Source organism: Zonotrichia leucophrys, chromosome 21, assembly GCF_028769735.1.
Source record: "Zonotrichia leucophrys gambelii isolate GWCS_2022_RI chromosome 21, RI_Zleu_2.0, whole genome shotgun sequence".
Taxonomy (NCBI): domain Eukaryota; kingdom Metazoa; phylum Chordata; class Aves; order Passeriformes; family Passerellidae; genus Zonotrichia; species Zonotrichia leucophrys.
Window position 1 is genome coordinate 3,595,634 of NC_088190.1, and position 492,692 is coordinate 4,088,325.

The following is a 492,692-nucleotide window of genomic DNA, read 5'->3' on the forward strand; positions in this document are numbered from 1 at the left end:
GTATGCTCATATAAAGATATATATGCACACATGTAGATTTGAAACAGTTCTGTGTATATCTACACAGATCTACACGTGCTGTATATGAAAAGGTACATGTGTGGGAGTGATGCAGACGTGTGGATATATGTGCACCATGCAGAGATAACAGTAACTGTAGATACACCACATTGTCATGTCTGTCTGTCCATGTGTGCATGTCCCTGTGTCTCCATGTGCATGTCTGTGTATGTTCCTGTGGACACGTATGTATGTGTGTGGACAACAGGGGTACCAAGTGCAGGTCCACAGGGGTACCAAAACCATAGCCAGGCCCCCCAGCATCCCTTCCCCTGCCAGACTGCACTGCGTCCTTCCCAAAGGATTTATTAAAACACAGAACAGAAACCGGGACACACAGAGCACGAAGCGGATGCAGGGGCGTTGCTTACGGCTGCCGGTGCCACCACGCTCAAGGCATCCCCATCCCAGTTCCAGCTGTCCCCTCTGTCCCACCCACATCCCCTCCATCTGCCTGCCCCAAACCCGGCACAAATGGACCCCCAGCCACACCACAGCAGTGCCAGGGATTCCAGCAGGGCAGCAACAGGCGTGGGCTTGCTCCAACACCACCAGGATGAAGAGACGGCCCTTAGGGGGAAGCTGGGGAGCACAGCCGGCCGGGACATGGCACCACTGGCCTCCACTCACCCCTACACCTGCCAACACAACCAGACAAACACCGCAGCTCCAGCCCTCCCTCCCTCCCCTCAGCCCACCTTGCCCAGACAAACTCTTCAAGTCTTCAATAAGAAAGTGCAAAAAATGTACACGGACACAAACCCCCGGCCCCGCCGCTCCCTCGGGGGCCGCAGCAGGCAAAGCACACTTGAAGCGGGAGCGGGACAGCGCGGCAGCGCCGGCAGCAGCAGCAGCTTGGCTTCCACGCAGGCAACGCTGGCACAATTTCCCTGCCGACCTCTGGCAACAGCGGCTCGTGGCCAGGGACAGGGGGCTGTCCCCCAGGGCTGCTGTGAGAAGAGAGGAGGGCTGTCCATAAGCCAAATCTGAACTCTCCCCGCATGCCAACCCCACCTGGGATGGGCTGCAGATTCTGCTCCCACCTCCACTGTGGCTGCTTGAGGTAGAGGCCACAGTCAGATACTGGCACTGGGGGGCAGCCCAAAATGGAGCTTCCATTTAGCCCCCCACCCCTTCATGTTCCCCAGCAAACGGCACAGAGAGCGGGAAGCACAGCCTTACCTCAGCTAGGAGCGGGAGCTGCAGGCAAAAATCATGGGAACTGCTAAATATCTGTGGTGACAGAGGAAACACCTTGCTCACTAGTGTCCTTTGGCAGCACTCCCTGACCACCCAAATCCACCCTCTGAATTTCTCTGCCCAAGAGCAAAACCCCAGCCTACCAGTCACATAGGGTCCCAGAGGCATCTGGCTGTAGTTGACAATCCCACCTGGCCCAGGACCACGGAAATTTGGCCCAAAGCTGTTGTTGAAGATCGGGGCAGAGCCAAAGGAGCCCTGGGGAGGCAAGGAGGGAGAAAAGACACGGGCCTGCAGCCCTGCCCTGCCCATGACCCTCTCAGTGAGGGCTCTGTGCCTGTCCCCACAGACCTGGGCAGCTGGGTCCCCTCCTCGGGTGGCCAGGCGGCTGAGGATGCTCCGCTCTGACATCTGCAGCCGGGCAGCCACGGGCGGGATGCGGGACAGCATGGAGGGCAGGCGTGTCACATCAGCCTTCATGTCACTCAGCAGCTCCTCAAGCTGGTTCAGCACTGCAAGTAAAGCAGGAGGGACCTGAGGGGATGCCTGTCAGACCCAGCAAGCTGAGAGGAGCAGGCAGAGAGAACACAAGATAGGGAGACCTCCTGGCTTGGCTCCCCAGGTGAGGGTGGGGAGCCCTTCCCAGCCCTGCAGGCACATACCCTTGTGCAGGACAGCGTTGGCAGGCTTGTTCCCAGCCAGGGACTCTTTGGAGAGGTGCTGGTGGCTCTCAGCAAGGCACTCCACTTCTGCCAGCCGTGCATTCAGAGCCATGGCCGGGTGACTGGGGTCTTGGGTCATGTTGAGGTACGCCGCCCTCCGCAGCTGCTCCTCGATCACCAGGGCCTGCTCCAGCAACTGGGAGGGGCAGAAGACAAAAATTCAGGACCAAACCCTGCCCCACTATAAACCAGTAAAAACAGAGCTCCTTGCAAAGTCCACTCCCCACTTCACTCACAGAAGATGCTGGCAAACCCCCCTGGCTTCAGGGTGGTGCTGCTCTGGTCCTCCCACCACCAAGGACTCACCAGCCCTGGGCCTGCCACTCACCTTAAAACGCCGGGCAAGGAACTTGTTCTTCATCTCAAGGTAGTTCCCCTTGTGTATCTCTGACTTGAAGGGCTCGTTCAGGATCACGTACCGTGGGTCGTTCTGGATGTCCTGCCAGCGGGCATAGCCATGGCTGGTGTGGGAGAAGGGTCAAGGGCAGAACCAGCCAGCCAACAGCCTGCCCACCACCCTACAGTAACACCATGGCCCTAAACCCTCTCACTGCTCATCACTGCAGCTCCAGCACAGCTCCCACACCCCCAGAGAGGCCTCTCTCGCCACCCCACAATGACACCATGGCCCCAAACCCTCTCCCTGCTCATCACTGCAGCTCCCACACCCCCAGAGAGGCCTCTCCAGCCTCGTGCCTCCTGCTCTGCCAGGCCAAAGGGTACGTGACAATTCCTGCCAGCAGCCAGTAGTCGTGTCGGCGGTGCCAGATGTCGTAGATCTTGCCAGAGGACATGGCAGCCCTCTCCTCATTCTGCCACAGCGTGTGCAGCTCTGTGGAAGCAGGAGCAGAAGGGAGACAGCCTGGTCAGGCAGCTGGACTGCAGGTCAGTGCACAGCACGGGGGCAGGGTGAGTGATGGAAGCTCTCAGGAGCACAGGCACAGTGCAGACCCAGGTCTGCTGCTGCCAGCAAAGCACCAGCCCACCCATGGCCCATCGCAGGGGTCACCTTGCTTGAACAGGCTCAGAGCCTCTGCAGCAGCTTTGCAGAACAGGCCAACACCTCACCTCTCACTCTTACCTGTGAAGCCACCGTCAGCAATGTTGAACATGAATCTGAAGTTAATGTTTCTGTCATCCTTCTTCCCTTCCTCCTCTTCCTCTTTGTCACCATTTTGCTGGGCATCACTTGGTTCCTTCTCCTCCTCCTTGCCATCCTCTGCTTGGCAAACACAAGGAATTGGCCTAATTGTGCTCCACCACCAGACCCACCCATTAACAGCCCAGCCACTGCTGCAAAAGCCACCAACCCCTCCCAGCAGGTCCCACTGTTAACACAGGCAGTGCCCACCCCAACAGGGTCTTGTTCCCACTCGTGGCTCCTGAGCACCACTAGTGCTGGTGGCATCTTTGCCACCACACTGTGGCACGCTCTGTCACTGTGCCAGGCACCGGCCTCACTCTGGGAATTCTTTCCACTCTCCTCTCTCCAAAGCCTCATGCCTCACCTGGTTTGACTTCTTTATCCTCCCCCTTCCCTGGGCTGCTGCTCAGCTCTGCCTTCTCCAAAGGCTTCTCCTGCTCTTGAATCCCCTCGTCTGCAGGAGGGAACAGGCCTGCAAGAAATGTTTGACATGGAAAATGCTCTGCAGGGAACAACCTACTTATCCAGACAGACTTTCCCTTTTAGGTAAAGTAACTATTGTTTGTACATTCAAGATGCTGAAAGAGAACATTCTTCTGCAATTTATCAAATAAATGTATTTCATTTTCCCTCTTCCTTGAGACATCTGAAGGAACAAATGCCCCTCAAAATGACCATTTAATGCAATTTTCAACTTGCTTTTTCAGGAATTTCTGCAGGACTTTGTGACATTCAGGTTCCCCATAGTGACACAGAGAAGATACACAGTCCCACCTTTCACCAGGGGCTCAGAGGAAGGCTCAGCCTTTTCACAATCCTCTTGCTTCTCTTTCCTTGGCCTCTCCTTGCTGTCACAGCTTTCTGGGGGCTCTTCACTCTCCACCTCACCACTTGCAGGTACCTAAAAGGCCAAGCACCCATCCCAGATCAGCCTCGCTAGGGAATACCCCAAGCTCCCATGCAGAGCAGGGAAAACTCCCTGGAGGAGATGCTGAGCAAAGCCACCTCACCTGGCTGTCAGACACCTTTCTGCTCTTCTGTTCCACCAGCTCCTTTTCCTCATGGAACCCCAGCTGTGCTTCTGTTTTGTCTGTAGGAAGAGCAAAGCTTGGAAGCTGTTGAGCATCGCCTGATGAGTAAAGCACCTGCAAAACCACCTCCCTCCCAAGGCAGATCCCAGCCACAACCCCCTGGATACCTGCAAGGGCCCCTGGCCCCGCGTGTGTGTGTGCTGGGCTGGCTGGGACAGGCGTGTTGGGATCTGAAGACACGACCTCGCTGGATCTCTTGCTCTCTGGGCCCTCCAGAAGCAGGTCTGGGGTGCTGTACTTCCCATTGACATGCTCGAACTCCTGGACCTGGGACAGACACACATGGTCAGGTCAAACAGAGCAGGGACATGCCCAGCTGGTGCCACGGAGTCAGCATGTACAGGCTACTCATCCACAGAGTAGTGCTTATCCTGTGCTGGCAGGATTACTGCACCCACCCCATTGTGAAAAGCATCCACAACATTCTTGAAAAGGCCCATTCATAATTTTACTCACCCACCTTCTTCCTTACTAGTGACATGACCCCGATGCGGGTGAGCACGTGCTGGCGAGACAGTCCTTCCCGGGGAACGCCGTCCGCAAATGTCTCAGCACCATCGGCCCCAGGCTCACACAAGTGTCTCATAAACAGGGACACATATGCCCTGCAGGGAAGCCAGACCTCAGTCCTGGCCTGTGGCCTCCCTGCCCAACCCAGCACACACAAGATCCCATCACCCATGGATGCGGGAATTCTCACCCCCAGGAAGGGAACAAGAGATGACATCTCAATGAAACAGACACTCAATGAAACAACAACAGAGAAGGGGTGCAGGCTCCCAGCCCTGCCTGCCCGCCAGCAGCTCTGTACCTGAACTCCTTCTCACTCTTCCCCCGCAGATCCCGGACCAGCCAGTGGGAGTTGAAGGCATCCTGGGGCGGCATTCCCCAGCGCATGATGGCGTTCAGGAACGCCTTGCGCTGCCGGGCGTTGAAACCCAGAACCTGCAGGAAACCAAAAATCACAGAGTGGCCTCAGCAACACAGGGCTCCCTGGAGCCCCACAGCTGTACCAGGACTGATGTCCCAGTGGCTCAGCACAGAGGGATCCAGCCCTCAGGCAGCCCGGGAACAGCATTGGCCTTGCTCTGGATGAGGCTCACCTCGATGTTTCCCCCAACTCTTGCCAGCAAAGGAGGGAGAGGTTTGTCTCTGTCAGTCTTCAGCTGTCTCCGTGATTGTCTTCTGCCACCTAGAGACAAGCAGCCTCAGTGATGGATGGGCCAGGCACCAAGGAGAGACACCTCATGTGCCCCAGGCTCCCTGCCCTCCCTCCTGATGGGAGCAGAACCCATCAGAGCATCTGCCCAGACTGCAGGGTCCCTTCCAGCCACCATTCTCCAGGCCAGAACAGGCAAGGGGGAACCACGCCTGGTCCTCGTGGTGGACCAGATCAGTCCTGCCAAGGTCAAGGAAGAAACTGGCTGCCCTGGAAAGCTCCTCACCTGATAGAAAGCAGGGACACAGTCCCCTGAACAGAAACCCTGGGCACACCAGTCCCTCCAACCCAGCCATTCCTGATGCTTCCAAATCATAGGGGAGTATCAACAAACACATCAACTCACTCTGGCCTTCTGGCCTCTCTTCAAAGTCTTCATCCTCATCCTCAGAGCCAATGGAATACTCTGACTGGTTGTCAGAGAGCTCGTCCTGCCACTCTGCAGAACACAAGGGAGGCCAGGTTAGAGGGCCCTGCCTGGGGGGGATGTGCTGGACAGGTCAGAGCCTGCTTGTGGGTATGACAGAAATTCACTGCCAGGCAGCAGGAGAGGGGGACACAGCAACAGGAAATCGTGTTCTCAAATTTTAAATATTTTGCCCACAGACATGTCTTTCCTAGATTCTTCCAGCAAAACCAGAGTTTACAGACCAACAAATAAAAGGAAAAAAAAATTGAAAATTTCTGCACTGGAAAGTTTAGGAATCTGGGAAGTACAGATCCAGGAAATCTACCAACTGCAGAGAGACACCAAGTGACAGCTCTGTCCATGAGCCCAGTCAGAAGCCAAGCACCTGTGGCCGTACCTTGGTCCTCCTGAGAGGTGTCATTGTAGTTGACTTGCTTGCGGATTCTCTTCCCCTTGCCCAGGTTCCTGGCCAGATCCTCCTGCTGCTGCTCATAGTGGTGCCGCAGCAGCTTCTCCCAGTAGTCAGGGTCCACATTCTCCTCTTGCTTGATGATCTCCCGTTCCACCTCCTCCTGCAGAGCCAGAGACAGGGAGCTCGAGCAGAGGGAGAGAGCAGGGAGGGTCCTGCCCCATGCAGGGACAGCAGAGGGAGCAGAGGGAACACGGAGGGATGTACAAAGGGGTGATTGTAAGACATGATACTGATCACATTACCACACCATCCTCTTCTCTCACAACATACTGGGCCACTTTAAAGGAGCTGAGATACTCATTCATGTTCTGCAGCTCCGTGTCGTCCGTCGCATCCTGGTTTCGGTCCAGAAGCTTCGAGATGGCAGCGTCATCATAGTGGATCACACTGCTGTCATCTACATCCTTATTGTCACCTGAGAGCAGAGCCAGGGGAGCAGCAGCACAGATCAGGGGTTGGACAGTCTGCTCCAGAGCCAGGCAGGCTCAGGTGAGGGGATAAGTCCCAGCAAAGAGGGGCTACACACCTGGTGGGGTGCTACCATGCTTTTTTTTCATGCCAGGGGCTGCTGCACCCCCTTTTGTTGACAGTGTGTCTGAGAAAGGGGTAACAGCATCAGGCATTGCAATCCTCTGTCCCTGAGACACCATGCCTGTGGCACAGGGAGAGAACAGTGAGCCCCAGCAGCTTAGAGAGAGCCCTGCCCCACTCAGAGCATCCCCACCTCACCTTCCACATCATCCTTGAAGAGTTCTTCTGTCCCGAACTTGAGGATGTCATCCAGCTCTTGTTTGGTCATGGAGCCTGACTTGGAGCCGAGCCCCGGGCGCACCACCAGGTGTGTGAGCATCATCTTCCTCTTGGCCACCTGGGTGATGCGCTCCTCCACAGAGGCCCTGGTCACGAAGCGGTAAATCATCACCTTCTTGTTCTGCCCGATGCGGTGAGCTCTGCTGAACGCCTGCAGGCAGGGAACAGAGCTGGAGAGGGTGGCCACATGGACAACAGGGCCATGCTTCTCACCCTCCAAGCTGCCTGAGAGGCACCCAGTTGAGGAAAGTATGAGGGAGAAGTGAGAATGTCACAGTTTTATATGCCAGGTGTCTCCTAGACTGCAGAGAGGCCAGGAGACAGTGAGGGAAAGGGACTGCTGAGCAGAAACACCCACAAACACAGGAGAAAGTGTCAGCAGCTCTCAAGGGAAGATACTGAAATCCCAGTGAGGGTGGGCAAAGAGAGGGCACAGCCAGAGAGGTACTTACTACACAGGAAGGAAAAGGGAAAGTCAGAAACCTGGATGTCATTGTGGGGATTCCAGTCAGAATCATAAATAATGACAGTGTCGGCCGTAGCAAGGTTTATGCCCAGACCACCGGCGCGGGTGGAGAGGAGGAAGCAGAACTGCTGAGCCCCAGGAGCTGAGAACGACAAACCCAGAGGTGGGAACAGGTGAGACAGAAGGAAGCACAGCTCACAGAGAGGAGCAGCACCATTTCAGAGGGACAGAATGGCTCCCACAGCTGACAAGGAAGAGGCAGGGGTGTCAAGGAGTGAAAACACATCGCTCCCTGCGAACCAGGTGCTGCAGAACCCAGCTCCAGAGCAAAGGGGAAGCTCTGTCATCTTGGAGGGAAGGGCAGGAGCCCCTCCAGCTGAACAGCTGCTGGCACACTCAGGGTTCCATGTTGGAACCAATTCAAGGGCTTAATGGCATGGTATGAGCAGCCCCACCGTGCCACAGGAAGCCAGACCTGCGAGTGTGGCACAAGCTCTGGGCACTGGCAGATGCCCTGCTGCTGGCCACACACTGCCATGCCCCCCATGGCCCCCTCAGCAAGGCAGGAAGGTGGGTACCATTGAACCTGTCGATGGCCTCCTGGCGCAGCCCGCCGGTGATGCCCCCGTCAATGCGCTCGTACTTGTAGCCTTCATACTCCAGGAAATCCTCCAGCAAATCCAGCATCTTTGTCATCTACAGGGCAAGGTGACCATGGCATGAGAGGGTCTGCATGGCCAAACAGCCCTGCCTCCCCTGGGGAGCTGCCCTGCCCCAGCATGGTCCTTGCCCACAGCTCAGAGGTTTCAGTGGTGGCGGCACAGCCAACAGGCAGCTGCCAGAGGAGCAACACTCACATCCCATCTTCCACAGGCAACTCTGCCAGCAGGAAGGAATTGTGTCTGACTGTCCCTCCCCAAAGAGGAGCCTCGTGATTGTTGTCTCTTTCCCATCCTGAGCTAACAGCTCTTAAACACGACAGGCAGTCCCTCAGGAGCGAGCTGGGACAGCCCTTGCACCATTACTGCCTTGGCTGCCTGGGGGAGAAGCTGTCACCAGCTATTCCACCTATTTCTGTCTGTTCCCAGCACAAATTTCCCATACATAATTTAAACAAATTCCTTTTAAAATGCATTTATTATTATCCCTCCCTGCTCTCACCTGCGAGAAGATCAGAACTCTGTGACCGCCATCCCGCAACTTCTTCAGCATCTTTTGGAGCAGCATCAGTTTCCCAGAAGATTTGACCAAAGAATTCCCATCATAAGATCCATTGGGTAGCACAGGGGCCTCCTGTAAAGGTACCATGGTCAGTGCCCACAAGGACAACCTGCATTAACCTCATGGAGAACTTCACTTGCATTTCCAAAACAGAAAATAAGGTCCTTGTATGAAACCACTTGCATGGAAACCCACGTGTTAACCAAAGCAGGACCATGGAAGCAGCTGCAACTCAACATTCTGAGACAGGGGACATACCACAGCTGCCACAGGGAACAGGTATGGGTGATTGCAGCACTTCTTCAGGTCCATCATGATGTTGAGCAGTGAGACCTGGTTCCCACCACCTTTCGAATTCAGGGCTTCAAAGTTCCTTGTCAGTATGAATTTGTAGTATTTCCTGCAGCAGGGAGGATGGGACAGGCACTGTGTTAGCTGGGGCAGGTATGGGACTGGCACAAACAGGAGGACACTGAATTAAACCCCCCTAGTGAAGATGCAAAAGGGACATTTGGAAGGTTTTTAAAGCAATTCAGCACCTAGGGCTGGGTGTTTCCAGTTGCTCTGGGGGGATCTCAGCCCTGGCAGTGAGTGGGATGGACTGAGGGGCACAGCACCTCCACCACCACCCTCTGCTGGGTGCCAGCCAGGGGGAAGAAGTGACAGGCCCTTCCTGGCAGTGCCCTGAGCTGCAGGAGATGCCACTGAAGCTGAACAGGTCAGCCTAGAGAAAAAGAGCTGGGACAGCAGCAACGCTCCAGGCTGGCCCAGGCACTCCAGCAGCACAGGCCATGTTATAGTGCCAGGAATGGGAGAAGGGGATTCAGTGTTTCCTCTGTGCCCCCAGAGCCACACTGGCAGCCTCCCATGCCCCAAGCACTGCACAGAGCCCAGCTCAACCACATGGAACATTGCTCTTGGTGAGACACAAAGCACTCCCACTCTTCCTGCAGCAGGCCCCAGGAGGGTCTGACCCCTCCATCCCCAGTGACACCTCAGCGTGCTGTGGGAAGCCAGGCACCCCTGGGATCACTCACTTCTGCATCTGGCTCAGCTCCACACGCACGATCAGCTCCGTCTTGGCCGGCATGTTCTTGAACACATCAGCCTTGAGCCGCCGCAGCATGTGGGGACCCAGCAGGTCGTGGAGCTTCTTGATCTGGTCCTCCTTGGAGATGTCTGCAAACTCCTCCAGGAACCCCTCCAGGTTGCTGTGGAAGCAGCCAGAGCCCCATGGCACTAAGCAACAGGGGCAGGTGAAAGCAAAGGGATCTGCAGCTTTATGAGTTAAAAACCAGGGCAGAGCTTTTGAGGAACAAGAGAAGATATAATGCTTGTGAGGAGCCACCCTGATGGCCTGGTAAGTGCAACTTACTTAAATCTCTCTGGAGTCAGGAAATTGAGCAGGTGGAAGAGCTCCTCCAAGTTGTTCTGGAGCGGAGTCCCTGTGAGGAGCAGCTTGTAATCGATCTTGTAGCTATTCAGCACTCTAAAGAACTGGAAAAGAAACAAGTTTGGGTGACAAGGACTGCAAGGAACCATTGTGTCACTGTGGGCTCTGCAGTGAGCAGGAGACTGAGCAGTGACCCCCATGCTGGGCACGCAGAGCAGGGTGCCCTCATGTCCTGCTCCCAGCCATTCCCACTGAGCACAGGCAGCAATCCTGTGTATCCCTGGCTCACAGCACTTGTCTCCTCCTTGGGTGAACAGCCCAGGAGCTGGAGACTGCACTGAGCCTCAGGTAAAGGGGAAAGGAAGGAGAGGGATCAGTTCCCTTCCATGATAGCAGCCAGGCTGCTGCCTCTCCTGCTGCTGAAGGGCTTTTAATGCCACAGGATGTTAAAGAGAGCCAAAAAAAAAATCACTCACAAACACCTGGCACCTACTTTGGACTGGTTGTTCTTCAGCCTGTGTGCTTCATCCACCACCAGACAGGCCCACTCTATGGAGCCCAGCACTGCCTGGTCAATAGTGATCAGCTCATAGGACGTGAGCAGGACGTGGAACTTGATCTGGGCTTCCTTCTGGAGGAACAGAGGGAGAGAAAAGCTGGGATAAGAGCGGCCAACAGGACAGACTCCACCTTTGCTGCTGCTGCTGCATGTGGTCCAAGATGGGAAGGGCTGCACTGCCTGGCACAGAGCTGAGTTGTGCCAGCAGAACACCCCAACATGAGAACCAAGCCAGGGGCTACAGAAATAGAAAAGCTCTGGCAGAAATCTTTAAAGCTCATCACAAATCTGCATTTGTAAACAATGCCAGCTTCCCTATGTGAGAAGCTGACCAGGGACTTTCTCCAGGTCAAATTCTCCTCTCCCTTTCTTACTGGCAGGTTAAGGGAAGTGTGATGGTGTTCACAGAGGTCTTAGGATGAGGGAAGAGATGAGGATCTGACTCCATGTTTCAGAAGGCTTGATTTATTATTTTACGATATATATTATATTAAAACTATACTAAAAGAATAGAAGAAAGGATTTCATCAGAAGGCTAGCAAGAATAGAAAAGGAACAATAACAAAGGCTTGTGACTGAGACAGTCAGACAGCAGGACTTTGATTGGGCATTAATTAGAAACAACCACAAGAGACCAATCAAAGATCCACCTGTTGCATTCCACAGCAGCAGATAATCAATGTTTACATTTTGTTCCTGAGGCCTCTCAGCTTCTCAGGAGAACAAAATCCTAAGGAAAAGATTTTTCAGAAAACATCATGGCTACAGGGCAGGGGCAGGCACACCCTGAGCTCCCACCTTCATCCTGAAGACCTTCTTCCCGCTGCGGATGGCGTTGTCCTCAAAAGAAAACTCATTTTCCCGGATGACCGAGCGGCTCTCCTTGTCCCCCGTGTAGGTCACCACGTAGAAGTCAGGCGCCCACATCTCAAACTCCCGCTCCCAGTTGATGATGGTGGACAGGGGGGCACTGACCAGGTACGGCCCCTTGGAGTGGCCCTGCTCAGGGAGACAGAGCCCAGGCTGATCTCCCTGAAAGATGTCTGCTAACACCAGATCCTCCTGATGCCAAACTCCAGCCCAATCAACATGACCTGGAGTAACAAAGCTGCTCCCCACACCCAACTAAAGCATTTACTAGTCCCAGTATAGATGATAGAAAACACACCATTGGTGCAACAGAGACTACATACCATAAGGAAAATATGAAACAATAATGAAAACTAAGCTATAAACAGCAAAGATCAACCCTTGTACCTTTTGCATCATGGTCTAGCAAGAAAAACCAAGCAAAATGAATTTAAGTTTGCCATCCCGAAACCCTGGGCGCTCCACTCACCTCCTTGTACAGGGAATACAAGAACACAATGGTCTGCACTGTCTTCCCCAGCCCCATCTCATCAGCCAGGATTGTATCTGTCCCTTGTGCCCAGGAGAATCTCAGCCAGTTGAGCCCTTCCAGCTGGTAAGGGTGCAGCGTGCCTCCCGTGGCATCGATGTACCACGGCTGCTTGTCAAACTTCACTGTAGGCTGAAAGGAGAGCCAGGGCACAGAGCAGTGAAAACCACCTGCCCCTGCTTCCCCTGCACCCAAGCACAGCCCTCTTTAGGGCTGTAACATCCAACAGCTCCAAAAGAGACACAAACACCGTCCCTGGCACAGCCCAGCCTCCTCACAGCAACATCACTCCAGAATTTGCAATGGAAACAAGGTCCCCAAAGGAACCAGAGAAGGGCACAAACAGCCCACCCCCCCTCCAGGTTCCCATGCCACCACACAGTCCCCACCACTTTCACTCACATCCACAAGAGGTGTTTCTGGAGGCTTTTCCAGCTTCTCCTCTTTCAGCTTTTTCCCTTTCTTGTTCAGCTTCTTCAGAGGGCGCGTGTCCTCCCCCAGCATCAGCTCCCTGTGACAGCCAGCACACGTCAGGGATGGCAGGGGGTCACCCTTCTATCAGCTCTGAGCCAAGGGACAGAAACACCTCCCACACCCCATTTCCCCTCTCCCCACAGAAGCTCTTCTGCCCCTGTTAGCAGGGGCACTCACAGGGCATTGATTTTCCCCTTACAACAATCCACACAGTCTCCTGAATAAAAAATAGCAAATTCAGAATAGTGTGGTTTTCCCCCAAAACCACAGGCAGCAGCATGGCCATGGAGACCATGAATGTCATGGCAATGCAGACACAGGGCAAGGGGAGCACAGGCTGGAAAAGAGCAGGTGAGATGGCCCAGCAGCCCCAAAATGGCACATGAGGAGGGCCAGCCTCCACCTATCTTTGAAGAGAAATCGCTGCAAGCAGCAGTGTGCTCAAAATGGGGCAATTCTGTGTCCCCCTTGTCCCAAACCCCTGCAGGGGCTGCCCTGGCTCTCTGCCCAGTTTCCCCAGCTCTGGGCTCACACCTGTGGTTCCAGTAGAGGAGTTTGAGGTTCTCATAGTAGGGGATGTCTATGTCATCGATCTCCCAGGTGCACTGGTCATAGGGCAGGTCCTTCCACTTGATCAGGTAATGGATGTCTCCCTTCTTATCAAAGCTGCAACACAGGGCACAGAAAGCTGATCAGGGAATGCCACCAGCCCCTGGGAGCAGCTCTCCATGATCTGCTTCTGCAGAGATGGATGCCTCATCCTCTGCCTTCACCTGCAGACCAGGACATCCAAGCTGAGGTACAAGAACATAAAGTATCAACATTTCCAGCAGAAATGCCTATTCAGCTGTGTGTGTCAAACAATTAAGCTTTACAGGTTGCTTTTCCATTCCACTAACTACCTCATTTCCCTGTTTCACCAGGCCTGGATGGATACCAGTGCTTCCCCTCTCACCTGAAGAATTCACCACTCTATGAATTTCTGCTCACACCAAAAACAGAATAAACACACTTCCAGGTCTAACTCTGTGCCTACAGGGAAATCTGCTGCCTTGTTACTGGACAAGGTAAAGCTCACATGAAAATCACACAGGCAGCTTTAGTTCTTTCCTGCCACGCAGCCTTCCAGCAGAGCTGCTGCTGCTGCTTGATATTTCAAGCTGCCACTTGAAACGTAGAAATTCAAGAAAAACACATCTCCAGCCACTCGATGCAGAAACCCCATCTGCACAGCACATCTCATTCACAGGCAATTTCTTCTACAGAAAAGAAATATCAATGTCAATGTCTGTAAGGGAGTCAGCCACATGCTGACTCTTCCCCTCAGCATCGGAATTTACAGAATGGTTAGGCTGCAACAGGACCCAAACAGTATGAGTGGAGAGAGTGGAACACTGTGCATCCACCTTTAGGAAATTTGCTATAACTTTATTTTTAATATGAAACATAGCAGAAATTAAAATAAGGCAGCATGGATTGCCTTCCAGCCTCAGCTTCAGCCTAGAAGCAAGCCTCCAAGCCAACAGAAACCTCAGCAGAGATCAGAAGCTGAAATCCCACCAGCCCAACGTTTTGGCCCTGCAGAAGGATGGCAGAATTTCCCTCAGGCTCCTGACCTGTGGTTCAGGACATGGTGGATCATCATCCACTCAGGTTTGATGCTTGGAAAATTGGGAAATTTGCTATAACTCTATTTTTAATATGAAACACAGCAGAAATGAAAGTAAGGCAGCATGGATCCCCTTCCAGCCTCAGCTTCAGCCTAGAAACAAACCTCCAAGGAAGAGAGACCTCAGCAGAGACCAGAAATTGAAATCCCACCAGCCCAAGGTTTTGGCCCTGCAGAAGGATGGCAGAATCTCCCTCAGGCTCCTGACCTGTGGTTCAGGATGCGGTGGATCATCATCCACTCGGGTTTGATGCCGTAGCGGTAGAACCGCTCCTCCATCTTGGCATACTGGGGGTCCTTGTTCTTCCTCTTCTCCCTCTGGCTGTCCTCGTCCCCAGAGCCGTAGTCAAAGGCCGGTGGCTCGTCCATGTCGTTCTTGCGCTGGTAGTTGCGGTACATCACGGTGTGGTACAGCTCCAGCTGCAGCACAGGGGAGCCACGCTCAGCCCGGGGCACGGGGCACAGGGCTGGGTGAGGGCTCTGCACCAACGCCACCTGGGCTCACCTGCAGCTCCTTGACCCAGGAGCAGTGCCAGTAGGACAGGCCGGCCCATTTCACAAAGAACTCTCTCTCCGGGATCCCCTCCAGCGCCTTGGGCGGCGGCAGCGCTGGCTGCTGCGGGGCGGCGGCGGGCGGCGGCGGGGCAGGCGGCTCCCTCCACGCCCAGTGCAGGATGCGCTGCACCTTGCCCTTCAGGGGAGGGCACTGGGGGCACAGGGACAAACAGGGAAGAGTTTAAGGTGAGACCCTGCCAGGGGCAAACGGGGAAGTGAGGGTAGAAGGGGGAGCTCAGTGCTGAGCAGACAGCGGCCAGCACTGGGTGCCTGAGAAGTGTCCGTGACACTTTCTGCATTCCCCATGGGGGGATTGAGATGAGATATTCTGGTCTTGCCACCAGGCAGAAAAGGCCCCTCTTTATAGGCTACATATCAAACAAGGCTTGACATCCCATCAGGAACCAGGCCAGGAAACTCCCAGCCAGCAATTCCCACAGGTAGACCACAGAGGCAGCAGAGCCTTCCAGAGCCACCCCGCACTCTCAGGCACACACATCTGGCAGTGACACTCCTCAAAGAGGGGTTTGGGGCACAGGGCAGGGCTGTGAGGGCCAGCAGCAGCCATGGCAGGCCAGGCAGGTGTGGGAGCAGGGACAGAGTAAGGAAAGGGAATGGAACACTCACAGTACAGCGTGGGCAGAGCCATTCCCCGTTTGGGATCTCTGGCAGTGGCGGGTTCAGGCAGTGGAGGTGGTAGGAGGACGGGCAGGTGTCACAGCACAGCAGCTCCCCTCCGTCCTTACACACCCTGCAGAACTCCATGTGGTCATCCTCCTCCTCCTCCTCACCGCCATCCTCTTCCTCCTCCTCCTCCTCCTTCGGCTCCCACTGGATGCCCTCCTTCTCCTGGGGAAGCACAGCCAGTGTAACCCGAGGGTTTCCCCCACCAGGCCACCCACTCCCAGGGCACCCCGACCCCACTCACACAGTGGGGGCAGCTCCACTTGCCCTCGGGGGCCTTCTCCAGCTCGGGGTCCAGGCAGACCAGGTGGTAGGCGCGGGGACAGGTGTCACACAGGATGATCTCCCCGCCCTGCTGGCACACCTCGCAGTAGTCCTGGTGGTCGGTCTCGTAGCCATCCCCCTCTTCAACTGCAAGCAAGGGACAGGGGACAGTCAGAGGGGTGGCAGGGCAGCCAGCTCTCCCGGAGGGAATGGGACACGTGCTCCTCTACCATACAGTTAAGGAAATAAGGACAGCATTTCACCTCAGACCCCTCCTGTTAATTCCCACTACCTCTCTGTCCCTCAGCAGCACAGTTCACCTTTGCACACAGCATCATCATCTCACCTCTGTCTCTCTTTCTCTCTCCACACTGTATCATCCTTTGGTTCCTTCAGGCTCTCAATGGAGAATGCCAGAACCTGGAGAGGTTGCAAGGGAGGCCGGTCAGAGAAACCTCCCCAGGCACCAGCACCAAACGCACCATGCAAGGGTGACACGGCCAAGGACAGGACTCCTCTCCTGGGACTACTCTGCTCTTCCTCAGGGCTCCCTGGCACACAGGCAGGAGCACTCTCAACACAGCATGGAAGGGAAAAGGAGCAGAGGAACGAGATCTTGCAAGGGCCAGAATGGCTCATCTCAATTCCCAGCTCTGCCACAAACTCCTGGCATGGAACTCCAACCTTGCACTCCTCCAGCACGCAGCAGGAGCTGCCTACCTCCAGCACCAGGGCCCTCAAGGCCACAAGCAATGCCCTTCACACATGGGGCTAGCCAGCCAGCCCAGCCTCACCAGCCAACAGGGAGGCTGGCCAGCGTCACACCCTAACTGATCCCCAGCTCAGAAATTGCTCTTCCATTTCTTGGAAGCAAAAATCCATCATAAAAGCTAAGAAGCCAAAGGATGTTGTGCCTGGATCTGAAATATCTCATCCCAAACAAGGACACAAGACAGAAAAGCAACGTGCTCAGCACAGGGGGCTGCTCTGCAGAGGTGCCATGGCACAACATCCACCCGGGAAGGACGAAGGGACACACACACAAATGTGGTCACACTGGCAGATCCTGACAGATCCCTTCCCTGGCTCTCATGCCTCCCTGTCCCTGCATGGCTGCCACAGCTCTGCCACCTGCCTCTGCCTGACTGCACAGCTCACACAGACAAAGCATCCCTCACCTCCACACGGCCTCACCCACAGCCTGCCCTGCTCTGCTGGGAGCATGCCACAAGCCACATCTCTCCAGGGGCTGTTCCTCAGAAAATCACTTCCCTGGAGACCCCACAAACTCCTGGCAGGCACGAGCTCCCCAGCAGCAGCAGGGCCTGGGCACCAAGAGAGCACCTCACACTCCACTCACACCGACAGGCACGGGCACATCCTCAGTGCCAGACACAGCCCGGAGCTGCACGGGCCAGGGGAGCACCACCAGAACAGGGAGATGCAAACAGAACAGGAACAGAGTACAAAGGATGGCCTACTCCTCTTTTTCTTTTTCCTCTTCTTCCCTCTCTTCCCCAGCCCAGCTGAGCACTCGGAGCGCACGGAGCTGCTGTTGATGCTGGCACTGTCAAAGTCGGATTCCTCCCGCTCCTCCTCTTCGCTCTGCAGAGGGAAAAAGCAAAGCACACCCAGTCCAAGGGCTGGCATCCCATCTCCAGCTGTCATTCCACTGCTGGGACTGCTCTCCTGGAGAGGAACAACCCTACACTCCCACCCTGTGCATCCAAAGGCCCCTTTTCCCAGATCCTGGCAGAACTTTGCTCCCTCTCTCTCTTTTGACACCCATTTCAGCCCTCCTGTGTCCATGCATGCAGGCATTCACACTTGGCATGAAAGGAGTCAAAACAGGCCCAGCATTCCATGGAGTCAAAACACAATAATGCATCTGAATTCTTACTCAAGCATGCAAATCCCCAGCCTGCACAATCCTAACCAGGTGCTCAGGCTCCTCCTGCTCTTTGTGACTCTCTGGAAGGTGAACCTGTGGCTCTAGAGCATGGGAGGAATTTTTTGTGATACATGATTGAAAATCTGCAGCAATGAGTGGCTCCTGCCCTTCAACACACAGATGTGCTTGCAAACAGGTTGTGTTATGGAAATTAGAGCCTGGAACTGCAACACAGTGAGCTGAGGGTGTTGTGACGGTGTTCACAGGGGTCTTAGGATGAGGGAAGAGACGAGGATCTGACTCCATGTTTCAGAAGGCTTGATTTACTATTTTATGATATATATTATATTAAAACTATACTAAAAGAATAGAAAAAAAGATTTCATTAGAAAGCTAGCTAAGAATAGAAAAAGAAAGAATAATAACAAAAGCCTGTGGCTCGGACTCTCTGTCCGAGCCAGCTCACTGTGACTGGCCATTAATTAGAAACAACCAACATGGGCCAAACAAAGATTTACTTGTTGCATTCCACAGCAGCAGATAATCATAGTTTACATTTTGTTCTTGAAGCTCCTCAGCTTCCCACGTGGAAAAATCTTAAAGAAAGGATTTTTCACAAAAGATGTCTGTGACAGGGTGTTTGACCAATATTATTAACCCCTAGAAAAGCCCCACCTCCAATCACTTGTTATCTAAGGAAATTATTGTTTAAAATGCTGTTAACTCCTTGAAACACTCCTGATATTGGTGCACTGAGAAGAGCCCAGTGAGCTGTGGCTGGGCAGCTCCAGCAATGCCACGGGACTCCAGCTGCCGTGGGCAGGCCCTGCTAATGCAATTAAAGCATCCCAGCATTCTCCATGGTGCACGGTTCAGCTGCAGTGCAAGCCCTGAAGAATTCCTTTGCAAATGAAATCTGAAATGATGGCATTATCACCCGCACTGCTGAAAGTAAACAGGGTCATGTGGTTTTAGCAAAAGATGCAGCCAAACACGAGTCCCACAAATCTGAGCCTGGACAGGGTGCAGGGGGATGTGCTGATCAGGGCCCCAAAAAGGGGCACAGGTGAGGCTGTGACACCCCTGACGTGGGGTGGGTGTACCTCCCCAGCAAGGGCTTGTCCCAGTACGTCCCTCCCAGACCCAAAGCCCTGCAAACTTACAGAGGAGCCCTTTTTCCTTTTGCTGGAGATTCCTCCAAACCGAAATTTCAAGCCTGCCGTCTTTTTCCCTTTCCCCTTTTTCTTCCCGTCTTTGGAGCCCTTGATTTTCTTCCGTACACCTGGACCTGCAGAAATTGAAAATCTGTCTGTTACTCTACAAACAACTGTCACCAAATCACCCCCCAGCACAGCAGAACAGCAACTTCCCAAGGCAGAACACGGCACAAAGGGAGATCCCTCTACTTTCCCATTACTGCTCAGCTTAATTAATTGCCACAAACTGCCAAACATCCAGCAGACCCAGAGGCTTGATCTGCCATGGTTCATGAGCCATGAAGAGGTTCAAGGGCCTCTGCAAGGCCAATGGGAGCTGCAGACACCACTCTGGTACAGGAATGTGCCCCCTGTTGACAAAACTATCTTTTGTCCCTTTAAAAAGGAGAGAAGCCCAGAAGTTTCTCTTCTCAATTAGGTAAAAAGACATCTTATAAGCATAATAGACTTCACCTCAAATTTAAGGGTAGCTAATTGGACAGAAGCCAAAAAGTCTCACCTAGGCAATTTACCAGAAAAATAAGAGAACAAAGAAACTAATGGCTTTTGTATGTTGTTTTACCAGGAGCAAGAACCTCTTGCACCTAGTTGGGTTTTTCTGTTTGTTATTTTGCCTTTTATTAAACCTTTTTGTTTCCAACACTGCAACAGGAGCCATCCTGCCGATTTTATGCTTCCAAAGGTAGCTGAGCCATCTTAGGTAAGTAATTTTAGGTGATACCTCAAAGATCTTATGAGACCTGGCTCAAGGATGCTCCTATTACCCTCTGGCACCCTCTTTTCCTCCCCGGTTTGCCGAAAACTTGTGCTCTGCAGCCTTGTGCCAGCTCTGCTGGCAAGAGCAGGCCCCATGAGTGCTACCCACCCTTTCCCTCCTTGGTCTTGGCCTTCCTGATGACGGTGGGCAGGGCAGAGGGCTGGGGGCTGGCGGGGAGCCCCGGGGAGGTGGTGACGGTCTCCACAGCCGCAGCCACAGCGGCCGCGGCCGCCGCCGCCGAGCTGCCCTTGAAGGGGTTGTTGGCACTGAACTCTCGCCACTTGGCACCCAGCACCGTCATCATCTTGGACATGGGGATCTTGGGGTTCTTCTTGGCAATCAGAGGCCTGCAGGGGACAGGGAGAACCACGATTAGCAGTGCTGTGTGGTGTATCTGCTGCTGCATTCATGTGCTGGTGCTTCAGCACAAAAGATGTGGGAGGGTAAGATGAGGTACTTCAGCCCAAAAGGTGTGGTAGAGTGAAATTCCCAGCAGGAGTTTCATGGGGAGGCAGCAGAAAGCAGAGCTTCCTCAAGCAAATGTAGGCAAGGGGGGAGCACACCTAAATCTCCTCAGAGACTTCCTTTCCCTGAAATACCTGCTGTGAAAGGCTCATGGTACAAGCAGAAATTCATGAACACTGTTTTTCTCGTTAAACTTTTCAAATAAGCATACACAAAATATGGGGCTTTGGAAATTCATGAACACTGTTTTTTTCATTAAACTTTTCAAATAAAAATACACAAAATATGGGGCTTTGGAAATTCACGAACACTGGTTTTTTCATTAAACTTTTCAAATAAGCATACACAAAATATGGGGCTTTGGAGAGCAGGAGAAACAAATGCTTCAGCTGTTTCCAGTCAATCCTCCAAATAAATGGAGTTCTGAGGACAGAGTTGGGAGGAAGAAGAGACAAGGAGCTGGTGATGCAGAACTGATTTCACAACTTCATCTGCTGACTGAGCAATGCCCAAACCTCCCACCAGGACCACAGTTCCCTACCTGAGGAACTGGCTGAAAGCCTTGTAATTGGTCAGAGTATGGTAATCCTCTTCTGAGAAAACGTAATCTACGTCATCGAGACCCCATTCCTCCATAAGCTGGGCTGAGCTCTTGGGCTCCTGGAGATTTAGAGAGTCATCATTAATGCAAACTCTGCAGAGGAGCAGCACAAGGCTGGCTCTGCCGTGTGCTCCCTATCTCCCCAGTCAGTGATATGCAGGGATTTGTTTCTGGGATTTATGGAATAGCACACGCAAGCGATTAACAAATTAATGCTTCCTGCAGTCCCAAGAAACAAATTAACAGGGCACCATGGAAATGCTCCCCACCATGGAACACCAAGCAAGGCCTTGGCAGGTTTCACAGCTCCAAGAAACTCAATTTCTCCCTGCACTGAAGATAAGTACAAAGGAAATAGAATTTCTCCTGTCCCAGTCATTCACCTGCAGCCTCATCCTTGCCAAACCCAAGGGTTTCTCATGAAACCCTCAATTCCCCTTGCCCAAGCCTGGCTTCAGGCACTAGCACCAGCTCTTTTGTACCTTTAAACTTCCATCATCATTGTCATCCTCCTCTTCCTCCTTCTTCTTCCGTTTTGGCTTTTTCTCCTTCTTGTCTTTCAGTTTTTTCTTCTTCTTTTTGTTGGGAGAATAGTCGCTCCCTTCGCTTTCTGATTTCTCCTCCATCTCCTCTTCATTTTCTGACATTTCATCATTGCTCCCCTAAAACAGAAAGGGACAGTGAAGGAACAAGCCTGTCCCCACTTCACTCTCCTCCCACATGAAACCGCCCATCTCCAGTGGATGCATTCTCCTTCCTCACAGCCAGAAAGGAGCAGGCTTCAATGGCTACACTGTGCTGGAAGAGCAAGGACTGCCCAGGGGATATTTTTGTTTATTTCTGGAGAGATCATGACCCACTGCTCAACACTGACTGTAACAGAACTAATTGCCACCCCAAGGAATGGGGCTGCTTGAGGGGCAGAGCACTCAGGTAACTCCCTGGGCTGCCAACACACACGGCCAGGGCATGTCCAGCTGTGATGGTGTTCACAGGGGTCTGAGGATGAGGGAAGAGACAAGGATCTGACTCCATGTTTCAGAAGGCTTGATTTATTATTTTATTATATATATTATATTAAAACTAAACTAAAAGAATAGAAGAAAGGATTTCAGCAGAAGGCTAGCTAAGAATAGAAAAAAAAACAATGATAACAAAGGCTTGTGTCTCGGACAGAAAGTCTGAGCCAGCTGTGATTGGCCATTAATTAGAAACAACCAACATGAGACCAATCACAGATCCACCTGTTGCATTCCACAGCAGCAGATAATCAATATTTACATTTTGTTCATGAGGCCTCTCAGCTTCTCAGGAGGAAAAATCCTAAAGAAAAGACTTTTCATAAAAGATGTCTGTGACATCCAGCCTCCTACCAACCAGCACACCCAAACCCTTCCCAGCAGAGCTGCTCATCACCCAGCCTGGATTGATATCAGGGATTGCCATGATCCAGGTGCAGCACCTGCACATGGTTCTGTTGAACTGCACGAGGTTCCCTCCTTGCTTGTCCAGGTCCCTGGGGGCACTGAGAGGCACCAGGGCTGGGCAGGGCTGAGGGATGGGCTCCAGCCAGGACTGTGGGCAGCGCCCAGCCCCATCCCGGTTCCCTCTGCCCCTCCTGCCCGGGATGCTGATCCTCAGAGCAGCCCGCGCCTCTCCTTCAGCAGGGTTAGGAACAGCTGGAATTGGGCACAGGATAATTGGTTTCCATGGGAACTGCTGCAGTACAGGTTGAATCTCCCTCTCCGCTGCCTTCCCTTGCCAAGGACCTTCATCTGCCTGTGCTGGGGTTCCAAACACAGCTGAGCTGTTCCGAGCGGGTTTTTTCCGCAGGATTCGTGCATCGCCTCCAGCTCCGGTAAATTCCCACAGCAGGGCAGCCTGGATAACACCCGGGGATCACAGCAGGCACAAGCACCAGGCTCACACCACAGCCTGCACTTCACTCCCACCCTCCTCTTGCAGGATCCCAGTTGCTGGCAGTTTTTGTTTTAGAGAAATTCAGCAAAGTTTGCCAATTTCGAGCTTGGCACCGCCCTGCCGGCCAAGGTGAGTGGCCGTAAGCTGAGGCCATTTTCTGTAAGTAAAAGCAGTCATTCCCCAGGGTCTGGGGATCAGATTAAAGGTGGTGTTAGGGGCTCTAAGGACTTGCAGGGTCCTAGCTGCTGCCAGCTTTCATTTCAGAGAAATCCAGCAAAGTTTGGCAATTTCTTGCTTGGCACCGCCCTGTTGGCCAGAGCGAGTGGCCATAAACTGAGACCATTTTCCATGGGAAAAAGAAGTCATTAGAGAGAGTCCTCTAGCAGGAGTAAGGCTTATCTGCTCCCAAAACTCTCGAGAAGGAAAAGGAAGTCCCATCTTTTACCCCCAGACCATGAGGACAGCCTGGGTGTTGCTTCATGCCAACAGCTCCAGCTTCTCCCTGGCTTTGACATAGGGGACAGTCTCCCCCAAGTGGAATCTGGTTAGAGCTGTCCACACAAAGCATTAATTTAAAAAAATGGAGGCTCTCAGCCTGTTGTTTCCTCCCCATCCCCAGCTCAGCAGCAGCCAGGCTCAGCACAAGCTGCACACACAGCTGCAGGGCTCAGGCAGGTCAGCAGCAACAGCAAAGGGGCAGAAGTGAAAATACCTTGGAGCTGTGTTTTATTTTCTCCCTGTCAGAAAACAGCATAGGGAAAAAGCTGTGCCTAAGAATGAGAGAGGCACAAGGGGCAGAGGGCCTGTGTGGTATCTGCAGAAAGAGAACATCACCATGGCCACAAGAACAAGCTTCCTTGGGGCCATGATGGAAACAAGCTTCCCTGGGGCCAGCAAGAGGCAGTGCAGGATGGAATCACCTGTCTTTCAACCAGCAGCTCATCACACTTCTGCCCACAGCACTTCAATGCAATTCCTCATCCAGCCCCTCTGTTTACAGCTCCCTTGGCAAGGGGGGTGTCATGACCCTTCTTTCCATCCACAGAGACCCAAGAGCTGCTTGCCAGCAGCACTCAGAGCTGCTGCCTCTGTGCCACAGCCCCCTGTGAGAAAATGCAGTGTTACCTCCTTCTTCCTCCTCTTGATTTTGGCAGCCTTGCCATCTTTCAGCTTCTTGGATTTCTTCTTTTTCTGCACCACAACTTGGTCTTCTGCAAAAAACTCATCCAATCCTTCCAGCACCCCATCATCTTCTTCTGGGGACAAAAGGGACAGCTCACATGGACAGACTGCACAGGCACAGGACAGCATGCTCACCATGACAGAGGAGCACACCCGAGCAGCAGCTTCAGGCCACAGGACTCAGAGCTCTGTGGCCTCTCCTGCAAGGTAAAAGCACTTGGCTTTCACCTTTCTGATCCCCAGGTAGAGCTCACAAAAACACAGTGAGTGCAGGAGAGGAAGGGTTTGTGTGGAAAATGGGTGCCACAGCTGCCAGGCTGTTCTGGGCTGCTCTCACCAGCTCAGAGACCCTGGGCAGAGGCAGTGATGCCAGTGCACACCTCCCTTCCCATCATTATCTCCCCAAACCCAGGGCATCCCAGCCAGTCTCCATACAGCTTTAGGCCTGTGTCTTCATTTTTGATTTCTGAGCTCACACAGCAACAACACTTTGGGGTGGTCAGGACGTATTGATCACTCGACTTCTGAGAGGCCCTGGCACTGCCCAGAGAAGCTCTGGATGCTCCATCCCTGAAAGTGCTCAAGACTAGGTTGGACAGGGCTTGGAGCAACCTGGGATAGTGGAAGGTGTCCCTGCCATGGCAAAGGGTGGCACTGGATGTTCTTTAAGATCCCTCCCAACCCATCCTGGGATTCCATGATTCACTGATTCATGCTGTGCTGCTTTAGGTCTGACAGGGTGGGCACCGCTGCACCAAGCCCAGCCCGGAGAACCAGCCGGTCCGCGGGCACGGTCCGAGGGGGAACCGGCTACTGATGAGGAGCCGGCACAGAGCGCTCCGGTCCGGGGAGCGCGGACAGCGAGGATCGCCCGCGGCACGGCCGGACCCACGGGGATGGGAGCGATGCCACCGCCCCGCCCGTGCCCCCCGCCCTCCGCCGCCGCCTACCCGACACGTCCTCCTCGTTGTCCGCGTCGTCCAGCAGGTCGCGGGCGGCCGGCGGGCCCCGCATGCCGGGCGGGGCAGCGCCCGCCCCGGGCCGAGCGCCGGGGCCGAGCCGGGTGCGGCCGCTCCGCGCCAAGATGGCGAGAGCCGGCCCCGCCCCGGGACACGCCCTTGGCCACGCCCATCATGGCATGAGCCACGCCCTTGGCCACACCCCCCGCCCGCCGCTCCCCGAAAAGCCCCAAATCCCCCCCAAAACGACCCCCGGAGCCGCAGCCGCCACCGAGCACGGGCTATGAACAACTCTGCTGCTGTTTATTGCAGAAAAATGAAACTGTACAAAATGGTCGTCAGCAGCGGCGGGGCTCAATCCTCTTCTTCCTCCTCCTCCTCATCCTGGTTGATCTGGAAGTAGCGCAGCTCGTAGCTCTCCTTGCTGTTGGCCACCACGCGCAGCCAGTCCCGCAGGTTGTTCTTCTTCAGGTACTTCTTGGTCAGGTACTTGAGGTACCTGTGGGAGAGGCATGGCTGACAGCAGTGCTCCTCTGTCCCCTGCCAGACCCCCAGGTGCCATTTTGGCTAATAAACCTTGATTCCCACCTCCAGCAGGACCAACACATCCCACTGGCCACCTCCTAGCAAAGCCCCTTCCAGGAAACACCAGGAACACCCCTTCCAGGAACACTGCAACCACGGAATTGCACCACGATGCCATAACACAGGTCCTGGGAGATCATTCTTGCCCCAACAAAGCTGTGACCCCAGTGCCTTGCACCCACCCCAGAGGGAATGTCCTCTGGGATGGTGGGTACCTGCTGCTGGGATGTGCCATGCGTGGCAGCAACCTGGAGCAGCAGCGTTGGGAGAAGGGCAGGCGCTCACGGGGCAGGGCACGCCCACCACCCACACAGCTCTGCTTTTCCCAGCCAGCTCCTGAGCCACCTCTGCCGTGGCACAACCCCGGGTGCCAGTGCCAGCCCAAGGACAGGCAGCCAGGAGAGGCAGGCAGAGGGCCAGAGCACCACGGGACGAGGGGAACAATGTGCGACACCTTGGCACAACCGAGGAGGACCAAAACCCCACAAGATGAGGAGAACAACCTGAGAGACCTTGTCTACAGATACCCCTAAACTGTCCCCTCATCACTTTCTGGCTGCAGGCCCCTCACTGTCCAGCCCAGCAGCCTACCCAGCTGGAATACTGAACACATTCCTCTCTCATAGATCTGGGAAGAGCAGCCACTCAGTGAGTGCCAGGTAGCACAAATTCCAGCACAGCTCCAGCACTGGGACATCTCCTCCCTGCAGCCCCTCCTGCCACAGGCTCTCAGTGCACACTGAGCACCCCCTGTGGCTGCAATGCCCAAGGGCCCAGCAGGACTGGCCTGCCCCAGCTCACCTCTTGGAGAAGGGCACCTCTGATGTGACCGTGATCTTGCTCTTGCTCCTCTCGATGGTCACCACGCCCCCGCCCAGGTTTCCCGCTTTGCCGTTCACCTTGATCCGTTCCTGCAGGAACTGCTCCTGCAGGAGAACACAGCTGTGAGCTGGGGCCACAACTCCCAGGGCTGACACAGCCCCCAGGGCTGGCTGTGCCTGCTGCTCTGGAGCTGGGGAATGGACACCAGTGTCCTCAGGGCTGGCTGTGCCTGCTGCACTGGAGCTGGGGAATGGACACCAGTGTCCTCAGGGCTGGCTGTGCTTGCTGCACTGGAGCTGGGGCACAAACACCATTTTCCTCAGGGCTGGCTGTGCCTGCTGCTCTGGAGCTGGGGAACAGCCACCAGTGTCCCCATAGCTCCAGAGAGCTCAGGCCAGGCTAATCCACCCCATCAAAGCCACACCTGGGTGAGGTGCTCAGGCTTGGACATATCGGCCTGGCGTGGTGGGGATGTTCCTGCCCTCCAAGGGGAGGGACAGCCAGGACAGTGGGCTCAGGCTCCTCTGAGCTCCCCTCAGTCTCAGGCTCGCCAAGGCCCCTGCTGGAGTGCAGTGTGGACAGGCATAGGTTCATGACCCCAAACTGCAGCATCCCTGGCCTTGCTACATCCCTGCCATGACACAAACTTACCCAGCAGAGATACACAAGAAAACTGCCCAGGGAAGGGGACAATTCCTGTGCTTTTAACTACAAAGTGTCCCAAACGCAGCCTCATCCCCAGCCCCAGCACTCCCCGTTGCTCTGCCCATGGGATGGCCTCAAGGGAGCAGGGCAGAGCCGAGGGATGGCCGGGGATGTTCGAGGCCGGTAGGAGAGGAGCATCACCCTGGAAGGCCCCCGAGAGCAGCTGAGCCATCACGGCTCCAGGGGAGGCCCCGAACTCACAAAGTTGGCGGCGTCCATGATTCCATCCTCGACGGGGTGCGTGCAGTCCAGCGTGAACTTCAGAACCTGCTTCTTTTTCTTACCACCTTTCGCCGCTGGCTTCTTCTGCTGTAGAGGGAGAGAGAGCGACGGTGAGCGAGAGAGAAAGGGAGCGGGAGCGCCCTGAGGGACGGCGGGGAGGGGCCGGGCCGAGCCCCGGGCTGGCGGCGAGGGGAAAGGCCCAGGCCTGGACTGAGATCGGGAACAGCGCGGTGGGAACGGGGCTCGCCCGCTGCCCGCCCTCACGGTCCGGATGGACGGCGGGCGTCGCGTGGGGCCGCGGGAAGGCGCGGGCCGGGCCGGGCCGGGCCCCACGCGGAAAGCAGCGGGCGGGGGCAGGCGGCGGGGCTGGGACGGCCGGCGGGGGTGCCGGGGGCTCGGGGCGGGGCGGGGGGTGTCCCGGTGGCGGCGGGGGCGGGCTCGGGGCGGCGGGGGTCGGTGCCGGTGCCGCGCTCACTCACCGCGGGCGCCATGGCGGCTCCCGCGAGGCAGAAAGGGAGCGCGGCCCGCGCGCTTGCGCACAACCGCACTCCGGCCGTCTCAACAGAGCGCCGATAGCGTCGATCGCTTCCGGTCGCAGCCGCGCAGGGAGCCTGCGAGCGGACAGTGATGCCTGGAAGGGCGGGGAGAGCGCGGGGGCCGGGCTATGGGCGGGGCTGGGCGGGGGCGTGGCCTGTGGGGAGCGGGGGCGGAGCCTGCGGAGCGCGGGGAGCAGCACGTGCGGGGCGCGGGCACCGGAGCATCACCGGGAGCGGGGTGAGCACCGGGTACGGAGCGACCCCCGCACGCACACCAGGAGCTTCACGGTGCGACCCCCGCACGCTGCAGCTCCTCACTTCGCACAGAGTTACCCTGCGCAGTGGGAGCCTCACAGCGCATGGAGGGAGCCCGCACACCCCGGGGCTCCTCACTATGCACCGGGTGCCCCGCGCACCTCCTGCGGACTGTCAGCAGACCATGCAGGTGCCCGTGTCCCCGCAGTTAGGGTGGCCCTGCAGTGCCGTGTCCGTCCCCGCCGCAGGGCCCCGAGCAGCGCACGGAGCTATTTTTGGGCCGTGCCGAGCGGCAGTGCCAGGGGGGCCCCGCGTCACAGGCGGGCCCTGCCGCCTCGGCACCGCGCTCATTCCTGCCGGCACACGGGGAGCAGCAGCACAGCTCGGCTCGGATCCCCCGCCTCACACACAGGGAGAGGTAAAGCCTTCACCTGGCCGGGACACACCTGTGCCCAGAATGGGGATGTGGGGCACCTGGCTGCCTTCACTGCCAGGCTGGCACCCTAGGGCACACTAGGGCACACCTGGAATGGGGACACCCCATTCCAGGGAATGCTTCCTCCAGGGCACACCCTGTCCTGGAGGAACCCCCACCCCTGTCCTGGGGGATGCTCTGCTGCAGGGGATGCTCCTTTAGAGGGGACAGCCCATCCCAGGGGATGCTCCTGCTTTGGGGGACACACACCATGAGGACACTTTGCTGTGGGGACTATCCTACCCAGCACTGCAGCCCCCAGCCTGTGATACCAGGGGAAGGGGTGTGCTGTGGGCAGCCTCGTGCCACACAGCTCATAACCTAAAAATAGTCAGCAGCTCACAGGCTTTGTCCTTTGTGTGGCAGCCACAGTGCTCTCACAAACTGGTGCCACACAGGGTCTCTGGGCACAGACTTTGCTCTCAACCCCACAGATGGCAGGTGGCATTTTCTCGCCACTGGGCAGCTGCTCGGAGCTGGAGAAGGCCAACTGCCACCCGCTGGTGTGCCTGCTCTGCCACGAGCCCTACCAGCACCCCTGCCTGCTCGACTGCTACCACAACTTCTGTGCCAGCTGCCTGCGAGGCCGTGCCAGCGATGGCCGCCTGCGCTGCCCACTCTGCGGGTAAGGGACGGCCAGGATTGGGGCACAGCCCTGCTCCCTGCATCTCCAGAGCTGTCCCTATGCCTGTCCCCATGCAGGCACCCCTCGGTGGTGAGGGGAGGCACAGGGCTGCCCCCCGTGGACCGGCTGCTGCAGTTCCTGGTGGACAGCTCGGCCGACAGCGAGGAGGATGTGCAGTGTGCCAACTGCGACCGCTGCTGCACCAAGGCGGTGAGGGCAGCGGACTGGACTGGCAGGGGGGGTAGGGGACCCCTGGCAGGGCCATGCCTGCCACCAGCTGTGTCCCCTCACACAGGAGCTGGACACCATGTACTTCTGCAACACCTGTGGGCAGCCCCTCTGTGCCCCATGCCGTGAGGAGACACACCGTGCCAGGATGTTCGCCCGCCACGAGATCGTCTCCCTCTCCAAGCGCACCAAAGACATCCACAAGAAGTGCCGTGAGTGCCGTGCCAGGCTGCCCTGTGCCATGCTATGCTGCACTGAGCCATGCCAGGCAATGCCACGCTCCTGTCCCCTGCAGCACTGCACGAGGAGCCCTACATCATGTTCTCCACTGAGAAGAAGTCCATGCTCTGCATCAACTGCTTCAGGGACATGCAGGGGTGAGTATTCCCATCCCCAGGCTTGCTGCATGCCCCATCCTGTGCTTTCCCTGATGTCTGTGCCTGCAGGGAGAGCCGGGCACACTGCATCGACATCGAGACCGCGTACATGCAGGGCTGCCAGCGCCTGGACCAGGCAGTGATGGTGGGCAGGGCTGGGGGGCATGGGGGTGGCGAGGGGGTCCAGTGCTGTCCCCTGCACTGCAGCCACCCCACCACCCTGAGCAGGCTGTGAAGGAGCTGCAGACCTCCACGCGTGAGGCCATCGTCCTGCTCAAGGCCATGATCGAGGAGGTTCGGAACAGTGCCAGCGAGGAGGAGGCGGCCATCAACTCCCTCTTCAGCCGCATGCAGGTGTGAGCTGTCACCTGCACAGCGAGCCCTGTGCCTGCAGGACACAGCCAGGGCAGTGGGGAGGGACTGGGGTGGCTGCAGGACACAGCGTGGCTGTGCCATTGCAGGAGCAGCTCTCCGAGAGGAAAAAGACGCTCCTGAAAGCTGTGCAGAGGTGAGGGAACATGGGCTGAGCCCTGTCCGAGGGCTGTCCCCCTTCCCAAGGTGGTTTGGGATGCCTGGGGCTGGATGGCTCCCTCGGGTCTTGCAAAGGCTGTGCCATGCCCTGCTCTGCTGCAGCCAGCACGAGGAAAAGGAGAAGGCATTCAAGGAGCAGCTCGCCCACCTTGCCTCCCTGCTGCCCACTCTGCAGGTAGGGCCTCACAGCAGGCAGGGACATCCTGACACCAAAGCCAGGCAGTGACAGACCCTCTCCATACACACAGATCCACCTGGTGACCTGCTCAGCCTTCCTGAGCTCTGCCAACAAAGCTGAATTCCTGGACCTGGGCTATGTGAGTGTCACCAGCACTGCAGGGGTGGTCAGGGTGGCCCTGCTGAGCTCTTGGGCAAGGTGCTGAGCACCCCTCACCATTGCTGCCTTTCAGCAACTGATGGAGAGGCTGCAGAGGATTGTCAAGCTGCCTCACCGCCTGCGGCCGGCCCAGACCAGCAAGGTAGAGAGAGCCCTGCTGCAGTGCCAGTGGGCAGTGCCAGTGCCAGCCCTGCCCCAGCCCAGCTGTGCTCTCCTCTCTTCCCCCCAGATCAACAGCGAGTACCGGGCAGAGTTTGCCCGCTGCCTGGAGCCCCTCCTGATGCTCAGCCCCCGCCGCTCCGTGGTGGGCAGCGCTGGTGGCATCGGACCTGGCATCACTGGCACCAACATGTGAGGTGCTAGGATTGCACCCAAGGCACATGTGCTACTGTGTCCCCTGCCACGTGCCACACTGCGCAGTCCCCTCAGCATCTCACCATGCCAACCTTGCCCCTGCTGCTGCCCTTGAGCCTGTCACCTCAGCAGGGGTACCAGGACAGCACAGGCACAGCTGCACTGATGAACAACAGGCTTCAAGTGACACTTCTGGGAAGCGGGGTGGGTGGCAGAGGGGTGGGCAGCAGCGGGGCTGGCAGCTGGGGGCCTGGTTAAGCCTCACTCTATTCCCCAGCCCGGCCCCTGCCACGCTCCTTGGAGGGCTCTGCCCCCTCTCCATGGGTGCTCCACCTGGGCCAGCTCCTGCTCGCCCACATGCCCGTGGTGCCGCAGCCTCTTTGCCCGCCACTATTTTTATCAGAATTTCAGAGAAGTGCTCGGCCATTCTTCACCAGGGATATATTTAGGCCTGTTGATGTCACGGCAGCACCGGCCCTGCCAGACCCTCCCAGCCAGAGAGGACAAACGGGCACTGCCACCCCATGGGGACCGCTCCTCGCCCCCAGGCAGGCTTGGCACTGCAGGGTGGCTGAGCTCCTGGGGGCTGCTATCCCCAGCACGGGCAGGGGGAGCACGGCGCTGCACGGTAGGACCAATGCTGGTGGTGGTTAGCACGGGGAGATCATGGGATGGGGGGAACACAGGGGCAGCAGTGCCTGCCAGGAGATACCAGCGGTGAGAGAGCGAGCTGTATCCCACCCTTTAGAAACTGGAGGGTGCTGGGCTCAGCTCCTGGCTTCTCACTGCCACAGCTGGCTCCAAAACTACAGGAATACGGAGAGCAGCCCACAGAAATATGATTTTTGGGGCAACATAAGGTACCTCTGACTGAACCTCTGTGCTTGGGTGAGGGAAGGGACGTGTGGGACTGGTGTGTCCCACTGGAGGTAAGGGGTGGTGGGACTGAGCTGGCAGCATGGTCCCTGGCACCTCACCCCCACTGCTGTACACCTGCAGCACGTCACTGTCACCTCTCCATGCAGGCTCCCCGGTGGCCAATGCTCCAAGACCCTCATGGTGCCCAGCTGTCCCCCCAGCAGTGACAAAATGTCCACGGGCCCCATGGTGAAGAAGCCAACGATGCACCGGTACATCAGCACCAAGGTGCTGCTGGCTGAGGGGCGTGAGACCCCCTTTGCTGAGCACTGCCGCAACTACGAGAACACCTACCGGGTAGGGACATGGCTGGGAGCAGGATGGGACAGGACAGGACTGTGGGCTGGGTAGGGACACGGCTGGGAGCAGGATGGGACAGGATTGTGGGCTGGGTAGGGACATGGCTGGGAGCAGGATGGGGCAGGACAGGATTGTGGGCTGGGTAGGGACATGGCTGGGAGCAGGATAGGACACGACAGGATTGTGGGCCAGGCTGGTGCTGCTTACATGGCTGTGTCCCCTGGTTCCTTCAGATGCTGCAGACGGAGATCCAGGGCCTGAAGGACCAGGTGCAGGAGCTGCACCGTGACCTCACCAAGCACCACTCGCTCATCAAGTCGGAGATCATGAGCGAGATCCTGCAGAAGTCGCTGCAGATGGACGTGCAGATCGCAGCTCACTACTCCGCCGTGGAGATGATGCGCAGCGTCTTTGAGGAGGTACAGCTGGCACGGCCTGGCAGAGCAGGGCCCCTCTGTGCCACACCAACGCATTCTGCCCAGCTCCCTCTCTTCCCTCCAGGTTTGGGAGGAGACCTACCAGCGGGTAGCAAATGAACAGGAGATCTATGAAGGTACTGCTGACTCCACGCTCCCTCCCCGTGCCCCCTGTGCCCTCCCTGGGGGGGTGGCCGTGTCCCAGCCCACTCCTCTGCCCCCAGCCCAGCTCCATGACCTGCTGCAGCTGAGGCAGGAGAACAGCTGCCTGAGCACCATCACCAAGCAGATCGCGCCCTACGTGCGCTCCATTGCCAAAGTGAAGGAGCGCCTGGAGCCCAGGTGAGGGGTGCAGGGACATTCAGGGCCAGGGGGGACACAGCTCATGGCTCACACCCATCCTGCCACAGGCTGCAGGAGCCCCAGGAGCCCAGAGAAGAACAGACCCAGATGCTGCTCAAGATCTGTGACAACAATGAAGTGGTGCCAAGGTAGGTGACAGCAAGCACCTCCCATGCCCTATCCCAGACAGTGACCCTGTCAAGGTGTCTTCCCTTCCCCAGGGATGCCTCACCTGGCAGCAACAAGGGGGCTTCACCCAGCCCCAGGGTGAAGGACACCCCTGGAGACCCCTCCCCAACAAACAAAGACTGCTGCAGGGGCCAGCAGAAGAGTGGAGCAGAGACTGCTACTCCAAAAGAGCCAGCACCATAAGCCCAGTGCTGGGCACATGGCTGGGCTGCTGGGCACAACCACGCCCTGGTGAGTGACCAGCTTCTCTTGCCCAGTGCCACAAGCCAGGGCAGGAAACAGCCCGGGCAGCCATGTCTGCAGCACATACAAAGGCCTCAGGTGGACTTGCTTCTGAAAAACTCTCCTTGTGCTCTTCCTTGCATGTGTCAGAGTGAAATAAAAGGGTGCAGTTGTCCATGTCTGTGTGGTTCTGCAGTACTGATAAAAGGGATCTGCTGGCTCAGGGTGTCCAGCTGCTCCTAAAACCACAACACTGGCAAATTATGGGGAAAAATAACTCCTGGTGGAGGGCAGGGGTACATGGCCAGGTGATGGAGCATCCTGTGAAGTGCTGGGCAGCCACGCACCAGTGTGGGCTGGGTGCTCTAGAGGTTCCCTGCACATGTGGGAACTAAGAACTCACTAATCACTGTGGCACTGAGGGCAGGGTTTCACACTTTACTCCAGCTTTTCCCTAAAACTTCACATGCCTTCCCCACACCTGGTAAGCTGCTGTCTCCTCACAGAGCTTCTGGTCGCAGGATTTGGGAAAATAAAAGGTTAAGAGAAGCTGTTGGTCTCCAAAGCTTCAAGAGCCACTGAAAGTTTTGCTCAGGGTGGAGTTTATCCCTTTCTTTCGATGTCAACACATCCTGCTTGGACAGAGCCTGCACAGCTGGAACCAGCACTTGTGACATTAGGATCAAGCTTCATTTACTTTGAAGAACAATCTGGGAATGAGGCTTTGTTTCTGTTGTCAAACAGCACATCAAACCCAAGTGACAAACTTGTTCCAAAGTTCCTTTGATCAAGGGCACAGCAGGAACATTACTACCTATAAAAAGTTGCTTAGATTAACCTGCTCGAGGCACCACTGGCTGGAACCAGTGCTTCCCTGAGACAAGAACAGCCCAAGTGGGAGCCTCTGAGTGCCCAGCACAGATCAGCACTCTCCAACTGGTGAATTTTCACCTTTGTTCTTTTTTCCCAAGCCAAAACCCCACTCAGCAAAGGTCAAGTCAGCAGCAAGGGCATCAACAGATGCTCTGTGATCAAGCAAACCCAATGGAGGATGGACTCTGCATCAGTTCAGCAAGGAGAAACAGAGGGTCAGGGTCAGAGTTAGGGTCAGCCTCATCCCTCTGGCTGCACAGCCCCACAAACCACTGAGTCACAATCGTGCCTCAACACAGTGCTGGTGTGTTCTGAGAACCCACCAGGAATTATAAAGCATTCCAGTTTCCATGATGCCACCAGCACCTCAAAAGATCTTCAAATAACCAGACAGAAACCCACAATGTTTTCTCTTTTTCTTTTTTTTTTTTTTTTTAATATGAAAAAAGAAAACCTAAACCCAAACCCAAGCTATTCTCACCGAGTGCCCCTTCCTGAGCCGTACCGCAGCACCTTCCCCATGGAACACCACAAGCTCCAAGCATGAACTGACAAGCAACTCATTTCCATTCCAGCAAGGAAGAATAATGTAGAACTCAAGAAAACAGTGAACCTCTTTGGTATATAACAACAAAGTTATACCACACAGCTCAGTGGGAACCATTTCCAAATGGTTACTAGAAAAGAGCGTTAGCTAGCCCAACTCTTCTGGTTGGAGATTTCCTTAGAAGCATCTCCTACTTGCCCTAACATCACAGCTTTTGCCCAAAAGAGCAGGGGAGGACCTCAGGGACTACAGCCCTTAGCAAGCCTGGCAGCTGTGGCTCTTTCACAACCCAAAATCCTGGGATCTCTGCAAGACAGAGGCAGCCTGGCAGGATAGGAAGCAGCGTGATTTGGAAGCAGGAAGAAGGAACAGAGGTGGCAGCAGGAGGCAGCGGCTGGAGCAGTGACACTGCACCCACAGCAGCATCCAAGGGACGAGGAGAGGGCCCAGAGGTGCTCAGATCCAGTGGCACGAGGGGAGCAGCAGAACCCTCCCTGCAGACCCCAAGGCCTAGAGAAGTGAGTGGTGCCATGCTGCACTCTGGCACTTTGAGGGCAGAGCTGGAGGCTGCTCCCTCGGCCGCCCCAGTGCCAGCTCAGGGAATTTGCCCTGAGGAGATTAAAGTCGTGTCACCAGGCTCACGAGGTCAGAAAGCTTTAAAATCGAATTATGCAACAGGAACAATCTGCTGCCTAGCACCTTCCCCGCCCAGGGCCAGGAGGGCAGTGCTGTTTCCAGGTAGAATCAGTTCCAGAGGCGTTCCAAGACAATTCAGCTGCTGCAGGCAGGATTCATTCTCTTTAGGGTCGCTACAGGCTACGTTTTCTGGAAGATCCCTGAATGTGCAACGAAGGACTGATCTCAAGGAGCAGGAACGAGCTTCTGATCTCTGAGTGACCCAGCAGGCTGCCCAAAGCTGCAGCCCTCCACCAGCTCCTCCTGAGTGGCCAGGAAATACCAACAGGCACCTCCCGATGCCGGTGCCACACGGGCACTGGGCGCAGCAGGAGCCGGGCATCTGCTCAGCCAGCCTGGTTTGTGCCCATGTTACAGTTCCAATTTGACTCCTTTAATGAAAGGGAGACCCGATGGCACCTTCCTTTTGTACTCCAGGTACTCTTCTCCAAAGAAGTGGATGAGTGTGATCTCCTCCTCCTCGATCCGCTCCCTGAAGAAGCGCCAGGACGCCAGCGCGTAGCCCACCACGCAGATGGGATTGCAGAGCAACACCTGGAACAGAGCCTGCTGGTGAGCACCCCCTCGAGAACACAGCTCATCCCCCTCCAGCAACACTGACACAGAAAAAGAAAACACCACAAAACTCATTGTGAAACTTCACAAGCACTAGTTTCTCCCCAGAATGACAAAGGCAGTGCTGGCCTCACTGCCCCAGCTCTTCAAAGCTCCATGTGCCACACTAATGGACTCTCTCCAGAGAAACACAAGCCAATACCAGCACCCAGCCAGCCACAAGAGCACACAGCTACAGCAGCACTGAGCTTGGCCACAGCCTGAGCTGACCCTCTAGCCCTCAAGCACAGGACTGGTGTTTGGCAGGAGCCAGGCTGAGTCTGACCACTCACAGAAGGCATTTTGACCACAGTGATACAGAAAACTCTGCATACCAGCTTTAAACCAGCAGCAAATCACACCTCAAGCTTCCAAGGGGGTTGTGAGTCAAAACCTCAGCTCCCCCACCTCTCCTTACTGCACAGAGAAAATTAAGGGAACAAGATCTTCCCAAAGATGCCATGGGGCAGAGAGTACAGGGATTCCAGATTTCCTGTGTGCCAGTGGGAGGCAGCAGAATCCAGGTCCAGTCTGCACCTCACCACAGCATGGGCAGCACTTAGAGCAAAGACTGGGGGTGTGACAGGAAAGGATCTGAGCACTCTGGATACAGTACCTGTGTTCCAATACTCCAGTAAAACCATCCCACGTAGGAGGGGTGCCGGAACCACCCGTACACCCCGCTTGTCACCAAAGTGTGGGTGTCAGATTTCTCGTTCTGAACGATGTGGTTGAAGTTGGAGCCTGCTGTGAGCATGGCTGCCTTCCTCAAGCAGTCCCCGAAGATCACCATCAGCAGCCCCACGGTGCTCAGCCAGGTGATCTGCTTCAGCTCTGCGTGGACAGGGAGGGGCACAACAGGTTTGCACAGGTCTCCAGGGGGCTGCTCAGTGAGTGGGCTTTGCCCCCATCTCAAAGCAAAATGTGTGACAGCAACAGCCTTGCACTGCCATCCTGCACCAAACAGATAAAACCAGCAACGCCTGCTTGGTGTTAGCATGGATTAGTCCATGAGGGCCAGCTGGAGAGATTGAGCAAAACCAACACAAAGCACAGCCAAGGACATGCTCAGGCTGCTACAAAACAAAGGGGAGCAGTTTCCCTCTCCCAAGGATGAACAGATGAGCACAGCCAATTTGTCCCAGACTGGGGCAACCAGCAACACATTTGATGACTTGATTTTATTCCTGTCAAAAGACAACACCCAGGTGTACCTGACACATAATTCTCATACCACCAAGGCAGGAAAGGGCTGAAGATCCCCTGGCCTGGCATATCAGAGCAAGCGAGGGCTCCCCCCTGCCCTCCCAAGATCCAGCCCAAGAGGCTTTGAGCACTGAGGGATTATGACTCTGGCAAAGCTGCTGCAGGGCAGTCACAGGGCAGCAAGCTGAGGGTCACCTGCACTTTGCTACCAGGCAGATGGACCCCAGGCAAGCCACGTGCAGCTAGGCAGAGACAGGCAGGGACAGGGTGGCCGACCTGGGAAGAAGAGCTTCTCCAGCGTGAACTCCACCCAGGAGGACAGGGCAGCCAGGTTGTACTCGAAACTGTGGTTGAGTAGGAAGGAGTCCAGCGAGAGGCTGCGCGGGTTGTTGATGGCTGTCACCAGATACTCCGAGTAGTGAAAGAGGGACAGGGAGCACATATACCTGCGGCGGGAGGGAGGGCAGGTTCAGCAGGGCCGGGGGCACCGTGCCCGCCCGGCCCGGCCCGGCCCGGCCCTTACCATCCGAAGTGGCGCCAGGCGGAGCGGCCGGCGCTCAGCAGCAGCCCGCAGCCGAAGGCGAAGCCCAAGAAACAGGCCCGGACGGCGATCTGCAAGCACAGGGAGGGGAGAACGCGCTGCCGCCGCCGCTCCCCGGGCCCGGGGTATCCCTACCGGCGCACCCCGGCACCGGGACCCTCCACAGCCGCCGCCCGCCGGGGCCACCCCCGTACCTTGTAGAGCGGCCGCGGGTAGATGAGCAGCAGCGCCGCGTTCACGCCCGCCACGTGCAGGGCGAGAGCCAGGCGGCCGCGCAGGCCGGGAGCGGCCAGCAGGGAGGGGGACGAGCCGAGCAGCAGCGGCAGCGCCGCCACCGAGGCGCCGAGCAGGAAGGAGCAGAGGCTGGCGCGGCCCTCCCGGCCCAGCCGCCCCCTCCGCGCCACCGCCGCCGCCATCATGGCGGCCCCGCCCCGCCCGCGTCGCCCGGGAAACGGCCCCGCCGCTCTCGCGAGAGCCCCGCCCCGCGCAGCCGCGGCAGCTGCGAAGAGGAGCCGCTCTCGCGAGAGTTGGTCCCCGTGCTGTAGGACGGGCTGTGCCCGCGGCTGCCGGGGCTGGTTCGGGTTCGCTCCCGGAGCTGGTTTGGGTTCGGTCGGGGTTGGAGACCTTTTCCATCATCCTGTCCCACCGCCCGCCCGGCACTGCCACTGTAATCCCCAAGCCCATCACCCAGCGGCAGGTGCAGATGCCCCTGAACACCTCCAGGCACGGTGACTCCATCCCTTCCTGCTGCCTGAGCACCCGAACAGGGACAACATTTGCTGATCCCTGTTCTGAATTTCCACTCTGTCAGCCTAAAGCCGTTACCCCCTGTCCTGACACTGCAGAAAAGACCAGACCCCACCTCACTAGAACCTCCTGTCAGGTAGTTTATTGTTTAACATCCCAAACCGGGAACCCATTCCAGCAGGAATTCATCTGAGAGTCCCATTAAAACAACCAGACTTCCTCAAAAACAACGCCGGGAGCGCCTGGCGCCACTTGGGGAGCGCGGGCGGATCTGGGGGAGGGAGGAAAAGCACAATTGTTTTGAAATAAAAGTATCAGCCTTTCATTCCAGTCAATGAAACAGATTTTATTTATGCCACAGGATTCCTTAAATAACTTAGATGTGCACAGAGAACTACCTAGAGATGTCAGACATTCAGTGCGGCCCCAGCGCGGCGCAGCACGTACGAAAGCTTTGGTGTGCATGGTAGGACAAACCAGCGAGTCGAACACAGCAGCACAAAGACTCACGGCCTCACGCGCCCCTCGAGCCACCACACGCCCCCAGCCTGGCTCTGACACAGGCAGGAACGTCACCAACAGGATCAAACAGCAACAACGGCTCTGGAGGCAGATGGTGAGTGCCTGGGAAGACTCCTGGGGGCTTTCAGAGCCACCTGAAGCACGAGGTGTGCAGTGCTGAGCCCGGCAGCAGCAGCGAAGCGGTGGAGCCGGCAGCAGGCTGGGGCGGGCGGAGGCGCGGGGCTGGCACGGGCCGGACACAAAAAACGAACGGGAACAACCTGTATGCTTGGCGGGCACTGGTGCCACACAGGTCACTGCTGGGCAGCCTGCTGCTGCATCTGCGCCTGCCTCTTGGCTTTGGTCTGCAGGTACCTGCCCTTCCCTTCCTCAAAGCGACGCTTCTCGTCCTCTGTCTCGGTCTAAAGTCACAGAAAGAGTGCAAAGCTGTGGTGTCAGTGTGATGCAAGTGTGTGTGGGAGGGAAACACGCCTCCCCTCACACTTCTAGAGGTGCTGCTCTCTGTCAAACATGCAGCATGACAGCCAGCGTGGCCTGCATTAAGAAGGAGACCTGTGCCACATCAAATATTAAGCAACACCCCCAGTCGGGAGCACCGTGTCAGCAAAGCCCTGCCAGGATTAGGGGAGATGATACAGGCAGGACGCTGGAATGGGGACACCATGGGGAGCAGCTATTAGGGATGGGGGGGCCTCCGTTGCCACTCAGGGCCCCCCCTGCATGCAGCCTGTTCTCAACAATGAGAAAGGAGGAAATCCCCAACCTCCACACTGGCACTTTTCAAAAGAAATAAAAAACAAAAACAAAACAAAACAAAATCAAAATCCCAAAACAAAAACAAACAAAACAAACCCAAAACAAAAACAAAAATGAAACAATAAAACAAAACAAAAAATAAAACCCCCTGAAGCCTGTCCTGGGATGTCTCGTTCGTGCTCATATTTTTCTGCTGAGTAACTCAAGGGAAGAGGATTTCTTGGGCTGGGCTCTGCCCCAGGAGGAGCAGGAGAGGTGATGGCCCTGCTGGGCCCAATCCAAAGACAAAAGCTCTTACCAGCAGCTGCGGGACGGGCAGGGGCTTCCCCTCCTTGCTCAGGGACACGTAGGTGAAGAAGGCGCTGACGGCCCGGTACCGCTCCCGGGGCTCGTCCACAAACGGGTCAGCATCCACAAAAACCTCTATTTCCATGGACTTATTGCTTGTGAATGTCATACGTCCTGAGACAGTGATGACACAGCCTGTGAAACAGAAAGGAGCTCATCAAGGGAGCACGGGGTAAAGCGTGTTTTATGCTTAAGCTATGTCTTAAGCAGAGCACGGGATTAATCAAACAGGGTCTAATTTTCTCTGCCAGCATGTCCTGAAAGCACATCCAAGGGAGCCACGGTGTGGCAACAGCACATCACAGTGCCTGCCACCACCCTTGGTACCTTTTTTGATCTTCTCATGGAAGTTGATGGCATCCACCGAGGCAGTGACAATGTTGGTCTTGCAGTGGCGGGCAGCCACAATCCCAGCAACCTCATCCATGAGCTTCATGGTGACACCTGTGAGGGCAGGCAGAGGGTCCTGTCTCAGGGAGGTCAGTGGGATTTCAGGGAAACCACACAAAGGTCAGTAAGGCCTTAGCATGGCCAAACCTATGCTGGGGAGTTGGACTGGAGACTAAGTCCCAATTTCAGGAAAATCCAGTACAAGGGCTCCTCTCAATACCAGGGCAATATTCTCACAGACCTGCGATTAAGGTCAGCTCTGTCTCTCCCAAATTTCTCTGAGCAAACTTCACCCTTACAAGGTGAGATCAGCCCCACAAACAGGAAACAGCTCTGACCATGTTTGTTTTGTTTGCTTAAGGATTAGTATGTGTTGTCCCAGCTCTCAGCAAACACACCTCTCCCAGGGCTTGCACCACACATGCCAGCCCTGCAGGTGATGGGTGCTGCCAGCCAAGAGGAAATTACTTCAGATAACAGCAGTCACACGCTGCATGCTTGTACTCCAAGATTTGCAATCTCACAGGCGATGACAAAACTAGGATTTACAGTTCAAGTACATGAGCTTTTGGGGCACAGAAAAAGATGAAGCTTTTGTCTCAGCTAAAGCAACTCTGACCTTGACAGTCAATATGCCTCCAGAGGCAGAGCCCACCAAAAACAGTCATTCTCCAACCACACTTTGCTCCAGGGAAAAGGCACCTGGAGCTGAAGCCCAGGTGCTGTACAGGCAGTGCTCACTCACCTCCATGCACAAAGCCCAGCAGTGTGCAGTCTGACGGGCCCACCAGGTGGATCAGGCTGGACTGGCTGTAGCCAACGGTGTGTGGCTCTGGTTAGAGAGCAAAGCAAGGTGAGAGCTACTCAGCTGGCACCCATACACCCCTGTCTTAAGTTGTCCAAAGGAAGAAAACATGGGGCTGGCTCGTGCAAAGCTGAACTATGTTGAAATCAATGGTTAAATCAGGCTGGAGAAGTTCCAAGAGCATAAACTGTTCATCACCTGACGGGCTGCTGCCTCCCTCTAATCTCCACCCATCCACTTTATTCCAGCTCAGCTCATTTCTTTCTTTTCAAGCTTTCAAAGAGCATGAAAGCAAACAGGAGTGAACTGGGTCACACTGCCGTCTGCTTTCCCTCCCAGACCCTGCTGCATAGAGCCCCTGTTTTCTCCTTGGTGGGAAGACTTTCACATCCATGCCCCCAGCCCTGGCACATCCTGGTGACCTCTGTCCCACCACACCCTCCAGGTGACAGAAGTCACACCCTCAAACTCCCAGCAGAGGAAATCCTCTCTCAGAAGGATTGATGAGAGATGTTAAAGAAGCTCAAAGAAAGGAAAAGCAGCCCAGTCCCACTCAGGGTGACCACCCATGGAGCAGTGCCCGCTGAACCTTACCTTTTGTCTGCCTGTCTGTGAGCAGGGAGGACAGAGGAGAAAAAAGCATTTGAGCAACTTTCATCCCCCATCACCTTCCCCAACATTCCTCATGTGCCACCTCTCCTCCACCTCTGCATGAATGAAGACCACAGCCAGGCCTAGAGGTCACCCGTGCCCAGCACTTGCATTTACCCCTTGCTGAGCAAAACCAGCTCTAGCTGCACACAAGCACACAAGGATACAGGAACGGGGTTTTGGAGAGGGGATGTCATGCACCAGCCCCTTCAAGGTACCATGGGTATCCACTCAGCTCCCCCTCCACTCACACACTGCTGCTCCAAAATCCCATCCCCATCCCTGGTGTGGTGTTTCAGAATGCACACTTGCACCTACAGGGCCCAGGGGATGCCCAGGGGACCACTTTGGTCTCCAAGTACTGCTGGGCAATCTGCACTGGGTATACACTGCCCGTGTTACCTGGGTTGATGACAGGTAAGATCACGTCACCATTTCTTTGCTTCGTTTCCAGCCGATCCAGCTTTTGCTCCTCATAACGCTTCTTCCCCTCATCCTCCTGCTCCTTTCTCGCATACTGGAATAGAAGGCTGGTAAGAAGGGGATTGGCAAAGCCACTGGCACAGCTGGGAGCGCCAACAGGGCCAGGTTAGTGCCATTCCATGGGGAGGACAAATTCCAGTTAGGGGGACCCAAGTGAGCTGTCCTACCTGGATGGGGGGAACCTCAACGACCTTATTGACGTTCTTCAGGGACAGTGGCACATACCACAGCGTCGCCTTGTTCGTCACCTTCTTTGCCCCTGGAGGAGAAGGGGGTAGCAGGTGATGGTGCCAAGGCCAGCAGTGCTGTACCTGCCACCAGTCTGGGGTTGGGCACACACTGGCAATGCCACTGGCATTGGTGGCCCCTTGCCCTGCTGGCTCCTACCAGGCTTTAGCTCTTAGCAGATGTGACAATGTGCTTTTGGGAAGATGTCCCAGCAAGCGGAACTGGTTGTCACAGCAACAGCAGGAAAAGGGACTTTTCAGGCCAAAGGCAGCCACAGGCAGCAAATCAGGCAGGAAGAGCTACAAACAGATTTTGCTGTTTTTCACTACAATGGAGCCATAAATCCCAGGGAGCCTGCTTGGCCTCCCTCCCCAGCACCAGCCCTCCCTCCACTCCCAGCTCTGTCAATAAACACACTAGATTTCCTCTCTGCCGAACGTGCTGGAGCAGAGGATGGGGTCACCTCTGCAAGCTCACTGTTATTCCTGGTGTTCTGGAATACAGCCACCAGCAGCCACCCACCTGTTAAAATGTTTTCAGACATGACGTTGACCTGAACCTCCACAGAGTGCCGGGAGGTGTAGGTGATCTCGGCACTGACGTTGGCCACCTCGCCGATGCACACTGGTGACAGGAAGTCAGTCCGCTCCACCCGTGCTAGTGCAGCCACACAGGGCTCCTGGGGATGGTGAGACAGCCAAGAGAGTGATCACAGCCACGCCACGGGACCACAGCTGGCAGCTCCCTGACACCAGCCAAACCTGCCATGCCATGTGCAGCTCGGATACTGCAACCGCCACCTTTATCAGCCACTGGCCGTGCTTCCTTCCCCATCTGTAAGCACCACTAGAGTTGCCCCAACTTGCCTTTCTCAGGAGTTAAAACATTAACAGCAATAATGAGTAATAATGTTTCTCATGGTAAACCACAATTTCAGCAGAATGCTTCCAGCTACTGGGACCTGGCTGCAGCCAGATTTGCATGCAGGAGGAAACACTCCCAGTGAGACACGGCAGGGAGTGGAAGGTCACCGTGCCAGAGGCTGGCAGACACACCGGCACCTACTCACCCCGGCCTGGGAATTGCAGTGGCGGGTGCTGATGATGGCTCCTGCCTCCTCGATCATCTTCAGGATGGTTCCCCCGTGGACATTCCCCGCGATGTTGGCATCGTCTGGGCGCATAATCCTGCCGAAGGAGGCACATGAGAGCTCACAACACCTGCCGCGCCCCCAGCCCAGCCCCGGTGCGGCTGCTCGGAGGCAGCATATCGCCCACCGGCTGAGCTGCCGGGACATCGCTGCTCGCACGCGGCTTCCTGTGAGCGGCGGTGGAAACCGCTGTGAGCGGAAGGAAGCAGGGCGCCTCTGCCGGGGCACCCCGCGTCTCACCAGGGCCCCACCCCGCCGGCCCCGGTGCGGCGCACACCGAGCCGGGCCCGTGCCGCTGCTCCACGCGGCTTCCCGGCAGCAGCCGCGCTTCCTGCCAACGGCGAATAACGACCCGGGGGGCACCGGGGCAGCGGCTGCGCGCTGGCAAGGACAGGAGCGGCTGCTTCACCGCGACCGCGCCCGAGAGCCGCGGGGACACTGGCGGGAGAAGCGCGCCCGGGAGAGCCGCGGCAGCGCTGCCCGCTGCCAGCCCCCGCAGCACGGAGCACGGGCGCGGCGCTGCTGCGCTCTGCCCGCGGTCAGTGTCACTGACAGCATGACTAAAGCGGGCGGCGCCGCCGCTGCCGGCAGCAGGGCGGGCGGGCAGCATCTCCATCGCAGACCGGCACCCGCCCGCGGCCCCCAGCACGCCCGCCTCCCTGCCCAGCCCTGTCCGGGTCCCCGACCGCGGCGGGGCCGTACCTGGACACCTGGATGGCGGCCGGGCTAGGGCCCGCGGCCCCCGGCTCCGACATGGCGGCACCGGCGCCCCGCCCGCAGCGGCGCTGCGGCACCGCCGCGCTTGGCCCCGCCCCGCCGCGCCCGGACACGCCCCCGCCGCGCCCGGACACGCCCCCGCCGCGCCCCGCCATTGGCGGACAGCTCGCGGGGCGGAGTGCGGAACCGGGCGGCTCCGGGACTGCCCGCGGACTCGTATGAGCCCACCGGGACTGGGGTCCGGGGCTGCCCGCGGACTCGTGTGAGCCCACCGGGACTGGGGCCCGGGGCTGCCCGAGCGGCTTAGGGTCGGCACGGGCAGCACCGTTCCTGGTGCGTTCCCGGCGCCGTCGGCTCTCTCCGGTTGTAACACAGTTCCCGGTAGCGCACCGGGGTTTTGGGTCGGGTGCTGGCGAGTCCCGAGCAGACAGTGACAGCTCGCAGGGTCCGCAGGGGGTTCAGTATCGCGCCCGGGAGCCACGGCACTCAGGGCTTCACCTGAGCTCTCGGCTCCCGTCGGTGCGAGTGCAGCGGCGAGTCTCCGTGAGGGACCGGAGGGTCTGCAGGAAGACGGGGCCGCCCGCGGGCGCAGCGGGCTGGAAATGCCGGAGCTGTCACTTTGCACAGCTCGGCGGAGACAGGACGGGGCCGGAGCCGGGTGTCTGCCGCCCAACGCCCGGTGGGGACATGGCGCTCCCGCTCTCCATGCCGCTACCGGCTTTATAAACCGCGGCGGGGCAGGGCCGGAGGGCCGGGCAGGGAGGGCGGGGGACAGGCAGGGAAGGAGGCGGGCAGGGCGGCCTTGCCTTGTCCTCGGTGCTGATCGAGAAGCGCCTCCGCTGTCCGCGGTGCTGACGGAGGGTCTCTCGCCCGTCCTCCCGCGCCGCCCGCCGCCCCGCCAGCGATTCGTAAAAAAACTTTTCAGCGGCGGCCGAGACCGGACCGCTGCAGGGCTGGGTGGATACCAAAGCGGACCGTGCCTGGCTGCCGGCACCCCGCGGCCGGCTGAGGCGGGACAGCCTCCGGCCCAGCGCCCCCCGTTCTGCCTGAACAGCCAGGACCTGCAGCGCACGTCGAGGGTTCCGCGCCTCTTGCCTGGGCGGGTGGCGGAAGGGGACACCCGTGGGGCCGCTACACCGGGCCGCGGACAGGCAGCCGCGAACGGTCCGCTTTGGGGTCCACCCGGACTTGAACCGGTGCCGGTTCTGGTCCCGTCCGCCACTCGGCAAAGCGCGGCTGCCCCAGCAGGGCCCGGGGGAAGCGGGCGGGGGTCCCGAGCAGCGGGCAATCGCCGCGCCGTCGGGCGGGGCGGGCGGAGGGGCGGCCCCGGGGGAGGGAGAGGAGGAGCCCGCGGGGCCGGGGGGCGGCGGGGCGGGAGCGCCGCACAGTGCCAAGCGGCGGCCGGGGCCGCCGGGGCCGGGGCCGCCACCGGGGCCGCTGGGGCCGGGGCCGCCGCCGGGATGGCGCTGGAGCGGGCGCTGCAGGCGGCGCGACAGGGAGACGTGGAGGCGCTGCGGGGGCTGCGGGCGGCCGGGCTGCTGCGGCCGGGGCTGCGGGACGCCCTGGGCGCGTCCCCCGCGCACCACGCCGCCCGCGCCGGTCGCCTCGCCTGCCTCCGGTACCTGGCGGCCGAGGCCGCGCTCCGCGGGGACGCGAGGGCGCGGAACGGGGCCACACCGGCCCACGACGCCGCCGCCACCGGCAACCTCGCCTGTCTCCAGTGGCTGCTCACGCAGGGGGGCTGCGGCGTGCAGGTGCGAGCGGGGGCGCGGGGGGCGGCGGAGGGGCCCTCGGTGGCGCGGGCGGCCGGGGAGGCGTTCCGCGGTCCCGTGTGGGTGGCGGTGGCCGCGGGGACACGGTCAAGCGTGGTGCTTCCAACCCTGCCGACGGCCAGCCGGGGTCCGTCCCAGCCGGCACGGACAGGGCTCCGCCGCGCATAGCGGCCGGCATCCCACGGACCCGGAGAGTCCCCGGCATCCCGGAGGGGCTCAGCCGCGAGGGCAGCACATATTGCCCGGGGCTGCCGCCCCCTCCGGGGTTACACAACGGCGGGACCGCGGCGGTAAGCGGCTTGCCCCGGGGCCGGCCGAGAGTTAAAGACATGTGACGGCCGAAGGAAGAGGAGGCGGCGGGGCTGGGAGAGGAGATTAATCGGGAAGGAAGGGGTCAGCACGCATCGGCGACCTTCTGGCCAGGGGCCAGCGCTACCCGCGCCCCACCGAGCGTGGAGGGCGGACGGGCCGGAGGCACAGCGGGGCTCGGCGGCGAGTTCGCGGTTAGGGGCTCCGAACAAGGAGGGCATTGTGCTGCACTCACTGTGTGCGGACGCAGGCCCTTGATGGAGGCAGACACGCTGGTCCCACGGTCGCTCCGATGCTCTGTGCTCCTTCTCCGGCCCCGCTCCGTACGGACGGAACTCCACCCTGTCCGCCCCACCCGCCTGGCACCAGCTCCGGGCTGGGGGATGCCCCTGCGGTCCCCAACCCCCTTGCCGGAAGGGCTGGTGCCTGGCACTGACAGCCGTCCCACTTCCTCCTGCAGGACACAGACAACTCTGGTGCCACCATCCTGCACCTGGCAGCCCGTTTCGGTCACCACGAGGTGATCGAGTGGCTCCTCCGCTTCGGAGGCAGCGACCCCACGGCAGCCACCAACACGGGAGCGCTGCCCGTCCACTACGCCGCGGTGAAAGGGGATTTCCCTTCCCTGCGACTCCTCTTGGGACACTGCCCCAGGTAACGGCCCCCGCTGCTGGCAGCGAGACAGGGTCTGCCGGAAGGTTGGCACCCACCAGCAGGAACGGGGTTAGTGGGAGAACGGGGTGCCTGCTGTGCCCCCAACCCTCCCTCCAGCCACCGGGCAAGGTGCCAGCACTGGGGACGAATGCTGCAGCCACCCTGATCCCCCAGCTCCAAGGGCAACGCGGCCGCGTTATCAGGCTGGGCAGCCAGCTGCACCTTCTTTATGGCCCAGAAAGAAAGGGAGAGGAGGAGAGGGGCGAGCGCTGGCAGAAATATTGTCACTGGCCGCTGAGTCGGCTCCTGGCGCGGGGCGATAACACAGCCGCCTTTGTCCGCCCGCTGTTATGTAAATGGATTAGGCTGACCGCCGAGGAGAGGCTGCTCCCCGCGCCGGAGACGACCTTTCCGCTTGCCCAGGTCCGTGGGCATTGCTGGGCACGGCAGCCTCTCCCGGACGGCTCCGCGGCGGCAGCATCTCCGCTTTTCCTCCTGAGCGGTGCCCGGGGCCGGGCTGGTGCCCCCGTTACGTGGCACAGCAGCCCACAGGGCCCGCGATGCCGGGCCTGGCCACGAGGCTGCAGCAGGTGATTAGGTGGCCAATAATCCGATTTCCTGTGGTGGGCAGAGGCCACTAGAAATAACCCAGAGACCCAGCCAAAGCGGAGCCGGGGGGATGCGCTGTTGCTCCACATTGTCCCTGGAAGGCTCCAGGGTTGTGGATGGGAGGGATTGCAGAGCTCTCCCACATCCAGGGAGTCCTGAGGCAGCGGGATGTGAACCAGCACTCGGCACCCCTCTGTCTCTGGGTGCCACAACACCAGAGTCCTGCATCTTCTTCTCCAGGCAGGGCCACACAGATCCCTGAATCCCTTGGCACTTACTGGCCAGAGCTGTCCCAGCCCCAGTTCTTTATCTCCTTGCCCCAGGTGTGCCAGCTTAGCCCTGAGCACTTCTGGGATTAACCCCTGCAGCCCAAGCCCGGCCCCAAACCGGTCACTGCTCCTGCTCGACGCCCACCGTGCCAGCCCAGGTGTGGCACGGCGCTCGCATTGCCTTTCACGTCGCTTGCCGGGGTTGTTCCGCTGCTGTCACCGCCTTCCCCCTGAATTATTTAGGGCTGGCCCTGCTCCCAGCCCCGCGCCTGCCCGGAGGCTCCGTTACAGCTGCGAAATCCAATCCGCTGTGCCGCTGCGGGATGCTCCCGGCCCACCTTCGCATCGCCCCCGGCAGCCGGTGGCCCAGCATGGGGGCTCAGCCATCTGCCAAAGCAGTTTAGTGGCAGTGCCCGAGTGGCTTAACCCCTTCCCAATTACTGAGAAATGGGAATCAGGGGCTGCCCCTGTGCCTGAGCTCCTGCTGACTCCAGCACCCCAATCTGCAGCTGCCCCAAGCCCCATCCCCATCTCAAGGAGCCCACAGGGCTGTGCCAGCCTGGCACTGCTGGGCACGGGGCAGGCACTCGGTGGCACGGCACGCAAGGGACAGCGGGAAGGGAGTGCTGGCCACAGCCCGTCTCACAGTTACAGGGATCAATTATTTAGGGCCTGCGATCATTGCGATAACAGAGCAGAGTATTTATTGCTCTTCCTTTTTTAAATATTCAACAGGGGGTTTTTTATGGAGCACTTAATAAAACAGCTTCCTGTGGGGTCGGGAGGCAGGATGTGGGGATGTGGGATGCAGATTATGGGTCTGTGGGGTAAAAGATGTGGGATTCAGGGCTTGGGTTGCACAATTTGGGATGCACAATTCAGGATGAGAGACACAAGGATGCCAAGGCCTTTTGGGGCAGCAAGGGGACACCAGCACCCAGCAGCTGGGCATCATGGTGCAGGTTGGCCTTTCCCCGCCGGCTCCACGGCTGGTGCTGTGTAAGCAGCTTACTTTAAAATACGACTAAATTGCAGTGTCCAAAAACAGCCGGAGGAAGGAGCTTAGCCTAAGCAGGCTGATTAACTTAGTGACCTCCCGCTGCAGCTGCAGCCACCGCAGCAGCACGGGGACCCATGGGAAGCCTTGGGGTGGACAGCTCCCAGCCCTGGCACTGCCCTGCCTGCCCACAGCTGTCTCCCCTGCACCTGTCCATGTTCCTTGTGTCCTACAAGCCCCCATGTCCCTGCATCCTGCCCGCCCCTTGTCCCAACCCTGGCAGCAGCAGTGGCCACAGGTGACGGGCGCTGTGCCCCACTTGCAGCACGCTGAGTGCCCAGACCAAGACGGGGGCCACCCCGCTGTACCTCGCCTGCCAGGAAGGCCACCTGGAGATCATCCAGTACCTGGTGCAGGACTGTGGGGCTGACCCCCATGCTCGGGCTTATGATGGCATGACCCCACTACACGCCGCCGCCCAGATGGGCCACAACACTGTCATCGTGTGGCTGGTAAGCACTGTCCGGGCACAGTGTGGTGGCATGGCATGGTGGCACAGCACAGGGCACAGGGCCCCAGTGCTCAGCCCACCTGCCCCCACACAGATGAGCTTCACGACGGTGAGCCTGTCGGAGCGGGATGCTGAGGGGGCCACAGCCATGCACTTTGCTGCCAGCCGTGGCCACGCCAAGGTGCTGAGCTGGCTGCTGCTGCACGGCGGGGAGATCACTGCCGACGGCTGGGGCGGCACGCCGCTGCACGATGCCGCCGAGAATGGCGAGCTGGAGGTGGGTGCTGGTGGCCAGCAGGGTGTCAGGGCAAGGGGAGGGCCTTCCTTCCAGCCCTGCCATGCGCCCCCACTCTCCCCAGTGCTGCCAGATCCTGGTGGTGAACGGTGCCGACCTCAGCATCCGTGACCAGGATGGCTACACAGCGGCCGACCTCGCCGACTACAACGGCCACAGCCACTGCGCCCAGTACCTGCGCACCGTGGAGAACATGGTACAGGGATGAGGGCGTGGGGAGCACACGGGGAGCGCCAGGGCCTCCCCAGCCCTGCCCTGACCCTTGGGCTGTGCCAGCAGAGCGTGGAGCACCGCGTGCTGTCACGAGACCCCTCGGCGGACGGGGAATGCCGCCAGCCCGACTCGGGCATGTCCTCGCCCAACACCACGGCGTCGGTGCCCCAGGCGCGCTTCGAGGTGGGCTCCCCTGCCAGCACCCTCTCCAACTACGACTCCTGCCACTCCAGCCAGTCCAGCACCGGGGAGAAGAGGGGCGGCCCCCCAGGGGCCCCCGCCGCCCGTGAGTGCGGGGCCAGGGGGCGCGGGGCGGGGGGCGCGGGTCCAGCCCCCCCTGACCCCCTGCCCTGCGCAGGGGTGCCTGAGCCGGCGCTGGCGGACATGCAGGCGTACATGGACATGCTGGACCCTGAGATGCGGCCGCGGGGCCGGGGCCCAGCAGGCGAGGGTCCCCCGCCGCCACCACCCCCTGCCTTCCCCCCACCGCCACCCCCACCCCCCAGCACCCGGCCACCCCCGCCACCCCCTGGCTACCCTGCACCTGCGCCCCCCGCTGCCCCCCACACCGCTGACATCTACGTGCGGGCCAAGAACAACCTGCGGCATGTGGAGAGCCAGGCGCTGCGCCGAGAGGTACGGCCCCATGCACCGTGTCCCCTGCACCACGCCCCAAACACAGCTCAAGGGACACACCACCCGGGAGGGACATGCCACAGGGCATCATCCATCTGAGCAGTTGTTGCCTGCACTGGGAGGGGACAGTCCCAGCTGGAGGCCACATGCCTGCAATGCTGGCATGCACTGGGAGGGCTGGGGCTCAGCCAGCAGTGAGGATGCAGCAAGCTGGGCTCAGTGATGCTCTGGTGGCTCCGTGGCACTGGGTGGGCCATGCACTGCTGCCATGCACTGGCTGGGGCACCGGGCAGCACCACGCCATGGCAGCCGCGCCCATGGGCCCGGCGATACCACAGGCACCATGCCGAGCTGGGCGTGGGCAGCTGCGCAGGCGGTAACTCGAGCGGCCGGCTCCGGTGTCGCCCGCGCCACAGGTGTCGGGTGGCACAGCCAGCGCTGCCAGGAGCTGAGAGGGCTCAGCCAGGCGTGCACAGGTAAGAGGGGTGCAGCCCTCCATGGCGGGCTGGGGGGGCATAAGGATGCAGTAGGTTTGGGGCCGCCCTGACCCCCTACTCTGGCTCTTGCCACCTCACCAGGGACAGGATTCTGGGCATGGTCAGGACACTGGCAGAGCACAACGCTCTGGGGGACGGGGCACATGGGATGGGGGTCTCAGCAGAGCAGTGTGAGCCAGGCACATGGCGGGTTTGGGACCCCACAGTGCTCCTTGTGCATGGCCTTGGCTCTTTAGTGCTTACCAGAGCAATGGACTGCCTTGGGGAGGTGTGGGCGTGTGGCAGAGCGGTGCCACAGCGGTGTGGGTGCCCCATGGAATGGGGCTCAGCGGCACAGACCCTTGTGCCAGACCGGGGCTGGGACTGCCGGAGTGGGAGCCAGGCTTGGCACAATTCCCATGGCAGCTGCTGTAGGAAGCACTGAGCTGACGTTTGTTGACTTAGCTGGGGCTGGTGGCAGTGGCAGCGAGCAGCTGGGCTCACCGTGAAAATGCTATGGGTGGAGGTGGCATCGGGGAAATGCAAATAGTGGGGCCCCAAGCAAGGGAGCAGGGCTATGCCACGATGGCATCCCGAGCCCAGGCAGCAGGCACAGCCCCCTGCAGAGCAGCACTCGGCAGCACAGCTCGCAAAGCCGCTGTGGAATGCGCCGGGGTGAGCTGAGGCTGCGCTGCTTGAGAGCCCTGTTCAGAGGGAGGTTTGGAAGCCGGCCCCAGCCCCGCGCGGGATAAGCTTCCTGTAATCCGCTGGGCTGGGGCTCGGCACTCCTGTTCCCAGGGGGTTATCCCGGGGGAGGCTTGGACAGGATCCTGGGCACAGCTATGGGGTCACAGTGCCAGGCACTGATGCCGCACGCTGCCAACATGGCACGCAGCCCCTGGTAGAGCCGAACAGACCCCAGGGCATGCACCCGTTGTCCGTCCCAGCTCTGCATCTGCCCCAAGGCAAACTGGCACGGTCCTACTCCACTCCAGCCCTGTGCCACGGTCACAGCCCGGCACGGCGGGGCTGAGGTGGGCTCCCCATTGCAGCTGGCATCGCGTGACAGCAGCCCCGAGGGCCTGCGCCGGGCCGACTCCAGCAGGCGGTCAAGGAATTTCGGCAAGCAGCCGAGCACCGGTGACTACTACAAGCACCTGGGGCACGTCGCGGCCGAGAAGCCAGGCCCGCAGCGAATGGCGCACACCGAGGAGGTGAGCCCTGCCCCGCGAGGCCGTGCCCAGCTCAGCGGCACGGGCACCGAGCAACGCCTGCCCATGCTCCCTTCCAGGCATCACCCATCTCGACGGACACCATGAGCAATGGGGAGAGCAAGTCCGGTGCCGAGCTGCCGCCTCCACCGCCGCCCCCTCCGCTGCCCGACACCGCCTGCCCGACGCCCCCACCGCCGCCCCCGCTCGCCGAGACTCCCGCCGGCCCCCGCCGCTCCTCGTCCTCTACGGGAAGTAAGTGGCAGGGTGCCGGGTGGGCACGGGGAGCGATCCTGGGCACTGTCCCGTTGGCTGCACTGTGGCATTGACCTCCTTGGCTCGTCTCCTCCCGCGGCGCTTGGGCCGCGCGGCTCCTGACAGCCTCTCTGTCCTTCTCTCCTCCGGTGTCGGCGCGGGGGCTCCCACGCCCGCTCGCCCCTGCCTGCTCTCACTGCTGGCCGCTTCTCTTCTCTCTTGTCTCGCGGTGGCCAAATCCTTCCTCTGCCGCGCGCCCCGCGCCGCCTCTCTGCTTCTCTCCCTAGGAGGAAAGGCGCTCAGGCAGATGAAGAGTAAGTACCGCGGCCCCACGCTCCTCCCTGCTCGGGGGGTGCCCTGGCGCGGGGCACAGCCGGACAGGCCCCGTGCCGCGCCCGCGGGGCATCGATGGCATCGATGGTGACACCCGGGCGCTGCCACCTGCCCGCCCTCGCTGCCGCGCGTCGCCGGTGCCACGCGGGACGCCGAGCGGCGGTGCGGGGCTGCCGGAGGCGCCAGGGCAGGGCTGGCAGGGCCGGGCAGCGCCGGCCCCGCACACACAGAGCGCCTTTGTTCGCGCTCAGCCGGCCGGCGTGACCCCGCCACGTGAGCGCTGCGGCCGCTCCCCCGGCTCTGAGCGCAGCCCGCGGGCTTGGCCGCTGCTCGGCGCCCGCTTTATTAGCGCCGGCTCCCGGCACCGGGGGGTCCCAGCCGGCGCTGGATGGCAGCGCGAGCGTCCCTCTGCGCCCTCAGCAACCGCAGCCCTCTGGCTCCGAGCGGGGCGAGCTGCGGGCGCCGGCCGCGGGGAGGGGGCTCTGACTTGGCACGGTACCATGGGCCTTTAGGGAGTCACGCATGGCTGGCACGGACGGTGGGTGCTCGCGAGGCGGGTGGCATGACTGTGGGGTGCAGGTGCCACGCAGCCCTTTGGGCACTGGGCTGGCAGGGAGTGTGGCTCAGGCTGTCGGTGCATCGCTGCCGGGAGATGCCAGGGGAGTGTAGGAGCTGTCCTGCAGTGGCAAGGCTGCCACCGGACACGGAGCTATCCCTGCAGAGGCACGCTTCTGTTGCGACACAGTGCCTCTGGGGCATGGAGTGGCATTCAGGGCTGGGGCCAGGCTGGGACCCTTGCAGCTGAGTGTTGGGGTGCTGGGGTGCTGCTGCAGCAGGGTGCCAGGACCCTGTGAGCTGCTCTTGGAGTGCTGCTCTTACAGATCTGTGGAGCTGGGGTGCCAGGCTGTTGAGTGCTGGGGGGCTGCTCCACTGGGGTCTGATGGACCCAGGAGTTTGGTGATGTGCTATGGATGCTGAGCTGGGTGTCTGGATGCTGCTTCAGGGACTCCTGGATAGTGTGGAGGGGGGCAGCGAGCCAGCCACCCCTTCACCCCCCTACCCTGCGAGCTGGTGGGGGATTCACAGGGGCAGGGAGATGGTGATGCCGGGGTGCTTACTGCCCCTTCTGCCTCCTTTCAGGCACCAAGTCCTTCAACATGATGTCCCCCACGGGCGACAACTCGGAGCTGCTGGCCGAGATCAAAGCTGGGAAGAGCCTCAAGCCAACGCCACAGAGCAAAGGCTTCACCACTGTTTTCTCCGGCAGCGGCCAGGGAGGGGCCAACGTAGGTGGCGATGGGGGCCAGGGGAGCCGGCGGCGCGGCACGGCACGGCACGGCAAGTGCCCACCGCCCTCCCTCCCTCCTTCCACAGGCAGAGTCGCCAGTGTCCTCCCCGTCACCCACCAGGACGCCCACCCCGCCGGCCACCCCCGAGGCTGCCGGGCCGCCGCGCTGCCTGGCAGGGGGCTCTCCGGAGCCGGTGCTCAACGGGAGCTCACCGGTGCCGGCAGCAGGCGCTGGGGCAGCGGCGGAGGTGGAGGCGCTGGTGCCCAGCCAGGACGAGCACGGCCGGCCCATCCCCGAGTGGAAGCGGCAGGTGATGGTTCGCAAGCTGCAGCTCCGCATGCAGGAGGAAGAGGAGCAGCGGCGCAAGGTAGGGGGGTCCCTCGTGCTGCGGCGGCGAGCGCGGCGCGGGCACGGCCCAAGCAGCTCAGGACCTGGCGAGACGGCGTGCGTGGCATTGCCCCCGGCCCCTAACTGGGCTGGGCACCACCCTACCTGCATGCAGGGGTGTCACACCCCGGGGATGCCACACACGGCGGCAGCGGCACGGGGGGCGTGCGGCACGGCCTCAGGAGCCCCTTTGCCCTCTCTCCCGCCGCAGCCTGGGAGCCGCTCGCCGCCCCTGTGCCGCGGGGGCGTACCGGGACCCGCCGGGCAGCCGATGCGGGAGGAGGACATGCAGCACCTGGAGAGGCAGCTGGGGAGCCTGCGGGTGATGCACGAGGCGGGGCAGCCGCTTCCAGGGGGGCCGCAGGAGGAGCTGCTGCCGCTCGCACCGCCCTCCGCAGCCCCGGCACCCCCCCGGCGCTTCGCCCTCGCCCAGCAGGACGCGCCCGCCCGCGGCAGCCGGTCCCCCCCGGTGCCGAGGAGCGCGGCCGCAGCACCGGCCACCCCGAGGGGCCGGGAGAGCCCCGGGGCGGGGGGAGCGGGGGGCGGCCCCGGTGCCCAGCACGACGCCCGCAGCGAGATCCTGGGTTGCGGTGTGTCCGTCCGCAGCCTCAAGGCCAACTACGAGGGGCCAGGGGGACCCCCCGCGCCTGCCCCCAGGGTCACCAAGCGCAAGCGGGTGCAGCCCCCGGGTAGCGCCCGCCGGCCCATCCTGGAGGAGGAATACGGGGATGGGGCGCTGCGGAGGAGCAGGGCAGCGCTGCCGGAGCCCAGCAGCACACATGAACGCACCAAGGGGTGCAAGGAGCGCGCAGTCTTCCTCTTCCTGGAGCACTGGAAGAAGCGGGCGCTCTCGGCGGTGCCCGGGGAGGAGCGGGCACGGCGGCCGGGAAGGCGGCGACCGGCAGCGGGGCGGCTGCTGGCCCGCTGGAGGAGTGTTGCCCGCCGGGTCCCAGGGCGTCAGATCCGGCGGCTGAGCCGCACCACGGTGCTCTACTGGCCCCAACACTTCCTGCCCTACGTCGGCGGCTCGCCCATGCCCCACGACACCCTCCCGCTCGACCTCTTCATGCTGGGCTACTTCCAGCTGCTGGAGATGCCCCTCAGCCCCGAGGAGCGGCGCTTCCGCCACCTCCTCTGCTACGAGATGTTTGACCGCCTGGGCAGCCACAGCTGGCACCGCGTCCGCCGCTTCCACCGCACCGTGCTGGAGCAGATCGAGGCTGGCCACCGCCACTGGCTCGACGGCTTTGAGGACCTCGTGCAGGAGTTTTTTGGGGATGACCCCGTGGCAGTGGTAGAGAGCCTGGCAGAGCCCCCCAGCATGGCCCCGGAAGGGCAGGGGGCAGCAGTGCCGGTACCGGAGCTGGGAGAGTTCAGCGAGGAGGACCTCTGCCGCTTCATTGACCGCAGCTTCTCCTTCTGGAAGGAGAAGGAGGCAGAGATGTTCGACACTTGATTCCAACGAGATGCTGCAGGCTGTGCCAGTGGTGTGGCATGGGGCAGCAGCAAGCTCAGGGGACAGCTGTGGGCTGGTGCAGGGTGCGCTCGCCGGCCTCGGTGGCTCGTGGTGCAGCTGAGCTTGGCAGAAGGCTGGGCGCTGTTCTGCGGCCCCGGGCCGAGGTTGCAGTGTGTGCCGCTTGCCGTGGCTGTGTGTTGTGTGGGAGGCGCAGCCGCGGGGCTGCGCTCCCCTCTGGTGTGGCGTTTGCGGTGCCGGGGCAGTGTGGGCCCCCGCGTGTCGTGCAATAAAGCTGTGGTGTGCTGCAAGGGCTGTGGCCACGCCACGCGCTCCTTCCTCTCCCGGCGCCGGCGGAAGGTGGGCACCGACGTGGGCACGGTCGGCGAGCCCCAGTGACCCCACCGGTACCGTGCCACGGAGGGCGCTGCCACAGGGATGCGGTGCCGCGCCCCAGGATGATGCTGCGGCCCCACGGTGCCGGCAGTGAGGGCGGGCGGTGCCGGTAACTCGGCTGTCTGTTGCAGGAGAAGGAAGAGGAGGCGCGCCTGGCCAGCATGCCGGCCTGGAGGAGGGACATCCTGCGCAAGAAGCTGGAGGAGGAGAGGTGAGACAGGGTCAGGGGATGCTGCACCAGCTGGTGGCTCCCGCGGCTCTACTAACCTCAGTGTTCCCTTTGCCTTCGCAGGGAGCAGAAACGGTGAGTGCAGCGAGCCCCTTCCCTGGGTGGGCGGGCACGGCGGCCCCCGCGGCTCTGGTGACCGCGGCGCCCTGTGCCCTGTGCTGCTGAGCAGGAAAGAGCAGGAGAAGCTGAAGCGGGAGGAGGAGGAGAAGGAGAAGGAGCAGTCGGAAAAGCTAAGGACTCTCGGGTACGATGAGACAAAGCTGGCGCCCTGGCAGCGACAGATCATCCTCAAGAAGGGGGACATAGCCAAGCACTAGCCACGCCACACCGCATCCTGGCTCTTCGCAGCAGGAGGAGACTGGCAGGTCCTCCCATGGACCGCGACATGCTTCGGCACCCTCCTCCTGCCGTGGATGGCCACATAGCCCAGCCCAGAGAACCCCTCCTCACCGCCCCAGGCACCCGTAGCCCCCCGTACCCCCACTCCCCGCTGCCGCCAGCCCACCGCTCCCCCGCGCTGCCCGATGCAAAGCGAGCGTGGGACACGCGGCTCCCTGCGCCCCGCCCGGCTCGGCCGGGCTCACCGCACGCCCCGCTGGCACCACTCGCAGCGCGCTCACCCTCACCACTGCCCCTCCAGAGCCGCTCAAGGCCAGCCTCCGGCTCAGCTCTGCCCAGACCGCCTGCCTTTCCAGCGATTAAAACGATAAACCCCGCCAGCAGTGCCCCGCGCCTTCCTGGGGCTCCCCACAGCACCCCCCAGCCACGCCACGCTCGCCCACAGCTGTGCCCTCTCACCAACATCGCCACAAGCACCCCGACACCCACACTGCCTGCATCTCTGCCAGCACCCACATTCCCCGTCACCTGTGGGTGCCACATCACCAGTGGCGGTGCTGGGGTCACCAGTGCCCTGGTGCCCGCTGACACAGCCCCGTGAAGAAGGGCCAGGGCTGGCGGATGGAGAACACACCACTTTATTGGGGAGGGGCAGGAGCGCCCGGCAGGGGCAGCCTTGAGAACTATCCCATGGGTTCGGGTGGGCTCGGTGCCCGCTCGTCCCGCGAGGGGCTGGGCAGCCGACGATGTGCTGGGGCATGGGGTCCTCCCCGGCCCTGGAGGCAGGAGGACATAAATAGGGGGAACAGGCAGGTGGGAAGGGGACATAAAACTGACATAAAATGTCTACACGGCATAAGTAACAATACTTAGGGGTGTGGCTGGGTGCCCAGTGAGGTGTGGAGGTGTCGGGCCCTCCCTGTGCCAGGATGCTGGCGCTGGGGTCAGGGTCCCACGGTCAGACTCTGGCGCAGTGCCTCAGCACAGCCGGCCAGCTCCATGCGCTCCAGGGCGGCAAAGACGTGGTCCAGCGTGGCACTGGTCTGCTGGCACCAGCGCTTCAGCATCTCGTACTGCTGGTCACGGATGTGCACCACCTCCAGCTCTACCAGCTCAATCTCTGCCTCCCGCAGCTCCAGCATCCTCATGAACTCCTTCCAGCGCCGCACTGGCACCACGTCGATGACGGCGTAGAGCTGGCTGCCCTGCAGCAAGGCACCGCGGGGCTCTGGGGATGAGGAGGGCTTTCCTTCCTCACTGGGTGGCTCACGCAGCAACGCCTCCTGTTGGAAGCTCTTCTTTGCTGTGCCAGTGCCTCGCTCTGTCTCTTGTGGGGAGTATGGGTGGGTCCAGCACGGGTTGTGCCACCTCCAGGCGTTGAACTGGTACCATGGTGTGGCTGCAGCCCCGGGCATTGAGGTGGTGGCCTGTGCCATGGGGTGGGGACCACCCCCATGCCAGAGCCTCTTCCTCTTGTGGTAGATGGCCAGGGCACCCAGGAAGAGAGGCCCGGTGAGTCCCAGCAGGATGTACTCCAGACCTGAGCCTGAAAGGAGGAGCAGGATCATTCCCATCAGCTGGCCAGCACGGTGACTGCACACCACCGACCCTGGCCCCATTGTCCCCATACCTTTGTTGTTGTTGCTGCCGCACGCTTGCTGGCACTCATTGCCACACGTGTCCACGGCACGCCTGCAAGGAGATGGGACCCATGGGTGCCATGCTGTGCCATGCTATGCCAAACCACAGCCCCACATGCATCCCTGGCTGGAGGGTCAATGCTTACATGTGACATGGCCGGCATTCATCACCCTCTTTGTAGAAGTCAGGCTTGCAGCTGCTGTCACAAAGTGTGTCCTGCAACTCTGAGCCTGGGGAAAGGGTGGGAATGAGGCAGGGTGGCACAGCCAGAGGTGACACAGCTGGCAGGCTGTGCCGTGGGGCAGCTGGCAGCACTCACAGGGTCGCTGGATGAGGCGTCCAGTGCAGGTCTGGCACTTCTTGCAAGAGAATTCGGTGCACAGCGTGTCAACGCAATCACGGAATCGGCCGGGCTCACAGCCACAGGCGATGTTGCTGGTGGCCGAGCAGTTGCTCAGCACACTCTGGAAAGCTGCAGAGAGCAGGCAGTGAGCAGCACGGCACGGCACTGCATGGCACAGCACGGGGTGTTGAGGTGCCAGCTCACCGTGTTGGTCACACTCGTAGCAGGCCTCGCACTCGCTGAGGGTGTTGGGCCGGGTGCGGAATGTGCCGGCAGGACAGGGATCACACACGCAGGCCTCTCTCAGGAATGTCCCTGCAGGGACAGTGGGGTGACAGGGAGCACGGCCACCTGAGCAAGGCACCTGCTGTGCCACGGTGTGCTGTGCCATGCCACAGGGACCGGGCAGTGCTCACCTGCGGGACACTGAGGGCAGCACTGACGAGCAGTCTCCACCCAGTTCATGCCGTCAGGGCACTGCCGTCTGTCCGTGTGTCTCCTCAGGCGGAGGAGTGGCTGCACCAGGACCCGCTGCCCTCGCAGCACGGCGTGGTCCCGCCACCCTGGGGGCTGCGATTCGCTGGCTGCCAGCCACAGCGCTGCCAAGGTCACCTGCAAGCAGGGAGAGAGCAGGGCTGCAGGCAGACGGGTCGCTCCAGGAGCCTGTGGGGACAGCCCTCACACACCAGCTCATGCTGGGCTACCGGAGCCAGAGCCGTACCTGGAACTGTGTGGACAGCGGTGCCTGCACAAAGCTGAGCGACTGAAGCAGCGGCCCTCCGCCCCAGAGCCGCGTGGGTGTGCTGCCCCAGGGCTGGGAATGCCCCGCGGCAGCCCCTGTGCTCTGCTTTCTCCGCAGTACACGAGCAAGCAATTTCCTGCCGGGGGCCACTGTGCCACAGCCTGTGCCCAGGAGGCTGCCAAGGTGCCCCCGTGTGCTCTGCAAATGGTGCTTCCATGCTGGCACTGTGGGGAGCGGCACCGAGATGCTCGGCAGGACCCTGCCGTGTCCCCAGGGATGGGGACCAGTGAGTCAGGCACACGGTGGTGCCAGAGATCGCCGGCTCAGGGAGGTGTCTGTAGCCGGGCGCGTAGGGGTTAACGCTGCCAGCTTTGACTTTCCTGGGGTTTATCTCCCTCACAGAGGAGGTGATTTCCTCCCCGAAAGGAAGCCGTGCCTGGCTCACGCTCTCCCCGATGCTATCGCGCCCCGTTACGCGCGTCCCAAAGTAGGTCACGGCTCCCCCGCGGGGTGCCAGGTGCCGTCCGCAGGGCAGCCCTGCTCCCCTGGAAGCCCCAGTGGGTGCAGCGAGCGGTGCCCACGCTGACACCCCTTCCACAGGCCGGGCCGAGGGCTGAGAGGGCCGTGGCACTGCCAGCGTGGGCAGGGAGCCAGGGGATTCCTCGCTGGGGGCTGGATTTCCCAGCCGTGATGGCCCCGATTACGGCAGTTGAATCATTTTCTACTAAACCCGCCGCCACCGGCAGACTGGAAACCGCGCTGGGCCGCCCCGCTCGCGGAGCGCTGCCGGCAGATCCGGGCGCTGCCTCAGTCCCGGCTGGCAGCGGCACATCTGAGTCACCGCTGAGGCACGACCGTCCCCAGCGGGGCCCTGCCCGCGCACCCCGCCCGCCGACGGGCACTGCCCGTGCCCAGCGCGGCCAGCAGGTGCCCGGTGGGCACGGGGCTGGCACGGCGCTGGGGACAGCCCTCCGCTGGTGCCGTGCCAGCGCGTCTCCCCCGTAACGCAGCTGTTGGTGCCGGGGTTGGCACCGGAGCCCCGAGGGCAGCTGCCCGCGGTCTGTGGGCACAGCCACTCCCCAGGCACTGCCCTGCTGTAGCCCCAGGACTGACCCCACCCTTCCCACGGCCGCATCCGCTCTGTGGCCGGGATTTCACGGCCGGTGGCCCCGCGGTCACGCCACACCGCCAATGTTTTGGTGCGGCCCAACCCAGCCCCGGCTGTTAGCCAGAGGGGGAAGCGGTTTTGGCGCGCTTGGCCCTGGGGTTAATCCATCTTCCTCCCTCCCTCCTGCAGAGCTGCTACGGCCACAGCCGTGGGACACCCCACAATTGGTGCCAGCTCTCCATGGGACCCCCCAGGCCACCGCACTCACCCAAGCCACCCCAGGGCAGCAACACTTCATCCTTGTGGCCGATGCGGCTGGGTCATGCCGGGGCGCTGCGGGGAGCGGCGCAGGTGCAGGGGGGTGTCGGGGCAGCTCCTTGCCCGGGCAGGGTGCCCCGGCACCCCACGGCTGCCGTCAGCAGCACGCGACGCGCGGCGAGTGAGCGCCAGCCCTCCCCAGACAGGCTTTTACACCCAACCGCAGCGGGAGGAAATGCTTTTTTGGAAATGAGTCCAGGGGGTACGAAACCACATGACGGGAGCGCTGGGCGCGGGAGGGACCTGCAGAGCCTCGCTGCAGACCCGGCCGCCGCCCTCCCTCCGTTAGCGGGGGTGGCGGGGGTGGCAGAGGACGTGGGGAGCAGTGCAGACCCCACCCCAGGGCTCCATCCCCACCCCAAGCTCCAGAACTGGAGGCTGGAACTGGTCTCATCCCCTTTTTGTCTGTCCCCACGATGCACCCACCCAGGTGATGCCCAGCCTTGGGTGCTGCAGAAGCCAAAGGAAAGGAGAGGCAGACATGAGCGTGCACCAGCTGGTTTTATTGCTCAGCTGGGACGTGGAGTGCAGTTTAGCATGGGGGGGCAGCCGGGGCTGTGGCCGCCGCGCGTGTCCCACCGTGTCTCCCACACTCCAGCCCCAGGTGCTGCCATCCACTGCCAGCCCACAGGGCAAACCTGCCCCAGCCCCGCGCCATCCTCTCCTGCGCCCAGCCCCAGCCTCCTCCCTGCACTGCCCACAGCACCGTGCCACCGGCACCACGTCCCTCTCAGCACCTTCCCCGCTCACCACTGCCGACGTCGTCACCCCTTCCTCGCCTGCAAGAGCTGACCCTCAGTCTCCCACAGCCCCCCACAGCCCCAGGGCCCCCTGCCCGACAACTCTCGTGTCTGTGGACAGGGGGTTCAGCACAAGCCACGTGCCATGTCCAGCCCCGCACCACCGTGCCCAGGACACGGCCTCGCCAAGGGGACTGCTCTGCATCCCCATCCATGTCCCCACCAGCGCGGCCTCCCAGTGCCTGCTCTGCCCGGCCCCGGCTTTACGCTACGGTTAGAAGCAGGAGAAGCTCCTTGGTACATCCGTGCATCTGTCCTTTTCCATGCCAGCGGCTCTCAGACCTCCCTGCAAGACACAGAGTGGGGAGAGATGCCTTCAGCACTGGAACTCGAGCCCTGGAAGGGCTGGGGACCCCCAGGAGCAGGCAGCCTGTGCTTACGAGGCCGTCAGCGTGGAGTTGAGCAGCAGCGTGGTCCGGATCCGGTACAGCTGCGCCAGAGTCAGCTTGCGGTGCTGCGCCGCCTGCGGGTCCGACAGGGTCCGGCGGGCAGGGGGCTGGGGGTCGCGCCTGAGCTCCCCCGGGAGGGATGCTGGGCTCTCCGCCGGCTCCTCTGGCTCTGAGAGCTCCGACGTGGAGCTGCCGCTGCTGCCGGGGGCAGCCTGAGGTGCGGGCTCTTGGCCAGTCCGGGGGGAGCCAGCACAGAGGTCAGAGAGGCTGCGGCTTTGGCTTAGGGGGCCTGGGGAAGTGGGGGACAGGAGCTGGGGCAAGCTGGCCTCCGACTTGGACTTGAGCACCCTGGCCGGGCACGGCAGGAGCTGCACGGGCGTCCGGCGGCGCAGGCGGGGCGAGGCCGGCCGTGGGGCGGGAGGGGCCGGGCAGGGCTCCTGCCCCTCCTCGGCCGTCCCCTCGGGCTGCTGGCCAAAGTCCCGCAGCGAGGCAGGGGAGAGCGTGCCATAGGCGCTGTCGATGGAGGACGAGCGGCAGCCGCTGCCTGGGGAGGCCACGCCGTGGGGCAGGGGAACAGGCAGGGCGCCTGCAGGCAGCTCCTGCGTGGGGGTATCGGTGGAGGTGGGGGTCTCCACAGAGGTGCCAGTGCCGATGGAGGCGCTGGTGCTAACAGAGGAGCCATCCGAGGTGGAGCTGAAGGGTCCTGCGTCCCAGTCTGGGGAGGAGAGCTCGTCGCCCCCCTCTGCTGCCACCATGGCGAGCGTCTCGGTGGAGCCGTCGGAGGGGCTGTGGAGGCAAGAAAGTGAGGTGAGGAGGGGCCTGTGCCAACTGGGGCTGTGCAGGTCCCCCCCTCCTGCTCCCTACCACTGCTGTGAGTCCGGGCTGGTGCTGCTGTGGTGTAGGATGGTTGGTGAACTGGCAGCTGAAGTGCCACTCTCACCATCATCCTCCTCATCCTCCTCGTCCTCCTCCTCCTGCTCCTCCATGCGCCGGCGCTGCCGCAGCCTCTGCAGCAGGTTCTGGGATGGGGAGGGTCATAGTGAGGAATGGGGGGTGCACAGGGAACCCACGGGTCCCTCACCCACCCGTGTGCCCTCACCTGGGCATTGCGCACTGCCTCGACCCAGCTGCGGCACAGCTGCCCGCTGCTCTGGAAGGTGTAGGCGGCCACAGCGCTGCCCAGCTCGTTCAGGTAGATGAGGAGGAAGGAGCCTGTGGGCAGGGGCTGTCAGCAGTGTCCAGGGACCTCCCTGTAGCCCCCCTCATGCCCAATGCTCTCACCTGGGTCTCTGAGCTCCCGGCAAACAACTCTGTCCACCAGCAAGGGCTGCCGGATCACCTTGGTGCGCTCAGCCTTCTTGAAGGGCTTGGTGATGAGGAAGAGGTCGGTGAAGAGGAAGCAGTAGACGTCCATCTGGGGGTGAGAGTGGAGCCATGGGCACCAGTCGGTGCAGTGAGTGAGGGTGGGTGGGCAGGGGTTGGAACTGAGACCTCCCTGTCCCCTGCAGTCCTCACCTTGCTGTCTTTACCTTCCCGCATCCTCAGGCTGCCCTCGAGGAGGAGCTGCCGGGTGTCCTCCGGGGAGGTGCCGGGGATGGGGGCCGTCAGGTCCAGCCTCAGGAACTCCTTAAGCAGCTGCCAGAAACCCCCAGGGTCAGCATGGGGTGCATGGGGTAACATAACATGGTGCAGCATGGGGTGGCTTGGCACGAAGTGACATAGGGTGGCACAGCAGAGTGGCAGAGGGTGGCATTGAGTGCCATGGCATGAGATGGCAGCTCCACCATGTCCAGCCTACCTTGTCCACCTCGTCTGTGCTGCCCTCCACCACCTCGTAGGCATCAATCCTGCTGAGGATGGCATCCAGGCGCTGCCGCTCCTGCCGCTGGCGCATCCGGGAGTTGACATCGTTGATGAAGCGCTCCACGGAGCTGATCTGTGCCAGGAGAGGTGGTGAGTTTGAGGGGCCAGGGGCCACCACCCCTGCTGCCCCCCACCTCTGATCCCTTACCATAGTGGTGATGGCATCCCGGGCGCGTGGGTCATCCGTCTTCTTCAGGATGGACTTGAGGAGCAGCGGGTACTTGGTGAGGCGCTGGTGAGGTTTCACCAGCATGTCGCTCAGCTTCAGGCGGCTGCACTGCTCCTGCTTCTCGGCCCACTGTGGCACCCAGGCATTAGCACCAGCACCACCCCAGCCCTGCCCCAGCCCCAGCCCAGCCTCCCCTTACCGTCACATAGGTGCGGAAGAGCTCGCTGTCCCGCAGCAGGGTCCGCATGTACTCCATGCAGCCCTCCTCCTCCATGCAATACCGCACGTAGGGCTTGAACAGGGACCCGAACTGGGGGACACGAGGTGGTCACCACACAGCACACGGCACGGCCTGGCTGCCTGCTGCGGCATGGCATCCCCACTTACCATCTTGAAGCCATCGAGGAAGTCAATGGGGTCGAGCAGTGCCCCAGTCCGCCGCGCCTTGGCCAGCACTGGGGCCATGACGCTGCGCCACAGCTTGCAGTGCAGCCGGATGATCTCCCCAATGTTGCTGAAGAGCCGCTCGGCATCCACCTGTGGGGGTGAGGTGGACAGCGCTGGGGAATGGCACCTCCACCCTGCACATGGCGAGGCTGAGGACCCATCCATGAACACCCTGTCCAATGCAGCCCCCTCCACTCACCTCAGAGAGCAGCCCTGACTCCTGCAGGTTCACCAGGCAGGACAGAAAGAGCTGTGGGGAGGGAATGGAGAGGCAGTGAGCTGCAGCCACAGCCCCCAGCCCCAGCACAGTGCAGCAGCTGCCAAAACTCACATCAGTGATGACTTTGAGGTTCCGGATGTAGGTGGCCTCTGTGTGCAGCAGCTCCCAGATGGCTTCCTGCTGGTGGCACTGCCGGCGCGACAGGACCTGCCAGGCTGAGCGTCAGCGCCGTGCCAGGGCCTGGGCACAGCCCCTGAGGCTCCCCAGGCACTGTCCCTACCTCTGTGCCCTGGATGATCTGCTGCCAGCTGTCCTCCAGAGCCAGCCCAGCCTCGTCCCCATCCTCCTCCCAGGAGTCGCGGTCGAAGCGGAGCTGGGGCGGCAGCTTGGGCAGCCCGAAGGTGCTGTAGGCGTGCAGCCTGTTCACCAGCTGCTCCAGCTTCTCTGTCTCCTGGACAAAAGCAGGGCACAGAGCTGGGCGGAGGCCAGCGGGCATGTCCCATGGACCACCTCACCCTGCCTGTGGAACCGGGATCCTGAGCCCCAAGGGGACCCATCCCATGTCCCCAGCACAGCCACAGGCAGTCCCCACACCCCTCCCCTGCCTGCATCCCACCTACCCGCCCGAAGGAGCCCGTGCTGGTCCCGGAGCCAAAGAAGCCGCTGAAGCGGCTGGCAGCGCGGTTCTTCCAGGTGTCAGTGCCATTGGGGGGCAGAGAGCTGCTGCTGTGCAGGGCTGGCTCGGGGCTGGGGATGCTGCTGTCCCCCAGGAACTCTGTTATGTTCTTCCTCCGCCGTCCCGGAGCCTGCAATGAGGACAGGCAGTGTCCCCAGGGTCAGTGCCAGCGCTGCGGCCAGGATGGGGACAGCGGCCTGGCTGACCTCGAGCACCGTGGGACAGACGGACACCCCGGGCAGTGGGGTCCCCCGGCCATGCTCCCCTGCCCGCACTGACCTGCCTACCTGCATCCCGGGGGTGCAGGGCCCCGGGGATGGAGGGCCCCGGGTGCTGCCTGGCCAAGCCCGGCCGGCCATGGACAAGCGGCCCTGGCAGCGGGGGGGCTCAGGGCATGCCGAGGGTCGCAGCACCCGCCCGGGCCGTCCGTCCAGCCGCACTCCCGGCTCGGACCGCAGAGCCGGGGCCGGGCAGGCTGTGGCCGGGCTCCTCCGAAACAAAAGGAGGTGGGGCCAGAGCCGAAAACCTAATTTCCCTCCTCGGCAGATAAGCTACCAGAGCTGAACAATTCACCGGCGGAGATCAAAGCCCCCCGGCTGGTCGCAAGAGCTGGGTCACGGCCAAGCTGCTCCCGCCGCCCCGGGCAGCGCTGCAGCGGCTGCTCCCTGTGTGTCCCCGGGATGCGGCCGGGGCACAAAACGCAGCAGGGTCGGGGCTCCCCGCCTGTCACCAAGCCTGGGAAGCGGCATGCTGCTGCCACTGCCCCGCCACGTCCGCAGAGCCAGGCGGGAAGAGCTGCCACGGGCACCATTGCCATTACTCACTGTGCTGTCGCTTCTCCAGACGCCCCGGCTGTCCCCAGCCCCATCGCCTCGGGGCCACTTGGGACCCGCCTGGTCCCAGGAAGGAGATAGGGACCAAGACCGCCATAGAGGTGCCTGGTTGCCCTCCTGTCCCCTGGCCCTGCTGGAGCCTTGCCGGTCCTGCAGCCAGGCGTCGTAGTGCTGGACACGGGTGGCCACTAGCCCTGGCCAGGCAGCCAGGTTGCCGCCCTCAGGGCCTGCTGGCACAGCACCAAGCACCGTGTCCCCCTGGCGGGACCCTGCAGAGCTTCTCCCTTCAGGCCTGGCGCCCTGCTCCCATGGGAGCGACGCCCAGCCCGGTCCCACGCCTTATCTGGGGCCAGGGTCCACGGGGCAGGACAGAGCTGCTGTGCTCAGCAGCTGCCAGCAGCTGAGAGGAGGGAGGGCTGGTGGCCAGGGCGAGTCCCAGGGCCAGGGTGAGTCCCAGGGCTGGGGTGGCACGGAGTGGCAGCAAACACTGGGGGCCCCAGGGCTCCTGTTTGCCTTTGCCTTGGTGCCAGCCTACACCTGGCACAGCCAAAGGGCTGGTGCTGCTGCTTGAGCAGCCAGACTGCCATGGTGGAGCCAGCACAGCACAGCACAGCCAGTATGGCACAGCCAGGAGAAAAAGTGGGTCCTGGGGACTCCAGGGAGTTCTTCAACCCACACTATACAGGACCCATCTTCACCAGAGAGAATGGCTATGGGGGAGATCACACATTCTGTCATCCCATCCCCAATTCCTCCCTTCCCAGAGCTAGCACTGGCACTCACCAGGCTCTCAGTGCCCTCCCGGCGTCCTGGCAGTGGCTCCAGCACCGGCCCAAGGAATGCAGCGCTGCTGGCAGGGTGCAGGATGGGCAGGCTGGCTGACCGGGCATCTCGCACTGCCTGCTCCACCTTCAGCTCATCCCCGGGCTTGGCTGTGGGAGCATCACCTTGTCAGTGTCCCCTGGGAGCTCTGGAGCAGCCAGGCCTCCCTCGGGGCCCCCTCAGCACCTTTCACCCTCAGGTAGTGTCCCCCGAAGCGATAGGCCTCGAACTGCAGCGACAGCGGCGTGTGCGACTGGTCCAGGTAGATATCCACCTTGCCCAGCTCAATGGCCTTCCTCTCAAAGACTGGCAGCAGCACTTCCCTGCAGGACACCAGACCCACATTTTTCTCTGCATCTGTCCCCACATTGTCCCTTGTCCTGTCCCCATAGACTCACCCCAGCGACTTCTTCTTCACAGCTGGCACGATCTCTGCCTCGATGTCGATGCTGAGGTCAAACTTCAAGGTGAAGCACTCCTTGCTGGGGTCCTGGGGGCAGGGGGCAGCTGCTTGCCCGGGGGTCCCTCCCTCCCTCCCTCCAGGGCCATCCTGCTGCCCTGCCAGGTTCCCCAGGGAGAGGAGCCGGTGCCTTACGTCTGTGTGTCTGCGCCAAGCCTTCTTCTTGGGCAGCTTCAGCGCTGAGCTCCTGCGCTCCCTGCGGGCACAGGGAGGGCAGGGTGACGGGGGTGCCACGGGTTGGGGCTGCCCACGGGCTGTGCAGGGCTGGGGGCTCACCCTCTGCTCTCTGCCGGACCCTCCTCCTCCTCCTCCACATCAGAGGCAGGGCTGGTGCGCGGGGGGCACGAACGCGTGGACATGTTGCGGGCCAGGATGGAGCCTGCAAAGGGGCACCGGGCTGGGCTCTGACAGCTCCCCCAGCCCCGTGCTGGCTCCCGCTGCACCCCACTCCCATCCCTGAGCTGCACCAGCCCCAAGTGCACTCCCTCACTCCCATCCCATCCCACAGCAGCAAGGGCAGCGGTGGCACAGCTGGCTCGGGCTCACCTTGCGGGGACAGGTCGAAGCGGATGTGGCCATCGAAGTGCATGGCGCCATGGAGGCGGCCATCGCAGAGCTCACACAGGCTGAGGGGGCCGCTGGGGCTCAGCTGCCGGCACTCGGCGTGGTGGCATTCCTGCGGGGACATGTGTCCATCAGGCAGGGCCTGCCCGCTGTGGTGTGTTCACAGGAGGGATGGGCAGCACCACAGGCAGCAGGGCACCCTCTGCCACCACACTGTTCACAGGGAATGCTGAATGCAGAGCGGGCACAGGGAAAGAAGCATGATCAGGACATGGCCGTGTGGCAGTGGGTGCTGTAAGCGGGTGATGACAATGACACGGGGGGTTCTGCCCCACAGAGCCCCTCCCTGCTCCACCCCAATGAGCAGAGACCCTGGGACACCTGCACATGCCGAGGCCTGGACAGGGAACTGCGGGACAGTCACCTGCACCGTGGCACCAGCCCCTCAGCAGAGACCCGTGAGGCCGCCCTGGCACCCCCAGCCCCTTTGTGCTGACGAGAGCCGTGTCCCCGCGGCAGGACGGAGGAAGCGAGCGTCTGCAGGCAAACAATGCTCCAAGCCGGCGGGTTTCCTCCGATTGTGTGCGGCCACGGCCGCGGCCCCAGCCCCTCCAGGCATTCACAGCGGGTTATTTTTAAACCCCCGGCCAGGCCCCCAGCACAGTGCACTGCCTGTGTTCTCTGGCCAGTGCCCTTCTCACTGGGGCTCCTTCTGGCCCCGCTCCTGGGGATGGTGGTGCCGCCGCCCACTGCACCGCTGACACATCCCCATCCCTGTGTGGGACGCCCAGCGCCCCCCTGCCCGCGGAGGGTGCGAGGGTGCGGGGAGGAGGCGGCCCTGCCCGGGCTTGCCTGCAGAACTCCGCGCTGCTGCTGCGGGGAGGAAGCGCCTGTGCAGCTCCAGCCGCCCCCACTTCCTGCCCTCCTTCCTCCCGGCGCTGCTGAGGTCAGCGCTGACGCGCTCCCACCACCCGCGCTCTCTCCGAGGGGCCGCTGCTCCCTCTGCAGCACCCCCTGCCATCCACCGGTGCCCTATCGCGGGCCTCGACACGGCCTCAGGACACCCTGTACCCTCAGCCCTCCTCCGCTGCCACCGTGCGTCCCACAGCGTGGCCATCGTGACACCTGTCACAAGCACATTTTGTGAAAAATCCTTTCCTTAAGATTTTTTCTCCTGAGAAGCCAAGAGGGCTCAATAACAAAATGTAAACGATGGTTATCTGCTGCTGTGGAATGCAACAAGTAGATCTGTGATTAGTCTCATGTAGCTGTTTCTAATTAATGGCCAATCACAGTCAGCTGGCTCGGACTCTCTGTCCCAGACACAAGCCTTTGTTATTCATTCCTTCTTTTTCTACTCTTAGCTAGCCTTCTGATGAAATCCTTTCTTCTATTTCTTTAGTATAGTTTTAATATAATATATATAATAAAATAATAAATCAAGCCTTCTGAAACACGGAGTCAGATCCTCATCTCTTCCCTCATCCTCAGACCCCTGTGAACACGGTCAGACACCTGCAAGTGGGAGTATGCCCGCAGCTGGCACCCATTCACTGAGATCCCCTGGGATGTCTGGCAGCCGCCCCAGAGGGATGCACAGGGGGCTCCTCATCCCCCCTGTGCCAGCAGCTAATCCCTGGACTCATCCCCACAGGAGGGGCCAGGTGGGATGGCCAAACCCCTCTGCCCACCCCGGGATCAGCTCCTGATCCCAGCCCCACGGAACTCCCAGCACATGTCCCTCAGCAGGTGCCTCACAAAGCGAGGGGGATCACGATCCTGCACCGTGGCACGGCAGGATCCACCCCAGCCCGGCCAGCTCCCCCTGCCCACCCCCCGCTACCTGCCAGGCCCCATCAGGGCTCGGGTGACAGCGGCGGGGTGGCCTCAGTCGCTCCCGGCAGTGCCAGCCGCGCTCCTGGGCAGCTGCAGCCCAGTGCCACGTGTGCCCCAGCAGCAGCGGCCCTGCCAGCCCGCCGTGCAAACAGAGCACCGGCACACCCCCGGTGCTGTGCTGCCTGCTGCGCCGGGGACACCGCCCGCGGCCCCGCGCTGCAGCCCCGGGAACGCGCTGCGAGCCTGGGCGTGGGTCCGGCCCTGCTCCGTACGGCCAGAGGGAGAGAAAGGACCCTAAATCTGCCCTGGCTTCACGTTAGCAAGTGGAGAACAGACGGGCTGTAGAGGATTAGCCCAAATCACGGCAGCTCGGGGAAACGCGTAAACCTCCGCTGTGCTGGTAAATGCCAGCAGGACCCTGACCCCAGCCGGGAATGCACACCCGGCACGGCAGGCCAGGAGGTGCTGATCAGGACAGGGGCCCTGCAGGGAGCGGCAGGTTGGGCAGAGCTGTCCGCTGCCCCTTCTCACCCCCAAGACCCCGGGCAGCAGCTGCCCCCACCCCGCAGGACCCACCTTGGCCGCCCTCCTCTCTCCGGCGCAGTCGGGATTCTGGCAGTGCAGCACTGTCTCCTCTTCTGGGCACGGCTCGGCTGTGGAGAGAGCAGGGTCAGTGCCTGAGTGCCGTGCTGAGCCCCCTCCGGGTCCGTGTTGAGGCCCCCACACCGGGAATCCCGGGTTTCAGAGCTCGGCAAAGCACTCGGGCTCAGCCCGCCCCACAGCTCGTCCAGGGGAATGAAGCCCCAAGAGCCAGCGATGCCACGGGGACAGAATCCGGCACCTCCTGCTCAGCACCCCAGGGTACAGGATGAGGACACGGACCTGCCCCAGCTCCCCTTGGGCTGGCACAGCGTGGGGCTGCAGCAGCAGCACTAAATCTGCCGCTGTCAGCCCCCAACGAGGCTTAGGAGCCACTTTAAGCTTTGACAGTTAAATCGGCCTTAGGGACAAATCCTATTTTGAAGGCTTTTGTTATGTGTCGAACCTAATCGTTTAAAAATAACAGACTCGGGGCTGCTCGCAGCGGCAAACGAGCAGAACAGACACCCTCTGGCTGGACAGCCCCGCTGCAGGCAGGGATGCACCGTTGGGAAGCTGCTGCCAAGGATGTGGAAAGGCCAGATGGCACGGCTCTGCCACAATGGCACGGCTCTACCAGGTGGCATGGCTATTACACCAGCCCAGGGCACAGGGACTTCCCTGCCGCACCGCTTCCATCTCCCGCATCCTTCCTGCCAACAAAAACAGCATCCACGCCGAGCAGAGCGAGACCGCGGCCAAGGCCGGGGTTAGAAGCAGTCTGCGGGATAAAACAGTCTGCTTTTTGAGGCAGCACTGAAAAAAAATGCTGCTTCTGCCTGGAGAGGGGGAAGCAACTCGGGATGGTGCTGGTTGCTCAAGCTCCCATCTGGGAGGCGATCCCAAGGCTGCTGTGGCACCATGGACGCTGCTGGATGCAGGAGTAGCCGGGCAGGGCTCAACTCGTTGCCCTCCGGGAGCCGGGCTCGGAACCGGGCCGGGAGCCGGGCTCGGAGCCGGGCCGGGCGCTGCCCCCGCGGCAGGAGCACAATGAGGCCTCTGTCCCCGCGGCCGCCCCGCAGCGCCCGCCGAGCTGGGCCGGCCCCCGCCCCCCGCCGCTGCCGTTTCACTTGACCTATCGGGAATAATAACGGAAACAAATAAGAAATTCTTTCATGCACCCAAGGGAAAGTTTCCCAAACTCACCAAAAACTAGACCTGCGGTGCCAGGGATCAGCCCCGCAGCATGGCCAGAGCCGCGTGGCCGCTCTCAAAATCCGACCCTGCCCGCGGGTCACTCATACACCAGGGCTGGGACACGCGGGCTGGGAGCTCCTGAAGGGAGCCCCGCTTTGGGGCAGGGGCAGGAGCGTGTCCGGGTCCCCACCAGACACTTCGAGGGCTGCAGGAGAGATCCTGTCTCCATCAGCTCCTCTCCCCGCCCGGTCACCTCCTCCTTCTCCTGCTGCGGGCTATGCTATCACAGCCGGCGCTCCCGGTGACGGCAAACGAGTTTTGAAACCGGATCGTCCTTGCTGCAGAGAGCACGGCAGCGGCAGCCGGCTGCTTCAAACGCCCGGGGGGAGCGGCGCCGGTGGCACGGGCAGCTTGCTGAGCGCTCCCCAGCTGCACCTGCAGCATTCCCACGGCATCCCGGCCGCACCAGCAGCTTCTCCCAACCCCTCACCCTCCTCACCAGGGCTGGAGGCTTTGGGAGACCACGCTCAGCCACAGCCTGCTGGTTGCCCAAAGCCCCCCAGCCACCTACCCCCGAGCTCCTCGCTGACATCCAGGCTGGAGCTCCAGGAGAAGCGCTCCACTGCCCCGTACTCCAGCCCCGCCAGGCCGGGCGGCAAAGCCTCCAGCTCGTAGGCACCCCGCTTCCTCCAGTACAGAAACATCCTGGGCTTGCGGCCGGGGAGCCCCCCGCAGCCGTGCCCGCCCCGACGGGGCCACCGGTGGGACTAACGGAGGGAGACCGGCTCTGGCTTTAAGAGTGGGTCCCGGTCTCTGGACAAGCGGTGCATTGACGCCGCCGGCGGGAGCCGCGGGGCGGCCGAGGGTGCTGCTGGAGGCTGCCCAGCGCCCGCGCGGGGGGCGCACAAAGGGCCTTTCTTCAGCCTCCTACAGACATTGCACAAATTTCACTTTCCACCGTCTATGGAAGACATTCGGCCACGGAGACAAGACGTGCTTGTGATGGAAAGAATCAGCATTAAGAAGGGGGCTGTTTGGCGGCTCTGCCGTCCGGCCAGCTTTTGAGGGGGCAGGAATGCACCGCCCCGAGCTCCGGTTGTATCCCTGCAGCCGTGGGCACACGGGGGCCCCCAGCCCGCCCGCAGAGGGAAAACTGATATTCCGGGGGATTTTCCTCCTGCTAATCCAAGAAAGCACCAGATAGGGCTTAAACCCCACAAAGACAACAAAAGATGGCACCTTCATGCTGCCCCATGCAAAACAGCCTGGCCAAGATCATCCCAGCCTCCAAATTCATCACAGCATCTCCTCCCAGAGGCACCAGGTGCTTCTCAGAGTTTTGTTGCTTCTAGGCACCCTTTGCCAGAAATTCCATCATAAATCTCTGCTACAAAGGTAACAGATGCCAAAGTATTGCAAAATTAATCCTGCTTGATTTAGTGCATCCTTAATATTTTAAGTGCTGTCACAGATTTCCCATTGATCACGGAACAGTGTTCTTGTAGGTGGAATGCTTCACCAGGGTTTATGCTCCAAAACCTCAGCCTCCCTGTTCTCCCTCCTCCCCTCAGGGAGCATGAAAATCAGTGAGGTTCCCCTTTCCTGAGGATGCAGCATCTACCTCTGGGTCCCAGCAGGCACTGGCACCTTGCACCACCACCACCCCTGAAATGCCCCAAACCAAGCTTGCAGCTCAGCACACAGGTTACTCACTTGTCCCCGGCTCCAAGGGATGGAGCCACCCTGGGATCCATTGCCCTCAGGCAGGTGAGGTGGATGCTGGCTGCAGGTGACATCAAGGGGGATGCTTGGCCACAGTGCTTTTAGTGTTGGGCATTTCTCCCACACCCTTTGCCTCTCTTACCTTTCCTGAAACTTTTTCCACCTACTCCCTCGTGACTTGAACTCCCATCTCACCCAGCCTGGGATGTTCCCCCTGGATGCACCATGGCCCCTTTATTTATTTTAGCCACTGTTCAGGCCACAGTGCTGGCCAACTTCTCCCTTTGCTGCCAGACCCAGCCATATGGGGATAATTAGGCTTGGATTAAGTTTAACTCTTTACAAGGCTGCAACACTGCACAGGCCCTTGCAGCTCTTTTCCAGCTCTGTCCCCTCCTCACCTCTCATCCCAGTTTGTTTGTTTGTTTACAGCTGCTCGCTCCTGGAGTTCTAGGAAATCTCTTCCCAAACCAGATAAAAGCAGTTTTGCAGATTACTCACACCCACAGCAGCCACCGGCCAAAAAGATCTGGCCCCAAGTGCACCACACTCCTCCTTCCTCCACAGACCTGGCCCAGGGGATTTGAACAGGCTCTGGGCTCAGGGGACTGCAGACTGCAGGGCTGGGCTGAGGCAGAGCCATGCCTCATTTTGCAGGAGCTGCTGTTAGAAGCCAGGTTACTTTTGCAGTCACAGATCTGGGAAGAGCCCAGCATGCTGGTATTATCCACAAAGAATACTTTTTCCCAAAAATGTCCTCAACTTGACCCAAGGCACTCAGTCCTGTGCAACTCCCACCACCTCCAGCTTCCCTTGGCAGCAAATTGCTAATTGACAAAGGGCTGGGAAGAAAAATAAATAAAGATCCTCCCATGCTCCAGCAGGACACCCAGAGCCATGGGTGACCCACAGTGCCAGAACCCCAGCATGGGCCCTTCCCAAACCCAGGGGACAGTGAAGTTCTGCTCAGGGCACTGTGGATCACTGGCAGCTGCTCCTGGCTGTGTCAGCCTCAGCCTAGGAAAAGATCCAAACCAGCCCAGTGTTTACCATAGATATTTATTACAAAACACCAAAAATACAAACTGAACATACAAAACATTATCAAAACTGGCCCCGCTGTAGTATGTACCTGCCCAGGGCCTCTGCAGCACCCAGGGCTCCTGGGTCGCACATGAACAAACCCTGGCTGAGCACCCTGAGGATTCAAGGGTAATCACACTCAAATCTTCTCTTCAAATGCTGCTTCTTCTTCCTCAGTTTCCCTGAGCCCATGATACTGTAGTTGTAATCAGATGTGACGTAGGGGATCTCTCCCTCAATTCCTTGCTGCAAAATGGAAAAAATAAACCAGAAATAACTTTAAGAACTTGCACCTTCAGCAGAGGGGAAGGCACATCCCTCCCCAGGCTGACACAGCTGAGTGGGAAGGACTCAGCAATCACCAAACCCCACTTTGGCATCTGAAACATGAGCACAACATTCTGTTCTCCCAAGGTTTCTGTGCTTAAGGACAATTTCACAGAGAGATAACCATCTACTGATGCCCAGGCATCTCCCAGCACGCATCAGCCTCAGGAATAAGAAAATGGAAAACCTGCCAGCCAGCTGCAGCTCAGCCAACTCCCACCCCTCTGTGAGTTCCTACCTGACCAACAAGCACACAGTTAGGGATGGCGATGTTCCCAAGGAGCAGACAATTCACTAGTCTCAGATTCACTGGAGGCACTGGTGTCAGGATGTGGTAAAGCTTCTTTTCCATATCAACTCCTCGGACAATTCCTAAAAAAATAAAAAACCCCACATGCAAAGCTCAGTCACTAGGTATCCTTGCTCACTATCACATCCCTACACATGATTGAGCACCAAGTCCAAACTGGAACATTAAATTAAGTCACAAGGAAACTGAGACAACTACTGGAATTTTGCAGAAGCTACAAGGTACATGCTTTTGAGAATGTGAACTGGAAAGTGAGTCACTGTGGTGTTCTGAGAGAAGCTCTGAGTGGCACCGTTCAAGGACATTCCCCACCTGTTAACCAAAGTCCAAGGACTGCAATACAGTCTCTGACAGCAGGGAATACACGCCACTCATCCCACTTCCCCAGCTGCTTTTAAAGGAGTTGGTAACTCCATCACTATGCAAGCTGTCTGCCTAAACACAGCAGGTGAGAGCAGAGCTCCAGGTGTGCTCACCGAAGCCCAGGCAGTCACAGATTGGTGTCTGTGTCAGCAGCACTGGCCCCTCGCTCTGGCACCGGATTTCCTCGGGAATGCAGCAGAGCCCGACCCAGCTGGCGTTCACCGCGTACATGATGTTGCTGGGAGCAACATCCGTGTGAATAACCCTGAGTGCAACAGCGTTGAAAGGTACCTGAGGGGGAAAGAGAAGAGAGAAAAGTGCTCATCAGCTCCACGTGGATTGAGCTACAGTTCAGAGATAAGGCCCTGCACACTCCCACACCACACCTACACACTGGCACTATGGCAGGGGCACATGCAGGACACACAGCACACACGTGCCCCGCCAGCAGCTTGACAGAAGCCTGGCTTCCAGGCACCCTGAATACAGAGTGTTTGTCCCTCTCCTGAGAAACATATGCAGTAGGAACAGAATTGCCCATCACTTCAAGCTGGGCTCTGCGCACATTCCCCATAGCAAAAAGCTCCTTTACCTGATATGGCACCAGGCTGTGCAGAGGGAGCACTGCCCCAATGTCCGGGCTCTGCAGGTGCCCCAGGTATCCCAGGATGGACATGTCACGCAGGATGCTGCTGTGCACTCGCCTGCAAGAACAGCCCCATGTCAAGGACAACGTGTGGTTCTTCTGTTCAGACCTCAGAGAGCACTCAACATCCTACTTACACTTCACCTGCCACCCCTGCCCGAGGGAACTCTGGGTGGACATAGAGCAGCTTGTGCTGTGGAGCTGACACGTCCTCCCCTTCAGGGCACCTCCAGCTCTCCATGCTGCCCACTCCCAGCTGCTTGCACTTGGACTGCTGCTTGCCCTTGGTGTGCAGCCCGGGGCTGAAGTGGATGTGCTCAGACGTCAGCGGGGGCATGACCTTCCAGTCACACATGTCCATCTGAACAATGTGGCTGGGTGACAACAGCCGGATGAGATCAATGAGGAGCAGCAGCCCTTCACCTTCAGGAGCACAGCAAACACACAACTGCTGCTACTACTGCAACAGGTGGCACAGCAGTGTTAGCTCAGGGTGGACATGCTGTGAATTGGTGTTCCACGTGGTGCTGTGCCACCGTTACCTCCCTCCCACACCTCTCCAGAGCAGATTGACCCCGTTTACCTTTCACCCAGCCCATGGTGTTGATGATTAGAGGCACTTCCTTCTTGTAGTAGCTGAACACGTATTTCACAACATCAAGGTACCTCTCCGTGTCCTGCTCACAGCTGGTCTGCCCATAATACACCATCTTACTGGGCATCTGCTGGTGAGTGAAGGGGGGACCTGGCAAAGAAAGCACAGAACATCCAGTGCCTTCCCCAGGACAAACCAAAACATTCCCGTCCTTGAGCACCCACATGCCTCCTCTCCTGAAATAATCCACACTCCTCCCACATGCCAGTTGTCCTTGCACAGCCGGTAAGTAGGGGAAACTGGTTTGTCACTTGCAGGCTGGGAAGTTTTGTTTGTTTCGGGTTAATACTGGGTGCGGCTTTTTGTTTGAAATCACTGCTTACACACTTGCAAATCTTTAAAGAGCAGTGTATGACAAACTGGTTAAACAGTAAACCAGCCTGACAACATCCTTTTAGACAGTAATACAAATCTGCATGACTACAAACTCCAGCAGTTTCTTCGATTCTGTTTTTTCCACTCATCACAGCAGCCCCAATCTGTGCAGATCCACTTTGGGTTTCTCAAGTTTAATCTATGGATACAGATTTTCCCAAGGAGACCTTTCACATCTGAAAGGCAGAACATCCCCTTTGATACATCTAAGCATGTACTACCACCTCTACGACATCATATTTCCTTAAAGTAGAAGAAGAGTTCCATGTTACTCAGGGAGCTTAAATGTCCCTACAAGAAATCTTGAACAGCCCTTGGTTTACTCTCCCCAGGAAACTCTGACAGCTGTGGCAGCAGCTTCCTCTGAAGTAGAGCCTCTGCCCAGAACACCCTGTTCATTTCAGAAACGGAACAGGTTTCTGTAACCACAGAAGGAGCAGAACACATACCCAGAACTGGCTCCGTGACGCTGCTCAGGGACACGCACCCGGGAGGAGTGAATTCTGTCTGGCCGATGTCACACTCCATGTACTCCACCACAGGAAGGCTGCAGGGAGAGAGACTGGGTGCTAGCATCCCCCAAAAGAACTACATGGCCTGAACACATCTGTTACTGGGCTTGCAAGGGTTTTTCAGGGTGAAGAGTCTGAAGTAGGCTTGCAGAACATGGAAAGACTCACCGGTTCAGTAACAGGTTAATTAGATATCTGTTGAATGTTGATTTCCCAGTGTTTTTTGGGCCACACACCAGCACCACAGGGACACCTTCATCTTCCTCTAGAAAGAAAAGCAGAGTGTGAACTGCACTGATGCATTTGGGCATCACTGACCCACCCTAGGCAATGCCTAAGCTCTAAATGCACATTCTTCATAAAGAAAAATTCGACCCTCAATCAGCATGGTTGATTTAATTCCTCCTCTTTGCTCTTCACAGATACAAGTGGTCGGTTGAATACTCCTCCCTAACTTCATCATTTCGGCACACATATTTCGGTCAGGGCACTCTCTCAACTTTAACTCGTGAAAAACCTCATGAATTCTTTTTTTCAGACTACCAGAGCCGCAACACGGCCAAATGCCTGCACTCACCACAGCAGGCCTGGATCAGCTCCTCCAGCGCCAGGCACATGCTCTCCGACACCTGCAGCCCGCAGTCGGGGCTGCACTTCACGATGCCCACGGACGCCAGGACCGCGTGCTCTGGAGTGAAGTTTGACTCCTCCTTTTTCTAGGCGAGAGGGTGAGCTCAGCACGGGCTGCGTGAGACCACGGCCTGGCGCTAACACGGGCGGCCGCCGCTGGCTCTGCACGGGCGGTGCGGGGACGGCACAGGGCGCAGCACGCACTGACCGCGCCGCCTCACCTGGGGCTCGAAAAACCGCGACAGCGGCGGGTGGCTCAGCAGGAACCGCGTCACCGGCGTGTCCAGGTGCTCCAGCAGCACCACGGCGCAGTCGGGAGAGAACCGAGCCATCACCTTCACCCGCGCCGCTGAAAGAGCCGAGTGCCGCCATCATCACCCTCAGCCCCGCGCCCGCCCGCGAAATGGCACCCACCCGCTGCGCAGCGCCCCGCGCACAAAATGGCCGCTCCCCGCACCGCCCGTGAAATGGCGCCCGCCCGCGCTCCCGTCCCGCACTCACGGCGGCGGACACGGTGCGAGCGCATGGCGGCGCGGGCGGCGGCGCGCAGCTGGCGGAGGGCGGCGGCGGGCGGGCGGGCGCCGGGCAGCGCCTCCAGGCTGAGCGCGCAGTGCGTGGCCGGCGAGAAGACCGGCAGTCCCGGGTGGTGAGAGGCCACGGCGAAGCCCAGCAGGCGGACGGCCCCATAGAGGCAGCGCAGGCGGCACTTGCCGGTGAAGGTCAGCGCCTGCAGGACAGAGCGGGCGGTCAGGCGGTGCGGGGCGCGGCGCGCCCGGCGCGCGGTGGGCGCTGCTCACCTGCCGCGGCTCCAGCAACAGCACGGCCGTACCCTCCGCCGCCTCCACGGCCACCAGCCCCGGCTCGGCCGGCAGCACCATCCCGATGCGAGTGAAGGAGGCGGCGAACTCCCGCCAGGCCGCCTCCGCCCGACTGGCGCGGGCCAGGGCACGGGCCGAAGCCCGGCGGGGGCGGCTGCGCCGCGCGGGCATGACCGCCGAGCCTCCTCCGCCTCCCGGGGCCGCCCCTCGGCCGGCCCCGCCTCGCCCGGTGTGAGGCCCCGCCCGCCGCCGCCGCCCCGTTAAGAGCCGCCCGCACAGTGCGGGACCACCCCGCCATGCCGCCGCCCGCGCTGCTCCGCCTGTGCCTCTGCGCGGCTGCTGCCGCCGCCTCCTCGTTCAGCCTCCGCGGCGATCACCGCCTGGCCGGGCTGTTCCCGCTGCACACCGCGGCGCGCCGGGACGACACCAGCCTGCTCGTGCGCGGCTGCAACGAGTGAGTGCCCGCGCCCCCAGCGCGCTCTGTCCTCCCTAACAACCACTCTCGATTCCGTAGCGCCACCTTCAAGAATCACGGCTACTGCCTGGCCCAGGCCCTGCGCTTCGCTGTGGAGGAGATCAACAACTCCACCACGCTGCTCCCTAATGTCACTCTGGGCTATGAAATCTACGACACCTGCTCTGATTTTACCAACTTTCACGCCACGCTGTGTGCCCTGGCTCGCAAAGGCAGGCAGGATGTCCAGGTGCTCCCCAGTTTCCAACACTATGAACCCCAGGCTGTGGCCGTCATTGGCCCTGACAGCACCCAGCTGTCCCTCACCACAGCCGCTGTTCTCAGTCTCTTTCTTGTACCAGAGGTAAGTGCACCTTCTATGGCTGATGAAAACCAGGGATCCCAAGGAGTGATGGTTTCAGAGAGGGTGGGCTCAGACCTGAGGAGCCGGGTAGAGCTGGAAATGCAGCCCCTCTGTATGTGCTGTCATGGGATCTTTCCTAGGCAGTCAGTGGGCTGGCTTGCCATCCATCACAGCTTTCTCCTGCTTCAGCACGCCTGGCACTGGGTCCACTGCCTGCCCAGCTCCAAGTTTTCCCAGGATAAACTGCCTGTGCCATTAGCTCTCAGGGTTGCAGCTGCCTGGGACAGTGCATCCCCCTTTCCCCCGGCTCTCGTTGCAGATCAGCTACGAAGCCTCCACTGAGTTGCTGAGCCTGAAGCGGCTGTACCCCTCTTTCCTGCGCACCATCCCCAGTGACAGGCAGCAGGTGAAGGCCATCTTCTCACTGCTGCAGCGCTTTGGCTGGACCTGGGTGGTGCTGCTGGGCAGCGATGACACCTATGGCAGGGTTGGCCTGAATGGCCTGCAGGAGCTGCTGACTGCAAGCAACGTGTGCGTGGCCTACCGAGGCACCCTCCCTGCCAATTCAGATGCCAGCAACCCGGAGCTTCACAACCTGGTCCGAATCCTCACAGATGTCAAGGTCAATGTCACTATCGTGTTCTCCACCAGAGGAAGCGTTGTGCCGTTCTTTGAGGTGGTGGTCCAGAAGAACATCACAGACATGGTGTGGGTGGCCTCTGAAGACTGGTCATTGGCTCGAGCTATCTGGCAGGTACCTGGCATCCAGACCGTCGGTTCGGTGATTGGGATGGCAGTAGAGAAGCCAGAGCTCACCATGCTGGAGCGCTTTGAGGCCTGGAAGCTGTGGGAGGAAGGCGCTGTGGCTGAGCGTGGCAGCAGTGCAGAGGCAGGCAGGGACTCTGTGGGGAGCACACGGCTGGACTGCACGCAGCGCTGCACCGGCTGCCGCGCGCTCGCCACCGCCCCTGACATGTACGATGCTCAAGGCTCCTTCAGCGTGTACTCGGCCGTGTATGCTGTGGCCCATGGCCTCCATGACCTGCTGGGCTGTGCCTCGGGGGCCTGCAGCAAAGGCATTGTCTATCCCTGGCAGGTAAGACAAACCTCGTGGAAGAAGATCCTTGAGGATCTTTTCCCACAGGGAAGGATTTTTCCATTGTGCACAAAGGTTTCCGGTCTTTCCCGAAAGCTCAAATCCCAGCTGAAGACCCTTGTGGACTTCAGCTGCCCTTCACAGACAGAGCAGCCAAGATCTAGACTTAGACTCCATCCTAGGTCACTTGTTCCTCTACTACCACCCCTTCACTGGATGGGATTTTCTGCAGATGTTGGGAGGCTTGAAAGCAGCTGCAGGACAGAGAAAAGCATCCTCCAGCCTATCTCCCTCCAATGGCAGGAGTCATGCCATTGGAAGGACTCCTCTCTTACTCTTCTGTTTTACAGCTCCTACAAAAGATTAAGCAAGTAAACTTCACCCTGAACAAGAGCCGAATCTCTTTCGATGACCACGGGGACATTCATAAAGGCTTTGACATTGTCATGTGGAAGTGGCTGGGACCAAAGTGGGCTTTTGATGTGATAGGAACATTCCATGTGAACCCTGACAGGCTGACCATCGACCCAGGCAAAATCCTGTGGCACACAGAAGACGGCAAGGTACTGTTCTGCACCTAGGTCTTATTTATTGCTCACTTCTGAGCTGACTGCATCCCAATGCCACCAGTTCAGGGGTGTTTCCTCATAGCAGGGCAAAACTGAAGGCTAAGGCAGTATTGGGGGGTGCCAGAGTGCTGCTGTTTGTCAGCCTGACCCTGTCTGTGCTCCCGGCAGGCTCCCAGCTCGGTGTGCTCGGAGGCCTGTAAGCCAGGAGAGATGAGGCTGCCGCAGAGCCGCCACAAATGCTGCTTCAGCTGCATGGCCTGTCCACCAGGAACCTTCCTGAACACATCGGGTCAGTACACCACAGTGTCTGCTCCTGCCCATTCCTTCCCTGCCCACATCCTACCTCCTGTTCCTGTCTCACCATTCCCAGCCTCTCACAGTTTTACTGTGGTCAGTAAAACCTCTGAGCTGACCTGAAGGCAGTGGGTCTGGCTCCTGTTTGCCTACCAGTGGGTATGCAAAGCCCATGCCCTGTGCTTTCTGGGGAGTAGTGCCCACAGGTGAGCCCACCTGGGCAAACAGAGCCCCTTTGCCTGTGGCCAGGGAAAGGGGATGTCCGGCCCGGTAGCTGTTCCCTGCACCGCATCCTCTGCCAGGGAAATTCAACCTAGTGGTTTCCTTTGTGCCCCAGATGGCACACGGGGCTTCCGCACTACATGATCACCAGCACCTGGCATATGGAAATGTCTCCTGCCTCAAAATCACCAGCCACAACAACAAACCCCTTCCTGGCAGCTAGTGCCTCAACACCCTTGGCCTTGGAGTAGGCAGGGGCAACTCTGGGGACAGTGGGAGCAGAAAGCCCCCCTATATGGTACTGTCCCATTCAACAGCAGCTGCTGCAGATCCTTCCCAGGTTACTGTTTGATGCATGGGCCCCTTCCCACCCACAGCCCCCATGGCTCTGAGCCTCACACAGCCAAGCCCCTGTCTCAGCCCAGGCCATGGATTTTGGGAGAGTCCATGGGGCCAATTTTAGCTGGGGGGTCTTTGGGGAAGAGCCCCCTCTGCTACCCCAGGCCTGGGAGCGCCCACAGGAAGGAACAGGCGTGATGGCTGAGCAGAGCCCAGAGAGCTGCGGGCCGGGCCTGCACCGTGGCAGAGCTCTTACCGGGTCCGAGGTGTGTGAGGGGTCCATGTCCTCCACAGACCCCTTTGACTGCCAGGCCTGTGGCTTGGATGAGTGGGCCCCAGCAGGGAGCGAGGTCTGCTTCAACCGCACCACCGACTTCCTGTCCTGGTCCGAGCCCCTCTCCTGCGCGCTGTTGGCCCTGGCTGTTCTTCTCATGCTGCTCATAGCGGCGCTGACTGTCCTGTTCGCCCTCAATGCCTCCACACCTGTGGTCAAGTCCGCGGGCGGGAACGCGTGTTTCCTCATGCTGGGCTCCCTGGCCTGCACCTGCAGCAGCCTCTTCTGCTACTTCGGGGAGCCCTCGCAGGTGGCGTGCCTGCTGCGGGTGCCGCTCTTCGCCATCAGCTTCACCGTGTTCCTCTCGTGCGTGGCGACCCGCTCCTTCCAGATCCTCTGCATCTTCAAGCTGAACACGCGCTGCCCGGCGCTCTACGAGGCCTGGATGCGGCGCCAGGGGCCGGTGCTGTTCGTGGCCGCCAGCACGGCGGCACAAGTGGCGCTGTGCGTGGCCATCGAGGCCGCCAGCCCCTCGGTGCCGCGCCGGGAGTACGGCGTGCGGGACGAGTGGGTGGTGCTGGAGTGCTCCAAGAGCGCCGCGGCCGACGCCACCACCGCCTACACGCTGCTGCTCAGCGCCGCCTGCTTCGTGCTCACCTACGCGGGCACCGACCTGCCCGCCGCCTACAACGAGGCCAAGAGCCTCACCGTGAGCCTGCTGCTACACCTGGGCTGCTCGGCCGCCGTGCTCTGCTCGCAGGGCACGCTGCGCGGCCAGACCGAGACGGTGGCGCGGGTGCTCAGCACGCTGGGCACGCTCGCAGCGCTGCTGGGCGGGTACTTCGTGCCGCGGGCCTTCGTCATCCTGCTGCGGCCGCACCAAAACACGGCCGAACACTTCCAGATGGTTATCCAGGAGTACACGCGCCGCCTGGCCGCCGCCTGAGCCGCGGGGCTCGGCCCGCATCGCGCCTACTCCGCCGCGGAGACCGACCCTTGGCCCCGGCCCGCCCTGGCCCTCACGGCGTCACTGCCGGCGCCCGCTGACGCCACGTCCGGCGGTGGCGGATGCCGGCGGGCTGCGGTCCGCGGCCATGGCGGCGGCGGCGGCGCACAGCGTGCGGGTGCTGCGGGAGCTGAACCGGCAGCGCGCAGCCGGGCAGTTCTGCGACGCGACGCTCGGCGTGGGCGGCCGCGAGTTCCGCGCGCACTGGCCGGTGCTCGCCAGCTGCTCCCGCTTCTTCCGCGCGCGCGGCCCCGGCGGGCCCGTGGCGCTGCCCGACGGCCTCGCCGACACCTTCCAGCTGCTGCTCGACTTCTTCTACACGGGGCGCCTGGCGCTCACGGCGCACAACCGCGCCCGCCTGCTGGCGGCCGCCGAGCAGCTCGGCGTGCCCGACGCCGTGGCGCTGTGCCGCGCCTTCCGCCCGCGGCCCCGCCGCGCTGCCGCCGCCGCCCGCCCGGAGCCCGCGGCGGCCCCGCAGCCCGGCGGGCAGGCGGTGCGTGAGGGGAGCGGGAGGGGGACGGCGGGGCCGGGGCCCGGCGGGGGCGGCGCGGTGACGCCGCTGTTCCCTCGCAGGGCTCCCCCTCAGCCCCGGAGGAGGCGGCGGTGGGTGGCGGCGGGCGGGGGGACGGCGATGCTGAGCCTCTTCCCGAGGAGAAGGTGCTGCGGAGCAAAAAGAGCCCCCCCGCTCCGGGAAAGGCGCCGGGGAGCAGAAAAGGTACAGCGGTGCCGGTCGAGTGCCCCACATGTCATAAAACCTTCCTCAGCAAATATTACCTTAAAGTGCACAACAGGTAAACGCTCCGGCTTCTCCTTCCCCTTGCGCGCGGGGGAATGCGCCGTCCCCACGGCTCTGCCCCTTCCCGGGGTGGGGGGAAAGGGCAGCCTCGGTTCTGCCAGCTTGTCCCAACACCTCGGCATCCCCCGGGGTGCTAAAGGAGGGTCTGTTCTGCCCCTGGGGTCGCTCTGGCGGAGGGTTATATGTCAATGAAAGACGTCCCAGAGCTGCAGTGACTGTCCTGAGCTGTGACTCAGGAAGGCATTGTGAGGGGCTCCTTGGGGGCTGCTCTAGCTGTAGGTGGGCAATGGCAAATCCTCCTGGGTTTTGAGAGTGCCCTGGGCTGGGAGGGAAAGTTTCTGGGGTTGCTGGGGACACGTGGCTGGGCTCTGTGAGAAGCTCCAGGGTGGATCACCGAGTGCAGGGCATGGTCCTGCAGTGAGAGCTCAAGTTTTGCTTCGCTTGTGTTGGGGAAGAATCTTGGCCCTGCAGAAATGGTGTACCGTGGAGCGCAGTGGGCACTGACAGCTGTGCTGTTGAGGGGACTAAAAAGTGTCATAAAAGCAGCTTTTGGGCAGCTGTGAATAGTAGCACTGTCTGGGGTGGGGGGAAGTACCCACCTCACCCTTCCCTGTGACCTCCTGGGCCTGTTTGTGCAGATGCTGTTGACAGGCAGTGATGGGATTCTGTATTTGCATACCCCAAGGAAACACACTGGAGAGAAGCCATTTGAGTGTTCCAAGTGTGGCAAATGTTACTTTAGAAAAGAGAATCTCCTGGAACACGAAGCTAGGAACTGCATGAACCGATCGGAACAGGTACGCCCAGGAGCTGCCCTGCTGGGCTGGAGTGTGGCTGCCATGTGGCAGCAGGGGAGTTGGAGCCTTTTGCCAGTCCCAGTTCCAAACAGATCCCTGCCAGCACCATGTGGCACGTGTTCCATGGCTGGGACCCCCACAGCCAGGGTCCCTGTGGCTGGGACTCACGCCTGATACACAGCACAGCCCTCACTTGTGTTTCAGCACACCAGGACTCTGTACTGTACAAGATTTGGCTCCTGTGGGTGTGGGTTCAGTGCTGTAGCTGGGCAGGAGGCTGAGCTGTGGGCTCCAGGTCAGGCTCTGGGTGCTGTGGAAGCCAACACCACCCCATCTCTCACAGGTATTCACGTGCTCGGCCTGCCCTGAGGTGTTCAAGCGGCGGATGGAGCTGCGGCTGCACATGGTGTCACACACTGGGGAGATGCCTTACAAGGTCAGCAGGGCCCGAATCCAACATCCCTATGGATGCTGCTGGACACTGGCATGGAGCAGGGATGGGTGTTTCCCTTCTAGGGCAGCCCAGCCCATCAAGAGCTGAGCACACCAGTTCCCTTCTCTGGTCCGTGACAGCCCACTCAGGGTCGTTCCCTGTCTCTGAACCAAAATGTGATCCAGGGAGGCACCACAGCCAAAGGCTTTCCATGGCTGTACCAGGAATCTGTGTTCTACTCAGATTCTACCAGGAATCTGTTCCCTGGCAGTTGGAAGCTGACCTCATTCTCTTGTCTCGCAGTGCTCCTCGTGCTCACAGCAGTTCATGCAGAAGAAGGACCTGCAGAGCCACATGATAAAGCTGCACGGTGCCCCCAAGCCCCATGCGGTAGGGACTGGGGATTTTGGGGAGGGTGGGATCCTGAGTGTGGACCTGGCCTAAGGAATGGCACAACATTATATCTGGCTCTGTCAGTGAGGGGTGGGACACAGAGCTACTGCAAATGGGCTCTGTTGGGTGCAGGAGCAGCCCACAGATCCAAGCACTGACCAGCACTTCATCTCTGTTGGGCTGTCCCATCTTACTGGGTGTCTGTGAGCTGGGGGTGCTGCCTTGGCTTCCACAGGGAGGTCCCTGGAGCAGCTGGGGAAAGGCTGGGTGTGAGTGGGTCTGGGGTGGGTGTACCCCAACCCTAACACCCTCCTCTCCTGTGGCCTTGCAGTGCTCAACCTGCTCCAAGTGCTTTCTGTCCCGGACAGAGCTGCGCCTGCACGAGGCCTTCAAGCACCGTGGCGAGAAGCTGTTTGTGTGTGAGGAGTGTGGGCACAGGGCCTCGAGCCGCAACGGCCTCCAGATGCACATCAAAGCCAAGCACAGGTACAATGTCACCCGTGCCCTCTCTAATGTCACCTTAGCTCTCCTGGCTGCAGTCCCTGCCCCACAGGCCTGGGCGTTGGCTGAAAGTCACCCTCTTCACAGAGGTGCTGGGCTGAGACCCAGGGGGCTGAAGCTGGCAGAGGTAACAGTGACATTTCTCTGCCCACAGGAATGAGAGGCCCTACGTGTGTGAGTTCTGCCACCACGCCTTCACACAGAAAGCCAACCTCAACATGCACCTGCGCACGCACACCGGCGAGAAGCCCTTCCAGTGCCACCTCTGCGGCAAGACCTTCCGGACACAAGGTACCCCTGGCTGGGTTAGGGCTCCAGCATCCAGGAACCCCAGACAGCAGCTTCCCCAGGGGCAAAGCCATGCTCCTGTAGTGCAGGTTGATACCAAGAAAAGCACATTCCTGTCACCTGCTCTGCTCTCATGGCACAGAAGGGGAATGAGCTGGTGTTGTTCATGACCCCTTAGCAGGAGCAGGCTGTTTGTGCTGCTCTTGCCTTCCTGGGCAGCCTGACAGCCCCTGGGATGGGGTGCATGGGCTGTGCTTCTGAGCAGCCACTCTCCCTGTCTCCCCCTGTTAACGGCAGCGAGTCTGGACAAACACAACCGGACGCACACGGGGGAGCGGCCGTTCAGCTGCGAGTTCTGTGAGCAGCGTTTCACGGAGAAGGGGCCGCTGCTGAGGCACGTGGCCAGCCGGCACCAGGAGGGGCGGCCCCACTTCTGCCACATCTGTGGGAAGACATTCAAAGGTAACGTGGGGGCCCTGCAGGAGCTGCCTCCTTCCCGTGGGTGGGCTGGCATTGCTGTGAGCTGCCATGACATGGAGCTGCTGCCAACAGGCTCTCGTTTCCCTTCCCAGCGGTAGAACAACTGCGTGTCCACGTTCGCCGGCACAAGGGAGTGAGGAAGTTTGAGTGCATTGAGTGTGGCTACAAATTCACACGGCAGGTGAGGCCTTCCCCAGCTCCAGGGGCTCCATGCTGCACTGGGGAGCCAGCCCTCACTGGGTCTCTCCACATTCCCCTTCCTTTGCAGGCTCACTTGAGGCGCCACATGGAGATCCACGACCGAGTGGAGAACTATAACCCTCGGCAGCGGAAGCTGCGGAACCTGATCATCGAGGATGAGAAGGATGTGATGGTGGTGCTGCAGCCACCACCAGAGCTGGAGGTGGGCTCAGCCGAGGTGATTGTGGAGTCGCTGACCCGTGGGCCGCTGCCTGAGGAGGTCCCTGCACAGAAACTCTGTTCAAATGAGAACTTCTCCCCTGCAGATGTGATTGAGCAATCACTGATTATAACTACAACGATTCCTGAAGACTGTGAGACGTAGTGTGGCCACCCATCCCCTCCCACTGAAACACAGTAAAGCATTGAGCTGAGCCACTTTCTGCCACACTTGTTCTTTTAGCCTCCTCCCCTCCTTTCCTGCCAATCTCCCATCCCAGGCTGCAGGGATAGAAAGTCACCATGACGCTGTGATTGTCAAATGAAGAAATGTCTCAGAACAGTCGCTCCAGTCAGTGTCCATGTGTGATGTGCAGTGGGATGGGACTGACCTCCCTGTGTCATACTGTGACTCACTTTCTGATGCCTGAGGAGCTGGTGCTGCCCTCCCCTTTCCTCCAGCCCTCTCACCCTGCCTGTGATTAAAGCTCACCTTCCCCCACAGAGAGCGGCTCTGCCCATTCCTTAACTCCTCTGTTTAACTGGTGCCTTATTTCTCCTTTGTTTTGTTAAGCCTTTGTCAGCTGCTCTTTCCTTACCCCATTAAAGGCAGGGCATGACCCTTGTCTGCTCAGAACAGAACACACTCCAGCAGCACAAAGTGCCTGCATTCCTGTGCTCACATGTGGGTCATACTCTGTCCCAAATAACCCAATCCAGGGTTGCTGGGAGAGTGAGAACCATGGCCTGAGTGGTGCCAGCGTGGGGAGAGATCTGTGTGTATCCCCACACCCCAGAACTGCAGCTGTGCTCTCTCCCCTTTCTCCCTCTACTCACCAAGGAGGCAGACAGGCTCCAATTTAAGCATATCTGGAATGAGAAACTCCCAGTAAAATCTCATTCCAGCTCCCTTCCCCTCACAGAGAACAGAATTGTGTAACAAGTTTTATTTAACTTGACTGCTGCAAGTAAATTTAAAAACAAACTATGAGAATAAAAATACATTATCTGCTAATGTAAAATGCCTTTGTTTCAAAGGATGGAGTTCAACTGTACTTGAGGATTCAACACAATGAATTCTACAAAAAATAAATACAGATCTGTAGCTGCTCAGCGGGTGGGACTGGGGGTCCAGCAGCGAGCACAGCCGCGTTATTTATAGCTCAGCAGAAATGCCTGGAGCCACGGCGCCATCAGGAATTGGCCATTGCTCCCAAAAAAAGCAGCAGCTGCCCCGAACTGCGGGCCCCTGTGCCCCCTGCTCTGTCCAGGGGTGTGACACCACGGGGCAGCCGGGCCCTGCTGGCACACCAAGGCACTGTCAGTGATCCAGGCTGGAGAACAGCCCGGGCTCCCCGTGGCTGAGGGGGGCAGCAGCATCAGACAGCATTGAGGCAAAACACGTTTCTGTAAAGCTGAGAAGATGCTGATGCTGTGGAAATGGGGCTTGGATGCTCCTCGATCCAGGGGTAAGCCTGGAGGAGAGAGATCGAGTACATGGGGTTTTCATCTCTGAATTCAGCTTAAATGCAAATTTTTCCTCTATTAGGTAAAATTTAAAGACCAAAAAAGCAAATGCATCCAGCCACACCTTAGCTTCTGCCACACTTCAGGGTTCTCCAGAAGGTGCAGCACTTGCTCTCAGGGAGCCATGCTTCAGGTTCAGCCATTTGCTTTCTTCCAGAAACATTCCACAAGTAAACTGCACACAGCTGCTCTTCAGCAAAGGTAGATAAACAGAGCCCACTGGCCAGGGCACTTGGGCAAGTATAAAGGCAAATCTTACACAGGCCAAAATAAAACTGCAAAACCAAAATAAAAAGAAGAAAAAAACCCTAAAATAACTACCTTTCAATCCAACACGTGCACGGGAAGCCTATCTCCCTCCGAGGCACAGAATACGGGGGGGCGTGTCCAGACCACTGCCCTACCAGACAGACCCCTCCCAAGACAGAAACGGAAGGAAGGAGTTTGGTGGCAAATGAAGCATTACAGGGTGAAGGAGCTCCCAGTGAAAGGTGTCTGTAAGCAGCGGTGCTGTGGCGTGGCTCACCACGAGTGCTTTCCCCAGGATCAGCTCTCGGGTCCCTGCGGGCAGCGCGGCGCCGTCTCCCACCCTGAAGGGCTGAGGGAAGCAGTGGAGGCCTCGCTGCCTGCAGGCCCACAGCATCACATCCAACAGCCAGAGTTCTTGCTCCCTCTGTGAACAGCATGGGTTTGCTTCCAAGCACTGGTTTGCCTCAGCCTTCTCCCAAAGCAGCCCAGGTTCCGCATGAGGGATTCTGTCAAGCCGCTTCCTGCGCTAAGGCAGCTCATTGAGGTTCTGGTTGTGAAGGTTTTGGTTCTGCCTGCTCAGGCTGATGGTGTTGTCCAGCGTGATGCTGTCGTCCTCCTGTGTGGTTTCTGGCATGAACTGCCGGAAGATGCTGACGCTGCCGTGCCAGAAGATGGGCTCGGGGAGCTGGCCCACGACACTCCACGTTCGTGTCTCGGGGTCGTAGGCTTCCAGCACATCCGAGAGTTCAAAGGTGTTGTCGTAGCCTCCCGAGACATAGAGCTTCCCACCGAGCACAGCCACACTGCCCCCAACGTGAACCTGCAATGTAACAATAAATAAATACACACTGTGGCCAGGGGTGTTTGCCTGATCCAGCAAGGGGGTGGTGGGATCTGAGAGCTGTTTCTTAGAGGGAGCTTCATGGTTGGGCTCTGCACCAGTGCTGCCCACCCAGACATGCCATCACATCCAGGACTGTCTTCCCAGTGACTCCAACACACTTAAACAAGCTCCACACACAAGGGGTTCTGATTCTAAAAAGCTTTTGGTTTTCCAAAGGTAAATAAAACTAATTTATAACATTTAAGACATCCTGAAAGTGGGAAAATGTCCTACCTGAAGCATGGCAGGGATTTTATCCCATTCATTCTTCGATGGATTGTAAACATCCACTTCAGCCGAGTCATCTCTGGGGAAGAGAACACAAAATTACTCTTCTGCATTCTAGAAACGCTGCTGGGGTTTTTCATCAAAGCCAAATTTAGATGGGCAGGGGGAGAGAAGAGCTGGGGAGGCAACATAATCCCCCAGGGCTTCTCTTACCCACCCTGCTTGCAGACAGGAGGGCGACAGTGACAGGTGAGGGACGTTTGTGACTCAGAGACATGCGCTGCTGACACAAGAATGCGTGCAGGACAAGGTCAGGGCAGCTGGAGAGGAGCTGTCAGTCCTTCCAAGACAATCCTGGTACAGATGGGATCAAGATGCTGCAAGGCAGCTCTGGGCAGGGTCAGCAGCCAGAGCAGGGGCTCCTCTCCCCACTCTGGGGCAACTACAGAGAGCACCTGAACCTCACTCCTGTGCTTTATTTACAGGTATAAAACTAGTCCCAGCATGAGGGATCATCACTCAGAGCCTTTAGCCTGAGCTATTAAACCAATTTGCTACTTTTACTTGCAACCCACTCCTCTGTCCTCCAAAGATTATCCCACAGCTCCACACAGAGCAGCAGCCCACGCTCACACAGCACATGAAATAGGGAAGAACACCTAACCCTGATCATTTCCTCATTGACTCTTGCAGATGCAAAGTGATCTGGAAATCCTGAAGTGCCAATCATCAGTATTTTAAAATGGGCAAGAAAACAGAAATTCTATAGAATCAGGTTGTGACAAAGAGCTGAGCAGCTGCAACACCCTGGCAGGACAGACTGAAACCAGCTGACCCGAACAGCCGCCAGCAAGACATTTGGCTGGACCCAAAAGAATCAAATAAAAAGTCTTGGGCCAAAGCTGCTACTTTATGCAAAGCCAAGAGGAGATTAAAAAAAGAGAAGTGCCTGGGGGCCATCACAGAAGTCTCTGTTTGCTCAGAGTCAACACAGGGAGATGAAATGCTCCAGCCCTAGCATGCCTTCCCGTTTATTTTTAATTAAGCGGATAACTGAAGTATTTGCGCCACCAGGACAGCTTCAGATGGGTAATTAAGTCCCAATTTGGAAAGGTGCTTAAAAATAGTGACCAATCACTTCATCTTCAGCCCTCTTATCTCTGCTGAGACGGAAGACGTCCTCTCCTGCACTAGAGTTTAACGTTTTCTTGGAGCTTATGTGCTTATTTATAGCAACGAGGGGGGCTGAACCAGGAGCTGAAGAAACCGAGAAGCCAATTTCCAAGCAGCCCTGCTGACTTCAGATGGATTTACACGTGTCTGTTCCCCAGCTCTGGGTTACACTCAGACATTTTCACACAAGTTTATGGGCAGCTCTTTGAGACCCACCAGCACAAGGAAAGAGGTGTTACAGCTCTCCCTGCACCATCAGGGGAAGCACTGCTGTGCTGTCCCAACCTGCAAAATCCACCTTCCCAGGGAAGCTGTGGGCTCTCCTCATGAAGATATGGGGAGGGAGGGAAGTGATTGCTCCCACTACTCACCGTATGAAGTACATGAGACCATTGAGCGTGACGGTCTTCGGGGCAAAGGACCAGGGCGGCAGGTGGCCACAGTTGACAAGGGACCAGAGATCACTGTCAGGGTCATAGCACTGCATGACCATGGACTCTTTGCCAGCCAGGGAGCCGATGGCGAAGAGCTTCCCTCGGCAGGAGGTGGTGGAGCAGTTGTCCATGGGATAGAGCATGGGCTGCAGGGCCTCCCAGCTGTCCAGCGTGTGGTCATAGCGCTCCGTGCTGTCAGAGGCAACCACGTAGAGCAGCCCGTCCAGGACTGTGGAGCTGTGGTATTCCCTGGCTTTCAGCATGGGCGACACCTCTGTCCACTCGTTGACGCTGGAATTGTACCTCCAGACACAGTCGTACAGCCTGGAGCCGTCCGAGCCCCCTGTGGCACAGCATGACACGTGTCAGGAGCCTGGCTCCACAAAGGGAAGGGGGATGGAGCAGAGGGTTTGGCTTGGCACGTGTGCCACAAGGATTTTAAAGGAAGTTTTGCACTGCTTCATTCCCAGCAAGCCAGGGAGGATTTCTCCCGTGTCATTCCTAGTCCTTATCCAGCTGTGACTCAAAATGAGTCTTCTGTGTTTCACTACCTCTGTCCTCCAACACCTACTTCTCTCCTATTTTACAGCCCCTGCTTTGTCATTGCCCAGAAGCTGCCAAGGCAGCTTGGGAACCTCCCAGCCTTGCCTTTGTCACACTGACACACACCAGACCAACCCAAAATCCCCAGCAGCAGCCTGCACACAGCTCCGAGCAGGACTGACCTGCCTGGGATCACTCCAGGAAGCTCCCACAGGATGTAAGGGTTTCTGTAAAAACGTGCTGCATCCATGTGGTATCCTGTCATTTTTACAACCCTGACCTTAAAGCAAGTCCTTGTTTTCTGCTTGTGACTAGAGAACACACAGTTTTCTGTTCACCTGCATTAAGACTTGCTCTTTAAAGCTCTGCCAGTGTGTCCTGCACACTGAGGGCACGCTGTTCCACAGCACTGGGTGTCCTGGGCCTCAGTTTGTTACAGCTGTCACAGAGATGTAGTTCAAAGGAGGCATCTGCATGCAGCTTAACAGCCAAATTTACATATTGGTGTCACCTTGACAGAAGTAATTGTAGCCCCAGCAAGGAGGCAGGATTTGTGCAGGGGAAGGTACTGTGACTCACAGGGCTGGCGAAGGAACCTGGGGCTTTCTGACATGCCTCTGCCTCAAGCATGTGATTCAGGGGGCTCTGAACCTGAATACCTTCTTCAAAGAGAGAAACTCAAAACCTTCTTACATCACCCCTGTCCTCAGTGACGGTTAAAAAGTTCTAACTACAAGATCTGTGACTTCTGCCAGCATGCTCAACAGCATTAGTCATGACAAAATAGCTCCTGGACTGAGACCAGCTGCTAAATCCAGCACCGACTCCAGGAGTCTCCATGCCTGCTGGCAGGCTGCAGGCACCCAAGCCAAGTCCCAAACTCCCTGCCACCCAGGAAAAGCCAAGTGTCGCTGCTACAACCTACACATTTCCAACAGAACCCTCACCCTGGTGCTTCCCCTCATTCCCTGCATGCCTTACCAGTGACATAGATGTCGTTGCCCAGCGCAGCGACACTGTAGCCCCCTCCCAGGTGCTCGGGGAACTCGGCCAGGTAGCGCCAGTGGCCAGTGCGTGGGTTGTAGCAGTCGACGGTGACAAGCTCATCGCAGTCACGGTCGCAGCCACCAACGAGGACCAGGATCTCGGCGAGGCCAGTGGAGGGCCGGGGCCGCATGCGGGCACAGGGCCCGCGGTCGTGGCGGTCGAGGCGGGCAGCCTGGAAGTCGCGGGCCTCACGCAGGAGGCGCAGGCACGGAGGGCAGCGGGCCACCAGCGGCTCGCTCTCCACGTGGGCCAGCAGGTAGAAGCGGCGTACAAAGGGCAGGCGGACGTGGGCCAGCAGCTGCGGCAGCAGCGGGGCACGCGTGGCGGGGTCGGCGCGCACCCAGCGCAGCGCCAGCTGAAAGGCGGCCTCCTCCTTGGGGATGCAGAGCCCATCGTCCCGCAGGTAGGAGAGGAGGCGCGGCAGCGGCAGCCGCTCCAGCTGGGCGCCCAGCTCGCCCACGTGCCGCAGCACGAAGCGGTGGGCGGCAGCCGCCAGCTCCGGGCAGGCGAAGGCCTCCGCGAAGTCCTGCATGTCCAGGGCGTTGGCGGGCTCCAGCTGCCGCGCCAGCCAGGCACCGCAGGCCTCCTTGACGGCGGGGAACTGCAGCAGGTCGGCGGCGCGCAGCAGGCGCTCGGCGATGTCGGGGCCCAGCCGCCCCACGCGGCCGGTGTAGGCGAAGTCGAGCAGCCGCCCCAGGCACTCGGGCTCGACGCCGTGCAGCCGCACACGCTCGGCCCGCGACTCGCGCAGGGCCCCGCCGAACATGGCGCGGAAATATCCCGAGGCTGCGGCCAGAACGGCGCGGTGAGCCCCGAACTCTCGCCCGCCGGCCACCACCGTCACGTCCAGCAGGCTCCGCTCGGCCCGCAGCGCGCTCAGACCCCGCAGCAGCGACACCGCGTGTGCCGGTTCTCCCGTCGCCGCCGCCGCCGTAGCTGAGGCTCCCGCTGCCGTCCCGCCGGTGCCTGTCGCCATGCCGTGCCTGCGGGAGAGCACCTGGATCACGCCCTGCGCGGAGCCGCCGGGCCGACCCCCGAGCGATTCCCGGGGCGGGAGAGGGAGGTGGAGATTAGGCACGGAGGCGGCGGGTGGGCTCGGGGAGCGCGTCCCGACCGGGATCTCCCGAGAGCGCCCGTTGCGTAAGGCGGCGGCGCTGGCAGCGCGGCCCCGCTCAGGCCGGTCCCAGGGCCCCGCAGCTACCGCGCCCAGCCCCGCGCCCTTGGCCCTAGGCTGGCGCTCAGAAGGAGCCGCCCAATGGTACCGGGGGAACACAAGACCGTCCCGAGCGCAGACAGCGCTGAGAGAGCTCCGCTCCGAGTCCGGCTCGGGCACCGCCGTTAGCACGGGCGGAGGGTCCGGTCGGGGTTGAGGGTCCAGCTCGCCATAGACGCTTCGGCGCCCTGCCCGTCCTGCCACCGCCACCAGCCAGGCCCCGCGGTGAGCCCAGGGCCGGCCCCTACCACCCGGGCCCACAATCACCCCGATAAGAGCCACTCCCGGAGCGCACTCACCGATCCGCTCTCCGCCCTGCTCCGTGCTCCGCTTCCCGCTCCGTTCACCGCTCCCGGCACCGCCCCCGCCCCTCCGCCGCTCCCAGCGCGCCCCGCGCCCGGCACTGCGCACGCCCGAACTACGGCTCCCGGCGGCCCCGCGCGGGCGGCCGCCCCTTCGCCGCCTCCCGCCGGCACCGAGCGGCTCACGGTGTCGGCACTGCCCGGCTGCCGCCGCCGCCGCCCCGGCCCCGCCCGTGCCCGCGCCGGGACATGGACTCCGACTCCTGCGCTTCGCCGTTTGCCCCGGAGGTGAGCCGGAGTCCCGGGGGAGAAAAAGGAAGGGAAGGGAGAAGCGGGGAGGGAACAGAAGGGGAGGGGGTGCTTGTCCCGCTGCCCAGCCTGGCCCGGCCCGTCCCAGCCCTGTCCGGCCGCCGGTGCCCGCTGCCTGCTGCCCGTTCCCCGCCGCGGGGCGGGCGGGGGGCCGGGGCCATCTTGTGCCGCCGGGGCGAGGAATGGCGGCGGCGCCGCCCCGCCGTGCCCTCCGCGGGGGGGCTGTCTGGGGGCCCGGTACCGACACCGGGGGGCGATGGGGGGGCGGGGGGCACTGCCCGGTTCCGCCGCTGTGGGGGCGGCGGGGCGCGGCGGGAGCGGCGGCGCCGCCTCCCACCGGCGGGCCGGGCCCCGCGGCCGCCGCTCACCCCCGTCCCCCGCAGGACTTCTCCCCCGGCTCCCGGCGGCACCGCACCGTGGAGGACTTCAATAAGTTTTGCACCTTCGTCTTGGCCTACGCCGGCTACATCCCGTACCCGCAGGAGGTGAGTTCCACCGGGCTGGGGGCACGGGGGGGGCACCGGGCCGGGGGCGCGGGGGGCACCGGGCCGGTCTGTCAGACCGAGCGCTCCAGCGGTCACGGCCCCGCGCCGGGCCTGAACAAAAGGGGAACCGCGGCGGCCGGAGGCTCTGGGGACGGGGCGGGTGGTGCCCGGCGTGGGCGGGGTGAAAAACGTCGGATCCGGCATCGCTCCTGCTGCTCCCCGGGCCCCGCAGCTGCGGCCGGAGAAACCCGGGGGGCGGCGTGTGGGGAAAGCAGGAGCGGCAGCACCTCGGGAGACAGGGCTCTGAGGCTTGGGGACAGAGGACAGTGCCTCAGGGCTCAGCGGCTCAGGGACAGGGGACAGTGCCTCAGGGACAGGCTCAGCTCCCCAGGGGACAGGGCACAGTGGTTTAGGGTACAGCACTCTGGGGGACAAGGCACAGTGCTTCTGGGACAAGGTTTAGCTCCCCGGGGGATAGGGCACAGTGGTTGAGGGGACAAGGCTTAGTATGCTGTGGGACAGGGGACAGTACCCGGGGGAAAGGGCTCAGCATGCTGTGGGACAGGGGACAGTACCCGGGGGAAAGGGCTCAGCCCTCGGGGAGAGGGAACAGCAACCATGGGGACAGGTGACACCACTCTACGGCACAGGGCACAGCATCTCAGGGATGGGTCAGAGTGCCCTGGGGGACAGGGGACAGCACCTCTGGGGACAGGTGACACCACTCTAGGAGACAGGCACAGCATCTCAGGGATGGGTCAGAGTGCCCTGGGGGACAAGGGACAGCACCTTGTACTGCATGCGAGTCTGCTCTGAGTCAAACTGGTACCTGAACGTGTTCCAGGAAACCCCGCTGAGGAACAGCCCCAGCCCTCCCAACAGTACTGGAGGCACGATTGACAGCGATAGCTGGGATCCCCGCTTCAATGACACCCCCTCCTCTGTCTCCCTGCCCACCAAGAACAGAAAGAACTTTAGTCAGCTTAAGCGGGCAAAACCGTATGGTTCCCTGTTCCAGCGGGCAAAGGCCAACAACTTCCTGCCAGAGAGAAAGCAAATCGATAAGATCAGGAAGAAGAAAAAGCTGAAAAGGAGGGAAACAGAGGTGTCTGCAGAGGAGGACTATGAGGAGAAGCTGCTGGACCTGGAGGCAGAGGACTCTTATGCAGAGACACCAATGAGCCCCTCGTCAGAGGGGGACCCTCAGTCTGTGACTGAGCACTGCTCAGTGTGGGACTCTGACACCCCGTCCAGCGTCTCCTACCCCGCTGTGACGGCCGAGCAGACGGTGGAGATCCAGAGCGTGGGCAAGCGAACGGTCATTCGGCAGGGCAAGCAGGTGGTCTTTCGGGATGAGGATGGCACTGGTGACGACGAGGACATCATGGTGGATTCAGGTAGGTGGCCTGGCTGTCCAAGAGGATTAGCCAGGTGGAAGTAGTGGTGCTTTACTTGTAGCCTGAGGATAATTTTGAGGAGCACTGCCTGGGTGGAATTCAGCAGAAGTTGGGTTTTTGGGGGGGAGGGAGGTGGGTTGGCTCTTTTGTGCAATAAACTGAGTGAAAAGCTGCAACTTTATAGAAGCAGCATCTCCTCGATTACGGCCTCCTGTGTACTGCTGAGAGTCTCTTCCCGTGCAAGAGAGACCTGGAAAAAGCAGCAAAGTGCCTGTCTTTGAAACCCAGGTAGTTAATTTAGCATGAAAGGAGAGAAAATTCCTGGTGCGAGAGGCATTAGCCGCTAAAAACATATCTTTGCCATTTGTCTTTGCAGATGACGACTCGTGGGACCTGGTCACTTGCTTCTGCATGAAGCCTTTCGCTGGGCGGCCCATGATCGAGTGCAACGAGTGCCACACTTGGATCCACCTCTCCTGCGCCAAAATCCGCAAGTCGAACGTCCCAGAGATCTACATCTGCCAGAAGTGCCGGGACTCCAAGTTTGACATTCGCCGCTCGAACCGCTCCCGGACGGGCTCGCGCAGGCGCTTTCTGGACTAGGGGGGAGGCCCGTGCTGGTGCTCTGTGTTGGTGGGAGAGCCGTGGGTGCCGGCTGCGAGGCCGGGGAGGGCTCCCCTGAACTGCTCTGCTCAGGCAGGAGGGCTGCCCAGCCGGCCTGTGGCCCGGGAATGAGGAATCGCCGAGCCGCGGGCAGCCGGAGCTGGGAGCGGCCGACTGGGCGGAACTGTGGCGAGAGACTCTTGAGGGACAGACAGACAGACAGAGCTCTCTGAGCTCAGTGGAGTTTTGTCTGGTTATGATGACTGGGTGATGTACTATACCTTTGCCAAGTAGGTTTTCTCATCCCATTGGGAAACTGCAAATCTTCTCTGTGCTAGAAAACTCCTCCTCCTCCCCAAAGAGGGAGGGGAGGAGGAGGGAGTCTGTGTGAAGAGTCTGAAGAGTAAATGGCCCTGTGTTTTAAATTCAATGTGATATTATACCTGCCCATTTGTCCGTATAGATCAAATCTTAGATATCCTGAGACTCCATAGGAGTCAGCCTCAGTGCTGTGGCCTCTGTGTGATCTGCTGCTGCTTCCACAGGCCTGAGCAGAGGGGAGTTCTGTCATTTGGCATCATCCAAGTGCAAACGAGACTTGGGGCTCCCTCCTGTGCCAAGGGACAGCGCCCTGGCAGGAAGGAGCAACCCTTTTCCTGGACAGGCAGCGTGGGGGATCAGTGGCATCAGATTCCTTCCTAGAAGGTCTCTTCTTACAGTGGTTTTTTCGTGATTTATTTGCATGAACAGCTCAAATGTGTGTATGGGGGGAAACTGCTCCATTTCCTGTCCCTTCGTTAACCTCTATGGTGCTGTTTTAAGAAGATGACTCTCCTTTTTCTCAGCCCAGAATTCAAACATGGGCTGTAAGAGGGGCCAAAGGAAATGTAGAACCTGGCAGGTCTGGTTTGGAATTTGATCATGTCCATCCAAGTATGACAGCTGAGTTGATTTTTGCTTTCGCTGTTTGTTTTTTGGAACTGCACTGTAACCAAAAAGCCAGAATCTTTATTCTGTTGGTAGCAATGACAGATCAAATGCAGGCAATGCAGCTACAGGATGAAGTGCAATGAGGATCTGTCTGGAATGGACAGGAGAGCGTTGAGGCCCTGGCCAGCACTGCAGGCAGGACCTCCTGGGCCTTAGCCCATGGGAAATCCCTTCAGGACCACGATGGGAAGTCACAGCTCATGCACAAGGCCAGGGAGATGCTGGCATTGTTCCTCAATGGCCAGACAGATCCACATGGATCACACAAGTGGGGTTGATGCTTCGAGGTGTGTCTGTGAGGTGATGCCTGAAGAACAGTGTGTGCTCTGCCCAGGCAGAGGCTCAGAGAAGCGCTGGCTGGCACAGCAGCTGAGCCAGGCCAGCTGTGCCAGCAGGAACACGACCCCAGGAGCTCTGCAGTCCCACAGCGCTGGAGCACTGCCTTGTCTGAGGACTGGCTCACCAGGAGATGCATCCTGGTGATGACTGAGGGTCTTGCTAGCACACAGGGGCAAGTGCCCTCCTTCAGACATTGCCCCCAGGGCTGCCAGAGCCTCAGGCAGCCCAGTACCACAGCGCCCTGGGGCTCCACCATGTGGGAAAGGGCGACAGAAGTGCACAACATGCAGCTGTTCTCTCCTGGTTCTTGAAAAAAATCTCGTTCCACCAAGCTGTAACACCTGACTGGGTTTCAGAAAACCAGCTTCTGTGAAATCTCTCAACCATGACTGTGCTGTGCTGCCTTCAGAAGCTATGTGGAACCACCAAGGAGTTTGCCAAAGACTCGCTCCCAATGGCTGCCTGACTGTCCTTTGCAGCCAGAAAAATAACCAAAGTTCTCCAGTGCTGCCATTTCCCCAGAAATGCTTTGGAAGATCCCGGCCACAACTGCACAAGGGTTAGACCTGGTCTGAAATTTGTATCTCTTGTGTTTACAGCGTGTCTGCAGTTCAACTGGACCTCTGTGGACTGTGTTCCTGAAGCTTTTATGGGAGAAATGGTGCACTGTCAAGTGAACTGGCTCTTTTTCACAGAGGTTCAACACTAATCAATGTGACTGACTCTTGTTCTGTCCCCTTTTCGGATTATCCCAGTGGATGGTGTCCAGCACGTTACAATATCAGAGAGAGAAATAAAAAAGTAACATCTCCATTCTTTTAGTTCATCACTTTCAGCCATGTATAATTATAGTTTAATTCAGAACTTTATTTTTTCATTAAAACTTCTAATGAACCATGTTTTTTTCTTACATGTGAGACAAATGAACAATGAGTTTGTTATATTCCAAACTCAGGAGTCTGCTGTTATGATTTATTGGCTTGTGAGCTGTTGTGCCAGGCAGCAGGAAGACTTAACACTTGAAGTGCTCTTCCCAAAACAATACACTCAGGTGGGGATAGGAAGAGCTGGCAGGGATCCCCACCTTTCTGTGGAGCAGCTGCTCCTTGCTAGAATGTGGAACATGGTGATGGAGCCCTGGGCTGAGCAGGGAGGAGGTTGGGAGGGAGGCACTGCTTGAGTGGCTGCAGAGAGCAGGGACACTGCTGGGAATGTGCCAGGGGCTGCTGAAGGTGCAAGCACTGAGCTGGGGACAGGGCTCAGGATGCCAATGGTGTCAGAGTGGTCCTGGCAGCAGGGCCCTGCAGCCTCAGGAACAGCCCTGCACCCCCTTGCAAGGACTGGAGGCTTGGCCAGACCCAAACCAAGCCCCTGTGAACTCTCTGTTGAAAGAGAAATCCCTCCCTCTCACCCGGCAGCACCAAGGACTCCACAGCACCCTGCAGCTCGTGGATGTGCCACAAGCCCACAGGCAGTGCTGCCATCAAAGCAGCAGCCTGAACACCTTGGCACACTGAAAAGGCAGCTCAACCTTTTGGAAATGGCACTAGGTCATGCTGGAAGCTAGGCTGGAAGCTCAGCTCTGCTTGCTTAGAGCTTCTATTTTAATTCTGTTGGTAATTTTGAATTATAGAGAGGCAAAAAAAGAAGTCCCAGGGGAGTTGTGGCTGTAAAATGGCAGCTGCTCACAGCAAGGATATGGTGGTGAAGGCTGTGGTTCTGCAGTGGGGATGTTCTTACAGTTTTGGCAAAACGTGGCACTGATAGAAAACAAGGAAGAGACTGGGGAGATTGAGTGAGCATCTGGCTCTCAGGGATGCTCTTGTGCCATGTCCTAGTCCCTACAGGCTGGCTCCTCACTTCTGACCATGCACCTCACACAGTGACATCAAAAAGGAACTGGAGGAGATTTAGATTTCTGCCCAGTCCCACCCAGCAGAGGTCAATAAGTTGGATGGGATGGAGAGTGCTGTTATGTTTACAAACCCTTGCTTTCCAGGGGTTTCATCTCAGGAACCTCCTACAGATGCAAAGGGAATGGGAGCTGCTTTTCAGCCGAATATAATTTATTGCACATTTTACATTTACTTTGAGATTGACAGAACGCTGGCCATAAGTGAAATAAAGCCCTGCACCAGGAACTGGTCACAACTGAAAAGTTTTGGTTTTAATAAAAACAAATGAACACCCCTTCATAATATGAACTTGTTTTTTACAGGGGAAAGCATTTCTTTTGGAAATCTCATTCTCCTGGTGCAGTGACCAGAGCACAGAGAACCACAGCTGCACAGAACAGGGGCCAGGTCCATGTCAGGAAAGGAGTTATGGCAGGAGTTGTTGAAAGCAACTCTGCACTGCCAAGACATGGATGTTTTCCCCTCTGCTGTCACCCATGAGCAATGAAAGCTGCTCTGGACTTAGCCAGAGCAAAACTATGATCAAGGAACAGCCACCACGATTCCTTGTCTCTCTGCAAAAGCCTCAGACGTGCTGATGTACCCAGTGTGTAGCAGATTCTACAAAGTGCTGTTTCCAGCTGCTGGATCACCAGCCCAGGACTGCCCTTCTGCTGGAAATCCCTGCCAGGGCTTCTAGGCAAGATAAAGCCAATGGATCTATGCTATAACTGCTGCTTTTCAGAAAGAGCAGATGAGTGTTACATTTTCAGCTCTTAATCCATTTGGCCTCTCTCCTCACTTTGGTATGGCTTATTTTATGAACTACATTTATTTTTACTAAAAATAAATTAGATGTGAAGAGATAGTTGCAGCATCAGAATCAAATGAAATTAATTGCTGTCCTTCTCCCTCACTTGCTTTCCTCTTTTCTGGAAATCCTTGACAATACATGGTTGGGGGTGGCAGAAGAATTAATAAAACTATGATACACCGTGTCCTTGTCTGGAAGAGCAGTGTTGGAAATGAGCAGCTGGACAGATTGGTGCTGAGGAGATCAATATTACTTCAAAAGGCAAATTCATTCATATTTAAGCACATACTTTTTTTAACAAGTGCAGTTCAAACACAGATTTGAGATTGAAACAATCACTGACCTCTCTCCAAAAGAGACACAGGGGACTTCCAGGAGGTGGCCAGAGAACTGAAATTCCCCTCAGGAGAAGGAAGAAGGTGTGTTACCTACCCCAGGAAGTACGTGGAGGAGTGAGAAGAACAGGTCTTCATCCCTGCTGAGTGCCAGGAGAGAAGTGTGAGTGCAGGAAGCTGGGAGCAGGAGGCCCTGAGCCCCTGCAGAAAGCACTGTGCACTCAGAGTCACGCTGCTTTATTGGGTACCGAGCCACAACTCAGATATTGCCTGGGAGCCGCCTGCAGCAGCAGGGTCTGTCCTTTTGTCCCTAACAGAACCAGCAGGACACCTCCTGCTGTACAGACAGTAAAAATAAAAGTGTCTCTGTTCAAACTGGCAGCGTCCGGGGGAGGTTTTGCAGTTTCTGTTGAGCCAGGGACCGTGGGGGACGCGCGCTCCCGGATTAGCCGTCGGCATCGATCCTGTGAGCTGTGGGGAGAACAAGGAACTGTACCAAGGACAGGCAGCAACACCTCTGGCTGCTCATTAGACACAACTCAAATAAGCCTCCAATGCACTTCTGGAAGCTGTGTCAGTTGGATGTGCTGCTCACACTGGGCAGGGAGCTGGTCTAGAGCAAACAAAGGTCTGTGCCCTTGAGCCAACCCACCAGAGCCACAGGAGTGCCAGTAAAAGTTACTGGTTTCACAGAGCTATTCCAGCAGGGAAAATGTTTTGGCAGGTAAGATAAATGGGGACAAGGAAGAAATCTGACTCAGGCCTTCATACATTAAATTCACTCCCCAAATGGCCACCCAGCACTGCAAACTGCACAGAAGGACACTGGCACCTGTGGGAGGCCTCTGCTTCCAGCCACAGTTAGAGATACAAACTAGCTGGTACAAACAGCTGCAGAGCTGCTGCTGAGTTCTTTTGGGCCTTACTCCAGAGGCAAGTCATGATCAGCCCATTCCAGTTCTGAACCCCAGTTCTGTGTGCTTCACCACAGAGCTGAAGGAGCCCATTTCTGGTTCCCCAAGGAAGATGCTGGGCAGTCTGTGCTACTCACATTGCTTTGGTATCCTAAGGGCCTCATTGTCAGCTGACATCACCTGGTGCAGAACTCCTCGGAACTGATAAAGCACTTTCAAACTCTTCTCCTCACCCACACAGGGGTCGTAGAAGCCTGGCAGCCCAGCCTTGAATCAGAGAAGGACAGACTGACCATCAGGGAATGGACTTTCACAGCTCTCCAGCTGGCCAAAAACATTTATTACTGCCAAGGACAACGTGTCATAAAGGAAGAAAAGGAGTTTTGCTGCCAGCAAGTTAAGACACTGGGGAATCATTTACACAAGTTTTTGGTGCATAAAAGTAAACCAGGGGGTTGGGAAATTTCTGGTGTACACCCCCAAGGTCTGTAACACCCACTGTCCCACTGGGACTGGAAAAGCCCCAAGAAACAGAAGTTCCTGGGAGCGTGTAATACTTGGTAGGTAAATGGCATCTGTGAATTGATCCAGAGCCACTGGAGAGATCCCCTGGCAGGACACCACATGGCTCAAACAAAATTCTGGGCCACACATTTGAGTCCCTGAGTCTGGGCATTGACAGAACATTTACTTACCTTGGAGGCCTCTGTAAGGATGAGTTTAGAGTCCTTCACCAAGCACTGCAGAGGCACAGTCACATCTATAACCTTCACCTTCTCATTCTTCCTGCTGTTGTCGTTAACAAACTTCCCATACCAGGCATTCACTACAATCAGACCTGCATTTCCCAGGAAATCACAACTGTGATGGAAGGCTTCCACTGACAAAAAGACCATCCCAGTATTTTCTCTTGCTTTCAGTGAGATTTAATTCTCCTGGCCTGAACCCACACTTCCCAACAAAGAACAACATTTTTACTTGGGTGTTTGTTAGCAACCTTCAGCACTAGAATGGAGTGACAGGACCTCAGTGTCACACTGATGTGCCAGTCCAATTGGATTTCAGTTCACTTTGGAACATTCTGTGGAAAACTGCTAGTAACCATAAGAGACCAGATTCCCACTATGATCCAGTAACAAACCATGTAAGGGAAAAATCAGTAAAACCTGAATTTCAGACTACAACTTTTGCACCTTTTTATAGAAACACCTCTCTCTGGGGAAGAGGTAATTCCAGACTGTTGTCTTCAGTCTGTTGATCCACTTCACACCATATCCCAAGATAAAATTCTGTGATCCCTCTTAAGCTCAGGCACCTGGAGCTGAGTCATAATAGGGCTCCCCCACTACAGGCACAGCAGCATCTAAGTTGCACTTTATCAGGAGTGGGAATGAAGAAACACCACCTTTGCCTTGTTCCTTCTTCTCTCCAAATTTATAGAACAAGTAAATGATATCATAATCTTTACCCATTCTGGCTTCCTCTGCTTCAATTATCCTTCGGACTGACTCCTGCATTAACCGGACCTGTCACGACACAAATGGCAGAGCAGAAATCACACAGGGTCACAGACTGTGGCCAAAGGACAATGGTCCAGAGTGAAAAGAGTTTCCTTTCACTAAGAAAGACTCACTGCTGCTTCAGCCTCCTGTTTCTTCTGTAGGATGTCACTGGCTGTGCTCTCCCGCTGCTTCTCCAGCTCCCTGGCAGAAGGAAGGCAGAGCTGGGATTCAGGCAGAAACTGGCAGGGTCTCCTTACCCACCCCTCAGCCTCACACAAATAAGCCCAAAAAAACTTCCTGAGGAATGTGCAAGCTCACCTCTCCTTCTGTGCCCTGAGGTAGGGTTTGATGACCAGCCTGTGCATGGCAAAGTAGATAACGAGAGGTCCCACGGTGGCATAGAACACAGCACTGGGAAGCAGCTGATCTGTTAGATGGACAGGGAAGAAGTAGGTCTGGCTGGCCCTATTCAGCCTGCAACAAAGAAGAGCAGAGGGATGGTAAGAGGAAAAGCAGAGCTGGATGTACCTGATGAAGCACACTTAGCAGCAGTGCTTGCTGATGAACCAAGGGGAGATGAATGAGGAGCTCAAAATGTGAAAAGCCTGATAAAGTGAAAAAGCCAACGGCAGAAAAGGCAGCTGACACCAGCCAGAGCCAGACTTTGAAGCAGCAGCTCGTGATATACCTGACCATTCTAAAGTTCTTTTTTTAATCTTAGGAGAATTTGCTTGGTCATTAATTTCAACTGAAAAAGGGACGAACATCCTCATGAAAGAAGAGAAAATGCTTCTAGAGAAGGCCTGTGCTCATAATACTGGAATGGGCCTTCAGGGCAGGTGTACATGAACATTTTTCTGAAGTCTGTAACAATATTTATTTTAGAAAACATGAGTTTCCTTGGGCCTGAATTCTTCAGGCCCTTCAGCAGTTTCACACCCCACAGGGACACTTAATGAGCTCTGTCCTTCTGTGAACTGCACCTTGTTAATGGTACAATCATCTGCATTAGGCAATGGTAATTCCCTAATTCAAGCATTCACTTGTACACAGCACAATACACATGGAATCCATCTCTACTAATACTTTCAGAAATCTTCCATTCACTTACCAGAGTGCTCCAAATCTCAATTTAAGCTGCATTTCAGAATATTCTGATGCACACACACACAGACAGGTGGCCCAGGCTGTGAGTCACAGCAGTGGAAAGCACCCATTGCTTATGATGGGCTTACAGCTTGCATTAGGGTTGAGGGCAGCTGCACCCTCTCCCAGTGATGTATCAATACACCTGTATTGACCTGGGACTGGCACCTTCCCACCTGAATACTGGAAACAGAATCATGGGGGTTATGGTCAGCATCTGTAATAAAGAGTTGAGATCTTGAACTGACTTGATTTTCAAGGACACTCCTTGGGGAACACCAACGCTGACAGTGGCTCCTAGAACACTGTGTCTGGAAATCTTCCTCTCTGCTCCATACTCCACTATGGTCCCAAAGAAACCCACCCTAGAATGACAGAACCAAGAACTGTTAAGACAGAGAAGATATCTGAATTTCTCTTTACTGAATCCTGTAATTCCCAATCAAGTAAAGCATGGAAATGCATCTGTTTGCAGCAGATGTTGGCCTCTGGAAGATTCACAGTGTACCTCCAAGGTAAGATGAGACCTTCCAGCTTGCTAAGTAGTGAACAAGAACTTCTGGCTTTCTTATTGGGGATGATGCAGAGATATCATACACAAGTATTATTAGTTCCACTTAAGTGCAGAGGCACACAGGGCCAAGCCTTCAAGACATTCACTTCAGCCTTTACCAGATTTAAAGAGTGAAAAGCAGGCTCCCAAGGGCCACAGAAGCATTTGGTTTGTGTGGAACCTGGAGGCCTACAGCAGCAGGAGAGGACAGAGTCCTCAGGCTGTGAGCAATGTGAATTCCCTCTTGAGCACTTACTTGAGAGAACCTTTCACTCGTGTTTGATCCTCATCCTGAAACTTATGCTGGTAACTGACCATCATGAAAGAATGGGGGATTCCCAGCTGAAACACAAGAGGCACAAACATATCAGAACATCAGAACCCCTGGCCAATGCTGCACCCCCAATTTCCTTTCTCAACCTTGAAGCACAGAACACAAAGCAGTTCTTGCCACTTACAACCTTCCTTAACCTGTAATCCCAAGGCAAAATGTCAGAACTCAGCACATCCCCCTGGGTGTCCAGAGTTGCCAGGACCCCTGCCAGGGGGCTCAGAGACCCTGGCACACAGCCCAGAACACCTGTGGGTTTGATTATGACCCATGGAGCGAATTACCAGCTTTGTGTGAAGGCCTGATAGCCACAGAAGTTTAAGTAGTGTAATAATAAAATTATCACTAGGTGAAAAAGTAGATTTTGGGGTTTTGGGGACAAGATGGAAGGATTTGGGCGTGTCCAGCCTTTCTTCTTCTTCTTCTCTACCTCCATCTTCTGCTGTGATATTGGCACTTTTGGATTGGTTTAGAGTAGAAGCTCACTGTCTAACATAGGTGATAAGTATTGGGAAGTAATTGTAAACATGTTATATGTAGTTTGTAGTATAAAGAGATAATGCTGTCCTGGGGGCAGGCAGTGTACCTGGAATTGTCCTGCTGAGCAGACCTTGGCTGGATAGGAGAAAAAAATTTACAGATAAGATACAATTAACAACTCTGAGACTGAGAACTGAAGAGCTCTGACCCATTCTTTGAATGTGCAGGCCAAAACAGAGACTTTTCATGTATCTCAGGCTGCAATAAACTGCAAACTCCCGAGAGCAAAACACTGCTGGGCCAGGCAGGTGAGGCTGCTCTCTCCCACAGGATCCCTGTGCTGCCCGTGGCTCTCACCTGCATTGCCAGGGTGAGGTGGCTGCTTTTGGTGTCCCGGACAATGCTGGTGTTCATGGCTGACTGGATGCCCCACCTCCACTGCAGGTAGCCCATGGTGTTCTTGTCCAGGTTTCGGGCCAGGACCGTGGTGAGGCCGGGGCGGACCCCGCGCGATGAGAACTGCAGGGCACAGTTTGTGGTGATGAAACTAGAAACATGAGGAAAAACTTGTCAGTGGAAAAAAACACAGGCTCCCAGCTGGCCTCAGAGTCTTTCTTGCCCAGGAATTTTTACTGAGTGCCCAGAGACCATCCTGCAAGGCTTTCAGGGAAAAGTTAAAATGAATTCAGACTGCCCTGAGCACAGCAGTGCCCAGGAGAGCAGCTGTGCCCTGGTTTATTGTCTGTGCCCAGGCACCCAGCCTTCCCCTTCCTGCCCTGTGCAGGTAACGTCCTGCTCTCTGCAGAACAGCACACTGGGCTGCTGGCACAGAGCAGCCCTGCTATTCAGTAATCCTAAAAACCAGTGCTAAAGCACTCCCCAGGGAACATGAATCCTGTACAAGCTCTGAGGAATGGCAGATGCACTAAATTTGAAAATGTAAACAGGAGGAACCTACATGAGCTCCTATGATGCTCTGACATGTGGCTCCAATCACAGGCCTTACCTTGGATTCTCCTTTGCAATCTGAGACTTCTACTCATTTGTGAACAGACATGAGATTAGTGGCAAATTTGGCATTATTTTCATCTCCTGTTTTGCAGTCAAAAACTCCCTCTCACACATGGAAGCCTCAGAAGAGTTCCCCATTTTTTGTTCTGTTCCCAGAGCAAACTTCTGTTGCTCTGCCTCAAGTATGATAAATCGTGACAAGATGAAGTACAAATCTAAGGATGTGGAACACAGACCTTCCTTAACTGGAAATATGAAAAATGAGGGCACCAACACCCAAAAAGAATGCAGGCATTTTGACAACACAAGTATGACCTCAAGTCTGAAGTGTAAACACCTTATGGTGTAGGACAGAAAATGAATCCAAAATTAATGTGAAAGAGAATTCAAGTCATTTAGCTCCCTTTTGTGGGATATTAACTACTAGGCCATTTTTCTAATATTTACCATCTTGGTGTAAGATTACGAAATATCTTCAGCCCAAAGAGAGGTCCATGAAGGTCTCCAGCTCCAAACTCCAACTGTTGGAATACACAGTGCCAGAGTGTTAGAGGAAATCATCCTTTACAATAGTGACAAAGTATGGCATGAGCATCATTTTCATCACAGCTGTTTTACACATCTGAGTAACATTTACAACCTCTTTCAGCACCCTCCCTTCTCTTCAGCTTTGCATTCAGAAGAAGAAAAGGTGTCTCACTGAGTTGGAGCCCATGGGTAAAACAAAGCCAGTTTTGTAAAGCTACAGGTGACTGCTGCTGGCACCTGGGAACGTGGAGAAAACTCTCACAAAAACAAGGTTTGGTATTCCCTTTGTCTCAAATTCCTTTAATAATTAATTTTTCTACATTTTACAGAATACAGAAAATGAGAGATGGACCACAGCTAAAGCTCCCCCCCAAAAAATAGAACATCAAGTAACAGATTGAATATAAAATTGCACAACAGGGGTACTCTTACCTCTCCCCATCCCTTGGCAGATGTCACTCGTCTCAGTGCAAGATTAATTGATCCCCCTCCATTCCCATTCTGGGTGGAAAGGTTTCCAGACAGTATTGCTGTATCTGTGGAAGTCAGGGGTGCCTGAAAAAGGAATATATTGTTTCAAGTAACTCTGATCCCAGTTCACACATTTAGTGCATGTTCTGCAAGGACATAACCACCACTGCAGAGTGTAAATGGTTTTGTAGTCCAACATCAAGCACGGCAAAAAGTCAGATAATTCTTACAGTACCAGATAATTGTGACACCTGTAATGTACCACCTGACCTTGAGCTGTAAACCATTCTCATCTCTCTAGCAGACTAAATTTCTACAACTCTCTGAAAGAGGAAATGCTTCCCATTCTTTTCCTTATGCTCATCCTCAGGACTGGGTGCCATACACCGAACACATCCCATTCAGTGAGAACTGGGCACTGAGCATCTCCCTGCCAGGAGGGCAGGACCAGGTGCCCAAAGGCTCCAGAGCCAACCCAGCATTCTGCTGGCCCCAAGCTGCCTCTTCCCACCTGTGCTGTCCCTCCCAAACCCTGCTGAGAGGCAGGAGCAGAGCGTTCTGTGTTCTGTGTTCTGTGCTCTGCACTCACTCACGCCCCGCTCACACGGCAGAGTTCGCCCTCCTCACCTCGATGGACTGGGATATGTGCATTTTGTTGATCTCAATCTGGGGAAAGCTGCTCCCAGGCACATCTTCATACTCCTCATCATAGCGATCAAACAGGTCAGTGGCATCTATTCCCACACTAATTGTTCCCTGAGGGATGACAAGGGAAACAGGCATTCAGCATTAGCAAACATCTGGCGTGCACAGAACCATCCCTGGGTATGATTACATTTTTGTGCAGCTTTCCGTTGCTCTGCAATTACTTTTACCACTCTAAAATGCATTTCCAAATGCACAAAACAAAAGTGAATGATTACAATATTTCTAAACAGCAATATAAATCATCAAACAGACTGGAGAAAAGGCAGTTTTTCAGCACAAACTCAACTTGCAATCCCAGGGGATCATTTTTCTATAGTGACACATTACAGAAACAGGTAGAACACCTTTACATAGCAGGTTTCTTCTTTCACCACAAATGACTGTGCTCTGTCAGTATTTAAAAGTTGAAATAATATATTCTAGAAATTGATTTTCTTCAATGGAACTTGGACAGAAAACCTCTACAGGCTTCTTCTGATGAGTTACCTAAACCAACTTAGTACTGAACTGTATAATTCACTTTCAATTGACCTTGTTAGCAAAATATTTTGATTTCTTCTTCTAGTTTATACTTTGTGATCAGAAGGAAGGCTTGAAAAAGACATACTCTTAGCAAGAGGTAAATATTTCCTTTCTCAGACTATAGAAAAACTTATTCCTACAAAAAACTAGGTCACAGCACAATAGCCTGGCTACCTGCTGCTGTGCTCCCTCAGACTAACTGCAGGAGTGTGTTTCTTTGAAAAGAGCACAATTAGGTACTTGTCTGGGTCATATAACTTCAAGAGGCTTTGGAAACCTTCCCTATGGATCCATCTGACAGCATCCCAGCTCCTATAAAACATATGGATTGCAATAAAACCCCCCCTCTGTGCACAAGCACAGACTGAACTCGGAGCAGTTTGTATATGGAACTCACTAGCTGGGCAGCTACAAACCCCATCCACACTCAGGCCAAGCATGGCTGGAATAAATCCTTATTTCAGTCTGAGGGAGCATTTTTCCTTGATTGCTCCACTCTAATCAAATGTTGACTGTAAATAAAGGAAGAATTGCAGAGTCTGACAGGACTGGAACCTTTTCTCTGCCTGGGCACCCAAGCTATCTATTTGCTGTGGAGATTCCCAGCCTCTTCTCAGTGTTTATTTTCTCATGAAGCAAAAATTGGATAAATATTTTAAAACTGAAAGGTGTGGTTATTTCCAGTTGAATCCTGGAACAGGGGCTGTGCCCCAGCTGCTTACTAACCAGCCTTGGCAGCTGGTGAATTTCAGAGCAATTTCATTCATTGTTCTGCATGGTGGTGGCACCAACAAGCAGCTTCTGCCCTTTCTGCACTTTCAGGAACCATCTGCAAAGTCACCTTCAGGTGACTCCAGACCCTACAGCTTCTCCAGTTTCAGCCCTCTCCTGTGCCATGCTGATCCTTGAAACCAGGCCAAAAGAAGAGGGAAGCAATGGAAAACCTCTAACCACCCTGGAAGGGCTCAGTCCTGTGCTAGCAAACACCATTTGGTGACAATCCTGCTGTACTTGGCTTACTGGTGCCACAATGCTGCACCCTTTGGAAAGATGCACCAAGATCCACATGCATTCCTGAAATTCATTGCACCTCTTTTCTCTAAAACACACTCAAAATACTAAGATTTCCTTTTTCCCATGTATGAATTGTACAGCAAATATTCCTCCCAAGGAAAAAAGGAAAACACTGAACCTCTCCATGAAAATCCACAAGATCTGCTCAGAGAAAAGGAGTGTCTCCCTCTTACTCTTCTGCTTTTCCCTGAGGTCAGAGGTGAACCCTGGGCAGACCCTCCAGCTCCTGCCAAGCAGGTGAAGTCACCCTGGGAGCTCTGTGGATCCTGGCAAGGAAACTGGTTCAGGCACAAGCACAGGAAAAGCAGCAGATGGCAAAGTTAAAAATATTCCCAGAGAACAAGAGCACCCCTATGCCTCCGGATAATGGAGGGGAGATTGCTGCTGCTCCCAGCTCCCACCTGCTCTGAGCATGGAGGAGCTCTCCACAAAGGAAGGGCAGCAGGAGAGAGCTGGAACTCCTGCTCAGGAGCCAGTGGTGCCCACACTGCAGCAGCTCAGCAGGGCAGGAAGCAGGAGTGGCACTATGGAACCATCAGAGCTGGGATTGGCTTTGAAAATCACCTTTATTTGCCAGCCTGTGAAAAGGTAACACGCTTCACTGATGGAATTCGTACATGTGCCAGAGGAAAATATACTTCCTCCTTACTTTTTACTTAGGGATTTACCTTCAGCAAGGTGATACCTGTAAGTTATGCCAGGCTTTGCCTTGAGGCCCCTGTGTTCCTTACATACTGACCTTCCACAGCAGGAAAATAACTGGATTTAATTTCTCCTAACAGGAAGCCGTTCTTCTTAAACCTAGTAATGAACTTTTCAACCCTTCTGCACATCTTTGAAAGCAAAAACAAAGCTCTAAAAGCAAATAGGAGACTCAATTTCAACCCTCCAAATTGCCTACATCTGGTTATTGCTCAACATTCCTGGTTAAAATGCTTTATTTTTGTGAAACTGTTTTATAGAACCGACAAAACGTTGGAAATTTTAAAATAACTTGTGCTCGTGTATGAAATGATCACAGCTGTGCTCCCCAATTCCACGGGAACACTGCCTGGAGAGGCATTTCCATCAGCTGCCAGCCTGCAATTGCTGTAAACACCCAGATGGCTAATTTTATCCCAGGACACAGGCTCACAGTGCAGCTCGCAGCCACGGCAGGGAAAATGTCACATTCCTGCAGCAGGGAGCAGCAGGGTGGGAGATAACCATGCCCCTCTCTGCAAACACCTCTGTGACCCCACTCACCCACACCTCCAGCAGGGATAGTTTGCCCTGCCTGGCTTGTGGCACACAGAAATCCCTTCCTGCCTGGAATAAAGCTGTCAACAGATACTCACACAACACTTTATGCTTGTTTACCCTTCTAGTACAAAGCAGTTCTTAGTGTCTATAAACTACCCACAGCCTGGAGATCTGGACAGCACAATTGCTTTGCTAAGAGCAGTGCACATCCAAAGGTGGTGCCAAGGTGAATGTGCCAAAATATTACAGCTCTGCTTAGGTGGATGTTTTCCTTAAGATCCAGTCCTAAGCACCACTGCAATCCCACATCTGTCCACTCAGAAGACATTGTGATTTTACACTAATGTATGAATTAATTTAGTTAATAGTAAGTGCAGCTCTTGGATAATGTTAGTCATTGCATAAGAAGCAAGATTTTTGCGATTCAACAAGCTTTGAAACTTCAGTCAGGGACCATCCTGACAAACCCCAGCTTTGCCTCACACACTCATCAAGCCAAGAGGCAGCAAAGACACCTCGAGTCTGAGCTATGGATACTCTGGCCAATTGCCATGTCCATCCCAATGGGAATCCTGAGCACCTCTGACCAGCCAAGGTGAGCTGAGGTGAGTCAGACACAGCTCAAACAGACTGAGATGGGAACAGCATCCAGGATGATTCTCACCCTGAGGGCACGATCACCCTTTCCAAAAACAGGCACTAACCCTGTTCAGATTGACCTTGCTCACTGTGCTGCTGCCCAGCTGGCTTAGGGATGCTTCAGATTTGTTGCTGGTTTCAAGATGCATTTGAACAGCTCCCTGCATTGTTGTGACACTGCAGCAGTGCCAAAGGGAAAACCTGTCAGGTAACTGCAGCGAGTTACAATTATTTAGTAAACTTGGAAAGAAATCATAAATATTTCAGTGCTAGGTCTATTTTCTGAAAATTGCTGAAAAAGGTATTTTGTCTCAACATGTTTTGCTAAGAAAAGAAGAATATTCAGTAAGGGATTGTTCAAAGAATGAGCTGTTTGCCCTATATTATGCAGAGAAACTGCATATGCAAAAGACAGAAAGTCATGCAGCAAGTGCAGACACCTGAGGGGCTCTTTCCTCTGGGCCCTCACCTAGGCTCAGCACCCCCTGCACACTGGAGATAATTACAGGCCCACTCTTGAGACCAGGATTAAGTCTTTGCTTACCTTTGGATTAGTTCTCTGCTGCAGTCTCCTCTCTTCCCTCTCCCTCTGCAGACGCTCAAATTCTTCCCTGATTTCAGCTGCAGTTCTCTTTCGTTCCACAACCTGCTCAAAAAGCAATGAAAACCAAACCATTACCAGACAGAGGCTGCTCAGGGCATTGCAGTGCTGGGGTTCAGAGCCTTGGGTGCAGAATGCACTAACACACTGCCCCAGCTGCTGAAAGCCAATTTCAACAGTCAGAGTTTGGAACAAAGCACCCAGGCCAGATCAAAGGGCAGGCATGAGAGAAAACCATGCCTTGAGAGAACAGAAAATGGTTTTGTTATTTCAATTCTGTGACAAAACCAGGGCAAAGAGCTGTCTAACCACAAGTACAGGACACTGCAGTGCAGCTGTTACCCTCAGTGATCCATTAACTGCTCTACCACGTGTGGACACAAAAATGAAAATAACTGAATCTCTCTGGCCTGAGGTAAATTGATTCCACAAGAGCTGTGTGATTTCAGGCTGTGCTGGTTCACAGCTGCTTACCTGACATGGCTCAGGGAATGAGGGTTTTATATAGGCCCAGTTTTGGAATGGATAGAAAGAGTATTGGATTTTGCTCTGCAAAATAAGATCAAGTCTGCCAAAAGCAGTTAAAAAAATCTGGTTTTCAAAGCATTTGTTACATGCTGGATCTGCTCCACATTTCTAGCAACTGACTCCAAGTTTGACCTTGGGGCTGACCTGGCCCAATAGCACAGGATTCTGCTTCAAGCAGCACAGAGCAATCAACCAGGGCTGGCAGAGGCTAGCAAGGGACTCCAGAGCTGGACAGATATGAATGGACAAGTTCTGTTTCCATGCCCATAAAACCCAACCAAAACTAAACCAAACACATTAAAAAAACCCAGCTCGACCCACCCCAAAAAAGCCCAGGAAGAAAAAGTAATTTCAAACTCAGAAGCTAGTTGATGCTGAAAAAAACAAGCTTTGGATGAAAAAGTTGGGGCTAGATGGACAATAATGACACATTTGTCTCAGATAAAGATGTTGCCTGTCATGGTAATATCCTTCCAGGGAACTCTGAGTGTCAGGTTTATTGTTCTCTTGTCAAGTGCAAAACCAAAGGGTTCTCTGGAAATCCATCATGGTGTTCCAGCAGGGACAGAGAGAGACAGAAATAACTAACCAAGGATGCCTTCAAACCCAGAGGCATTTATTACCAGCCAGGTGTCAGTGCAGCTGATAGAACCATGGCAGATAAAGGTGGGCTTAGTCAAGGCCACTGGCCAGAATGTGCTCGATTTCTCTCACCTCCCAGCCTTCCATCTCCAGTCCTCTCCTCCCATATATGTCATAGATGGCTCTGGTCTGTGGATCACTAAGCACTGCAAATTGAAACCAAAATATAAGAACTTGCTAGAAATGGAGACCACGGCCAGGTGACAGGGAACAGACCCAGAAATGCAGCAGTTCATCAATACAATATTAAATGATATCTCTACTTGAAGCTTTTCAGCCTTTATTCTCCTATGGAAGAGGTCTTTAGAAGTAAGTCAAGTGATGAGAAGATCATTTACAGCATGCAGGAGGTAAGACACACACTCCTCATCTCATTCCCTGCAGCATTTATAAGGGATTTCCCCTCTGACTTATGGTACAGAAGCAGGAAACAGCATCGGTAAGTATCACCAAATTTAATTATTGCTTTGTAATAATAAATATCTTCAAAAAGCATGAAGGCACAGCTCTCCCAGAACCCCTCTGCAAAGCTCAGCCTCCCCCTGACCTTCATAGGCTTGGTGGACAAGGTTGAAGAGACGCTCAGCCTGGCTCTTGAGCTCGGGGTCGCGGTGCTTGTCGGGGTGGTAGAGCATGCACAGCCGGCGGTACGCCGCCTTCAGCTCCTCCTGGGAGGCCTGTGGAAAGCACCAACAATCAGCAAGGACAGCCAAGGCCACGGCCAAAAGGCCACTCTCAAGATCAGTCCTGAAAGGGAAGTCTGTCAGCTGTTACGTTGCATTAATTTGGACCAAAATCAAGAACGCGTTATTGGTTCGCTACGTAAGTTAATAAAATATTCAATTATCACACCAGGATTGTCCATGCTATCTGTAGTGCAACAGGGCACCTCATCAGTGCATAATCAGGTATAAAAAAGGATGCAAAAACCCCACCATTCATGTTCAGACTAGGTGTATTAGGCAACTACCTAATACAGGTATTAGGCAACTGATACAACTATATACAACTACATAATACAGGTATTATAGTTGTATATATTTGTATTAGTTGTCTAATACAAATGTATACAACTGTATACATTTGTATTAGACAAATAATACAAGTATATAGTATTGTATACTAATGCAAATGTATTAGTTGCCTAATACAACTATATAATACAGGTATTCCCCTCCAAATCAGAAGAGAAGGAAAAAGCAAAGTCATCTCAGATAAAAATATATAAATCCAGAGATGTACAACAAATTCTACTCATATTTCAATCTCAACCCTCAAGAGGACATTGTAACTATCCAAAAGCACAGCTGTAAAGGTAAGAAATGTAAACCCATGGTTCTGCTCTCATCCCAGCACCTGCCCTGTGCTCCCCAGTGCCCCATTGTGCTCTCCACCAGGGTCTGTGTTGTGCTGTGAAGGAGGAAGGTGCCTCATCTGTCTACAAAGCCAGGGACAGTGTGCCACCAAACAAATCACAAATGAACCTGCCTTGTCCTTTACTGCAACCACTCTGGGACCTCAGATGGCACCTGGCCTCCTTCCAAGGACAGGGATGGCTCGTTCAGAATCAATAGGGAAAAACCCCTGCTCCTTACATTACCATCTCCCAGCAGTGTTATTTTTGGACTCTGGAGAGTCTTGGTAATCTCCCCTCTCTCACCTCACCCTGCTACTGCAATCCCTTGCATTGCAGTTCCTGTTCCTGCCCATTCCTTGGAGATTGCTTAACAACGACTTTTCAGAAGTGCAGTTGCTAAAATCAACAAGAACTTCCCCCAGGCAGAGCTTGAAAGAGCCCAACCATCCAGTTCTCAAACTGTCCAGGCAAGAACCAGCTCCTGGGCACAGGAAGCCATTCCAGGAGGAACATCCAGAGTAAAATAACCAAAACCTGATGGTCCAGGCTGTCCCCAGGGGCTGCCCCAGTCAGGACCCAGTGCAGTCAGTGAGGGGAGCACTCAGAAGTGGATTTACAGATACAAATTCCATTTACTGTTAACACCCTTCAGGAAGCAAAGCTGTCACAGGTTCCTAGCTTTCACTGGGGAAATGAAGTTCCTAAAAGGTAATTTCTTGAAGTAACATCTTTTTCACCACTTGTGGCAAGGAGGGTTTCCATCACAAAACCACATTCACTTCTGTCACAACCAGGAATCTGTCTGGATTTGAGGACAGCTCAGAATGTTTATTCTGCACATTTTTATTGTTCCTTGTTAATGTTTTGAAATGATACAGCAAAAGAGGAGCTGCCAAATTTGCTGGTCCCAAGACAGAAAGGGCAGCTACAATTAAGCTTATTTCTTTTTACTACCTTATGCTTTCTCGGATATCAAATTTAAACTCAACTGGGAAGGCAGGGGAACATATAGCCCCAAAATGGCATTTTTAAATCAAATTAATGATAAATGGTTTAATGTGCTATTGATTATATAATAGAAATGAGCAGGTTCATTTTTCATAAATGCCATGTTCAATAAAATGTTAGATTGGGCATTTCATCATCACTGAATAGTTTGGGTCATTGGTTCAATATTCCACGAGCAACAGCCTCTTCAAAACCACTAAAGAAACCCTGCCATCGTTTTTAGGCTGCCAGGAAATGCAGTCACAAATAACAGCATGTAAGTTACATTTTTATTACCAAAACTCTGGTCAACATTGAAAGGTCTCATTTAAGGTCCCAAACACAGCACTGTGTTTTTAGCAGGCTAACGTGTCTAAAAGATGAATCATTCCCACACACGCTGAGCAACTCCTGCTCACAGGATCCTGCCTCCATGGGGTCACTGCAGCTCCAAGCCCAGCGGCCACATCACCCCGTGTCAGCACCCAGACACGCTGCTCACCACATCCACTGCAGGACAGTACTGCTGAAAATAATTAGCAATAATTAACAAAGCACCCACTCCTCTCTGTTGGAATTACTCCCTTGCAGACCCCTTTGATTCAGTTTCCAGCTCCCTGCAGTACAAAACCTGAATGTCCTGCTCTGGAACCTGGCTAAGTTAACCATTAAACCTTCCCCAGCAGTCACAACCCCTGCGTGGTTCCCAGCTCTGTTTTAACCTCTGCACGCTGCTGACGTTTTGGAGGGGAATTACGAAAGCTCCCAAGGAATGTACAAGCATGGCCTTGCTGGCTTTAAACCAGACAAGGGCTTGATTTTTTTTTAAAAAGGAGCTCAGCATTAGAGAGTTCTGCGAACAGCGTGACCATCACACGCTGTTCCTTCAGGAATGCAGCCGATTCCTACACACGAGGCACAGGGGACTGTCCCTGCAGCTCAGGGGCTGACAGGAGCTCCAGAGGGAATTCTTCCAAGCTCTCAGACTGAATCGCTTCCAAGTCTGGATATCCTATTGCACTCAGCAGTGGTGGTTCAATACGAGCCTTGTCCAGCTACAATGGCCACACCCAGGCTGATGGACTGGATGGGCTTTTTATACATATTTATACACACACAAATATATATATAACAGCTATATTCCTGCTGCACTCGCTGAAACAAATTACAGCACAGTTTCTACATCCAGATCTTTGCAGATCTGCCTAATATTAATCATAAAAAAAGCAGTTATCTCCCAATAAGTTCCTAACTGTTGCAGTGCAACAAACCCGCACCAATTAACATCCATCTATTCTTAAAAGTGAAAAAAAGGATTCTCGATCCTTTTTTTGGCGGGATAAACATTTAGCAGAAATCCCTGGCTGTTTCCAAACTGGAAAGGTTCGGGAAGCCTCCCCAGCCGCGCCCCAGGGGACGCGGGTGTGCGCGGCGTGCGCGGAGCTGCACCAGGAGCGCCCCGGCAGCGCCCACACCGCCGCAATTCGGAGCAAACCCCGCATTTCCCGGCCTCAGCGGGCGCTCCCCTGTCTCACCCACCCGGGAGGGCCCGGCCCGCGCTCTCCCGCTCCGCCGCCGCCAGCAGCAGCAGCGGCAGCAGCCCGGCCCGTGCGGAGGACACGCCGAAGGGGCGCCGCTCCCGCCGGGCGCACACGAGGGTCTGGCCTCACCCCGCCCGGCCCCGCGCGGCCCCGCGCGGCCCCGCGGCCGCACCTCACGGCGCACGTTCAGCAGCCCGTAGTAGTCCTCGTTGTCCGGCGCCTCCTCGCCCAAGGCCGCCGCCATCGTCCCGACCTCTCACCCCGCGCCGCCCGCTGCGGCGCCCCCTGGCGGCCCGGCGGTCCGGCCGGCCGCGCACGCGCGATGCCACCGCCCCCGTCCTCCCCGTTCCCCTCCGCGCCCGCGCGGCCCCGGCGTGTGCGCGTGCATGTGCGCGGCGCGCGAGCCGGGAGGCGGCGGCGGCGGCGGAGGCGGCGAGGGGTGAGTGAGGGAGGGACTGAGGGACAGAGAGAGCGAGGGAGGGAGCGCGGACCGGCACCGGCAGCGACCGGCACCGGCCTGCCCTGCCGCGCTCCGCTCCGGCCACGTCCTCCTGGTTCTTCGCCCCGGCACTCAGACGCGTCTTTGCTGGCGCGGTCGCTCCGTACCCCAGCGGCGGCTGTGGCGGTGTCGTGGGTGCCCCAGGGCCTCCGTCCGCTCCGTTCCCGGGGGATAGCGGGAGGGAGGGAGATCGCGACCGCCGGCGCCCGTGCCCGGTTCCTCTCCCGGTGCCCGTCCCCGGTTCCTCTCCCGGTGCCCGTCTCAGTGCCGCAGGGCCCTCGGTCCCTGCCTAAAGCGCAGTCGCTCACTCCGGTCATTGACGGGACGTGTCGGTGCAGACGCTGCCCCGAGGCCTCTCTCCCCGGTAACAAGAGGGCGATTTCCAAACCCTGCTGTTACCATCCCGTCGCTATTCCGTGAGTCGCTATTCCCGGCTCCGGCGGGGCTGCCGGAGGCAGCGGGGCAGCCCGGTACAGCGGAGGGTCCCAGGGCAGAGCTGCACGGCACCGGAGGCGAGCCCAGCTGAGCTCAGCGATGTCAGACCCGCGGCAAGGGCACGCCGTGGGCAGAGCGTGTGCTCGTTTGTCGCTGGCTGATCTGGAGCAGTTTCCTTTGGATCAATAGCGCTGCTTTGGCTTTTGGCGTGGAGAACTCCAGTGAACCCTGCGGTTCACGCTGTGCTGCCCTCCCTGATGGTGGGTGAACTCCCCAGGCTCAACCAGTACCGGAATGGAAGGGAAATGCCCCAAAGTGTGCAGAGCTCAGAGATTTTAGCAATAGGGCTGCTCAGCTTTAAACCTAAACCTCCTTTAAAGCGTGCTGGTGGACAGACAGATCGGGTATTAATGCTGTGATAAGGCTGTCACAAAGAAAAATAAGCCCAGTGGCTGGATCTGATATGTGTGTGGGGATGCTGGAGTGGTTTTTGGGTACTGCTGTCTGTAAAGAGGAGTGTTTGAAAAACCACTCATTGACACCAGTGCAGGGAACCACATTCCCATTTCAAAACTCAGCTTGTCTGCTTTGGATTTTATCTTCATGTCGCTTTTATTTGAAAACAGGAATGTTTTAATAATTAATAAGTTTTTTCTTTCTGATACAAGGGTAGTTAAGAAGGAAATATTGATTATGTTATAGCAGTTCCTCTGCACTCCTGGTGGGTGAGGTGCAATGCTTGGAACAAGAGGTGCACAAAGGCTCCCTTTCTGAGAAACCATGTGGAAATGGGTCTGTTCTGCAGGGAAGCACCTCTAGCACTGCTTTTCCTCAATGAACCCACCTGCTAGACAGGTTTTTTTTTTTCCTCCACGTGGTTTAGGAGTCATTGAGTCTGTGCAAGAACGCAAAGGAGATTAGAGTTGTGAGGATGCCAGTTGCCATGGCAACTCTTATTTCCCATGGATTTTGGTCCTGTCATAATTATGCTCTTTTTCTAACAGATTTGGGAGCTCTGTGATCCTTGGGGATGATTAGTGACAGAGTTACTGGGGATCCTTCCCCTCACCAGATTGATCTGACGCTTTCCTGAAAGACCCAGCTGCTTGTTGCCAACGCTGGCTGCTGTTCCCTTGCATCACAGATGATTCAGGGGAATTTTCTGGGAACGTTCCACAGGTGTCACATCTTGGCAGGGAAATATAGGAAGAGAGAAATACGAGTTTAGGGAGCTAAATATGAACTGTGCTTTCTAAGGATGTAGAGAGAGCTCTTTGAAACCCTGCATTATAACAGAGGAAATGTGACATCTATGGCAAAAAGCAATCTGATGGGAAAAAGAAAAAGGAAGAAAAGAAAGAAAAGTGCTTGTTTGTGCTTTACCAACTTGCCAAGGCTTGGCTTGGGGTGCAATATTCATTATTCATTCCTCTTTCCACATTGGTACTTGCAGGTGGAAGCTTTGTGGTGCTGTGTGGGCACAATCCCTGCAGCAAGAGAAGCAGTCCCAGGGCTCAGGTTTAGCTGGACATGGTTTGTCAGATGTGTGACACTGTGGCTGCTGCTTCAGTGCTCTGTAGTAAGCTGTGAGTAGCGTCACTAGTGGTGGTAGAGCCAGAGATAGCAGAGGGGACACTGAGGGATCCAGTGTAGCAGATTCTCACACTGACTGCCATCACAGACTCAGCCCTGGGAACCTGTCCCCTTACAGAGTGGGTTTGGTCATATTAACTTTAGTTCCATCACAGCTCAATGGAGGGAAAAACTAGAAAGTGCCATAAATCCAGCCGAGCTTGTCAAAGCTGTCAAATTACCCCCTGACAAAGCTCCTGCCTGTAATGGCTGCAGCATCAGCTGGAGGGGATGGCTGTGATGGGGTGACAGCACCAGGGCTCAGCACTGTTACACTTGTGATCTACTGTCACCAGGGGCTCCTGGGCACTCGAGGGTGATGCTCTGAGCAGAGTTAGTTTTTAAAAAATATCTAAAAATATAAAGGTGTAGACCAGCATCCTGCCCTCTGTTCTCAGGCAGAGTAATGCTGACTGCTGAATTCTAGTAAAGGTGTTTCTTGGCCCCATTTGTTAGTATTAGGAGTCCAGAGAGATAATGTCTTTGCACATATAAAAGGTGCTATTGATTTCCTGTTACTGTTGTCCTGAAATGTGCACGGGGTGTCTATGGAGCAGTGACAATCCTCCATCACTAGCTTTATGGGAAAAGAATGCTTATTGAATCTCTTCCCATAAAATATAATCTCCTTCTCCCTTCCAGAAGTTGCCGGCCCCTGTGGGAGTCCCTTATGTTATGTCTTTGAGAAAATTGATTTTTTTTCTCTTTTTTTTTGTCTCTGCTTTGTACACTTGTATTTAGTCTTATTTTTAATTTGGCTCATGTGATATGAAGGCTTCCCTAACATTAAACATGCTTGCTCAGTCATGTATCACTTCTCTTTCATATAGATTAACACTTTCAGAATGTTTTAAAGTAAAATAAAGATATTTGCCTGGCACAAGTCTCTCTTGTTGTTGTGGGAATTTTTTTAGTCTGAGCAAGTCATTGCCCTGCTCCTTCTCTCCAGACAGGGCTGAGGCACTGACAGCTTTTCAGCTGCTTACAGGTAAATTTGGGGTAAGTTTCTGGAGTGAACACACTGATTGATCATGGCTGAATGACACCATAGCCCAGAGCACAACTTGCAGTGTTGTCTGCTCAAGAGGCAAAGTGATCTTTGAACTTTAACAGTGGCAAAAATGCTGTCAGATTTGTCCTTTCCTCTGTGTAGCAAATGACTGACTATGGGATTTTTCCTTTCAGGGAGGAAACGGCAACATGAATTCATAGATGATGAGTAGGATGCCAAAGCCAGAGATGACAGTGCTCTTGAAGAAATGCTGGGTAGAACAAAAAGGTAAAAGGAACAGCTAATTGAGTGCATTTCAGAGCCTGTGGGACTTTGTGGGGTACCTTTCCTCACGAGGCACACGGCACACCCCCTCAAACCAGAGCTCAGTGTTCTGAATTCCCTCCTCCTCTGTTTTGCATGAAGTCCCAGTGCCGCCTCTCACTCCTGACCTGCTCGGGTTTTCCCCAAAGTTGTATCATGATGTATCTAAAACCCACACAGCTCATCCTTCCCACTCTGTCCCTGCATGTGTGCCCTGGTAGATGCAGCAGTTACTCCACGCCTCTGCTGCCGTGGTTGTTCTGAGGGCAAAACCAGAATTGAGACTGCACTGGAGCAGTCCATTTGCAGGCAGTGTGATGCTCAGAGGGTTGGTCAGCCAGCCATGGGCTGTCCTGCTGTGGCCATGGCCCAGGCAGGTGCACAGGCTGCAGCGTGGGAGTGTTCTACAAACAGGTGCCACCGACAGGGCTGAATCGCTCTCTGCCACTCTGATGCTTTTACTGCATTTTGTGATAATGCTGTAGAGATGCCCAGAGGAAACACTTCTTATTGGCTCTTTGATTCTGTGAAATTCTCTCTGTGATGGAGGTGTGATAGTCTACCTGGGAACTTGGGGAGGGAAGAGGCAGATTTAGTCATACCTGCAGAGCACCACGCAGTAGAAGGGCCTTGTTATGCTCATCCAGTGGCAGCAGAAGTGGCTGAAACAACTGATGGGGAGCGGGAAAATCTTCATTAGTCATGTAGCTCTCCTTGGGATATTTCCATGCTTGTTTGTGCAGGCTGACTTAAATCCCCCAAAAGTCAGAAGCAAATGTTCTCCTTGCAAGCATTCCAGGTTTGCAGTGATGATCTGCCTGTTGCTCCTGCCTCACATCTCTCCAGCAGCAGCTGTGTGGGACACAGGGTGTTTCTGGGGCAAGCAGAGGATTTGTCAGTACTGTTTAATGGTTGATACATATATATAATAGTTTCTGCTGGAAATGTTGTTTTCAAAACAGCAATCAGGGAGGAATTACCTGTAGTTCAGGTGTTTGTGCCATTTGGCCAACCAGAGCTCTTAGTCTGCTTGGAGCCTTCCAGCCTGATATGACAAGAGCCTGTAATGGACAGAGATCTTCGCTCTGCATGTGTTCAAAATATCTGCTGAATATACTCTGAAACACTGATTGACTTTTCTGGAATGGTCCTAACTTGTATAAGCTGTCCTACAGTTCAAATCCATTGTTACATAATTTTTAGTTTAATAGCACCAGAGATGAGAATTTAAGGATACTAAAAATAGTAATTAGCAAGTTTCTGTTGTCAATCCATATTTTGGGAGATTTGATAGTTTTGTTGTTTTTTTGCATATGTGTATGTGAAGGCTGTTGATATATTTTTCAGCTATTTCCATAAACTTGGATGTAAGTCTCTTATACTCTTTGGGTTTCAAAATTCTTCATCATCAGTCTGGAGAGCTTTGAGTCTGTAAAACTGGAGAGCAGCCAGTGCTGGCAGGACCTGTGTCCCTACAGGAGTGCTGGCTCCCCAGAGCCAGCTCATGTAGCCATTCCTTATTCCTCTGCTCCCTGCCTGGGGCCCTGGCACCCAGCCAGCACTGAGCAGTGGTGCCTACAGCACCCACAAGGCCGGGTGAAATGTGGAACAGGGAGGGTTTACAATATTTGCTGCAGTTTTGAGAGCTCAGTAGATTTGTTATTTTACTGCTCATGCTGCTAAACATTGGCTTGGGTCAGTCGCATGGTGCTGGTGCTTTAAGGTGGCCAGTGGCCACTAGCTGTGCTCAGCACTGCCTTTGCCAGCTCCAGCATTGCAACACGTGCTGTCCTCTCAGCAGTGGCTGGAAAGCTCCAAAAGGAGCAGATTTGGCATCAGCACAATCACTTCTGCAGCCGTTGTGCTCCAGGCGCTGCCAAGTCCTCGCTGCTCCTGCTTCCTTCCAGCACGTGGTGTTTGGTGTGACCCTGGGCACAGACAGTGGCCTGCTGGGCTAGCTTGTGGCTTTTTGGTTTTTCCCTCAGTGTCAGCATTCAGGTTTTCAGTTGCAGGAGAGTGATGGGCAATATCTGTTCTGGTGGTCCTGCAGCATTGGGGAGCAGTGGCAGCAGTGGAAGGTGGTGTGTGTCACCCCCATGGTGACATGGGCTCTTGAGCAAGGGAGCCTGTCTAAGGGAGACTCACATTGTTTGGGGTCCTGTAGCCTCACTGCTGATTCAAGTTCTCTTTCTGAGGAGGAGCTTTCCAGAGCACCTGACTGTTGGTGTTTAGCCCACGTCTCGCAAGCAGTCAGGAAAGGAACGTGAATCACTCGGTATCCTTTGATCTGAAAGTTCAGTGCTAGTCCTTTTCTGTAAGTTCTTAGTCACTGTATTTGAAGCTCTTGCCCTCAGAGTTGGAGGCAAGGCAGGAGGATGAGATGCACTTAGAATTCCTCCAGCTTTGAGATAGAATATTGCATTCACCCACCAAGGCATTTTATTTTAGCAAGGCCATGCCATATATCAATGGCTGTTACTAGAAATTGGGACTCCAAGGTTTTCTGATTTTGTCTGTGGGGTTTTATTTGGTTTGCTTTAGGTTTTCCCCAAGAAATTGTGGATGTTTTTGAATGGTACCTGTTAGTTCCTCAGATGAGCTATGAACAACCTTTCACTGCAACCCTGGGAGTTTTAATCCAGATACTTGCTCTCAACAAACTTGCTATAAACCATAGAAACGCTTTTGTGCAGATCAATTTTGATATCACTACTGAGAACATAAATTGGAATTTTGATTGTGAAAATTATTGGCAAAGTTTGGCCATGTGGAGCAGGTTTTACAGTGTGTGTGACAGGCTGTTGATGGACATAAGCACAGATCCAGGAGAAGATCCTTGGCTTCCTGTAAATATTCAGGTGAAGTTATGCTAACTTACTGTACATTGTTTCCCTGGCAGAGATGGCCCTTTAGATAAATGTTAAATAAACATTAAACACAGACTGACACTGTCAAAAGGAAGATACAGCTCACTTAACACTGAAAGTGGCATTTCATAGAGACCTTTTGCAATTTGTAGTTCAATAAAAGGTAACCTGTGTAGAAATATTCTGTGCTTGCCTATTCTGTCCTTGTCTGCCAGTGCTGACAGGATTGTGTTCCTGGTTTTACCTTCGTGGTGTCCCAGGCTGAAAAACTTCATCTTTCACACTCCTGAGTTCTATAAATAATTGACATGCCTATCTTAGCAACTGAGCATCAGCAGCAAATTGTATTATTCTGGAGTAATAGGGGTTTTCTACATTCTATACTCCTTTTCATCTTAATTTTCACTTCACTACTGAGAGTGAGGAACTGATTTACTCCACTTCAGGAGAAAAAGTATTATTGTACTGGTATTACTGTTCCAGTCCTTCAGGGGAGGAAGTTCAGGGGAAAGTCAGAGCTCACAAATGAACCCATCTCAGTGAGAACGAGTTATTTCTGTGTATTTTCTGCAGCTGCTGTTCGGATATATTTCTCATTTTGTACAACTCTCATGGGTCACATGGGAAAGAATAGTCTTAAAGGTTAGACGAGGTTTAAGCAGACCTAGAAAGAAACTGCTCTGTGGCTAAAACAAGTAAGAAAATATTAAACCAATCATTTTTGCCTATAAGAAGTGTTGTGTGATAAGGCACTGTTGGGCACCCCAAGAGAACTGGAGCAGCTGCTCTGCCATGGTGCCACTGGGAGCAAAGCATGAGTGACTCCAGTTTGTAACACTGGGATTACTTTTCCATTTGGTTTACATATTTGTAAATAATGAATGGAAAAGGAAAAGTCAGGGAAGTTCCTTCTCATTGTAAATTTATAACAGGGCAGAGCTCAATTGGGATGGAGTCCTTTAAAGACTGGGATAATGCTTTCAGCAATGATGCTTTTTAATTGAAAGCTCAAGTGCTCTGTGGGTTAATGATGCTCCCTGAGGGAATCACAGGACAGACTTGGATGGGTTTTTGGGCAATGGGCAGTGCTGGGGTTGTGCTGTCTGAGCAAATTGACTCAGGTAAATTTGAATTTGCCTCTGGCTTCTACTTTTGGAATCCATGTGATTTTGAGCACCTTCTGCCTCTGTTACCATCACCAGTTCTACTTCCTTTGGTTGTCCTGTTGTTCTTCCTTTGTGTCTTCCATTCCTCATTGTTCTGTTCTCAGTGCCTGGGGCTGACACTTTCATACCCTGGTGACTGCTTTGGTTCCCAGATCCCTGTTTATTCAGTTAATGTACACAGCACTCCAATTCTAGAGGAATTGGAAAAGATACTTGTTTAAAAGCAGGAACACAACTTTAGGGATCTTAAACATCTTTCCTGATTTGTTCCAGCTGTAGCTAGAGATCCAATCCCAAACTCACTGTGCTGAGCTGGGAGCTGTGCATCCACTGCAGAGCCAACACTGCTTGATGGCTTCTGGCACTGAGAGTTTGCAGGATTTACACTTTATCCCTGAGAAGAAGGGTTAAGATATGGGGTGAACCATTCCCAGAGAGCAGGCATGCTATACAGCTTGTTACAGGAGGATGACAGCTTAAAAGAAATTAAAAACTAATCCTTCCATCCTCATTGAAGACTGCACTAAAATTCCAACCGAGGAGGCCACGCATGACAATCACATTCCATCCTCACACAGAACAACTTGATTGTCTTATTAGAACAGAAAGCAAAGAGAAATGTCCTGGATGTAGTGTAGGAAATTGTCTTTACTAAATCTAGCCTAGCATATATGAGTACTATATATATTATTTGATTTTGCCAGAATTACAAAAACATGGGGGAAAATTGTTAATGTAAGTTGACTACCAGAGTAAATCACAGCCTAATTATTCTTTTTTTTCCCTGGCTAAAATTAGAATTTGATATAGTGGTCAATAGACATTTTCTTTAATTTTTGAGACATAATTTCTAATAGCTAATCCAAATGAATTGGAGAAAGTTGCTGCAGAATTGAAAAAATAAATTATCTGAATTTTATGGTGACTTACTGGTAAATCCCCTTAGTTGGAAGCTTTAATTTACCTCATATTTCATTTTTTTTTCCCTCTAACTGGCTCATGGGTGAATATTAGGGCAAAATGATTGCTACTTTCTTAGTGGCACTGGGAGCAAAGTGAAGGCGGAGCCCAGGCTGTCTCACAGGGAGAAAAGGCCAAGGGCTGTGGGGGCAGTGGGTTGGGAATGGTGGCATCTTCTGCCTGGCACTGGCTTTTGGCACCCATGTCTGTCCTTTTGGAGCTGGTGCCCCTGTAGAGCATCTGCATTGTTAGTTCTGTTCTTGGTTAAACAGGTAAATGCTCTATTTTGTGTTGAGGTTACTGGTTTAAATATCCACAAACTCTTTACAGGGGTTTGCACAGCAAAAACATCTTTCCTCCGAGTCCCTTAAAGGGGCTGGGACTTTGGAGATGTACTTCATTTCCTGTAGCCAGCAGAGTTTAACTAGAGGTGGTTTGAGTGTAGTCTTTGTATTTCTGAGGGAAACAAACAGGCTCAGAACTGCAGAAGGAATGGCAAAAATGATGGAGCCAAAGCCCATAGTGTAAAAGGGGACTGAGCTCAATCTCCTCTAGGAAATTATGTGCTTTTGTCCATTCTGAGTCCAGCATCCTTAGTTCCTGGTAATGTATATTCTCTTCAACTTCCCCACATAAAATTGGAGAAGTTACTTGGATGGCAGAGCATTAGGTGAAGTATATTTCTTTGGAGAACCTCTTGGAAGAAGTGCATGTTTTGGAATATTTACCTGTATTTGCTAAACCTAGGAATTGGCAGTTGTACATCACATGTTGTAAGAGTTGGTTTGTCCACACACATTGTCTTGGTTAAGTCTTGGATTTATTCCTAGAATAAACACCTTTAATTTCTGTATGTGGAGAGAGTAAAGGACAAAACCATTTCATTTCTATCATGTGAGGTATTTCTAATCATCTCTTCTCACACTTGAGAGTATTTTTGTGAAAACACTTGGCATTCCTTGCTTCTAAATAATGAAGTAACTTTGTGCAAACAATTCACAAGAAATGGGGTTCCAGCATTGTCATTATGGCTATTAAACCTGTCTGAACTGTTTTCCTTTGTGCTGTTTGCCATAGCAACAGCAATGTGTAATTTGCTGAATATCCATAACAGGATATTTGAATATATCCTTAACACTTTTACTTCTGTATACAGCTCACTATGCCAAATCATCACATTAACCTAATTAACCAAGCCAGACCCACATCTGCCATGGATTGACAATTAAGAATTCTGAAAGAACTTGGTATTTCACCTCCCTTTTAATAAAACCAACCCAGACACCAATCACCAGCATAGCATTGGCTTTTATCAGTGTGCTGATAAAAATTATTCATGATTCAGAATGCACAAACTCCTGGCACATCTCCTCTCTTGCTGCTTATCAGCTGGATGTTGCTCTGTGCTTGTGCCCCTGGAAAGGTAACAGTGAGCAAGTTTATCCCACACCATCCATGCACAGTCTTGTGCAGTTCAGTACCTCTGTGCCTTAATAACAATTGCTCTGAGTTTTAAACAGTGGCACTGGGCAACTTCAAAGATACCAGCAGCACTTCAATTCAAATGGCTTCTTTCTTATCATTTTATTGCACAGCAATGAAATGAAAATATTTGGGGATTTGCTGGCATGCTGGATGAAAAACTCCCCATTTAGTATCTCTGGTGTTACACAGGTCACAGTGCTCTAGTAACCTGTGTGTACACATTACTTATGTATTGCTGTAGCAACCTGTGTGTACAGAAATCACACCTAACTTAGGTAATTTCAGGAGTGGGAGAGTCAGTTCACTAGGGGTTTGTGAACTGGGGTTTGTGTCTCCTGGTAGAAAACCTTATGTTGAGGAGGAGAATGAGTTCATTATCTAGATGGAGCAGAGTTCATACACTGCTTCAGTAACCCCTTAAAAATGCTTTATTCATGCTCATGCACACAAATTGTCATTGTTTACAGATCAGGAAGGATCTGGAAAGCCAGGCAGTGCTCCCAAAGACACGTGCTAGAGCAGGGCACACACTGCTGTGGAGTCAGGGGGGTTGTGTCAGTCCTGGCAGTGGAGCTGTCCCCAGTTAGTGCAGCAGCACTGCCTGTGTCCCCAGGCTGGGCAGGCCAGCAGAAGGCAGGCAGAGTCCTGAACAACCTTGTCCCTCAGAGCATGGAGCTTGTTGCTTTAATGAGCCATTCAAGCACAGAAGAAACTGCTCAAGCCTTGGAGGGAAGAGACAGATGTACACAGAGCTAACTTGGCATCTCATTTAGTTTGTGGGTGATGTCAGGGTGATGTGACCCATGTAGAGTCCCATGGTTACCTGTCCAAAGGGTGTCAGTGAGTGCTGCAACAGGAATGAATGGTTGTGCCAGTTTCCCTGGCAAGAACAGGAAGGCTGTTTGTGGCAGAAGTTGCTGTGTGTTTGCATGGGGGAGCTGGGAAAACAAACCCAACAGCTCTCCAGCTGTGTTTGGTACCAGTGAGGATCTGTGCCAATGTTGGTACCATCATTTCTCATCTCTTGTCATTACTTGTTCTTGCCTGGATACCCACATGGAAACTCAAGCTGCCCAGGAATGCTGGCCTGATGTTCCAGGGGCAGAAGCACTGTGGGCTGAGCTCCTTGGCTGAGCCAGGTGCCCATTGCTTGCTGAAGAAGTGGCAAGGCAGGTCTGTCCATAGGGCTCCAGCACCTGCCACTGTGAGGGGAGCCCTGGGGAGGAATTCAGCATGGACTGGCCCTCCACACCTCCATGAGGCATCAACCAAAGGCCCCTGATGTGCATCAGGAAGTTGCTTCCTGTCCCTCAGCACCTCTGTTAGTCTGATACTACATTTTGCTATAATTCAAACTTATGAAGTTTGAATTATAGCAAAACAACAACTGCATGGCTACATCATGTCTCTGCTAAGCATATGGATTGCCTTAGAAGAATAACCAAGGAGAGACGTAAATTCCCCAGAACTCATCAAGAAAATGCTAGTTCTTTGCCAGTGTGGCAACTAGAAAAGTTTCCATTTCCAGCATATTTTGATGTGCTGAAGGAAACAACTGTCTTAGCTGATCCTGTGGCTGCATTGGTATTTGTGGGTATTTATAGGACATTGTACCAGATGAGCTTTCTGACCGTCGGGAGTGAGCCTGTCATTCTGGAGCCTCTTCATCAATGTGCCTTTCACGCTCCACAAGATTAGCAGCTGCTGAAAATAGGAAAAAGGAATTTTCCTTTCTTCTGTCTTAGAAGAGGCCCATCACACCATCCTCCTTTGCTCTGGGTTTGGAAACAGCTTCAGTCCTTAGCAAAGCCAAAGCACCAACAGGTCTTTCTAAAGAAGTTCTGCTGCCAGGAAGATCTAAGGGAAAAGATCCTTTTTGTGTGTTTAGTCACACACATCAAAGGGAACAACCGCTGCAGTCTTGGTTTGCATTGTGCAGGCATTAGCTGTGGTCCAGTTCTGCAGGACTCTGCTCAAGGAGGCTGAAGTGCCCGTGCTCATCAAGCTTTGATGGATGGGGCAGACTCAGCCAGGCCAGGACATGCCAGTCCTTGGGGCACGTCAGGTTTGAGAAGGACAGAGCGATTTCCTTGATGCTCACAACCCCTTCACAGCCCCCTGATTCCGTGCATCCCATGCTGAGTGGGATCTGTGACACTTTCACAAATTGTGCCCGAGGGATGGGCAGGACTCTCTCAAACCCTTAACGACTCCTAACTTGGTTCTCTCTGCAAATCACAAACCCTCATCTCCCCGCACAGTGCCAAGAACGCCTGTTCCACCCGAGCATCGTGCTTTGCACCCCGGAACGCTGTGGAAGAGGGCCTACAGCACCCCGGATATTCAGCACTACTGAAAAACGGGGAGATAGATAAACTTTGCATCTCGGGGCAGCCCGTCAGGGCAGGGAAACAGCTCCGAGCTCTGTCCGCCGCTTAGAAACGGGGCAGAGCCGGGGGTTGCCCCCGCCCGGAGGGCTCTCCCTGCTCTGGGGGCTCGGCACCTCCGTCCCCAGCCCAGCGGGGCAGCCCCTCTGACCGGGACAGTTACTGAGGGCGGTGACACACGCGGGTGGCAGGCGGCGCCTCTCACAGCACAGCCCCGGGGCGTCTCGGCCGGGGTAATTTGGCTCTCTCGGTGCAGCCGCGGCTCCGGTGCGCGGGGCGGGGCGGCTCCGCCGGGCGGGACTGGCGGCCGCGCCAATCGCCGCCTTTGTTTGGGGTCACCGGGCGCGGGGGGGGGCGGTGCCCGCCCGGGCCGCGCGCAGCCAATGGGCGGGGCAGGGGCCGCTGCCGGCCGGCCGGGCCGCGCTCCCCATTGGTGCCGCGCGCTGTCATTCTGGCGGACGGCACCGCTCGTTGGCCGCCGGCGCGCGCGGCACCGTGCGTCAGCAGCTTAGTCCCGCCTCCCCAGCGGGCCAATTGGTCCCGGCGGCCGTCAGTTGCGTGATCTCGGCTCTCCAGTGGCTGCTGCGGCCGTCAATCACGCGTTCCGTCCCGCCCCCGCTGGCCCGCCCAGCGCCGCCGGTGAATGGCTGAGGCGCGTGCCACTGAAGCGCTGCCGCACTGCCATTGGAGGGGCGCCGTGTCCATCGCGCCCATCCCCTCCGGGGACCCGCCCCCGCCCTGCCACGATTGGCCACCGGGGATGTCAGTGCGGCAGATTGACCAATGGGAGGCGCGGGGCGTGCGCGGTGCGCGCGGGGCGGCCGGGCCGGCGGCGGCGCGGGAGGAGGCGGCGCGCGCCTGGTCCCGGTCGCGAGGAGGCGGAGGAGGATGTGGCGCGCGGAGGGGAAATGGCCGCCGAAAACAAGCCGGAAGGTGAGAACGCGGCCGGGCCGCCCCCGCCCCGCGCCGGGCCCCGCGCCGGGCCTGCCCGCTGGGCCGCCCCCGCCCCCCGCCACGGCCCCGCCGCGGGGCGGTGGCGGCGGCACAGGCCGGGCCGCGCGGCGCGAAGTTTGCGGCGGCGGCGCCCCCGCCGGGCCGGGCCGGGCCGGCGGGCGGGCGGGCCATGTGCGGCGGGAAGGCCGCGTGGCGCGGGGGCCGCGGCGGCCGAGCCGGGCCGGGCCGGGCCCGGTCCCGCCTCCCGCCGCCCGCCGGCACGTGCCCGCCCGCCGCCAACATGGAGGCCCCGGCGGCGCGGCCGGCGCGGGGCCGCCGCTAGCCACGGCCGGGCCGGGCCGGGCCGCCCCCGCCGCCCCCCCAGCGGCGGCGGCGCACGTGCCTCGCGGGCGCGCGCCCGTCGGAAGCTGGGTGGCCTTGGCCACGGCCCCGCCAGACCGGGGCCTCCGCGCCGCGGGCGGGCCGGGGGCGGGCGCAGCGGCGGGCGCGAAGGTGAACGCGGCGCGGGCCCGGCCGCGCCGGGAGCCCCGGGGCGTCCGACTGAGGCCGAAAGTTGCCGGCGCGGCGGGAGCGGGGCCGGCGCGTCCGCAAGGGGGAAGCGCCGCTCTGCTGCCGCTCCTGCCCCCGGCCCGGCGGGAGCGGGGCCGTGGCCCCGGTTCGGCGGGAGGCGGGTTGGATATTTCGTGTTATTTGGGGTAAGTTTGTCCCGGCTGGCTCGGGCAGCGGTGCTAGCGCGGACCCCGCCGGCCGGGTGGTCGCGGCCGGTACCGGTGTCGGCGCCTCCATTTTACAGGGGCGGGAGGAGAGAGCGGAGGGCAGTTCACGTCCCTTGCCCAAATCCGGTTGAGGGATTGGCCTGGTTGTAGTTGGGCACCTCAAGGAACGGTGGTTAGTAGTAAGTAATAAGGATTTTTTTTCTTTATTCGCCACAGCACATGTACATCCTTGTCTGGAACCCATTTATATTCTTTACTGGGAAACCCCTTCATAGAATTCAAGGGTTCTTATCCCACCTTTTTTTCTAGATTTTTTTTTCTCAGATTGCTTTGGGAATATGATTTTTGGAGTGTTTCTTGGCGGCTGTAGAGCCCCCTGGGCATAGGTTTGAGTTTTGATTGCGCCGTGAAATTCAAAGGCTCTGCAGAAATCTAAAATTTAAGTAGTAGAGGTGATTTTGAGTGTTGTTGGCTTCATCTTTTACTGATCTCTTTGATGCTCCCAAATCCATTAATTTGATCTTTGCTTTGGTCTGGGAAACGTCGGGCTTCATTCTTTTCTCACTCGCGTTGAAGTACATGATTAACTGTGCTCAAGTAGTGAAATGCCACCTGGCTAACAGGGGTGTGAGCGAGAGCAGAGCGAGCGTTCACCTGGACTCCTGGCTCACATTGTGACGTTTTCGTTCTCTTGGGGGTGACAGTATTGCCACTAAAGCACAGTCGGGTTCGATTCACTTTTCGGACTTCCTGTGCCAAGGTACGATGGATTTTTCCTGTGTAAAGCGCAGGTTTTGGTGTGCTCAGCCCTGTGAGGCTGCGGCTCTACGGACAAGGCAGGTCAGTGCTCCCTGGCTGGGAAGGTAACTTGTCCTTTCCGCTTGTTATTTACCGCAACTTTTGTCATGTTTGGTTTCGGTGAATGGTTTCGGGGGGCGGCGGGTGATGTGTGTCGGTGCTGGGCAGCTCAGCTGTGTTTGCTCTTTGGAGCAGGGCAGTGCAGGAGCTGCCAGCGAGGCGCCCGCTGTGCCCGGCGCTGCCGTCCGGTGTCTCCGCTGTCTCTGCTCCGTGCCCGTGCCGAGCATCGCGGAGGTGGCAGCGGAGCAAACCCCGGCTCGGCACCGGCGCCCGGGGTGTTCTCGTACGAAGTCACAGAGCTGCTCCCCCGCTGACCTACTTTTGCGGTGGATTTTCAAGGAGACGACATATAAACCATTCATTCCTTAAACCTAAACTCCACCTGTCAGAAACTTAAATGGGAATGCTTTTAAGGCATGATTCAAGCAGAGTGTTTCAGCAGTAGTGCAGGTGCTGGAGGAGAGAACACAAGTTGCTTTAGATTTGAGTTACTTCAATGAGTTAAAAGCGGATGTAAATGGCAGCTCGCGGGCCGGCGCTGCTTCCATTGGGGAGCCGCCTGCTCCATCCCCCCTGCAGCAGCGAGGAGGCTCTGAGCAGCAGCAGCACACGGCTCTGCGGACCTGCCGGGCTCTGGAGCTCCCTGCCGAGCTGCCCTCGGGGCTCCTTGTGCTCCGGGAGCAGCGGGAGATGCCCGGCGGGAGCTGTTGAGGTTTGGAATGAGGCTGGCGCCGCTGTCCCTTGGCTGCAGGAGAGAGTTCCACGGCTTGGAGAACTCGGGTGAGTTTCATCTTTTCTGGTTTCCTCGGGCAGGATGAGGCTGGTAGAGTGACCGAGCGGCTCTTGCCATCCTGCAGCAGAGGGTTTGTGGGTTTTGTAGTTCCTGCTGTGTTCTGTGCATCTGAGCTGAGCCGGGAGGACTGACCCTTGGCGGTGCCATCTTGGCAGCTCTGATAGCTCTCAACTTGATCAGGGGGTGCTAACGGGGTTGTCCTTTTAAAAGCTTCCTTTTTCTTATTTAAAGTTCAAAAGGGGAAGAATGTACACAGGCAACCTTTTAATTTTGTGTTCTCACAGCCAGGTACCTCTAAGGAAGAGCTTTGCAGAGAGAAGTGCCGGTGTGTTTTGCATGGGGCCCAGAATTTTGCTGTGCGCTGAGTTTGGTTCCGTGCAGTTGTTGAATTTTCTGTTAGCTGAGGCAGGGTCATAGGTGGGATGGCAGGAGGAGATGGTGTTTCTCCCAGCAGCTCCTCAGCTGAGGGTACTGGTGGCTGGGCTGACTGAAAAGGGCAAGTGGAGCCTCAGATGTTAGCGGCTTTGGAGGGACTATGTGGGGAACAATACCCTTTTGAAAACAAAACATTCTGTATTTGGTTGTTAAACAGCAAAGTATTTATTTCCTTTGCAGAAGTGTTACCTAAAGTTTTATTACTTAAACAAACCTGAACTTAGGGTGTGGGGTTGTGTGCTGCAGGATCTGACTGTCGCGGGGAGGAGGCAGCATTCGACGCTCGGCTCAGTCCACTCCTTGCCCCAGGATTTTTGCTGAATCTCAGCGTTGGGATTTTACCAAATTTTCTGTTGTCAGAATTGAAAGCAAACTGTCTCCTGGTGAAGTTTCTAGACCCTCTTCATGGGGTGTCAGCCAGCAGGACAGGTTCAGGGAGAGGGCTTCATTCCCTTTTTCCAGACAGGAGGACCTATATGTTTGTGAGGTCGGTTTTTCGCATTCTTTAGGTACTATGATTATGTTATTCCTAATGTAAGGCTTAGGGCTTGTTTAAAACTCTGGTTTTTAAATTTAGTTCTGCATCTCTCCTTGTTAATGATTTTCACAATTACTTTGACTTAAAGGTTTTTTGGTTTATTTGTGTCAGTTTTAAAGCTACGTATGTAGAAAATCTTCCTGGAGATGTATTAGCTCAGATTTCATTTTCTGTATCGGTAGGTGATGTAGTGAAATGATGATGTAGAAGTATGGTTGAAATGAATACCTTTAAATTTAAATTTAAGTTTAAGGTCAGTGCTGACCTTACATTACTAGTGGTCTTAAATGGCTTTTATAAAGACCTCCTTATATTGGTAGATGTTGTTGGAGGAAGGGGCAGTAGCTATCCTCCCTCTGTCCAGACAGCCTTCAGAAAGAGGGAGCTGGAATGTGACCTTTATTTTTCAGTGTCCCTCTGTCTCTGCTTCAGTAAGCCAGGTGTGTCTGGAAGGGAAAAAACCCCAACCAACAAACTCAAACATTTCCAGGGAGTGAAACAAGGCTGGGTGCAGTGCTTGTGGAATCCCGGGCTGGTTAATTGGAATGCAGTGCTTCCAGCAGCTTCCTGCAGCTTCGGTGTTCCCGGGCTTCCGCTTCCTCACCTTGCTGAGTTTTCGCTTTGTAGTTTTCCCCCCTCGCTTTGTGTCCTGTTTTCACCTTCCTTGGCTCCTGGCAGCCCTGTGTCAATGCTGTGTTAAACCCTGTGGGTTTGTAAAGCCAGGTTTGCCTGGGGGTGCTGGTGCCTTTGGGTTATGGCACCCACCCTGTTGCCAGGGCAATGCTGAAGGGCCACTGTGCTGAGGAGCAGTCGTGGCACTGGGTGAATGACAGCAGACTGTCCTCACTGGACATGGAGTGCTCTCTGTCCTTCTGCTCACATTGCACACTTTGGTTCAGGGGGCTGGGTTTTTCCAGCCAGCTCTCCAGGTGGGTTTCCAAACTCAGACTCTTCGTGGTATGAAAAGAAAAATAAAAATATTGCTGGTGTCTGCCAGCATGTAGGGTGAGAGTAAGCGACTCCTCTGGCCTTAGCCAATATTTGAAGACTTCTGGGAAATGTGTTGTATTGTTGAGAGCATCTGTAGTATTGGAAACTGAATAAAAAGATGGTTGATTTTTTGTTAGACCTGGCCAGTAATATCCACTCCTCCTTAGCTTCATTGCCATTGAGTTTGATGATGTAATTTTAATGAAAACCAAGGGGTGAAGGAATTGATGACCTGTCTCAGCCAGAGTTGTTGGTGCTGGTGAGCTGTGGTTTCATCGTTGTGGTGCACTTGTCACATTTAGCAGCAAAGCAGTGAAAGTCAGATGTGAACATGAAGAGCTGCAAGGAGAGGCTGAAGTGACTGCACTGTTTGAACACTCCCAAAGTTTGCACCTTCTGACTGCAAAGGAATTCTCTTGCTCCATTAGCAAGTGCTTGGAGCCTGCCTAGGTGGGAGAGGGAAAGAGGAGCTTGTTTTGCTGGTGGGGGAAAGTAGACACAGAAATGTTGCGCAGGGCACTTAGCGTATGGCACAAGAAATGGTTGTGATTGTGGGTGATTGTGTCACCCAGCCCTCAGCCAGTGTGTGGGCCTTCATTAGGGAAAATTTGGCTCTCAACCCTTCCCCAAAATGCACCATTTGCACTGGTGTTCACACTGAATTTAGTTATAAAATGTCAAGAAACTTTATGCTATGTGAAAAGGACAGAAGGACTTCGGTGTAGCACGTTACTGGTGGGGAGAACTGGGCCACTGATGCACAACAGCAGCTTTAGCTATATTTGTGTTTCTTGTGGTTTTAGAATTGTTTGTAGAGTTTGTCATAGCAACAAAGTATTTATCACAAATATTCCAAGGCACTAAGGCTAGATTCAGTAACTTCTAGAGGAAAATTGTTTTGTTGCTCATCTTTCATACTGCCACCATTCCTGTGATTCCCTCCTCATCCTTTCTGGGTTTTTCCTTCCTCACTTACTCCATGCAGGCAGCAGTCGTGGCCATACACATGCTGGTTTGTGTTGGTCTTTTTGCTCCTTTTGTATATTTTTTACCTTTGCCTGAACTGCTTAATCTTTCCTTGGTTCTCCCCTCAGCCCTGGGCTGTATCCCGTGCTGGTGGCCTGGGAATGCATTTGCTCAGCCAGTGTGTGACCGAGTGCTGGCATCCAGCAGAGCCCTGCTGAGACAGCAGCACTGCAGAGCTGGACCTGGTTATCTTCTCTTAGCCACCCTTGATTGATATTTAGAAATCTGCTTTTGTTGCCAAGAGATTTACTACTGTAATGATACAAATATTTCTAGCAAACAGACCAAGAGCTGTTGGGTTTGCTTCTGTTGCTGCTTTTTTATGGATGGAAGATGCCAGGATTGAAGTTTAACTGTGAGAAATAGCATGGCAGTCCTGCAGTTGTTTGGATCTGGAGTCATTCCTTGCATTTATTTCTTCCAGATGGAGTTTGTTGGATTTGTCTGGAGGTCAGCAAGTGACTGAGTGACTGTGGTGGCCTCTGTGCACTGTGTTTTTGTGGTGCCACTTTGGCACTGTAGGGCTGAAACTGCCACCTCAGGGGTTGGTCAGTGGTGGTGGGATCAGCTGGATGGTTGCCCCATTCCCAAATAAGCATGATATTGAGATTTTAGTAGTTTATTTTGTACTAAAGTTCCCATTTGTAATGTTTAAACACCTCTTCCCTCTCTTGAGGTAGTTAAGGAGATGACCAGCCCTAAGTTATTATTTCATAATAATGGCTTTATAAAACTTGTGTTTGTGAGTTTATGGCTTACTTGTGTTATTTATTTCCAGAATAGACCTGTCTGCAGATCAACAGCTGATGAACATCCTTTTGGCATTACTTTATTTTCTAATTACATGTTTTATAGGCAAACTGTAGTAGTTAATGGGGCTGCAGGTCTAAATTCACTTCCAGGATCACCAAAGATTTAAGAACCAGTTAAAGAAAAAGAAAAGGGGGTAAGGGGTTGTTTGGAGAGTGGGGGTAGAGCAGAGACTCTCTGTGATTTGCTGTTGTGCACTTCAAAGTTTTATGGCCCGTGGTGCATCCCTTGGGAGGATAAAGTGCAAGGAGCATGAAGAAACCCATAAAATGACGAAGGGTTTATGTGGTATAATTAATGTGGAACTTTCCATGAACTTTATAATACTTACACTTTCTTAATTCTACACGAGTTTCTGGTTTGCTAATAAGTAATCTTGAAGATTGCTAATGGAACTTAAATTTTGCATTTTCATCCTGAATTATAACAGGACACATTGTAGGCTGCTATATTTTAGTCTGTAGCTTCCTTACTTGAGTTCTCAGCTGTGGCTGTGCCTGCCTTGGGAAACATTTTTGAGCTGTGGCCAGCTCTGCACTAAAAACCCCCATGTTGATAGAGCTTTACTGGCAAATCCTCCCCATGCCAGTGTGGCTCTGCTTGCACAGACATTTTTTATTGACACTGGATGGATTTGCAGATCTTGGTGTTGTTAGTCACACCGTGGCAAAAATAAATGAGGAGAAAGTTCAAGTAAAAATCTGGATTTGCACATTAAAACCGAATCAGTGCTGGGATGTTGCCGCTCCTGTTTTTAGCTAGTGAGGAAATTTTAGTTGGTGATAAATGGAGGAGTCTGTGCTGCTGGGTGAGCAGGGCTGCAGAGCAGTGTGGACCCTTGGTCCTCTGTTCCTGCCTTCACTGGAGCCCCCATGGTGGTGGATGGGCTGTCAGCTGCACCAGCAATGGCAGGTTTGATTCAAGCAAGGCATAGCTTTGGGTGAGGAGTGTTGCTCCACCTCCCTGAAAATGTCATGGTGTTATTTGTGGGGAACAGGAGCAGGAAACCATGGTGGTTCATTTGGAAGAGTAGGAGCTCTTGTTCCACCAGTACCCTCAGTGTTACTGGGTGAGTAATCCTCTTCTCCTCTCTTGTTCCCAGCTTCCCTGGACTTTCCTCCCTGGAGGAATACATTGGTGATTCCAGAGGGCTGAGAAGCAAGTTTGAAGGCAAATGTGTGTATATATTTGGGGTTCTTCACTCTCAGCTGGTTGGTTTATTTCATCCTTTTCCAAGGTCAGACCTGGTTTAGAGGTCACTGGATTTAGAATTTGCATCCCATACTGTGATGGTTGTGTCTTATTCTGCCCACATGGCTTGAGGAGTCCATAATGAAAACCTGGTTGGATCGAGGCAGGAGGCAGTTGTTTTTCACTTAGGGGATTTTTTTGGAGTGAGGAAATGCCATTGCTAAATGCAGAAAAGGGAGGCATCCGTGAGATGTAGTCGTGTTACAGGATGGTGAGAATGACCTTCCATTGCTGTAATAACAGAAGGTGGGAGATGCTAACAACAGGAGTTGGAAGGTTTAGCGTCAGCAAGTTCTGACAACTTCTACCAAAACATTTTAAAGGGCTCTATTATCCATAGGCACTTTCTGGATTAATAATACTGATAATTGATGACAATGGAAGAAAGTTAATAAAACGAGCTGAATAATTAGAGGTCTGCCAGCCCTGCAAAATAATGGAATGAGTGATAGAGGGCTTGACTGATACGGAGGTAAGGGGAAGTAATACAATTAATGTCAATTAAAATGTGCCCATGGAAAATAAGCTGATGAGATGTAACTGGGATGTAGTTTGGCTGATAAAAGCAATAATGTGTGCTGTAAAATACTTTGTGCCTTAATGAATTGAATGTAGAGCAATGCAGTGTTTTGAATGAGAAATGGAAATGGTGTAAAATGAATGCAGGGAGTGGGAAGTGAGTATTGGCTGCACTGGGAGGTGGATCTGGAGATGGCTGGGAGCTGCTGGCATGGCAGGCCTTGCCTGGCTCTGCTCTTTGCCACAGGCAAGTTTTGTTTTTGTACATAACCCCAGGTATCACAGCTTGGGTGTCTGTGAGGCTTTGAGTGGCCCAAGTGCAGGGAAATAGTGGTGACATTGGCTGGGGAGGGGAAAGGATGTGCTCAAAAAGCCCTGTGGAGTTGATACCTTGTGAGGTTACCTAGAACAGAGGCTAGACAGTGCTAAAGGAATAAAGTAGATTTATTAAAAGGCCTTCCAAGGATACACCTTGGACAGTATAAGAGCCTGACTGAGGCTACACCCAAGATGGACAGTGGGTCACGAGTTTTCACACTTTTATAACTTTTGGTCCATTTACATATTGGGATTAATTGTCTGATTACAGCTTCAGGTTATGCAGTCCCATCCTCCCAGATTGCTCTCCTCAATTTGCTGTTGCTTACACATTTTGGGCCTGAAGCTGCAACGTTGTCCTTGGTTCTGAGGCTGGAAAAGGATTGTTTTATCTCAATAAACTGTGAGAAGAACTTGCTGACACTTTATATGGAGTTCAGAGTTATATATTATGCAGTAGAGAATCTGGATAATATGAAAGCTAAAGCTTAAGGCGTCAGATTCATGCTCAACAATACTCAGTATCCAAATGAAAATCCTGGAATGGCGTAATGGAGAGCACCCTCTCCCTGATTTCTTTAGCAGTCCAGCAGAGATCAATCCTGCCTGGCTGCTCCTTGCCCAGGAAGAAGTTGGGAAGTGGCAGCCCTGTTGATTTAGTCCAGCACAGGCTCACAGTAAAGTTCCCAGTAACTGAGGGAGCGTGCAGGACTCATAAATTACAGAGCAGCTCACGTTTATCATACACATCGCTGCTTATCTTGTAAACTCATCTGCTGGGCTTGCACGAGCAGTTGATTTAACAGCATGTATATTGTTGAACTTGACACATCCAAGAGTCTAATCAAGCTTTAAGAATACCAGGGATGTCTGGCTGCTGGTGTGAAGTCTCTGCAATTCCTAAGTAATTTCTAAGAATGATCGTGGGCCAGGCTCTGTGGGGTTCACTGCAGGTCACAGGGAATGTCTGTGTTGGGTGGAATTGCAGAGGAGTTTTGTCATAGTGCTGGCATGTGTTTTATGATATAAAATCATTAGATGTGTAAAATGAAGTTAATATCCTTTTTCTGTACATTTTCAAGTGGGAAATGACTATAAATTAATTTTGTAGGGTAAAATGCCAAGTGAGTAACTGTAGTGTTTGTGTAGCACTGTCCAGGATCTGTCACGGGATGTATGAGGCTGGTGGAAGATGACAGAGATATGGTGTGTTTGGAGGGAGAACTGATAAAGTTCTGTATTCTGTGGCTGGTCTCTCTTGTGCTGCTGCTCCAGTTCCTTTTCCTGTGGGGACTGATTTTGTTGATAAACATGTGCATTTTATGGGTGCTTTGATTCTTTTGATGGGTTAGAGGGTGGTAGACACCTTCAAGGTGCTGCTGGTGTGGGATTGCAGGGCTTTTTGGGACTTGAGTCTTGATGCACTTTCTGCATATTTAGCAATAAAATCCAATAATTTTGTAATATTTAGTATTTCTGCTTTTGAGACCCTTGTGCATGATGAGATAGGAAAATTCCATCCCTCTTCCTCACTCTCATGTTAAGGAACTGCATTTACTTTCTGAGTTGTGAATGGAAATAGAAGTTACCTGGGTTTGATCAGGTATGGTGTGTTTTAGTTTTAAATGAACTAATAGACCTTGAGTTGCATTTCTGCTGCAGCTTGACAAAATTATAGCAGGTGCTGGGGCTCTGTGCTTATTTACTTGCAAATCCTGTCAAGTGTGAACTTCATTTATGACTTCCCTGGCACGTCGTGCTGCTGTGGTCACAGCTTCTACAGTGTTTTGTTGCTGTTGCTTGTAAAATTTGCCACTGAGGGAAATAATGAGCTAAAAGAGGCACAGGTAAGCACACACAGGCTCCTTTTGTCCAAATTCATTGAAGTTCTTCTAAAACTTTGCAACGGGAAAGAATTACATTGTGTTTATATCTCTGAAATAAAGTTGCAGTTTCAACAGAAAGCTGTTATTTGTCTTTATTGCCATGGCAAATTTTTCTTTTTGGGCAGGGGAACTGAGGGGTTTCCAAGTCTCGTTGCTTGAGTCTCATGGTTGCAACCACCCATTCTCCTGTGTGTACATCATGTATATCCTCTTTTTTTCTAGATGATCATGGGAACAGCAATGGCAGTCATGTAAAAATCTTTTTACCGAAGAAGCTGCTTGAATGTCTACCAAAATGTTCAAGTTTACCGAAGGAGAGGCACCGCTGGAACACTAACGAGGTAGTTAAACCTCTTACTTATTCTTAAATGTGCCAGCTTACTTAATGCTTATGGATTGTTTTGTGAGAGCATGCCATGCAAGGTACAGGATATGAATTCCCTGGCTCTGGAACCTCTTCCATAAATAATAAGTTGTAATACATACTGAAAGTAAGCTTTAAGTGAGACTAGAAGGCAAATGTGGAAGTTGACTTCTGTTTTAGACTTCTAGGAGTCCATTACTCAGGTGTGTGACTTGTCTCAGAGTCAAGTTTCACATCACCTTTATGACCTGTTTCAAAATGGTTTAAAATTAGATAGGTGTGCTTGTACCATGATGAATAAAGTGTTACTTTCCTGTGCATGAAGACTTTCAAAGAAAAAAGTGGTGTGTGTTCTTTCCTGCCACACAGGTTCCTGGGAAATAACCAGCTTACCTCTGTCTGAGTAATCTCATTAAGAATAAGGAAAACACAGAACTGAGTGTTTTTTACTGGAATCCAGTTGCTCTTGAGTATGCTGGTTCACAGATCACCTGTTACTGTGTTATGGTTGGGGTAATTTAAATTAAAAAGAAGTATTTTAAATTCTGTGGGCAAGGTGAAGTTAAAGAACAACCCAGGTAGCTCTGTAATCCCTAGGCTTTATTCCTGCTGTGCAGCAATGCTGAATATCCCATGGCAATACCCACAGTGTGTAGTTTAAATTTTTAGTAGCTTGGTGTAGTTTTGCCATATTTATGGGAAACACTTAATAATAGAGGAAATCCACTTGGAGAAATGACTCTAAAACTCCAGTTAGTGTCTGCTTGTTCAGAGCTGACTGGTCCTGTTCCTCTGATCCCTTGTTTGTAGATGTAAACTTGTTAACAGAACCTGTGCTCGTGAGTTTAGCACCTGCAAGTGGCAGCTGAGTGCAGGATCAAACACAGCTCACTTCTCTGTGTGTGTTTGCGGAGTGTGGAATCAATCACAGAGCAGTGACTGTGTGTATTTTTCAAAATTGGAGTCCTTGTCCCTCTTCCTTTTGGTGTCTGGAAGTTACAATCAGGTATTTATTTTTAACATAGCCAGTACTGTGATAGAATGAATTGGGTCTTCAGGGCAGTTGCTGGCCTTGGCTTTTTTGTGTGGATGTTTTTGTCTTGGGTCATTTGAAATGTAAATAATAGAAAATGTGGGTTGCTGTTTATTCTGTGTTAGTGTTTATATTAATGGGGACAGGGCAGTGGCAATTCCAGTGGCTGTGGCAGATGATGTTTGGACAAACACAGTTAGGGGCGAGTGAGCTCTGCACAGCTTTGTGACAGAATGATGTTCTTTCTTCTTACTGGAAAGAGCTGCTTGGGGTGGGGTTTAATCACTTGAGTGTTGCTGCTGTCCCCAGTGCAGAACTTTGTGCACGTGTGGCTTTGGGTAGGATTGGTGTGTGGAGCTTCCTATGAGTACAGGATATGGCAAAGTTCATTATGCAGCTGAAAACTGTTGTTATTCATGAGCAAAAGAAGGAAAATGCAGGTGCTTGGTGTGGTGAATTAGGTTAGGAGGAGAATTTGGGAGTGTGGCTGTTCTCCTAAGGGTTGTGTCAGTGTTTTGGGGAATGGGGGGTGAGCAGTTCTGCCAATGCTCACCAGTGTGTTGCTGGTGGGATTGTCTGGTGCTGTAATTCTGGATGGATTAGATTATTTCCTGATCGACACAGGTCATCAACTGAGACATTAAAAACAGACTCAACCCCTGTGGGTCTTACTGAATGTCAGATTCCTCTCTCTCATTTGTATCCCCTCATCACAAATCTCTCACTGAGGCTGTTATGCCATGGGGATGTGGAGCTGGGTCTGTCCATGGGTTGTAGCTTGTGCTGACTCTGCCAGCCTGTGTGGTGTGATGCAGCATCCCTGTTGCATGATTTAAATGAAAGAGCTTTTCTTGTGGCCAGAGATTTTTTGGCCCCATTAGCTCAGAGGGGGGGAAAAAATAGAAAAAGCCAGAGTCTTATGCTTAGATGAAGTCTTGGAAATTTGTGTTAATTATGGGGGAGGAAGGAGCTGAGCTTCCAGATTTTACTGTTTTCCCCACCCCCAATCTGAAAGTTTAATTCTGTGCACTGTTACAAAACTTGAAATTTTCTTAGGGTATAATTGAATAATAATGTTGGACTACATTCCCGAGGCATTCCTGAGGGAATACATTTTTTCATCTGAGTACACAGGTGTTCTGCCTGTGCTAGTGAAGACAGAAGTAGTAAAGTAGAGAAGAAAAAGTTGTATTTTATACAGTGGTACTTCCAGAATTTTTGTACTGATTTCAGAATCCCTGTCCTGTGTGTGAGGCGTCTCCTGGACAGGGAGGTTTAGTAAAAGGTGGAAAATAAATGAAATGCCTAAACGTACAGATCTGAATGTGTGTGACAATGCTGTCCTCCCTCAAAGGGTGTGTGTTGGGCAGTCACAGGAGTCTCTCCATGAGCTGCAGAGTGTGAGAGTAGCAGACATTGGTGTTGGATTCATCCCCAGGGTGGTGGGGGCCAAATCCCCTAACCCAGCCACAACCCAACTCCTAAACGTTCCCTTTGTGCTTCTTTGCATGGGGATGGTTCAAGGAGCCTTGACCTGGCTCTTGCCTGTCTCTGGTGGCCCTGAAGCCCAGCACAGAGGTGTTCCAGCTGTGGGGGTGGTGGGCAGCAGGATGAGCATGTGCAGTCACTGGGCCTGGGCTCCATCGGTTCCTCGGTGCTGCTGGTGCAGAGGTCAGGGAGCAGCCAGGGTAGAGCATCACCATGGGAACACAGCAAATAGCTTTTTCTGAGCACTTATGTTTGCAGCTTGAGAATGATGGTTGGATGTTACTCAGGATTGGGTAGCTGGGAGGGAGAAACTGTGTCCTCTGAGAGCTGGGTGGGCTGTGGATGACTTTACATGTAGTAAAATCACGTGATGAGCAGCGAGAGAAATGGAGCGCTTAAAAATGGTTCAAACATGTTATTGAGGTGCTTTCCATTGGATCATGCATTTGCAACTGAAATGTTTGATGGAAATACATTTCCATACCAAGATGTCATCTTGTCTTAAATCAAGTTTATAGCGGTTTTATATTTCCTACTGAAGGAAGTGTTCCGTCTAATTCAATTTTTTTTTACCAGAGATAGAAAATCTTAAGTTAAGCCTAGCAATTTAATTACAGATTTACATTTTTGAAATGCCTGTAAAGGTGCATTGTGCTTATTTCTCCAGCTCTGGGAGAGGATAGAGACGAGGCTCTCATATTATTTCTCACATTAAGACAAATGAGTTAGTAGCGAGAAACTTCTGCAGTGCTTTGTGCTTGTGAGGGAGTTCCTCACTCTAAGGGTTTAGTTGTTGTTCACTCTGAACCATTTTAGGGTTTGTGAAATGCAGATCCAGTTTGGTTTCAGTGAGTGGATGGAGCAAAGGCTTCTGGCTCAGTGTGCCTTGAGTGAGAATTTTGGGAGCTCTGGATCTCGGCTCCCTTCCATGGGAGCAGGGCTGGGTTCTCAAAGGAGGGCACAGAGCCACCCTCCAGGTGCCCCAGCTGAGCTCGTGTGTCCCCTGACAGAGGTGGTGGAGGTGGTGCCTCATTACTGTTAGTCACTTTGGGCAGCAAGATGTGTTGTCTGCAGGAGATGCATCCCGCTGCTTTCTGTCTGGGAAGCGGGAGCTTCCCGGGGTGCTGGGGCTCAAGGATGTTGGAGTAACCTTGTCTGTGCACAGCCTGCCAGACACCGGATTGCAGCTCTGAGCAGAGATGCCGTTCGTTAACAGTTGGCAGCCGCAGTCATTAATCATCCTTGTAAACACTTAATGACACGGTGCGAGAGAGAAGAAAAAGTTAAACATTGGAAATGTAAAATGCTATCTTGGGCTTTGGTTCCAATAGGATTCTCTGTTTACAGTCTGTTGGGAGAAGCCCAGGACTTTCATGGTAGAAAAAGCCAGCGGCAGTTGCTCCATGTGCTTAGGCTTGTCTGGAGGGGCATGGCAGAACTGCCCTGCTCTCTAGAGTCAGCCAGCATCCACATTTTGCAGTCACTAGGCTCAGATACTGCTTGGGAGAGTATTCAAATAATGCAATTATGAAACTGTATTTGAGCATTATTTAGCATAGGAAGAAACCCTCAGCCTCTGCTGCCTGGGGGCCCGAGTCGCGTGTTCACTGACATCTCGATGTGCTCTGGCGTCCTTGCTTTGCTCGCATGACAGTGACATTCTCCTTTTCACTTGACGAGTTATTTGCCATCTTTTCTCTAAAGCACAGAGAAGATCTTGAAGCTTTGGAGAACTGCCTGAGGGACGTGAGGGACCCAGACTGATAGGGAGAGCGAGTCTGGAGCCTTGGGGCTGGCTGTGATGCTCTGAAGTGCTGGCAGGGAGGAGGTGAAAGCAATGAAATCTCTACTGCCTGCTCCTGCAGCTCCCCTCGGCTGAGTGGCGAGCAGCTGGTCACCGCACGGCTCCTGTCGCCCCACGTTTGTACAGAGAGCCCTGCTCTGCTGCAGACCCAGCAGCAGGGTTACTGCTACTGCTTTTTTTTTCCTTTTTTTTTTTCTCCCTTTTAATGTTTTTAAGTGCCTTTTAGAATCGACTCTTATATTAGAAAACTTAAAAAACCTCCTTGTTTTAAGGTGTGGTGTATTGTAACTCTGCACTGCCTGTTCCAGCCCATTCCTTATGTTACAAATATGTGGTGTTGAGCAAGTGTATGGGACCAGTTTGTGTCACCAGCCCAGCTGGAGCAGGGAAGGATTGTTGGTCTAGGTCACAGTGTCTGCTCAAGGTGGCAAAACTCCATGGAAAAGGAGCAGTGTTCAGTACAGCTCCCTGTGGACTCTCAAGTCCAGCATACTTTTTTAAATGCTTTACATCAATTCATTCAGATGTGTTCAGTTGGAGCTCAGGGCTCCCGAAGCCAGAGGCTGCTGGCAGCTGTTGGGAGAGCCCTGTGCCTGCTTAGGAGCACTCCCAGGGCTGGGACATCCTCACAGTCTGTGTCAGCTCTGGGGTTTCTCAAAAGCAATAAGAATATTGAATTTAGACTAATTGCCTGCTGCCCACGTGGTCCCAGTATAAAATACTCCGATGGTAATGGCAAATGCTGTTACTAGAAGCGCTGTTGCTTTCTGTTCCACCTGATGGTCCCCACTGGAGGAGCAGAAGGGAAGTGGTACAGACCAGCTTGTGTGTGCTCCCACATAGCAGCTCCTCCTGCCCCTTGGCGTGGTGCTGAGCTGGGGACTGAGGCACTTTACACCAAGGGTTTGGGAATGGCAGGTGATACCGTGTTGGGGGCAAAGTGTTTGCCGAGTGCTGGAGCAGCCAGAGCATCCATAAAATGCAGAGTGCCAGTGCTGGTTCTCACCCTTTATTTCAGTGCTGGTGGTCTCAGGTGCTGTGCCTCAGACAGACCTGTCCCACCTGGCTTTGTCACCAGCGAGCTGGGTGCCTGCACTGCCAGCCCGTGGGACTGTTCCTGCAGAGCCTGCCCCTCCTCTTGGCCACAGCAGGAACGTGAGGAACCCCACTGGCTGTAAAGAATAAAGTGAAACGCAAGGGAAGCAGTGTGAGCAGAGCAGTGCGAGTGTTGGTACACCTGACTGGGGCTGTCTGGCGTGTGGGGGCGGCGCCTCCCGCTGCGCGTGTGCCTGGGCTTTGAGGCTGATCCGTGAGCGAGACGGCAATTTCTCCAACACAGGCACTTAATTGTGGGTTTGTTTTGTGAAATTAATGAAATCCTGTGCTTTACTTAAATGTGCAAAGCAGGAATGTGTTGCTGGCATTATGTTTGTGGTTCTTCAGTTGTGTTTACAGCCCTAGTGACTGCTGTGAGCAGGCTGAGGGTTGAGCAATATTGGAAGGTTACCTACCAATCACCAATCCAGGTGGTTTTGAACAAGGGCAGTAGTACCTGTTCATGCTCAAACACAGATCCTCATCTTCCTCTTAGGAAAACCTGGCTTTTTTCCCTTCCCTTTGGTTCATATTAGGGTCAGTGAAAAAGAGTGGTCTTGTAATGCTGGGCAGTTAGTATGTCAGAGTGGTGGAATTGGAGTGACTCCTGTAAAGCAGACCAAACAGATGGAGGGTTTGGAGTAATACACTGCCCTTGTTACTTTTTTTTTTAACTCCAAGTTAAACTCTTTTGAATAAATTAAATTAATGAATTAACTTTTTTACACTCAACGACAGCCTAAAGAAAAAAACAACTTCATATTAGTTTTAGCATATTGTACACAAAGTATAAAATGCTGATGGTATTTAACCACCTGACTGTCATTAGTGACCTGTCACAGTACCTCTTTATATTGGTCAGTGGTATTAGATTTTTTTGCTGTTTGATACTTCCAGATTCCTCCATAGAGTGGGTGTTGTAGATGACCATAGTTCAGCAACAAATGTGTGTCCAGATACCTGGACACTGGATGTACAGTGGCTCCAAATCCTTTGTCTTGTGAGAAAATAAGGTGGAGTATTATTCCTTCAGTTGATGGATCTGTTGTGCTTTTCCTAACCTGTCATCTGTTGTGGCTCGTCCTTGTTAACTGTACATGATTAGCCTGAAATGTTGTGTCAGAAGCAAAAGGGGAATCTGGTGTGTGGGGAATAAAAATTTGGAGTTACCGGTTATGGAAACTTCTTGAAAAAGGAGTCAGGAAAGTGGATTAATTCAGTTAGTATTTACCTGTTTATATGCAGGAACACCAGCAGGTACCACTGCATTGTGTGTCTCTGATTCTGGCTTGCCCAGCACTGAGTAAATACTCACTGGTGTTACACAAGGTGTATTTCTGTGTTATGCAAGGAAAATGGTACAACAAAGTCAATTTAGAAACTCAGTCTCTGCCAGGGCCTGGCATGTACACAGGAATTGGTTTACTTGGCAAATGAATGGGAATTGAGAAGATTATATTTTGTAGGGGATTGAAATCCTGTCATCTTGCTGCTTCTAAGGATGGCTGTTTCATTTGGAAGAGAAAAATCAAAGAATTTAGATTAGAAAGAAAAACTAGATATGAAGGAAAAAATAATGCAAATGAAAGCAAAGGTTTTCTTCTGCTGGGGCACTGCCTAAGGAAGAGAGGGAAAGAAGCAATAGTCTTTGTGGGGAACAGTGTCCTCGGGACAGCAGGAGAGGGCATAATCCACTGCAATGGGGGGAAGAAAACCCAATTCTCTGCTCATTCTTTTGTACCTGCTGTCTGTGCCCTGTTGTTGACAGACAGCAGGAGCTGGGAGCTGTTTGCAGCACACAGCCCTGGACTGGGCCAGGCACTGGAGAACCCTGTATCCCACCTTGGGTTTGTGCCTCCCCATTGTTGTCCCAGAGCTAAAATGTTCCTGGAGTTGCCTAAAACTCATCTTTACAGACTTTCTGTTACCTGGGAAGTTGTGGTCCTGCAGGCATGTCCCTGTCATGCACCTCTGAGGTTCCTGAGCTCCTCCTGGGGTCTTCCTGGTCACACAATTCATGTTGATGCCTTCAGAGTTAATTATCTGATGAGTCACTGCAAGTCTGTGTCCGTGCTGTTATTGCAGAGTTGCTGGGTTCCCAAAGTGCTTTCTTTGATATCCAGGTTGTCTGGCACATCTGCAGTGTGAGCTGTGGGGAGAGGAGGCAGCCCAGCACAGCAGAAACGTGGCTTTACTGGTTTGGCTCACAGAATCTGGAATTGATAAATGCTGGAAATAATGGCAGGAACTGAGTTTTAAGGTCAGCAAGCAGGAGGGTTTGCCAGACATGGTTGCTGAGGGGAATAAGGACCTTCTTGCATTCTCCAGCAGGTTCCTGACTGTGACACACATGAAGCAGGAATGACATGGAAAGATGAGATGTTTTCTGGAAAAGCATCCAGGCAGACTAGATCCTTGTGCTGTGTCTCAGAGGGTGATTCTCTGACACTGGGGGCTTCTTTGCCTTACAAAGGCAGGGTTTTGTGCAGGGAGGTTTTTTCTTGGCTTCAAGCACAGGGCTGGTTTGGTCCAGATAAGAGTCTCCCAAAACTTAATGCCTTGCCAGGCAGGGGGAGGGATGCTGGAATGAAGAGGAATGAAATGCCCTTGGTGGTTGTCTTTCTCCAAAAGTTATCTGATGTAAATATTACGTTCCCTGCATAAATTTAGTATAGATAATTGACTGCATCTTGCTTGGAAATGGGTACCAAAGGTTGTTTTATAGCTTCTGTGTAATTGAAATTCCAGGAGGAGAGGCCTTTGTCTTGGAAACCACATTTGAATTACTTTTTTATTGGAGTGTTAAAGCAATACGTTACAATGTGAGGGGTTCAGCGTGCGTGTGTGTCAATAATTACCAGATTTCCACAGTTACAGTGAATAGAGAAAACTGTTGAAAAAGCATGTCAGGCTTTCTCTGAAAAGCAGCCATCCACCAGTTGTGTTGACAGCCAGGAGTGTTCTGACCTAGGCAGAGCCTCCTTGGCTCAGGTGGGGTCAGTGCCAATGCAGGACCTGCAGCTGATGCTGGGGCTGCACAGCCTTGTGCCCTCGGTGCAGAGAACAGTTTGTGAAACAAGGAACCAGTGCTCCAGCGTGGTAATGGGAAAGCCTTAAGGAGCCTGTCTATAGGAGGTTAACAATAATAACAAGCCCAAGTGGCTGGAGACAGGAGCTGCCCAGTGTGGCTGCAGGAGGGGCAGCAGCCACCACAGGAGAGCAGCTCAGTGTGCTGCTTGGGCTGGGTGTGGAGTGCAGAGCTTTGATGTGCTTCCATGGAAGGTTCTAGTTTTACTCACTGAAGCTCCTTTGTTTTGCAGAGATCTTGATGCAGACGCCCTTTTGGATTTCTTTTTAATAGTGTGTGACCCTTCACCTTTGATCCCTTGACCTGCATTACTTTGGTAACCATTTCATTTTTTTAATTTCATTTCATTTTTAATTTTGGTGTGTAAGCTGTAACATTTCATCATTTTAAACTGTAGCGTTCTTTGACCTCCCCAGATGTCTTTTTTCTGTTCTATGAGGATGCCCAATGTTGCCTTTTCTTGAATAAACATTATTTCAGTTGTTAATAAAATATGTATTTTTCGTTGGTTTTTGCTTCTTTTAAGTTTAACTGTGTGTATGTTTCCTTTATAATACTTCTTTTGATCTGTGTTCTCCCACTCAATCTATTTTGATATTTATGTACATCTTTGCTTTTAGTTCACATTTTTTCTACAGTTGTTTTGTTCAGTAAAACCCATTCTTGTGGCCTGTCCATGGCCCATCTGTGTCCCCCTCTAGTCAACTTTGGTAGCTTAAAGTAACCTTGGGAGCATTTCAGATACACTTACAAATAAGAACTATTCTTTGCTGTTAAATTTTTTTTTCCTGTCCTGAAGTTAACTTTTCCTAACCATCAGCTCCAAACTGATAGCTGTTTTAATAAAAGATTAGGCTTCAGACCAAAATGAAAATCTCACTTGAAACTCAATTTGCATTTATTTTTCTGTTATCATTGGAGCCCAAAGGGAAGTTATCAATGCTTGGAGCTGTGCTTTAGGCACGGCTGTGCTTAGGGAAGCAGCGTTGTGTGTACGTGGGATGGCAAAGCCCCCAAAGCTTAGTTGGCTCTTTCCATTTTCCTCTTGAAAGGGAAGCAGTGGATAAGACAGATTTTGGCCAGATTCTATTTTTATCTGGTAAATGATCATATGAAATCCACTGAGCACGGCCCACTGAAGTACAGATTACTTTTTAAGTGTCTCATTATTTTATTCTCTAACATTTAATGCTGAAGTTTTAATTGCACACAGATGAAGCTGCTAAATGAGCACTGAAATGGATTTAGGTCTTCTCAGAGCCTTGTTGATGCTTATAAAACTTTATATCATTCATTAGGACTACAGATTAAAATTGTAGAGAGCTGTTCACGTAGTGCCACTGGGCTCTGCTGGTGCCTGGCCTCTGGAGGAGCCTGAAGCTCACCTGAACACCCTCCTGCTGACCCTTTCCCTGGGGAAACTGGACTGCATTTGGCTCTGCTCCCCTGTCTGGGGGTCCTGCTGACCTCCAGGGCTAAGCCTGAGTTGTCTCCTTCCCCCTGAGTCCTCTGTGAGTCTTGAGGGATTCAGCCCTAGCAGGTTCTACCTGGTTCATCTCGTGAGGCTGCACCATCAACAGCAGAACCTGCTTCAGGAAACAGGTTTGAATTGGCATCCCTGCCTGAGAAAGGTATTTCCAGCACTGATCTCTGTGCTTAAACCACCTGTTTTTCAACTGCCCTTGTGTGGCAGAATTGCCTGCTAAAATAGTGGCAGATGCAGTATTCACAGAATCCCTGCCCAGCACCTCTGTGTTCCTGTGTGAGCGTCTCTGACCCTGTGGCTGTGAGCTGTGCTGGACTGTCACAGCCTCCATCAGTGCCTGAAGCATTCAGGTGGATTTTCCTTTTTCCTCCTATTCCAAATTTTAGCTGTAATTGTTTCTGTAGACCTGGAGTTGTCAGTTCTGGTACACAGACTGTGGCTCCTCACTGAGCCTGTCTGGGATAGCTGGGATTTGGCTTTGGCTTGGCTTTAATGCTACCTGTCATCCTGAGGAGAAGAAGAATCCTCCAGAAACCATCTTAAGCCATTTCTCCAGTCTCCAGAACAGGGTTTTTAAAACTCAGTGGGAAAAAATACTTACTTTGCCCAAGAAAACCCCTTGAAGACTCTTTTTCTCCTCATAACACATATTTTATGTTGGCAGCAGTTAGATGTGAATGCCCTGACTTTCCAGGGCAGCAATTCTTAAAAACCTTTATTTAAATGTCTGGAAACTGAAGGAAATCTCCTTCCCTGTGCAGAGGGCTGGCTGTTGGCTGCCTCCTGCTAGAACAAATAGCAGGGAAAAAGAAGAAATGAAATAAAAATGTCTGATGTTGGGAATTGGAGTCAATAATAAAAAAACAGAGCTTAAAAGATGGATAGAATGTCTTGTTTCTTTTTTTTTTTTTGTGTCTCATTTCATGTTTTGTCATGTCCATCCTGCCTTCTTTCATAAGGTAAGCACTGACCCATGGCATTCTCTGGGTGTAGCTGCCAAGGTGGTGGGATGACAGAGTGATGCATGCTTTGTTGTGATATTTCCATGTATTGTGTTAGATGCAGATGGTTATTTGCAGTAATTAGTGTAAATAATATGGGTTATGCCTGTTCAGCTATTGCATGGGCTTCCAGGATGCTAGAGCTGCTGAGGGAGGAGAGGTCCAGCCTTTGGGAAGGGGGAGATAGGAATTGTCCCCCATTTCCTCTTTAAAACACAGTAAACACTGGCAAGAAAAGCTGCTTTGTTGACCCAGCATCAGCACTGCTATTTGCCCCAGAGTAAAATCTGTCCTGGGTTTTTGCTGCAGTGCTGCTGGATACAGCAGGAACAGCAACAGCTGACCCTTGGATGGCAAGAGATGATGGAACTTAATTCACTTTACTGAGCTTGTTTTTCACTGAGCAGTAACTCAAATACATGTTTTCATCAAACACTTAATCAAAGAACTACACAAATGCTGCAAAATGTTTGCAAAGCAAAACATTTGTCTGTTTAGATTTTGAGAGAATACTCTATTGAGAGATTTGTTCCTGCTTACGAGGTTTTTCTGTTACTCAAAGCCAGAATGTTGACAACATCCACTCCTGAAACAAGTCTTAATTTTGAAATCTATGCAATATCTTCTGCTGCTGGAGGCTTTTATGTATTAACCTTAACAGAAGGCTGAAGGGCTGAAATGAAATCCTTGGCACACGTACAAGATTCAGAGCGTTGCATGTCTTGCAGTTCAGGTAATGCAGCTGGGGTTGGATTAACCTAATCTGCTTTATTCAACCTAATAGACACCTGTGTGCCATCTGCATGTGCTGCTTATTTAATAAAACATAGGCAGCAGCAAATTGCTCACTTTGGTCTGACTTCTTTTTAAAATCAGATGTATTGGTCAGCACAAACACACCATTTTCTCTTAACACTGAAACTCATCCAGAGGTGCAGGACAGGTCTGTATCTCCTGCCCAAGACTGCCTGGGAAAACCCAGATTTCCATGCAGCACCTGACCCTATGCAATAAACTGACCAAGTGCCAGCTAACCCTCCTCGTGTTTCAGTTGTGGTGGGTTCTAGGCTTGGATCCTGCTGCTCCCACTGCCCTTGTGCTCAGAGGGGAAGGGAATTGCCCCTTTCCAGAGCAGAGCCTGGGTGCTGCTCTGCCTCACTGGCTGTTGGGGCAGCCACTCTGCAGGGAGGTTCTCTTTAGGTGGGGGTGAATTTCTCAGGCTTATCACCCTGCTTGCTGCTCTGGGTGTATGTTGGTTTTCAAAGTCCTTAAATAATTTAATTATTGCTCCTGCTTTAATCTCTAACTTCTCGACATGCATTAAGGACTGGTGGCTGAGGGGTTGAGCTGGCGCCATTGGGCAGCCAGCCCTGACCCTCTCCTGTGCTTCTGCTTTTCCTCTGCTTCAGAAGTAGAACTGTAGCCCTTGACACCCTGCACTGGCTTTGTGTCTGCTAGAGCAGGGTCCTCTGCCTGTTCCCCGCTCTTAGATGCACATTCAGCTCAGAAAATGCTCAGTGATAAACATGTGTTTTTATTTCTCCTTCAGGTTTGGCTTGTCTGCTTTTCAGCTCTTCTAGACATTGGAAATTCCAGTTTGTGTTTATTTTCTCTGGATTCCTTCCCACAAGACAGAAGTGAATTCAGCATGGATTATTGGGGAGAGCCTTGGCTGGGAATAAGGATAATTGCAGCCTCTGGCTGTGCCACAGTTTCACTGATGATTTCTTTTAAGTTACTCACCTGCACTGTATCTGTTTCCTCAGCTGTAAAATGTGGGTAATTACCTCCATTGTAAAATGTTACAGGGTCTGCTGGTAATTATATGAACGAAGTGCTAATTACAGTGATTATCCCTTGGACCTAGTCTAGATCTGGCTGATGTTCCTGTTGTGATGAACGTATGAAACAAATACTACAACTTGCTTTTCTCCATTCTTTGCGAGGGGCCTGGGAGGTGCCTTGTCACAGGATGTGTTCCCAGCGAGAAGCTCTGCTGCCCTGTCACCCAGATCCCTCTGCTCATTTCTCCTTCCCCTCCACCCTCGTGTGTTACAGGGCTGTGGGCTGAGGAATTTCTGATTCAGTAGTTGGAGCCACACATGATCTGATAGCCAGGGTTTATGCTGTGGCTTTGCTTTTCCTCCTGGGGATGTGTAGAAGGCAGCAGCCAGGGAACTGCTCCCGAGGTACCACTTGGGCTGGGGCCAGTCTGTGCTGCCTGGTGGCCTCTGTTCCTTAAGAAGTTCTGACCTTGATGCCAGGAGAGGTGTCCTTCCAGCTGTGGAGATTATTTCCCTCCTGTAAAAGCCTACAGCTTCAAGACTTTATTATCAAACATTTTATTTGCTTTTCTCTTCTCCGTTTATTTAGGACACATTTTCTTTGTAGCTGGGTATAGCTCTACTATCCCCTGAGCAGGGCTGGGTAGTGGAGGAAGAACTGATATTCTTCAAGGTAGAAATGGAGTTCTCATCCAGAAAATCCTGCTGCTGCTGCTGGGAAGGTGCTGTAGTTTTTGTTGGTAGTAATAAGTCACATCATATATCCTGTAATGATGAGAGTCTCCTCTCCTATGCAATCCCTGCCTTCCCTGGTCACAGACCTCATGGCACAGTAACAACAAAAATCATGTGCTTGGTTCACCTTGCTGCAACTCTGCCTGCTCTGTTCTGCCACATCTTATTCCCTGCCTTCCCTGCTTCTGCTGGATGGATTTTCTGCCTTTGCCTCCAGCCTCCATACACCTGCTTCCCATCAGCCTCAGCCTTCCTTTGCCCTGGAAGAGCAAGGCTCAGTTATGTCTGCAGAATTTAGTAGCTGAGCAGCTCTTCCTTTCTCAGAGTTTGACGAGTGCAATGAATTTTTAACTTTCAAGAGAAGGTTTTAGTTGCTGTCTGGGATGATGGTTTGGGAAGGCGTTCTGGCAATGGGAAGGCAGTCTTTAATTGCAGTTTTGCACCTGAATTTTCCAGACTAGATGCTCTTCTCTGACAGCTTCTGTCTGATTGATTCTCTGGCCTGTTCTTTTCCATGACAGGATACTTGAGTGCTCCAGGGATGGGAGCAATGTGCAACTCCTGATAGGTGAAATCATTCATTGCCAGGCAATGAGGGGATGGAAGGAACTTCTCTTGTTAGGTGGAGGAAAAAGTAGATGAGGGATTATCATCTCCCCCACGATTTGCTCTTGCATTGCTTTAGAGCATCTTAACTAGAGAGGTGTGTCTGTGCTTCACCTAATGCACATCTGCCAGACTTGTTTGAAAATCCTTCATTTGGGAAGCAAAGAATTCGGTTTGTTCCTGCAGAAGACTCATCTATTAAGATGAATTAATTTGGTGTGAGAGGCTTCAAAAGTGAATGATGCCATGTCCATGTTCTTACTGCCCGTTGCACAAGAGAACTGGTTTGTTTGCTCTCTGCAAGTCACATGTTCTGAAGGATGTTAAATTACTGTGTAACCTGGAGGGCAATCAGTGATTCAGATTTGAGATTTATCCAAGTCTAATTTTGCAGCATTCTTGCAATCTCTGGTGTATCTTGGCACCACTCTGAATGCTGTTCATTAAGAGTGTAGATAAAACACAATTAAAAAAAAAACTTAAATGTTTAGTAACATAACAATTATAAACTTTCTCAAATCTTCTTTCTCTTAAAAATAAGAGCAATGTTTGGTTTTCATTGAGGTGCAAAGTGTTGTGCAGAATCACTGCAACTTGTGACAAAAATACTTTAAAGGATCTGAATGAAAATGCAGCATCACCGTGAAAACAAAAGCGTTAATGCAGAAGTGGTTCCAAACGAGGTGCTGCTAAATGAAGGTTTTCCTGGTTTTGAGAGGCGGTTTATAAGCAGTGGGGGGAAATTGCACACCCCAGGGAAGGAGTTGAGGAGCACTTTGGATATGTCAGGGGTTGCTGCAAAGAAATCTGTTAATTTTTACTTCTTTTTGTAATTGCCTGTCGCTGCTCGGTGTGTGAGTCGGTTATAGATAAACACAGCAGTATAGATAAACACGCAGCAGTGCCGGGGGCGCCTCTGGCCGCAGCCCCCGCGGCTGCCCGGCCTGTCCGGGCTGTGCCGCTGGCCCCGGTGCTTTTGGATCGCCTCTCACCCAGCCGGCCCCGCTCGGTCCCGGGGACGTGAGGTGTGCCAGCAGCACGGCCTGGAGCCCCGGAGCTGCCCGTGCCCGCCTCGCCGCAGGAGGAGGAGGAGGAGGAAGAGGAGAGTTTCCATCGCGCCCCGTTCGCAGCTGCCCCCGTGTCTGTACGGACGCGGAATCCCCACAGGAGGGTGCTGCGAAGGCACTGAATGTGCAGGTTTGCAGGGAAGAGGAGGGCTTGGAGGAGACGGCGATTGTAGGGCAGCCGGCGCCGTGGCTCTGCAGAGCGGGGGCCGGGCCCGGGGAGCGGCGCGGGGGAGGCCGCCCGTGGTGCCCGCAGCAGCCGCCCCGAGCCCTGGGCTCCGTGTCCGCTGTGGGAGTGCGAGCAAACGCAGCAGAAACACCGACACTCGGTGCTGCAGGGTCCAGGCTTGGTAGCTGCAGAGCGTCCCAGGGCTGTTCCCCTCCCTCCTGCTCGTGGCTGGTGCTGGACCCTTCTCCTGTGAGCATTATCCGTGTGGCTTCTCTGCAGCGAGCCTTGGAGCACCCAGCTGCTTTCCTGTCTGCATGTAGTGTGTTTAGTCTGCACGAGTGGCAAAATTCATTTGCTTCCAAGTAGAGACAGGCTCCAAATTCTGTCCTAAAATATTTTGTAGGTTGGACCATTTCATTCAGTGCGATCAGATGAGAAATAAGGGCAAAACGTCTCTTTAGTTCTTGGCTGTGCAACTCTCTTCCAAATATTTTAGTTAAAGGGATTATTCCTTTTGCATAATACATGCTCATGCCAAAAAACTTGTCTGACAAGGCCAGTTAAGCAGCACACTCACATGATTCTCCCTTTAGCTGTGTGCTGCTTCACCCTGAAATTGTGTGATCATTTAAAAGTAAACAACCTTCCACCCTGGGGGCTGCACACATCCACTCTGCCCCTCACTTCCTTCTGCTGCTTTTCATTTCTTAAATAAACTTTTGAAACTGAGGATTATATAACTGAAGAAGAGACTTCTCTTTGGGATGACTTCTAGGACATGTGGGGGCATTTAGTCTAATTCTGTTTTATGGGAGTGTGGGAGCTCTGATCCCTTCCTTCAATGGCAGCAGGATCAACTGATCTGTTGGAGCTGTTGAAGAGAGGGGGTATAAAATTAACTACTCATTGCATTAGAGCACCTCGCTTGGAAACCTGCCACTGAGGTCCACGTGAAAGTCCTGTGGGGTTTCCTGCTTGCCATGGGGGCATCACAGCATGTGCTGGTTCAGCACCTGGGTTTGGATCCTAGGTGTTTGGATGGAGGACCGTGGCCAGCAGTGATGATGCTTTGTGTTACTCTGTGGGTTTGGCATTCCTCTGAAATTACACACCAAAAAACGCTTTTGGTGGGATGGGTGATCCCAAATTTTGGCTAACACACACGGTGGATGAGGTGCCTGGCAGCAGTGGGGGCTTTGCCTCAGCACCTTCATGGCAGGACAGAGCTGCTCTCGTATCCGAATGCTGTTAGATCAGCTGCAGGCGAATACAAATAGACTTGGATTTTGGCCCTGTAAAGGGAGACTTTCAGCTTCCCCCGGGAATTCTGCCTTGGCAGAAACCAGCTGTAGTTCAGTGGTTTCTGTTACCAGGCAGAGTCTGTTTGGATGTTAGAAAATTAGAGCAGAAATTCCTGCAGCAGTCAGCTGTGTCTGCGTCACCTCTGTGACCTCTAACTGCTACTCCTGCAAACAGTTGCCATTAAACACAGTCAATAACCCCCTTCTGCATTCCATTGGATCGTCTCTTCCTGCCATCTCAAATGAAAAATAAACAAAAGAGCTTAAGCGTGCAACGTGCTAAATAGACTAATCAGCTGTGAAAATATTTTATGGGGGAATCTGGGGCAAGAGCTGTCAGTGGGAGCGAGCTGATTGGAGCTGCAGCAAAACAGCTCCGGGAGGCGGCCATGGGGACAGAAGGGAAAGATCTGTTCAAATGGATGCGTGCTATTTTTTTTACCCCTTTCTGAGTAGTTTTAGGAAATCCCTCCCTCTGTAAATTGATTACCTCTGCACATCAGAATGCCTTGGCTCTAAGTACGCACTAAGCTGCTCCTATGCTGATTTGACTTTGCCTGTTAAATGTAAAACAGGTTTTAATCTTCTCATTTAGATGTTTTAATAGAAAGTAAATGTTTAACTTGCTTTGCTGTGGCCTCCAAATCTTTAATCCATGGGAATGTTTTTAATGAAAGGGAAGCCGTGCTTTTGTTTAAAGCACAGGGTGATGCTGCAGGCAGTAGTGCTGGTGGGGGGAATTCCAAACCCACACCAGGAATTTTTGGCCCTGGTGGATCCCGGATTTGGGGATTATGGGTTTAGGAATATGCTGGGGAGAGTGACAAGGGGACAGTCTTGGGACAGTCTGGCTGGGAAGGGGTCTGTAACCATGCTGTAAGTTCAGTGTCAGTGATTCCTGCCCCCGAATTCAGAATCATCCCTGTGTTCTGATGATGTTACAGGGCTGTTGCTGCTCCAGCAAGGGAGAGCTGAGCAGAGCCGTGTGCTTGCCAAGGAAACCGCAAAGCAGGCAGCACCGGGTTTTGTTCTGCACACAAAAGGGGGGGCTCTGCTCTTCTGAAGCCACTCAGCTTACTTATGATTTAATTTAATGTAATTTGTTAAAAAAGATGTGGCTCCAGGACACACAATACAGCTGGCAAAGTACCATGACAAAGTCAAAACTGAACAAGGAGGGGAGCATGCAGTAAATGTGGGTAGAAACCGCCTAGGGGCAATCCAAGGTACCTGTGCCCACTTTGGGGCAGGACCCAGAGCTGTTTGCCCCTTCAGTTGCATTTTCTGCCTCAAATTAGAATCGGGACTTTATTAGGTTAAAAGTGCAGCAAGACCTGGAAGATGGAGAGTGCTGCCAAAGGATTTACCTCCGTGTTTCCCACCAGCCCGTGCTGCCAAAGGGAGATGCTGCTCAGGGCAGCTGAAGGCAGACAGGCACCTCCAAGGAAGTGCTTCATAAACACAACTGCCCTCATTGGAAAGCCGACTGCACCGATAAAGCTTTGGCTGGGTAAATAAAGTGTTCTGATTTCCAGGCCTCTATTGTAAGTTGTCGAGCTGTAATTGTGTAAGTGCCAGGGTTATAAATAGCGGGTGCAGCTGGCACGGCCCAGCCATGGCACACCGTGGCACCGGTGCTCGGTAGTGAGAATCAGGATTGTTCTCATTTGGGTTTTGGCTTCTCCTTTTGCACTCCACGCTTTTCCCACCTGGGCTTGCAGGGAGTGGTTCCTGTAGCCAGGCCTGGCGATCCTTTGTGGGACAGGGGCCAGCTTGGACACAGGAGCATCCTGTGGCACCTGGATTTGTACCTGATCTGTGCCTCAGCTGGGCAGAAGGCAAGGAGAAGAAAGCTGTTGGTAAAATAATAAATGGACTTCAGGCTGAAAGAGTTCATTATTGCAGCGTCAGTACACTTAGGAGGCTGGTGCTGCATCACAGGTGTGTGGATGCCTGTGGAAAATAGTGTCATAAGGGGTGTCCCAGCAGTACCTGCAGTGAAGGATTCGCTGTTCTCCACAGGATGACTGCAGAGCAGTTTGCATACATCCATGGGGAAACTGAGCTGCTCCTTCACTGTGCACCAGAGGGATGAGTTAGGTTTTACAACATAGTAACTTAAATATTTAATTTTCTGAGTTGTCATAGTTCTAATTAAATTAATATGCAAATTTTTTTTTTCTGTTTGCCTTTTTCTTTTGACTTTTTTTTTTCTCTTTGACCAAAATCCTAATAACCCAACAGGTCACAGGCACATCAAGATGCTGGGACAGTGCTAGGGGCTGAGGAGAGCAGAGCCGGGGCTGTGTGTGGAGGGTTGGGGTGTGGCAGGAGGACAGTGGTGGAAAAATGTTTGCCTTCCCTGTGGGAGTGGGGTTGAAACGCTACATCAGGCACGTGTCACCAAAATAATAAAAATACTATGAAAGCAATCAAGTATGCGTTACCCACTTGGCGTTGTTACAGGCGGCTCCTCCCTGTGCAAGGCCAAGCCATTCTGAATTCATCCCCCGGGATTTGGTGTTAAAACATGTTCGCTGCCAGCTGACAGAAGAGTCAAGCTCGGATTTATTACACCGGCACCTGCAGTAAAAAATGACAGATGATGCGAATGTATTTAATTATCATTCAACGCCACGTCTCTGCTCGCTCCGGTCGCGGGGCTGCAGCTGGCACACACTTTAACTAAAGTCAGTGTGCTTATCTGGAGAGGCGCCCGAGGAGGCGGCCGGGGGGCACCGGGTGCTCCTGTGGGGCCCGGCTGATCAGCGCGGGTCTCGGCACACACTCGCTGCCCCGCGTCCCCATCCTGGTCCTCCCGCAGCTCCGGCTCCGCCAGGGACCGCGCTCCCAGCCCCGTGCTGGAATCCCCCGGAGCGTCCCTGCCAACGGCGGGTCCCCGGGGGCTCCCCCGGCCCGGGGTGCGGGCAGGCTCGGTGCACAGCCGTGCGCTGCCGTCCCCGTCCCAAAGGCCGCTGCGGTTTGCAGCAAGGTCAGGGGGACGCGCCGGGGCTGCCGCAGCGGCGCCGGGAGAGAACCGCGGCTCCCGCCGGCGGCCTCACGTGTGCCGGGAGACGGAGCGGGGATGCTCTGGGCACCTCTGGTGTGTGTGTGTGTGTGTGTGTGTGCGGCTACATGGACATGCAGGCACAGAGATACATGCCAGAACATAGATACACACGTGCGTGCACAGATAAATGCGCACAGACACACACATACCCACAGGTAGACACGTGAGTACACAGATGCATACCTGCATACACACCTGCATACACACGTGCATAGACACACACACCTGTATACACACATACACACCTGCATACACACATATATACACACACAGAGCTGCACACACACACAACCCCCTGCATACATACATGCACACCTGCATACACACATACACACCTGCATACCTACATGCATACATGCCTACACACACACCTGTATATACACATACACACCTGTATACACACACAGCCCTGGATACACATGTGCACATGTGCATACACACACCCACACACACCCACACACACACAGGCATACACACACATGCACCCCTGCATACACACACACACATGTGCATACACACATGCACACGTGCACACTTGGCCTGTGGGAGCTGGCCCAGGTGCTGCTGCCCAGCTGCCTCAGCCCCAGCTGCCGTGGCCTCTCCCAGCTGCTCTCAGTGAGCTCTGATGGAGCTGCTGGGGGAACTCAGACAAGCCCAGAGCCTGCCTGGGATCCTCTCGCTTTCCTGGGGTGCCCTCAGTCCCCTGCCATCACCCCTGTGCCCCCTGGATGCCAGTGAGTGCTCCTGGTCAGGCAGACCTGTGAGCTGCCACAAGCTGGAGCAGTTTTTTGGTGGTGGGAAAGGCAATCCAAGGGTGAGCTGGGCAATTCCTGCCTCCCTGAGGGATGAAGATTTGGGGTTGTTGGGAGGGGGGTGTCCTGCTTGCCTTCCTGCTTTGTAGGAGAAAAAGCTGCTGTTGGGGTTTTGTTATCGCTTGTTTGTTGCCTGTGCTCACCAAACTGTGCAGGGAAAAGGGGATTTGGGGAGGATTAAAATATCTGATTCTTGCTGGTTACTGAGCCTTTTGGACGTGAGCTCCAGCAGCTTTGTGCTACGTGGAGGAGACAGCAGCCCATGAGGAGAGGTGGTCAAAGGAATTGGCCAAAAAGGAACAGAAAAATCTGATTTTTTGCAAAGTTTATAAGAGGAAAATGGAAGAATTTTGATCTGGCCAAAATACTTTTGACATTGGAGTTTTCCTTGTTTTTAATAATGATTTAAAAAACCCACTTAGTTAAAAGCAAAAAATAAGAAGCCATCTGGAAGTGAGGGGTTTTCCTCAGTGCCCTGCCCCACAGTGTCCTCACTGCTGTGTGCAGAGGAGGGACATGTTTGTTTTTGGGGGATGTTTCTGGCACGAGTATCTCGCACACCAAAACTCTCTTGTTTTTGGTGGATGTGGCATTTCCCCTGGGAGTTTTAGCCAGAGGAGCTGGGCAGGCACATAAAGCTGTGTTTGTGGGTGCTGCTCTCTCTTAACCACACCAAACCCTACACTCAGAAGTGGAGAAATCAGCTGGGGATATTTCAGAGCGGGTGGTGAAACGAGGTAGTTTTTAGTATTCATGAAAAATGCTTGTGACAGCCTTACCCCAAGTAATGAGCAGCCACCTGCAGTTCAGAGCAGTGCTTGATAATGCTGTAATTAGATTGGAGATGCAAAAAAGCTCATTAAAATTAAATAACATATTTGTCACTGTTTTAAGAGGTGCAGATTGCCTCGAACCATGCTGGTCTCTTGACCTTGAGTATTTTGGCATAGTCCTCTCTGTTGAGCACATGAAAATAACGTTGGAGCATCCCACAGGCAGGTTCATGGTGGGGGTTTCAGCACAGGGCTGCAGGTGCTCACCTGCCCTGGTCAGGTTGTTTGGCACCTCACCATACAGGGCCATGCTGCCAGCACTGGGATGCCACAGAGGAGCACAGGCTTACAAAGGCATGGGTATGAAAGGTAAACCTCTTCAGTTTTTGAAATACAGTAAAATGTGTTTTGAGTCCTCCCCTTCCTCCCTCCTGCCTGAAAAAGAGCATGCAAAGTCACGACAGTGTCTATTAACAAGACTGTAATTTTCCAAAATTAATTTTTAATGACTAATTTGTCTTGTTTTCAGATGTTTTATGCAACACATATTGTTTAAACTCCTTTTGTTTCTCCACATGTCACCACAGCAGAGGCAGGTGTTGGGTCAAGATCTCCAGTTGGGGCATCCGCTGCTGGCACGGCTCTGCCCTTGGGAGGGCTGCATCTGCCAAGGAAAGGCAGCTCTGGGGAAAGGCAGAGAAAGGAAAGAAATCCTTTGTAGAAGGGATTTCCCTTTCTGCTGCCCCAAAATAGCACTGCTGCCCAAACACTGTTGCCCTCACTCCAGCTGTTGTGACCACACGCTGCTCTTCCCTTCCAGAGATGCTGGCCGGCCAGAGCTTCTCTTGCAGCAGCTTCTAAGCACAAAGAAGAGAATTAAAAACAAAAAGTGGTTTTTTCTTCCTCCTCCTCACTCATAGTGAGTAATTACCCGTAGGTGTCTCGGAACAGGAGTGTTTACAGACACTCTGTATTTTCGGCATGTGGGATTTTCCCACTGTAGCACTTGGGCTGTGAGCAGCAGCAAAAGCAGCGCTCAGCCTGGTGCCTGGATCACCACTGCTTTGTTGGGAGCTGGGGAAGAGGAGGGAATGCTCCTGAGCATGGAGTATCCTTGTGGGATCATGGCCCTTTGGTGTCCACAGGAAGGGAGTTTGTAGCACAACATCTGGCACCCTAAAGATAAACTTTTTTTTGTTGTATTTTTTTCCCCTTCTTAGGAGTGATCTTGGAAGGGCTCAGATTTGGGTGGTGGCAGATTGTGTTGCCTTGCAGCTGGGCACACTGCTTGGCTTTGCTTGCTGCCATTCATGTCAATGTTTTCTGTTATGTTCCTGGCACCAAATGGGAATTTTCTCAGAGCTTGTTCTGACTAATGTTGATGAAAGGGCAGAAATTCATTATTAGAGTGAAATAGCTGGTGATAGACTGGGGTTCCCAGGTGTATGAATGAATATCAGCAAATATCTGTAATGAAATTTATTTCTGCAGATCCTCGCCTGTGACCACCCCTGCTCTGCCTGTGTGGGCTGAGCTGTGAATGCCACACAGCCACAGGGGTTTGGAACAGCCCCTGTAGGGCTGCCCAGCTCTGGTCCCCAAAACCAGTGTCAGAGCCTGTGATGGGCAGGCAGAGCCTAACTGTAAAAAAATAAAATCAAATAAAGTGTTTTCAAGGCCCAGATTGAGACAGGACCCATCCACCTCTTTCTTTCATCCAGGTACCTGATTATTGGCAGAGTAATCTTAGTTCTTTGTCTAGGGTGAGATGGTTGGGAGGGAGGGAGCTGTGAGTGAACAGGTTCAGCACCAATAAATATTTCCAGATAAAACAGGATGTGTGATTCCCATCATGCTTGGAGCAGAGTGAGGGGCTGTGGCTCAGGCTTCTGGTCAGATCCAGGTGGGTCCTTTAGGCAACTTCAGAGGGAAAGAACCCCCAAACACATTTGGCCTTTGTGGTTATGCTGAGGAATCTGCTGGCAGAGTAAACCCCGGGTAAACATCCTCAATTTGCTGCCTCCTGAAATGGAGCAGCTTTTGGAGTTTGGAGCCACAATTTGTATTCAAATGAAGGTCATTTGAAAGGTGTAACACAGTAAACAGCCATTATTTCATTTTGATAGTGGTACTAAAATTATAGTGTTGGTTGAATTATTTTAGTATAGGACCATTACCATCTCCCTAAAACACTTAGAGGGGTTTTATATCAGTGCTGCAGTCCTGAAATTAGAGGAAAATTAAAAATCACACGACTGTGGTAGAAAAGTAATTTATTTGTGAAGATGCCTTCATTTTATCATGGTGTCTCTTTCCCTTCTGCTATTCCAGGAGAGAGATGAGCTCCTGACACCCAGACAGGCTCCCAGGGTTTGCCTTGCTGAACCAGGAAGGCATCAGCTTCCCACGAGCCAGGGCTGCCATAAGCCACCCCCAAAACTTAATTTTTAATTTAATTTTTTTTCTTTTTTCGCTAAAAGTGGCTGATGTGGTATTGCCTGACTCAGTGCTGTCAGCATGTTATATTTCAAACATACTCGTGTAGGGGGGTAGGCACACACTTCAAACCTCTCTGCATTCATTTTCTTCTAGGAACACAGGCAGTGGAAGTTGGAGTTAATAGAGTGGCAGTGATTTCCCTCACTGGGGTGGCTGGTGAGGGTGCCTGGATGGAGCCTGGCAATTAGGGCTGCTCTTGGGTGGAAGGGGGGATGCTCCAAGGCTGCGCTGGAGCGGGAGCTGGCGGACGTGAACAAAATCTTAATTGGGAAATTCCCGTCGATTATTACAGCTGCCTTCATTAACATTTTCACACTTGGCTGGTAACAAATGAGGAGAAGGGCTGTGTGTGCCACTGGATTTATGGTATTCCAAATCCACTCCATACCTGGGGTGTGCCTTTGAGCAGAAGGGATGGTAGCTTTTTGTGGAGGGGTGTTCTTAAAGGATTTCTGGGAAAGCCTTTACTGGCAAGGAGCTGGTTTTCAATGACAGGAAGGAAAATAAAATTCCTAGCAACTAAAAATTCCCTGCAAATAAAATTCCTAGCTCTATCTCTGGCAAAGTTCAGTTTGGGTTTGGATCTGATTTTTTATCTGTTTGTGCTTAAATTCCAGTGTTTTTTAATTGCACAAGGATATGAAGTGCATATCCACTGGAAAAGAGGATGAAGTCCTAAACACTGTAAGTTGAGCTGCTTTAACAGTAACAAAGCTGATATAAATGAAGCACCAGCCATGAAAGATGTTGGCCATGGAAAACCACCACATCATATTGCAGGAAAAGGACATGCCTTGTGTCCCTTCCCTGGCCTCACAGGCCCTGGATTGCTCCTGCTCACACTTTACTGCTGCACACGATGCTGGCAGGGCCAAAATACGTTTTCATTACGAAATCACAGGGTGCTCATGTGCTGGGTGACACTGGGGTGGATGGTCCCATCCTTGGGTGAAGGCTGCTCTCACAGAGGAGATCCTCAGGAGCTCCTTCAAATCGAGGGGAAAACCTGCAGCTGGATTAGGCTGCCCTCGGAGATGAGCGTAGCAACCTGTTCCATATTTATTACAGGCAACAATTTGACTAAGGGAGAATTTAGATTAATAACATTCAGCCCAGAGAAGTAATTTCCTTTGAGAAAGCGATTTACATGCACTCTGCCAAAAAGAGCCGTCACCGCGTGCTCTCCCTGTGTCAGCTCCAATAATGAAGTTGGAAATAACATGGGAGGTTAATAGGTCCTACTTATCTCCTTAGTGCTGCAAAGGAAGATTTACAGTGCAGAGCCTGGTTTGCATATTCCCCTTGGAAATGGAAAGGTTTTTCCCAGCTGAGATTGATGAGAGCTTGCAGGGTGTCTGCTGGGGCTGTAAACCTCCATCCCAGGGACACACTGCTGCCAGAGGGAGCCGCCTTCCCTGGGTCACTGGCCAGGGACTGGCTGAGATGCCAGAGCCACCATTCCAGTCATGATTATTTTTATCCATCTGTCTCCTCTAAGCCTGGAAGTTCACAGAGATGTGGCTGCCACACCGTGTTAGGAGCTGGGTTTAAGCCCAGTGGGTTTTCCCTGGGAGCTGCCCATGGCGTGTGAAAGGGAAAATGATCTGGAGATGCTGCTGTGGAGGGTGGTGGAGCTGCCTGTGGTACCCCTTGGGCTGCTGCCTGTGTGATGCCAGTCTGGGTGTATGTTGGGGTATTGTCCTGGTTTAGGGCAAATTTGGGACAAAACCTCCAAAAGGGGCCCCTCCAGAAAGCAAACCCACATGGCCCCTCCCCACAACCGGTTTGGGAAGGATTCCTTGGAGAGAAGTGGAAAGAACCTGTTTATTTAACAGGCAAAGCACCCTCCAGCACACAAAACCTGTTTATTTACAGGCACAGCACCCTCCAGCACACAAAATGAACAATACCAGATGACACCACTCTGTCACTGCTCTGAAAAAAGATGACAAATTCAGAAAGTCTCTCCTGGGGGTGGTTGCTCTGTTGTCAGTCCCTCCTGTGCTAGGGCAGCTGCTGCAGCCACAAGGTGCAAACTCTCGGTGTTCCCAGGTCCCAGTCCAGAGCAGGTTCAAGTAGGTCCAAAAAAAAGGGAAAGGACAAACAGTCCAGGGAAAAATTTGGACTGCTTAGCTACTAACTAATGAGCAGAAGCAAAAAACAAGAGCAAAGCCAGAGCAAAGCAGAAGCAAGAGCAAGAGCAAAGCGAAAAGCCAAGCAAAAAGCAAAAGCAGCACCATGTACTGCCCTGTCTCTGTGTCCCACCAGCCGTGGGGGAGCGGCTGATAAGAAACCAAATCAAAACTTTCACTCTTCAGAGCCAGTCTTGAAGACACAGAACATTATGTCCAGCATAAACAGAACACAGGAATGGGGTTACAAGCATCATAACATCACTCTAGGATGTCACCCTAGGTATGTTGTGTCCTGCCCTTGCCCCGAGGAGGGGGCTCTGTGTGCTGGGCCACGGGGCTGGGAGCTGCTGGAATGTGCTGGGTTAATTGGGGCTTGCTCCCCTAGTTGGAGCTGGTGCCATGGAGGAGGACACTGCTGCCTGGGCTGTGGTGGGGCTGGAAGCAGCTGGAGTTGCCTGGAGTGGCCCCTTCCCCCTGGTGTGGCTGTCCCGGGGATGGCAGGGACAGGGGATGGCGGGAGCCAGAGGCTGTCACTTCACATTACTGCTGTGGAATCCCAGAGGAGCCGTGGCACGTTATGGGCTGCTGCAGGAGCTCTTTCCCTGTGTCTGGGCTCAGAGTAAGGAAAATCCCCAAATTCTGTGGCTGCTTTCCTCTCCCCTGGCTCTCCCCACCGGCTTTTGGGAAAGAGCTCTGTCTGTTCTTCTCTCCCAGCAGGGTTGTGTTTGGGTCCTTCCAGGCTGTTGGGCTCTTCCAGACTGGGAATAAACCAAACGTTAAAAAATAAACCAAAATTCATTCCCTCTGGATAATTTAAGTCGCATGATGCCTGAAACCTGCTTAGGAGAGGGACTCTGAGAGGGAAAGAATTGTTAATAAATGTTCTGTCTGCACAAACTGTAAAATATTCATTTCAGTCAGTTATTTCACGTTACCGAGCAAGTGCAAGAAGAATGAACTTTCTGAACAGCTTAAGGTACAATTCTGTAATAACCTGAGCCATTTAATGAATGAAATATTTAAGATAATTTGCATATATTAAGTGATGGGATGACGTTTTTCTACTTCTGTGTACTCTTTGTGTATCTGGAACAGTGCAGACTTTCCTCTTCACTCCTCACAGTGCTCAGGGTAAGCACTGAGGAAATGGCATTTTTCCTGCCCATTTGGAGCCAAGCAAATGGGAGCCACACCAGCTGAAGGCAAGGGCACGCACAGGCACAGCTGAAGTGTTTTCAGCTTGGCAGCGTGGCTTGAGTAAGCATTGCTTCTGCTGCCATTTCTGCTCTTGATGCTCCCAGTCCCACAAAACACTATTTGTTTCCTTTTTTTTTAATCAAGTAGTATTTTAAGTGCAGACAAGAAGCTGTCTGCACGTGCCAGAGACTCCTCTTGGCAGCACAATGCACTGGGCCTGGGAGCTGCCCTGTTCTGAAGCACTCCTGGAGCAGAGCTGGGCCTGGCACTGAGCCCATCCCTGGCATGGGATGTCCCTTGCCTGGATGCCATCCCTGGGCAGCACTGCTGGCCCCTCCAGAGCTGTGGCTGGGCTGCCCCTGGGGATGCTGAGCCTGCCTGTGGTGTCCTTGAGAGTGGCATCCCTGAGCTGGCACTGCTGCTGGATGGTTGCTGTAAATCAGGGCCAAGTTAGGCAGTGAAAACTTCAGGATTGGAAAACAAGGGGGGAACCTTGGTGCTTTCCCCCATAGAAACAGAGAGAGCTGTAACAGGTGTTGAGGGACCAGCACTTCATTCTCAGCAGGTTGCTCCAGGAGGAGGGAGCTGCTGATTTCCATGGGACCAGAAATTGCAGGGCATAATCCAGACAGTGGCAGGGCTGGGTTCTCAGTTATACCCAATTAAGGTGTGGCTTCATTAGTGTTCCCTGACTTACCTGGACTTTAATTCTGCTCTGTAAGTGGTCTCAGGAAACTGTAGAGGGAAATGAAGTGTCCCAAGTCACGTGTGTTTTGAATATCTGTATATAGATGTATAGAGTTATAGATATATGAATCTCTCTGTATCCCATGGGTGGTTGCCCAGAGCAGCAGCCCACAGAGTGGATCTGAGGTGACCAGTGTGGCTCACAGTGATGCAGGTACATCCAAAGTGTCCATCATGCTCTGCCCTGATGCCACTGAGGCCAACCCTCACAGGCTGGATGAATAATGAATGCATCTTGCTCTTGCAATCCCCATTACTTTGTGTTTTTTGCATCCCACGCACTCTGTGTCGTGTCAGTCATTTGCCCAGTTTGTAGTTTGTTCGGGGCTCTGGGCTGGTTTTCCAGCCTGTCTGAGCCTCACTCAGAAATGCCTTCTGTCATGTTCAAGTGGCACCTTCACACTGCTCCTTTCCAGGTCGTTGGTAAATATGAAGCAATAAAGGAAATATAAAAGGAGTTCAACCAGGAATCCCCATCTGTCTGGGCCTGCAGAGCTCCTGGATGTCAAAATTGCCTTTCCAGAACTTTAAAGGCTTAAAACCAGAGAAGAGCAGAGTAATTCTGAAACACATCCCTTTCTTTTATCAGCAAGATTTTAAATTTTTTTAAGGTATATAAACTAATAGGAAATGAGCCCACTGCTGGGGATATAAAGCACAGACTGGCACAAGTGTTCAGGGTCCCCTCTCAGCAGCTGGATTTGAGCTGGGTGAGCAGAGGGAGGGCTGTTTTCATCCTGCTGTCAATGTGCCTTGACAGAGCGTTAAAGTCAATATTACCCTAAAAACGTTCTGCTTTTCATAACAGGCAATTTTGTTGGTGCTGAAAATGCTTTGTTTGATTTCGGGAGCCATTCATTACAGGATCAGGGCTTCAAAGTGAAGCCAATTAGTTATAAGAGCTACTTTTAAAAAGCTTTTTTCCAAACAGCAGCTTGAAGGTTGGCTGGAATGTGGTGAATGGGGAGCCTGTGTGGGGTGGCCCCATTGTGGTGTTGGTACCACTGGGGCTGCATCCCCCTCTCTGAGGCCACATCCTGGCAGGAGCAGGAACCTGCAGCCACTCTGCCCTTTTCTATATTTAGCAAGAAATGCATCAGCATCCCTTTTACTCGCTGAATTCCCTCTGGGAGTGGAGCTGGTAAATAGCTGTCGCACTAAAAATAACACCTGCAGCAGCCGCCGGCAGCCACGTTCCCTTCCCTGGCTGAGCACAGAGCCAGAGGGCTCCCACCCTGGGAGCAGATGTTGGGATTTATGATTATTAAAAAAAAAAAACAACTAAAAATCAACACTTAGAAATATAAAGAGCGTGAAATCGCCTGTGATGCTTAACCTTTGGGAAGCAGCATCCGTGCTCTGTGCTGGCTGCTGGCTGTGAGAAAGGACACAGCACAGCCTGCAGCAGTCCAGAGGTCACTGGCGTGACATGGCATCAGCCCTGCCCTTCACCAGCCTTCTGGTCAACCCCCTTCCACAGATAAATACAGGGAATCCTGGGCACTTTGGGCATTTTGCTGTCCTGGCTCTGTTCAGAATGGGAAACAGCTCTTTCACACAAACATCCTTTTTTCTGGTCATTTTTTCCCTTGTCATATATGTTCTCTTAAAGGCAAGGCTTAACTAAACTTTTGGAAGTCTGAAAATAACTCACAAGGAATTTACAGTTCCCTGATGGTGCTCTGGCTTTATGGTTGTTTCCTTGCAGTGCCAGCACACACAATAATTCCAGGTCAGAGGGGCAGTTTCCACAGATGGGAGCCAGCTGGCAACTTCCAGCCACTCTGGGAGCAGAGCTGCTGTGCCCCCCAGGCCACAGGCCCTGGTTAATCATCATGGCTGGATCCTGACATGGGGCAGAAATGTTTCCCTTCCATGCCCCCACAGAAGGGAGGATGGTTTGATGACAGCTGTGAGTGTTGTGAATTTACTGGAGCTGATGGGCACTTGGGAGCTGCCTCCAGAAAATGGACTTGTTGTTCCCAATTTTGTGAAGAATCCATCAAAGTGACCCTGAGATCATTTGGTTGAAGCATGGTGTGAGTAATGCCAGTGTCACAGGTTCAGTCCCCATAGGGGTCATTCAGTTATGAGTTTGACTTTGTGATCCTTCAGCGTCTCTTCCAACTCAGAATAGTCTGTGATTCTGAATTTACCAGGGAAGATCTGGGAAGAAAAACCCCAAACCAAAAAACCTCACCAAAACCAACCAAGCCAGCAGCAGCAGCCAGGAGCTGGGGACATCAGCACAAGTGGCCTGGGACAGAACCACTCTGAGGTGTCAGAGGCATCTCCTGCAGTGCAGAGAGCCCCGGCTTTGTGTTAATGGCTCTGTGGCTGCTGAATAACGAACAATTAATTATATAAATACCTGAATAATGCTTTTTCTGCCTGCTTCTGCTTGTTTGCTCTTGTATTTGATATTGGTCCTTCCATTTAGATTTTTTATTTGAGTGGAGCATCATGAGGTTAGGGGCTCCTGTACAGATCAGGCAATGTGCTTCCAGGAAGGACAGCCAGAAGCCATCACCCTTTCAAAGACTGTGGTTCTTTTGGCATCTTTAATGCTTAAAACCCCTTTGAGAATTCTACTAGTGCTGTACAGGTTCTTTCCAGACACTGTTCCTGACTTTTTGTCAGCCTGGCCATGCTTGGGTACAGGGCTGTGCTGTGCAACTCAAGGCTCTGTGGTGTTCTCTGTTCACAAATGCAAAACATGAACAATTCTTACAGGAATGATGATAATGAGTAGCATGGGTAATTTTTTTTTAACACTAAATGTTGTTTGCACAATGATACAGGACACGTGTGTGGTATTGACAGAGCTGGGAAAGCCTTCAGTGTAAACAACGGAAAATGAATAAACCCATTCAGTAATGACTTCAGGTACAGAAACTTCTGTGTTCAGCTGGATCTTCAGGAAAAGGGATCCTTGTGCTTGGGCTGGAGTGGGATAGATGGAGCATAAAAGCACCAGCATCCCCATTTGCACTAATTAAGATGTGAGACTGAGGTGGTGGCATGACAGCAGAGCATGGTTGAACCAGTAAAATGTCCCAGTCCCTGCTATTCCTGGATTCCCCTGCTATTCCCAGATTTCTGGGCTTTGTGGCTCTCAGTCTGACCAGCAGCATCATTTGAATGCAGCTTTTATCATGATTGAATATGTATATTTTAAGAAGGATTTTAATTCTGTTTGAAATAAGAAAATGCCATAAATCAGCAGCAGAATCTTTTAACATTTACAGTCTTAAATGAATTCCTGGTGAGAGTCTCTTAAGCCAGATTTATATCTGACTCTGCATTGAGCTGTCGTTATGTGGGACTGAAAAACTCTGACAGAATTAGGCATAATGCAAAAACATGCTGAAAAGACAATTTTGCAGGACTGTGGCATATTATTATGTCAGAGGATATGGGAGGAATTTGTAGAAAGGGGCAATTTCTGGGGATTTTTCCCTTTTAATGATCCTTCCATTGGAAGGACTTTGGAAGGGCTTGCTGCTTTCTCCATGCAAGAGAAGGCAAATGGAGCAGGCCCTGGTGTTGGCACCTTGTTGGGCACCTTGTTGGGCTGTCCCACTGCCAAGACTGGGACTGGTGTGATTCTCCTGGTTTCTGGAATGCTCTTTGGCATCTTAAAGCCACGTGACTGTTCAAATTGTCTACAAAAATTGAGGTTTTTGCTATTATGCTTTAATTAATGCATCATAAACACAGGGATCTTAGTGATTTCTTTTAATCACATTGCATATTTGACTCTTGCAGGCTTCAGAGGACAAGTGAACTCAACCAGCAGGATGCCAATGTTTGTGGTTCTTTAAATCACAGGGTTTAGTCCAAGGTCATTTAAAAAAAAATAAAAATCACATCATGACCTGTGAGTGTTTTCCAGTAACTCAAGACTGGGCGTTATTGGTTACTGCTCTGTTTCACTAACTGTCCCTCAGTGTGGGGCCTAAATGGAAGATAAAATCCATCCTAATCCTATTAAGCATGGGCTGATGCAAGGGCTGACTTTGCTCTGACTGGTGACTAACAGCGCTTCTGAGTGGCTCAGGGCAGCCATGGCTGGGGGTTGTGCCCCATTTTGCTCTTGCTTTTCTAAAGACCCAGCGTGTGTCTCAGTTTGCTCTTGTCCATGTGTTTGGCAGGTGAAGGAGCTGAGCAGATCTTGTTCAGCTCCAGTCCCTGTTAGTCACTGTGCTTTTGATTGTTGGTTTTTTTTCCTCCTTTTCACATGTTTTAGAGAAAATTTTTTCTTGTCCAAATCCAGTTTTTTCATATTAGGTTTAACCCTGAAAATAGTGTTTTAGTTGTCCTTTTGCTACTTTTTTTTCCATTTTGTTTACTTTTTTCCCTTTCTTCTGCCCCTCTCCCTAAGTTTTCTTTGGGACTGTGTCCACGTCGATTTGCAGCTGGTTTTTTGTTTTTCACCATTGTGGTCCTTTAACCCCAGGAGTTTGTCAGGGCTGCTCCAGCCCTGGAATCTGAGGGCAGACAGCTCTCCTGAGGCTGCTGGGTGCACGAGGCCCCAGCAGAGCTGCAGAACACCGTCGCAGTCAGATGACTTGATCAGCCATCACAGCTCAGGATTTCCTAAATGTCACCCTATAATATCTAATTAAGATTGCAGTTTGAAGACATCATGTACTTTAATTGAAAACTGTAGAGTAATCTATTCCATTTTTTTCCTGTTAAATTAATAGTGTGGACCTTTAGCAGATGGTTGGTGAGACACCAATATTAATGAAAACATCCCCCCTCCTGCAATCCTGCTGCTCACTGCCATGCAGGGAACCAAGGCAAGCATCTCCCAAACCAGAAGCATTTCCCACTTGGTGGCTTTACTGTCCTGTGGCACCAGACATGCTGCCAGGGCTGCCCTCAGGCCTTTTCCTGCAGAGGTGAGCTCTGGCTGGGTAAGGGGGACAGCAGCAGCCAGCGGGCTGGGGGCTTCACAGACACATTTGATGAAAAATCCTTTCCTTAGGATTTTTCCTCCTGAGAAGCTGAGAGGCCTCAGGAACAAAATGTAAGCAATGGTTATCTGCTGCTGTGGAATACAACAGGTGCATCTGTGATTGGCTCATGTTGGTTGTTTCTAATTAATGGCCAATCACAGTGAACTGGCTCGGACTCTGTCTGAGACACAAGCCTTTGTTATCATTCCTTCTTTTTTTATTCTTAGCTAGCCTTCTGATGAAATCCTTTCTTCTATTCTTTTAATATAGTTTTAATATAATATATGTCATAAAATAATAAATCAAGTTTCTGAAACATGGAGACAGATCCTCATCTCTTCCCTCCTTCTAAGACCCCTGTGAACACCATCATATGGGCCATCTCCTCCTCTCCGAAAACCAAGGGAATGGGGCAGCACTTTGGGCCTCAAAATGGTGAGGGCTTCATCCATTAGGGCAACAAACCAAGAGTCTGGCTTCAGCAGTCCGTGGTATTTTCACAGGTATGAATAAATATCTCTGCACTCGGCAGAAAATTCATGGCATGAGTCGGAAAACCAAATCCGTGCAAGTCCAGCCTGACCTGTGCTCTGGCTGGGCAGCCCTGGGCAACCTCTGACCCCAGGCACAGCTTGTACAGCTGACACAGATTGTCAGCAAAACAGCAGCAATATCTGAGCTTTATCCCCTTCTCAGCCTCAGCATAGACTGCTTCTGCTTTGAGAAGTTGCAGATAGGTGATACTTCAAGACCAAGCCAAGTGCTGCCTGAAATGGCAGTGAAACATTCTGGGGCAGGAGTGTTCTGTCACTGACAGGTGATGTCAGCCTGCAGGCACCTGAGCCTGCCATGTCCCTCCTGTCCCTGCTGGACACCCGTGGGCTCACTCTGCCTTTCTCCTGCTCCTTCTTTCACCCAGCTCATGAACAATAGCCTTCTGATAGTGTTGCTGATTTAGGCCAAACAACTGACTGAATGCAGTGGGATTTTGATTTTTGTTCCCATGATGCTGAAGAAGGTGGTGTGAGCCTGCTCTGTGTGATGTTTGGAGCAGTTTGTAGTTGGGATATTCAGAATATTAATAGCTTTGAGAGTGGCTATGGGTAGAAAATGAAAATGGCTCAATCCCAGCTGAGAAGATGGTCCATAGTCAACATGAATTTTTATTTTCATTTCAGAGCAGAAGGATGATAAGGAAGTGATGGGCTGGAATTTGTCTTTATAGCAGAGAGGACGTGGTGAATTCCTAAGAGAATAAATGTGCTCGCTTAAGAGATTGCAGCTTTATTAGCTCTGTGGTCTAAATCTAGGGATGAGTAGAAACTCTTCTGCTTTCTCCTAACACATGCATAGATTCAGGCTTATTAATTCGGGTGTGTATAATTCATACAAAGTAATAACTTGAAATTCAGACTGCTTTTTTTTTTAATGAATTACATGTTGCTTTGAGACCAGATGGTGACCAGAGCTGCCTGGCCTAGGGAATCCTGCAATCCTTCTCCCTTACAGTCTTTTTTTTTTATTTTGAGAGGTGAGGTGGGAATTGCCAATAGCTTATGATGATGCAGGATGACCTGGAGGGAATTGGGCGGGGAGGAAGGAACCAACACTCAATCCATGGCTTTAGGGAACCCATTATTTGTCGTTTTCAGAGTTTTTGTAACTTACTCTTTTTCTACCAAAAAATATGTGTGTTTACTGGAAACCCTTCAGCTCAGGGCAGAGTTGGCACCTTCTTGTGTGCACAATGGGTCACCAGCCTCTCTGACACCACCAGATCCCTGCCTGTCGGTGTCACTGTCACATTTTCTGGAAAAATCCTCTTGCCCAGGATTTCTCTGCTGGGAAGCTGAGAAGCCTCAGAGAAAAAGGAAAACAATATTATCTCATTTGCTTCTCCTGTGTTTTGCTGATTTGGAATGTGGTTGGAGATTGTTTATCCAACATGTGAATTGTTTTAACTTAATGACCAATCACAGCCAGCTGTGTCGAGGCTCGGGAGAGAGTCGCGAGTTTTTCATTATTATCTTTTAGCCTTCTGTCTGTTTCCTTTCTGTTTTCTTTAGTATAGTTTAATATAGTATTATTTAATATAATATAGATAGTAAGATAATAAATAAGCCTTCTAAGAACATGGAGTCAGATTCATCATTTTTTCCCTATGACAGGGGACTCAGAAAATACCGCACGTCCGTCTGTCCCGTGCTTTGTGGCCATGTCCTCTCCTCTCCTGTGCATGAACACAAACAGCTTTGCAGCAGCTGCTGGGCAGCTCTGAGTGCACTGAGGGAGCTTCCTCCTCCCTGCTGTCCCTGTGCCACGGCTGCAGCACTGCCTCTCATCCACCCTGTGTGGGTGAGATCAGGTCGCCCATGTGCCACAGCTCTGGGCTCTTACGTGCTGACATTAAATATTGAAGTGTCTGAGGAGCTGCAGTCACGTAGCATTGGGTGGGGAGTGTGTGGTGGCTCTGCCATCGTGCCTGAGCCAGGAATGCCAGGCTGGGTGGTGCCACCCTGGCACAAGGCTGAGGGAGCAGTGGGCACATCCTTGGTGGCCGTTGTCTGGAGATGTGCTTGTCTCCTGTCTCACACGTCTCACTGGGTTTCCCAGCTGGTGGCTCCCTGGTGCATTCTCACTAATAATCTGAACAACCTGGCAAGTGCAAAATAAAAATAAATGAACACCTAGATAAAATGCTATCAGCCCGACCAACCAAGTCTAAACTAAACACAGAATTATCTGACCAAGTTTAGGATAAAACACAACTCGAGTGATTTGAATGTTAAATAATCTCATTGCTTTACGGTGTGATTCCCTGAGATGGTTATTCAAGCCTGTTCTCAGCAATGTGAGTGGTGGGCTCAGTCCTGCAGGCACTCAGAGAGGGAAAGCCACATGCTGAGCATTGCCCTGGGATTGCCTGACATATTGCAATGCTGTGAGGGCTCCAACAAAGGAGGAATGATGAGGAGGACTTCATTGATATTAGAAGGTTAATTAATTACTTTATTATACTATATTATTCTATACATCTAAAACTGAACTTGCTAAAAACTGAGCTCTGTACACAACTGCACACACTGCTCTGAATTTCGTGACTGTCAGTGGCAGTCCCAACACTCACACACATGCTTGGCCCTGATAGGCCAAGGAAGCAAAACACTGTGACTTTGGGTAAACAATCTCCATATTGCATTCTACTTTGGCACAGCAAATAATAAGAATTGTTTTCTTTCTCTGAGGTTCAGAGAATGTGAATCCCAGAAATATTCTTGGGAAGAATTGTGCCTTGCTTTTCTCTGTGAGGAGAAATGTGGGGCTGCACTGACACGCATGGAAGAGGAGCTGGATCCACAGAGCTTCCAGTGATTCACCCTTTCCCAACAATGCTCACTCAGTTCATGCTGGCAGTAATTTCCAAGCTGGGATAGAGGGGATGTGGGTCTGGGTGGGACATCCTGGCACAGGCGCTGCTGCCCATGGTGTGTGGTGCCCTTGCCCATGGAGATAAACCTGGGTGGCCTTGGGGTGCACCTGGTGCCACCTGGCCTGGCTGTGCTGTGGGGGGACTCGCTGGTGACGAGGCTGAGCGTTTGTGTCACGTGCAGGTGTCCCTTGGTTTGTGTCCCTGGCTGTGCAGTCCCAGAGGAGCCAGGACCAGCCGGGGTTTCAGAGCCAGCTCTGTCTCGTCTGACCTTGCTGGTGCCATGCTGTCTTTTGTTTGTAGTCTCGGGCAAGAAGCAATGGGAAAAGGGTTTGATAGGAGACAAAAGCAAACAATAGCTTTGCTCCAAAGATACGATGAATGGGATATAATTGGATTTTTTTGTGAGGACATTGATTTGACCCTGTGAGACACAGAAAGAATCATTAGGGGAATTAACACGCATTAAAATGCTGGGTTTTATCAGAGGGCTTTTATTGTGCCCATAGTTTTGTTTTTAATTATTTAATGACTTTGTGTCTTCTGGTGATAAATCTATTTCTTCCCTCTTTTTTCAAAGGGAAAAAGGGTGTTGGTGTGGCAGGAGGGTACTTGGCCCATGCAGCTGCTGAACCCCAGCCCTGCTGTGCCCTGCGTGCCCCATATAGACAGGGAGCCACTGGGCAGAGACATCTTGTGCAAACCTCTGATCAACCACCTGTGCTGGGCTGAGCACTTTCCTCTGCAGAGCTGGCACAAAGTTGTAGCTACAGAAAGCAGAATATATGGGATTTAAGGGGGTTTTGCAGCAGAGAAGCACATCTTCCTTCCCCAATGTATATCTGTGGCAGCTTGGCCTTTCCTCTGCCCAAATATGAGTGTACCAGGCCAGCAGAGTGGAGACCCATGTTCTGCCTCTCATGGGAGCCTCTTGTTGCTGCAGCTCCTCCAGTTGGTGATGATTTGGGATTAAGTTTTCACTTGTGCCTGGCATAGCCTGACAGGAAGGAGCGGAGTGAATGAGCTGTGGATAAGGCTGAGTTCCTTCACCTGAAGTACTTTGGGTTTCTATGCCATAGCAATGTATTTGTTCAGCCACAAATTTAAAAATGGCTTAATTCTCCTTGCAGGAGTTGAATTTTAGTAGGAATAGGCAAAATCTCAGACTAACCTGAACGCCCTAAACTGTCTAGGCATGGAAGGGGCTTGTTTCTGTTCTGCTTGCTTGCCTGGTGCTGAAGAGAATATGCAGGGAACTCCCAATTGTTCCTCAGTCTCTCCAGACTCATCTCACTGTACAGCAAGAGGTGACACTGGTTTATAGCATAGTGAGCTTAGGACACATAACGTGGAATGGGTTGGGAATAGAGCTCTGCTGATTGCTGCATTTTTGGTGGAATTACTGCACTGGCTTTAAAAAACCCCTGAGATATTTTTCCATATTTTCAGAAGAATTTTAGTTATGGAGTTCTTTGGTAGTTTTAGCTTGTTGGAAATCTGGGGTCAGACTTTTTGGCCATGTAGTGTCCAGATTTCAGCACTTGCATCTGATTCAGGTGCAGCTGCTGTGAAACTGTGAGGATTGGGAAGGTCATCAGTGTCGGTGCTGGAGGTCTGCACAGGCTTTCTTTGATGCTGAGTTTTATTCAGCCATTAGCCAGAAATTAAAAAGAAGAGTTTTTGGAGCTTCGTGTCACTGCTCTGTCATTTGTGTGCATGGGGATCCCTTAAACCTGCGGAGACTGGCTTGGGAAACAAGGGGTGCATTGGTGGATTCCAGGAGAATTTATTTGCAGTGTAAACATGTTGGTCAGGAGTCATTAATATGACATTCACACAGCTCTAATAAAGTACATAACACGGAGATCTGGCACCGCCGCAATGCCCAGAGGACATTAAGTATGAGTCTTAAAACCAAGAGTATTGGAAACAAGATATTTTTACGTCTCGTTTGGGAGTAATATAATTGCATTTTGTGGCTCTAGCAGATGCTTGGGCCAGCTGGTTGGAGAGCATTGTGGGGGTTTTTAGCTTTGGTACTGTAAGCGACAGCCCTTATATAGAGCTAGCTAAAAAAAAAATAATAAAAACACCTCTCGTGGTGGAAAGCCCCGGCACTGGCGTGTGCTGTGCTGTTGGGAGTTACAGCCTGGGGACACTTCTGCTGCAGTGGCTCTGGAGATGATACTGCATGTGGTTTGGGGGTTTGATTTGAGGCATTTCTACACTGAAGGCAGTTTTGCTGACCTCACTTGTTCAGCTTTTGCTATGCAGGCCCCTCTGAGAGGACTGGGTGATAATTTTTGGAAGATAACCATCAAAACCCTACATTTTTCTGAGTATATCATAGGGGGCTTATTTTCAGCACAGTCTCTGTGGCCATCTCTAGATACCAGGACACTGCTGGTGTGGTAACAGTTGTCACCTTGTGGCCACCCTGGCTTTGTACCCAGGAAATGAATGAGTGTCTGTCCCTTCCTCAGGCCTGTTTACAGGCACTGTCGTGAATTATGTCGCTGGCGCCGATAATTTCCTGCAAACAAATCGGTTCTGATCTGGAAGTAATCGCCCGTATCATTCCTGCAAGTGGGAGCAATGACTTATGTTGATGTCACCCGCTGGCTTTTTATGGCAACGATTAATAATTCAGTAATTCTCTCTGCAGTGATGCTGTTCTATTTATAAATATTTTATTTAGCTCCCTGTGTCCGTATTGTCGCTACCCTCCCCTTTGCTTCCTGACGTCATACCGGGCTCTCGGCGATGCCGTGGTCACCGCAGTTACCAGCAAATTCTCTGTGCTGGGAAAATGTTAATGCCTTTCCTCATTTGCATCTCTTCATTGTCCTGTTTAAGCCTGGCCTTGGTGGCGTGGATGTGAACATTTACTGAGTGCTCTCTGTCAGTCAAACCCCGATTTCAGCTGCAGCCTGGCCCCGGGGTAGGCGGCTCCATGTCTCTGTTATAAAACTTTCCAGTTCCCAGCACAGCCATGCAAGTAACTCTGTTTTCTTTCTGCATTTCTCTTTCAGGAAATTGCAGCTTATTTAATAACGTTTGAAAAGCATGAGGAGTGGCTAACAACCTCCCCCAAAACCAGGTAATGTTCTCCTGCTCAGCACATTGACTCTCTCGCGCTGATGACTTGACTCACTGATCAATGCCTTGACCACCAAGTGGAAACTCCCAGTCATGCCTGATGGCTTGTGACACCAAACTCTCATTAATTGCCTTAATGAGCATTTTATTGAATGAAATCAGATTGATTAAAAATGGAACAGCTACAGTCTTGGCAGGTTAAAGTTTTAACCCGATTGCTCAGGATTTAATTGTATCCCTTCAGATGAGCAGATCTGAAGGCTCTGAGCAAGGTCGCGGGCTGTTTATCTTGACAGAGCTCCCTTGCCTCTAACTTTAAATAAATAAAAAAGCACCAGCCCCACCATGTGCTGCCTGTTCACAGACAGGCACGGGGATTGTTTGTGTTCTGGTGTTTCCCTTGCTGGGGTTAAGTGTTTGATGGTGAGGAGGTCCCAAAAAGCTGCATTAACAGACATGTTTGCAGTTTATTATTCAGTAAATGTCATGTCTTCTTCGTGCTGCCATAAATGTTTAACTTCTCGCTCCCCTGGGAACCCAGACATGGAGTTTTGGCTGTGGATGTTTTCCTGCTGTTTCAGCTATGTTCTGGCTCCATACGTCTCACTAACGCAGAGAACGACTCTTGCTTTCTGGTCTTGCTGGGCTTTTGCTGTTTTTCTTTTTCCCAATCACCCCTTTCCTATTGCAGAGGGCTGGGCCATTGGAAGGAGCCTGCTGGGAGCCAGGTGAGAGAAAAGCCTGTTCTAGCATCCTGCATCCCAGCATCATCCGTTGCAGGGGCCGGTGCCGCAGGCGCCCGGAGCAGCGTGCTCCAGGTTTGGCATCACCTCCTGCTGCCATGAGCAGGGACAGAGGTCCCAGTGGGACACGGGGAGCAGTGCCACCCTAACAAACAGCACAGATTGATTCCAGGTGTTCCACAGCACCCAGCTGAAGAGAGGATGGACATGAAGCCTTCTCTGCACCTCTGCAGTGCAGCTGCAGGTGGGGCGCACAGAGGACCTGCTTTCCATGAAATATGGGAACAAAAGAGCTGTGTTGTTTTACTTTTGTGGGCTTTCTCCCCCTCAAACTGTGTATTTTTGTGACATTGGTAAGTAATGCATTTGCTTGTTGTATTAAAATCTGGGAAGGAGATGTGGGAAACCCAATTGTTTTCCCAGTGATTGTCCAAGACCTGGAGCTGCCATGGTGATGGAAGGGCCCTGAATGGATCTTTCCTGCTGGTAGCAGCTGTGAGGCTCTCCTTGGCTGCAGAACAGCAGGTAATTCAGTTAATATTAGCAATAGTTTTTTCTGGGTTGGTAATCCGAGTTTCAGAATTAATTTAAAACAATTTCTGGCTGAGACTTTGCCAGAGAAGCCTTTTAAGGGGTCAGAAAACACATTAACTACTCTGGCTCTACATGGTATCATTAAAGATAGAAAATTATAAATGTTTTTGTAGCAGCATCTTCTGATTTTAAGAGCTTGGTTTGCTAAAGGCAATGCATGAAAATAATTCTCTGATGAACATTTCCTTGTGTCTGCAGCTCTCTCCACAGAGAGCACAAACACATTTCCTTGCCTTCGTCTTGTGTGTTTACACTTGGAAGAAAGAATGTCCCAGGAGAAGGAAAGTTGTGACATGAGTTCAAGGTCCTTCTGAAATTGTTCAGTTCATTTTCTATTTTTTTTTTAATATAAAAATTAATTGGAAGAGTTAAATGCTGAGTTGCTACAATCAGAGCTCACTGTATTACAGAATTAATGACATCGATTTGGCACTGAACTGGAACACTCCCCGCTCTTTGTTTGCTGCTGTGGGTGCTACTAATTTCATCTCACAAAATTAATAAAAATTAATTGCATCACTGACACACAGAGAGTTTCCTAATACAATGATGTATAGTGTGCTGTGAGGAGTCACTGCTGGATGGATGCCATGGGGGCTCTGGGCATGGCTGGACACTGCGTGTGGGAGCTGCTGCTGCTGCACCTGTGGGCACAGGGCTGATATTGGTGATGGGGTTTTGGTGCTGTCCAGCCCAGTGAAGGAACTGCTGCAGAGAGTCAGGCCAGGCTGGGCTGTGGTGCCTCAGGTCGCTGAGCTAAGGCAGAGCATGGCAGTGAGGGCTGAGCTGGTTTGGAGCCAGGCTTGCAGTTTGAAATGTTTTCATCTGTTTCCCAAACAGAGTTTCCCATGTTTACAGCATGGATGGATATTGCTTTAGTCATGGACATGAAGGGGAGGCCCTCTTGCCTTTGAAGGAGCTATAAACCTTTGCAAAAGGGCCCTAAAATGACTTTTTTCTGAAACTTCGTGTTGAATGACTCCAATTGACTGAATACACTGATATAAATATACTGGAGCATTATTACAACAGCCTTTTGAGCGCTCCGGTTTATCAACATAAATTAGCAAGTACACCTCACAAGCTTTGACCTTGAGGCTCCCTTGGAATGGTGTTTGGTTTCTTGATGTGTGGGCAGAGGGTTGATATTGGTGATGGGGTTTTGGTGCTCTCCAGCTCCAAAAGGAAGGAACTGCTGCAGAGGGCCAGGCCCGGCTGGGCTGTGGTGCCTCACAGGTCACTGAGCTAAGGCAGAGCTTGGCAGTGAGGGATGAGCTGGTTTGGAGCTGGTTTGGAGCCAGGCTTGCAGTTCTGAATGTTTTGTTCTATTAACATGAGATACTCTCTGTCCCAAACAGAGTATCCCATGTTGCAGTTCTGAATGTTTTGTTGAACGACTTTCTTTTCTTGTTGAAAACTTCTCATTGTACAACTCCAACTGACTGAATACCCTGATATAAATATACTGGAGCATTATTACAACAGTCCTTTGAGCGCTCCGGTTGATCAACATAAATTAGCAAGCACACCTCACAAGCAGTGACCTTGAGGCTGCCTGGGAATGGTGTTTGGTTACTTGATGATGTGCTGGGTAATCCACAGCGGGTGTTCCGGCAGCGGGGTGGGGGAAGCGTTCTGCTAATGCAGCAGGGCCAAGTGGCTGACATTTCCAAGTTTAAATGCAAATCACGATGACAAAAAAAAAAAAAATTACTTGACATTTATATATCAAGTAGAACTTAATTGTTATTTACTTTGGAATTTCAATGACAAAGTCAATTTTCTGAGTCCAGGAGCATTCTGCCAGAGGGAGATACTTTGCTTCACTGTTTCCAGGTGCCTTTTGTCATTAGCATTTGTACAGTATTTTAAAAATATTCTTGAGCGATCTGAGGTGACGTCACTGTTTCACAAGTGGGCCCCAGGCAATGGAAAAGCCTTGGCTGTGCTCAGAAGCTGCAAGGTCAGTTTTCCATCTGGGAATGCAGTTCAGATGTGTCTCTGTCCCATAAAGGACACAGGGGGATTGCTGGGGGGACCAGCCCTGCTCCATGGTGAGAGCAGGATGGGTGTAGTCCCTGGAGTCTCCCCACCTCCTGTCCAGGTGTCCATTCCTGCCCAGAAAGCACACCCTGTGCCTTACCTGTCCATCAGTCCAGCATAAGGAACATCCCCTATCCGGGATATCAGCAGCATCGTAAAGAAAAGTTAGGATCTTGCAGTATATTAATTCTGTATTAAATAATTAATAGTAAAATTAATTGAATTACTCCATTTTCAGGTAAAAAAATAGGGTAATAAATATTCATAACTTACATTATTAAGGGAATTTCCATTTCCGATGTCGTTAAAGTGAGATTAGGTAAGGTTGGGTTTAAATGAAGATTGAAAACAATTGTGCTTTGGAATTAATTCACTGTGTTAGGCCATTACCTTGTGAGCCTTCTTTCCAGTGTGCTCTCTGTGAGAGCTGTCCCAGTGCACGGGTGGACGCTGCTGCCAGGGTGTCCTGGCTGCTGGGAAATGAGACAGAGGCTCCCTGTGGAGGAGAAGCTCCTGGGAACTGGAGGTTGTGGAAAAGCAACTGCCCAGAGCTGTGCTTGGTGGCGAAAGTTCTGTCCTCACCCCTTGTGCTAGTTGCAAATAAAAGTCCTCTCGAGACTTTGTTTGGACTTTCAAGGCACGTTTTAAAGGTCCTGCTCTCTCATATGGCTCGTACTCTCCATAGGATCCAGGACCATTAACCTTGCCTGTGGGCAGTGCTGAAATTTGGGTTTTCTGCTGGTGCTGCTGGGAGCTCTGCTGGCGTGTTTGGGGTCACACACGACCTATTTTCCTCTGTGGAAGGCAGCGTGTGTGTGCTGTCAGCACTCCTGGCTCAGGATGCTGCTTGACATAATCCCTGCTAAATGTGGCACATCTCTCTTTACACTTTATAGATTTCATGACTCTCAACACTTTCTTCTCGCTGCTTTCAGTATTTCCTTCTCTTTATTGTCCCTGCAGAGAATAAACAGTGCACAGATGGTTTTAAGAGCCCTTCGTTCGTATGGATTTTTAGCTGCTGTGGTCCAGGGGTGTTGAGACACCAATAATGAATTCTTTTAACAGCTCACTGTGTCGATTGTAAAGTGACCTAAGGGCAGAGTTACTGGGAGCCATCCAGATGCCTGGCCTGACTCAGGAAAAGATCTTCAAGTATTCCTTCCAAATTCTTCCCATGGCGAACCCAGCCTGGTGTGTGCTGCTCCTCTGGGAGAGCTGGTGTCCCTCTGTTTTCAGCTGGCAGCTCAGGAGAGCTGTGTCACAGCAGAAGATGTCACTGGCCAACTTGGACAACCAAGGCAAGAGGTCTGTGTTTCTGTTGTGGATTCACCTGGCACAGAGGCTGAAGGTTGGCCCCCCAGTGGCTCTGCAGCCTTGGGCTTTCCCACCTGTCAGAGATGGTGGCTCCACAGCTGGTCCATGCACACAAACACCTGCCCTCACTGCCTGGCTTTGCAGGCACACAGGGCTGGGGTGCACAAACTCCTTCCCCTCTTCATGTGGACTCATAAGAGTCCTGCAGCGTTGCCCCTTGGAGGAGAAGAGAACTCTGGAAAACATGGAATAGGCACAAAAAGCAATTATCTGATAACAAAGCAGTGAAATCATTCAGCAAACCCATCTGCCTGCAGCAAGGCTTGGTAGGCTTTCCTGTCAATGGATATGGCCAAGGAAGACAATGTGGCTTTGGACAACACTGACATTGAGTATTTGGCAGGCTCTGACTGTTCTTGATCCCATGTGGGAGGATCTTAGGGTTGAGGAGGCTGCTTGGTCTGTGTGAGCCCCCTGTACTGGGCCTGATGGGGGTTCCCAGACTGCAAGGCAGATCAGAGGAGCTGCCCTTGTCCTGGCTAGAATAGAGGAAAGAATGTGCTGGAACATCTGTTGGTGTGGGCTTCTGATGGTCACACCCAGACCTGGCAGACAATTCCATATTGTCCAGCATTCTGTGCCTCCTATCAAAGAGGGCCATGAAGGACAGGATTTGATGGCTCTAGTGGAACCACCTTGGACCTGCCCTTTCCTCTGTCATATGTGCAGGCTGCAGAGTGGCAGAATACCTGCTGTTTGTTCTTCAGGCAGTTCTAAATAGCAACAAAATGAGTCTTTGTCGCATTTTAAAGATTTTTGCAACTTAATTTATATTCTCATATGGCACTGAAGAACCTTCTTTTGTCCAGGAGGTAAGATATGCAAAAATAACCTTTAAGTTGCTCCTAATTGACCCATAATGATATTCTCTTGTTTCTTCCAATACATTCTCTGCGTCAAAAACACCATCCAGCAACTGCTTGTTGCATCTTAATGGCTGCAAATAGCAACTGATGAAAAATAAACTATTTTTTTGGGTTTTTTTATTTATGGACAAGGATTTTTCCATCTAGGAAACCTGGCCCTGAGGTTGGAGTGCAGGGCTGAAGCAAGGCACCATGACCATCTTGGGCTGGGAGGGATTGAGGCCCCTGAGGGTGCCCTGTGCCAGGGGTTGATGCTTTGATTTTATGATGGGGACAATGTATTTTATGACAGGCACAGTGTTATTTAAGCTGCCCATTGGAATGTTAGCCAGCATGTGCTGGTGACATGGAACTGGGGGAAGGATGTTTGTGCCTGTGTATGCAGAGCAGCTGGAAGCATCCCTGAGGATCTGCTGCTCAGCCTGGAGAGGACAGATTGGTTTGTGGTGTGGTTGTTGGAAGATGAGGAGCTGCCTGCAGACTGAGGTTTTCCTTTTGGTGCTGAATAAGTGTGTGTAGGCAGGGAGCAGGCTTTGCTTTTGCTGTGGTGTGAGGAGTAATTGCTTGGCAGGCACAGGTGCTGTAGGTGTGCAGTGACATTGTAGTGAAACACTGGACAAGTGTGTGACTCTGCTCAGCCCAAATGTGGAGCAGTTGGTGGGTGAGGAATAATGAAGCTGAGAGCACTGATGCAGGTGTTCAGGTTTGAATTTTTCTTCTTTTTCTTCCTAGTCCTGAAAACACAGATTCACAACAATCTGGCAAAGATTCTCCTCAAGTTACACTTGGTTGGCGTTCTTGCTATGCGCACTGTAACAATACTTTAATATAATTAAATTTTAAATTCCGTGTAGAATCTGGTGGGTAGGCAGATGTACCGGTATGTTAAACTTTATGTCACTTAAAAATGGTTCTCAAGTACATCAGAGGGAGCCCAGCCAGCTGTAAAATGATCTGCTTTATGGCGCTGCTTCACAGCTTTGGTGTCTGTGTTTTAATTACAGCTGTACCTAAAGCCTCACACCCTTGGATAACTCTGATGGGCCGTTTTGTTTCCTCTAAGTTCTGACAGGATGTAAAGTGACATGAGGGAAGGTGCTGCCGGGGTTTTCCAGAGCTGCTCTTTGTTGAGTTTCTGACTCGTGCTGCAGCAGCTTTGTTTGCTGTAAACACACAGTGCAGCCTGCTGCCCGGGGCTGCTGCACCTCAAGTGGCATCACCAGGGTGACAAGTGGTAAAAGGGGTTTTAGGAGCCTCTTAGCAATCCTGGGTGTGTGTTGGGACTGGTGTGAGGAGAAGATTTGTGGCCCCAGGACTGCTGTCAGGGCAGGTGAGCATCTGCCCCTCTGCAGCCCCTCTGCCCCCCTGGCTCATCCCCAGCACCAGCACTCACCAGCTGAGAGGGGCTTTGCCATTTGCTCTGCAGTAAGTGGAGGCAGTGGCTGGGCTCGGTGCAGGATGAAGATTTCCAGTGCTGTGAAGTGGGAATCTTGTTGCTTGGCAGGCAGAAACCATTAATGGTGCTGTTTCTGGAAATAAAGAAGTGGCCTCGTCCGGAGGCATCCCACGTGATGATTTGCCGAGTTGTGCAGCATGATTTATGCCTAGCCGTGGGATTATTGTTTGCTATTGATTCTGAGGGAGATGAAGCATCAGTAAAAGCCCATCAGAAGCCTCCCAGTGGAATGTGAGAGCTGGAAGTTTTCCTGACAGAAATCCTGTTGCCTCTTTGGTGGTGGCTCAAAACCCACTGCCCAGCCAGTCTCTAAGCATCATCTTGCAATCCTTTCTCCTTTCAGCATTGCCTGTCTCTGTCCAGCAAGGATGTACTTGGTGCTGCAGGGAGGTGTTGAGCTGAGAGGTACTGGTGGATCCCTTGGGGATCCTCTGGCACCCTCTGCTCTGCTTCCAGCAGACAGTAGCCATGTCACTCCCTGTCCTTTGTCAGAGCACGTGTGATTCCTGCTGCCATCAGTGAGAGTGAATTGTGCCCATAGTATTATTCCTGTATTTATTTTGTAAATGTCAAGGATAAACTAAATTAAGATAAATAAGGCTGCTCCATTTCACTGTTAAATTTACAAAATTTTGATGAGACTAATAACATCTGTCCTGGTTCCATCTTTTGGCCAGCTGAAGGTGGCTGTGGGTCTGACAGCTCTGCTCCACCTGTTCCCCAGCAATGTTTACAGACAGGGGATGTACAAGTGAGTCATTAAATCTTTTGGTTCTGCCTCTGCTCTGTCTGACTCTAGTAGAGAAGCTGAGATGGTTTGGCTGACAAAGAGCTCCACCCTCACAACTGGAATTGTTGTGTTGCCTTAAGTGCTGTTGTAAAAAGCGAGTGGTGGTGAACACATTGCTGTGAGCTGCAGTGGAAGTAAAGCCTTAGTGGGGTGTGCCTGATCTGCAGCCTTCCCTTCTCCTGCTGGTCCTGCAAAGAGGAACTGAGGTCTCCTGGTTTCCTCAGGAGAACCTGGACACCAGCTTAGGAGGTGTCAGGTTCTGGGTGCATTCCTCTCCTTGGCTGTGGGTCTGAGGACCAGAGCAGCATATGGAGCGTCCCTGCTGTCACTCTGTGCCCTCTGGAAGGTGACCATTTATTTCTCATCAGTCGAGCCTCTTGCACAGCAAATGGGTCATGCAGGGGAGATCTTCTTGCTGGATAAGCAATTAAGTAAAATAAACTACTCAGAGGACAAATTATGCAGGACTCTTGCCCCGTAACAAATGAATTAATTGACTTTGGTATTTGTGGGATGTTCCCACTATTTTATTTAATTCTCTCTGGCTAAAGGGCTCCTGTGTTTCCCCCTGCTCTTGTGCTGCTGCAGTGAGTAAACAGGGTATTAGGGGTTGATTTACACAGTTGCAAGCAAAGGAAGCAAAGTGATAATTGTGGGGACCTTTCCACATTCCCTTAAGAGAGACAAAACCTCTTTCAGCAGCATGTCCAAGAGTCTCTTTTTGACCTGTTTCTCTGGGGTGCCATCAGTTCTCTCTGCAGCCTCACAGAGCTCATTCACAGCAGGATGGCAGCACAGCATGGGCTGGAATCATGACCTGCACACAATTGCAAGGGCTTTGGAAGCACCAGTGCTGCAGGGCACCAGTGGGGCTGCTCCTGGAAGCACAGCACGGTCAGGAGCTGAAGTGAGGGTGCAGGGCTGGGGCTGTGTCTCTGTGGCAGTAACCCCAAGTTGTTTTGAAGGCTTTGTCTGGATCTTTGGAAGCAGTGGCTGCTGTAGCAGTGTGTTACCTGGGATATCACATGGAGCAGCACTGCAGGATTACAGATCCTGACCCTCAGCTGGGCTGGTAACTCTTGAAACCATTGTGCCAAGTTGCTTGGTTTATTTACAGTAATTAAATTAAAGCTCAGATACAAATCTTTTCTGTGTAACAGGATTTGTCAACACCTAAGAACCGTTGACATTGTTGGACCAGCTGCCAAGAAAATTCTCCACGTGTAAAGTGACATTGGGTTCACCAATAGTGCCCAGTCCCAACTCCCAGTGCCAAGGTGGAACATGGCTCTTCCACTGTTCAGCTTCCACTTTGCAGATGCCTCAGGCCAGGGATGGTAACACTGGTGGTGATGTGGCATGGGGAGCTGGCTCCCTGCTCAGTGGCATTTGTGATCCCAGACAGCTTTAGAGCACCCAACCAGTGCTAAATTGTGCAGCAAACTTATTTGATAAACTGTGGCCTTTGAGAATAGCACTGGCCAAGAGCAGGGCAGTATTTTGTGCTCTGCTTTAAATTTAGGATATGAAAGATTTGGAGGATTTTATAATGGCAGCTTTGTGTGCTTGCTCTGCCTCCTCTTCTCCCACTGGTTTTACTCCCAGGCTTTTCTAACTGCTGCTCTTGTCTGCTTTCTTTTCCTCTTCAATCTTTGCTCTCATCTCCTCAACTCCTTAAATTTATAAAAAAGTCACTTCTAATCCTGCACAGATCCCAGATCTGGAGGGACTGTTATATTTATTACAGCTTCCTTTAGTCTGCCCACCTGCCTTTACCAAAATCCCTTGTATTGGGTGAGATATTTGGTCACAGCCAGAGGCTTGTGCAGGTGGGACACCAACCCAAGCAGGGGATGTGTGGCACAGTCCCAGTGTCGTAGTTTTGATGTGCCAGACTGGGCAGTGGTTAGAGAAGGGTTCTGCCCTTAGGAAGGACATGAGGGCACTCTGGGTAATGTATGAAAAGGATCAAATGAGCAGGGTTTAGGTTTTTTCCTTCAGATTATGTAGTTCATAGGAGAGCTAACATTTAATCCAAATTTCTTGCCAATATTAAAAATTTGGTGAAGTGTTGAGTTTGTGAGGGTCCCCAGGATGAGGTGAGGGATGAGAATCTGACTCCATGTTCTCAGAAGGTCTATTTATTATTTTATGATACTTATATTATAATTATATTATATTATATATTATTATTATATTGATTTATATATTATTATATTTTATTATATTATTATATATATATATATTATATTATATATAGAAGCGTACTAAACTTAAAAGAAAAGACGGAGAGAAGGCTTAACAAGAATGATAAGAACTTGCGACTCCTCAGAGTCCAACACAGCTGATGGTGATTGGTCATTAAGTTAAAACAATTCACCTGAAACCAATCAAACCTGCACCTGTTGCTAAACGCTCTCCAGAGCACATTCCAAAGTAGCAAACACAGGAGAAGCAATCAGATAATCATTGTTTTAGTTCTTTTCTGAGGCTTCTCAGCTTCCCAGGAGAAGAAATCCTGGCAAAGGGATTTTTCAGAAAATCTGACAGTGACAGTGAAGTTCTGGAAAGTGGAAGTCTTGCATGGCATTAGCACAATTGCAGCATCTGACTCCTTGCAGGGACTAGATGAGTCTCCACTTGGCACCTGAACAAGTAGGTTTCAAACATGCCAAGGATTTGACAGTTGCATAAGATCACAAGCGGAGGGAGGGAGGTGAGAGGAAAGCTGTGGAGGCCGTGCTTGGATCCTGGGAGAGGCTGGGATTCCCAGCACGGCGCTGGCAGGGCGTTCTGTGGGAAGCATCAGTGTCCATCAGGGAATGCTTCATGTCCTGGGATTTGGTCTGGGGGAAGCTGAGTGCTGGGCCTGCTTCAGGCCCTTATTCCCATCTCGTGCTTCTCCTGTGGCAGCTGAGCTGGAACGTCCTTGTGAGAACATTGTCCTTGGATTTTAACTAATCACAAAAGGTCACCCCTTGGCTGTTCTCTGTCAACCCAGCTCAGAAAATAACAGAGGTGAGAGGAAAAGGAGGGTTTTGATCAAAGGAAATTGGGCAAACTTTGACCCAGCAATGCTGGGTGCTCTGCTGGGTTTGGGGACAGTGAGCGTGGCTTTGTGGTGGGGTGACACGAGGTTTAAAAGAGCAGTTCATGCTGAATTGTAGGGTCACAAATTAGGGCATGATAGAAAAAGGATTGGCTGTTTTAACAAGAGTTGGTTTAGGCTAAATTAATCTGAAAATGTGTAATTTCATCTGAACTAAAAATACTGGAATGTAATTAAATTCCAAAGTAGGATGAGCTGAGAGGGTGTAAGAAAAGATAAGCATCAGAATAAGACAATAATTGAGTTTGTATTGTAAACACATTCCTGTAGGAATTTGGGATTTTTAAGCTGCTTCATTAGAAATTTTAAGTCGAGAGTACTTAACAGCTTGGGAATGTTTTGGAGAAGTGGTTGACTACTTTTATATTTGTCTGTGTTCTTTATTTGCAGGATTTTCTATATTTGGGGTTAATTCTCTCTTATCGACTACTAGTTTATTAATAAGTTTGAAGGGGAATAAGGCTTAAAATTAGAAAATGTGTATTTCCACGTGAAGCTGATTGTTTTGTGAACTCATGTTTTTCATCTCATTTTCCCTAAAAATAGAATCTTTAATATATACAGTTGATAAATTAGGTTGGCACCATTAAAACACTGGTAATTCTGAAGTGCCTCACATGAAATACTGAAGCAAGTATGTTGTCTTTGTTGTGTGCACAAGTTACTTGTTCAGTCCATCAGGTAGGAATGAGCCAGGTCAGGTCATGCTGTGCCATTCTCCTGTCACTCATGGCAGCTGTGTGAGGGAGAGCTCATGGCTGGGATGAGTGGGGTATCATCTGAACAGATCAGTGAACACTGATTTGAGCACTAATCAGCACAATACCTGCTTGTCAGGCTGTTTGAAAACCACTACAATTGATGGTTTGAGACTCCTTTCTCACACCTGTGCAGTGAGTGCTGGATGGGGGATGGAAGAAATGGGTGCAGCCATGATCTGAGCTTGATCCAGACCCCAAACCCTGTGGGGAAGGGAGGTGATGAATAGAATTTAGTTCCTCTTTGGTGATGTTTCACACCCTGCTCAGCACCAGCACCTTATGTTATGGAGTTGTGTGGTTTTTTGCAAAAAAGTTTTTTGCAGGAAAAATGCAGACAGGTTTTCTTCTTATTGACTAAAAATACCCTTAATTCTGAAAAATTACTTTGTGGATCTTCATATTTCACAGACTATAACTAGATTACTACCTTTTACTGGAATACTTTGTGTTAATGAAGACCGATTAGAATTACATAATAGATTTCCTCTAAAGAAGGCATTATGTGGTTATTTTTTACTGTCTGGCATTCTAGTTAATTGCCTTGTCATCATTAATTGATGGGACTAAATTGATATAAATAAACAGATGATATTTGTGAGGTTCATTTGAAAGAGTGGAAGGGCTGAGAACAGGCTGCTGCAGGGAATTCCAGCAGGCTTGGTCAGTGCCAACACTTGTGAGCCCATTTGGAGGAGGCACAGTGAGCTCTGCCCTCCTTCCCTGGGAGCCCTCACTTTGCCTGGACAGGGCTGGGCTTGCTTGTGCTGCCCCATCTTAAAGCTGACCTCAACAGCTGGCTCAGTCCTAAGCTTCAGCCCTACAAAGAGCTCATGGTCCTGGTTATCAGCTCAGGCATCCCATCCCAGCTTCTGGGACAGTTTGAGCATCTCTGGTTTCCAGCTTAATCCAGATTTATGTACATAGTTGCTATTAATCAGGAATCAATGGAGTCCCAGCAATCGATGGAGTCCAAGGCAAATCAGCATTTTTAATTGAATTGCAATATTGCAAATGATGCTTTTGCCTGGACAGAGTGAGCTGGTGGTGGCTGTTGAGCAGCAGTGTCCCCTCGCCAGCCCTGTCCATGGTGCTCTGCCCATCTTCTGCTGTGCTGATGGGAGACAGCTGGGGAGCTGCTCCCTCCCACACCAGCATCACCAGTTCCTCCAGTCTGTGCTGCTTCACTGTTTGCAGTGTTAGAAGTTCATCAGCTGTTGAACTGCATTTACAATTTGGAGTGGTTCTCAATTTAAATTTATAATTATTTATTATTATTCAATTTTCAAATATTTACGGATTTTTACAGTGTCTCAAGTCATGAGTCAAGCTGCATGCTGCTAGCAGAGGGAGAACCCTTTTTCTTCCTCAGACCTCTGCTCTCCTCCCATCCCCAGTGAGATTTTTCCCAATTGCCAGCAAAGCCCACATGGCTCCCACCTGCCTCAGTGCTGGGGGGGTGACACCAAGGACATGGTTCATTTGCATCATGGCAAATTTCCCTGGTATTTGGTGTTTTGGACAAAACCAAGGTAAAATTTCCCTGCTGTGTGGTGTTTTGCACAAAACCCACTTTGACACAGTTGTGGAAACCTAGTTAGCCTGGAGCTGGTGTTGTTGCAAGTGGGGAAATTGAACAGGAAGTAAGTTAACTAAACAAATAGAATTTTTGTTCCATTTTCTTCCTTCCCCACAAGATGCAGCAGTGTTTGCACACACGTGTTGCTGCTGCACTGGGAAGTGAGCAGATTTAGAACTGAAGTACCACCTGCAGGAGGAAGCCATATCCAAATAAGTCTTTTAAAAGTTAATTGGAGCCCTTGGTCCTCACTGCAACAATCTGTGTCCATGGAGAGAGCAATTGATAAGGCAGAATGGCTGCTGGCACCTGGGGGCTGGAGCCCTTTGGTCTTTGTGAGCACAGAGAGGGAACGGGGCTCTCCTTGGTGCACCAGGGCAGATGGTGGTGATTAATCTGAAAATAGTTTAAAGCATTCATGAATTGTAAGAATTAATTCCCAATAAATCAAATGGTAGCCCCATGGGAGTAGGGAAGAGAAATAAATGAGGGCTAAAGAAATTGATAAAAATCCTTGAGCAATAAAGAGATGAATGCCAGTTCTTTTAAAATTATATTTAAATGAACAGAGTTGATTTAACTGGCTTTTTTCATACCTTGTACTAAGATTTAGTTCTACAGCATGACATTATATCAAGAAATAATTTGCAGAAAGACTTTTTAGCATTTCATGTGCATTCCACTTAATGACAATTTTAATATTCTGTCTTTGGTCCTACATCGTTACGGGGAGGCTTCAATTGCTCGGTGTGCTGAGGAGTTCATAAAGATTGTTTCTAATTTCTTTTTCAAGTCTGTTATAGAGTTCAGAGTGATCAACACGTGAATTATCATGTTGCTGAGTAAAATGTGGGGAAAACTGTTTGTTAACTGCTTGAACTAAATGTGCAGCTTTGGGACAGTGCTGCTTCCAGAAGTATTTTCCTGCCTAGGGAGCTCCAGACAAGGTGCTGAACTGAGTTCTGACCTGCAGAGCTCACACACTTGGTTGAGTAAATAACATATCTACTTAATTTTTAACCTGTTTTGGATTTTTTTTTAATTGTCTCTAAAAGGAAAATTATAATGAGGGAATTCATCAGGCTGAGTAGCCATGATAGGCAGAGGTGCTGTGTGAGTCTTTTGTGGAGTTCACACTGAGGGGCTGAATCAGATCAGTTGTATCACTCTCATTAGTGCTGGCAGCATTGTTACCTGTTTTCTAGTTGTGTCAAGAGCAAGGACACAGAGCAAAGACATGAATTTCTGACCCATTAGTGAGTACAGGTCTTAGCACAGGAGGAGTGGTGCTGGTTGGAGTTGTTGCTGTACTGAGGTGCCTGGAGCTGCTCTTGGCCTCTGCAGCCTGACAGGGACACCCACAGGGGCATGGACAAGGCTCTGCCTCCCCATCACTCTCACTGAAGGTGCTGTGCTTGGCACCTGCCTGCACTGTGCTGCAGGAACAGCACTGCTGGCAGGATGATCAGGTCCTGCCTCTGTCACAGAGCTCCAGATGTTGTAGGGATTCACTTCTCTACCTGCCTGCACTGTGCTGCAGGGACATCACTGCTGGCAGGATGATCAGGTCCTGACTCTGTCAGCAGAGCCCCAGATGTTGTAGGGATTCACTTCTGTACCAAAGCACCATGCAAACAGAATATCTTCACAATGTGGTTTTGTGGCACCAGCATCCTGATCTCTCCTTAAATTGCCCCAAGGAGCTGCTTTTGGGGTAGGACTTGTCCATAAGTATCCCACCCACACCAAGGAGATGCCCAGCAGCTCTGTAGTGCTCTGCAGCTCGTGTTGCAGCCATCAGCATTTATCCTGATCTTGCAGAAGGGCTTTCCTTGGCAGCCCCTGGCAGTTCTGAGCAGTGGCACAAAAGCCAACTTGGCACTGGCATTGTTCAGTCCTGTTTGTTGGAGCCACAGGTAATTACTCCCATACTTAATGAATCACATTACTTTTATTGATGAACACAGAGGCTACATGCTGGAAAGAGGAGGTAAGGATTAAGTTTTATGGCTTACTGCTGCTATGAGAAGGAGCATCTAGACACCAATTAATGCCCCCTTGATGGGATTAGCCATTGCCTTAACTGCAGCTCTGGATAAAATTGCTACGTCTGTGACTTTCGACTTTAACTTCTTAAATATTGTAGATATGAAGAAAATTCACTTACATCTTAAATGGAAATGACATTTAATTCTAGATACAAAAAACTTGCAGCCTATTTACATTTCCTTGTGATTTATACCTCCTACTACATGGATAAGAAGACTTATCTGAAGTCTTTATTTCATCCCTGTAGAGTTCAAAGATCAGAAAAATTTCAAACATACAATCTGTGATTCCTTCAGTTGCTGTGCCAATAATCCCAACTTGCAGTGTGTATAGTGGAGGTTGTAATGGCAGCAGCCTCTCCCCATGAGATGCCATGGCTTTCCAGCAATTATGGTGAAGTCTGAACATCTACATAAAGTTTTTGAGGGGCTTTTCTTTGGGTTTTGGACCCACAGGTGCAGGCTGGGCACATGCTGGGGTTTCTTTTCTTTCAGGGCAAGTGTGAATCATGAGGGTCAAAGCCAAGCATTTATTTAGGAGAGGGGGAAAAAGTGTTTGTCAAACAAATTTTTGTGTGATCTGCCAGTGTTACAGCTGTGGTGGACAAAATCCCCACAGTCTTGAAAACATTTGCCCATGTAAATATAATTTTAAAGTTTTTTGTCAGTATGGAAGAGATCTACCTGTTACAGCATCCTACAGGTGCATCCCTGGGCTGGTGGGACAGGGATTATGGCTCTGCCTTGGCCTTGGGTGCCTCCATCCTTACTGAGCCTGGGTGAGCTCCTAAACCAGCAGTGAGTGTCCAGGTATCTGCATGGCCAAGGGCAGGTGAGATGCCAAGGGCTGCAACTGCTTGAGATTCCTCTTTCAGTTTTCCATTTGGGCTTTAATCTTCTGATAAGCCACAGGTGCAGTGGAGGGGGGAAATGTCAAGGTAAATGAAGACTTCAAGAGCAGCATTCATTCCTCAGGGGAAAAATAACTTCAGTCATCAGATATTTTTCTTGGGCAGAAACAAGAAATAAGAGATGAGGTGTTTGTGAGAGCATGATGTCAATCCTGACTGACAGTCCCTGTCCATCACTGCTGCAGTGTGAGGACAGTGCAGAGAAGAAGGAAATAAATGATAACTTGGAGTTGATCACCTGCAGTGTTTGCCAGCCCCAGAGCTCTGCCTGCTCTGCATGGCAGGGCATTGGCTGAGTGGGAGGCACCTTGTCACACTCACTCTTGGCACTTCTCCCCATTCCCACACTGGTCTGGATGAACACAGCTTCAAGGAATTCATCTTCTTTGCATTCCTAAGGAAAGGAGGACAAGAATTCTGTGCAATATTTTCTTGAAAGGCTGCCTCTTTTCATGTCTTCCTCCAGGACTCCAGCTTTTCCCAGCCACTTTCCGCATCAGTAGGTTGCTCCTTTGGGAAAGCAGAAGTTAATTTCTCATTATTATCATGCATAGATGCAGAAGATGGAAGATAGTTCCCTCCCGTTGTCCCCTGGCTCTGTGATAACTTCACAGCCAGAGAAAATATCATGCAGGTGAAAAATGGCACCATCCAGGCTGTGTGCAGGAGCCATCCCTCAGTGTGCTGGGTGGCAGGGATGGAGAGGATTTGTCACCCAGGCACTGGGGGCAGCTCCTGCTCATGCACTGGGAGGTACAGGTGTGCTACCTCTGCTTTATGGTATTAAACATCCATATTTGTCCTTTGAATATCCTCCTTGGATTGGCACTGGAATAAATGCAGATGAGACAATAAAAAATAACTCTTAGAGCCATGGACCTTCTCAAGGAATGGTTCTGGCTGATTTTGCTCTGTTATCTTGAAAAGGAGACTCTTGGATTTGCAGTATTTGCAATTCCCTTTTGGCACCCCCAGCTCCTGAGGCAGTAAAACGTAGTTTTCATTAACTGATATGTCTGACATTTACCACATCTCGATGTGACAATTTAGAGGGAACTGGTTAAACTGAAAAGCATTTTTAATATTGCAGTAATGTGATTAAGGGGAAATCTCTGTCCTTCAGGCCAGAGGGACCTAAATTTGAGCACTAATGGAGTGACAGATGAAGCATCAGTTGACCAAAATATCCTAATCTTAACTTGCCTTCTGTTTATTCCCTCTTTGAATCCTGGTTCCTCTTAACAAGATAAGTAGGTTTAAATTCCTATGACCCAGGTGGGAAACTTAATCCAAAAGAAACAAAACCCACTCAGAGCAGGACTTAGAGCCAGAGGTCAGTATGCACAGCTGAGCTGGGTGTCAAATCCAAAATGACCTCTCTGGAAAATCGTCCCTGGAAATCCCATTTCCTCTGTTCCTCCCTCTTTTTGTCTTACTGGGGGAAACTCTGATTTATCCAGTGGCCTGGATTACTCCTGAGCTCTGTCAGGAGCCCTGGGTCTCCCCAAGCAACAAGCTCAGATCCATGGCTGCAGGGGATGATTGTTCATGTTAAAAATAAGTATGAAAATAGAATTTAGAATCTTCTTCCTGGCTGTAGCAGGAATAATTTGGGCAAAAGTAGCTCTTAGGCTGTTGTGTCAATTTGTGGGAGCCTTGGCTGTAGATAGCAGGGTGAGAGGGAGGAAAGCATTCCAGATCTCATCAATACTTGAGACAAAAGGCTTTCTGCTTTGCAATTACTCTTCCTGTCCTTCCCTCTCCTTCCCTCAGGCCACAGGCAAGAAACCAAAATAGAGATTAGGCAGCTTTTAAATGCCACAGGCTTGTAAAGGAGAGGAAATCCAGAGCTGATCAGGAACTGCAGCCTGCGCTCAGGCTTGTGACTTTGTCCCTCTCATCTGCAAAGGGAAAAAGGAAATCCCCAAATTCAGTCTGAGTGGCAAAACCCCCAGGGATCTGGGCTGGAGTCACATCTGTCACATGCCCTGGGAATCCCCGGCAGGCTTCCCCTGCTGTGCCTTCCCACATGATCACTCGGCTGCTCTGGGCTGTGTCTGAACGCTGAGGGATGGATGAGCAGGGCAGAGCTTTCCTCTTTTCTTCCTTACAGTGGGTGAAATGCAGCAGCAGCGTAGATCAGGTTCAAATTGCGTCTCATCTCATGAAGTTATCTTTAAAAACCAGCTGCTTTCTGTGAGCCTTAAAGCAGCTCGATACACTCTTATCAAAATCGAAAACCGCTCCAGAGATCCTTAAGAGATTTTGTTTCATTGGGCTCAATTTTCTATAAATCTCGTTAACTGCTTTGCCAGTGCCCTCTCACTGTGTTCCTTTTTCATTGCAGAATCAACCAACAAACCCTGTTCCAGCCCTGCAGAGCAGCAGCCAGGCAGCAGAGCTCAGCTCTGCCCTGCCTGTGCCCGCGTGGCACCGAGGGCGAGGGAAGCAGGATTTCCCTGGCATCAGAAGCCTCCAGCTCCTCTGTTTTGTGGAAAACCATGTGTGTGAGGGCAGGGGCAGCAGGCAGGAGCTCAGCTCTCTCTGCTTTTCATTGCCTGCCCTGGGTGACTCCTCTGCCACAGACACAGCCCAGAGGTGCCTGGGGGATCTCTGGTGTTGTGAGAAGGGTTTAAGCTGCCACGTGCACTGACTGGGGGTTTATAGAATAAACACTGAAATGAGATACAGAATACCTCCACTGAATTAATGCACTGTCTCCGGTGCTGTCAAGCAGATACCGTGGCTGTGCTGACACCCCAGTGTTTATTTCAGGGTGATGAGGAGGAGGAAGAGAGGAGGAGCAGCCTCCCCAAGCCCTTGGGTCCAGACTGCTGGGACCTGGGGGATAGGAGGAGGTCTGGTTTGGGAGGATGGGGCTTGGCTTTCTGGCCACAAGCAATAAATATTTGTGTGTGTGTGGAAAAAATGCTCACTGCCTCCCAGCTTGGAGGGTATTTGTATTTCTTGATGTTACAACAGACTTGCCTCAGTTGTGATTTGGCTTATAAATAGCAAAATCTCTCTACACCCAAACTGCAGTGGCTCCTGTCTGCTGGGCATCACCATGCCTTTAAGGACATTTCCAATTGCCATGGTAGTTTTTAAGTGGAAGAAGTTTTCGTGTGTCTTTGAAGTTGAACAGGTGCTCAGAAGGGAGCAGGTTACTCCCTGTCTAGCACTGATCTAAGCAGAGCAGTGAAACCAATGTGTAAGCTCATGCTTTTATCCTTCCCTTCTGTTTTGCTTGTTTATTGTCATTTTAAGCCAATATCCATGTCCTGGTGCAGCCTTAGAGGTGGTTGGAATCTCATTCTGCTGATGTGTTAGCAAGAGAGAGAAATTGTAATTAAATAACAACAATCCTTTTTCCCCCCCTAAATTTTCTTTCCTTTTAATTTTCATCATGTAGCAGTCAAAATACATCCAGTGCAAACGTTGGCTATTTTATCAGAATTCCTTTATTTTTTTTCTTTAACCTATCACTGGCACTTCCTGCATTAGGTACAAGATCCTCACAGAAGAGTCTGCAGATTGCAGACATCACTTCAGCCAGGTAACAGCAGCAAAAGGGGAGCATTTATTTTATTTGACACGAAATCCTGACTGTTGCTGTTCTGTGGCGCCTTTTGCTCGTCTGTGGGACATTGTTCCATGGAAACTTTCAGTCTGGTTTTGTTGCTTTATGTAACCCAAACCTATTTCTTGCTTTTAGACCACAGAATGGTTCTATGATCCTGTACAACAGAAAGAAAGTGAAATACAGGAAAGATGGATATTGCTGGAAAAAAAGGAAAGACGGGAAGACCACCAGAGAGGATCACATGAAGCTGAAGGTGCAAGGAGTGGAGGTAGGAGCGTGGTGGGGGTGGCTGTGGGCTGTGCTGGCTCCCCAAGACACCTCAACCCAACAAAGGCTGTCCACACCTTCAGAAAATGACTCCTATTTGCTGAATTCCATCTGTTACCTCTGGTTTAGGTCTTAGTTGCTGGCTGGGGTTAAACCCCAACTCACCCCATCCCCAGCAAATATATTTGTTCTTTATTACTCCTTTGAGCAAACTGTGAGTACAGCTCCAGCACCCCCCTGTGTGGCTGCTGGCTGGGCTGTGTGACTGTAGAGTGTCTCCACACTGAGCATCTTCTGGTAAACTCTCATTTTTGTACCAGGCACTGCCCAAGGGCAGTCTGACACCTCAGGGTGGGCTGCACAGCACTCTGTAACCATGGCAGCTGGAATGGCTCCAATTTATTCTCACAAATCTCAGCTAAGTTTTGGTAGCAATTGCTGTAATTTCTGTGTGCTGATGGAGTGTTGGTCTTGCAGTATGCAGGGGAAGGATTTCTGTTGAGTTTGACCCAGAATCCATGTGTGTTTTGAGAGAACCTTTGCTCTGCTGATGGTATTCAGCCACTCAGACACATTCATGCAAGCAATTGCACCTGAGGCATTATTTCTGATCTGAATAAGCTCATTTGTTCTAAAATATGTCATTGTTTGACACCACTTTTCTTTCTTAACCTCCATCTGCATGAGGAGAGAGCTGTTCTGATCACTCTGGTCACTTCTGATGTTAAAGGTTTGCACAGGTGTGGATAACAAGTGCATTTATGCAAGTTTTATATTTATTAAAAAGCAATTACTTGTTCTGGTAGCAGAAGCCCACGTGCAGAGCTGTGCCCAGCTCATTCCTAAGACAACACTGGCTACCAAACTTGGGGCCAAAGTGGTCCAAAGCTGTTAAAATGTGTAATTGCAGTGTTCAGCTGTGTTGTTTTGGCCAAGCAGAGCGTGAGGCTGCCGGGTGTGTGTTTGTGCAGGCTGGGTTGATTTTACAGCTGACAGCCTGTGAGCCTGGCTGGGGAAATTGGGGTTTCCATGACAGGCAGAGCTTCACCTGTGTCTCCAGGCCTGTCTGGCTGATGCTTTGCAAGGATGAACCTCCCTCCTGTTGGGGTGAGGGGCACCCTGCTCTCCCCACGTGGAGCTGAAACTCCCCCAGCATCCCCAAAATCAGTGCCAGCAATGGAAAAGGGATGAGTGCCCAGAATTCATCTCGTGCTCTAGCTTCCTCCCAGCCCATTTGTCATTCTTACATTCTGTCTGCTCTAATGAGGTTTTGGGGTTTAAAATAGTATTAAATGGATTGCATTATATTACACCAGAGAGGCATAACTTTGTTCCATAATTTTTACATCCAATAACAATGTTTTATTATGACAAGCACAAAAAAAAAAAAAAGTCATCATCACAGAAATGGTGCCTTGTTTTTGTTTTGGGTTTGCAGAGTGTGATTTAATTAACTTCTGTAAACTTTCACAGTTCAGAACACCAGACCCTGTGCTGTCCCTTTACCTGTAGCAAGAGATTGTTGTTGACCTTTGGCTGCCATGTGAGCACACAAGAAAATAAATGGGATTTTCTTGGGGCTATTCCAAAGCTGGAGCTATCCAGCCCTTTAGTGCCCGACTGCATGGATGTGGTGGTGATTGTGTTTAGCTCAAAGAACCCTGCACTGAGCCCATTAATTTCTATTTTATTGAAGTGTGTCTCCTGGAAAGTAGCAAATATGGGCACATCTGGAGCTGGAGGAAGCACAGCTTTCAGGGATCCTCCTTGTGGCTGATCACATTCACCACTCAGGAAAATAAGTGTTGAACTATTTGCTTTGTGATTTGGATGTACCAGGGTTTAGCCATTCATTCCTACATCCTTCTCCAGCTTGAGAGCCCTTTAGTACCTGATTTTCTGTCTTCAAGGAGGTACTTGCACCCTCTCATCCACAGGCAGCACCTGGGTGGTCACTGCCAGTCTCTGTGCTCAATGATGCAGAAGTTGTCTGTTCTCTTGACTTCCAGGTGTTTCTTGGGCAGAATGATGTAGTTTTAACCTTATTAATTAATTACTCAATCAGTACACCTTGCTGCTTCACAGAGAGCATTTTTGCTTTAGGTTGCTGATACCATTTTAAAAGGAAGCAATGTTCTCAACTTGGACACGTAGGCAGCAGATTTAAAATAACAAAAAAAGGCTTTTTTCAAATTTGGAGTGATACCGTAGTTAGCCGCATTAGGGTTTAACAGGGCATGAAATAACTGTCTGCCTTGTGGCACTGCCAGATCATCTCAGCAACTCTTGCAGCCAGAAGATAAATAGGGATCATTGTTGCACTGATGGAAAAGTACTTGCAGAGCCGACAGCCAAGAGCATCAATAGCATCCAAACATTGCTCTGGAAATGGCAGCTCGGAGGCAGGGAAGGGGAACATGCTGGCCTGTGAAACCACTGACCAGCCAGTCCTGAACAGGGATTTGTATTAGAAGGTTTAATAATTAATTCCTTCCTGAGTGTTGTCAGTGTGATGGCTCCTTTGTCTTTCCGAGTTTTGGGTAAATAGAAAAATACATTTTTGAAACAAAAAGTCTGCGTCCTGAGGGATGTTGATGTCTATCAGAACCCTGTAGAAGGATTTGGTGAGCATGGGTGAGGCAGTTAAAGCAAATTTAGGACATAAATAAGGAATAAACTACTTTGACTCATTTAAATAAATATGGATTAGGAGGAATAAACTACTTAACCAAGTGGATGTTAAATGAAAATAGCCTGAAATCCTCAAGCTGTTGCCTTGGTTAGCATTGCTGTACAGGAGGGGTTTGGGTATTACTTGGTTAATCTGATCACAGTCCTGTTAGAAAAGGCTGGATAAACCAGAAAGGAGAAGTTAATTTGGCCTTTCCCTTAACACACCTCTTTGTGCAATTCTTTGTGGAATCTCTGGTCTGTGATCCTTTTTAAAATTCTAATTAATTAGGATCCCTGGTGATGTGTTCCTAATCAATTCACATAATTAAAAATATTAACTAATAAATAATAGTAAGGGGAGTGTTGGAATAGCTTTGCCATGACTCTGGATGGTGCTGCTCTGCTTTGCAGGCTCCTGGCTCAGAGGATGCTTTTCTGCCTTTTCTTATGTGTGAACTTTTCCAGGAGAGTGTAACTGTGCCTTCACGTGAATTTGTAGTAAATTGCTGCCAGAATTAAAACGAGGTCATGTTTTTATAGTGAATTTCCTTCTTGTCATCTGTGTTTTGGAAGGTTGACACTGATCAAGCTGCTCTTTATCCTGTGTTGAGGATATTTTAGTCTCTCCAAACCCCAGTGCCTGAGAAGTGGTTGTGGACAGGGGCTGTCCCAAGGCTGGGGCAGAGCTGTGCCCCTAGTCCCAATACCAGAGCTTCTGTATTTGGAATTTCTTGTAGATTGGGTGTTTGTTACCTTGGTACAATATGGTAATCTTTATGAATTCCTTAAAAAGAAAAAAAAAAAAAACAACAAAAAAGTAAAACTTGATTTCAGTCTTATTAAGAGAGAAACTCCCTTGTGGAGATGGAGATGCGAAGTATCAATTTTGTATGCAGGACTTGTATTTAATTAATATCATAACAGTCCCTTAACACTATTGCAGATTAGTCCACGAGGACAGGAATGAAAATTTTAGATTATTCAATTACTGCATAAACCCTGGGACATCACCATCAAAACTTCACACAGGTTTTGTAGCATTTGGGTTTTGGCAGCGTCCCTGTGCCCACCCTGGGTCACCAGAGTGGGGACAGCATCAGTGGCCTCTGCAGCCTGGGGCACCTGTGAAGGACCAGAGTTTTCCTTTTGGTAAATGACCAAATGGGCTCCTCTGCATTGTGCAAAATATCCAGCGTGGAATACTGAGCTGCAGAGTGGTTTTACATCTCTCTCTCTTCCCTGCTCTCGTGGGTGAAATCTGCTCAGTTGTCATGGGAGGGTGGGAGGTGGAGGTGGCACTTTGGAGCAGCCCTAATCTGGAGAGGGATTCCTTGGGCAGCCTGAGCCAATTCTCTGCAATTCACTTTAATTTACGTGGGCTTTGCTCACCCTCAGAGGTGAGCTGTGTAGTTTGCAAACTAATTAGGATCACATTGTTCACTCAGCCTGCTTAATGCATTTCAGAGAAATACTGTGGAATGGCTTTGGAGGAGAAAGGAGAGTTTAATGTGAGAGGCTTTCTGGAAATATGACACACACGTGTGCATATATTAACACAAACAAGTGGCCCTGAACAAGGGAGAAACTGCTCACAAGGAGGGGCACTTTTATCTTCTTCATCATTGCTGCAAATATCATTGTCCTGACACCTCTCCTGAGATTTCACTGATCCCCTTTAAAACCAGCCTCTGTCTTAAGCCTCTGTAGCTCATTAGGGACCAACAGCATCTCCCCATTTTTTCTGGGGCACACTCACCTTTCCTGTGGCACTCTCACCTTTGCAGTGTGCACATCTCCACAGTGGGCACCACAGGCAGATGCTTGTGCAGAATTGTGGAGGTGTTGACTGCTCATGAGCTGTGGTTGGGATTTATTCCTGTTCCAGCTGGTGTTTATGGCACCTGGAATGCAGGGTTGTGATGGCATCTTAATGATTCCTGTGTTGGAGGCAGTCCTGGGAAATGGGAGCATTGTTTTGCCATTTCTGAAGGGGAGTATGGATTATTGTTAAATCCAGAATGGATCTCCTGGGAGTCTCTTCAGAAGGGAACATACATATCAATAATCCTTTTGTATATCAGGGCCCTGATGTATTCTCCTGCAGTAACATCAAGTCACAGCAAATTCTCTTGAGTTTTGGCTTCTTTTCCTAATGCATGTCCAGAAGATATTTTTCTTCACAAGACCCATAACATTCCTAATCCTTTAATTGTCATGGTTTATTTAACTTCATCAGTAGAAGTTTTCCTAGTATCTGGGTGTCTCAGGATGAAAATTCAGGCTGAGATCAGGGCCTTGGAGATGCTCTGCCTGGCAGGTGCCCTGTAGGCAAATTCTGCCCAAATCAAGGACAACCACTGTCCCTGCAGTGCAAGGCAACAGGTTTGCAGCAGCTCTCAGGTAATTGCTCTGTAATTGACTGCATCATCATTTTTCCCCTGTTTAATAAATAGCGTGAATAAAGCTGAGCCACATGTGGTAGGGCTGTAATTCAAATCCCATTCACTGAAGTCTGAGCATTTTTCATTTAGGATGTAAAAAGACAGTTTTGATGTAAATGATTCCAAAAGGATCTCTGTGGACTAATGACATTAACATCAGGCTAGATTGGAATTTTGTTGAGTAATTGGTGCTGCAACTACACCCCGTGCTGGGGGGAGAGAGGGAACCAAGGACCTGCAGAAGTGAAAGTGGCCCTGCCCATGGCAGGGTGTCCTTGATTCAATCCAGACCATTCTGTGATGGGTCTGTGGGGATGTCAGTGTGCAGAATCCTCTGCTGACATTGAATTTTGCCTCTTGACTTGCCTGCAAAGCAGTGCTAGATGTCCTACTGCTTTTTGCATCCCCAAAACAAAACAGCAAACCAAAAATTTTAATAAATATATATATATATACACTTTCAGTCATCCTTATGAAGGAAAGCATTAGAACAAGTATACAGACACAAAACACACTGGCAGGCCCCTGAATCCCTCTGAAATGTGAGGCTTGTGTCGCCTCACCAACTGCATGGCACAAACACACATTGACATTTATATTGACTATTTCAGTTTAGAGAAATTCGAAATTAAATCTATTTTCTGCCAGCTCTGTGGGAAAATCCATTTATGAAAACAAAATCCAATAGGAGATCTAAAGATTGGTGGCCAGAAATGAAATACATTGAGAATAAAATATATGGAGATTGGATTGCTGGCTCTGTGGTCTGGGTTTAATGTGCTGGGGATGGAGGGGTACTGGTACAGACTTTATCCCTGGGTTTATAATGTAAGCAAAATAAACATCAGTGCTTTTTGGACCAGAGTTGGTGGTCAGCATTTACCTTTTTGACCACACAGTTTCTTTCTGTGCCTATGGGGACAAATAAGGACTCCAGACAATGTCTGTCCTGGAAGTGGTGCCTGGAGAGGGGTCAGTGGGAGCCGTGCTGTGAGGAGAATCCCTGCCATTCCTCACAAGATGAAGAGGTTTCCTGGTTCTGTAGGGATCCCTGTGCCTGCACAGAGGATCCAGATGCTGGAGCAGCATGTGCCTTGTAATCTTGTAATTGCATTGTGGGCTGTGACGGAGATAAGGGCTGCCATGGCAAGGGAGGAACCTCGTGGCTCTGCCTTCCCTGCCTGGCTTTCAGTGAGCTCCTCTTTATTTATTTCTTCCTCTGTGTGTTGGGCAGGAGGGCAAACCTTGTTTGCTGTATTCTGTGTGCGTCAGGGGTGCATTAAGCATTTTAATTTCATGAGTTCCTGTTGGAAAGTGGGATATTGCTCATCAAGGTGTGCGTGGGGAGGGAGAGCAGAGTCTTGTGTGAGGGTTTGAAGGTGCTGGAGCTCCTGAACACAATCTGGTGTTGTCCCCAGCCAGCAACACAGACACAGAACCTGTCAAGAGGGGATTTTAGAGTGTGGGTACATCTGACATGTTTGGATGGCCACACCTTTGTAGGATGTTATTTATTTCCCTTTTTTATAGGCAAGGAATAAGGATTAATTAGATGGTGTTTGGACACTTTCTGGATATAAATAGCATTAATTGTCCACCAGCACCCTGGGGTGGAGTGAAAGGGAGAGGTGACAGAGGGGAGCAGGGAGGGTTTGGCAGGGCCAGCAGCAAGGGGCTCTCTTGGTTCCCAGCCGGGATTCTCTTGGTTCCCAGCCGGGGTCTGACCCAGGATTAGTGAGAAGCAGGAGCTGAGCTCAGGGTCCTGCTGTGTGTGCTGTAGGTCACAGTGAAGCTGCCGGGGGGGACAGGGCTGTGCTGTGTCTGTGCTGCAGCAGGGGAGCCCCAGTGACCCTGTTGGTAATACCAGGAATGCAGAAAGAGCGAGTTATTGTGTTTCGGGGAGAAAAACTGTTTCTCTACTCTCTGCTTGTCCTAAACCCATGGCAGACGCTGTCTCGCATGTAGCAGTTGCCTGTTCTTTGCGGAATCCCTTTTCCTCGGAGCGGTGGATGATGCTCCTGCGCTCCGGTGTTCCCACATTTCTGCTGCCATCGCGTGGCTGCCGGGCTCAGCAGCGGCTCCGGGCGGGCGGGACGGACCCCGCTGCCCTCCGGGGGCTGCACAGCCCCAGCCGGCCCCCAGACCCCCATCCCAGTGCTGCGGCCTTGCTCGGGGCTGTGGCGATGCTCCCCCCGCAGCTGGAGTCACTCCATGGACAGGAGATAGACACAGCACCAGCTCGATGTCATCTCTGACTGCAGAGCTGCACTTGGCTTAATGTTTGCCTGAGTTCTCACAATAAGCTACAGGAGCTCTGAACTCCTCTAAGGGGAAGAGTTCAAGCATCCAAATCAATCACTAAAGGTTCTGATGTCCCAGTGCAAAGCCTGGGGGCTCTTGGGGCTTATCTGGATGCCTCTGCAGGGGTGTAGCAGTCTGAATTGCTGCTGGCATAGTCCAGGGGAAGGAAACAAAAAGGAGCTTTGCATAATATCCACAGATGTTTTATACAGTGAGATGTTCAGGTCCCACACACAGAGGGTCTCACTGTCTCCCAGGGGGCCTGGGGCAGTACAAAGATGAGGGCCATAAGGGAATAGGTGGCTCAGGGATATAGGAACAGACACAGGAACAGGGGAAGGAGCCAGTGGGGTCTAACAGCTTTCTGAGGGAAGCTTCTTGTGTCTCCCCAGACCAGGGAATGCTCCCCAGGGTCTCCACAAGGGGATGTGTTGGAGGTGTCCCAGCCCCTCTTTGCTCTGGCCAGCACTGACCACTGCAGCCCCACCATGGCATTCCCTCTGTGCTCCTCACTGGACAGCACCAGGCTCTGGAGTGGCTCCTTGTCAGCTGCCACGACAAATCCGTGGTGTTTTTCCATTAAAAGGCCCTGTGCTCCAGAGGACTGCAGCGTCTTAGAGCACTATAAATATGTTTGTGAAGATTCTGCCTTCTGTCTGACCCCAGACACGCTCTGATACTGCGTGGGCGTTTCTGTTGATGGTTACACTTTGCCTGCAGTTTTTTGTGTGCTTGTTGCCATGAAGAAATTTTGAATAAAAGCAGGATGAGGTGACACGAGCGTGCTGGAGCACTGTGAGGAGGATTTGCAACGCCTGTGACTCTGCTGCACTGCCTAATCCTCCTGCTGCTGCACTTCTGAGTATGCATGATGGGAACCATGGCTTGGCCTTTCCTTGTCCTTCTGTTGGTCAGGCTCACTGTTGTCCCTGCAGGCAGGTTTCCATTGTGTCTGTAATGTCCTACCATAGCCAGGACAATTTATTTTAGCATTTTTCTACTAAAAGAAGCATGGTTTTGAGCTTTAAAAGGTGAAATGCCATCTCCTTTCCTGCCTTCTGTGTACTTCCCTTATCCCCAGGAAGAAGAGATATGGTTAGACTTCAGTGGCTCTTTAATCTCTCCTTGTTGGAATTATAAAAAGTACATTTATAATGACAAAAACATGATAAATTTTTGTGTGTTAAATCATGAACTTGCCTGTGAACACTTGCTGCCCCTAGCTCCAAGCCTGGTGGTCCAGACCCCCGATCCTACACTGTCTCCATCCTTAGGGCAGGCAGAGGGAGCTCCCAGACCCCAAAAGCCCCTCCTGCCTTGTCTGTCCCACATTTGAATTAACACTTCTTGACCTATCATAGCTGTATAAAATAGACAGAAGGGTTTCCATCACAAACCCAAAATCAAAGGTTTATTAATGGCTGGAGGGGACTGGAATTTAGTGTTTGCCTGTTGTCTTGTCAATTCTCAGCATTTAAAACCCAGCAGCATGGGGATGATTCTAAATATAGCAACTTTATTTGAATAGACAGCATAGCTTCAAAGTAAATATTAATTCCATTATGCTATTAACAGTTATTTATCATGACAGAAAGCCATAAAGTTATTTTACTGGAATGCAGCCAGTAAATTGCATCTCCTAGATGAGATACAGCACAGGTTGAGTTCCAGCAGCGATTACCCAACATACTTTATATATGTTGGTGACAAAACATGTTCCATCATGAACCAAGCTCAGGCTTGTGTGGAAAACCCTTTGCAGCCATCACAGAGCCAAAATGATGTGTTCCAGTGGCACTGGAGCCATCATGAGCCACTGGAGCCACCGGCCAGGATCAGGAGCACCAGGATCAGGAGCAGTGACGCACTGATGCTGCTTCTTGCATGTTGCATATTTGACTTTTTAATTACCTAAATTACTCATTAAAAGTCCCTCATAATTGCCTGACTCCAAGCTGTGGCAAGAAGTCTAGGTTTTAGTTGTGATTTTTTTCTAAAAGATGTTGTGCATTTAGTGTTGATCACTGATTTTCTGCTGCTGTTGCCCTGAGTGCAAGTGTGTGTCTCTAGCAGAGATGGGGACCAACAGGGAATGTGGGCAGGGCTTTATCTTTCTTCATGAAATGTTTATGGGGTTATACTGCCTGTGCCAGCACCTTCCACATGCTCTGCTGTGATCCATGGCTCAGCTTTTCCTCGTGCACAAGGAGTGGTGCAGAACTGGGGGCAGAACTTCCAGCTCTGCCGCATCCTGGGCAGAGGACTCATGGATGGAGTCACAGCTGTGACAGGACAGAGGGTGCTGCACAGTATTACAAATTTCAGTGAGTTTATGAAGGCTGTCTCTGATTCAGTCTTTGGTGGGGACTGACCTTCAGCATGTATTAGATCTTCCATTTTATGGCAGAAAACAATATCAGGGAAACATTAAGGGTCATCAGCAGTTGGATGCGCTTGTGCTAGCAGAACAATGAAGGCTGTCTGCCAAAGATTATTGACTTCTTGTTGTCTTTTATCCACAAAAATAACTCTTCTTGTATATAACCTATGAGAGCTGTGCACTAACTGCTGTTACAAGAAAACCCCAATAGAATATTGAATAAAATAGTTTTGAAGAATTTTAGGTTTATTTTCTTTAATGACTAAGAAATGTCAGCACCTGTGCACCAAGTGTTGCTCTAAGCAGAAGAAGAACATAAAGTTCATTGTATCACATTTGTAAATATTTTATATATTTTTCTGAGAACTGGAGAGAGCTCATTTTAAAAAAAGCTCATTTAAAAAGCTCATTTAATCAGAATCATCTGTAAGATCAACTAGATCACCTGCAATATCAGGAAGATTAAAACTGTGAGGTTGGCATTGGAGAACTTTTCAGATATCAAAGGATCAGCTTAGTGTGCAACCTCCCAGTGTTTGAATTATAAAAACATCTTTGAAATTGCTCAGCTCTTGATTAACAAACAAAATCTGAAGTGGATGGGGGATAGGTCGTGATTTTAACATTGGATTATCAAAATCAAAGAAAAATATGTAACAGTTGTTGAAAATCCATGGTGGGAGGAAAACCCCCAAGTACAAGATCATTAGCTGTAACACTCCTTGATATCCTTGATATTCTGGAACCAGGAGGACACACTAATTAAAACAGAGATTGCAAGGTCAAGAGGAACAGCTGGGATTGATGCCTTGAGAGGCTCCCTGGAACAGAGGCTAGACAGTGCTAAAGGAATAAAGTAGATTTATTAAGAGGCTTTCCAAGGATACACCTTGGGCTGTACAAGAGCCTGACCAAGGCTACACCCAAGATGGACAGTGGGTCACAAGTTTTCACACTTTTATAACTTTTGGTCCATTTCCATATTGGGATTAATTGTCTGATTACAGCTTCAGGTTATGCAGTCCCATCCTCCCAGTTTGCTCTCCTTAGTTCGCTGCTGTTTACACTTTTTGAGCCTGAAGCTGCAATATTGTCCTTGGTTCTGAGGCTGGAAAAGGATTGTTTTGTGTGACTGAACTGTGAAGAGAACTTGCTAACACTTTATATGGAATTCAGAGTTATATACTAATGGATAATATGGAAGCTAAAACTTCAGGCATCAGGATCATCTGGCCTGCACAGCACAGATTGGAAAATCCCACTGACTGATGGCTGAATTCAGTTGTTATGCCTTTATCTTCCAAAAGGTATTGGTCATGATGCAAAGGTGGAGAGCTTGCTGCAGGCTTGGGAATGATGCTCCAAGGGGCCGATCACTTGTACTGGTCAGACATTTTGTGTATGGCCATGCTGGCTCTGTTTTAGGAGCCACAGCTGGATGTGTTCCACCTGGCTGAGAGTGCCATGACAGGTTCCTGCAGGCCCTGCAGGGTCTGGGACAGGTGGCCTGTCCCCCTCTGCTGGGCAGGCGGTGACTTTGGGGTTGGACCAGCCACTGATGGGGTGGAAGGGAAGCGTGGCTGAATCACTGAGCCAATTCCCAGCCCAGATGACAGGGAGCTGTGTGACAGGCTGTGCTTCAACACGAGCCTTGTTGGTACAAACAAGCCCAGATGCCCTGGGCACAGGGACAAGGCTGGGGAGAACTGGGGTGTCAGAGGCCACTGACAGATGGCCTTGGTTGGGAGCACAGGTCTGAGCTGGCACAGCTGGGGACCTCAGCGCCAGCCAGGACATGAGTCAAGGCCGTGCCCTCTCCAGTTCCCTCAGCAAGAGGCACTCAGAAACAGAACCTGAATTTTAATGTGTGTTTATAAAATGCTTCTGGAGGCATCAAATGGCAGGCAGATCGGTTCTCCGCTTTCCACTGTGCCACGTTACATTTTACCTGGTAGTTCTGATCAGGGCAGTTCTGCCTCTTCTCTTGCATGAGTTGTTCTAAAAGAACATTTTTTGGCTCTTTCCAGAAAACTACAGATGTTCCTCTGTTCCCTTCAGCTGCTGAAAGCCTTCCTGTGCTCTGATAATGCCCTTCACCTTCCAGTGGCTCCCCTTGACCCACTGATGGATGCACTCAGCACTCCCTTTGCCATCCCAATCCTGTCACCTTTTCTTTGGAACCCATTGGTCCTTTCTACATCTGTTTCAAGACCCTCTTCTTCACCACAAAGTTTTTTGAATGCACTCAGCACTCTCTTTGTCTGCCATCCCAATTCTGCCACCTTTTCTTCGGAACCCCTTGGTGGCATCCTGGCCCTTTCTCCATCTCTTTCAAGACCCTCTTCTTCACTGTAAAGATTTTTGAGTTTTGCCTGGTTGACATGTTCGTGTCCTGATTTCCCCCTCGTTTCTCCAGTTCCCTTTGTCCCTTCCAGTTCTGTCTCCTTGTCCATCATCTCTTGTCCAGCCCTGTCCATCAGAGGTTGTATCCAAGGTATTTCTTCCTCTGTCCTTGTTCACCTTGCTGAGTGTTCTTTGGGACACACAGTGGGCCTTGGTGTTTCTCAGTGAGCACCACGTGCCTCTGCACAGTGTATAAATGATTAACTGGGATGATGGTGAAATGTAGGGCACAGTGTGTTTTTTGACAGGAACTACATTGCTGTTGAGGATACATTTTGCTGCCAGTGATGTAAATGTCTTTCACCAAATAAAAGGAGTGTTTAGGACCTTCACAAAAGTCCTATTTTTATTGCATGAGGCTCAGGGTAACAAGCAAGTCCTTGAAATGCTTCACCTGTATGGGCAGAGCATTTTTTTTTATTGTAAACAGAAGTGCCACTGTATCTCTGACTCTGGAATTTGGAATTTTCCTCCTTCAGATCTTTTAGGAATTTTTTCAATAAATGGGCTCCTAGGAGTGCACAGTCCTTCTCTGATCTTCCCAATTTGGGGGTCATAATTCAAATTATTAATCAGATAACCATCATGCATTGGGTCTGCCTTGACTTTGGGTCATTTATGGTCATTTTTTGAGTTTGGTGTCATCAAAACACTGTGAAAAAGCATGGAAGAGTCCCAAGTGAAGAATCACAACCCCCCCTCCATACTCTGGTGCCTAGGTAAAGTGTTTTCTATCCAGGCTCTTGGAGGTGCATCCTTATTTCGTGAATGACTTCAGGGAGAGGAGCAATCCCCATCAGGAAGCCATCAAAAAAGTGGATTTTATTATATTTTGCCAGAAAAAAAAAATGCAGCACAGTTAATACTTCTCCAAGTCCTGTGGGATCTTGCTGACTAATGTGAAATGACAGTTGTCACAATATTCTGTATAAATACCCGTCTAGTTGCAGGTGTCTGTTCTATTTTTAATGTGATCCCACATTTCTTGCTGTGAGGGAGAAGGGGATGATCGATGGACCCTGAACCTATGGCTGTCATTTATGTTCTTGTGGTATTTATATGAATTCCACGGGTTTAATGCACTTGCTGGCCTACCATGGTAATGGTTATTCATGGAATTTCACTGCCAAGGGTGGATGAGGTGGTGCTGAGCTGATGGCTCCTGGTGACGTGGGGACTTCATTTGGAGTAGCAGGGATGATGGGTTGGGAGAATGAAACTTGAGTTAAGGAAAAAAACAAATATAAATAAATGAGGAGGATTTGTTATGTTGTGAGTGAATGGTACAAGGACGGCTTCACGCCATGGTTTGATAAATTTCAGGCTGTTTCTTTAGTTACAGTTTGATGTGTCTGAACCATATGAAGCAAACATCCTCAGGTCACTGGGATTTTTCCATGTGGGTAACTTGAGCCATTCCTTTGTTAATTTGCATATATACATATCTGTTTGTAGCCATACATATATTTACACTGCTGTAGCTTGCTTGAACGCATTCAATGAATTATTCATGAGGGACATTTTGAATTTCGATTCATCAGCATCTTGCTTCATGCAGGCTGTAGATGCACCTCTGACCTCAGAGTAGGAAAGTTTCTCCCAACACGGGACACATTTGCTTCCCCACAGCTCTGCCAGGGGCTTCTTTTGAGCATGGCCAAGGGGAAGCCATTGAAATATTACCAATATTGCAGATGGGATGTGTCTGAGCTTTTCTGGCCCTTGCTGCTGAACCAAATAGCGGCAACTGTGGTGTTTCACCCTGAGACACTTTTGGCTGTGGGGTGTGTGGTGTTTCACCCCACAGACACTTTTGGCTGGCTGGGTGTGTGGTGTTTCACCCCACAGACACTTTTGGCTGTGGGGTGTGTGGTATTTCACTCCACAGACACTTTTGGCTGTGGCTGTGTGGTGTTTCACCCCACAGACACTTTTGGCAGGCTGGGTGTGTGGTGTTTCACCCCACAGACACTTTTGGCTGTGGGGTGTGTGGTGTTTCACCCCAGAGACACTTTTGGCTGGCTGGGTGTGTGGTGTTTCACCCCACAGACACTTTTGGCTGGCTGGGTGCTGCAGTTGGGCCTGTGGGGACAAGTGCAGGCCTGCAGGAGCTCTGGTGGTGCTGGGATGGAGCTTCCCCCCATAACAGGGGCTGCTCCTCAGGTTTCCCTCTGGTGGAGAAGCTTTAAGGCGATGCTGAAGGAAAGGAGTCGGTTCTGATGGAGGGTTTGGTTCCAGAGCTTTATTCTGGCCCACAGGCCTCTGAATGCAGCACCAGCTCCAACAGAACTCCCTGAGTCCGTGGTTGCTGCTCCTTTAACCCCGGGGAGAGGGGCAGGGAAGGGGTAGGGAGCCACCAACCAGGTACAAGTGACAAAGGACACCTGGATGGCCCAATGCCCCCCCAGGGGTAGAGGGCATCCTTTGAATCTGCCAATCACTCTGGAATGCCAGGATTGACAGACAGGGCTGGGAGGGGAAAGGAGAGGTGACTGACACACCTGGCAAGGAATTATCAGGGGAGGGACCCGAGGTTCTGAGGTAAACCCTGAAATCACCACGCCACAGGAAGCTCCTGCTGCCATGGCTCTCTCAGCAGCCCAGCAGAACACGGGGTGCTGTGCACCCATCAAACTCATTCCTGCTCCCATGGCAGCTCCTGATTTCTGTAGCTGAGCAGGAAAGCCCCTGCACCAGAGCTCCCAGTGTGACCCCTGTGGCACTGTCCCAGGGACTGGTGGAAGGCGCTGTTTGACGAATGGATGCTCTGTGCCAGGTTCTGGCAGCCTCAGACAGCCTTTTGCTTTTGAATAAAGCATTTCTGTAGCCTGCTCAAAATCTTCCAGTGGTGTTTACATTTTAATAGGCACTGCTGTAGAATGGAACATATTTTTATTGCTTACATTTATCAGCTGGAGCAAAAACCGAGTGCCTGGGTACTGCTTTGCAGGGAATTCACTCTTCTAAGTAATCAGTACATAAGACTATTTAGGAGAAAATACCATAGAATTTTAACTTGTCAGAAAACCATGCTGTGCCTGCATTTGATTGCCAATATACATCATCAGAAAGAAATTCTATTTAAAAATAGAATTTTCAGCAATGTCAGCATGGAATAAAATGAGTGGGAAGTGGAAAGTCACATTTCTTTGTTTCATGCCGAAAGGGAGACCTCTAATACTGTTGTTTTAAAAAGCAAAATTAAGAAAAGTATATAAGCTTTAAGAGTATTTATCCAAACATTTACAGTGGAAAGCTGGTTCATCTCCATGAACACCCTCATGGCAGTGTGGTACTGGGTGGGGGGGCAATGGTGCCCAGTGAAGCAGTTTTGGTATCATTCCTTGTAAGAGCCTAAATGAGAGATGCAGGACTCCAGGGGCTCTCCAAAATGCAGTTTATTGTATCCAAGATGTTACAGCAGTCCAGGGTTGTGGGTGACAGAGCTGTGCCCACAGCTGCCAGCTCCAGCTGCAGGCAGGCCTGGACACCCTTAGTTTAGGTTACAATGCATTATATACTTTTCTTTGCTGAGTATCTTAATACAGCAGAACCAATCTATACCTTAACTTTTATCTATAGCCTATCATAACTACTATAATTACCATATTCATGTTGCTGTTCTCCAATCACTAAAAGTTAGTACATTACAATTTAAGCTAGAAGTTGTTTTTCAGTTTTCTTGCAGTGAAAAATTCTGAAACCTTTTTTCTACTTGCCACATTTGCTGACTTGTTTGCCTGTGCTATTGTCTTGCTTGGTAAAAACATCTTCTTGTTTGAGGTGGGTTTATCCTTTGCTCTAAGCCATAAAAACCCCTTCTAACTAATTCACCCTTTGCCTCCTTGGTTATCCAGTAAGACTGGCTCAGCAATTCTTTTCTTCTATATCAGAACTTGCTTCCATCTTTATTCCTTCATCAAACTCTACATTCAAAATCTTTCGGCTAAGCATACATATCTGTGAGACTTTCTTGTCAAACTTTCATCCTTCCCAACAATTCCTGCCTTGTGGTGGGAGCACCTGCCTGGTGCCACAGCTGAAGAGGTGCTTTGCTGTCAGAGGGCAGTGCCTGTGCCATGGAATGGGCACTGGGGGCTGCCAGTCCCCTGCCTGGGACAGGACGTGCAGCACAGGGCGATGGCCACGTGCCACATGGGACAGAGTGAGCAGCCAGATTCCCCAGGGGAGCCTCTTCATCCTCACCTGACCTTCCCAGGAGGCAGCTCTTCCAAACCTTGAAAAATACACTTGCAAAGTGTTTGTTGGGAAGCAGCTGCTGCTGGTGGGAGCAGGGACAGCCTGAGGGAGGGGAAACCTTCCCTGCTCCTGCTGCTGGGGGGGCACAGCTGAATTTCAGAGCTGCCCTATGTCAGCACTTCTCATCACCCATGTGAAAAATGCCAATCACTTGTTTTTAAAAATTTAAAAGTTTAATAGTAATAAAATGGTTATAAAAATAGTGATATAATTAAAGTAATAGAAATTTGAACAATTAAGATTTAGGACAATATGAGACGATTTAAAAAAAGAGTTATGGATGTCTGGACACCTCTTTCTGGGCAAAATAAGGTCGGAAAAGGACCCATGTTAACAGAGGATTAACCCTTAAAAGCAACAGCCTGCTGCATATTCATACACCTCATACATGATGCATAAATTCCATTCAAACACAGGATTCTGTCTGGTCAGTGTCAACTTCTTCCTCTGAATCCTGACAGCATCTTCAGGGCTGAGCAAGGCAGGAAGAAATTAGTTTCTCCTGATAAGAGAGCAATAAATTCTCTTTCTCTGAAAGATTCAGGTGTCCTGTGGCTGCTATCTCAGTGTGAGTCCTCTTTTTAAAAAAAGTATCTTACATAGCATAGTTTTTATTTTAACATTATGTTATAACCTAAACTATATATATATATATATATCACATATATGTTATATATATATATATATATAACACATTACTTAAGAAAATTAATACAGCATAACTTTCTAACATAACACATATAATATTCATTTTAATATTTGCAAAAAGCCAATCATAAAATACACATTTTTCACAACCCAGCAGCTGGAGTGCCGGTGAGAGCCAGCTCTCCAAGCAGGACATGGCGTGGTGTGATTTAGGAGGAAGCTCAGCTTTGGCACTCTGCAGACACTTTGGGCTGATGGATCTGCTCACTGGAGCTGATGCAGGTCTGCTCAGGACAAACAGCTTTGTCTGCAGAGCTCCTGCCTGGGAACATTTCAGCAGTGGGTTGATGAGGAATTGCCGTGGTGATGGATGGGCAGTGTCCCAACAGCCATGGGTTGCTTTAAAAAGCTAATCAGGTGCTTAAAAAAGTTATTCAGGTGCTTAAAAAAGTTAAACTAAAGATTTGATTTGGAGTAGAATATTGAGTCATTACTCAGACCCCGTTTTTCAGTTGGAAAAAGGGAATGCTGATGAATCTAATGCTCTCAAATCAATTTCTTTTAAAACAAATTGACTTGATGTTTTGCTTAGCGTGACAGTCTGCAAGCAGCAAACACCTATCGGCACATTTACCAAAGAAAAATATGGATTAAATTGTAGTTAAAATAGAAGTTAATTTTCAATACATAGCAATTCCAAAGTGTTTCAGTTGTCCATGTTGATTTTGCCTGCGGGAAGGTTTCTCCTGTTCCAAATGCAGACAAAGCCCCAGGTCCTCTGGCAGAGGAGGAAGGCAGCTCAGAAATCATGGCTGGCTGGGCAAAGGGAGAGGGGAAGGGAAAGAAGGGAGGGGAGAAAGGAGACAGAGGGAGAAGGGAAGGGAAGGGAGAAAGGAGACAAAGGGAGAAGGGAAGGGAAAAGCCCAGCATGCAGCTCCCTGGTGTCCCTGGCTGATCCTGCTGCAGTTCCAGCACCTTGGGTGGATGGCTCACCACATGCCCTTGGACCAAAGTACAGCCTGCAGAGACCTGGACTTGGACAGACATGAAATTAGGGAATGGTAGGGAAATAAAAGTGTAAATGAATGGGGGTTTAAAACAGCAGTTTGTTTTGACTTCAGCTAAATGACCTCTCAAAAAGCCATTTCCTTCCTGAAGACACAGTGACATTTTCAAGGCTATAAAGTGTTAAAGATGGAGCCAGCTGGGATGGGCTCAGAACAGCTGAGGGTTCCTTCTGCCCCCCTCTCCACCAGCATGGTCCCCAGGTGTTACCTGCCAGCCCTGGGCAGTTTGGTCAGTGTCCAGCAGCTCCTCCACACCCTGATCCATCTTGGCTCTCTCTGCCTGGGTGTCCTGCCTTCTCTAGGGAATAAATGAAGCTCTGAAAGGGATAATTGTAGTGGCTCACACAGCAAAGTGAAGATAAAACACAGCAGTGATAGCAGAAGTGGTTATTATAATCTGCATGCTCTGTAAAATGGGAAGGGACGTTTGATTATTGAGGTTAAGAAGTCTCTGTGTCACTGCTAATGAGTATGGTGTCACAGGGATTCCTTCCTGCACTACTTTCTCTCTTTTTTTTTTTTTTGTCTGCATTTCTGAGTGTTTTTCACATGCTCCATCTGCTTCATGGCCTTTTGGATGGTACCTTCCCACTTTGGTAGGGATAATCCATCACATTCCAGAGTGTTGTGTTATTAAGGCTGTGTGGTGCCCTTTGAGCCTGGCAGTGCTGCCCTGGCTGGCTAAACATGCATCACGTGCCAAGAGCCCCATGGATCTGTTTCTTTTTGACCTCTCTCACTGCTAAAATATTGTCCTGTGGATATCAAATGAAAAGGGTACAACCCTATTTCTTCAAAGATCAGCCAATCTAGCCCAGAGGCGTAATAAAATCCCAAACTTTGCTTTTAGGAATCATCTGTTATAAGTAATATTTTTCAGAGTTAAGTGGTAGATATACAGCTGAGAAATAAAATACCAAGGCTTTGTGCCTTGGAGCTGTGTAGGGCTTGTGTTGTGGTTCTGGCTCAGTTTCATTAAGAGTTACATGATGTAAAGAGTATCCTCTGTTGTAAGGAAGGTGCTTCAGCACTGGCTTAGTCCAGTCCTGCTGCTGCTTCTCTTGTAACAAGGAGTGGTGTGCAGTCTGCCCACACAAACCTTCAAACATTTGGCCTGAAGCTCTTGGCCTCAGTGGAGAAGCTTTCAAGTCTCTCACATGAATCTCAAGAAATCTGAAATACCTGGATTTGTTGTTAGAGGTGAAATAAGGGCAGAGGTACTGGAAAGCCCCTGGTTGTAGGGGAACACAGGATGGGTAAATGAAGGTAATGTAGAATGTAATCTTATCCCCCAACGAGCTGCAGCTGGAACCAATTACTAAAAATTGGGAGCAGGCAGGATGATAACAGGCAACACCTGTAGCCAATAAGAACAAGGGGTATAAAAGAGTGGATTGGTGGGTGCTGGAGTCAGATGGCTGCTGCAAGGACCAGGAGGAGTCAGTGCTTAGAGGAGCTGCCTGTGGGAGACATCCAGGAGGTATGGGGCTCTGGTGGTATGGAATCCTTGCACTATAATGATAATAGAGCTCTTAATATCTAAGACAACACCTGGTCAGCAGGATTATGCAGGCCCTGGCCACAAATATCCTGATCCATAGCATCCTGGTCCTCACTGGACTGGAATTCCCACACAGGGCAGGGAATGCAGAGCTGCTGCACCAGAGCCTGGGTTTTGTCAGGTTGTTGGGTAAATGGAGAAAGCCTCACTTCAGGTTCCAGCAGTAAGACCCTGCTGGTTTCATGCACAAAATGGGTTGTGTGTTGCTAAAACAGCCTCTTGCTGTCTGCCTGTGGGTCCTGTGCCATCAGCAGCTGTGCTCGTGGGGAGGTTTTACAGCCACGTGGTGTCAGACAACAAATCCAGGCTGCCATGAGAACCTGGTCATTAAGATTCTGTGCTTTTGCCTGTTAATGGTACCACAGAATAGTGATAATTATACAAAGCATCATTTAACATCATTGCCAGTGTGCTCTTTGTTTATTTATACACATTTGTGCTCACAGTCAGCAGAACCCAGGCTCCAGAAAGCTCACAGTGAGAGGAATGTCCCATGGCTATTGCTCCATTAGGGATTGTCATTCATCTTGTTACACCTTGGGCCATTTCCTGAGCTCCCCAAGGGACTCTCTGCTTCTTTTCATTCCTTGGTTCACCCTTTCTCTACATGAGGACCAGTTCCCAGAGATAATGCCTGCCACTACTCCCTCCTTCCCTGGAATCCTTTGGAAGTTCATTAAACTTTTCACAGACATAAATTCAAACTGCTGAAAATTGCTGAAGTTTAATGTAGGGAGAATATGAAAGACTTTTTCGATTTCTGATCAAGTGATCTGATTTTGTTTTAGTAAAACAATTTGGATATTTGGATGATACAAAGCAGGGCTTCTGTTAGGAGTGCACTGGGTCAGGAAATGTGTGTTGGCTGCCAGCACTGTGTCATTGTTCCAGAGTCAATCACAGTGGGTGTATCACACACAGGGGCACAGCCACAGCTCCCTCTGGGTCTGGGTGGGGGAATTCTGCAGGTCTTTTGTCTGCAGCTATAGTGCAAATGTTAAATCACCATTTTGAATTTGTCAGAGTGAAGTGCTTGTGTACTGGAGTCACTGATGTGAATCCCCACCCTGCTCATAGCTCTCATTCCCAAACTGCTGCCAACATCAATACCTGATTTGCATTTATTTTTTGCTGGTGCTTGTTCCTGTTGTTCTTGGATAAAAACCTAAATATCCTAAAAATTTTGGTACTTCATAAATCTTGTAGATGTATATGTAGAGCTTAACCTGTGTCTACAATGAACTTCAGTTGATATTTACTGATAAGCCACATTAAGGAGCATCAGACACAGTCATGCTCCCGTGAGTTCTGTGGGATGCAGGAGCCTTTGGTGGTTTCTCTGCATGGGGTTGAAACTCTTGACATGTTAAGCAAGGTACAACCTTGGAAGTGAACATGTCTGTTATCTGGAAGTCATGGGAGCAGATAGTAAAAATAGACTGTATTTTATTTTACAAGGAGTCAGGGCATGACATGCTGCTCATAATTAGTCATAAACTTATCTCTGCCTGGCTACTTTTTATGATGTTTTTATTTTTTATTGATATAATCATACTTATGCTGATTATTCCTCAGAGGCAGTAGAGGGCTCACTCCAATGGAAATGTCTCTTATTTTGCCAGTGGGGTTTTTCTGGATTCTCTTGGGCTGGGCAGTTTGTAGCAGTGTTGTGGCTGGTGAAAACTGTGCCATACCTGACCTTGGCTGGCTTGTTCTGGATGAGATGTGGTGTAAAAAGTCCATGTTATGTGGCTCTATGCAGATATTTGCCATGTGTATTTTGATGTATTGATTAGTAGTGCTGTATGAACATTTTAATAATATGATAAATGTAGTCTTGTAACTAAAAGGTAACTTTTGTAGTTAAAAAAAGAACTATGTCAGTAGGATTTTTTAAAGAAAGGAATGAGGAATTCACACCAGATAGCAGCCCCAGGACACCTGAATCTTTCAGAGAAAAGAGCAAAAAATTCTCTATCAGAAGAAATGAACTTCTTCCTGCCTTGAAGGTGCTGTTAGGGTTAGAAGGAAGAAGGTGATGATGACCAGACAGAATCCTGTGTTTGAATGGAATTTATGCATCATGGATGAGGTGTATGAGTATGCAACAGGCTGTTGTTTTTAAGGGTTAATCCTCTGTTAACGTGGGTCCTTTTTTTGGGCTCGTGCTGCCCAGAAAAAGGTACCTGTACTGTCAGAACTCTTTGTTTTTATTGTCTCATATTGTCCTAATCGAAATTGTCCAAATTATTATTACTCCAATTGTATTACTATTTTTATAACCATTTTATTACTATTAAACTTTTAAAATTTTAAAAACAAGTGATTGGTATTTTTCACATGTAGGAAATAGTGATGAAAACTCTGGGTAAGTGAGAGGCCAAGCATGTGAGCCATGAAACTTTTCCATTTCATCTCCACTTCCTAGGCTGGCTGCGCTCTCCTGGCACAGGCATCCTCAAAAGTGCCCTGCAACACTGAAATCACTTTGCAAACTTTTTGCTGTACCTGCAGGAGACCTTGGACTGTAAAATAGCATTTTATTATCTGCATAACGCTGGACTCTTGCAGTAATGCCAATGTCAGAAAGATTGTTAATAAATAATGAGCAGCAGAATGAGCCAAGGGTTGACCTTTTGTGGAGCACCATCTGTCACTGGAGCAGCACTTGATCTTTCCTTCCAGCGCTGATTTCTTTTTCCATCCCCCTTGGGGGATATTGTAGGTTTCACACTTTATTAATAGCTTTTGTCTGACTTGTAACAACTCTTGTAAAATTGAGAGGTTCCCGACTTTCATGGGAGACAAATATTTGGGGAACTAAATCATGGATGTTTGTGGAACTGCCAGTGACTATAAACAAGCCTCCTGAAGCCAACTGTGTGTGGCTAAGGAGAGCTGCTTGGAAACATCCCCAGATCCCATGAGGTGCAAGGGAGTCTGAGAGTATCCCTGGGATGCTGGATATAACCTGGATTTATAGGTGCTGTGTTTCCCACTTTCTGTATTGTCTGGAAATGGGAAGGTTAAGAAAAGGGGCAAAGTCCAAGGGAAGAGTGTGCTGAGTGTTTTAAGGGAGGGTTTGCTTGTGTGCTCTGCAGAAGCCAATCCAGCACACAGCACGAGGCTGCCTGCAGGTGAGCAAATAAGTCACAGCAAGCACATGCTCTGGTCACTGTGGGGCAAGCATTGTGTCTGTCTGGTCACCTGCTTTGGGAGGAAATTACCAGAAGATAAATGCCCCAGATTTTCAGGCTGTTCATAAATAAGTGCCTGTGAAAAGTGTGCAGGCTGGATGTAAGTGGGCTGCTGGCTGCTGTAAGTTTGCTCCCACCCCCCTCTGTGGCACCAGTGCCATCAGCTGAAGGAAATGATAATCAAACGTGATCTGTGCAACATTTCCTTCCTCACTTCTTTGTAATCCAAAGCCTTGAATCGTAGAAGCCAAGTGCAGGGAAAATCTATCAGGTGATTCCTGCTGCTGCTGGAGCCAAAGGTGGATTGTGCCCTGGGGTGTGTTCCCTAATGCTGTGCAGAACCTCCAGTGTTCCAAATGATGAAACTTCCATCACTGGGCCAGGAGGTGCGTCTGACACACGATAAATCATCCTGCCACCGAGGCTTCTGTAATGTTCTGCCTGAGCTGAGGAAGAGTTTTCTTCTTTCTACCTACTGTAAATTTCCTGCATTGTACATAAGTCCTGGTCCCAATATCTGATGGTTTATTCTCTGCAGCTTTCAGCTACATCCTGCTTCCACCCACATGGGTTGTGGGACAGTGCCCAGCTCCTGGCAGTGGTGGGTGGTGATTTTGTTTTTCATTGTCCATGTTGATTATTTTGAAGATAACTCAGATTTGGCTCATTTAGACTCTGCCTCCTGACTCAGCTGGAAGGAGGAGTTTCTAGCATGACTCCCTACATATCATCTGAAACTTTAAATGGAAGGATTTACTAGCTCAGTGCCTTGCTGGTCCTGTTTCAGAAGCATCTTCTGCTGTGACGTGGCTGCAGTTTGGATGCAAATCATTCCCCTTCCCACTCGTTAGCACAGGCTGATGGTTGTAATTATATTTGTATGTTAGAGACAGAGCCCAATAGCTCCAGTTGGAGAGTCTTCCCTGAGTGACATTCCTTCAGAATGATTTGCCTTTTGGGCAGCACAGTGTGGTTAAATATAAATATAAAAGTGTTTGAGGGCTGTGCTCAGCTCTCCTGGAGAAGTGGGAGTTGGGGTCCCTCTGGGTGGGACAGGGGTCCCTGACCCCACTGTTTGTCTGTTCCCTTCCCTTCCTGCACCAGGGTTTGTGTTTCCAGGAGTTATGTTTGGTCCCAGCCTCGCATCAGTGCCCCTCCAGTTTATGTGAAAAGTGACCTTTGCCTGCATCCTCCTGCTCTCCCTCCCCTGAGAATACTCTGACAGGAGTGCTCTGCATTCCCTGTCCCTCTGGAGTAATCTAATAGCTGCAAAAGACACAAAATGTAGAACTTTTCTACTTTGTCGCCACTGGCAGTTTTATTTGGTTACCCAGAATTTTTCTCATGGAACTGCTGCTCGTCAAGATTAGCCACATCCTCCTCCTCCTGAGCTGCAGAAACAACTTTATTTGATTCAAAGTATGTGGAAAGATAAAACTTGAAAGTCAATTGACTTAAATGTGGAAAAAAAAGGCAGCCTGGTTATTATGGCGTATGCTAAATTTTAATAGCATTTAGAAAGTGTTTTGTGGGGTAGAAAGAAGCAGCATACCCATCAAAGCTCAGCTGTGTTCTGGTTTATAGTGCAGAACACTTTGCTGCTGCCATCCAAAGGCTTTAAAATGTAATAAGGCTCAGTTGAACCCAAGGGTTCCAGGATCTCTGTAAGGGCAGACACACACAGAGAGTGGAATAAAAGGCTCCAGTGCAGAGCAGGTGGGATCAAGGCAGAGATGCTTTTAATGGAAAAGCCTCTTTGATTTTCTGTTTTGTAGAAAATTATCTACTAATGCATACAACTACTTAACAAGTCCCATTTTTAAAAATTTCGAAGGCTTGGAGTATCTGTAATGCTATTTTGCTTCATCTGTTTAAAAAACCCCACCACAGTTGCAGTAATGTACTAATCTATTTTTAAATATGCTGAAAAAATCAATGAGAAGCTGCAGTTCTTTGGCTAAAAAAGTAAACCCAAAGAGTGAGTTATTGCACTGGTTTGACATCCTGGCTGTTTTTTCTGACTTGAGCAAGCCCTGTCACAGCTGATGCCTAGTTTTCATCTGTAATTTTGTTTTTCACTGTATTTCTTTTGTAGAGATTCTGGGCTTTCTTGTACAGATTTATAGGCCTTTCATCTTTATACTCTAATATGTTGTTATGCACTTTCTGAAAACTCCTGCACAGAATGAAGCCTGTAAGTCTCTCCCTGGGTTCCTTCAGGTCTTCTGTCCCGTTCCTGAATGCATGACTTTCTGGGAATTATATCAGAATGGCTTTCTGGGAATTCCCTTCTCACTGCCCCCATTGTGGTTCCCACTGGGAAGTGGCTGTCAACTGCTTGGGTGCTTTCCTTTTTGTGATTTGGGCAAGAATGCAGATGGGGAGTGGAATAAAGAGGTTACACAGCCAGCAGTGCCAGGAATTTCAAGTAAAAATGGTGAACAGTGGAACATGTTGAGTGGCATCAACAGAATTAGATGCTAGAGATGAGATACACTGGTGTGTTTGTTGCAGCATCATTCATTAAAATGTAAATTATAATTGTGTAGATAAATCATGTTTCTCGTAGATCTCATTCTCTCTGCCAGCAGAATAGCTACAGTGTGGAAGGTTGTTTAGGATTTTGGATAATGCCTTCAGGTGTTCCTCGTGCCTTGTGCAAAGTCCTTTGGTGGTGTCAGGAACAGGAACTGAGGCCGAACAGGGATGGATCCAGTATGGTAATTGTTCTGTTTCATGTCTGCAAGTGGATAATTCCCCCAGATTAAATACAGAATGCATTTCTGTGAATATAATGCATTCTGTAATCCTCCCTCCATGCACAGGAGTGGCTGAGGGGGAGACACCAGCAAGAGCTGCTTGTCCTTCAGCTTCTCTGGGGTCTGGCTGGGATAACCTGAGCGTGGTGAGGAGCAGAATTAATCCTCAGCTCTGAGCAGCAAGGCTGCCTTTGTTCAAGCCAGCTGTGAGCCACATCTCCTGCAGCTGTGCCAGTGCCCCATCAATAGTGTGGTGGCTCATTGCCTTGGCCCCGGCGCGTGCAATCTCCATTATTTGCACTGCTGCTAAAGGCAGCATTTCCAGCAGATCTGCGCTACTCCATTTAGCTGGGAACAATGATTTATTCCCCCCTTGCCATCGGACATCCTCTGCTTCCCTGGCTAATAATGAGCCTGGCTGTGAGGAGGGACATGGGAGGGATGCTCTGCTCTGAGGAGGGGATGGAAGGGAAGCTCTGCTGCAAGGAGGGACACGGGAAGGATGGTTCTGCTGTGAGGAAAGGCAGTTGTTGGTCAGACAGGCTCCCACTCCCTGTTGGATGGTGTTAAAACAGGAATGTTCCTCACAGCCACAGTTCCTGACAGTGAGTTATCAGCTGCCATGGCTAAAGCAGGCTTGATTTCTGAGCAGTCTGGCAGCCTGAACAGGAACAGGGCTGTGGGTGGGAGATCCTGTCCTGTCTCAGTGATAGTGCTTTGGGGCCACATAACCCCTTCCTTCCCTCCTTCCTGTTCTTCATGCAGGTGAGACAGTCAGTGACTTGTTGGCAGGTGAGCACAGGGACATTTTGTGGCTTTCTTTCTTGTGGAAGTGTAGAGATGACATTAAATTTCTCTGACTCAGCACTCCTGGCCTTTAGAGTAAGCTGGTGAGAAGAAAGGCAGGCTGTTGGTCAGGCACAGGGCAGTTGCAGGCAGGGCTGCTTTTCCAGCTCTCAGGAATCCCTGAGTTTATGCTGCTGGTGGCAGAAGGAACAGATCTAGGTGACCTCTCACTGCTGGGTGTCTGTGCCTTGTTGAGAGCTCTCCCACCAGTGAGCTCACCTGTGGGTAATGGGTACAGTGCCTGCACATGGTCAGGGGGTGAGGGCAGAGGCTGGTGTGCACCTTCTGCTGTGAGGTACCAGCTCAGGTGTGATGGATGGGTGCAAGGAGAATCCGTATCCCAGGGAAAGGACAGGGATATGGACAGGGACACATCCTTGCTGTGCCACTTGAGGTGTTCTCAGTGTGACAGAGCCAGGCAGTTGCTCCTCAGGCAAAGGAGGGGATCTGTGGCTATCCCTGTCCAGCTGTTCTGCAGGAACCTTCCCCAGCCACGTGTCCCTGCTGTTATTTAGTGCTGACACAGCAGCAGCTGGGTTCCACAGCTGCCTGCACCTGTGGGCTGAGCTCCATTTCAAACCTGAGCTCCTCCAGGGTCATCCCTTCCCTTGTCTCCTGAAGCTCACAATTCAATTACAGCTACCAGCTGACCACTGCTTTCAAGATCTGTCTGCTAGACAGCTTTTAATCCATTAAATGTGGGTGTGTTTTTAACATTCAAATGCTGTTTGGTACAGAGTCAAATGCCATACAGAATTTTAAGTGCCTTCCAAATATGTGGCTTTTGTCAACCAGCATTTGAGCCTCCTGAAGGAATGAAATCAGGTTTGCTTGACAGGAGGTATTTCCCATGAAACCAAGTTGGTGAGCATTAAATGCATTAAAATATCCTTTAATTCCTTATTAATTGAATCTCATATCAATTTTTCCGCTTCCTTGCCCAGGACTGATGTTAGACCAGTCAGCCCGTGAAAGAATGAAGGGTTCATTCTGCTTGACCTTTTTTGGTATTGACTAAGAGAGAAATTATACAGAACTTGCCTGTTACAGCCTGCAAATGATCAACATGAGCATTGTTGCCTCTGTGTTTGAAATAAGTCTGTAAAATGGGGCAGGTGACAAAACCTGGGCATGACTGGGATGAGTGGTTGGGATGCTGGGTCCTTGGGGGTGTGTGGAGAGTTGGTACTGAAAGGGGATTTGTGCTGGACCTGGTGGGACACGTGTCAGCAAAATATGTCAGGGACAGCAAGGCTGATAACACAGCTGTGGTTTCAACCTGGCTCATCAGGGGAGCAAAAAGAGTGACAATTTTGTACTTTATCCAGTAATATAGTAGAAGAAGCCAGCAGAGAAGCCTGCAAGTTTCCTTAATCCTGGAAAAAAACTCTGGAGAGTTTTTTTTTTTTTCTTTAAACATTCTTGCTTCAAGCTTAAGAGTGTTCTTATTTGGGAATCTGTTTCCAGTTATTTGCAATGTGCTAATTACCCAGTGGCAGAACCTAAGTGGGTGTAAATTGTCATATCTCTGCTGACTTCAGTGGAACTGTGGCAATTTGCACTTCAGGAGGATCTGTTGCCTAGATTCTTGCCAAATTCGAAATCCCTTTGCTCTAACTCGGATGGGGAGCCTCGGGCTCGAGGGAATACAGAAGAAAACAAGCATTTTGCAGGGCTTAAAAAAACCCTGCTCGTCTCATTGATTTGTTGGCGTTGCTGTTTGTTATTCACCCCGCCGCGGAACGTAATGGATCCTTGAGCCGTGTCGCTGATGAGAAAGGAATCCTGCATCCCATGGTTGCCTTGGCAACCACTGCGGCGCTGCCCACGCTGGGTACCCGCGCTGGCTCCGCTCGGAGCCCGCAGGGCGCGCACAGCCCGCCTGGCACCGGCCTTTTGTCACCGCCCTGCCGTGACCTGCGTGTGGCAGCGCCGCCGAGACAGCCCCGGGGTGGCCAAAACCCCGGCGTTCCCAGGAGATTGTCACATGGAGCATCCCTCCTTTCAGAGCTGGGGTGTGTGTAAATCATTGGTGGGTGTGAAAAACCCCATTCGCTTGTTTTTTAAAATTTTAAGAGTTTAATAGTAATAAAATGGTTATAAAAATAGTAATAGTAATATATAATTTATAATAATAATATATATAAGTAATATATATAATACAGTCGTTGGTGGGTGTGAAAAACAACAATCACTTGTTTTTAAAATTTTAGAAGTTTAATAGTAATAAAATGGTTATTAAAAAAGTAATATATAATTAATACATAATAGTAATAAATAATACATAAAAGTACTATAATATATACTATATTATAGTACTATATACATAAAATATTGTATAGTATTATATAATATACATACTATATTATATAATATATACTATATTATACACATTAAAAATATAAATATATATATAACAAATATATAATAGTAATATCATATATTCTATTATATATAGTATATATACAATAATATATGATACTATAATATAATATATAATAATATAATATATAATATAGTATATATATACTATTGTATATATATAAAATAGTAATATAGACAATTTGGATTAGGACAATACAAGACAATAGAAACAAAGAGTTAGGGACAGTCTGGGTAGCTCTTTCTGGGCAACACAAGCCCAAAAAAGGACCTACGTTAACAGAGGATTAACCCTTAAAAGAACAGCCTGTTGCATATTCATACACCTCATCCATGATGCATAAATTCCATTCAAACACAGGATTCTGTCTGGGCAGTGTCAGCTTCTTCCTCTGAATCCTGACAGTGCTTTCAGAGCTGAGCAAGGCAGGAAGAAGTTCCTTTCTTCTGATAAGAGAGCAATGAATTCTCTTTCTCTGAAAGTTTCAGGTGTCCTGTGGCTGATGTCTCGGTGGGAGCACCTCATTTCTTTCTTAAAAAAGTATCTCACATACATAGTTTCTTTTTTAACATTATATTATAACCTAAATCTATATTTAACACACTACTTAAAAAATTAATATAGCATCACTTTCTAACATAACACATATAATATTAATTTTAATATTTGTGAAAAGCCACTCATAAAATACGCATTTTTCACAGTGGGAGATTCCAGGCAGCCGAGCATAAATACAGATCTTGTTGGCCGTTGAGCATCCTGACAGTTCCTCATGTAATGGCCACTTAATTGATTAATCCTAATGTGGTATTTTCTGAGACCCCCGTCGTGAGGAGGAAATGATGAATCTGACTGCATGTTCTTAGAAGGCTAATTTATTATTTTATGATATTATATTATATAAAAGAATGCTATACTAAACTATACTAAAGAATAGAGGAAGGATGCAGACAGAAGGCTAAAAGATAATAATTAAAACTTGTGACTCCTTCCAGAGCCTGATTGGCCAATAAGTCAAAACAATTCACATGTTGGACAAACAATCTCCAAACCACATTCCAAAGCAGCAAAACACAGGAGAAGCAAATGAGATAATATTGTTTTCCTTTTTCTCTGAGGCTTCTCAGCTTCCCAGGAGAAGAATCCTGGGCAAGGGTGCCATCCTAATACAGAAGAATCATGCTCTTATCTCCTTCTACGTCTTTTTCAGCTCAGTGTTGTCTTGGAAAACAACAGAAATGGCTCTTGCATGGATGAGAGCCATGGAGAAGGTGGTGATGATGGCAGAGCATTTGAGGTGTCAGTGTTTGGCATTTGTTTGAGTCAGTGGTTCAGGTGATGCAGCCCTTTCTGCATCTCTTTACTGCCTGCACGTACGTGGCACAGAGCTTAATAACCCTCCAGCGAACGGGCTGACCTTCTTAAAGGAGATAAATCCACAGGCATGGAGAGATTTTTCCAGAATCTTATTTATAGACCATCTGCTTGGATGTCTTATCCCTTTTCCCCTTCAGGGGAATTTGAAGACTGTGAGCCCCCATTTCCAGCTGAGAGGGGGCAGAGGCTGGGGTGTGGGAAGCAGAGGTGACCTCTTGGCAGCACCCTTGCACTGACCCTGCCTGCCCATCCCCTGTTTATGAACTACTCAATGTTAAAATAAATACAAGCACTGATTTCATAAGCAGGTGTAATGGACCAGGTAGCAGATTTTTATGTACTTTGGGCCTAATTCATTAACATTTTGCCTGTATAGGCGTATCATTATCTTTATGTGGCTCCTCTGGTTGGCCATATGGGTTTGTTGGCTGCATAGTATTTTTCAGCAAGGATACAGCAAACTTGCCATCTGGGTGATGTTTGCCTGACTACTTGAAATAGTTTGGTTTTTTTATTTTTAAAATATGGATGTGAGAAGCCTCTGTTTTCCAGGATTTTACCATGGCTTGTGCAGAGTTTGACCCCCTCAGTGCTGATCCTCAGGATGCTGTGAACAACTTCTCCCTCACCTCTGTCCTGTTCTGTGCTCAGCTCTGCAGATACTGGGGGAGGTAGAAAAAAACCAACTTGTTTCTTTGCAAACACAGTTGATATTCCAATAATACAGGTGTATTTTATTGCACTGCTCCTGAATTGGTGCATTCCATAAAGTTGATTTATGGATGCAGAGACGACAGCAGCTGAGCTGCAGGAGCCATTGGTATGGGGGGGATGTACTGGGGAATGGCTCAGCTGTGGAGCTGGGATGATGCTTCTCGTGCTGGGGAATTGTCACCTGGGAGGTTGTTTCCCAGGAAGGGAAGGGTGTGCCTGCTCTTGGTGACAGGACACTGACCAGTGTGGCCAGGGAGCATCACAGCTCTGCTCAGCGTGGCTCTCCTTGCCTCACTGGTAGGAAAGGAGGGAATGCACAATACCATATTGCTGAGCAGCATCTGGAAAACTGCCCTTAAACCTTGCATTCCTGTTTGTAACCTTTGTAAAAACACTATTTCCCATTGCTGCCTGGGTTTTATAATGTCAGTATCCTGAGCTCTGCCTCCCAGTGTTGCATTTGGCGCTGCTTTCTCTGTCCCCTGGAGCACATCTGCTTTCTAAGTGGGCTTTCAAAAATAGTTTAAAAAGAAAAAAATCATGGTAGACTTTGCTGTTGGCAGGGGAATAAGTTTTCGTCACAGTCTGCAGCAAAATGCACAGCAGATGTGTAAGTGAAGTTCACCTTTAGCACTCCAGGTTGTTCTGGCTCTGACAGAAAGCCTTTGAGGCAGATCATGATCTGCAGAGATTCCTCTCCTTTGAGCCTCTCTCATGCACAGAGCCTTTGCACTGGTGGTTAATGCAGTGCTGTGGGGCAGCCAGCTGCACCAGTGCTCCAGCTCCTGTCCCCAGACCTTCCCTCCTCCTTGGGAAACATGAATTCCCTACTATTCATTTTTCAGATTTTATCCCACCTAGTGCTTCACTGTCACCTGGCTTTTCCTTTGTGAATTGCATAATTAAGCAGCTGCATTTAGATTATGGGAGTGATTGCCCCAAAACCTGTGCAGCCCAAATGGGCAGTTCCTGCTCAGTGTTGTCCCCTCAGTAAATGCAGCAGATCTGCAGTCAGATCCTACAGTGCCACTGGCAGGGATGGGATTCACTGGAGTTGTTCTGGAATTTAGGGAAACTAACACAAATCATGTATAACACTCTTAGTTGGAATACCAAGTCTTTGCATCTTATATTTTGACATGTCTATTATGTGAATGCAAATTCAGTCTTTTCTACAAAATTTCCTTGGAGATAAATGTTTTATTAGTTAAGGAAGAGGACACAATATGTTAATGGAAGATAATGAACACGTAGCTTGTGACTGGGAATACAGCAATGAGAGATTAGCTTTTACATCCCTTTTTTTCTTAGAGGTATGTTCTAATTTCCCTTTGCCCAGCCTGGGGATGTCCTGCTTGCTAAGGCCATGCTCAGTTAAATTTCCTGTGTTTACCAACATTTTGCACACTGGAGGATCTTTCCAGCTAAAATTGATCTCTCATCAGTCAATTTAGGGTGGCTTGCACACACTGTTGAGTGTTATTGGGAGTTCCTTAACCTCAGACAGCGTGTGCTAATGGCTCTTATGGCATGTGCAGTCCTTTGGGTGCTTCAGAGAGGGAATGACAGCAGCAGTGGGGCACAATGGGGCCATGAGCAAGGTGGTGCTGTGTCATTTACAACTCTGTGTACAATGGAGGAGTGCAGTGTTCAGGGGACACTGGTGCAGAGCAGAACAGAAAACGACAGGTCAGATCAGGAAAATGGGCTGTTTTATGAGGAGAAATAAAAAGCTTGTTTAATCTGGCAAAACCAGGGCTGGGAAGTGATGGAATTGTTCCATCTACAAATGTCAAAGAAATAAAGTAGGGAGGTGAAAATCATGTAAAAATGAGGGCTGGCATTGGCACAGGAATGACCAGAGCAAGAGTGGCTGCAGGTAAATGCACACTGAAGACTGTCCCTGCTTGTGTTGGAGTTTTGAGTCTCTGTCCCAGTCAGGTGCCAGCTGCAGGGCAGATAATGACAGAGGCAGGGGGATGGCACAGAGGATGCCCATGGTGTTCACACATGGGAGTGCTGGGCTCAATACTCAGGAGCTGCTGAACAACACAGCAGGGCCTCTCTGGGCAGGAAGGGTCCTTTTTCTTCTTACTATGTTTCTTTTTTTCCTTCTCTTCAGAATATAATTCAATTTTTGTTATGCGTTAGGATGGGCTGAAATGTTATTTGAGGTTAAGCCTTGTGGCAGAGGCATTATAGGACCCTGGAAAAGCCCCACCCATTGTGAAGCAGCAGGTTATGTACTCATGAGATTCCAAGCACCACTCTGGGCAGGAAAGGTCCTTTTCCTTCTCACTGTATTTCTCTTTTCCCTCCTCTTCAGAATATAATTCAATTTTTGTTATGTGTTAGGATGGGCTGAAATGTTACTTGAGGTGCAAATACCTGTTTGCATTATTCTCCAAAGGACTCCATTTCACATGCTGCTGCTGTCATCATGATGAATCGTTTCACGTACAGCTTTGGGATGATGACTTCTAAATTTAGGGCTTGGCTTCGTGGAGCCTCCCTGGCTGTGGGTGTATGACAAAGAGCAGTTCTGCTCGTGGGTGCCAGCAGCAGAGCTGGATGGCTGGCACTGCCATGTGCTCGTCCCCCTCACACAGCTGAGCTTTGGCTCGTGTTGAAATAAACACTGAGCAGTTGTATAAACGGGGATAACCCATCCTTCACTGGCAAGCCTGATCTTGCCAAGTCAGCACCTGAAAATGCCTCTTTTTGGATGTTAGGAGAAAAGAGGATGATGAGGATGATCACAACAAAACACACAACCTGCAGAAAGAAGCACTTTCCTGAAGCTGCCTGTGCCCTTGTGCAAGCACAGGTCTTTGGGTGGGCTGCATTGTGCTTGGAAAGTTTTAGTGGCCTGACGATCCTCCAAATACCTTGTTTCCTTGCAGCATTTTTTGTGTGCCTTAAAGTTACCTGAGGGGAGTTTTACATTTCAAACTGCATTTGTGCCTTTGGTGACAATAGTAATGGAATTAATAATTAAGTTTTTGTGGAACTAATAATCACATATTAATAGAATTTCCATTTGCAAAGTGCATTACACCTGGTCTGTAATTAATTGCATACCTGTAGTGGCACTGAGCTGTATCAGAGGTGCCACAGTGAGATCATTAGAGGAGTGCATCAGTTTTTAGGGGCTGTGTTTCACTCCTGCTTGCTGGAGCAGCCAGTTTGGTGCAGAACTCACTTAAGGCTATGCATCTTCCCAGTTGCTCATGCTCTTGCTGCTTTTCTGCTTAAACAGTTTTTTCATTCCTTCTGTGTGTATGTCCACTCATTCAGTGTCTGGGTGATGCTGAGGAGCGTTCCTCTGAGCTCCTCAGTTTGTTATTTTTTAAACCTCACTCGTAGATGTATTTACTGACAAGGTAAACAGCAAAGTTACCAGGCTCCTGTGGAGTGCACCTTCATTTACTTTAGGTAGTAGAACCTGAAGAAGATTGTTTCAGTAGCAGAAAATGAGGCCCCTGGTCCACCAAATGCCATGTGCCAAACCTGGAGTCTGAAGCAGCTCCCCTGACACACAGGGAGGTGAGAGATCCCTTCCCACCCAGGATTTGGCTGCTTTCTCCTCTATAGTCACAAAACAGTTTCAGTATTTCGTAAGAAGTCTGTCCACTTAGAATAAAGTAATTGATACAAGCAATTTCAGCCCCCTTTAATATAACAGATCTCAAGTGTGAAACCTCCTTACTTAATGATCAGCATAAAATAAAAGTCCTTTTTTAATGTTAGTTCTCAGTTAATTTTACAGTTCGGTTGCAGTGAAAATATCGTTAAACAGGGTAGCATTAAACTTTATCCTCACTGGGTTCCCCTGCTCTGCAAGGAAGAGGTGAGTTGGTGTCTTGACAGTCACAATCCACTTTAGCCTGAGTCCATCCCTCTCTTTTCCTTGACGTCATTAGAGAGACACCTTTTTATTACAAACTCAACTTGCAAGCCAACCTTGACAGAGAGCGACGATATTTTCACATTATAAAGCGCACTCCGGCATGCTGGAGCGGCATCCCTCACGTTAACCAGGTAATGGCTAATTCCTGAGGGGTGCACACTGAATTTAAACACCAGCAAGCTTTGAAGGTCACCTTTGCTAGCACTACATTCAGCTGTCGTGTTTATTTCAGCTCGGAGCTGGCACGAGCCCTCGGTGCTGGTCCGAAGGCTGTGCGGGTGCAGAGGAGGAGGAGGATGAGTGAGCTGCCGGGAGGAAGCACCCGCAGTGCTTCCCACCCGCCTGCAAGGAGTTTTGAAGGGTAGGGAGTGCAGCTTTGTGCTGCTGACAAAGGACGGGATGTGGTTTCAGCTTCTCCTCCCACTGCCTTCCTGTCCTTCCATTAAGTGCGGCTTTGATTGATTCTGTAGTGAGCAGGCAGGAGCGTGCTTCCTTACCCCAGGCAAGGTTCCTAAACCCACACATTTGCTCTTTCTAAACCCAAACCAGGCTCTCAGCTAGTCTGCATCAAAATGCAACATTGCCAGGTTCCTAAACCAACACCATAAACCCAAACCAGACTGCATCAAAATGCAGCATTGCCAGGTTCCTAAACCAACACATTTGCTCTTTCTAAACCCAAACCAAACTGCATCAAAATGCAATGCTGCCAGCGATGAGCTTGGAAAAATAAGGGCAGAAGAGCATTTTTTAATTTGAAAGAGGGTTAATGCTGGAAAAGGAAATTAAATGAGGAAAGAAACTCTTGTTTGCTTGAACTGCGTGAGACGCAGTTGTTAGAGAAAGAAACATGGAATATACCCTGGTAATTTGGGGAAATACAGGGATTCTGGGAGTCAAAAATTACAGCTTCAGTCTTCTTTACAGAGCCATCATCCATGAGTTCTGCAGTGACCATGGGCTCCTTTCAGGGGCAGGTTTCCTCTGCAGGATTGCCTTTGTATTTGTTTCAGGCTCTTTATCCAATTCAGTTAAACATCCCTTTGAGATCTGTGTGTGGCTTAGAAAAATTCTGTCAAAAAGGAGCCTCCCAGCTTTAAGGGTAAACTTTCAACCAGAAGTAGTGGTTGTCGCCATGGTGGTGACAGAGCTGCTGATGGTGCTTGGGAGAGCAGCCCTGTCCTTCTCCCTGCCTGCTCTCACCTTAACGAGCCGATGTCTTCATTATCCGCCCTGCTGGTAATCTGCTGCTGATGAAGATTAATAGGGAAAATATTTTCTAAACACTTCTGTCTGCGTTTTCATTAATCTGTGCTTGGAAAATTAATCTTGTGGAGTGACCTGCAAAAGGTGTTAATTGCCATTTCAGGGGAGGATTTATCAAAAGTTTGAGGAGGTGCTGCAGCCACTGCACAGCAGTGGCAGGAATCCCAGAGGGACTGTCCCTGTCCTTCAGACCCCAGAGCTCAATGCAGGTAAAACCAGTTGTTTTCAAAAGCTCTTTGGGACAAAGTGCAGCCTTGGCTCTGGTAAGGACTATATTCCTACCCTTTCAGGTTAGCATGGAATTAGAAAAGAAGGAGTAGGTGAATAATTTAATGTCCATCCTCAATACTGTATCATTATTTTTGAAGACTGCTCGGATAAGGAAGTTTTGAAGCGTTTGTGTTTTTTTACAGCTACCAATTATGAAATTTGGCATGAAAATGAAGCTGTGTGTTACATGAGTGGCTTCGGTGTGATGATGATTTATTGTCCACTTTTCCTTATGAAAGCCACTTGGTAAATTCCTTGTGATTTGTAAACCTACAGGCAGCGTATTGGATGGAGATGATGGATTGTGTGGCCGAGGGAACAGATTTCTGCCTGCCCGTGGGACTCATTTCTAATGACAGTTTTGTGGTGTCAGTGGGAGGTTGGGAAGGAAGCAGCCTAGAATTTTCTGTTTTCTTCTGCTTTTCCTTGAATCTTCAACTTGGTTTCAGTGACAAGAGAAAATCTTGCTGTTCAGTTTTGTGCTGCAGCCAGTGCTCAGCCTCAGCAAAGCATTTTCTCTTGGCAGTGAACGAGCACACGGGTGTCTGTCTGCACCTTTCTCCCAAATGCAGAAAAGCTTCTGCTTACAAAAACGAAACAAACACTGTTTAAATTGGCATGTGCCACCGTGAATCTTCTTGTGATTTGTCAGCTCTGTGAACCTCTGGACACTGTGAGTTACCCATGAGAGCACTGATCTCCTTTTGAGCTGGATTCAGCCAGTGAACATTTCAAAAAGTGTTTCAACTTTCCATGTATGGGTCCAAGTTTTGTAAGAAGGGACTCCTTTCAAGGGATGGCATTTCACCATGTCAGTCTTGAAAAAAGCTGAAATAGTCATTTCATGTTCAAATGACATTTCAGTTCCTGCTCAGCACCATTCTCTTTCCTGAGCCAGCTGTGTCCTTCTCTGCAGAAGGACAGAGGGTTTCCAGGATGCTGTTTGCTACAGGAGCAGGGGACAGGGCTCAGAGCTGCTGTTCCATACCCCAAACACACTCCTGCTGTTTTGAAGGAAAACCATCTTTTCTGTTGACATCAGCAAAGCTGCACTTTGTACTTGCAGTCAAGGAAAAAATTGTTTGGGTTGAGCAAAATTCTGCTGTGCCATTGCCAGTAAAACACCCGGAAACCAGGAGGATGGAGAGAACAGACCTGATGACAAAAAGCATGGAATTGTCTCTTACGAGTCTCATGATCTTTTCTAATCACTGTCAGCCTTGAAGAAATGTTGTGAATGCTCTAATTGGCTGTGATGGGGAAGACAGAAGATTCCCTGTGCATGAGAAGAGGTGATGTACTAAAAATGATTCAGCGTTCTGTTTTGTCATGTAGCTCATCAGCGCTGTCTTGCTTTTATTGAGAAAATATGCAGAAAGCACTTTAGAAGCAAAACTGTTGAACATACCAGCTCTAATCACTTGACTTTCATTTGTCAGTGCTGTGTGACTGCCAGGTCCCCTTCTCTGTGCAGACCCTGCAGCTGGAGGAGGCTGTGCTGGAGCCAAGCACTGCCCTGATGCCACCATCACTCCCACAGTGAGGCCTGGGTGACCTCAGTGATGCATTTGGGGGAGACTTTTCAACCCTCATGACCTGCTAAAGAACCTGCAATTCCACTCATGTCCTTTGTGAGCATTTTCGGCTTCTTAGCTAAAGAGTACAAAAGGTTGGAGGGGAATGTGTGAGATCCCATTAAGATTCATTAGTGTGAAGCCTTGCATCTAATTAATCATCACAGCCCCCCAGGTCTGTTATTAGGTGCTGGTGCCAGGTCAGTTACAGTGAAAGTCAATCCCTGTGGGTCAGTTTGTGTGCAGGAGAAGTGGCAGTGACATCCCAAGGGCTGCACCTTCACAGAGGTGTCTGGGGAGCTCCAGGGTCCCAGGGCCTGGCTGGTGTTCTGTACCTGGCAGGACCCCAGGTGTTTCTTGGAGGACAGTCCACTCACAGGAGTGCAGGGACAGCCCCAGGCAGAGTGACCCAAAGGAAGGAGGAGTGGGATGCTCCAGACCCAGGGTCCATGATGCCACTGCCTACTAGTCCCATCCTGAAAGAATGAAATAACTCATTGGCAATGGATAGCTACACTTTGAATAGAAATCACCATTATTTTACAAGAAGAAAATTTGCTCTTAGCTTGCCTTCTGTTTTTACCCTCCAGAATGTCTCAGGGCATATGGGAGATATTAGTTTTTGTATTTAGGGTTGTATTTTCCTTTCTCAGCTGTCCAAGTGACATAACAGTTAAACAGCCCTGCAGGGCTATTCAGAAGGCAAATTCCCAGTGATAAAGTCACTTCAGATAAATCCCAGTGATATTGTCACCTCAGGTAGGCACCAGGAAGGGCTCTGAGGTTCAGACACTTCATATGGAGAGTACCCCCATTTTGTGTATCTTACCATAGCAGACCCCTTCCAATGTTCATTATCTGTCATGAAAATGCGCTTTCCCTTCTCTGATAAAAAATTAATGCAAGTAAAACGTTGACCTTTTCACTGTTTATTGAACATCAGAAACACTCAGCTCTTTGCTGGTGGTGAACTTCAGTAAATTTTGGTGCCCTAGTCTTGAGAAATTGCTGCTTTTCTGTTTGGGTTTTTGAGACAGAAATGAAATATTGATAAGTTGGTTGTAAGCTGTATAAACTTAGTATTTCTACAACAACTTGTCCAGAAAGACATTCTTAAATGCTTCCTGTAGCTCCTGCCATTGCCTGTGGGGCTGTAGGGATTTTAAATCAGAATGGGAAGATTTAGTATTGGCATACATAATAATTTGGTTTATGTTGTGTAAATGCTTTTTAATAAAGGGATTCTCTGGAAGGAGGTTTGAAAGTCAGGTCCTTCTGAGTTTTTTATGCGCTTGGATTCAATTATCAGAATTCAGGAGCTACTGAAAACCTTAAATGGCTTCCTGAAATGGGAAGGGAAGCTTCAGAGCTTCAGTGGCACTGTGCCACCTTTGCAAAGAAGTCAGGGATAGACACGTGTTGGTCATTGAGCATTTACTGTGAACAAGTGGAGTAAAGAGAACAGGACCCAGAAGCAGAGCCCTTTGCAGTGTGGGATGTCTGCAGATAACTCCAAGGCTGATGTTGCCCAAGGGAGGCTGCCAAAAAAAGATCCCAGCGAAGGCTTCTTGTCCATTCCAGCACAAAATTAATCCAAGATAAAACTGCATGTATAATTAATAGCTGCCCAAAGTTCTCTTAGATATTTATATATTTCCTATAAGTTGGATTTGTTAGACTTGTCCTGATTTGGCTATGTCAGACAGACAGTGAACATGTCAGACAAACATCCCTCACATGATCTGCTCATGCCCTGCCCTGTTCCAGATGTGGCTTGTTTCTACAGAGTGTCTGCAAAAATACCATAAATACCATTTCTCCAGGGCACTGTCACATTTTGTCTGGTTCCCCCATGCTGTGATGGTCTTTTTTCTTTCCCAAAAAAGAGAATCAGACAGATAATAACCAGGTTTCCCACTTGAGTGCAGTCTGCCCATGATGGCTGCGGTGGAGGCAGCTGGGCTGGAGATGTGCTGCTGCTCTTGACACAGCCTTTCCTACCCCAGTCAAGTTTCCACCAAGACCAGCTCAGTAATCCTTCTTTTGTGCAAAGTTTCCCCAGATGTAAAGGTATTTTAACCCCAACCTGTCTTCATTAACCTCTGCCTGATCTGTTCAGTCTCAGCCCCCCAATAAGCTGAGGCAACCAGCACAGACATTAATGGTTCATGCAGCTTTGTATCTGATTTTCCATTGATGTTGTAGGAGACATGATTAAAGCCTTCAAGTAAAGTTGCAGCTAAATCCTTGTTATAGCCCACCCCATTATTTTTTGTTCTCCTATTAGGATTTTAGGCATTTCTTTGACATTTTTATTGCCAGATTAGGAGGAAAACGCTTGACTTGTTTGCAGTGCTCTCATTATATTGTCTTTCTAACATTTCTAAAAGAGAATAAATATAAAATACTTCTGTGTATTGTGTCATATTTCAGTGTGACATTAATACACTCCATGATTTTGCAGCTCACAGTTCTCACCGTGTGGTGACAATCAGGAAGCTCCTGCACAGGGTGGTGTGGGGTGGCACAGGCTGAGGAGACTCTGGGGGTTGATGGTGTTTAGGCATCCAGGAAATTCCTGTCCTGTGGGTTTTGTATCCCACCTGGGCAGTGTTGGTGTGGAACACAGGCCTGTGGAGTCAGAAGAATCTCTTGTACAACTTTTCTTCCTAATAATTCACATCAGGGATGTTGGGAATGCTTTTCCCTCACCTGAAAGTATGGGAGCCTGGCTGTCATGTGGAGCATGTGTCACCCAGAATAAGAGCCTGAATGAGGGATGTGGGACTCCAGGGGCTCTTCAAAATGCAGTTTATTGTATCCAAGATGTTAGAGCAGTTCAGGGTCGTGGGTGACAGAGCTGTGCCCACAGCTGTCAGCTCCAGCTGCAGGCAGGCCTGGAGACTCTTTGGTTTTGGTTCCAATGCATTATATACTTTTCTTTGCTGAGCATCTTAATACAGAAGAACCAATCTATACCTTTACTTTTACCTACAGCCTGTCATAATTACTGTAATTACCATATTCATGTTACTATTCTCCAGTCACTAAAAGTTAGTGCATTACAGTTTAAGCTAGAAGTTGTTTTTCAGTTTTCTTGCAGTGGAAAATTCTGAGACCTTTTATCTACTTGCCACATTTGCTGCCCTGTTTGCCTTTGCTGTCTTTCTGCTTGGTAAAAACATCTTCTTGCTTGAGGTGGGTTTATCCTTTGCTCTGAGCCATAAAAACTCCTTCTAACTAACATATTAGTTATCTAGTAAGACTGGCTCAGCAATTCTTTTCTTCTATATAAAAACTTGATTCCATCTCTATTCCTTCATCAGACTCTACATATAAAAATCTTTCTGCTAAACATAGATATCTGTGAGTCTTTCTTGTCAAACTTTCATCCTTCCCAACAACCCAGATCTGCTCTCAGTGATCCTTTGCACCCAGGTATCATCAGATATCTTCTCTCAGTGATCCCTTGCACGCAGGTGTCATCAGATGCTCTTGTGCTGCCCTGTTTGTACCCAGCTCCAAATGGGTCACCTCCTTCTGAGATGAGTCCCTTTGAGTTTAGTTAGTGTAGGTGAATGTGGGAATCCTTCCCAATGGGAATTCCCATATCCTGCACACCTGGTTGAGCACAGCCTGTTTGGAGCTGTGTTACAGGGTTTTTTTGGGGTTTATCATGTCATTCACAGTATCTGCAAGAGCAGCTACAGGTAGTGCTCACACTGTGTGGCCTCTGTCCTACAAATCAGTGATTTCTGCTCAGCCTTACTCCTCCTCCTCACCTGAAACACCTCCCAGGTCTCCAGAAAACCCTGGAGATTATTCTGCAGCATTCAGGCTGGTGACACAGGCAGGCTGTGAGAGTCTTTGAGGCACAATGAGCAGCACTAATGGGGAGTGGGATGCTGCAGGATAACCAGGTGTGTTATCCTCATCAGCACCCTGCAGGGGGTTTTATGATTGACACTTTTTGGGTTCAGTTTGAGCAACATGGGTAGCAGGGAGTGAGGTGAGTAGTAGGAAGCCTTTTGTGTCAGATGAGGAGGTGGATATTTCATTACTAATTGGCCATGACTGCTGGCCCTAGGAAAATTCTGAGCTCTTGGAAAGCTTCAAGGATCCAGTGCACATTCCTGGCTCGAGCTGCTCATGAGGGAAAGTGAGGATGTTTTCCTCCTACATCTCACAACTTTGCCCCTATCCAGGCAGCATCTCTCCAGTGCGCTTTTCACCCAGGCCAGGGTGATTAAGCACTTAAATTGATTAATCAAATTTCTTGTGATGAGAACTACTGTCATTCATTAATCTGAATGGGATTATAAATAAGAGCTGGCAGAGAAGGGAGACAAACATGTTGACAGATAGACCTGCTGCTTTGAATACAAATCACACCACTGCATCTGGAGGGTCTGAGCTCCTGGCAGCCTCGGGATAGAGCTTCCCTAAAGGTAAAATTAGGCTAAGATTAAAGTATCCCTGTATTAATAAAGAAATATGCATTTATGAAGAGGCAGGCACTGCAGTGGGGGTGTGGGGATGCATAGCAATGATCCTGCAGTGGGCTGGGCAATGGGTGTTGCTGCCTGTGGAAGCATCAGTCCCCCTGTATGCTGATTTCTGTCATTAAGCCAATGTCATTAGAGGATTCATTTCCAACAGCGAGAAACTTAAACCCTTGCAATCCTTGCAGAGACTTCAGAACCCCACAACCCACACAGGGTTTGAAAAAGAACCCATTAAACATTTAAATATTTCATTAAATATTGAACATTTCAAAAATTGCTTTCTAACGAATCCCGAGGTAAACAGAACAATATTTGTTAACAAAAGCCACCAGAAGTGACGATGTCCTGCCATGTGTAACCTCTCCTCCCTTGATTAACCACCACAGGAGAGCCCTGGGCTCAAATCTCGGAGCTGTTACCAGTGGCTTTGAGGGCATATGAGGGGGTTTGAGATGTGTCAGGAGAAGAACTGACAGGATTAAACCCAAAATGCCTGCACCAGGCTGAGCCCAGGGCTGCACAGAGCTGAGCTCTGATGCCACAGCTGGAAAGTGAAGGCTCAGCTTCGCTGGGTTTTGCAGCTGCCTGGAAACGTTAAGAATGTTTTTGGGATCTGCTGTCAGTACCAGGCACTCCTTGCCCAACCTGGCAAAGTGTGAGCAATTGCTTAAATTCTGTTGACATCGATAAAAGGCGAGCCTTGCCAGCAGCGTGTCTCAGCCCAGGCTGAGATCTGAGCACGTGGCTTTGTGCTTTGCTGAATCAAAGTTACTATTTATGAACGTCAGAGGAAAATCCAAACCTGTCTAATATCTGTGTTTCTCTGAGATGATGAGTGAGAAAACACGGTTAGCAGCGTTTTGGTTTTGATTTGCAACAGTAATGGGAAATTTTGGATGCATTCCTATATTATGACAGTCCTTAAGTCAAAATAAGAGCTCTGATGGCAGCCTTGTGGCCCTGGGGATTCCCCAGGGTTCAGACGTGGTTTCCCCTCCCTGTTTGCTGCTTTAAAAAGCTGAACTGGGGCCAGTCTGGATGGGGCAATGTTGAGAATCTCCTGTTGTCTCTGTGGCTGTGTTCACAGGGGTCTGAGGATGAGGGAAGAGATGAGGATCTGACTCCATGTTTCAGAAGGCTGATTTATTATTTTATGATATATATTATGTTAAAACTATACTAAAAGAATAGAAGAAAATATTTCATCAGAAGGCTTGCTAAGAATAGAAAAAGAAAGAATCATAACAGAAGCTTGTGTCTCAGACAGAGAGTCTGAGCCAGCTGGGCTGTGATTTGCCATTAATTAGAAACAACCACCTGAGACCACTCAAAGATGCACCTGTTGCATTCCACAGCAACAGATAATCATTGTTTACATTTTGTTCCTGAGGCCTCTCAGTTCCTCAGGAGGAAAAAATCCTAAGAAAAAAAAATTTCATAAAAGATGTCTGTGACACACCTCTGTGAAAAACACCAATCACTTGTTTTTAAATTTTTAAAAGTTGAATAGTAATAAAATGGTTATAAAAATAGTAACAAAATTAGAGTAATAAAAATTTGGACAATTAGCATTATGACAATACAAGACAAAACCAAAGAGTTACAGACAGTCTGGGTATGTGTGCTGGTTACAGCAGGCAAGGTGAGAGCAGAGCATGGTTGGGCTCAGATACAGCCTCTGCTTCAGGAGACTGTACCCTGTCACCAGGGTGGTGAGAGGAACAAAGCCAACCCCTCTCATGGCTTTCCATGGAGGTTTGATCCATGGCAGCAGTGCTGCTGCTCCCTGATGGAGAGTGGGAGGAAGCTCTGGAATGATCAGTGATTACAGAGGGATGTGGGAACCCAGTAAATTCCTCTGGCTGCCCTGGAGGACTCCAGCCCCTGCCCAGGAGGCTCAGAGACCTTGGCACAGAGCCCAAGACCCCTGAGCCTTTGATTTAGCCCTTGGAAAAAACAATTACCAACCTGATATGAAGAACTACAAGCCACAAAAGTTTAAATAAAATGATGGTGAATTTATCACAAAGTGAAAAATAGATTTTTTAGAGTTTTTAGTATAGAAGTTCAAGGGGCAAGATAGAAGAATCTAAGCGTGTCCAGCCTTTCTCCTTCTTCTTATTGGCCTCCATCTTCTGCTTTGATGTTGGCATTTTTAGATTGGTTTAGAGTAGAAGCTCACTGTCTAACATAGATGAAAGGTATTGGAAAGTAATTGTAACTATTGCATATGTAGTTTTTAGGATAAAAAGATAACACTGTCTGGGGCAGGCAGAGTGCCTCTGTCTGTCCTGCTGAGCAGACCTCAGCTGAACAGGAGAAAAATTTACAGATAAGATATGATAAACAACCTTAAGACGGAGAACTGAAGAGTTCAAACTCCTCCTTCAACCACTGAGCTACGAAAGAAAAACTTTCTAATGTATCTCAAAGTCACTCTGAGCAGGTAAAAATCCCAAGAGAGGGAGATCCCAGCACCGTGGGGATGTCCCAGGGAGCTGAGCACGTTCCCAATCCCACCACGGAGCCAGGAGCAGAGGGCAGGGTCCTTTCCCCAGTAACCTGCACAGATCCTGCTCCTGCTGTCCAAAGGCTCCTGGGGTGTTGAAAGCTGAAGCCTTACCACAAGAAAATTACTCAAGTATATTTTAATAATGTACAGCCATAGGTCTTACGTGATTTGTTCTCTAAAGATTGATTTAGCTTCTTATTAAGGGAATTGGGAATTCAGTGTGAAAATCTGAACAAAATCTAGGCGGTTTTTAGGGTTTTTAAAATATCCACTAGTGGAACTCACCAGGGAGAAGAATTTCAAAGCCTGTCCAACCCTATCTTGAATTTTTGATTCTCCTGCTTTCTTATTTCCATTCCCAAGGTATGCTTGTTAAGAAAGAACACCTCAGCATTATTGTATTATTTTTAAATAAGCCACAATCACTTTAAGGAGCTCAGGATAAAAAAAATCCACTAATAATTTGATTTTATATTCCTCCCCCTCCAGTTTTCAGAAGTTTGGTAATGCCAAATGTGCACTGCATACAAATGGCAGGGCGGGCAGCTGTAATTGCACACAGAGAAGGCTTTTCCTCTTTAATTACCCCTGGAATTGTAAAGGGATGAGCTGCAGCAGAGCTGGCAGGGCCAGGCCCTCCAGCAGCAGTGTGGGGCTGTTCAGGAGGTGCCTGGAGCTGGTTCCTCCAGTGGGGCAGGTGTGGGGGTCTCATCCTGGGGAGCTGTGCAGGAGGGACCCCCATGATGGCAGGACATGGTGTGTGCTCAGGGCATCCTTCAGGGTCATCTCCAGGGACAAGGACACACTGCTTGGTGGGTGATGGGACCACAGGGCCACCACCATGGGTATCCAGCAGTGTGGGGGTCTCATCCCAGGACATGGTCTGTGCTCTGGGAATCGTTGGTGACACACACGGTGTCATCTCCAGGGACAAGGACACATTCCCTGATGGGTGATGGGACCAAAGGGCCACCACCATGGGTATCCAGGTACCCAGCAGTGTAGGGGTCTCATCCTGGGGAGCTGCACAGGAGGGATTCCCATGGTGGCACAACATGATCTGTGCTCAGAGCATCCTTCAGGTCATCTCCAGGGACAAGGACACCCTCCCTGATGGGTGATGGCACCACAGGTCACCACCATGGGCACCCACAGCATCCCCACAGCCGGGTGTCCCTTGCCTGGTGCTGCCCAGGGCTCCTCTGGGGTCAGGCTGATGCCAATGTTTTCTCCACACAGCAGTCAATGAGCTGCTGAGGTGTTGTTCCTCCTCAGACTGCTCCAAAATGCCTTTTCTCTTCTCTTTGAGATTTTGTAAACTTAAAAGAGAATCATGAAGAAAAAAAATGTTCTCCTCTGTCCAGCCCATTAATTCAGCCTGCTCAGGACAGAATTAACCTTGGCAAGCCTTGCAGAGGAGAGAGTCGTTCTAACCTTAAAAATCTGCTGATTAAAGCTGGTTTCTGGAATTCGATTTCACTTAATGCATTGGCTGAGTGCCCAGCCTGGCATTAACATCTCCACAGACACACAGGCCTCTGCAGCTTTTACCTTCCCACTAAAAAAGAATTAAAAAAAAATAAAAGAAAACACAGCTAACGAAACCCCCTTTGCCTGTTTTGAGCAAGAATTTATTTTAAAGGCTGCTTTAGCTGAAGGTATTACTTCTGCCCTGGTTGTGTGTCTGCTCTGGCCGGGCAGGGTGGTAATTCCACTCTCCTCATTGGGTGCAGAGGGTGTTGAGCTGGCTGGTTGCTCAGAGCCCTGGGTCATCCTAGAGCCAAAGGCTGGGGTCAGCAGCTCTGAGTGCAGGAATATCCAACACCCACCTCCCCACAACGTGCTGAGCTGCAGATTTTGTGTCATCCACAGAGCTTCACCCATTCATCTTAAAATTCCTCCAAAACAATGACACACAGATTTCTAAGTATTCTATTTATGTCCTCAACTTTTTCTTATGCATTTTTACCTTTTTCTACCTTCCCACTAAAAAAGAATTTTAAAAAAATGAAAGAAAACAGCCTTTGCCTGTTTTGAGCAAGAATTTATTTTAAAGGCTGCTTTAGCTAAAGGTATTACTTCTGCCCTGGTTGTGTGCCTGCTCTGGCTGGGCAGGGTGGTGATTCCACTCTCCTCATTATTTGCAGAGGATGTTGAGCTGGCTGGTTGCTCAGCAGCCCTGGGCCATTCCAGGCAGGGGTCAGCAGCTCTGAGTGCAGGAATATCCAACACCCACCTCCCCTCAACCCCCCTGTGCTGAGCTGCAGATTTTGTGTCACCCACAGAGCTTCACCCATTCATCTTGCAAATCCTCCAAAACAATGACACACAGATTTCCCAGGTTTCTATTTTTAGCCTCAACTTTTTCTTACGCTTTTTTTACCCCAAAATTAACGTCGTTTTTATTGCTGTCATCACTCATTTTGTGTGCTGGGCTCCCAGGGTCTGCTTCACCCCTGCAGTGTTTCTCTGCTGCTGTGGGGACAATTCCTCCTGTCTCTCCAAGGCCAGGATCTTGCTCACTTGTGTGGGTTTCCTTCATCCCAGCTGCCCAGGTTAAGACATCCAGCCTCAAAACATCCATCCAGTGGGGAGGAAAAACAAAAAAGAAAAGAAAAATTTAAGAAATTCCTTCTGTGCTCTGTATGCTTTTTGATTTCTGTGAGCCGTTAGGATTTTTTTTAATGGTTTGCTGAAATGTTGAGAGCCAGTTTCATGAAGGTGGGAGGCTTTTGTGTGATTCATTATTGACAGCTCTGGAATTATCTGCGAGACAGCTCTGGAGAGGGAGGGCAGAGCTCCTGCCTGCTGTGCCCCACGGGCTGCACAGAGCCCAGCCTTGGCTTTTGTTTTAATCAGGGCAAAGTTTCCATCGACTCCACAGCAAATTGGGCTGGGAAACAAGTCAGGGGGGCTGGAATAAATTGATAGATATCTCACACGGTGGTCCCTGGCTGCTGTGAGGCTGCTCCAGCATCTCCAGACCAGCTTTGCCATCCTCACTGGTTGGACTGGGAGATGCTGCCCCTCTCAAGCTGCTTTCTGGAGCTGGGGGCACCAGCTCTGAGTCAGCAGAACTGAGCACTGCAGACCTTTCCATGCAGTGCCATGTGCAGGAGTCACTGTCAGGGCAGCTGTTCTCCAACCCTCGGGAGGGATTTAAATGTTAAGCTTTTCTTTGGATTATTTTCTGCAGGGCTTTTTTCCCTCGTCTGTTTTTCCTCCCTGCATTTCAGTGTGTGGAATGTACCCTTGACACATTTTAAAAAAAACATTATTAATCTTTGTCATTCGTGTTTTAAAAATAACTCAGTGATAGCAGCCAGTCCTTAAATCCTGTTTAATTCAGGCCGACCTTGTGAGCAGTGATCCTGGGGAGGGGGAACTGCTGCAGCCCCATGTGCTCACTGAGTGCACATGTCCCCCTCTGAGTTCGGGATCTTTGCAATTAAAACCAGTTCTGTGGGTTTGGGTTGGCACTGGGCTTGGTTTCCAACCAAAAAGTTCTAACATAGTGGAAATGTGGGGTTTTTAATGCAGAAAGAATTCCTCGGCTTTGCTGATTTCAGTTAATCAGAGAAGCAGAATTCATTTAAAAAAACCTCAAAAACCACAAAGAAACCCCAAAAAAAACAAAAAGAAAAAAAGAAGAAAAGAAACAAACTGTATTTTGGCATTTTGCTGTCTAAAATATCTGACAGCAATTTTTTCAGTTTACAAACATAACGTTTTCAGTTTAAATACCCAGGAGATAAACCATGGAAAAAGAGATGAATGTGTTGTATTTGCAAAAAAAAAACCAAAAAACGATGGAGCAAAGATTGAAAGGCCAGACCAGCCCTGTCTGTGTCATGGGACTGAGCACCCCAGGAGCCCCTGCTGGCTCTGGGCACCCTTGGGTGGGGGTAGCATGGCAGGGAGGGGTTTCTGTGACCTATGGCAATGCTTACAGTGCTTACACCAGGGTGTAAACCACAGTGCTGTCTGTGCATCACCAGCCCAAGGGCAGAACAATTTCCTCCATTTGTGGGTCTCTCTGCTGCCCCATCCCCAGCACGGCCTCTTTGGGGTGGTTCCTGCACTAACCTGACTCTGCTTTCTCTCTCTTTTTGTGTCCCCAGTGCCTGTATGGCTGCTATGTCCATTCCTCCATCATCCCCACGTTTCACAGAAGGTGCTACTGGCTTCTGCAGGTAGGATGACAACGAGTTCTCTCTCTGGGGTCACCTGGTTAAGCTGCTGCCAGGGGGGATCAGCATCCTGGGATTTACTGTCTGGGGGGTTTTGTTTGTGTGAAAGGGAATTGGGTCTTCTCAGTTGTATGTCTCTATTTGGAGGGATTATGTATTTTCTCTAGCAATACAGAGCTGATGCCAGCTCATATGTTCTCTAAACATGGAGTTGGCTCAAGTGAGACTTTCTGGAGGTTTCTGGTTGTGTTGTTCCATCCTGAAGCAAGGCAGGAGCCAGACAAGTGAATGCAGGGTACTACAGTGGCATACTGTGGCATACAGTGGTGTGGGAGAGATACCAGCCCTGGGCTGTGCTTGACTTTGAGGAGAACCCTGGGGCTGTGTTTGAACCTTGGAGCTGGCCCTGCAGTGGATCTGCTTTCCTCCAGTGAGGTATTTAGTCTCCAGGGAGCATTTGAAGTCACTCAGTGATTTTTTCTTCTGGCTGTTGTGGGAACAGCAAAGTCCCAGGAGGAGTCAAGCCAAATTTTCCTCTTATTTACACAGGGTTTGGGCAGCTCCCCTGGGGCTGTGGGGGTGTGCAAAGGATCTCATGTGGGAATTTGCCCGGGGGGTGTTTGCTGACCCCACCTTTGAGGAGCTGTTCACATTCTTGACTGGTTACTCTGGTGTACAAAGTGGAAGTAATTTGTTTTCTTTCATTATGAAATGGCACTTGACACGTACTGTAAAAATATTGTTTTAAAGATTAAACTCCCATGGTCCTGAAAACAAACAAATCCGAGGAAAGTGGCATCTGTTTCTAGAAGGAAATGGAAAAGAATTCCTGTTTCTCTTCCTGGTTTTGCAATTGCACTTCCATATTAAAAAAAGAAGGCACTGCTGCTGTCACTGGGGCAGGACAGAGCCCTCAACCCACAATGGACATAATCCAAGGAAACACTCAGCAGATGTCACCCTCCTCTGTGATATCTGTGTGTTCTCAGCTCTCTTTGCATCTGTGGCATAAAAATGCTGTGTGCAAGGAAAGAGGAGATGCTTGGCTGCAGTGGTGGGAGAGGAGAATTGTGGCTGAAATCCACAGCGTGGCTGCATCGATCCCGTTCCCTCCCAGCTGCCCAGGCTGTGCTTGTCCTCCTCGAGAGCTCCTGGCCCCAAAGGTCACCTCTTTTCTCTTCATTTCTGAGCTTTGTGTCGCTTTTTCTCGTTGTGATGTGCTCCCTGGAAGTGCTGCTGGCCCTGGCTGCTGTGGCTCTCAGCCAGCAGCTCCCTGATGGGTTGCACTGCAGCACTGTAGGATCTCTGAGCTGTTCCCCCGGGTCTGGCTCTTCACTTCCACAGGGTGTGCATCAATGTTTAGTCATTTTCTTTGCTCTGGTAATCACTTTTTGTCAAGAGGATGGGAAGTACATTTCTTAGAAGCCTATTTATAAAATGTGCTGCGGGACATGTCGCTGTGGCTGTGGTAGACTGGTATTCCTCAACAAGGACGTGCTGTGCCTTGGCTGTGGGAGGAAGAGGAGGGCTCTGTGATTCATGGCAGCATCTCCAGGCACCGACGGGCATCCTTCAGTCATGAGCTCAAGGTTGTGCAGCCAGCAGAAAGGAGCTGGCCAAGAATAGATGGCACTTCCCTGTCTCTGCACACTGCCTGTGCTCAGCTCCATGGTGAATTCAGGAGCAGCGACACCACAGAGACAGAAGGTGTTTTGTGCATCTCCTTCAGAAGCTTTCACTGGTAAATGAGTTTGATATACAAAAATAGGTGTAGCCAGGGTGTTAGCATTCAGAAACACATAATCACAGAATGATTACATGCAGGTGCTTTTATTGAAGATCTCTGGGTGTCAGGGGTACCAACCCAAATCTGACCCCAACATGGGTTCGGGATTAACATATTTTTATATTCTATCGTTATATAACTTTCATGTTAGTTATTAAATGTATATTGTTCTATTGTATACATAGATTTCATCCAAGCATGGGGTCTTCATGGTCCCCCTCAAACTTGTAACATAGTTTCTCATGATTCTTCTTACGATTAAACAATAATTATATTTAATTACTAAACAATCATCACATCTAACAATTATATCATTTATCATATACTGCTTATGCAGGTGCAATTTCACATGATCTGGCAAACACAAAGCCTGACATTTTCAGAGTCTATTTTTGACATTTTTCCAGGGCCCCACTAAGTCTAGTTTCTTTCTAATTCCCTGAATTTTATGATTTTAAAACCTTTTACTATCAAGGGCAATGTGTAATATGTTTAGCTTTAAAGCTCACTGAGGCACATGGGTGACTTTCCCATTTTTGGGGGGACATCCAGCACCTTCCTGGGACTCTCTCTGTGCAGTTTCTGGTCAATGAGGAGTAAATACAATTAGTCTGCAATGCTGTCTATGTTTTATGGGATGATCTTCCTCCAAATCCTACTGTCAGGTTAGATATTGATTAAAAATCCCCACACAAATGTTCTTGATCTTTTCTGCTTCACATTTTCAGCATAAAGGCCAGGACTCAAAGCAGCCACAGGGGCTCACAGCCTTTCTCATGCATTTACACAGCACCGTAGCCATTAATTATATGATGTCCAATTTCTTACTTAAACAACTTTGTGTTGTCATTTATGACTGACATGATGTGCCTGCTCCCTGCAGACTGGTCAGAGGGATGAGAAATGAGAACCAATCATCTGGAACTGCCTGATTCAGTTTTCTGGGTCTCTGCTGGAAGTTCTTAGGCTGTGGTGCTGGCAGCTGTGGCTGGGTCTGCTGCATGGGGCCTCCACCTCCTCTTTCTTCTGAAGAGGTTTCACATTTTTGAGACATTTCAAGCTTTCTTGATAACAGATTTTAAGTGCCTTACTCCACAGACCTTTAGTATTTGTAATAGGTGCTGTAATTGCCAGCATTGACACATTCCTGCTGGACATGGTCCCAACCCGGGCACTGGCAGCCTCTTGCATGGATGCTCCCTTGGCCACTCACTCTTGGGCCTGAATGAAGAAAGCATGCCCAAGGTGGTGGTTTCCTACATTTAGTTCTCATATTTTTGTTTTGATTATCTGATCTCTAGAAATAAGAGATCGTGCTGAGTGACACAGACAGAGGAGAAGATGGGCATGAGGACACGGGCAGCCTCTTCACTGGTTGCTGGGGAATACCTCAGTAGAACTTCGGTTTTTTATTGTTTTACATTATCTGTTTGCTTCTGAGAAGATGCAGAGCCCTGGCTGCCCACAGTTCACTGAGTGTGGAGCAGAGCTGCTGAATTATTTTCTGAGATAGGGGTGATGGCAGGTCCCAGCCCCCTGCAGGGCTGTGGCACAGCTGTGACCCTGAGTGCCTTGGTTTGTCACTGGCAGGACTCAGGCTGCCCTTGTTGGACCTTCAGCATACTACCAGATTTTGTGTCAATGGAAAAAGAAGAAGAAAACCCCTTGTTTGTACTTGTACTGACTAATGGAGGGAAAATGTGGATTCTCAGACATGGATGATTTTCAAACATTGGCACAGCTGAGCAGGGAGATGCAGAGTTCCCTTCTGTGTGTTGGAAATTGGCACCCCAGGAACTGAAAATTAATCTGGCTGCCAGGCAGGCTGCTGCTTGCCAGGGTTACAGAGGCTTTGCCTTCACCCATGGGCTGTGATGGGCCCCTTGCTCACTCCCACTCCTGTGCTGCACAGCTGCAGATGCTGGGTTTGTTAGAGGCTCATTGTGTTCCACCTGTAGCAGATACTGATGTCTCCTTCAGGTGCTGTGGGAATGGGAGGGAATACATATTTAAAAAATATCTTAATAAGAAGTACATAAACTGTGCTATAGGATCATGCTAAAAACTTGTAAATTTAGACCTCTTGGCCAGTTAAACAAATGAAGACTAACAAGAGAGGTGGCAGAGAGCTGTTTCACATTGCACATGCATTAACTGCTCACTGAATAATTCAGAATTGGTGCAGAAGAGTGGCAGGTGAGCCAAGGAACAGAGTGGGATGCAGGCAGGCACAGGGACACAGCAGAGCTCCACAGAGCCCTGTTGTAAATCCAGTGTTTGCAGTAATTGCTGAAATGTGATAATCCAGTTCTCTGGGAGCCTGGGGGGAAACTGCATTTCATCTTTATTGCTCACACACTCACAGGATGCTCCCAGCAGCCATGGAAGTCATGGAATAGTTCTCTGTAGGGTAGGAAATGGCAGGAGAAAGTCAGGGACAGCAGCAGGGACATGATGGCAGGTGTGACATCCTGCCTGCCACAGAAGGAGCGAGTGGGAGATGCTGGGGGGGCACTGGGGGTGGGCAGTGTTTGGGTAGTGGTATTTAATTACTGTTCCTGTGGCTCTGTGTGCACCAGCTGTGCCTTGCAGAGGATGTGTAAGCACTGATTGAATGGCAGAGGCTTTTGCAATATTCTCTCTTTGCTCTGTTGTTTTTTTTCCCCTGAATTCTTCCTTCTGATACACTTGAATATTCAGCAGTTTGTTACTATGAGTGTCTGCACTGATGCTTGATGCCCCCTGAGTGTGTTCCCTTCCTAAAATACATCTTGTCTGAAAGCTGTGGGCAGAAAATATCAAGACCTAAAACTCATTTAAAATGTTCTACATGACATCTGTCACTGTCCTGCATAAATTTACTGTTTGTTCTGTATTTTTTGCTATGGTTTTCCATTATGCCCTAAACAAGAGGAAGCCCTTCCCATTTATTTTTGATAGCACCCAGTCAGAGCAGCATTTTCCTCTCTGATCACTTGTGCTGTGCTGTGTCAGCAGCATCTCCTGCCTCCCTGGCTGGAGCAGCGACAGACAGCTTGAGGATTTGGGGCTTTTTCAACATAAATTGGAAGCATTACAATCTCATAAAATTTCTCAAGACTTTTGCTTAGTAATGGGTTTTTATTTTTCATTTGGGTGAAATAAAAGTGGCTGGGCAATAAAGCACAGAGAGTGCTGTGCTGCACATGGGCACTCAGCTGGGTCCTGTGTGTTGGGGGGTGGGATGTGAGCGAGGCCTCAGCACAAGGAGCCTGTGCATTTCTGCTAACAGGGTTACAAACTGTTGCTGCTATGCTGGCACCTGTTCCCAAAGTGTGTTTTAGCCTGTGGGATGAAATGAAGTGGGGTAGAAGTACAGCAGAGCTTGGTCTGTGGTACCAAACCACCTTCAGTGGGGCTGCACATCCCAAGCATGACTGGGATGTTCACAGAGCAGACTTGTGGTTCCTGTTCCAGTGCCCTGCGTGCATGTGGAGCTGTGCTGTGTGTGGGGAGACCAAACAGCACTTCCAGAAGAGCAGAATCTGTGTTGATTTAGCTCTGAGCTGCAGAAGCAGAGGTGCCTTTGGTACCAGAGGCTGGCAGGATGCAGCAGTGACTCTGTTCACAGAGGTTTTAGGATGAGGGAAGAGATGAGGATCTGACTCCGTGTTTCAGAAGGCTTGATTTATTATTTTATTATATATATTATATTAAAACTATACTAAAAGAATAGAAGAAAGGATTTCATCAGAAGGCTAGCTAAGAATAGAAAAAGAAAGAATGATAACAAAGGTTTGTGGTTCAGACTCTCTGTCTGAGCCAGCTGTGATTGGCCATTAATTAGAAACAACCACATGAGACCAATCACAGATGCACCTGTTGCATCCCACAGCAGCAGATAATCAATGTTTACATTTTGTTCCTGAGGCCTCTCAGCTTCTCAGGAGGAAAAGTCCTAAGGAAAGGATTTTTCGGAAAATGGGTCTGTGACATGCAGCAGTCTTGTGTTATCACTTGGTTTCACGATGCACAAGCATTTTCAGAGGATGAGGAAGTTGTGGGTACCCTTTTCATGCTTCCTTAACATGCCTTTGGCTTGATCTCTCTGAAGGATGCTCTCTTCTTTCCCTCCTTTCATGCTCTCACCAGCCCTTCTGAAGGCACCGTGCTCGCTGCTGTGTCCCTGCTGCTGCAGTCACTGGAACAGCCACGTCTCAAGATTTCCCATCATGGTTTTCAGGGTTCATTAAAGGTCTGAAATACTCATGGAGTTGGTGGAGCTGTGCAAAAATTATTGCTCGGTGCAACTGAAATTCCAAGGGTTCTGTGAACTCTTTTGTAATAATTGTCCAGTTTCTTTTTTTTTAGTCACATGCCTAACAACTGACTCCTGAAAGAGAATTTTAGGGAAACTATGTAAGAGAAACAAAGGGTCTTTTGCATCCTGCTCCCAACCACCCAGTGAAGTGTCACAGAGAGCACAGCTTGTGTGCTGCTGGAGGAAGGACAAACCCTGGAGCTCTGTTTGTTGGGACAGCCACCTGCATTTGCAGCCATCCTCTCATGCAAAATGGCAAAAATAATGAGAATGTTGCTTCCATGAGAAACATTTTCCATGATAGAAATCTACAGTAGATAAAACTGAGCTGTGGCTTGGTCTGGTGTCTGCCTGGATCCCTGTGAACCAGAGACTCTGCAGGGTGGGTGAAGTGGGGCTGTGAGAGCAGCAGCACAAACCCTCTGCTGATGTTCCAGTGAAGGGGAGGCAAAGAGGATTACAAATGAACTGGTGTGTCAAAGGCTGGAAATGTTTTAGCAGCAGTGCTTTATCTTTTGTAATGTTTTTATAAATTATTTATTAACACACTTGCTGCATTTTCCTGAGAAATTGGGTGGAAGAGCAGAATGTATAGACGGCAGACTATATTCCAGAAGAAAGACGCCTGTGATTAAAAAACAATTTCCAACCCTTTCAAACACATAACTTTATTTTAGACAAGCAGGCTTCTATTTTTGTACTGCTCTCCACCATTTTAAAGAAAATCCCGGATTCGTTCCCTAGATATATGAGGAGACTGACGTTAATGCAAGCAAACTAAAAAGCAGTCAGAGTGCTTTAGTTGTTGCTTAAATAATCTGTTGTCATTTATAGAAGGGATGCATTTCCCAAACTGCTGGGGGATGTGCCTGGGTTGCTGATCAAGAGAAGTTCTGGCAGAGGCGATGGAGAAAAGGCCAAAATGTGTCCAGCTCCCAGAGAAAGGGAGAAAAGGTTTGGTGCTCTTGGTGGAAATAATGCCCCATTTGCCCTGGATGCTTGACCAGGGGAGGGAAAGCATTGGTGGAAATAATGCCCTTCCATTTAGCCAGGGGAGGAAATGTAAATATATTGTGTGATGGAAAGATAAATATGCCTCATTTTTCCTGGATGCTTGATCCAGGGGAGGAAAGCACTGGTGGAAATAATTCCCTGTTTGCCATGGAAGCTTGAGCCAGGGGAGGAAAGCATTGGTGGAAATAATGCCTCATTTTCCTGGATGCTTGACCAGGGGAGAGAAGCATTGGTAGAAGTAATGCCTCATTTTTCCTAGATGCTTGATCCAGGGGAGGGAAGTATTGGTGGAAATAATGCCCCATTTTTCCTGGATGCTTGATCCAGGGGAGGAAAGCACTGGTGGAAATAATGCCCCATTTGCCCTTTCCTTCCCAGGGGAGGGAAAGCATTCTCTCTGTCCCTCCCTGGGGGCTGCAGCCCTGTCATGCACCACACATGGCTGGGGGGCAGCCACAGGGTGCCTGTTTGTGCCTCATCCAGCAGCTCAGCGTGAACAGGAGCTCCTGCCTTACCTAAAATGAGTTTTGCTGCCAAGGGACCCAGAGCAGGGGTGGGCTGGGGGCTCTGTGAGCAGCCTGCTGTCAGTGGGGAACATCAGCACCTCAGCAGGGACACCAAGAAGTGACACCAGTGGAAGCAGGATTTCTTGTGCTTCAGCTCCCACCCCTGTGTTCTCCTGGGAAGACCCCAGAGGGTGGGACTGTCATCCCTGTGATCCTGCTCTGGTTCAGGGCAGTGCTGCTGTCACATCCTCGCAGCAGGGATCGCAGCCATGCGGCAGCACAGCCCAGCTGGAAATGAAATCAAACCACAGGCTCCAAGACACTTATTAATATGCTCTGTATACTGAGGATTAGGCTTTTGGTGACACTTAAATTGAATTCTAATGCTATTTTGAAATATATAATATGCTGAATTTACTTCACCTCAGGTTTGAGTTAATGGTTTATTAAATTATGCACCTTGCAGTAGTGAAGCTGTTTGCTGGTGTAGGACACCGAGCCTTGCAGGAGCAATGCAGCAATTCTGCTGAGCTCACCCACGTCCTCCCTGGTCAATTATTAGGTCTGCAGGTGTCTGTGAATGTATTATAGCCTTGGCTGGAGTTTCACCCTCACTGGAGAGTTATAATTGGGGCTTGAGTTGGGAATTCTGTAGTGAAGCAAATTACAATTTGAGTTGAGAGATCTGGAGTTTGTTCTGGCGTGGGCAGCAGAGGACTTGAAGCAGATGCTGCCAAGGCTGAAGTCTCTCTTTCTAATGCAGGGGTTTTTTTTCCTTTAATATGCAGTGTTTTGGCCTGCAGTGACTTACCCTTGTATTTTATTTGTTAAGGAACACTTTTGTAAGTGTTTTGGATAAATCACTTCCCAGGTGCCTGCAGGTTTGAGTGCTCTTCCTTCTATCCTCCGCCTTTGTAAGCGTCTTGCTGATTACCCTGGTTGCTTTTATTCTCAGAATAATCTTTCATTTCTGAAGGAGTCTCTACTCCCTTTCTATCAGCTGGCTGCCTCAGCTGTCACTGACGTCTGCGCTGCCCTGGGTTAATGAAGCTCTGATGCCTCTTGTGTCTCACACTGCCTCAGTGGTGAGAAGTGAAGAATCTCCATCCCTGTCACCTCCCACAGCTGCCACCTGCATCCTGCCACCTGATCCCACCTGGGAGCCATCCCTGCATCCCTCTCTCCACACCCCTGGTGGTGTTGTGGGTCAGACCATGACAGAGTGGCTGTTAGACCCATGAGTGCACACATGGTGCAGTGCCCTTAGTGAGAGGCAGTGAAGGTTCTTAAAAAGAGCCCCAAGTTCATGGTCTGCACTGTAAAATGCTGTGCTCACCTCTGAGGCTGTGGAAATGGTGTGCAGGGACCACAGCCTTAGTTCTCTGTGAAATCATGCAAAAAGAGGCCCAAGTTCATGGTCAGCACTAAATGGTCACACATAAAATGCTGTGCTAACCTCTGGGGCTGTGGAAATAGAGTGTAGGGACCACAGCCTTAATCCTCTGTGAGATCATGCAAAAAGAGCCCCAAGTTCATGGTCTGCTCTATAAAATGCTGTGCTCCCCTCTGAGGCTGTGGAAATGGGGTGTAGGGACCACAGCCTTAGTCCTCTGTGAGATCATGGTCTTCTTTGGTGTATTAATGGAGGGGCAAAAGCCAAAGGAGAAGGACAAACCTAAATGGCTTTTGCTTCTGAACAGGCAGAAGGGGATCGTTTCCTAAGGGGATAATTTTCTGTGTCAAGGAAAAAGTGCACAATTTTTATCTCTGTACATATTTTTCCCTGAAACATCAGCTTTGCCTCTGTTCCTCGTGCTGCTGTGGGGTGTGTGTGGCACAACTGTCTGCTGGCTCCTGCTGCTTAGTGGCCATGGGCAGCCAAGAAAGCATGACAGAGTGAAATAGAGGTTGAAGTTTTTATCAGTTTAAGTCACTGCAAAATCTCTTCTTCCCAGAAAAGCAGATTTCCCAATAATGTAACCAGGACAAAATAAGTGTTTGATTCAGTGCACATTGTTCTCCTTGTGGTATGGCAGAAGGGAATGGCTGCTCCCAGTGGTTCCCATGGTACTTGGTGCAGTGGGACACACAGCTCTGCCCTTCTGCTGAGCTCTCAACCCTTCAGTTGAGCCATCACAGGCACTTCATGCTGGAGAAGGGAGAGAGGAGGTTGTTCTCCCTGGTGAATGGTGAAGATTTTCACCAATTATCACCAATATTATTAATTTCTTCAATTATCTTTGTTTGTGGCATCTTCAAAAGCTGGCACCAACAGCTCCATAATCACAGTGTTTATTTCTGAATGCAGAACACTGCTGTTTATTCCTCTCTATAACTTAGACTTGAGTCACTTTCTGTAGGGATTTTGCTGTTCTCAAGACACAGCACTGGTGTCTGAGTGTTCTGGGGTGCAAGGACCTTGTCAGGTTGGTTCAGCCAAGCATCTCAGAGTCTTTCAACCCCCGTTGACCAGCACAGATGCCCTGTCTCTGTTTTATAGTGTCCCCCTAGAGATACCTAATGACTTTCTGAAGCATACCAGTCAAATTTCGCTCATCTCATGCTTTTGCATCTCCTTGAGCTGCCCTGCTGGGAATTTGCTTTACATGCCTACTGTAAAACTTTATAGGCAAAGGAATCCTCATGGAAGATTCATTCCTCCTTGGCCTGCAGTGGAGAATGGAGCCACAGCATCAGTTCTGCCATGGGCAGTCTGAGCAAGGTGCAGATCCAGCCCCAGCTCCTCCTGCAGCTCTTGGCACGGGCACCAAGAGCTCCAGCATCAAATACTGACTTGTTCTTTTGGGTTTATTGAACAATAAATCCGTCACAGAAATATGCAGGCAGAAAAATGAATGCAACATCCCTCAAGGTCACTGGTTCCACAGAGGAGATTCTGTGACTGTGTGGTGTGTCCTGTGGCACAGCAGTCATGGGATCCACTCAGTTCTGTAGCCATGTCCTCTTTTAATAAGAAAAAACCCAGCAAATACATCCTGTAACCTGCTATCTGTGCAGTGCAGCACTCTGATAAACAGTAATTATAACTATTATGGGATGCCATCTCCTCTCTGCCATTTATTGACCTTTTCTTCAGTGTAATTTTCTTCTCAGGGGTCCAGGTAGTTCAATATCCAAGGAGGAACTGCCATGTGAGCATCTGGGCAACACAGCCACCAGGACCAGCTCAAGTGCTGAAAGATGCTCAAATTTAGATTTGTTTAAAGTTTACATTACAGTGACAAATCTGGAAACCTCTGAGAGAATAAGTTTTTTTCTGAGTTCTCCTTGTAGTTGTTGGGGGAGAAGAAGTTAAAAGTGTTGGGTGCTGGGATGCTGCTGAAAGAAGTTGACTAAAATAGCTTTTCTGTTTGTAATAGCATTTCAGATCCTAGAGCCTTTTCAAGCTCAAAGTGACCCAAAAGCATTTGTACAGTGAGAAACATTGTCCTTCCAGGGAACCAGCCCCTCATTTTTGGGTTTTGTAGAATCAGACAGGAAATCCATTCCAGATTCAGAAAATAATGTGACCAAGTAAGTTTTGGAGGGGCAGCTCTGAATTTGGGAGAAGAGGCAATGTCACATTTGAGTTTTAACAACAGTTTGCTGAAATTGTGTGAATTCACATTGTCAGCTAAGAATATCAATTGCTTTAAAATTCACCTTTTTCACAGCTTTACTCTGAAGCAGACCTGGGCATTGCCTTCAGGCATGGTAAAGGGGACATCATGTCCCCCTCCAATAATTTCAGGCAGAGCATCCCTCCCCATAGCTCCCCAGTGCTGCAGGGGCTCCAATTCCCACCCTCCCACTTGGGTTCCATGGGAGGAGGGAGAGGATGTGGAGTGGGCTTGATTAAAAAGTGCTTTTTGCTTTTTCTCCTGAAGGATGTTTGCAGTGAAAACTGTACGTGAAATTTATACTCCTCTCATATGATTCTGACTGGTTTTAGTGCACAAATTCTCAGAAGAAAATGTATTCAATAAAAATTTGATGTGGAACTATAGCTCAGCAGAATCTTTTTTAGGAAATCCAGCTCTGGGATATTTATTTTGTATCTAGTTTCAGTTTTAGTGCCTATTCCTCCTGCAGATGCCCTCGTTAGCCTGCTAACAGCTCATGAAGAGTTGAGCCCCTTTCCTGCCCTCATTCTGGGCATTCCTGCAGTGCCTGTGGGGAAGGTTTGGGGGGAAGCAGCTGTGTGCAGTGCTACTTGGCTTTTTCCATAAGCAAATCCTGCTTTTTGTTCATGAGGAATGCAGGGGGGCTGAGCCTGAGGCAGGTGAAATCTTGCCAGGCTGGTGGACAGTGATGTGGCCAACAAGATGTGGTGTGCTTGCTTTGTAACAAGTCTGCTGGGAAATAGTTTTAGCAGGAAAACGCAATAATTCTGGATTTATTCTCCTGTGATGTTGAGCTTGCAAAAGGAGATGGTTATGGGGAAGTAGGAAAGGAATCCAGGATGGCCACAATGAAAATTGTAATGTAGACCTGTGAGCCCCCAAAGCTCCTTGTGGGGGAATAATTTCCTTTATTTGGGCTGTAGCAGGATATGATCCTGGGATGGGTTAGTGTTGGGGTGTAGGGGAGAAGAGAATTCTTTCCAGTCTTTGGAGCAACTGATATTGATGAGTGAAATCCTCACTGGCCTCCTAATTTCCAGCCCTTTTTCCAAAAGGTTCCTGTTTTCTCCCCAAAATTGCAAATGTGCAGCTCCTCCTGAGCCAGGTTTGTCCCAGTGCCTCCTCCCAGCTGGTGCTGGGAGCAGTGTCCAGGGTTGTGGTGCCCGAGCAGGCACAGAGTCACGGTTCCAACAGAAATCCCCAGGCTGAATCCTTTTCTCAGTGTTTTCAGGGGCACCAGGAATATCTCAAACAGGTTTCTGGTCCACTGCCCCCCGAATCACCACCTCCTCAATGCATTTTAATGCAAAGCTGGAGCCTCAAGGCAATCCAGAGCTTTTTCCTAAGGTTTAGTGATAAACTTGTGTCTCCTGTGAGTGAGCAATCTGCTGCTTCACCACTTCTTTCAATTTAGAAGGGAGTACACTGAAGGCCTCTTGCAAAAACATTTATTGTATCAAGCAAAACCGGAGGGTTTGGGTTCTACTTCTCTCGTAAATTTTTTTTCTTTACTTCCAGTGTTCTCATATCAGATTTTCATTGGAAAAATGCTACCCAGAAGCATGGAAAATGGCATATGGCTCTATGAAATATACCCCCATCTAGGATACACCATGTTTTTATTTTGTGACAGTCCAAGATTCAGTGCGTGACCTAAATATTGTGGCATCCTATTTTATTTTTGAGTTGTTGGATGGACTAGACACTATAGCTCATGGACAACACTACCATTTTTCCCTGTGCTTTACCCTTTTTCTAGATTACTGTCTCTTAGTTTCAAAATGGAACAGGATTTCTCCCTGGTTTATAAATTAGGGCCATATTCCAGCAGCACCCAGTAGTGCTGCCATATTTTAGATGGTGTCAGGATTTCTATTAAAAACCTTATTTTTCAGAGGTTTAGAGCTGAGCCATAAAAATTGGCTGTGTGTATGTATAACAGCTGCAGCTCTGTCATGCAGAGGGTGTGCTAGCATGTAGTTCCTGCAAAGCAGAACAAACCACACTTCCCGCATGCATTTATACATAGAGCTCTGTGGAATTGTATTAAAACTCAGCGTAAGATAGTGCTAAGTTTTTATTTCAAATTAATTGCTTGGAAGCCAGGAGATGCTCTCTTTGGCAGGGTTGTGGGAGGGTCCCAGGGGGTTCTGATTTGAACCAGATGTTGAAGCAGAGCTGTGAGGCAGGACACAGCTTCTCTCAGGGCTGACTAGTGGATCTGCTGATGGTTTTTACATACCTGGAGTGATTAACTTACTCACCAAAGTATATCTGGCCCACATAATAAATATCTCTGAATATCTCTGTTCTACCAAAAGAGACCCTGAGAACAGAATTGCACCCAGGCTGTAGCTCTGGTAATACCTACAATCCTAACATGGATCTGAATGTGTGTCATGGGTGGGTTTTCTTCTTGTGTTGATGTGTAAGATACCAGCAGCCTCCTTTTAACAGCCCTGCATAATGCTCACACCTGCTGCAGTATAATTTGCTGCATTTCTGCAAATAAGCTGGAGGGAGTGAAGAATATCATCCCACATATGAGCTCCTGTCAGAGGAGACAAACTGGCCCTGCACACAACTGTGGGGGTGTCTTTCACTGCAGCTCCAGCAGCCACTGGGGTGCTTCAGGTTTGCAAACACCCAGATAATGAAGGACACAGATTCGAGCCAAATGTCAAAAACCAGAAAAAAATAACCCCACACAATCTTGGGGTGCTTCAGGTTTGCAAACACCCAGATAATGAAGGACACAGATTCGAGCCAAAAGTCAAAAACCAGAAAAAAATAACCCCACACAATCTTGGGGTGCTTCAGGTTTGCAAACACCCAGATAATGAAGGACACAGATTCGAGCCAAATGTCAAAAACAAAAAAAAAATAGCCCCACACAATCTGCAAGTCCTTGAGAACCTCACTGCAGCTTGATGCGTCTTCCGTGACATTTTGGCTCTCGTTGGCTCTCCATCTGCAGGAGTTTTATGTCAGTGTCAGCCAGGCCTGTCTTTAAGCTCATGTTTTTCTGTGTGATAAGGCATTCTGACCTTAAGTGCTGTTGGTCCGTGTTAATTCTCACCTCGAAATTCTGCCTGGTCAGATCTCTCAGGTGCTGTGGTGGTGAGCACAGCACAGGCTGGTTCTGCTTTAAAACTCTCCTTGAATTCCTGCCAGGAGCACATTTTTATCATCTTCTCCCCAGGTGCTCCATGGTATTTCCCATTTGAATTCAAACCTGGGCAGAGCATTGTGTAAGATAGGGCATGTGGCACTATGGCCATGGGGGTGTTGTCCCACAGCTGACCCTGCTCCACCTCCCTTCAATGTTTAACAGAGCTCATGAACACACCTGCACAGCCTCGTTAATTAATATCATGTTTTACATTCTATTTTAATAAAGCCTTTTCATTACAGAGCTTGTTCCCTTGGTAGGAGAAATTGAAATTCTTTGCGAGAGCATTATAATTAAGCTGTAGTGCAATGGGTAGGGATGTGTGTATGGGTATAAATTGAAAGAAGAGAAATTTAGGTTAATGGAGGAAATTCTTTACTGGGAATGGGGTGAGGCACTGGAACTGGTTGCCCAGTGGGTGCCCCCACTCTGGAGGTGTTCAAAGCCAGGTTGGACAACCTGGGATAGCTGACCCTGCCCATGGCAAGTGGGGGTTAGGACTGGATGGTGTTTAAAGTGTTTGGACCCTTCCAAGCACTTAACATTCTGTGATTCTGTTAATGCTGAGGTTGGTTCTCAGGTGATTTATTTACCACAGGCTGGAACTGGGGGCTGTTTCCAGGTGAGTCTGCCATAGGGAACAACTTTGGGGCGTTTCTTCAGTTTAGTGTAAACTATCAAGAGTGGCAATACAGGAGGTGAAATACTTTGTTATTTTAGGTCTGTTGTGCCTTGCTCCTGCAGTTTAAAAATCAATACACCTGGTGCATCCACAGCTGTTCATGATGGGTAGAGTTGCTTTGATGAGCGTAAGGAAACAGAGGTTCACCGTGGGGTTAGAGCATCCCTGTTCAGAAATGCACTTCAGCAAGAGGAGGCAATGAAGTTGTGTCAGAATTACTTGAGAATTTGGGAACAGATTTTTATTTTCTCTTTGACAAAAAGTAGGGTTTATAAAAGGAGAGAAAGCTTGCCTGGGAGGGGTGGTTGAGTTCCTGCTGCCACCCTCAGGGAGGTTTATTTACGAGTTGTGCAGCAAGGAGATGGAAATGCTTCATTAGCAAGCAGCAGTGCATGCTAGCTGGAGAAGATCCTAATGGAGTAAATTAGGAGGGAAACATCTGTTGCTTTCTGTTTTGGTTTTAGTGCTCAATCTGGTGCTAATCCTGGCCTTTTGTGACCTTTTTATATGTCCCCTCGTCCTAAATATGAGACACGTTTTGTTCATTAGTTGTGGATGTGTGTTGCACCTTTGAACACAGTTTATCTCTACCCTTGAGGAGAGATTTGTTTCCTTCTTTTCCTTCCTTCCAAAGACCTTGCAGGCAAAATGTTAGAGGGAAAGGAGAGGCAGTAAAAGCCTGAGCCAGGCAGAGGAAGATGTGTGTGTACATGTGCATAGAGATATAAGATGCAAAGTTATTCCTTCTTCCACCATTTGTATAATGATTTTATCATTAAAAAATGACAGCTTACAACTGAAATTTTAAGTCTTGGTGGTTTATACAAAATTCATGGCATGTTCAGGAAAAAGTATTTCTCACAGCTACATGTATAAATAGCCAGGTTTGATGCAAAGAGAGAGGTGGCATGCAGAAATTGCCTTCCTAAATCCTAGTTTTTCCACCAACTGATATTGTAGTGGCAGACACAGATCTGCTCTGCTGCTGCATGAAATGTGAGGAATTCCCTTGTTAGCAGGGAGGGAGACAGGAGCTGGTGGGTGCTTTCCAAGGAGCTCCCCCATTTCCAAGGAAAAGGACAGGAACCACTGTGTGGTCCCTGTCTGGAGCATCAATGCTGCAGGTCTGAGCTGCTCAGCACCAAGTTTGCATTTGCAGAGTTTTGTTCAAGGCTTAAAACACTTGCTCAGATTAATGACCAAAAATGTCAAATGTGTCCGCAGCTAATTATTCATTAGATGCGTAATTAGTGTGAGATGATCATGACATTTTACTGTTATTAATTTTTATACCCCAATAGGAATTAAATCAGGCTGCAGTCACAGAACAACAGTTGGGACTGGCTCTGGAGATGCTGCTGAGGAGCTGGAGGATGCTCCTGCAGCTCTGCCCAGCTCTGAGGGACCTTTGGTGCTCCTGGGTTTCCTAAAATCGGTTCTTGATTTCCTCTTGTATTTCTGCTCTCAAGGGAGGAATGCAGGATGCAGGCAGCCAGGCTGTTCCTAGTTGGCTCCATTAAAGTAATGATAAACTCCAAAAAAGCAAAGCCAAACGTTTTGGGTTCTGTGCATCAGAGACTGGCGGGTTTCTGGCTTTGTTGTCTTTTAATACCCCAAGAACAGATGCAGGTTGACAAGTGGCATCAGCCAAGGGACTCGGCTTTATAAGTTTGTGTTGAAGCCGGCTTGGAAGTAGCCAGCTGAAATCTAATTTGTAGCCAAGTGGAATAAATTGGAACTGATAGTTATTCAATTAATGGCATGGGCAGCAAGGTGAGGTCTCCTCTCAAAATAGCAGAATAAGGTTTCTCCTCATGGAGGTTTGGGAAAAAGGGGCACAGCACCAGGTTTTCTATCCAGTCCAGCCATTAATCATCTGAGTAGTGGGAGGGAGATGTGATTATTATAGAGAGGCTCAGCAAAACAGTTGGAGTGAGCACTTCCCAAAATGGTGTTGGAATCCAAGCCTGATCCAGTGAACATGCTCTGGAGCTGATGATTCCCCCATGGCATGCAGCAGTACCCCAGTCCTGCAGGAAGCAGCAGCAGAAGCAGGGGTGGGCTGTCCTTGCTCCTCCAGGCACCTGTGGCATCCTGGGCACTGAGACTCAATCTCTTCTGTCACATCTGAAGATGTTGTCTTTGCATGCTGAGGAGTTCAGTAAGAATGGACAATTTGGGTGTCTTTTAAATTGCTTTTTCTGCATCTGGGGATGCAGAGTAGGGTTTGACTCATGCATTCAGCAGACTTCCTGCAAACTCCCATGGTGTGATGGCTCAGAAATTGGGATAACTGCACAGACCTTTGGATAACAGTGATGAAGCTGCCACAGTTGTCTCCACCACAAGCAGACCAAGAAGTACAGAAAGGCTTTTATTGTCTTTAATCAAAAGAAAAATTTCTTCCTATGCAAATGATGTCTGCAATAATATCAGCGTTGCCTCAGGTTTGCACAAGCTGAATGAAAGAGAAGCTGAGTTCATGGTTTTCAGCAGAATGGTTTTAACTTTTATCAGTTCAGTATGGAAGCAGGAAAGCAAAACTACTTTTACTTGGAATAATGGAATCCTCCATTTGCATTTAAGGACAGACCAGACAAGTAATTTAACTGAAAAGTTCATGCCAGGGGGAAGCTGGCTGGATCCATGTGAGCCATGGCTGTTGTAGTGGAGCTGTGGGACCTGAGCTGGGCTCTGAGCAGCCTAAAGCAGCAGCAGGACACAAGAGCTTGTGTGAGGATGTGGTCAGTCAGATTTGTTTGGGTTTTGGTACTGAAACTGTCCTGGCCACTGGGAATGGGTACAAGATAAAATTAATGCAGATTAGCTCAGATATGGAGCTTATAGAACCACATAGATGAGGTTTAAACTATGAAACATTTCTCAAGTTGTAATGCAAATACAGTCCAACATCTGTGGCCTTTCATTAAAAGCGAAGTTACAGGAGTGAGATTTCACTCAGCAACATTAATTTGTGCCTGTGAAATTATTAACAATTTCATATTGTGGCTTTCTCATTATAAACTTCTGTGGGAAAGGGGAATTAATTTTTCTGTGCTGTTAGAAGTTGTCAGAGGAGATCCCTCTCTTCTGCGTAACCGGATCAGAAATTCCTCACGTACGTGGGCTGACCCTTTCCCTCTGGGGAACACATTAATTGAAGCTGCACTCTCATTAAACTGGTGCTGCAGGAGAGGAGTGTAAAAATAATGCAGAATAACAGTGGCAGGCCTGGAGGAATTTGTAGGAATGTTAAGGAAGGAACAGGGTAGTAATACATAAGGTGCTTTTGGATGGGGAGTGTGAAGAGGAGGATGCTGGTGGCAAATCTTTTCCACTTTTATGTAGGACATTTTTCTGTAATCAGGACTATAAGGACAGTCATAGGATCTTCTTATTGCAGCAACATCTCAGCCAGCTCTAGGTATGCAAGCTCTTCATCATCCTGCTAGGAAGCAGAAGGTGCACCAGGATGAAGAGTGGCTCTCTCTCTGCGTTTTACCTTCTGGTCCCTTTGGAGCCTGTTACCATGGAGCACCTTCCCTGCTCCCCCTTCTCCCCCAGCAGTGCCAGCTCACACCTGACAACACAGCAGGGAGGAGCGGAACACAGACCAGTTCTCCTTCTCCCATTGCATGGCAACCTGTTATCTGTGACTTAGATAAATGTCTGCTGGGAGAGAGGCGTGAGCTCAGCTCACCAGACCCATCTGACAAACCCACCATGTTTCTGGCTGGGTTGGGTTGTGCTGATGGATGCTTCTCCCCACTTTCCTTATATCCCACAAAGAGCCAGCACCTCCTATGTTGTTTTCCTGGTGAAAACAGCAGCCATGGCAAGGGGGAGAAGCAGGTGGTGCAGGAGGGATGGGGCTTTGGGTGCTCATGGCTGCTCCACAGGTGATGTGCTGAAGCCAGCCTGCACATCCTTTCCCCAAGCCATTTTCACTTGGTTTGGGATGCCATGCTGCCACTTCTGTAAAAATTATAAAGAAAACATCTTACATAAATCAGGAGATGACAAAAGATGCAAGAAAGCTTCCCTGGTGCTGACTGCTCATATCACCATGGCTGATGGCAGACACCCATAGAGATGAGGAGGGCTCTGGAGCATCTCTCTTATGAGCTGAGACTTAGGAAGCTGAACCTGTTTGGTCTAGAGAAGAGAAGACTGAGAGGATATTACATTAATGAGTATGAATGTCTGAAAGGTGGATGTTAAAGAATGGTGCCAGACTGCTTTCAGTGGTGCCCAGTGACAGGACAAGGAGCAATGGCCATAAACTAAACCACAAGAAGTTCCACCTCAACATGAGGAAGGATTTCTTTCCGTGGAGGGTGGCAGAGCACTGGAACAGCTTCCCATGGAGGGTGTGGAGTCTCTCCCTGGAGACATTCCAGACCCATCTGGATGCTTTCCTGTGTCACCTTCTCCAGGTGACCCTACCTTGGCAGAGGGGTGGGATGGGATGATCTCCAGAGGGCACTTCCAACCCCAGCTGTTCTGTGATTGAGTCTGAGATTCACAAACTGGACACGACCCATGTTCTCAGCAGTGCTCCATCCTACCAGTCTGAAGCAGTGATGATGAATGGTTCTCTTTGGCAGTGCAATATTGACGGGGCAATTCTCTCTGCCATGGTTGTGCTCACACAACAGCTCAGGAGAGCTCCCAGTGTTCTCTCTTTAATATTGCATTGATGGCCTGATGGGTTCTTGCTGACAAAACTGCCACAGTTCTTAATATCAGCCTGTCTGCATTCATCAGATGCAAAGGTTTTCCATCCTGTTGGGCTCCAGAATAGCATTAGATGGCAAATGGAGAAAGTGTAGGAAGGCAGTATGATAATTTTTTAATCTAATCCCCCATATCACGGAGTTGCTGGTGCTCTGATGACTGGGAGTTGTGATGCAAAGTAGAAAAATGATGGATGTCATTTTAGTGATGCATGTGGAAATGGATTTTTCCATATTCTGCTTGTGTCCAGCTGCAGTGCTAAAAAAAACCTCAGGTCTTGCATGGTCCCTGGGCTGAGCATGCTTCAGGAACATGGAGCAGTCCTTGGAAGGAGCCTCAGGTCCCATTGAGCATCCATTGCATGGATTCAAAGGTGGAAAATACCCATGGTCTGCTCTGGCACCCCTCAGGAGTTACTGTCTGCAAGAGCATCTGCTGCTCCTTGTAGAGACTGTCCTGTCCCTCATGGAGGCAATGTCACTGCCAGTGTCCAGGTGGGACATTCCTGCTGGGAACCTCAGGCTGGGAGAGGATTAAGCATTTTTCTTGGAGCTTTGGTCTTGTTCAGCATAAACATCATCCCATGGTGTGAACATCAACTCCATATGCAAGAACCATTGGCTGTGGCTTCCAGTAGCCACTGGTGGATCTTGCCAATGGGAACCTTATCAGTTTGTCATGGAAGTTCTGGCAGCATCCCTTTGAGGTTGCTTTGGAGTAGTATTCAATATTTTATCAATCATCTGAAAGGAATTATAAAATCATTACCTGCAAGTTTCATCACCGCTTTGATTTGTGAAGTTTCGCAGGGTAATAAATATTGATGAACATTGGTCACAGAAATTAATCTGAACATGGTGATTAGAGATGGGTAGAGCTGTCAGCACGTGTTTGAGTTGAAAAGCAAGCTTTTGCATAAAAAAAGGTCAGAGAAGGAGGCTTGCAGGGCAATGAATGTTCAGATCTGGGGACATGGGGACACTGTTCAGGTCTGTGATGGGCAGTGATGACGTGCAGCCAGCCGTGGTCCTTTTGCTGTAAAGGTGGGAAATGACAGAGGTTTAGAGGAGAGATTCTGGTGAGAGGACAGAGCAGCTCAGAGAGGCAGCCACAGTGATTTGGTCACAGCCTATTAACTGCCCTTGCATTGAGGCACTTGCAGCAGATAAAAGCTCAACAGGAGACAGACCTCACAGGGCCCAAGTCAGCAAAATGAAAACTTGCACATGTGTTTGCTGTATGAATGGTGAATGTACTAACCAAGAGAGTGAGAGCTGTGCTGGGACTGTCCCTCTGGAATGTTCTGTGTATGGGGAGATGTGTCCTGCTCAGCTGGGTCCCTGCTGAGCACTGGAATACATCTGTGTCACTGTGCTGGGCAATGGGATCAGTGTGGGCACTGCTGTTCCCTGGCCTTAAAACCCAGAAAAACAGGAAAAGAGAGGAGTTTGCAGGATGAGCTCTGCAGCTCTTGGAACCTTCAGGGCCTCTGCCCAAAGATCCTGCAGGGCAGAAGGAAAACTGCTGGAATTGCACATCTGGGATGCTGGTGGAGCTGGGGTTTGAGGCAGCTGTGCTGGTGACCCTGCTAGTCCTGGCATCAGGGAGTCTAGGAGATGTACACATGCTGCCTGCTTAAAAAAATAATAAAAAAAGTAAAAAACCATATCCCAGCCAAATGGAAACCTCTGTCAGGAGGATGCAGCCAGGGCAGGGCTGCTGTGATGCTTTGGGGCTCAATGGGGTGAGGGCCAGATTTGGGAGGCAGTGAGACTTGGGACTGCCAGCCAGCAGGCAGGACAGAGGCTGAGAGAATATTTATGTGTGAAAGGCTGTCAGGGCTGCGAAGATGAAAATCTGTTGTGCTCTCCCAGGGCTCCTAACTTTCTCCCCTCCAGGCAGCTGGCAGGATTTCTCTAAATATTTGAGATGGTAAAGGGCTTAAACTGGATTACTCCTGGACATGAGCAATTATAATTGTAAATGCACCATTATCTGAGCACTCTCCTGATGCTGTTTTGGCACTGATGTGTGACACAGTGACAGGGAGGGTGTGATGGTCAAGTGCAAGGTAAGGAGAGCCCTTCCCTGGGCTGGTTTGCAGCAGACCCACCCTCCCAGCAGGCATCCCTTGCAAGGCTTCTCCTTCTCCTTGTCCCAGATTTGCAGGAAGAGCTCCCAGATGCCTCAGGCTTCAATAATTTCATTGAGTAGCAACTGTATTTATTAAGTGGCTAAATACCCATTAGGAACAAGGATAAACCCAGTGCATTTTGCTGTGTATGACTTTCAGCTGGAGCTGAATATAGTTCTGAGAAGGCCTGGATGGCTTTTGGGAACAAAGCTCAGCATTCTATTTTTTTCTGATGGATCTCAGAAAACTCTGAGGGTGCTGGTCCAAGGGGTATTGTAGGTGGAAGAAACACAGGGCAGACAGACATGGAGACAGAATTGCTGGGGAGGAGCATGGCAGCTTGAACTGTGAATGAAAAGCAGAAGGAAACTGAGACCCAGCAAGTGGTGCCCTCTCTCTAGAGGAGGACAGGCTGGCAGAGGAGGGCTGGGGGACTGAGCAGGGCAGATTTCATATTTGAAGGGTGTTAAAAGAACCTGATGTTTTAAAAATGTTTATATTTCCTTGTTGAATTCAGCTCCTCTGAGTGATTGGCAGTGTATTGTTAATTGGGAAATCAATCTCTTGGGGACAAAGAGAGATCCCTGCTCGTGGCAGCAAAGGCTGTGCTGGAAGGAGGTATGCCACACAAAATCATTCCCTTTCTTGAGCCAAGAGGTCATGAATTTACCTCCTGCCTGGCTTCCAGAGAGATCCCTGAGTTGCTGTCATGCAGAGGAGAGCAGATCAGAGGATGTTCAGCTGGAGCTTGGGAGGCTGGTGATGTATGAGCCTCTCAAATGAAGTGTTTGCATACTGTGGTGTGGGAAGCAGGTAGCCAATAATCACCCCCACACACTCAGCATCCTCAGCATCTCCCTCTAGCCCCTGGGAAAACAGCTGCCTTCCATTTCCAGCAGGACCAGCCATGAATCTTCTATGTTCCTGCCTGAAAAGCCAGAAAAAAGATTGCATGTGTGAACATGGAGTTAGGAGAGACCATCTCCTTGTCTGAAAAACTGGGCAAAAGCACTTGATCCAATTTTTGCTGTGACTTCTATTGTGGAAATGAGGTCAGAGTTTAGCCCTGTGATGAAATAGCTTTCAGGACCATGTGAGGCTTAATTGCAGATCTTTAATTAGCAATCCAGCACTGCTCATTGCTCAGCAAAGGGTGTCACTGGTGTGGATAGCACAGCAGGAAAGCAGCAACAGGGCCACCAGTATTTAGGTTAAAGCTCAGCCCACGTGCAAGATAGAGTTCCCTTCACAGGAAGAGTTGATGGGAACAAAGACAAGACACCTTCAGCATGTCCCTGGAATATCTGCTGATCTCTGGTGCCTTGCTGGGTGTTTGAAAATGGTTTGAAGTTAAGGTGTCGATAAAATGAAAGCTTCATAAAACAATGCCAGCAAAAATAAATGAAATCCTTTTATCTGATTCCTCGCTGGTCCCCTGAGGTTCATGAAACATGGGATGGGGGGACTGCAAGGTCATCTGCAGAGTAAGCTGGAAAGGCTTTTTTTCTCTCTGCATGAGCAGCTAACTGGAGCATGCCAGAGAGTGTTTACGGCAGGATTTTGGCTTCACAATGGATTAAAAGATTTTTAAAATCCATCTGCGGAATATCTTGAACTTTAGGGTTGTTGTGTGCTCAAAATAACATTAGTCCTTTAATGTTTGATGTGCTGGAAGCCTGGAGGGGAATCAAAGGGTTTGAAATGGTGGGAGAAGGGAAGATAGAGGAGGCAAAGTTTGTTCTGTCTCTGGATAGAGCCATTGCTCCATCTTTTTGGGGATAAATTTGAATTTGGGGATTCATTTGCATTTGGGGAGCCTCTTTTTAAATCTGTACTTCAGCTGATTCTCATAATTATTAAGAAATATCATCAGAATTCATTCCAAAGTTGCTGCCTGGAAGAGTTCAGGAGTGGGTAAGAAAGTGAGTCAGCATCTTCCAAAGGGCGCTGCTGCCATGGGTGCATCTCACTGGGGTCTGGAGGTGTCCAGCACTGTCACCCAGACCCACCCAGCACAAATCCACTCCAGCCAGCAGCTCTGGCAGCTGGGGAGCACAGAGCTGGGCAAATCCTGAGCTAAATCACTTTTTAATTGCCTCAAGGAATACATGGACTGCTCCTCCCTTTAGTGAGAATCACATCACAGTTGTGCTCAGCAGATGAGGGTGATGGGCTCCCACCAGCACAGACTTTGACCCTTGTGGCAGAACATCCCTGAGCTTCCCCATGTCTCAGTGAACAGGCAGAAAGCTCTGAGCTGGTGTTATGGCAGATTATTGCCCTGCCATCTTCATTTAAATCTCATTGCTACAAAAAAAGCTTTCAGAAGCTCCTCAGAGCTGGTGACAGGCAGCTTTGGCTATGGGTGCTGGCCATTTCAGACAGGTTTGTCACTATTTTAGGTAGTTTTTATAAGGAGTAATCCAGTTAATGGCAGAATCTGAATCTTACCAGTCCCTGGTGTTTATTTCTCTCTGGGCTTTTCCTATTTTTGTGAGGGTTTGCTGCTTTCTTGCACAGGTTTTCAGCAAGATAGCGAGAAGAAAATCCAGGATGTGGGACCACCTGTGATCTCAGGTGGAACAGCAGCATTTAGTATTGCTTCATACTGTACAACCAAGGCAGAAAATGCAGGGAGAACCATTTTTACTGACTAGGAATACCAAAGTTGGATGTGTCACTGTAAAAAGTGAGATCAGAAAAGGCAACTATAATTGAAATTTGCTGGGTAGAAAAGTCCTGGTACTCTGAGGAGGAATTGAGGGTCAACATAGGTGGTTTGCCAAGGCTCTGCAAATTGCACTCTATTGACTCTGTTGCTTAACTTTATTTCTAAGTTAATACTGTAGAAACAAATCTCTTAATGTTCACGTGTTTGCACCGCTCTTATAAGGAATATGTGTCTTTGAAATTGCAGGCAATGTTATGGTAAAATTCATTATTACAATGTGCACAGGGAAATTACACTAATATAAACATTTATGTTAGGGTGTAATTGTTGAAATTTCAGCAAGTCATTCCAGTTTAGTGCCCAACCTGTAACATGAAACACTTCTCTGGTCACAGCTCTTTCTTGCTTATGGGACCAATAAATGAATTCACATTTGCAAGTTAGATAAACCCTTTGAATGTATTATTGATGCAAACAAATGAGGATTGGGGCACTAGACAATACCTAATGAAGCTGACTCGACACAGGCTGTTCCTGCTGAAGGGTGCCAGGGCTCAGAGCAGCAACAGTGGTGTCTGTTTCATCCCATAATTATCCTGTGGCTGATGCTCACTTTGTGTGTTCCTTGGCTGGGCACAAAGCTGGGGGCATCCTGATAAGGAATTAATTGCTGGGGATCCACTGGCAGCAATTAAAGAAGGTTCACAATCAGCTGATGGTTTGTGACTGTATCTGCACTTTGATCTCCTTGTAGACAGGGTGTTGACTCTCCCAATTATTTTCTCTGGTAAATATTGCTAATCAGGAGGTCTTTTAGAAAAAGTTTGCCCCCTTTTCTGGAAATGGTTGCTTTTTTCAGCTGCAGGCCCAAATTGGTGTTAAATAACCTTAGTTAAGCCGAATTGTAAATGAAGTGTGCAGCATTGAATCAAACACCAGTGGAAAAGCTGCAGCAGGACATGATGGGAAGCACCTTTAACCTGCTGGGGAAGTGAACATTTCCCTTCTTGACAAGAGAAAAGCTGGGAGCCAGAGGTTCCTCTCCTCTTAGGCAATCCCAGCTTTAATTCCAGGAAACAGATCAGAATTTTTGCCCTGCATCGTGTGCTGAAGCTGCTCCAGGTGCTTCAGCACATCCTGGTACAGCTCAGCATCAGGTGCAGAATGGAAAGGATGCTTGGATTAACATCTTAGAGTTGCTCATTACCACTACTTGCCCTGTTACAATGAATTTCCATTTCCATTTTTACCAAAAAGCAACTGTGAAAAAGCCCTTGGACTAAACTCTCTCTGAGGGGGGTAAAGCAACCTCCAATAGATTTTAATGGGTTCTTGTCAAATTACTGAAGAAATAAATCCAAGTGCTCTTGGAAGACTGAATGTTTCTTGTTAAACTCTCCAAAAAAAAAAAAAAAAAGAATAGGATTGATTTGGAAATGTCACTTGTGATTTAAAAGCTTGAAGGTGAGAACGTCAAGATGCAATTAGCAGCAGCTGATTTTTCTTCTATTTACTCCTTGTGTTCTGTGTGAAAATGGGATGCCCCAAGTGACTGCTCCCACAGGCAGCACTGACCCTGTCCTTGCTGAGGGATTGAGACTGCAGCCAGCACAGTTCCCAACATTAGGAATGTGAAATATCTCTGTCACAGCCAGGGCCAAGGGGACAGCAGTGTCCAAAAAGGAGTGAGGTGTCTTTGCTGGCACTGGAGGAGAGGAATGCTCCTCTCTGTGTGTTTCCCGGGCTGATGACTCTGAGCCCTTTGCTCAGAATCCCTGGGACAGGAGATGGGCTTTGCACACTTTGCTGTTTCTGGGTTCTCCCTCTCAGTTTTGCTTTCTCAGCCATGCTTTGAGCATTGACCTTCTGCTTTCCTTGTCAGAACTCAGTGCATCCCTCTGGGTGTCCAGAGTTGCTGAGGACCCATTGGGGGACTCAGAGACCCTGGCACACAGCCCAGAACACCTGGGGATTTGATCTTGACCCCTGGAGCAAGTTACCAACGTTGTATGAGGACCTGAAAGTCACACAGGTTGGAATAGTGTAATAACAAAGTGATCACAGGGTGAAAATGTGGATTTTAGGATTTTTGGCATGGGGGTTATGGGGACAAGATGGAGGAATCAGGGCATGTCCAGCCTTTCTCCTTCTTCTTCTTGTTCTCCATTTTCTGCAGTGATGTTGGCACTTTGGGATTGGTTTAGAGTAGAAGTGCACTGTCTAACATAGGTGATAGGTATTGGGAATTAAGAGTAAATATGTTATACGTAGTTTGTAGTTTGCAGTATAAAAGGACAACACAGAATGCCTGTGGCTGCCCTGCTGAGCAGATCTCAGCTGGGCAGAAAGAAAATTTTATAGATAAGAATTAATAAACAATCTCAAGACTGAAAAGTGAAGAGTCCAGACTCCTTCTTCAGCTGCACGGGCCGAAGCAGAGACATCCTGCACATCTGGGGGCAGAAATTATCAACAGCAACCTGAGATTTCCTGGACACTTTCTTTCTGGGGAGAATGCACATGTTATTTTTCCTTGATGTATTAGCATTTGCCAGTGTAGTTGGTGCTTTCCAAAATTAGAAGTGCTACAATAAAAAGGTCCAGGGTTACTGCCCTGATTTGAAGAGGTTTTTAAAAGAGGTTTTCTGCCATTGGAAGGCAATCCTGCAGCAATTAATTATAAAATTATATTTCAGGTGAACAGTGCTCATAGTTTGAGGGATTAATTCTTCTGGAAATACCATCTTTCATCACACTAGGTATTACTTTTGAAAGAAACTCCTCTTTTTTCTCAAAAATAGAATGTGAGCCTATAAATAGAAATCATATTGTGAATTCAGATTTAAACTGAAATCACTGATATAAAGTACTCAAGATGCAGTCTTTGAAAAACGTCTGATTGTGCTAATCCCATGGTGTTGTAATTATATTTTGCAGCCCAAGGCTTGAAAAGAGCCAGGCTCTCCTTTTTTTCAGCTGCAGTAAGTGCAGCCATTGATCAGGCTCACCCTCTCCATTCTCTGGCTGCTGTGCCCTGATGATGTGCATTTCTTCTGCTCTCATTATCTTTGTTGAATTTGAATAAGGTTCAATTTCCTGACGTAGAAAAAGCTCTTTGCACCTCACAAATTGTTATCCTTGCTGGTAAAAGAGGACACATTCATTCTGTCCTGGGTAACTGGACAAAGGGACAGGCCAGGGGTGCCAGCCTGTTGGCAGGAGGCAGATGAGGGGTGCTGGGTATCCAGCTGTGGCTGCTCCTCCATGGAGTGTCTGGAATGTGCTGGAAGGCTCTGCTGAGGTCACAGGGGACACAAGGGGGTCCTGCATGTGGTGCCCAACACAGTTTGGATTCTTTGAGAGGTCTAAGGAACACCTGCACTGATGTCTGGATTAAGATGTCCCAGGCTTCCCGTACATCATCTTAATGATTTCACCCCAATTTCCATTTCTGTTCTGATACTGTGAATATGTGTGAATCCCACTATGAGTATTTATGGCACCTGAGGTCATGGAAGTGTTGCTTGCTGTGCTTGGAGCAGAAGGGAGAAAATTCTCACCTGGTGATAAATTCACTAACCTTCTACTCAAACCCTTGTGGCTTGCACAAAGTTGGTAATTGTTTCCATGGGTTAAAATCAAAAGCACAGGAGTCTTTGACTCCGTGCCAAAGTCTCTGAGCCTCCAGGGCAGTCAGAGGAATTTCCTGGGTTTCCAATACTCCCAGGCCAAGGGAGAAGGGCAGAGAAGGAGGCAGCCCTGGGCTGCAGCTGCAGCTCTCAGGGGCATTGCTGGATCTGGAACTGGGGCAGGCAGCCTGATCAGGCTCCTGCCTGCTGGAGCTGTGGGCCCTCAGTGCCAGCCCTTCAGTGCCAAACTGGAGAGATTCCTAGAAACCACTTCCCAGTTTGAAATATTTTTTTTTTTTTAAGGGAAAACCCCATCTTGAAACATGTGAGAGTGACTGTAAGCCACGGTGGGAGAATGCTGATGTGCCTCTGATGGGAGCAGTGCAGCATATGGGCAGCACAGGGCTCAGTGCACCTGCAGGGAGCAGACAGCAATATTAATGCCTTCTACCTCTGCTGAGGCAATTGCTGGAAAAATCCTTCCAGGAGTCCTTGCTTGTTGGCAGGGTGAGGAGGATTTTGGAGCAGCAGGAGGGTGCTGTGCCTGGCAGCGTGCCCCAGCCAGGTGCTGCCTTCCCTGGGCACAAGGGCTGTGCCCCACCTGTGCCTGGCCCTGCAGCACTGGGGACACTGCTGGGGACAGGAACAGGCCTGAACAGCCAGGCTGTGCTGTGTCACTCCTGCCCTGTGTGCCCTTTCCCTGCAGTGCCAGGCAGGAGAGGGAAGGTGCAGCTGTGCTGTAACCTGCAGCTTTTGCATGGCACAGCTGCAGATCACATGGAAAAGTCTCTGGGCTGGGACAAGATGTGCTCAGCCCTGTCCTGCAGATTCCTGCATGAAGAAGAGTGACTCCCATCCAGGGAATAGCATGCAGTGACTCCAATGATTTCAGAATGCTGAAGAAATGCTTTATTAAGCTATACTATATTACACTAATACTATATTATAACTATACTAAAGAAAAACCCATGACCCTTTCTGATAGTCCCAACAAATTGGTCAATCAGTCCAAACAACCATCAGCAGAGTCCAATTAACAAATCCCTTTTGGTAAATAATCTCCATTACACATTCCACATGTGCCAAACAACAGGGGTAGCAAGTAGAGATAAGAATTGTTTTCCTTTTTCTTTCTCTGAGCTTTCTCAGTGCCTTCTTGCATGAAGAAGAGTGACCTCCATCTAGGGAATAACATGCAGTGGCTCCAATTATTTCAGAAGGCTGAAGAAATGCTTTATTAAGCTATACTATATTACACTAATACTATATTATAACTGTACTAAAGAAAAACCTGTGACCCTTTCTGACAGTCCCAACTCAGCTTTTACCCAATTGGTCAGTCAGCCCAAAAAACCATCAACAGAGTCCAGTTAACAAATCCCTTTTAGTAAACAATCTCCAGGTGTTTCCAGCCCTTGGGTTAAAGGCATAAATGTGTACAGATGAATTTGTGCAGCTTCCCCATGAGTGAATCCCAGTGCCAATGGGAAGACACTGGTGACAGTGCTGTCCTGAGTTGTACAGAGGTCACCACGTGTTGAGTGCTGACAAATCTGCCCCAGTTGCAGCTCAGAGCTCAAGTTTGAAGCCAAAGCCCTTTATGGTATTGCTCAGAGCACAAATCCAGTTCTGCTGGCTCCTGTAAGACGCTGTGGGACAGAGCTGCCTCTCGTGGGGGATGCCCTGAGAGCAGGGCAGTGCTGGGATGGAGCAGGAGGCTCCCAGTGGTGCCAGTGCCACCTCTCACCTGTCCCCTGCAGGTCTGGTGGGCAGAGCTGCAGTGCTGGTGCTTTGGGAAGGCCCTTCCCAAGGTGTCCCCTGCCCCACTGGAGGCTCCTCATGGCATCCCCTCCCTTGCAACACCTCGGTGTTTAAAGAGGGAGTGTGAGGCTGCCCTGATTAAAATTTAATGAGGCTTGGTATTATTGAAGGCCCTTTAGTGTCATTTCTGCACTCATTGGCAAATAAATACATCAGCTGGCAGCATGGGGGTGAGTCCTGTCCCTGCCAGCTGCCTGTGTGGCTGCAGGGCTGCTTCTGCTGGGGATGATGGGCTGAGGAGAGAGCAGCTCGGGGCAAGGTGGGCAGCTGGGAGCCTGTTCATTTTCTCTCCAGCAGCTGCTGCAGCAGTGGTTCCCTTTTATTTGTTATTTGCATACTTTAGCCATTGGAATTGAATTTGTGCCCATTAAAACTAAATTGGTGCTGCCTGGAATTTTAAATAGACTCTGGCAGAGCAGCCCATTAACTCTATTGGAGCAGGTTCTGCAGATGCCTCCTCCACAGGCACATGATATAACTGGGAACCACTGCAAAATGTGGAATTTTTTTTGCATGTTCCCAGGGATAATTGGAGTGCTGATATTAGAGTCAGTGTATTAACATTTTGAAAGTCATCAGCATGGCTCAGAGCTGGGTTTAACTTGCTCTGCTTCAACAAAAGGTGTGGTGCAAACTTCTCACCAAATCATTTTGCAATTCTTTGGGCTTAATACTGTCTTAGTGCCATGACCCCTGTGCCCCTGGCTCCTTGTGGGAGCCTCTGGCTCTGCTCTGGCACCTTTCAGGGTTGCTCTGCTCCATCCCTGGCAGATCCACTGGCACCTCTGATCACAGCCATTTCTTCCTCATCCTCCTGACAGCCCTTCTGCTCTCTGGGGTTCCCATTGGGGTGCCTAAAACTGCTCTGCCTTTGGTGTGGAGCCCTCTTGGCAGGGACCCCAGGAGCAGCCCTGGAGCTTTGCCTCCTCAAGGATTGCTTTGTGCTTTCCTCCCAGTCCTTATCCCCATTTCTGGGTCAGTCTCAGCCCTTTCCTGGAAGAAATTCAGGACCCAGGGCTGGCAGCATGGACTTTGTGTTGGACTTGTTATTAAAATAATCTCGGTTGTTTGCTATTCTCTAATGAGAAAAGAGAAATTACTCCTGAGCAAAATGGTGCATCTTGTTTACACACAGGGGAATTCAATTTAAAGCTTATATTTTGCAGGAAAAAAAAACCCCAACTTGTTCAACCAGCCAGAGATTCTAGAGCAGAGTTTACGAGACCAGGCTTGGTCCTAGTTCCAGCCAGGATCCTCAAATTCTGTTGAATTATGCATTGGATATCTTAAATGATTATGAAATAAGTGAATCACACTGGTGTTTTTCCAGTGTCAGGCCCTTCTCAGCAGTTTTTGCTCAGACACTTCCTGGGCATGGCTCCATCAGGCCCTTGGGTTCAGTTTATTTTGCTTGTCTGCACGCGTGGGTCTGTGCAGGATGAAACAGCCAAGAAAATTCTTCCTTGGAGCCCAGGGAGATGGGTCAGCACTGCACAGACACAGACATTTAGGTATTTTCCCTTCTGGAGCCACGTCTGTTCCTGGGGTATCCATGGAGGCTTTGGGGCCTTCCAGGCCAAGGGATTTTGCTGCAGACATATTTTTATGAAAAATCCTTTCTTTTGGATTTTTTCTTCTGAGAATCTGAGAGGCCTCAGGAGCAAAATGTAAACACTGATTGTCTGCTGCTGTGGAATGCAACAGGTGCATCTGTGATTGGTCTCACAGAGTTGTTTGTAATTAATGGTCAGTCACAGCCCAGCTGGCTCGGGCTCTCTGTCCGAGCCACAAACCTTTGTTATCATTCTTTGCTATTGTATTCTTAGCCAGCCTTCTGATGAAACATTTTCTTCAATTCTTTTAGTATAGTTTTAATGTAATATATATCATAAAATAATAAATCAACCCTTCTGAAACATGGAGTCAGATCCTCATCCCTTTCCCAATCCAAGAACCCCTGTGAACACCATCACAGGATTTCTCTCAAATGTGCCCCAGCAAGGTGGGATGACCCACCATGGCCTCAGTGACCAGTTTGCATCTCCTGGTCCTTGCTGATGTAATATAAACACCCCAGCACAGGCACTGCTCTGCAGTCAGTAAATTCAGCTCTGCTGAGCCCAGGCACGGCCTGGGGAGAGGCTGAGAAGCAGCACAGCAGCTCAGAGCAGCCCACAGCAAAATTTCTTCAGGAATTTGATATAAAGTGGCCAACCCGAGTCCTTTGTAATTGCTTTGAATCCAATTAATGCTGCCTGAGTAGATGTTAGGAATTATAAAGAGGAATCCAAGTCTGAGCTTGTCACCTAAACTACGATAATATTCCTTCAAAGGAGGCACATTTGCAAACATTATTAATTACCTGGGGAACAGCTCAGGGTTTCAACTGAATTAAGGGGGGAATGTATTTTTGTGATTTTGTGTTTGATTGAGAGCAAGAGATTACCTTACTCTGGAACAATGGAGCAGCTCTGTCACAGACCTGGCAGCAAAACACAGGGAATTAGTCTGCACCAAGTCCCCCGCCCCCAAAACCAATTTACTGGGAAGGACATTATGCCAGGAATTACCTGGGGCCAGAAGAGCTTTTAAAAGTGTTTAGCATGGGCTTCTCTAATCAGAAAAATCCAGGAGCACAGAGCTAAAATTCAGCTTTTTTTTTGTTTGTTTGTTTTCCATGAAGTGCTGCTTGGCTTTGAGGTGTGCTGGTGTGTTGTTCTCAGGGTGGGCTGTGGGTGCTATACTGGGATCCTCCAAAAAATCCCCAAAAATCAAATAAAAAAAAATTCAGGTGCTGACACAGGGCAGGAACCTGTTCTGAAGTGCCAGACTTTGTGCGTGATCACTGGAAATCTTTTATGGAAATGATCTACCCACACAAAAGTGTGAATTTGCATGTCATGTAGGCAAAACACAGCAGCCTTACTTGTACAGGAGTGCATGAGAGCTCGGTGGCAGCAGCCTGTGATTTCCCAAGGCACTGCTTGCCTGGTGCCCAGGCCTTGCTTTGCAGGGTAAATTTGAGTTTTAGGGACAGGAGGTTTTGGCCCCTCAGTTTGGGAAGGACTTTGGGATGCTCAGGCACATCCAGAGGAGGCAACGAGGCTGGAGAGGGGCTGGGAACACAAACCCTGTGAGGAACCACTGAGGGAGCTGGGGGTGGGATCCCTCTCCCTCTCCTCACAGAACCAGAGAACACAGATTGCTTTTGCTTTCCCTGTGCATGGAGTTAGTGATCTGGTTTAATTCCAGCTGAGAAACCAGGGCAAGGAATATACATCAACACTCTCCACGTTCTAAATCGCCACAATCAAGCTTAAATTCTTTTTATTCTTCACTGTAAACCTGTCCTGAAGTAGGTTAGTGGATCAGAGCAGCTCTGCTCTATATTATTTATAGGTTTCCTTTTGGTTCTTGCTGCTTGGCTGGATGCTGCTGGAGGACTCCATGTTCCAGCAGCCTTTCTCTTTGCTGCAGCTTTAAAACTTTCTATTTTTGTCTGTAGGAATCCCATCTCCCCAGCTCCCTTCTCTGCTAAATTCAGCACACTGGCAATGCTGAAACTCTTTCATGGCATGCTGTGCCAAGATCTGACTGAAGAGTGCTGCACTGTTCTGTTCTGCTTGTGTGTGAGCACAGGTAGTGCCCAGCACTGCTCGGGTGTTCCCTGCTGTGCTTCTGGGGCCAGTGTCCTTCAGGAAAGCTGCTGTCCAGTGGAAGGAAGATGCTTTGGCTGGATATTTCTTACCCCTCTGAGCCAGATAACCTCTGTTCAGGAGCATTTGCAGCAAAAGCAATCGTGGTCTTTGGCTGTGAGATTATTCAGCAGCCCAGCACAGGGCTGCCCTCCCACAGCCTGAGGCAGGAGACCTCAGCATTTTTACCAACTCTTGTAATTCAAACCCACTGAGAAAGTGAAGAGACTCTACACATCAGCTGAATGTGATAGGCAGGGTAGGGCTGCATAATTTATAGACCTGCATTTCTTTTTGATGAGATTTTTGAGTCTAAAAGCTCTGGGAAGGGAGTGCTATTTTTTATTGCATCTCTGAACTCAAATTATGTCAGATTTTGTGGGCACAGTCTGTGCTTGTTAAAATAAAAAAAAAAACCCACCAAAGTGCAGCCTCGGGTTGCTCTGGCTCATGAGCACTGCTGGTCCTGCTCCTTGCAGAGCTGCACCAGGCACTCCCAAGGATTAATTCCTCCATATCCAGAGGGAGCACAGGCATTCACAGCATGCCAGGGATTATCCCACATCGCCAGGTGCTGGTCCTGCTCAGCTGCAGGGTGTCTGGGTGGCCAGGGGCCAGTTGCTCCCTGCTGTGTACAGAATCACAGCATCCAACTGTGTGCTTTGAAATGATTTGGCTGGGATTGCCCGTGTGCTTGGTATCTCTCTGTCCCAGGCCCCTTTTTCATGTAGTGCATGATCTGCCTTGACTTTGGGCTGTGACAGCTTCTTGGAGCAGCCACCAGCACCTTCCTTCCAGGTGCTTGGTGGCCATGGCTGGTGCAGTGGTGTGACACTCATGAGATGTCCATTCCCCCCACTCTGTAACCTCTGAAAGGAAGGAAACTGGGGATCCCACTCTGCTGGGGTATTTTTTGAGACCCCATCGAAGGGAGGAATGATGAATCTGACTCCATGTTCTTAGAAGGCTAATTTATTATTTTATGATCTGTATTATATTAAGAATACTATACTAAACTGTACTAAAGAATAGAAAAAGGATACAGACAGAAGCCTAAAAGATACTAGAGGAAACTCGTGCCTCCTTCCAGAGTCCCAGCACAGCCTGAGCATGATTGGCCAATAAGTCAAAACAATTCACATGAAAACAATGAACAATCACCTGTTGGATAAATAATGTCCAAACACATTCCAAAGCAGCAAAACACAGGAGAAGCAAATCAGATAATTATTGTTTTCCTTTTTCTCTGAGGTTTCTCATCTTCCCAGGAGAAATTCTTGGGCAAAGGGATTTTTCAGAGAATGTGACAGTGACACTCTGCTGTTCTGCATGTCCCAGGTTGTTGTGTGGCAGGTGCAGGTACATTTTTTGCTCTGAGGAAACAGCAGCACATCATCCCAAGAATTTCATCACTGCAGAGCTGGGTGCCTGGTGTTGGAGTGCTGGAGGCTTTTGGAGCAAGGGCTCCCTTTCTGAGCTGATTATTCTGAGTGAATCATTGCAGGCAGTGCTGGCTGAGGTGGGAGAGGCTGATATTGCCAGCTGCACTGATTTGTAAGGATTTGGGAGACATACTGATAATTTCTGGAGATAAACCACTAGAAATAGGGAAAATGTTATAAAACTGTGGCCCAAGTTCCTCTTCCCTTATCTCTGTGTGAGTGTTGTCAAGAGTTTAAAATATATGTGTGATAAAGCAATTCCTGGAGCAGTTGCAGTGACAATGTGTCCTGAAAAGCATCTCCCATTTTGTTGGGAGTGGGAAGCCAGAAAAGCCATGCCACTGGGATAGAAATGTCACTGGGGTTGGTCAGACAGCTGTTGGAGCACAGGGTGCTCTGGATAATGAGCTAGCAGGAATCAAAACCTTTCATCATGTATATTTTTAATGGAGCTGGGAAACAGGGACAGAATAGGAAAGCTGATTCTGAGTCCTGCAGGCATTTAGGGGGTGGTTAAAATGTCATTAGAAGGAGTCATGGGTTGTCAGTGTTTCTCTTAATATGGAATTGAAGTCAAGAGCAAAAACTTGATATAAAAAAGTATATAAAAATAAAGATATATAATATCTATATAAAAATATATCATATCTATATAAAAAGATATATAATATATATATAAAAATATATATAAAAATAAAAAACAGAGGATAAGGATAAATAAAGAACTGGATAAAACAAGTGCAGCCTAATCCTGTGTCACAGCCTGAGATGCTGCAGGTGGTGCTGGATGGTTCTGCTCAACAGGGGCTGGGTGGGGAGAGATCACTCCTGGAAAGGTCCTGTTTAAAGGAAATAGAAAAGGTCAATATTAACAGACTAGGAGAAGACAAATGGCAGTGCTGTACAAATACTGTGTCAGATGAGGAATTGTTCCCAAAATTGTAGATAAGACAGTTCTGTCCTTTTTATCTGGTAGTACTGAATAAGAGGACAATGAATTTTGCTAAAGAGCAACACAAGTTAAATCTGATTTAAGGAAAGGAAATACAGTGACACTGCTGCAAGATGTCATTCCCTTCTCGAGTATGGTAAACTCAAAAATGGAATGCAAATGTGTGGATGGTGAGAGAATCCAGAGAAATAACAAGCAACCTTGTTAGGGGGATAGAAGGGACATCAAAACTTGGACCTTTCTGGGACTGCCTGCACTTGTGGGGCCCTTCACAGCTTTTTGTCATTGTTTGCTGTGTGACCTTCTTCCCTGCTGTGCCACAATGCTGGTTTGGCTCTGTAGATGAATTTCCTTCCTGTCTCAGCTCTAACCTGCTGCCACCCATCATTTCTACTTTGCTTGAGGTTCACCTGTCAGGCCCATGGCAGCCTTGATGTGGAGGGGCTGTCGCAGACATCTTTTATGGAAAATCCTTTCCTTGGGATTTTTTCCTCCTGAGAAGCTGAGAGGCCTCAGGAACAAAATGTAAACATTGATTATCTGCTGCTGTGGAATGCAACAGGTGCATCTGGGATTGGCTCTTGTTGCTGTTTTTAATTAATGGCCAATCACAGTCAGCTGGCTCGGACAGAGAGCAGAGCCACAAACATTTATCATCCTTTGCTATTCTATTCTTAGTTAGCCTTCTGATGAAATCCTTTCTCCTATTCTTCTGGTATAGTTTTAATATAATATATATAATAAAATAATAAATCAAGCCTTCTGAAACATGGAGTCAGATCCTCATCTCTTCCCCCATGGAGACCTGCCTGAGCTCCCTGCACTGAGCTGTGCACAGATAATCCAAGGCAGCAGCTGAAGATTCATCAGCAATGCTGGAATCCTGCCTGTGGTGCTGAGCAGGTGCTGTTTTGGGTCTGTGTGGGGTGGGACAGTGGCAGTGTGTCACAGTGCCAGGCTCTGCTCTGTGCTGGGGGTGCCCTCCCTCTGCTCTTCATATTCACCCTGTTAACAAATGGCATCCCTCATCATCAAAAATATTTTCCATAGGCCCTCTGGTGATGGCATGAGCAGTATCAGAAGTCATTAATTCTGAAATGTGGGCTCCAGGGGACACTTAGGGCAAATAAATCCTTAAACCTTTCCTTGTCAATGCCTCCCCTGTCAGGCAGGTGCTGAGCTGTCATTCAGCAGCCTGCAGCCTCCTCAACAAGCAGCTGCAGCATTCCTCCTCTGCATGTCCTGCTGAACCAAAAGGGCAGAAGAGTCCCTAAAAGAGTCCCTAAAACCCTCAACAAAGCTCTTTTTCCCCCTATATAAGTATTTCTTCAAAGGACTGTGCAAGGTTGCTGTCATTTATACTGCTTTAAACAAAAAGCATAACTGATGAGTTATGTGAGCAGTGGGGTTTTTTAAAAATTTATTTCTGCTGATGCGTTCTCTAAGGTATTTTAATGTAATTTGGGATTATTAGTGACCTCCAAGGTGTCACAGGGTTCAGGCTGCCTGGCTGAGCCTATTGCTCCGAGCAGCAGTTGGAGAAGGGCTTTCCCATCTGATGACTTTTGCTTATCAAGCAGGGAGGCAATACCTCATACTCAGTGAAAAGCCTAAATCTGGGCTGTGGAAAGGAATGAGTTCTTTCTGAAGTGCTTCAGTGCTGAGACACATCTAAATCAAGTTATTGGCGAGGGGTTGTTCTGTGCCATGGGGCAGGCAGCTCCTGTGAACGCTAACTGCGTGTGATGCCTGAGCCCAATACCCTTCAGAGCTGCTTAACAGCTTCTCTTTTCCATTTTGGTGATATCTTTCTAAATTATACATTAAACTTATCAGGCTGAGTAATGCATCACAGCTTCCCCGTGTCAGACTTAATGTTCCTTACTCAGCTGCAGCTTTGTGTTTGCCTTTCCCTTCCGTTTAACATCAGGCAAACCCTGGGTGCTCCTCTCCAAACAATCTGAGAGAGCATGAACTCATGGTGATGTCCTGGGATGTGGGTGCTTTGTTTTAGGTGGGGGTTTATAAATAAATAAAATTTATTTATATAAATATAGTTAAATATATTTATTTAAATAAATTTATATAAATATATTTAAATAAAATATGGTGAATAAATTAAAATAACACCAAACAATCTGAATGAGCATGAACTCATGCTGCTGTCCTGGGTGATGTGGGTGCTTTGCTGTAGCTGGGGTTTTATAAATAAATAAATAAAATTAAAATATAGTGAATAAATTAAAATAATACTAACAATCTGAGAGAGCATGAACTCATGCTGCTGTCCTGTGGGATGTGGATGCTTTGCTGTAGGTGGGGATTTATAAATAAATAAATTATAATATGGTGAATAAATTAAAATAACACTGACAATCTGAGCAAGCAGTGCACAGAAAGAGTTGTCAGAGTACTGAAGGTTGTAGGTGACAAGGGACTGACACTGTGGCTGTTGGGATTTTAGGTGCTACAGGAAAAACAAGTAATTTGCTCCTTTTCCTTGCCAATATGTCTGAAGACAGATAGTATTTGGTTAAGTGCAGCTCTGAAATGGAAACTCAAGCAATTTTCTTCCCGTGCCTTCTCAGATCATTGCACAGCAAGATGCAGCTAAGGAGGAAGGCTTGTCTCTTGGTTTTAAGTGCTCTGTGTTAATGCTGGTGTTTTCTGCAAAATTACCAGGCTTTGTTGCTGTAATTCTGTGCAAGGAGGAATTCCTATTTTTAGGGGTTTTTTTTCCTTGTGTTGTGGGCCATTTTATATTTATTCTATTGGCTGTTAGTGCCTCAGAAGGACTGAGTTCCTTCCATTTCCTTCCTGCCTCTCCCTTGAGCTCCCTCTGTACCAGCCCCTGTTTGAACCCTTTGGCCACATCAGACCCTTCAGATGCTGTGCAGGACTGCTGCTGTTTGAAGCAGCCCTTTTTTATTGTTCCATTTAATTTTATTCTGATGTATATATAAATAATTGGATGCCTTTAGTAGGCTGCAGCAATACTCCTGGGTCATATATCCACCAGTTTTCTCCTGGTTTTTTTTTTCCCCTCAGAAGTCAGGAGGCAGCTGTGGGAATCAGTGCTGCTCTTTTAATAAATGAAGTCACTCCAATGCCTGTAGCACCTGAGCAGGTTTTTCTGAACAGTGCAGCTTTTTCTATTTGTAACACACTTTCACCTTATTATGTTTACATTCTATAGCAAAACAATGTATGTTTTCAGCAGAATTAATCAGTATAATTATATGCTCTATCCAGTGTCAGGTGGAAGAACTGATTCAGGCTGGTGATTAGCCCTCTCAGCAGCAGTGGGGATGGAGAGCTAATCTGTGCTGAAAACTCTGATTTTGAAAGATGCCATTTATATTCTACTTACAAATTGAATATTTCCCCTGAACGCCCCCAACCAATTTGAATAGAAATGTATCTATACCTGGTGGCAGTGCACTGTGTTTGTTTTAAATTGCAGTTTTGCTTCTGTTTGCAGAGGCTGCCATTACTCAGGTCCTGAGTCTTTTTTAACAGGACCTCTTCCCATTTGCATTTGCCTGAAGTTGCACCAGATGAGCTGCAATTGTTTAATTCTGCATTGTCTTCATCTTCTCCTATCCCTAAAACAAAAATGAAGTCTTTAAATATTGTGTGTTTCTGTAATACTGATTTTGGACAGTGCAGCAAGAGCTCCTGCATGAGCTGTCTGTGTGTGGCTTGTTTCTATTTCCAAATAGAAAACTCCTTGACCCCTTCTAAAGTTCATGAGGCAGGTTCAAGGTTATTGCAAAAATGGAAGAGTTGTTATAATTTCAGCCTTTCAGAATAGGGAGCACTTTACAGACACAAAGCTTCAAGAGAGCTTTCATTTGCTGTTTCAGCCTTTTAGAAAGTACAATTATACAGGAAAGGAAGTTCCCGCATTGCAAAAAAGTTCAGATCAATTAAAACAATTTACTTTGTTGCTAATGATTCCAGACCATTGTAATTTATTGGTGAACAAGTGGCTTCAAAAGCATCTTCATTCAGTGAGTGCACAGAGGAAATGTTAATGGGTTCTTGGGTAAATTCGGTGTTGGTTTGGTCACAGACTCTCCCTGCAAACCTTTCTGTGTGAATTTGCCACACAGCCTGAGGAATTTCAGCTTTTAGAGGAATTTCTGATGGGTTTTTAGCATTCAGAGGAACACAGGTAATGGGGGTGGCTGGGCTGGCACAGCCAGAGTGGACAAGCAGTGTTAACAAGGTGAGGTTTGTCCCTTTCTGTGTGTTACACACCACTGGGTCTGTGCTGATGCTCAGCAATTACTGGGAACTTTCTATATTGGCCACAAATGTATTTTGCAGAACCTTTTGAATGTTCTTTCAAAATGGACCTTTTTTAAGCAGAGCTTAACAGTGTTAAAAAACAGGACTCGGTGCTGTTTTTGTCAGGGTCTCACTTATCCTGTGGACAAGTTTGCTGCAGCTTCAATTTGCCTGCTTGGAAAATTGGCTGTCACATGCCAGGGACAGCCAGATCTGTCAAGCTCCACACAGTTTTCCTTTATTAGCTCTATTGGGTTTATTGCTTTTCGTATGCTCTGAGGGATGATGGTTGTTTAGTGACAAGAACCTGAAAAATCATTCAAGTTGACAACGCTTTTTAGATTTCATTTTTTCCTTGTGTCTCTATCTATAAAACAGAATGACTTGAGGACATGCTGAACATTGTGGGGAGTTTGCTCTGTTGCTGGGAACATGCCTTCAAGCTCTGGGCTGTTGTTACCATCCCCACATCAGCCAAACTGCAGGTTGGGCATTTTACCATTTCACCTGTCCGGCTGCAGCTTCTGGACTTTGGATTTCAGCAAACAGGCTCTGATCTCCTTAGGCTTGATGGTTGCTCCAATCATTTCCAAATTGTGTGAGCAAGTTGGGATGAAAGATTTTTGTGATGTTTTCCAGTTTCTTGCAGTACTGAGCCTGCTGAAACGTTTCTGACATAACACCAAAACATCAGGAAACCTGGAGAAGAGAGCATTCCAAACAGTGGGATGGAGGATCTGCTGTGGCTGGGTGTTTCTGCCTAAAGAGGGGGATGCTGCATTCCTCAGAGAGCGCTCTCCCAGCACAGCATCAAAGGCAGGCTCTGCAGGGAATCCCTGTGTTCACCCACGCTGGTTTTGTTGCTGTCAGCTCATTACACATTCCCTTACAGGTTTTTAGTGCTCCCTGGTGTGGTAGGCAGACAGCACAGAGCGAGTGAGGTACCTGCTCCTCAGGGGGCCCAGCAGGACGTGGTGTCCCTTGTGCTCTCACATCTCAGCATCTCAGTGCCCTGGGGTGGGCAGGGCTGCTCCAGTGCCAGGGTTTGGGAACACGGTGGAGGAAGGTGATATTATATTATATTATATTATATTATATTATATTATATTATATTATATTATATTATATTATATTATATTATATTATATTATATTATATTATATTATATTATATTATATATTATATCGTATCATACTTAGAGTCTATCCTATCTCAGGAAGAAATGATTCAAACCCTCATCTCCAACTCCCAAAGCTGGTGTTTTTAACTAAAAATACTTCCTGACCCTTCCACTAAATATAATATAATATAATATAATATAATATAATATAATATAATATAATATAATATAATATAATATAATATAATGTAATATAATATAATGTAATATAATGTAATATAATGTAATATAATGTAATATAAATATTATAATTTTCTCACTATATAATATAAATTTTCTTATTTTATTATAAAATATAAATTTCTTATATAATATAGTATAGATGTCATTCTATTCTATTATCACTATATTATATTGTATTATATTATTGCTATATTATATTACATAAATATTATATTATATTACATAAATACTATACTATAAAAGAATACTATACTAAAACTATACTAAGAAAAAGAAAGGATACAGACAGAAGGCTTAACAAGAATGGCAGTGCTGAAGCCACTTCACTGGGCTCCTGGCAGACACAGTGAGAGTGTCCAGCCCTGCACAGAGCACCTGCACCTTCTGAGAGTGAGGAGCAATAACGTGGGGAATCCTGGTGCCTTCAATTCCTGCTCTAGCTGACGTTTCCTCGCTCCCTGCAGCTGTGGCAGGTGATGGAAATGCCTCTGATGGCAACAGAAATGTTCCTGATGAAGGGGAGAAGGCAGCTGCAGCTCCTGTGTCTGTGCCAAGATGAAAATCTTCATCGCTGAGTGGTTTGCAAAGGCACAACTGCAGTGACCTCAGATGATGCTGCTGCTGAGTGAGCACCAGCTCTCCATCCCAGCAGTATCAGAGAGCAGCAATCTGTGCCTGGATGGTGCTCACTCATCTCCAGCAACAAACAGGAGGCACCTGGGCAGGGTCTGTGACTCAGACAGGCTTTGCTGGGGGAATAAAAGGCAGAAAACCTCAGTGGGATGTGTACAAAGGCTAAAATGTGGGTGGGCATGTAAGACTCTCAATATTCTGCTCAGAACCAGCCCTACCAGCAGCCATGTGTGGCACACTTAACAACAGCCCCTCAGATCAGTTCTCATGCTGTCTGATGAAGTTCAGATCTGAGAGGTCCAAGCTGAAAAACAAAACCTGCTCTGTGCTTTGTTTGAAGGACAGCAAAAAAAGGGTCTCCATTCCTCTTCCATGTTCTGTGCAGACAGAAAAAAAAGGAAAAAGCAGCAAATTAGAAAATGCCCAGAGCTCTCTTGAGCCTGCATAGTGCAGAGTGTTGCTGTTTCTGGGGTTTCAAGGACTCTTGTCATGAGCTGTTCATTGCTCGGTGTTACCTCTCTCTCAGATGCTCCTTGAGATGCATTGATGCCTCAGCTCAGAAACCTCTTTGATCTGTGCTTACTTTGCTGAGCATTTACCAACTTAAAAGTGCCCGTGTTAAACTTTAATATTCCCATGTCTGGCACTGGATGTTCCAACTACTGCTGCTTTTTTGGGATGTCTCAGAAGATACCAGTGTGTGTAGCTGGGTCAAGTAGCTGATGGGTGAAATGAGCAGTGACTGGCTGTGTGTAATAGTCTGCATCTGTTAGTGAAATTCAGAAGCTTTCCTGCCTTTTTGTATTTTGTGAGGCATGCAGTGTCATAGGAGTTGTGTGTCACTGTCATATTTTCTGAAAAATCCCTTTGCCAGGATTTCTTCTCCTGGGAAGTTGAGAAGCCTCAGAGAGAAATGTAAACAATAATTATCTGATTGCTTCTCCTGTGTTTGCTGCTTTGGAATGTGGTTTGGACATTGTTTACCCACAGGGAATGTTTGATTGGCTTCTTGTGAATTGTTTTTACTTAATAACCAATCACCATCAGCTGTGTCAGACTCTGAGGAGTCAGTCACCAGCTTTCATTATCATTCTTTTTAAGTCTTCTGTCTGTATCCTTTCTTTTTCTTAGCATAGTTTTAGTATAGTATTCTTTAATATCGTATCATATCATAAAATAATAAATCAGTCTTCTGAGAACATGGAGTCAGATTCCTCATCTCTCATCTCATCCTGGGGACCTCACAAACACTATAACAGTTGTGTGTTCTTTTCTCTTGCTGATGTGAATGTACACCACAGGCAGCAGCCCTTAGTATGTAAAATATCTCAGCTTCATAGTCACATCTGGCAAGCAGACTTAAAAAAAAAAAGGGGGAGGGAATTTCTGCATTAATTTCTGCATTTAACAGCAACTGCATTGCTATTTGTTGTATTCTTCAGAAGGCACTGCCAAAACTTCAGTCTTTTTCTTGGGGCATACTGTGAAATAAAAAGGTGAGGGAGACTCTCCAGGAGAGATGCAGCCATGGAGTTACCAAAGAAATTGATAACTCTTGTGTGCCCCATCTCCAAATGCTCACCTGATAAATTTGTGCTCACTACTTAAAAATCTAATTGGATGAAGAGTTGGCATCTGTCAGCAGCTCAGCCTGAGCCCAAGGGCTAAACAAAGCTCACCTTTGTCTGTTTAAATGACACAGCTTTGGAGGTTATCAGGGCACTGTGTGTGCCAGGCTGCTCTGTGCAGTGAATCTGAGGCTGATGGATTGGGTGAAGGGCAGTTTGCTTTGCTGCAGCAACTCCTGCTCATCCCTGATAACATCTCCCTCAGCAGCCAGGTCCTTGCTCTGCCTTGGCACTTCGAGGCAGGATGGGCTCACAGTCCAATTTACCATTCTGTGCTCTTAGTTTGTGAAAGAGACCTGATCTGGGGCAAAAAGGAGCCAGGAAGGAATGAGTGCCCCTCCCTGGAGTTCACAGCTGTGCTGGCACTGACCAGAGCTGTTTGTGCACCCTGGGAGTGCTCCTGTGCTTGCTCTCACATAGTGAAACAGAAACAAAATCCATTTGTCAGATCTCCCCAGGAGAAACCTGAATGCCTGCACAGCCAGACAGGAGTCAGAGTCCTTGGAAAGGTCTGATAAGGAGATAATTCCACTCTTATCAGCAGGTCAGAGCAGCCCCTCTGAGCCACACAGCAGCACTGTTGGGGTCACATTTCCTTTTAAGATTCCCAGGCATCCACATGGGAGTCTCCAGATGGATGTGGAGGATGCCCAGAGAGCTGGGCTGGCTCCCAGCCTGCAGCAGGAGTGCTGAGATGCTAATCCCTGTTTGTTAATCCCATTGGATGCTGAGTGGTAGAGGAAAAGAAAGAAGGTTGTCTAATAATCTCTTCCTTACAGTTCAGAAGAAATTCAAATCTGATACTCCCTTTTTGCTGTAGGATTTGATGTCTCCTGTTTGAAGTGCTGGCTGCTGTGGATCCCTTTGAGGACAGCATGGCTAGGGAATCACAGCCAGCAGCTGTAGGGAGAAAGGAGAGAGCCCTGTCCTTGATGTGGCACTTTGGGGTGTCCCTGGGACCTGCCCATCTCTTCTCTGGACACAGCCCCATGGTGCTGAGTGTCACAGACATCTTTTACGAAAAATCCTTTCCTTAGGATTTTTTCCTCCTGAGAAGCTGAGAGGCCTCAGGAACAAAATGTAAACAATGGTTATCTGCTGCTGTGGAATGCAACAGGTGCATCTGTGATTGGTTTCATGTGGTTGTTTCTAATTAATGGCCAATCACAGTCAGCTGGCTCAGAAAGAGAGCCCAAGCCACAAACCTTTGTTATCATTCTTTCTTTTTCTATTCTTAGCTAGCCCTCTGATGAGAACCTTTTCTTCTGTTCTTCTGGTATAATTTTAATGTAATATATATCATAAAATATAAAATCAGCCTTCTGAAACATGGAGTCAGATCCTCGTCTCTTCCCTCAGCATAAGACCCCTGTGAACACCGTCACAGCTGAGCTTTTATGCATCTTTTGTTTGGACCCTGCACTTTGTGAGCTCTCATATGCAATGCAAAATTAAAGCTGGACTCCAAAAGGAGAATTTTGGATTCCCTGGCACTGGGGTTACTCATGTCTGGAAGGGTTATCCTGGCACAACAAAACCTTCAGTGAATAACCTGAGTGCTGTGGAGCAGTGTCAGAAGGGTTTTGCCATAGGAACAAACGTGTTGCAAGACTATCAAAGGCAACATTATGAAAGTGTTTTGAAGGTTATTGATGTTATTCCTCTGGGAATTGTATTACCAGTCACTGATATCAAAAGTAACAAATTTATAGAAGCTATGAATGATAGAGGCCTCAGAGCAAGAGCAAAGAATAGAAATAAAAAGGACTTGTTGGCTTACCATGTACTGTATAGGCTGCATGGAACATTAAATAGCATTTATCTGCTGTTCCTTCAGGCAGGGATCAGGCTCACAGGTGCCTCCTTGCCAGCTCCTATCCCTGCTCTGTGTCTGTGCAGGTGCAGGGAGAGGGCTCAGGGCTGCAGCCCCTGGGATGGAGCTGGAGCTGCCATCACCTTCCTGCACTGTAAGAGCCAAAATCAGGGATGTGGGACTCCAGGGGCTCTCCAAAATGCAGTTTATTGTATCCAAGGTGTTACAGCAGTCCAGGGTCGTGGGTGACAGAGCTGTGCCCACAGCTGTCAGCTCCAGCTGCAGGCAGGCCTGGAGACCCTTTGGTTTAGGTCACAATGCATTATATACTTTTCTTTTGGTTACAATGCATTATATACTTTTCTTTGCTGAGCATTTTAGTACAGTAGAACCAACCTATACCTTAATTTTTATCTACAGTCTATCATAACTACTGTAATTACCATATTCATGTTACTATTCTCCAATCACTGCAAGTTAGTACATTACAGTTTAAGCCAGAAGTTGTTTTTCAGTTTTCTTGCAGTGGAAAATTCTGAGACCTTTTTTCTACTTGCCACATTGGCAGGCTTGTTTGCCTGTGCTTCTTTCTGATTCTTGTTTGGGGTGAGTTTATCCTTTGCTCTAAGCCATAAAAACCCCTTCTAACTAACACACCCTTTGCCTCCTTGGTTATCCAGCAAGACTGGCTCAGCAATTATTTTATATCAAAACTTGCTTCCGTCTCTATTCCTTCATCAGACCCTACATTTAAAAATCTTTCTGCTAAACATACATATCTGTGAGACTTTCTTGTCAAACTTTGATCCTTCCCAGCTCAGCACTGCACAGAGCTTCCTTCTGGTGGGATGTGTGGGGCTGGGAGGCTCTGGCACCCTGGCAAATGCTGCTCTGCTGCCTTGAGCAGTTGGGCCAACTCTTGGACACATCCTCAGTCCTCTTCCAAATGATTTTAAATCATTTTTATATGTACAAAAGTAGTTTGGAGCTTGGTGAAGCTTTAGGAGCAGTGCTGAAGGACAGAATGTCTCTGCAGGGAAAGCTTATCATGAGCTCTCAGTTCATTCTCCTGGGCTTTTCTTGTTTGGTATTTGGAAATGTCAGCTTTCTATTTCTTGGTCCACCTACAACAATACCAATTAAAAAAGTAAGAAGTGGTGCATCTGCAGGTGCCTGTAGAACTGCTCTTAATTCACAGAAATGCATTAATATTTAACAGATAATAGTGTTATTGAGGCAAGCTAGGCCATCAGCTTGAGAGAAAAACTTGCACCCTCTTCATTCCAACTAGAATTGGAAGCATTCTGTTGATAGAAACTTTGAAAGCACTTGGTGAATGTCAGTGGAGCTTTGAAATTAAAATTTCTTCTTATTTCAGATCAACTATTATTGTATCTCTGGCTTGGGTGAGCTGGGAAAGGGCAGAAGCCACTTGGGGCATGATTTATAATGCTGGCATTTCTGGCCAGTGATGGGGATGGAAGTGTTCTGAGCTGAGCTCTGCCTGGGCTCGTTTGAAATGCAATGACAGAATTCCCATGTAAAGGTTGCAATAAAAAACAGAAAGAGGGAGAAGAGATTTTGTACTTCAGAATGAAAAAAAAATAAAGAGTCCTCACAAATGTCAGCTGAGGGATCTTTGGCTCACACTTCTGGGGAAAAACAGTCCAAATGCAGTAGCAAATCTTTCCAGAGCAGCAGCCTGCAAAGAGAGCAGCACTGTTACAGCATTTGCAGTACCTCAATATTTACATTTGTGCCTGTGATTTGTTGGGACTTTGCCTGTGTGTGCATGGGCAGCATGATTCCAAACATGATTTCAAACTACTCCTGCAGCTGCAGGGCAGAACTCTGCTCCACATCTGCATTTTGGTGCCTGGGAGGTTCCTCACTGGTGCTTTATTGGCAATCAAAGCCTTTTCTTTGTGTGACTCTAAAAAAAGCCATGTTTTGCTGTTAAATTGAGTAATCCTGATGTATAAATTGAGCTGTATCTGCTGGGAAATTTTTTGAGATATTTTGAAAATGAAAAGCACAATTCAGGTGTAGGACACTGAAATACCTTACAGTGTTGATATTCTTCTGTGCACCACTTTCCTTGCAGGAGAAATTCCACTGGAATTGGTTTTTTTCTGGAAATGGTTGCAGTATACAGGTTTAACATAGGAAAACACAGAGGCACTGTGCAAAGTAAGTCTTTAAAGGTGGAGAGCTGGAGTAGCAGAATTTATTCAGTATAGCAAGAGATGTGTGTGCTAGAATAAGCCTCATTTGTCAGGAAGAGTATCTCAGAGGAATTCAAACCAAAGAAACCTTTGCTTTGCCCTCAGTGCTATTGTTTGAAAATCCTCAAGGCTTTTGCAGAATGAATTGTAAAACTGCAGAAAGCAAGTGACAGGGAGGAGGAGGAGGAGATGCCTTGGTGATTTCCACAGCAATTCTGTCTCCCTGTAGAGGCACTGGGTGCTGCATGCAGTTTTAGTATATCATTATAATATAATATACCGATATATGATATTACATTATATTATATTATATTATATTATATTATATTATATTATATTATATTATATTATATTATATTATATTATATTATATTATATTATATTATATTATATTATATTATATTATATTATATTATATTATATTATATTATATTATATTATATTATATTATATTATATTATATCAGCCTTCTGAGAACTTGGAGTCAGTTTTTATCTCTCACCTTATCCCGACGACCTTCACAACCCACACCACTTTCCCATGAAATCACTTCCATGATTTTGTGGGAATCATGGTCTCTGGGCAATAAGCAATAAGCAGGACAGGAGATTTCCCTGCTGCATCCCCATCCCTGGGACCTCTGTGTCAGCAGCAAAGCTCCCTGCATGCTCCCTGATAAACAAATGCAGTCCCAGCTCATGGCAGAATTATCTTGTCCCTGTCAGCTGCCTGTGTAAGTTAAAGCTTCCAGCTGGGAGAGGTGACACAGATGAAAAGAAATTTCCATTGTCCAGAAGAATAATACCTGTGTGAGAAAGAGAAGTGCCTTTTGTTTTATTTTGCTGCACGTTTCTGGTTGTGTAGCATCATCTTCCTGTTACACCTTTTACTAGCACTAGAGGTATTGCTCTGAAAGATAAAAAACATCTCAGAAATCAATTTCTTTAGGAACTTTGGAGGCCAGGAATTACTGCTTGTTATTTCTCTGTGTCTTTCAAAGTGTACTTTAAGTAAACGTGATCCTCAGGAGTATTTAGAGGCAGCTCTTTCTATATAAAATATCATCAAATGTATCACATTTGAGGATGTATTAGTGAGTGTTTGGTGTTTGTTCTATATTAAGACTCTCTCCCTTTTCTGCTCATGCTATTTAAATGCTGCCTGCTCTGTGTACTGTGCCCTTACCAAGGTTTTGAGGAGGAACTGGGGAACAGGTTATAAAGTATACAGCCAGATGAAATCTTGATTCTCTTTAAAACAATTACAGGAAATCTCGTAATCTCAAAATAATTGTTTGTTTTCCAAGCCTTTCAATACTTGCAGTACATGGAGCTGTATTGTCCTGTAGCCAGTCTCTTGTCTCAAAAATTGTTGAACTTAAACAAAAACTCAAAATAATTTGGGCTGAAAAATTAGGAAAGTGACTCTGTGTTGGATCTGTGGGCTGGCTGACACAGAGTCATTTTCCCAGTTTTTTGAGACAAGCATTGTATTATAGGGTATAAATCCTGAGATCCCAGCCATGGCTGGGATGTGGGGATGGAGGGGATGGCCCAAAGCTCCTGTACCCAGGCAAGGACAGTGACAAGTGGCACAAGGTCCTGAGTGAGTGTCTGTCAGGATTTAACTCCATTTAAACGCACACATGCACCAATGTCTCCCTGCCTGGCTGACCCCAAGCATCTTCTCCTCCTGAGGAAGGACCAGGAGGTCCAGCAGCTCTTTTGTCAGCTGGATCCATGGGGGACAAGGTTAATTCAAGGTGCTGTGCTGTCTAAAAGGGATTTTCCAGCAGAAGCAGTCCTGCTCTGCAGCACAACAACTCCTTTTGTGTCTGGCTCTGGGGTCCCACTCTTCCCTGTGCTCCAGTGCTCCAGCTCAGGTGCCAGGGCTGTGCAATGTCTCTGGTAATTGGCTCGTTCTCCCTAATTAAACATGCCCAGCTCTAGATAAATTAAGGCAGGAGGTTGTGTGCTCAAAGGCAGTGGATTTTTTTTTTTGTTTTCACAGTTAGTATGGAAGATTAATATATTCTAAGGCATCAGCCACCAGGTTGCCTTCCATAGCATGACCTCAATTAGAAATTAGTTCAAGGATAAAGAAATTGCTGGGATTCAAACCAATAATGTGCCCAAAGCTAGCATTTGGTCTCTGAAAAAATTCCATTACTTCAGTGTCTGTGTTTTGTATTTGTGCCTTTTTCTTCAGGTATCTCAGACTCTGCTCTCAAACCTTTGAAAATCCAGAGAAAACCATCCAGAAAGACATTGCTATAAATAGCAGAAGATTCTGTCATCCATGTGTCTGGGAATAGTTTCATTCACTGGTTTGATTTTTAGATAACACAGATGATACACAGGCACTCCCAGCGCCTGTCCCTGAGTTACCTGTGGGTACCAAAGCATCATGTAATGGTAGCCCCTCAAAACCACAGAAACATCTTTATTGGCTTTTTTGGGACCTCTTTATATTAGGTTTTTTTGGAGGGTAATAACCTGTCAAATATTAATCCAAATATCAATATTAATAGTCGCCCCACAGCAATGGATGTGAATTATCTTCCCAGAAAACTGAGATTACCTTTTCAGCCTTTTGGATTGTTTGAGAAACACAAAGTAAACCTCATGAACGAATAGCTGCCAAAAAAGAAAAAACCTGTTATAATTTTGGGGGTGAGCAGGGAGGGAGTGGGGCACAGGAGCTGCCTGTCCATCCCACTGTCACACTCCATTCCTTCCATTCTGCTTTGTGGTGTAGCCATGGATGGTTTCACCACCTGTGGGGCTTCACAGCTTTGACACAACAGAACTGACACAAATATCCAGAGCCAGCCAGGGCAAGTGGCTGCATTTGGGGGTAATTCCTTGGCTGAGATTAAATTCACTGATCTCTTCACACCTAAGGATGATTTACTTCCTTTCATCCTTCCAGCAGGGAGTAAAAATGCAAAACTTTCAGCTCAGAGGTATTTTTCCAAAGAAAATTATCTTCAGCTGTGGTCATCGGTGATTTGGGAGCCCCTGCCAGTGAGATTTTGCCTTGAGCTGATTGCCTTGGCTGAGCAACTGAAGAGCAGCTGGAAGCTGGCCAGAAATGGCTTTTGATTTTTGCTTGTAAAAGAAAAATAGAGGAAGAGAACCGAACCAGCATGCTTTGGTAAGGCAGAAGGTTTTTGTGATTATTCTCCCTGAGAAGGGAGACTTCCCCTTGGAGGGGACTCTGGGAAGTGAGGAAGAAGCAAAAGGTGGTTGCTGAAATGAGAGTTTCCCCTGTGGTGGAACTCTGCAGGACCTGACCATTCCTTCACCCCAGCACTGGCCAGCCCTGTGCTGGCTGCCCACTGTCCCCCACCTGCTGGAACTGTTCCAGTTTGGTGTTTCTGCTCCTGGGGAAAATCAGGCTGGTGGAACAAACCATCCCTGTTTTACTCAGATAATTTCCATGGTGTGTGGTGGCAGCAGAGGAGGCTGCCAGGCTGCTCCAGCCACTGGGATGGAGGGCTGCAGCACCATTACTGCCATTATCACTTTCTGGATAATGTGTACACACACTTTCACCATCACAAAGTTTTTCTCCTTCATTTTTCACGAGAACTGGCATTAGATTAATGGTTAAGCCATGGCAGAAATGTAACGCCATGCCAGTCTGATTTATTGACCACTTAGTGCTGATGAAGCTTCAAACAAGAGTCAGACAGATGTTGCAGTTGCATTTTTCTTCATCAAAACCAACGACTTGTTGTGTTTAACCACTTGTGGCACCATCTCCTGCGGAGGCAGCAGTGGAGGCAGTTCCTGTGCCACTCTGAGGAGGCAGAAGGAGCCAAGGAGCTTTGTCCAGGTCAGGGACAGATGGCAGCACCTTCAGCTTGGGTTTGGGGGAAGCAAAGCAACTCTGCTGAGGCTGCAGGCACTGGGATGATGGGCAGGATTTGACTGGGATGATTTCCAGCAGGAATATTTCCCGAGCCATCTGCAGCCCAATGCAGGACTCCCCTCATTCCCCTCTGCCACCCCACTGAATGGTTTCTGCCCTGGTGTCCACTCTCCTGATGCCTTTCACATATAGAAGTTATATTTATATTTTGTTCTTTCACATCTCTCTTGCTCTCCTGGTAGGTCATCACAAATAGTGATTTGCTGCTGATTATGAGTTTTTCTAAAACATATGCATGCTGCTCATTTGTGTCAAAACATTTCAGTTCACCAAGTAGATTGGCATTCATGAGATTTGTCATTCTGAGGTCAGCTTTTAGATGCAGGCATAAGGAACAAACCTGCTTGGTTTGTGCTTGTTTTATATGCTTTTATGTTTAAAAAGTATAAATTCCAGTGAAGTCCACTGCTGAGGTGCACTTGCCTGTGCTGCACTGAAGGCAGGAGGCCCCATAATCCTGACCTGCTTGGTGACAAACCAGCACTGTCAGGCTGGGAAAAATACAGCTTACCTGAGAGAAGGCAGAAGCACCTGCAGAGCTGCCACATCACCCACTGCTGTGTCCTTGCTCCCTTCTCTGAAACCTCCCTGGAGCAAGAGGTGTATTTACATGAAATCTCTGAAGCATATTACTTTTTATTACTTCATCATCTAGATCACTAATGATGTTAAATTAGCTGATGGAGACTATTTGGGTGTATGGGTGATCATTTTTACTATCTGAACCTCTTGTGAGTTATGCAAGAGAACTGTGATGTTTCAGACATCCCCTTTGTAGGATGAGAGGTTGTGATGATTTTCTGTGTCCTCTGTCTGGGGCAGATGTGCCTGTGAAAAAGAAGGTTTTGAACATTTCACAATTGGACACAAAAGGTCCAGTTGTTTGTCTCAGAAGATGTCTTGGTTTGAAAAGACAGGTGTCTGCTTAGGAAGGCAGGAGCCTCTCTTGAAATGGAAAATGTAAATCTCTTCTTTCTGATTTATTTTAATTTTGACATTAAGGGGCTCTCAGGCAAAGATGTGGGAGCAGGAAATAACAGTTTTTTATTAGGAAAAATAAAAATAAAAGTGCAGTAATGCAAAATAACACTGAGAGAGTCAGAATAGAGCTGCCCCCTGTGTGTCAGGGCGGTGTCCCAGCCCCATCCCATGGGGGCTCAGCCCTCCTGCAGTGCCAGCTGTGGTTCTGCTGGAGCAGGGATCCTGCACAAGGGGGGAGTTTTCCTCTGCAGCTCCAAGAGTGCTGTAGATGGCCCTGATCTTCCTCTGGGAATGCAGTGGGAAAGGCTGTTGGTGTTTTTCCAACCCTCAGATTGGATCCAGGTAGGAATGCTTGGCTCCTCCCCTGGGCGGAGCATCTCCCCATGGGATGCTGGGATTGGATCAGCCATGCAGGGACACTCAGTGGCCACTCAGAGATCTCCTGTTGGGAGATGGGTTGTGGAAGGGATAAATAAAAACTGACAGATGGCAATAGAACACACACCCCTGGCCACATCCTGCATTTACAGCCTAAGGCAGAATAATCCTGGGAATAGAAGAGCCAACAGTTTGCTTCTCTTTGGCACTTCCCAAGACCACTCTGAAATATATTCTTAGCTGTTCCTTACAAGGTTTCTTTGCCTTTTCCTGTGCAGTACAGCTCTTTTAGCACTGGCTGCAAGAATTTGATACTACTTTCTCACAGAATCTTCACTAAGAATCCCCTGCTTGCAGTTCTATCCATAGAGGGAGAAAATGCAAGTTCCTGCTTGCATATTTTCCTAACCTAAGGAAATTTCTCCTAAGCTCTTTTGAGCTTGTCCTCCAGACAGAGGGATGTATCTGGTTACAGAGGGGGTTACAGAGGGGCTGCTCTGCTTTTCATCTTGCTGTGCACCAGTGGCCTCCCCACTGCCAGTCCCTTCTTGGCCAGCCTGGAGGAGCTGGGAGCCATGAGCAGCCCCCCAGTCCTGGGGATGTGCAGATGCTCCCTGTGGGTGCAGGGTGCACAAGAGGGGTCATGGTCACCCCACACACCCCCTGCCCCTGCCCTGGGCTGCTCTGGGTGCAGCTCCAGCGTGCTGGGGTTCAGTGCTGTGCTTTGCCCACCAGAATTCCCTCCCCAGCTCTCCTTGGTGAAGGTGTCCCTGTCCTGCTCCAGCTCTCCCCTGGTTTCATGAGCAAGTGCTCCCATCAGCACAACCTGTGCAATTGGATGATGGGTTGTGTTCCCACTCCCCCTTGGAACAGGGCTCTAACAGCATTAATGAAACATTACAGTTTTAATTACACCATTATCCTATTTATTTTTATAAATAATTCCAAAGCAGTCATTAAAGTTTGCGAACTTAGGAGTAAATGACTTAGGGGAAAGAAATCATCTCCTCAATCTTGTTATTATCTATTGAACAATCTCCCTGGGACGCTGGTGGGGAACTGGCAGGGTTGTTGCTGCTGCTGCTGTTAAGATGATTCATTTACTCACAGGGTGGAGACAGAGCTCAGCTCCTGCTCCAGGTGTGGTGGGACAAGCAGTGCAGTGTGCCAGGGCAGGGTCTGTCCTATGGGGAGAGGGGAGTGGGGTCAGCTCTGGGATCACCCTGCAGGAACCAGCACCTCCATCCTCCTGCAGCTGTCCTGCCTGCCAAGGGCTTTTCCAGCCCCAATCCTCTGCAGTTTGCAAACATCTTCAAAAAGACAAGGAAGGAATTACAGGCTTGTCTGTGAAGAGCCATGTTTGGGGTGCTCTGTGATACTCATTGTAAGCCTCCTCTGCCCTTCCCTCCTGTCACTGTATGGAGAGTGTGGCTGTTCCTCATGTTCTCAGGTGACTCTCTGTATACTAAAAAAAAATGATGTGGTCCAGAACTGATGGAAGCATTGTCTCAAACCAGCAAAAGGTTCTTTAAACCACAGCATATTACCTTGTGTTCATTGTCAGTGATGTTCATAGGAATGAATATTGCAGGTATTTGGTGTTGCAAGGATTGGAAAAGAGGTTCATGCTGAACACATCAGTGGAGCAGGAGAGTTGCAAGCACCTCAGGATGAGGGAAACCATGTGCAAACTGTGACCCACTCCTCTTTTAAAGAACAGCTCCTATCTTTACAATCTGGGCTCTGCTCATGATGTTTGCTGTCTGAGTTTTCATTAGGAAGTTAAATGCAGAGAGTTCTGGCCCCAGGAACATAACCCTTGCTGTGCTGTCCCTGCAGAACCCAGACATTGTGTTGGTGCACTACCTGAACGTGCCGGCCATCGAGGACTGCGGCAAACCCTGCGGGCCCATCCTCTGCTCCATCAACACCGACAAGAAGGAATGGGCAAAGTGGACAAAAGAGGAGCTCATCGGGCAGCTCAAACCCATGTGTGAGTATCTGGGGCTGCTTTTGCTCCTTTACTGTGTGTTTAGAGTCTCTCACATCCTGTGAAGGAGTCATTTGTCCATCCAGCTCAGCTTGTATCTGCACACACTTTCTGTCCAATATTTAACACTCCTGGGATGCATGGTATGAGAGCTGTCCCCAAAGAAGTCTCCTTGGCACACTGGGGGAAAATTGTACCCATGTTCTTGCATGTTCTAGGGCTGTTTGTAGGCACCTGCTCACTTGCAGAGGTTCTGGCAGGTGGATTCCCCCAGGGGCACTCCCTGTTTGGGTGCTCATTGTCAGGGCACAGTGGGCTGCTGTAGCTTGCAGGTGGCCCCATGGAGCTGTGTGTTGGACTGAGCATCATTTCCTAGAGTTTTGCAGCCTAAAGAGAAGGTGTGCAGAGTGACAGGGAGGTTTGCCCTCAGACAGGCAGTTCTTTGAACCCCTCTGCATCTGCCTTGGTGTGTAATATTTTCCTTTGCATCACAGTTATATTGTGTGTCTTCCCCTGGAGAGCACATTCCGATGTGCACACGAATATCTTTTTGCAATGAAAGAAAAATTAGACATAAAGAGAGCTTGTAACCAAGAGAAAATTAGCTGCAAAAGCCACAATACCAAATGTGAGTCAACAAATACCAGGTCTGCTTCTGTTCCTGCCCTCTGCCCCTGCCTGGATGCTGGTGTCAAGCCCAGCCTCCTGTAATTGGAGGTCACAGCCACGGAGTGCATCCTGATGTGTGCCTGCCATCCGTGGAAGATCAGCCTTGTGCTGACCACAGCCTTGGTAATCTGAGTTTGCAGTCCTTTGTTGCATCCTGAACTCTGCAGGCCCATGTCTTCCTTTTCCACACAAAGCTGGAGGGCAGAGGAGGAGAGAAAATGACACATTTGCCCCTGGGGCTGATAAACTCAGACAGAAATCCAGGATGTTGGTATAGCTGAGACTGGACAAGTGCCTTAACATTAAACAGGAAAGGAAGCAGCAGCCTGTTAAAAAATCTGCAGTGCATCAAGAAAATTATGTGAAAACTACAACGAACTCGCCGTAAATTTAATAACACTTGGCTCTTTTATGTCTCAGGAGGGAAGAGTGAAATTCTGTGCAATTATTCAGAGTATATATGCATGTACACGTCTCTTTTTATGGGTACATATCCTGGGAAACACATCCTTAGAAATGTAGCTCCAATAAAAGCTTTGTGTTCTGCTCAGACCTGGAAAACAAAGAGGACACGGATAACCCTGTTTGGGGAGCACAGAGGGGCACTGCTCGCCAAGAAGCCATCAGATTTGGTTCCAGTTTAGGGTGTGCCATGAAATTCTGGAGCCAAGCACATTAGTTTCATCACATTTTTGCATTAATCACATTCTTTCACAGACTTCACAGTTTGATTGCCTGATGTTTCCAAATTTCTCTGCCCTAAAGCAGATTTGTCAATGGCTTAATCAAAGCGTTGTGCGTGGTGTGGCTGGTGCAGTGACAGTCTCACCCTTTTACCTGCTCTGTGCTGGGGTTTGTTGTGTTTTATTCCTCTGGACTTGGAAGCTGTGGGGGGGTTTTGTTGCTTATTTTGTTCTCTTGGTTGCTGTTTTCCATGAGAATTTCTCATTAAAGGCACGTTAGTGATGATAATAGCCAGGGTGTGTGTGGAGGTCCAAGGCCTCTGTACCTGCAGGTTCCCATTTCAGACCACTGATGTCATTCAGGATTAAGGGAGAGGAGCTGATACAGTTCTTTGGGGAAAATGCTTCCTCCTGGTCAGAGGTTGGTGGCAGTGTCCAGCTCTTGACTCACTGACAAGAGCTGGTTAAGCCCTGCTCACCTGAAGTCAGGTGTTGAAGCTGTTGACCTCTGTCAGGTATTAAAGCTTTCCTGTCAGAGTGGAGGGTAGCAGGCAGTCAGTGGGGTGGGAGCATGTTCTCCTGGCCTGCAGAACTCAAAGCCATGTGGCAGATGGCTGGCAGGGTGAGCAGCATCAGTCCTGGAGTCCAAGCTAGACAAATGCATCAAACTGTTGTTCCTGAAATGCACAGAGACCCTGGCTGGGAGGATCAGGGAGCTTGTTTACATTTCTTGCATCCATAATTTGCTCAGCTCCCTTTTCCTTCCCTGCTGCATCATCCCAAAGTCATTCCAGGCTTCAGCAGCATCAGGGACAGGCAGCAGCTCCTGGTGCCAGCCTTGTCACCCCTGTGAGCAGAGCAGGGCACTGAGGGCTGGGTGCTGAGAGGGGAAGGACAGGTGCCTGCTCCTGAAGGACACTGCTGAACCCAGAGAGAGCTCCTGGGCTGGCTGCAGGGCTGCTGTTTGCTCATTCTGTCTCTGTGCTTATGGATAAAAACCTCACCTTTTTGGAGTGCCCATAGAGCTCTGAGAGCTTCGTGGAAAGAAAGAGCATTGACTTGTTCTAATATAGATGGTGTGTGAGCTAATTAAGCGACTGAAATGAACCCATCTGAACATCCATGAAAGGTAAATGCTGCAGGTGCTCTAAGGATTTGAGGTTTTCTCAACACCTCCAGCTGAGTTGAGACTGTAAATAATTAATTAATCAGCCTGACTTCAGCTTTCAGGGTTTGGAGTTTTAATCTGTGTGTTAACTGCCTTCACACTGCCCATGACCTCCTGATTGCCTTCTCTGGACCATCACTGTTTCTCAAACCTCCATTTGGCTGAAGCATGAGAGCCTGGAAGGCCCCATACACACTCCTGACCTCCCACAGGACGATTCCTTCCTCCCTGCAGGCTTGGAGAGGAGGCTCCTTGTCCCAGAGTGTCACCAGGGTCAGGGAGCCTCCACTGCTGCCAGGCTGGGATAATCCAGCTGTTGGGAGCATCCCAGCTGGGTGCCTCAAGCAAAAGGGCTGTCATGTGTGTTGCTTTGGTATAAATGCAACTTTTGGGTACATTAGTGTACAGTTAATAGCTATAATCCATGAAAATTCTGCAGGAGTGTGGTCCGAGACACCTGTAAGTCATTTCAGGATGCCTGGTGTGAAGAATGAGCCTCAATTTGGCTTAACTTTCCATTTCCTCCCCCCTTTGTGCCCCATTACAGTCTTGCTTTGAGATTTCTCTGAATAGATTAGCAGATGTCCTTAGAGGCATCTGGTGGTAAAAGCAAATTCAGTGGCAGAATCCATCACAGCAGAATTCTGTATATAAACTCCATATGATCAGCAAATTGTGGGCCAGCTCATGTTGGGGGTTTCTCCAAATCATCCCCTTTTGGCTCTCTCATCCTTCAGCTGGCAAAGCTGATTTAAAAGCTCACAGCTGGTGCCACGTTGCAATCCTTGTTCCAGGTCCACTATAATTAAGAGCTATCTTCCTTTCAGAGGAAAAGCTTTTTGCATTTCTCTGCTGCAGAGGAACTGAGGGCTCCTGTTTGTGGTGCCTGCACAAACAGCTGGAAATTCCATGTGTGCTCATCAGCCCATGGGCAAGGGCTGCTCTTGCCTTTTTCCAGAGTCCTTAATTTTGTGTCAGTGAGGCCATCAACCTCCTGGAGGTGACCTCAACCTTAATCCTTGTGTTTTCATCACTGGAGAAGGCACCAAACCCCTGTAGCTCAGAACAAAACTCAGCAGCAATTGGAATTAATGCAGTTTGGAGAACTGAGTTGTTGGGAGTTTTACTTGGGCTTGAATTTATATTTCATTTTAGTAACTCTATTTAAGGATTGGGGTTATATTTCATCTTAAAAGATCAGTTGTACAAAAATGCTACATGGGATGAATTTCACAATTCCCCAAGGAGTTTGTTTGAGCTCCAAAGTGCCCCTCAATGGAAACTGAAGCTTGCCAGCTTAGCTCAGCTGACTACATAGAAAGGAATGTGGATTCTTTAAAAAAATATTGGGTTTAGTAATGCTGACATCCAGTTTTACTGCAATAGTCTGAGTTTTTATTAAAAAGAGAACATGATAGAAGGTGCTAGATAGGTTCTGACATCCACCCACCACCTGGACTCTGAGTGCTCACATTGTGTGTGTGGCCAGCATCAGCCTCCTGCCCATCAGCCACTGCTCAGCTTCTCCTCTCCCCCAGCCCCTTCACCACTGCAGGAGCGCAGCTCATGCAGGAATGCACTTTTCCTCTCCCTCTGAGATCTGCAGTGGCATTTATGTCCCCAGAGGAAGTTTGATCCCATGCCTAATGGGCCACTCTGTGGGCAAACAGTTTCCCTTGTGGTGGAGTTTCACCTACCACAGACCAAAGTCCCACTTCGCCAAAATAACAAAATGAGGAGCTGTGTTTCAGCTGGTGCCTTTCAGCTGTGTTTGGAGACACCAAAGTGAAATAATCCCACCGAGTGCTGACAGCAGTACAGTGGGAACCACCATTATCAGTAATGGAAACTAACTTGAGGAAACCTAAACCAAATCCTTTCCTGACCCCTAAAACTTGGGTGTTAAACCAGATGCAGCAATTGCTGACCCTCTGAGGAGGCTGCAGGCACACCAGCCTTTGTTTCCTGTTCTTCCTTGGTATTTTATCTCCTCTGTTAACACTTGGCAGACTGGCAGTGACTGGCAGGCCCATCCTAGAGCACCGGCAGAGGTGTCAGCCCAAACTTTGCTGGCAGTGCCCCGAGATGTGACCTGGGGAAGGAGGGCTGGGAGCCAGGGAGAGCCCTGGGGAGAAGGGCTGGGAGCCTCGGGAAAGGATCAAAGCCCTCTCTGAGGAATTTGTTCCCCCAAATACGCCAAACAAGATTTTTGCTAAAAACAAAAACAAACAAGCAAACAAACCTAAAGTGGAGAAAAAAAATATTAAGAAATAACAGTAGAGAAATGGGAGAAATGGGAAGGCCTTGCCAGGCTTGGTGTTGGTCTGGGGCCCCAGGCCAGACAGTCCCTCTCCCGGTGCTGATCCCAGCCTTGATCCCAGTCCGGGTCTCAGTCCTGGTGCTGATCCCGGCCCTTATCCCAGTCCCGATCCCAGTTCCGGTCCCGGTGCTGATTCTGGGCTTTATCCCGGTCGCGGTCCCGGTCCCGGTGCTGATCCCGGCCCTTATCCCAGTCCCGGTCCCGTTCCTTATCCGCTGGCGCCACCTGGCGGCCGCCGGGCGCCGCTCCCTCCGCTCCTGGCAGCAGCAGCCGGAGGAGAAGGAGGGGGAGGATGGTGATGGTGCCCTTGAGCCGCAGCCGGAGGAGGGCGAGGACCACACAGGACAAGCGGGAGGAGCGGCTGCCGCTCTGCTCCTCCATGTGCGAGCAGCCTCGGATTTAACGCGTCTGTAACCGGGTGGGAGGGCTGCACCGAGTGGCTTTGGATAACCGTGTTTTGTCCTGCTGGAGGGGTCCAAGGGATGCTGGCCAGCCCCTGGGAGCATCCCGCTGCATCTGAGTGAACCTCCAAGGAAAAGTGTTTTTTGGAAGGCAGACATCTCTGTAAAGCTCTGAGCAAAACGCCCCTGCGAGTCCGTGCAGGACATTAGCATGCAGGGGGTGTCACTGCTGTCCCCAGCACTGAGGCTCAGGTAAACCCGTCCTTCACAACCAGTAACCAGTGGAAATGGAAGGCTGGAAAATCAAAGCTAAGCTGTGTGTGGGCGTCTGAGTGTGAAAGGATAAATCTAATGGAAATATGCTTCAGCTAAACTGAGAAATCAGGGCAAGGCCTTTACTTCTGTCAAGAGGAAGGCAGTGGGAATGGAAGGGACAAGGCTGCCATTTCCAATTGACCATCGCCATGGAAACACCTCGCAGGGACAGCACTTGTGGAGCGCGATGTGGGCAGCAAGGCAGGAATGGGTCCTGGACAAAGGGCCTGCTCACGCTCCCAGCAGCACTTTGGGGATTTTTACAGCACTTTGTGTGGGTCAGGAGGGGCTGAGGGCAGGACTGACAGCAGGGCTTGCAGCAGGCTGTTAAGGCAGAGGCAAACAGAAACCCTAACCTTGATGATTCTAGATATTCCAGCTCTATCAGTCTATCCAACTTACCAGTTTCATGGGGGAGATCTCATTGTTGTTACTCAGGTAACTAAAGATTTACCAAACTGGGGCAGAGGAGCCTCATGGAGGGTATAGGGAATGGCTTCATAATGTACTGTACATGTACATGTATGTGTAAGCTGTGTTCTGAGGAGTGGTATGGAAAAGCAAGGTCTTTGGAATAAAACCAGGAAGTGTAAAATGCTTGGAGTGGCAAAGAGAAATGTCTAAGAGCATTCAGAAAAGGTGAAATGATCAGATTTAAATATGGGAGGGTATTTTAGGGACAAGTTTTGGTTAGGGTAGAGAAACCACAGGGAGGGCAAGAGGGAAACAGCTGTGATGCTGTTTAGAGTGATGATGAGGCAGTGAGGTAGAGTTCAGGTGATGGGGAGGAGGAAGATATCTGCAGGACAGCAGGACTGCAGGCCTGGAAATTGTGGAGGACTGAGTACCAGCAGCAGGAGGCAGAAATAGCCAAGGTGGTGTAAGAAACTTGGACACTGATATGTTCCTGTGTGCAAGTTTCCCTTGGATTCTGAGGAGCCTTTTTGTTGGTAATTCAGATCATCTTTCATTCCTTTGCTCATGGTGGTCAAACTCCTGGCAGTGCTAATGGACAGGAGCGGCTGGGCACTATCACAAGGTCATTTTTATTGCCTTTTCTTCAAAAAGGAAGAAAGAGAAGAAAGGTGAGAGCCCAGGTTTGTAACAAGAGATTGCAGCAGCATTAGCACTGTGAGTTGTGGACGTTCCCCCAGCCCCAGTTGTCTCCTTTGAGCCCCCAGTGCAGCAGCAGTAACTCTGCCTGGCTGCACTGTGCTGCAGGCTCTGTGCAGAGCGTGTGTGCCAGCAGGAATGTGTTGCTGCTGTAATGCAGCAGCTTTTAGACCCCTCCATGCTATCACTGAAAAGGACAGTGTTGAAGCAGTTCGCAGCTTTCATTTTAAATTATCAAGAAATGCAGTAGAAGTCTGAACAGGAATCCGGATTAAAATCCTTTCCAGAATTTTTGCTAAGCCTCAGACTTTTTTTTTTCCCTTTTGTGTTCTTATATTATGGCTATATTTAATCAAACATAGTTCTACAGTGGTTTCACTTCTTGAACCACTAAGAAGCAGGAAGAGTCTGTGTGTATGCTTTTTATTAGCCTTCCTTTCATAATGCACTTTCTTCCCTATAGAAATCTCCTTTCCTGCTGATTCATTATGTGTCAGGAAGCCAAGCGTGACATGTTAAAAGCCATCTTGATAGTGTTTGGTATTCAGTACTAACAATTCACCAGGCACAGGAGTCTTTCTTTAAAAGAGGGAGGAAGAAAATCTGCATATTGGATGTGCCAAGATAGTGGATAATTTGCATTAAGCATCCAGACATTCTTTTTTTGCAATCTGTCACCCTTCACTGGCTTTTTATTTTATAACCTTCATAGCATATGGGGAACATAAGTACCAAAAAAAAGTGGCACCACGTGGACAGAAGCTGGAGCCCTTTAGGATCAGCTGGAGCAAGGCTGGAGAAGGACCTTTCCTCAGCAGCAATTGATTCTCAATGGGACTTTGCTGTGCTGGAAGGACCTGAAAATAACAGGCATGGTTCTCTAATCAGCCAGCTCTATAAAGCTGTCCATTATGCCTTAGCTCCTAGCTCACAGCTTGATTCAGACTTAAGAACCATCATCATGAATATGCAAACCCTGAGCCACTATTCACTTCCCAAAGTTGCCCCCTTGATGCTCTGCTCATCCCAGGATTTAGCAGTGCTGCCATCCTGCTGTAAAACACTTTCTGTACCCAGCAACACGGACACCAGGTCACTTCTTTAGCAAAAAACATTTCTGAAGTAACCAGAAATTACCTAATGCAAAGTTTCTCAATAATAATGGCAGTTCAGTAACTTTGTGTTGTATAGCTGAAAGCATCCAAAATACTTGACTGCATTCTGATCTCACTGACAATGTATTTTTTGTAAAATTGCTATTTGAACATCACTTATTAGACATAATATCACTGGTGACAGAACAATGCATCTTAAATAATAAAATGAATGTGAGCAGAGGTAGTGAAGTGGCAAGCATGTCTAACTCAGATGTCATAACAGAGACTGAGTGTTAAGAGGAAATCCAAAACTGTGAATATACTGGGAAGCAAAATCTGTTGGGTATAATAACAATAAATGTGGTCATCAAACAAACATAGAGGGACTTATTACAAAACTATCTGCAGCACTTTAAACAGTGATATGGGGAAGAATACTTGTAAACCTGATTTACTGTATTTCTGCAGGTTATCCAGCCTGGCCAATAGCAAGGTGAATTCTGCAGTGTAAAACCAGACCAAGATGTTAGGCAAAATGACATTAGTGGGTGAGGAGGCAATACAGCAACCGGTAACAAAAAAGCAATAAAACTGCTTCACAGAGCAGATCCAGGAGCTCTGTCCCACCAGCTGTGTGTGACACACTCAGTGAGCAGCATCAGAGAGAAGAACAGAAGACTGTTCACAGGATATGCTGCCCCTGTGACCACTGGATGTAACAAACATCCCTTCGTTTGCTCTGATCTCTTACACGATGCTGCTTTTGGCTTTGCCCCAGCCTGTGGCTGTACAGGAGCACCAGCCCAAGCTGCTGCTGCCAGGATTTCCCCTTCACATCAGGGACCTTCACCACACAGGGATCTGGGGCTTTACTACAAAGCCTGAGTCCGTGGGACTTTGAGCTTTGATTTTGTGTGTTCTGGTTTAAGGATTTTAGAGCACAACATGCAAGGAATGTGCCTTGACAGACTATGGCAAAGACTCTCTGAAAGGAGCTGCCAGACATGAGGACACCTTGGAAATTATGTTGTCACTTATGAGCACTTTCCAAAATCTGCACATGAGCTGTGGTGCATTTAAAGGATAAATAAATAATATGCACATATAAATTGCTCAGAGAGACATTAAGAGAGACAGAAGATGCTTTGAGTCAGTTATTATGGATAAAATATTTTATAAGTGCCATTTCCATTGTGAGTCAGGTTGCAAATATCACTGTTATAGGAAATTCTGCAACTAAAATATTCTGAGAGGGAATCTTTATTCAAGTCATGTATCTGTATGCAGTCTGGCATTCTTATTTAAACAGCTAACAGGCCCAGAGAGTTCCTAAGGAAAGAGCTTCACTTTGCAACCTGTTCTGTAACATCACCCACCTGTCCATTCTCCCAAATTACTAAAAGGTCATCCAAGTCTGAGGAGCAGCTCACTCAGTGTCTGTTAGTCACTCCCAAAAAATGAGTCAGCCTTCACTGCTGCCATTGGGATCTGACAATGAAGACCTGGCAGAAGGTTTGCATTTGCTGTTACTCTGGTGTATTTTTGGCTGCTGATCTTACTATAAGGCTGATTTTGTTTTCATATTAGACAGAAAAAGATTCCAAAAGGCTCTTAGGAATTATACTGCTTCACTTCAATGGAACCAAGTCCTTTGTTGGTTTTGGGTTTTCAGTGAAGTTTGCTGGCACTACAGAGAGTCATTGCAGGTGCAGAGTCCCTGTTAGCAGCAGACTGAAATAGAGCCAGATACTCTGCTGAGGAGTTTTCCCTCTATATATTCCTAATTCAGGAATTGCCTTTGGAAGCCTGGTGATACCAAGGAGCAGAGAACAGTAAGCCAGTAACCATTACTGTTGCTTTTTATAGGTCTCCTTCCAGTTCTGACAGAAAGCAGCAGGAATGGATTTTTACTGGTAATTTGGAGCGGCTTTTGATGGTTTTGGCATGATTTTGCAGTTTCTGATGGGAAATTTTACTGTTCTCTTTGCAGTTCATGGCATCAAGTGGACGTGCAGCAATGGCAACAGCAGTTCAGGGTTCTCAGTGGAGCAGCTCGTGCAGCAGATCCTCGACAGCCACCAGACCAAGCCCCAGCCTCGGACACACAACTGTCTGTGCACTGGTACCTTGGGTGAGTACTCAGGAGGGCACTCAGGGACTCAGCTTCATCCACTCTGGGAGCAAGGTTTAGTGCTGAGGTGGCAAAAATGCTGTCTCATGAAACACTGGGACACAATGAACTCAAGAGTTGACAGAAGTCTCGAGCATAAAAAGATGCAGCTGGAACTTCTGGGGGAAATGTCAGTGCTTTCTAATAAATGCACTCCATACATGAGCTGCTCAAAAAGGTACATTCTCTTCCACATGTGCAAATTCTGTTACCAAAGCCTTAAAATATAATGTTCCTCCAGCTTCACCCTCTGAATTCCTTGCCCTGCAGCTCACTTTTTTGGAGAAGTGCTCAGGTAGTAACTGCAAGGTATCACTGAGATAAGACAGGTTCTTATGTAGGTATCATGAAAATACAGATCTCTTTCTTGTTAAAGGAGATGACCTTGTTTTGGATGACACTATAGCAGCATCCTTAGTGTGAGCATTTCCCACAGACAGTGGAAAGCTCAGTGATTCCCTTCCCAACTCATCTGCTATAGAGCTGCTCCTTTCTAGCACTTTGGTCAAATAAAGTACATGACACATTAACTAGTCTTTAGCAAAGCTTATAAAGGAAAGTTGTCATTGCTTCAAAGGGTTATTTTTTTCTTCTTTTCTTGAGCAGTTGCATTATACAATCAAGGCTTAAATAGGAATGATGACCTCTGGAATACCTGAGTTTGGATTAAAATTCACCCCTTAAGGCTCAGCATTTGATCCAGGCTTGCAAATCTGAACATGAATCCTTTTATTCTTCCCTTTGATGTTTTGTCTTGTGCTAAGTCTGCTCAGTGCTTTTTAACACAACAGCATTGCTTTGTTTTGTAACTGGCTTGCACATTGACACACACATTCCCAATCCCTTCCTGTCATCCACAAATACAGCGGCATGAAAGTCTTTCCCTTGTTCCTGTTCATTTCTATACCTAGGAGAATAGAGAGATTTAATATTGTATTTAGTCTCAAAAGCACTGTCTTGAACTACTTTAAGTGACCTCATTCAAATCTTGAACACATAATAGAGATGTTCCTCTTCAAGGGCAAGCAACAAAAGATTCAGCAAATTGTGGTGGCTACAAAGATGTTTTATGTTGCCCAGAAGATGGCATTTATAATTGTAGCCATGAGCTATAGTGAGGAGGTTTCTTCCCCCCTTCAGTCCTTCTGCAGTTCTGTAATTAATGTTCTTACCTCATTCTAGGGAAAATTAATCAATTAAGAAAAGAAACATCAAAAATTCATGGGCTGCTGTTCTTTAAACAGCAAAAGCAGTCCCTGCACCAGAGTTTGTAACTAAGGTGCCTTTGCAGACAGAATTGTTTACTTCATCCTGCCTGATTACAAGGTGATTCCATTATTCTCAGGAATGCAGGTGATGTTACCATCACAGGCCAGTAAGGTGCTGACTGGTTTAATTAATGGAGGATTTTCTTCTGGTGGCCCTTGCTTGAACATTCTTCATCAGTTCCAGTGCTGACTTTGTGCTCTGTGTGCACATGTATGCACAAGCACGAGATACACAACTTGCATTGTGCTAATTTTGTATTTACTGAAGAGCAAATCCTGTTGTTTTCTGGCACAGGGGCAGGAAGCAGTGTGCATCACAAGTGTAACAGTGCCAAACACCGCATCATATCACCAAAGGTTGAACCAAGGACAGGTGGGTACAGCACTCATTCAGAGGTACAAAATAACGATGTCTCTGAAGGCAAGAACGAGCACAGCCATGGCAAGGCCTCCAGCCGAGAGAAGAGGAACGGCAAAGTGGCAAAACCAGTGTTGCTCCATCAAAACAGCACTGAGGTTTCTTCCACCAACCAGGTGGAGGTCCCTGACACAACCCAGAATTCTCCTGTGTCCATCAGCAGCGGGTTAAACAGCGACCCAGATATGGCAGATAGCCCAGCTGTCACTGGTGTGTCCAGCATGGCTGTAGCATCAGTTATGGGAAGTTTGTCACAAAGTGCCACCGTATTTATGTCAGAAGTCACCAGTGAAGCAGTGTACACGATGTCACCCACATCTGGCCCAAATCAGCACCTTCTGTCCTCAGATGCAGCTGCACAAGGACTGGTACTTGCTGTGAGTTCCGATGGACACAAGTTTGCTTTTCCAACAACTGGCAGTTCAGAGAGCTTGTCGATGCTACCCAGCACTGTCTCTGAGGAACTTGTGCTCTCCACAACTTTAGAAGGAAATAGGAAAATTCCAGAAACCACCATGAATTTTGACCCAGACTGTTTTCTTAACAATCCCAAGCAAGGGCAGACTTATGGTGGAGGAGGTATGAAAAGTGACAGCATCAATACCAACATAAGGCAGTCACCCACAACAGAACGTAGCTTCAACTTCAATACAACCCTCACGAAAGAAATTAAAACTGAGGACACATCTTTCGAACAACAGATGTCCAAAGAAGCATTTTCCTCCACTTCTGCATCTAACACTCTCACACTCAGTACTGGTTCAGGTTTACTTCCATCTGGAGGAGGTCTGAGCCCAAGTACCACCCTGGAGCAGATGGACTTCAGTGCCATTGACTCCAACAAGGACTATTCTTCCAGCTTCAATCAGACCGTCCAGAGCCCTCACGTCCATCAGACCCCTTCCCCCAGCTTCTTTCTGCAGGATGCCAGCAAACCTCTTCCCCTTGAACAAAACACTCACAACAATTTGAATGACACAGGTAGCTCATTTGTGAACACGTTAGGAATCTCCAATGTGAAAACAGAGTCGTCGTCCCAAACAACGTCCAACTGTAACGGCACAGTGGAAACCAGAATAGAGTCCACCTCTTCTCTCCAGCTAATGCAGTTCCAAGCAAACTTCCAGGCTATGACTGCAGAAGCTGAAGTTCCCATGGAGACCTCCCAGCAGGCAGAAGGAAATGAAAATCTACTTAAATCAGGGGATCTTCAAGCCTGCAACACAGAACACTACTTGCAGCCTGAGGCCAACGGGGGTATCAGGAATGGAAACAACCTCCCTATTCTCCAAGGAAACATGGTACAAGGACTCTATCCCGTGGCCCATCCTAGCTTAAATAACTCCTCCAACATGGAGCTTAACTTAGACCACTTTGACATCTCCTTCAGCAACCAATTTTCTGATCTAATTAATGATTTCATATCAGTAGAAGGTGGGAGCAACGCTCTGTACGGACACCAGCTGGTGTCAGGCGACAGTGCTGGACTGTCTCAGCCTGAGGACAGCAACAGAGCCACGTACAACCAGGCCGAGATGTGCATTCCCTGCTGCAGCCCTCAGCAAGCCAACATGCAGCTGAGCAGCTCGGAGAACGGAGCCAGCACCATGGCATACATGCACGTGGCTGAGGTGGTCTCAGCAGCTGCAGCACAAGGCACTTTGGGGCTGCTGCAGCAGAGCGGCCGCTTGTTCATGGTGACAGATTATTCACCAGAATGGTCTTACCCTGAGGTAAGTCCAGGGATTTTACTCACTCGTGTTTACTGCCTTATCTTTGCTTTGGTAATATGGGAATTGTTTTGTTAAAGCTTTGAAAAGGGTTTTAAAATATTTCTCTCCCAAGTCAGAGCATTCAAGGCCGCTTGCATGTTTTAATTAAGCACTTCATTATCCTGACAGGGCCCTTTCTTCACTTAGGAAGCATCTGAACAGAAAGGTATTGTTTCATTGAAAGCCAAGTCTTCCCCACATGATGGCTTCATGCTACCTAGGCCCAGTAGAGCAGTAGTATTTGCAAACTGGAGCTGTTTCTTACATTTGTCACTGATGTTCCCAGGAGAATAATTCAAGGCCTGCACAGCGTTAATGAGTTCAGCATTTACCTCCACCTCACTGACTTCCAAAATCAGTCACATGCCCCATAAGCTGAAAAAGGCAGCAGCACAGACCTTGCTGCTGTGAAGAAATGTGTGAGGAAGGAGACTGTTTGAGCCAGTAATGGGAAGAGAAAGTTATTTTGTAATTAAAAATAAAAATTAGGTGGTGGGGGGGTGTTGTTTTCCTAGGCCCGGCCTTGGAGCAGTGTTGTGTCTGTGTGGGGGTGTGCAGTGACCGCTCCGGGCCGGTCTCCAGGTTCCGGGGGGATGCGAGGCTGCCAGTGGGGCGAGCTCGGCAGGCCCGGGCCGGTACCGGGAGGGGCCGCAGCAGGCTGAGAGCGGCACCGGGCTGAGAGCGGCACGGGGCTGAGAGTGGGACCGGGCCGGGGCAGCACCGGGCTGAGAGTGGCACCGGGCGGGGAGCGGCACCGGGCGGGGAGCGGAACCGGGGCTGAGAGCGGCACCGGGCGGCCCCGTGCCCTCGGGCTGGGGCGGCGCCGGGCTGATAGTGGCACCGGCTGGAGCGGCACCGGGCGGTCCTGTGCCCCCGGGCTATCTCTCCCGTTCCCTCGGGCTGTCTCTCCCGTGTCCCCGGGCTGTCCCTCCCGTGTCCCCCCGACTGTCGTTCCCGTTCCCTCGGGCCGTCTCTCCCGTGCCCCCGGCCGTCGCTCCCGTTCCCGGCCGTGTCGCTGCCGCCGGCGGCCGCCCGAGGGCAGCACGGCCCCGGGAAGGGCGGCGGGCTCGTCCGGCCGCGCTCCTCCCGCCCCGGCCTCTCCTGTCATGCTCGGGTCTCTCCCTTTTTTCCTGGCAGGGAGGAGTGAAAGTCCTGATTACCGGCCCGTGGCAGGAAGCCAGCAATAATTACAGCTGTCTGTTTGATCAGATCTCAGTGCCTGCATCTTTAATTCAGCCAGGGGTACTGCGCTGCTACTGCCCAGGTAAGGAGCACGGCTCTCCTACATCTGGGGATTTCTGAGCATCATCGTGGCACATACATGCACAAAAGTGCACTGGCATCCAGAAGATTTTCCTCTTTTTTTGACCAGTTTAGTGTGAGAACAGCAATTTGGCATTTTGATACATCACAACAGATCACAACAAGTACTATTTAGAATCTCTGAATTAACTTTAAAATAGTTATTGGAAGTAATTTTAAATAATTCTAAGCATTCCTTTTGTTTTGAAAGAGCAGATTAAAGAGTAGCTGTTACTCACTGCTCCACTGGCTGGATTTGCCTGTTTTTCCCTTTGGTACTTATAGCATAAGAGCACCTCTAACCTCCCCACAGAGATTTTCAGTAGTGATGACCCTCAATATATGACTTCAAGTGGGTGCAGAATAACTTGGTTTCATTACTAGGCCCCAGCTTTCCACTGGAAATGCAGTGAGGCTGCTCAGTCTTTAGAAACATGTGATTCTGCCTTTTGCCAGAATAACCCATTAGATGACTCCTAAGCTTAAAATCTCCATGTTTGAATATACCAACTGGTATTTTGGACTGTTAAATTGTCTAGTCACAAAAATACTGTTCAGCACCCTGTCTCTACACCTGATCTCAGCCCAATATTTGGCACATGGGGTAATTCCTAGCTGGGGGTTTCTGCAGGGAGTTCTCTGTCTTACAACATTGTACTTTTCCTTTTAGCTCATGACACTGGGCTTGTGACTTTGCAAGTTGCCTTCAACAATCAGATCATCTCCAATTCTGTGGTATTTGAATATAAAGCCAGAGCTCTGCCAACCCTGCCTTCCTCCCAGCATGACTGGCTGTCCTTGGACGGTAAGAAAAGTGGGATATTCCCTAAAAAAGCAGAACAAATGCAGAACTGTGAATGACAGAGCAGCTCCTGGTGGGGAGGGATGTAGAGGGGCAGGTTTGTCCTGACAAGAAGGGCTGTGGCAATGTTAATCAGAATCCTCTCATTGAAAAGTCTTATTAGCTCTGTTGGTGTGAACAAAATGTTGCTGTCTTTTATACAGGATGACAAAGAGGTGGGGTTTTTTGTCTGAATAGAAAGCTGATCATACTGCCCAGTTTCTAGATGAGAAGCATTTACTCTGGAATTGTCTTTCCTGAGAACTCTGAAACTTGAGCTTGTCTAGAAAAAAAGTGTGCTTATTTAAGCAGAAAATGGAGAGATAGTAAGGCACAAGAGGGATATACTAAAGCAGTTGGGATGGTAGCACTTCTAAAGAGCAGCATGGAGACAGAGCCTGTGGGCACTGCAGAGTGAAGAGAGGTTTGTGATATGGCTGCAGAAGCAAGGTTGCAAACAGAACTGGCTCTTAACAAGGAGGTGCACTAAGTCTTATGTTCAGCATCAAAATCGAATTTGCTTGACTGGAGAGGATTGTAAGAGTCTGTAGGTGCTTTTCACCTGCTGCAAGGCCTCCTGCTGCCTGTGGAGTGCAGCTGACAGCGCGTGATGGTGATTGATGCTCGGCTGTCAGCAATCCAGGGTTGGCATGCCAGGTGGGCAGGTTTTGAATGCCTTGTTTGACAGTTCCCCAGTGCCGCTGAACTGGCAGGAGCTGAGGAGGTGGCTGTGAGTGCTGTCTCTGGTGTCCCTGCAGCTCCTCTGGGTGCTCTTGGTGAGCAGCCCAGCTCTCAATTAGAGGTTGTTATGCTGTGGTGATGTGGAAGGGAGGGGGACTGCAGCAGTGAACAAACTAGGGCATTGCTAACAGGGAGGGGAAAAAAAAAAGTAAGAGGACCGCTGCATTGCAGAGGCCCTTCAGGGAAAAAGACTGAATAATTATACCAACCATGATTTATCAGAAGCCTCTGCCTTGATGCACAGTGCTCCAAAGGGAGCAGATTGCACTGGTATTTAAAGGACCAGCTACATCTTCTCATTTACTGCTAGAGAGCAAATGTTAGCTTAGCTAGCCAAGGTGAAAACTAATGTGAATTGATTCTATCAGTTGAATAAATACACAAATCCCTGACTTCTTTGTTTGCTTTAATTTCCCTGCTTAAAATCCTTGCCCTACTGACTGTTGCGTGGTCTTGAGGGAAGATTTTCGAGGAATATTTGTAGTCACAAAATATTGACAAGAATTTTAAAATTCTTTTTAATTAACTCAGTGGAACACTCTGAGTTCCTTTGCATTGTTAAAACACAGTTCATGATTCCAGCTGGAATGAGCACTGCCACAGAGAATAGAGCTAACAGCCATACCCTAGGAAAAGAACAAGCAATTTCCATCTCATCTAAGTTTAGATAAACAATTCTCTTCCACAAATGTCTTTAAAATAAAGTCAAAATCGCTCTATATGTGAACTCTATGTTTTCAGTTACATTAAGACAAAAATCACTATTTTTTTTTGAGCACAGCACATGTACTGGCCTTTAAGATCAGGGCACAGTCCTGCTAATGACTGGGAAGGGTTGTGAGACCATCTCCCACCATGCTTCTGCTTCTAGGAACTGAGCCAAGTGTAGGAATGGGCAGAGAAGGAGTCTGAAGGGAGCGTTTGAGGGCTCCTTCCTTCATCAGTGTCTGCTGTGCCATGAAGGATTGTGCACCCTCTTCTGAACTATACAGAGATACTTGTTTTATTCTGAGTTTTCCTTATTTCACACCATGGGTGAGTTAGGTCTCTTACAAATGGACAGTTGACACCAGCTGCTGGTGTTCTTGCCTTTTTTCTAGTTAATTTGAATAGTGATATTCTTTCTTTTCAAAGCAAACCTTTTTCTCATAAAGGAAGAACTCTCATGTGATCCTGATCTCTGCTGATAAACTTGGCAGCCTTTTCCGTTTTCCATGTAAAACTCAGTTCTCAGAAGCCATTGTGTGCTTTTATAGCCATTTGATCTCATTTCCCATTCACTGTCTGTAAAGAGGTTCTTTTAAGAAAAAACCAAAAAGCAAATGAGGCTTGAAGAACTGAAGGCTGAACTGAAGGGCAGAGATGATCTCATGGCAGATGCATAAGGAATTATAAAGGCATTTCAGTACAGATTCCCAATGGAAAGCACGTTGTGTTTGCCCTCTGCAGAAGCCTTGCTGCTTCCATAAAATGTCTGTAGAGATGGCGTTTCCTTGGCATGGGATGTGATCAGAAATTCTGGGGAAATGGCTCTGAGTGCTGCTGGCATTAAACTCATGCATCTGCAGGAAAGAGGACAGAACCTAAAAATAGGGGCAGGCCATGTGTGTACGGATGAGTCAAGTGTGTACGGGTTGGACAAGGGTGTGACTGGCACTGGATGTAAATGGCACTGACGCAGGAGCACCTGACAGGCAGCCTGTCAGCTCCTGCTGGCTCTCCGTGCATGATCTGGCTGTCTTTCCCAGCTGGAAAACACAAAAAGACTCGGGGAGGTGGGGCTTGGTGGCTCACTTGTGTTGGCATGACGAGGCCATACCAGTGGTATCCAAACTCTCACTTCAGCCTGGAATCATCTGTGAGCAAACTGTGTGTGTGTGCTACCTGTGGCATTCCACAGGTACACGATTCCTGTACAGGGGCAATGTTATCACCAAAACCCCTGGCATGTGTCTGTTTAGTGGGACCAGATGCCCTTCTTAGCCTGTTATGAGATACAGGACACCAGAGTCAAGGTAGGAGAAGAGATGTGTTCAGTATCAGTGAATGTTTTGCAGCAGTAAGAGACTTTCCATAGGAAAAAAGTCTGTGTTATAAACAGTATTCACAGTTTTACACTCCTCTTTCCAGCTGGGTAAAGGTGAATGGTGTTTACATCTTGGATGTTGCCATAAAAGATGATCTGTTTGGGTTCTCTGTGGGAAGAGGGATGAATGTTTTGTACCATGTTAAAAGGCTGTGGTGCAACTTGTAGGGATGTGTGAGGACACAGATACCTTGTCCCTTGATAGGAGCTATCCAGTAAACTCCTTAAGTTCCTATTCATCCTCCCCTGTACTGACTCCTGTGCAGTGTGGAGACTTTGTCAGTTCTGTTTACATTCCTGCTGAGATGTGTCTGGTGGTTTGTTCCTTTCCCACGCTGTTATTAAGGACACTGTTTCAGGAAGCCAATCTCCTACTGCTCTGACTGCATTTCCCAAACTGTCCTTTTCCATTTTGATCATAATATGATCGAATTGAGGCAAGGAGTATTTCATTTCCTATGCTGAACGTTGTCTTTTGAGCCAACCTGACTTCACGGGCAAACATCGGATTCCTCAGGCCGATGACTGAACGTGCCCTGCTGCCCGAGGAGTCTGCCCGGTGCCCTGTGATTCCTGTGGATGGTGGGACTGCACAGTCTCCGAAATTGTCAGGTCTTACGGCTCCGCAGATTTGCCTTATTAGAGCAATAAGTAAAAATACAAATACTGTGTGTGTAGCGAAATGAGGAGAGCTGTGGTGTGAGCGGGAAGGTGACCCAGGGATGGCGCGTCCCGGGGCTGACTTTGGTGTGCGGGGCGCTCCGGGGGCGGCGGGCGCTCGGTGCCCGGTGCGGGGCCGCTGTAAACACGGCGGGGCCGCCAATGGGACCGGGTGACGTCAGGCCGGGGCGGGCCCGGTGGCGGAGCGGATCGGGAGCGGGGCAGGGCCCGCCCGGCCGCGCCGCCCCGCGCAGACAATGGGAGGCGGCGGCAGCCTCCGCCCGCCCGCAGCCGCACCGGGCCGGCGCTGATCGCGGGGCGGGGAGCCCGTGGGACGGGCCGGCCTCCCGCCATGAGGGCGGCGCGGGGCCCCGGCGTGGGCTGAGGGCGGCGGCGGCGGGACCGGCGCCACTGCTCTCTGTCCTGCGGCGCGGTCTGGGCGCTCTCCCCCTGCGGAGTGCCCGGGGCAGTGCCGGCCGCCCGGGATTAGGGGTGTGAGAGGGTATCCGTAGCGGCGATGGCTCCGTGGGCGCGCCCCGGGTGACCGGGACGGCCGCTGGTTCCCAGCCGCTGCCTGAGCCTCCGCCCGGGGTGTCTGTCACGGCGCAGGGCGAGCCGGGGGGCGGGCGGCAGCCGCGGACCGGCCGCGATCCGCCGTGGGCTCTGAGGCGGCGCCGGTCCCGCGGCGAGGAGCGGCCCGCCCGTCCCCGCATGCCGGCCCCTGCCCCCCGCAGCCCGCTGCCCACCGCGGCCCCGGCGCTCGGGCTGCGATGCTCGCGGCCGCTGAACGGCGCCCGGGCTCGTTCTCCGCCGCGGCGGGCCGGGCCGCCCCGAGCCCCGGCTATGCCGGCCAGCCCTAGCCCGGCCAGCCTTAGCCCGTCCGCTGCGGCCGCCGGGGCGCGGGGGTGGCTCCGCTGAGAGCCGCCGGCGCTGCGACAGGACCCCGGGGCTCCAGTTGGCTGCGAGGATGCGAGAGACGACAAGCAGGTCTGGGGGGAGCCTGCTCTGCCCGCCCCTGCTGCGGGGTCTGCGCCAGATGCTGGCTGGAGCCTCCGCCGATGCCTTGTAGACCCGCAGGTCAGTCCTCTGGTGCCAGGTGTTGTCACATTATTTACCTGGAAGCAGGTAGAGGGACTGCAGAGGGGTCCGGTGGATGCGCACATGTGACAAAGTACTGCTTTCAGTAAGTATTGCAGGATCAAATGTTGCGCAGTGCTTGTTTGGGTTTAAATCTGCATGCTTCTGTGTTGTGCTGCACTTCCACGATGATTGCACGCCTTGCTGCTCGCTGTGCCCCCAGCCGTGGGACGCGGTGCTGTTTTCATGTGCTCGCCCTGCCCTGCTGGTCCTCAGCCCCTCCCGGGTGATGCTGCGATGCGGGCTCGGAGTTGTGACAGCACTTTAATTGTAGCATCACGTGTGCGGCAGGACACATTGCATCGGAGCCGCTCGCAGCCTCGTGTGCTGAGCTGAAGGCACAGAAGGAGGTCGGTAGCCCAGAGCTTCCTGGGGATCTTAGGGATGCTGGAAACACAAGCCTGCTCCGCACCACGGTATTGGAAAACTTGTTTTGCAGCGTGCTTTGGCAGAAAGAGCAGGATTGGGAAGAGGACTTCGGGAGACTGTGTGGACTGCTCGCAGTTTAGATGGGGTAAACATGACTGACGTCAGACTTGGTGAAAGCTTCCAGCAGCGCTGACCTGTTCCAGTGCTTTCAGTTTTCCTATTTATCTAACTTTGCAGCAAGTAGAGGCCATTTTATAGCATGCTGCTCTTCAGTCTGGTGATTTCGGAGTGAGTATTTTTACTCTTGAGGTTGCAGATTTAAGGAGGGAAAACTTGGGTCAGAATTGTTACCATATGCATACATAAATATCATACACAGTACTGTAAGCACAGATACTGCATGTGTGGCATGAGATGCTTTTTTCCTGTGTGTAGTCCTTTAGCATGTAGCCCTAGGAGGAGGAGATCTCCAGGAGCCCTGGGTAGTAGCACTGGGCAGGTGAGCAGCAGCACAGCACGTTCTCCCTGGCTGTTGCTCTTACATACATCCAAGAGTATTTTCCCTGTACATTTTTTATAGTAGTGGCACCTGTCAGGCTGGTTTCTGACCTGAGATACAGAGACTGACCTTAGGTAGCCAAATTTTTATACAAATTACAAAACAGCACTAGAAGTGATGTCTTTAGCAGTGTGCCCTACTCTAAAATATATAAAGTACACGTGGCATGTTTAAAAGTTTCCTTTGTTTCCTGAAGCAGCTGTTCCTGGACAGCATAAAGATCTTGCCCTCCCTAAGCCCTGGGGAAGAGAAGCCTGAAAAATAGGGCAGCAAGTGCTTTATTGCTGTTGGTATAGAGACTGCCACTTGGGGAAGAAGTCAGCCTGAGCAGCCCTCTTGCTTCTCTTTTCTAGTAATGGCATGATAAAGTAGAGAAGTACCCAGTTTTGAGGGGGCACTGGGGGTTACAGAGAGAAACACAGTAATCCCAGATGGCATGGGAGTGATAGCTGAAGTCCTATAGCACAGGAAGAACTATGGGGCAAGTGTTGACAGTAAGAAATCATGCCTGGGCCGGTGAATTAAGGGCTTAAAATCACTGACAGTACCTGTGTGTGCAGGTCTGGATGACTTCATCATTCCCGCCCATGTCCAGCAATGTTCATTTCATGGAGTTTCTTCAGCTGCTGCTTAGGCTCAGAGTGTACAATACAGTGTTTTCATCATCTCATACCTCAGTATTGTGGTATATCTCACTGATCAAAAGCCCTGGAAGTGACCTGCTTCATTAATATAGATATGCATGCATCCTAGAATATTAATTTTAAATGCTTTCATTTGCTGGTAGAGACCATGACCTGTAACAACTTACTACTAAAGAGAGGTTCTCTCTTTAGCATTGAGGGGCATTGAGGATATAACCACAGTTTTATTTCAGAAATAGGTGCTCCTGCATCAATGCCACCTCAGAAATCAGCATTAAATGATCAAATTGTTACTGCAGCATGAAAGATGTTCAGGATTTGTGCTGTACAGAAAAATTGAGCAAGATTTTGTAGATCAGTGACGGATGATTTGCAAAATAGAAACAGAGCAGTGGCAGTGTGAGTGACGTGGCCTTAGACTGCTTCCATCCCCACCCACAGCTTGTGCTGTATGAGAGAATATGGTGAGAGAATTCTGGCTTGCGCTGCAAAACAGAAAAATGTCTTCATGCTGCATGGCTTTTTTTACATTGCTCAGCTGTCACACTTGTTCAGTTCAGTCTGCGTGTGCTCATGCAGGGGATGATTTAACACAGAAACTGCTGGTAAAGGAACAGCACAGGAGAGCCAAAGCCCTCAGAGTGGCTCCTCCACACCAGGGTATCTGAGCACAGTGCTTGGGAACAGGCAGGTCTTGCACACCACTGTTAGCTCAGTGTTCAGAATTCTGTGGGGCAGTAATTCCATGCTGGGCAGATGCAGCCCCAGTGGGATGTGCAGGAGGTCATGGACCCTCATCCTTTAATTCTTTTAACCAGTTACTGTCTGTCAGTTGGGTTGGGCAGCATGTTAAAAACATCCAGATGTCCAGGGGAAAGTGTGAAAAAAGAGCAAGTGTTGTTAACACTGTTTGCTGCTGAGAACTGCCCATTAATTTTTCATCTGTATTTTCAGCAGTATTTCCCTGTAATAGTTCAGGCTGCACTGCCAAGTCATGTGTGGCACAGACAGTTTCTTGCTGCTTGAAGCTTGCTTGGCAAAAGGACTGAAGATCCTTTGGGATGTGTTCTTGTCTGGTACAGCAGTGTGCAGAGATTAGAAAAGCAGCTCTCTGTGCTCATTTCTTAAAATTGGCCTTTTAGGCAGAGGAAGGCTTGTCCCTTACTGCTTGCCTTGCTATTCTCTTAGCTCTGTGTCCTGGGCATTGGGTACCACACAAAGGAAGTGCAGAGCTGATGTTTGATGGAGGTGTTGTGCCTTTACTACCTGTTGTAATAAAGTGTGGGCAGAGGCAGTGCTCTGAGCTGTGCCTGCCCATGGGGGACAGCTCAAAACCAGAAATCCTGCAGTTGGCAGAGGAGGGGCTGTCATGGGGTGTGGGTGAAGTGTTTGCAGGTGCTGTGTTTGATCCCCCCTGTCAGAGCAGGCTCTGTGCACCAGGAGCTGTTACCAGGCTGCACAAGGCACGTGCTCCTGCAGCCTCCAGTGAAAACTTGGGCACGTAAATGGCTGGCATCTGTTCAGATCCTTACTGAGGAAATTCGGTGTTTATTGGAGAGCACTGAGGGAGAAAATGGAGGTGTGGCTTCCAGAGTCTTGGAGATTAAACTAACTCCTCTGCTCCCTGCGTTTTCCACTCTCTGTGCCTGCTGTGGTGGCTTATTGAGCTGTTGGTGCAGGTGTGCTTTAAATTCATTGTGGAGGGTTCTGGGTTAAGAAAACACCACTGGATTAAACCAACTCTGGCAAAAAAAAAAAAAAAAAAAAAAAGGTAATATTACACAATATCCAGGTTGTCTGTGTGTAACTGTACAGTTATGTTATATATAACTGTAATACAGGCTGTAACTCTGTAAGATGCTGGCTGATATAAACAACCATGTAACCTTAGAGGATTTGTAGCAGAATTGTTCTGCATCTTTAGATGAATCCAGTGCATAACCTGCTGTTACTACTGTGATCAGTAGTAGGCTCTCTCACAATGCAGATGGAAATGAAGCTTAAAAGATGGGTTGTGTTCTAGGGAAATGCTTATGAAACTCTAACCAGTTGCTTAGTACTGGTCAAAATCTGACCAGGCAGCTCCTCCCTGTCCCTCCCTGCTGGGACAGTTCAGCTCCCCCCTGGTTGCTACCACCTCTCCTTGTTATGCTAGGGGAAAGATAGTGAGAAGTAATTTTGGTGTTGTATTGATATTGTTGAATTTGAAGAAGAATAATTTCCACAAAAGATGCAATGTTCAGAATATTTTCTGTGAAATTATTCTGTCTCCTGGAGATACAGAAATGTGGTTATTTTCATCACCTTTGGTGGAGAAAGCCTTGAAGAACACCTTCAGAAGCGCTCTCTGTGGTTTCCTAAAGGACATTAAAATGTTTCTGAGATTGATATGTAGTGGGAAAACTCAATAAATGCACAAATTTGAATGTGTAACTTTTTAGCTCACTAAAAGATTTTAAATTCTATCATCAAAAAAGAATTTTTGGGAAAACCTTAAATATTTATGTCAATATGTTCGTATCCATGTGGATCTTAGTTGCCTTTGGACAGAGTGAGGGTGCTCCCAGTGCAAGACATTTCCTTGGGCTCAGGCTATTTAGATTTCCTGTACAACATAGCAGGAGAAAAGCTTATTTGGACAGTGGTTTTTATGCTCTTGAGCTCTCATCTTTAGTGCCCTGCAAGAGACTTGCTTGTCATGAGATCTTCTGCTGGCTGTAAAAGACAAGAATGTGGAAACTGTTCCTGTAACTTGAGTGCCTGTTAAGCAGGTGGCCCTGCAGAGACCCCCTGAAGTGAGGAAGAAAGAAAAATGAGAAATAACACAGGATGAAAGGTCTTGAACTTCTCAGAGTTGTAATGTTCAGCCCTGTGGTTGTTGTAACCCTTCTCTCAGGCATTGCAAGGTGCATCAGTTGGCTCATCAGCAGTGTGTGAAATGGCTGGACATGGTCCAAAATGCTGCTAATCTGGTGTGTGTTCAAGGCTGGGGTAGGAAAGGAGCATTTGCCTCATTGCTGAATTCTGGAGAAACCTTGGGGGAAGGTGTTCACTCTCCCATTCCCTCCCTGCCCTTCCCTTTTTATTCTTTTTTGTGTTTTGGTTTGGGTTTTTTGTTTGTTTGGGTTTTTAATGTTTGTGGTTTTGTTGTTGTAGGGGTTTTGTTGTTGTTGTTAGTTGCTTGTGGGGTTTTGTTTGGTTTTTTTTGTGGACTAGTGCAGTGCATGCACTTCCAATGACCAGGGTTCCTTTTGAAAGGGACATCTTGGTATAATTGACACTACAGAATGATGAAAACACTATACAGAAATAATTTTGGAATTGTCATCAGTTATGGTTTGCTTAGGCAGTGATTTTGGTCACCTGGGAAATGCACGGGGGCACCTTCCCTGCTCTGCTGGCCCTCTTGGCTCATTTGCTGCCTGGAGCTTTCTCATTTGGGGGCACACCCTGATCTGGGTGAATTCTGGTGGTCTCTTCTGGACACAGAGAGGGCTCTGGCTCTGGCCATGCTGTGCTGGTGCTCCAGAATGTTTGTTTGTTTCTACTTCCCATTTTACCAATAGCAGCATATTTCTAAAATGCCTGATCTGGTTAGTCCTGCCCTTATTATTTCCAGGAGCACTGCCAGGTGTCTGAATAGGAATACCTGGGAGCACCAGATGTTTTGAATTCTTTTTCCTAAGAAAAGTTCCCTGCTTTAATTTCTTTGGTGTAGTGTTTTGTTTGGTGTCTGGGGGCATTGGTGGGTGACAGGTATGCCTTTGGTGACTTCAGTCTTCTGACAAAAACTGACTCAGTGTCTTGGGGATCAGGAAAGGTGGAGGTTTCACTCATTACAGATCATAAAGCCCAGAGAGAAGAGCCTGGAAAACAATCACAAACATAGGGCCATCCATTTCTGTTCCAGATTGAAAAAAATGGGGAGAAAATAGTAATCTGTACTTGTGTGTTTCACTGTGTGTCCAGGTGTACAGAATTATTCTCTGTGGACCCCTAAATGAGTAGGAACAAATCCCAGAATCTTGCAGCCCTGAGCTTGTTGGTTTATTACTCCAGTTCAAGCCAAATTTCTTCTTTTAAAAAGATGCTGCTTGTGCCTGTACAAGGCTGAGGGCTCAGATGTGATGCCCAGTGTGGCTTGGTGCTCTCAGCTCTAATAAATACAGGTTCTGAGGGCTCAGATATGATACTCAGTGTGGCTTGATGCTCTAATAAATGCAGGTTCTGGGGGCTCAGATGTGATACCCAGTGTGGCTTGATGCTCTAGTAAATGCAGGTGCTGGGGGCTCAGATATGATACTCAGTGTGGCTTGATGCTCTAATAAATGCAGGTCCTGAGGGCTCAGATGTGATACCCAGTGTGGCTTGATGCTCTAGTAAATGCAGGTGCTGGGGGTTCAGGTATGATACCCAGTAGGGCTTGATGCTCTCAGCTCTAATAAATGCAGGTGCTGGGCACTCAGATGTGATACCCAGTGTGGTTTGCTGCTCTCAGTTCTAATAATGCAGGTGCTTGCTGAGGGTTCAGGTGTGATACCCAGTGTGGTTTGCTGCTCTCAGCTCTAATAATGCAGGTGCTGGTAGCCAGCTAGGGAGAGTGGCATTACCTGTGTGGAGCCCTGTTCCCTGCAGGGCAGGTGTGGCCACTTTTGCAGGTGCCTGGGCTGTGTTTCACAGGGAGGGGAGCTCAGCAGGGCCAGGTCTGTGCCAGTCTCTGCAGTGGACGTGCTCTGCCTGGCAATGGGGAGGGAGGAGACAGCGGTGTGGACTGCACTGCAGCACACTGCAGCACTCCTGGAACAAAGATCTGCTGGGCAGACAGGGCTGCTGCTGCTGCTGTGTGCTGGCCACAGCTGAGGGACAGGGCCCTGACACCTCAGAGTACCAGCATTGTGTGCTGATACAGCTGCCAATCCTTTCCCAGGGGCTTTGCGATTAACAGGACAAATGAAGGATTAGTAAGGCACTAATAATAAATCTTTTGGATTTGTGAGCTCACCTCTGACATGAGGTTAGATGGGAGGTGCTGGCCACAGTCCTTTGTCCCTGGCCCTTGAGCAGCCGGAGGGAGATGCTGAAGCTGGCCAGGAGGGAGTGGAGCTCTTGCCTGCTGTCAGACCACAGCAGCCTCTTGGTGAGAAGGGGATGTCTCCAGCCCCTGGAGATGAGCTGTCTTGTACCAGTGGTCTGCAATATTGTCCTTCGTGCAGCTCGGCAGAGATCCACATCTCTCCAATACCTTCTGCTGAGAGCTGTGCCTCAGTGTAGCATAGAATACTCCTACAGCCTTCCAGGGAGGGCTCTGTGTTCTTGGAGAAGACTGACATGTTTAAAACCTCATCAGAGCGTGTCTATTTTGGTGCACACACTCCTTTTGCTGTCACTGGGAGTGGTTCTGGGTTTATGAGTGTTCTGCACCACCACACCATCTCTATGGATGCATGAAACTGAACAGTATGGGGGCTGTCTCTCCCTTAGAGTTTACTACCTGTGCTCTTAGCATGATATCAGGATTCATTAAATGTTCCTCTGCACAAAACAGTCCTGCCCAGCTTCACATGAGCTGCATGAATCTGCAGAAGGAGCTCTGCATTTGCAACCATTCCCTCTGCACTGACTGGCCCTATCCAGAGAATCATTCCCTCAGCTGATCTCTGTGGGATCAGTTCAGCAATGATCTGTTAATCTGTCTGAATCTCCCTGCTCCACCACTCAAGCCTTAGGAGCTGTAGGATAGTGCTGTGTTAAAATGCAATGAGGGGAAAATCAGTAACACAGATTTCTGCAGGGACCAGAGGGCTCCAGAGTTTGAGTGGTGTTACAGGATTGTCAGTGCCTGTACTCCAAATTGTGGTGGTTCTGTTTCTGGCACTTTGCTGAAGCTGTTTTCCAAGAAAGGGAACCTGCCAGGGAAGGAGAAAATGCCCTTTTAAGGGCTCCTTTTCCTAAGCACAGAAGGAAGCAGTGGAGACTTTTTCTTCCAGATACCATTATTGCATGATTCCAGGAGGCAGGCCAAGCTGAATTCAGGACTGTTATAAAGAAGGGTTGACTCTAAAATGGCAGATGTGATCTTACTGAAATGCTCAGTAAATGGGGATATTTGCTTAGAGTTTGTGTTTTGAAAGATTTTGCATTACCCCTAGTATTGTGTGCCTACAGCTGGACTCACAGGGAAAGGGATTTGTCCTCTACCCTCATTTTTCATTTTTCTGTCTGTTTCTGCAAGGAAGTTCTCTGGAATTGCAGTCAGAGGGTTGCTGCAGGAGGTGGAAGAACTAGGATGAAGAGCAAGTGTGTGTGTGCACTTCCAAGCAGAGCAAACCTCCTCTATCACTTCCAGAATAGCTAATTGTGACTTGAGCTTCCTTTCCATGGAAATGTCCTTACTGTGGCTTTCTCCAACCCAGATAACCAGTTCAGGATGTCCATACTGGAGCGACTGGAGCAGATGGAGAGGAGAATGGCTGAAATGACAGGCTCCCAGCAACACAAACAAGGAGTGGGAGGCGGGAGCAATGGGAATGGGAACAGTGGAACACAGGTGCAGGTATGAACCCTTCAGTGTCCAGACCCAGCTTTATGCTTTCTTACCAGAGGTTTTTTTGTGGGGTTTGGAAAAGGTTATAGTTTGTCCTAAGTGACAAGTCTGGTTTGTGGGTGTCTAACAGCAGCTGGTTTTTGGTCACATTTGCTACTGTTTCAGTACTTGTAGAAGAGGAAGGCTGCGTGTTCAGGGAAAGCTGCATCTCCTTTCAGTGATAGGAGCTTCTTTGAGCTAGGTCTCATAAGCTCTTGGAGGTCTTTTACTCACCTAAGATAGCTCAGCTACTTTTGGAGGCATAAAATCAGCAGGATGGCTTCTGTTGCAGTGTTGGAAACAAAAAGGTTTAGTAAAAGGCAAAATAACAAACAGAGAAAAACCAAGCTAGGTGCAAGAGGTTCTTGCTCCTGGTAAAACACTTCACAAAAGCATTAGTTTCTTTGTTCTCTTCTATTTCTAGTAAATTGCTTAGGTGGAATTTCTAGTAAATTCCTTAGGTGGGACTTTTTGGCTTCTGTCTAATTAAGTTTGAGGTGAAGTCTCCAAGGTCTTATGAGGTGTCTTTTTCACCTAATCGAGGAGAGAAACTTCTGGGCTTCTTTTTGAGGGGACAAAGGATAGTTTTGTCACTCAGTCAATGAGAGGCACATTTCCATTCCTCTCCGTGGTTAACTGGGATGTGTGTGGTGTTCCAGTGCGTTTCTGGGACTGGGACCCTGGGCAGCTGCTTTGAGAGCCGTGTGGTGGTGGTGTGTGAGAAGATGATGAGTCGCGCGTGCTGGGCGAAGTCCAAACACTTGATCCACTCAAAGACTTTCCGAGGAATGACCCTGCTCCATCTGGCTGCTGCCCAGGGCTATGCTACCCTCATCCAGACCCTCATCAAGTGGCGGTAAGACCCAGCCTTGGACTCTGGGCTGTCAGCACAGGCATGGCAGGAGCATTTATAAACTCTGCTCAGTCCACATTTCTGTGTGTCTTGTACAAAGAGCCATGCCCTTGAACTTGTTCCCATGCCCTGATCTGATGGGACCTCTTGACCTCTCTGTCTCTTGAGAGCTGCTGGATCTATTGTGCTCTCCATGCCTGTGGTGGGGGCACTGTCTGTAGTAAATACACCTGTTGTGGTCATATGTGTGTGACCTCTTCTCTGTGGTACAGAGCTTTGAATAAATCTCTGCTTAGACAATGATCCTGACATGGTTACAGAGCATCTTTCCTTCTCTTGTTTCCCCTGCAGCACCAAACATGCAGACAGCATTGATCTGGAGCTGGAAGTTGACCCTTTGAATGTGGATCATTTCTCCTGCACTCCTCTGGTAAGAGCAGGGTCTGAAACTTCTGAGAGAGTCTGAGAGCACTTTGGGGAGTTCTTTATGATTTGTCATTTTCCTGAAGTGTTGCACTCTCTGTAGAGTGGATGTTCCTGCTGTGTAAATGGTAAGGCATAGTGCTGCCAGCTTGCTGGCATTTTGTTGAGAGAGGGCACACAAAACAAAACTTTGTCATTGAGAAACATGAGGAAAGGAGACAGATAGTTCTGGTTAGTGCTTTACATAGAATCTAGTCTCCACTATCAGGGTGTGAAAAGGACTTTACATGCCTTCTTTCACATTGTCCTCTGTGACTGTTTAACTGTAGAGGTTGTAAAGTTATAAACTGTCTTGGTCTCTGGAGTCATGAATCATGACTGAGGACTAAAACAAGCAAAAAGCCAGAACAAATGGAACCAGAACTGCCAATTTACAACTCAGTATTGATTTTATGGTTTCCAACCTTTGGTCCTGACTGCATGTTCCTGACCTCAGATTCCTTTGTGTATAAAGATGTTCTGTCTCTGCAGTGATGTCAATGTCACTAAAAAAACCCAAAACAGAAAAAACCAAACTGTCAGCTTTATTTGGAAGTTTCTCTGTTATAGAAGAGAATAGGATGTATTCAGTCCCCTATGTTGGGTTGGTTTTGTTGGGTTAGGACGTTGATAAACATGATCTGCTGCCCTTGAGCATGTCATGGTTTTGTCTGTCAGAAGAGTTTTTCCTTGAGCTGGGATTAACAAGACAGGAGAAGGCAGGTCTCCAGTGGGTCAGTTACCTTTTCTTCTTTAGATGTGGGCCTGTGCCCTGGGCCACATGGATGCAGCAGTGGTGCTGTACAAGTGGGACCGCCGCGCCATCTCCATCCCCGACTCCCTGGGCAGGCTGCCCCTGGCCATCGCTCGCTCCCGGGGCCACGTCAAGCTGGCAGAGTGCTTGGAGCAGCTGCAGAGAGATGAGCAAACTCAGCTTGGGCAGAACCCCAGGATTCAGTGCCCCTCGAGCACAGACTCCAACACAGAGAGCTGGGTGTCCCAGTGGCAGAGTGAGCTTGTTGCCTCTCAGGAGCCTCAGAAGGGAGTCACAGTGATTTCCAGTACAAACACAGGTAAAGCATCCTGGAGGGTGTGCTCCATTTTGCTGACATTTAAGGTGTGAAAATGTGGGGACAAGGAGCTCACCTGGGCAGCAGGTTCTACCTGTAGCCTTGCTGTCCGTGATTAATTATTTTCTGGTGCTACATACCCTTGCATAAGCATCAGGAGGAGTGAATGCCTGCTTTGGAAATGCTTGTGTGTCTTAGGAGTAGCTGAGACAGTATCCTCCCTGGGTGGTTGTTACTCCCTTTGCACATCCTGTCAGGTGTTCATAGAGCACAGCACAAACTTTGGCCTGAGGCAGAAGCTGATGATGTTCCTATAGCAGTCGTGAGTTGCATGTTTAGTTTTGACCATTGATCTGTTTGTTTACAGAGCTGAGGCGGCCAAGATCAGAACCTTCCAGCTATTACAGCAGTGAGACTCAGAAAGATTACCCTGCACCCAAAAAGCATAAGCTGAGCCCTGAGTATTTTCAAGCCCGGCAAGAGAAGCTGCTTTCCACTGCACTGAGCCTGGAACAGCCAAGCATTAGGAAGCAGAACTCCAGCTCCAAGCAATCCTCCACTGAGACAATCAGCCCCAGTGAAGGGCTGAGGGACTATGGCCGGGAGCTCTCCCAGCACATCCCAGAAGTTACTGGGTACCGGGGCTCTGGCAGCCAAGCAGGCATCAAATGGAACCCAAAAGACATTTATATTGGTGTGTCTGCAGTGCAGGTGGCAGGGAGCCAGAAGGGGAAGGAGGCCGTGGCCCATCGGCTCCGCCAGCGGGAGCAGATGAATGTGTTGATGATGGCCGACAGGGAGATGGTGGATGCAGAACTCTTGTCCTACAGGGACAGCACAGGGGATGAGGACTGTTTACACCACATGGATGAACTGCAGGTAAACACACCCACACATACAAGAGCAGCAGTCTCATACAGCATGGAGGCTGCACAGAGGATCCTGACCATGAGAAACTCCCTTGGAGGTCTCTAGAGACTCTGAATTGTGCTTTGAGGAAGGGAGGTGGTCACACAGTCAATGTACTCTCTTCCAATTTCAGTGCAGATATAAAGGCTAATGGTTAGCATTTAGGGTTGTACACTTCAACAGCTTACAGAATGCACAAAATTGTTTGCAGACATGCAAGGAAAAAGGAGAAAGCAGAGCCTGATCACAGCAGTGCATGTGACTCAGGTGGCCCAATAGTCGTGTGGGAACTGGGCAGAAGTCCTTATAAAGACAATGTGAGAGAGGTAGTGCTGTGGTTACAGGTCTGGCCTCTGCACTTCAGAGGGAAGGAGGTAGGAAAGAGTGGAGAGTGGAAGAGACAGTGGGTTTGGGAGGAAGAATCCCACTAGGTATGAAATAGAGGAAATAAAAATATAACAGAAGCAGGAGAGATATATCAGATGTAGTCAAAGGGAGAAAGATACTGTGGTTGTCTGAGCAAATGGGTAATGGGAACACAGCCTTACCTGTTCTGCCTTGGCATCTCTGGGTGTTCTCTGGCTGGTGTAACGTGGGTGAAGCAGAGCATTGCAAAACAAAAAGAGTTTTTATTCTGAGTTGAAAATTCCTGTGAAACTTGCTGAGCTGAGGGATACCATTCAGAGAGGTTCCTGACAATGTTTTGTCCCAAGATTTTTAACTTCTCTTGATGTGCCTTCGTTGTCCTGGTATGCTCTACTGCACGTCTCAGCAAGAGTGGCAAAGTCACATTTCTTTTGGAAATAACATAGCAGTGACAGCTGTAGAGGGAGGGCCCAGAAACCTTTCTCCAGATCTTTTGGGCTCCCCATAAAGGGAAAAAGAGGTCCAGAGAATATGAAACCCTGCAGTGCTTGGTCTGAAGAATCAGAAAATCAAATGAGCGCTTGTTTCAACAGTGGAGTGAAATTCATTAACAAACAGTAGATTTGAGCAAAATGGGGAATTGTGTCTAAGGCTGGGCTGTAACATGGAAGCACAAGTCACCTTCTTCCAGGCAGCTAAAGTTTGCTGTTCCTTCCCCCTTGGCAGGTGAACATGATGACACTTGCAGAGCACATCATTGAAGCTACGCCTGACAGGATCAAGCGAGAGAATTTTGTGCCAATGGAGTCGCTGCTGGTGGAGAGGACAGACAGTGCTGCCATGAGCACCACCATGAGCTGGCTGGCCAGTTACCTTGCTGATGTTGATCACTTGCCCAGTGCTGCACAGATCAGGTCAGTGAGAGCTCTGAGGTTGGGTTTTGGTGTGGTGTGAGCACTGGGCAGCATGTTCTGCCTCTTCAGCCTGCAGGTGCCAGTTCTCAGTGAGGCTCAGCTCTGGCCTTACTGGCACACTCTTGTGCTCAGATGTATTGTTGCCAACACAGTTACAAATTCATGGAATGGGGTTTTCACTCCAGCACCACATCTGTGCAGTGCAGGATAGGCAGGCTCAGAGGTGTGGGATGTTGCTTGGAGAGAGAGACAGGAGCATAAACTTCTGTCTTGAACTCAGAAATGTTGTTGTCCTTATCTGTGATGCAAACCCAAGTGCTTTGTAAGCCAATAATTCCTACTGTGATTGGTATTTCAGAAGTCTGTATAGTGAACCCCTGACCCCTTCTTCGAACACCAGCTTGAGCCCTGCAGGCTCTCCAATCAGTGAAATAGCTTTTGAGAAACCCAGCCTTCCCTCGGCAGCAGACTGGTCTGAATTTCTGAGTGCATCCACCAGCGAGAAGGTAGAAAATGAGTTTGCACAGTTAACTCTGTCTGATCATGAGCAGAGAGAACTCTATGAAGCTGCCAAACTCGTCCAGACAGTATTCAGGAAATACAAGGTATGTGGCTCAAACGTCCAGTGTCTTCCTTGATGGGGGTGTGAGAGAGAGTATAATTCGTTACAAACCAAAATGTGGGTAATATCTACTCCAGGGACAAAAATACAGTTTCTATCACAACCTTTTCAATGCTTCTGACATTTGCTTGTTGATGTTTGCCCAACAAGTACTGTGTAGGAAGTGCATGCCATGCCATGCTGTGGTAGAGCAGCCCTCACAAAGCACATCCTCAAAATGTAGAGTACCCTCTTGGGACTTTAGCTGCTCAGAGTGACCCTGAGAGAGGTTAGAAAGTCTCTTTTGCCAGCCCAGCAGTCAGAGAAGGAGTCAGAACTCTTCAGTTCTCATTCTCAAGGTTGCTTATTATTTCTTATTTATAAAATTCTTTCTCCTGGCCTGCCAAGGTCTGCTCAGCAGGACAGACAGAGGCACTCTGCCTGCCCCCAGGCAGTGTTATCTTTTTATATTAAAAACTACGTGTACACTATTTACCATAACTTCCCAATACCTATCACCTATGTTAGACAGTGAGCTTCTACTCTAAACCCATCTAAAAGTGCCAACATCACAGCAGAAGATGGAGGCCAAGAAGAAGAAGGAGAAAGGCTGGACATGCCCAGATTCCTCCATCTTGCCCCCTGAACCCCAATTCTAAAAACCCCAAAAAATCTATTTTTTCACCCCGTGACAAACGGATTATTATTCTACTTAGACTTTTGTGGCTTGCAGATCCTCATATAAGGGTGGTAATTTGCTCCATGGGTCATAATCAAAACCACAGGTGTCTTGGGCTCTGTGCCAGGGTCTCTGAGCCCCCAGGACAGCCAGAGGGATGTCCTGAATTCCTACAGTACCCCAGAGCTTCTGCTTAGTTGCCCATTTGGTGTAAAGAGGCATTTTGAAGGTTTGTTCCTTACATGAGTTGACAGCAGAGGCATCTCCAGGAGATGCCTAGGCCTGAGTTGGAGCAGGCAGGGTTGACAGGAGAGGTTTTCCCTGCAAGCAGACGGGAGCCAGGTCACCTGTGCTGGGTTTTGGTGCACTCTGCCTGATGCTGCTCCTTCCTCTGTCCCCACAGGGTCGTCCTCTCCGGGAACAGCAGGAGGTGGCTGCTGCTGTTATTCAGCGCTGCTACCGAAAGTACAAACAGGTAATCAAGAAAGTAAAATCTTATTAACTCATGTAAGTGCCATGAATGCACCCCTGCCCACCCCAACAGTGGCCATTGTCCCACTGTTCCTCTCCTGTGCTTTTCAGCATGCAGTAATTAAATACCTTGCTCAGGCAAAATTGAAAAGGGAAGAAGATTTGTGTTCTGATTCTTAGTTTTGGAGGGAATCCTTAAATTTGTTTGTGATGATGCCTGTGGTTTTGCTGTGAGGTGGAGGGCTGTGATGTATTCCATATTGGCCTTTGTGCATGCTACAGCCTGAGGATTCTCTGACTAGTTGCTTGCCAAATTTCATTGTGAAATTGAAGTTGGTTTTGCCTTTGATAAAGGTGAAGATGAAAAATAGGTTGTTTTATTTTGCACATACTAAACTTTTAAACTATGGGAAGTCACATGTTGTAGGTTGATGCAAGTTTTTCCAGGACTGAGACTGTTCTCCAGACTCTGGTTGGAGACATGTTTTCAGGCTGAGTTCTCAACCCCAGAAAAAGAAGATACCTTTCCTTTTTGATTTTTGGTTAGTTTTTTGTTGTTGTTGTTGTTTTTTGGTGGTTTTTTTTGTTTGGTTGGTTTGGGTTTTTTGTTTTGTTTCATTTTGGAGGTTTTTTGGTTTGGTTTTCTGGTTTTTTTTGGTGAGGACTAGAGCCCACATTCCTCTTCACACTTTTTACCCTGCTAGACACAATCTGTCTAATGCCTGGCAGCATGGTAACAGAAAGTGAGGCAAGACACTCATGCTCTTTTACAACCCTCAAAAGCATTTATTTGGGAAGTCTTTCTAGTGTTAGGTGACTGCATTGGGGTTCACATCCAACCCATCACATGGCTTTCATTCTGGAGTGATGCTTCCTGTAGTAGGGAAGCTTAATTCCATTAAAAAACTGCTTGAAAATTGCTTTGTCTTGGATCCTGGAATCACTTCTTTCTGCAAGAAGATTGTTTGGGTCTTTTGGTTTGTTTTGCATTTTTATTTGCAGAACTAACATTAACTATGTATTTTTCTGTTTCTCCCCAAGCTTACTTGGATAGCCTTGAAGGTAATACAAATACAAACACTATTTTGGAAACAGTTCCCTCTGGGTCACTAATTGTCACACTCAGTATAAACAAGGAGAACCTGGCATTTTGGAGAAACCTTTTAATAGCATCCACTAATAAATGCCTGTGGTTGAGAAATCAGTGACAAACCAGACTTTCTGGGAGTTTTGTAAGGACTGCTGTGCCACAGTTGCATCAGTTCCCATGAGCAGGGATGGGCTGAGCTGCTGGGAGGGATTTGCAGCAGTTTCCAGAGGACAGGCTTTAGTGCTCCTGATCAGCTGTCACTTGGTCACCTTGGCATTTGGGGGGCACAGAATATTCATCCCACCTGTGAGCCAGTGTCCTCTGCATTCTGCTTGCCTGCTGAAGTATTTAGACCATTCATCTTTGAAATACCTGCGTGCTGAGTTCCTAAAACCAGCATCTCAGTACGTTGCTGCTCTTGCTGGAGGCACAGTTGTTGGTGCCACTGTTAAACTGCTCACAGTCAGTAATTCTCTCCTGGAAAGATGGATTTCCCAGCTGTGCAACACCTTGATCTGGTCAGATTCTAGAGTCAAATGAGCTTTTCTCAGGGCTAGCAGGAGGCAAGGTGTGCTTTTCCTGGAGAGAATGTGTCCCTGGGGTGATGTTCCATCCACAGCTCCCCATGCCCTGTGGGTTTGGGTCAGCTCAGAGCTGAGCTCTGGGCACTGAGCTCCCCAAGGCTTTCCTCTTTGGGGAGGAGCTCAGGTGACATCTCCACTGATCCCCTTCCCAGAGAGAAGAAGGGAACAAGAGGAGGACAGGGTGCAGCTACTCAGGGCTTAGAGCTGCAGACATGGTGGGGTCTGGTCTGTGCAGTGACTGCTGATTTCTCTTTCCTGTGCCTTATTCCTCTGATCTGTTACTGCACTGAGCAGTGAAGGTTTGTGACTGCATTGGAGCAGTCACAGCTCATGGCATGATTTTGTATTTGAACCCTTCTGTTCAGGGGTTTCTAACTCAGCCACAGAGGTCCTATCTGGGCTAACACTTTGAAGGAAAACCATTACTAGCCCATGAGTGGACTTGTTTAAAACAGCAAATTTAAAATCACAATCTGATCCATTAATTAAAAACGTTAAAAAGAAAAAAGAAGGAAACAGCAAAAAAAAAAATAGAAATTAATAATGGCAAAATATAACTGCTCCTAATGACTGCTTCAATTCCAAAAAGTGAAATTTGGTAAAAGGTTGTTTGTGATGATATTGGAGGGTTTTTTGCTTTGGGGTTATATTGGGAGGGTTGTCTGTTTGCTTTTGGGCTTTTTTTTCCCAGTAGAGTGGAAAATACTGAGAAATGTTAGGACATTGCCCTGTACAGGGCAGTAGCTGCTACTCATCTGTCTGATAAAGTGAGCAGAAATTAAAGCTGATAAAATATCCAGGAACAATAGACACATCAGTTTTGAAAGTATTAAAACTATTTAAACTTAGAAAATAAGATCAGCAGACACTGAAAACCTCTGTTATAGTAGCATAAATGCAACTTCTATACATAATTCTTCTTTTCCATCTTAAAAAGGACTTTAAAATATTCATGAATGCACATGGTTTCTGTTAAGTGGTCATCACCTTGCATGCTGTCAGAGGAAAAGGATGTAGAAGAAAGATTTTCTTTTTAAGAGTTTGTGCCTGCTTTACTGGGAATCACTGGGCTAGAAATAATAATAATCACAGTGCTAGATGGAATTTGGATAGTGTGTGACTGCTCATGCAAATTTGTGAGTTCATTGGATGCTTGTTACAGATTTCTAATGAGATTTTGTTTTGCCTGTGTCTTAGGCTCAGTATTAGACTTACAACTGTTGTGGTTTTGGGGGTTTGTTGGGGTTTGGTTTTTAAGATGGGGACAGACATTTGGTGCAATAGGACAAGTGGTAATAGTTTCAGACTAAAAAGGGGAGGAATTAGATGAGATACAAGGAAGAAAGATTTTATAATGGGGCTGGTGAGTCGCTGGCACAAGTTGCCCAGAGATGTGGCAGATGCCCTGTCCCTGGAGACGTTCAGGAGCAGGCTGGATGGGGCTCTGAGCAGCTGGATGGGGCTCTGAGCAGCCTGATCTCCTTGAAGATCTCCCTGTTCATGTTGGGAGGTTGGACTAGATGATCTTTAAAGATTCCTCCCAATGCAAACTCTTCTATGATTCCATTAATCCATTAAACTACTCCACAGGCAGAAAAACAGATAGCTGTTTCCTTGGTGCAGACTAAGTTCTGCCCCTAATCTTAAAGCTGTTCCAGTTTGCTGTCACCATTTTCTTATGGAAATAGATACTTCATTAACTTCTCATCACATTTTAGTGGCTCAAGAGTATTTCACTGTAGGAACCTGCTTCTTTTTGGTCCTGCTGGATGGGAGCAGGCTGGATGGGGCTCTGAGCAGCTGATCTCCTTGAAGATGTCCCTGTTCATTTTGGGGGGTTTGGACTAGATGACCTCTAAAGATTCCTCCCAAACTATTCTGTGATTCCATGAATCCAGTCAAACTATTCCACAGGCAGAAAAACAGATAGCTGTTTTCTTGGTGCAGACTAAGTTCTGCCCCTAATCTCACAGTTGTTGCAGTTTGCTGTCACCATTTTTTACACCATTCCCAGCCAGGGAATAGATAACTCATTAACTTCTCATCACATTTTAGTAGCTCAGGAGTCTTTAGCTGTAGGAACCTGCTTCTTTCTGCTCCTACTGGGATGCCTCAGCTTCTCTCTGTTTCTGTTGTAGTATGCACTTTATAAAAAGATGACGCAAGCTGCCATTCTTATCCAGAGCAAATTCCGAAGTTACTACGAGCAGAAGAAGTTCCAGCAGAGCCGCCGGGCGGCGCTGCTGATCCAGCAGTACTACCGCAGCTACAAGGAGTGCGGCAAGAGGAGGCAGAACCGCCGGGCAGCCACCATCGTGCAGCAGAAACTCAGGTGAGCCCCGGCTGAGGATGCTCTTGGCATCTTTGTGTCTTGCTTTGGTGCTGTGCTTCACAAAGGCCAGTGGGAAATGCACTGTGGTTTGTTGGCACTGACATATTATAGAAAAATCCTTTTGCCAGGATCTTTTCTCCTGAGAAGCTGGGAAGCTTCAGCTTCTCCATGTTTTGGTACTTTGGAATGTGATTTGGAGAGTTGTTTACCCAGCATGTGAATTGTTTTTACTTGATGACCAATAACAGCCAGCTGTTGAGGCTGTGAGCAGTCACAAGGTTTTATTATTCATTCTTTGTTAGCCTTCTGATGTCTCCTTTCTTTTGTATAGTTTTAGTATATAATTTTCTTTTAATATAATATATATCATAAAATAATAAATCAGCCTTCTGAAACACGGAGTCCAGATTCTCATCTCTTCCCTCATCCTGGGGACCCTCAAACACTGCCACAGTTTGTAGGATAATTATTCTTGCATTTAGTAGTGTTCTCCCCGGTTTTGCCTGCACTTCAGTGTTGGGGTTTTTTGTGTTTAGAAGCAGTCTGCTTACCAAGAAGCAGGATCAAGCTGCTCGCAAGATTATGCGGTTTTTACGACGCTGCCGCCACAGGTATGACACTGTCTTTTGGTATCTGCCCTTCCTTAGAGCACTGTGACAATACCCAAGTGTGTCTGCAATGAGTGCAATGTAAATATAATAGAACCAGCTCACTACAGATCTCAAAGAACAAAGCTGAGCTGTTTCCATGATCTGCTGTAAAAAATGAAATTTTTTATTTAGTACTGTTGCTGAAAGAGGATTGAGTACAGCTCCATTGCTTATAATGTAGAACAGCCCAGGTTGTTTGACTTTAAAAGCTGGACTTGAGAAAGTCTAAAACAAAGCTTGTTTTAAATCATAGCTACAGCTTCTGAGTGCCGCCCAAAGCATTCAGGGTATGTGGGAAAGTGCAAAAAGTGATGACAACTGGTGTGTGCTGGAAATGCCTTTAGTTTGGACACAGAATCGTTTGGTTGGCTCTCCTCCAGTGTGTGTTCTCTTCAGTGTGGGCAGGTGGGATGTGGCAGAAGAGCAGCACAGGTTTGTTCACGTCAGCCACAAAAATGAACCAGCATGGGAGCAGCACAGGCTTGCCAGAGTGCTCCCCTGTGGCAGCCACACTGCCACACCAGCAGGGTGTTTGCTGTGGGTTTTAGCTGAAAGGATCCCCTACATGATCAAGTTGCAAACTGGGACTTTGCCTAGACAGTGGTGAATCCTGAATTTCTGACTCTGCCCCCTCCATCCTCACTACCCATGCATTTCATCCACTCAGGTCACACCTGATGCATTTTGAAGCATGTTTAGTTCAGTCCAGTGACATTTAAGAAGGAGAGCTCTTAGAGGCATGTGGTAGACTCCTGATTTTAGAAACAGACTCGGTCCTTATTGCAGGATTTCAAAGCTTCACTTTGTTAGGACGTCAGTGTGGCTCATGCTGTGGAAGTACATCTTACCTGCAGGTTCAGTGGGAATTAACATGTGTGGACAACAAAGAGGGCTTTGTAGTTCCCAGGCTGATTCCAAACAGCCACAGTCATTGATGAAGAAGCACAAGTGGCTTCCCTTTTACAGCAGGGCATATGGAAGAGACCAAAGTGGTTGTTTTGTTGTGTTTGCTGTGCAGCATGTCCTGGAGGTTCAGAACTTCTGTGTCCTCTCAGATCTGCTTGAGGGGGGAACCATGTGCCAAGTTTCCATCCATGGGGTCTCTGGGGTCAGCCTGAGAGGCTCTTAGAGCCAGCTCAGACACAGCCCAGGGCATGTGGAACCCCCAGTGTCCCACCAGCACCCAGGATGTGCCATGCACTCACAGATTCTGCAAGGCTTAAATTGCCCCTGATTCCAGCAGTTCTTGACTTCAGCTCATTGCCTTGCTCTTTCTCAGTGTCTCCTGTTCCCTTTGCAGAGAGACCCTGCTCATCTGCACCCAGGCTCGGTCTCCTCTCTCCAGCAGCACAATCTGGGCATCCCTGCAGGAGGGGTTCAGCTCTTGGGGAGTTCCAAACAGAAATCCAGGAGCAGGGGGGATTCTCTGTCAACATCGCACTGTGCAGTGCTGGAAGTTCTGCAGCAGTGCAGTCCTGTCCCATGTCCATGTTTGTTACCACTTGTGGTTGCTCAGGAATTCAATCCTGGTTCTTGGCTAGGATGCAACAAAAGGAAAAAGTGACTTGTCTCCACTGAAGATGTTAACAGTGGTTCAAAACTGCCTTGTTTTACCTTCTGAAATAGAAATGATCACAGGGTCATGGTTGCATGATTTCTCCAAGCAATCATAAGAGTTTAAAATTGTGTTAATGTAACTATTACTAGTAATTGACTAATTAGAACAGGAGCATTGTGGCATTGGTAAATGCTAAAAGTGAAAGCAAGACTTAGCAAAATAACAAAACCAGCATTCAGAATCTGCTTGAAAAATACATAAATTTGGCAGATTTGTAGAACTGCTTAGAAATGTGACAGGTTTGAGTCTCATTCCCCATTTTCCAAGTTTCCAACAGTGTGCACTTCATGCTCTGCACACTTGGGCTGCATCTGTGTTCTTTTAGTGTCTCACAGACCCTCGGGCTCCTGTGGCTGCTGGAGCCCCACAGGGATCTGGTGCCTCTGCTCTCTCAGTCAGTGACAAACACTGTGCAAACCAGGTTCTTGGAGCTTTATTACCACACAGGATTTTGAAGACAGATCAGAAGCCTTTTGCTTGTGTAAACAACTGTAAAGGAAAATATAATCCTGGAAATTACACAAATCATCTACTCAATAGAACAGAGCTTCACTTGCTGCAGTATCTCAGCTGACTCAGACTGACCTGTTCATTTCTTTGCTCCCTGTCCTGAGGAGCAGATCCCTGTGCTTGCCCTGGCACAGCCATGTCCTGGTGAGGGCACCCACCTCCATTCCTTCCCAAACCTGGCTCTGCAGTTCTCTCTTGGCTGCCTTGTGGTGCAGGTACACTGGGGTACCAGGTGGAATTGCTTCCTTCTCACCTGCTCTTCCTCAAGCTTTCTGAATTTTCTTTGTGTCTCAATAACAACATTGTTCCTCCCTGCTTGATTTTCTTGCTTACCTCTTCCTAAGGAGAGAGTAATAAAGCTTAGGATGCTAAGTGAGTTTCAGATCACCTCTGTGTAAGCTTCCTAATTATATCCCTTCATTCTCCATGTGACTCACACAGGGTACAGCTGATGAGGATGGGCTGGTGCTTGGGCTAAGAGCCCACACTCTCTTTCTGCTTGTTGAAATCTCATTGCAGTCTCCTCCTGTATCATTCCAAATTAGCACATTGCTGCTATAAACAAGAATTTAACAAAGCCCCAATCTCCAGAAAGAAACACTTCAGCCCTCCAAGCTCCTGAACATCCAGGGGTGAGCCATAACAGCTAGTACCTAATGTTAGTTAATGCTCTGTGGTATAAAAATGGCACTGTGGAGCTACTTTTTAAACCACAGTGCCTTGTCAGTGCAAGGGATAGAAATGACAGCTATTTTTGGAAGATCTGAGGGAGTGAGAGAAAAGAGAGCATGCACAGGAATGTCAAACAAACAGGATCTTGTAACAGATTTCTGCCAGTTGATGGAGCTGCGGGAAGAGGCTGCAAAAGCCAGTTGCAGTCTGTTGTGAGAGAGTGAGCTAAGTGAGAAGGCAGTAAATGCTTTAAGTTCAGAAACTCAGCCTTTGAAAAATTGAGTGATTTAACTTAGGCTTCAGCCATGAGCAAATTCTGTTGTTGAGCCAAAAAATTACTCTCAAGAGTTTATTCTATAGCCTTTAGGTGAGATTTATTCAGGGTTTCCCCAGGCAACTGTCTGCTTGGTGGGGTTTTATCCTGTTTAAAATTAATCAAAGTCTACTTTAAGCCAATTATGAGAACTGTTTGTCTGCTTGCATTCAGAACAGCTTAAATGGTCCTCTTGTCCTATTTTGTTTAATAACTTTTTGGCAAAATGGTTTAATATCTCAAATGTGATTTTGATCACCTTGAGGATCTGATCTCCTGAATTTCATGTTTGCTGCCTACCAGAAGGTATTTCAGGTGTTTTGGGAGAGTTGATGAGAGGTTCTGCAGTTGGAGCTCTGAGTAGTGGATGCATAGATGTTGATGAAAATCAGAAAATACATGAAAAATACATGAAAATCAGTAAGTTTTAGTTGAATGTACCCTTAGAGAAGATACTGGAGCTCTAGTAGCTGAATGTCATGGAGACATAAGGGATCATTCATCAGCAGGAGTCATTCTGACTGTCAGACATTTATTGTTTCCTTTTGACTTTGAACAAAACCCCCCATATTTATCCATCTATTGTCATATTCTCAAAAATCTGGTGAAAAACATGCATCAGCATAACATGGTATCAACATGATCTGTCACAGAAGGGTTGTTTATTTTTATTAAGAATGAAACAGAAACTTCCTGGCTTCCCAGGAGAGCTTCACTCATCTTCCCATGGTGCCCAAAGCTGTCAGCTAAATTGACTAAATTCCAGCCCAGAGCTTGCCCCTAACAGCTGCCCCCAGGCTCACTGTCCTGAGGCAGAACCAAAGCTTTGCATAGTTAGTAATTTTGGAAAAGCTCCACCTACTTAGTGCTCCCCAGATGTGACAAATCTAGAGCTGCAAGGAAATCCAGGAGCTCCAATGGGTTTGGATTTGCTGAGCTGAATTCATGTATGGTACAGCCAGCTTGCTTTGGGAAGGTAACCTCCTATTCCCTGTTCTTTCTCTGATTTGTAGGAAACTTTTGTTCTTCTGGGGGAGATATCTAAACCATTGCTAAGATGGGATTATGATCTGCAGTGTTTTCTGTGGAGTAGCATTTGGGATGAGATAGAAAAGGGGTGATGCTGCCAGGGGAGGCAGGATGCAGCAGAAATGCCACGGGAATGACAGTGTTGGGTTTTTTCTACTTGCTTATAACTTTCTGCCCTGAAGCACCTAAACACAGGAGACTTCCCTGGCAAAGAGGAGTCCCTAGGCAGGAGTGGGAAGGGTTCTTTCTCTCCAGGCAAGCAGAAGTGCTGTCTCCTCCTCCCTGAAGTGAAGCTCTGGGTAAGGTATGGTTGTTGCCATGTGTGTCTAATGGCTCTTTGGTATTGTTTTGCACTCTAAAGCCCTCTGGTGGACCATAGGCTGTACAAAAGGGTGAGTGTAGCTGCCTGCTAGCCAGTTCCTCTCTTCCATTTTAAGTATATATTTGCTTTCTGCTTGCTTGCATGGGGCTGTGGCCGAGATATGCCAGTAAGTTTCACCTCCATTAATTCTATGAAAGAATCTTTAATAAACTAACCCTACTGCAATGACTAACACTGCTGCTTTTGTAACAGGACAGAGCTCTGCAGTAGATGTTACCAGTGCATGAATGTGTGAAAAAGGACATGTATATTCATCATGGGCATGCTCAGATGGCATTGTTGGCGGGGGATTTTTTCAGTATCCAGAATGGCTGTGAGTGGATGTTGGAATTTGGCAGGGTCTGCACTCACACACTCAGTGAACTCTGTCATGGACTGCAGCAGCATTCAGGGTAGCTCTTAGGAAGCTGCACTGCAGGTGCAGCCCACTCTAAATGGGGATTTATTTCTGCAGAAGAGCTTCTCACACTGCTCTTCACTCCCAAAGGTGGTTAAGCACCAGTTTATCTTCTATAAGTTGATCTTTGGTAAGTTACATATCTGGTTGCATTACAGAGCCAGCTTTTTGACAGTTGTTTATCTCATTTATTAATCCACATATTGGGAAGGAAAAAAAGAAATCAAGTGAAGGTGCTGTAACTGTGTTCTAGTAAGTGCCAGGAGAGCATCTGTTGAGAGTCTCATTCTCAGCATGAAGAGCCCCCTCACCTGTGTGCTCAGTCATGTTAGTGGCTGGGTGGCTGTGGGACAGCAGGGTGGCCAGAGGTGGTATTGCCTTGAATGAAAACAAAAGCTTTCCAAACAATATTAAAGGGCTAATACAAAGAGCAGTTCTTTAATGAAAACATTCAGGTGCAGAAAACATGGTAAGATTAGGATTTATACAGTTTTTATAAGGTTAATTAATTAGTGTATCTAGCAGGTAACTCCAATGGTTTCCCTCCTGGACCTGCCCCTTGGAGTGTCTCCTGGAGGTTCTTTGCCCTGTATCTTGTTTTGACTCTAAATGCTGCTGCAAAACAAGATGTCCTTGTTCTTTTCTTGAAAATAAAACTAAATAGAATTTCAAGAGTGTGACATAATGTGTTAAAAAGGGTTAGCTATTGAACAGCTAAGAAAGTGCTAGAAACTATAAAACTGTATATTAGAAATCTACAAAGCTACAAGTACATGAAAAAGCAAAAAACCTTTAGGTATCAGTAGGAGAATTCCTGTGACAGGTTTCTCAAGGCTTGTGTCTCAAGTGCCAGCAGGGCTGCTCTGTTCCATCTCACACCTGAGAGTTTGTTAGGGCAGCAAGGTTTTTTGTAAAAGAAAACTGCTGCCAGAAACGTCAACATTTGTGTGCTTATTGCTTCTGTTTTCAGCAAGAGTGGTGGCCTGGACCTTGCTTCCATGTAATGTAAAAAGAAAACTGCATTGTTGATGACCAAGTTTTATTGACTTGGAGTTGCAGAGATCATTTTCAAGACTCAAAAGTGAGAGCATGAATTGGGCCTGGGCCTGCTGCAGACACCATCATTTGTTTAACTATTTAGGCTAACAAAGGAGCAGCTAATGACATTTGTTTCCAAATTATGACTTCTGTGCTACCATTTTTTGTTGTATGTTCGTGTTCTTTTGCAAGCTAAAACTTGGAGTTTTTACTTAATAACAGAAGAAGTAGGAATTGTTTGAAATAGGGCAAAGGCCCAGATGTGTCCTGAGGGCAGGGGCTGATATCAGCAGAGGCCAGTTGTCAGTGTTGGAGGAGAAATTATTTACTTTTAAGGCTTTGTGTATGTGACAGCACGTGAGAAATTAGCAGGAAGCAGATTCTGGATGTTTGGTAGCATTTGCAGGTTTTGCCTGGGATGATCAATGATGGTGATGGATGGGGAAATGGGTGGAAAAAGTAAACTGTGAGCTATCTCAGTGTGTACTGGCTGCTGTTCTGCCAAAGTAAGTCTGTAATGGCAAAAGTTCTGTGCTGCTTTGCATTCTGGCAGCACCCTGTGTGTGGGTGTGTGCTCTGGAGTGCACAAACACCAGGAGAGTGCCCAGGGCTGCTGATGGGCACAGGCTGGCACAGCCCCCCTGCTCAGGGAGTGCCTGCAGATGTGTCTGTAATACACAAATTGGGTGTTTCCTGCACATGTGCTGTTGGAGTGTGCAGAGAAATGATTGCAGCATTTGCTCCTGGGTTTCAGCTTTAAAACTTTCCAAATTGAGTGATTTTTTTTTTTCCTGGATTTATTTGAGTGGCATTAGACTCATCAGGATCAGTAAAGAGGAAGAGGCAGGAGATTTTACTGGCTGACTCTTGTGAGATGAGACTTGGTATCCTTCTGCAGCAGAGATTAAAATATATTTTAGGGGAAAAAACCCAGTTGCTGTTGCCTTTGAGTAACAGTTTTCATTTCAAGGAAATCTACTTCAGTAGAGGGATTTCAGCTACTCACCATGCCCCCTACACAAATGTTTGCCTTCACATCAGTCAAACCATCCTCTGTAGCTTCCTGCAAAAGAGAGTTTTGCTCCCAGTCCAGGTGTGGAGGTGAACAAACTGCACAGCTGCCTGCAGTGTGCCCCTCTCTGCCCTGCCCTTGGCAGGAGATGATCTGAGGAGATCACAAGGAGTGAGTCTTTGCCATCTTAAAGCACCTTCTGCCTACAGCAAAACTCTGTCCTCTGTGGGGCAGAACAAGTGCACTTGTTACCCATGATAATGAGTAATAAAAACTGTCCTCATTCACCTTTCATGTACAATATGCCCCACCATGCTCTCACAGTTTGATTAAATGCTGCTCTCCAGTTTTGGGGAGTTAAGTGTGTAGCATCTGAAGTAATTTCTGTGGTAAGTACAGCTGCTTTTCATACCTGAACAAACAACGTCTGCTGTGTTTTGTTGTTCTCTGCATACTTTTGCCTCTTTTGGCATTTTAGCAACAAACCTTTTCCTACTCCTGTGCATCTAGGACTTGTAATTTTAATGTGGTTTTAATCTGTGCAGTGCAGCAGAGATGGCATTGAGATTCCTGGTTTCTTGCCTCTCTTAGTAAGATGGAGAACAGGGGAAATTTCAAGGGGTAGGAAAGTCCTGTTTGTTTGAGTCCAGGACAATGTGTGAAAATGTCATACTGGGATATGCGTCACTGTACCTGCAACAAAAGTTTTCAAAGTAATTTCTTTTTTCATTTCCCTCTTGCAGGGGCTGAATGTGTTTGGAGCTCAGATGTGTGTATTAAATTGCAGACTGCATGCTCTGGGGTGTTGTTCTTATTGGGCCTTTCTGTCTTTTTTGTTTTGCTGCCTAAATGAGGTATCTGGAAAAAGGCAAGATCTCCCTTGTCTTAAATGTCCCACAGGCTATTTCAGCTCTCAGAGCAACAGGTAAAACTCACCAGCCAGCCTTCTCTGGCTCTTGCACCCTGTCCTGTGAACTGATCTTCAGCATTTGGATTCATTCAGCATTTCCTTGGCTGGGCATTACGGAGTCACTCTGGGGGAGCAGCTTTGTGTTATGCTTTACCCATGGAGCCATCCTTTGCTGAGACCTTCTCTGAGTAGGGCTGGTTCATGTGCTGAGAGCCTGTCCAGGACTGGGAGGGCATGGGGAGAGGAGCTGCCACTTGCTGGGGCTGTTGCTTTCTACATTGCTTCAGCACATGGTGATGCACCCCTGTACACTGTCCAAGTGAGCAACACGGTGTGAAGGGCAGAAACTTTGGCTGGCTGGAGCAGTTTGGGATCCAGGATGTATCTCCCAAGGGTCAGGGTTCAAAGCTCATGTTTGAAATCATCTTCTCTTCCCTTTGTGTGTGTCAGCATCACGGCTGTGATTTCAGACACCTCAGGTCATCTCTATTGCACGTGCTTTCTCCTTCCATCTGCTCTTCAGCACTTGCAGAGGGAATAACTTTGTGCCTTAGAAGTGCTTATTGTCTGGAGAATGTTATCTGGGGAGGTGTTCAGGGTTTCATCAGTGCAAAATCAGCTGTACAGTCCAAAACCAGTTCTGTGCATGGTTTCAGAGCTGCTGGCATAGTTTGGTGCGTTTTGTTTGGAGACCTGCAAAAGTCAGGGCCTGTTTCCCATTCTGGGCATCACTTGAGCTGTCCTGACTCCAGCCCCATTCAGCTCTCCCAGAAGTGATCCAAACCAGCCTGACAGAGCTTGTAGACTCCTGGAGAGATTTGCAACCATCCAGCAGCACCTGGCCTGCTGCTGTCACTTCCATTGCCCTCATTTCCTCTGTTTAGTAGAAATAATCTCACTGCAAGTCTACCAAACTGGGGTGAAACATCTTCTCTAAGAACATCTTTTTCTGCTGTTCAATTCTGTAAATCCCAGTAGTGTTCTTTTCCTTGTAGCAGTTTATTAATGCTTGTAACTGCAAATGCTACACTTTGGTTCTCTTCCCTGCCTCAGTGTAAGACTGGAAAAGTGTTAACTAAAGAAGATTGCCTTATAGCATGAAGGCAGTGCTATATTGTTCACTTAAAATCTCTCCTAGCAGCACTTACTCAGAGGATTTCAATTCTCAAGGGTCCTGATTTGTCCAAAATTCTTCCCTGGTCAACCTGTATTTTTTAACTGCAGTTGGAAATTTTGAGGGTTTATTACACTGAGTATTAATGAAGAGGAAGTACCAGTCCCTGCTATTGTTGTAATCAAATCAAGTGCCACTGAGTGAGGAACTCAAGAAGAGTTAAGAAAAGACTGAAAGGACTTCTGAGACACAGGAAAAGCTGCAGTGCAGGCTATCCAAGACAGAATTGGTTGAAGACAATTATTTTTAGGTTCTCTTGACAAAGCATTTCAGATAATGATTACCTTGGTGCATGCACTGGTTCTGGCACCTCCTGTTGATCATGGTTTGAGGAAGCAGCATGGGGTTCACAACAACACCTCAGAGCTTCCCAGTGACACTCTGGCCATGCACTGGTTCCATTTTTGGTACCATTTGGAGGAATTTCAGTTCATTTGTCAGTGCCTGCTGCAGAGCCCATGGTGAGCAGGTGCCAAGGAGAAGGAAGAACTTCCCTGGCATCCCAGGGCCAGCTCTGGAGGGAGGAGGAGAGGCTGAGAGCTGCAGACTGCAAGTTTCCATATCTACCAGGCAGTGTGTTAATGGAATAAAGGACTCCCAGTACTTACCTGCAGTGGGACACACACACACACTATTGCATTGAACAGAGATAATTTTAAAAAAATTTGTTAGATAATTTTAAAAATTATGGTAGATAAAATAAAAAACGTGGTTAGGTAATTTTAAAAAATATGGTAGCTTAGTGAATTTGGGTGGTTATCATCTTGAGGCCTAAGTGTGTAAATGCTATGGAATGCAGGATTTGCTTTAAGTCATTGCATACTAAATAGCATCTTTCAGTAATGTACCTGTGGCAGATTTCAGTTTGTACCTTTAGGGAAATTCTGTACTGTTTTGTGTCTGGTTTTCAGCAGTAGTAATTACACCTGCATGTAAATGATGTAAATCCCACCTGACCAAGGAAAGTGTTGGAAATGCAAAGTGTTTGACTGTCCCATGTGACATCCTTGTCTCTAAGTTGGAGGGACATGGTTTTGGAGATGGACCCCTGGGTGGATGAAGAACTGGCTGCTTGGCCACGTGCAGAGGGCTGTGGTCAGTGGTTCATGGTCCATGATGAGTGGGGTCACAGTGGGGCTGATACTGTTCAACATCTTGGTCAGTGCCATGGCCAGGGGCATTGAGGGCACCCTCAGTGAGTTTGCTGACACCCCTGAGCTGTGTGGGAGGGAAGGGATGGATCCAGAGGGACCTGCAGAGGTGGGACTGAACCTTGGGAACAGAGTAAAGTGCAAGGTCCAACACCTGGCTCTGGGCAATCACACACACACACAGAGACAGGCTGGGTGGAGAAATGATTGAAAACAGCCTCATGGAGAAAAACTTGGGTCATGGTTGATGAAAAACTGCCCCTGAGCTGGCTCTGAGTGCTCCCAGCCCAGAAACCATTTGTGTCCTGGGCTGCATCCACAGGAGCATGGCCAGCAGGGGACGAGGGAATTCTCACCCTCCACTCTGCCCTTGTCAGTCCTGCACACAGTTTTGATGTCCCTAGTGTAAGAAGGACATGGAACTGTTGGAGCAAGTCCAAAGGATGCTGTGAAGTTGGTAAGAGAGGACTGGAGCACCTCCCCTTCAAAGACTGAGAAAGGCTGAGAAAATTGGGGCTGCTCAGCCTGGAGAAGCAAAGGTTGTGTGGAGACCTCACAGCACCTTCCAGTGTGGAGGGTGCTACAGGGAACCTGAAAAGGGACTTTTCCTTCAGAACTGTAGTGATAGGGTGAGGAGTAATTGATACAAGTTGAAAGAGGGGGATTTTAGTTTAGATATTAAGAATTTTTTTTTCTGTGAGGATTATGAGACTCTGGAATAAGTTACCCAGAGCAGCTGTGGCTGCCCCATCCCTGGAAGTGTTCAAGGCCAGGTTGGACATGGCCTTGAGCACCCTGGGATAGTGGAAGGTGTCCCTGCCCATGGCAGGGGAGTTGGGGCTAGAAAGTCTTTAAAGTCCCTTCCCACTCTTTACATTCTATGATTCTGTGATTCTGTTTCTGAACCAGGACCTGTTTTAGTGCAAATGCTGAGTGCTGCAGTAATGAACTTCTGTTGGCATGTGTGTTCCAGGCAAACAGATGCAATAGTTGTGCACCAGTGCAGATATTGCATGCTGTAGGTTGAAGTTTGCAGCAAAGCATGTCTTGCATTCTTCAGTGGAAGTGCTTTGTTAGTGTAGCTCTTGCATGTGAAGTGCTGAAGTAAGGAATAGCATGTCTCACTAAGAGCCACCAGCTTATTCAATGTGCATGTTCTCAGTGAGAGATCTGTAATAACAGGTTAATTTTACATTACAGTCCTGAAGTGCAACAGAAAACACTTGGAAGTTGCACTGCAAACCATGCATTAATTGATGGTACCTTAAACACAGCTAATCTAAGCTTTAAAATTGTCCATTGCACAGAGGCACATCTTTCCTAGCACAGCACCAGGGATTCTGGCTCTCCTGCTCCTAAATGGTGCACTAATAGAAATATTAATTAAAAATTCAAGGGAGAGGCTGTTTTTCTGCACCAAAAAAATAAAAGTAGATGTACTAAGATGAGTAACTTGTCATTTGTCACTGTTTTGGCTTGCTGTGTCAGCCCTCCTGTGTTTCCTGCAATGAAAAGGGGATCTGGCTGTACCCAGCATGAAAAACCCCAGTGAGCTTAGAACTCTTAGAGAGCAAACTTAGAGACTTGTGCTGCCTTCTGTGCAGTGCTGGAGCCTCTTGATGTCAACAGGCTCTTCTAGACCACAGCCTGCGCAGAGCCAAAATCTTCCTGAAGATTTCTCTGTGAAGCTGTCTTTCCTTCCATACATGATATTCTCCAGCAGTGGAATTAGGATAATTAACACAGCTCTAACCTGCAGACAGGTTAGTCTGATTTGACCCCTCTTGGCCACATTTCACAAATACTGAGAATGCATTTGAGTGCTAGAGCCTTTGAGTCAGCTAAAACAGAGGTAGAAGCAGCCAGCTCCCTTTTCACTGTGCTTCTGACTAATAGTACATGCAGAAATGAATAAATAAAATGGTGAGATGGAGGTGTATTTATAGAGATCAATTTATAGCCTTCATTCTATCCTTATATTAGCAAGCTGGTGCAAGAGCCAAAAGATGTGTGGGTGTAAGTCTGTGCACAGTAGCTACAAACTGTCACTGCTGCTGCTCCGCTCTCCTGATGTGTTTTTTACTTTTATTTACTTGGGATTTGTTACATTCTTTCACTTGTAGCTGGTTGCCTAACACAGACTTGCATCTCCGACACTATTTTTTGTACTCTACCTTTGTTACTTGTCCTTTCAAGGTTTTGCAGCATCACATGAGCACTTGAGCCTGTACAGGCTTAGCTAAATCACTTTTTTTTTTTTTTTTTTTTTTTTTTTTTTGCTGTAATCTGCTCCTCTTGCAGGGGACTTCCCTTGCAGGAGCAGAGGGCAGACATGTGGAGGCAGGTGGCAAAGGGATCTCAGTGCAGAGGAACTCCCTGCAAGGGGAGGCAGAGCCAGCCCCAGGCACAGCTGGGCAGCACAGGAATGCCTTTGGATCTGTTCTGGCTCCTTTCCACTGCACACAGCCAGGTTCTTAGCTTGAGCAGAATTATTCCTGCTGCCCCAGCTCCAGTGCAGAGCTCTGTTCCACTTGATGGGATTGAATTGATTCCCTTCTTTTCACCCTTTAACTCTTTCAGCTCTCAGTGATGGTTTAGTTCTTGTGTTGATGAGTTAGAGGAGATAATTATGGCATGCATTTGGGAAAGTTCAGAGCTGGCCACATCTAGGAGGAGTGACTTCCACACTGCAGGTTCATCTCCCTTGGCACACAGCATCCTGCACTGCTGGGACAACACAAGCCATGCTGCCAGCAGCATGATAAACACAGGGCACAGCAGATGGAGAACTTGAGAAACAAAGTGCCTTTCTTCACACCCATACCAGTGCTTGTACATAAGCACTTCCTTATGTGAGGTTCTCTGTACACTCCAGGCTTCCTTTCCAAGCTGGACAGGCTGATTTTCCCCCACTGTGCTGTCACTGCCTGAGCACTGTGTGGACAAAAGGAACAGCACTGAGCAAAGGTCACCCCTTTGCTGTGAGAAGCTGCAGGGTCGGGCAGGACCAGCAGTCCAGGGAACCCCAAGGGATCAGACAGATTCTGACACCAGAATGAATCCCAGTACTGGGGAAAAGCACTGGAACCAAGTGTGTCTCTCCAGAGGTGTTTGTCTGGGATCCCCAGTGGCCTTTCTTGCACTTCCAGCTGTTTGTGGTGTTGGGAAGGTGTTGCCTTCCTCTCGTGTCTCTGGGAGCTGCCTCTTCTGCACGGGAGGTTGGAGTGATGAATCCTTGTGATTGTTCTGTCTGCAAGAGATTTGTAGTAGAAGTGTTACATAGCTCCTCTTTGTTTTTTCAGAGTGAAAGAATTGAAAAAGGCCAAGGAACTTGAAGATACGCAGCAGCATCCCGTAGCAATGTGACATTGCTTTTCAGACTGTTTTCATTTTCTGTTTTTAGCAGAGACATGCAACAACAACAAAAATACCCACTGCAGTTCTGGAAATACCAGCTGCAGGATTTTAACAGTAATGTTTTGGTCATTGCATTTGCACTTTCATGGACAACTTTTAATTTGTTCAGCAAGACATCTTGGAACTCAATCTTCTGTTGGATCGTGGGGAAAACAAGACACCAGGAGGAAATCGTGAGTTGCTTCATTCTCCGAGGAGGAAGGAAGAAGCGATTAATTAATTATCCTTTTCATATAGGGCTGTATTAAACAACATGTGGAACTGTACAAATATTATACCAAAAATATTGTTCAGAAAAGGTGGGAATGCACAAGCAACACAAGAATGCTGTTCCTGCACCTGTCAGTCATCTCCAAGAAACTGAAGCTTTGAGAGTCTCAGTGGAGGGGCTTAGATCAGTACATCTTTATTGGGTCCATGCATCCTCATTTCCTTCGCACTCCTGTCCTTTGTGTTTTATTTAAACCTCTACAGCACACTTAATGCAACTTTTTAAATCTGCAGGTTTTTAATACATCCCGTGGGAACTTACAGGAGGGGTTTGGTGGATGAGAGACACGGGTATTGCATGAGGAATGGAGAGAGCAGCTTAAGCAAGTTTTACACTTTTTTTTGTTTTGTATTTTTACTAGAACCTGCAAACATATCAACTGTCATGTACTTTCTCTCATATTCAGCACTTTATTTTCTAGCCTTACCTTCATGTACTATTGTTTTAATTAAGTTCTCAAATAATTTGTAAAACATGTAGCTTTTTCTCTTGTGTACTTGTCAAACCTCTTGTCATTTTGCAGAGTCACGTACATATGTTGCCTGGACATTTTATGCCACCTAAAGATCAGTGGTGCTGCATTCTGGCCAGTAAATTTCTTATTTTGGCTACTTCATCAAAATCTGGGCAGTTTCTGTATATATAGAAGGTAGAAATGGAAAATGAGAAAAAAATATTTGAAAGGGAATATATTGATTAATTACTAAATATTTTATTCACAAAGGGTCAATAACTTGGCAAGATAAAATTATTATTTGTATAGTTTTGTCTGAATGAACGAGAAGAGTGTGGATGTATTGTTTGTACATATTGTATATATTAAAGAGATATGTGCATGAACTCAAGAAAAAGAAATGAACAAAGCAAAGCATTAGTGGCTATGGTCTGTAAAATGAAACAAAAACTTTATTTCACTATAAGAAACTTTATTTTAAATGTTCTTTAGAAGAACATTTTTGCTAAAGCATGACTAAATGGCAAAAAAGAGCTACTGTATTTAGACTTAGGAAAAAAAAGGCAGAGCAACATTACTTTAAAAAAAAAAAAAAAGAAAAAAAGGATATGTTTACATTTGATTTTGGCTACCAGGAGTTTGGTTCAGTTGGGTTTAATTTATGTATTCCTTCCTTCTTTTTTTTTACCCCCGTCTTTTTTTTTTCTTTTTTTTTTCTTTTTTTTTTGCCAATGGTGCCAAGTAATGTGAATGCTAATATTGCTTAAGAAAATTAAGTTACTTTTGCAAAGCAGATAATCATAAGAGTACAAAAACCGTATCTAGCTTAACACCATACACTCACTCCAATAAAGAACACTTAGAATGAACATAAAATGAAAAAAAATAAATAAATAGTACGAAAGTAGAAAATATGTTTCACATTTTCATATCTCCTGCTGGAAGTCAGAAAATGTAATAAAAATTGCACAAAAAATTTTAAAAAATTAAGTAAAACTTAAAAAAAAAAAGATGCAAACTGATCCTGTAGGGGTGTCATGGTATATTGCTATTTCCACATAGTGAGGAGCCAAAGAAATTAGATTTTTTTTAAAATTGAGCTACTAATTTAAAACTGTCACAGATTCTCAACAATGGGAACCAGTTCTGATCCTCATTACACAGGAATGTAAGGGAAGAAACTCCTGAAGTCCGTGTCATTACTTGTGGGTCACGTACATGTGTCTGAGATCAGAAACTGCTCCTGTCTGTTTGTCTCGCTCGTGGCAGTTGAAAATTTCTGAATGAACTTGTGTAAATTTGAGATTGTTAGTTTTGGAATAGTTGTTCTTGCTTGATCCCGGCCACCAACTGCAATGTTTAAACGCAAGGCTTGTTGTGAAGCCAAAAAATATTCACACATAGGAAGCTTTGAAACTGGTGTCTTTAAAAGAAGAGTAAAAACAAAGATTGTGGCAAAAAAACTGGGGTCAGTGCTCTTGGTGCCTTTTCTATAATTGTACCTGTTTTTAATTACTTCTTTTCACTGCCAGCATTGAATTACAGTAGATGTGCTATAGCTCATTATCAGAATTCTCTTGTACATTTCTGAACTGCTGCTTTATGACCTGATTCAATTTTAAAAAAAAGGGAAAAAAAGCAAAACAAATGGCCTGGTGCTCACACTGTGCCTGTGGGCAGCCTCATGGCCTGATTTACTGTCTGCAATTGGAACCTTAACCATTAAATTCTCCTCTCACGCCAAAACAGAACAGGAGAAGCTGAAGAATCTCCTTTGGAATGAATTGGAAATGCTCTGTATTAGTACTGGAAGAACTCTTGACATTTGGAAACCGAAATATTGCACCCATCAACCAATAACGTGACAATATAGAATTGATCCGTTCCTAACAAGAGTAGTGACCTCAGTGGAAATGTTTTAACTCCTCGTCTTTACAGAAAACCATTCAGTAATATACAGAGCTATTTCAAATTTACTCTTCCAGATCCATGGGCCTGGTGGTGTATCTACTAACCTAGATCCTGCTTCAGCCAAACGTTTAAGGCTGTGCTGGCTGTGGAGCATGCAGGCAGTGCTGCAGCACAGCTCCAGGACTGCTGGCGTGCTCGGGGCCAGCCCAGCTCCCAAGTGCTTTGTTGTGTCGGGCAGAAACCCTTCAGTGTGTGTCACTGGGCAGGGAGCAGCTCTCCCCCGCAGTGAAGTGATTTCTTCGATCCCTCTTCTTGGTTGTGGAACTTAATTTTCACCTAAGATATAAGTAAGTGCAGCTTTCTAGGAAAATTCGAATTCCCAAGTGCCAGGAGCCAGATCTTCTGTCTTCTGATAATAGAATCGCTCCTTTGTGAAACACATTCGACAGCAGTAATACTGTGTGAAAGAAATACAGAATATAACATGAACCCCCTCTCTGGTTGCACGCTTATGGCAGTTCCACACAATAGCTGGTGCCCAATGGGGGGTCCCCAAGACTTGCATGTAAAACTAGTATAGATGTCTTCTCTTTTGTAAGTTTTATTTTTGTAACTGTGCATGTAAAGCATCACTGAATCAATGGATCTGTTGAAGAACTCAGCTGCTGGAACCATGCAAAATGTTTTGAATTGCCCTTAAAATATGGAAAATGTTTTCTGAATGCTTTATATTCTTTCTGCTGTAAATTAAAAAAGAAAATTTCCCCATACAAAGTGTGTGCGTTCTTCTGAACACGTCTCTTCTTCTGAACACATCTCTTCCATCCTACTTTGAGAACAAAGTATTGCTTTAGTCACTCTAAGGAACCACAAAAAAAAAAAAAAAGTTTGTGCTCTGCAGGACCTTGTAAGAATATTGCATCTGATTTCTTTGGGGTTATGATGTGACAGTCCACAGCCTGCCCATGTCAGGTGCAGCCCCAGAGTTTTGTTTGCAGTTTCTCTTCAGTGGGCAATCACTTCCAGGGTTTTTTGTGAGAAACCATATAGAGCTGGAATCAAAATGCTTAATCCTACAGTGTACACAAAGCAGAGCCAAATGGCAGAATTCAGGAGGGCTGCTGATGCAGAAACCTGAGAGGCCACATTTAATGATACAATTAACTGAGACACAATAACTATTGCACTAATCAAATATGTTACTTATGAACTTATATGTTACTAATGTTATTTATAAACTGGTCCTCAAGAAAAATCTTGTATCAGACTACATGGCCCGCCCAGCAGGCAAATCCTGAAAGCAGTTCAATAAATTAATCTGGTCTATCAGACACCGTGTTAGTACCATTATGAGTAAGCTCTTCCAAAACCCAGCTCCACAACTGAATTGAAAATTTCAACAAGAGAGTTTCTTCTTGACTGCAGAGAAAGTTTAATTAGGTTTCTCTTTTAGAATAAATCAGCGTTTAACTCTCCAAATTGCTCCCATTTTTTTCCATCTCACACGGCTGTTAATTGCAGGGTTATTTACCATCCAGGCAGGTTGACCCAGTCCTGGAGGAAGGCACCTCCTCCCTTATCCCCGGGGCGTGGCGGGAGAGAACTGCAAGACCAAACACGAGGGAAAAAATGCCTGGGGTGAGATAAAGTTTAATGAGGAGCAAAAAATAAAAGATAACTCGGAACGCGTGAGGCAAAGGCCGGCAGTGCCTCCCTCCCAGCGGAGGCCGGTGTTCCCTGGCGGAGCAGCCCCGGGGCTCCTACGGGAGCAGCACCGAGCCCGGCGTGTGACCGGGGCTGCTCCGGGCACCGGCAGCACCGAGCGGCTCCGGGCCCGCCGGGACCGGGCAGCGAGAGCGGGGATCCCGCCGGGCGGCCCTGGAGCCGGGGAGGGGGACAGGGACAGGGACAAGGACACCCCCGGCCCCCCTCGTGCGCTGCACGACACGAGTGACAACACCACGGAATGCGCGTGGCTGTGGCTGTGTGTCCGAGTGTGCGTGCCCGTGTCCGTGAGTCCGTGTCCCTGTCACTGTGTGGCTGTGTGTCCATGATGTCTGTCTGTGTCTCCATGTCCGTGTCCGTGTGTCCGTGTCTATCCATCCCCGTGTCCGTGCCCGGCCGCTCTCTGTTTCCGTTCCCGTTCCTCTTACCGTCCGGAGCGGGCAGGGCCGGCACAGCGCCCCCCAGCGGCCACAGCGCGGCCTGCGAGGGCCCGGCCATGGCCCCGCCCCAGGCCCCGCCCCCGAGCACCGCCCCGCCCTCCGCCCTGACCGCGCCCCGCCCTCGCCATTGCTCCGAGCTCGCCCCGGGCTCGGCCCTCTCCCATCGCTCCGACCTCGCCCATCGTCCCGGTGCCAATCTCGCCCTGAGCCCGCCCCGGGCCCGGCCCTCGCCCATCGTCCCGGTCCCAGTCCCGCCCTCAGCCCGCCCCGGGCCCGCCCCGTGACTCGTCAGCGCGGGGCGCCGCGCGCAGTTCCCGCTGGACCCGCCCGGGCGCTGCCGCGGCCCCGCTCTCGTCCCTCCGCCAGGATGTGAGTGCGGGGCGAGCGGGGGATCTGGGGAGCGGGGCGGGCCCGGGCCGGCGGGAGCAGGGGGTTCCGGGAGGGGCGGACACGGCGGCAGCGAGGCCCGGCCCGGCCGTGCTTGGGCCGCCCCGCCTGAGGCGCCGCTCGAGCCGGGAGCGGGGCGCTGGCCCGGGCTGCGCAGGCCCGGCTCTCCCGCGGCCCCGGGCGCGTCTGAAGGCAGGGCCCGCCCTGCCGGGACAGCGCCCGCCGGGCACCGGGCGTTGCTGTGTTTGGGAGCTCGCAGGAAGCGCTGTCATTTCCGAGCCCGCTCACCTGGGAGCGGCGCTGAAGCGGCACCGGAGGGTGGCACCAAACAGTGACAGGGTCGGTCCGAGCTTTGCCCTGCTCTCGCCTTGCGCCTGTGCTCATTACGGGCAAGATAAAGCCAATGGGCAAATGTGTAAATACAGGAAACAGTCAGACTTAGCCGTTTAAAGTGCCAGGATAAACTAAACAAGCTGCTAATGCAAAAGAACTAAGAACATGGGAAAGGAAATTGAGTGCAAATAGTTCTAGAACATTAAAAACCTGGCCAGATGGTGAAAAGGTAATAAGAAGTATGTACAGAAGCTCTTGCATCCATTATAAAGATGGTAAAAAGAACTCTGTTACAAATTTAAAGCTGACTGAAGTTACATTTTGTATTTTCCAAATACTTTTTCCTTGTGGTGCTTTCTCTTGCTCCATATCAACCATTTCAAGAGCATGGAGAAGCATCGGTGGAAAATCACGTAGTTATAATAAGTATTAAGCTTTTGCATTTAATTTTTGTAAACTACTATTGCTTGAAACTTAGTACTTGTGTTCATATGGGAAAGGAAGAACACCCTGAGCCCTCACTGCTCACTCTGTGAGGCCTCTGGAACTTTGTTGGAGCTGTCCCCGCCTCATTGCAAAGCTGCTGCTGCCTCTTAGCACAACAGGCAATTTGTTGGCAAGATCTTTGGGATGCTGCACGACTTGCACCCACTGTCAGCTGTTAAAACGTCATTTTTCCAGTAAGAAACTGCCCTGTATTTATTACAAGGTTACAAGTTCCCAGTTTCCAGGACTGTCAGGTGTGTAATGATGCCTTTCTTTACTGCAGGTCGGCCAATGTCCCTGGGAGCTCAAACATGGCTGCTGGCAGCAATCGCCGGCTGCAGCAAACCCAGCACCAAGTGGATGAGGTAAAGTCTGCTCTGGTCGTAGTGCCAGCCTCTTCCTGAAGGAAACATGTGCAATTAAAAGGGATATTTTTTTCCAAAGCAGTTTTCCCTTCATTATATGAAGGGGAAGCAAAGAGAGGTTCCCAGTGTGCAAACATTAGCTGCAGTCTTGGTGCTTGAGGAGTTGGCATAAGTAAAGACAAAAACCTTTGTTTACAGAGAACAAGCTTTTTTTTTCATCAGTAGCTATGAGAGCTGGCTACCAATGTGATTTTTGTGGAATCCAAAAGCCAGGCTGGCTGGCAAGTATTTCTTGGCGTGGTTTGCTATCATGTTTATTTTCCTCAACTCCTTCTGAGGCAAGTCAGGAAGTCTTTCCCAGGTTTGAAGACATGCCAGCACTACTGACTGTGGAAACCCAGAGCACTGGGAATATTTCTGTGTCTGCTCTGGGGTGCCCTGACCCACTGGGCAGCACTGACTCTGACCCTCATTCATGGAGAAAGTTTCCCAGACTTCAAGATAGACTGGAACCCACAAAAGTGTGAAATAGATTGTAGAGAGTAGTGTAAGTGTATCACTTGGTGAGAAATTGAGGGTTTGGGATTTTTAGTGTGTTGTGGATGGGAGCAAGATGGAGGGCACAGGGTGTTGTCCTGGGTTTCTTCTTCATGCTTCTTCTTCCTCCTTCTCCATGGGTTTGGGTGGCATTTTGTAATTGGGCAGAAAAGTCTGCATTGCAGCTCTTTGGTATCAGTTATTGGGTTAAAAGGGGAAATAATCCAGGTGTCAGCTCTTAATTGGACAGTTTAGTCTGAAAAGCCCTTGTACCAAGAGATTGTTGGGCATTTTGTGCCTTCTAATGAAAAGCTGCCCAACTCACAGCAGTGAGACTGTTTTACTGATAAGAAATAATAAACACCTGAGTGTGAATGTGAGCTACTGTCTCAGTGCCTTCAATCCAGAGCCAGAGAAACCATACCACAACTGACTTTTTAAAGTAGGCATTCAGGGCTTCTAGCCACAGGTGGATCTTGTCGTTTTCTTTAAGCTTATGGCTGCATATACTAAAAGATAATAGCTCCTGCTTCGGAGAAAACACTGATTACCTTGTGGAGCTGTCTGTGTCTGTGCTGCACTGTGTGGTCTCTCACTGCAAGCCCTGCACTGCTGCAGGTTGTTGACATCATGAGGGTGAACGTGGACAAGGTCCTGGAGCGGGATCAGAAGCTGTCAGAGCTGGATGACCGCGCTGATGCCCTGCAAGCAGGAGCCTCCCAGTTCGAGACCAGCGCAGCCAAGCTGAAGAGGAAGTACTGGTGGAAGAACTGCAAGGTAACCCTGGCCTGTGAGCCTGCACTGTGCCTGGAGCACTCACAGTTTGTGTCTCACAAGGCAGAAAGTGTTTAGTCAATGTTTTTTAAGTCACAGCATCTGGTTTTTAAAGCATGGCATTAAATTAACAAACAGTGTGTTACTGGCTGTGCTGCCCCAGGCAGGGTCTTGTCTGGTAATGGCCAGAGGGGAAGCATGTCAGTAATCTTGAGAAACAAGAAGAAAAGGTTAAAAATGCATAGCTTGAATTAATGTGTGGGGAAGTATTAGAAAGTGGAAGAAGCTCACTCAGACTCCTGTACTTGTAGCTGTTGCCAAAGGTTGGATTCATCTTTGGTGAGTAGCACAACAGCTTGTGCATTCATTGGGACAGGCTTTTTGTGGAGAAACCCTTATTGCTCTGTGTGCCTGTGTGCATGGCCTGCCATCTCTGAGTGCTGGTAGTGGATTGAGCTTGCTGACTGGAGAACCTTTGCTTGCCACTTTAGATCTGACAGAGTGCTGAAAGTCCCTTGCAGGGTTGTTTTCCTGTTCCCTGAGGGGCACTTGGTGCTGTTGCATGGTGTGTAGTAAGTGTTATATCTTTTTTTTTTCCACAGATGTGGGCAATATTGATAGGTGTTGTTGTCATTATCATCATCATCATTATTGGTAAGTTTGACCAAAATGGGGATTGCTCCTGGGTTTGAAATGGACAGTGTTAATTTGCTGACTGGTACAGTTCGAGCAAAGGCAGGATACTCAGGTGGAAGTATATCCAAGATGAATTTGAAATAGCAGTGATGTATTTAACAGCAGTTGCATGCAGTGAGTGGCACGCTGTGATAACGTGGGAGCTCCAGTACTGGAATCTCAACCAGGAGTGAGGGTGACAAAGGTGAAAGTGAAAACAGGAAGGGCTTGGAAACCAGGAACAGACCTGGGTTTATTTTACAGCTTCGGAAGTGTAACATGAGATTCCACACTCTGTCCTTGTCTGAGAGCTCTTATCATCTGCCTTGGCTTCCTGCTTTGTTGTGGCAGTTACGAGTGCACTGCTGCACCAGGGAGCCTTTGAGCAGAGGTTTGGCTGCTGCTGAAATGAGACTAAAGCTGGGTTAGGATAGAGAGCCAGGGATGAAATGGTTCAGTCTTTGAGTCCTCATGTAATTGCCAAGGGTTTAAAGGGAAGACAGAGTTTTTAAGTTTGTACTGTAACAGTAACAAACACAGCAGTAACCACTGAAATCAGAGACATAGTCCTGGTGTGCAAGCACAAGGGAAAAATACAACTTAGAAAACCAACACCGGCAAATTCTTAGATTTAAGGGATTTAAGAGGGATTTATCTCTATTATCTTAAATTCTTAAAAGGCAGGATTCTTATGGTGAGGGGCTGAAGAACATCATCCAACCTCTTTCTTCTCTTTGTAGTCTGGAGTGTGTATTCATGAATTACAAGAAGAAACTCAATTCAACTGAAGGTGCCTTTGGGAATCTACTTCAGCCTCTCCACTTCAAACCTGCTGCCTTCTCAGCCCGTTTACTGCTGTTTAAAGCAAACCTATTTTGATTACCGAGACGTTAACTAACCTTACTGGTGGCCTTAAGACACTCCTGTCATTAATTACTAACCAGCACAGCTCACGGTGCCTCCATGGGCCGGGCCCCGCCCCTCGGGCCCGCCCCTCACTCCAACCACGCCCAGGGGCGGGGCCGGCGCCGCACGTGGCTGCGGGGCATGCGCGCGCACGGGGGCCGCGTGCGGCGCCGCGTGAGGGGCGGGGCGGCGCCTCCGCCCGCGCTGGCCACGCCCCCCGCGCGCGGTCTCCTCCAATAAAGCAGCTCCGACCCCGCCTCCGCCTCCTCCTCTGTCCGCGGGGCGCGGCGCACGTGGCGCGGGTGTGTGGGAGCGGGGCCGCCGCGTGCGCCGCGTTACGTAACGGCGCGGGGCGGGGGCGCGGCCCCTCAGGGCGCTCCCGGCCCGGAGCGGGCACAGCCCGGGGTCGGCGGGAGAGGCGCGGCCTCGGAGGGGCGGGAAGGCGAAGCGGAGGCCGCCGGGCCCTTTGGCGCTGGGCAGCTGCGAGCTGAGGGGGCGCGCGGCGGGGAGCAGCGCGGGAGCGCGGAGCCCGCCCCGGTGCCCACTCGGCTCGGTGGAGAGCGGGGGGGGCGCCGCTCCTCCCACCGTCCCGTGAGGCGGCGCGTGCTCTGCCTGCAGCGCAGGCCGAGGGTCCGGCCGTGCCCCGGTACGCGGCAGCCGATGCCCCCCGTGCTGTGGCGCTCAGCGGATCCGCGATGGACGCGAGCGAGCGCCGAGGCGGCAGCGCGGAGCACGGCGCGGCCCGGGCCTGGGCTGGGGCCGGCCGGGAGGCGGCGGCGGCGCCCGGGGGGGCTGCGGGCGCTCGGTGCGCGGCGTGCGCGGGAAGCGGCCCCGGCGGGACCGAGCTGCACAGCCCCGAGTCCGGCGGCAAGAAATCCAACAGGTACCCGGGCAGCGAGCGGGGATGGGTGCTCGGGGTGGGCAGCGGGAGCCGGGCGCTGCTCGGGCCCGGTGGCTGCGGGGCTCGGCGGTCACGGGCCGTGGGCAGGTGCGGTGCGCGGGAGCTGCCCGGGCTCCGGTGCGCTGTGCCCCTCCTGGGAGCGGCTGAGCGACCCTCGGAGAGCTTGGATGTGTACTTCGGCTAAATCTGATTAGCAGTACCAAAACAGAATTACTGTTGTTACTGAAATAACGTTTCTCGTGAGAGTTCGGAAATTCAGTAATTTCTTTTTTTAATCTAAAAACGAGTTAAGGAGCTATAATGTATGCAGCGTTGGGCAGGCTTGTGAAGTTACCACGCAATACTTACACTTATGTAATGATTTATATAGTAAGAGTACGATACTAATGATACTGTCGACTGGAAAAGAGTTACTAAAAAAATGGGGTTCATATCTCATCTGTAGGATTGGAATCTGTGATTTGAGGATATTGACTGCTTCTCTTTTAGTCCGTGAAATAAGCAAATGTAAGGAGAGGTAGATTTTATCTGTTAACAGTTCTGCAGCTGTTGAAGTCAACAGTTAAAAAGTATGACGAAGACTCTGAAGTCACGAGGCATGAAATCTTTGTATCAGGTGTATTCTGAGGACCTCATGGTTCCCTGAGATGCTCATAGCCAGGTACAGCCTTCAAGGCTTGAAAACCTTAGAGAGATCAAGAATCAGCATTTATTAATTATTTTAATTCCTGTGTTATTTAGAAAATCTAGAGTAAACATCATCTTCTTTTTAGTTGCTAGGCATCTTAGCAAGCTGAGTGGTTTCAATGTGACTTTGCCATCCATGACACTGGAGTTGGGAAGGAGGAAGGTAGAGGAGAAAAAAACTTCAGTTGCAAAGAAGTGAGAAAGATATAACAGGAAATTTAGTAAACGAACATAAGGACATTCCTGGATATTGCATGACTCTGCAGCCATTCCCATAAAAGGTTAATTTAGGGAGTAATTTTAATTGGGTAGTAGTAAAAAAAATCTACACCAGAATTCTCTGGTGAAGTTTAACCTGTGTTTTACAGCGAGCAGCTGAATTGGAGCCAATCACACAAAGATATGATGATGATGATCCAAGAAATGAAAAGGTGTTTGCCTGAGGAGAAAAGGAGTTCTAACAAGCCCAGCACCATCAGTGCTCTCAACTACGCCTTGCAGTGTGTGCAGCAGGTCCAAGGTACGTGTGGAGAAAACCTGGAGAAAGCAGCGTGGTGTGCATAGATGTGTCTGGCAACAAGCAGCATTAAAAGAATGCATTCCAGTCATCCTGCAAAGAGTTGACTTTCTGAACCACTGTGGCTTTGTTGCCAGTTTTTTTGTTAAGCAACAGTGTTATCTCTTCTGTTGGGATTCCCCTACTGCTTCTCTTTTCTTGAGAATCCCATAGCTAAGATGTGCCTAATAGTAACTTTTGATGTATATTTAGAAAATTATATTCCCATCCAACTTTGAAAAATTATTGGTTAGTTTGTGTTTTCCCACAGAACTAAGTAGCTAAAATTGTACTGCTTCTTCATGCTTGTATTCTGTAACAAAATGAGATTACTCCAGTAGTATAATCAGTATTCCTTTTCCCTTTGTCACTACACAGACCTTCTCATCCCACCTTGGACTTCACCAAAAAGATGACAAAAGTACAAGGGCTGTAAGAAATATTTTCAAAGTAGTCTCCTTACTGACTTCCTTGTGTTTGTTTTGCTTTTTCTGTTTTGTTTTTTTTTTTTTTTTCAATTAGCAAACAATGACTTTTTCCAGGCTCTGAATGACCGAAGAGTGTTTCAGGCAGATGTGGTGACATACAGCATAGAAGAGTTGGTGGCAGTTGCATCTGAACACACTCCAAAAAACACTGTAAGAATTCAGGCACACTCAAGGAGTTCATTCAATTTCACTAAATATAGTCTCCTAACGTTGTAGAAATAGAATGTGCAAAATTGAAAGGCCTATAAATTTTAGTGAGGCAGACCTTCAATTTTTTTAAGATAAATTAAGATTACATCTTATCTGTGCTGTGTCAGTACACAACAATAGTGAGTGCAGAAATACTATTTTATTTTTTTTTTGGCCAGAAGCAACAAATAGCTGTTTGAGAATTCATTTACAGCAGAGTAATCTCTTGAGACAGAGAAAGATTTAAAACCAATCAGATCCATATTTCTGAGGGACTTTTGTTTTCTATTTGTACTCTGCATTTAATTTTTTTCATGTTTTGCAATAGATGTTATGCATTCTGACTCTGCTTTAAAGATGTGTTTCTTGAAATTCAGTTGGATGATGTATCAAAAATATTGCTAATGCTTGAAAAAATACAAAAAAAATATTAGAAAGCTCTCAGAATGTTTCTGTGTGTGGAATTGTGATGAATCCTCTGAAATTTGTGGAGGAGTGTGAGGAGTGACAACCAGTCATTCAGAGCAAAGACAAGCATTAATCTGTTTTGAGAAGACTAATGCAGTCTTATTAGCATTTGTAAATCTTGAGTACACTGCTGCAGCACTGGGGAGTGTAGTGGATCACACACTACCCAACACAGCTTTAAACCTCAGTTTGAGGTTGTTCTGTGTGGTGGTTTGGGGTTGTTTTCCTTTTTATCCTTACATTATCACTGCCGTGTTTCGGGCAATGATTGCCTTCAATGTTTGTTTTGCAGGACACGTTTGTGGCTGTGTTTTCTTTGCTGTCTGGACGCATAGTGCACATTTCTGAGCAGGCAGCCTCCATTCTGAACTGTAAGAAGAAAGTGTTGGACTCCTCCCGGTTTGTGGAGCTGCTTGTCCCTCAGGATGTCAGTGTGTTCTACACTCACACTGACCAGTCTCACCTGCCCCTTTGGAACATGGAGAGTCAAACAGGTGGGACATGGCAGGGCTTGTAAATGCTCTGGGTGTCCTCCTGTCTTTGCAGATGAGGACAGAGTAGTTATTTTAGATGCTTAGGCTACCAATGTGCATCAGCCTCATTTGTTCCTTTTCACTTTGAAAACTGGAGTGGCTGTGGGACCAGTCCTAGCTAATCTCCTCAAGGCTTAACTCTTACTTGGGGTAAATAAAAGGCACACACTGCATTGTTTGATTCCATCATTCCAAATACTGCTGCTTTTTGAAAAGAAAGTCTGATTGTGAGCTTAAAGTACTTTAATCTACACCTTATAGTTGCTTAGGTGCTTTGTCTTTATGGTCCTCTCACAGCTCATGAAACCCAAGTTTTAAGCTGATTTGCTATTCAGTGCTGGATGTGTCTGAACTGAGACTTTTGAGTCCTGTGTTATTTGTGAGCAGTTCAAAAGCAGCTTGCAGGCCAAGGCTGTGTCTTTGGCCCACCTTGACATGGGGCTGTTCTGGCATCAGTTCTGAGAAGTCCAAAGTCCTTGGTATCAAAGGATATGAGACATCTGGAGGTTTTGAATGCCAGGGATTCCACAGCTTGGATGCCAGTGATGTGCCTACCCAGCAGAGCAGTGGCACCCCTGTGGAGTTGTGGTTTTCTTGCCTGTGTATAGTTTTTGATACTTGGCTCATAAAGCCAGGAAATATCACCTTTCTTTTCACAGTAATGCACTAAAGAAAGTTTTTTTTTGGTGTGTTGATTGGTTGGTTGATTTGTTTGTTTCTTTTTTTTTTCATATGCATTTCCTCTGAATTTAGTTCCAGGTCAGTGATTTCTCTAAGAGTGAGTGAACTCTCACTCTTAGAGAAAGGAGAGATAACATTTGAGGTGGGAGCAGACTGTTGAGTAAACGTTCAGCAGCTAATAAAGAGTAGGTTGTGAAACTTCAGTCTTGCTCAGAAAGTCTGGAGAATGCAGAGTTTAACATAGTTCTGAGAGGTGTGACCTTTGGAAGGATATTAACTGATACTTTCAATGTGTTCATCTTATTAGCTTCTCCATATGAATATGCCCAGGTGAAATCCTTTTTCTGCAGGATCAGGTAAGTGCATTGTTACAGTTCTGTTTTTGTGAAGGCTGACAAGGAGCACAGTACTGGCAGAAACTGTTCTATTGTTATAGCTGACCAGTGTGAGCTCATGGAAACTCCATTATAAAATGGGCTTTCTGTGTTTAATATTGTCATCCAGTAGCACATTTTGAACATCTTGCCCAGAGTGATGCATAAACTTGCACTGAGACAGAAGGAGAAAACTGTTTATACGTTTTTCTCTTGGACCTATTGGTTTCTTTAAGTACTGTCATGCAGGAGAATGATCTTGTGAAAAATTGCTGCTCCCCCTTTTACTGTTTGAGAGTGGAGGCAAAAAGTCTTTTGAGATTAAGATTGCTTGAGAGATTGGGGTAGAAACCTTAATGGAAACTCAAGTCACCCAAGTCCCACTGTGAAGCCTGACTTGCTGCTGCTGTGAATGCTGTTTGTTGCTTGGTACCTGACTAATCTTAGAGCTAAAAGAGGGAAAAAGTTGAGATTGGCTTTCAGTGTGCAGTGCAGTTCTGTCCCAGACTCAGGTGATCTCTGGATTTCAGTAAGAACTGTTGGCTCCTGAGCAGATAGGACACTTACTCCATCATTCTGTTGATCATTGATTCATTCATGTATTTTAGCAACATTAACTCTTACACAATTCAAGAGACAAAGGTGGTTTAAGGGCACCTGAAATGAATATAGCAGGACAGATAGCAATGTTAGGTTGAGGGAGCTGTTCCTTGGATACATAACTCATTTATAACAGTTTTTCTCATTTTATAACAGTTTTTCTCCATGTTTTTGTACAACATCTGTCTCTACTTCCCTTATGTAACAGATCTTTTGATTATGTTGGCTTTATGAATAAAAATATTTTTTCACAAGCACACACTCTAGGCTTAAGTAAGAAAATGGGTTTTTATGAGTTAGACTTCTGCTGTATCCAGTTTCCATTTGTATCTTTTGTTTTCCCAAAGACAGAAGTGTCAGAAGTAGTTTTTATGACACTCACTTCACTTGCTTCTCTCTAGAAACATTTTACAAAACTAATTGCGCAGTAAGAAAGTAACTTTTAGTGTAAATGATAATCTTCCAAAATGTAACTCAATTCTTTCTGTAAGAGCTGGGTACAATATTGAAATTATAACAGGTGGAAAAGCACTTGCAATAGAAAGTGCAAATTGTTACCACAGCTCTTGCAAAGCCGTGGTTAAGATGTCATCAAGGACATTGTGTGCTGCTACAGTTCAAAAACATTCTAGGAAGACAAATTCTTATGGAAGATAGTCAAAGAACAACAATGCACCAAATCTGGAGCTGTCTTTCTTATGTAGGTCTGTGAAAACTAACCTTGAGGGAGACAGGTAGTTGAATTTTTTTGTTTTCCTAAAATGGTACAGAATAAACAACAAGCAGAAAAAGAACTGTTTATCTTGAAGGAGAGCACAAAACTGAATGAGTGGGTTTTGTGGATAGACCTGGACTAAGAATTAGAAGGTGATCTTTAACCATTGGAGTAGGAGTATTTCTAAACAGTCTCTGAATGTAAGTGTTGGAGACAAAACATCTACTTGACTTCAGCAGGAGGGAGGTCAGCGTTGCTGAGTGTGTTGACCTTGGATCTCAAAGGAGTGTGCATAGGAGCTGATTATTTGGGTTTGTGCTCTGCATAACTTCTCTGGGCAGGGCTCTCAGCCCTGGCACACAGTATGGGAGCCTTGAAACCATGGTGTTAATCCCTTTTGCTTTTCCTCAGGGGTGGGAAAGATCAAGAACAAGAAGCACGTTGTTACCCCTTCAGAATCACCCCATACTTGGTCCACGTGTGCACTTCTGTCCATGTGGATGCAGAGTCCTGCTGCTTAGCTTTGGCTGAGAAAATCCACTCTGGATATGAAGGCAAGTCAGGAGGTTCCAGTAGGAAAATATCCAAGCCAATGAAAAATGCAGTGTATGAAAGTCTTCTTCCCTTGTTTAGAGCCTGTGCTTGGGCAGTCTCACCTGTGTAAGCTGCAGCTTGTGTGTGCATGCATGCAAATCCAGAATATCTGTGCTGCCTTTGCCAGGCCCCAAAGCATTTGACTTCTACTTGCTATTTTTATTTTTGGGAGAAGTCTGTAGTACCTAAAAATATGTAACATTTCTATAAGTTACTGGTTAGAAAGCAGCAAACAATTATAAAGTTTAGGAACCAGTAAATGCCCAAGTTTTCTGTCTTAGTGCATATTTTGTTTCTATTAGCTCCTCGAATTCCTATGGATAAAAGAATATTCACCACCACACACACCCCTGGATGTGTTTTTCTGGACATAGATGACAGGTGAGAGATTTGAGTTTTTAAGATCTGTGAGGTATGTATGGAGAGGTGGAAAAAATAATTTAGTGATGCAGCTGGAGACCCAAGTAAAGTAGCTGAACTGTGCAATTGGCAATATGTAATGAAACCAAACAGTTTTGTGTTAGTCCACTCATGGAAAACATCTCATACTCCACAGATGTAATCTCTTTTCTTGGTTTAAAGCACGTGTTAAACAGAACTGCTGTCAGTTTTCCTTATCCAGGGCAATGGGGAGCTGTGGTAGCATCAACAGTGGAAAATGAGCATAATTACTGATAATGTGCCTATGACCTGTTGTCTTCAAGATAGATTTGTTTTTCCCTTTGCATGTAAACAAGCACCAAAACTGCCTGCAAATGTGAATATCTGTTAAATCTCCAGGCACAGAAATGTTTGTCATGGGTATTTATGTGTCAATATTACAGTGCAGGATTAGGAGATGGGTTGGGAAATGTTCTGTTACTTTAGGTAATTTCACTGTAGATTGTGCATGGACACTTCCCTGATCAGCAAAGGGTTAAGGATGGAAATAGTCAAAATTCTAGTATAACCTGTGATAATGTTTGGGTTTCAGAGCAGTGCCTTTGTTGGGTTACTTACCTCAGGATTTAATTGGAACATCCATACTGATGTATTTGCACCCAGAAGATCGTCCTCTGATGATCACTATTCACCGGAAAAGTAAGAGCTGCTTTTAGAGGGATTTCTGTTGGTTTTATGATTCTTTATCATTCCTTTATCATGTTGCTTGACATGTGACTGATCTGCAATCTAGACAAAAATTAACTAATTAACTCATGCAGTCAGTTTGAGATCAAAGTAAATTCAATCCCAAAGTTCTAAGAACCCCAGTCATGTTTGTGCTTGCACTACTGTCATATTGTAAGCTAAACCTTCTTTCTTGATTATGTTTTTCTTCCAGTACTGAAATTTGCTGGCCAGCCCCCTTTTGAACATTTACCTATCAGATTTTGTACTCAAAATGGGGATTATGTCATCCTGGACACCAGCTGGTCCAGTTTTGTGAATCCCTGGAGCAGGAAAGTTGTGTTCATCATTGGCCGACACAAAGTCCGCACGTAAGTCAGTTGTGGAATTGATCAAATAAAGAGCTTTTCATTGATTACTCTGCAAAACAAAACAGTCTGAGTACTGAACTGGGGACATCATTTGCTCTCACTGATGTGACAACAACCTAGCATCTGTCTTCACACCATTCCTTCAGAACAGCATTAGTCTTGTTTATTAAGTGTGAAAATAAGTGAATTGCTTTGATGTAAAAGGCAAAGCCAGCTTTTTATTTTAGCAGGTTTTTGCTTATAGTTGATGTCCAAATCAAAGTACCAGTTTTAGATGAGCCAAAGCTAAAAAGCAGCATAAAATTAATCACTTTAACAAATAATTACCTAAAATTCATTCTTGCTCAGCAGAAAAACCCAATAATTGACCTTCTTTTGACATATTTACTTGATACAGCATTTAAATATTTACCAAGACAACATCTTTTTAAAATGCAGTTAGTATTGAACATACAAATTATTTTTTCAGATGTTTTTCCTCAGTTTTCAAGAAATTTGAAAATATGATTGACTGCCTTTTTACTTGGATTCTCTTAGAGAAAATGGCTTTTGTGAATGGCCTTCTGATTTTGCAAAGTGATCTTTTATACAAGATTTTATGGGGTATGAGTTTGCCTTCTGAGTGAAGGAGACAGAGGGGAGGATGTCAGCTTTAACTGGTGTCTCTGCTGGTGTATTGACTTCCCTGGAGCTTCCCTGCTCAGAGCAGCTCAGGGGACAGATGACATTCCTCTGTGTTGACTCAGCACAACAGCCAAAATAATCAAAAATCAATTAAGAATCTGTTCTAAGTGTTTGTAGCTATCTTTTCTTCATCAAATGAAAATGACCAGTGAAATACTGTTGGCTCTCTCCAGAAGCCCTCTGAATGAAGATGTGTTTGCCCCAAGAAGTAAAGAAACGAGCAGCGTGGAGAAAGAGATAAGAGAATTGCAAGGACAAATTTACAAACTGCTTCTGCAGGTAAAGAAGGCAAAAGAATTTCAGAACACAGGCTGGCCTTGTTAGTGAAGGCTAAGGAAACTTGAGTTTGATTTCTGGGCTGTTTTGAGGATGGTCTTTTAGAAGGTCTGAAAGGAAATTTCTACGTAGATACAGGCCCACCTCATTACAAAAAAAAAAAAATCAGTTTGGTATTTTTGCCAAGTCTTTATGTTGAAAGGTAAATCTGCATCTTGAAACAGTTTGAAGCATGGTAGAGAAATCTTCATAAGCAAGTGGTAGAGCCCAGACAAATTCTGACTTTTCACTTGATTGTCTTTTTTTATTTGAAATTCTGTGTTTTGCAAAGTATGTTGTTTCTTTCACTTTGTTCTCTCAGAGGATGATTTTTAAATTTCTTTCTCCTCTCATGCAGCCAGTTCACAGCAATGTTTCCAGTGGTTATGGGAGCCTTGGAAGCAGTGGCTCTTATGAGCACTACATCAGCATAGCATCTTCAAGTGACTCCAATGGGAACTGTGCAGAGGAAACACAGGAACCAGTAAGTCTAAATGTGTCACTGCAGAGTAGTGAAAATACACCTGTAAAAATTAAAATGTTTACTGTGTACATATGTGCTTCTCATGATGAATTTTACTGACTTGGGAAGAATAAAGCCATGTTCAAGCTAAATTGGTTAATGACAGAGTGCTGGCTTTTGGTTTTTGCTCTTAATTTTGCTCACTGCTGTAGAAGAGAGTGGAATTAGTGCTGTCCTAAAACAAGCATTGCAAATACCTTATTTCCTTGTGGGGCTCCTGATGAATAAGTCATCAGCTTATTCTCACATTCAGTGCTTGGCATGGGTATTAAAACATCCAAATGCTGAGGCTGTTTGAGCTTTATCATAGTTAATTTACTGAAATTTACCATGATAATTGGATTAATTAAGTTGACAAATACCAATAGATACCAGGCTTAGGCTGATGGTCTGCTCCCTTTCAATTTGAAGAATACAAGTACCCAGCTCAGCTCCCATGGCCTCTTTGTGCTCATTTTATTCTGATTTTGCATTTTTTGTGTGTCTCAAGATGACATTGCAACAAGTTTGTGCAGATGTCAACAGAATAAAGAACCTGGGGCAGCAGCTGTACATTGCATCGAGGAGCAAACCACAGAATGCAAATGAGCAGGCTGTGAGCTCAGAAGTTTTGGGAGGTAAGTTAATGTGGTTATGATCCTTAAAGTAACATGAGCTCCTGTAGATCTGTAGCCATGAGTTTGGCTATGTAGTGTTATGATGAGACCTTTAGATTGCATTTTTTAGCATGGTTTAGACATGGGGTTTGTTTTATTTAAAACCCAAACATAAGCTCCCCACCCTCCCCCCCTGCACGTCTCTAAAAATAACCTCAGCAGATGCAATAACTTTTGAACTCCTCCTTGAAATATGGAGGAACATATATGTCTCTTTCTAGGTTAACAAACTTCTCCTTTTTTGTACTTTAACATCTTCTGATGAAAATGCACGTGTGCTTGTAGCAAGTGTGGAAGCTCCCCTTGGTTACTCATATGTGAGCTCCTAGAAATGATCATAGCCTGGACAATATGGCCTTAATTCCCACTGAAGCAGGGATTTAGTTACTGAGTGCTTCATTTTGTATTAATGCACATAATTTGCAGTTTGTATGTAGCATAAATCTATGGAGGAAACTGGATGCTCCCTCAAATATCATAGGAATCTGTATTAAAACATTTTCCTCTGTGATACTCTCTAGTAAAGTTAACTGCTGGTGTTGTCCTAGAGGACAATATTGATGGGACTCTGGCCAGTGTATTCATGGTACACAAAATTGTGAATTACTGTTAAATAATGGGTTGGATTCTGTGATGTATAAATTGAAATAAGAATAATATTAATTGCAGCTTTATTTGCACCTTAAATCCAAGGGGTTTTATATGCTGTGTTCTTTGTATTTGCTTTTTTGAATGGATGTTCGGGAGGGGTTGGCTTTTTTCAGGCATCTTTCCCCCTCTCCTTCCTGTACCTCAAAACATATAAATAGAGATTAAAATGCAGAATAACTTTGTAATGACAGTTATTCTGTATAGGCCATAGGTCCTTGTATCATTATGTGGATTCCAGTATATAGTTACCTGTGCGTGTGTGTATATATATATATCTATATATATAGATATCTGTGTGAAGGTAGTGTTTAGATGCCCTTGAGAGGAATATTTAAAGGTTTTCTCTGTTCCAGGGAAGAGGCACCCTGCTTCCTGTTTTCTTCAGACACTGAGAGGGGATGGCACAGAACCAGGCAATGCATTTTATGATGATCCAAAGAAGACTCCTCATGTTCCTTCCTATCAGCAGATCAATTGTGTTGATAGTATCATCAGGTATGAAACTATGAAAAATTTTAGTGATAGAAGTCTAAGATTAATTGGTAGAAAGTAAATATCCAAGCAGTTTGCATTGGCCATAAACTGGCATTTGAGTTGTGAGATACATTTGGGATTCTTTGTAAAGTTTTCTGACTCTCTGAGCATTGGGATGGATTGCCCAGTCTGAATTACACAGTAATGAAAACTTTAAGACCTAAGATTATGTTTGTAACTATTTGTTGACATCTGTCATTGGTGCAATACCAATTTAAGTGAATTTTGATGGTCATAATATGTCAGTGTCTTCTCATTACACATTGTGGGAACATCCATATGAAACAGCAAGTTGATACAATTTATAAAATGTCAGTATTTTTTAACCCAGTGGATAATGTAATCTTCTTTCTTTTTTCTTTTTTTTTCCCCCTTCAAAGAGTGATAGATTTTATTTAAAATACTCCCTGGAAAGCAGATACGTGTCCAGAACTTCCTGCAGTGAATTTAAAATACTAGTTAACAACCTCTGGATCTCCAGTTTGGATTGTTCAAATGTTTGTCTCTCCAAATGGAGAAAAACACCCCCCAGAGTAGAGAGAGCTTCCTGTGATATGCTTTCATTTCAGATATCTAGAGAGCTGCAGTATTCCAGCATTGAAAAGGAAGTGTAAATCTTCTGCAAATACATCATCGTCATCTTCAGAAGATGACAAACAAGTCCAGCAAAGTCAGCAGGAAGTCAGGGCATTGGAAGGTAACACAAAGTGTACTGATCATCATATTAGAACCACAAAAACTGATTTGGGTTTTTTTATATGTCCCTTTTCTGTGTTCCAGAGTTTGTCCACTTTTCAAACTGTTGTGTTGCTAACAGTATGTTAGTAAATATTTAGTAAATATTTGCCTAAATTGCCTAGATCTCCCAGTTAAACATAAGCTAAAATGTTAAGTCTTTGATTGCATCAAAAGAACTCTTGTTTGTTGTTGTTAAATGAACCTTCTGTTGCTCACTCAGTTTATGCCACATTTAGTATGTGCTGACATTGCACTGGCATATAAATACTTTTTTTAGTATATAAAACTGTCTTATTTAATAGTCTGCATACTTACTGGTTATTTCTGAACCAGTGAGACTTAATGAATTGGGAGCAGAGTGCTTGGAATGGAATTCCATGTAGAAACTTTGTCATTTGCCAATAGATACTGCTATGCTGTCAGCAGTTGAGTCCCACACGCCAATATCTGCTGGTCTGGAAGAGCCGCTGAAAGACCAGACAACTTCAGGCATGGTGGGAGCTCCTCTGGCAGACCTGACCCTGTCCAACAAGGCTCCAAGTGTCATATCTGTCACCAGCCAGTGCAGCTACAGCAGCACTATAGTGCATGTCCCACACCCTGAATCAGGTACTGTTCACACTCACAAAACACTGACTGATGTTTCAATTTACACAATGTTTCCAGCCTGAAGTACACGGTGAGAAAGTGTTGGTCATGGATTCTGAAAAATTCAAGTACTTTTCAGGGTGCTGTGAAGAAAAACTCGAGCCTGGAGGTTTTTAGGGTGTTTTAGTAAAATAGTTTTAACAGGCTACACTGTTTCCTTTCCCCTTGAACTTCATTGCATATGCCTCAAACACAGCAATGTGCTTTTGGCCATTGAGGATTCAAATAAAAATTACTATGGGGCCAATGTCACTTCATTTTAATGCAGAAAGAAGCAAAAAAAAAAAAAAAGTATGTAGCTGCTCTTTTACTAAGAAAATATGAAGAAAGACATGCCTCTAACTTCAAAGTGAATTTGAAGTTTTCCAGACCATGCAAAGGAATTTTCTCAATTGATGTTAGTTTAACTATATTTGAGTTGGAAGGGTGTTTTCTCCCCATGCCTCTGCTCAGTAGCTCAGATGAGATTTTCTGTTTAACACTCTGGGTTTTGTGATAGTTGACACCAGAAGGGCAGAACAGAGAGTGATTTGTTTTCTTCCCTCTTCAAAGAAGTGACTACAATGGAGGATGCTGCTGTTGGAAGTGAACAAGTTGAGCTGCCTCCTGTGAATGCCCAGAGTCTCCCAGTGCTGCCTGAGGACTTAAAGCCGGTTGGGCTAACAAAGGAGACGTTGTCAGCCCACACTCAAAAGGAGGAGCAGAACTATGTTGACAAGTTCAGACAGAGGGTCTTGCTCTCTCCGTTTAGGACTTACCTTCAACAAGGAAGTGGAAGTAACAACAGACATTCCTGTGGCCAAGGTAGGCAGCAGCTTTGAGAAATAAAGAATTGTTAGATGATTTACAAGACCAAGCTGATCATGAAATCTGGCTCTCCTTTGTATAAGTTAGTAAATATCTTATTGTGGCTGCTTATAGAATGATTCCTTTGGATTGCCAAGATTTCACAGCAGCATTGCCCACACAGAGGGTCTGCTCAGCCTTGGATCTTGCTGTCTTAGACTTTTCACAAAGCAGATAGTTATTGCAATAAAGCCTGCAAATCCCAGGTAGTCTGTTGCCTCCTCTTGAAAGAATGTAAAAGATCTGATTGGGATAAGCCAAGGTGATCGATAAGAAAATTGATGACATGAAGAAAAATATTGTAGATATGTCAGCAAATCCATCATTGGTTTATGGAAGAATTATCCAGAGGAAAGTCAGCTCTCTGGCTAAGCCACACTCATTTATCTAGGTGGTTTTTTTGGGTTTCTTTTTTTTCTCTTTTTCCCTGGTTCTCTCATTTCAGTCAATATGTTTATTTTTCTTCTCAGGTGATTCCCCTTCAAAGCAGATGAGCCCAGCTAACTGTAAAAAAGGCAAACATGGAAAATTCAAGCGCCAGAAACCTCAGAGACAGTGCTCAGATAGCCACTCTTCTAGTAAAAATAGAAATAGTCTTCCATGTGAGAAGAGAACAAATCAGAAACAGTTGTTCTCTCCCTCAGAAGTGTCCTATCTGAGCTCCTCCAGTCTGAATGTCCATCCTCCTGTGGGATTTCCTGCCTATTTGAATCCAGTGTCTACTTTTCCAGCCCCTTCTGGAGGAGAGCAGCTTGCCCTTCGCCCATCACAACCCCAGTCCATGTCCTCATCCCAGCTATGCTGTGGACCACAGTCATACCCAGTCTTTTATCCCCCAAACATAGGCACCTTTATGGCTGTGTTTTTTCAGGGTTTCCCCATGTATGCTCAGATGCCTCAGCATGTCTTTCTCCCTGGCCCTCAGTGTGTTTATCCCCCCTCTTCATATCCATGCACCACGTTACCCCCAGCGCCCCCTCCTTGTGCTCCATCGCCTGTAGCACCACGCTCTGTGGATCAGCCCTTTCCAGCCTCTCCTCACTCATCTGTGGAGGACCAGCAAGAGGGCCAGTGTGACCAGGCCCTGCTGCTGAGCAGCTCAAGGAGCAGCTCCCCACTTCAGCTGAATTTGCTTCAAGAAGAGCTGCCAAAACCTATGGAGCTTTCCATTAGCGCTGATGTTAAGCCACGTGCAGAAGATAAGCACGTAAGTAACAAAGGTTTTTCAGGTAGAGGAGAAAGTGACTTTCACAGTGTTCTGTCACCAAACCAGTGGTGATGATCTGTGTGTCAGGGACACAGATTTTGTCAGCTGCTTTTTCTGTTGGCTGTGCTATGTAGGCTGCAGGTCACAAATAGCACAGGAGGTGGAGAAAGCAGTTTATACTTGTGCTTTTGGGAACTTGTACCAGTACAGTGTGGGCACTTTAGTAAATGACAGAAATGTGAGATCTTCTGGTCTAGGCTGCCACAAGCTGCTTCTGCTGAGCATTCTGGCAGCAGCATTTTCAATGGAACTGTCAGCTAGAATTTGGGGTTTGGGGCTTTTGATGCATGTGGAACTCGGTTAGTGCTGCGCAATTTGCATCCTTTTTCACCCAGTCCCACAGTCTCTGTGGAGAACCAAAACAAAGGGAAGATATTTTTCTAATTACTCCCTCTGTCTCCCAGGGATGCAGCTAATGAAAGAAGAACAGGGATCCGTGTGGGTCGGTTTCCATACATGGGCATAGAAAAGGCCTCTCCAACTTCCGCGGTAAACTGAGGCAGGAATCTGAGCTCTGCAGGCAAGGAAAAAAATGTTGCCTCCTGAATCCAGATTGGGCTGGAAAGGCTGGAGCAGCTGAAACTGCAGGGTAGGGTCCTGAAAGGGGAGCTGGTGTACCTGGAGCTGCTGAAGCAGTTGCTTCGCTTAGTGAATCAGGGGAAGACTCTCATTTTCCCTGTAGTGCACCTTTGCTTGATGTGTATGGCTGCTTGATGCCATCCAACAGGATGTGAAGGGAACTGACTCCTCTCTTGTCAGCAGAAATTAACTTTATGCAGCCATACAATATCCTGACAAATTGGGGAAGGATCTACAGCAGAAACCAGTAAACTAGAGTTCAGATGCTTGTTGATTTTCACCCATGAAGAGTGTTATCCTGAGTTCTAAACCACCACTCATTTTCAGAGCTAAAACCTCCAAACCTGTTGAATTGATAGGAGAACTTGGTCAACATGTGGCAAATGCAATAACTGCATGAATTTCCTTTTACATACTTAAATGTAACTTCTGTGGATGTGTTGGATCTGCTTTTTGTCTCCAGGATAATGATCCAGAAGATCATGGTAAAACTGCTGCTCCTGAATTTCCTGACCGCTCGTTGTACAAGGACTCACAGTTGGGTTCAGGCTCAGCAGCATCAGGCAGTGGATCAGCTTTATCTGGTTCTTTAGGCTCTAGCTTCAACGAGACTTCTGGCCATGGCACAGGTAGGGAGGCCCAAGATTTAGGTATTTGCTGCTAGATGGCTTGCTGACATAGAATGTAGTGGGGATGGGAAATCCATGTAAGAAGATCCATGGCCTTTACTTCTCATCAGCTTTCAATGTTTGAAGCCAAGTTTGTTTCAGGCACTGTTGGAAATGTGAGTCTAAGAAGCTATTCCTTTAACCTGGAAGTCACTCTTCATTTTTCTCATTATCACTTTTGTCTGCAGTAGATACTACTTCACATCTTGCTTGCCTAAAGGTGAATCTGCCCAGAGCAGGACCTCTCAGAAGCAGAGAAGTTGAGCCAATTAATTTTGAGAAAAGTAATAGAGTTTGAAGATCTTGAATAATTTGAGACAATGCATTTTATCTTTGAATTCTCAATAGGTAGTAATTGCTAGAGCAATCATCTGGGAATGCCTGTGTTTGTATTGCAGAATTAACTTGCAAGAATAAACTGGGGGTGGTGTACTTGTGCTGAATTACTGGGATTTTCCAGGCATCTGCCTTTTTTTTTTTTTTAATGGTCATTCTCAGCAGGTAGTGGGAAAAGCAGCAAATATTTTGCCAGTAATTATTCTTCTGGAGCTTCCAAAGAAGAGGAGAATCAGGAAGCAGAAGAAAAAGGGACAGCTTATAAATCGAAGCATGAGTCAGCCTGGGTGAAGATGGATCACACACCTGAGAGATTTCTAATGAATTACCAAATGCCAAACAGGTTGGAAAACATCAACAATTTCTGACATGTAGCTTGGAATTGTGCATGGAGCTGTAGGATTAAAGTGAGACTGTGGAAACAGCACACATACCAATGAAACTTCAAGAAGTTGTCTTAGATTTTTTTGTGCAGTTTAGGCCTGGCTATTTACTTACTTTTGTCTACTTTTTTCCCATTCCCTGTCTCTTAAAATAAGGTAACATGTAATCTTTTTTGCTGAAGTATTAATGGGATTGGTACAGGACAATTAATATTATTGTCCTGTACTTTGAATGCATAAAGGGGTAAAACTACAGGTTAATTTGCAAGTTGCTTGTAATTAGCTTTTACATATATATAATTTTTAATTGGATTCCACATTTTTAAAAGCACCACATAAAGCCATAAAACAATAAAAATCCACACCACTACCAAAAACTTGCAAGGAAACCAACAGCAAACAAGCCCCAGACTGTGAGCCCAGTGTTGAAAGCAGCCTTACAAAGCAAATAAGGTAGGAAGTACAGTTCCCTTTGAGCACTGATGCTGTTTAGGCTTCAGCCATGGACTGTGGTGAAGGGACTCTCACAAAGTCAGTGCCTGCCTTGCTTGTGTAGCACAGCTGTGCTCACAGGGGTCCCTTCCCTGCAGGATCAAAGAGGAGGTTCTGAAGCAGGATCTGGAGAAGCTGGCAGTCATGCAGAAGCAGCAGCCTTGGTTCACAGATGGGCAGAAGAAGGAGCTTGCAGAGGTGCACTCGTGGATCAGGACCCAGACTGTGCCCCTGCAGATCAGCACCCAGGTGAGGAATGGAGCTGCAGGTCCCTCCTGCCTTGGCCAGCCCAGGCATTTCCAGCCAGGGCCACCTTACAGTGCCATCATCTCCTGTGAGGCATCTAGAGTTGGTTTTTTCTCTTGATGTTAAGTCCTTTGCTCTATTTCTTCTAAAATTGTTGCTATAATTGAATAACATGTAATGCTGGGGTATCAGTAAAAATTAGATCAGGTGTGATCAGGAAGGTGAGAAATGCTCAGTCACAGAGGGGGTCAGGTGTATTGTAAGAAACACAAAAATAGCCACTTTTTTGTAGGTGTATTCATTAATTCATTCAGTTTTATATTTCATTATTTTAGCTGGTAGAACTCTTGAATACTCTGCTAAACTGCTTTTGGTTTGCCTTGATGTGTGTTAGAGAATGTCTTAATCACTTCAAAGGGCTCCCAGGTGCTATGGAGAACAGCAAGACACATCTGGTCCCACAAAGACTTAGAGCTTCAGTGTTGAGTTGTACAGAAAATTTTAAGGCTGTGTTAATGCACTTGTGTATCAGAAAAATCTCTTGTCTGTTTTAGCACTGCATGTTGGGCTGGGGTTGTGAAATGTGGTGCTCTGAGATGTGGTATTTATTCTTAGAGAAGAAAAACTAAGACATGGATGTCCTTGGCTATGGAACAAAACTAGAAAACTAGTCTCTGTTTTCCTAATACCTCATTGATAACATGTGTCCTGTTGTGGTTAAGAACTCTGTGTTTGATTCAGATAGCAAAATTAGGTCCAGTGATTGTGTAGAAAATTCTGTTGAATGTTTATAACTTCAGATGTTAGGAAATGTATTATTATGCAAATATCACTGTTTTCTATCTAAGGTCCTGAAACTGTTCCTAAACAGAAAGTTGTGTTTTCCAGTGCAGGTTGTGATTTTGCAAATACAACCAGGCTTCTGATAGCAGCAAGAAATACAGGACTTCTGTTTGGAGAGTTTGTTTCAATATTGTACGAAATGGTACAATATCAAAACAGAGTGTCTAAACAGAAGAACAAGAAAATATCAATAACAAGAAAAATATCAATACACTCAGGCATTTCAGCTGTTTATGTTAGTCAGTGTTGTTTGCTGTTCAGGCTGCAGTCCAAATCTTCAATAAGGAGTTTGCTTATCAAGCTGTATGATCAGGTCTTCAAATTCAAGAAGACCTTATAATTCAGAAGAATGATAAGGTCTATCATTTCAGAAGAAATTTCTTCAAAAAAAGAAATTCAAGAAGGAAAGTCACATGCCTTTTTTTCTTAAAGGTAGAACTGCATGTTCCACTAAGCAAATTAACAGATCTGAGGCAAGGTAAATGGCAGCTGTATAATTAATCTCTGCTTTTAGAGAGGTCTCACCCCACTGGTGAGAGGTTTCAAGAGATTGCAATGTATCATTCCATTGAATTTGACCCTTTGAAATATACTCATAAAAAGAATTTAAATTTCTGTTTCTTGCTCCTTTCCAAAGGGCTGTGTGACGTGTGACAGCAGGGAAGGAAGCTGCGAGGCTGCAGTGGCTGATGAGAGCATGGAGAACAAGGGAGAGCCACGCTGAGGACATCAGCCCTGTGCCAGTGCCACTGCTGGGTGGCATTGCCACCCTGTTCCCTCCTCTGGCTTTGCTCCATCATCTCCATGGCCACCTCTTAGCAACATGAGCAGTCACACATGAAACTCCATCTCCCTCCTCCACCCCTCCACTCCTGGCATGACTCTGAAGACAGTCTTTCAGTGGGAGGCTCTTTCACTTTCTGACCTCATGGAATGGGTTATGTTTGTAACCTTGAACTGCTCAATGATGAGCAAAATACAAAGTTTTTTTTTTGGTTTGGGTGTTTGTTCTTTTGAAGTTAGCAAGTGTGAAAAGATGCAGTGTTTAACAACCTGTGATGATGAACTTACTGATCAGAGCATGTTTACTCTCCAAGGTGGATGTATTGAAGCCCAGCTACAGTGCTCTTCATTTTTGTTCAATATTTAAAGGTCTAAACTAAAGATCCAAATATTCTGAGGCTCTGAAATTGATGTAGCTGGTTTGAGAATCTAAAGAGCAGCTGAAATTGGCTGGGTTATTCTGCATCAAATGCCTTTTGCCAGCTTGTGCCCATTGAAAAGAAGTAAACTGAAGTGGAAGAAAAGCAAATTATTCCCTATGGTTTTTTGTGATGTGTGTTTTGGAGTCAAGTTGTTTTACAGCTTTTGATTTTAAAGCTGTGTTTGTCAAGACAGATACATAAATTAATTAAGGATAACTGGTTGTCAAATACACCAGAGATGAAATTACATACAGCAATTAAAAAAAACCCCAACCAACCCAAAACTATCAATCCACAAGCTCTGCTTTTTAAAAACAGACCCATGGAAAATTTTCTCTCTCAAGGCAAGTAGTTATCAATTAAAGTAGTTACATGTAATCTGAGATAAGAGGTGGGTTTGTATCTGAATGTTTTCTTTCTTGAGTGATTAGAGGGAGTTGAATCCAGACATAACAAATAGGAAATTATTTAAGCAGTTTCTCTGATTTGTTTTTGTTGTGGTGATGCCAAAACCAAAAAGAATTCATTTCATTTCTTCTGCTTTCAAAACTCACATGTTGTGGAGCTAAACTTAAGCATCAAACCACATATTCATTATTTCTTAGCACTGTTGACTTCCTGCATAAGATTTAACCTCTTTCATTGTAATGGACTCTCTGGCTGTTGAAATCCATGGATGAAAAAGGAATTTGTTGTTCAGAACGTGGTAACCACTTCCAGTATGTAAAAGGACTTGTTCTTATTAATGTCTCCAAGTGCTCTTCAAACAGGACATGCTTGGCTGAAAACCTGGTAAATTTTGTCTGATTTCCCCTCTGTTTAACAAGAGCTGGATGTAATCAGATTTTCCTTGTGATGTTATTACTCACCTTAGCTTTCTCAGCAAAGAGTTTAAGAATGTAACATGTTATTTACCCTTTTGTTCTGTGTAATCCTTTTGCTGCTGTGTGAAATATTTTCATTTCTCTAGTTTCAGTTACTGGTAAGCTTCAAGTAAAATACTGTGATCTGCAGGTCATTGAAGGAAAACTATATTTATCTAAAGGCTTCTTTACTTGTAAAAGTCAATCCAGTGACAATCTTTCTTGTTAAAGATTATTTTAAGGAAAGTTATTTTTACAGAATTTTGAGTTTTCAAGGCTAATTTGACTCAGGCAGCGTTCTTTTTATGGCTTTGGGGGTTTTTCAGTGTTTTTGCCTGCTCTGTTTATACCTGTTGGTTTTTATTTATTCTTAAGCTACATTTCTTGTCTTTCAGATTTTTCAGCTTGAACTTGTTTTTCTTTTTTCTTGTGTTGTAAATCAGCAGAGTTCCACGCATCCTCAGTACTGCTTGTGTTCAAATTTCAAACACCTCTTAAAATAAGTGATTTCAGTAGGTGTTTACATGTAGCAGGTCATGTATTCAAGTAGGAAGATGTGGGAAATATCTTACACCTTTCCTAGTCTTTTTACAGCATTTTCCAAACATGCTATTCTGCTTTATAAAGCACACTGCCTAAAATATTTGCTCTAAAACATGTAATCAGATACTTTGTGTAGGGGTTCTTTCTTGATTGGCAAGCTTCTTAATTAATTTCTCTGTCAAATTAGACTTATTCACTAGAATTCATTCTACTTAGCTGTGCTTAAATTGAAATGATTGCCTCAATGCATTTTGAGATTGAGTGAAATAGATTAAATTGAATATTTCAGGTAAGGATAGCTGTCTCTTCAAAACAGCTTGGAACCCTAAGCCAGAAAGAAAGTTATGATAACAGTAGACTCTTTTGTGTACATTATTTTTATTTCCTGAGTTTGAAAGTTTTGTTCATTTCCCAAGTATGAAAATGAGCTGATTTGCAATGTCTTAGCAGGCAGATGTCATCTCTTTTGTAAAACAGTGAGACAGTTCAGGGGAATGGCAATATGTACCTAACACTTGAATAATGCTTTTGATCCATAGGTCCATGAACATGTCAAAAAGATGACTTTTATTATCCCAGCTGTATAAAAAGAGGCAGAGACACAAAGCTGCAAACCCACAGTTTATTCCAAAGTCAGGAGTAAAATCTGGGAGTCTTCACTTGCTGTATCCTGTGCTGTCTTTGCTACAAGTGATCCAGAGTCTGTATGTAGAAACCTGATCATGTTACCTGTGTTTCTTGTTTGGAGATGTTAACCTTTCTTGTACCCTTGCTGCTGTGAATTTGTGCCCATAGAATCATTGAGCAACAGCCCAGAGAGTTTTTGAATTGCTGTGAATCCCACAGAGCCTCTGGCCATATATAATGAAAATTCATGTGCCTAGGAGTTTGAATTCCAAGTTTGTAATCCTGGCTAAATCTTAAATGCAGGATCCCTTCTCTGGGGCTACACATTTCCTGGGTTATGGAAAAATTATAGTATAGGAGAATAATGTCAGAGGAGTGAACAGATGAATCAGTGCCCTGTGTGATAGGACAATTATTTGCCCAAAAATCAAATGGTCTTGGCTGCAAACTCAGCAGGTTTTATCCCCTGAGTATAAAAAACCCCCAAACTTTCCCAAGGTACTCTTTACCCTGCTAGAACCACACTTCATCTTGCAATGAAATGCCTTATCAAGCCTTTGACCTCATTTCCATAAGTTTTCAGGAACTGGCAGTTTTTACTTCAGCTTGTTCTCATCTTTCAGTCTCTGTAGTGTGCTGGAGCGATCACAGCAAGATGCACTTGTGATCAGAAAGGCCAGTGGAGGGAGTGTTGCAGCTGGATTTGCACCTGCTGTTTTGTTTCTGTGGCTTTGTTTTGCCTGGCAAAATGTTGCAGACAGTTTAGAGCTGCTTGGAAAAATCACTTTTTTAGTGGTCAGAGGGAAAACATGCTGGTACAGCACTGATGCAGTTACTGCCCCCTGTGGGGGTGTCAGCAGTTTGGAAACCCTCAGAGGATTTCGCTGGCAATCTTTTTTTTTTGTTGTTGTTGTTGTATTCATAAATGTAGAATTATGTTTTTAAAAGATGAGTTGTTGTGCAGATATTTTCATGGCATTGCTATGAACAGAAGGGACCCTCATGTATTTTTACAGTGTGGTAAATACTTGCTGAATGAGTAATGTATTGGTAAGTTTATCTTCCAGCTGAATCCAGTTTTGAATCACAATTGAATGAATTTTTACATCAGTTGGTAGGAGTATTTTATTGAAACAATATTCAGCTGTGGTTGAATTTACAGTTGTGATTTTAACTGTACACTTTAAAGGAGCATCTGATTTTATAAATAAAACTGAAAAATGTACTGCAAAGAACTGTTCAAATGTGTGTTTGTTTTGCTTTTGGCAATGTGTAGAAAATACTTTTAGCAGAACCCTCAATACCTTTTTTGCTTGTACATGGGTTGGGGTACAGTGAAAATGGCCATGTTGTGGCAATTAATGCAGTTTTGTTGAGAGATTTTGTGGTTGTTTGGTTTTTTCAGTCACACTCCACCTTGCCAGCTCCAGGATATGCTCTTTCTTTTCTGCATCCCACAAGGGCAAGGACTTCTTGTGTGTGAAATGTTAAATCTGTGTTTCTGAACTGCTGGGATTTGGCATGCAGGACTTAAAGCTTCTGTCTGTGTGACGTTTTAGAAAAGTTTTTGTTCTAGAGGAAGTACAGAGGAAAAAAAATGAAAGGTTTATTTCATGAACATGGCTCATAGAGAAGGAAGTTCTTAAGTAATTGCAGAGCAACAACTTGTTCATCTTTTTCTGCTTTAAGGGACATAACAGAGAGATAGATGTGATTGATAGTGCTGAAAGAAGCCTGCAGGAGAAAGGCAGAATCACTGCAGGGAGTACAAGGTACAGAACAAAAGTAGCATCATACTGAAATTGGAAAAGAAAGAAGTAATCTTAGATGAGTACATAACTGAACTGCTTCTGATGAGGTAAGTGATGCAGTGCCTTGAAATACAGGCATCTTGAAAGTAACATTAGATGTATCATTGCTGAGGGTTTATTGATTTTTTTTTAAAGGGTTATTTGGTCAATTTAAGCATTCTTAAAACTGAGTTAAATTATCTGTCTATTCCAAAAAATGAGGATAAATGAAATGGCTTGTGAAATGAAAAACGTTCAGGCTTGGATCTGTGTTTTTATTCAGAGATCCTGGGCTCTCTGAGCCTATCCACATTTCTGATTCTCAGTAGCAATCATCCTCCTGCCAGCTCAAGTCCTGGCTCACAGCTGAGAACCTGCAGTTACACATTTGTGTGGATGTCAGAGGTGAGCTGCACCATGTACTGCTGTATTTTTGGCAGATGGTGAGAAATTGGACCTGAGATGCTTCATCATCCCATTCTCAGAAGTAATGGGTCTGTATTTTCTGTAGCAGATTTGCTTCAGAGCAGCCTGGTCCCTGTCAGGGTATCCATCACACATTCCTGGGAGCTCTGCCTGCTTGGCTCCCAGCTGCAGCTCCAGTTTGGCCTCTGCTCCTTCTGCCCATGGGCTCAGAATGCTCCTGGCTGACTTTCCCAGCTGCTCCTTCCCATGGAAATGCAAAACTGCCTTCCAGACTCAGGAATTGTCTGTGCCAGTCCCAGCCCTGTCTGTGCCCTGCAGCAGAGAGGGGGAGCTCTGAGCTGACAGCTGGCAGGAGCTGGGTGTCACAGGATGGGGGAGAAGGGGAGTTTGCCCTCCTGTCCCCGTCACATTTTCTGAAAAATCTCTTTGCCCAGGATTTCTCTCCTGGAAAGCTGAGAAGCCTCAGAGAAAAAGGAAAACAATATTATCTCATTTGCTTCTCCTGTGTTTTGCTGCTTTGGAATGTGGTTTGGAGATTGTTTATCCAACATGTGAATTGTTTTAACTTAATAACCAACCACAGCCAGCTGTGTCGAGGCTCTGGAGAGAGTCACCAGTTTTTCATTATTATCTTTTGGCCTTCTGTAAGTATCCTTTCTGTATTCTTTAGTGTAGTATTCTTTAATATAATATTGATAATGAAATAATTAATTAGCTTTCTAAGAACATGGAGTCAGATTGATTTCCTCCCTTCAATGGGGGTCCCAGAAAATACCACAGCCCTCCCATGTCACACCTGGCCAGGCTCTGCTCTCAGACCTGGGCCTGAGTTTATCTGGCATCTGCCAGGAAAGTCCTTTGGGAAGGAAGCACTTGGGTGCTCCAGAGTGTCTCAAACAGTTCTCTTTGAGAGCCACCAGTGGTGTCCAAAGGCACTCTGAACTCCTTCCAGAGTTTCAGGCTCTGATGAAATTCTGGTATATTAGAATTAGCTGAATTCCCCCTCAGCCCCTGCTGCTGTGAGCTGGCCTAGCTGGAATAATAAATTGATTTGGTATTGCTTCTTTAGATGCCATAAATGTTAGCAAGTATTTTGTAGTTTTAAAAGCTAACCTTTCACTATTTATAGATCAATTACCTTGTCTTGACCCCATCTTCAACACTTGACAGCTCTTCATTTCTTCCTCTCTCAGGTAGATGGCCAGTGAACTTTTTAATACTTGCAATATCTTTTCTGTTATCATTCACTCTGGTTTTATTTATTTAGCTTTATGCTTGCAGTTTTTGAAAATATTTTTCCCCCCCGGTCTTTTTAGGCTGTACATTTCTTCCTGTCTATGTCTGTTTTAGCTCATTATTCATTTAGATAAATTTAAATCTTTTCTGAGAAGTTTATAGTAGCAGAAAAGGAGTAATTTCCAGAGAGCCACTGACTTGCTCCACTGTGTAAGAGAAGGATGAATTAAAAAGTTTTAAAAATAAGGATGAGCTTAAAAGATTTCAAATAGCAGCACAGGGCATCCTGCTGCTCTGACTTTGAGGACATTTTTCTCTGTTACAGCTGGCATCATCTATCTTACAATTTATGTGAAGTGAGCAAGCTGTTTTAAACCTGTAGGCTTTGTTTAAACAACACAGTCAGAGATTTATGATGTGTGCCTTTGAGATCAGTGTAGCTGTGTATCACTGTTAGGTGTTTATCTCAAGCTTTCTGTGAGCCCTGACTGGAGTGGGGTTTATGCAATGTATGTATTGAGCAGGGGTTCCCAGCTCAGACAGCTTGTGGATATTATCAAAAATGGCATCCCCAGAGACAATTCCTGCCTGTTTAGCTCAGTTTCTTGCAGTTACTATCAGAAGGTACCCAGGACTGGGAGTCTGTAAGTACTCTGCATGTGGAGGAGTCAGGCTAGGAGATTTTTGTAGCTTTTTGTTTTGTCCTCTCCTTTATTTATGTTACATGCCAAGATAAAACAACATTATCAGTGAGTGGCACCTTGAGTGTCCAAGGAGGCTTGCCCAGGAAACACAGATTATTATCTCTGCCCATGGATCACCTTCCTGCACCTGTGTGTGCAGGAATCTTTCACATGGTGTCTGTCATTCCTGCCTCCACTGACTGTCCAAATCTGGGGGTAAAATCTTGAATGACAACCACATTTACCTTCCATATTGTGCTTGATAATAATCACACTCAATTCTTCAAACCCATGGGCACAGGCAGTCTGTCATGGGTAGCTGAGGGCTGGACAGAGGAATAATTTGTGGGTGTTTTTACAAATGACAGAGAGAAACAATAACCTCCAGCAGCAGGGGGAGCAGATGCCTGATCTGACATTGCTGATTGGTTTTGTGGTGCCTTGGGCATGGCAGGAGGGGACTGGGCATTGTTTAGCTGCCATCCCTTACCTGCTGAACTTCTTCCTGGCACCCCAATCTACATCAAATGACAAAGGAGAAATTCCCTTTGCCTCTGGACTTGGACACAGCTGAGCTCTTCTGGGAGTTTTCACAGAACCCCATGGGAATTTTGCTTCCCCTGCCCAAGTTCTCTTTGTGTTGTGTATTTGTCACTTCCTTCCTGTTGTGCTGAGATCTAAAAAAAAATACTACATTGCTCACAACATAATTGCAAAACATCAAGAATTTATTTATTTCCAAGTAGCAGAGAGTCTAAAGTTAGGTGCTGCCTTCGTGGTTCTTCATTCCCATTTTGAATCAAGCTCATCTATATACACGTTTTCAGCCATCTGTATAAATTATGCAGCCAGTCAGGGAGTTCCCTGTTTACACACAATATTTCCAGAAGCACTCAGAAAGATTCCCACGTTTCTTGTACTGTTTCCTGTCCTTGGTCAGGAGGCGGCCCAGGAAAGCATTTTGAGGGTGGTTCCTGTAGAAATTCTGAAATCAAACAGCACTGGGGAGGTTATGGGGGTGGTTCCCAGTGGGAAAGTCCATCCTCCACCCTCCCTGAGCACCCTGTGCTCCCACTGGGGGAAGGAGGGACTGCCCTGGGAAACCTCTGCTTTGCATGTGCCACTAAACTCAGCCCTGTTCTCTGCATTTATGTTTAATTCAGCAGGAAGGGAACAGGGATGATGTTCTCTATGTACATAATGGTTCATAACAAAGCTGATTATACTGGAACCTGTGCTGGGGGTGGTGGTGGTGCAAATAATGGTGCCTGGGCTGATGAAGCTGGAAATTGGCCTTTACTTAGAGGGGGGAAAAACCCAAAAACAAAACAACAACAAAAAAAAACCCAAACAAACACACACCAAAAAAACCCCCCTTAATTCTAAGCCCTCCACTTTTTTTTAAATCTAGATTACTTGCTCTCTTTTTTTTCCATTTTCCCCCTCTCCCTTGCCTGTCTAACTGCTAAGTGATTCCAGCCTCAAGAACACTGTGGCACACTACTTTAGTCTGAACTGTTTGTGAAGTCTGTTGATCTGAAATATTTCTTGGTAACAATTCTATGTAGTTTAGTCTTATTTTTCTTGTTTCAGTGGCAGATGGTTATTTACTTACCTCTTTGATATTTTCCCCTGGGTTGTAGTTGCTGGGGGTAAGACCTGTTAAAGGGGAGACACAATGAAATGTTTTAGCATTTAGAAATAATTAATTAGGCAAATAATTCTCATGTGCCAAAATGCTACAGCAGACAGAGGTCTTGGAATGGAATATTCAAGGGTAACATTATTGCTTCCCAAGCCACTGATTCTGCAATTTCTGCGAATATTGATGTTTTCTAAGACTGCTATTTTCTTTGCCTGCCAGCTCCTCTTAGGCCAATCCTCTCCTTGCTCTGGTTTTGCTGTCTGGAAGTTTTGCAGCACTCATTTGGAGATTTTGAGGTGATGTTGAGCTGCAGGCATGGCTACTCAGCAGCTTCCCCAAAATTCCACTTAACTCATTGACAGCTGTTACTTACACATAACATTGTATTTTACAAACAGCTGGGAGCTGGGGTGTGATATCTGTGGGAGCTGGGGTGTGATATCTGTGGGAGCTGGGGTGTGATATCTGTGGGAGCTGGGCTGTGCACCATGGGCACTCCCATTGCTGTGTGAATGCTCACCTGCTTTGCTGTCCTCACTCAGGGTGCCCAGGAGCTCTGGCAGGAGCTGGAGCAGGGAGGAGCTGCCCAACCTCTCCAGGTTTAACCTCGAGTCTTCATCAGCTGCCAAGGCAAGAAACAGGCACAGGGTGAGTCTTTTGCTTTGCATCCCTGTTTCAGTCTGTCTCAGGGGATTTCTCATCAGGTCTGTTAAAGATTTTCATGAAAGCACCAACCACACATCCTTATTTAATTCTTCTAATAGGGGATAGTTGGTTTTGTATTCCTTTCCTTCCAAAGCTTTGAGAAAACAGAAACCTTCCTGATGTTAATCTTAGATTCTCATTTCTCTGGCAGTTTTGTTACAAAAGTTTTTGACAGCAGCAGCCCCTCCTGTCACTTGAGGTACTCTCAACCTCATCCTTCCAGTGCACAGCCCAGACTTGGATGTAATTTTAAAAATTTTACTTGAGTTCATGTCTTTATCAATTAGTTCCTATGCTGCAGCTTTCCTATGGATAAAGGCAAAACTTCCTGTTCAGACCTATTAACCTGCTCAGTCTTGCAATTACTAAATGCAGTAGAGGTTGTGGAAGGGCAGGAACAAAGGTAGAAAAACTTACAATTTATTTTGGCAGCTGTGCTTCTTGGTGCATTTCAGCCATCTCTCATTAAATGTGTGTACCAGTACAGATGTTACCAGTTTTTCCAACACAACAGCTTGCTGGTGTGAATTAATAGATAGCTGATAGAATTAATTTATCTGTGCATAAAGAATTCAGAATTCTGTGCTAGCCTGTGCCCCAAGGCAGGTTGCCAACAGAATCCCTTAGCAGTGCAATATTCCAGGTAACTTGGGTTTTTGTAATCTGAGCAGTAAATTTTATCTTTGCTAATACATAGCAGCCATCCAAAATTGTGGGCTACCAGAGGCTGTCATCATCAAACTCTATTTGTGTAGATTAATATAATTTTGTAATTGCACTTGTAGGTGACCCTATGGAGTTCCAGTTGCTCTGACCTGCAGGGATGGATGTGACTGTAGCTCCTCACATGGACATGTAAGAAAACAAACTGAAATAATATCCCAACATTTCAAAACTTGCATAAAGATCAGGAATTTGAAGACCTTGGATGTGCCTGTTATTGGTTTATTCACTGCATAAAAGGACATTTGCAAAGGACAGAGAGGATTTCATTATAGGACTCAAAATAAGAATACAAAAAATTCCCAGTGCTGAGTGGAGACAATCTGCATCTCTGGCCAAGGATTATTCCTTAAATCAGAGCACTGCTAGCAGGTAAATTTGCTATGAGATTTAAAAAAGCAAAAACCCAACCCAAAACCAACCCTCTTTGAGACAGTTCCTCTTCTGTTTTCTCCCTCCCAGGACTCTTTACATTAGCAGGGAAGATCTGAGCACAGTGACTTGAACCTAATGCAATCATGGCTAGAGCCAGCTATGATGTGACAGATATTACTCAGATATTGAGTCAGGGGTACCTGGAAATGCAAATTACATTGTGGAAGGCTTGAGGAGATGCTGGCTTAGAGAGCCCAAGATTTTCAGAGCAGACTGGGGACTGCTGATACCTCTAAACCAGCAGAACAACTGCTGCAAAGCAGGTAAGAACAGCCACTTTTTAATAGTCAGCTTTATGCACTAACTTCTGGATTGGTTTGCCTGTTCTTTCAGAACTCATTTCAGAAAGTCTTCCAGTACCAGCCAGGTCTGATGAGAGAAACCTTCCAGATTCTGCTGTGCATTTTTTCTGAGCCATTTCAAACTTTGAGCATCACTTTCTCAAGCAAAGATTTATTCTTTCCCTGGGCTTAATTTGAATTAGTGCAAACAAAGAGCATTTTCAATACATAGTGTAAGAGAGATTTGCCTGTTCTTGATGTTTGCACTAGGTTTCCCCTTTTTAAACACAAAATTGCTTATTTCAAAGGATAGAAACAGGAGAGACTGCACAGCAAAGTTTCTTTAAGTTACCCAATGCCCATGAGAGCTCAGACACTGAATGCCAGCCCACATTCAGTGCTGGTATTCAAAGCTCAGATACCTTTTTCTCATCAGGGCATCCTTTTGTTCCCTGGATCTCAAAGCAGCAGGGGAACTATTTAGGGCACCCACCCTCCCCATTGTGCAAGACCAGCACCCACTGCTGTGTCCCTTGTGCTGCTGCTGTCCTGCTTCTCCTGCAGCTGAGCAGCACAGATCCAGGCCCCTTGGAAAGCACACTGCTGCTTTCCCTGCTCCAACTCCATGATAACCATTAAAATCAAAATTCTCTTACCTGAGTGTTGATAAGACATCTCACTGGCGTTGATGATGGGCAGAGACAAGAGAGGACAGGAGAAGCAGATGATAATGAGACAGCAAAGTATCAGTTTATGCATCCTTGCTGTGTTGGATGTTCTGTTGTGCCTAACCCTGGAACTCAGAACTCCTGGCTAACTGCAGCCTCAGCTCCCAGTTTCTCCCATTATATAGCCACTCATGACCTCATAAACACCATCATGTTCTCTCCCCCCTTCAAAAAAAAAATCCAATGAATTTATTGCCCATTGATTCTAAATGGAAACCACTTTGCATTGATGTAATTTTTCAAGGTAACAGTTCATAGACAATAAATTTACTGTCTTATTGCTTGGTGTACAAAATGGATATTATATCAAACCAAGCACAGTAAAGTTTATAAATCTGGCATTTAAAAAAAAGTAACTTTCAGTTATAAATCATGAGTTAACAAAGGGTCAGACGTTGGTTGAAATGACCAGGGCAATAGACAGCTGATTTATGAGCCTCAGCAGTCTTGACGCAAAGCATCTGATATGAAATGCACTTTTTTTTTCCCTCTCTCTTTTGTGAGATGGATGAATGTGTTGTGTTGTATTTGTTGTGCCAGAAAAAAAAAGTAAAAAAGAAAGGGAGTTAAAAAAGCTAGTTAACTTACAAAGGTAATACTAGGAGAATTCAATTTTTTAATTTGTTTTGCTCCCCCTTGTAGAATTTCACACCTATTTATTTGGGAGGACCTCATCCAATGGTGCCCTAGAGAATTGTCTTGGCAGAGCAGGTGCAGCTTCCATCTGGAGACTTCTTGGTACATATAAACTACTTTGGTTGATGTTAAACACAGGTCCCTCTGTAGGCTGGAAGACCATTTTCCATTTCACTTATCTTCTCTTTCAGTTGGAACTAACTACTTAATTCTGAGTGTGTTAGCAAGGTTTTTCCCCTGTTTGCCCATTGCTTTTGCCTAATGCTGCCACAGGAGTTGCCTTATGTCATCTCATCACTTTAGTCCTTCTTTCCTTCCATCTAGCCTGTTTTGTCTCCTTTACTTACAATCTGATTTATCATGTCACAGAGCAAGGACTGGTCCCCCCCTCCATTCTCTATGCAGTGTCATATTAACAAAAAAAGGTAATTTTATGGCAATATTCTTTCATTTTAATGGTGAGAAGATAATGCCTCTTTGCAACAAATTATGGTGTGTTACTTTTCTGCCTCTCTACTGAAATGCTTTTGTCTTCAGATGCTCTTCAAAATACTATGAAATCCAACTAATGTTACTAAAGTTATTTCCTAAAGTTGCTGAATTTTGTGATAAGTTTAAGTTGTAAAAGGTGTGAACTTCCCTGCTTTCCATCTTTTTCCTTTATTAACATTTCCTGTTGAAGATTAATTTTTATATTTTGCATCCTGTGGCTTCTAAGACTAATTTCAAACTGGCTGCATCAGTCATATAGAACAGAAATGGTGTAAGTCAGGGGAGCAAGCCATGGGTGGGCTAAACACAGTGGGCTCTGAGAGAGGCTGAGGTTGGAAATCTGGGAATCTCATACTCCAGTTCCCCTGCTCCAAGCAGGGTCAGCCAGGACAGCTGGTCCAGGAGTGTGGCTGGTCAGGTTTGAATAGATCCAAGGATGGAATGGGACAGAATTTAAAAATTACACTTGATAATTGTCCTTGGCATCCCGGTGTGTGTTCAGTGCTCTGAGTGCACAGGTGGGTGTTGGAGAGGTGGGAAAGGACCTGCAGAGGTCCTGCCAGCCTAAACTTCTCTTCTGTGCACAGGGAGGGCTGGTGTTTGACTTGCCTTGACTATTGAACAAATAGCTGTACTACAAATCCTTTTTCTCCACACTTCTCTTTGCTGAACTGAATGTTTATGACAAAAGAATTTCTCTACAGAATTAACCTAATGTGTTTTATTGCCCTTTGCCTGTGCTTCCCTGTGAGAGAGATAAGCAGCAAGAGAGGAATTCTCTCTCCTCATCTGAGTCATGCAGCTCTTGTTCCAAAACTGCAGACAGTAATTAGCTCTGATTTGATGCATGATCTCACTGTTGGTGCTGGATGCTCTGTACAAATGCTTCTCCTTCAGTGAGCTATCAATGACAATGGTATTATCAATATTCACCCTAGGCATCCTCCAAGGAAAGCTAATGAAGCACTCTGACCAGCAGCTGCTGTCCTTTGTCTTTCCTCAAGGAAGATTCAGCACCTCAGAGCCTCCTGGAGTGCGTCATGCTCAGCTTGGGCAGCCTGCCCAGGGATCATTGCCTCTGCTTTGGGCTGAGGTGTCACTCAGCCACTCTCCTTTGTCACTCAGCCACTCTCCTTTGTCACTCAGGCACTCTTTGCTCTCCCAAAATGTCAAAGGCATCTCTCTGGGGTGACGGTGCCAACGTCATCGTTGTGCCAAGCAAGGAAACAGCTCATCCCAAACAAAGGTACAGAGCCCTGGATCCATGGGAGAGGGAGCTCAATGGGAATGGCACTTGGAGAACTTGGGAATTGATTTCAAACTCTTCTGCAGAATTTTGTGGGAAAGTTTTCAAAGTGCTTCTTTATGCTTATTTAGTTTTAGAAGTGCCTCAGGGCAGCAGTAAGTAGATAAATTACAGTAGTAAAATGATTACAGTAGATAAATTACTGAACAAAATAAGTATTACAGTAGATAAATTACTGACCAAATTCTGCCCAAATTCTGCCCAAATTCTGCCCAAATTTCAAATTACTTGAAAATATAAGTATAAAAATATTTAAATTATAAATATATAAGTATAATATATTTAAATATAAATATATATAAATATAATATATAAATATAACCTATCCTGAAAGATTATCCTTCATTATCAGAAGAAACAATTCCTAGTTTAATATGATGGCTCATGAAGAACAAGTTGTTAGTGTAGCCAAGACAACTTTGAAAAAAAAAAAAAAGACTCAATGAAACCAATCACATCCCCAAAAATTAACTACTTCTGTGTAAAATAGCATGGATGAAATGTAATCTATAATGCAACAATTCTTTCCCCTGTTGCTAAGTGGTTTATGGGAAGCAAGCATGAGTTGTTATTAGTCAAATATTGTGACAGTTGGCAAAACCAGGAATTTGAGGTGTGATTTACCAGTAGCATTTGTATGAGGACTTCTTCAAAGGATGCAATTTCTAGTGTAAAACTTTGGCTTGAATTTAGTTTACAAGAGGTGTGCAGTAGAATGATTTTGTATTGGCACTGTAATTGCAGATGAGCTTTATTGTAGGAGTCCCCATCTCTTCCTTGAATTTTAGTACCAATTTTAACTTAATATGTGGCTTCAGTGAGTTGTACATGTTGGCTGGAAAAACATTTGCACTGTTATTAATTTTTCTGGTAGGTTTTATTGTACAGGGGTTTGGGGTCTTTTGCTTTGCTGTCACTGCAGACACCTTTTCTCATCAACACCTAAAAAGTTTATTTTTACTTAAAGCTTAACATTTTAGCTGATTGTTCAGCTACATAAGATGATTATTAGATTAATTTTACACACTGAAATAGCTACCTTGTGAGATCATATATGCAATAAGGTGGTTTTTTTCTGCTACCAAATTACATTGCCCTATTTATACTCTGCCTTTTAATGTGTGCTGAAAATAGCCTGTTTGGAGAATAAGGAAACCAAAGGAAAAAACTAACCACAACCTGCTGTTAACTTTCTTTTTGAAGATGCCTCCTCTGTTCACTGTGTGTGAGCTGTAATGCATAGGAGTATTTAATCTTCAGAATTCCTTTTCATGTTTCTGAGAGGTTCTGACCGAGGCTCTCTTGTTCTGAGCTGGGTTGAGGTGTGTGGGTGAGTCTGTGCTTGCCTGGACACACACCCCTGTGTGATGGTGGCTCCTTAGGCCTCTCTGAAGATATTTTATTTTACTACAGAATTGGCAAAGTGTAAAAATTCTTGAGCACAGGATCACAGCTGCCAAAACACTGCTGCTCTGTGGCATAATTTCCACCAGTCTGAGGGGAAAAAACCCTCTTGCTCTTTGGCCCACTGTAGTCTGGGTATATTCTCCAAGTGAAGCTTGACAGACTGGTCCCTGCCTGCCCTGTCCTCTCAGCACTGCAGAATTACCAACCTGAACCTTCACGCTGCTTGACGTGAGGGAAAGTAAATCTGGCATGACTGAGGCTTGGAAATGCAGCACGTCAATATCTGATGGGAATTGAGTTCTGGATAAGGCAGATGCAAACAGAGGAGCAGAAACCAGGTCTTGAAATAAGGTTTCTTTCACCCAAAAAAAAAAAATGTAATGGAACTAGCTACGCCATTACAGTTTATTTTTAAAAGTGAAATTATGACAGCAGAGTGTGTAAGGAAAGAGAACACATCTGCAGCAAGGCTGGAACTTTCTCTGTGCCTTTCACCTGCTATCCCAAGGTATCCCAAATAATCTGTTCAACTCTAATAAGAAATTGTGATCTGGATAAAAGCAAAATAAAAACTTCTTTATTTCATTTTTCTGGTCATTACAGTGATCATCAGAGAAAGGAGCTCAAAAGCAGCTGAAAGGCACAGGCTGTTTGTCAGCTCTGTCCATCCTCAGTCCATCAGTCCCAGCTGTGGGGCAAGCAGGAGGCTCAGGCTCATTTCAAGGGAGTGCACGCATTTCTGTCACACTGCTGCACTTGGAACCTTGCAATTGGTAAAATTTTCTAATTTGAGTTTCTTTGTCACAGAGAACTCTGTGGTGAAACATTTTCAAGGTAAAATGTCTACAAATATTTCAGTAATGCAGGGTAGCCCAAATCAGCTGTGAGCTAGCCAGAACTCCAACCGTTTTTCCCTGAGCTGGTGGGGACTGTGGGGGCAGCGAGGGGTTGGGAAGGGCAGGAATTGGGAAGGGCAGGGGCAGGGCCGGGTGATCTCGGGGTCCCCCCCGGGCTCTGTGCCCGGCTCGGGGGGCGCTGGCCCCGGGAGATGGCGCTGCGGGACCTGCGGGGGCTTGGGCTGGGTTTGGGGCGGGTCCAGGGTCGGTGTGTTTGAGTTTGGGGGATTGGTGTGTTTGTGTGTGGGTTTTGGTTTGGGGGGGTTGGTGTTTGTGTTTGTTTTGGGGGGTTTGGTGTGTGTATGTGTTTGTTTTGGCGGGGGGTTGTGTGTGTTTGGTTGGGTTTAAGGCTGCTGGTGTGTTTGGGTTTGGGGGGCTTGGGGGTGCATGTTTTGGGGAGATTGGGATGTGTGTGGCTGGCTGGGTTTGCGAGGGTTCAGTGTGTGAGTGATGAGGTTGGGGGGTCAGTGTGTTTGGGTTTGGGGTGTCAGTGTGTTTGGGTTTGGGGTGTCAGTGTGTTTGTGTATGTGGTTGGATTTGGGGGTATCGGTGTGTTTGTGTTTGGGAGGTCATTGTGGTTTTGTGTGTGTTTGGGTTTGGGGATGTTGGTGTATTTATGTTGGGGTGTCAGTGTGTTTGGGTTGGGCTTGTGAGGGGTCAGGGTGTGTTTGGGCTTGGGGATGTTGGTGTGTTTGTGGGTCAGTGAATGTGTTTGGGTTTGGGGGTGTTGGGTTTTTTGGGGTGTGTTTGTGTGGTGGCATTTGGGGGAGTATGCAGGTTGGGGGTGTTGGTGTGTTTGTGTTTGGGGATCTTGGTGTGTTTGTGTCTTTTGCTGGATTTTGGGGGTGTCAGGGTGTGTATGTGTGTTTGTGTTGGGTTTGTGAGGGATCAGGGTGTGTTTGGTTGTTTTGGGGATGTCCGTGTCTTTGGCAATAGCACAGCCTTCCTGAGGTTTAATTTAGGTTGTAATATGAAATTATCAAGCTAATCCTGCTTCAGTGATAGGTGTGATTGCTGCATCCTATGACATTTTTAACTCTTGTTCTGTTCTTAAACTTAACACCATTCATTATTTTTGAAGTACAGTATTGAGGGGTTTTCCAAACAAATTATTTCCTGGAGGCGGCTACACAGACATCTATTCAGCTGTGGATTTAAAGGAGTGAATTCTAGCTTAACATTTCTGTCTCCTAGGGCTATGAATGCTATTTTTTCAAAAACTGGTACTACTAATGTCAAAAGGAAGCAGCAATTCACTGCTGATTCTTTTCTTTGTAGTTTGGATGATGGAGTGGGCAGGCCAGGCTGTTGTCTTGTGTTTTCTCTGGCCCAAAGGGAGGAAGTGCAGGAACAGTAAAGTAGCAAATTGCAAGAGGCAATAAGGATCACCTTCCAGATTTCCCTGCCTGAAACTACTTCATACTCTGTTAATTGCATGGTGCTCTGACTCATTAGTTTCTTAGTACAAATCATTTAATTGGAAACTTAGTAATATTTTACTATCTGTTCACTGTTTTACTCTCCTTTCATGTTCTGAGAGCTAGAGGGTAAAGACTTTAATCTCCAGTGGTGATGGAACAAAACAGTTTTGTCAGAGGTGTCCTTGTGCTTTTTTAAAAAAAATTTCTATCTAGCTCTTCACATTTGTTGTACTCATGTTCTTACTGTTCTTATCACAGAGGCTTAGGATTGCTTATCACTCCAATATCCATAGCTGATATCAGAGGACAAATTTCAGGTAGTTCAGTGTGTGGGCAGGAGCCAGTGACTAATTAAGAGGAATGCTAATAATCATTGGCATTTAGCTGTCGTCCACTCAGCGTAGGCAGTAAATGAATGGCACACAAAAGCAGACTTTAATTTCTTTACTTTGTTTTCTGGCTGCATAATCCCTTTAATCCTTTGCTATCAGAGTTTTTTATTAATTAAATGGAATCTCTGCAGGCTCAGTGATTCACATTTCAGGGCAAATACGTGTATTTAACGGGGGAGGGTTGGCATGGCTCTCACTGGGCAACTTGAGGTTTAAAACAGTTCTTCCAAGGTTGTTTTGTAAATGAATGTGTTTTCTTGGCAGTCAGACCTGTAGGATCTTCACTGCTTAAGAGCTGTGTTCCAGTTTAGCAAAGAATTCCTGCTTGGTGAAAAGAAACCATTGGTGATATCACAGCAAATTTCTGCAAATTGATGTTAGAGGGAAATTACATTTTTTGTTGTAGATTGTATTAAAATTTCTTATTACAATGAAGACAGGGACAGTATCCAACAGCTGTTATGCTCAGCTGACACTGAACCTGTGGGGTGGAGAAGCTCCTCTTACAGCCCCTGTATTAGGGAAGGTTTGTTCCCAGCTGAGAGAGGAGCTGAGGTGACACTTGGTTATAAAATAAAACTTTGTGTAGTTTTAAGAATGACATTTACCTTGACTTTCAAACAGGTGACAAAAAGTCAAGTGGGGTGGTACAAGTTTCCTATTGGTATTTCCTGTGTGTTGTCTCATTGGAGTGGAACATCTCCCACAAAGGTGTTGGCATCAGAAAACTCTCAGGGAAGACTGTGCTTCTGTTCTGTGAAGGATCTGATAGAAAGATTGAAAATAAGAAATCACATTCTGCTTTAAAAAAATTTTCTGAAGTGTACATGTTTTAGAGGAGCCCCTCCATTCTCAGACTCTCTACCATCCAGAATTATTAGGCACAGAAACCCCATTTGTACAGGAGGTGAGAAACAGAAACCCTTTTGCTACGAACCTTTTACTTTCCTTAGCCACACAACTCCTACAAGAAATTACCAAGCCAAGGGATGTGATGAACATGATTTTAATTACTGGTGCCACTAACTATGCCAGGAAATGATGCTGGTTCTAGAAGCAATAAAAAAGCAGCAGGCTCCTCTGCTTATGCTTATCTTAAAGAGACTTTTTCTCCTTCTTCCATGCCCTCAGAACTCTGCTGACATCACTTGGGCCTCTGTACATGGTCTGGCTAAGAGGACAATTTCTGACTTCCAAGAAAAACAGATGGAAATTCAAGAAGCTTGCATCTGGCTGTTACCTCATCCTCAGCCACCTGGGCTGCTTGAGAGTCATCAGGGCATTCCCAGTTCCATTTTGCTTGCTAAATAATAAATGACTGTTAAAAGAGAGACATGCACAGAAAGCAGAGAACACTTAAAACTCAGAGTTACCATAGAATTAAAATATGATTTGGGCTGGAAGGGACCTTAAAGATCATCTGGTTCTACTTCCCTGCCATGGGCAGGGATCTTACCAATAGATCAGGATGCTCCATGTCCTGTCTAACCTTGAGCAGTCCCAGGGATGGGGCAAACCCAGCTTCTCTGGGTAACCTCTCTCAGGGCCTCACCACTCTTCTAAGTAAAGAATTTCTTTCTTTCTTAACACCTAATTGAAATTTCTTCTAGTTTAAAACCATTCTCCTTTGTCCTATCAGTGTACAAAGTTCCCCTCCCTCTTCTTTATAACTTCCTTTTAAGTACTGAAAGGCTTCAGACTCCTGGAGCTTGGAAGGAGCTAAACTCCAAATAAGCCATTCTTCTTTCCTCTATCCCTTCCAGTGAAGGGGCGACAGCAAAGCAGAGATTCTGGTTTCAAATAACAATTTCCTAACACCAGAAAGCAGTGGAATGAGACACACAACAACAGCTGTATTAATAGCAAAAATATACAAAAGAGAAGTTGTTTCACCCACAAAAGGGTATCACTGCAGAGAACAAAAAAGCATGCTGGCAGATGCTTCCTGTTGATCCTGCCTTTGTCCTGACCTGCTCCATGTAATATTTGGGAAGCAAAGGCAATGTGGGGAGGAGAGCTCCTCCAGCCTGAAAACAGCAAAAACCAGAGACAAATAACCCCCAGAGCTCCATTGTTCAAATCAGAGCTGTGTAGCCACTTAGCTGAGCTTGGTTTTTCTGCAGATGCTTTTGCTGCCACTTCTCCACTCTTGGAGGGGGAAAAATGTCCCTGTTGGTGCTGACCTGGTGCCACCTGGCCCTGCTGGCTCAGAGCTGTCCCTCCATCCCCTCAGTGTCAGCCCAGGGACAATGGGAGGGGGAGGCAGCAGAGGAACTGAGGTCACCAGAGCTCAGGGGACGGTGCATTGCTGTGAAATGGAGCTGTGTCACCTGCACACATTGGACAACAGATGTGTGTGCCAACAAAGTCTGCTCATCATTAATTCAGGCCTCAGTGCTCTCAAATAACAGAAGTCACAGGTAAGATTATCCACATATTACTTTGATTGAAAGGAAGGTTGTTTCTAATATTTTATTCAGAATGTACTTTATTTTGTGAATTACTATTCCCTGAAACAGTCCAGAACTCCAGTTTTGGTGGAAATGTGTCCTCACTGGTCACTAAGCAGATTTATTTCTGCTTCAGGTTAATGGACAAGAGGAATAAGGGGTTTGCACTTTATTTGAAGCATTTCAAAATATATGCAGAATTTAGTAGCAACATGTAACATTCCAGTCATTATCTCTTTTTTTCCAAGGAGAAAACACCAGATGTTTTGAGTTACAGGATGTATATATTAAATCTCTACCTTCTGTTTGGGCTAGAAATTAATGACGGGCAGAAATAGTCTTTTTATCTTGTTCTAATATATAGTCAATGATGCAAAGGTCACTCTTTGATTTATAAATAGATAGCTTTATAAAAAGTTTGGTGGCTTTTCATGTGTCCTGTTCATGCCTTCAAGTTTGATTTTGATGCAATGGTTGGAAGTACCAATAGAGAGAAGACTTGAGCTAGGGAGAAAAATAAGAACTTCACAATTCAGGCTTTTTATGGCACTTATTTTCTCACTATATAAAACTTACTATTTTATATTTACTTGTACATAAGTTTATCAAAATGTGTAAGTGGCTTGGTGAAAAGAACCTGCTGAACAAAGAGATGGCTTGTCATTGTTCAAATGCAAAATAGCTTTCTTTTGCATTGAAATCAGAGAGGGGAAAATCACCTTTAACCCACATACTGGTGGGTTTTCATTCTGTTTTTTGAATAACATTTACTGAAGTAATAAAATATGTGAGGTTTGTGAATGGTTAAAAACGGTGCTGTGAATGTCCTGACTCAAACATGTATTTTCTTTTTTCTCAAGACCAAAGTTAACAGATATTTGATCAGAGAGACAGATACAGTGTCTGATGTTAAAATCTTTCCAACCTCAGTTCCAAAAATAGTACCACAAAGATATCACACTTACAGCTGCAGTGTACATAAAGTTTACGTCACCCAGAAGATCAAAGCTGAATGATGTAGGGCTGAGGGTGGTGCAGTCCAGCTGCAAAGTTACAGCTATTTCTAAGTTCAAGTCAACCACAGCTTCTCTCAGTGTTTCCACTGCCTCCCTCCAGCCAACACAACAGCAGATGCTGCTGTGGAGCCTTTGCAGCTCAAGATTTTCATGGCTTCTTTTCCCCTGCATGTAAGGACATGGCAGGGGTGAGGGATTTGTTTCCAGGGGTAATGGGATCAAATGAGCTCCATCTGTATTTGCAAATAAACCTCAAGGCTGCTGGGTTTGAGCCAGACTTTGGGAGCATCTTTGACTCCAGACTCAAGAGGATGGTTGGTATTAAGAGATCATGAATGTCACAAGCGACTCCACAATGTGATCTCCTTTTTAGCTTCAGATCCCTTTGGAATGCATGTAAATTATGGCTCAGGTAACATTAATGATGGACCAGAAAACTATTCTGCACTTCTGTTAGAGCTTTTAAATGCAGTATTTCTTTCTACATGTAAATCAAGAACCACTTCTCAGAAATGTCCTTATTCGTAGAGGAAGAAAATCAGCAAACTGTTTTGAGGGTTTTTTATTATTTTTTAAAGAAATATTAAAAAAATACCTTTTCCCCAGTGGTTAGGCTATTTACTGCCCTAACACTCAGGTGCTGACACTTGCTCTATTTACATAAACAGATTCTTGTTCTGTGCTCCAAAAGAAAACTCAAATGTGGCTGACTTGGACAGTTCAATTTCTAGTTCACCAGGAGATCTCTCAATTCTGTGGATTTTCCAGGATTCTGATATTCACCTTGTTCTTCCTCAGGGAAGTGGCAGCTGCAGGCATCATCCTCCTGAACTGACTGTTCAGGTGTGTGCACTGGAGAAAAAGAAGAGATTCACAGAATCAGTTGGGTTGGAAAAGACCTCTGAGACCATGTAGTGCAACCTTTGACCATCCATGCTGTTAACCAGACCATTTCCAGCTGTTTCTTGAACACCTCCAGGGACAGTGACTCCACCAGCTCCTGGGCAGCCCATTCCAATCTTTAACAACCTTTCCTGGGAAGAAATTCCTCCTCATCTCCATCCTCAACCTCCCCTGGTGCAGCTTAAGGCTGTGTCCTCTTGTCCTGTCACTGGGAGGAAAGGCTGATCCCCACCTGGCTACAGCCACATTTCAGGGAGGTGTAGAGGGCAGGGTCTCCCTTGATCCTTCTTCCTCTTGACTAAACAACCCCAGTTCCCTCAGCCACTCCTCGATGACTTTACCTTCTAGATTCTTCCCCAGCTTTGTTACCCTTCTCTGGATTCACTCCAGCACCTCACTTTCTTGAAGTGAGGGGCCCAGAACTGGACAAATGTCCTCTTTCTCTTTCATTTATTCAGCCATCTTATTTCAACATCCCTCACTCACAAATGCAGGATGTCAGAAAGAAAAAAAATCCTCCAAGTTATTCTATAATCTGAAATTATTCCTCTACAGCATATATATCTGATAAAACTAATTTATCACACTTTGTTTTCCCTAATTCAGCAGGTCTTGTTTGTCATGGCAATGAAAGGAAAAGCAGCATGAGGGAAATAGATTTTTGGACTGCTGTGGTCTAATGTATTTAGAGTTACACTAGAAGATTCAGACCTTATCCTTAGAACAGGGGAAAAGAAGAGAAAGAGAGAGAGAACCCTTCAAAAAACTGAACAAACCAACTATAAATGACATTGAATGGAATCAGCTTCATCTTTGTGCGGAACTCTTGTGCTTGCCTGTCACCCTGATTTTTTAAGATTTTCTAAGCCTTCTGATGTTTACATTCTTGTAACAAACTTTCTCACACACTTTCTATAAATAACTTATTGTTTTGCATTTTTTTATGGAGGAGGAGGAGGAATTTGATAGGCTGTTGATTTGTCCAGTGTCATTGGAGAGGTGGCACTGTCACCCTCCAATCCACTGCCACTTTTGGAAAACTATAAATGTTGGAGTCAGAAAATAAACTTCCCTTTTCTTTACCTTGAGAGCAGCAGTGTGAGCTTGTGTTGTTTCACATCCTATTGTGACACTTGCCCAGGAGTTATGAGCTCTCAGAGGGCAGTGCTGGATTCAGGCTGACCCTGCTGATGTCCCCTCTCCCACTGCAGGCCCTGTGTCCTCTCTGGAGCACAGAGAACTCCAAGGGGTTACAGCCACACAGGCCAGGAATGATGCTTGAAGTCATAAGCTGAACTGGCCTTTAACTGGAGCAGCTGAGATTTTTCATCTATCACAAATAGTCCACTTATAAGGACAAGTATGCACTTGACCTAACACCCACAGCAAATTTTCATTGCTTTCTGCAATAAAAATTCCAAAGCTGTTTCCCTTTCACTTGCTTCTGACTTACAAGGCCAAAAAACCCAAAGCTGTTGCAACTACCTTTGTAAGGCACTTAACCTGGATTCTTGACTTCTGTCCAGTTTCAAAAAGAAAAACTGAAAAGCATATTTATCTTACTTTTCTTGATATTTATCTTACTTTTCTTGAAGACAGCATGTAGTTTCTTTTTCTGCCAGACACTGAAGCAGATGCACAAAGGCAGCAGGAACATCAAGCACGACAGCCCAGCCACAGCGAGAGAAATCCTGATTGTGTCTGCCTGAACATCCTTCCCTAGGAAACAAATAACATTGTCTAAGAGTCTTAACAGAACAAACTTCTACTGCCCTTGAATTAGCTGAAAACTTTGTCTCCCATTCTGCTTCTGGATCCGTCTGCAACACTGGAAATGCACAGAAGAAACGATTTTTGCTTTAAATGGAAGGTGAGTGTGCTACAGTATGTTTAAGTAGGTCATAATTCTTTACCTCCATAAGGAATATTACACAATGACTCACCTGGCACAGTGATATAAAATGGAATGTCAAGAGATGTTGTAGGTAGAGTAGTGACTAAAGTGGAATTAACTGAAGCATGTTTGCAAATGACATCTTTTGCTGGAGTTCCAGGCACCAGGATTTGGTTTCCAGAGCACCTGAAGGACATTTACAGCAAAATGGGGAAAAGAAAAAAAAATATCTTAAATTCCAGTCAAGTGTACTAGCTGTAGCATTTTAACTTTTTTTTTAGTTTACTTACATTGTCCAGTTTTTGCAGGAGCCATTGGGCTGATCATTAAAGGTCCCATAGCGGCAAGGCTGGCAACCTTCAACAGACAAGAACAGGTAAAATTGTACAACATTTAAAATGCAACATATGAAACATTATTTTTGCCTGCTTGTACAATGTCAGAATTACTACTTCATAAGCTGCTCTGAGTAGGCAAGGCAAGTCTTTCCCTGTCAGCCACAGACCAGTACAGTATTTGGCTAAAACCCCGGTTGATTTGGCACAAGATGCCACAAACCATGCCTGACTCCAGAGTTCTGTTTCCCTCATGCTGGCAGCCAAAGAGCAGCCATGCAAAAGGAACCAACTGGTGCAGGATTTGAGCTGCACCAGGGCTCAGTGTGGTGGGTTTGACGGCTCTGAGCTCACACCACACACCATGCAGAGTGCTTAGCAGCAGTGGCGGCTTTTATCTCTCGAGGTCCTTCCTCAATCTGCTTCTGCCTGGTGCAGGAAGCAGAGGGGCTTTCAGCTGCTGGGGAAAGGTGATTCTACCTTTGCTGGTGCTCTCCTGGCCCACGCCACAGCTTCGGGTGCAGAAGGTGCAGCGATCATTGCCGCAGCGATAGCCCTCCTTGCACGTGCATTCAGCATCGCTTGTTGAGGAGCAATTTTTCAAATACCGAAACAGTCCTGCAAGGGTAAAAACAGCGTTAGCTTACAGCACGGACCTTTGCTCTCACAAGAACCAGGCTGGCGGCTCCAGCGTTATTTGGCCAGAGGCACATCCCTCGCCGGGCAGGTGCCACCCGGTCACGCCGTTGCCACGGGAGGTCACAGCAGGGCTGGTGGCATCGCCGCCGGTACCTTCGCACCGTCGACACATCCTGCAGCCGCCGCTTCCCGCCGCGCTGGAGAAGGTGCCGGCCGGGCAGGGCTGGCACGGCGCGCCCGCTCCTCGTTCGCAGTCGGCGCTCTTTACGAAGGTACCTGCGGGGCGAGACACGGCGGTCACACGGGCCGGGACACGGCTGTCACCGCACCCCGGCACGGTCCTTACCCGCCGGGCAGTGAGCGCCGCACGGCAGCGCGGCTCCCGGGCTCAGCGCCAGCGCCAGCAGCGCCGCGGGCAGCAGCGCCCGGCCCGGAGCCATGGGTCGGAGCGGGTCGCAGCGGGGACTGCGCGCGGGACACCCGGCACCGGCCCTTAGCCACCGCCCCCGGGGGGCCTGGCTGCGTCATCCCGGGGGCGGCGGGGAATCCCCGGCCCGGCGGGACTTTCCGGACCCTCCCAGAGGCGCGACCCCTCAGCTGTGCCGGGCACCGCCCGCAAAGCTCTCTCAGCGATGCCGGTCAGCGCTCGCCCTTTTCACCTACGGGGCTTCCCGGTGAGTGCGGCGTGGAATCCCCGGGAGGTGAAAGGCGAGAGGCGGGGCCGGCAGCCGCAGCCGTGCCGGGGACGCTGAGCGCACATGGGCACCGCGGGGACACGCGGGGAGCGCCGCGCCCCGGCCGGGAGCGTGCGGAGCTCCCGCCCGCCGGCACGGGAACGGCGAGGCCCCGCCCCCTGCGGCCGCTCACAGCCAATCCCCGGGCCTGGCCCCGCCCACTGCACATCCCCGCAGCCAATCCCTGAGCGCGGTTCTGTCCCACAGCCGGGCCCGGAGCGCGGGCAGGAGCAGATATGGTGAACGCTGGGTGCAGAGTTATAACTGAGAAGCGAACGTATGGTCCGTGTGTGTGTGCCCTGCCTGTGTGTGCCCGGCACACGGGCAGGCTGAGCAAGGACCAGCCTGTCCAGGTTCTGAGCGGAGTCCGCTGTGGGCAGCACACAAAGCGCCCCGTAGCGGGAGCTGAACCCCGCACCGATCCCAGCAGAGGCCTCAGCGGTCCTTCCCTATCACCGGCTCTCCTCCCTTGGACTTGAGCTGCTCTGCCGCAGCTCTCGTGAGCTCAGAACCAGACCGGGCCTACCAGCACCTGCGAACAGGCTTTTACACAGCAGGGCTTTGCAGTCCTAAAGAGGCCCGCTAACAGCTCTGTCTGTCCTTCAAAACACCGAAACTCCTTAAAACCAGGGGCAGCATCATCCCTGAGCCACAGGCATTCCCTGGGAAACAAGTGTCGGGCAGACGCTTCGGGCAGAGAGCGGAGAAGAGCAAGGCTCGGTCCGTGAGGGGCGGCAGCGGCAGTAGCGGCAGCAGCGGCTCGGTTTGCGGTCGCGCCGCCGTAGGAGGTGACCCTTGCCACGGTGCGGGTACCAGAGCGCTCTCCGCGTTCCGAGAGCCCGTGAGAAAAGCGGAGCGTGCCGGCAGCGCGGGGGAGCGGCGGGGCGAGGCCGGGGCGGAGCGCGGGCGGTACCGGGGCCGGGGCGGAGCGCCCCAGAGCCGCCCGCGGCCCCGCTGAGGTGAGTTGTGGCCGCCGCCGCTGCGGCTGCCGCGGGCCCGGCCCGGAGAGCCCTGTGGGGCGGGGGTGTCGGTGTGGGCGGTGTCGGTGTGGGTGGAGGGTTCGGTAGCCGGGCCGGGCGGGGTTGCGGTGCCCAGGCGGCCGCGTTGCAGGGCCCAAAGCCTCGCCGTGCCCGTGAGGAGGCCTCGGTCCATGGCCGGGCCCGGCCCGTGCCGTCCCTGCCGCGGGGAATGGCGCCGTGTCCCACACGAGCTGAGGGGAACGCGCCGCCTTTCCACCCGGGCGGGCCGAGCTTGCTCCTTCAGGCTTGCCGTGCCTGTGGATAGCGGGCTGTGCTCGGGGCACTGCAGGGTGTGATTGCTTTTAAAGCCACCCTGGTTGGAGTTTGTGATTCACCATCTCCAGAAGGGCTCCTGTACCCACGCAGGGCTGTGCCTTTGGCTGAGGGGTTTGAGGCGGCCTCAGCTGCACTGAGGAGCAAATGGGAGACTGGCATTTACTATGTGTAGGTAGATTGTTAAATGAAGTTGTTAGGTCTGTGTAACTTAGTCCTGCCTTCTCAAAAACTGTCTTTCCGTAGTAGTGGGACAGCTATTTACATATGCACCCACATGAAGAACAGTACTAATGCTCAAGATTTGTACAATAAATATCTAAAGGCATTATGGAGAGACTGCATTTTGCAAAACTAGGATAAAGAGTAAATGTGCCTGTTTTCATCTAAAGAATTAATGAAAGGGATGCAAACTGTGATCTAGACTATTTTTCTTCAATAAAAAGCAAGTGCAGCATTTCTGCATGGTGGCTATTCAGGTAGTTTTTTGCTAGTCAAATTCATATGAAAATTTTGCCGAATCCATGTGTACCCACAAGCTATTAAGAAGCTCTAGGTTGTTCTGGAGTTATTGCTAATACCTGAGATTTGGGTGTACTTGATCAGTGGGCTTTACATTGACAGTACATAAAGCTGCCCTAAAAGCAGGATATGACACAGTGAATTATTTTGTTTGGGCTGGTTCAGCATGCTGTGGGATGGTTTGCTGTATATTACTGCGTCCTAGAAATAACATTCTAAAGGAGGCTACCAGTAGGGAGAAAACATGAAAAGAGATGAAGTTAAAGCAGGGGGAGGATGATTTTATGTAGGCACCTAAACGTGCATCACATTTTATGAAGAACTCCCAGGTACTATGTGCAGTTCTAGATGGAAGGTCCCTGCATAGCACAGAAATCTCTGTCTTACAGAGTAGTAACCCATGAAATGCCTCCTCACATCACAGAGGCTTTCACAGCCTTCTCTCAGACCTGTATGAGTTAGTGGATATTTTACATGATGTAAAGTTATTTTAACTTAATCTTCAAGTGGAAACTTGGCCATTCACCTCAACTTGAATTTAAAAGTTAAAAAAAAAAAAGCCTTAAGCCTGGTTTGTTCCATTTGCTAGGTCCTGTGGTCTGCTCCCCCATCACACGTGTGCACATGTGTTTCATCTCCCACAAAGTTGCAAAATAACCCAGAAAATCTGTTGGTGAGATTTTGCAGGGGCACTGCTCAACTCACTGTTAAGTCACAGGAAACTCCTCATGCAGCATGCTGGGTGGAAACTAAAAACCAGACATGAGGTCAAAGCCTGTGCAAGCCCTTTTTGTAAGTGCTGGCCTGGGTGGGAGTCAATAATCTCGGAAAGAGTGAGGGTGTGCAAATTGAAAACAGCTCTGCCTCCCACCCTGAACCTGAACCCCTCTCTGTTAGACACAGGTCATGACTGAGGTCTTGATTAGGCCAGGCTGCTTCCTCTCCTGGTGCTGATGTGCTGTGCCTCCCACTTACCCAAGTGCCTTAATATTTTAATATCATAATGCATTCTTTCTAAAAAGCTCCTTAGTTAGACAGGATGGCTATGAATATTGATTTAAATGGATACTATGAATATTGATTTAAATGAATTTGATGAGTATTGATTGAATTTTGAGATGGTTTAAATGAAAGAACATGCAAAAGTACAAATTACTGTTCAGTTTCAGCATAAGGGGATTTGCCTTTTAACCACATTATCTTTTATCCCCCTCAGCCCCTTCCTTCACAACCACCTCCCTCATAGCAGCCCCTCAAGACATGGCCTCCAAGAGAGCATTGGTGATCCTGGCTAAGGGGGCAGAGGAGATGGAAACTGTAATCCCCACTGATGTTATGAGAAGGGCTGGGGTGAGTATGAGGCAGTGAATAATCTGGTCAAGGGGAAATCATTGCTTCAAGCTGAGGTTCATTTCCTGGAATTCAGTGTGTGGTCTGTGAAGTAAAAATTTACCCTCATCATCTTACTGCTTAGCAAATACTTGTGTCATGCTGACATTTGTTGGTAACCTTTAAAAATACCAAAATCTGATGTGAACTAGAGCAAATATTTCAAGTAAATCCTACTCTGTCAGAAAACACAGCTACCTCCAGGTGTAGTAACTGGAAGTGCCTCTTTTGTAGGGGTCTGAAAACCTCAGTACATTACAGCTCATGACATTGCTTAAATGAATTTCAGAAGTAGCTCAAGAAAAGCTATTTACTACAGTTCTGGCTGTTGGGATTCCTTAAGTTGTTTGTTACTCTTGTAGTTGTAGTAGCACATTGTTATCTCATTAGGAATGAAAATAATACTTTAAATAAACATACTAACTTCACTTATATAGAAATGACTGAAATAAAAATTACCTTCTCCCACCACTTTGTCATTCCATCACTGTGCTCCCCATTTTGGCTGTCAGAAGAGGAACAAGCTCTCAGTACATCTTTGCTTGCACTACTTAAGAACTGACATATAAGAAAAATGCCCTGAAGTTTTGTTTTATAATAATATATTTGTTCTCCTGTTAGATCAAGGTGACTGTTGCAGGCCTAACAGGAAAAGAGCCAGTGCAGTGCAGTCGAGATGTCTTCATTTGTCCTGATGCCAGTCTTGAAGATGCCAGAAAAGAGGTTGGTCAGCACCCTTCTCTGACATAAATAATGGCCAGCACAGCCTCTCTCACAGTTTCTGAGGTAACTTCTGAGAAGTTCACCAAATTTCCCAAAATTCACCAAAAGTCTGAGGTGAATTTGGAAAGCTTATGCATTACCTTTGGGCATATGTTGCATGTTGTGTGAACTCTGTGCAGCAGTGAATTACAGAGCTGTACAATCAGACAGATTTCTGAATTCTGCCTAAGTATTTGAGTTTTGCAAAGGGCCAGTCACAGAGCTTCATTTTTCCTGTTAATTGGCTCAACAAAATACTGTGATTTGGGCCAACTCAAAAGTTCTGATGGGAAGCTAAATAATGTTATAGTTAGACCTGTACAGTAAGGTTGGAGCAAAACCACTTTTCTTTACAACACAAGAGCTGTCACTTGCTTGCTGAAGCTTTTAAGTGCACTAGACTTAAAAGTCAGTTCTGTGAGAGACTTAATTGATAATAGGCTTTTCCTGGAACAGGAAATAGTATTTTTGTCATAATTGGAACTGGTTTTCTGATCATAAAGTGTTGTTCAGTTGAAGAAAAGATTGATTTCCACTTGAATCAGCTGCAGTGGTCTTCAAACAGGGTAATGTATGTAAAGAGTGGAATGTGTGTGTCAGCCTCTATTCAACAGAACAATTTTATCTTTGTTTAGGGGCCTTATGATGTTGTGGTCCTGCCTGGAGGGAACCTTGGGGCTCAAAACTTGTCTGAGGTAAAGTTCTGGCATTTTATAAATTCATGGGCATTCTCACGAGTAGTGGGGTGGTCAGCATTGTTTGGTAACCCTGCATATTCAGTTCAGCATCTAGAAATTCTGTTCTGAATGAATCAGTAAACTAATTGTTAATGGTCTTAAGCCTTCTTGTGATTATTTAGGTGGGACAGCTGGGTAAGTTCTTGGCCATGAGTGCCTAGTAAAACAGAATAAAAATTGAGAGAATATAACAGAAGAAAAATGTTGTGCTTTATGGGAAGATCTCTGTTCATATTCATATGAAGATGAAACAGTTGCAAATGAAGATTTATTGCTGAAACACAAAACTGTCCAAACCCAAGGGACTCTGCTCCCTTGCAGAATTCTGGCTCTGGGGTGGTATGAATTCCTTGTGGGAGGCAGACAAACAGATTGATCTATCAAATAGCCTTTAGGTGGTGTCACAGAGTTTGTAAGCCATGGAGTATGAGACAAATATCCCATATAAATTTTCTTAAGAATCATAGAGACTGACTGGAGGTATCTTATGAATAGTGTTTTCTGTTGGTTCTGTATTTTCAAAGAACTTTTTATGGCCAGGGGTTAACCAGCTTTCATGTGGGTCAAGTACTTCCTTGCAGTTCCTTCTGATTTCCTTCCTCTTCTGGGGCAAGCATGTTTTGGTTTCAGTTTTTCTGCTTTTTATGTTCTCATTGCCCTCTGTCCTGGGGCAGGGAGAAAAAATTCCAGTTGGTTTTCTGTACAAAACATGTTCATGAAATTTCACTGAAAACTGTTTCAAATAACCAACTCCAAGCAATGACTTGTGCTGTTTCTCCATACAGTCTGCTGCTGTGAAAGACATTTTGAAAGACCAGGAAAGCAGAAAAGGCCTGATTGCTGCAATATGTGCAGGTGGGTTAACAAAGTGTCTTGCTTTCTAAAGCATTTGGATATTTTGAAGGAGCATGAAGAGTTTCCTGTCTTAGAAATCTGTGTTTCTGTAATTTAGTATGAGGAATTTGTGCCTGAATATATATATATATATCTTTCAGCATCTGATTTTTTTTTGTAAATTTAATAGCAGAGAAGTCTCTAAAATAATTGTGAACATTTATCCTGCAAGTTCAGGTTGTTACCTAGTTGTCTCCAATCAGCTGTGTTACTGTCTTTAAAATAAAAAGTGAAATGTAGTGTGCTAGGATTTTTTTTAAGTGTGTGTTTATTCTGATGATCTTTCTGCAAGTGTACAGCACTGGCAGAATGTCATTGCTGTAAATTTATCTCACATAACCACTCCTGCCCTTTAGCTTCAGAAAGAAGGCCAGAAATATAGAATTACAGTCTCACCCTTCCTGAGCTGCAGCAAAAAATGGACTTGCTTTGAGGAGAGGGTTGTCTGCTTAGATATTCTGCACAGATTGATATCCAGATCATGAACTTTGTGAGATTTGTGTTTTAAAAAGTAGTGAAAAATTGCCAATACTGAAATTGCCAATACTGCAACTGAAGGCTGGTCTAGGGAGCTGAAGCTGAGAGTGAGGGGAGAGATGATGAATGCATTAAAGGCAGTCAGAATGTGCTCCAGGAGGGGATTTTTCACTTTTGTATTTAGGTACATTGCTGGAGGGGTTTTCTGCTTTTCTTCCTCATTTAGTGCTGGGCACACAGGGCTGTGAACATTCCTCCACTTGGCAGTGATGCTCTTGTGCTGCTTTATCTGTGTCTCTTGCAGAACAACCCTAATTCACATCTGCCCAGTAGAGGCCTTTGCTTGTAAGCAGGATGATTCTTAGAGGTCATTCCAACTGAACACAAAAGAGGTTATTTCCTGTACTAAATCCAGAATTAAATTAACAGAAATGAAACTCATGTCATACAAATCCTGCCTTCAGTTTCTTTTGGAGTTCCCATAAGGATTTCCTGACTGATGACTTAGCACTTCTTGACACAAATTCTTCACTCAATTCAGGGTAAGGAGGAAGTATGAAAAGAAAAGAGAAACTCTTGGAACCAAAAATGGAATAATTAGTCCATGATCTGTCCAAAATACTGCTTGGCACACAACTGCAGCATGTAGAGACTTGCTCAAATGAAATCCTATCTGTTAAGTTTTAATTCAAGGTTTAACAAGGTTGTAAAGTAATTGTAGGTAATTAATGTTCAGATTGAAATGCAGGCCTTTTGTTTCTTAATATCAAGCAGTTTTAAATAAAATGTCTGGAAGTTCTTCACTCCTTCAAAGGCAGCACAGTCATGGGTGGGACATCAGTGTGAACTGTAATGTGAGAGCTTTTTGCTTCAGAGGTTGGGCTGGCATCAGTGTTTATAAAAAGTAGTCTGTGCCCAGTGAGCTTTGCCCCCTGGGGGTCCCAGTGCCCAAAAGTCTGTTCTGTCAGTGCAGCAGAAGGCAATTCCTCACTGCTGCAACTCTGTGTTCTTGCAGGTCCTACTGCCCTTCTGGCCCATGGCATTGGGTATGGAAGCAAAGTCACCACACATCCTCTGGCCAAAGACAAAATGATGAATGGGGGTATGTTTCTGTCCAAACACTTCTCAGATATTTTAATTTATTTTTCTTACCTGAACCCACAATTTAAAAAAGAAGAACAGCTTTTTTTTCCTTGCTTTTCTCTCTGAATTGATTCTATACCACCAGAAAATAGATGGCTGCACTAACACTGATCCTTGGGGGAATCCTGCTGCTGCTGTCATGTTAGGAGCATTTATTGCCTTATCTCTTGAGTCTGAGCTACCTCCTGCCCCTTTGGTTCTTTGCCTCAGTGGTCCCAGCAGCAAACTCTGGTGGTATTTTTCCTGCTCTCCTGTGAGTGGTGCTTTGGTTCTGTGGCAGCTGATGGCTCCACACTTCTTTGTCCAGCCTAAGGGAAGGGATGGTGAAACACTGAGGGTCATTCTGTGAGCATTAATGAGGCTGGAGGGGAGCAGATGGCTTCCCCCAATATCTTCTGCATGCACCTGGAATAAAAGAAATTTATGAACAGCTCCACAAAAGCAGACTTCCAGAAGTAACCTCATGACAGGCTCAGTGACAGCTTTTTGAGGAGCTTTTAGAATCAGAGGAGCATTCCCACAACCTGGAGGCCCTGAGGACAGCAGGCAGGGATGAGGTGCTCAGAGGCAGTGCTGGGGTCCTTGTGGCCTCTGTGGCTCTGTGGAGGAGGCAGTGCTGGGGTCCTTGTGGCCTCTGTGGCTCTGTGGAGGAGGCAGTGCTGGGGTCTTTGTGGCACTGTGGAGGACACAGGAGCTGACCCTGTTGCTGTTGTGTCCCCAAGCACACTACTCGTACTCGGAGAGCCGCGTGGAGAAGGACGGGAACATCCTCACCAGCCGCGGGCCTGGCACCAGCTTTGAGTTTGGCTTGGCCATCGTGGAAACTCTGCTGGGCAAGGAAGTGGCTGAACAGGTGAAGGCACCTCTAATACTGAAAGATTGAAATCCTGGTGTGGGAGAGGCACTAGGAGAAATTTAGATGGAGAGTTTTATCCTTTGTAGAATAACTGTAATGTGCACTGTTGTAAATACACTTTAATTGTGGGTGAAATTAGTAACTGTACTTACCTGAACTGGGATACCTTAACAAACCAAAGGTCTTCATTTCTGGAAAAACATCCTGTTAGCAAAGAGCTCTGTCACAAAAAACCAGCCAGCATCTAATAATCCTAGTTAGTTCTTGGATGACATTTAAAAATCACATGGAAAAATGTTTGCTGAGTAAATAAAAATAGAGCATCCCTACTGGTGTGTTGTTCTTTTCTGTGTTCTCTCCCAACCCAGACCCATGAAACCTTTTTACCACCATGTACTACTTAAAACAACATCTGTTTAGATTCTCACACAGTTCTTCTGAAGTCTGAGCAGGAATGAGAAGGTGGCCAAGCACTGAACAAGCTCCCTAGAGAGCTGTCATGATCCCAGGTCTGCTAGCATTCATGAAATGTTTGGACAGCACTTCTCACAACACTTCTTCTGCCTCTATGATTTAGCTTTTAGGCTGCCCTGTATGGAGTCAGGAATTGGTTTTGATGACCTTCATGAGTCTCTTCCAACTCAGGATGTTCTCTGATTTCATGACATAGATTATTAAGTTGTAACCTAAAATTAGTTTAAAAATGTTGAATTTCTTGTGTACAAATAAGGCAAATAATTAGTATTAATTTTCCAACAGTGTTGGAACTAAATGAAAAGTGTGAATTTACATACCTTGTCAAGCACCCCAGAGTTCCTGCAGGTTGAACATGATACCTTGAAATTTGTCTTCTGCATTCGATGACTGCAGATCCATTGAGCTATTTGGGCAGCTAATAATCAGTATAAAGCATGAAGTTTGGATTTGGTAGAATGCCACCAGTAGCAGTGTTTGTTTCTGCTACAAGCCTGGCTTAAGAGAGCCTTTGTCAGTTTGGAGGAGTTGCAGGACAGGTCTCTGGAGGAAGTACTGGAGCTCTATTCCCATGAGAATTAAGAACTTGGCATCGATTTCCATCTTTGCTACCTTCCATTCCCCAAATCATTCTGGTGTTACCTGGCTCTGTCAGCAGTCATGCCTAAGGATGGCACCTCACTGGACTCTGAAGTTACCCCAGCATCTGGAGATCTGGTTCTGCTTTCATCTGAAGTGCATAGTCTGAACTTTAGAAAATTACTGCACAGGAGCCTCTCTGATTGCTTATTTTAATGGGAAACAAGTTCATTCTCAATTACTGCATTTTGGTAATGAAATACATGGATACTTTTGCAAATTTAGAATTAAGAAATGTCTGTGTTGTTAAGAACTACTGGAAGAACTGCTTCAACTCTATGTCTCTTAATTTGTTTAGGAAATATTTCATATGTTTCTGTAGCTTTGAAATATGCTCAAGATATGCAAAAGTTGTAATCTATGTAAGATTTTACAAGTTTGTGTGGTAAATCTGCACATCTAACTGGTATTGCCATGCAAATGTAAACCAAATGATGGAAAGAGTCTTTGTCCTAGAATCTGGAATAATTACTTGCCTTGTAAATGGGCATAATTCAGAATACAGGAAAAGCTCTGCATTCCTGGGTGGCAGCACTGCTTTGTAACATTAGAAGGAAAATATTTCCATGCTTGCATTGTTTTTAGTCTTGCAGAAATATTTGAATACAAAGCATTAGCAAAGTGGCCATAAATTTGATTATAATTTTTTTTTTCTCCAAGGCTGAGGGAGTTCAACTTAGAGAAATGAGGTTTTCAGTGTGTATATTTGGGCTTTCCCACTCCCATTAAAATGGTAATAGGAAAAACACTCAGAAAAATGAGCCTAGAGCCCATGGATGTATCTGCTTAACTTGCAGATTCTTCCACTGTGTTCAGCAAAAGACTTGGTAAATAAAATATTGTAGTGCTGCTTGCATCACAGTTACCTTCATACAGCTGACCTTGTTCTCAACCTTTTACATTGCAGATGTCCAGCAAACATGAAATTACTTGGGTTCTCTTTCTGTGTCATTATCAGTTAGGGTAAGTAAGTGTATGAACTAAGATTAGGCTCATTTTCCTCTTAGGGTAAGTGTTACGAAGGGATTTGCTGATTCAAGGGAAAAAAGTTACTTCCAGTTAGCAAAATGCTTTTTTTCTGACATTTCAGTGTCTCTTTTAATAAAATCCTCTTTTACCTGCTGCTGAAAGATGAGCTGAGGTATTTCCTGCTCATTGTTTTGTGTACACTTTGAACTTTTTGCCTTTTTATTATTGGCAAGCTTTGGTTTTAGAACCTGTGGTAATTTGGTATCTGCTGCCACTGAGCCCAGCTTAAATTGAAGGGAATGCTTCCACTTTTCTGTCTAACATTCAGTATTTTGTTCCCTGGCAGCTGGAGGGTTTGGGGGTTGGTTTTCCTGATGAGCAAGCTGCCAGTTGGCATCTGCTCTATGCCTCAGATCATCTCTCAAGAATAATGTGGGGTTTTTTAATCCTGATTCTGCTTGTTCTGTGGGCTTGAATGCTTCATTGAGAATGAATTCTCTTAGGGAATTGAGAAGTATTAAATGGCTTAGGAGCAGGAATGCACACAAGAGGGCATAGATGCTGGAGCCATCAGTGAATACTGGCAGTGATGGGAAATATTTTCATTCAGACTGACAAGCCTCTAACTGAAGAAGAGGCAGAAATGTGGAGAGTGAGGAGTCTGGTTTTGTTGCAGTTCTTTGCAAGTTTCTTTCCAAAAGGGGAAGGTGAGGTGCACAGCACTGAGCAAATCCTGTCTCAGGAATGTGTCCCTCTCAGCAAGGAGGGATACTTTTCTAGAGAGACAAAGGTTTTACTTTTAGAATGGGTGGAGACAAGCAGAAGCATAATGGATACAAACCAGCCTGCTCATTAGTACTTAAAGCTGTAAAAGCACACAAGGGAATAAGCTTCATCCAGTAATTACAAGCCTTGGGCAGCTTGCTAGCCATTCATGTGTATGCTTACTATTTGGTATGAAGCCCACAGTGAATGTCAGAGCAAAAAATGATTACTTAATCTGATTATTTTGGGGTTTTTTCAACAAAAAGATGTATCATGATGCAAACATAAGCAGTGATCCCAAAATGATAAAAAGTACCTGTCTTCCAGCAGTGATCCCAAATGATGAAAAGTGATGATCCCAAAATGATAAAAAGTACCTGTCTTCCAGCAGCCTGCATGACCCATGACTTGGTTGGAAAGATAAATATGTGACAGAAAAGTAGGAAGATGTCAACTACAGAAATAATGCCTAGCACTGTATCCATGCTGTCGTTCATGTTTTCATACTCTACCTTCAGAAGAAAGGATGTGTTGCTGTTATGTGAAAACTGCATTTTAGTAGGGCATGGGGAGCAACATTTGAAGCTTGAAAAATAGGCAACAAAACACTGGGTGAATTAATTTGAATTAATTGTTGCCCAGAATTGTAGATAATCTTTCAGCATGTTTAGAATGTGGTCTTGCATGTGGTATGGAAAGAAAGGAAAATATGTAAAAGGAGAGCAGATGTGCCTCCCTGCTGCCCTGGCTTGTCAGCTGACAGCTCTGACAGCACTCCCTGCTCTGAGCTTCAATGGATGTTCTGCAGTTCCTGCAGCATCATCCCTTGGCAGGAAATCAAAAGCTTTCTGGGAAGAACAGCAAAAAGGGACAGGCTGTCCTTGCTGACACAATTTATCTTTTCCTGCCACCTCTTGAGCAGCACCCAGGGAAGGGCAGGGAGCAGCTGTGGGAATCCCTGCCCTGGTGCTGCCTCAGACCCAGCTCCTTCACTCAGCACCAGTCCTTGTGCAAGGCATCCCAGGGCACCTCACCCTTGTCTTCTGGAGCATCTGTGGGCACCTGGCAGAGCTCTGTGTGCAGGGCAGGCCCAGCCACACAGCCCAGAGGGGAGGGATTGAGCCCAGGTCTGTGCATCCTGAGTGCACCCACAGTACATTATTATTTAAGGGACTCTGAAGGGATAGAATGTAAGAAAATAAAGATAGTGCAGAAGGTCTCACACCTGAGGAGTTGCAGCTGCACTAATCAGCAAAGATTGGGAACAGGCCTGCCCTTAATAGGCCACAGCTGTGTCCAATAAGAAGAAGAGTGCTACAAAAGAGGGGGTTAGCTGGTAAGAAGAGAGTTGGAGTTTGTTGGCTGTGCTGTGAAGGAGTCAGAGTCAGTGCTGTGAGGAGCTGCCCATGAGACATCACCCAGAAGGTATGGAACTTTTGCAATAAGATGACAACAGGACCAGGCAGCATTTCTGTATTTTTGTGGCCATGCTTTGGGAAGCAATGCTGACACACATGATAGGCTCCAGAACTGAGTCCACACTTGGGAAAAGCAGGATCCTGTGTTTTGGTAACACAGCTCTGCCGTGTTGCTGAGGGGTACTGAGGCTGCTCTGGGTGGTGCAGCAGTGAGGGGTTGCAGTGCTCTGTGTCACACTCAGTCTCTGCAGCAGCTCTAGGAGCTTTTGTGCTCTCTACAAGATTGTTCTGTGTGCTAGAAGGCATCACAGATTGAGAGGAAGCTTTTATACTTGGCCTTGTTCATTTGCTTTACTTCATTCAGCAGCTTTTAATTATACCCTTTGTACAACCTTGAATAATTCCTCCCTCCACAGGGTTTATGGCCCTCCAAGTCATGTAGATACTTCTGTACCTTTACAATTTAATTCAAGGCCATTCCACTAATGGTAGAGAGGAAGAAGAAAAGTTTTCTGAGGATCTCATGCAAGCACTCCTATTCTAAAGAGCAGAGTTGGGTCTAGTGAGACTTGTGTAACATTCATAACACTAAAGTCTTCCTCAGCTGATGGAAGTTTCCCAGCAGGAATGGGGACATTTCTCTGCAAATCCTTCTGATTTCTGAATATTGATGGTGTAATTATTTTAGAGCTCACAGTGGCAGAACCTCTGAGCTACAGACAGAACTTGGCTGCAGTTTTGCTGCTCTTGCTCCCTGACAGCCAGTCCCACTGTGTTCACTCCTGGGAAATATGGGGTTTGGTGCTGGGCAATCCAGCATCATCTGCTGCCTCTGAACCTGGCAACAAGGATCATTCCTGCACTGCAGTTTAATTGGAATCACTTTGGTTCTTAAAGGCTCTGTTCAGGGCTTTTGCTGCTAGAATTTAGGATTTTCAGAATTTCTGTACTACAAAGAGGCTTTTTCTATTTTATTGAGGTTCTTACAGTTACAGCTCTTCTCTCAGCTGGGTGTTTGGTTTCTCTGTGCTGTTCCAATGAATTATGCTGTCAGAATGGTCTCTGTCATTTCTGAACCACTTTTTAAAGTTGCACACGTTCTACTACTCTACTCTAAGTAGTAGAGTCAAGTCTTTGGGCCTCTGCTGGGAGCAGCCTACTTCTGTGCATTGAAATATTTTCAGGTTTTAATGAGTTCTCCTAAGAAACACACTGCTACTCCCACATACCTGCAGCTCTGGTCTCAGACCCAGACCTTCTCCTGTGTTATTTTGTATATGCCATGGAAAAAGCACTGTCACACTGAAGTCAGCAGCCAGGCATGGCAGTGACTGGCACATGGGGAGGAAGTGAGCTGCTGCCTTGGCTGGTGATGAGTCTGATCACTCTCATTTGCATTTTTCACAGGAAATCTGCTCTTGGGTGGGAAATTGCAGACTCAGAGTGAACTAGCAACAGATGATGCATTTATTTATCTGTGCTGACTTTTCTCATGACTACATGTGATACACTACTCAGTTGTTCTTCCATGGTGCTTTGCAAAGGAGTACTTTACCTTCCTTTCAATCATGTAGACAGTAAATGAATGCTTGTACTTGGAAATTAGAAATAATGAAGCTCTAAGCTCCTGGATGGGCTTACAGAGACACAGGCTTTGCTGGCAATTTTCAAATAAATCCCCTGCAGCAAATTTTTTTTCTTCCCTCCTCTTTGGAAAACTACAGAGCATGAACAGCTTTAATAATCATTTCAGAAATAAAGGAAGGGCACTTAGGGTGACATTCTGTGGCTGGTGCCCAGTGATGGTTCTGTCCAAATCACCCATAATGAGGAGAAAGATGAAGCCTCTCCTCCCCTGCCTTGCTCTTGCTGTCCACAGGCATTTCCACAGGTGATGAAGAGGAGTTGGAGCCTTTGGCCTCTCTAGCTTTGGGTTTTGGTCACTTTGCACAGAGCCTCTTGGGGAAATATTGTCTCATGAAATCCTCCAGGGCTGCAGCCAGCCTGCCTCCTGTTGTGCTGCTGGAGAAAATCAGGGTTCTGCAGCTCTGTTGCACTGGCTGCTCCCTGCAGGTGACTGACTGGCCCAACATAAAGCTCAGGTGTTAAATTGTGAACTGAACTGCTTGTAAAACAGCTGCCTTACTCACCCTGCTGCTCCAGGGCATGCAATGGCATCCTGCCTTATCGTGGAGACTGCTTTTGATCAGGCTGGTCCAATTAAGCTCAGATGACAGCAGAAGTGTGGCCTGCGAGAGGCAGCGTGTCCAGAGCACCCTGCAATGGCCTGGGAGGCGGCAGCAGCTGAGAGGCTGAGCAGTCTGGAGCTCTCCTGGAGCTCTGCTGTGCACTCTGCAGCTCTCCTGGAACGCTCTTGCTCAGCTTGGACTGCTGGCCGTGCCTGCTGTCTGTCTTAGTGGAGAGGCTGCTCCTCCCTGAAAATATTTCCTGTGAGTGGGACTGATGGGGTCCTTGGCTTTTCCCAGCTGTGTACTGCATCTAGCACTGATTGACTGCAAAAGAAAATGTCCTCACATGGTCACCTCACCCTTAACAACGTGTATGTTTGGCCTCTCAGCCTTTAACAAAATAGCACTAAACCATTTAACTTGGATTCAGGAACTAAGCAGTTCATCCTTCCTTCAGGCAAGCCCTTCTTCATCAGAGCCTCATGAGCTCTCCCTCAGCCCCAGGCAGCAGCTTACTGACATTCACCTTGCTGGCATCCATTTTTAAGGTGTCTCAGCTGGGGCTGTCTGTCCCTGTGGCTTTTAATGAAGCAGTTACTTTCATTCATTGGGTTTTTTCTCCATGATGAGAAGTTACTCTGAAAAGAGAACCCTCCCTCCCACTAGCAATTGAATCCCATGAGCAACAGAATGTGTCAGGGTGTAATCTCACCTCTGCCCTGTGTCACTGGAGACCTCTGCACTGCCACGTGCCTGGTGCTGTGCAGGTTCTGCATCACAGCAGCCCAGTCCCAATTCCAGCTGCTAAAGCTCTGAGTGCTGGGGAGTGGAACTGAGGTGCAGGAAAGCTTTTCTTGAATGATTTATCCACATGGAATAATTTATCAATGTGACGTGGGGCCAGTGAAATCACCAAGTGCAGCCTAATATGATTCTTTCCCCTGGACTTTGCTTAACAAATGTAGGTGACAATGCAGGGATTGCAAGGCTGTCCTGTCAGAGTAAACTGAGTCCCACTTGCTTTTCACTGGTGTCTCCCTTGCCATGGAGCAGCTGTACTCAACATGGCAGAGATGCTGTGGTCATTTGTGTGAACTTCCTTGAAGCTGGTAAATTCCTGGAGAGCCTGGACACCTCACCACTGCAAAGTTTACAGGGTTGGTTGTGTGTTCCATTTGCCTTCCATGGGACACTCAGCAGTGCTGACCCTGTCCTTGAAGTGGCTGTGAAAAGAATAAACACATTAACAAAGGTAAAATAAATATTCTAGGTAACAGGAACATGTCTCTTGGTCACCTGGGCAGGGGAAGCTATTCTGTGTCAGGCCTGATGACCCCATGCTTGATCCAGAGACCTGGTGCATGGAGGGGCCTCTTAGTATGTTATAACAGCTAAATATGATTAGTAATTAGTATCCTTAAGCAGATTCAGGGTGGGTATGGTGGGATGATCTGGCATGGTTTTCCTTCTGGTGTTTGATGGCAGTGTATTTGCACTTCTCTAACTTTGTGGCTTTCACATGTTAATAATGTGTGGATGACAGTTTTAATCTTCAGAAAGAAGCATCTCTTCCTCTGAATCACTTTGTAAGGAAATGAATAGCAGTCATGGTTCCCATGTTTCAGTGGCATGCCACTTAAAATCTGGAATACCTAACACCTTTTCCAAAATTAACCACAACTGGGATCAAGGTGCACACCAATATATAAATAATATAGCAACAGTATATGAGCAATCACGGGTGTGGCTTCCATGTATGATTCAGACAAAATAATGAGCTCTGTGGATGAAAATAGGCATTTGGGTGGGGATTATGCAAGGCCTGAATTACGATGCAGGATGGGTGGGGGTAACACCTCTTTCAGTTTACAAATGCTAATCACAAGCTCAGCAGCCAGAAATTTCTGCAGTGCTATTTAACGAATATTAATAAGTATAATTAAACGTTGTGTGCTAGATTTTCAGTGCCAGGAAGCTGTGTGAAACAGAACGTTTGCTTTACGTTTTCAGTTTTAAATTAATATAAACTGTTCTGAAAGGCAAGCTGACAGGAAATGGAAAGATTAGCCTACTTTACAAACAAAAGTTTACCCTAGGAACATTGAGTACACCCAAAGAAAATCAATAGGTTACCTAACTGCAGAGTGCCTACAAGCAGATAAAATGAGGGTTTACCTTCATCCCCAATTTCCTTCTTGACATAATCCAGTGAGTATGTATTTAACATACAGCTTGTAATATTAAAAGTGTTTATAAGGGCCACAGTCTGTAATCATGAGTTTGAAGGCTGGGAATTCCACCATGACTGATCTGGCCATCATGTTAACCCTGAATTCTTGACAAGACTTGGTTTGAACACCATCACCAACTACTCTGCTGTAGTAACTGCCCTTGCAAAATTGGTGTCTTTGCCCTGGACTAGAAGGATGCTTTCCTTTTTCATGTCAAACTTAACAATTCACTCACACTGTTTAAAAACAGAACCAAGGCTGCAGCAGGAGCACATGTGATGTTGTTGGGTGTTCTTGGGCAGTTTCAGGATGGCAGTAATTGTGCCTGCTGCAGTCTGGGAGCAATGGAAAACTCCTAATGACAGCAACAACAATCAGTCCATTTAAATGACTGCAGATTTTAATGATGTCGTCAATCAGCATACTTCCGAATCAGGTTTACTTTCTGGTTTATCTCTTGTGATGCAAAAGAAGCTGATGATCAGCTACAGCTCTGTGTTATTTACTGACTTTATCTGTTTAACAGCAAGTTAATATGGTGAAGTTAAGCTAATGGGTTTTTCTAGTCACTTAGTACTAACACTGCCTCTTTTCAGGAAAAAGTGAGGCAAACATCCTTTCCTTTAGTTACAGCCAGGCTCAGCTCCTCTGGGTTGATTTGCCAGTCTCTCACCAAGTGAAGGGTGTTCTGCAAACAGGGTGAATATGACTGATGCCTTTTGCTGTCAGTTGTTACTCATTGTGCTTTTGCTTGTGCTATCAGTGGTTTTGAGCCTGGGGGAGAGGGCACCCAGCACCTTCCTCCCATTCTCCCCAGCTTTGCTGCCAGACACATCCCAATGATCCTGGGCTGGGCCCAGCCCTCTGGAGTTCATCCCACCCCTTTGCCCCAGCCCAGCTGCTGCCCCCTGACACCGAGGAGTCCTCCCTGCCTGGCTGGGTGGTCCCAACAGGGCTCCTGAGGGGTGCAGGAGATGCTGAGGGCAGGGGAGCAATGTGGGCAACCTTCTCCTTCAGCCAGGGGGCTCTGAGCAGCATTGCCCTGCTTTAACACAAATTCCTGGACCCTCCAAACCTCAGTTTATCAAGTTGTAACTGCTTTGAAATGTGATTATTCCAGTCAAATCTAGCTCTCAAAGGCAAGCTGTCAGGCCTTGCTCAAGTGAGTCCAAACTCTAAATATTCAAACATGTGATCAGGCTGTTGCAAAAGCATGTTGTGTCCTGACAAGTCTTATCATGTGCCAGGGGATGAGCAGAGAAATGTCTTCTGGCCAGAACTTGCAAAGCTTCCCCCACAGCTCTACAGCCTTAATTACTCACTTGGAAAACGAAATAGTTTTTGGATCATGCAGACTGATTCCCAAAGCACAGGAATCTGTGTCTGAGAATATATGCAAGGCTTCCCCTTGCTTTTGTCAGTGACCCCTTCACAAAAAGAACCACTGAATTGTGGACCAAGTCCTCAGTGAGACTGCTTTGCTGCAGAATTTTAAAGATAAAACAGTCAAGTTTTACACTGTAAGACTTGTAAGATACTTTCCTTGCCTGTAAGATACTTTCCTTGCACTCAAGAGGCATTTGAGCTCTGTAACCTGTTTGAATGTCTTGCTCACAGCCAAGCAGTTCCTTGCTTAACTTCTGAAATGTTAACTTCTTAACATTGTGCTGTAATTGAGCTGACACAGCTCACAATAGCAAAGTTAACATCACTACAGTGACTTTTTTTTTTAATACTCAGGACTAAGTGGCCAGTACCAATACCCTCAGAAAAGGAGTATGCAATGCTTATTTTCCTAGGAGAAAAACACATGGAGGTTAGGTTAAGTCTTAAATGTTTTAGGAATTTCAGAAAAGGTTATGTAAGACCATTCAAAAGTCTAAGTTTCATAATGGTTTTGAGTTTTTTAGCACTATAAATATGATAATAGCTTTTACACAGAAGTAGCTCAAGTAAAAAAACCTTCTGCTGCTACATGAGCTGTTTTTAGGGCACCTCTACTGCTAACAGAAGTGAAATATGTGCTGGAATGCAAGGCTGGAGGTACTGTAGCAAATACCCTATTTTATACCAGATATGTTTAAGGTAAAAATGTGGAGTATCAGGAATGGAGTTGGGACCCAGAGGCAAAAGCCAGGAGAGATTTGTAGGGCATTACTTGGGTTTAGAGGAGTTCTACTGGAATGACAAGTACTGAGTCTGTGCCAGCTCTAACAGTCTGGGAGGCAGAGCTGCAGCAGGGATGGTGGAACTGAGAGTTTCCATTGTTCTGGGGCCCTAGAGTTACAGCCTTCCCCTTAAATATAATCAGTTTTAAGCATAGATTTTACTTTTTCATCTTATAAAAACCCAGGGGGTGGAGGGAAAGTGGAGCTTTCAGTAGGCTGAGTATGAGCTGAAAGCCTTGCTCAGGATTAGGTAACTTGTTTATGTTTTGGAGCCTATCATCTGCATGGGCTCCTAGTGCTGTGGCACAGCACCTTCCTAAATAAATCTCAGCAACCCTCCAAGGTGTAAGAGACAGGGACTGGGCATTATTGTAAAACTGCATCTGACATTTGTCACATCCAGTACAATTCCAGGGCTGGTACCCTGGTTTATTCTGAAATAAACCCACTGACAGAAACATCCCCACTGCCAGACCAAGGCAAGAGTTTGCCTGCACACACAGCCAGAGGATCCAAGTTGTGTGATGCTTTCTATCCTCAGTAACCTCATCCATGGCCTGCATACTGTGGGGTGAGATACACTTGCTTTGTGATAAGTATTCACAATTTCTTCCCCCTTTTAACCATGCTGGGTTTTAGCAGGTAAGGAATTGAAGACAGGAACACTTCTGCCCTTTCCTTTCTGTACAATGGTGGCTAATGTGCTATAGGTGACTCTAGAAAAAAACCAAAATCTATTAATAATGTTAGGCCAGATAACTTAATCTTACAGGATTTCGTTGTTTTATTGTCAGCACAAAACTATAGACACCATGCTACCAGTTAGTAGGGTGAAATTAAAATTAATGGTGTGCAATGTGAGTTACTGAACACTTCTGCAGAAATCTTAAATTAAATGCAAGCTGAATTCAACATCTGTTGCACATTTAACATTACTAACTTTGAACTGTCCAGTAAATGCAGAACTAAAATGGAATTGCATGCACTATTCAATAAAACAAAAAACCAAAATGTATCATAAATAAGTATTTTATAACTTTATTAAACTCAAGACATGACAATATTCAAAATACAAAGTGAATTATTTTTTATTCAATACTGTACACAATGCAGAAATATCAGTGCATTTCTATAGCATGTATTTCACCTTCATTTAGTTTGTACTAAAACAAATAAAAAGTAAGCTTAAAATAGCTCAAACATCTCATTCAGCAGTTTAAACTGTAAACACCTTGTTTACTTCTGTCAGGAGGAACACATTCATCTTCTGCACCCCTGTTAATGAGCACCCCTTCTCTTGTGCTTATCTGTGAGAGGACAAATGTAACCAAACTGAGCACAAGAACTGCCAGGGTGGCACCTCAGTGAACTTCAGTGAATGGCTGAGGCACAGTGAGGAAAAACAGCAAAAGCAGCATCTGAAGCAGCAAGAGATGGGACTGACACTGTTCATAAATGGAATCTTGTTTTTTCCTCATACCCTCCTCCTCCTCCTCCCCTAAAATACTGAACAGAACCCAGAACACAAGGCCAGCTTGTGCTGTGTTTCTGTATTTAATACAGTCATAATTTCAGACTCTAGGTGAGCACATGGTTGTTACTGCTTACCTAACAGCAGCCCTGTGGCTGCTCAGGACACATTCACACATTTCTAGGATCCAGCAGGAAAAGAGCAGCAGCAGAGGCTTAGCAATAGCTGGTCCAGGTCTCTTCTAGGAAAAACTGCAAAATTGAGCCAAGTGTGTCTAGCAACTGAATTCACAAAATCTAACTCGCTTTAAAAATCTATTAGCATCAAATTAATTTGTAAGATAGATTAATCTTTCAAAATGCACTTCCAATATGCCTGCCAAGTCTTGAAGTGGGTATCTTATCTTGCATTTACCTTCTTATCAGACATATCCTAGTAAAAGAGGACAGTCTGTTCTCAGTAGAATTACTGTGAAAAAGAAATTTTGGAAAATAGCTATTACAAAAACTGAACTGCATTACTTGGTCTGTTGTTTGCTTTATAAGTGACTCTTAAGCAAAGATCAATTTTTAATTTTTTTTTTAAATATTGTTGACTACCAAACATGTTCATCTAGGTAGCATACAACTGGCCAACTGTGACTACTATCCCTCCATGTTTCTGTGGAATCTTAGTAGGTTTTCAGCTTACATACCAAGACAAGAAAAGTCTTAAGAAACATATCGAATATATGCAGCATAAGAGGACTTTACCATCCACTTTTCAGTTCTCAGAGGACAAACTGCTCCTACTTCATTATCTGTAAGAACTTTGTAACATGATAAAGTTCAGCTCCATCCCAAGCAACTGAGCTGAGCCTGTGCTCCCAGGCACTACGGGGAAACCACGTAGGACAGGTGTTTTCTTTTCAGGGGACCACCCATGTCCATTCTGGGCTTTGAGTCCAGTTTTATTGGGGCTGAGGTGGCTGTGCAGTCACCAGACCAGGACTGAACCTCAGTGTTAGAGCTCCTCTCCTCTGCTTCTCTGAAGAATTTCTCATACTTGTCCAAATAGGGAGGTCTCTCTGGTAGCAGATAGTAGTGCGTTGAACTGGCCTTCTTACCATTTTCAATAATTGGAAGAATGCAAGGGACCCTGTTGGAAGATCCTTCACTGTTTTGTCTTTGTAGAGCTTTGCTGCTGACATATTTAGGATCAGGTGCAAAGCTCTGGGTGGGGGGCATGACCCCATTGAGGTATGATGGGAGGCTTTTGGGGCTGGGGGTGCGGGAATTGCTGCGGGACAAAGGCTCTCGAGGGGGCACTTTGGGGGGCCTGTCTTCATCACTGTATGCACTGGAAGCAACTTCTGCTGACCACCTCCTGTAGTCTGGCTTGAGAGCCCGTGGGGGAATGGGAACCCTCGGTGGAATCTCTGGTTTATCTTCATCAGAAGTTGGAGATGACCTGTTGAAGTGTCCAGTTAGTCTCACTATGGGTTTGTTGAGAGATCCAGCTGGCCCAGAGTGGGACCTTCGCAGGCGCCGATGCAGCTGCTGGGGGGGAGGATAAATACTGGATATGTACACATTGAGGCTTTGTGTAGGGTTGGCTTCTTCTGGTTTTGGTCCTGCTGGAGAATCAAAATAAGCATAATTGATCTGTCCACAGCCCCTAAAGCTCCGCCGGCTTGGAGCGCTGGATTTGAAAGGAGGAAGTTCATAATCTTCTAACAAAAAGTCAGTGTCTGAGCTAGTCAGGAATTCCACCTCTTTGTCAACCTCATCTGGAGCAAAGTCTTCAGATATGGGCAGAGGGGGCAGTGGCCTGCAGCTGCGGTCAGAAGATGCAGACAGAAATGGAATTGGTCCAGTTTTTATTGGCATGTGAGGAGGGGTTTCTTCAGAAACACAGCCCATGGTCAATGAGAGTTTACTGAAGCCAGGAACGAGGTGGTCGTCGTACCTTGAAATTGGCTGTTCAATTTTGGGACTTACAGGAGGTGGACTGGATTTCTGAGATGGGACTTGGATGCAACTTCCAGCAACGTGGTCATTCATGGAAGGCTGGTTGGAAGAGTGCCCTAAAAAAGTGAGAAATTCTTAGAGACACTTTTCTAAGTAATACTCCAACACACAACTCTGCCACTGCATATTTAATTCCTTCTAATGCAACAGTGAGTAATGTCTGCTTAATGTCTTGAAGTAGTGAAATGCAGGTATTGCAGATCACATCTGGTCATGGATTTATGCATTAGTAGTGGAATGCAGGTATTGCAGATACATCTGGTCATGGATTTATGCATTAGTTAAGACAGTAGCAGATTATCTTATTGTTTTAGACCAGTGCTCTAGTTAAATGAGGTAGTTCAAGAGACTCCAAGCATAAGCAAGAGACCCACAAAGATCCCAGCATAAGACCACAACAAGTAATTTTTTTACCAAATATTTTTCCCATCAAAAATGTAATGGCAACTCAGAGGCCTCCTATGTAGAAGGTGAATGGGAGGGGACTGGAAAACACTTGGATGCTTCCAAGTGCTGTCTCTACCCAGACACACATGGATTTATGTGTAAGTGCAATCACAAAACCATGTGGAATCGTGGCTAGGATAATTGTACAGGTAGTTTCTACATTAACATGCATCACACATATGGGTGCACATGAATGTATTAGAAAGACAAGCAAATACAACAGAAGAGTCAAAAAAGCCAGAAAAGACCACAAGAACAATCCAGGAGTTTTTCTGCTTTGCATTAGGCAGTCATTATTATCTAAAGCAACCTCTGCTAGGCTGCACAAGATGCTGAAATCATAGAGTGTGATGAGAAAAGAAACAAGAACAAGCCATGGAACGATGGTTGAACTCGATGGTGCTCAAAGAGCTGTCGGTTCCCGGAGCTGCCAGCAGGGAGCAGGCCCAGCCCAGAGCGGCGCCCGCAGCGTTTGCACAGACAAATCCCCGACACTTCCCCGCCTCGGTCACACCGGCACTTACCCATGGATGGCAAATGTTGCTCGGTTGATGAGTTTAAATTATATGTCACTGCTATAGGCTCCACATTGAAGAAAGTACTAAAAAAAAAAGAAAAAAAAAAGCCTTCACTGTAAATGAACCGTAAGTCTGTACTGGCACAAGTAATTGTAACACTCATTTCATAGACTTGAAGATAAATTTTAGGCTCACTCACTTTTCAAATCCACTGTGGGTGCCCCAGCAGGTTTTCAGACTGCCCATGCCTTGACTGGTGTGCAGAAATCCGGTTTTTAAGGGGACTCTCATCTCCTGAGCAGCAACTCCTGCAGTTGACATGGTGCAGTGCTCTCTGAGGATGTCTCACAACCCTTGATATTCAGGACTTGGCAGGTTTCCTGCAGTTTTCATTCCCTTCAAGGGGGAGAACACAAATGTCAGAAATGCAAACCTGATGTTGTTCCATGTCTCATCTGAAATTTCAGCATTCAAGGAATTAAATAGCTCTGTAGAAAGGCCTCCCATCCTAATACTTGCCAACTGGAAAACTTGACCAAGCTTCTTGTTTTGAATCTGATTGCAAAATTAAAGTACAAAACAGGGAAGTTCTCTTAAAGAACTTCATAGAAAAAAAAGGAAAAATATGTTAAGGTACTGATATATGGCAGTTGTGTATCCCACAACTTCAGTTCTTGAACATAAACTAGTAGTTACTCATGCAAAAAAAGTTTTTTTTAAAAAGTTCTCTAGAATAATCTAACCTTCCAGTGGCTGCCTTCAGTTGTATCTTTGCTAAAGATTTTAGCTTCCAGTGTAACCAGCACGTAGCTGCTGTTAAGTATTATCTTCCACAACCTTTGCTCTAATAGACAGAATTATTGACTGCTTGAATTAGAATACTAAAACTTCTTTTACATAGAACAGTCACTATTTTTAATTAACTTAAATATTAAGATACTTTAAAACAGTTTCAAGTCTTCTGGCTATTTCAAACAAATTGGAAATCTAGTGATTTGGAATGATCTCAGCTGACACTGCTGTGCTGCATTCAAATCTATTTTGAACGTGTTAAGAATGCTTTATCTGGTCCATTTATGGCAGAAAAAATATGTTGGCAATTGCTTTATATTGAGTAAGTAATCAGTCTACTGAACAAATTGACTCACAGGACTTTGTTTAGGAAATTCATCAGGGAGGGGAAGGGGAAATGTAAAATTAGTCAGCATTCTGAAGGCAGGAGAAAATTAAGTCCAAGACTATAAAAAATATCTTCTCTGGGTCTCTGCCTCATCTACACAAATATCCTACATTCAGCAAGTGCAATATGGTCCATTTAAAAAAAAAGATTAAAAACCTAACAAACCAAACCCCACACAAAACAATTTAATTTGTATCTCTCTTGAGAATCACTACTATGAACATATAATATTCATGTGAGTTTGTCCATATCCCTCCACCAAAAGAATTCCATCTAAAGGAAAGTCAACCAACAACCGAGGGCTGGCTGTATCAGGGCTCAGCAAACAAGGCAAGAAAATCCTTCACAGAGTGGTACTGCAAGAAAATGTGGTACAGACACAGGCAGGAGCTTATGCTCGTGGTAAATCTGCCCAAAACCAGGCATTCTATGCAGATGGGAAATCTTCCTTTTCCTTTAGCAGAAAATATCCATTATACTGGTCTGCAGTGTGAGGGATGGGCAAACTCCTAAGCAGGACTAAGGACAGTAAAACAGGTGCCTGAGGATTAGTTTGGAATCCAGCATCACTATTTGCAATTTCTTAACAATTGTTTGAGAAAGAACAACTCTGCTGTGCTCTTTCAATTTGGAACTGGTCTAGTATTGATCATCTTAAGAAAACAGTGACTTCTGTATGTTTATGGTGTGTGAGACCTAATCCCATTCTCTTCAGGAGTGCCATGGTTTTCTCAATCCTGACTGTCTGCATCAACAGAAGTGGGGTTGGTTTACTCACTGCCAGATACCCAATATATTTTAGGCAGGCATTTCAGAATAACTCCAGCCAGGAGACTTTAACAGAAGTGAAGCAGTGTTCTATGTACTGCAGCACAGCCCTGCTTCATTCAGCCCTCCTGGTTCTAGGAAAGACCAACCTCTCCAGACAACCTCCTTATAAATCTAGCTTAACCCTGGAAATTTTTGCATAACACAATTTAGTTAGACCCTTCCCAGTAACAGGAACTGCAGATATTTCATAGCAAAATGAAATAAAAGCACAGAGCCCTGGGAAGCAATAACACAGTCCTGTAAGTGCAAGTAGAACCACTCTCTTCAGGGATAGAGATATCCATTTGTCAAAATGACTTCAATATTTATTAATGACTTAAGCATACAATACACATATAGCACCAATTCTAAAATTACTCCATATCAACATAATTTCCAAATAAAACCTCCCTCTTCTCAGGTCACACTGTATTGAACAGTGATTTGGTTTTTTTGTGCCTCACGGATCCTATCCTATTAGCAACAAATCTACAAAAGAAAGAAAATTAATTAAGAGAGCTTAAGACTAATGCCTGCTATCCATTTCAATATTTCTGAAGCCAAATGCAAGTCACAAGGTAAAAAACCTCTGGTATAGAACACTGATTAGTCAGCACATGATTGTACTCCAGCTCAGTGTGTGTACAGGAGCTGACAGGACCATGAGACATTGACTGTGATATAAAAACGAGGGGGGGAACAAGTGCTGGAGTTTGGGAGCACAGGTAACGTGCTGGCTCTGATAACACACAGCCCTGGCAGGGCTTGTTAAGCCCAACCTCCAGCAAATCCCACGCCTAAACCACTGCTAGTAATTACTGTGTCAGCTTTCTGAATGCTGTCTAAATCTCAGCTCTCAAGACTGATGGTTGCACAATCACCTCTCTGAAATCTCTCTGGAATGCTAAGCTCAACATCTGAAACAGACTTAAATATTTACATACTCTAGGAAAAGGTGATTTTCACTTGTTTCGGTCTTTATTTTTTTAAAAATAAAGCACAATTTATATAGCCATAAAGCTTGCTTCATTCATCATTGAGCTCTTTGGGAATTCACCGGTGATTTGACATTTCAGAGAATTGTGAAACTGTCCTCTGTGCCTTAAGCTAGGATATCAAGAGAGGCAGTGCTTTCACTAAAGCACCCAGGTACTTCTTCAGTGGAGTCCAGAGAACTGGTGCTTGTATTTTAAAACATACATAAGCTTGTTTGAAGACAGTACTTTAAGAGAAGACATGAGAACAGTAATTGAATACAGTCTGTATTTTGGACAGCATGCTCTTACTAAAGCTGAGTAGTATATATTATAGTCTAGGAATTGGTATTTTAAAAAAATTACAAAATTCAGCCATGAAGATGTAAACATCAACAGTTTTCACTGTTAACTGCTGTCCCAATTCTGCCTCCTTAAAAGTTTAAGGATCTAAACTTAGCCATAAATAACATCAAACTCTATTTGCTGAAGAAAATGGACCCTGCACAGTAACGAAGCTTTCCTGATCTCCCATTTGTGTGCTGCTCATTTGCACAGAATGGGCTTTCAGTTCTCTGCCTGTCTGACCTACTTATGCAGTTGATGGCATTTGGGAAGATTGAAGCACTGTTGAAGATGGCACAGTTTGTGTTATTCCAGAGGAACAGAGTACACACTAAAAGTATGGCCGGTGATTTCCACAGGGCATTTACAAGCCAAGGCAATGGAAGATTTGCTGGTGCTTTAGGAAGCTGTGCCAGCCTTCCCTGTAAGGCACGGGAACAGGGCAAAGGAGGTGCTGGTGATCACCCAGCTCTGCTGGTGTTAACAAATATCAAGAACAGCAATTATTGGGGAAGAGATTGATTTTTTAATTTTTTTTTTATTTTTTATATAGCCAAATATACCTTCAGACTTCAACAGGATGGCAATGTGTAAGCCAAAAATAATCAAATGTATCCATAAATACTAGCATATCTACATAGGACAACTGTGGTAAGATTTTTGAGGTAAGTTGAATTACAGCAAATACCCCAAATATAGTTTTCATACAGATATATATTAATAAATACCTGTGTTATAAAACAGTAACCCTCTGTTTAGAAACTAAGCAGCATTTGCATATGTATTTAGCCCAACCTATTGCCTATCACTGATCACACACACAATCTTATTCCTCTGTTCCTGTTCTCCCAGCCCCAGTGCAACCAAGTATTTGAGGCAAGTTAAGTTCATAACAAAGAAAACCTTTCTGCTATGCACAGTAGACCAAAGCATGCTCCAGAATGTTTCATTTAATGGCTATGGGATACAGAAACTTGCTGTACAGATTTCTGAATGCCTGGACAAACTTTAGACAGGTTTATAAAGGCAGCACTCTTGACAAGGAGCTTATACAATTCTTGTAAGAAATAGGAAAGAGGGAAAGGGAAAAATAAGACCTGCTTACCCCTTTGGGAGGGGAAGAAACGTGTCTACCTTAAATCCACAACCTATTTTTGCTCACCTTGCCACCACATTATCTTTAACAAATCTCAGAAGCAATTCACAGGAGGAGGGGCACATTTTTGCACTACAAGTCATCTACTCCAGCTAGCTGTTCCTTATTTGACAATGTGATGTAATTTCCTTTTTCTCCTCTGACTTTCTATTTAATGTGAGTACCTGAGATAGAGCCACCCCTTTTCATATTTAAGTATTTAGACCTCCAAGTACTAGACTTGAAAAACCTAACTACTGTTATATACTTTCTGGAACTCCAAATACTTTAAAAAAATATTTAAAATTCTGTCTCTCTAGTTCTTATCCCTCAAGTACTTCTGTCTTTGCAGCTAGATGAATGCTGAGTAACCAACACTTAGCAGAAACAGCCTCATGAGAAAGTTAGTTTAAATCTTTTCACTTAATAAATAATTAGATCTTTACTATGCACCAAACCTCCACAGTGCAGTTCAGTATTCCTGAGTCACAGGTCAAAGCATGCTCAGATACAGGCCTCAGAAGGTTATTTCCATTTATAGGAATTATATTCTTTACAGTTATTGTATAAATGAATTACATTCTTAACTTTGAGATATTTTTCTACACATTCTACCAACCAGAAATGGACCACTCTGTGGTAAAGAATTATAGACTAGGATCACTAAACAGTCATATCATGGGTGCTTGCAAATAAAACTAATCCTATGGGTACACAACAGACAAATCAACTCAACAGCAGACAAACTCTGTATTTAGATTGTAACAGTCAGCTATTGGAATATATTCAAAGAACCACAGTTCATCAAGGAGTTTGAGTTCAGTTAAAATTTGGGCTACCATTTCACAGTCCTACACAGCAAATGGGAGTAACCTTTAAATTGCCAGTAGAAAACTAATAATTAAATAGCAAGGCAATTGCCTTGCCTCTGCTTGTCAGATTTCAGATGCATGCTTAAGGTATGGTACTTCACCCTCCTGAAAATTTTAATGTGAATATAGACAGCTTACATTCAGGAAATAAAAATTCCTTTCTAGCTGACTCAGACTCATAACCATAGTGTTAGACACACTGTGATAAGTTTTAATTCTCTTTTCTACTACAGAGAACTGGAACTGTTTTTCTCTGAAATCAGTCCTGTACTGCAGAGCATGGCAGACACAGGGCTTCACCAAGAACATGTGCCCACCAACTCAACAGGTAGGTTTCTATTAAAAAAAAAAATCAGAAAATTATTCCATATAGGTAGATTACTAAGGAATGACAGCTAAGTTTCTCCATAGAGTAAACTGAGTAGTTTAACAGATTGTAAGTGCAATTCACAAATGCATTTGTGATGCAGAGGCATCATTCACCTGCCATTCCAGTACAACAAAGATTCAGGTATTCCCAAAATGACCAAAGACACCTTGTCCCCAGAGCCTTTCCCATCCAGCTAATCTGTAACGAGGTACTGTTATCTTTGGATCAAGCACAATCTGTTTTTTGCTTATTCAGAATAATCAGCACAGGGCCCTTGGTCAGTGACAGGAGAGCACTGAAGTCTCCCTGGAGTCCCCAGCTCGCTCTGCTGTCAATGCTGAAGGATACAGCGATGTCTCCAGATTTAACCACCACAGACTGGCTATTTTAGAAAATCGAGCATAAGTGCGTAATGAGGTATTAAGTCACAAAGAAATGTTTATTCTAAATTAAGCCAGCCTAAATTAGAGTGCGAAGCGCAGAGCCTGAGCCCACAGTGCGGTCTCTTGTTTACTCACAGGAGCAGCTCGGAAAGAGGGAGAGAGCCCTGATACTGTTTCGGCTCAGGCACAAAACGCGTGGCACGCCACGTTGATTTTCAAGAATGTGGCTGCGGGCAGCGCTGAGCCCGGGCGGGTCCCGTCCCCCTCACAGGGACCGCGGCCGCAGCCACCGGGGCCGGTGTCGCCCCGGGATCCCCCGCCAGCCCCGGGGGAGCGGAGCCGCAGCGGCTCCGGCCCTGCTCCCCCCGCCCCCTCAGCGCAGACCGCGCTCCCGGCTCCTCCCGCCGCGCCGCCGGCGCTCACGCCCGCCCGCCGGCGGGGCCGCACCGCCGCTCCGAGCCCCGGGCTCCGCCAACCCCGCCGCCGCGGCCCGACCCACTCGCGTGTACCGCCGGATCCGCCGGCCCCCGCTTCCCTCCCGAGCGGCGCGGTCCGGCGCGGCAGGGACGGTGCGGGCCCGAGGCGGGCGGGCAGCCCCGGTGCGGCGGGCGGGCGGGCGCGGGGGCCGCCATGGGCGCGGGAGGCGCCGCGGGGCCGTCACTCACTCACCCCGACAGTGTCGCGCAGCTCCGCGCGGCCGCCGGCGCCACACGCATGCGCCGCCCCAGCGCCGGTCACTGCCGCGGCGCGCGCCGGCCGCCGCTCTTATGCAGGGGGGCGGAGCCGCGGGTGGCCCCGCCCCGCCCGGCGCGTTCGTCACGGGGGGCCCGAAAGGGGCGGGGGCGCGCGCGCCCGTGAGGGTGGTGAGGCGGCTTCCGGTTCCGCCGGGCGCGGGGGCCGCGGCGCTTCCCAGCGGGATCCGAGCGCAGGCGGTGCCGCTGCTGCTCCGTGCCCGCCGGCGGGAACGGCCCCCGGGGCGCCCTCAGGGCGGTGCCGCCTCCGCCTTGGCAGCCCCTTCCGCCCCGGCCTGCGGGACCGACCGCCTCCGGGCTCAGTGAGAGCGGCGTTCGCCAGGCGGGGGGGAAGAACGAGGAGTTCGCGCTCGGCCCCTCACAGCGGCGGGCAGGCAGCGCCCGCCCGGGGATGCTGAGGCGGTGCCGCTCGGTTCTCCAGCGCTCGGCGTCCTGCCCCGTCCTTCTGTTTGCCCTGATCCCTCAGGGCCGCTCCCAGCTGCTGCCCGCTTCTCCCGTGCCCGCGTTCCCCTTTCCTGCGGCGGCACTCACTCGTTCTGTTTCCCCCGGTTGTCGCGGTCCTGTCCGCCGCTGTCAGGCACCGCACTGCACGTCTGTGCTGGGAATCTCCCTCCGCCTTCCCCGGGCTCCGAGCCGTCCCTGCCGGCAGCAGGGAGCGCTCGCTCCCCCGGCCAGGCTCCGAGCGAGCGGGGCTGGGGCGCGGGGCCCGGCTTGAGGAGAGGCGGCGGCCGCGGCTCCCCCCGGTGCTTCTCTCTCTCCCCCTCTCCCGGTCCTTCTCTCTCTCTCTGCCCCCCGGTGCTTTTCTCTCTCTCCCCCTCCCCCGGTGCTTCTCTATCCCTTTCCCCCGCCGTGTTTCCCCCGTCGCTGCCTCATGATTTTCTCTCGTAAACGGGTCCGAGGTGGGGCCAGCCTATGCCCACGCGTGTTGGTGACCGAGTGTTTCGCAGTCACGGGGAATCCCTGTCCTTTACTATTACCGGAAGGAGAGAGAACGCCAAACCTTTCACTGTTGTAGGAATTGGTCTTGTGAATGTCAGTTTTCTTGAAATAGGCATATTTGTGTTGAAATAAATCTGTCTTCATGTGTAATGATTTATTTGGTATCTTGAGAAAATACGGGTGGGCTCTCACAGATTTGGCATAGATTCGTGGTGGTAAATAAACTACAGTGTCAGAAAAGGAGGATTCATAGTGAAAGCTGCTATTTAAGGACTTGAGAGCATTTACAAGTGGTGCTGTTCATTACAGCATAAACAATATGAATCAGGCTTTTGATCAGTTTTGCTCTACACTGCAATAATTTCTTTGCTGGAGAAAGAAAGATCAGTGTGGGACTCTTGGAACTCACAGCATTTAGAGGTGCTCACAATGGGATCAACAAAATGTGTCTTCCATCTATACTCTTTGAACTGGAATAGTTACTGATATTTTAAGAAGAATTCTTGATTTCAGTGTGTGATGTGATGCATCATGCAGTTGACTTCTCTTTTTTCTTTGGGGTTTTATTTGACTTCTGGTAAAAATTCCCCCATCTACCCTTGTTCTTAGGAACAATAAGATCTACTTATGTAATTTTATCATTATATCTGTTGTACTGCTGTAAAAATACAGGTGAGATGAGAAAAAAGGATAGGGTTATAAGGAGAGATTTCCAGTGTGGAAAATGATGAAGAGTCCTCTAAAGTTGACTGGACATGTTATGCAGGTGAGAGAAAGTGAAAAGAATAAGAAGGGAAGTAGAAGCCATGGAAAGGCAGGAGGGGAGAGAGTGTGGGTTTGTGATGTTGATGAATTGGGGTGCACTTAGCAGAGACTGCAGGATGTTTGTGTTCTGGACTGTACGTGCTCAGAGGCTGCTTCCAAGTATTTGCTGTACTTCTATTGTTCTGGACTTGAGGACCGTGACTAATTACTTCTGTGGATAAGCTGGCCCTGCAACATGAGTTATCTCAAGTTTAAATTGTCCTGGTTGTGCATGAGGAGAAAGTAATTTCTTTTTATTTTCCTTTATTTTCCCTTTTTATTTTATAAATTCTGCTGTGTTGATGTACATAGTGACTGATATGCAAACAGCCCTAAATGTTGTAATGAATGGATACAAAGGACAAACTTGTCTTTGAAATGTTTTTCACAGAATGTTGACATGATTTGATTAGGACAAACTCTTGTAGTGCCTCTGTGGTGGAACATGAGGAATAATAGATGTTTGGCTTTTTACTTGTTGGTACCTGAGAGTCTTTAATCCAGGAAAAGATCTTTCTGGTATTCCCTACAGGTGTTACCCTGTGGTTCTGTACTTTTATCAGCAGGCTTGTTTTATTTTATTGGATAATTTTGGAGTTAGTTCCTGTGCATGTAATTGCATAGAATTTTTGTCTCTTACTGTTAAATAACTTTACCTGTGGCCTTTGTTCACTAAAACTCCAAGCCTTAAATTTCTGTTTGTTCTACTGAATAAAAACTTTTAGTAATGGTCTCACTTGCAGCAGTTTCTGTGCTGACTTGAGGACAGAGGAAATTGAATTCTGCAGCAACAGTTACATTCCCATTTCTCTCCCTTCTTTGCAACCACCTCATAGTTCTGTAGGCATGTGTAAACCACATTTTGTAATTTGCTAAGTGCCCTGAGGACTAACTCCTGAGCAGTCTTCAACACCATGGGTCATCAATACTAATAACAAGTCTGCTAAAAACAACAGCTCAGTATGATGAGAGGCCTTAAACCTCTCCTGTAGCAGGTTTGGAGATGGATTGCAGACTTTTCTGTATTTATTAAATGAAATGTCTGAATTCTGTGGAAAAAAAAAAAAAAGAATAGCAAGGTTTTTCATTCATGATACTACCTTTCAATCCAGAATTCTCTTTGCAGAGAGAATCCCAGAGATACTCAATGTCATTTGATCAGTTGTCCTGTTTCTAGTTTGCTTTGCAGCTTACACCATTCCAATGATCTCAGTGCCCTTCATATTTCCTGTTTTCAACACTTAAAATTTACAGTTGCTCCTTCTGTTTATTTTGAGAGGAGAAAAGCATACATGTAATGCAGCAGCTGGAGAAGCAAAAGGCAAAGTCTTTATAGGAAGCTAAAAAATTACAAAAAACTGAATACTGAAAGACAGTGGAAAATAATCGATATGTATTTTAATATAGATAAAGCTCCTGTTAGATAAAGCTCTTTAGATTGTTGTGATTTTTTTAAGCCTCCTTCTATAAACAGCTTTGTTTTACAGTAGCTGCTGCTGTATTATTGCTTAATCAGACTTATTTGTGGTAGATGCTCCTGAGCAGGAAGCTTGGGGTTTTTTTCCATGCTCTCTGGTAAGCATTGCCTCCTGTCTGGTTGCCTGAAAGGGAATGAGTAGCTTAGGCACTTTTCTTTTTGGCCTTGTTAATGACTAGAAAAGGTAATTGTGGTCAGTCATCAGAGAGGAAAAGCTTTCCTGAAGAGAGGTAAACAAAGTGCAAGTTGGATGCTGTGGTGTTCGTTTTTGCATGACTCGTTGTGTGAGTGAGGGTGCTGTGGATGCATTTCTGCTGCACCTCCAGAGGTGTTTCTGCACAGCCAAGATCATGTGTCACAAGTTATTTCAAATGAAGCCTTTCTGAACCCTTTGGTGAGGCATTGCCTGGGATGAGCAGACCTGGCAAAATGCAGTGCAGAAGGTGGTTTATGAATCCATCTTTCCATCATGAGAAGTCCTGAATTTTGTCATTATTCAACAGATTAAAATTCAAGACAATGGCCTTGGCTTGGATGCTGACTTCCAAAAGAAATGAGTTATCATGTGGCTCTTAGCTCTTTGTTAAAAATCACAGCCTTTGCCTCAAGCAGAAGCAGGATGTGCCTAGCAGGAGTTAAACTATGCAATCCTTGTGTAGCTGCATTTTATCTCATTCAGGTACTTATCTCCTGCTCTGTTCTGTGCTAATCTGCCCGAGTGGATCTGCATATGAACGCTGAGGTTAAGGACTCTGGTGGTACTCTCTGACATGAAAATGTAAACAAACGATGGAGATAAGAAAGTTCTTGGTTACCTAAATTTTGAACGTGTACCACCCTGAAGTGAGGGAAAGCAATTTAAGCATGTTTATTCCAGGGGAAAAAACAATACATGTGGGACACATGGGAATTGCTGCAGCCTCACTGAACTGACAAGAAGTCAGAGAGTGCTGCAGTGGCTGTAAATGATGTGCTGGTGCATAAGTGGGTGAACATCTCCCAAATTACAAGCAGTTAACCTTTATACTTGTATTCCTACTGCACAGGGCCTGCTGGATGGTGTCCTGTGGTGCTTCCTGCGGGAGAGAGGAATGGAGGGAAGGGGCAGAGACAATGAGTGTAAGGCATTCACAGATCAGCAGTGCAGACTCGCATAACAAGGGGAAACTGAGGTGCAACTGTACAGACCTGATGCTGAAATTCAGCTTTGAACAGGGGCCATTACTCAGCCTTTGTTTGAATTGTCCCTATACAAGACTTTAAAGCAATTGGATAATGCTAATTTGTCTCTTAAGCCATCTGCAGAAGCTGACACAGATAGCAAATCTTTTATGCTTCAGGCATGTGGAAGTGGTTTGTGATGCAAACATACTATCTAAAAGTGGAAATACAGCATGGCTTTTGTGAGTTCTTGTCTGTGTACCTTGATTACATCTCTGTCTCAATGCTGCAAATACCAGAAGTTGTACTTGCTTCAAAAACTAGTCACAGAAAGCCTGATGAAAGAAAAATCCATTAAGGCTCTAGGGAAAGTGCCTTGTATCAGACTGCTGGGAACTGGGAGGGGAGGTTGCCCACTGCCCTAAACATTTGTTTCCTTTTTTTAACCCATGCTAGGACAATACTGGATTAGGTGGACCTTGGGATTTGGGGCAGCACAGCTGCTGTTGGAATGTATCTGTATTTTTCATTCCCTGTTATATTTCAGTCAGACTTTTCCATAATTTTCTGTTTATGTAACTGGGTATACAATGATTTATTTCTGCTTACAAGATTCAGCTCAGGCCCTTGTCTGTAGAGTTGTATCCTGAATCCTTTCAGGATAGGGCTGTGCTGTTCTTTGACTCTAGAGACCAGGAAGAAGGGAACAGCTTTAGGAGAGTGCAACAAAGCTTTTTCAGAGTAAGGATTCCTTGTTGCTGTGAATGAGGAACATGTGCATACTTCACTGGTCAGATTTGTATGAATGCAGTTGCACCAGCCAGGTGTAGGGCAGAATGAGTGTCTTGCATTTCCAGTTTAGCCAGAAGACCCACAGAAGGGAGGAAACTCATGGGTCAGTAAAGGAGGGCTAAATTAGAGGTTAGCATATTCAAGTGTCTAGACAGGGAATACAGACATGCTGCAAAATTCAGTCTGTCAGGGAGTGGAGAGTCTAGATTAAAAAGCCATTTCAAAGGCACGTTGCCTGAATGGGGTAATCATGTGCTCAGACTTTTTCAGCACATAAGCATAAGCTGAGTGAGGGAAGAGATCAAAAAAGGACACAAATATTGACACAGTCTGTAGCAGCTTAGACTGGAATGGAACTCGATAAATTAAAAATAGCTGGTTGTTCACACTTGTGTTTCCCAGAAATGGCCACAGCCACATCTGTTTTTTACCATCCATTCTGTAGTACTTGAACAAGTCACAAGAAGTGTTGCCTCCTTCCTCTTGCTGTAGAGACATTGTTACAGTCCTCCCAAACTGAGTTCATTCTGCTCTCGGGCATGTAAACCCTGCATGTAAACTGGTCATCAGGAAGCTGAGCTTCAGTCTGGTGAAATACCCAGAGCTCACTTAATCCACTAAGATTGTGTGCTTTTAGGGCACTGTGTGCTTTTAGGGCACTGTGTGCTTTTAGGGCAGTGTCCAGAGATGTTCCCCTGGCACAGTGCTGGGCATATCCACAGAGGAGCTGACTCAAATCCCAGTTTAGCTGCTCTGGTGCATCCCATCTCCTTTGCAGAGCCAGAGGAGTTGTTGTCAGCTGACGGCTCAGTTGTGTTTTTGTGCCCTTCAGGCACGGTATTTCACACAACTGTGGTGTTGTGCATAATGACAGTTTGGGGGAAGTTCCAGGAATCCATCCATGTGCAGTGTTAGGGTCTGCAGCACCACTGAAGTTCCTTTTCAGCCTTCACAAGAACATGTTGTATTCTGTTACCTTTCTCTACTACACTATTGCTTTTTCAGTGTGTTTTTTTTTGTCATGGCCATCTCACTGCACTCAGTGCATAGACAGACATTGTCTTTGTGGCAAAGCCTGACAGCTATTGGATGCATTCACACAGTATTTTGCAGGTAGAGGTGTCTCTCCTTCAAAACAACTAGAGTCTTGTTTTCAGGACCAAACAGGAACTCTTGAAAAATTCCTAAATATTGCTGGATTATGTAACTGTTGTGTATTTGTATTGGAAAGCCTGGAAGTCATCAGTCTTTCACAGTCATAATTAGACATTAAGCTTCACAGGGACTGGCATTAATGCTAGGAGTCAGCTCTTTGTTTTTCTGTGCCTTGTTCTATCATTTTTAGCTATTAAAGATAAGATGCCATAGCCCATTCTTTGGATAAAATAGTTTATTTATAGGGTATGTTAAGGAAATGTCCCTGTCTGACAGTCACACCTGAGCAGGGACTGAGGCCCCTGTGCAGCTGCACACCCACATTTCCACAGTCACACCAGGTTTCCCATCACAGAGTCGGACATCCTGATCCATGAAATCATTTAATCTTGGCAAAGTAACTAAATAACAAAATAACAGCTTGAGATGGTGCCTCTGAGAAGGGACCCCAAACAAAGGGGCTTTTATATCCTTGCAGTCTGAGCATGCAAAAGCCCAGGGGTTGTGCTGCTGTCTGTGTGTCCCTCCCCTGGCTGGGCCACAGTCCCCAGGCCCTGTGTTGTGCTAAGGGTCAGCAGTTCAAAACCTCTTTTTGGTGCTCTGGGCCACCCAGAACTCTACCTCAGCTGTGGCTGCACTGAATGGATTCCCCTAAAAATATCATCAATATCCATCCTTGTGATTCTACAGAAGAAAGAGTAGGCAAAAGTGACAGCCTTCTAGAATATAGCAGCCTGTTAAAAGAAAACATCACCCAGGGAAGCTTGAGATGCCTTGTGTATCACAGGGGTATTTTTGAGATCTCTGAAAGCAGGGTAAGGAGATTGCACAGATTTTGCAAGATTTGGAGGTGGAATAGTGAGTGCTTTGGTGAGTCAGGGAGGGAAGAGCAGACTGAGCAGGAAGGACAGTGGGAGTAGAGCTCATCTGGTTCTCATTCTGAACCAGTAATTTCAGTGGCAAAGCTGTATATATATAGAAGCAGTATTTGGAAACAGTTCTAAGTGTATCATTGTAGAAATTAATAGTTTGGTAACTTGATTCCCAAGTAGTAGAAAGTTAATTTTACTCATATTTAAGATTCTGCCTATGTGGGGCATGTGGAAGGGGACACAACTGTCTGCCAAGCATTTGTATTTTGAGATGTGTGTTTGTATTTGCACTGCTCATCCTGTACCACAGACACCCCAACAAACTGAGACAGTGCTGGTGAACTTGCTTCTGGGTTTTTTGGCATGTCAAAATCTGACATGTGTTTTAATGTCTATTTATGACTTTTGATATCTTTAATTCCAGAGCCTAATGCTCTACTCACCTGAGTGGATTTGTGCCTACTACTAATAAAACACTCATTTTCTGAGAAGTGAATCTCTACAGAACCTGATGATTTTGCTGGGAAAATAGGTTAATCAACATATCTGAATTTTGGCTCTTAGAATTAAGTAGCTGATAGCTATTTTAAATATCTGTTTAGAAGTATTTAAAATGTTGTCTCTCAATTATAAAAATACAAATTAAGTGAACAATCTGATTCTGTATGTTTCCCCACTCCTACCCTCAGCCCCTCCCAAAAACTCCACCTAAAAATACTTTTCCCTCCTTTAATTACCACATTGAACTATATCAATTGTGGGATTTTTTTTTTCCAAATACTGAAGTCACTTCTGTGTTAAAATTTAAGAAATTTATGAGGTATAATTAATTTATGAAATTTCTTGGGTATAAGTACATTGCAAAATAATTAATGGGAATTTTGAGCAACTAAATAACTTGAGTTTTTAGCACATCTTTAACTACTTAAATTATATGGTGTTTATGCTGTCTTACAGCCTTTTAATTGTTAATCAAAATGGTGTGAATACCTTAGTTGAATATATAATCTTTAGTCAGTTTGGAGGCATGTGGTGTTTATATTTTTAGTAAGGATTTGTGGTAATGAGATTGAGATGTTGAAAGTAGGTATGAAGAATAAAGTATGATTGAACTGAATTTGCTGTTGAGCTTAAAATATAGAGAGGAGAAAAATATTCCTGTTGCATGGCTGGAAATAGCTGTGCAGGGAGAGCAGGGCCTGCATGGCCAAAGCCCTGCATCCACAAGTGTAGAAATTTCTGTTCTCTTGAGCCTGCACTCCCTTCCATCCTCTGTGGGCTCACTGCAGGTTTGGGAGCTGGGATTTGTTGATGGAATCCTCTTCTCCTGGGATCTGCTGGATTTCTTTATGGGTTCAGGGCAGAGCAGCATTTTGTGTGATCAAACTGAGCAGATTTTATGGGCAGGAGCTGCAAAGTGGGGGTGACACTCATGGTGGCCTTGGCATGGAAACTCCTGTCCTGTTCCTGGGTTTTTCTGTGGTTTGTTCTCCCTCCATTGCCTGTGCTTCCTCCTTTGTGATTCCTACGTGCTTATGAGCAGAGGAAGAATAATTTTATTTGTAATATAGCACCTGGGAATCCTATCCCAGATAAACTTGAGCATTTCCAGGAAGTCGTAGGTACTTCTCTTTAAAACATCATTAGTTTGTCTTTGTTTTCTCCTTCTCTAATTGGCACTTTCCATTCTAATAAACCAACACCCACAAACTGTGCAGCCACATGATCTTTTCAGTTAATACAAATCGTCATTTCCAGTCCAATAGACTCAGTTAATTGTGCAAACCTGCAACACACCCATAAAGTGGCTATCAGGTTTGTTATGCAACGATGACTCATGAAGGAAATGTGGAGTGTAATTAAATACAGTGATGCAAAGATAGCAGTATGAAGCCAAAATCAAAGTATAAGTGATAATCATCTGTATTAAATGTTTGTTTCTGCATGTTGTTTTCAGAAATTACTTAAATTATAAGTTATCTGGCTGCTGCACACATGCCTGGCATATGCTTGGACAAGTTAAAAAGTGACCTGCAAACCTGTAAATAAGCTGAACAAAGTCTGCTATCAAAATAGTCTTTTGAGGAAGGAAAGGTATGTAGCTCAATCTCAGCCGTGTCACGCAGGCACTTTCTAGTTCTGGTGTGATCTCCCAGGTTTTCTGGTCTTGTGAGAAGCAATAGTTTCAAAGTAAAGCCTTCATGAAGTTTTTGCTATTAAATTATTTCTGATAATACAAGTCTGTTCTCCAAGTTACTTTATATTTCCACCCTCTAGCAGGGAAAGATGCTGTCTGTGTATCAATGGAGAATTCTGAGCTTTACTTAGACAGATTTTTTGCTGATGGGTTGATTTCTCTTAAATAGTCTTTTTATAACTTTGAAATTAAGCTTCCCATATAGAAATGCTCACATGCAGAAGGATGGCTGCACAGTAGTGCAATTATGGGTTTTTTTAGCTTTTCCCAAGCTGATTGCTGTATAAGAGAGCACTTTCTTGTCCAACACACAACTAACACTGGTGCTAACCTCTGGCACGTTCATGGTAAGTAAGTTAAGAATTGTTTTTCTTGTCTGTCAGATGGTATTGTGTTCCAGTGCAGCAGCTGACAGCAGCTCAGCAGCATTGTCTCCTGAAGGCAGCTGGCTGACTCCCAAAGGACAGCCCACATTTCAATGGAAAAAAAAGATAATCCAGAAATATGTGTAATGAAAGTAACATCCATTCAGGATCTTCTGGGTGTGTGTGAATACCAAAACAGTGCACTAATTGAAGTTCTGAATTTCAGTCTTCTGCTTGGCTTTGGATCCAATAAAAGCCGGGAGATTTGTGTGGGGGAATAAATGTAACATGAGAAATGCCCTAATGGGTCAGACCCACAGCCCATCTAGGCCAGTAACTGAACTCCTGTGGGAGCTGTAGCCAAGGCTGCTTTGAGAAAAGCTTACAAACCTGGGAGCTTTTGTGCTCCAGTCCTCCTGCACTCTCCCAGGGGCCGTGACTATCCCTGTCTGGTCCTGTATTTGCTGGTTACAGATCAGTTTTTCCATGTTTTTGGTCCCATTTTGAACCTGCTGAGTGCAGTCACCTCCACAGCTTCTGCTGGCAGCAGGATCTGTGAGTTTCTTGCTCATAGTGTACAAAGTGTTTTATCTGCTCTAGTTTCTGCAGGAACCCTGCTCCTACAGTTCTAGGCTTTGGCAAATTACACATGGTGAGAGCTGCATATTCAACTTGTTTGTTGCCTTTGTGAGTTTTGTTAACTTGTAATCCCTCCAATCTCCTGTACTTTTCTCTGTTCCTGATGGAAATCTGAGCTCCCCTCATGAACTCCTGTTCCTTTGGTCACTGTAGTTACCTTTCTCTCTGCGTTGTCCCTGTGCAGAGATCAGAGCCACTGTGTCCTCCTGCTTTTTTGGCAGCTGCCCCAGTTTGAACCCTGGTTGTGGAGGGCTGTTGGGCTGACTCACTGAACTGCCAGTTCTTCATTCAGCATTGCACAGGCCTGGCTCACACTGGTTTTCCATGGATTAGTTTACATTACCTGCACCAAAGCTCCTCTGCTTCCTAAAGCAAGCAGAGGCCATAGGGGTTACCTTCCCTGCACTGCAGAGAAGTCCATGTAGTCAATATATTAACTTTAAAATATTACATTTCCGTTGAGTTTATGTACATTGATGGTTTTTTACATTATGTACATTGATGGTTTTGATGTACTTACACAATTCTTTTCCTGCAGAAATTTCTCTGAGAAATGGCAACAGCCACTGCTTGTTTGTGATCACTGTGTTACTGGTTTGGGAAAGAAAGTTCATTTGTTTACTTTTTTAGTTCAATTCCTTCAAGTATAAAAGTCTGCTTGTGTCAGTGGGAGCAGCCATCTCATTATTCTGAGTACAGTGGGTTAGGATGCTGCTCCTTCTGCTGTCAGCAAGTCAGTTTTCAGGCTTTTTAGTTTTCTTTCTGGGCATTTTTCTAGGACTTAATGAAGGGTATGCTTTATTATTTAAGGTGATTCGTGATTCAGTTTGTAGAATGAGTTGGCTATGGGCTACTCTAAAACAAACAGTCTGGTTTAAGCAGTGTGTGTTTCAGTGGAGTCACCAGCAATGGTGCCCCTTCGGGGCTGGGGGAGCTCATGGTGGCTGAGGGGCTGCTCCAGCATGTCTTGGTGTCCAAGAGAGGAGGATGAGGAAGAAGGCTTGGAGCAGGAATCCAACCATCAGCTTATCATTTGTGACAGGTCACTGGAGCTGATCCCTAACAGACAATGGACAGAAATTGAAGGTTCCTCTGCCCCATTTCTAACATGTTTTTCATTCATGTTTACTGATGGCTTCTGTTGGAAGCAGAATGTAGGGATGGAATTGATTAATATGTTACATATTATATAAAACAAATCATGCTTGGTGTAAAATAAAATTCACAGTGGAGTATTGAAGACATTGCCAGGGAGGGATAAACAGGTTTTTTACTAAGCAACCCCACTGTAGTGTGCTTGAGCAGAATAGTATTGGCTATTGTCCCAGGATAATACCTTCTTACAATTACCTGTTGTTTGCTGAGTAACTGCTGTGTGACACCTGAGTGTGGGGGATTGGTCCTGGCTGGGGCCAGGCACCCACCAAAGCCTCCCTACCACTGCCCTCCACACCTGGACAGCAGAGAGAAAAGATAAGGAAGGATTCATGAGCTGAGATAAGGACCAGGACACATCACTCACCAAGTACAATCCCAGGCAAAACAGGCAGGAATTACAGTTATTGATTTATTACCAACAAAATGAAGAGCAGGATAATGAGAAGTAAAATAAAACCATAAAAACACCTTCCTGCCACTCCTCTCTCCTTCTCAGCTTTACCACCACCCCAGTGGTGCAAGGAGGCAGGGAATGAATGGGGTTATGGTCAGTTCATGATTTTTTCACTCTGCTCAGAGAGACAGAGTCCTTCCTCTGCTACAAAATGGAGATGCCTATGAATATTCTATACCTTAAAAGTTATATAAAATATGATATCAACAAGGTTGTTTGGCAAGCAGGTGAGCAGGAAGAAGTGTCACGAGCATCATTATTTCTTGGTGTCAGAGTGAAAGGGTTGATTTGATAATTTGTCCTGATAGCTGAGTAACCCTGAGTCACCCAAAGTAAGACTTGACTGCTCAAGTCAGATTTAAGGTGGCTGGGATATCCCAGTCTGTAATCTTTTTTGTTGCTGTTGAAATCCTTTTCCCCTTGGGTGGGGAAGCAATCTGTCAGGATTTTCCTCATGTTGCTATTCACCTGGAATTCCTTCAGGGATGGTTTACACAGCTGGATCACATCTGCCTGAAGTCCTGTAGAAGTTAGCACATGGCACAGGAGCTGGGATAGTTTTGTCTCACAGTGGGAATTGTGGCTGGAGCTCAGGCAGGAGCTCAAGGAAAGGCAATTATTATTCTTCATGTCTGCTCATGAGGGATTTTTGTGACACCATGGGAAATCCTTTGGAATGAGGAAGGAGAGACTCCAGTAGATGCAGTTACCTGCAGAGTGGAAAAGTTCTGGCCATCCTTCATCTTGCACTGAGAAATTCAAGCAGAAAAGGTGGCATGGGATCTTTCTTTGCATGCACCTGCATTCTTATTGCTGAGAAGATTTAATGAGCAAACTGATGAGAGGACAAGAGCAAGAAATCCCATTTCTAAGCAAAACGAAGGTGTGGGGGATGCTGTGGTGAAAGTGAGAAGTCAAGGGTGAGCAAAAGGAATGAGGGGGCAAGGAGGAGTGAGATGAGAGCAGGATGTGAGTATGTTTATATGACAGTTAGGAAACTGAGGGAGGAAATTGCCAGAAGAAGAATTTCTGTGCTTGAAGAGACACATTTGTGTGGGTATGTGTAAGGGGGGACTTTCTCACAGAGAAGCAGTGGGACAGGTAGCTCAGAGGGGTTGTGCCCATGGAGGGTTTCAAGATCAGACTGAATCAAGCCCTGAGCAACTTGGCCTGACCTAATGGCTGCTGATCCTGCCTGGAGAAGGATTTTGGAACAGAGACCTCCCAAGGTCTCTCCCACTGTAAATTGTCATACAGTCCAGTGTGTACTAAGCACAAGAAAAGAGAAAGCTTTAGAAGCACCTTTGTCCAGCTTGCCCAAATTCTGTTTTTCTCCAGATGTGATCCTATCCAGAATACATGTGCATTGTTTGCTTTCATGATATTTCAAACCAACACAATGATTAACTTCAGAAAAGTCACCTTCTAAAAATGCTAGCATGAGGAATTACATGAATTACTGTAAGGGGTTTTTATGGCAAATGAAGTCTTTTTAAAAATTCTTCCTGAATATGGAAGATATTGTTTTCCCCAATAAGCAGCTAAGGAGAGAAACTCCCAAACAGCTGCTGTGTTTAAAGACAATGTGTCTCAACTGCTGATGTGTCCTGGAAATTTATTGGATTTAGTTTAGCTTTTTTGGATTTTTTTCAGTCAGCTAGCTGTGGCATGGCTGAAGAAATGTTTATAAACACCTTGCAATGCCATTGCAGGATTCTCTGAAAATAAATCTGTTCAATAAATCTCTTTGTGCCTAGTCCTAGAGACTCCTATTTGGACAAACAGTAAGAAAAGGACGTTGTTCCCTTGGCTGCTCTTTGGGGCTGACTCAGGAAGGGTGGAACAGAGCGAGCAGCTGGCCAAAGGTGAGGGAGCTGCTGAGCCCCTCCCCAGCACGGCCTGGAGCCTCCTGGCACTGCAGCCTCTGGCCCTGGGGCCTCTGGGGAGGCTGAGCCCTGCAAGACACAGCCTCTGACTCAGCTTGGAAGGGACTGCACTGAGGCCGTGGCTGCAGAGCTCTGCATTAGGCATGCTCAAATGGAAAGTGAAATAAAAAGCTGTATATGAAGTGATCTTTGTTGCTAGGGTGTCAAATTAGCTGAAATACATGCTGGCAATTTGGGAGGGAAAAGGTTAAGTGAAGGCATTGCATGTAGTGTCACAGTTACAGCCTCACCTGGGCCTCTGGCCAACAAATCCAGTATTTCAGGTTGGATAGGATTCAGAAGAGGCTACTCCTCTTAAGTATGTTAGATCTGGCTGCTGTGTCTGAAGAAACTAGACTACAAAACAGAAATGAGAGAAAAGCTGAGCCCAAGTGTCACTTTCAGTGCTGCTTTTCTATGGAAACTGGAAAAATGCAGTTGTACTTCAGCTGTGTTTAACTGAGTGAGAAAGATTGTGCCATGTGGATTCTTCAGGGCTGCTGCAAACTTGGCTCAGATGGGGTCCAGGGCACTGCCAGCCTTGTGAGGACCCTCACTAAATCCTGGGAGTTGTGTCAGAGGGGACACAGCTTAGTATTGACAGGAGTCTGCCCACAGTCCTTTCCAAAGGGTTTCTCCAGTCTCAAAGACCACCTCACCTGTGCCTAGCAATTCTTACTTTTATTTGGCTAGGCTCTTGCAGTGCTGTGTATCTAATTCTTGGGGAAATTTCCTTCAGAGCAGGTAAGCCCTTGGGGATAGGAGGCAGCTTGGTTGAGCCAAATATCACTTGTATCTTGTCTGCAGTTGGGAGAGGTTCTTCTCTAAACCCCACATGAGAGAATTTCTTTAGGATTGAAATCTCCACTTTTGATTGATCCTGTCTCACCAGCAGTCCCCTCCTGTGGTCACCTGTTTATTCTCCTTGCTGAAGGATTGATTTTTCCTAGTTATAAAACTACTGGCTCAGATACTGGCCAAGGTTATGAAGTGGGAGCTGGATCTTTAAGAGGCTCTGGTGTCAGCAGTGGTGGTGATTTTTCACATCAGAGGGAGGCATTGGAGCCAGGGAGGGTCACTGAGAGTACAGTGAATGTTGGCCTTGTTGGCTGAAAGTGATGGGGAATTGCACAAAAGAAATTTGATAACCAGGTTAGCTCTCTCTAAGGAAAGCTATTATCTGTAGGGTTTTTTTTTTTAATCTACCCTTTTTAAAAGAAGTTGGTGTTGGGACCAACCTCCCTTAGGCAAAACACAGAATAAGATAGATAATTTTGGTTTTTTTGGTCCAGAATATCTACTCCTATATTGCTACTAGCAATGGAGAGACTCCTTTCTGTTCTTAGGCAATTACTGCCATAATTCACTGTTAGGAAGTTAGAGCAGTTATTTGCATTGGGCTCAGCAAAAAGCTTCTGGAGTTGTCCCAGCAGGCAGTTCAAGTTTACTTTGCAGCTTTTCCTTGCTGTGATGAATGTGTTAACTTCAGGAATGTCCTCACCTCGTGGCCTCTTTTGTAGTTTGTCTTCTGTGGAACCAATTAGAGCGATTTCCATCGCTCCAGCCTCTGCTTGCCAGATGTTTCCTATCCTCCCAAAATATGTGCAGAGCTTGCCATGTGCAAACTTTCCTATGAGTGTGTTATTTAGAGGAAAGGAAAAAACCCTCTGTGGCTGATTCCTCTGCTTGGAATGCTGAGTGGGAAAGCTGGAATGCTTACTGAGCCACTAGTGGTTCTGGCAGCAAACCATTTCTGCTGCTTGCTGAGCAGAGAGACCAAGGGAATGGAGAAGTTCTGTAAGGAACAGTTAGCGTGGGTTAATGAGCATCTGTTTTGTTGAAAGTTGGCATGGCAAGGTGAACTTCGAATATTTGCCTTCTCCAATGCTTTCTAAAATGAGGTCATGCCCATAAAGGACCAGCAGTGCAAAGATGCTGAGCTGATTTTTATGAAGCTGAAACGCTGTCAGGATACCTGAATAGTTAAGGTAAGGAAATGGAAGTCCCCAAAGCTGCTGTTGAGAAAGAGAAATTGGCTAATACAAGGCAAAAACTGGAGGTGCTCAGTGATGGAGAGCCTGGATTTTTCCTGTCTGAGCAGGAGGTGATGCAAAGAGCCCAGTGTGTATGGATCAGAGGAAATTGATTGCTCAGCTCTTTGCCTTTCTCCCTTGTTAGTCTCTCCCACAGCCCTGTTGCAAACCGGATACTGGGGATGTGCAGGAGCTGGAGCTCCACTCGTGACTCAGAGGATGTTGGGAACCATGGATGTGTCAGCCCAGATGTCACTGCCTGCCTACAAAGGGCACATGCACTTAGTGAGGCTGCTTCAATCAGCACTGGAAGAAACTGACATTTTTACTCTTTAATAATATTTGTTCTTTTTTTATTTAAGCTCATTGACCACTCTGATGTAACTGTATCAACTGTAGAAGCTAGAGAAGCATTGACCCAGCTTTGCTGTCCAAAGGCACACAAATTCCCAACTGCACCGATGGCAGCAGGTTCTTTTTCTTAATTGAACATGCTAATTCCTTTTAATTCCACCTCAGATTTAAAAAATCTGGGCCTGTGTTGTAGAGAAGGTAACACTCTGGGCTTACTGGAGCTGGTGAGTAAAACAGCTCAGCTTGCCTTGAATCCTGGTCTTGTCAGCTTCCAAGGATTTAGCTTTAAAATAAGTAAATGCTTTTTTTATGTTAGAATTCAGCAAATACTAAGATGTTTTCTGCCAGGCATCTTTTATGAAAGCTGTTTGCAATTTTGAGTTAAATTTCTAGTAATTAGAAGTTTAAAATCTCTTGATTTTTGTATAGAGAAGAAAAGAATGTTCTTGGGAGTTCTTTCTACTTAAGAGCTTTTTGCACAGTATTACCTCACATAAACTTGCCTGTTGGGACTGTTGTGGCATTGCTGAAGCTTCAGTCTTTTTTTTTTGTTGTTGTTGTCTCAATGATCATTTTGTCTCAATGCAGACTTATACAGCATCAGAAAAGCAGGAAGGATGTCAAACCTTTGCTTCCGTGTTTGTGTCAAGAAGATAAAGTTTTATGAAACTGACGTTTCAAGAGCAATAAATCTTTATGCCTGTCCATTGAGCAGTCACTGAGACAAAAACCAGCTCCAAGAGTGCTGCATTAGCAAGAGGAAAACATCTGGTATTTTTAATTTGAAAGATCCTAACTCTCTTATGCTCAACTCTTGGACCAATTCTGTCTTTATTAAAGAAAACCCAAACAACAAATGCCAAACCAAACTGTCCCCATCTTTTCAGTCCTTACCAGTGATACATTCAACTAAATGCTGACTGAATCCATTTCAGTCTGCAGTTAAATACAATGGGCCATCCTACCTTACCTTTTTTTATACTAATTATGCCTCACCTTCCTAGGCACTGCCAGATGTCTTTAGACTACATTTAGTACTTGTATTAAGTAAGTCAAAAGTTTTCAAATGTTCTTTTGGCAATTTCTGCAAGGAAAGATCTGCAAGAGACAATTTGGTGTTGACAGAAATGCAGATATTTTGAGTAGGTCTGGTGCTAATCTACAGTGCTACTGCCTGAAGGAGCAACTTTCAGAAACATCTCTCAAGGTGTTTTGAACTTTGCCTTTATATAGAAGGGCTGTCTAAACTAGTTGAGATTACATGACTGGGAAAGTGCTGTTTGTATTTCAGTGGATTTCATGAGAAATTGGAACTCTGCAGACCCAAAACAGCTACAGGAAGTGTAAGGCTGCTTAGCCATTCAGATTGTCTTCAGGTGAAGGTTAGCTGGATAAACATCCAAAGCAGAATGCACCTTTTCATTGGCTGGGTGTATGTAAACACAGAGGAGCCAGAGCAGGAGCTCTGCCTGATTGGGGCACACATGAATGAGTCAGAGGCAGGATCAGCAGGGATGCAGCATCACAGATGTGCTCCTCTTACATGCCCAGTTTGGGAAACATTGGCTTGTCATGGAAGAACATGAGGAGGAGGGTAACACAAACCTGTGGGAGATGCCAAGTTTTTTTTGTTCATGACTCACCAAGGCAGCAGCAAACTGTACCTGCTGCTCCCTGACTAACGCAGAGGTTATTCCAGAGCATTCAAAGAATATTGGAGGTTACTAGTTCAAAGTTTTTATGCATTACATCATTTTCTTACAATGACTGAGTCATTTGGTCAGTTTAGCTGGTAAGTAGGCAGTGGTGAGAGGGAAGTGTTGGAGAAGGAACTCTAACAGAATATATCTGCCTTGGCTCAGCTGACTGTAGAGTTTGCTCTCTGTCCTAATTACTTCTTGATAAGATTTATCACCTTTCCCAGAGGCAGAATGAGGACAGCAGTACCTGCAGGCAGTCAATGAGTCTCAAAGAAGAAAACAAGTCAGGGGGTGTGTTTGGGGTGTGGTATTTATTTTGTAGGTTAAAAAAATCTATGATTTCCTGAAATACCATTTTACAAGGCTTTGTGTACAGGAAGCAGTACTTCTTACTTGTAAAGCAGAATGCTGTTGGCTGTATGGAAATGGAAAAAACCAACCTAGAAGAATTAGTCTTTAGGTGTAATACACAAATTCTGAGACACGTTTGTGCCTAAAAGTCTGTATTTTTTGAGACCAAAATAAGCATAGCATTGTCCAACAAAGGCAGTTAACAGCAGTTGTGATGTCTTGTTTTCCCCTAGCCTTTTGTGGGTCTGTCAATCAGTAGCATCAGGAACAGAATGTTGCCTGTAGTATTAAGGAACACTTGCACCATCAGGGTGACAATTACCTGGATATATCTTTGCTAAGAGATAGGATTCTCATGTTGGAAGGCATGCCTGGGAAAGTAGGAGAATGACACCCTGTTGTATTCCTCCAAATAAATTATAGATATATTCACCTCCTTGTATATTTTATTTACCTACCATATAAAAACTCAGAATGGTGAAACTGAAGATTTACAGATTTTCAGGAAGACTTTAAAAGAATGTTTAAAAGATTGTTTACCCACAGGTGATTGTTTCATTGGATTCTTCTGTGAGTTGTTTTGACTCAATGGCCAATGAGTGCCAAGCTGTGTTGGGACTCTGGAAAGAGTCACAAGTTTTCATTATTATCTTTTCAGCCTTCGGTAAGTATCCTTTCTGTATTCTTTAAAATAGTTTAGTATAGCATTCTTTAATATAATAAAGTATAATAAAATAGTAAATTAGCCTTCTGAGAACATGGAGTCAGAGTCACCATTCCTTCCTCCATCTGGAGGCAACCAAATACAATATTCAGGTGTCCTTGACACACTCCTATGGGCACACCTTCTCATGTTACTTTTGGTTTTGTCTGATCATGAGGTTATGGATGCTCTCAGCATCTGCAGCAGGAAGTTTCAATCTGGAAGGGTTTGCAGATTGAGCATGGTGAGTTTGTCACAATGTCAGTGGAGTCAGGCCTTGATGACAATGTAGAGAGAAGACTGACAATCTGGGGTGTGTCTGTGGGTCACCTGTCAGTGAAAAATCAGGCCAAGAGCTTCCTTCGGTAGGAATGAGGCATTAGTACTATTTTCATGTGGATTATTAGAGGAACTGATGTGGTTTGAATTGATGGTACCAGGATGCTGTTAAGGAGCTGAAAGACTGGGGGCATTTAAAAGGGCTTATCTGTACTTGCCCCAGGACCTGTTCGTGCCTTTTGTTGTGTGCCCATTAGCTGCAGTACTCAAAGTCCCGGAACTCCTTGATTTGTGCCTCAGAAGGTGATTTAGAAAGCTACTTTCCCTGCAGGATTTTTGCTTTTATCAGGCACAGCATCTGTCTCTCAGTGTGGAGAGAAATGCTGTTACAGCTGGAGCCCGAGTCTGGTTCCTGTACATTTATCTGTATTTTGTACTCTGAAATCTCTTGGCACAAGCAAGATTCTCCTGCTGCAGTTTGCCCAACACCTACCCAGGTCTTTTAAAAAATACCCTCTGTAGCAACACAGAAGAGTCACTTACTTATTGCTGAAGGATTTGAACATAGGCAGTGTTTCCTTTTAGACAGGAAAGCCCTCCCAGTTGCCAGAGCTGAGTGAAATGATTGGGACTTTTGGAGGAAGGAGTATTGGAGGCTCTGTGGACAGTGTTGAACATTAGAAGCATGGACACTGATCCTGCCTTTGTGGTAACAACTGTAATGAAATGGGAGACTGTAAAGACTCTGTGTTCACCTAAAGTGCAAACCTGTGTCCTGCTCTTCCAATGAGCTGTGAGAACATCCTGAAGCTTTCACTAAAACCTGTGGCAAACACTAAATCAGGTGTTGATTTTTCTTATTCCTCTCCTCTTCCTTTGTCAGTTGTGTGAATACAAATACAATAACCCTCATAGTTAAGGCCATAATCTTTGTTATCTTTGCTGCCTGGTTTTCTCTCATTCAAGATTGTCAGGAGCTAAGGGGAGCAGTAGAGAATTGTGCTGATGACTTAGGATGTGGAGATTTCAGTGAGAATAGGGAACAGTGCAGAGAAACATCCCTGTTGGATGTGCAGCACAGATCAGATGCTGTGTCCAGATTAAGGAGCAGCCACTTCAAGATCCTGCTTCTCCAGTCATCCAGGTCAGGTACCTAAAACAAAGCATGCTCTGTCTGCCTGCTGTGTGCATGCTCCTCTTCTCTCTATGGAAATGAAGCAGAGGTGAAAAATGAATTTTTAACACACACCAAACTCTTCCTTCTCAAGTCATGGCTGGAGCAAATATGCATTGAGACTTTGAGTATTACAGATTCTGCTTAAACAGAGTTGAAAATAAGACTGTCTTGTAGCCAGCATGGGAAGGAAAAGAAGAGGTTAATACTTGTGAAAAAGGTTTTGTGAACGTTTTGTCTTTTGCATATTCTTGCCTTTATTGCCTAGCTGTCTGAGCAGGAAAAGGAAATTCACTGTTAACTTGATAGGGCACATTGCATAAGTGTGAGTATCAGGGAACAATTTGTGGCCTTTTCAATTGTTTGTTGTGTCTGCTTATAATTATCTGTTTTCCCCTTAAAGGGACCTTTGAGCTTTTTCTTCCTTTAGCAAAGAGATTACAAGGCTAGTGGAGTGGAGTATAGGTAATTTTATTTCCTCAAAAAAAAAAAAAAATCATTGTTAAGCACCCAGTGTGCTTGAAGAGTGGGAGGAAAACCAGAGATTTGGTTTGGGTCTGAGTTTTCTCCTTAACTTATTTTATCAGAAACATGTTCCCAAAAACTCAGAGTCTAACCAGACACAGTGATGCAGAGGTGGGCATTGTTGTTTCACAAGGCTGTGATTTCCAATGAACAAATATTCCCTGCCTAAAAGGAGGACAAAGTGTAACCTAAACATGAGGCACTTTCTTAGCATTTTGCATTATGCTTTTGTCACTAGTACAGGAAATGCCTGAGGGGAAGACAAGGCTGCTCCTGGACTTTCTCGTTTGGTGCTTCCTGTGGTCAACTTAAAATACAGTGCCAAATGATGTTTAGAAAGTTCTTAAAGAGGCAAGGTTAGCAAGAAATTACTTTGAACTTTGCATAGGTAGTTGAGAATCACCTTCTATATTTCTGTGTTTTGCTACCTCAGTGAAACTCCTGGCTTCTTTTTGGGAGCAGGGAGTTTCATTGTAAAGAGCAAGCTGATAAACAGTATTGTTGGACAGAGCTGTGAAAAATGTGTATTTTATGATTGGCTTTTCACAAATATTAAAATGAATATTACATGTGTTATGTTAGAAAGTTATGCTGTGTTAATTTTCTTCACTATTGTGTTACATATAGTTTTGTAGTTAAAATAGAAACTATGTGTGTGGGGTTATTTTTTTAAAGAAGGGAATGAGGTACTCACACCAGATAGCAGCCACAGGACACCTAAACCTTTCAGAGAAAAAGCATTTCATGTATGAGGTGTGTGAATATGCAACAGGCTGTTGCTTTTAAGGGTTAATCCTCTGTTAACGTGGGTCCCTTTCCAGGCTTATTTTGCCCACAAAGAGGTACCTGGACTGTCCCTAACTCTTTGTTTTTATTGTCTCATTTTGTCCTAATCCAAATTGTCCAAACTTTTATTACTCTAATTATATTACTATTTTTATAACCATTTTATTACGATTAAACTTTTAAAATTTTAACAACAAGTGATTGGCGTTTTTCCCAGAGCCTGAAAGCTTTCGTCCAAGGCTGTGGTTTGATCAAACAGGCAGTGCCCTGTGACACTTGTGCCAACTTTTTCCTAGAGCTGGTGTGGCATGGCTGGGAGCTGGCAGCTTGCAGAGCTGCCCATAGTGTTGAACCTGAGTGCTGGGAAAGAAAAGCACAGGGTGGAGAGAATTTGTGTTCTTGTGCACCACTTGTACATCCCTGCCGTTTGCTGTGTATGGGTGTAGATGCCAGCCTGGGAGAGAGAAACAGCAATGGATTTCACAGTGGCTTGTGAGAATTTTTAAGGAGTTGTAAGAATCTGATAACTTGTTAGTATAAACAATCTGCAGGGATGTTTTTCCGTTTTGTCTTTCTGTTTTTCTCAAAGATGGTGTGTGAGAATAATGTTTTTATTTAACTAACCAATCAAGCAGAATGTATTGTATCAGTCTATATGAGCTGAAGAATCCTTTGTGTTGAAGCTTCTTTTTTTCCCTCTTGCAGTTCAGTCTTGTGTCATTCTTGGCTCAAGGGTGCCATGGATGGGCAGTGCAGAGTGAGCCAGCAGGGTCTGTCTCAGGTAAAGGTGAGGGCAGTGTGGTGAGCAGGCTGTGCTCTGCTCTGGGGGCTGCAGAGTCCCGGGGAGAGCAGAGTGAGCCAGCAGGGGCCTGTCTCAGGTAAAGCTGAGGGCAGTGTGGTGAGCAGGCTGTGCTCCGGGGGCTGCAGAGTCCCGGGGAGAGCAAAGTGAGGAGTGAGCCAGCAGGGGTCTGTCTCAGGTAAAGCTGAGGGCAGTGTGGTGAACGGGCTGTGCTCCGGAGCCCGCAGAGTGCCGGGGAGAGCAAAGTGAGCCAGCCGGGGCCTGTCTCAGGTAAAGCTGAGGGCAGTGTGGTGAGCAGGCTGTGCTCTGGGGACTGCAGAGTCCCGGGGAGAGCAGAGCCAGCAGGGCCTGTCTCAGGTAAAGCTGAGGGCAGTGTGGTGAGCGGGCTGTGCTCCGGAGCCCGCAGAGTCCCGCGGAGAGCAGAGCCAGCAGGGCCTGTCTCAGGTAAAGGTGAGGGCAGTGTGGTGAGCGGGCTGTGCTCTGGGGGCTGCAGAGTCCCGGGGAGAGCAGAGCCAGCAGGGCCTGTCTCAGGTAAAGGTGAGGGCAGTGTGGTGAGCGGGCTGTGCTCTGGGGACTGCAGAGTCCCGGGGAGAGCAGAGCCAGCAGGGCCTGTCTCAGGTAAAGCTGAGGGCAGTGTGGTGAGCAGGCTGTGCTCCGGAGCCCGCAGAGTCCCGGGGAGAGCAGCCCCAGCCTGTGCTGGTCTCTAGCACCGCACTGTGGTGTGCAGGACTCAGCCTGTCACAGCTGCTCCAGCACTTCCCTGCTTATTCACTGGCAGCTTTGGGCTATTGCTTGCTGCAAACCACAAATGCTCTTCTAGAATCTGTTTCGTGTCTGAAAGCTGATTGACAAGATGGTTGGTATTTTCTATGTCACAATGTGTACTCAAGCTCACATTGCTTATTTTCGGTTCAGTTTGCCTTGAGTTGCAAGCACACCTATTGAGAGTTTGAAGGTACATTTCAAAGGCATGCCTAATCTCTCAATATAGTTGTAATTGTAGCAGCTGCTTTTTAAAACAGGCTTTCTCTGGCAATTCATGCCAAAAATGTAACCAGAGTTGGCTATTATACTGTTCAACACCAGAGTTTCTTAATCTGGTCACAGTTTACTGCTGTTACTAAAGATAAGTAAAAGCACATTATGTATAGTAGTGTTGTAGTAGGATCCTAGATTCCACAACTTCAGAATTTGGAGCACTACATTCTACCTCTGGTTCCTAACCAGCTTTTTGCAATCTGAAAATTCATTGAAAAGTAGTTTTACTGTGATTTCGTCACAACAGGAGTGAATGGCCCCTTGATGATTTCTGACAGATCAATAAAGCTTTGCCTTCCTGCTGATGGAAAATAATCCCCATATGAAAACAAGTACAGAATGTGTTTTGTAGATATGCCCATGTCCTTCTGGCCTCTTCTGGGAATGCATGAATAATAAAATTAACTTCTCAGCATTCAGCATAACCATGATTGTGGAACAGCATTTCATTTCCAGATTCCACCTACATGCTATCATGAGCCACTTTGTAAAAAGAAGAGGCATTAAAGACTGAACAGGAATAAAGCTCTAGGAAAAATGAAGTTTACTTTTCACTTGCTTAGAGTGTGCACTGCAGCATATGGATAGAAATTATATCCTGTTTGGGTGATGTTTACTTTATTAGCAGTATTTGGTATCCAAAAAGAGATCTAACACTGATATGCCTTTATTAGCACTCAGTTAAGTTTCTGAAGGGGAAAAATCAACCCAGAGAAAAAACAAGCTAAGGTGTCTAGAAGACCTTTACAGATCTCTTGGCTAACACAGGATTTACACAGCAGCACCCACAGTGGTTTTTAGAACACACCAGCATATATTGGTATATACCAACACAGGTGCTTTAAAATGTTTTGCTGTATTCATTCTTAGGTGTTACCAAATGGTGGATAATGTTAATCTTTGTAATCAATAATTTTGAGTATTTGTGCTTGTAATCATAACAGTGTGGGGGTTTATTTGCTGTCACAACATCAGCTAACTGTTGTTTGCATTCAGTTGTGTGGCAATAGGCTGTTGGAAATATGTCCACCATGCATGTGTAAAAGTAAATATGGCTGGTGAAACTGTGTATGTTTGTCCTCAGTACCCTGAGCCTCACCTCTCTCCTTCTTACAGTATCTTTTTAATCAGCTGACAACAGAGTTTGTGTCATAAAGCAATCAGTCTCAGAAATAGTTTTGGTCTTGTAGGAATCCTGACAAAAGTCTGTGATGTCCACACAGATGGTCTGGAAAACAAGTCACTTGCTAGTTCTGTGACTCACCCCACAGATGAACAATTTTATAACTTTTAAATAATTGTTTGTGAATTATGTGGAGAGCTGTAAAGGAAGATGTATGGCACTCATTTTCATGCCAGTGCTTTTCCCTACTCTAATAGGAATTCAGTGAATGGTAGTCAAAGGAGAAGAGCACTTTCATCAACATCTGCAGGAGCACTGGGATCTCACAGAGAGCAGAAGTGGCACAAAACATGACATTTCTTTACTCTCTCTTTCTTGTTGGATTTTTTTGGCTTTGTGTTCCCTTTTCATGCCAGTATTTCTTCCCTTAATCATTGGACTGTTATTCACATCTTGATTGTTACACTTTGTCCATGATTTTACCTTGTAAGGCTTGTACACTCTCTTATGTCTCAACAGCAGTCTCAGCACAAAAGATTTGAGGTTGGACACCCAGGCTTTGGATCACAGCCTAAATTGCCATGCTGAGTCCTACAGAAAGCCCAAGTGGTGTCCCCACCATCCTCTTCATTTTAATGGGGTCTGCACTGTGGGATGAACAGATCTCCATGCTCTACAGGAGATCTTTGCAAAATATATTTGATGTTTGTTCTGTGCTGCTGCTCCTCTATGCTCTCAAATTTCCCTTCTGAGAAAGTTCAAAAGATGAGGAGCAGTGTCCCAACAGAGCACAGCTCATTTCTGTCTCTGACGTTCTGCTTTGCCCACTTGTTTGCATGAGAGTCACTACCCTTTATTTGGTGTCATCAAACTGCAGTGATTCAGCTCTGAAAAGCTGCATTTACAGTCAGCCAAATGAAACACACAAGTACATGTAAGTTTGTAAAGCAGAGGGCTTGTCCTTGTGGTTTTTAGAATAAAATATGCTGGTATGTTCTAAAAACCACTGTGGGTGTTCCTGTTTAAACTCTGTGTTAGCCAAGAGACTGAGATACATGGAATTCTTGAGTAATATGGCAAATACCCAATTTACAAGAAATCCCACTGACAAATTTTTTATTGTGTCATGGTCTTTTCTGAGAAATTGTGAAAAGAAATGGAATATCTTTCACTTTGTACATGATCTCATGAGCAAAATTCTAATTCTGCTTGCATTATTTCTGTGACCTGAGGTCAGTGCTTCTTTTGCATAAGAAGAATTTATGAATGCAGTACTGTAACAGCCCTTTCACATCTCAGTTTCAAAATATAACATGAAGTGATTTGGTGGATTAGAATGGAGTAATCTTGCAGTAATGTTGTTAAAGCACTGGATCATATTACCCATTTGCAAGTTTACAGTGGTGGTATTTCAATCTTCAAACATAGCTTAAAATGCTGTTTGACCAGGATAGTGTGTGATAAAAGATAGTTTTTATAGGAAACTACTTTCTTTGCTAATGTGATAGTATTGACTTGGGAGAGTAAATTCTGCTTACTTGACAAAATATATCCATAGTCATACATGAAGTTGAAGATTATTTGAAGACTTCTGACCACTTTGAAGTGAAGAGCCTGGTCTGGCTGATCAGGTCTGATCTTTAATCACCTGATCTTTGCCTGTCTCCTAGAGAAGTCAGGGCTCTACTGCTATGGGTTGCTGGGAATGATAAAGTTCTTATCCAGTGGTGAGGACAGTACTTGCAGCCAGAATATCTGGCCCAGGAATGTTCCCATCACCTTTATGAGGAAGAGTTTTGAGTCATGTCCAGGGATTTTCTGTGCATCACTGACATATGTGGCTGACTGTTTATAGACTGACCATTTAAAAGAAATCTGTGCTTCTCCACTCAGATCCTGCTGCCATCTCAGGTCAATGAGGGATTTTTCAGCTTCTTTAATGAGTCTGGGAATCAGATACATGCTTGCCATCTCAGAAGGGGGCACAGTTTGAATGGGGCTCACATGCTTTTAACCTGCTATGGAACAAGTTCTGCTTAATTTGTGTAAGCAGCTCCAAAGGTGGAAGGGTGGGATAATTCACACCTGCTCAGTCAGCTGTGGTTGTGATTTTTGTTGGCATCTCCAAACCCCTCCCTGCACTCCCAGGTTGGGATTCCCCAGTGTATGCTGGAAATGGTGTGAGATTGTGTCTTTGAGGTTATGGTCTTGGAGAAAGATGAAATCTCCCAGACTCTGCAGGCACAGCAGTCTCTTCAGGTCCTGGGCTATTGTTTAATCTATGAACAGCATGTTTAGCTCAGGAAGAAACAAAGCAGGGAGGACTTGCCTGTTCAAATACAGAGCTTTGATTTGGAGCTGGTTATCTTGGTTTCCTGGGTAGCCAGTGGAAAGGAACAGGTGTTGCTGGGGTGTGACTCATCCCATCCAAAGCAGTGTCCCAACAACCATTGGCCACTCAGACCATCAAACAATGTAGTACAAGTTTCACCAGAGCAAGACTTATTCATGCCGGGAGTAAAGAATCCACATTTCCTTTACAGGCTCAGAGCATCTTTGCCATTAGTTGAGAATTACATTATGCTTATTTGAGCCATGCATATTTTGCTTCACAAGTTTGATTACTATTGTGATGGGTTTTCATTGTCTAATCTCTGTTTCTTATGTTAATTGAACAGAGAAGAAATATGCACAGGTTAAGGAAGATTTTTTAATGGAATAGATGTCCAAGTGTCTGTCCATGTGCATTCATGCTTCATTAACTGAGTGTGAAACTTTAGGTTTTCCATTCATAACAAGTCAAGAATAACAGTCTCATTCCTGTTAAACAGTTGTTCTTATTTTACAAAAGCAGCTTCTGGAAGACTGAATTTGAATAGGGTCTCACTACTCCAAGCAAGAGAAATTTTGTGTCACAGGAAACTGCACACTTATGGCTCCATCTCATTTTCAACTGTGCCAGAAAGGATGGTATTCATGGGTAGTCTCAGGAGATTAATCTTTCTCTGTTAGACAGTCTTGGTGAGCAAATCCTGGAAATATTCCTCTTTCAGGACCTTTACAGAATACTTTGACATCTAATGTTTCTTTTAGAATATGAAACCAGACTGGTAGAATTGCTGGAGTGTTAATTTACTACATGGTGTCTGTCTCCTGGAGGAAGAGGGGAAAAAACTGGACAGCAGAAGTCTCCCACTGCAATCTTGGCTTGAGGTGAATAGATGAATGACAAAATCTTTGTTCTGCAGTAGGGCCTGTCTGACCTTTCCTTTCCTGTTGAGTTGTGAAACAACAAAGTAAACATTTAACTGAATGTGGCAGCCTGAGACAATTGGCCCTATTGTAGAAGGAACTCCAGTCCCTTTACTCTGCATAAATTCTCTTTGCTGGCAATGCTAATAGAGCTGCAGTGGAAGAAAGCCAGGCCTTTCTTTGGGCAAAGGTTTAAGCAGAAATACAAGTAGTGTGTGGCTTGGTCCCTGAAAGTGTCCTGGATGCAGCAGGGCTGCTGGGGATCACCCATGGTCAGAGCATTTTCAGAAGTATTTTGTTTGTAGTGTAGGAAATCAATTTGCAATACTGAAATCTTAAAAGTCGTGCTATGAGGGTTGTTGGGAGTGGTTGGATGTGATTTTATTACCAATGTAACAATGCCAGGATGGAATTGCTGAGATTTATTCCTTGCACAAAAAGAAATAATTTCCAAACTGCTTTCCTTATTTCATGGCACTGTCATGACACTGCATTCCCAGCTGAGCATGAATAAACCCATGAGCTCTAAACTGCTATAAATGAACCTGAGCTTAATGCTCATCCAGCTCACATGTTTGTGGGTCTGTTCCCTTCTTCCAGGCTGAACAGTTCATACCAACCTTCAACTGTGCCTTGGGATGATTTCTCCCAAGGCTGGAGCCTGCCTTAGAGGCTGTAATAGAGAAGAGGGGTCCTCTCACATGGAGATAGTGACAAAATCTGATCCTTTTGTGTCCTTGGGGAAGGAGCTCTTGGCTGTTCTTGCTCGGGGTCACCTGAGTGCAGTGTGGCATTGTCTGTGTGTGACCCTCCTGTGTGCTCAGCACTGCAACTCATCTTCAGTGGTTTTGCTCTTTCTCTGGTTCTTTCAGGGAGATCATCTCTCTGCTTTAGGCTTTCATCCCCAAAAGATTATTTTAACTTCTCCACATGTAACGGGAGACTGTGCAGAGGGGAGGCTTAAAAGCTATTGTTCCTCTCCTTCCCTTGTGGGAAGGTTTCTTGGTGTCCTGTTGGCAAGCAAAACCCACTCTTCTTTTTTATAGAAGCAAAATTTATGATTCTTCTGGCCTGTTTAAATTCACTCAGTCTTTTTGGAGTTCATCCAACCCAAAGTTTTCAGACTTGAAACAAAACACAGGCATTGGTTTGTTTAGCTCTATCTCAAGCATGTAAGTTTTAAAGCTTTTTTTGTTTCTTTGTTTGTTTTTAAATAATGTTTTGTTTCCCTAAATAAGGGGGTTTATAGGACTGACTCCAGGCACTTTTTTTGAAATATATATACCATAGCATTAAAAAACTACTTGTACACTGTCAGCATCTAAGATAGAATATACAGAGAGATGAACAAAAAGTCTTTCCTTTAAGAAGGATTTAATTTAGTATTTCTAAAGGCAAGGTATTGAAAAAATGAGGATGATTTGTCACTCATGCTTCTTACTCTGAGGTGATTGTACAGTCATTTGGAATTTATCAATACTGTCTGGGTTTCTTCCTGAGGATTTTATCCAGCTCACACTTGCTCCTGGCCTGCAGAAGTGACTGTGTAAAACTTTAGGTGTCTGTGGTGTCAGATCACAGCAGAGGATCCCATTACTCTTCTCCAGATTGAAATTCTAATGATTTTCTTTTTCAAGATCCACCTGTCCAACAAGTTTTGTTACTTAAAAAAGTCAGCTCTGTAGAGGTTTGACGTGTGTGTAGCTTTTCAAAGAAAGCTTTTGGAATCCCAAAACACTGAGGCAGACAAGAGGCAGGTAAAGGTCTCACCTGCATGAAAACCTTGCAGAGTTCCTACAGGGAGGGGGATTTGGGTCACAGAAACGTGTAGAGGTGTGAAGGAAATGGCAGAGAGCCTGTCCTCTCCTGCACCTCTTCTGGAGAGGACAGAAGGTATGTACAAACCCAGAAAATTCAGGGTAATTTTTTACTCCTGCCTTTTTCCCAGTTTTCAGCATTTCAGCCATGTGTGTGTGTGTATTCAGCCTCTCTGCAGAAACAGCTGCTCTCTGCTGCCCTGAGGAGCTCTGCTCTGCTTTTTGTGGAACTCTGAACAAAGCCATTTCTTTGTTCTGTCTCCCACAGTTGTAAAAAAGAACAGTAATTTAAACACCCTACAAGAGGTTTATGCAAGCCTAAAAAATGCCTTATGGACAAGAGTATTGTGTTGTTATTTCTTCAGTTGGATGGACAGTATTTATGGATGGACAGTATTTATCACACTGGATGGAATTAGACTCAAAACCAGATACAGACCACAGGTCCATAACTGTTACTTTGAGGGAAACCCTGAGTTTTTGGATGGCCTTTATACTCTTTCTTTCCTCTGCAAAGGTGTACATATGTTTCAATGCTACCTGAATTTTCATGAAGGTAAATTATAGAATACCAAGGGAGAAAAAGGAATATTAGTTTCATTTTACTCTTGTTAACAGGAGGAGGCTTTTGCTATAAATGAGAACTCAGGTTGTGTGAATTTCCTCAGGGAATAGTATTCCTTTGAATAAAAATTCTTATGTTATCAGACCATCTATTTAACATTTCTGTATGTCCTAACAGTTACCTAAAAAATAACTATTAAGATGTAATAGTTCTATTTAATTCCTGTGGCAAGAGCATTTCTTGGGAAAATGAAGTTAATGACAAAGTAAGATACTTGAGTATCAGAATTTTGTGTTTCTTGTTTCTCCAAACTGCCTTTTAGATGGGTGTTTGAGTATTTGGTGAGGATGAGTACAATCCCATCTATGAGAATTTCTGGCAAATTAAGAAGAAATGCAGTCTTGGATATTCTTATTTTCATATACATTTTGGAAGACAGGGAGCTGTTGTGCAAGAATGCTCTGAATCAAACTTTGTCAGGTTTGTCTCCCCACACTTTTAGTCAGCTGGTTTGTGGGCAGGTGTGGTAGCTGGTGTGTAATTACACAGGACTCTGCTGTGACAGGAAGTGGAGAAGAGTTTGATTGCCATGAGCTGAGCACAGCAGAGAACTGTAAATCAGGCAGGAGCTGCAAAATCCATTTAAGCTTGGGTTCCAATAATTCAGCTACTCCCAGAGCTGCTTTCTCTGATGGATCAGCAAACTCTGTTTTCTGTGAAAATGGCAGCATAAAAGCTGCATGGTGTGTATTCAGTATTTCCTCCTGGTCCAAAGAGCATCCTTTTCCTGCAAGGACAGACCGGGTAAAAGTCAGTTTACAAAATCAAAATGACACAAATGTAGCATCAACTGGGCAAAATTAGGTGATCAGGAGAGATGCCCACTCTCAGTACATGCCTCTCTCTCTGTAGCAAAAAAAAAGGAAGATAAAATTAGAAATAGCTTATGGTTAATGTGCTTCATGAGTTCTGTTTGTAAACACACACACATAGAAATAACAAGAGTTTATTTCAGGGTCATATCCAGTTGTGTCACTTTGGATGACATTCATTCACATTAATTTAGCTCCAAATAATATAGTTTGCTACATAATCATTTGATTCATGTTCATCCCAAGTGCAGAATTTTGGGATATATAAAAACCCCTGTGTTATTTCCATATAAAATTGATGGCAACAAAGTGACACTGCAGTCAGCAAATCCCTTCTCATTATTGCCCCAGCATTTCACCAGCATTCTCACTGGATATGCAGTGTGTGTTAATTAGCATTAGCTTTTTAAAATATATGTAAGAAATATTGTCTCCCAGACAGAAAAACAATAATTGTTTCTCAGAAACCCAGTAATCAATTATTTGATTATTTTTGGGTAGGACAAGTAGTCTCTTATTAGGATTATATGCTCATACTTCATTGAAGGTGCAGATTTAATCTAATTTATTATTAAACCCACAAATCCCATTTAATAGTGGATCTCTAAAAATAAGTAGCTATGCCATTTTATGGCTAATATCCAACATGAGGGTTAATAACAAGGGCACACTTGAACCTGCTCCACAGTTAAGGCTAACTTGAATATTGCCTGTAAGGCAGGAATCAATCACTCTGTGGGGAACATGGCTAAATATTCTTGGAATGGAAAAGTTGTTTTCCAGTGATTTTGCTAATTATTGGGTAATTTATCTGCTTAGTTTCAGAATATGTCTCTTCAGACTAAAATATCCATGTCCATTTATTTTAAACTCCTGATGGTCAGTTCTGGTTCCTTTATGTTAGAATATTTCTTTGTTGCAAATAATATCTGCACTTGGTTTGAAATGATATTTCAGCAATACATTTATTTGTTGGTTCTTATTACAAATTATAACTCCACATTAATATAGCTTTTGAGTTACACAATTTATTTGTATTTTTGGGAACTGGAAATCTTGAGGGGCTTTTTTTTAAATTGTTTTGCTGGTTGGTTTGATTGTGCCTTCTGTGGATCCTGTCCCCCTGAGTGTGCTGACACAGTTTCAGTAGTTTATCCACTGGGCATTGCAAATAGGGCAGAAGGTGAAGCTCTCAGGTGTTCTGTAAACTCTGAGTGACATGGTGGAAATCAACGTGGCTGAGTAAAAACCTGTTACCCAACTTGTGAAAGCATGAGTCAGATGGGACTTGAAGGAGGATTTGCTGCCCTGGGATTATTCTCCAGTGAGAATTGTGCATATTGTCCAGTTTGCACAGCTCAGGAGGCAGCAGGGGCAGAACCCAAGGCTCTGTCTGTTATCCAGGGAACTGAGTTGTGAGCAGTTTAATGGTACATATTATATTTATGTATTATATGTTCTGCTCCCAACAGTGATTTGGAGCCATATTTGGTGGTTTAACTAATACTCCAAAGTAGAAGCACAATACAAGTTTTAGAGATTAATTCAACATGCCCAAATCCCCAAAACCTACTGCACAAAACCAGACAAACCAAACCCTTTAGTATGCAATATTAATGCTATGACCTTAGTATGAAAATACAGAAAAATAAACAGTTACCACATTTGCTGATATATAGCAACAGATGAGTAACTTGCTATGAGCATTTCATTTTAATTAATTTATTTCTATGTTAGCATTTCGGTTTTGGAAGGTGAAGGATTTCCTCTTGGAGGAGGGAGGGCACAGGGCTATCTATGTCTTAAAACATGTTCCTTTTCTTCTTCAGGCAAATACAGTACTACCAACTCTGCTGAATGGTTTTAAATTGACATAGGGTTTCCTGAGAAAGACTAAAATTTATGTGGTGTCTGGATTCAGTCCAAAGCATCTTTACTTCTGAACTGGCTTAGGCCAGAGAGACAGGATGTTCCACAGAGCAAAAACCATGTGATTAAAGAACATGAACAAACACAGAGTATATTATTAACAAAACACCAGACTGCATTTCATGTTGGGTTTTCTGGCTGGTGACCCATGGAGTTGACTCAAAAAGTTAACAGAGAGACAAAGGTCCAGTCTGTTTTAACATAACTAATAATCACAAAAGATTCTCTGAAGCCTTCTCTCCTGTCTTAAAGAGCTGTCCATACAGGTCCTGACAGGGGTATAAATACATCTCATGAGACTTTGTGCTCAGGAATATGTCCTGAGAGAGTGTTACAGCATCTGCTGCAGAAGGGTTTTATCTTGATTCACCATTCTGTACATGTCTAGAAATTAGGCTCCCTCTTGCCTCCAGGCTCATCATGCTGTCAACAGTATCTTCATTTCTCCCTTGTGTTCTGACTCACACGCCTGTCAGTGCCATCCTGTCTGTCCTACTTTGTGGCCTCTTCCATTTTCAGGATGTGGCTGAATCCTCCACATCCTGATCAGCAGCTGTCTAGGCCACGATCTGTGTGGGCAGGCTTTGAGTCACTCTGTTTTGTGGTGAGGATGCATGTAATTGAGGCATGAGGTGAAGGGTGTATGGTGTTTGAAGCCTTGTGGGGCACTTGAATAGCAGCTGACAAAAAAATTTTGATCATAAGCAGGTAGATAAGATGGATTAGTCTTGGCTGGTCATGTCTGCCCTTACAGAAGATAATTGAAACAAAATTAATATTTTTTGCAGCTGTTGATAGAGTTGGGAGGTTTTGCTCCTCAGCATTTGCATGCCTTTCACCCCAGAACCTGGAGGCATCCGTGAATCTTCACAGTGTAAGTATTTCACTTGCTGTATTTCCTGAAGAATCAAAGAAACCTGTTTATTAGAAGTAGAAACAGATAGCCCTGTGCCCTTTCTTCCCAAGAGGAAACTCTTCACTCTCCTAAAGTTTCTTCAGGAAATTCAATCAGTGTTGGAGTGGCTGTCTCCCATCCTGTCCACATCTGTGTCTTTTCCTAGGAGGCTGCACTTCTACGGGCTGAGGTGCCACTGAGCCCGTGACCGTGTGTGAATCCTGGTGATGTTTTACCGTTCTGTTCTCTGGACAGTGTGTGGATCCAGGGAAAGGGCACATCCAGGCCTATTTTCATTCACTTTTCACAGAAGGTGAATTTATTACAAATGGACTTACGTATTTAGGGTCTTCCTTCTCAAGGTTACACAAATACTATAATTTTTCCCATTGGTATTTAGCACTTTTAACCAAATGGAGAGCTGTAGCTGCAGTTTAATCCCTCTTTAGTGTTCCAGGCACATTATATTAAACATGCATTTTAGCCAGGGGGGAAAGGAGCTGTGGAAGTGGTGGGTGTTAGATCCCTGCCAGGCAAGGCGCTGCTGCTGAAGATGACAGCTTTTCCTGCACTGCCCAGAGCATCACCGAGGAGCTCTCTCCTCCCTCGCAGGGAAGGCAGCTGCCTCCCCAGCCCATCCCCGCTGTTAGTCAGCACATGCACTCCACTCTGCCGGATCCAGAGCAGAAGATATTGTTAGGAGATATTGTTCAAGCGCTTCCTCGCTCTGCTTTGTTAAGTAATTCTTGGTTGTTAATGCTGAAAGGGAGATTTTTCCCGGGGCGCTCCGGGCAGGAGATTGCTTTGAAAGCAAGGAGAGCTCTGTGGAGCAGCACGTCGCAGGGTTCCGGGGGTGGCCCGGGGTGCTCGCCCAGAGCGGGGGGTGCGAGCCTGACTCACAAAGCCGCAGAACCGGGAGGGCCGGGCCGGCAGCGCCGCCGTGCCTGAGTCACCCCGGCCCGGCAGGGCAGCGGGGGCCGCTGCAGCCCGCAGGGAACCCTCACAGCGACACACGGCTCCCACAGAGGGGCCGGCTGCAGGGAACCCTCACAGGGACACACAGCGGGGCCGGCTGCAGGGAGCCCTCACGGAGACAAGGCTCCGACAACGGGGCCAGCCTTCAGCAGACTCAGGACACACACGGCGTGAGGAGCCCTTCCAGGGGACACGCTCCACAAGAGGGGCTGACTGCAGGGAACCTCAAGGGGACACGGTCCCACAGAGGGCCTGAGTGCAGGGAACCCTCACAGGGACACACAGCAGGGCCAGGCTGCAGGGAGCCCTCACGGAGACACGGGTCCCACAGAGGTGCCTGACTGCAGGGAGCCCTCACAGGGACACAGCTCCGACAGCGGGGCCAGCCTTCAGCAGCCTGGGGGTCAGCAATGAGGGGTGTGAAAAACGCCAATCACTTGTTTTTAAAATTTTAAAAGTTTAATAGAAATAAAATGGTTATAATAATAGTAATATAATTAGAGTAATAATAATTTGGACAATTTGGATTAGTACAATTTGAAACTATAAAAACAAAGAGGGGCAGGCCTGGTACCTTTTCTGGGCAGCATAAGCCCAAAAAAGGACCCACGTTAACAGAGGATTAACCCTTAAAAGCAACAGCCTGTTGCATTTTCATACACCTCATCCATGATGCATAAATTCCATTCAAACACAGGATTCTGTCTGGGCAGTGTCAGCTTCTTCCTCTGAATCCTGACGGCATCGTCCTGCCCGAACGAGGTGGGAAGAAGTTAATTTCTCCTGATAATGGGGCAATAAATTCTCTGAAAGATTTAGGTGTCCTGTGGCTGCTATCTCAGTGTGAGTCCTTTCTTTAGAAAAAAAAAAAGTATTCTACATAGCATAGTTTCTATTTTAACATTTTGTTGTAACCTAAAACTATATTTAACACACTACTTAAGAAAATTAATAGAGCATAACTGTCTAACATAACACATATAATATTCATTTTAATATTTGCAAAAAGCCAATCATAAAATCCGCATTTTTCACAGGGGGTCAGCAGTGCCAGGGGGGTCGCCTGTGTGAACACATTTGTGTTTACTGAACTTGTAGAAATACAACCATATGGAGCAGATGAACCACCTGAGTGACAGGGGGTCAGGAGTTGGAATGAGCTGCCCAGGGAGGCGGTGGAGTCACCATCCCTGGAGGTGTTTAGGTGAGACTGGATGTGGCACTCAGTGCCATGGTCTGGGTGCCAAGGTGGTGCTGGGTCAGAGCTTGAGCTTGATCTCAGAGGTCTGTTCCAATTGTTACTGTGATTGTCTCTCTGAAAACAGTATTCAATTGCAGGTAATTGGTAGTGCTCTGGTTTCCCGTGGCTTTCTGCCTATTCATTTGTGTTGGGTCTGCACAACTGCTTTGTAAAGGTGGAAATGTGCTTGAAAGATGATGAACTTCCAATGCAAAATAAAACCAGAGTGCTTGTAGATCTCACACACTGGAACTGTGGGGCTTTCTGGTTCAGGTTTGCATGTAATAGTGAAATTAAAACTTGGCACTACTTTCAGGCTCATTTAGAGAAATTGTCCCTAGGTAATGTAACAATTAAAGGACCAAATTATCCTTCAGTGCTTGCATTCTTCAAAAAAAGGCAAATATTTTAGAATCCTGTAGCAGTCAAGAGGTACCAGTGAAGTCAGCTGGCCTAGAAATTATTTCATGTGTCCTTGGTATGGAAATGCATTGAAGTTTCACAACAAAAAGGCAAACATAACTTACTGTGACCTGTTTTCTAGCCTTGGGACAAGATTAAATTTGAACTGGTGACAGGTATCAGAGTATTTGCTTAAGCAAACAAAGTAAAAGTTAAGTCTTTTGGAATGTTCAGTCAGCCATTTCTGCATGATTTGCATGATAAAATCTCAAAGAATGGAATAGGAACACTTTTCATATGTAAAGTAACAATCATCAAGTTCTTCCAGAATGTTCTACCTTCATACTGAAATGTTCTGCAGATTTTTCCGTAAGTTAGGTGGAGTAAAAAGGCAAATTTATCATCTTAAAGGCAATTTTCTGATGGTATCCCAAACAGATTAAGCTACAATTGCATTTCCTTAATCCAAACATTTTGAAAGTAAAATTACTTTTACTTGAAGCTCTGTCACTACTGATGCCACAATATTTTGTTTACAGCAGAGCAGTTCTAGTCAGAGGCCACAAGTAACATTTTTTTGGGTCTTTTTGTCCCTCCTTGCAAATCCTCTCAATTTTTTAATGACACTTAAGCTTATTCCTGTTTTTTAATAGATTTTTCATAGTGCAGACTTAGAGTGATTTTTAGCTATTTCTTGGCTATTGTCTCCAAATACATAAGAGAGGTTTTAGTCCTAGATTGTCCTGTTTGTGCTTTTAAAGATTAGTTTTTTTCTCTGACCTGAAGCTTCCTTATTTTTTAATGACTTGCAGATAATGAGCATTGGCAATGAGATCTTCAGATGTCTTGTAGGGCTCCAGGATGCTGATTCAATAATATCCCACTTTTAGTAGTACTTTTTAAATGTCACTCTGAATTTGTCTAAAGCTATGATATGATATGCATCATATCTTGCATTCCAAAAAAGCAACAACTCTGAGAAATTCCTGTCTTTTCTGTATTCTTGTTGGGAGATTTCACCCTATGAATGTCATAATGGACAATCTGATTATTACAGATGTTTTCATAGATGGATGCATTTGCTTTTATATTAATGTACACTTCTGATTGTCTGCTGGAAAGTAGGGAGTTGTTTTGGTTTGGGTTTCTTTTCCAGTTCCTCACTTCCTCTTACTTCTGTTTCCCAAGCTGGTTACATATTGTTGCTGCTATTTTTAGCTTCTTTCTGACTTTCATTAATCTTGAATTTCCAACATTGTCATTATGACATTTGGGATGAATGTTTTCTAATTAAATTCACCTCTTTTGAACTGCCCTGATTTAAAGGATCTGTCTAAGAAAAGACATATTTTAAATATAATGTCATTGCTCAAGATGCACCTTTTCCTGACACAGATACAGTCAGCAGCTCAAGGTTTGGCTACAAACCTACTCAGTTTCTTGTTTTTCAGGTCAAAGTAACATCCAGTCAGGCTTTGCATGGCATGAGGCAGAAACAGGATTTTCTAGCATGGTGAGTACTTGTAGAATCAACAGGCTGATGATTTCTAATGACCAAGAATTCAGGAGACACTGCATCCTAAATACGAGCAGAAGGGGGTCAGTAACCTGCCAAGTAAATTCTCTTTCACCCCTACATGTTTGAGAGGTGGCTTCAGGGAGGAATTTAGGAAAGGCTCATTGTGGAATGACTTAATGTGAGCTCTCATGAGGATGGAAAGGAGCACTACCAGGGGGAAGTTCACAAATGGAGGTTGAAGGAGCTGTTTAAAATTATAATACAGCTAGGGATTTAATGATGATGTTCATGAGAAGACCTTGAGGGATCATGTAGCACAGGATGTTTTTCCCTTTAGTACTCACTGATTTCAATTGTAAGCTCTTCTCTCTGTCATTACTTTGCTCAATGTAAACTTTTCCAGCCTCTTTGCCTTTTTTTTTTTCTTTCCAGAGAAGACAGACCAGAAGTGTCTCTTTTTCCAGGTTTTTGTTTGCTGCTTTTCCAGGCCAGTGTCATTCAATGGTTCCAGAAATAGCTAGGAAAGATCTTGCAAGGTCACAGAGTTCCTCTGTGTTATCTCCTTGGCCCAAGGCAGGATCTAATAACATTAACATGCTCTCAAGCATCCTAGCAGACAATCTTAAAAATCTCCAGGAGTACAGACTCTCCTATATCCCTAAGCAATTTAAGATTATTTTAATAGAAATTTTTGCCCACTAACATATAAATGAGTAATAATATAAATAAATAATCTAACATGATTCCATAGATTGTACAGGGGCACTCAGGTTTTGACATGAACAGCAGAGACACAGGTTTATGAACTTGACTGCTGTATTTATGAAAGAACGAATGATTAAATTATGTGTAATTTGCTGCAATAATGGTTCCAGGCATGTTCATTGGAACCAAAGCCCTCTGAGATAAGGTCAGCTGATGGACAAGAATTACATCCACAGGATGGTCAATAAGTGTCACTTTAGTGGCATCCTTTCCACTGGCTTCTTGGGAAAAGAAAAACAAGAGTATAATAATGTTCAGTGATGCAGCAGATGTTTCAAAGTCCTCCTCAAGGAGGAGATTACCCTGCTACCTAAATTAGGCATATTATGGAGTTTCAGAAATGCAAGCTGTCCAAGCTAGGTTTGAATTGGCTAAGAAAGTTTTGGATTTAAACAATGTTGGTGAGGCCTATGATACTGGCTTTTTGGTCTTTTATTTGTCTGGTGCCTGTTCTGCCCCTAAAACACGAGGAGGAAGGAGCAGAGCAGGAGAGAAAATACAACTGGATGATGCATTTGGTTTGCTGTAGAGGAATCATTTACCTTTGCATTGCTTGTCTGGGTTACCATGACCTGCAAGGGAACATTCCTCTTCCACAGCCAAGGCATTCAGGCAGAGTTAATTGAGCAATTAAATTATCAGGTGATGGAAATAAAAAATCTCATCCACACAGAAGGGTTTAGCAACCTGGCTCCTCTCAGTTTCTGACTTACTATTATGTAATGTGTGTGCTGCTACCCAGGTGCATCCTGTGCCAAACAAAGAGGGAAGCAGCTGTTCTGACTTTAGCTTTAGAGGGCATGGCATCCATGACTTCTGTCAGCCTACCACAGAAGAAGGTGACAGTAGGGGGTTTGGAGGAGACACTGTGGTTGTGGAGAGTCCATTTATTAGAACCTCCATTCCCAAATTCTCCTTTCTGTGTAGGAATTTGTAGTAGTGGCTGCGATAACAAACACATAATAAACCCTTTCTTTCCAGCTGGGTCTGTTGCACCTGTAAATATCCAAGAAGGGGTGAGAAAAGTTAGACAGTGCAGGTGGGTTTATATAGAATTGCAAATGGCAGCAAATTCCAATTTGGAGAAGAGTAACAGAGATAATTAGTGTCTTAGTGAAGATCCATTTGGTGTGACAAGTAGAGGCCATCTAAAATGCATCTGTTTTCTGAGAACATTGATGGGATGTTTGGCTTTGCCAGCTGTCCAGCTTGGCAATTCTGGGAGTGACACTGATGTAATAAAAGCACATCAGAATTCTAGATCCTGCTTCCTGTACAGAGCTACCAGTACACAGATTGTTGTTTTAGCTACAAAATTGATAATGGTAAAAACCACATTGTCCATAGTGCCCTTTTGAAATTCTCAAGGGAAATTAATTCTGAGGACAGATCTAGTCTCTGTTGTCCAGAATGCTTTAAAGCTGAGGGAGAGACCAGCCCTGGTCATCTCTTCTGTTGTGTGCACAAAGTTCCCAGCACCAATATTATGTTAAGACTCTGTGCTCCTGAATCTGAGAACTGGCTCTCTAGGCTTTATTTTGATCCATGGAAAGTAAAGGGTATGGCCTGACTGTGGGTCATGGACCAGATTTGGTGGCAATGTTTCTCTTTAGGCAAGTGAGTGGTTTGAGAAGCTGTGCAGCAAGACACCTTTATCAAACCTGTTTATCTCCTATCCAACTTGCCCAGAGGCAAAATAGTGACAAAAGTCTACTTGTATAAATATACTAAATTTCATCTCTGTCCTTCAACTGTGAAATCTGATCTCTGGAACTCTCATGAAGACATCTACTTGATACTTGCAATGTAAATGAGCCTGTATTTGAGTATCTTGGGATGTTCACTTTATCTTTGATCAATAAGTTCTCCCATTTTATTGTCTCCATGTAACCTGATGACTTAAGCAAATCTCCTGGTGCACTTGGATTTTTGATTTAAAAAAACAGCTCTGGGAGGTTGGAAGCATTTGTCCCCTCTGCATGGGAAGGTTGACAGCCTCTGATCTCCAATTTTGTAAATAAAGGTCATGGCTCTTGTTGGAGAGACCAATTAATATATCAGAGTATCAGGCTTAATGCAGAGATACCATCCAAAGAGTGCCCAGGTCACCTTTGCTGCTGTTTATTTGCTGTAGCAGATAGTTAATCTGTTTGCTACCTGTTCTATTTCTCTTGCTCAAGAGCATTAGCAAATGTTTATTTGACAGAATGTTCTGTTCCTCTCCTATTTTTTTTTACCTCCTTTGTCCTAAGAGAATGAAGGCAAATCCCAGAGCAGCTCCAGGTTGGAAACATCATGTTGCAAGCTGGACTCTAATCAGAGCAATTTTATTACTGCTGATGGGAAAGAGTAGAAAACAATGGGCTGCCAAACAGGGAAAAAGCATTTAACTAAAGGGTAAGAAATCAGAAGAGAGGAGATGCTTACAGCATTCAGACTCACCTGAAAACTCTAAACAAATTGCATGGCAAGGTGAATAGGTTATTTACACCAGTAGAAGGAAAAGGCAGCAGCAGCCACTGTCCACTGCTGGAAACAGCACTGCTGCCTGATGGCTGCCCTCCTGTTGTTTTGGTGGCAGGCTGGGCTTGAAGGATCTCACTCAAAAATATCCAAAACACTCAGTGCTAATCTCAGAGGCATTGCTTTCCAGTAGACCAATCAATTAATTTTCTCCTAATGCTGTTGATTCAATGTGCACTGAAAGTGTGGCACATGTTACAAATCCCAGTCATTCTTCTATGTACATATGATGCCAAGCAAGTGGCAGCTGCCAATGCTGGTTAACACTTGAAAATGACAGAAATCCTGGTTGCTGCTGGCAGAAGGGGAGTGGGAAATGATAGGCTGGCAAATGACAGGCTAGCAAATGACTTGTCAGAAACAAACATTTATATTGATACATGGTTAGTGCTAGAATGCCACTGTCAGAGGTAGACATTTAGGAGGGAAACAAAATAATGATAAGATGTTAAACCCCCTCATCTCTTGCACTGTGCCCCAGGAAAAGGTAAATTTTACTCATGACCCAACAAATGTTCTCAGATTTAGTTCCCACAGGACAGTTTGCTGAGCCATATACTGTTACCCAGTCAGAATGGCCCTGCTTGTTTCTGTGGTTTGGATTCTGGTGTATTTAAGGGTTGCTTTGGTGTTTTAGGCAGATATAGGCCCTGAAAGAGCAGCCTAGGGATGTCCTTTTTCTGTTACTTCATCTCTGTCCTTTTCTCTGCAAGAGGCAAGGGAGGCTGCCTGGCTTTGGGGCAGTCCAGGAAATATGATGGTACAGGTCTGTATCTGTTTTCACCCTGTGGCTGTCAGGCACCCCAGCATCTCTGTCTCCATGAAGGAGCTGATTGTTTGGGATGGAATGCAGACATCTACCTGCAGACATCCAGCTGCTCTCTACCTTGTTGTTAGATATTTTCAGGCAGAAAGAGGATGACAGCCCCTGCCTCTCCTGTCTGACAGGCACTCTGGATGGGTGGAAGAGGCTAAATTAAAACCAGCAGAAGTGGACTTTCCTGTTTTTCTTGATAACTGGTGGAAAGGAGAGAAGGGAGCAGTCTGTGCACTGCAATTAACATCAGGTGCTATTGCAACTCATCCTGTAATGCGATAGAGATACAATCTCAGCAGAAAATTGAATGCTGCAGCTGAGTCAGAAACACAGCAGTGCTGGGTTTTGAAGAAAGTAATTAGCCCCAGGGACCCAGTGGTTTCTCATTTCCCCTGTGGCAAACAAACACAGGGAAGTGGGGCAGTATTTCCCATAGGCTTCCAAAGTCAATTTAGACAAGGTACAGAGCCAATTTATAAATCAGAGTTTAATGAATGCTTAACAAGAAGCAGGCACACCTTTGTCCTTCCTGTCCACCAAGTACCACTCGGTGCCATTCTGCTTTTTTTCTGTGAGTTCTGAGTGCCCCATCTCTATCTGGGGCCTGTGCCAGCCCAAGCCCCTGTAGAGAACACAGCAGCAATGCTTTGGCAGTGTGTGACAGACCTGGCAGGGGCACCGGGCACCACCCTCAGCCATGGCCAGGTGCTCTCACCTGTGCTCACCTCACCTTCCTGCACAGCAGTGGCCCAACCCTTCCTTGGGCTGCCCTGCACTTGGCCTTCACAAAAGCAATGATTTGAGGGTTTGCAGAACTCACTGATTATGAATTCTGCTTTTTTCTCCAGCAGAAGATCAGAAGCAGGACTCTTGGTGGCCAAGAAAATTTTAATCTTACTAAAGACAGGACATACTGGGCTGAAAGCTGCAGTTTACAATTAATATAAGAGGCAAAGAATTGAGCTGATAGGTAACACAGCAGGGATGAGAGTAGTCTTTATTTATGCTCTATCTTTAAATGAGAATTAAGTTTAGAGCTCAAATATATACAGACTGTGCTTGCTCTGGGTGACTGCAACTTCCACCATCCAGGATTTTTGCTCCTGCTTTCCTGACATAGCACTTGTCACCTTCCAGTGGTTTGTCACATACAGAATAAAATCTGCAAAGCCTCTGGGGCATAATCACATCCTTGTCTCTTGTGAAATGCATAGTCAATTTGAGGCACTGCAGGGAAATGAAATGCTGTATTTCAGTGAGTTTGCCACACTGGTTTGTGTGTTCCTGCACCTCTTTCCCTGAAGCTGCACTCAGCAGCCACTACCTCACATGATTTATGTCTTACAATTAACACTTTTGTTCAACATTTGTCTAGAAGTGCATGGCCAATGTAGCCTAGTCTGTGTGTTGCCTCAGAGGAGAGTTTTTCCCCAGCCTTCTTTGATTCAGTTGATGGAAAGACAAAATATGATAAAGGTCATAATCTGAAATATAATTATTTTCCTGGTTTTGTATCTTAAAATATTGGTTGCAGGCGTTTGCTTAGGAAGTAAATGCAAATCTCATCATTTGGACTTTTTAAACTGCTGTGTCCGTCTGATCCCCAGCACATTCTCAATCTTCTGGGTTCTCTAAGTGCCCTCTAGTGACTAATTCTCTGAACGGTGTTGGGTTTTCATTGTCGGTGAGAGAGCAACCATTGAAGGGGTGGCTGATGAGGGCAGGAGCTGCATAAACGTCCTCATATTAATGAGGGCAGCACTGGTTTGTTCTGCAGAAGTAAATAGAAATGTTTATTGAGCAGTCTGCAGAAAGCTCCGGGCAGCAAAGGAGTGAATGTAGGTGCTGCTGTTGTGGAAATGTCTGAGTCAAATCAAGTACAAACCACTGGAAGAAAAACTGTTCAGCTGACACTGCACAACACTTGAACGGTTTAGTGAAGTGTGGCATTAATGAAATTTTCCTGAATATGAAATACTGATGTTCATATACTCTACAGTAATTTACTATGTTGAATTTATTTTCTCAATAAATTGACAACTCAACAGATCAGTGCTGTTAGCATTGCTTTTCATTCTGCAGTAAAGTGCTGGTTCTTATTTCTGGTTGTGCTTTAGGTATGGGTTTTTTGGTTGTGTTTTTCCTTTTTCAAAGTAAAAAATTCAATGTCTTTTTAAATGCTTAACTGCATCCATTAATATAGGCAGTGTAGGAGTTCAGTTCAGGAACTGATTTATCTGGGCTATTAAAGTCATATGACAATGTGCTGAGGGCCAGATATGGAGGTGTTGTGCAGACTGGCACATACAGAGTTTCTTTATGTTCTTACATTGTATTAGCTGCCCACCAAGTGCTTTACTCCCACTCAGTTGGCAGGTGAGGGATGCTGGGGCGGTGTAATTTACGTGGTAAGCTCATCTCACCATCTAAGCATTAAGAACATATAATTGAGATGCACCTCACCTTGTTTGAACTTGCTTGTTTTTTTCTGTCCTGCTCTGTATTTGTGTTCAATACTATAGACCATAGACCTTGAATGTGGTTCAGTACTATAGGCCATAGACCTATAGGCCTGGCATGACTGGGCATTTACAGAAATATAAATTTTGTTCTTCAACTGGTAGCATAAATGTTGCGGAAAGCAGAGTTTTATTTGGATTTAACAAAAGCTCTCATCTGCCTGGAATAGATGTACAGGGAGAGTTGAAGGGAAGAAAGCAAGCTGGGATTGGCTCTGGAAATGATCAGGAAAAGTGGACTGTGGAAGGAGCAGGTACAGCTGGGATTTAGAGGACATGTCAGCCTGTATGATGAACCCCTATGATGTAACTCGTGTGTAACCAACAACAGGACACCTTACACCTTTAAATTTGAGTCTGTTTTGCCCTTAGATGATTTTTCTCTCAATTCTTAACTCATAATTGATTAATTATTTTTCCTTTCCTCTTCTCAACATAGCAGAAGAGAGTGAATGACCTTTGTGGGTGCCTGGTGTTTGGCCAATATCAAACCACAAGTGTATGCACAGGTCCCTCTGCAGACACAAAAACTTGGTAACTCATCAGGCCTCTTCTTCCCTGAGTCATTGAGCACAGATTGATCTTTGCTCCAGCATTCATGTGGCCTTTGGGTGTTCTAAAGCAGCAGCCCCCAAGCACCAAAGAGCTTCCATGGTGACTTTGTATCTCTCCCCCTGAAAACATCAAATCATGTTGGGAAAAGAAGCTGCTAGTTCCAGATGGATCACAGAATGACATCGTGGATCCACTGAACCAAACTGAAAGATGTTTTAAATTCATTTTAAGGTAAAAGGAGAAAAAGAAACACCCAACACCACAGAACTGAAACCCTGCTCTTCAACAGGGACAACAACATCTCTCTGTTGATGTCTTGCACAGAATTTCACTGGACTGGAGCTAATGTCTGCTTCAGAGGAAAGGATTATGGGGATTGTAAGAGAGGTTTCTAAGGAACAGAGGAATGGTCTGATCTGAGTAAAGCAAATAATGAGGCCTGCTGGCAAATGAAACACTGAGCCTAACATCAAGCTGTAAATGAGCAGAGATGAATATGCTGTTAGAAGCTGCTTTGTGGAAGGACTTAACAAAAGTGTTTAGTGAATGCAAACCATCTTGCACCCAGAGAAGTGAGGAGGGAACAGTGCAGATTCATAGCAGTAGGTATTCACTACCAAAAGCTGCTCTTTTGAACACTGGTGGGTTAAACTAGTACAAAGTAAATGAGTAACTTTACATTTCAACAGCAATTTATGTGCAAACTCACAGAGGAGAGGAGATTTGTGGTTTCTGTTTTGTCTAAAGCCCAAAGGATGCTAATAAATGAATGCACAGCAGGAATTGCTCTTGTTCTCTCCTTTGTTCTTACCCTGGGAAGGTCTAGAGTTATTTGTCCCACTGTCCCCAAGTGGACACACTATGCTAAATGGTGTAAGAGTTAATCTGTGTAAGTTTTGAACGGACAATTTTATTTCATTGACCATGGAATAAGCATGAGTTTAATGTCTCAAATAAGTTTAAGAAGAAAAATCATTGTATAAACTGGCCATGCCTGCCTGCCAGCGTTAATGATATCACCATATTCTCCATGGCCAGGTGGAATAAAAAGCCATCCTCATGGCAAGGAATGGAACTCTTAAATACTGTTTTCATCTTCCCAGTGTTTGCAGAGCACATAGGTGGTGGTTGGACTGAGGCTGGAGGGAGCAGGGGTTGTGCTGTATTCTCAGTTGTGGTCACTGCAGGGGTGGCTGAGCCTGGGTCTTCACCAAAGCAGGCAGTCACCAACTGTGGTGTGTGACACCATGTCCAGCCCATGCAGCTGTCCCTGGGCACCAGAAGCTGGGTGAGAAGTATCTGGTGATGCTACAACAACCTCTGATGGCAGTGGCTTCTCCCAGCACTGCTGCCTCTTGCCTCACCTGTCTGATCATTCTGGCAGCAGACCTGCCTGCTCATGTTCTCTCACCAGCTGGCTGGACCTACTTCTGTTCCTGTCCTTCATCCTTAGGGCTTCAAATCTTCTTCATCTTCCTTTTTTTCTCTCTCTCTCTTTGTTTTTCTCTTTTTCTTCTCAGAGCATGAAGGCTCCTTCCAGTGGCTGTGACACTGGAGGCAGGTAAATAAAAGGGATGCTGTCAACCTGTGGTTTTGAATGGGAATGTGATTGTT

The 492,692-nt window shown here is 48.1% G+C and overlaps 21 protein-coding genes and 3 long non-coding RNA genes across 49 annotated transcripts; 12 read left to right on the forward strand and 12 right to left on the reverse strand.

Moving 5' to 3' along the window:
• Positions 1 to 349: 349 nt before the first annotated feature.
• On the reverse strand, positions 350 to 24,937 carry CHD5 (chromodomain helicase DNA binding protein 5). 4 transcript variants are annotated; one of them, XM_064730445.1, is made up of 42 exons: positions 24,795 to 24,937; positions 23,788 to 23,918; positions 21,225 to 21,404; positions 20,683 to 20,801; positions 19,785 to 20,023; positions 18,866 to 18,990; positions 17,293 to 17,416; positions 15,792 to 15,958; positions 15,491 to 15,712; positions 14,814 to 15,014; positions 14,517 to 14,728; positions 13,174 to 13,305; positions 12,568 to 12,676; positions 12,106 to 12,297; positions 11,565 to 11,765; positions 10,701 to 10,838; positions 10,190 to 10,311; positions 9,852 to 10,025; positions 9,073 to 9,214; positions 8,755 to 8,886; positions 8,172 to 8,289; positions 7,611 to 7,735; positions 7,047 to 7,278; positions 6,844 to 6,969; positions 6,560 to 6,732; positions 6,243 to 6,417; positions 5,783 to 5,875; positions 5,321 to 5,409; positions 5,029 to 5,162; positions 4,678 to 4,822; positions 4,325 to 4,484; positions 4,137 to 4,216; positions 3,901 to 4,027; positions 3,491 to 3,598; positions 3,064 to 3,201; positions 2,706 to 2,814; positions 2,311 to 2,443; positions 1,923 to 2,118; positions 1,612 to 1,772; positions 1,404 to 1,518; positions 1,243 to 1,293; positions 350 to 1,007 (listed from the first exon to the last, which is right to left on the reverse strand). In XM_064730445.1, exons 1-41 carry the CDS (start codon positions 24,856 to 24,858, stop codon positions 1,286 to 1,288), a joined length of 5,871 nt encoding a protein of 1,956 aa, XP_064586515.1. In that variant the 5' UTR covers positions 24,859 to 24,937; the 3' UTR covers positions 350 to 1,007; positions 1,243 to 1,285. The 4 variants fall into 4 exon arrangements, with proteins under 4 accessions (XP_064586515.1, XP_064586514.1, XP_064586516.1 ...); XM_064730444.1 differs by having other exon boundaries at positions 350 to 1,010; XM_064730446.1 differs by having other exon boundaries at positions 350 to 1,010; positions 23,788 to 23,915; positions 24,795 to 24,932.
• Positions 24,938 to 25,085: 148 nt separating this feature from the next.
• On the reverse strand, positions 25,086 to 27,752 carry RPL22 (ribosomal protein L22). The gene is made up of 4 exons (XM_064730459.1): positions 27,617 to 27,752; positions 27,117 to 27,224; positions 26,190 to 26,314; positions 25,086 to 25,302 (listed from the first exon to the last, which is right to left on the reverse strand). Exons 1-4 carry the CDS (start codon positions 27,626 to 27,628, stop codon positions 25,158 to 25,160), a joined length of 390 nt encoding a protein of 129 aa, XP_064586529.1. The 5' UTR covers positions 27,629 to 27,752; the 3' UTR covers positions 25,086 to 25,157.
• Positions 27,753 to 27,843: 91 nt separating this feature from the next.
• RNF207 (ring finger protein 207) lies at positions 27,844 to 33,398 on the forward strand. Of its 2 annotated transcripts, XM_064730847.1 has the most exons (18): positions 27,844 to 28,346; positions 28,838 to 29,028; positions 29,106 to 29,238; positions 29,324 to 29,468; positions 29,552 to 29,633; positions 29,703 to 29,778; positions 29,862 to 29,987; positions 30,095 to 30,141; positions 30,267 to 30,339; positions 30,413 to 30,481; positions 30,575 to 30,643; positions 30,731 to 30,852; positions 31,881 to 32,070; positions 32,307 to 32,492; positions 32,575 to 32,626; positions 32,714 to 32,831; positions 32,900 to 32,980; positions 33,053 to 33,398. In XM_064730847.1, exons 1-18 carry the CDS (start codon positions 28,068 to 28,070, stop codon positions 33,201 to 33,203), a joined length of 2,190 nt encoding a protein of 729 aa, XP_064586917.1. In that variant the 5' UTR covers positions 27,844 to 28,067; the 3' UTR covers positions 33,204 to 33,398. The 2 variants fall into 2 exon arrangements, with proteins under 2 accessions (XP_064586917.1, XP_064586916.1); XM_064730846.1 differs by having other exon boundaries at positions 30,575 to 30,852.
• Positions 33,399 to 34,529: 1,131 nt separating this feature from the next.
• ICMT (isoprenylcysteine carboxyl methyltransferase) lies at positions 34,530 to 38,123 on the reverse strand. The gene is made up of 5 exons (XM_064730854.1): positions 37,894 to 38,123; positions 37,682 to 37,770; positions 37,435 to 37,604; positions 36,569 to 36,786; positions 34,530 to 35,892 (listed from the first exon to the last, which is right to left on the reverse strand). Exons 1-5 carry the CDS (start codon positions 38,116 to 38,118, stop codon positions 35,710 to 35,712), a joined length of 885 nt encoding a protein of 294 aa, XP_064586924.1. The 5' UTR covers positions 38,119 to 38,123; the 3' UTR covers positions 34,530 to 35,709.
• A 643-nt stretch (positions 38,124 to 38,766) lies between these two features.
• Positions 38,767 to 44,591, reverse strand: ACOT7 (acyl-CoA thioesterase 7). Of its 4 annotated transcripts, none has more exons than XM_064730654.1 (10): positions 44,482 to 44,591; positions 43,699 to 43,816; positions 43,152 to 43,308; positions 42,569 to 42,660; positions 42,321 to 42,435; positions 41,862 to 41,876; positions 41,208 to 41,294; positions 40,400 to 40,516; positions 40,023 to 40,207; positions 38,767 to 39,369 (listed from the first exon to the last, which is right to left on the reverse strand). In XM_064730654.1, exons 1-10 carry the CDS (start codon positions 44,532 to 44,534, stop codon positions 39,262 to 39,264), a joined length of 1,047 nt encoding a protein of 348 aa, XP_064586724.1. In that variant the 5' UTR covers positions 44,535 to 44,591; the 3' UTR covers positions 38,767 to 39,261. The 4 variants fall into 4 exon arrangements, with proteins under 4 accessions (XP_064586724.1, XP_064586726.1, XP_064586725.1 ...); XM_064730656.1 differs by lacking the exon at positions 44,482 to 44,591 and adding an exon at positions 43,907 to 43,941; XM_064730655.1 differs by lacking the exon at positions 41,862 to 41,876.
• A 1,365-nt stretch (positions 44,592 to 45,956) lies between these two features.
• ESPN (espin) lies at positions 45,957 to 57,505 on the forward strand. Of its 3 annotated transcripts, XM_064730711.1 has the most exons (15): positions 45,957 to 46,250; positions 47,038 to 47,231; positions 49,432 to 49,618; positions 49,712 to 49,894; positions 49,977 to 50,108; positions 50,192 to 50,366; positions 50,457 to 50,761; positions 52,290 to 52,451; positions 52,529 to 52,703; positions 52,991 to 53,017; positions 54,177 to 54,322; positions 54,411 to 54,692; positions 56,693 to 56,772; positions 56,854 to 56,865; positions 56,960 to 57,505. In XM_064730711.1, the coding sequence occupies exons 1-15, from the start codon at positions 45,957 to 45,959 to the stop codon at positions 57,105 to 57,107; spliced, it is 2,502 nt and encodes an 833-aa protein (XP_064586781.1). In that variant the 3' UTR covers positions 57,108 to 57,505. The 3 variants fall into 3 exon arrangements, with proteins under 3 accessions (XP_064586781.1, XP_064586782.1, XP_064586780.1); XM_064730712.1 differs by lacking the exon at positions 52,991 to 53,017; XM_064730710.1 differs by lacking the exon at positions 50,457 to 50,761 and having other exon boundaries at positions 50,192 to 50,308.
• A 106-nt stretch (positions 57,506 to 57,611) lies between these two features.
• On the reverse strand, positions 57,612 to 61,560 carry TNFRSF25 (TNF receptor superfamily member 25). Its single transcript, XM_064730713.1, has 7 exons — positions 61,232 to 61,560; positions 59,530 to 59,725; positions 59,318 to 59,428; positions 59,090 to 59,242; positions 58,916 to 59,000; positions 58,760 to 58,821; positions 57,612 to 58,675 (listed from the first exon to the last, which is right to left on the reverse strand). The coding sequence occupies exons 1-7, from the start codon at positions 61,259 to 61,261 to the stop codon at positions 58,074 to 58,076; spliced, it is 1,239 nt and encodes a 412-aa protein (XP_064586783.1). The 5' UTR covers positions 61,262 to 61,560; the 3' UTR covers positions 57,612 to 58,073.
• Positions 61,561 to 61,763: 203 nt separating this feature from the next.
• On the reverse strand, positions 61,764 to 72,754 carry PLEKHG5 (pleckstrin homology and RhoGEF domain containing G5). 4 transcript variants are annotated; one of them, XM_064730382.1, is made up of 22 exons: positions 72,708 to 72,750; positions 70,937 to 71,013; positions 68,507 to 68,636; positions 68,237 to 68,339; positions 68,096 to 68,156; positions 67,899 to 67,990; positions 67,687 to 67,823; positions 67,462 to 67,610; positions 65,790 to 65,975; positions 65,450 to 65,620; positions 65,281 to 65,376; positions 65,149 to 65,199; positions 64,890 to 65,039; positions 64,702 to 64,812; positions 64,482 to 64,631; positions 64,269 to 64,406; positions 63,986 to 64,105; positions 63,752 to 63,884; positions 63,570 to 63,682; positions 63,335 to 63,489; positions 62,462 to 63,256; positions 61,764 to 62,367 (listed from the first exon to the last, which is right to left on the reverse strand). In XM_064730382.1, the coding sequence occupies exons 3-22, from the start codon at positions 68,547 to 68,549 to the stop codon at positions 62,358 to 62,360; spliced, it is 2,964 nt and encodes a 987-aa protein (XP_064586452.1). In that variant the 5' UTR covers positions 68,550 to 68,636; positions 70,937 to 71,013; positions 72,708 to 72,750; the 3' UTR covers positions 61,764 to 62,357. The 4 variants fall into 4 exon arrangements, with proteins under 4 accessions (XP_064586452.1, XP_064586453.1, XP_064586454.1 ...); XM_064730385.1 differs by lacking the exon at positions 61,764 to 62,367 and adding an exon at positions 66,670 to 66,738 and having other exon boundaries at positions 62,458 to 63,256; positions 72,708 to 72,754; XM_064730383.1 differs by lacking the exons at positions 70,937 to 71,013; positions 72,708 to 72,750 and adding an exon at positions 70,368 to 70,492.
• Positions 72,755 to 74,897: 2,143 nt separating this feature from the next.
• NOL9 (nucleolar protein 9) lies at positions 74,898 to 79,789 on the reverse strand. Its single transcript, XM_064730388.1, has 12 exons — positions 79,557 to 79,789; positions 79,261 to 79,486; positions 78,981 to 79,108; positions 78,707 to 78,845; positions 78,298 to 78,394; positions 78,067 to 78,164; positions 77,171 to 77,332; positions 76,725 to 77,010; positions 76,534 to 76,645; positions 76,055 to 76,232; positions 75,507 to 75,640; positions 74,898 to 75,187 (listed from the first exon to the last, which is right to left on the reverse strand). Exons 1-12 carry the CDS (start codon positions 79,746 to 79,748, stop codon positions 75,065 to 75,067), a joined length of 1,875 nt encoding a protein of 624 aa, XP_064586458.1. The 5' UTR covers positions 79,749 to 79,789; the 3' UTR covers positions 74,898 to 75,064.
• On the forward strand, positions 79,779 to 84,224 carry TAS1R1 (taste 1 receptor member 1). The gene is made up of 6 exons (XM_064730387.1): positions 79,779 to 80,031; positions 80,092 to 80,395; positions 80,715 to 81,491; positions 81,842 to 82,054; positions 82,229 to 82,349; positions 83,210 to 84,224. The coding sequence occupies exons 1-6, from the start codon at positions 79,874 to 79,876 to the stop codon at positions 84,133 to 84,135; spliced, it is 2,499 nt and encodes an 832-aa protein (XP_064586457.1). The 5' UTR covers positions 79,779 to 79,873; the 3' UTR covers positions 84,136 to 84,224.
• Positions 84,225 to 84,242: 18 nt separating this feature from the next.
• ZBTB48 (zinc finger and BTB domain containing 48) lies at positions 84,243 to 88,738 on the forward strand. The gene is made up of 10 exons (XM_064730390.1): positions 84,243 to 84,688; positions 84,769 to 84,986; positions 85,677 to 85,788; positions 86,132 to 86,224; positions 86,525 to 86,611; positions 86,946 to 87,100; positions 87,270 to 87,406; positions 87,701 to 87,865; positions 87,976 to 88,064; positions 88,152 to 88,738. The coding sequence occupies exons 1-10, from the start codon at positions 84,284 to 84,286 to the stop codon at positions 88,446 to 88,448; spliced, it is 1,758 nt and encodes a 585-aa protein (XP_064586460.1). The 5' UTR covers positions 84,243 to 84,283; the 3' UTR covers positions 88,449 to 88,738.
• A 681-nt stretch (positions 88,739 to 89,419) lies between these two features.
• KLHL21 (kelch like family member 21) lies at positions 89,420 to 95,956 on the reverse strand. The gene is made up of 5 exons (XM_064730389.1): positions 95,879 to 95,956; positions 94,301 to 95,349; positions 92,714 to 93,119; positions 91,176 to 91,248; positions 89,420 to 90,878 (listed from the first exon to the last, which is right to left on the reverse strand). Exons 2-5 carry the CDS (start codon positions 95,340 to 95,342, stop codon positions 90,585 to 90,587), a joined length of 1,815 nt encoding a protein of 604 aa, XP_064586459.1. The 5' UTR covers positions 95,343 to 95,349; positions 95,879 to 95,956; the 3' UTR covers positions 89,420 to 90,584.
• A 51-nt stretch (positions 95,957 to 96,007) lies between these two features.
• PHF13 (PHD finger protein 13) lies at positions 96,008 to 100,903 on the forward strand. The gene is made up of 4 exons (XM_064730393.1): positions 96,008 to 96,169; positions 96,574 to 96,675; positions 97,520 to 98,072; positions 98,449 to 100,903. Exons 1-4 carry the CDS (start codon positions 96,131 to 96,133, stop codon positions 98,673 to 98,675), a joined length of 921 nt encoding a protein of 306 aa, XP_064586463.1. The 5' UTR covers positions 96,008 to 96,130; the 3' UTR covers positions 98,676 to 100,903.
• Positions 100,904 to 103,417: 2,514 nt separating this feature from the next.
• DNAJC11 (DnaJ heat shock protein family (Hsp40) member C11) lies at positions 103,418 to 120,133 on the reverse strand. Of its 2 annotated transcripts, none has more exons than XM_064730391.1 (16): positions 119,998 to 120,133; positions 116,488 to 116,617; positions 116,013 to 116,086; positions 114,714 to 114,815; positions 110,612 to 110,740; positions 109,946 to 110,068; positions 109,433 to 109,506; positions 108,332 to 108,521; positions 107,420 to 107,505; positions 106,859 to 106,975; positions 105,783 to 105,938; positions 105,596 to 105,665; positions 105,431 to 105,488; positions 104,658 to 104,800; positions 104,100 to 104,229; positions 103,418 to 103,519 (listed from the first exon to the last, which is right to left on the reverse strand). In XM_064730391.1, exons 1-16 carry the CDS (start codon positions 120,067 to 120,069, stop codon positions 103,494 to 103,496), a joined length of 1,680 nt encoding a protein of 559 aa, XP_064586461.1. In that variant the 5' UTR covers positions 120,070 to 120,133; the 3' UTR covers positions 103,418 to 103,493. The 2 variants fall into 2 exon arrangements, with proteins under 2 accessions (XP_064586461.1, XP_064586462.1); XM_064730392.1 differs by lacking the exon at positions 119,998 to 120,133 and adding an exon at positions 119,824 to 119,921.
• A 72-nt stretch (positions 120,134 to 120,205) lies between these two features.
• CAMTA1 (calmodulin binding transcription activator 1) lies at positions 120,206 to 364,504 on the forward strand. Of its 8 annotated transcripts, XM_064730528.1 has the most exons (24): positions 120,207 to 120,264; positions 123,577 to 123,670; positions 143,888 to 144,006; positions 183,340 to 183,407; positions 203,396 to 203,531; positions 252,699 to 252,770; positions 308,021 to 308,174; positions 317,928 to 318,068; positions 319,671 to 321,526; positions 322,703 to 322,829; positions 323,538 to 323,672; positions 336,318 to 336,457; positions 337,147 to 337,343; positions 337,692 to 337,770; positions 338,560 to 338,875; positions 339,240 to 339,751; positions 340,874 to 341,061; positions 341,420 to 341,666; positions 342,745 to 342,816; positions 343,854 to 343,874; positions 346,625 to 346,818; positions 347,355 to 347,429; positions 351,972 to 352,002; positions 360,977 to 364,504. In XM_064730528.1, exons 2-24 carry the CDS (start codon positions 123,604 to 123,606, stop codon positions 361,007 to 361,009), a joined length of 4,980 nt encoding a protein of 1,659 aa, XP_064586598.1. In that variant the 5' UTR covers positions 120,207 to 120,264; positions 123,577 to 123,603; the 3' UTR covers positions 361,010 to 364,504. The 8 variants fall into 8 exon arrangements, with proteins under 8 accessions (XP_064586601.1, XP_064586598.1, XP_064586599.1 ...); XM_064730529.1 differs by lacking the exon at positions 351,972 to 352,002; XM_064730530.1 differs by lacking the exon at positions 343,854 to 343,874.
• Positions 238,035 to 242,784, forward strand: LOC135456583 (uncharacterized). Its single transcript, XR_010442576.1, has 4 exons — positions 238,035 to 238,086; positions 238,464 to 238,581; positions 238,683 to 238,811; positions 239,820 to 242,784. It is a non-coding gene; the product is annotated as an uncharacterized LOC135456583 (long non-coding RNA).
• A 1,516-nt stretch (positions 364,505 to 366,020) lies between the features above and the next one.
• VAMP3 (vesicle associated membrane protein 3) lies at positions 366,021 to 370,612 on the forward strand. Its single transcript, XM_064730565.1, has 5 exons — positions 366,021 to 366,261; positions 367,382 to 367,463; positions 368,619 to 368,777; positions 369,377 to 369,428; positions 370,190 to 370,612. Coding segments are annotated over exons 1-5 (315 nt in total). The 5' UTR covers positions 366,021 to 366,259; the 3' UTR covers positions 370,210 to 370,612.
• A 79-nt stretch (positions 370,613 to 370,691) lies between these two features.
• On the forward strand, positions 370,692 to 393,493 carry PER3 (period circadian regulator 3). Of its 5 annotated transcripts, none has more exons than XM_064730493.1 (21): positions 370,693 to 371,238; positions 372,312 to 372,463; positions 373,022 to 373,137; positions 373,937 to 374,138; positions 375,166 to 375,214; positions 376,959 to 377,101; positions 377,444 to 377,522; positions 378,115 to 378,221; positions 378,463 to 378,619; positions 379,477 to 379,582; positions 379,977 to 380,102; positions 380,632 to 380,758; positions 381,802 to 381,943; positions 382,552 to 382,679; positions 383,126 to 383,329; positions 383,921 to 384,172; positions 384,685 to 385,421; positions 386,524 to 386,689; positions 387,227 to 387,407; positions 388,038 to 388,188; positions 389,666 to 393,493. In XM_064730493.1, exons 1-21 carry the CDS (start codon positions 371,051 to 371,053, stop codon positions 389,750 to 389,752), a joined length of 3,600 nt encoding a protein of 1,199 aa, XP_064586563.1. In that variant the 5' UTR covers positions 370,693 to 371,050; the 3' UTR covers positions 389,753 to 393,493. The 5 variants fall into 5 exon arrangements, 4 of the variants coding, with proteins under 4 accessions (XP_064586563.1, XP_064586565.1, XP_064586564.1 ...); XM_064730495.1 differs by having other exon boundaries at positions 387,230 to 387,407; XM_064730494.1 differs by having other exon boundaries at positions 383,924 to 384,172.
• A 3,776-nt stretch (positions 393,494 to 397,269) lies between these two features.
• UTS2 (urotensin 2) lies at positions 397,270 to 400,949 on the reverse strand. The gene is made up of 4 exons (XM_064730863.1): positions 400,847 to 400,949; positions 398,567 to 398,668; positions 398,017 to 398,060; positions 397,270 to 397,386 (listed from the first exon to the last, which is right to left on the reverse strand). The coding sequence occupies exons 1-4, from the start codon at positions 400,947 to 400,949 to the stop codon at positions 397,270 to 397,272; spliced, it is 366 nt and encodes a 121-aa protein (XP_064586933.1).
• On the forward strand, positions 398,570 to 400,166 carry LOC135456768 (uncharacterized). Its single transcript, XR_010442605.1, has 3 exons — positions 398,570 to 398,694; positions 399,537 to 399,846; positions 399,937 to 400,166. It is a non-coding gene; the product is annotated as an uncharacterized LOC135456768 (long non-coding RNA).
• A 10,531-nt stretch (positions 400,950 to 411,480) lies between the features above and the next one.
• Positions 411,481 to 415,197, reverse strand: TNFRSF9 (TNF receptor superfamily member 9). Its single transcript, XM_064730584.1, has 7 exons — positions 415,052 to 415,197; positions 414,859 to 414,981; positions 414,547 to 414,684; positions 414,022 to 414,088; positions 413,781 to 413,917; positions 413,422 to 413,556; positions 411,481 to 411,786 (listed from the first exon to the last, which is right to left on the reverse strand). Exons 1-7 carry the CDS (start codon positions 415,143 to 415,145, stop codon positions 411,662 to 411,664), a joined length of 819 nt encoding a protein of 272 aa, XP_064586654.1. The 5' UTR covers positions 415,146 to 415,197; the 3' UTR covers positions 411,481 to 411,661.
• Positions 415,198 to 416,259: 1,062 nt separating this feature from the next.
• PARK7 (Parkinsonism associated deglycase) lies at positions 416,260 to 423,840 on the forward strand. Its single transcript, XM_064730585.1, has 7 exons — positions 416,260 to 416,398; positions 418,470 to 418,603; positions 419,264 to 419,365; positions 420,040 to 420,099; positions 420,927 to 420,996; positions 422,528 to 422,614; positions 423,378 to 423,840. Exons 2-7 carry the CDS (start codon positions 418,514 to 418,516, stop codon positions 423,536 to 423,538), a joined length of 570 nt encoding a protein of 189 aa, XP_064586655.1. The 5' UTR covers positions 416,260 to 416,398; positions 418,470 to 418,513; the 3' UTR covers positions 423,539 to 423,840.
• Positions 423,841 to 427,235: 3,395 nt separating this feature from the next.
• LOC135456574 (uncharacterized) lies at positions 427,236 to 445,033 on the forward strand. Its single transcript, XR_010442575.1, has 4 exons — positions 427,236 to 427,783; positions 442,672 to 442,783; positions 444,359 to 444,453; positions 444,751 to 445,033. It is a non-coding gene; the product is annotated as an uncharacterized LOC135456574 (long non-coding RNA).
• On the reverse strand, positions 435,378 to 445,617 carry ERRFI1 (ERBB receptor feedback inhibitor 1). 2 transcript variants are annotated; one of them, XM_064730510.1, is made up of 4 exons: positions 445,548 to 445,617; positions 439,009 to 439,205; positions 438,816 to 438,892; positions 435,378 to 437,900 (listed from the first exon to the last, which is right to left on the reverse strand). In XM_064730510.1, the coding sequence occupies exons 2-4, from the start codon at positions 439,128 to 439,130 to the stop codon at positions 436,708 to 436,710; spliced, it is 1,392 nt and encodes a 463-aa protein (XP_064586580.1). In that variant the 5' UTR covers positions 439,131 to 439,205; positions 445,548 to 445,617; the 3' UTR covers positions 435,378 to 436,707. The 2 variants fall into 2 exon arrangements, with proteins under 2 accessions (XP_064586580.1, XP_064586578.1); XM_064730508.1 differs by lacking the exon at positions 445,548 to 445,617 and adding an exon at positions 445,388 to 445,513.
• Positions 445,618 to 492,692: the final 47,075 nt, after the last annotated feature.

Coding starts and splice junctions, on each gene's coding strand:
- CHD5 (XM_064730445.1), bottom strand. CDS start 24,858: ATGCGGGGCCCGCCGGCCGCCCGCGACCTGCTGGACGACGCGGACAAC. Junction 21,405..23,787: donor TCAAGAGGAGGAAGAAGGAG/GTAACACTGCAT, acceptor TTTCTGTTTTAG/GGGAGCAATGATGAAATGTC. Junction 14,729..14,813: donor CCTGGGTCAAGGAGCTGCAG/GTGAGCCCAGGT, acceptor CCTGTGCTGCAG/CTGGAGCTGTACCACACCGT.
- RPL22 (XM_064730459.1), bottom strand. Junction 26,315..27,116: donor TCATGGACGCCGCCAACTTT/GTGAGTTCGGGG, acceptor GTTCTCCTGCAG/GAGCAGTTCCTGCAGGAACG. Junction 25,303..26,189: donor GAGGTGCCCTTCTCCAAGAG/GTGAGCTGGGGC, acceptor CCTCTCCCACAG/GTACCTCAAGTACCTGACCA.
- RNF207 (XM_064730846.1), top strand. CDS start 28,068: ATGCACCGGGTGCCCCGCGCACCTCCTGCGGACTGTCAGCAGACCATG. Junction 28,347..28,837: donor CGCCTCACACACAGGGAGAG/GTAAAGCCTTCA, acceptor TCAACCCCACAG/ATGGCAGGTGGCATTTTCTC. Junction 32,493..32,574: donor TGCGCAGCGTCTTTGAGGAG/GTACAGCTGGCA, acceptor TCTTCCCTCCAG/GTTTGGGAGGAGACCTACCA.
- ICMT (XM_064730854.1), bottom strand. CDS start 38,118: ATGATGGCGGCGGCGGTGGCGCGGAGGGGGCGGCTGGGCCGGGAGGGC. Junction 37,605..37,681: donor GCCTGGCGCCACTTCGGATG/GTAAGGGCCGGG, acceptor CTCCCGCCGCAG/GTATATGTGCTCCCTGTCCC. Junction 35,893..36,568: donor ACTGGAGTATTGGAACACAG/GTACTGTATCCA, acceptor GCTCTGTTCCAG/GTGTTGCTCTGCAATCCCAT.
- ACOT7 (XM_064730654.1), bottom strand. CDS start 44,534: ATGTCGGAGCCGGGGGCCGCGGGCCCTAGCCCGGCCGCCATCCAGGTG. Junction 42,436..42,568: donor TTGAGGTTCCCCCCATCCAG/GTAGGACAGCTC, acceptor CTTCTATTCCAG/TATGCGAGAAAGGAGCAGGA. Junction 40,517..41,207: donor GCTGGGCTTTGTGCATGGAG/GTGAGTGAGCAC, acceptor CTGCCCTCACAG/GTGTCACCATGAAGCTCATG.
- ESPN (XM_064730711.1), top strand. CDS start 45,957: ATGGCGCTGGAGCGGGCGCTGCAGGCGGCGCGACAGGGAGACGTGGAG. Junction 50,109..50,191: donor TGCGCACCGTGGAGAACATG/GTACAGGGATGA, acceptor CTGTGCCAGCAG/AGCGTGGAGCACCGCGTGCT. Junction 50,367..50,456: donor CTGCCACTCCAGCCAGTCCA/GCACCGGGGAGA, acceptor GCGCGGGTCCAG/CCCCCCCTGACCCCCTGCCC.
- TNFRSF25 (XM_064730713.1), bottom strand. CDS start 61,261: ATGAAGTGTTGCTGCCCTGGGGTGGCTTGG. Junction 59,726..61,231: donor GCTGCCCTGGGGTGGCTTGG/GTGAGTGCGGTG, acceptor CCCTGCTTGCAG/GTGACCTTGGCAGCGCTGTG. Junction 59,429..59,529: donor CTGCCCTCAGTGTCCCGCAG/GTGAGCACTGCC, acceptor CTGTCCCTGCAG/GGACATTCCTGAGAGAGGCC.
- PLEKHG5 (XM_064730385.1), bottom strand. CDS start 68,549: ATGCACTTCGATGGCCACATCCGCTTCGACCTGTCCCCGCAAG. Junction 66,739..67,461: donor GGGAGGGCACTGAGAGCCTG/GTGAGTGCCAGT, acceptor TCCTGGGACCAG/GCGGGTCCCAAGTGGCCCCG. Junction 64,106..64,268: donor GCACAGACGAGGTGGACAAG/GTAGGCTGGACA, acceptor GGTTTCTGGCAG/CTGCTTAAGGAGTTCCTGAG.
- NOL9 (XM_064730388.1), bottom strand. CDS start 79,748: ATGCCCGCGCGGCGCAGCCGCCCCCGCCGGGCTTCGGCCCGTGCCCTG. Junction 78,395..78,706: donor GCTGATCCAGGCCTGCTGTG/GTGAGTGCAGGC, acceptor TTTTCTTTCTAG/AGGAAGATGAAGGTGTCCCT. Junction 75,641..76,054: donor CTGTGACTGCCTGGGCTTCG/GTGAGCACACCT, acceptor TTATTTTTTTAG/GAATTGTCCGAGGAGTTGAT.
- TAS1R1 (XM_064730387.1), top strand. CDS start 79,874: ATGCCGCCGCCCGCGCTGCTCCGCCTGTGCCTCTGCGCGGCTGCTGCC. Junction 80,032..80,091: donor CTCGTGCGCGGCTGCAACGA/GTGAGTGCCCGC, acceptor TCGATTCCGTAG/CGCCACCTTCAAGAATCACG. Junction 81,492..81,841: donor GCATTGTCTATCCCTGGCAG/GTAAGACAAACC, acceptor TCTGTTTTACAG/CTCCTACAAAAGATTAAGCA.
- ZBTB48 (XM_064730390.1), top strand. CDS start 84,284: ATGGCGGCGGCGGCGGCGCACAGCGTGCGGGTGCTGCGGGAGCTGAAC. Junction 85,789..86,131: donor GCATGAACCGATCGGAACAG/GTACGCCCAGGA, acceptor CATCTCTCACAG/GTATTCACGTGCTCGGCCTG. Junction 86,612..86,945: donor GTGCCCCCAAGCCCCATGCG/GTAGGGACTGGG, acceptor GTGGCCTTGCAG/TGCTCAACCTGCTCCAAGTG.
- KLHL21 (XM_064730389.1), bottom strand. CDS start 95,342: ATGGCGACAGGCACCGGCGGGACGGCAGCGGGAGCCTCAGCTACGGCG. Junction 91,249..92,713: donor GGTCTCATGTACTTCATACG/GTGAGTAGTGGG, acceptor TCTCTTCCCCAG/AGATGACTCGGCTGAAGTGG. Junction 90,879..91,175: donor AAATCCCTGCCATGCTTCAG/GTAGGACATTTT, acceptor GTTACATTGCAG/GTTCACGTTGGGGGCAGTGT.
- PHF13 (XM_064730393.1), top strand. CDS start 96,131: ATGGACTCCGACTCCTGCGCTTCGCCGTTTGCCCCGGAG. Junction 96,170..96,573: donor CTTCGCCGTTTGCCCCGGAG/GTGAGCCGGAGT, acceptor CGTCCCCCGCAG/GACTTCTCCCCCGGCTCCCG. Junction 98,073..98,448: donor GGACATCATGGTGGATTCAG/GTAGGTGGCCTG, acceptor TTGTCTTTGCAG/ATGACGACTCGTGGGACCTG.
- DNAJC11 (XM_064730391.1), bottom strand. CDS start 120,069: ATGGCGGCGGCCTTGGGCGAGGAGGCGCCGGACAACGAGGACTACTAC. Junction 110,741..114,713: donor AGCAGAGAACTAATCCAAAG/GTAAGCAAAGAC, acceptor GTCATCCCTCAG/GGAACAATTAGTGTGGGAAT. Junction 105,489..105,595: donor AACAGGAGGCTGAAGCAGCA/GTGAGTCTTTCT, acceptor GTGTCGTGACAG/GTCCGGTTAATGCAGGAGTC.
- CAMTA1 (XM_064730528.1), top strand. CDS start 123,604: ATGATGAGTAGGATGCCAAAGCCAGAGATGACAGTGCTCTTGAAGAAA. Junction 322,830..323,537: donor ACTGCGCTGCTACTGCCCAG/GTAAGGAGCACG, acceptor TTTTCCTTTTAG/CTCATGACACTGGGCTTGTG. Junction 337,771..338,559: donor ATTTCTCCTGCACTCCTCTG/GTAAGAGCAGGG, acceptor TTTCTTCTTTAG/ATGTGGGCCTGTGCCCTGGG.
- VAMP3 (XM_064730565.1), top strand. Junction 368,778..369,376: donor ACTGGTGGAAGAACTGCAAG/GTAACCCTGGCC, acceptor TTTTTTCCACAG/ATGTGGGCAATATTGATAGG. Junction 369,429..370,189: donor TATCATCATCATCATTATTG/GTAAGTTTGACC, acceptor TTCTCTTTGTAG/TCTGGAGTGTGTATTCATGA.
- PER3 (XM_064730493.1), top strand. CDS start 371,051: ATGGACGCGAGCGAGCGCCGAGGCGGCAGCGCGGAGCACGGCGCGGCC. Junction 373,138..373,936: donor AACACACTCCAAAAAACACT/GTAAGAATTCAG, acceptor TTTGTTTTGCAG/GACACGTTTGTGGCTGTGTT. Junction 380,759..381,801: donor GAGCTCAGAAGTTTTGGGAG/GTAAGTTAATGT, acceptor TCTCTGTTCCAG/GGAAGAGGCACCCTGCTTCC.
- UTS2 (XM_064730863.1), bottom strand. CDS start 400,949: ATGCATAAACTGATACTTTGCTGTCTCATTATCATCTGCTTCTCCTGT. Junction 398,061..398,566: donor GAGTGAGGACAGCAAAGCAG/GTGAGCATTCAC, acceptor CCCCTTTAACAG/GTCTTACCCCCAGCAACTAC. Junction 397,387..398,016: donor CAGGGGAAAATATCAAAGAG/GTAAGTAAATAA, acceptor GTTTGATTTCAG/AATTTCTACAGGAACCACCC.
- TNFRSF9 (XM_064730584.1), bottom strand. CDS start 415,145: ATGGCTCCGGGCCGGGCGCTGCTGCCCGCGGCGCTGCTGGCGCTGGCG. Junction 414,982..415,051: donor CGGCGCTCACTGCCCGGCGG/GTAAGGACCGTG, acceptor CTCGCCCCGCAG/GTACCTTCGTAAAGAGCGCC. Junction 413,918..414,021: donor TCCTGCAAAAACTGGACAAT/GTAAGTAAACTA, acceptor AATGTCCTTCAG/GTGCTCTGGAAACCAAATCC.
- PARK7 (XM_064730585.1), top strand. CDS start 418,514: ATGGCCTCCAAGAGAGCATTGGTGATCCTGGCTAAGGGGGCAGAGGAG. Junction 419,366..420,039: donor TTGAAGATGCCAGAAAAGAG/GTTGGTCAGCAC, acceptor ATCTTTGTTTAG/GGGCCTTATGATGTTGTGGT. Junction 422,615..423,377: donor AGACAAAATGATGAATGGGG/GTATGTTTCTGT, acceptor TGTGTCCCCAAG/CACACTACTCGTACTCGGAG.
- ERRFI1 (XM_064730510.1), bottom strand. CDS start 439,130: ATGTCAACTGCAGGAGTTGCTGCTCAGGAGATGAGAGTCCCCTTAAAA. Junction 438,893..439,008: donor ACCCACAGTGGATTTGAAAA/GTGAGTGAGCCT, acceptor TTTTTTTTTTAG/TACTTTCTTCAATGTGGAGC. Junction 437,901..438,815: donor GCAACATTTGCCATCCATGG/GTAAGTGCCGGT, acceptor TCACTTTTTTAG/GGCACTCTTCCAACCAGCCT.